Source organism: Acanthopagrus latus, chromosome 13 (assembly GCF_904848185.1).
Source record: "Acanthopagrus latus isolate v.2019 chromosome 13, fAcaLat1.1, whole genome shotgun sequence".
Taxonomy (NCBI): domain Eukaryota; kingdom Metazoa; phylum Chordata; class Actinopteri; order Spariformes; family Sparidae; genus Acanthopagrus; species Acanthopagrus latus.
Window position 1 is genome coordinate 17,009,363 of NC_051051.1, and position 550,538 is coordinate 17,559,900.

At 39.4% G+C, this 550,538-nt stretch overlaps 3 protein-coding genes and 2 long non-coding RNA genes across 16 annotated transcripts in view; 2 read left to right on the forward strand and 3 right to left on the reverse strand.

Annotated features, from left to right (window-relative positions):
* LOC119031857 overlaps positions 1-11,544 on the forward strand; it is a 13,989-nt gene extending 2,445 nt beyond the window's left edge. The window contains exons 1-4 of one of the 5 annotated variants that reach the window (XR_005078723.1): positions 8,932-9,608; positions 9,847-9,916; positions 10,007-10,166; positions 11,408-11,544. Coding sequence is in view for 4 of the 5 variants with exons in the window: in XM_037120616.1 (XP_036976511.1) it covers positions 10,050-10,166; positions 10,257-10,883 (744 nt within the window). In the remaining variant the exon portion in view is untranslated. Of the gene's footprint in view, positions 1-8,931; positions 9,917-10,006; positions 10,167-10,256; positions 11,127-11,407 lie in introns of those variants that run through there. The other 4 variants (XM_037120614.1, XM_037120617.1, XM_037120616.1 and 1 more) reach the window with 4 other exon arrangements.
* A 40-nt stretch (positions 11,545-11,584) lies between these two features.
* LOC119031858 lies at positions 11,585-13,474 on the reverse strand. Its single transcript, XR_005078724.1, has 4 exons — positions 13,289-13,474; positions 12,281-12,404; positions 11,980-12,126; positions 11,585-11,726 (listed from the first exon to the last, which is right to left on the reverse strand). It is a non-coding gene; the product is annotated as an uncharacterized LOC119031858 (long non-coding RNA).
* Positions 13,475-27,116: 13,642 nt separating this feature from the next.
* On the reverse strand, positions 27,117-480,629 carry ntm (neurotrimin). 8 transcript variants are annotated; one of them, XM_037120274.1, is made up of 10 exons: positions 480,316-480,338; positions 441,953-442,091; positions 147,849-147,939; positions 69,240-69,472; positions 45,710-45,835; positions 34,429-34,557; positions 33,824-33,944; positions 33,478-33,629; positions 32,020-32,055; positions 27,117-29,729 (listed from the first exon to the last, which is right to left on the reverse strand). In XM_037120274.1, exons 3-10 carry the CDS (start codon positions 147,890-147,892, stop codon positions 29,629-29,631), a joined length of 942 nt encoding a protein of 313 aa, XP_036976169.1. In that variant the 5' UTR covers positions 147,893-147,939; positions 441,953-442,091; positions 480,316-480,338; the 3' UTR covers positions 27,117-29,628. The 8 variants fall into 8 exon arrangements, 7 of the variants coding, with proteins under 7 accessions (XP_036976169.1, XP_036976165.1, XP_036976171.1 ...); XM_037120270.1 differs by lacking the exon at positions 441,953-442,091 and having other exon boundaries at positions 480,316-480,629; XM_037120276.1 differs by lacking the exons at positions 441,953-442,091; positions 480,316-480,338 and adding an exon at positions 170,384-170,466.
* On the forward strand, positions 131,668-134,235 carry LOC119031676. Its single transcript, XM_037120277.1, has 2 exons — positions 131,668-132,788; positions 132,934-134,235. Exons 1-2 carry the CDS (start codon positions 132,507-132,509, stop codon positions 133,585-133,587), a joined length of 936 nt encoding a protein of 311 aa, XP_036976172.1. The 5' UTR covers positions 131,668-132,506; the 3' UTR covers positions 133,588-134,235.
* LOC119031677 lies at positions 366,764-368,272 on the reverse strand. Its single transcript, XR_005078669.1, has 3 exons — positions 367,997-368,272; positions 367,666-367,760; positions 366,764-367,213 (listed from the first exon to the last, which is right to left on the reverse strand). It is a non-coding gene; the product is annotated as an uncharacterized LOC119031677 (long non-coding RNA).
* Positions 480,630-550,538: the final 69,909 nt, after the last annotated feature.

Sequence of the window (550,538 nt, forward strand, 5' to 3'; positions counted from 1 at the left end):
TGATTCATGAAATAAATAACCTGGCATAGCTGCATCATAGTACAAGGATGATACCGACCCCGTTGCTTCAGTCTTCACACAAATAACCCAACTTAAGACTTTCAATTTGGGTGAAGTGCATGAGCCAAGGACCAATCTGCAGGTGATAACGAGGAACCACAACACACAATGAGCTGTTCCTCCAAAGCAACTGTTAAACAATCCAGTCCTCATTAATTTCTCTGGTAAGCAAGTTCAGGGTGACCTTGGCTATCATCCATAGTCAGCGGACCTTCATCATCATGGTAACAAAAATAAACATGTGGTCAACATTGTGAAATCACCTATCCACTGAGATGGTCTGGATCAGGCCTGCTTACTGTCATCTTGACATCTCTAAAATGTAACTTCTTTTTTAAATCAAGGGAACTGATCTTTAATTTTAATTAAATCTGAGACTATTTTGTTGTACAATGATATGTTAGCCCTTTATGTTACTGGCACAGTGTTTGGGAGGCGTATGTATACATATATATCTATATCTATATGTATCTATATGTATATATATATATATATATATATATATATATATATATATATATATATATATATATATATATATATATATATATATATATATATATATATATATATATATATATATATATGGTCATGCCATGGTCATAACAATGTTATTGCTCCTTTGCAATTGACTGACAAAAGTCATACAGCCTATAACTGCTTGATGTGTTCTTGAATGCGAACATATGTTGTTTGAAGTCATTTGCCATTGTTTATACTTAAGTAAACAGTTTCAAAAAGTGCCTTAATATTATACTAAAATACCAAACAGCTTTCAACTCTGCATAGCAATATAATTGGTGTAAGCTCAACCACAGTGTAACAACTGGAATGCAGCGGTCCAGTGCACGGTTTAACTAAGTTATTTGTAAGGAAAAAGTTGTCACTATTAACAACTAATGTGCATACACAAGTATTCCTTCTGTATGTTTGCATTTTTTCAGTGCACTTTGCATTTTTGTGCTTTAAAGTTGATAATTAAAATAAAAGCACAATTTTCACAAATATTGCACTTTCTTGTAGCACATGAAGGGTGTAGTGGCCCTCCTACAAGATGACAACAGTGGCCAAAGCTTATTTGAATTTGAGATTCCTGGTTTAAGAGAACTGCATGTCCTACCAATCTTTCGTTCTGACGTCGCAAGGTCCTGGTTCCAACATAAACGTGTTGAATTTACTGTTTGCTCTCACTGGTGAGGTAGATTTAGCAAAAAAAGATGTGAAGCATTATTTAAGTAAATAGAGTTTGCTAGTACACAAAATCTTGTTTTCTCCTACAGTGTTAAATGGAGTGACAAAGGGTTAACACTGAAGAGCAATGATGCTGTAGAGGGCAACATGATATGGTAGGAGGTTAGGTGCGGTTGAGGCTGTGTGTCTGTGTGCATCAGAAACTTGTCTCAAGCAGAGGTGGGCTCCAGGAATAGGCTACTTGTCCAGCAGAGCAGGCTAGAAGAGGGGGTTGTGAAGCTGTGATTGTGTTGCCAAGGAGCTGCTGAATAAACAGACTGTGAAGAAAAGACAGAGGAGGTGAGAGAGAGCCAGGAAGGCATAGGAGAGCCTTCATGTGTGCTGCCCAGTGGGTTGAGGAGAGGGGAGGACGGTGTGTGTGTGTGTGTGTGTGTGTGTGTGTGTGTGTGTGTGTGTGTGTGTGTGTGTGTGCGTGCGTGCGTGCGTGCGTGCGTGCGTGCGTGTGCGTGTGTGTGGCCAGGGGAAGATGGTGAGAGCCATGCCGGGGGCTGACATCCGGTCTTGGTGTGAGAGATTATGGCGAATGGACACTCACTGGAGCAGAGATCTGCTGAGGAGCCGGAGTCATCCTGGCACCTGACATTGATGGCGGGACGCTGTTGGAGGCTTTACAGCAGTTGGACAGGGTTGAGGAGCAGGAGCCACATAGAAGAAGAGGCTGATACACAGAAGGCTAGCGAGGCTCAGATTAAATACTCAACTCACTCTCCAGAATACATTTTGGCAATATTCATTTCTGTAAACCGTGGTAGATTTCCTCGAGTTTCTACTGTGCATGTCCTGTCAACTTTATCGTTGGCAAGACTGTGCTTATGATCTGATTAGGTTTAGGGACAAAAAGCAAAAAATAAATGTTTTGGCTTAAAGCATCACAAGCATGACTGAAAATGTTCTAAGGTTTTGTTAGAACACATGGTTTTATTGCTACAAAAGTCGTTTGAGATTGTCTGAGGGTCTCCTTAAAAACGTCAAGTGGCATTCAAGTTTATAAAGATGAAATGCCATCTCGGACTATATATATATATATATATATATATATATATATATATATATATATACACAGATGAGTAAGGACAGTTAGACAATTACTAAACCAAAAATGGGAAATATTATATAAAGACAAATATTGACAAAGCATGTGAAATATTCTTAAGAGTATTCAAATTGTATTCAAAAAGTAGTATAAGTGATTATAAGTACTCAGTCCATGGATCACTTAGGGGTTATGAAATCCTTGCAGAAAAGAAAAATACACTTCATAGAGAATTTATAAAACATAGAGATGAGGTAGAAAATAAATATAAAAAACATTAAAAAAATAAGTTAACTAATATCATGACAGTTGGTAGGAATATTATAGCAATCTATTAGATAATAATATTAACACTATTATAGGTTAATGGAGTATATTAAACAATACTATTGGAAATGGTTCTAGACAAGTTCATTATCATCAGTACTTCACTGATAATGACTTGATTATTAACTATGTGGACAATATGTTGGCAGGAAAAATCCCTGATTCTTTGACATCTAAAGAGAAAAATGGTGATTCTAACTCAATGTTTCTTGCAGCAGTGGAAGAGAGCGAAATCATAGAGGTTGTTCATGAATGTAAAGTTTGTGTTATTAGTGGATGACTGGAGAGGATTTACAACAGATTCTGAAGTTAATCACAGCTGAAATGAGGAAATTAAAAAAGGTGGTTTGACAGTAATGAATCTTCATTACATTTAAGCAAAACAAAGATCATGTTGTTTGAAAATTGTAATTCAAATTATCAAGCTAGGATAGATGGTGTGAATATTGAAAAAGGTTATGTAAATGTATTTGTACAAGTGTGATATTAGAACACAAAATCAGCTGGAAACCTCACATGAAACATGTACAATCCAAACTGTCATGAGGCATCTCAGTCCTGTAAGTCCTGCAAAGCATGTTCTGATTCACAAATCACTGCACATTTGCCACTACTCACGGGTCTTAACATATTTAAATTATTGTGTGGAGGTCTGTGGTAACACCTACACTTTTCTCACAAAAAAAGCAGTTCATAAAGATATTGTGATCACACCAGCTTATTGTTTTTAAATTTCTCTGTGTTAAAATTCATTGAGCTGGATGAATAAACTGCACAAATAATGTATTACTGCAAGAAACCAACTACTAAAAGGTGATCTTCAGACAGGTTATAATTAGTCCAAGCATGATCCAGTTAAAAAGAAAAGGTACAAGGATGAGGTTTTCATAGATGTATGCATGTGTTTGTGTAATCATTTTTATAATAAGATATATACAATTTGTCAATGTCTGTATGTATGCATATCAAATTGGTTCAGGATTGGAAGTAAATTGATTGATTAATAACTGAGTTGTGGAGAAGCAGTGGCAATTTTAAAGTTGATAGATGGACCCAAAAGCAGACAGTTGAAGGTTATAAGGTGATTTATTCAACAATCAAAGGGATACTAGTGAATTTCAGGGGAAGCTCGTTGAAGCAGGTGAAGAGGGCTCCATGATGAGAGGGGTTACTTGAGGTCATGAAGCTCCAGAGTGTGCAGAGATGCGTAGTGGCTGGCTGGGTTAACCACAGAGGAGCCAGGGTCCTGACAGGGTCAGCTCGGGGATTTAGTGTGGCTGGTAGCATGGGTGTACAGGCATGAGGCTGGTTGGTGGGGAGAAGCCAACACTGGGGAGGATGAGGAAAAGAAGAGAGTTAATTCAAGCAGAGAGACAAAGAAACACTGAGAAATTACACTCAGCATTTGGCTAGCTAGCATGTTGTGGTGTCAGAAACAATATGGCGACGGATGCATAGTTGACCAAGGTATTTAACCACAGGGTGATAAGGAGATTTGCTGTGTGTGTGTCCAGCTCCAGCCCTCCTTGGAATCCATGCCTTAGCCCAAGATGCACCTCTGAAACTCAAAAGGAAAGTTCCTCACCAAACATGAAAGGTCTATACCAAATGGGTGTGGAAACAATTTTTTTTTGGGAGAATGTTTTCATGAAACCAAGGGGGAAAAATAAATTAGGAACACAATAACTCACAGGCCATTAACAGTTATTATGAGGACCTCACATGGAACACAAACACAAACTTTCCTAGTGACTGAAAGGACAAAGCCAATGCAATGCAGCTCATTCATTGTACACCTACTGGAGCCCCCTGGTAACTACTATTGTTGGTGTTAAAACGGCACTTTAAACATACATAAGAAAACACAAAACTACTGAACTCTAACTGGGGCAACGGACAGTAACCATTATAACCATAAACTATGATGTCACATGAAAAGGGTCTATCAGAATGAGGCCATTAGATTTGACTGCTTGATCCATCTTGCTGATGATACACAATTCTCCACTCGTGACACTCATGGCAGATTAGCAAAAATTATAACACATTCCTCACCAAAGGAAAGGCATGACAGCAGTGTTACACAACCAGCTAAAACTCAATAGATGCATCTTGTGTTTAGTTTAGTGTGTTTAGGGAGAAATTAAAACACCCCTTGGAGAAAACATGAATGCTTTAAATCCTATTAAGAACATGAGGTAGTGGTGCAATGCCTCTTGTAATCAAGATGAGTATTACAAAAAAAACACCACTTACATGATACAGATGACTGGGTACATGTTGCTCTCTAGATATGCACTGCTAATTTATGGACTGATAAAAGGCAGTCAGTTTGGTTGTGAACTTACTTCATCTTCCTAATTCAGCGAGTAAAAATTGTGTTGGCCATAAGCTTCAATGAATACTTTATTTTGTTAATGTCTTATGTGGCCAACCCATAAAAAACTCGATTGAATGCATTTATCGTCTGTGGTAGAACTTAAAAGCTAGAAAATGATGGAATTTAGCTAAGCTCCAAGAGTAATGGTTAAAGCAAAACTCCTCTCAATTAAATAAAATCCAATAAGCTTCTTCAATAATACATTACCTATGAAAAAAAAAGCTCAAGAGCTCAGCTTTCTTTCAGATGGTTTAGAATAGTTAATCTTGACATAATTATGCCTTATGCCATAGCTAGTTTTCAGCCTTATGCAATTGAAACCCCTCAAATATTTTTATTTGCATATGTGTATTCCTGTATACATGAGCTCTGCTTTGGAATTGTATCACTGCAGCAATTTTGGCCCAGAGGGTAGCTCTCTTTGATATTATAAAAATACATTCGCACACAAAAGACAGCTGTTGAAATTTCTTTTTTGGATTTACACTGGGAGTGTCACCATTTCTAAGACGTTGTATTTGTTGCTCAAAGCACATTTATTGGCCTTGGATAAAAGCAGTGAGGACTGTGAAGGTTGATGGCTGTCAGCTCGTTAATCATATTTTCAGGGGGAGAGTCCTCTTGGAAGATGCTTCACTGTTCTGGCATGTCTCTCCATGAGGCAAACACACAGCCTGAGACTGTGTGCTGGTCAAACCAACCTAAACAAATCAAGTCTGTTTCTGTCTCTCTCTCTCTCTCTCTCTCTCACTGTCTGACTCTCTCTGTTACTGCTCAGCAAGTTGAAAAGGCTAATTTGACCACAACACTGCAACTAAAGGTGCATATTAGCTTGTCAATATTCTGCAGTCTAGCAGTATTCATCAGTATTACTGAATGACACGTTATGGGAACATAATTAATTGTGTTTATTTTTGTATTTAATTGAAATTTAAACTTCAGTAATTATATAACAGTTACTAATCCCACTGACTCTCCACATATGTTGAGAGGAAGAGCGTCCCCAGGCTTATTTGCTGTCTCACCAGGACCTGGATTGAAGGCTTGGTCAGTTTTGTCTAAATCTTATAGACTAGTGCAGGATATGTTAGCTTGCAGTGCAGTAGATGAGCCTTGCAGGAGGCTGCCAATTTAAACCAAAAGAGAAGAATGTACTCCTGTCATGGTCACACCAGAAAATGAAACAACAAAATGACCCCTCTAAGGGAACACGTCACATCAGATCCTGATGAACAAATTATTCGATTTGAACATCTTTACTGATATAACAGGTTTATTTTTGTTGAGAATTAATTGACAACAGTTAGTGGAAACCAAAATCATCAACCCATTTGAGGGCTGGATTCAAAATCACACCAAGTAAAAAAAAAAAAAAAAATCACGGGCTTATCCAACTTGTGTGAATTGTATCACAGCAACTCATAATGTGAGTCAGTAGTGACCCCAGTGTGCCTGTATGCACTCCTCCTCAGGTCCTCAGGTATCTGCTCCCAGACCAGATCAGTCAGCCTCCTGGACAGTCGGTGGCAGTACTTGGCCGCATCGAATGCACTGATACATAACGTCCAGTCAATTGCATCAAACACCACTGCTATTGGGGAACTGCCTTCACACTCTGGCCACATGAGACCGGGCATTGTCCGGCACCAGGAGGTACCCAGGGCCCATCATGTGAGCATAGGGTCTGATAGTCGCTCTGAGGGTTTCACCTCCCCAGAGGATAACCCCAGACCATCACTGATCCACCACCAAACCGGGCATGCTGGATTATGTTACAGGCAGCATAACATTCACCACGATGACCCATCCAACCAGCCCCATGGCTTAGATGTTTCTTGCTCTTATACTGCTACACAAGAGGGGAGGTTCAAGAAGTGATGCTAGAGAAGGTAGTTGAGCCTCAAACTAGGAAGTGTAGGGCAACAGACCATGGATATGAGATCAGGTAAGATGGGTCATTAATCCTTCCCCTCTATGTTAGCAGACGGGACAAACAAATTCAAGTTCAAGTCAAATACATCTTTTTCATAGATGTTTTTTGTTATGACGTTGATTATGTTCAAGTGTCCTTTTTTTTTGGTAATGCAATAAAAGAGAGTCAGAGGACTTCTGTCTGGGATATTTTAACTTAGCTTTTGTACAGTGGGGAGAAGTGGAGACACATTGCCATTTTTTATGTCAATGAATGGACAGTAACAATAGTTCCTCAAACTTTCCTTTGCCTCTTTACTGTGTAGTTTGCTCACCCCTGGTATTTCATTTTTCAAATTGCAAATAATTCCATTTGATAGTTTTGCTGAAGAATGGAAATAAGCTTTCACTTTCACTTTAAAAGCTCGCTACAGTACCTTCCTCTATGTCTCGCACTGTCAGCACTGACAAAATGCTTGCTACAAGTCAACATAACAAGTTTTTTTTATTTTTTTTATCATTTAATACTTGTGATTTTGGTGCCTTCATGTCACATTGTGTCATATTTTTTAACTTGTTGGTACACTGGAGTCCAAGGAAGACACTGTGAGGACAATAATGGTCATCTAAACCAAGGTACATATTACTTAAGAAGCATTGAAGGTGACATATTATGCTCATTTCTGCTTCCTGACATGGTTCCCTGATGTCTAAATGGAATATTAGTAACATGCTTTGGTCGAAAAAGCTTAAGGTTTGAGCACAGCAAGGTTCTTGAAACACCAGTTCCACAGCCCTCCTCCAGGCGGCCGGTTTCAGTGCCTCTCCCTTTAAATCAGGGGTCTCAAGCTCGCGGCCCGCGGGCCAACTGCGGCCCGCAGGACGATAGTTTGTGGCCCCCGCCTTCATATGAAAGTTTAATGTTAGTGCGGCCCGCGGGTTTGATATGAATGCTGTCCTGATTTATGCTTCTCTGTATCCGTCGGTATGCAACGACGCAGAGCCCTCTGCGTCATGGCGTACCCTCTCCGACCCCCTCTCTGTCAGCTTACGAGAACCTCCCCAAACAACAGAGAGCTCACGGAGACCGCATCGCTCTGATTGGTCCGCTAGAGTTACCTCATTTCTGGAATCCCGATTTGCCGGCCGTATTCCTTCCACAACAATAACGTCGCCACTCGTCTCCTCTTTAGTTCTCGTCTCAATATTTACAATAAAAATGTCGATCAGTTCCAGTTCCAACAAATGTCTTCTCCGTGTCTCCATTGTTCGTTGTTGGTAGAGGAACGAGGCCGGGCCGTAAATAAACTAGTTGATAATCCTAACGGAAAGATACATATCACCCTCTATTGTTAGCGCTAGCTCCATGCTAGCCACGAGCCGAACTTTATTAATAACTTTTAATTTATTTAATTTAATGTTAAACTATATTCAACATTGTTGGGCACCACAAACACTTTGTGTTTCCATGGTTTCTGACCTTCAACCAATCACAAACTGTGCCGTGCTTGACGTCATATGCAAGCGCAGGACCCCAAGCCGATCTGGCGCCGGCGGAAATAACACACATTGCAAAAATGACGTTCTCCGTGTGTCGGCTAAACACTGAAACTGAAACGTCAACGCGACGGTGACACCAAGTGGAATTATACGTTCCATTGTTGTTCAGAAAGTTAAAGGTTAAAGAACTGTTAATACAGACATTTGAATCTGAATAATAATAATTAGATTTCTCTAGTCAGCAGCTATATGTTTCTTAAGTCTTCTATATCTGCTGTATTATTATTATTATTATTATTATTATTATTTTATACATATTATTATTATTGTGGTTATTATTATTATATTTAATATATAAATATATAATAATGACACCATATATCAAAATTTTAATATGACATAAAAAATGTTCTTCATGTCATAAGACATGACATTTTACGAATACGACATTTTATTTATTTATCACTGATTGATTTATTTATTTTCTTTTTAATTCTTCATTTGTTTATTTTTTTTCATCTTATTTTGTGTTAAAAATAAAAATAAAGACATTTGAGAACATTGGAATGTTTTTATCAGGGCTTTTCTTGTGGAAAACCTGATGCGGCCCAGCCTCACACAGACTCTGCCTCCAGTGGCCCCCAGGTAAATTGAGTTTGAGACCCCTGCTTTAAATGCTAATGAGCTACTACGTGCACCGCCCAAAGATGTATTTGCACCGCCCACCTCTCCCTGCCTGCGGAAGAGGTGAGGGCGGCATTGTGTGACCATGGCAACGGCTGAGTTACCGGAAGAAATGGCCACCGGACAACAAACTGCGGTGCAACCGTACATGTTCGAGCCGGAGTCCGACCCAGAACAGGAGGCTCCAGAAGTAGTTCAGCAGTTTTTTTGTCTACCTCGACATTACTTGTTACTTGTTACTGCATAGACAAACGAAAGTTTTACGGGCTTAGTAGCCATCTGCCCCGCGCTGTTAAGATCACAACCCCCTTCTCCTGCCTCGAGTGTTTACATAACAAAGCTTAGCCAAACCTCGACTGGCGTTTACTGCTCTGCAGTTGCAGTAACTCGGATGCAATTTAGCAATTGCCATTACGAAAGAAAGGCGTAACCCCGTATCATTATTTACCTTTATGTGGCCAGGTAAGTCAATTGAGAACCTGCTCTTATTTGCATGGACGACCTGTAATTAGCTAGCAATGTCCAACAACTGTAGTTTTCAATAAGCCACAGTTGCCTCCCGTCACCTCTCTACCAGCAGTATTGTTTTTGAACCGGTACCAACAGTTTATAAACTTTAAATATTACAAAAGAAACAACGCAATGTGATTGATTGGCTATGTAGTTTCCAATGAATGATATAAATTCTGCTTAAAAACAGGCGTTCCTGTGGCAGTTGTGAACAAGTGCCTACAGAGCCCGAGAATATCTGCTGTATTGAAATACCACAGGTAAGTGTGAACACTGGGCAAACAAGGTTGTTATTTTGCAGTCTCTTTTCTTTAATCCATTGTCACTCACTTACCTTTCATAACTTCTAGGTTACATGAAGACTAAGTTACAGCAGCTTCCTGAGCAACCATCATGCATGCTGGACCATCCTGGCCCAGTACCTGTCTGCCTGAATGTGTTTTCACTGCAGAATGCACTGAACATTTATTGGGCAGACTACGGACCTTTACGTCCGAGGGGAATAGTGCAGTAAGCTTTTTAGGCCCATAAATATTATTAATTTATTGCAAAAGTGTTATGAAGTACATAACTGCTTCCTCTGTCTTACATTGCTTATAGTTTATCTGGTGGTGGTGGTGTTCAGCCAACAACTTGGTGCTGAACACAGGAAAGACCAAGGAGGTCATCGTGGACTTCAGGAGGTCCAGGAAGACTGAGCACGCCCCCCTCCTCATGGACGGAGAAGTGGTGGAGCGTGTGGACAACATCAAGTTCCTGGGCCTCCACATCACATCTGATCTCTCCTGGTCCCTGAACACCTGCCGCCTGGTGAAGAAGGCCCAACAAAGGCTCTTCTTCCTCAGGAAACTGAAACGGGCTGGACTCTCCTCTCGTCTGCTCGTGAACTTCTACAGAGCGACAATAGAAAGCATCCTCTGCCTCAGTGTGACCGTGTGGTATGGCAGCTGCACGGCACAGGAGAGGAAACAACTGGCACGGGTGGTTAAAACTGCACAGGGCATCGTGGGCTGCCCCCTCCCTGACTTGGACTCTATATACGGAGACCGAGTCAAGAGGAGAGCAAGAGCCATCGCCACGGACCCCAGCCACCCGGGCCACAGACTGTTCGTACCGCTTCCATCAGGAAAGCGGTACAGGAATATCCGCACCACCACCAACAGACTGAGGGACAGCTTCTTTCCAAGAGCTGTCAAAGCTATCACCCCCTGCACTGCAGGACAATAGACTAAGCTGCTGAACGCACACTGCACTTTTTTTTTATGTCCAACGGACTAATTAACGGTACCTTACTGTTAATGTATATATTACCACCCAACCGCACCAATCGTATACATATGTATATACTACAGTTCTTATGTACATACTACAGTTCTGATGTACATACTCTCTTCCTCTTTTCTTATTATATTTAGAAATATTTCTATTTTTATTGCATGCTCTTCTATATTTTTACTATTTTATTACCTTATGCGCGGGGGTTGCAAAGACAATTTCATTGATTGACATGTGAATGTCCAATGATAATAAAAACTCTTGAATCTTGAATCTTGAATCTTTACCATCTTTTACTTGGTAACACGAAAACTACATATGAAACAATGAAAACACACAGAACAGTTGGGAGAGATGTTTTATTGCAAGAAACAATTGTAGACATACAAAATAAATATCTAAAGTGGAACACTTAAACTTGCCAGTTGCCATGGATGTGAACATTCAGTGCTGACTTTCTACTGAATTGTGTCCAGCCAATATAGATACCTAGCCTACAGAAAAAAATTGTAAGCTGGTGCTTTCTGGGGCGGAGAGTGAGAGCTGTGCTGTCTGCCTGTGTGGTGCTGAGGATTCATGCAGAGTTCCCTGACGCTGAAGGACCGTATGTTTAGGTTCAGTCCTGTCCTTGATTGAACCTTGGCACGTAACTGGCTATAACGTCCAGCTTGTTGGGTCTTTCATACTGAGCCGAGAGGTCTTCAGGGATTGTAAGTTTCAGCACCTTGTTCACATATGGGCCAGGGTCCTGGAAAACCTTCTTGAAGATCAGGTCCAACAGTGCATCAACGTAGTCTGCAGTGCAATAAACAAAAATTAATGTTTACAAGAAAATGCACTAGAACCAAATAGCCTTGTGCTGCAGTGTTGTCAAGTGTCTCTTTGTATTTCTCCTAATTCATACATTCTCCTTATTTATTATTTTGAAAACCATCAAAAAAATTATTCAGATTTCATTTGTGTTTATTTTCAACCGTTTGTGTTATTGCCTGTGTGTCCATATTTATTTTTTATTCGTGGGGTTCAAATAAAAGATTGTAAAACTTACGGAATGTTGGCTCTGCTTTCACAGGCTTTGCAGTTCATTCTCCATGCTTAGATTTGGGGAAGTTGACTGTACAGAAGCTCTACACCTGTAGATGTTGCCTGTGGTCAGTCAGTATTTTCATTGTAATGCAGGGCAGCCAGGTAGAGTCTTGGGTGGAAAAACAGTACTTTAAAAATCATAGTATACACACTAAACTATAATCAGCTGTCCACCAATCCATATTCATAACAGAGTAAAACAAAATTACATATTAGAGTAACATAGTGACTAACTTTACACCATATGCTTTCGTGCAACAAACCTGTGCCTCTGAAGTGAGGCCGGCGAGTTCTCATGGAAAGCTGTGTGCCAACCGTGCATTTCACTGGTTGGTCTGTCTGGCAGGCAACATGATGCACTACAGACTGCTGTACAGATGTGCTTGGCTAAACACAAAAGGAAGGAATATGTTATGTGTCTGTTTCTCATGTTACATAAAACAAAGCTATGTAGACAGAAATGATGATTTAAAAAAATCCATTTGATAAGGCAAATTCTGGCAAATCATAATCCGAGCAAACCCATGCAAATTCTTCATTTCACATTAGATTTAGTAAGTGAGCAATACATAGTGTCCATTTTCTGTGTCTATGCCTTCATATAACTAACGTTAATCGTAGCACAGCAGACAGGTAACCCCTGTCTCAGGCTCCAAAGCAAAGTAATGATTGCTTGACTGCAGATAAAGTTTTGGTACTGTCAGATCGGGTCTCTCGTACCAGCAGCTAACACTACACACATAGTTAGGTGCTCCTGGGCATCTAACACACTGTCCTTTAGCCTTTAGCACAACATGCTAATTGACGTAACGTAGCTCACTGGCCGTGAAAGACAGAGCATTTCATACCGAATGGAGGAGACGGTTTCCCGTGCGTGTTCATGTCGGAACAGTAGCTGTAGTAACTGTGAAGTTGTTCGCGGACACACTAGCTAGCGCTGCTCGGCCGTGAACAGCGCTAGCTAGCCATCGTCATGTTCACGGCCGAGCAGCGCTAGCTAGCTCGTCGTCCGCGGACAACATTTTAGTGGTTCACCGGCCGGTTAGAAGCGATCAAATCTCAATATCCCAATTCAATTTCTCAGTTCACTGTCATGAGTGCTGATATGACAAATTAAGGTTAGGCAACATTAACATTACCGTGAATCCTAAAACCAGTAGGCCCACTGTTGTAACGTTAGCTCAGCCTCATATTTACATCATCCGTTAGCGTTAGCTCATGTGCTAAACAGCCAAAGTAACACAAACAACACTGTTTTTAAAAATACTTACAGTTTCTTCTTCCGTGGCGTTGACACGGACAGTGGGTATTGATCCATCTTTGAAGAAAAATCTCGTTGCCAGTCCAGTCTGATACTGACCCTGGTTGCTGAAACCATAGACATATAAAGAGTAGACGCCTCGTCGAACGCTGCTGCCTGTTGGCGCTGATGAGAATTGGGGCGGCCATCTTGGGGCGGTCACCCGTTCCACTCAGTGTAATCTGTTCAGCAGGCGCGATTAGGTGTCAGCGCATTTAATCAATCGTAACTCTGATATAGAAACTGATTTTCACGCGTTTTTTTTTTTTTTTTTTGCTGTAAACGTCATACATTATAGGTATGACACAGGACACATGGGCCGGCGTATTTTATTCATTATAAATGGATTAACAGTAATAGAATATTCTGATGTATATGTTATGTATGATAGGTATTTTGCAAACACTATAAACACAACAGAAATCATATAGGCTCTCTCTCTATATATACACACACACACACACATATATATATATATATATATATATATATATATATATATATATATATATATATGGATAGATAGATAGATTTATATATCAGAGAATATGAATATATATATATATATATATATATATATATATATATATATATATATATATATATATATATATCATATATAGAGTATCAATATAACTCATATCAGGTCAATGAGTGAGAAATGAGAGAGAGAGAATCATGAGTGACTAAAACAAAACCTGGATAACAAATGGGGACGGGAAGGAAGTGGAATGCCTCTTTCTTCGTTCTTCTTAGTAGCCTACATTCATTCAACTCGGAGTAGAATGACCGCCCCAAGATGGCCGCCGCATTTCTCCCTGCCCGGCAGCCGTTGCGGCGTCTACTCTTTATATGTCTATGGCTGAAACAGTCCGGTGTGAAGTGATTGGCACAGACAACAACGTTTTTGCTCAGTGAAGCTGGGATGTTTCCCTGAAAAATGAAATTTAGCCACTTCGCTCTGATATCCTCTTTGGTAGGGAGGCGATGTAGGGAAACATGAGTGTCCGTGCATCCGACGACAGAGCAGGAGTGCTTGGCTTTCGGGTTGCACATGGTTGTGGTCAGGCTGTGGCATACAAGTGAAGCGAGAAAATGGCGGATCCTCCTTCAGGTAGCCGGAGTAATATGGGAGGAGATATCGAGCGTGAGGGCGGGAGCATTCAAATCACCCGCACTGTTACGTAAGCGTGCGGGTGAAATCAAATTGGCTCTTTTAGAGACACATTTCCTGACTCCGCCTGTTTACAAAACATTGACGTAGAGGTCCTAAATCACTCTTAAGGGGTCGGGACGCACTCCGGATATGCAATTATACACAGTAAAGCAAGGAAAAAGTGGGTTTTGCATGATATGTCCCCTTTAAGAATGAATGTTTATAAAAACCTTGTTTAGAATATGTTTGTTGTGTTTGTGTGTGAAGGCCTGCAGTGTGAACATAATGCAGCCATAGTATAATGTGTTTTTCCCCTCTCAGCTGTTTCTTCATTGTGACACCAAAAACAACAGTGCTGTGATGGAGAATACAATCATCTGTTCATAAATTGAAAGAACAATAACAATTAAGTATATAAATCACAAAGTCACAGGCTGCAGTTTTCTCACAATCATGTGATCTAAGTACTAATTCCTTCCATAAAAAAAGCTTTCTTTTATCATTAATTTCAATTTATGTTGAAGCTGTCATTTACCCTAATCAGTGACATTAATTATGATTTCTTAATTTGCCCACCCATGGTTTCACTTGAAAACTGTATATCAAACTTTCACAGACATAAAGTAAAAAAAGAAATAACAAAAAAAAAAGAACCACTTCCCAAGAACATGACCCGTTTACATACTCTCAGGTAGTCAAAGCTTACCATGTTTAAAAAATAATAATAATAGAAAAAGAGGAAAAACCGAACTGCACAGTCAAGATAGCAAATGCTTTGACTGAAATAGCAATACCTAAATGCCTTTCTTTTGTAATTTTACCTAGTCGCATCATTTAATTTCCTTTTAGGATTTGAGGCTCAACTCGTGGCAAGTGTCTTATCATCACTGGTGCCTGACTTCGCAGAGAGAGTGAAATGGAAATGTGGAAATCTAATTGTGAATCTGGAAAAAGCTGTTTCATCTGAATATGTGTGGAGGAAGCTGCAGTCCACTTTCATTCAGCACAGGTTTTATTGGTTCATATCTCATGAGTTCTGTTAACTTGGTAAAAAGTTTAGCAAATGTTTTCATTCAAACCAGCATGGCACCTCTACTTACTAACTGCCACATCTCTTTTATTGTAAAATTCCATGGTAACCACATTGTACAGATAGGGGAAGCGGAACATGGCACATTTTATACAGTGTCACCTGTAGGTGGTGCTAAGACTTTTGAAGATTTGCTGCTGTAGCAGAAGGTTGGCAGCCAGCAGCAGCAGCTAATAGCTTTCAGCTCTGACACATCTTCTCAGTTCTTCTTCTCTTTGGTTTTGATAAACACTGATTTATTCCTCCCCTTCTCCCCTCTCCACTTAGCTACAGTACACTCAGTCCTGAGAGACAATGAGACAATCAAAAGATGTTTACCAGCCATTAAGAGTTTCCGCTTGCCTCAGTGAGATGAAATGAGTAGAATGAAAAAGAAATCAACAACTTTTGGAGACAGATTCCTAATTGTTTCCGTCCATTTTGACATTAATTAGGTTGAATATAGAGAGGAGAATGTGAGAGAAGAGATGCCCTCCAACTGGGAGTTTGAAGGTAGACGGCAAGACTTTTCTCAAGTGCTTAAATGTCTATCATGGGCCTCTAACTGGGTTTTCTGCAACATGAATATAGCACTTACTGTGTGACAGTTAGCATAATAGAGTGTGAGCAGGATAAGCCTGCTTGTTACTGTATGTATCTAAGCACAGTAATGAATACCAGTCTGTCCACTGTCAACTAAATACATTTATTTGCTTTTCCAAATACATATTTGGGTAAATGCAATTGCTGCATGCCTCATGCTTGCTGGAAGATTTTTATTTTTATTTTTTTGCTGTAAGTCATAGGTCAGATGAAGGGGGTGACAATGATAGTGATAGGTGAAGTGAATGCAGGCTAACATTTTGACACTAGGTCTGCTTCCTTTATCCTGTCAAAAAGTCCACAGGCTTTGTGCTAACCTTTTTAAGATGATCTGTATTGGATGTCTTAGAATTTAATGAGATTTTCTGACAACAACAATGACCAAACCATGGCCCTCATACATCAACAGGAACATGTATCTTGAAAAAATTCTGGTGGCTGATAGCTGCACTGCTATCATAAGCATGACAGCACATTTACAGTGACAATATTTACATGGGATCATAATATAGTTAAGCTTGTTACTCTAATCAGCACTAAACACAAAGTGAAGCTAAAGCTGATGGGAATGTTTTTAGATTCACACGTATTTAATAATAAACCAGTGTCGTAAACATTGACATTTTGACCTGGCAATGATGATTGACGATGATGATAGATGAACATGACATTTCATGGAAATCCATCCAACAATAAATGTGATATTTCTCTCAAAGCTAAACAAAACTATCAACTTTCTGGTGGGGGAGTCTGTCTTTGAGAATCTTTTTAAAGCTGTGAGTTTGGGGTTAGAATCAACTTGTTTTTTGTTGCAGCCAGAAGTTATCATATTTGGATGAGAAAATGGAGGGAAGCATACTCATTAGTCCTAACCTGATTGATGGTTCCTGTGGAAGCTACTTGTCAATCACAAAGTTGTCATGTCCTAAATCATACCCTGCTTTATTGTCTTTTCTCCTCCAATGTACAAAAGACTTGAAACTAACAGCTGATAACATAAACTCATTAGGAAACTGTTTACAGAGTCAATAAATCAAGTGAGAAGTATGCTCTTTTTCTCATATGCTTACATGCAGTTAGACTTCTTTTTGAAACCAGTGAAGTTGCCCCTGCTGACCCTTAGAAAGAATGCAGGTTCAAGGCATTTCAGCATCAGCTTTTTTTTAAAAACACAAGCCATCTAATATTCCATAGTTTGGATCCCAGTGGTTGCCAATTTGGAACTGCTGAAACCTTAAAAGTAAATTTTCCCTTCCTGAAATGTGTATAGTTGTTGTTCTTCCATTGTTAATCCAGTGACAGATAAATCCTGATGTTGTTATGTCCTGATATTTTCCTTTGCAATGATTTTAAAGCAGAAAAGATTGGTATCCTGATGTTGACGTCAGCAACAAAGTCACACAACCACACAGAGAAATATTTATCATAGAGGAGGCCAAGACTGAGGTATTTCTCCATGACTCAATAGACTGCGTCAACAACAGACCCAGAGCCTCAGGCTTTAGTTCCAACTACCACCAGCTGTTTAGACACTACAATCATTAGGGCAATCTTCTTGAAATTATTGATGATAGAGATCAGTGAAAGCAATAAAATACTTATGAGTTGATCGACTGGACTGGGAATAGACAGTAAACATTTCTGAGTGATAAAAATACATCCTTATGGTCGTATTCATGAGCATCTGGAGCATTACCACAGTAGGTATTGGTTTTTGCGTTTCTTTTTCTTTTCATTATTTTCCCAAAAGACTTGAGTTATGTAAAATATTCATAACTGAAAACATTATGAATGCAGTAAAACAAACAAGTCATGGAAAACTTGAACTGAAACATAGGCAGCAAAAAGGAGTTGTCTTCAGTTTGAGACAGGCCATCTTACCAAGACAACCTCTGGCTAGTACATTCTTTCTAACCAGTGAACTGAGTGCCTTTTCACACACAGCTGACCCTAGATTGTTATTGCATCCACACGATATCCAGAGTTCAGAGGTTGAGAACCAGATAGCAATGAGAGACACATTTTAAAATAGAAGAAAAATGTCTTACGATGTCAAAACTGAGGAAGTTACTCTTGGAGACTGAGCAGAGGATTAGAGCATACCTATGGCTTGTTGACTTTAGTCTCAACTATGGTTTAAAAAAATAAATAAATAAAAAAATGTGTGAACTCAAGCAGCTCACTTTTTGGCAAGACTGAAAAGTTGAATAATTCTAGGGTTCTTTACTTTCTTTATTTAACAATTACAGATGTTTCTACAGACTTTGACATTCTTTGTTTCACAGTAGTGCCAGTAGTTCTGAACAGACTGAAATATATCTAACTACTTTATTATTTGTCTTGACATTTTGTACAGATGTTTGTGATTCCCAGAGGATGAATCCTAATGACTAATGAATGTCATCCCTAACTTTTCCTCTAGTTTCATCATAGGGTTGACAGCTGTTGCTTGATTGAACAACTATTGGACAGATTGCTGTGGTGGCCACACATAGTGACAACCTTTAAGGCAGGAAATGGAGGAGGCCACTTTGGAGGTGCCAGAGGGGAGGCTGCCTTTTCTTTGAGATTTATTAATTTGAGATCATTTAAAAGCTTTAAGTTTCATTCATTATTTGAGTGTTTATATTGAGTATGTATAGGTTTTCTTTTGTAGTCTTTGTTCACATTATTTTGTTTTTTGTATATTTTGTATATTGCTGTATGGCAAATGAAACATAATTTGTTATGTCTGTCCCCCCTCCCCCCATTGTCTGTGTTGGCTAAGCAAAGTATAAATAACCCTCACCTATTGTCTCATTAGGCAGGTCAAGTATGTTGAGTTAAGTTGCTGTTTATTTAAGTTGACCTCAGTTTAAGTTTTAGGGCCCTTATTTAGAGTTGTTATTTTCCTAATTTTTGTACTTGCACAAATATACTTTGGATATTGTTTCTTCGAGTTGAGTTTATAAATAAATATTCTTTTGGACATTTACACCTTGTGTTCTTGAGCCTTTCCTGTTTGGTCCCTGACAATTGCCATGGAATTTGGCGCATACATTCATGTTCTCCTCTGGAAGAATTGTCATGATCCCCTTGCACCTTCATATCCAAATATCTTACAGAACTGTGTATACTTTGGTTATTGCTTATGAGAATAAAACTTGCAAAACTATTTTTTTTCACTCCCAACTAGATTTTCAAATGATCACACTATACTTACATCTCTATTGTCAAGCTTGATGTGCATGGCTCCACAGTCAAATGAACATTTATAAATAGGCAACATCTGTTTACAGATTAATAGTTTTTGACTGTTACAGACTGGCCACATTGGTTGCTTCTGTACTGTGTGGCAGCTGTGTTATTAAAACTGTTGTGAAATGGTGCTATGATGTTGATATGAATGCCTGCAGGTCATTTTCAGATCTATTTTTTTGCAGAGAGTCCCTGCGTGTTGTGGTAAAAATAAGTGAGACTCTGAAATGTTAGATGAAGTGCCACTGACGCTCACACAGCCTGCGTGGCATGGCAGCTTTAACCTGTTAAGGTGAATGCTGAAATGAAAAGCAAGGCATTACTCCATGCACAAGCTGCTCAAGCATCCAGTGTGCTTGTAAACGTTGTGAAATTGTGACAGTTTAGTTAGGTTTAGGCAGCTAAACTACTGGTTAGGTTCAGGAAAACATCATGGTTTGGATTAGAATTTAGGTCAAATTAATACTTGTAATTCATCTAACATAAATTCAAAACAAGTCAACTTTTACTTTTGATTACCTGAACGTCACCAGCTTGCATCAGCCACATTACAGCCGTGATACAACAGCGGACATAACATACAATGCTTGTGTTTCAACAGGCTGCGCTACCATTGGTTTCCGGAGTGTTCCAATAAGTGGCTCTCCAGTCTGTTCTCTGGAGAATACATGGCAAACCTATTTCTGATGTAAATGAACTGCAGCTGGGTCAAGCTGCACAGAGCAAACCACAAGACAGCAAGTCAGACAGGGGACTGGCATAGTGCATTTGGACAGTTTTTTTTTTTTTTTTTTTTTAATAAAGTGTAACCAATGAGTAGAATTTGTTAAGGGTTGTGGTAGCAGTTTACTACTGATCTAGTTTTATTAACAATTAACAATGTCTGGACTAAAATGCATCTAACTTCATCCTCACACTTCATACAAAAGCTGGAAGTGTAAACCATAACAAAATATATATTACCATCACATACAAATACAGTATATTTTTAACTCTTTATCAATAGAGTCAAATTAACATGGAACACTAACATGTATTTCCCTCTCTTTCTTTGTGAAAAAAATGCATGTTCAGACAATGAAATCATTACTTTGCACAAAGGCACCTGACAAGATGAGAATATTAGAGGGGGTCCAAGAGTTGGCCAGCAGAAGCTGCTCTTTTCATGTCCGTCCACTTGCAAAGAAACGTCAGATTTATAAATGAAAACCTGGCAGTCTAGAACACTGACGAGCAGGACACACATGTGAACTCATCTCCACCTAGCCTTGCAGCTAATTAGCAATACGTATTTTGCCGCTATCACAATAATACCATTGATTCAATATCAGTTTGATAATTCAAACATAACCATGGCACATTATCACAATGCTGACAGTTACAGCACTAAATATATATGCTTACCTAGCAAGGAAACATCAGATTTATAAATGAAAATGAGGCAGAATAGTAAACAGCACCGGCAAGCAGGACACACGTGAACCTCACAGCAGCTATGACCATCTGTGCCCGTGATTCCTACTTGGAGCACCATACACTTGGCAATCATAACATTGCTGTAATATGATGTCTTTGTAAACTTAAAGGGCATTGCACAAAACAATACTAATATAAAATATCAGCTGACTGAAATTACAGCTTGGTTACAGAAGCATCCTGTGCAGACTCAAGATCGGTAGCACAGCAGTCAGTGCAAGTCAGGATTATTGACAATAACCACATGCTTAAAGCAGACAAATAATGAAATGATAAAACCATGTAGCCTACTCAACCAGAGTAGAGGCAAAACATTTATGGAAAAATGATGAAATAAACACAAGCAGCTCAACATTATCAGGCCTGCTCTGCTTCTGAAAGGCTCCCATTGGGTTACGAAGCCACGTGGAGGACGGAACAAAACACTGCTGCACACACCAGGTAACAGAGACATGACTAGTGGAATAAAGGGGTCAGTCGGTATACTAGTGCCATAGAGAATGGAATGGAACTCGCAGCCAATGGTGGCCTCTCCAAGAGCCGAGTTAAATCACAGAGCCTGCACCTCAGCCTGTTATGTAAGGGGTAACGTCAGGCACTGAGTTTGCAGCATCTAGAACAGATTCCTCACTGTCTCTTGCTGCAGTTTGTAAGCAGATGGTAATGTTAGTTTCAATGTTTTATGCTCAACTGTCTCCCTTCAATCTTTCTTGAGTTTCATTGATATTAAGTGACTTACAGCTTCAAAAATGCACTAGTGCAGTGCAATCAATTACAAAGCCTTGGATGACCTGAAATTGTACTCCTGTCAAAGCTTTTCTTTCAGGGACACGTGTCTTTAATACAAGGCAAAAAAATTCATAAATAAAATAAAAAATATTTATATATTTCCATTAGCATCACTATATTCAGTCTCTGCTGTATGGAGTGACACTCAACTGCAGAGAGCAGATGTTTACATGAATTAAATATTTGTTGAGGGTGAAGTAGAGCGGCAGGATACCAACTGCATTTTTATTTTTTTTGTGGCACTGCTAAGGTTATGTAATAAAAAGCACAAAACCTAAAATACTGTTTATATCGTGGACAGAATTTACAATATGTATCACACAGTAAAGCATTGCTCAAGGTCACAAGCATTATTGACAGTGACAACTAACAGTGGAAACCTGCACAATCGTCTTACATTTATCATCTCTAGAGAAAATGAATAAGAATAGGACATTGCTTTTGCAGGCATCTGCAATAAACATTCATGGTGTAGGAAGAGGAACAGGTTCAGAGTGTTATGCAGAACTCCCGTTGTGATTGTACATAAATGATGTACCCAAACCCCTTAAATACACTGTGATCAGTCTTGAAGACACACTGGTGTCATCCAGAGAACTGCAGTTAGTGGTTGTTGGTAATGTAGCAGACAGACCACAATGAGCTCAGTCCAAGGTCAGGACTTCTGGGGGTTTAGAAAAATCAATAGGTTTGTCTTGTTTCTGGATAGGTGCCACTGTGGGGAAGTCTGTTGTTAATGCACCTTGGGGAAGTCTATTGGCATGGCAGCGTAGCAAAAGATTTTATTTGTTCTATATCTTTATTAAATATGAACAAAACATAGAAAAAGAAAAAAAAAACACCACTCAACCTTAAGACACATCATTTTATTATTGTCAGTCTTAAATATGAGCACACACTTTTCATCAAGAAAATACATATGAACCAACAATCCTTTACAATGCAGGGAGTTGGATAGCATATCCCTCTCCACTGGGGAACATCCCAATCTGAAGAGAGTCCTGTGAACTTTTAGCCAGGCAAAGGGCAGATTTGTATTCATATTAATCATCCAGAATGAATCCCAACAGATCATGAGACTTCTTCATGTGTCTTCCGGGAAAATCCCCAGGTAGGTAGGGTTTGATTTCTCATGTCAAGCCAAAGTTCACGATCAAAAATGATCTCTTCTAGACTCCAATGCAAATCATACAAATATCACATAATACCTTAAAATGAATAGTACCATCTGGCAAGTGCAAAACAAGTCAGTCATTTCTCTTAAATGGTATCAAATTTTCCTCAAAGACTGCTCTCCTGCTTTGCATATATGGTAGACAAAGAAAAATGAAATACACACATAGGTTTTATTTTTTATTGTATTTTTTTTCTCACTCTGTCTGCGTTTGTCAAACAGACAATGGAATTGGTCATATCAACATAAATTTGCAGTGCTACTCCCAAAATATAAGCCTTCATGGGCTGTGATTCAGAATCGGCTAACTTGAGTCAGACAGAAACAGAAAAATGTTGTGTGTATTCAGGTCTTCTCAGTGCAGTTACCCAGCTGAACTTCGGGGTGGATCAGAAATATTTTACTAGTGTAATTCCAACATCCTCTCACTGTGTTGCTAGGTTTTATCATTATAAGTTTGGCTTGAATGGGACTTACAATGTGTCTTGCATATCCTTTTTAAAAGTCATGCTTGGTGGGAGTTTGGAGCATTTGCATTTGCTCTAATAAGACAGCACAGAGGCTGACTGTTTAATGTCATGCATAAAGAAATTGCAGCGCGACTGCTTAATGCTTGTCTGAGAGATGGCAACTTCTTTTCAATTATGGAAGTTGCTCACTTCCAATTGAAATAGGTACCTCAACTCCTCCTGTGTTTTTAGTTTGCCTGACTGTGATGCATGTTATATGCAGCTGTGGGAGGCATATGGCATGGGGAGAAACAATCAGTGTTTTTTTGTTTTTGTTCTTTATTTAACTTCTGGAGACTGGTCGCATTACAGAATCTTTCTGTTTTTAGCAAATAGCTGCAATCATCACACTTGGTGAGACTAACTGTATATACCCTACAGTTTTACACAATGAGTCCAGTTAACACCAGGATGATACGCGGGCCAACTGAGAGCTTATTAGAGTTTTCCCAACTAAATGAGCCATAACATGGCCAACAGCTCTGTTTTGCAACACATCACACCGTCTCACTAAATGTAATGTGATTGTGTTTATTTAACTGCTCCACAAGACTGCACGTCTAACCTTGAGGCTCCCAGTGTCCATACTGCATAGAGAACACTGGTGCTAAGAAAAACAAAAAGGCCTCAGGTCACAAGGCAAGCTTTTAAAGAGGCAGCCTGCTTGGGTCCATATCCTCCACATGCCTTTTCTTGTCACACAATTGAAGCAGCAGGGATATAAGAACAAGCAAATGAAGATGATTCTTTCTGTTAGTGACATGGGGCTTAGACCAAGGCCAAAAACTTTTGGAATAGGATATAGTGGTATATCCAGCAGTGATCTGACAGTGCAGACTGTTTTTGAGAATACCTCATCCTTAGATCACTGCTCTTTGCCTCTATGTGACTTCTTAAAGCTTCTTGTAGCTTAGCTAGGTTTACAACATTATTTCTGTGACCATGGATCTCATCAGCTTTAATAAATAATATGCTCTTTTGATGATGACAAATAGCAGGGGTGTGCTTAATTATGCATCTAGAATGCGAATATGAAGTCTGTAGCCCTTTTCACACAGAGACCGTGGCGAAATCTAACAATTTCGGTGCCTTTGTTTGTTCGTACAGAACCAAGCAGCTCCTGTGTAAAGCCGCACCAGTGTGTCGATTCATACAGCACAGTGGTGCCAAAAGAGGTGTGATGGTACACAACATGATGCTGACATCTGTGTGTGTGTGTTTTTAACATGTTTCAATTACATTTTTCCTTATAAGTTGCCAAAGACAAAACCAGTTACCATGTTGCTGTTGTTCGGTCCTGTAACGTTGCTTTGCAGGTAATTTCTCTTTTATTTGATGAGTGAAGGATCTGTTTAGCTGTCAGACTGTGAACACCATCAGATCGACACACCCCTGATTTGCGCCTCCAGGTTTTCCATTTAAACAGATGCCGTCTTGTCACTGCTGTGCCTGATACTACCTCCAGCAGCAGATCAGAGCGGCAGAGCGGCAGAGCAGCAGCAAAACTGTCCCACCCTCTGCATCTGAAACTTTCACACAGAGGACGATGCAGAGATTCGGCGCTTGGTTCCCGCACTGAAAGGACAGTGTGAACGGGGCTAATGGTTCTCAGTGCAGACTCAACTCTGAATCGCTGCCATGAATTGCTGTCATGACCATATGGCATTGTTATTATTGGGTGGATTATTGGATGAAGTCAGTGATACAACCACCTCCTTACATCTGGTTATGTGTGTGTGTATATATATATATATATATATATATATATATATATATATATATATATATATATATATATATATATATATATATATAGATATATATATATAAAAAGTTTTCATTTCATCAAGATATGAAATGTTACATTTTAACAGCAGCCCTGCTGGTTTGTACAAATCTGTCTGTCTTCTAAAAATAAGAATTCACATGGATCACTCAGCAATACTGTGCTTGGATTGAGCTGTAATCCTGTGTTTGATATGACTTATACAAATTTAAATAAGGACAACGCAATACACTGCAAACATTGTCCTTTCAAAAAACTGTGAGTGCTGTGATACTCCCAGAGAAACAAAACGTATGATACAGTAGTCTGGTATATCAAGGGTTTCTGTGAATAAACCTCTTTTGCATTGTCATTACAGCATACAAAAATGCACACCCACGACCAGATCTAGATATTACTTTAAGGTGGTAATTGCTGTGCTGTTAAATTATTGGGCAAATTGCTGAACAACTGTACAGAGGTAAAAAAAAAAAAAAAAAAAAAAAAAAATCTGTGCAGTGACTGTCTGTGTGTGAGAGAAAAGTGGGGTGTGTGTGGGTTCTTGTTGATTGATATTCCCAAGCTGTTAAGTGAGTTGTTTTATGCCTTTCAAGAGAGTTCAAAGCAATAACGCTGTTGATTGTTTGTGCCTACTGACAGCAACCACTTCATGCAAGCCCTTCTGAAGGGATCCGAGCACAGACCTCCCTAGGAGGTGATCTGACTTCAGTTTGCCTTCAATGTGGTTAATCTTGGGGCGAAATGATTGTGCAAAATAGACATGATCTGTGGTGCCATCCTTCGAGCCAGGATGGAATAATTACTGTGTAATTTTCAAACGTCACTGTGCTGGAGATGAATAATTCTCTGCAGTGTCTGTCTGTCTCGCGCTCTCTCTTTGTCTTGTGTGTGGAAACAAACCATGATTAGCCTGTCAGATCCAGCTGGTGATTACCCTGATCAATTTCAATAATGGCCCTATCTGTTTCATGCTGTTTTGATTTGGATATTGGCTCTTTATACACATCAAGAAGCACAAATCTTGTTCTTCCCCAAGGGCCACAACAAAGGTGAGTTCAAAAGAAATATTGCAGTACACCTGAATGATGGACTACGACCTCACCAGAGCTGAGCCATGCCAGGGGGAAAAAAAAAACAACAACAAAAAAAAAAGATCTACATTTTCTTTCAAGAGCGGAAAAGATGAAGTTGAACAGAGCAGATATCATTGGTTCTGTCACTTAGCTCCCTTTGGGTCTGCTCAGTGTCAACTGAGTGTGCATTTATTTAAAAATAGCCATATGCAGAAACACAATCACTGTGGGTTCATATGAAGAGCATCATTGCCCTGCCACTGAAAAGACACACACTAATTTGTTTTAATATACCTTTCCTGTTTGATGGTGTGTTAAAATGAAACTCTTGCCTCTTTGTGAATTTATATGAGTCAAAACATCCTGTGTAAGAATAATTACAACGAAAGAGGAACTTTTAAGATTTACTGTAGTTTCAGTGGAGTGCTATGGGCACTTTTACACTAGCATCAAAATCGCTATTTTTGAAACACTAAGGAGGCTTGACACAACAATATGAAACTTTGTTCGTAGTATCACCAGGGTCTCTACACAGTGTCGACCCCCGAGTGTGACCTAACAGGAAGAGGAGTAATGCCTTCCTGTTAGGTCACACTCAGGGATCGACACTTTTTGTCTGCCATGTCGGTGGCGCACCGAAGATACATGTTCATGTGTAGAGACCCTGGTGATACTATGACCAAAGTTTCATAGTTGTGTCAAGCCTTCTTAGTGTTTCAAAAATAGCGATTTTGGTGCTAGTGTAAGAGTGCCCATAGCGCTCCACTGAAAATTAGCTTGTCCGGAAACGAAACTACAGTAAATCTTAAAAGTGCCTCTTTCGTTGTAATTATTCTTTTACACGAAGGTTTGACTCATATACATTCACAGATAAACCTAGGTTGCTTTTTGGTGAGAGTTTCACTTTAAAGGCATCCCGAGAATCCTTTAGTGCTACACATAATCCAATGATGTGGACTGCAGTTATTGCAGAAACCAAGACCAAGAGGCAGTAGATAGTAGTGTTTGAATGTACACATACACCTGTTCAGCCCAGTCATCAAGATAAAAGGTTGGCACTGAACGTTTCAGAAAACCACTGAATCACTCACATTTTTACTTGTCATAGGCCATGTACTGTATTGACATTTCCACAACACATGTCATATCACATTCATATTACATGTTTGTTACCTGACATGTTGAGAAATAAAGGGGATGATAGTAGAGTTACAGGCGCGAAGGATGCCAAGTTAGTGACCACAGTTCAAGTAAATCAGGTGTGAAATAACTAGATATGTTTTAACAACATCCAGGAATATCTCCAGTTGTGTTTGTGGCAACCAAGACAAGTTTTTAAAGCCAAATCATGATCTTTTTCCAACAAAATATTGTTGTTGTTTGTTCTTTTTTGGCCTAAACCTAACCAGACCAAAATCACAGCATTGTGACAAATGCACTAATTTATATTGAATCTAAAAAGATGTTAACTTACAATAATTTGTTGTTTTGCAGAAGCGCTCTTGGCCAACATTTATTCTGGCAGGACTGGGTTGTACACTTTGCAAGAGAGGCATGATATCCACAAATTTCCTTCCACCTAATAAAACCAGTCGCACAGACCAAGCTTTGTCATTGTTTCACTCAGTTTTTCCACTGCTGTGGGGAACCTGAGTAGTTTGGCAGTCCATGTGAACTATTTGCCAAGACTTAAGAAAGATAAATTAGGCTGCTGTCTCCAATTCTTGCTGCTGTGTTGTGAGAGGTTTCTGATTGTTGCATAAAATCCTTGTACTCGCAACTGAACAAGGTGACATAGGTCTTTCGTTTGTTTGCTGCCTCTCCAAAACAGCAGTGGTTGTCTGCCTGCACTGATCCCTCTCCATAAAAAAAATAAATAAATAAAAAAAAATAATGGAGATGTGATTTGTTTTTGCACATATCCTGCCTTTTCTGATAATGCAAGGTATCAAATGGCAAGAACAGATGCAGCCTTTTTCCCGCAGGTTTGCTCATTCTTGGTTATTATAACTGGCTTGAAAACTGTACAGTGCACCTCTTTTTCAATAAGAGCTGCAAATATCATGTTCTGTGAACATTTCACAGTCACAAACCACATACTTTACATTTTGGTTTAAAGATATCTAAAATTTTTTATGTTTTTTTCCCCCCTCTAAATTACCTCCATACTATAACACAACATGTTTGCTCTCTTGTCTGTGAAAAAGACAACACTATGCAAAAAGTGTCAGTGTGTTTTGTTTGGTGTTGAGACCAGAAAACAGAAAACCTGTGAAGTATGGTGCTGTAAAATGCTTTAGTCTTTGGGTTATTGGTGTCTAAATACATGCAAAAAAAATAATGTTTATTTGCTTATAACATGATTTTACTGAGTGGATGTAACTCTCCAGTGCTGGTTTGGAACATGAACATGAACATTTGCTTGTGGTATGGAAATGACATATGTTCAAACAAATATCAACAGCATTAATAAATGTTATACTACTTAGGTCATTGAAATTGACTCCACACAAGTGGAGTAAACTTTCCCTCCATTTTTAACTATTTAATTATAATGTCATTATTCTTGACACCATTTTTGTGTAACAGGACTAGTAAAATAATAAAAAAAGACAACAACATAAAACTAGGATATGTGTTCCAAATAATTACAACTTCTCATATCATAATTTCCCTTCTCAAAAAATATTTAAAACTAAACATTGAACATCATGAAAACATAAAAGAGATTAGCATATCACAGCTGCAAGTATATCTCTATAATGCCGAAAAAAAAAAAAAAATACTTGAAGGTTAAAAACCATTCTGCTCTCAACAACCAGACTGAATGATAATTATTATACATTAAAATATGATACCACCAGGCTTTCCGCCTCAGGGTTCCTAAATTCCTTCTGCCTCACTGTCTCGGTTTGACTTTGAGGTATTTAACATTCACCTCACATACTTGCTGTAAATGTACCTTTTCCTGGAGTTGAGATGAATATGCAATGCGCTTAAAAATTAAGACAAATCAATTTAGATTGGAGACACCACATCTAAAAAAATCTTCTTTTCTGTGACATATACATAAAATGAGACAATCCAGAATAATATAATTTAGAGAGAAAAAATATCCAACAGAATTCAATTCAAATGTAAATCATTTGTTACATCCTCGAAATCTAAAAAACAACAGCAATGTTTGTTACACTCTTATTTAGTGGGTCAACATCATTATGTAGCAGGACAATCCGTGCACTCACTGTGCATCAGTTTATGTTTCCAGTTTGAAAAAAAAAAAAAAAAGAGTCAGGCACGCACACAAGCAACCACACACAGACACGCCACTCACACACACATGCACACGCACACACACACACACACACACACACACACACACACACACACACACACACACACACACACACGCACTATTTGTGTTCAAATCCATCCCTCTTCAAAATCTGAGCAGGAACGGCAGAAAAACCAAGAAGAGGAGACAGGTTTGTGAGTGCACTCCCACTGCAGCGCCGCTGCCATCCTGAACTGCTCTCGGTCCTGACGGGGGAAGAAGAAAGAAAATAAAACACAAACAAGTTTCACCACTGAATATTGTTTTTTCCTATTAGAGGTACATTTTTAAATGAACCTCCTAGCTGCTGAATTAACAGCAGCTCAATACCCTTCCTGCACTACAATGACTGAGACTTTTACAGTACCAACTTGTGTTATTGTTTGTATGTGACTTCAGGCTCTGTTTTCTATGTGCAACAGTGCATACATTTAATAATTAAGTGTTGTTATTCACATGAAATGAAGATGGAGTATATATGACAGAATATTTTAGCATTATTCCTTGATCTGTTCATTCATGAATTATAAAATCACAGATTACATTATTTTCAAAATGTGTTTTTAAATCATGTCTATATCTTTTCTTATCAAGGTGTTTCATTTAAAGAAGTTCCACAGATAAGTCCACTGCTGCATCAACACCATAATGGGCATTACATGTTCGATCATTTTATTCTCAAAAAAACATACAAGGAGAACATTCTGCACTTCGGCTAAAATGTGTATAGATCTTGTTCAAACTCTAAAGACTATTAAATATTGCTGGCTTATGAAATAATTTGAGTGTCAACTGTATCACCATTTTAAATAAAACATTTAAAATAAGACAGAGCTAAAAAACTGTCCACTGAAGTGACAAAAGCATAGATAAAATGTAGCAGAACAATGTTCTGGACAAATCTCAGATTATTGTGTTGGTTTTATGTGAATAAAATGATTTAACAGTCATTCTCCTTCATTCTGTCATTGTGAATATATGATGATGTCTTGAGATTGTGTGAATCTACAACTATGTAGCACTGTGACCCATGAAAAGCTGTTAGTGAATCTTGGATCAAGCAATCTGTGTCCTACATTAGATTAGCATACAACTAATATCCAACAGCAAATACATGCACATATTACATATCTGATACAGCCAGTACATATATGTCAAGCATCATGTTGAGTTAGCAAGATGATTGAATTTGGATGCATAGTTTTTGGGATGATGATGATGTTGAATGGAAACAAGAAAACAGGGAGTGAACTACATGTAGTGCTGTACACAATGTGGATAGAATTAATCTTTCTAGTTGTGTTAATTTAATACAACTGGTAAACATGATTATTTTATATCAGGCTACAATCTTGCATAACTGAGACACTTGACACCTTATATCCCTCAGATTTATCAGAAATGAAAGCAAAAGCCAAGGAAATCTATAATAAAATATCAGCTTCATTCTTTAAAATACAATGCACCTGTAGTGCTCCAAAGGATTAGGATTAAAGCATCAAATTCCTGGAAATTTAATGCTAAAACACAATAGAATTGCAGGATGCAAAAACTAATATTCATAATATTTTCATCATGCTCTTTTCAGGGATGAGGCAAGTTCCTCCATGAATGCACTGTACGAAGATTGAGGACACATTTTAACTTTGAAGCTTTCAACACAATGAACACTCATTTCCCCTGGATTTCCATGAGTTCACCACAGTTTCCTTTGGGGCATCTATCCAATTACTCTGCCACTGTGGATTATCCCTAATCCTGCATGTGGCTAATTAGAATAATGACGTTCATTCGTAGCCAAAATCAAAGCCATTAATACAACTGTGTTAATGGAGTGGTTTTGCTTACAAGATGCAGCAACCAGCGGTCAAAAGGATGCATTAAATGGCAAGATGGGTTTATCACTATTTGCAGATCCAGCCTTCAACCTTCAGTGAGGTTCTACAGCTTTTTGTGTTTGCCCTCCCTATTTTCCTGGTAGGACGTACAGCTGAAAAACAACACCTATAGTACATATATGAACAATCACACAAGCACATATTCTGATAATGAAAGATACTTACAGTTGAAAAAGAGCATGCAAAAATTAAAAAAAAAAAAAGATGAAGTCATGTCACACAGTGAGGCAGTTAGGTTGGCAAAGGAGAAAGATGAAACATGGTTAATAACACAGCTTGCAATCACCATTTTCACAAAGATTCACATGACTTTTGTATGGCACTTTGCTTTGCCAGTCCTCTTATTCAAAGATGCTGCTTTTCACACAACAGCCTTAACGTGTCAATTTGTGATGAGAACATACAGTTATTCAAACAAAACTGTACAATTCTGACATGATAAAAGAGCCCAGAATAGATGTGTCTCTTCTTTTCAAACACTTTAAGACAGCAGCCCAACTTTCAGTTTGTGAAAATGGCAATGTTTGTCATGTGCCAGCATGCAGTTAATGCTTTCAGTCCATGAAAGTTGAATTGCATGCTGTTGCGGAATACTAACCTTGCAATAGCGTTGAGCTAGTGGGTTCAATTACCACTAAAACAGGGGAATAAATGGAACAGAGCAACATATCGGAAACAGAACATATCACTGACAACACTTGAAAAGCATGAAAAGTAGGCTGCTGAATGGACAGCACACTTACACGCCTGACTGTTCAAACTGGTAATAATGCTGACAGCTAGTCTTCAAATTACAGGTGGCATCAAAAGTTAACGTCCAAGCTAAACACTACAGGATTTTAATTCAGAAGTGATAATCCGCAAGATCTTGACCTGACATTAGTCCCCAGGAACAACTCTGTGATGTAGTGGATGTACACACGCACATAATTGGGGGTGACTTTTACTTCAGTCTTTTTATTTTCTTCTTTTTCTTCTTCTTTATACTCCACTCAACTACATTTTGGACTCAAGTTTTGAATTTTTACTCCACTACATTTATTTGACAACTCTAGTTACAAGTTACTTTGCAGATGACATGCTGCATCAGAGGGTGAATATCGGATCTGATAATCTGCCAGGCCCTTAATTGTCAACACATTGTATAGTATATAGACACATTTATATGTCTAATTCACATTTACTTGTACTTTTGATGCTTAAGTAAATTTAATATCAGATATTTTGATGATATAAGTTTACTATAGTACTTTTCACGTGGATGACTTTCACTTTTGCCAAAGTAATAATAACATTAGGGATGTAACGGTACCAAAAACTCACAGTACGATATCATCAAGATAAATAGTTCACAACACAATATTTATCACAATATTAATAACAAAAAAATACCCTTTATAAATAAACACACGCATATCTGATGTGTACAGCATTTTTTTTTTCCTGAGATACTTCTGCTTTCCTTCAATAATAAAATAAACCTAGCACATGCAGAAAGCAGCCATGAATTGTCTTTGGCAATAGATGATTGGACAACATTTTTTTATGATTTTCCTTTTTGGATCCATGAGCTTTACAGGCAAAATAACCACATGATAAGTTTGTACCACAGTCCTGTGATGGTAACGCAACATATTCTTATTATGTAATTTGGTATATCGCTACATCCTTATTTGACAAAATAACTTTAATTTCACACAGGTATGTCTTTTGAGTAATTTTTGCAACACTAAGGCACAGATCTATGTAAATGTAGAAAAAAGCAGTGGCTTGTTTCTCTTTCTCTTCTCTCTCAACTGTTGTTGTCTGCATACAGTATGAATGGGTAACTTTCTATACAGGATTCTGAATTGTAAATAGGATATTTTCATGTTTAAAAACAGTTTTTCAGGAAATGGGCCAAGGTTGAATCACACTGATGCAGTGAAGCAGTATTGTGTGAAAACATTTTTTTTGCGGACTATTACTATGTTTAAACATACACCTAGCCTATAGGCTACAGCTGCATGTATATCCTGTTCTGCAGTTCTAAAATGTAACAAATTCTTGTACTCACCAAACAGAAGGAAGCTTGTGTTTGAGCTCCCAAGTTTGTTGATGGCGACACAAGTGTAGTTTCCATAATCTCCATCGGTGACGTTAAAAAAAGTCAGCTTTGACAGTGATCCAGTATTCACAATTTCCATGCCATCAAAACCATTGAAAATCCTAAATGGGAGAAAAATAAATCATGGACAGCAAAATAATAATAATTCAACTGATAATTAGCACCACATTTCAGTAATCGTAATGCCTTTGTGACATCTGATCAATAATTGTAAAAACTAATGACACACACACACACACGCACGTGCACACTTTTTCCATTTGTCAATGTGAAATGCAAACGTAAAAGTGATTACCTTCTGTCATCTTTATACCACTCAAAATCTGCCTCAGGCACTGCATCAGCCTCACACTCCAACACTCCTCTTTGGCCTAGAGTCACTCCAACATCTCTGCCCTCTGACACTGTCGGAGCATCTGGAAGCAGGCAGCAACACGTGACAGCACTGCGATCAGCACTGTGATCAGGACTCCATGGCAGCACAAGTCAGTGATATCAGGGAAGGGGTCAAGGCCCTTACTTCTCTTCGGAGGGCTAGATTCTAAGCTGTCATTTACACCATGACCTTACATGAAATGCAGTTAGGAGTTTAAATTGTGTACATGATTTCTTACACTGATAAAACAGTCAAGTTTTCTATCAAGTTAGCCAAACCTTTTTTTCCATGAAAATTTAGTTATGAATTGATTTTCAAAATCATTGCAGATTAATCTTCTTTCAATGAAATGATGGAATTGAATTTTTACTAGCCGACTGTACATGTGTTAAAATGTATAATACATTTTGAACCACAACATACTTTAGTTTAAATAATTACATGATCAGCTCATTTTTGCTAAATGACTAACTGATAAACTAGCTTTTCATTTCAGCACTGATTTTTCAAAGCGTCGGACTCACAGTTGACAGTGATGTCTACAGTCTGGACATCTGTGTCGATATCATTCACAGCTGTGCATTCGTACGTCCCTGCTCTCTGTCTGGAGATGGATGGGATTTCCAGGTACTCATCATCTGATGCCAGGTCCCCTACGAGAGTCACACACACAGAGAGGGAAAAGTAGAGATCAATTCAGAGTTAATGTGACAGGTCAACAGTTGTGGCTTTGACTGTCATTGTCACACTCTGTGTCACTGTATGGCCTCTGGGAATGTTATCATCACGCTGGTGTGCAAGGACAAAGGAGGAAGGTGTTGTCATCAGCAATTTTAACAGTGATAATTCATCTACATATTTTAATTTGTGTTTGAACTGTGGTGCTGTGCAGTTCATCAACAAATATTCTGCTATTTGAAAAAAAATAAAAATAAAGATATGTTTTGAACAGAACAAAGAGAGAAGTTCAGCAGCAGTAACAAAAGCGGTGAAAGATCCTGTCAAGTCTTGTAGCAAACTGATCTGGTATGACAGGCAAAATTCACAAAGCTACAAGTGTGTCAGAAGTTGCACAGGTAAAAATCATGACATCTGTCTTTGTCTGTGATGCTCCTCTATTGTTTCTTTCAACACTTACACAGACTGGTTCTTGAGCTCACTGGCACATTTCATAGGACATTACAGCACTTGGTGATTAGTGCTTTGTTAAGCCCCCACTCATTATCACTAGTCTGTCAGAACTTTGATATTCTGCTCTTTTGTGTGTACCTCTTAAGCCTGCAAGCACACCGTGAGAAGAACTCAGATATGAGAGTCTGAACAGGGGAAAATGCCAGCCGTGTTATTTTTTCTTCTATCAATTTGATACGCTTGACAGAGACACTTAACACAGCACTCAACGTAAAGAACAAAAGACATAATTGACTTCAAGCTTCCTCCCAAGATGTTTATAGGTGACAGTAATAAATTGCACAAGGATTCACTTTGCTGGGTTTAGACACATTACTGAATTGCACCTGGGAAGGCTGTTACAGGGAGAAGTCCTTGCTTACACACCAGTCACCTGACGAGGAGTATCAGGAGGACTCATGTAGGTGTGTAAGTTCCACTCGGTTTCTTCTCTGCTCGGCTATCTCTCAGAAGAGGATACTTCATTTGGCCAACAGAGACTGCACCATCAGCAGAGCCACACTGTGATCCTCTGCGGAGACTTAATCAAGACAAGGCTGCCAGCTCATGCGCCTTGTCAAAGTCCTCACATCAAACATAAGGCTTATGGAAAGCTGCTTCACATTACCTGCATAAACAGCTGTCTTTCAGACTGAAGCATGAAATCAATGTTTCTCTAGAGTTCATTACCACAAATGTAAGAAAAACTTCACAATAATAGGTGTAACAAAACTATAAGATTTTTCATATATGCATCCTATTAAGCTAACAGTAATGTTATGTCTGATATGTACGAATGCCTGCTGCTGTTCAAAGCCTTGTTTTAACTAAATAATGTATTATTACTTTCATGTAAAGTTTTGAGGAAAACTGGCAGAACAGCTAGAGTACATACATACAAATACAGTATACACAGAACAGGCTCCGTATTTAATGAGTGAGGTGGTTATTTAAACTGCTATTGACTACATTAAGTGAAAAAGAGACAAGATGTGTCAGGCGTTCTCAGTTCAGCAGGTGACTGAGTTGTGTGTTAGCTTTTCAGTAACTTGCCAAAACTACATGATGTGAGTGTGTAAAGCTGGGGAAAGTAGACAGAACTCTTAAACCACCATATTTAGGTGAGAATATGAAACCCAGATCCATAAAATTGATTCCTGGTTCCAGGTAAGAAAAAAAATACTTGCTCCATTTTCTGAACCTGCTAGGCCGGAGATTCCCAGAGTGGGTGACACAGCCCACCGGTGGTACTGTAGGTGGGCAGTGAGAGGTAATTTACTATAAATAAATACATTCAAATTTTGACATTTTGAAATTTGAAATGACCATGTGATATTTTATGATCAAAAATGTCAAAAAAAAAAATGTTGCTTTTACTCTTCATTTATCTGACCTATTCTTAAAGGGATATTCCAGTGTAAGTTTAATCCATGGTCTAACATACCATGACACCGAGTAAGACCCCCCCTTAAAAGATCAAGTTTGCAGACCGCTAGCTTACATAGTTTTAGCAACCTCAGAAAACGATTGTACGATAACAATACACTGCAGTCTATGCATCCAACAAGAAATCACCATCAAAAAGCCACAACTAATGATCAGAACAGCACCAAACTTCAGCAACAGTACAAATAGGGTCCCAGCACATAGTTTGAGGCATCAAACAGCAGCTACACAACTCACCACCCTCCTGCAACAGCTTCCTGTTGTGGGGAAGCCCGACAAGTCGATTACCGAGTGCAGTAGAGTTCCGCAGCTCAAGGATGAAAATGTATGCTTATTACTCCATGGAAATGCAATCAAATATGTGTCTTGCCTGACAGTTTATAACGGTTATTATCGAGAGCAGACGGGGAAAAGAACGGAATTGAGCATTTCTAACTGCACTCTGTAATCGACGCGTCAGGCTTCCCCACAAGAGAAAGCTGTTGCAGGAGAGTGGCAAGATGTGTTCTCTTTAAAATAGAAATCAGGCTAAGCTAGCTGCTGTTTGATTCCTCGAACTATGTGCTGGGGCCCTATTTGTACTGTTGTTGAAGTTTGGTGCTGTTCTGAGCATAATTTGTGGCTTTTTGATGGTAGTTTAGAGTGCAGTGTATTATTATTGTGCAATCTTTTTCTAAGGTTGCTAAAACTTCGTAAGCTAGCGGTCTGCAAACTTGATCTCTCAAGGGGGGGTCTTACTTGGTGTCAAGGTCTGTTAGACCATGGATTAAATTTACACTGGAATATCCCTTTAACCTGCTGATGTGCATTGTGGGAAACAAAATTTTGTCAGGAGGACAACAATATTTGACTAGGGAACAGACTTTGATCCAACATCAAAACATATCTTATATTGTTTCAGTGACGAGGAACTGTGTCCGTGTTTAAATGTGTTGAAGTGCAAGTTTACATATTTTTTTGTGTACATTATTATTTTGTATTAAATTGTAATTTAAAGTCGCAGACACATACCCAGCAATGATAGTGTAATAACAAGGTTCTTGTTTGATCAACTAAGTATGTGTCGGCATAAATAGTGAGCGTTATTAATTAAGTATTCTTCGGTTTGAACATTGTTGGAAACAAGTTGGATAATGCTAGTTTACAGTTCATCAAAATGTCTAGTTGTGTAATGACAAAATGTCATACAAAATAGTTTTAAAATGAACCAATCAAAAATAATCCATTCAGTGTTATTTGTGCCCAACAAACCATAACTATAGTGCTGATGGGGGTCATTCGAGAGCTTGGATTAGCAACATATTCTGCCATTGTTTTAGGGTTATTTTGGACTTCTTAATCACATTATATCACCATCACCTTATAATACAGTCAGTTTATATGCATTCTTTCCAAATTTTCTTCCTGAGGCCACTCTATGACTAAACTATGACCCTCCTGTAAACATGCAGTACACCCTATCATCATCATGTTATTGTGTTTGAGTTCACATAATGCTTCTCCACCTTCATCAGCTTCCAGAGCCTCAGCTGGTTTAGCACTGGTCACAACCCTTCAAATCCATCATCCCATTCAAAGAAACTAATCTGCATGTTCCCTCATTTAAATGTAAAGTTGTGGGCCAGTGCCATGCAAATTACCTTGTATTATAAATAAAATAAAAAATCTGTATCATCTTGTTGGTCTATCCCCTCATGACTGCACTACTGAGCCCCTTCAAGTGCCTCCACCAGTTGCCCAACTGTGCAAGTGAAGCCATGAAAACAGCTGACACCATGTGCCAAAGAATGTTTTCGCTCTTTATGCTCACTGGAAAGAGAACAAATGTTGTCTCAGCAAGAACAAAGAGTTCACAGGACACTTCAGCGCCCACTACGGCACTACCAAAGAGCTGAAAAATACACAAAGAGCCCCTCATTATAGCATTCTTCCATTTTAATGGATACGTGTTCACAAGGAAAACATTCATGTCTGCTGATAGTTTCCACCTAGGGCAAAGTAATTTTCCTTAACTCTAAGTGAACTGCCTGTCTAATTTATGAGTCTTGGTTAAAGAGGACTGCTGGGTTTGTGACCAAGTCATTAGGAAGGATAGCACCGTGTCCTGCACTGCCATCAGAGTAACATGGCAGGGCACTGGGGAGACCAGACAGTGGGAGGTGTTCAGGAGAAGAAAGCAAAGTGAGGCAGGAAGTCTCAGGAGAGGCCGGCAGAAGATAATGTACCCTCTCCGTGTCCCTGAAATGCCATCCTTGAACTCAAGGGCAAATAAGAAAATGGGGTTGAAAATGGAAAGAGAGAAAGATATGTGTGTGCAGGGCAAGGGGAACAACTTTAGAGAGGGGAAAGAAAAAAAATGGGAGAGCAGATGCTTGAAGGATATAAGCATTTAAGGAGAAAGAGCAAAGGGATATGGTGAGGTAGGATTTAAATTGATGAATCCAAGCTGGGGGAGAGAAAGAAATAGAAGCAGGATGGCAGATATGAGCTGTTAACAGAAAGAAAAGCACACATAACAGGAAAGCGAGTGGGAGTGGGTATGTGTTACCGGTGTTGTCTTGAGGGAAAGCTAGTCAAAGTGAAATGTAGCGAAGAAGGAGTGACAAAGCTTTTGTTAGTCAGACAAACTGAGAATGAATGCTTATTTAAAAGTTGTTCAATAAGACAACAAAGGAGAGAAACCAACTGCTGCTGGGCTGCAGCTGAGTCTTAGACTGAGCCTCTGCTGCTGCTGTGTGAGGTACAGATATAGATAGTTATTTTTCCACTGATTATCAGCCTTCAGCATATGAAATTTCTTAATGTGCCAGGCCTCCTTTGATGCGTCATCCTCTTTGAAGGAAACAAACATAAAAGGAAGAGCAGAAAATGAATCATAGAAATACAGTAGCACAGGGTTCTACATATTATCGCCATGCACTAAGACAGCTTTGCCTCTATTGAGGAGGTTTTCCAGCGTAGAAAATCTGTTGTGACAGTGTAGTTGAGGTTTGACCTGTCAATAGGTTCATATTTTTGAGCATACAAAGAAAAATGAAAACCGTGGCTGCAACTAATCTCTCAGGCCACAAGTCCATATCAGATATACTATAGGGGAAGCAGCTGTGTAAGTAAAGAATATGAGTCAAATCTATGGAGAATGTACGGTAAGTGAGTGTGAAAGGATGAATCACACTTCTGTTTCTGACCCTGCTCACTAAATAAAAAAGAAAAAAAAGTACCACTAATGCGAGTTTAACGATTTTCTTTCACTGAAATACAAAGCTGTTTACAACCTAATCACGTTAGTTGATTCAGTAGAATAGAGCAAGATTGGTCTCAACTAAAACTACAAATCATCAAAGGGTTTCAAAGATTTTATTTATATCTGAACAGAATATAAACTCACATTTCTAAAACTCCTATCTCAAAGTTTAATGATGTACTTTTTTCAATGTACATATAATTTAACAGATAATACATAAATGACCAATCTTTATTACTAATATTAATAAGACTTCTATAATACAGCTCACAGTATACTATGATCAGTATACTAAGATATGGAGCTTTCAAAAAAAAAAAAAAAATAGGACTGAATACTCTGATACAATAACCAACCTACCAACCTGATATATGCTGTTTTGGGAGCTGACAAAAGACCCATTCAGTTATTTAGCGTTACGGTTATGAGGATGTGTAATGAATGAAAATATTAAGGATATATTTTGACCTGTTGAGGGAGAGAGCATGGGATAAACCAAATATTTAGGAATGACCCAGTTGGAACCAGAAACCAGTATTAATTTTGTCTGAAAACAAAAAACAAAACAAAAAAACATAAATGATAAAAAAAAAAATGTTGACAAGTACCGTTTATGAGAAAGGGAGACAAATGGTAAGAAAAAAATAAACAAAAAAAAAAGAAAACAACCTATGATGAATGCTTTATTTTTTATATCATAAAGCAAAAGTAGTCCAACGGCAACATGTAACATCTGCAATACGACCGTTTTGCGAGGGGGGGGGGGGGGGTAACAAAAGAGCTGCATTTAATACTGCACGTTTGATACGAAAAATAAAACAAAAACACTCAAAGAATACAACGCGTTCACTCAAGCAATACGGGGAAAGACACCGAAGCAACAAACACTCGCGGATACTTTCAAAAGGACTGACAAATATCTTTGAGACAGCAACACGGCCAAAAACATTACAGAGAAGGTAATTAAATGAATCGCTCTGGATAACCAGCTCATCTCTGTGGTAGAGGATCAGGGTTTTCTTCGTCATCTGGAGTTTTTGAATCCCCGGTGTGCACTACCATCTTGGCATTACATTACATTTACTCCACTTTCAAGTTACAACGTGGGGTACGCGCATTAGTTTTGTGGGTCTCATACAGCATGTAAAATAGACAAGCAATGTCCACGTCATTTTACATGACACACAAGGAATATGAAAAAAAAACAGTGGATAATATGGAGGTACCAAGCGTGGGCTGTGTCTCACACTTCAGGTGGCTATACATGAGGGCCTGCTGTCACAGTGTAACATCGGCAGATACTAAATATTAAAGGACTCGGATCGGGATTGGGGTGAAAAAAAAAAAAAACCTGATCGGGACATCCCTAGAAAAAACCCATTTCAGTTACTTCATGTCTCTCTCAGTAACATTCAGCTAAGTGGGTAGCTTACCCGTTCTTGGAAGGAAAGAGACCCGTTCATGGACTAAATGAAGCTGGGACAAACCAAGAAAATGGAAACCAATACTCAGTGTTATGAAACGCTGATGTGAGTGGAACATTATCACAGGACTGTAGAAATGTAAATACATTCTTTATCACAAGACTGAAAAGACATGTAAAACGGTATTGATATTGATAAGTATTTCAGTTACCCTTCAAAAGGGTCAAACAGGGATCATCCTACTACAACTTCCAGCTCCATCAGCCCAACTTCAAATGAATCGTTCTAACCAACTAGGCCTGTGCAAATCTGGAAAACTTCTATTGCTCCAAGGCCAAATTCAATCATGTGTATGTTCATTCCGGCTGCCTTAATGCACCGGGGCGTCGGCTGGCCGCCTGGGCTGACAAACTTTGCAGTCAGGTTGTGCAGTCTTGTGGGAGATACCGAGGATCACTTTTGATCCGCCACAAGCCCCTAAAGCCATCTATCTATCAAAGGTGAGGGGGAGCAGGGTCATGGCTGTGTGAGAGCCCCAGCCTCAGCCTGAATTCATCAATCTTTATGCACACACACATGCACACGCACAGAATCGTTATTTATTTAATTCAGTCTTTTTAACACCCCAGAGTGCTTGCAATAGCTGGGCTCACACTGAATGGCCTCTGGCTTGAGGTGAGTTGCTCTGCAGCTGAGAGATACTGGAACAGAAGTTTGGACTACAGCAAGTACTGGGACATTTCTGCTCCGCTCCACTGCCCTTTCTGAATAATGGTGACAACTATGTCATGTGAGGCTGTATATTTTTTACACAGTCTGCTTATCAGGCCCTCAGTCAAGAACTGGAAATGAAACCGATCAGAAAAAGGAAACTAAAAAATAGCTAGAATTCAGCACACTGAAAGTGAACAATTTGAGAAATACAACAACAAAGAAAAACAACCGAAGATGACTGAATCACAGTTGTCTTTTATCTAGCATGAGGAAAATCAAAATGACAGCTTCACACGCAAACGCTGGTCTATTTACATTTTCATCCCACTCGAAACTAAAAGCCAATAGACATCCCTGAATTGTGCTGTCGGTGACTGCAAAAAAAGATCTGACTATGAATTTCAATATACTTTCGCAAATATGGATTTTAAACAGCTAAATAAACATAAGCCACAAGCCATTGCTTACGGTTTGATCATGAGGACTGCTGAGATGAGCACAGAATAAAGAATGACTTTGAATGAGGCTGCCACACTGGAAAATGGCTTGTTTTACATATAGCCTCTCAATCAGTTTGGTGCACAAAAACTCAGACTTTGCAGAAGTGTAGCCACATGCTTCACAAACATAGGGACATGCACACAGTTCCACATCCATCACACAGTGAACAGATGCACTGCAGATATCTGAGTTTCTGATCTGAACTGTCTGTATAAAGAAATAGGCCTTTAAGGCTTTTGTGGCATGTGGTTGAAAGTGACTTGTGTTCCAAAACTGCCAAAAAAGGCCAAGAACTGAACAAATGGGATTCACAACAGCAACATACATGAAATATAACATCAGCTAAAATATGAGCAAAGTTTAATGTGGGCTTTAACAGTCAAGGAGACATACAGATTATATAGGATGTTAGAATATTGCATGCTATTTTAATGTACTGATTATGGCAACCATAATCAGTTGAAAATATACATTACTTGATGTTGTAACTTCAAGTTTTTTAGACATGTTTAGCTTGTGACAACAGAGTGCTTATATTTTGGTTTGACTTGGGCACAAAACACATTTGGCAAGGGTTAGGAAAAGATCATATTTCAGTTTAAAATACAAAAATAACCCAGCTTGAGATGTGACGAGGGCTCGTTAAATAACCACAAATGCTATGTCACACATAAAATGTGGAAACAGCATGGTCTCTGGTTAAAAATATCCAGTTGTACCCTAGTACAACCTGCCAGAATAACATGAAAAAGAAAAATACAGTTTATTGCTGCTGAAGCTTGAAGCTTGCTCTTCAAAACAATGCACTTTCTTGGGGATTTAAAATCATCAAAAGTACTGAAGAAATATATTGCACCCATTCATCTCCCCTGGGCATTTTTGTTGGTAACCCATGAAATATTGCAATCCTTTCACTAAGTGACAGGACAATGAGCAGGTGTCCTCAGTACCTTATTATGCTGGAGGCCCAGCTTAGAGGATCTACTGTCTAGTGGGAGAGGCTTTGGTTAGAAGTCTCTCCCTTGCTGAGATGACATAGCACGCAAATAGCTGGTTATGTGTGAGGAAGCCTGTTTCGGGCCAGAAAGAAATGAGCAATAGACAACAGAAAGAAGGGAAAAACAAAAAGGCAAGTCATGCGAGGCTTGCATGCAATTAGGTGAACAACTAGGGGGGTTAAAACGAGTCGTCCTCTATATTACTGGCGGCTGCATGTCCAGACAGGAAACGTTGCTGCTGCAGTGCAATTCCTGCCAGTCCTGTCTGTTTACATGGAGTTTGGCTTTGATAATTATCAATAAATATGATGATGGGATTTCTCTTCAATGCCTTCTTGAAAGCAGGAGGAGGCATTCTACAGATACAGACATTCAAACTGTAGTGAAATACTGGTATGATGTTGATATGGGTAATTTTTTGGCCTGTTTTTTTTTTTTTTTTTTTGCATAGAAGTGCATGCTTATTGTGATAAAAATAGGCAAAACCCCCAAATCTTTAGCTGACATGCCACTGTAGCCTTGCAAATCATACTGCCGGCTGCATCACTCTAATCCGTTGACTAAACTAGACTAAATATGGAATTTGAAATGAAAAGCAAGACATTATACCACACACACATGCTGCTCACTGAACCAGTGTGGCCAGCATGTTACTGTCTCTCCTTGAGCTAGGAAAAAGGTTGGTGACCCCTGACTTAAAGTATTTGCAAGCCACTGCCCTATGTTTGTTACCCTCTCATGGTGATTGACATTAGTACAACCACCGTGATTGACAGAAAAGTTTACAGATTTTTTCCATACCTCTGTTGTCTTTTACTCACTGAAGAGGACAAGATGCAATAGTGCAGTAGACTACACACTGTACAGTGCCAGAAACAGTTTGTGATAATTAAATTTGAAAAAAAGGTATCAACATTTCTCATAAATTGTCATTTCTTACTTACAGGTCTTATTTGTATGAAAGGTTGATTTTTATTTGTTCAAATACTGATGCTTTGGGATTGTAGGACGAGTCGGCCACCATCCCAGTCTCAAATATCAGTATTTCTTAAAAGAAGAAGAAGAAAAAAAAAAATAGAACCTTGAGTTGAAACAAAAGGTCTCAAATGACATTGTACAAATGTTCATTTGAGCCCTGTAGGGATGTCACTTGGATGTCAACAGTGAGCGGTAAAAAGACATCCCAAAAACTCTCATTCTGGCTTCTCAGTAAATGTCTTTTGAACAACCCACAAAGATACTGAAATTATTATATATTTTTTTAGACTGTTTTGCTCAGTAAGACAAAGCTGAAGAACATTCTGAGACAGAATGAGACTAGAAACTGTCTGTCGCTTGTTGAGCACTAATAGTTTACAATGTACACCATAAATACCATAAATATCAACACTAATCTGGTGGACCAAGCACTACATACAGAGACTGCAGGGTTAGTTACCTGCAGGATTAGTAACTGAATAATGCTGCACAGATGACAGACCACGAGAGTTGATAAAAAAGATACTCCAGTGTCGACAGTAACTACCTCGACAGTGTCACAGTCTGTGTTCCCAGACTTTTGCCTCTTTGCAACAACCTTCTCCTCTTAAAACAAAGTAAAGACAACAGAGCAGTCCAACAACACTGGAGAAAGCATTCAGTCTCTCCTACACAGCCTGCAAAATTATGTATGCACAAGCATGTTCAATAACATTTTGCAAAATCAATGCCTGCTTCTCCGCTTATCTCTTTACAGACAGGTCAGTCACACTTGTGTCAACATTTCAATTGCCCAATTAAACACAAAGGACAGTGCCGATAAGACCAAAGCTCTGGCTTTGGCTTTAAAGTGTAATTTATAACAAATGCAAGCATCTTGCCTGATTAAGTGAAGTGAGGACACTGGAGATCAGCTCGCACTTGATTTACTTCAGAGTTCCAAAAAGAATAATTAAATAAATGCCAAATGCAACTCACCCCATTTTGGACATACTAGCTGTGGCGTTCTGGTATATGCATAATGCTCCACACTGTGCTAATGTTCCCTGCATTAATCCTGTCATTCAAAGACTCTCCACAACATTTACATCCATCCTATTATCCTAATTAATTAGTCCAATAACAACAGGGTCAGTTTATTTTCCCGCTAACAATTACGTTGTAATGATGATCTGGAAACAGGTAATGATGGCTAATAAGTGAAGCGAGAAATCCACCAGGGGTCAAACAAAGTCAAAGATGGGGCAATAAACACAGAGGGGTGAAGGGAAGAGAGGAAGGCAATGAGGAGGATGGTGAGGTCAATCAAGAAGCAGAGGAAATCTCTTACCTGAAGGGGAGATGAGTTTCCAGCTGATGGAAGGCTCTGGTTTACCACTGGCTTGACACAACAGGGTGATGTTGGAGCCTTCATTAACTACTATATCTCTTGACAGGTTGATGATTTTTGGTGGTACTGTGAAAACAAATGAAACATGGTTAATTTAATGTGTTAGAAGGGGTAAAGGGCCCTTCAGTTATACACACCAGGCTCAGTCCTTGTTGTGTATTTAACTATTTGCTTTTAATCTATTCTTGACCATGATAGATCAATGGCCCATATAGTGACAAAATTATCATATGGGTAGCCAGTGATGGTGTCCATAATGTGGATTTGAGGCCCAATCCCATTACAGCCCTTGCCCTTACCACTTAGTTATATCACTCTGTTTTACATGCTCATCCCTAGACACCCTGATCTTGATTCTTTTAGGGATACTGGGGCAGAGTGAGGTTTTTGGGCCAAAAATAGGATTTTGAGAGGCACACTTCAAACCAAGTTTTATAAGAACTCACTGTTGTTTTCCACGTTTAATGCTCTTCTCTCTATAACAACAATAAAACAGGGGTTCCTTGTGATGCATTAGATACAAACCGTATAAGTGAACTGAGAGAAAAAAAGGTAACATTTCCTGCATACTTTTGCAGGACAAGGAGGATAATTAACATCCGCATTCTGTAAAACAAAGCAGTGATTTATTTGCTTAAACATTGACAAGAAGAGGAACATCATATAGTGGATACATTTGCTGTTGTCTGTGCCAGCTCAAGGGATGCAGGAGTAGGAGCTTTCCTTACTCAAATGGAAGGTCTAAAGACAAAGAGTGTTGGCAAGGTGATTTTTGAATTTTGGCTATGTAAATACAATTTGCCTTGACTTGACCCTACAGTGAATTATCAGCAATCAGCAGCTCCCCTCAAGTTCAAAGAGCTTTATAGGGAATGTCCGCTCATTCTTTAACTGTTCCACCACAACTTCACTCTCACTGATTTCATGTCACCAGCAGGCAGCTGTTTTCAATGAAAAACTCTTACAACCCACTGTGCACCAGCTCAGCACCAAACAGCAGACAGACACGGTTAGAGACTAGCTGTTAGAGTTGTGTTTATAACCCGTGTCCACAGCCTCCAAGTTTCATAAACTAAGGTAAAGGCTTGATAAAGGCTTTTCCCGTTGACACAGCTGAAACAGTTGTACCAAATGCTGTGCAGCTCCAACTGAGCGAGCAAAACTTCAAATACTGACCCCAGTGATATCAAGCTAAATTTATACATTCAAGTAAAGTACAGTGAGGGAAATACTGTTGGAGCTTTGAATGGGACAAAGCCAGTTGGGAGCGGCAACACTATTGAGGCCTTCAATAGATAGATAGAATAGATAGAGGATAGATAGAATTACTTTATTGATCCCAGACTGGGATTATTATTTTGTCACAGCATCATATCTCTGACGTGGAGCTTTGAATTGTTTGCTGTCCCTGCTTATCAGATTTCACCTGTATGTGCATGATCAGGTAAGCTTTTTGATACTTTTACTGAGTGTGGTTGACAGACTAATCGGTGGTTTGTCAGGTGGTTTTTGTGAGGAATGGTGTCCGCCGAGACGCCTCCTCTGTCTCTCTGCAGAAAGTGAGGATAGTCCCTCCAGATAGTAGCGTCAGTGTGGAGGAGGTTCTGTTGGCTGCTGGTGAGCAGGTGGGACATGACAAGCTCTGATTTGCATCGCGGATGAACAAAGCAGTGGTTATGTTCATTAAAGACAAGCCTATTGTCCATCAGCTGGTGCAAAGTGGGATTTGTTTGTGCAGGTGTCCCCGCTGTCCGCTCCCTTCCAACAAGCTGTTGGAGAATGAGCTGCGGAGATTCAGGAAGTTTGCCAGCGGCTTTAAAACTGTGAGTTTGGGGTGTAAGGACCCCAAACTGAAACATGTCCACTGGAGGTGTCCTTCAGAGTGAAACATGGTGACGGCTCTTTCATGGTGTACGGTAGCTCAGATGAAGTGTTTTGAATGTGGAGATGTGGAGATGTGGATCATAAACTCTACGCCTGTCCGCATAAACAGCAGGCGGCGGCGGTGGTGGTGCTGCGCCCAGCTGGCCCAGCAGACCCAAAGCTAGTGCAGATGATGTTGTGTGATGTTGCGGCCGGCGCTGAGAGAAGCAGCAAGCTGATGTGGCTGCAGAAAACCTGAGCAGCTCTCAGTGTGCTGCTGCTGAAGTTCAGGTAGAACAGATTGAGGAAGAAGCATCCACAAGTGTTGCAGGCACACAAAACAGTGAGATCTGGGTGTGTTCACAGCCAGGTGTCAGGGGAAGCAGATGACATGGTGTATGACTCTGAGTCAGACACCACTTCTGAAAGTGAAACATCCACCAGGTCCACAGATCTTTACTCCCTAGAGGAAATGAATCAGTTTCTGGATGAAACCTATAAAACATCTGTAAAAGTCAGTGATTATTTCAGTGACACTGACAAATTCATCAGATCTGTTGATGTCCTAAAAAGATTGGTTGGTTTTGACCTTTTGGATGAGAAGAAGCGCTTTCACCTCAAAAAACATTTAACGGCGTTGAGGAAAGCAACAAAAGGCAAAACTGTCAGAAGAAGGACCAGAAAATCAAACGCGATCATGAATAACATGCTGGGTTTTTCTATTTACTGTTCTCTGATAGCTTTCTCCTGTGTGTTTCCTCTTTCAAACTTCTTGATCAGGAGGCTTAAAATAGGGTCTCTGAACATCAGTGGGGGGAGAGACAGACACAAGAGGGCTCTGATAGCTGAAGGTTCCACTTTAAAAAATACAGATGTGCTGTTCCTGCAGGAAACACACTCAAATCCAGCAGATGAAACAGACTGGAGATTATGGTGGTAGGGTCCATGTGTCCTCAGTCATGGCACTAACTTCAGTGCAGGAGCAGCTGTCTTGTTTAGAACAACAGCTAGTGCAACAGTCCTATCCTTCACTGAAGTGGTGAATGGCCGTCTGCTCATTGTACAGGCAAAAATACACAATAGCGTGTTCTGCTATGCTCCAAATCATGAAGCAGAGAGGGTAAGTTTCTTCAGCCTGATGAAAAATGAGCTGAGAAACTACCATCAGGATCAGCTCATCATCGGTGGAGACTTAACCTGCACATTGGACTTCACTTTAGACATGACAAGTGAGGAACCTCATCCTCAGTCAGCTCAAAGCCTCAATAACATCATCACACATCTGGATCTGTTGGAGGGTAAAACATTCACAGTCCAGGCAATACACATGGGTGAGGGTGCTGCACGACTGGGCAGGATCTACATTTCCCCAGACCTAAGCTCCAGATTAATCCACTGTAACATAAATCCAGTTGGTTTCACTGACCACCATTTTGTTAATTCAATTTTGAACATCTCGCCAGGTGAAAGGGTTCAGTCCTGCTGGTGCTTTAACACCAATCTCCTGCAGGACACTGCTTTTTCCCAGCACTTTCAATCTCAGTGGCAAAAGTTGAAGCTTCAAAAAGCTAACTTCAGTTCTCTGAAGCTGTAGTGGGAGGTGGGCAAGGAACTCGAAGCGAGCATAAAGAGCATGGAAGAGGAGATACAGGGAGAATCAGATCCAACTAAAGGCCAACTGCTGAAAGAGAAGAGGTTGGCTTTGAGCTCATTTCTGCAAGGGAGGGTGTAGGGGGCTCTGGTAAGGTCTCGTTTCCTTCAGCTGACGCCCCAACCTCTTTCTTTTTCAAACTGGAGTGGACGGTGGCACAGAGGAAACATATGACCTGCCTTGAGCTGCCAGTAGACAGAGTGACCGCCTGTCCAAATGAAATGAGGAGCCATGCAATGGACTTCGACACGAAACTATTTGCAGAAGAACAATGCAGCATGGAAGGCCGTAAAGAGCTCCTGGAGGGGCTTTCACAGCTTAGCGAGGGAGAGAAAGATGCTCTGGTTTTCGAGCTGACTTTAGAGGAACTGACAATTGCTGTCAATCAGTTGGCATCAAGATGGGCACCAGGGATTGATGGTATTTCCACTGACTTTAAACACTTTTGCAATATACTTGGACCTGACCTTCACAGTGTTCTGTTGGAGTGTTTTACAATGTGATCTCTTCCTATTTCCTGTCAGCATTCCTTGCTACCAAAAAAGGAGACCTAGCCTTACGGAAAAACTGGAGGCCTGTGTCCCTCCTTTGCAGAGACTACAAGGCACTTTCCAGATCCTTGTCAAACAGACTTAAGGATATGCTGGAAATAATTGTAAATCCTGATCAGACATACTAGATTACTGATTGAGATGGCCAATCGGCTGTATAGCTTAGCTACTGAACCCTTGCTGTGCAGGCTGAGAGATCGCCTCAGCGGTCTCTCACTGACCGGTTCCTTCAAGCCTGATCAAGGTTTTCTGACCCTTTCTGCCTATGCAGATGATGTCAACATTTTTTATCTCCAACCAGGGAGATGTTCAAAGTTTGAAGGATACCCTGTCCCTATACGAAAATGAGTCTTCTGCATGGGTGAACTGGGCAAAAAGCAAAGCTTTGTGGGTTGGACACTGTAATAAAGAGGTAATGCCAGGTCTGCCTGAAGGACTCAAATGGGGGAAAGAGGGATTGAAGGTGTTGGGAGTCTTTTGGGGCACAGAAGGCTTCCAGAAAAAGAATTTGGAAGGAGTGAAGGACAAATTGGGTGCTCGGTTGTCAAAATGGAAATGGTTGCTACCCCAGTTGTTATATAGGGGAAAGTTCTGGTTGCCAATAATTTGGTTGCCTCGACCCACTGGCATAAACTAATGGCACTGACACCACTGAGAGGCCTGATAGAGGACATTCAACAAGCCATCTTGGACGTTTTCTGGTCTGGAAAACACTGGATCCATGCAGCTACCCTTTATCTACCTGTGGCTGAAGGGGGACAGGGACTGATCAGCATCCAATCTAAGATTGCCGCTTTCAGACTCAGAACAGCACACAAATTTCTTTGAAACTGTGACCCGAGCTGGTGCGACACGGCCCGTTGGCTGCTGAGAAAAGCCAGACGGCTGGAATATGATAAACACCTGCTCCTCATACAACCCGAGAACATGGACCTGATGCTGATGCTGATGCCTTTTTACACCTCGCTTCTGCAGGCTTGGCAGATTTTCAGGATCAAGGATGACACTGCCAAGACTCTGGGGCGGTGGCTGTTTGAGGGACCTTTGTTCTTCAATAGTTCAGTACCCGAACTCTGCAGTCTGCCAGCCTGCAAGCCAATCTTAGAGGAGCTGGCTGCACCAAACTGGGCCATCTAATGGCAATGACAGTGACATCTCTGGACAATTTGAGATACAAGAGCAACATCACCTCTATCAGGCTGATCAATAAAGTGGTGGAGAAATTCTGTGCTGCCCTGACTCAACACCTTCGAGAGACTGTTGAAGATTGCATGCTGTGTGATCAGTGGGGTGAGTATTGTGAATACAGCTTCCCCTCTCTGTTCATCACCCCAGTGGTGGGGGAGTGGCAGGAGGGAGAGGGTCAGCTGCTGTCATTCGTAACTCCTCACCTGGACAAGTTTCAGGCTGTGAAAAAAAAAAAAAAAAACTGTATCACATCAGCGTCAAAACCCTGAATGTACAGTCTCTGGCAAGGACGGAGGAGTCGAGTTCTTTGGCTCAGACATTTCTGGCAGCTGGCAGTCCCTGTACAAGCTGCCCCCGGACAGCAGACCTCTAGTGGAGGATTGTGCATGGGGCAATAGCTACAAACAGACACAGAGTGCACCTTGATCCTGAGCTGGGGGAGGGATGTATTTTTTGTTCACCGGCTGAGACTTTGGCACACTTGTTTGTTCAGTGTAAACACTGTTGAACTTTATTTCTAGTTCTGCAAAGTTGGCCATCTGGCTGACCCACAGAAACCAAGTTCAAACAGTAGGCAGCTTAGAGCCAGTTTCAGTTCTGAGAGGACTGCTGAAGGCCCGGCTGCTGGGTGGAATATGCCTACTATAAAATGATGGACACCTTGCTGGTTTTTAAATGTATATGGGCTGTTGGGGAGGTTTTGTGCTCTGTGCGGGAAGACAGGGATTTGGATATACAAATCTGAAACTCGCCTTGTGTTGTTGGTGTTGATTTTGTAGTTGTTGTTGTTATCCTGAAGTAAATGAACAAGTAATTTGTGTTTCCTGCTTGAAGACGCTCAATAAAGGGACTTTTTAAACCAAACCAAACCTCTCCTCTCCTCTCCTCTCCATCTTCCCAACATGCCATCATTCATTTTTCCTCATGAATTATTAGCATGCCTTTAAGAGTGATTTTTAACCACATTTAAGACTTTTGGACTTTTGGATTAGTACATTTTTGTACAATTAATTGTATTCTTATTGAAGCACTGAAGCAAAGTATAAAAGGTAAGTAGTTTGGAATATGGTTATTGGTGAGTCAGGTCAGTCTCTATTTTGCAAGAATAAAGTAAAAAGACAATAGTTAGTGTGGTCTTAGGTTTAAAGAAATGGCAAAATCAACCACATTTGTCAGGCTACCATCTTAATTATTCACATTACATTAAAGGGCTGGTACTATGTAGAATGATACTGTACAGTGGATGGTTGAAATATACAGTAACAAATGACATACATCTCTGGAATAGAGGAGTCTGTTATTAACCAAGCAAAAAAAATAAACAAGCATTTCACTAAATGAATGTTCACTCCAAGGAAACAAAAGTATTTTATAAACTGTACACATCAATTTTAAAGAACCACAGAGGAAATTGCTTCAGAACAAGCAACAGATTGATCTATAAATCAGAGCACTTGTTTCAGGAAACATGTTACTAACTCCACTGAGAATGCATCATAAAGGTGAAGAAAGGTGACAAGCTGGTCCTTTTGTAATGAAACACTCCAGAGAGATGGCATTTGCATCTTTGGCAAGATAAAAAACAACATGAATGCAAGTTGACAGTCACCCAGATTACCACAGCCCAGGACTTTGGATTTCTATGACCATTTCTCCCACTAAAGTCACATTAGAACAGCCAAAACCCCCAGATTGCACTCAATGACAATGTATTATGTACTTCAAATGCTCACCAAAAAATAGTCTCTGCATGCCAACTCACAAGCTTAAGGTCACACAAATGTATTATAGTTGATAAATTATTACAGTGATAAATATGGAAAACCATTGCGTCCGAAAGTTAAAGAAAAGGATAAGTTGAAAAGAGGTGCAGCAGCAGCAACAGCCTCCTTCACTGGCTATCAGTGAATATATTATAACATAGAGTTGTTCATGTATGTATGTGTGTATGTATGTGTTGTGATGGAAAAATTCCTTTTCATTATGGGTTGATGAATTTTGAACTATGCAAATGCATGAACACCTAACCTCTGCCCTATATGATTGTAACAGTGTCACGAACCAGCCAAAACTCAGATAGAAAGTCGTCTTCTTGTCTTATGTTTTATGTCTGATAATTTTATGCTTTGCACAGAGTCCCAGGTCATGCGTCATGAAGTTTTAACTTTACGTCTTGTGTCGATGAGAAGCCTGTCTGATTGGGATAGTCGTATGTACGTGTGTGTGTGTGTAGCTTAATCACTGCTGGCACCGAGAGTGCTTGTCTCTTCCCCTGACCTTGTTGATATCTGTGTATAAAATTGTGAACACTCCTTTACTCTGGGCTCATTCACTCAGCTCATGAATTTGACTGTGTGGTGAGTCCATCTGCAGATGGTTGGATTAAACTTACCGAAAAGACAGATCTGACTTTACTCTTTTATTGACAGAAATTTCCACCACAGTGTGTATGTATGTATGTATGTATTTATGTATGTGTAAAAAAAAAAAAAAGTTAATGTAGCTTGTTGAATGTAGCCAACTAGCTGCTAACACATCACCCAGCTGGACAGTGAGAGCTACAAGGCAGTCGTCGTAATCAGGCAATATGTGTTTACTGATTTTGAACAACCAGCTTGGTGGGAATTTTTGGTTGGACATTTTCAAAATACTGCTTGCTGTTGCTGGTATTTACAATCTTACCAACCCCAGATTTAGCATCATTCATGCTATTGAGCACTGGACTATTATTTGTTTATTCACCCCAAGCAGTCCATGTATAAACTGTTAAGATGTTATTTGAAACCATGTCTGCCTGTGTGTTTGTGTTCAGCTCAGCCCTCAATTGGTCTAAAGCTCAGCAGAGACTCATTTTTTTTCTATTAAATCTGCATTTACTTTTCCCCTCTTGTCTCAGTTGCTGCATGTTGAGAAAACTCCAGGACGAGACACATTTTTCATTCAGGCTGAAACATTTTCAACTTGCATAGCCATGTATTTGTGTCAATTCATGCCTTCTCAGATGAAATCATCACTAATTGTGGCTTTCCACTGACTTTCCAGAAATCGTCCCACCTTCAAAATTCAATTTTGGTTCCACCTGAGGACACAGTTAGGATACTGAGATGTATTATACAGGGATCAACTCATGGCAAGTGTAATGAGGAGGGGAAGAACAGTAGTAAGAAACAACGTGTTGGATCCAGATATACAGGCTTAAATTGAGAGAAAGTAATGACTTCAGTGTATTGGCAGTAAAAGTCTTATTCATTATTTTAGACTTCAACAGATTCACTTTTCTGTTAATCAATAAATGCATCTACCTTTATAGGCACATTTACCGTATATAATAGCTCTTTCTTGTATTTTTTGTGACAATATTCACATTCAAACACTACTCATAAAAACCCAACTAGATGTCTCTAGTTGCATCAAGACACATAAATAACGTTCAGTACATCAGAAGACATCTGATGGCTGCGTACGACTGTAATGATTTATTCTGAGTGCCTCACTTTTATTCCATCTCCTGAATAAATATTGTTTTTTTTTTGTTTTTTTATTATTATTCCTGACAGATCTGTCCAAGATTTTTTTTTTTTTCATTTCCATTTCAAAGTAATAAGGACATATCTCTATTTTGACATTTGAGGATCATCAATTAAAAGAGCATGAATGCAGTGTCACCAGTGCTTTAACTTGTTTTAGTCACATCAGACTTGTTTGTAAGACAACATCTCTATGAATAATTTATTGGATGTCAGCTTAATCCCCATTTACCCTTCATGAATGACAAAAGCGTTGAGCAAGTGTGTCAGCATCTCTTCTGTTCAGCTGTGGTGCAAGAGGCCAAGGCTGAACCTCTGTTTGTAGAATAAAAACAAATGGTTGAGTTACAGATTTATTCAACACAACCTGTCACTGTGAAACATTCCTGAACTCTTTTGTATTGTGACAGCATTATAATGCACATGCTTACAGTGGAATCATGTTTATAATCCTTGTTTGCTCTAACATTTTCATTGTGAAATTGTGGTTTTAAGTCAAATGTGTCTGAACCACACAGTAAAATCACACAAATGACATAGCAAATTGTAAGAGTTAATGTGGACAAGTATATCATATTGCTTATTACCTACAGTGGGACGACTGTACTTAAATCTACAGACTTTTATCACAGAACAAATAAATATACAGTAAATGCATTTTTACTGGTGATTGCATGCAGTAGTTTCCATGAAATGGCAGCCAAATTCAGCAGCAGTTACCATCGCTATAGCAACAAAGCTAGCAGTATAATTCCACTAGCAATCACTATAAATCTCATGGCCTTGGTCTGGACATGTTCATTAAGAGGCTGCTGGTTGGCAGTAGTTAGCAGTTGGCATCAAGTAAAACTATCTGTCCAAAGTTGCATGTGTGCATGTATGTATATAAGTGTAACGAAACAAAATAAAAACACTATCTGTTCTACATCACCCCATCGTGCTCTTCTAAATGGAAATTTCAGATGCATAAAGCTATAACCTGACATGCCAGATGGTTTGTTACACACAACCATCTGGGAAGCTGTCCTTGGAAAATGTTGGGAAAAGGGCAGGTAATCTAAATAATACTTGGCAGGCTACAAACTAAATTTACCTCATCGGAGTAATTGTAGAAGAGCATGACCACCAGCAGAGCCAGTTGGTAATTTAAACTCTTACAAAAATCTGAGCAGAGAAAACATCTTTTCAGTCTAGCAATACATTTAGTCGTTCTTCAGTGTTTTTAAATGAACCATACTCTCCAGTTCTCATATAACTGATAGCAGCATCTATATTAACATCCCTAGAACCCACCATTGTTGTTTTCAGACAAAAAGTTGCATGCCACGCTGCCATCACACCTAAACCATGTCATGGCAGGCAGTAGTTGCTGGTACTGATTGGTCAAACCCACTGTGGTTCAGCCTCAAGTACATAGCTGATGTTGCAAATCTAAATGCCTCTCAAGGTAAACTGAGCAATTGTAGAGAAGACATTGTAACTGCTTCTCCTGGATCTGTAGGATCTGTCTTCTCATCTTACTGCCTTGGGCATTTGCAATGAAACCTACATTAATCAATGTGAGCAACTGCATGCTAACTGATCACGGACAAATGTATTAAGTGGGAGGTGAGCATACCCGTAAATGTGTCTCCATAGAAATGCTTGTGTTGCTTCATGTCATGTATAGGAAGGCAATCGTTGGCTAACATATCAGACATAACTTTCATAATCTGTGCAAATGTGGGGACACTTTTTTCTGCCCTGTGGACCTTTTACCTTTTACATGGACCTTTGAGTCATTGAAAAAAAATGGCCCTCTGTGGTACTTTAAACGCAGGAACACACCGGCCCAACTGTTGGACATCTGAATCATTTGGGGAGACTCGGACAAGGGCAGGAACATATATGTTTGGTGTGTTCAACTGCGTTGGAAGCTTTCGGAGCTGGGCGGACGTTGTCAGCTCCAATTCAGCATGCGAAGTCTGAGGAGGAGGGCTGTCGGACTTCTGAGCCATGGGATTCTCTGATTGGTTGTGTGCCAGCTGAATGGCCTTTCTGATTGGCAGTGCGCTACCGAATCAGTGCAGTGTGTGGGAGGGTGGAATGCGCTTTGTTTTTCTATGCACTCCATTCTGTCATTCCCCGTTTTCATGCTTTGCAGTACTGGCACGAGACTAGTTGTTATGTCAGTTCAGGGCGAATTAATTTGAGTTTGTTTGGTAATGCCTCGCTTCACATTTAGTATGCAGCTGTTTTTATCTGAAATACTTAAGTTACATTTTGATCAAAAGTAAAGAGAGTTGCGTGCATAAGCCTCATAACTTGCAGCACAAGCGCCACCCACTTTTTGCATCTTGCGCTTGATTTGTAGATTAAAGGGATAAGATGTAAATTTAATCCATGGTCTAATCCATGGTCTAATCCATGGCAGACCGCTAGCTTCCGTAGTTTTAGCATCCTTTTTGAGGATGCTAAAACTACGTAAACTAGCGGTCCGCAAACTTTATCTCTCAAGGAGGGGTCGTACTCGGTGTCAAGGTGTGTCAGACTATGGATCAAAAAAAAAATGCGTATCCATCCATCCACCATAAGAAAAAAAAGTATATATATATATATATATATATATATATATATATATATATATATATATATATATATATATATATATATATATATATATTTATGGAGGAGGGCTTTTCTTTCATCACCACCTGCTACAAGACTGGAGGAGCGGAAGATGGGCTTCAGTCAGGAGGGAAATATGTATTATTCCCTGTTTTATTTGGCAGCAGCAGCAGCAGCGGCAACACGTATGCTAACCCCACATACTGTATTGGGGTCTTTACTGTTCAAGTGGTTCTTGGCTGCCTCAGTGAACCCACCTTTCTTCTAGCACCAAGGCAACAGTGAGTTCAAGCAATATTCAAGTTCTATTTCTCACTCATAGTTTTGAACTTATTTATCGTATCTGGGTGTTGATGGTGTGGGTGTCGGATGATATCTATACATAAATCACTTGAGCAGGGCAGTGGTTACAGGTATCCTTCAATTTTGTCGAGAAGCTTACTTAGAGCATTCAACCAAACAACTCATGAGCAGTATCTGGTACTGAAAGCCCATAATAAAAAAAAGTCACTTCAAACAGCATTGACCAGGTCTGGTAAATACTGTATAAGTTTGCTCCCCACTGCATTTGCTATTTTTTAAAGGTATTGCCTATGATATCTGAAAATATGATACAAAAATGTATGACATACTGTAAACTAGAGAAGGCAAGTTCTGAAGAACTTGTAGTTGTGAATGCTCCCTGTTGACCAGCTGAAGCCAAATGTGGACTGCTGGCTGTGAAAACTTTGAACAATGTCCACAATATCTGTGAAACTGTGAAATAATGTAGGATTTGTTGAAAAACTAAGGTCAAACTGAATTGGTGGCTTTAATTCATTTGAAGTCTCGTCTGAATGTAATGAAGCTTCGTAATAGTTAGGTGAGAATGAAGCATTAAAAACAGAATATAAGCATTGAGAGAGACTGCAACACTGGCTTGAATTTGTGTTGAAAAGCAGCTGATGGTGTATGAAGAAATGTTACAGTGAGAATGAATCAAATACTCTTAATCAGACAGAAATTCAATAAATCTCAATATATCGATGATTGGGAACATTTAAATATTTAAAACAGAGTTCCTGGCTTGAATGAATGAAAATATAATAGTTAAATATAGATAGATATAGATTTCAGCTGAGGCTCACCTCACATTATCATGCTTCTCCTTCTAAAACAGTATCTGCTATCACTCAAATAATGAGTTGGTAGAACTATGAGAGTCTTGTGAGCACTTAGTTAAGTTTTTTTTTTATGTGTGTTGTCAAAAATGTGTCTTTTGGAGCAGTTTAGAAAAGTGGATGTGTTTGCCTGCCTTCAGATATTTTTCCTCTCAGTTTAATGGGACTTAATGTGGCAGTTGGTCAGTGTTCCTGTCAGTTAAATGCCCACCAAGCCAAAAGTTTTTGTCCGATTGCCCCAGAGATCCACTGTAACACCAGCACAAGTGTACCTACATGTTGATGTCATTATTTTTCTGCTGGATTGAATTGCTGGATGAAATGTGGAAGGGAGGGCGAGTTGAAGACAAGGTTTTCTGATTATTTTTAGATCCTCCCCACGGTGTCAGTTGGCTCCTCCACTTCCATTCCACCCCATAGACACCAATGCAAAAATCTCAAAGTGGCTGAAAAGTTACCAATGTTTGAACTGTGACAGTGCAAAAACTATGAATGGTGTGTAAAAGTTGAATTCAGGTAAGAAAGTCGTAATGTTTGTGAACGTTTCACAGTATGAATTGAGATTCTATCTGGAAGTGTGAATGAATAGATGAGCTTTTAAAATGCTTGAAAACTGTGAAAACTGAGGATTTTTGAAGATTCCATAATCTGCTTGAATGGGAAAAAATGACAGAAAATGTCAAATATCTGAAATTATGAATGATATCAATTAGAAAAATAGACGTGATCGATTCCCAATTGAGATGAATATTCTGTGTTTGAATTGAGTGAATCCTTTGAAAAATGTTGAAGAAGGGCCAAACTTTCTGACCCGGAAGATATAATAATACAACAGAAGAACATGCCTCCTGCATTCACAACCAACTAGATTAGAGTGCATACCTCTGCCAAGGCTAGGGTTGGGTGATGTCTGCTATGTCTGATATGACGATATCTACAGTGAAACATCCTGATGGACGATGACAACGCTGTGTATAAAAATGCCACAACTAATAGAAACAGTGTCCCCTGGGAAAGAAACACTGCTGCCACAACTTTAACCGAGTATCTTGGGTTCACCTAACTGAGCTGGTTTAATAAGAAAATATTAAACGGACATGGAGAAGTAATGTTAGTGCACTGACCAGCAACATACTTCTTTCCATTTGCATTTTTCACAAACAACAACAACAACTGCTCCCCTACTGCAACTCTAAATAGCACTTTCTGGTGTTTAGCCGCTTGAATCATGGTGTTATGATGCTCAGGGATTAATTGTCATGGCTGTCAGCCATCAATGATGGACAGTGGCATTGTTCAATGGCCCTTAAATTCACTCAAGATGAATCCATCATCAAACTCAAACTCATGGCTGGCATCTTCAGTACAGCCAACACTTTTCTTTACTCACAAGAAAATCATGGGGCTGTAATTTGACAATCAGAAACTTGACTATTAGATCACCAGTTTTGTTAACTAGGTAGAAAAATGTGGGCTGCGTGCAACTGAGTTCATCTGAGGTTCACAGACTGTGTGGGTGTCTCCAAGCATACCTGCTGTTTTGGTTAGTTTGAAAGTAACTCATTAACTGGTGGTGATAAAATTGAATAAAAAGTCATTCTTTGAGTTAAAGTTGTGAATTGTCACATCTCATTGCAAAACATGATACAGCAACACTTGTGCTATAATGCGTTTTGAGACTAAAAATTGAGAAACAACAAAGAAAAGGAAGTGGAAAGGTTTCAGCTAACCAGTCTTATGTGTGGAGAGGTATATGGCACTATTCCATAGCAGTCTGGTGTCTAATGCATGACATTTAATAAAGGTAAAGACAGTGGACAGCCATGTTTAATACACACCACTGTACTCTCTCAAATCATATTCTGCTTCCCTCAGGTTATCGCAGGTATTTCATGATGGAGTTTAATAAGAAGCCTAATGAGGAGGAATATTATGCTTGATATTAGATGGTGTCACTTGGCAGCTGGCACGTGTTTTTTGGTCACTGATGATGCCACTTTTATTTTAACAACCAGAGATATAACTTTTTTGTCATCACATGTATACTATTATGATGTCTTCATGTTTTTGCAAAACATCTGTGGGTTATTTAAAAGTGGTCCACTGCTGCAAATATTTAGAACAGATAGAGATAGAGCAGATAATCCATACTAAATGTCTGTGTGTACATATTAGGAAGTGTATGTACATAAATATATGTATGTATATGTATGTATATGTATGTATGTATATATATATATATATATATACATACATATACATACATATATATATATATATATATATTTTTTTTTTGTTTGTTTGTTTTGTTTTTTTTGTTTTTTTTGATGTACATACATTTCCTAATATGTACACATTTCCTACATAACCAATTTCCCTTTTATAAATCAAATCAAATCAATTCAAATCAATTTCATTTTTATAGCCCAATACATACATGTATACATTCATTCACATTGTACTTTAGTGGTGGGAGCAGTGTTCATGTGTTCACAGCGATCGGACTAACTGCTTCATCTTCCAAAATTATTGCGACAATCAGTGTTATCCCTCACTCTTGGATATCATTTTTAAATGGAAATTCAATTTGCAAACACAATATATGTATTAACGCTGCATCAGAAAACAGTGCAGCCCTGTGCTCTGGGGGAGGGAATGTGATGGTGAGAAAGCGGAGGGAATATTGATTCAAGATTTGAGTTGTCATATATCTTTAAAAGTTTAAAATGTGTCTATGGAATAGTTACCCTTCACTACAAGCACAAGTACAAATGACACTACTGGTTTGAATGTTTATGATAATGTGGATATAATCAATGTTTCAAATAAAGTGAAGTCAATTGTGAGATGTATTATTATGCAGAAAATAATGACTCTCATCTTCAATTTTCTATAGTCCGATTTACTCACCACCTCACGGTTTGTGTCACCAATTCCCCTTGACTCCAAAATGTCATTTGCATGGGTCAGACTTTGCATATAGATGGGCACATTTTCCCATCAAGTTTGTTTTTGTAGATCATAACTTTTGCATGGAAAGTGACTTACACCTCTTTCAAGCTCCATTTTGTGTGTACGCAAGCCTCATAAATGAGACCACAGGTCTTTAAAGATGCCAAATATGATGCATTACACTAGCTTCAAATTAAATTCAGAATTACATATTTAATATATGATGTCTTCCTCACATGGTCGTAGAGGTGCACTAAAAGAAAACTTTACCTACTTACTTATATAGGCATTTCCTTAGGCTCTGATCATGTGGAATGCAAAACCATGCAATCCTGATTTACAAAGGTCTGCACACTGGAATGAACAAATCAGGTTTAAGCAGAGAGTTTGATTATTTTCTCTTTTTCATTTTATTTTATAATTTTTCATTCAAGAGGGAAATTCAAGAGGAAAAATAAATCAATGAAATATGCCCATTATGAAGCAAAACAGGTTTATACATAAATATATAAACAAATGATAAACTAAGGCTCCCTAATTGTTTCCGCGCACAAAATCTATGAACTGATGGGATTAGACTTTGAATATTCCAGTTCAAGGATCTTTAAACTTCTGTGGTTAACTCTCTAATGAGATCTTATGTTTTATAAATAATCTATGAAGTCATCTACACTACCGTTGTACATGAGATGAGTCACTGTGATTGGGCATGGTTCCAGGGACTGCCTGCACATGCTGGATGAACCATCAGCATCCTCTGATCAAATGTTGTAAAAGAGAGGGAGGAGAGCCAGTTCTATATAATGAGCTACAAACAAGTGCTTATCTCCCTCACAAGACCTGACATCACTGCACTTCTGAAGCCAGTTCCACTGATCATGAAAGGAAGCTGCTGATTTATTTTCACTCTGTAACAGCAAAATAATCCTTTTGCATTAACTGCCAACATCCAAGTGTGGGTACATAAATGCATTTTCTTCAGCTCATACACTACCTAGTTGACGGTAATTATACATATCATATATGTAGCGTATTTATATATACATATATATGCAAACACATATACATAACACATCTTATACATGCATGTACAACACATTCTAAATATCTGTGACTGTTCTTGTGAATTATGAATACATTACCATCTAACAATAACACATCTATAGTGACAATCAGGTAATGACACTGTAGAGCCACTTACATAACCAACATTCATTCTTATCTTCTCAGGGGAAAATTTATAAATTACACTTCCAAATAATTTTGCAGCTGTGTTGCTTTATTGGTTAGAATGTCAAACATTTCCGAACACAATCTGAGACAGATGGCCACTCATAGATTGACAGACTTAACATATGAAATTGCACTTCAGATCCCATCCTCCATGGAGATAGACCTCCATTCATAAACATGTGAGTGGGGCAACTGTTCAGAAGATTGCTGTCCCTTAATTTCAAGGTTCAGCTTTCAAAGAAGTACTGCCTGCAATGTCATGAAACTTGTTTTTCAAATGCCATTAATAATCAGAGGAGAATAGATTATGGGGAGGCCCATTTCTGTGCTGAACTCTGAGTGCCAGCTGATTCCTTTAAGCAGACTCTCCACACCCCCTCTTCTCACCCTTGGGTCTACGGTTGGGACATAAACCCTGTTGTTCATTGTTTTAGTATGTATTTAGCATAATGAGAATCCACTGTTGTGGAATGGTAGTGGCAATACATAACACCCAAATGCTCCTGTGCAGGGTTGAATACATATCACGTCAGTGCATAAAAGTTACTGCTTCCTTCCCCTTAACATTGTGAGAGTATGACCTGATGTCTTGCAGATTTGCTGACCAACATTATATGGAATGGAGTGGTTGGTGATACAGTATAAGACAAGGTGCTACTTCACTCTTAGTACACTGGCAACTGCAGATGCAGGAGACCAACAGACAGAACTTGCTTTAAAAAAAAAAAAAAAAGAAAAACAGTAAAGATCGAGAATCGAATCATGACCTTGGAATCGAAAATGTAAAGAATCGCTACACCCCTAATACATGCTATATAATAGGCTTTACCTGCTCATGGGGATCTCAATTTGGTAAGCTGTTGCATGTGATTGACACAAGTCAGCTGTGGGGCATGATGTAATTGTGGGCTGTATTTAAGTTATATGTCACTTGACTGACTTATGTCTTGAGAGAACCTTTTGTTTTCAATAAATTAATTAATGCAGAGGTGAAAAGTGTGTGTGTGCACACACTTTGACTCTTTTACTTGGAAAATGGATTTTCAGGGGAATCGATTCCCTGCGCTACACACACAAAAAGAGGTGGAAAAAAGAGGTGTGTGTTGCCTTCAACTCAGTGTTGTTTGAGTAAAGGTCTATATCAAAATTTAAAAGAAAAAGGTAAATAAGGGCACATTTACCACTACCCATTACTACTGTTACAATTTTAGATTAGATTAGGTTGGATTAACTTTATTGTCCACCTCAATGGAAATTTTACTTTGGCTTCTCCCAAAGTACAACAAAAGTACATGATGGTACATATTATACACTACACATGCCATAACATATCATTCAAAAAAACATAAGTTTATAATTGTGCAAATGAGAAGATGGTGGCAAATAGGTTATATGATATACAGGAGGTGGGTGCACATTTTCCCTGATGTAGACATTCTGTGTTTACTGCCTGTATTTGTCATACATGTAGCATTGCAGTAATGTCCAACTCTTAATAACACACAGAAAAATAATAATAATACAATAAAATAATAATAAATAAATAAATTATGGGCCACTTCTATACTATGTTCTGGCAGTAGCAGAGGATACAGTTTCAGGGCCACAGCTCTGGTAGTGACTGTGATGCCTACCTATTTGGATGATAGAGTATTTAACTAATATGTTGAAAATAACTTTCTAGAATGAATGAAATTAATTCAAAATGACTTAAAAAAGTTATTTAACTCGCCAAAGTGTGTGTAACATTAGCTTACTGTAACAATCATTTCTTAAAACAAACTGTTATCCTATATGAATTCTCTTAATTTTAGGGAAAGAAGAGTATACTATACCAGATGCTAACCTTAACGAAATGGCAGTGCTTGTTAAGTTAGGGTGATACATTCACCAACTTTTCCGTTCCTCTGATAAGATAGACTGGCCTGTACTTAAATGAAATGCAGGTTGTGTTGCATTATTCTATTGCAATTTTTTGTTGTTTTGCATCCTGCTGCAGAGAAGATTAGAGTGTAAAAAATCTAAACTCTTCCACTGTAGCTATATAAACTGTTTTCTCTTCTGATGTTGAGGGTAGCAGCATGTTATGAGCAGCCCGCTAAGCTACATGGATCATATGCATGTCAAACCGGTGGTCTTATATTTTCTCATTAAGCTGTTTATACAGCACAGCACACCTAACTGTGCCCTGCATCTATATGAGAACACTCATAACTCCACACTTCATTTTAGCCAAATCATTTTAACATCTGCTATTCTCCATTAACCTCACTTAATATAACGACAGACGAACACACTCCCCTCCCCCTCCTTGAGCACGGCATTTAGCCCCTAACTGCTCCAATGACTGAGGAAATGGGATTCACGAAAAAAGAGCACACATCTGTTTTTACCCACTGGTTTGTTCATGCATGCCCTCATGTGCAGGTGCCCAGGAATAACACAACCATCAGTCATAAAGTGTCAACCAGCATACACATAATTCAATTAAATAAAGCTGCCAAGCAGTGTTGAGCAGGCCTCAGCAAGTTCAAGGATATCAAGGGTAGACTGGACCATGCAAAATGTCATGTTATGTTATGTTACCCTCAAAGACCTCTGGCAATTTTGGGGGTGCTCACTAAGTCTCCTCATTTGTTGTCATTTGTTGTTCCTCCCCTATTCTAGGAGTCAGCATTATGTACCATGAATAATGTCTTTGTCTGAGAATGGATTAATTTATGAGATTTTTTTTTTCTTTTTTTTTTAATCTGGTTTTGTGTTTTTCTATGTAAACTTAGAGTACAGTTTAGTTTTGTATTATTATTAGTATTGTTATTATTATTATTTGAAGACATTTTAGGCTTTCATGAGAATAATTGTCTACATTTGACCTTTCCTAAGCAAATTAAAGCCACTTATTATATTACATGCTGGTATAAAAAAAGAAAAAAAGAAAAAAAAAATCCAATATTTCATTACTGATTGTATATACTGTATGTGTCCAAAGCATTTCAGAAAGTAAAGGGGGAAGGTTATCAAAGGTCACTGTAATAACATTTTTTTATGTAGACAAATCATTCTTTATAAATGGTATAAATACATATACAGAGCTTATAGAAAGCCGCAGATCTATTTGCCTTAATTGTTATATTATATATAATAAACATCATTATGATTGTGAATTAATAATTTAAAAATGTTTTTTTGGAGACAAAATGATTGTTTGTTTAGAATCATCAATCTTTGTAAGAATCTGAAGGTTGGTTCCAGCTTTTAACAAGGTTTGTCATCTGTGGGAATCACGCAAAAGTATGTTCTGGCAGTAGCAGAGGATACAGTTTCAGGGCCGTAGCTCTGGTAGTGACTGTGCCACCTACCTATTCGGATGATAGAGTATTTAACTAGTATGTTGAAAATAACTTGAATAACTCTAGAATGAATGAAATTAATTCAAAATTACTTAAAAAGTTAGTTAGCTCACCAAAGTGTGTGTAACATTAGCTTACTGTAACAATCATTTCTTAAAACACTGTTTTAAGAAATATATATGAATAGGATTTATTTATGGTTTGTGGAACCATAGCATGATGGCTAGCACAACTATGTGTCTTACTACTTGCTGACTTAAGGTGCATTTTGTAAGATCTGGACATAATTCAATTTCAAAACTTTCAAAAAATTAAATAACCCTTTCAAAAGAGTTTAAGGAAGTAGCAGTTCTTGCGTTATGTCCAAGATGTCTATGTAACGCATTGCAGTGACATCCGGGATGAGCACTGTAGCCTATACTCTACTGCTTGATGAAGATGATAAAGAAGTCTAGCCAGCGAGAACGACTTCTATCATCATCCCAGACAACAGCTCAGAACGTTACATAACATGTTGGCTGTTTACAGCCACATATCTTAAGAGCAACTAGTGAGAAAATAAACTGTAACAGTTAGTGTGATGTGACTCGTTTCTCGTTACTGTGGTGTTGCTAACGCTGAGCTAAGTTAGCTATAATGTACACAAATGCTACACATGAATGTTATAAGATAGCCTTTATTTATGACAGATGCCTGTAAATTGCAATGTTAAGAGCCCAGTAGTAGACGACTATTATAATTTAGTTCATTATAAGTAAGTCTGAAGTGGATGAAGCTCTCACTTATTTGTACTTTGTAAATCCTGTTCCCAGTAAAAACCATGTGGCAGTGTGATGGTTTTTTTTTGTTTGTTTTTTTTTTTTTTCTCTGCAGTCCATGTTTCCACTATGTGAAGATATAAAATCATTAGTTTTGTATACAACTGTTGCTTCTTCATAAAAGAGGGCAGATGGCACTGTGATGTATTACGAGTGCTGACATCATCTTACTAAAATTATGAATTCATCTTGTCTGTTATGTTCTGTAATAAATACAGTCCAAGTTTGTCTGAAGTAAACCAATCGCCCTACCCCAACTTTGTCTTTTTACGATTGGAATCCCAGTCTGCACTTCCAGTGCTTGATTACCACCTTGCTTTTTATTCTCATCAGCAGCTGGTCTCATCAACAAAGGCCCTCTGGTGGATGTGTCTCTTTTCACTACATCAGCTGACATCTTTGACTATTTTTATTGTCATTTTTGTATTCTATATTAATGCTCTTGACTGTGGCAGTAAGTAGCATTCATTTCTATGCATCATTAGTATAACAAAATATAAATAGAAACGTCAAATTCCTTCTTCTTAAGGAAGAAATTTCTCATAATTGCTTTTGTAAACTTTACGATGGCTGTTGAGTATGCCTGCTCACACAGACCTGTGCTTGATACACCAATAGAATGAACTGTTCTAAGTAGAGCCTGACCGAAAAAGGATTTTTAAAGCCGATACTGATACAAATATTTGTTGATTTAAAAATTTGATATTTCAATATATCGGCCGAGATATATAATAAAAAAATATATATAAAAATACGGCAATGCGTAACAAAACATAAACAGCTTTCTGTAACATTAGTTATTTGAAGTTATTTATGAGTTCTCACTTAAGTAATATGATCATGCAGTTTAAAAATAAACTCTTCTGTTTTACTGTCACAACAGAGAAAAAAAGAACATCAAAATACATTCTAGGGTTTGTGGCGTTCTAATCACGAATGTTGCCAACCGGGACATTGTAGAGCAGGGGGGCCAACTCTGTTTTAGCTTGCAAATTACTTTCAAAATGACCAGATCAAAATGATCTACCTACATAAAAAAATATTAAACATCTATTGATACATACACTGGGTATACTTTAGATAACAAAATAATTGATATTGAGACAGTAATGTAACCATTGATATTGCACATAGAAATCGACAGCAGTAGTTCTTGATAGCTGAAAAGCTTTGATTGATGATAATATTTCTAGTTTGTATTTAAAATCCTGAAACAAGGAGTCAGCTGCCTCAACGAAGGCCTCTTTTATCATCTTACCAATTAACAAAGTGGAACAAACAAAACAAAGAATAAATGGAGAGCCTGTCATTCTGCACGGAGGGAGTAGCTTTGTCTAAATAAACAAACTTGCATCTGGAGGCTCCATGCACACAGCGGGGGCGATCAAGAGATCCAACCCCAGCGATGGAGCCTGGGGCGAAGTTACAGCAGAGGTCCAGGAGCTCCTGCGCTGAACACCAGCAACGACGGAGCAGCGACCATCCAACATCGCCGCAAGCAGGGGGAGACCACAGCAGCAGAAGAGAGCAATAAAGGAGCCAGGCGGTAAATAACCCCTAGGCTGTGATGGAGGGAGGACCAACGCAGCAATGATTGACAGCCCATGGAGTATTGAGTATGTCAGTTTTAAATTTAGCATTGCTAGGCTAACAGCTGATCGGCGAGGCTAACAGATGATCAGCGGAGAAAAGTCAGTCCACGGAGCCAGTTGTTGATGTGTGCAACCTTCACAGCCCAGATTTTGTAGCGACAACTTGGCTTTCTTTTTCAAACAAACAAAAAAAAAAACAAATTTTCTATGGATTGAGAAGCGGCGATATTCCCGCCAGCGTCCTCTGGCATGATAGAGTGACTCACCCGTAACGATGCTTCGGCCTCAGCTCGCTTTTCGGAGGGAAGCCAGTGTTGTACTTTTTGTGAACATTTCAAAAGTGCCTCTCAACATTCCCCTTCTTTTGAATAGTAGTTTGTCAAATCAGGCAAACGCACATTTTTTGTATCCCTTTTTCTGGTAATATCAATGGAAGCCGCTAACCAGGACACTTAGCTCACTTGTGTTTTGCAATAGCTAGCGCGTTGGTGACCCATGACATGTTAAGCGTGACCTTACACGTAGAGATCTCAGACTGGCCGTCCTGTACGTCAATCAAGTGGTGGCATAGACTCTGCCTGTTGTAGAGCGCACTCTGGTGGACGCCAACACTCGTAACATGGTTGGAGGGCGTTTCGTCCGTGTTTATTTTATTTTTCAAATATTCATTTATCGGCCATTATAAATGCCAATACCGATAATCACAATGCTACAATCAGTAGTCAATGGATGTCAGTCATCTGCAATGATGATGGCACTGGCACCTTAAGTGACCGGGCCCTAATGTGTGTGTGTGTGTGTGTGTGTGTGTGTGTGTGTGTGTGTGTGTGTGTGTGTGTTTGTGAGATGCTAGTAACTGACTGTGTATTGTCACAGTCTGTCTGTCACACAAAAAGTACAGTCATTTTTCATCATTCAGTAATACAGTAGTATGAGCAGTAGCTGAAACAGTATCAGCAGTATATTTATTGCTGTTACCTTGGACGAGGATGTGCACTGAGGTGGTTCTCGGTCGACTGCTTGTCTGGACTGCGCACACATACTGCCCTTCATCTGTCATGTCCACGTTTTCAATCTTGATGGTAAACTCCTCTTGATTAAGGGTCACCAGACTCACTCTTGGGTCCACTGACCATTTGTCTTCTCCAGCATACAGTATACTTGATCGGTTTAGCCATGCTGTGTGTGTGACAATATCCCCCTGAGCACACCTGTAAAGGAAATAAATTGTATTGAATGTAGGGCTCTTAGCCAAGTGGACTATGTTATTTTAAGATTAAGCACTCAAAGAATCGACAAATGTGTGAAATACATATACAATGTTGTTGTTTCAAATACAATCAAGCAAAGTAAACATCTCAAGTGCCATGCCTATCACAAACACCAATTACTTTACTCATTGACAGTAAATTGAGGCTATTTGTTATTCATTGCAAATTTCAGTCCGACTGGGTGGACAATCATCAAACTGATTAGCAAACCTTCAACCAGAGAGGAGGAACTAATCAGTGGAAGCAGCTGGTGTAGTGCTGCAGACTCTGCTGGGCTCTCCATTGCACACACACTACTGCAGGAAAGGCTCACTCATACTTCAAAAGGCTGAAACTGTACCTTAAAGCAACAGTTCATCCTTTTTTCTTTTAGGACAGTGTTTTAAAGAAAAAGGTGAGCACAGTGAATTTATATATGACAATCCTTCGTAATGTTGGTAGATTTGTTATAACTAAAAAATGTTTCCTACGATACTTTTTAAAATCAGTTAAAACATATTTGGCAGCATTATCAGCCACACCAGATTATCTTTATTAGAATTTGAAAAAGGTAATTACAATGTTGTTTTATTCAGTTTCTCATAAAAAGAAGGGAATTGTAACAACTGAAAAAAACATTCTGTTATCATCAGCATGGGATATGAATTGCATCTGAGTCATTAGCAAACATGTTAACAGCTTGCTTGGAATATTGACATTTTTTTTTTCAATAAGCACAGTAACTAGACACATTGTACCTATGCAAATGCAGCTCTCAAGCAATCATCAGGTCTCTTTTGTTAATCTTCCCACACACTTGGTTTGCGACATTCAAAAGTGACTGAGACAACAAGCGGACAACTGCACGTTTGTACCCCATACAATCACAACAGACTGATTTCACCGGTCACAAAATGCTGCTTTGATACTGGGTCACTGAGCTTTCTACAGAGCAACACATCTGCTGTTTTTTCATGGCAAACCTTTGGATCCCACTGAGAAAGCACTGACAGAGCTGTAGGAGGGAAAAAAAGTCTCACTAACAAGACATTCATACTTCATACACATGTGCCTTTTGGCTACCCAATACTATTTATATTGTGGGTTTCTTCAACTTTCAGTAGCCTAATATTCTGATGTACTCAAGAGCAGGACTTCAGCAGTTTAGAATGGAAGCATTGTTACAATGTTACAACTCAACATTTTGCAGCTGAAAGACTTTAAGCTCCATTTACATTGTCAGAGCTTTTGTTACAGCATCAGTCACTTCCACTTCAGTGGCAGCGGTAGGGTCAATGGCATCCTTGGGGCATTTGTGGTGCTATAGTGGGGAAAGAAGACAAAACAGTCTGCATGTGTGTGTGATCAATACACAGGGGCAATGGCTTTCAAAAATAATGGATAGTAGTGTATGTGAGATGGTGTGGATTTACTATGACAAAGTGGATTCAAAGTAGGGTTTTCAGCTCTAATGGCAACAGTAAATTAATTTCTCTAAGATGTCAATGCAAGTCTTAACATGTCATGTCATGTCATTGTCCGTAACCGCTTATCCCTTTCCATGGGGTCACGGGGTGTTGCTGCTGGAACCAATCCCAGACTTGTGGTACTCCCTGGACAAGTCGCCAGCTCATCGCAGGGCCCTCACTGATGAGCAATGTGGGGTTCAGTATCTTGTAGCTCAGCCTTGCCCTGAGCCGGGATTTGAACTAGCGACCTTTCGATCACTAGTCGACCTGCTCTACCCGCTGAGCTACAGCCGCCCCTGCAAGTCTTAACATTTATAAGTAATATAGGAAAGAGCACAGTGTGCTTACCCCGTATATATATATATATATATATATATATATATATATATATATATATATATATATATATATATATATATATATACACACAGTTGAGTTCCGGGGTAAGCACATTCAATATACAGTGTAGTATATATATATATATATAGATATATATATATATATATATATATATATATATATATATATATATATATATATATATATATATATATATATATATATATATATATATGTATATGATAACTCTCCTTGACCCAGGGAAAGAAACCCACAGTGCCTGACGTCACGTCATTGCGACTGATCATGACTGGCAGGCATCAAGGTGAGTGGACAAATCATCTTTAATCTATCATTTCCTCCTCCTATACCAGCCACTCAGCGTTACCTTACCGACCCTCCCCCAGCCATTTCATTCACAAAAACAGGGGACTGTGGCAATTCTGGACAGCTGTTTTTTTATTTCTTCCTTTATGGGCCCCTGAGGGCATCTGGGCCCCAGTGTAGCTGCACCGGTTGCACCGCCGATACTTACGCCACTAGCTAAGGCTGTTAAAATGATGATATAGACATTAAAATGGTAACATAACTGCCCCTGAAAATCTTGTTCTAACCACCATTTATTTAACTTACCACCCTGCTGCTATGACAAACTCAAGGTTGACTCAGAGGTGAAACAGACTTGAAACTGTCAAACAGAGAGGGCAGCAAAACACTGCTTTTAAGTGTGGAGCCGAGTGACTCTTGGTGACCCTTTAGTCCCAATATATACTAGTTTTTTAACTACACGACTGTGTGGACAACTGGCTATGTCATGAACATAGTTGTTTACATACTTGCATGTATACTGATCACCACTAGGTGGCACAAGTTAGCATGTTGTCCTTTTGATGTTCCTGCTGCTGCTGATGGGGCTTATTGACTTCTGACCCTATTACAGCCCAATAATGGGGCTACACTGCCTCTCCCGTTCAATGTGTCCATAGCACATTGGGTACCCGCTGTGTTCATTTCTGGGGATATGCACAACTGACTCTCCAAATGGCCGCAGGATATGCAACCAGCCATCATGTGTAAATGAACAAGGTGTTAAAAATATATATTCAAACTTGGAATTGTCATGGAGGTTACGAGGAGGCATGCTTGCATGTACATGGATGCTCACTCAAGTATAAAATCTGTTGTTTTGGAACTTGTCTTGGATGAGGTCCAATACTGTCAGCCTTAGAATCCTTGTTAGGCCGTTGCCTAAAGAGACATGTCCCCACCAATACAGAGGTGAAAAGTATTTTTAATTATTACATGCCTCTTCTTAATGCTGTAGAAGGCTCCATTCACTTGAATGGGCCTTCCCAACGTTTGGTAGTCAATTATTTTTGTATAATTGACCATTGCTAAGCATATTTGACCGTTGTCAAGTAAAGTGGCCTTTTTGCCTCTGATTCACGTATTTCACAGCACTCCACACTCTTGAATCTTTGCACTGCAAGTAGTCTGGTCACTTATCAACCCAGCATATTCGGTCGCTATGTGACGTCAGCTGATCTGTAGCCTACTAGTATAGATGAGTTTCACATTAAATTTAATATTTCTGGAAAATACAGTGATTTCGAGTCTCCGCAAAAGGCTGAGTTGTCGTCAATGTTCAAGAAAACAAAAAGAGATGAAAGCAGCGAAGAGGGAGAAACGAAACAGCATCGGTTTGGCAAACTATATTTCTCTGCTGAAAAACACTATGAATGGTAACAAATAAAATGTAAAAAGACACACTGTATGAAGTTTTTTTTTTTTGGATGGCAAGTAGCTGTGTAATAAGCCAAAACCGTTCGTCCGGTCGGGACTTTTCCCAATGATGACTGCCGTCCATATGTCCATATCCAACACCACCTCATTGCGTAACAGAGTGTGTTAATGCAAAAGAGCTCAAGGACTCTATCTCAGCAAAATATAAATTTAATTTACAGTTAATAATAGTACATTTAGTAAATTGCTGCATATCTTGGGGCTAGAAGGGAATTTGCCACTGAAGTCACTACAAGAGTCTTAATTTTAGTATTTAAAAGAGAGGATATCACTTTACTTCCACATACTAAATTGCAAGAGTCAAACCTTACATCCCTGGTGTCTCATCAGTAGCTTCTAGTCCTAAACTACTAAATTGCATATATGGTGATTCTCTCTGACAGGTTTATATGCATGTTCTGAAAGTATAAATCAGAACTTTTTTAGTTCAGACATTTGGACTTAGCTTACCAAATTGTCCTCTGTTGTCACTTGTGTTTTTGCATTTTGAAACCCACAATTTGCAGATATTCAATATTATCTATCAGATGAGCTTTATTTCTTTATTTTCCAGCCTTCGCTCTACTTTCCCTTTGTCCGTTCACTATTAGTCTGTCTTTGAAAGGAAGCTAATCAAGCTGAGTTTTATCATGGCAACAGTATACTAGCTACAATCATTTTATTTTCTAAAAAAAATACAACACATTTTTGACAACAAAGAAAAAGGTGAGCATGTGAGATGTGAAGTGCATCCAGGGGTAACAATACATCATTAGCAACCACTAATAGGTGGACAGGCTATTGTGGAACATAAACTAAGACTAAATTTGCGAACAATATTTACCAAAAAGTCCTGATCACATGACTTTTGAAAGGCTCAGTAATCCTCCTGTTTACTTATTACACTTCAAGGTTGGAGCATTGGTCAGTGTTTCCTACTAAAAAAAATAAACAAAAAAACAAAAAACACAGCCTTCAGTGGGTTTTGCTTAATTTGAGAGGGTTGATGACATAGTTGAAGGTATCCTGGCACCATGTTTGCACAGCCCTCCAGTTTCCAATTCATGAGAAACTCTGTGCAGTCATGTTGTGTGAGTGGGTGTGCTGCCTCTTTGAGTGCGATGAAAGAGTACAAAACAAGCCATAAGATATAAGATTGCAGTTGCTGATCTTTTGATAATCATTAAATGAGTAGAAAAGAGGTAAAAACAGAGAGTTAAAGAAGCTCCAGTGCCTCGTTTGTTAATGTTTGCAGTGTAGACTATATTAACAACATTTCTCAATCCACATGAGCAGGAATTTTCATTCACATCTGTGCACACATTTCAAGGCTTTTTTATATGTGACTCTATATAAATCACCATGTGATATATCCCTGACACTAATATTTCATATTAGAAGTCAAATTGTTCAGTGGTTAATGGGAATAATCCTCTGGAATATATATTTTTAGAACCTCACTGAAAAGAAAATCTGGTTTGACTTGTTATTGTTCTAAAAAAAACTATATGCTTCACCAGTCAAATCCCCACAGAGAGCAACAAGAAGAATAATGAAGGGATAAATATTTTACATACCATATATTCTCACCTTATCACTTCTGCACAGATGGCAAACAAAATTGAATCCACAGAATGTGTCAATCCTCTCAAAAGCACGAAAGGAGGTAGGGAAGGGGAGATGTGAGATTGGGAGGTGAAACTGTAACCATAAGCAAACATTTTTTTTCCACTCACCTCCCTGTGTGCTTTCTGACAGTAATGTGCAGATCATTAAAAATACATGACACTTGTTTCTCCACAATTAGATGTCGCCAGTAGACTTTATTTACACTGTGGATCAATTGAGTTAATGTTTAATGCAATGTCATCAGTAGCTCTGCTTCCAGGAATACAACCTTCATCTCTTTCAACATGAAGTCCCTGAAGAGACCAGCATTTCCTGCTAATGACTCAGATACACTTGAACTGAAGATGTTTATCAACCTGTGCGTTTCGAATATTACCATAAAAGAAAATGTGTTTTCCCCATTTCCAATTTCATGCACATCTTAATGGAATGTATGCTTGGCTCACAAAACCTTAAAAAATCTGTATCTGCGATTGCTTCATCCTTTTAACACACACTGACCATATTGTGTCATTTAAATATGCGTTTTAGCACTGGAAATTTGACATTGCTTGGAACTGAGCTGTATATTCAGTCCAAAGACACGCATTTTTTTTTTTTTTTTTTTTTTTACCTGACCAGAGAGTTGTGTCAAATTATTATTATTCAACACTATTCTCTACCGTACCTACTGTAATCACCAATCAGCGCAGCCTCAGTTTGGAGAAGTAGAGAGCCGCTCCAGCCCAGACACTCAGCGTTGTACTGCGGTGAACAGGGTCCAGAGAAAAAGCTAAATAAAACACCTAAAACAAGGCTCACGCTAAAAAATCTGTAACAGTTCGAGTGTACATTGTATAGGGAAATTTCACATCGCTTTACATCGCTGTCAGACCTGCCTTTCTTTTGGCACAAAATTGTTGTCAACCGTAGAACCTCCATATCCCTACGCAGTTGCACTCATGCGTAGGGATACAGTAGTTCAACGGTCTATTCAGTTTCGTCTTTATCAAAAGTAAACCTCTCGTCCAGCAGCTGGGCCTCGCACTGTATTTCACCGCAGATAGCCTGTTGCCCAGTTGCGCTAATATGTAGGGATACGGAGGTTCTACAGTGAGAGAATGTAGTGCCAAAAGAAAGGGCAGTCTGACGGCGATGTAAAGCGGTGTGAATGTTCCCTATACAACATACACTTGAACCGTTATAGAAATTTTTTAAGGTGAGCCTTGTTTTAGGTGGTTTATTTCGCTTTTTCTCTGGACCCGTTCACTGCAGTACAAAGCTGAGCATCTGGGTTGGAGCAGCTCTCTACTTCTTCAAACTGAGGCTGTGGTGATCGGTGATTACGGTAGGGAACAGATCGACTATAAATGTACTTTATATGACCCCACTTCAAAAAACACAAACTATCCCTTTAAGCAAGCCACCATCAGTGGGCCTCACCAAACCTCACTTTGAGACCAACATTTCCCAGAGGCTCACAGGTGCTATTTACATTACCTGTCATGAAAATGAAAACTGCATTGGTCTGAAACTGCGTGTCCCTTTGCAGTGTTCTTGAGTCTGAGAACACATGAATATTAGTTCAAAAGCTTGCATGCAATTGTGCTAAAATGACCGTCACAGGCAGACACTGCCAACCAAAAACTGCATTTCCTATTATCTTCCACTATGATGAGTGTAAGTACTTTCTGCAGCCTTAAAAACCTTGACTTAAGACTCTAAATCAACAATACTACAGAAATTAGAATTCCACCACCCATATGCTGTAATCTCTTAATAACAGCAACATTTCCACCTTGACAGACCTTTGGACAGAGGTATTTCTATTCATTTACCACTTCTAATGTAGTCTCTTGTCTAACAGAAGGTCAGTTAAATGTTGGCCAACAATTAAAGCACAGTTGAATCTGCATCCTTACTTCCTGCTATAACAGAATAACTAAATGTTTGTCTTGACACAAATTGCTTGTGTAGCCTATTCTAAATAAATTCAACCACTCGACACAATCACTATCACTAATCACGTAAAAATAAATAAATAAATAAATAAATATAATAAGACATTTTGAAAGTATGATGAAAGTAACAAGATAGCAAACATAACTGATGTGGCTGAAAATGTTCTAAATCATTTTCATTTGTTTGAGTGTATTGCTTAAAGCTGTTCTGACTTAAAATTCACTCATTTTACCATTAATAGGAAGATAACACTATGATTTATTAAGCCTCACCAGTAATGATGAGGCCATTAATTAGTCCAATTCATGCATTCAATAGGCAACGTTTCTATGTCAACACTCTTATCTCCATATAACAAGCTATAACATGTAACAATGAACTTGGCTATCATTTATACTTATCGCGTCAACCTAGTAAATAAGTATTGGCTGCACTTCCTCTTCCACTCTTGTGCCACTAGCTTACTAATAACTTGTGATGTAGCCACCTAACCCTGTGCAAAGCCCTGGTCATATGTAATAAGTGTAAAAGGCAGAATGCATGCTGGCAGAGAATGATTTGTAGCAATGGTATGTATGTAGACAGGTAGCTTGTCCAATATTTTCATATTGGCCAAATAAAACAAATAGATGGGCTTATTCCCTCAACCTTATTTACTGTTTGTTCAGAGCATTTGAATGATTGATCACTGTTGGGATGTGATACAATTTTCCACAAATATCACAAAAAAATACTTCTTGAGTAACTTGGAACAGCACATTTGGGGGAAATAAAGGTGGCCTCTATGAAGAGTTGCTGCCATTTTACAAAATGTTGATACTGAACAATTCGTGTTTCTTATTTCATATTTGAACTAGGTAGTCACATTGAGATCTCTTTTAAAGAGAGACCAGGCCAAGGTAACGCCCATATCAAAGTCACAACATCTAAAATCATGGTTATGTTTGGGCACTTTGCCCCTGGTTACATTTAGAAAACATGGCAGTTCTATAAAAAAACCTCTTATGGTAATAAGATAACACTCTATATAGTACAGTATCAAGGAGCGAAGGTAAAGTGAATTGTATCATAGCAATATGTGAATGGCGTGCAGTGTGAGATACATTAAAATGATTGCTGAAGTTGTCCCTGGCTTATTGCCAGTCTCTTAAGCTGAATTTTGGCTCAAGCAATGAATGAGGATGTCTTTGTTTTTGACTGGGGGCATGCAAATTGTCCTCCAAATGGTGGGACTGCTAAGTCATGGTCAAGATTGAGGTAATGTTACATTAACTTGCTTGTTATTGGGAAAAAAAGTCAGCTTCATGCCTGTATCTACCTTAATTTATCACTGATTTAATGCATTACCCAATGAGCATGCTAAGTGACACAAAAACACAAGACACATGACAAATGTGCATGCTGCCTTTGACTTATGGCTAAATAACGATGAAGAGAAGAGTAGTGTGCTGGTTAAATGCACACCATGTACGTGACTGGATATCAGAAATTCCTGTGACTGAAAAGAGGGTAATGCAGACATTACCTTATGCACACCAGAGTTAAATTTGTTAACAGAAACTGTGAAAAAAATCTTCCTAAACAACCTTTTCTTTCATGAAATGCTAAAAGCAGATATCTAATAATAAAAACTATGATGAAATGCATGATGTGTGTTTTTGTTGACTACAATGCTAGTGGTGGACTCTTGGATGTTCAAAGAATAAAACTTTTTTTTTTTTTCCTACAATTCCTCAGCAGAGGAATCTCAGAGCCATTTGGATTTCACAGATCTACCAGTCACCATTTACCGTATTTTCACGACCATAGGGCGCACCGGGTTATAGTGCGCGGTTTCAGTTACGGGTGCTTTTTCTGTATTTAAAAAATACATAAGGCGCACTGGACCATAGGGCGCGGGCATGGTAAAACACACCGGTAAAACATGCATGCTAGTGTGTGTATTTAAAAAGGCAGCAGGAGCAAAACTGAGTTTGGTTGTGCTTTATTGAAATCCTGGCCCGGATGGAAAGATGGCACCGTTTCATGAAGCTAAAGCACCAAGACGGACCTCCTTGAAAATGTTCAATTTTCATTTCTTCCGCTAGCGTTACTGCCCTTAGTCGTATGGTGACTGTAGAGACGCTTCTTCCAGCTGTCCTTTGACCGGCAATCCATTGCTCGAGTCGGTCTTCCAACTCGGGCCATTTCGCCTTGTGTCCGCGGAAACTCAGCTGCGTCTTCTTGACCTGTCGCAGCTCGTTTTCCATCTTCCTCCACTTGCGAACCATGGATTCATTGATATTGTATTCCCTCGCGGTTGCTCGATTCCCATGTTCCACCGCGTAACTGACAGCTTTCAGTTTAAACTGTGCTTCATAAGTGTGTCTCTTTGCCATTATCGGGGTTGCCAAAACAATGACGTACATACCGGCACAATGTTCTCATCTAGTCCTCTGTTACGTCCGCCTTACAACAACAACAATAACGCTCACACTTCACCCTTCAACGTTCTCATGTAATCCGCCTTACAAAAAAACAACACATTAGGTGCACTGCACTATAGGGCGCGCCGCACATTTTAGAGAAAATTTGAGACGTTTAGGTGCGCCTTATGGTCGTGAAAATACGGTACATCCAAGGCCAGAGGTTTTGCCATTCGTTTCCGTAAGACTACCTTTTCATTTTCACTTACTCACAATTGACCCAAATGGCAGGTTTATAATTTTAACTAGGCATTGACCACTCCAAATTTCACAGCATCATATTACCAAACCACAGTCCTGTCAATCCCAACCTTCAATTGTCCCTCCCTAGGCAAGCTTAAAGCTGGCTTTTTAAACACTTTTTGCTCACAGACCAGGCATTTAGAGGAATACATCATGTCTCGCAGTTCCTTGAGACCAACAACAATGGCGAGGTGAATAAATCCATACTATGGGAAACACTCAAAGGATATATCTGAAGACAAAGAAAATCTTGTGAAGCAACATTGAAAATGACTAAGCAAGGTAGACTGGAAAGCAAGGTGGATTGGGAGTGATTGAGGCATTTAGAGGAATAAATCATGACACATGTTTTGCAGTTCCTTGAGACCAACCACAATGGCAAGGTGAATGAATCGATACTATGGGAAACACTCAAAGGATATATCTGAAGACTTTCTTGTGAAGCAACATTGAAAATGGCTGAGCTAGATTGGAATTGATTGAGAAAGAGTTACTAGCTGCAGAACAGGCTTTAAAAAAACTCTTTGCTCCAATCACATTATAATAACTTTCTTAAATTAAAATATGAATAGAACTCCATTCTAGGGGAACAAATTAGCAACACACTGCTTAAATTTATTCAGAGGCACACTGAGTTTGGTGACATACCACAGACATTACTGGCTAGGTAGTTAAAACAGGGAGAGCAAGCTAAATTAAACTGGCCAGATGCTCACAGATTTAAAGGATATGAACAAAGAATTTAGTGAGTTCTATTGAGAAAAGTATACCTCCAAAGCAACAGTCACAGAGAATGACCTTGATCAGTTTTTGGATTTGTTCACTTGCCATGACTGGATGCAGCTTCCAGGGAGGATCTGGACTTGGATTCTCCCACTGGAAAGGCAGCTGGACCAGACAGGTTTGGGCTACAGTTCTTTAAAGCCTTCCGAGATGTCCTTGTACCTAAATTGCTGAGAATGATCTGAGAAACCTTTAAAAACAAAAGCCCCCCCACCCCCACTCTCAGTGAAGCAAATATTTGTGTTTTATTAAAAACAAAAAAAAACAAAAAAAAAACAAAAAAAAAGAAAAGGACAGGGTGATGGATAGACTGCATTACTCAAAAACAAAATTGAGCTGCATCATCCCATCATCCATCAGTGTCTCCTGACTGAGATATACTTGTTACACTGCAATAGGATCACTAGCACGTCTTTTCTGGTTTTGCCATATATTATTCAACTTCTGGACTACAATGCTACAACACTGGTCGCACATCCATGGGCCTTGACCTGCCTGGCTACATGAGTGTGGTGTTTAACTTGATTCATTTATTTATGTCACTTTACCTTGCTCCTGAGATGTTACTACTGGCTACAGCCTTTTGTTCTGTCTTGTTCTGTTTGTGTTCCACTTGGGGTTGTAGTTTCTTTGTATTGTTTTGTATGTCATTTCAATATATTTTGTAATTGAAAATTGTTATCAAAAAAAATTGATTGGACTGTTAAACTATGTTGCTGGATGTCGACAGATAGAGCCACCATGCTTGTATAAATGTCCCTTGTAGAAACTCTACCGAAGTCAGGACAGGGAAATCACAGTATTGAACACCCATCAGTGGATAAATACATCAGAGAGGAATCCACAAACACTCTGACAAAAATTAAAATCATATTACTTTAATCAACTATCGTGGGTGTCTTAAGATCCAAGGCACCAGCTTCCTCCTCCACACATCCAAGAGCATCGGACTTGATGATGATATGACAGTATCGCAATGTGTTCAAAATGATTGACTGAAGTTTGTCGGCCCACAGGAATAACACGTGAACTATAAAACTGATTCCTATTTCCACTTCAAAAGCAGCAGTGGCTGCCTTGCAAGCAGGAAATCGACATTATTTAATCGACGCAGGCGTGATTAAGAGCTGAAACACTTGAGAGTAATAAATAGTTGTTATATATAAGCTTGGACATGTTCCAGGGAGCGTTAGTCTTTCAAACAGTCAACTCATCATTGCTGCCTTGCATCCTTGTAGTATAACTGCTGAGTCCTTTGTACAACTGCTGTGCTGTCCCATGTTGCCAGTTAGCACAGATTTGCAGTTAGTTACCTGTGTCAGTTCAGCTCAAAGCAGTCATTGAACAAGTAAGCAGAATGTGAAAGAGAATACTGTGTTGAATGAGGCTACAGGATGAATTACCCACTGTTTGCGTTGTTTACTGGGGCCTTGGTAATGATTTCTCCACATGCAAGCACTAGACTGGCTGACTAAGAAAAGGCTGTGACTGTCAAAGAGAAAGATTTCTTTTTTGGAGCTGCAGTACACCAATATAATGCTGAAAATTAAGGTTGCTCTGATCTGGATTTTTGGGGTCAATCACCAATCACTGGAAGTAGGACCGATCACCAATCACCAACCTAAATGATGTTTCTTCACTTAATTTTCATCTACAGTTATAAGTTATTGATGTAAAAGTAAAGCTTTTTAAACCAGTGGTCAAACACACTGTTTGTCACTTTTGGGATGAAAAACAACCAAATATAAAATAAATGGCGGATAGCCCAAGCCTATATATCAACAGACATTTCCATAGCCTGAGGCAAAATATAAATAGATAAAAAATAGATTGTACCTGAAAAAATAGATAGTAGTAATTATAATCAGTGAAAGTTGTTTATATAGGTGCTAGCTTAACAATTTCTGTACATGCATTTTGAACTTTTAACCTGGTTGATAGATGGTAGTAATTGGTAGAATGGTCGGCAGATGAAGAAGAAAGCCTAGTTGGTGTAAACAAAGCGTCTGACTGGCCTAAGAATGCAATGGGATTGGTTGCGGTCCGTGCCAGAAGGCCAATCCATCCGATCGTCACTTAATGCTAAATGGAAAATGTTGCAAGCTTACAGCAAGAACAAAAACGTATGTGATGCAAGCAGCAAAGGTCATCCTGATGTTAGCATTTAAAGGGATAGTTCGTGTTTTTTGAAGTGAGGTCATATAAAGTACATATCTATGGTCGATCTCTTCCCTACCATAATCACTGATCAGCGCATCAGCACAACTGGGCAACAGGTGACCAGTAAGCGGCAAAATACAGTGCGAGGCGCAGTTGTTGGACGAGAGGTTTACTATTGATAAAAATGAAACTTAACAGCACAACTGTGTAGGGATACGGAGGTACTACGATTGACAAAAATGTAGTGCCAAAAGAAAGGCAGGTCTGACGGCGATGTAAAGCGGTGTGAATTTCCCTATACAACGTACACTTGAACTGTTATAGGTTTTTTCAGATAAGCCTTGTTTAAGGTGCTTAAATTTTGCTTTTTCTCTGGACCCCGTTCACTGCAGTACAAAGCTGAGTGTTTAGGCTGGAGCGGCTCTCTACTTCTCCAAACTGAGGCTGCACTGATCGGTGATTATGGCAGGGAACAGAACGACTATAGATATGTACTTTATATGACCCCACTTAAAATAAACACAAACTATCCCTTTAACTGAAGCATACTTTAAGGTGCCCATTGTCCCGGGTGTCTTTTGATTGACAACCCATTGACAAAGATGCTGTGGACAGTGGCCATCCCCTTGACTAGCCAGACTGCCTAAGGGAGAAAAGGGGAGAGGTCCAGCATGGGAGCCATGTGGCTCCTGGCTAATGTTGACCATATCAAGTAGTTTGCCTTGTGGTCCAACATAGGTTACTCTTAAAAAAGTAACACCCAGTTTGACCCATTGCAGTATTAATGACTGACAGGGAAACAAACTTAATGTAGCATAACATAGAATCCAAAGCTGAGTGAATCAGCATAGACTTAAAAGCATCTGAAAATCAGTGTGTGGAAGTATTCTGGGTTCTATGCTATAGATGGGAAAATGCCTAACACAGCCTGTTAACTTTATCATAAGCAGCCATCTTATTCTACAGCCACAACAAACACAATGACTCATCTGCGAGCTAGCCACCTTAGTGAGGCAGCTGAGCCAGCAGAAATGAGTGTAGCAATGTCAGCTTTACAACCTTGTCTCCACAGCCTCTACTTTATGCAATGTGGGTTGTGGCCAAACTTTGTTAGAATTGTACTTTTTAGATAACCACCGCCCTGCCTTGACATTTTTTTTTTCAACTTTCACTTTGTTGGTGGTATTCATGTCATGTTGGACCCCCTTTTTTAAAGAACATATAATGAAAACTCATAATTACACTGGATGTTTACACATACTGATTTTGCCCACGAAAGGATACCCTTCGGAAATGACAGAGCAAAAGGTATTATTTTCACCAAGCTTTACTGAGTAGCTTCAACCACTAGACTCAAAGTGCCATGCAGTTGTTGTAAAGCATCACACCAGTCAAGACAATTATTACCTTTTGGTTCCCATGTTTATTGTTCAACTACCTTGAGAGCTGTTGACTAGGGAAGGAGGCGGATGAGCTATTGTTGATTCCAGATTCATCAGGAGTTCAATACTCAAGACTCCCATATTAAACTAACAATGAAGTAAAGACTGAAGGACTAGTTTGAACATAGGGGAAAATAAACATCTGCATTTTGAGCACTTCAGTTCATCACTACTGCCGAAAAAAGCTTGTAATAGAAATACAAGCAGTAGGGGAAAGAAGTGTGGATATCGTCCGACTATGTAGGATTATCATATTCACAGCTGTAGTGTCTTGTAAACTGTGAGATTACACTCCCATTTTCATTGTGCTTTTAGCTTCAGTAATCTCTAAAGTGTAGCCTTTTGAATGCATGTAGAGAGACTTTACATTTCAGCATTTCAGTGGAGTTCCCCTTAAACATGATTTCCAGAGCAAAGAGTAAATATTTTCCTCTGGGGTGTATTGACACAGCCTGTCTCCTCTGTACATGGGGAGACAGTAGCTCTACCAACTGAGCTACTTGGGCGCCCTCCAGATTGTCCCTAATTTAATTTGACCGACTCTAATGGGTTAATAACTGACTTGTCATATTTGTTGTTGTGCATGTGAGGACTTTCTCACTGTCAAAATCATGGTGAATCTGAATTTATTTATTTTTTTTTCTTATCATATTGTTTCAGTATGCAATACCCTAAAAGCCTTGAGACAGCACTGCTTGATGACCTGTCTGCACATTCAAATGTTGTATTAATATGAGATTATAACCTGCATTGTGTTGTAGTGTCGCCTACTGTATGGTTTAGTGCTGCGCGTGAGCTGGAACAAATAACACCTCTTACATAAAATATATGTAAATGCTCTGACTTGAGTCCCCCCTTGAAAACAATTAAAAAGCATGCCTTTTAATTCCAGAAGTTACTGCTAAGTAAGCTGTTATCTTCTTGAAATCTAAGTTTATGTGAACAAATTTTCATTTTAAACCATTATTTATGCAGAGTGTGTTGGCTCAATATGCCCTTTTACAGCAGAGCCAATTCACAGTCACATAAAAAAAATATATATATATATAAGGTAAATGTATACAACAGCATTTTTAAAAAAAAGGCAATGGGACAGAACAATTAATAATGGACAGAAGCAATTGTTCCTAAATTTGTTACTGGAGCAAGTGAATGAGGAGCATGCATTCAGACATTGTGGATATTATTTAAGTATTTTATGGGTTTCAGCAATGGCCGGGCAAAATGGCCAGCTTGTGCCCCGTTAAACACAACCCCTGGGACTACTTTCAGTTACATGTATGAAATTTGGTCCACATGTGTATTGCACTCAGACCGTCTTGGTGCCATGACCTAAACCCAACAGGAAGTTGAAAAAGCTGAAAGAGAGCAAGGACACCAGCTGGTGGGACGTGGTCAGCAGCTCCTCTGATTATAGTCGAGACTCTGTGTCTGAGATAGTGTATATAGCTATTCTTAATTGAGCTGGACACAAAGCTAAGCCAGGGATAAAAGTACCCCTGTGAATAATATTAAAGCTCTCGCTGCTCTTCACATCAGGCCAAATTTGCCGGATCACTCACTTCCACTGTGTAAACGCTTTTGCACAGCTTACAGAAAATGCAATAAATCAGATGATAACGGATTGGAGGACTTCCACTCCTCCCTGCAACGCAACTACAGAACTAAACTAAATGAAAGGAGCTCTTTCTAAGTATTAAATGTGCTACTGGTATAAACATGTCCAGTCCATGTGCAATGTGCAGAGGAGTCATTAAGTTCATTTATCAGCCCGTTGTGGCTAAAAATCATCAGAGGCCTGACACTTATCTTTAGCACAGCTTGGTCTCTAATGAAAAGGAACAAAACTTTCAAAGATTTGAGATGTGAGACAAAAGACCACAATTTCATGAAACACCCATCTGCTGCAAAGGTGGTTAACAGAATTTACAATAGATAATGCCAAATAGGAATGGATGATGTGATTTATAGTGAGACACTCTGATCAAATATATTGAGAAAATTCATTAGTCTGAAGTCTTCATATAGGTCTTGTAGATTTAGAAAACTTAATTTCCACATCTTCCATACCTACAAGAGCTTATTCAGACCTTTCTGACAGGAGTTCAGAAGGTGGCACGGGGTTAGCATTTCTTCAGGATAAAATGTTGGAAACTAACATTTCTGCAAACTACGAAAACTACTGTATCACATTTACATTACTCTAATAACATTAATAATAATAATAATAATAATAATAATAATAATAATAATAATAATAATAATAATAATAATAATGTAATAAAGGTCCTGCGATGAGCTGGCAACTCATCCATGGTGTGCCCTGGCCTATGCCCATCGAGTGAACTGGATTTGGCCCCAATAATAATAATAATAATAATAATAATAATAATAATAATAATAATAATATATATATATATATATAAAAAACAGTAGTATATTTTCTTAACCCAAACCAAGCAGTTTTTGTGCTTATGTAAAGTTCCAACATATCAGTAGTTTGCTACAAAAAAGTGAATTGCTAACATGCTTTCTGACATTTTTGTTGGTCTAGTTGGCCATATGAGCTGTAAATAGTGACAACTAATAACAAAATATAAAGTGTGTTATGCAGTAGGGCACACAGTGCACATATTTCTTTGATATTAAAAGGAGATATTAGCAAGATCTAGCTTCAAGAAACAAACTCACCCTATCAACAGAGTCATGTCATCACTTTATCCCTTTTATGGGGTTTTATTTTTGCTGGAGCCAATCCCAGCTGTCTCCGGGCAAAGGTATACCCTGTACACCCTGGAGAAGTCCCCAGCTCATCGCATCAGAAACAATTTGGGATTCAGTATCTTGCTCAAGGACACCTTGACATGCAGCTTAGCTCAGCTCAGCTGAGCTCAGTCCAGGGTAACCGGGATTTGAACCAGCAACCTTCCGATCACTAGCCGACCTGCTTGATCCGCTGAGCTACAGCTGCCCTATCAATAGAGTGTGAAGAAGGAACAATACTGGCTTCACGTCAAAGACGTCTATAAATAGCCATTGCAGAAATATCTACTGCTTAACAGCCAGGGACCGCCCATCCCTTCTTGTAATAGAATGTCCGGTGTGGGAGGGAATACTGAGTCACTATAGCCTCTAGGATGCCTCAGAAGAGGACAAAGAAGTCGAACTGGCTGGAAGGAATGGCTACCGCATAGAAGTTACAGCCTCTGTAAGTTATTAAGTAAGCAAAAGAATCAATATATAAAATTGTTAGTTTTGTATACAACTAAATTGATTGATTGATTGATTCATTCATTCATTCATTCATTCATTCATTCATTTACCGATTGACTGTTTCATTCAATCATTCATTCATTCATTCATTCACTGATAACTTTTAAATTAAAAAAAAAAAAAAAAAAAAAAAAAGTCTCTGAACCAAACCAATTGTCCTGTTGCACATTTGTCAGAATTCCAGTCCAGCCATCCTCAACATATATATTTATGGTATATAGATATCTATGGTCTTGTCTGTTGCAGTAATTAGTCTTACATTAAAAGGGTAAACATAATTTGGTGCCAGCTTTACACAAATGTGGTACTGGTTGTTAAGTGTGCCTGCTTACACAGACAGGTGTTACGCTAAAAAAATTAGCTTTTCTCAGAATTAAGTCTCAATTTAACCCTCCACCTTGTATTTATCCATCAATTGTCTGTAACCGCATTATCCCTTTTATGGGGTCGCAGGGTTTTATTTTTGCTGGAGCCAATCCCAGCTGTCTCTAGGCGAAGGCAGGGTACAGCCTGGACAAGTCGCAGAGGCCTCACTGATGGCAGGAGCCACCTTGCAAGGTGCACATCGCACATAAGGAGCAATTTGTGGTTTGTGGTTAAGCTACTCCCTGAAGCACAATGAACGCATTACAGTAACATTGCATTAAAATAATAATTACAATAAATCTATTACAACTCATTGTCAAAATAATGTCTTACTGTATTTGTCTCTTTCAAACTTGGACAAATGAGTTGCTACCAGCCATCCATACATATGTATTATCAGCTGTACTCATTAAAAACTGTGAAAGAACTCAAAACAAACTGATCTGAAAACTGTAAATAACTTAAAAAGAAAAAAAAATGGTCTGAGTTTAAGCACTTCACCAAAGGACAGTCAGTGTCAGATTGATGCTTTAGCTCCAAATCACTGGACTCTGGACAGCTGCACAGATGCGTACAAATAAAGGTGCCTTTGGGAAACAATACCCACCAGCCTTGCATCAACTTATTAAGTAACAGAGTTCAAGGAGGGTTGTGGGGCTGGTGATAAAAAAAAAAAAAAAAAAAAAAAAAAATGAAGCACAGTGCAGCTCACATGTCATGCTGGGGCATTTTAGACCTTCAAAGTTTGGCCCAGGTCATCTGTCAAGTGCATGTCAAAATGCATTCAGCTCAACCCTGACTGCTGATGACTGTATAGTTTGTTCACAGCTCTATGTGCATTTACGCACATTTCTGAAAGACACAGATATTCTCAAGTAGTTTTCCAATATAGAAAATATATACAAAAATATACAGTATGGAACAGAATTATCTTACAGTCTGTCCTATGCGGAAGGAAATATTGTTAGTCCTCCAAAGCAAAACTATTTTCCAAAGAAAAAAAAAAAAAAAAAGATTCAAAAAGCAATGCCCTATCCCTTATATTGACTGTCACTGCTTAGCAAAAACTCAACTTGACAGCAAAATCAACATATGTGTTGAATCTTCGGTTGATGTGTAGGAATGTAGTCTGTGAAACACAAATATCTGTTCTGATAAGTTGGATATATTTTGGTATTAAATGCCCAGCACAAACTGCTACCAGGGGTCCCTCAATCAAATAACAAAAGTCTAACTGTAGTTGCTGTCTCATCGTTGAACAACTGCCATTGTCACTGGAAAACTATCTATATGACTCAAGCAGAAATGTTAATGGACAATGTACTGTGATAAAGGTACCCATGTGTTTAGTCACATTCGCCCACTTCCTTCCTCACTCAGTGAAACACACCATTACCATTGGTAAAATTACAGGTTTAAAAAAAACTAATCCTAATCATATATATTTTAGATATTTTGATTTGACAAATTACAGTTGTAAATCATTTGAAACATTAGAGGTCCAGTATATGGAATTTAGTGGCACCTAGCATCAGCATCGTAGTTTGCAACCAAACAAACTTCCCCCATCTCACCCTCTTCCACAGTGGCTGCTCACATATGCTAAAAACACAGGGCCTCAGCGCAATTGTCCCTTTGTCCCTTCTGGCCTACTGTTGGAACATAGGGGACTCAATGAGTTTTCCACTGATTATACCCTAAAGAAAGTGTAGGAACTATTTGTGCATGTTTTGTTTCGACCACTGGGGGGAGTTTGGTTTGTGTCACTGATTGCAGATGTGTATATATAGGTCATTTTAGGTTAATTTTGGGAAGTAGGAGAAGGAAGCACATGATTTATACCATTAAACCATCGTTAAGCCATCAGACAAGAAATATCACCTTATACCTAGTCCTAAAAATGGAAGTACCAGTATTCATGTGCAACTTTAAAGACAACCTCTCATTCTGTTCGATGGAAACGTATCAAGAATCCGCCTCTCACCTACCAAGTAACTGAACTGAATTCAGTTTCACAGTGAATGTGCCTTCCACCTCGCCTGCAGTAAAAAAGCATTTGCGAACACAACCTGATGCAAATTAGCACATCCAGCACATAATTAATAAGAATATTGATTAACATACAATGCACAATGTTTTTGCTTTAAAGATATTTTAGTTACACCAACAAATTTTATATGAGCCAAAAGCCCATTCATTGGTCATTTTTGGCCACCTCTTACCCTGCATTAATAGTGCTACAAATGCTGAAACAAATCAGATCAAACTGTATTCCAGTGTGTGACATCACATTGCACTTAAAATGCACTCAAAAGACATATTGATCCTCTCTGGTAGGCTAAGCAGCAAAGATCTGAAAAACAAATAGCTGGTTACGAGCTTTTGTTGAGACTGCAGCTTGGATTAAATCATCATAAATAATTGAGAAAGGCCATTAGAAACACAGAAAGGGAATGATGCATCTGCTTCCACCAAGCAATCATTTTCAAGGTTGTAAGGGGAAGAGTGGGAGTCGCTTACAGCGTAAAAGTGCCTCTTAAAAGGTCATGTAGTGATGACCTGATCACTGATTGATTACTGTCCCTCCAGGAAATATTGTACAGTACTGTTCTCCAATTCTATGAGTTGTACAAAAATAAAGGGAGGGGGATCTCAACTTTTAAAACACTGAGTTAGTGGGTTTTTACTAGGGTTCATATTTTTGTTATGATTCAACATGTTTAATGCTCAGAAATACATCACTATGTATAACCCTGATGCCAGAAAAGTTGCTTCGCTGTGTAAAATCGAAATAGGAGAATGCAATCATTTGCAGACAAACTGTGTTATTTATTCTTCTTTTATTTCATTCTACACCTGATTTCCTCCTTTACGGCTGTAATAATAACTATAGCTTCCTTGGGTCACCACTTAAGAAACATCAAGATGGGTCATAATGAGCTGCTTTCACAGTCCACCTATACGATCATTTTGTGATCAGGAAGGGCTGCCATGGTATAATTTTATTGCACCCTTCAGTCAATTGTACTACCTATTGTTGTAATTTACTTATTTTTTGTGACTGCACTCAACAAACCTTTACTCAAAAAAATAAAATAAGATTGCAAGTGTGATCAACATGTGTGCAACATCTCCACTATACAATAAATGTTAACTGAGTTCGGTTTGTAAATAGTGTGCAATTGCCTGTCTCGATATTCATGTGGGTTTGCTGTGTCATAGGCACTGCAGCCCAGAATGCATTAAGTGTGGATGGAGATAAATGAAAACAATGATTCCTACAATATGGGCTGGGTAACCCAATCTTCAATTCTCTCTAGTCTAGCACACAGAAACTGTCAGTGGCAAAGGCTAAGTGGATAGTTGGGTCTAATGGCTTGGTGATCCTATAAATAATAGCTTTGCAGTTTCCTCCCCATTGATCACACAGCCTTGGCTGACTGATAGTGGGGCTTGGTGTATGTTGGATGGAGCTGACCTAAGAGCATGCTTGGCTGCCTTTCCCTCCACATGCTTCTGGTGCATGATCTATCAAACTGGGGGCCTGTACACCTCAAGAAATGACACAGCCTAATTGGCTGCTATGAGAGGCCCATCACTTAAGGCTTGCGTGGAAGATGGGGAAAGGACTGACTCTGGACAAGGTTAACTAACTCCACTGCTGAATCTCTGGCTTTAAAAAGTTTCCTGGCTTCAGAAATGACTATGATGTGTGAACATAGTGTTTTCTCAGACTTTAAGACTTTAACGTGGGAAGTTCAGGCCCTTATACATTTGGAGCAACAAAAAAAAAAAAAAAATGGCATTCAGATGACTGACTTTCGTTAAACTGGTTAGAAGATTCGCTCATCGAAAGTAGCTTTACTTTTTTTTTGCAGGTCTGACATCTTAATGTGTTCACACAGGTCAGGTGTCAGGGTCAGAGGCCCTTGCACAAATCTATCTGAGGTCTGCTGATTTCCATTTAGAAATCACAAGGGTTGAGGAGACAGAAGGGCAAAGGCCGCATATTCATTAAAGTACCACGGTGTGTGTCCTTCACAGTGGGGAGAAGGCAGCAAGGCATGACTGCAGGGAAGATCTCACACTGACAGAGAATTGAATATTAATAAGATTTATCTGCTTATCTGTGTCACATATCACAGAGGAAAGAAAAATCAGACTTTAAATTATTAAATTTAAATTTTTTACGGTAATGCAGTTTTTTAATTTGTTTAATGCTTGGTCATCCATTCGTCTCACACACATCACTAAAATGTGTTTATCTCATTTACTTTCTGTATATTCCCTTTATCTTTATGACTTTTGGCATTTCGTTAGAAGAAAGGGTTTTTCAAGTCGACTTATGAACAGAGGACAAAGTAGTTCATACTATAATTAAATGACTGGTGTAAAATATCATAGTATAGGGAAGATAATATGAGTAAAGGCACAAGTAAGGGTGCCCTGATCAGGATTTCAGGATCAGGGTCGCCATTTGCGGGTAGTGGCATCAGCCAATACGATCACTGTTTCACAATTGGAAAAACAATCACATAAACTCTTGGGATGAGGTTAATGCACACACACACACATACACACACATTGGATGTTGACTGGATGTATAATGCAGACATAGACTATAAACGGGAAGAAAACAGAGACATTTTTGATGGGAACCTTTCTAGACTACAGAACGAAGAAAACCAAATTAAGGTTTTACATTTTCCCCTCAAAAATGGGAAATTGTGTCCTGGGAGAGATTTATATTGTCCCGGGAAAGCTGATGAATAAAAGAGAACAATTCTGGGAAAAATGGGACGGGTGACAACTCTAGGCATAGCAGCGATAACAGACTCATTCAGCGGCCAACCGAGTTAGCATTGTGCACACACTGTTCACTATCATGAATATATCTCAGTCCGTAAAAGTAACCTTTACAGAAGGTAATCTTTACAGACTGAGGTATATTTTGAGGTATATTCATGATAGCTATGTTTTTCTCATGTTCATATAATTGTGGCTTTTTAACAGGGTTGTTAATATATGTATAATTAGACAAGACAAGCTAAGAGAGGTTTTTGAACTTAGCAAAACTGGCTGAGCTATCGGGCAGATGGTGCCGGTGTTCACTTCTTTAGGATAAGTGGCCCTGGAGAGAAGCCTGAAGGGATGAGGATGGATTTTTTGGGTTATATAAAATGTAGCTTGCCAGTTACGACAATCTTACCAACCCCAGCATTTAAATACCCTGGTGCTCAAGTCCCTCAGGAATATAGGTCCAATTCCAGTCCTCTAAAGCAAGACTGTTTTCATTGCATGATTTGGAAAAGCTTTTTCACAGAAGTTGGTATGTGTGTAACGATGTACCCGTGAAAAAAAAGTTCAATTCCCATAAATAATTCAGCATTTTTTAAAGCCCCCATATTTTGGAGACAGGGTGGCACAGGACAATTGAAGAGAGAGAGGCATGATGCAAATGCAAGATTCCATGGGTGGAAAGGGGCAAGTGCATGTGTTTCAATGATCTGGAGTTATGAAGATGTTATTACTTCATATTTGGCTTTTTTTTCCCAAATGTATCCATACACTAGGTAACAACAGGCTTCACTATAGTTGCAGTTGAATAGAAAAGCAACCTGTTGTGTACAGAGTAATTTCAGGTCCATAACAAAGAAAAACTTCTGCTTTCCTGCTGATGCAACAGTGATATGCGTGGGCTTTGCTTTCACCCACAATGTATCTGTTTAGAGGAGTGACAGTTTGAGAACAAAGTGTTCCACCAAATATGCAACTCACTGTTTATTTCTGTTTTCTTTCTAAAGACTAGTACTTTACAGAGCTCCATTACAGAGCTCGTAGACAAAAGATGGGGATAAAAGCCTCTTTCGAAAAAAAAAAACAAAACAAAAAAAATTTATTTATTGAGTAATTCTCAAATAACGGAGTATGCTACTGTGAAGGTGTAACTTTTTTGTGTGTTTGTGTAGAAAATCAAAAGATTGAGCGTGTGTATGTTATTCCACCTATTTTAACCCGTGAAAAAACTTGAAGAATGACATGTTTTCGCTAGAGTAGAGAATCTAAGACTAGTGTAGAACAGAAGGTCAAAAGCATGTCTGATGTGCATTAAATAAAGCATCAAAAGCTTTTAAATGCACAGTATGTTATTATTGCCACCATGGATTTCTCAATCGAAACAAAAGACATGTGCCAAGAGTCATGTGGGGGAACACCGCTGCTCAGAGCTGGCCAGTTCTGAAGGAGAGAGTTGAAGAATCTGGAAATAAACACATTATACCTGATAAAGTACTGAAATCTTTCAAGTAAATGTATTTTTGCAGGTTAGACAGTGTGCAGGATTTTGCTTTGAACTTCAGAATAAAAGTAGATTTATCTTCACACCAGTTTGTCTTATCCATGTATTTATTATACCTGACTGCAGCAGCATTTCACAGAGGTGATCTCCATTGGCAGGTGTTTATGTACTGTAATTTTGGCTGCATAATGGAGCTGGAGGGGAAATTTGCTTCATGAACATAAAAATACAAAGGGGGGGGGGGGACGGAAGAGTGAGAACTAATGTGTTTAATGACAGATTCAACTGCATTCAAAAATATGGACACACACACACACACACACACACACACAGACACACCTATGGTGCATGCCATTGCTTGCTAGATTACCACTAAAGTATAGTTAATTAATCTAGCTGTTCAAGATCACACCAATGATCCTGTGGTTGCTGTTGGATCCTCCGCTAGTCTAATGGTGGTAAAACACATTCTCAAGCACAGATAAAAAAAAACAAAAAAACAGCTATTTCACTTCCACATTAGAACACATTCTAGATTCAATAAAGAGCTGGAACTAGACAAAGATAAACAGAGTGTAGATTACTGTCAGACAGTGTAAATTTAAAAAAAAATCATTAAGGAGAAATCAAAGGAGAAACCTGTCTGTTAATTAATCTCCTCGACAGAGTCAGAGATGCAATCTTACAAAAGTTAATTAATGACTTCTCAGTTCTTCTTCAATATATACACTCTGAAACACAAACTCTCAGCTACCAATTTGCAAATGATTTTTAGATTTTTTTTTTTTTTTTTTTTGATGAAACCTTAAGGTTTTTCACTCAATGCTGTTCAAAGAGGAAACAAAGAGCACAGCAGACCCTGATATTTGGTCGCTGGATATCAAATACCGAGGAGTGAAATGCTATCCGCTTTCTGATCCTCATTCATCTGAGGATGTAGTGTGAAAGAACTGGGGTTTATCAAGCACCATGGTGCTCTGTGTACAAAGGCTACAAGGTCCTTTAGAATGTGATAACCTTACTGTAGGTCATGTGTTCTTATGAAAATGCAATACTTGTGATGAAGTGTTGTTATCTGAGGTATTCATTCAATTCCCTAAAATATACAATTGCTTACAGTTCATACACCCAAACTTCTCATTCCACCACAGGATTAATTATAGAAGTTATAGAACTTACAAAATCAAGTTAGCAAAGAGGAATAGAAGGAATAGAAGGTATGTACATGACTCAACTATAGGTGGCACCTCCTAAGATGTCATTATAACAGTTAGCACTACTGTGACCTCGTAACAATCTCTTTTCACTGCTCCAACTTTAAATCAGCCAGATAAGCTGGCAGCAAGAAAACAAAACAGAGGAGAGAAGCATTAAAGGCAGCACATAGGCCAATATATAAGTGGTGACGGAATGTTTAAAGAGGTTTATGTGTGATGCAGAGGCTTTGGATCTAAAATTGCAAACCTTATTCAGTCTGATAATTGCCATCAAGCATTATGCTCCTGCTAACACTTCACATTTATAAGAGGGAAATGCATTTCTGTAGTCAACCTCAACTATTGATCTAAAAAAAAAAAAAACATGATGTTGCAGAAATCCTACACGCCATAGAATTTCATATCAGACAAATTTGCATTTCTCTGGTTTGCTATTTGGAGTACTAACAAAAAAAAGAAAAAAAGAAAAAAACATCTAGGAATCTGAAAAATATTTCAAACTCTTAAAAATTGCAAATATCAACTATTAGTCGCCCAAGAGTGACTCCATGGAGACAAAAAAGAAAAATAAAAGCCACTGGTCCTCATTCATCTTTATGTTTTACATCATGACCTCATTACCCAGCAGTCCATTATGGAAGAAGAGTTCAAACAAACAAGCAAGCGAGCAAACAAAAGGGCTGCTGGCACATCGTAGCGTCAGGGATTCCACAACTCTCTGTTGTAATTATCCAGCATTCAGCTGCCTCTCACACACTGCTCCGCCTATCCACAGCCCCGACGAGCGCTTCCTGAATAGTAATACAGAATCTGGGTCAGTACCAGGTATCGATAATGCCATATGCAGTTTAAATTAGTCTGGGTGGAAGCTAATCAATAGTGCACAATTGTCAGGCCTTTACACTCACCCCTGGCCCCTGTTGATGAGCATCGATTCCAACTTAAGTGGACCTAAAAGCCGAGGGAGAAGAGCAATGGTATCTGGGGCGGACAAACAAAACTCCCAGAGAATAAACATGGCAGGATGGGGAAGAGTCGGTGTATTTATCTGTCTGATACCAGAATGTTCCATTATTACAAGAATCAAAGGAAAGCAGGCAGCTGCAAAGACGGGCAGCAGGCAGCTTTCTAGGCCACTGCAGACACACAAAAGAAGTGGGTGGCTTTGTTTAGTGTTTGTATAAATTCAGTTTATTTTCTTACCTTATCTGGCAAAGATGGATTCAAATGGAGCGACAATTGGTGCATGTCAGTGGTGAAAGGCAGAATGAAATGAGTGACGCACAATGGGAATAAGAAACACCGTGATTAAAGCTCATCATGCCTTTCGATTAATAACTGACTCAGTTACACCATATCGCAGAGCTGAGGACTGTCCATGCGCCAGTCTTCATTTATGGAATGCCAGGCTAACACTATAAACAATTATCTTTTTTGGTATCTAGCTATGCCAAGGCTGTTTTTTTTGTTTTGTTTTTAATTTACTTATTTTTTAATTGTATTATTATTATTATTATTATTATTATTATTATTATTATTATTATTATTATTATTATTATTATTATTATTATTATTCCAATCTATATACTCATGCATGGAACAATCTTATTATACAATTTTGGTTGCCCTTAAACTGAACCACACTGGCGAGCAGCGACACTGTGTATTGTAAGTACTGTGTATTGTAAGTAGCTATCTAGCTAGTTTAATGAACTTTACTTTATTACCCCCTGAGTTTTTAAATTAGATTGTGTTATCTGTCTACGGATGAATGAATGAAGCTAATGAGTGAACTTGTTTGCTTGCTGTGTTGGTGACCTCTGACAACAAAAGCTGCTGTGTGGTACATGCCCGTGGGCTACCGTAATGGATGTATCTTCATCATCTACAGACTATGGATGTAATTAAGCGCTCATTCTTATTTATTTATTTTCAGTTAGCATACATTCTACTACCGAGCCTTTCCAGATGCTGGGTGTTTCAATCATTCATCAATGACTTTAAGCTGTGCTTTTTGACCCGTTTGATTAGGCTATTAGCTATTTTTTTAAGTACCAATTTTCAAGTTGACTCAGGTCAGCGGGAAATCAATTGTCTGTTATTGTAAGCCTGCTCTTTTTCTCCACCAGTAACAGTGAACACAACAGCTATGTGTGTTGGTCTACTCTGTATCCTCTACACAACAGGCCTACAACATAATAAACACAGTCTGTTTAATGGAATCACTGATACATGGTAAATATAAAGCAGTGTGTTTAGTGTTGTTGAATACTTCTGGATGGGTGTTTTAACATGTTGTGCTGAACTGACTTTCACTCCTTTAGCTACCTTTTGAAAGTCTGGTTTTGAGCTGAATTGCCAATAAACTGTATTGTATTAACCAACTAGGTTTTACTGTGTTGTCTGCAGTCAAGCTGCAGGATCATTTGGTTTTCTTGGTCATGAACACACAATCAAATAAGCAGCATTGCTGATGAAAATCAATGTCACTCAGGCACAAAATGCTAGTTGGAGTTCATGTTAAGTTTAGTCTCTTTTACTGACTTCTCTATCCCAGGAGTAGCAGCATTGTCCACATAAAAAAGCAGTGATACCTTGAATAAACCTGTGGATTTCCCTGAGCATTGTTGGAGACAACTGGGATATGGACACAATTTAACAAATTATATAACATACACCTTGGAGTTATCAGACATTTTAATGTAGAATTTCTACATATAATAGTTTCAAGTAAGTATGGTCATTTATTGAAAACTACAGTTTGATGCATGCACCTCTGGAACGGTTGGTAAGTGGTTGTTTGATTGTTAGCGGCTGGTGTTAATCATTTAACCAGTACAGCAGAGCAGCAGCTGTTCCTTCATGAATCACTTTGGCAAGCAGAGGCTTGACAATTGGCAGTACCATTTATATCATAAACATGACTAATTTCTTGATCTGTTTTCAATATGCCAAAGTTCTGCCTTTTGAGAGGTGAACAATTTGTTATTGTGTGTTCTTCAGCAAAGTAAAAGCCAACGTTTATCTGAACTCCATATCCCAAATGACCTGGGGCAGTGCTATCACCATGAAGAATTGATTATGATATGGCAGCAAGTTACACTCAGTGCCTCAGGCTCACTGGATACGTCCATGAAGAGAAAACTGTTGTTCTGGCCATTGAGATTGGAGACAGGGACGGTCTACAGGCCAAAGTGTGCAGACAGCTGATAGTGTGCATCCGACCGACGAGGGGACAGAAAAAAATAATGTCATCCACAGACTAAATCTTCAGCAAGGTCCACAACGGATTCTAAGTGATGATACTTAAAACATATATATGTTCACTTTTTAAATGCATAACAAACAAAACTAGATGGTATTACTTTGCTTTTACAAAGAATGCATTTCAAAAACAAACCTCTACCACAATTAAAGCTCTGTCATCTTTGTCTTTGTTTGTGCTAGGAGAACCACGTCCTGCTATTGTCTCTGTGATGCAAACCAAACCAGCAGATGTCCTGCCAAAGTAATGCTTAGTGATGTTCTCCTTTGTTCTTCCTGTTTATTCTAATTACAGTCCTGTCTCAGTTACGTGACAATGACTACAAACTACTCCCGAAAACCTCCTCATTTCACTTTAAATCTCCCTGTTTACTGGTAGTTATGTATCTTGACTGCAGATTCTACGAATATAGTCGTCCTTGGTTTTAAAAGACTCACACTGAATTAAGAGAATATCACACAAATGTATTAAGAAAGAGGGTGTATCATATGGCTAGGTGATATAAATCACTATCACTATTATTGTTATTTATATACCACTGTAAGATGTAATACAACAATATTTCATTAGATACACATCTGGACATACATTGTCCGTCCTCTAGGACATCTTAATAATTCTTTATACTGAACAATAAACAGAAAATTGGCAATTATAAATAGGAGTCTATTGTCTCACTAAAATAAATATTAAAGGGATAGTGTTTTTTGAAGTGGGGTCATATAAAGTATATGTCTATAGTCGATCTGTTCTGTACCGTAATCACCAATCAGCACAGCCTCAGTTTGGAGAAGTAGAGAGCCGTTCCAGCCCAGACACTCAGCTTTGTACTGCAGTGAACAGCGTCCAGAGAAAAAGCGAAATAAACCACCTAAAACAAGGCTCACCTTAACGAATCTATAACAGTTCAATTGTACATTGTGTAGGGAAAATTCACACCGCTTCACACTGCCATCAGACCGCCCTTTCTTTTGGCACTGCTGAATGTGGAACAGGCAAATTTCAAAAACTTATGCACAAATTTAGCAAACAACAATTGATATCTGCATTATAACTAATGCAGTTGGTTCATTAAACATATTGGTGGTTTTCACAGTGAAAAAAATCTAACTTTTCCCTACTCTGATTTTATGTTATTTTGTGATTTTAGGTCCATAGTATGTCAAAATGAAAAAAATAAATAAATAAATAACTGTACAGCCACACGTGAGGTTGTGCTGAAAATACTGACACCAAACAAGGCAAGTTTTTAAGGTGAAATATATTGGTATAATCAAAAGTAGTCAAAACCAGCCAATTATATCCCTGACATCCAACCTTCAAACACAACCTCATTTGGCCATCCATGAAAAAGCTACTTGCCCTCCCACTTTTCAATAGGAATACATGCTTCCTACGAGCAATACAATAGTTAATATAAATGACAAAGCACATTGAAATAAAATAAAAGCGTCAAACTCCTTGTATGTGCAAACATACTTGCCAATGAAGCTGATTCCGATTCTGATGTGCACGATATTTCTCTGACATTTTCGACATCAATGTTCAAAAATTGTTTTTGCGTTACCTCAGACTGGACACTTGTGGTTAATTACTTCTTCAAAAGCTGTGAAACACTACCAATTTAAATGCCTATTTGGAATACTGACTGTTTAAAATATGGATGAAGATTCCACATCTGAAAAGCGAAGCCAATTTTGAAGTTCTTTTTAATGACCAGCAGAAAACAACTTTAAAAAAAAAAGTCTTATTGTATCCAAGCCTTATGAGAATCTATACGAAATTCATTACTTTAGGAAACCCTAATGAGTCATTGCTCTTAATTGCTGGTTTCAAGCTTTCTTCAACACAACATGAAGTTTGTTTCAGAAATAATGCAATACAGATGATAAAGAGGGGTTTGCTTTTTGGGCATAGCTACCTTCAGGTTGACATATTGCCACCGAGGCGACCATCAGAGGTGCCATGATAGAGACATGACAAAGTGTTCCCCGGCACCACTCTCTCTACCCAGATGTCAAAAAACATGATGGCGGTGACTATAATGCCCAACTCAAGGCTTCAAAACAGTAGCCCTCAAACAGATGGGTGATGTCAAGGAGCTTTTACAGTATCTTTTTATATAGCCACAATAATTTAGAGTGTTGTTTGTACTTCTTGTGAGCTGTGATTAATTTCGTATTTTTAGGTGCACCTAAAAAAAGGCATTGGCCTAACTTTTAGATTTTAGCATCCTGAGGCAAGTGATGAAGCACTCCTCACTTCATTCTGCTCCATTTTAAGATGGAACGATGGCTGACCGCAGAGAAGCTGACGAGAAGCGCTTCAAAGTTTGACATCATGTGACAGCTAACTTTGCTTAATGCAAAGAAAACAGAAAAAAAGGATTTCTTAAAAGGCAGACGACACCTGCAAAATGACAAAGTATTTGTTTCAATAGAGAAGCCTGCTGTGCTGTTTGACACACTGCAGTCACTCACTTTCAGAAACACTGGAGTGCAGCTTACTCCCAGGTAATCCCATCAAACTCTTCACATCACTGACTAAAATGACTTTGTGCTGTAATGTAGTATTCCTTTCCATTAAATCACTTCATATTTCCACTGAGACATGATTTTTTTTTTTTTTTTTTTTGGGTTAAGTTGCTTCTTTCAGCTATACTTTCCCTCTTCACAAGCTCTCAGAAAGTAAAAACTAATTTAAAAAGCTACAAAGAGATAAGATTGTAAAGGGATGTACAAAAAAAAACAAAAGAAAAGAAAAAGATTATTGCAAAGGATGCTCATTTAGAGCAGATGAAGAATTAATTTTAAGACAGAAAATGACTGATCCTTTTCATTGTTATTCATTAAGCGTTATTTGGCTGTTTTTGTCTTAGAGGGAAAAAAAATGTAAAACAAGTACAGTGACTTTCTTCTCTTTTCACAGAACATATGTAGCCTCAGTGCAATGTATAACGGTAATGGTCTTTGCAGTGGTTTCCACATCATGATGGGTGGGGAAGCTTTCACCTAGTGAGAAGCTATGGAGTTGGCTGATGTGTCCTGTGGTGCAACAACTACGAAAAAAAAAAAAAAAAAAAAAAACATCAACAGCTCATAATTTAGAACTCTACTAAACACTGTTACAATCTGTGGATTTATTAACTGATATAAAAATGTCAAATGTGATAACTTCACCAAAACTCTTCTGGCATGGTGTTCGAGCAACTAGATCTATTGAAATGATTCTCAAACTGAAAATTAAAATGAAGGTCAGTACACACTGTGTGATGTCTTGGTTTATGATTTTATAGCAATCCATATCACACTGATCAAAGTTTTTATGCTGTCTGGAGGGGGCTCTCTAAAAAATTTGGAACGTCAACATAATACACAGCTGCCCCCGTCACTGTTAAAAAGGTTAAACTACCCCAAGAAATTTACATTCACCACTGCAGGGTGAAATCTCTGCATTGCCACAGATGACAATCTTTCAAGAACTATCAAAGAGCAGCCTTGGCAGCTTGACAACCATGAAGTTTTCTGTCAATCCACTCAGTTTTTGAAGGTTTTTATAAGTCCGAGAGAACTTCCTGAACCCACAGAGAATCCTAAATCTCAGAGGCTAAGGACACGTTCCCTGTAGGTAGCAACAATTAAGTGCTCATTAAGAAAACAGCCAGCGTTTCAATTCATAGTCAATATTTTTCTTCGAGAAATATCATCTTATATTCCAAATTATATGGTTGGTAAAAACATGATTTATTACATAGTTTATAAGAAAAGATGACAAGAAAATGTGTTTTAAATCATCAACTCAAAATTAATTTTACCTTTTTATCTCTGAACCACTTGACTCCATTATAACATTTACCCCTCTACAAGTATGATTTTGGACTCGACAGTGGCTTTGCTGCAGCTCTAATACACAACAATAAAAAAGTCGACCATCACCCCCTGTCAGGAATGCATGTGAAAAGAACCATCATTATCATGGCAGATATCTTGCTATTACATTAAACACATACTGAAGAAAATTACAACTAAAACATCGATTTTACTCAAGAACTCTGCTGCACTCTAGTTTTTTTTAAGAAATAAAGGGACATGAAACACTGACATCCACTGAATTAGAGAGGTGTCAGGTAAACTGAAGTGTCTTAAAGTAGAGAAAATAGATTATGTAGCTTAGATGATGCCAAGATGAACTGAGTCAACTGATATTTCTATGCTGGTCTGGTTATATGAGAAAAGCCTACTTATTTTTTTTCATGAGGTGGTCTATCTACAGCATGACAGCTGAAAGCAGCTGTAAAATAAGATAACGAGACAGAGAGACTGTGCGTAGGGACAGCCAAAGAAAGAAATTTTACAACCTGCACTTAAAATATTGCATTACTGATGCCCTAATTGTTATGCAGTACTGAGACTCCTACATCCTCCCATCAAGGTGGCTTGGTGCCGTGTACTGTACAGGCACAGTGCGTGTTAACTCGTCCTCTCTATGGCAGCCATGTGCTTATTTAGTTGAAACATCACCACACTTTGCGCCCTATAACTGGACTATATACCTTAATATTTCATCTGCCCCTATTCAGAGAGGAGCTTTCTACTTTTGGGTTTCAGGCAAAGTGTGATGCAAAACATAACAGTTGTCAAACATTAATGTATGAGCTGTGCAGGGTGCTCTGTTTCCCTGACAATGCTACAAATTGAGAAAGTGAGCAACTGATGTTCAAAAATTGTCATGTTTATAAGCTCCTGAATGGATTTTATCATTCAGAGGATCCCCCACTGTAGTCATAATTGAATCGCTACCGTTTTGTCATGTGCATGGTTTATCTGCCTGTGGGGAAACACAGCTCTGACAAGCATTTTGCTACATCCCACTTGTCATTGCCCAATTGTGGGATTAAATTAAGACATAATTAAATTATGACTGCTAGTGTACTAAACTCACAGACCTCAGCAAAACACACCCACGCAGACACAAAAAATCTCACTGTTGAGTCATTTCACTTGTCTTCAATTAGGAGACATTTGAGAATGATTCATCTTGCCTCGGTTAGTTGCAGCGAGGCTGTAGCTACAGGGTTGAGGAGTAAAGGTAAGCGGCGTTTATGATGATAAGTGCTTTTAATATTTGCATGTTCACTGGCCATATAACCTCCAGTCTTATGAAGTGTTTGAGTGCAGTTCAGAGCTTGCAGAGTATGTACTGGTATGTACGAGATTATGCAATACAATTCATGATTAGTGAGGAAGAGCATTTTTGCATCACCGTTTTCATTTCGAAAGTGAAATGAAAAATGATTAACACCTTGATAATGTAACATGTGTTGGGGTCTGCCCAACAAATGTGTTTTCTTACATCCAGAGAAGAAGATTTGTAGTGGTACGGTACACATTTTACCACTTTCTGTCATTTGGATATTGCACTCTGTCACCTTGGCCCTTTGAAAATAGTTTGATTAATTTTGCAGCCCTACTATTGTTGTGACTGTGTCAAATCCCCTGCCAAACTCACAGTGCAATTATTTGTGTCCCAGCAGTATGTGTTCATTTAACAACCAGTAATGCCTCATTGGCTGACTGTTAAACTGAACTCACATGAACTACTTAAAATCACAGTTTCATCAGATTCCAAAGCTTTGTCAGTCCCTTAATCACTGATATTATTCTCACTCCAAGTTGGTGACAGACTTCAAATGAGGCACGATAAATATGCCCTGAAAATGTTGACATTTCGAATGAGACAATATGATTTTATTCAGTTTTAAACGGCAAAAAATCATGTCATACTCCCACAGCAGTGGAATCCTCAGCAGCAATCAAAAGCACATGCAGCCTGACAAATTAAAGCTTCTTGAGAGGTCCTGAATAGTGCTTTGATTTTTTCCCCAGTCCCACACAAGCAATTTAGCATGTACACTGTGGGCTGAACATCAATTCAAGTGACAGCATCAGTAGCATTCTCTATATGTGCCAATACAAACCAATATCAATACTGAGCTACTGGTTTGTGGTTCTAATATTGGAGTAGACATTTTTTTGAGCTGTGTAGCTACACACTAAAGCATTTATAGACAAAGTTAATTTGCAATGCCTGTCCCTTTTCATATATAGCTCTAAATTTGAATGTGTTGTCGCTTAATTTGTGCTATGAAGTCCCCATTCACTCAGAACTGTGTCTTGTTTATTGTTCCTTCACATGGATGGTGCAGCTTCACTATACAGAATGATGTACATATGGAGTTTGAAAAAAAATAAAGCTGTTTCCACATTCATCTCGGATTCTGAGACATCACAGTAGTTTGGAAGCCCATCAAGGTCCGGTATGCAAATTATACACAAGTGTGACTTATCAGTAAAATAAGAGACTTCTTCTATTTAGTAATTCATCTTTTAAAATGAAAAATATTTGCATACTCTGGATTTTTAAGTGAGGGAAATATTATTAAATACCTGCTCATGAGGTGGAGGTAAAAAAAAAAATAAAAAAAAAAAAGACATATAAGAATATAGCTATTGTTATGTCTTAAAATATCACTGGGGGAAATCTTCAATGTTTCAAAAAAGGTTTGAAACCAAGCTTTCAGGGGCTTAAAATGCAAAGCACAGACTTTGGCAACTTCTGTCTGCACTATAGCTCTAAATAAAGTACATCCAATGATGCAATGTGATACGATAAATGTTGCACACCAGACAGAGAAAACACAAGATGTTCTGATGTGGACAATATTTCAGTGGTGTGTGTTGTCCTTTATTAAAAGAAAAAAAAAAGTAAATCCCTTGTAAAACATCACAAAAACACTGCAAAATGTAATCCCTTTCACCACTATACTTAGGCAGTACAGGTTATTGGAGTTAACGCATTGGCACCCTAATTGTAATTACTTTCTCTATACTCTATTCATTATGAATCTAACATGTTGTCACAAGAGGTGCTGTCATAATTGATGACATCAATAGAATGACTAGTAAAATATTGTATGTTTGTAAACTGATGCAGTATCTCATTTTCCTTTTAAGTTCTCTATGTAGATTAGATCATTGACATGACTACTTAAGTCCTGAAACACACCTTATTTCTTCAATGAAGGGCCGTAACCATAAGGAGTTTGACATACTTCATCACTATGATGGTGGAATGACAGTCACAGACAGGCGATGAGTGAGGGCTGTCAGCTTTCATTTGATGATCTTCATGAGCCCAACGAATGAACAGAACCACAGAGCATGTTGCTCATTGTCCCTCAGGATTATCCAAAGTGTTTCAAAAGCTTAATATCATACTCAATGAGGTAGTCATTCCTCATATGTAATGGAAATATTATTCACTGTCCACAATTCTGTAACTAACTTGAAATTATATCCTCTGGTCTAAATAAAGGGTTAAAGACATTGATATGTATGCTTGAAAATCAAAGAATCCTATCATTTAACATGCTTCTCCCAAACTCTGCTGGAGTTTCTTATAATGTGTCCATATGCTGTGCTATGATTTAAAAATACTCTGCTTCCAGATTGTATTACTGTCACTGTTATCATTTTTCTGATTTTAAATGCACAAGATTATATAGAAATGACACGTGGCCTGTGTATCATCTGAACATTCAATTATTCCATTTAATCTGGCAAATGAAAAATGGAAAAACAAGTCAATATTTTGTTTTTCTGTTTTTCTGTATGCACCAAACATTGAAAACTGGTGTTTATTTTCCTATTTTCAGGCCAAAATGGAAAATATGATAAACAAGGAAACCAAAACGAAATAATACATCTACTTTACATTTTCCGTTATTGTTATACCATTTCCCACATCACATTTCTGCTGTGTGGCCAGGCTTTGCGCACACGCAATGTTTAGTCTGGTATTGCTGGTCGCTAATTATGTTTTCAATAAAGCATTGGGGGAAAAAAAAATAAAAATTCTGGTCGCTTAATATACTGTGGTCAAGCCACCTGTGGTTCGCTTTTGCTTGGTCAATTTTTTTTTTTTTTTTTGCTATACACATAATTAAACTGCTCTGAAAAGCTGCTGGTAGTGACTGTGGGTAAGACTGCAGTCTCACAATCAGACCCATGAAAATTATGATGGATGGCGAAGGATGACGTGAGAAGGATGTATGTATGTTTTTAAGTTTTGTTTTGTTTTTGTTTTTTTAAAGTACACAGTAAAAGTACTTTATACTAATTATACAAGCATTCTAGGAAGTACTTATTTCAGCAATATATGAATCTTGAACTAATGGAACAAAGTTGGGTAAAATATCCTTAATCTTATCCTCTGTTAAGGATTTTGACACATGATTACACAGTAAAAGTATTTCATATTATGCTTGCAAATAGTCTAGGAAGTACTACTATTGAGATCAGCAGTATATGAATCTTGGACTACTTATGGAAACAATGTTTTTTTTCCACATCTTCCTTTACTTTGAAATCCGAAAGGATACCTTGGTGACACTGAATAAAAAGGTGTGGCTGATTTGACTAAGCAAACGTGAACCACAGGTGACTTGACCGCAGTATATTAAGCGACTAGAGATTTTTTCCTCCCCAATGCTTTATTGAAAACACAATTACCAGACCAGAGATACCAGACTATACATTGTTCGTATGCAAAGCCTGGCCACACAGCAGAAATGTACCATGGGAAACGGTATAACAATAACGGAAAACGTAAAATAGATTTATTATTTCGTTTTGGTTTCCTTGTTTATCATATTTTCCATTTTGGCCTGAAATAAACAGCAGTTTTCAATGTTTGGTGCAGAAAAACAGAAAAACAAAATATTGACTTATTTTTGTTGTTTTTTTTGTTTTTTTTTCATTTTTCGTTTTCCAGATTAAATTAATAACACAATGTTAATATAAAAACATATGTTGAATGGTTGAACAAAACAGTTGGGTGTTGCTTTGGCTACATAGTAACAAACATATTTAAATCTGGCCTTTAAGCTTCATTCATCTAAGGGTGAAAATCAGTATATATCTTATTACTTCGATTTTATGGGATAATCATTATTTTTTTTAGTAATTTGAATGTTTTTTAATCAATAGAGAGCAGATTGTTTTTTGTGAAATGTTTTTGAAAAAGCTGCCTTTATGCCAGTGACAGCATTTTACGCACTTAACTGACTGCTATCATTTTTTCAATTTGTGAGGTATTGCGAGACTCCATGTACCAGCAGTCACTTCTAAATGGAAACTTTAACTCACCATGTTTTTAAGGTGTATGTGTATGCATTGCATCTGGTCCATGATGATCTGTTCCTCAATGTGTAAGAAGAGCAGGGATAGTTTGAGAATAAGAAGATGCCATCCAGGAGCCAGTGCATCTCCAAACTTATGCATCACAGCTAAGACTGAAGATTAAATGACATATCACCTACACTAAAGGTTGGTAAGCTGTGGGATATTATCGTATTGCATGCATATCAAATAATTCACTTGAGCAAATTCAAGAGTAATTAAAACATCATACACATGAAATCATCAAGAAGAATCAAGAAAATATTAAATAATAGAAAACTCAGGTCTCTCCATTCCAAAGCACAGCTCTTCTCCACTCAGTGTGCCAAGTGCATTAGCAAGCACAGCTGGTAGTGTTTTTTTATTTTTATTTTTTTATATAGTTTTTTTTTTTTATTTTATATAGTTAATGGTAGATTTAGTGCTTACATTGCCCCTCTTTTGAGAGATATCAGCTGACCTAAATTGAATTATTTTTCACAATTACACATGTGAATTGATGGCTTGTCTAATTTTGCAATGATTACAAGGGATTCATGAGTGAGTGATGGGTTAATTAGGGCTCTGGGGAAACAGGTAAACACGGTGAATCTGCTTGACACGGTGCACATTCGAAGGCAACTTCAGCTGCCCTCATCTGCAGTAATTTCACAGAGGATTGTCTCCACATGCTAATTCTACCCTTTAATACCTCTCTCTGTTTCATCCCTCTTTTTTAATAAGCTTGAAATTAAAACAGCAGCGCATGCTGTCCTATTTTAAAGGAGAAATGAAAAGGAGCAACAATGCAAAGAGAAAAGAGTCAGGAGGTTACATCAAACAACAGCCATATAAAAGCAGGAGGTGTAAAGGCATATATATTGTGAGTGTGAGTGAACTAGAAGTTAACTACATGTGGATTCCATCACTCCCTGTTCCAAATAATTGTCCCATTACATTTATTTTTGGCTCTGGCTATAATATCCACAATTGTAAAATATACTACTGCACTCTCAGGGATTCCATTCAATAGAGCTGTAGCAGGGAGAGACAGCTAAGACCCCAACAGCTAATGGCAGCTAACACTAATTAACAGCACTTATATGTTAAAAATATGTCTATCAGGGAAACTCCATGAATATCACACAGTTCTGACAGAACAGCTGGAGGACATCAAAGGGAAACCCAGAACATAATTTCTCCATAAAATATATTCCAGATCTGAGTCCTGGTCATAGCTGCTGTAGGTACCTGGGTGGGTGATTTAAGCCTGTTGTTTCTCTTCCCCCAACAATGTCCCACCCAATTCCACCCTGCTGTGCTGTGATTGGTTTGTCATTTACATCAACTGCTATTATGCGAATATGATAACTTGCAGGCAACAAAGTGAACAGTCAAGGGCCCTAAAACCTTTGTTAAATAAGAGGCACAAGATCATGTATACTATGGAAAACAATGTAGAAAAAACTATGGACACATGGAGTTTATGTTTGTTTTATAAACTTTCTAAATGTTATAAAATCCCCTTGATTTTGTAATCAAACACCTGGGAAAAAATTATCATAGTTTTCTTAAATGATAACCAGCACAATGTTGAAAGTGAATCAATCTATTAGGATCACAGAACATCCCGACAAGGAACACAATGTATTATGCAGTTATGACAGCCCCTCAGTACAAGGAAAATCATATATTAACAATGTGCTGCAGAAGAAAATAGAATGTGAGCTTAACATTGAAATAGATGTAATATAAGCCCCATTTTACATTAAATATGACAAGTTCTTTGCAAAGCAATATGCTGAAAAGTTGGTTGTGTTCTTATCATTTGTAATAACATGCAGCTAATTTGTTTCCCCATTATATTCATCACTTTCTGTAGCTTCATATTTTAAAAATGCTGCTATTGTTCCACTTCAGATAATTCTGTATGAATCAAGTGTTCTGTGTAAATGGTGATAATGCTCAACAGTAATTTGATAGCCTCATTTTCTGAGGCTATTTGGACTTTTTGCACTGAACTCAAATATATTTGAAGCTTAACTATTTCTTTGTTTCAGCTCATGACTGTGGCAAGGTTGATATTCAGTTCAAGGCTCCTGCAAAAACATTTGTCTTACCAAAGAACTAAAATAATGTAATATCACTGGTAACCTGTTTTCACTTCTGCTCCAGTTTTCACACGCAGCTAACTGTTCACAGGTTATCAGGATATGTGTGGACCCTTATCAATTTGGTGTCTTCCAGCGAACTGGTGGTAGTGGCAGCATAACAATCTATCATTACTATTATAAAGTAAGATGATAATGCTTACCGTTGAAGTGTATTTCCATGTGCCAGGTTAGAGATGTGTTGTGAAAAGAGCTCAGGCAAATTTGCTCAGTTGATAAAAAATCAAACCTGTTTCATGCTGTGAAATGTATTTAGTGTTCTGTAGCACCAAGATATCTGTAGATTGAGACAATTAGATAAGTGTAATTTCTGAGCTATAGTGAGCAAATGATTTGGTCTCTAGCCTAACTGTATTAAAGGGAAATATCTAAGGAGTGAGGCAGCATAGTGAAGCAGCACAGGAAGCTACAAACAAAATTATTTGCAGTTGGTAGTGGTGCATTTCATGCATGGCACATGAAGTATAACACAGTGATGTATTTCAATCAAAAGCTGAAGGTAAAACTCTCCAGGCCACAAAAATTAAAGAAAGTATATGAGAGAGAGATATCAGAGCTGATCAGTTTTCTGGCTACTTAAGAAATGGCCAGGGTATTATGATTGGCAGAGGCAATCCACCAGTATAATTAGCAGCAGCTGAAAACAGGATTTGCAGCTCCCAGTAAAAATTGTACAAGATGGCTATCAGGGATAATTTTTGTAATTTTGTGTGACTGGTCCAAGGCTTCTTTTCTACATAAGAGAGACAGGAGGTTAATGAAAAAGTCCTAGTCTTCTCCCGGTATAATTGAAAGAGCGGAAGGTATCACTTTTAATAAAGTATGATAATGGAGACCCAGACATGCAGCTGAGTCCTTCATGACCTTCTCACCGCTCTGTTTTTATCATCTGCACTGTGGTTAAGGTTACATCATGTGTGCACCAGAGAGGGCAGCTCAACCTTGCACCTTTCAGCTGAGCCTCTCCTCAGCATAGTCACTATGTCACTGCCTCATATAATGCCACTTTTGAATGCAGTGATCAACATGATGAAAAAAGTATTTTTTGTATGATACACAATGGGATACTTAAAACAAAATTCTGTAGAAATTAGTAGATTTTGCAATTTGGTGCCCCCCCCACCCCCCAGTTTCTGTCTGCAACACCACTGCGGTAAATACAAAAAAAACACAGGACTGTAACAATTTGTCAGACATAAAGTAGGTGTGTACTACAAATAAAACTCATTATACTATAACAACGTTATATCTTCAAAACTTGAATCCCGATGTAAATGTGTGTAATGTTGTGATTCTTACATCTAACTGAAGTTACAAAGTGTAGAAACAAATGATAGGGGGGCAGAGTGGCTGAGACAGAGACGCCATTCACTCTATCAACCTCTGTACCATCCAAATTATTTTTAAGCTCTTATTTTAAGATAAAAAAAAAAGTTGCATAATGTTATTTTACAATTGAATCACATACATATATAATGAAATACAGAAAGTATATAGCCATCATCACTTAATGTAAGCTACAATTAAGTGTTCCAAATGGCTTCATGCTTCATGCATGACCTATTATTTTAAGGACATTTAATGCTAATCAGGGATGCTTTTCATTTCAAGAAATGTACTTGGTCTGCAAGCAGGAGGTTTAATAATAATAATTGTGTAATAATTGTGTCTAATGCTCCTTTATTGCAAGTTTTCATATTTGCTTGTCAGCCAAGTCCAGATCCTCAGTTTACAAATACACTGTGATATAGCCGTGTCACGATCTCGACCCCTTGAAATTAAAGGTGGAATTAGCAATGCTGTCAATGTGAAGAAAAAGTTGAGATGGTGTCTAATTTTGGATGCCCGATGTCACGTTGGGTGGCCAAACACATAAGTTGCCAATCAGACTATGATTGAAGCCACAGTGAAGTGTAATGTAATGTGTTGTGTGTATTCACTCAGTTTGGGTTTATGCATCAGTTTAAGACGCATATGTGGACGTCAACAGTCACTGTAGGACCAGCATGTTTAACCTACTGTAGCAGAGGCATGGACAGAGTTTCTAGTGTCTAACTGACTGATGAAACAAGTTATTGTTACATTTATATTGTTAATGCATTATTTAAATTTGACAAAAAGGCACTACACCATGTAAAACATATTTTGAAATAAGATTTAAAAAGTTAGGTGAGTTATCATTAGCAATTATCATTAGCAATTATCCTGGACTAGACTAGTCTAAAACTGGCACAGCCATCTGTGCTAAAAGATAAAAAAAAAAAAACAAAGAAGATTGAGAATCCAATCAAATCATGACATTAAAAACGAAATCTGTCCCTAAATAAAATGACTATGAATACAAATCGAAACAGTGTCTCATGCTTGTGCAGGAAATTGAATTGTAAACTCACGTAATGTTCCCTGCATAATCAAAGCTAAATATACATGGAATAACCTGTAGCCTTAGATAGAATGTAATCTACATTTGTCATGGACAAAATGGGTGCAATTTTCAAAGGGAAGCATAACGAAGCGTAAAAAGTTTCCATTTATATTTATTTGATTATCTCTAGCTGCTTCATCTGTGTTATGCACCACTGGGCTTCATCACAGATGCTACGGCAGCAAATGCTGGGATTCAGATAGGTGGTAGAAAACTAATGTGCAATTACTTATGATGCTCTAAAAATATTGTGAATCAAGTCCTTCAAACTTAACCAGACTGTTAGGCTCACAACTATACTTTCATCACTTTGCTAGAGTGTTTGAAATGTCACCTGGGGAATGCTGGTCTAAATTTGGCTCTGGGCCTGAATCATTGAAGGGAACAGAAGAGCTGCTGTTGTCAAACTGCACTTGAGAACACTGGACATCAAAGCTTTAGTCCTTTTAGACTAAAGCACACTTCAAATGCAGTCAGACTCCTGATGAAGAAGAAACAAGTGTATTTCTACAAATGCGCGAGTCACCAAAAGACCGTTTTCTGACAATTAAAAAAAAAAAAAAAAAAATCACTTGACTGTGAGTTAAGCTCCCCTGTGGGTATTAATCAGCTGCTTTAAATGACCTGCCGTCAACAATAGCAGTTGGAGGTCTCGTAGGTGTGAACAGAGTAGAATGTTTAAAAAACTGTTAGACACTTGCTTGTCTTTTGTAGCAGAATGCCAATTGGTCTCAGATACTTGAAAATATCTGAAATACTTAATAATTTCCATATTAATCAGTATTGTTGTGTTAGATCAACTATAATATGTTAGGGTTGTATGTAGTCTATAAGATTGTTTGAGAGGGCTGTTTTTTTCAATTAACATTAAGAGAAATGACACAGTCATGTGTTTATTTGTTGGCATGAATTAGTGTGATAATACATTTACAAATAATGCATTTGTATTACAAATGTCTTATACATGCAGCTTGCAGTTATATAGTGTTGGATGACTGAGGATTTTTGGACCAAATCAAGCACCGTGGCTAGTACGTACGGTTGTGTGGCAGTGCGGGAGGACACATCTGGGAGAGTCTCCTCACTCACGATGTTGTTTGAGGCATCAAGAGACATATCAAAAACTTGGAGCGACATCTGAATATTTGTCCATTTGTCTTTTTTGAAAATACATGACAGCATTAATTTTGTTAATGTAAACTGCTTGAATTACAATACTGTTGACCAGTGGTCTGAATGTTGTCTTATTTAATTGGCCACTGCAGTGTGAAATGTTTGTTTCTCTTCAAGAAATGATTCTTTTCAGCATTATTGAGGCAGATCTGCTGCATCATTGCTTTTTGATTTCCTGCTGTCTTGACTGCCCTAGCCTTAGCGCACAGTCCACACTTAAAATCAATAGGAGGACAACACCTACAAATTAGTAATATAATTTTAAAATCAGTTGTAAAAGAGATGGCAATACAATGTTAAGATGCTAAAATTGGACAAATGTGTGTTGGCTTTATTATTTTGGGGTAAAACTTTGACAGTTGCATTTGTACAAGCTGAAATCTGTTCACAGATAAGGCATTACAAAAGTAGAGAACAAAAGAATTTGCATCAACACACCATATGGTCTGGCTTTTGCAATTTTTCATTTACTGATGTTTAAATCACTGCTGATGACACTTGGTTCCAGACAATGCTTGTGTTTCCACCATGCACTAAGTAGATTTAAGCAGCTTCCCAGAAGTGGCTCCCTGCTCTGCTCCAAGTCTATTCTAATGGAAACGGACCACAGCTGCGTCAATCTGCACAGAGCAGATCGAGCCAGAGAGGACATCAGACAGCAGAATGGCATAGTCTATCTGGTCTGTTTTCAAAATAAAACACCCTGTCCAGACTCAAAGTCAGGAAAATTATTAACTAACTTGCTTTTTGAGCAACTCTACAATATTAGGCAGGCATGACGCTCTGCTTCTGAAATGCTCCCAGTGGGATATGAGGCTGCGTGGATGTAGGGACAAAACAGCATTGTGCACAGCAGGAAACAGGGTTGTGCCCAGTGGAATCAAGGAGTGAGTCTGCTTCACATAAGCTTAAGGTTCTTTGCAATGTGTGCACTGTTATGGTTTAACAGTGTATATATTTTAAGTGACTGTCACATTAAAGGTGTTACATTTAACATTCTCTTGCTATTTTAAATTATAATCACTATTATCTTTTAAAGTTAGTTGACTCCCATTCTACATGTCTTGATTGCTGTTTTAATAGCAGCATAAATATTTTTATTTATTTATTTATCTATGTTTATTATTATTATTATAGTACAGATTTGAGTAAATACTCCCAAGTTGTCCCCAAAGACATTAGACCCCATTAGAAATGTGTGGGTAACAGAAATTGACTTTACTGTCCAAATGTCAGTCACGTGCAAGAAGGTGAACCGCATGAAATGTGAAGTCGCAGTGCCTCCATCTGGAATGAATTGACTTGAGGCCTAGGTGAAAAGTCATAGACTATGAATAAAACTGTTATGGTTAATTCATTTCAGTTAGTACTTTAATTAGTGCTACGCCTCAGAGGGGAATGAAGTCCAACAGAAAATATACAGTACAGTATGTACAACCTCTGATCTTCAGGTGATGCTACTGCATGCGTGTGTGTGTGTGTGGCAGCACAGATATTCAATAATCACACAGGACAAAAATGGAGGCAAGAACAAATCACTGAACAACTTTAGAGTTTTTTTTGTGAACTGCTACACACTGTTTATGTCATGTTGCTATGGGGCCAGTGCTGTTTGTGTTGTGTTTTCTGTCACCCATTCAGGTGACAACCTCATCCTCCCCCTCCTCCTCGTGAGTGTGTGGATCGCACACCTGAGTCTACTTGCCACTTAGGCTGTGTGGTACAAAGGTGCTGCGGATGCCAGTGGGCTGGGCAGCCATGATATGCAGGAGCCAGAGAGCCTGAGCTTCAGTGTGCAGTGTTTATTCTTATGACTATAGCTGTGTCAGCTAATGAGTGTTTTTTTGTGGGCAATAAAGCCCTTTTTGAGTTACCATTTGCTACAGTTTCCTTTTGCGTCCTTTACACCCAGCTTATTATTTAACTATGTTACTCCCTTCATTCCCTAGCCATACGGGGACGTAATATATGTGTAGAAAGTTTAGGTACCAAATTAGCAGCACTTGTCGGATCTGAAAGGCAGCTTCAAAGATCATAAACAGGTAATCTAAGCTCAGCCTGTCCTCATCAGAAAAACAACATATAGATCAACTGTGCACATGACTTATTATGACCCATGTTTATGTTTCTTGTTAGGTGGCAACTTCAAGTGGCCATAGTAATTATTACGCCTGCAAAGGAGGAAGTGAGGAGAAGTAGTGTAAACAGCGACCAGTCTGTATCAGGAGGAGGTCGGGGTGGATGGTCAAGATAAAGAAGTACATTACTTTCACCCAGGAGACCACTGTTCTACTATTAATAAAAAAAAATAAAAAAATAAAAAAATAAAAAAAAAGAACAGCAAAATCTTTCAATAATCTTTCTGTATCACTCGCTTCGCTTATCACTCAGAGAGATCATGACTGTTTAACCCAGTAACAAACGAAGCATGTAAGTGCAATAATAATAATTAGCAATAATAACCATGAAATGTCCAGTTATTGATTAGGTTTTTAAAAAGATTATTGTTTCATTCAAAATATCTTCCTGACCACAATCACCATTGACAATTGGGTGGGTATGATATATATTATATGTTATATATTGTTAAATCACCCAGTCCTAGGGCATGGGATGAATATATGTAAGTACTGTTCCAACTTAAAAAGTACCTTTGAAAAGCAGTAACAAAAGTTAGAATGATGATATCAGATATCACACTTCTTCTAAACTCTCAAGCCCTGTTAAGAAGAAGAAATGTTGGCATACCGTTCACAATTTCCATTTTTCTAAAGGCAAATGTACTGGCTGTCATTCTTCTCACAAGCTGTATGGGCTGCTGTAGTGCTTCCACAGCTATTTTAGTCTACCCTGAATAAATTCATTGTTGTACCCAAATAAAGACTTCAACCTCCGGCTGCACTGCATAAATAAACAACTTATAAAATAAATATAAAAATATATAAAAAATATAAAAATAACATGAAAAATATAATAGAAATTGTGGGAGAATTCTGCTGCAATGCAAAAGACAGTGAGATGACAGGAAAACCTGTGGACCTGATGTCAGTTTACATTAGAATACACACATGCAGTGGCTCTAAATAATTTCAAAGTGAAGAGGAATACATAATGGTGATAGAAACACACAAAGTTAATTCTTCATTTAGTCAATGTCAGTTCCAACTAATGACAGATTTCATGAGACATCCAGATCAATACAGCACTCTCCACTTCAACATGTCACCTGAAATGACTTCACAAACAAGAAGACTGAAGAAGAAAGACAAGTCAGAGCCACCACTCTTAATTTTCAGACTCTTATTCAAAGACAAGGATCCACAAGAGTGTCATGTAAATGATTTAGCTTTTTTGTCACATTCATTCTAGCTGTCGAAATGTACCTATGGTTTTATGTTTCATAAAACTGTTATTATAGTCTGTCCTGAAGAAATATGAAGACATAAAACTAAATTATGTATCATAAAACCATAGGTACATTTAGACAGGAGGCATGGATGTAGCAAGAAAGACATGACACTCTCATGGATCCTTGTCTGAGTCTGCAAATTAAGAGTGGTGGCTCTGACTCATCCTCTTTCTTCTTCTGTCTTCCAGTTTGGGAGGTCATTTCAGTTATGCATTATTTTAATATGGCACTAAATGTTTAACAAATACAAACACAGCACCACAGATGGATGAGGACTATGAAGATTTGAGGCTGTTTTCAATAAGTAATTAAATTTGGTTTTACAAATCTTGATTATTTCAGCAGTTGTACTCTGACATGAACTCGTCTCCTCCATCTCCATCTCTCCTCCGTGTTTTCCTCCGGGAAGTTACAACTGTGTGCAGTGTCTCTGCCATCCATTTCACTAGGAACACAGTTCACATACTGAAAACCAGCACTAAGACTTCCATCAGCAACAAAAGTGTGGCAGAAAATGGGCACTGTAAACCGACTCAAAAGTGAATAGGTAGAGAAAAAAAAAGACATTGAATATGTCAGTCCTTCACCGAGCACAAACTTAAGCCTTCACAACATTGACAGAGATGCAAATACAGATAGAGACAAACAGACAGATAGATATAGGCCGTGGGTAGATCTAAAAAAAAGCATTTTTTAATTTTTTTTCTTAATTCAAAGTTATCTTAGGAAAAAGTAAGAGCATTTCAAATCATTTTCCCTGCACCACCCGTATATCTCTCTGTAAGACCTTAAAGCCAGACCTCTCAGCTCCAGGTAAAATTATCACTGATTTACTTCTATTGACCAATAACTATACCATCCCCTGTAGACACATTAAGCCCATTATGAGCTCTGGGGCAGGACAGTGCTTTCTTATTTCCCTACTCAGATTCCGTCCTGAAACCCACTTCTAAATCCATTTGTGACTAATTCTAAAAGGCCTATTAAATATAATACAATAAAGCTGAAATGGTATATCAACTGCAGCAATCAAAAACACAGTATCATCGTCAGTAGCCATCTAAGAGACATTACCTTCAGATAAGACACATACATTCCTTTGTTTGGACTGTCAACCAAGGCCCCTGCCTCATTGAGCAGCCATTCCAACATGCAGAAAAATGAGTCATAAAAATAAATGTGTATGCATAATTTAAGAGTGCTTTGCATGCTTTCTCCTTTTGAGAAAGACCCAATCCCGAGTTGTCCCTTAAGTGTTGAAGCCATGGTTCCCTGCCAGAAAACAGTTGACTGCACCCTCCAGTTGGGGGCTGAGCTCCTGCCCTATGCGGGTATCTAGGGGCTTTGTTCAAGTGATGAGAATACGGTGTGTGAGATGGACAGGCAGATTGGTGAGGCATCAGCAGTACTACAGGCAGTGCACTTGATGGTCATGATTAAGAGGGAACTGAGCTGAAAGGCAAAGCTCTTGATTTACCAGTCTATCTCCATTCTAACACTTACATATGGTCATAAGCTGTGGGTACTGATTGAAAGATAAGATCATAGATACGAGCGGTGACAAGTTCTGACAACCGGAAACTCAGAGTAGAGCAGCTGTTTCTTCGTGTCGAAAGGAGCTAGTTGAGGTGGTTCAGGCATTTGACTAAGATGCCTCCAAGGTGCCTCTCTTTGGAAGTTTTTCTGGGCAAAACCATCCCTGGGGCTGATCCAGGACTCTCTGGAAAGATGATTATTTCATCTGACCTGAGAATGCCTTGGGAAACCCCAAGGAGGAGTTAGAAAGTGTTGCTGGGGAGAGGGACGTCTGGCGTAACCTACTGATCCTGCTGCCACAGATAAGCAGAAAATATTGGATGGATGGATGGATGGATGGATGGATGGATGGATGGATGGATGGATGGATGGATGGACTCATAAAATTAGACTAAATTTGCTGATATTTATGAATTAAAAATAAAAGACAAAGCCAAGTACTTTTTTTTAACACATATGATAAACATAACATAATAAAACCTTATTTAATTTGTGTGATACAACCACAAGGACAATCATGAAACTTCACACAAGTACATCCAATGAAGCTTGCACTTGACGTTGGGGATGAGATCAGGTATCCCAACAACCACAGCATCCTACTGACAATAAATAAGTATTAGATGTACACTTCAAGCCCGCCTGCCTGAATCATACTTTCCAACTGATAAATGGTTCCAATGTGAGGAAGTGCAAACTGCACTCTGCTAAAGCAAAAGGAGAAAAAAATATTCTCAACAAAGACAGATGCCTCATACATATTTAAATACAGGTAGAACGAGGAGAACAAGAGGTGAGAGCTAACCCTCTGGAGGATCCCAAATTATACCAACTAATATAAGGCTCTTGCTCAGAGAGTCTTTAGATAATGAAACATGCAGAGAACGGAGGATGGGTTACAGGGCAGAAATAAAAACAATGGCTGGACCTCCTCAACAGAATACAAAGAAACTTATTGCATATCCTCAATAGCTAGTGATATCTAACATGCTTTTTTTTTCCTTTATCTTTCTCACTAACAGAGCTTTTGCACCAATTGTGGTTCCAATGCAGCAAGAGTCATTCATTATTGAGTGACTTTCATTTATTTATCTATATATTTCAAATTATGAATACAAAAAAGTGGCAAAAATTTGGCAACATGAATGTGCCAAAATAAATGTATTGGGCCCTGTAACAAACAACACCGTCAGGGTTATTTTGCAGGATTTGGCAAGGCCAGCAGTACGTGGATGGTGTTCATACTGGCTTTCATAGTTGAAGTAAAAAAAAAAAATAAAAAAATAAAAAAATACATTAAATTGTTGGATTTTGCTTATTACATTGAGGGAAGACAAAGGAAAGGGACAGAAGAGGACAAAAGGACATGGAGTCTTAGAAGTCAGGTCAAGAATGATGAAGAGGTTTTCAATGTGACCAGTGATCAGATACCAAAAGGTGATACATGTAGTCTAACTAGCCAAACAAGCAGACCAATAAAGGTGACTTTGACTTTGACTTACATCATGAGCTAAGAGTTTCAAGATTCTGCACCTATCTCAGCCCCAGTCACTCACCTTTCTTCTAAGCCCCAGCTGTTAGCTGGAACCAGCTGCAGTAGGGATTTCTTCCCGCCAAGTATAAGTTTTTCATCCCTGAGCTTGCAATGAAATTATCCCTTTGAAAAGGGTGAAGTGCATGCAAACTTCAGTCTGTAGCCATGGTTTACAGTCCTCAACGGATAATTTGATGCCCCACATGTCTGTGAACTTTAGTTAGACCTTGAGGTGACCGCAGAGGTAGACCTTGAAGTGGTCTATCCACACCACTAGGTTGCAATCCTCTGCCTAGGCTGCTAGCTCTGCATATCTAACCACTTTCATTTGATATGCCTTCGCTATTGTCTCCCTCCATGGTATTACCAGCAAACAAACACAACACACAACCACAACAAGAGATCTGGTGCCAGACAAGTGGCATTTATCTCCATACTATAAGATTTGACTTACTCTCATTTTCTAATTTGTTATGGCCCTCTATACAATAAGAAGAGGACCAGAAAAGCTAATATTATTATTCTTAATGTACTGTTTATAAAGATTTCATGATTTTTTTTTTCATTTCTTTGTGAATCCCCTCATAAAACATCCCAGATGTGTAACTTACAACAGAAAGACTGCAAGGTCAGCAGTGCAGTTATTTTGATGAATATCCCCAGAAGAGGTATGTAGGTGGAAAATCTTGTAATGAACTGTTAATGCAGCAAATGAGAAAGACTGCAGAGCTTGCAGAAGTGAGATGTTCTAATGAAGATAAGCGAACAAAGATGGCCTTTTACCATCAGTAAGGGCATCACTGATTAGAAGCATTCTGCCGAGCCATCTGGGCCATCGTCATCGTCTTCATCAGATTCTCTGTGTGTTGAGTAGCTTTCTCAAGGGCTCGTGTGATGTGGAAATGCCAAGACTGATTTTTTTTTTGCTTGTAAACCCCTCGTTTTTTATTGCCACCTTCTTAAAAGAAGTCTGACATATATTTTGTAAAATAATTATACATTTGGGATGATGATACATTCATACTATCAGCCCAATCCTAAGCATGGATTCCTAAGCATATGAAGTGGAGACAGTGACAAAAAAAATACTAGTGGGTAGGGATGTCCCGATGAGTTTTTTTTTGCCCTGAGTCCGAGTCCAAGTCATTTGATTTTGAGTATCTGCTGATATTGAGTCCCAATCCGATACTTCTATAATACATTAAAAAAATGAAGGGCAAAGAAACAGATCCAGGTATCCCTTATTTTTTTCCTTTCTTTCTATTCACCTTATTTTATCGTTTAACACTTTTAAACAGAGCACTTCTGTGAGGTAGAACAATCAAGTAATAATAAATACAATAAATTATTCCTATTGGAGTGTAGTTCAACAGTATGTCTTAAATAAAAATGTCTAATATAAAAATGAACAGCGGCTCAACTTAAAATACCCGGCAGGCATGTAAACAAATAAGCAAATAAAAGTGCATTAAGTGTGTTAAGCCACCTCTTGAAATCCCAAGTTTGCATGTCACAGTTTGCAATCGCAATGTTTTTGACATCCACTTTACAATAGTGTAACAGTCGGAGTTACTGAATGTAGCGCCACTATGTGGCGCCTCCTTTTGTCAAGTGGATAATATAACTTGTACCTAGAAGTAGAGCAGGTGTACTCCTGCTCCATCACGTGTAAAGATGCTGCCCACAAAGTGAAGACCCCTTTTTATTTATTTATTTATCTATTGATGTGTTGGTGCTAGACCCTCAGCCTGTGTTTATCAGTGCATTTATGCATGTAATAACTAGTGGCATAAAGACCTGGCTTGGTATGGTCTATATGATGGAATAAAAGTACATGTGGAAAACCCACATGTTGCCTGCCGTGTCTTTAAGCTAACCGGAGCTACTGCCATAGAAGGCGCACCATAACCTTCTCCTTCACCTTCACCACGCACGTTAAAATACCTCCACACCGCAGACATATTCGAGTTCCCAGCTTCAAGCTGCTGCCTTATGCTTTGCTTTACAGCATTCAACCACTAGTGCCACTGCAGCAAAGTAATGTCATGCTGCATGCATTGTTTCTGTGTGGAGTTGAGATGATCTGACTCTGTACCATCACATAACAGTAGTAAATATTAATCTGGTATTTTTCCCATTTGTTTTGAAATATTATCGATCTGATAAAAATGTATATATATATATATATATATATATATATATATATATATATATATATATATATATATATATATATATATATATATATACACACTCATTCAGATCAAGTCTGAAACCACATGATCGGCCCCAAATTCTGATCACGTGATCGGATTGGTACATCTCTACTAGTGGGCTTCCAAAGTTTTGCCCAGATAAAATGGTAGGAAAGTGGCACTGCTGATAATCTAATGTTTGAGTTCATGCAATGTGTATTGTTCTTTTCAGAGAAGGGAGAAGGGAGAGAAGCCTTGAATTGCAATAAATAAGGCACTGAGCAAAAAAAGCAGCAATCTAACCGTCTGATTTTACCTTCGAATTAAACCACTGATGTGTTACATAAATCCTCACATAGGTGCCAAGCTTATAGCATATAGTTGTAAAAGTGTCTCTTAAAGTGTCTCTTGTGCTTGAGATTGCCATATAGTGTAAAAAACTAGTAAAGTGACACTAACTCAGGTCTTCTTTAGTTGCACAACAGCACTGCAGCAGGCCTGGTTTAGCCTTCCCAAAGTGGTTAATATCTATTATGCTAAAAAGGTGAAAAGAATTCCTTAAATTATCTGTTCAGTACACAATAAGGGTGCTCACGAGTTGATCTGGCTGAATCAAATGTAAACGCTAATAATAATAATAATAATAATAATAATAATAATAATAATAATAATAATAGATTCAATGTATATAGCTTTCAGTGTACCCAAGGACACTTAACAAAGTGGAACAAACATATATGAAAACACACAAAACAAAGAATAAATAGAATGCCTGTCAGTCAGCACGGAGGGAACAGCCGCAACATTGTCAACACCGCTGCCAGCAACACAGGGAAGAAGGCCAGAAGTGAACTTGCTTCTGGAGGCCCCGTGCACACAACGGTGGCAACGCAGGAGATCCAGAGATCCAGTTGCAGCGATGGAGCCCGGGGCAAAGCGACAGCAGAAGTCCAAGAGACCCCACCAGCAATGGCAAGCCGGGGAGAGACCACAGCAGCAGAGAAGAGTGACAGCAGAGCCAGGCTTTGAACAACCCAGAGGTTGTGGTGGAGGGAGGACGAGCAGAGCAGTGATGAACAGCCCACAAAGCACTGAGCACGTCTGCTTATAAGTTAAGCTAATGGAGCATCCTGCCACCCTGCAGAGGAAACTCATTTCTGCTGCTTGAATCCGGGATCTTATTCTTTTGGTCATGACCCAAAGTTCATGACCATACGTGAGGGTAGGAACGTAGACTGACCAGTAAATCGAGAAGTTTGCCTTTAAGCCCAGCTCTTTCTTCACCACGACAGATCGATACAACAACAGTTTTACTGCGACCGCTGCACCGATCAGCCTGTCAATCTCATGCTCTATCCTTTCCTCACTCGTGAACAAGACCCCAAGATACTTAAACTCCTCCAGTTGAGGCAGGAGCTCCCCCCAACCTGGACAGAGCAAGCCACCTTTTCTGGGCAAACTGCCCCAAGACATGCTGGAGGTCCTGGCTCAAAGGAGCCAACAAGATAACATCATCTGCGAAAAGCAGAGATGAGATCCAGTGGCTCCTGAATCAGACCCCCTCCGGCCCCTGGCTGCACCTAGAAATTCTGTCCATAAAAAATAATGAACAGAACCGGTGACAAAGGGCAGCCCTGCTGGAGACCATCATGCACTGGGAACAGGTCTGACTTACTGCTGGCAATGCGAACCAAGCTCCTGCTCCAGTTGTACAGGAACCATACAGCCCTTAGCAGAAGCTAGAAGATCAGTATTAGGGATGTCCCGGTCCAGGAATAGTGGCAATCACATACATACATACATTATATGTATATATATATATATATATATATATATATATATATATATATATATATATATATATATATATATATATATACTCTCGTCACAATATGACATCTTTAAGTTGATTCCTTTGTCCAACCAGCAATCCAAAAAGGATTGAATTTACTGTCATAAATGACGAAGACAATAAGCGCATCCTCACAGATAAGACACTTGAAGCAGAAAATGATTCACATGTTTGCTTGAAAAAATTACTGAAACAACACATAATTCTAAAAACTGTTGTTGATTAATTTTGTTTTGATAGACTTTTTGTTAAATCGTTGCAGCTTTAATGGTTATGGTTTATATTTCTATGAAAAGGCAGGTTTCAACTTTCAGTCAGTCCAGACATATTTTCAGCATCTCATTTATGATATAAATTAAACCTCTTGCGGGAGGAAGTAATGAGCTACAGTCGCATATCATCCTGATATGATGTCTCTTCAACACACAGCCCTGCCTGGTGTGACTCCACAATTGGCAGAGATAAATTTCACACAACACTCTTGAAACAGATTTTACTGATATGCTCATTTTTGGTCATGGCAGGAACTAATTTTATAGTTTCAAATTTAAATTCTCTATGCTGAAACACTTTTTTTCCATTATTCAAAGAGTGACTAAAATCCAAAACCACTGAAAAACAATGTATATGATCTTAGTGTTGGTGATTGATGAGGTCCTTATCTTGAAATTTAGTGCAAAGTATTTGAATTCTACCTATTTATGTTAAAATTATGCATGGGAATGCCCTCTAGTCTAGAGGTTTGAAACCTGGCCATTGCAATTTCATTTTGTTATGAGTGGATCAAAGGACCAGTTGCGTCACCAGCCAGCCCACCCCGTCTTATAAAACCAGTGTCTCCCAACCTGGCAGACTGTTGGAGAAGAGTATCAGTGCGGAAGTGATTGATTAGTTAGATAAAAATGGCCATGGTAACAGCCAAGTTGCCAGGATAAAATGTAGCCAGCTTGTGTTTCTGCAAACCACATGTTCACATCATGCTCACACTTATATAAACCATCGAACATGGAAGTGATGGTGGAGTTACAGGAGAGAAAAGTGCCAAGTCAGTGACTGCAGTTTGAGACAGTGTTTCAACATTTGTGAGTGTGAAACTAGTGAATATTTTTAAGGAGACCAAGAGGCACATTCCAGGCTATTTTGTGGTGTTTTTTGACTGGGAGGTCACAGCATCTCTGGTGTGTGCTACGGCGATAAACCCAGGTCTTTTAAACTGGGAGGTCGTTGCATCTTCAGCCAGGTTTTGGCCCGACAAACCATTGCTTATGTGCCACCTAATGCTCTCAGTAAAATTCATATTCACTTTGTTAACTGTGTATTTTGTCTGTTTTGTGATACAGGTGTGGGGAGGTGAAGAGAGAGTCTATGTAACCATAAATGTCAGTTACTAGTCATCGGAGACGCCCTTAGTTTGTATATGAATATATTTGAAGCATGTCACAATCAACTGATTATCTTACAATTAAGTAGGCCTGCAGCAAGTTACAATAAACTGTAAATTGCCATACAAAACTCATCCTGTTAAAATTGTTCTGTCAGAATATTGTTTGATCTCAAACTAGTGTCATAATTTTTAAATTATGTACTATGAAAAAACCTTATTCTTTTCTACTCTGACTGGTACATAGTCATTTTTAAACATTTCCTTAAGTGCAAAATGACAAACCGGCCTTTATAAAAGCACATGTGGCAACAGATGATAATAGCACTCACAAATGGCACTCAAGACGAGTGCTGACAAAACCAGAAGAAACACAATTTCAAAAGTCTCCATCTGTTTCTAGCTCTCATTTCTCTCTCTCTCTCTCTCTCTCTCTCTCGCTCTCTCTCTCTCATACACACACACACACACACACACACACACACACACACACACACACACACACACACACACACACACACGTACATACAGGTACAGCCATCAGAGATATGCTTCAACTCCACTTACATTGACAGCTTGTCAAACTGTGGACCGGTCTGAGAGGGCACACCTTGCAATCAACCCAGCATGTCAAAGTGGTGGATCAGAATTCACTATCGGGGGCAACAATAACAGAGACACTGAGCTGGTCCCTGATCTACCTTGTGGACAATATTAATTATTGATATGTTAATTATTAACATTGAGACCTGCATTACATAGTACTCCAATCAACAATCAGATAACTGTAGCCTAGTTAGGCAGCATACCATCATTGCATTTTTTTTTTTTTCTTGAAATATGGAATAAGGTAGATTGTACAGGGCATGAGGCACAGCTATAACCTGGACATAATGGCAAGCACCAATTGGCCAACTGAGCAATACTTTTATCTTGCTCAGTGTGAACTGATGTAGAACTATGATTTTATTGAAGTGACTTGTCTTGATGTAGAAAAGGTAATTGTTGTGTAAACATTTGAAGTATTCAGATAGAGATTTGAAGAAAAAAAAATGTATGATGTGCTTCATTCACTCAATGCATTCCTTGCCACGCTTTCATAACCCGATATAGTTTTACTTCAACAATTTTCCAACAAAAAATAAAGATAGATACTTTTAAAAGAAGCAAGCAGAACTAAATGTGGCACTTTAGGTCTCTCTGTATTTCATTTCATAGTGTATTACAGGGATGAATGGAAACACCAGGAGTGAATCTCTCTCTGAATGAACCCAAAGCTGCTGTGGCTCTATACCTGCACCAATATATTATGCTACACTGTGAGACAGATGCTCTCAGACATGAAGGAAAAGTCTGTGAAGAAAAGTAGTGGTGAGCAGGAACATCCCTGCTTTACTTCCTCTTTAAAGCTCCCTGGTGCATTAACGATGAAGAATTTCCTAATCTCTAGTACAGTAGATCTCCTCTCTCACTATAGAATCACACATCTGAGCGCTTTAGGTAAAGGAGGTGAACCGCTGCTCAGGGGAAGATAATCTGCTTTGAATACCACCTGATTTCAATTCATTCTCAGGAAGCTAGCTCATGTTGCCTCTCTATTTGCCCAGGAGGAAAAGAGCATATTCTTGCTGCAGAATGACAGCTTTGGGAACAAAAAAATCATTGACTTGTGAAATTACCTAAATATAATAAGGTGTCCAGGGTATTGTACATAAATGGTGTGTGTATATACAAGTCCCATCTGCGACAAGCTTGGCATTTGAGAATAATCAATTCAAGTAACATAGAAAACTTTCTATAAAAGAAATATTGATATTTTTACTATGAAGACATTCAATTTGTCCTATCATCCATAAGTGAAACCTTACTCTCATCCAGTAAATATTCATGAAAAAGAGATTACTTAGATTTGTAGCAAAAATGGGAGTACATCATCAAATATGAGGGGGGCAGAATGTTTCAAGCTCTTGATAAAAATAAGGGAAAAAGGCTTGGTTGTTGAAAAGAATGTATGATTCAATTAATAACAAATACAAAAAATTCTAATCATAAACAGAATATATAGGAAAAAATAGGTCAGTAAATCTAAGTTATTGTCTGTGCAATGTTTATTAAACCACAATACCTCTGTTAAATTGAAAAATAGCAGCTATGCAAACACAATTTCTTTCCTCAGCTTCACACTTGAGGAAAGGCCATGGGTTCATTAAAATCAAAGGTTAAATTGAATATTTTGACCCAATCCCAATACAAACAATATACCCTCTTGCCCCTAATGCTTACCCCTGCCACTGTATTTTGTGCATTTGTGCCTAGAGGTACTTTTTTTTTTTGTTAAGGGATAACTGAAACCAAGAGTTATGAGCACGCTCTTTGGCTTTATAAGTGCTTGAACATCCAAACATCACCAAAGTGTATGTCATGCAAAAAAGCCAATAATACAAATGGAATGGTCAGAATTGTCATATTGACATTTAAAGAGTGTTGATTGATTCACAAAGTCAACTCATGCACTTAGCATCGTGCAATAATAAATAAATAAATAAATAATTAATTGTGTATTTTGTTCCAAGAGCTAATGTTATAGCTACCTTACAGGACTATTCATGAACAAAAGATAGTAAAACTTTCCTTTCATTCATCATTAACTCTCTACATTATAATTAACTTTTTTAGTCTGCCGACTACTCAAAGTCGACTGTCACATGCACGCAGATGACAGAAATTGCAAAGACCTGCTCATCGGGAGCAACAAAGCACTTCCTATCCAAAACCAACCACAATATTTTAATGCTCAGTCATACACTGACAGAACAGCAATCTGGAGCAGTTAGGGGTTTGGTATCTTGTCCAAGGCAACTTCAATGTGCAGCTAGGATCTGGGGATCAAACCACTGACCTAATTATAAGACCACCAGCTCTACATCCTGAGCCACAGTCATTGAACACCCCAACAGTTGATTATTTGTGATGCCTTTGCAGAGAAACAAAAAGGCAGCCCATTAAGCTTGGCCAGCTTGTGCTGTATCCACTATGCCTATAAGGAAAAAAAAGCTAGTTTAGCTAAATGTGCATAGATTAGCTTTTTTGGATTAGTTTCATCTTAGCCTGGATTGAAAATGAGAATGGAATGGATAGCATGGATGCAGCTTCAACTGGTCAGTAATAAAATAAATCATAGAAAACAAAAAGTATGCACTCTCTCCATTCACCTATATTGCTTAATGCTCTGCTAACTACCACCTAACACTTCCATAGTAACACATAATACTGCCTGGCTAGATGTTTGTCTAAGTGCCTTCAAATATTCTCACCATGATGAAACTTGTCATAAAGTCAGTCTTTTTTGATTACGTGTATACACATTGGTGCTTTACAGTGCCCTTATGCTTAAACAAATAGCACTTCACCTCTGGTTTCAGTGCTCGTATTTTTGGGGGGTAAAAGAGCGAGAAGCAAGTAAGAGGAAGAGGGCTTGAGCGAGGATATACGAGACCAGCTGAACTGGACTGACAAATCGCTTTGATTCATTTCATTCTCATTAGAGAGGAAATGGAGGCGGAAGCATGGGAGAGTGACAGGTCAAGGAGCAGATGTTCAAGATCTTCAAGCTTAGGGGAATGGACACGAGTACGTCAGTATCTAAAGAAGAACATTACTGAAGCTTTTTATCTGATAAACACCATGCACAACTATTTGTGTTTGTACAGTATATTGACCAGGCATGTAACTTGGACACACAAGTTCTCTATTCAGAGTCACATTGTTTGCCAAAAATGTAAAGAAAGCTCAAGGGCTGGTACTTCAAAAAAGTGCCGGTACAGTTTTTTCCAGGAATGTCTAAAGTGTTGAAAGTATTGAAAGTATATGTTAACTGTATGCTTTGGACACTAAAGCTCTGTTCCATAAAAAAAAAAAAAAAAAAAAAAAAAAAATCTAACCATGTGCTCATCTGTTGCTTTACAGGCCAAAATTCAAGGACTATCTTTGGAACAGTCACATCAAGTGCTGGAACTCAGCCTAACACTTATTTATTTATTTATTTATTTTGTATTTACTCCGTGTTTGCATTATCTATAAATTGTTTGAAAAAAGTCTTGAAATTGATGAATGCCTTTCTTTACACTTTACAATTTACACCAGCATAAACAACCAACCCATTACAGTTTTTTTTATACTTTACATGATTCACTAATAATAAAAACTGAATTAGTTGAGAGTTTTGCTTATTAAATCTTTTGGAACACATGTACATTAATAACACTACAAAAATAGTATACCTTTTATTGTTTACACAATATATGTTGTGTATTTCAAATACACAACATTATGGAAAGAAAGTGTTGTTTCAGAGAAAGCATGGAGCTGGGGAACACCAAAACCAAAAGGATTCACCCTAGGGGATTCTTGTGTTGAACAGAAGACCGTAAGACCTAATCTACAGCCCCTATAACTTGCAGTGCACCTCTCTGATAGGGGTAAAAGCACAACAACCATGTTTTCCATCCTCCCTCCAACACCTGAATAACTGTGATTTAGCACACATATTGTATTACATGTTCATGCACCCATAGTGAAATTGCCTGTCAAATAAATCTTGTTGTTTTATGATGGTAAATGACACTTGGTACCTGTTGTTGACCTTGCACCCCCATCCCTTCCCAGCACACACGCTCTTCACACACTTCACATCTCCAGTAACCCTCAGCAGAGTACAGTGAGTTCATAACATCCAATATCTCCATTGACCTCTGTAGTTAAATTAAACAGGAAGCTCTCACACAGAGAGAACACCCACTGCATGAGGGTATTTTATGATGCAGGAGCACTTTTTTTTTTTTCCACCAATGCTTCCAGTCAGGATGAGAAAGTATTTAAGTACTATTATTATATTATTTTACTTATTGTATTATTTTACTTGACAATTATTTGGATTAATCTGAATACTATTGAAATCTCAATAACCGTAAGTGCAAGATCCAAATTGCGTGGCAGTTTTTCGATGAAGGTATCAAACTGCATTTTAGTGAAATACTGTGGTACTGCATAGATGTCCAAACCTACACTTTTCTTTAGTATAGACCCCAACAAATGTTACATCATGTGATTCATTGTTTTTCAGTGAAAAATAAATAGCGATGCAAAAAATGACTGATGAATGAATGATGATGATTTATTAAATGAGAATCATATCATAACAGCCATCAAAATAATCACAATATGATTTTTTTTGTCTGTTTGTTTTATGTTGTTTTGTTTTTTGTTTTGTTTTTTCGATACCAAGCAGCGCTCCAAAAAATTGTACAGTTTGGGTTGTGCTTTCTGATTCCTGCAACATCAAACACATGTCCAGATGGCAAAATATTTCGACTGCACCTCATAATGCAGATCTTTCTTTAAACTAAAACCTTAAACCCTAGTCCTAACTCTAAAATGACCTTAACTTCACTAAATCTTAATCTTAACTAATGAGGACCATGTAAAATCATGAGGACACTATTCTACATAAGCAGAGAGGAATTACCACCACACACACGCACACATACACACACACACACACGCACGCACGCACGCACGCACGCATGCACGCACGCACGCACGCACGCACACACACACACACACACACACACACACACACACACACACACACACACACACACATACTGACAAGCAGACTGTCTGATCAGCCATGAAGAGTGTGCTGGAGCCTTAGCCTGGAGCCCTGCCTGTTCTAACTACACTTTGCCCATCTCTCCACTTTGAAGTGTAAAGTCTGTAAAAGTTATTTTAGCCAGAGGAGATGTTTGTTGTGCACAATTGCTGCTGAAAAATAAGTAAAGGCATTTGTTTCACACCAAAATACCGTCTGGCTTTTTGAGTGAAAACACAGGTAAGGTATTCACATGAGTTGGATGTGCTCATTTAATCATTCATTGGTTCTCACCAATTGCTCATGACAGGGAGCTGCCATCTTGCAGCTACAGTGCATGTTTACTACTGATGCTGCAATTTATCATCGATAACATGTTTTATGGAACCCTTCACAGATGCAAGGACATCAAGCTTTTGTTCCTTTTTGTTGCGGTATATCTGCCAGACTTTTCATTTATTGAACTTGCATAACTTTGGATGCAAGTGTAAGATTTTATTACATTTTTTCAAAAACTGAAGTGAAATGGACAGGTGTTAGTATCACACTGGCCAGCAGTCAATTTGGTGCTGCATGTGCATGTGGTTGTCAGAGTAAAAAAAATGAATGTGTATATGAATGTAAATCCAAACAATACATATCTCAGTTGCTCATCCTTATGTTTAATACCTCCTTTGAATTATTTACCATAGCGTGGCTAGGGATGGCAATGTTAGTCATTTGGTTGGCCAGTTTTGCTTTGGTCCAGAGTGAAACACCTGTTCTATGTTTCACTCTAGTACCCAAGAGCTCCTGTCTGTTTTAAAGCATTCCCAGTGTAGCAAAACATACAAAATGATGTCCTGAACGCTGGCTTTAATGCACATCAAGTTGTCATTACAGTTTTTTTCAGTGACTAACAAGCGTTTGTCCAATCAGTTAACACATTTTCGAAGCTCTAAACACAATTAGCACAGCATTGGACTTCTGTGGCCATACCATTCACACATTTCATGTCGTTTTCACACAATATGCAGTCAGTGAACACATTTCCACAATGCTTACATTTTCTTAAGAGACACGCGATACCTCCCAACAAAATTATGGATTGTTTTTGTATTATTTACAAATGTTAACACACAACATGCCACAATAGCAAAAACAATACTCCAAACCTTAGATACAGTATAAAATCCTCTACTTCTGCACTGATATAAGTTCAAAAACAATATATCTCAGCTGATAATGAACTAGCAATTGAATAATTGACACACAGCTGATTTATGTGGGGTAAATTGGGCCAACTACAGCTGATTCCAATGATTTCAGCTGCATTGATAACTATAAAAGGAGGACTTTGAGGAGTGATTTCTCTTGGAAGCAGTAAAAAGAAAAACATTGTAATGTCTGGACGAGGAAGAGTACGAAGGAGAGGTGCAGGTGTAGTGAGAGGTGTAGTGAGGGGGGCAGGTGTAGGAGCAGGCCCAAGGAGAGGGCAAGGTAGGGGTATAAGAATGCGTGGTGGTGGCATTCCAAGGGCTACAAGAACGGTAGTCAGTGATGAAATTCGTGCCACTATCATTGACCATGTCATCAACCATGGTCTTTCACTAAGAGAGGCTGGTGAAAGAGTGCAGCCCAATGTGAGGCGGTCAACAGTTGCCTCCATTGTACGCATTTTTCGACAAACCAACAGGTATGTATTGCATTTTACATGGATTATTTGTATTCTCACTTGACATGTCAATACAGTAAGGCCATACAGAAACGCTAACATAGAATTTTTTGTCCCTCTAAAGGATGCAACGTCTTCCTCCCTCTGGGGGAAGAGGAAAGCTCCTCAATAATGATCAAGAGCTTGCCATTGTGGAAATGGTAGTTGCAAATAATGCAATAAAACTCCATGAACTGCAAACTCGGATTGTAGAAGACAATGACATGTTTGAAAATGTTGACAGTATCAGCCTCACAACAATTGCACGGACATTATCCAAACACAGAGTGCGGATGAAGCAGCTCTACACTGTTCCCTTTGAGAGGAATAGTGAAAGAGTCAAAGAGCTACGGCAACAATACATCCAGGTATAGTGAATATTCAATTCAATCTTCAATTCTAAAAGCTTTGCACTTTGCAAGCAGGTAACCTAGACAGTACAGCACTGTAATTGGTTACAGCATAGTATGGTGTACAGTAATGACATGATTTGCATTTGAAACTTTGTTTCAGAGAGTTATGGAATTGGAGGCCAACCAGGCACCTCATGAGTTCATCTACCTTGATGAGGTGGGATTCAATCTGGCCAAAAGGCGTCGTCGTGGACGAAATGTTATTGGACAAAGGGCCACAGCTGATGTGCCAGGACAGAGAGGGGCAAACATAACAATGTGTGCGGCGATTTCAAACGCAGGATTGCTGCTTCACAGATGTCAGGTTGGACCCTACAATACAGAGCGCCTCCTTGCCTTTCTTGATGATCTCCACCATCACCTCATCCCACAGCAGAATCAAGAAGGTGAAAACATGAGGACCTTTGTGATCATCTGGGACAATGTGGCATTCCATCATTCCCAAGCAATTACAGCATGGTTTGAAGCCCACCCAAGACTAGTGCGTCTGTTCCTTCCACCCTATTCACCTTTCCTCAACCCCATAGAGGAGTTCTTTTCTGCTTGGAGGTGGAAGGTTTATGACCATCAGCCACATGACCAGATGTCCCTCCTTGAAGCCATGGATGCTGGCTGCAGGGAAATCACAGCTGATAACTGCCAAGGGTGGATCCGTCATACTAAACGCTTTTATCCCAGGTGCATTGCCTTGGATAATATCAGATGCGATGTTGATGAAAACATGTGGCCTAACCCTGAAGACCGCAGAGATTAGATAATTACTTTAGAAATGTTGTGCTTTTATTATTTTGAGCTTTTTGCATTTTTTTTCTTTTTCAGAATGTTCTTTTGTGTTTCATGGATATTTTGTTCACTTTACTGTAAGCAGTACTGTAAAAGTGTTCTGTTCTATCCCACTGTAAACAGTACCTATATCTACTGTACCTCTTGTAGTAAACAGTAAATGAATAAAAAAATGATTTGGTTTTTAGTGGAATGCTTTTACATACAGTTCCCAACCAGGAAATTTAGTGTAGAAATGTTGTATTGCATGTTTTACATGCAAATATCTGTAAAACTGAAACAAACACAAGTCTATGCAGTAATATCAACAATAGCCAGTGTTTTGAAGCCTGGTGTACTTTGACTGACTGCATGTACCTTCTGAAGTGAAAACAAGTGTTATTCTTTGACAACATAATGTCATTGTGGGTCAGATTTCCAGTGTTTTGGTAAAGTTAGTTTGTACAGAGAAAGGTGTGTTCTATTTTGAAATGAAGAGTTAGTATATATTTAACAATATGTGTTTTTGAGAAGAAAATTATCCATTTGGCCAATTGTGCTTTGTAGGTGTGAGTCTGTGTTAAGAGTTTAGAAAAAGTATCAGAAGTATGGGTGAGTGCTTGTTAGCGACTGAAAAAAACTGTAATAATTGGAACCGTAAGCAGACAGAAGATCATAATGTTGACAACTGTGATTGTTTTCACATCACAGGGCCTACCCGGCTGTCCCTGCTGGGGATGAACTATTTTTCGCACATATTTGTGCATTAACCTAAGAGACCATGGCTAACATTAAACCTGCTAAACACCAGCATAACTGTGAACATGTTAGCATACTACAGGCTTTAATATTTAGTTCAAAGTACTGTTGTGCTTAAGTAATGCCTCACAGATCTGCCAGTATAATTTATCCCTTAGTTTTGTTGTGAAACTAGTGCCAATATGACAGACAGGTAACACTTATAGGGTGAGGAGGGTTTTGTTTTTTTTTTTGTTTTTTTTTTTAACTTCTCACATATGTTTAATTGTATCTGGGAACAAAAGTGAAAAAAACCTTAATAAAATAAACTTAATAAAATACAGTCCAATGCTGATTAAATGGTCAACAAAACATATATATAACAAGGCATGTCACAGCAGGATTATTCACTCCACATCCCTGATAAAAATAATGAAAAATGCCTGTTACAATTCCCTGAAGCAAAGAGTAATGTAACGTTTGTCCCACCAACAGTCAGAAACCCAAATACATTGTAATAGTGTACTATCACGTAAGACAAAGAAAAAGAAAAAGAAAAAAAAAAAAAAAAAAAAAAAAAACTCTTTGGTATTTATTTGTTTTTGTTTTTTTAATTTAAAATTACTAAAAGATATATTGATTATTAGTTAATATTCCATTCACCTCCAAAATTAGATATACAGTTTCTTTATTGAAGTCCATATGTCTTAAGACTTAACGCTCCTGCAAACGCTAAGCTGAAAGACTTACTTATCCTTGTGTCTCTGGTGCAGCTAATGCAAATTTAGTTCAAGGGTTTTAGGAGTATGGCTCAAATTATTTTTGTTTGTTCATATTTGAATTAACAATTATGTTTCATTTCTTTGCAGAATGTATGACCTCTTCTGGAGCTCTGTATATTCCACTGTGCTTGTGTCTGGTTTGCCAAAGCAATGATTGCGTATATCTGTAACTAAGCTTCGTGTTAGTAAACAGCTCATTGTGTGTGTATGTGTGTGCACACGAGCACAGTGCCCTGCAGTATTGATATCTTGGTGCTAAAGGGGAGGTGGGGTAGAGAATCTTTTAAGTACATAATCCTGAGCACTCCACCTCTCCCACCCATCTCCTCATCTAAAACCCAGACAGGACTGGAGCCCTTCTAAACTCGACCAAACACCGCAGCAAAGCTCTGCTCATGCTGCCCATGGGTCAGTCTGTCTACTTCAATCACACACTAAAATGAGTATTGCTTTAGCCATGCTGGTAGCACAAACATATATGACATGATGTAAACAAATATGAAATTCAATTTGTTATTACGAAATGTGATTTAGTTTGTTTTATTTTCATAACAACAGCACATATGATGCTGTTGTTAATTTGTGTTTTGTTATAAAATGTCACAGGAGTTAATTAGGAGTTCTTCTTTAATTAAAATACAGCCTTGATGACCAAGCGAGGTCTGTCTAAATACAGGGGCTCCAGTGCGGAGGTGATTTACAACATCTCTGACTGGGACTATGACCTTGGGGACACCAAGACATGGCAGGAAGAGAGAGGAGAGGAGAGGTGTCAGCAGCATGAGAAAATGTCCAAACAAGAGATGATTGTGGAAAGACAAACCAAGACATTTTGGTTAGTTTTATTTACTTCATGTTGGGTCTGACTGAAGTGGGTTTTATGGAGAGTGAATTCTAGGGCAAGAGTTTATTTGAGCCACAACTGCATTTTTGAGCTGCTTGAAATGACTAAGGCATCAGCTTCAGCTTGGTTATTTGAGAAACAGCACCATCAGAAGATTATTAACTTAACGGAATTGGTACCAGAAAGCTTCGAATTGCTGGGGGTTGAGGCTAGAAAAATCCATCTGCACGATGCAACCTGCCTGTACTCATTTCAAAATTCCTGGATAACAAAAAATGAATGTTCACACAAGGGCACTTGTCCAATCAGCCACACTTCATTACAGTGGCTTTGTAATTTCCTGGACAGCATTCAAGGCGGAATTAAATCACTTCAAAGCAAGACAAGTGTGAGAGGGGATATGGAGAGAGAGAGGGACAGAGAGAGAGAGAAAAGATATCTTTCTGAAATTACTGACAATGAACTGCCACTGTTCCACAGTTCAGCAAGTCTTCACTCTGTAATCCACTGGAGATAGGAGATTATTCTCGTCAACAATAGACAGAGCCTATAAATGTAGGCCAAGCCCTTTCTCAGAGCATCTGCACAAGTTAATGTCATCAAGTGCAACAGCAGACAACTCATTGGTCTTTTTTCGATTACAATGTGATAATGAACTGTGTGATTGCAGCACTTGACATGACCTTACACTTTTCAACCTGCTTTCTTTTAACTGTTGGATGGCTAATTATACAAGTCTCATTTGACAAATCATATTGAAATGAATGCCCTTTTAACTTTATTCAGTTCTTTTCACTTGTTCTCTTCATTGCTGAAAAGAACCACACACACACATGCACGCACACACACATACACAAAAGTTTTTTCCACATGACTGAAGAAAGGCAGGGTTAAAACAAAAAAAAAGGAATACCAACAATAAGTAAAGGATGATGTCTAACAAGGTGTCCATTTCTAGTTTCATCCATGAAGCCAATCAATTCCTGATTATGGAAACCTTAAAGGGCATTATTTTGCTTATACAATAATCATTTGCCAAAAAAAGAATTGAGACCATTAATTAATATTTCAAAGCATTTTGCAATTAAAAAATAAAGTTTTTCACAAACAATAACTCTGGTCCATGGTAACTTCTGAGAGTTTGACTGATAGCCTGAACAATTACTACCATCCCATATTATTGTTGGTAAAAATATCTACAAATATTGATACTGCATATTTGAACCTGTTTCAATTCTAATTTTCCACAGTATCAATAATGATAACAGCTGTGCTTTCTCACTCTTGTCTCCTACATCAAGTCTACATAGTGTCGACATAGGCCTGCCTCCTCCCACTCTTCTGAATATGATGTAATTTATCTTAAATGCTGTTGTGCTGAACACACAGTGCTCAAGCCTTGGTATGAAAAAACAAAACAAAAAAAAAAAAACATTTGGATACATTTAAAAAAATATTTTTTCCCACATGGTATCAAACAAGCTATTATATCACAGTTACAAATTCCAGTGTAATGACAGTGCTACATCCCATAAGGTTCTTCTGCAATGGAGACATTCTTCACCATTCTATTTCTATTAGGAAAAAAAAAAAAAAACATTTGATATTACTTAGCAACAGAAGATGAACTAATCCGCTCAGCTCATTCATATTTGGCTCAGCTAATATCAAGAAAGCTAACATCATGCTAGCAAGATTCAATGTCAATAAGTCTGCGCACAGGTGACAAACAGTTCACCATCTGACAGCATGTTTAACAACAAGACAGGCTAGCTATCCAGCCATGTCACTGTCCCAATCCAGTTTCAAGACTTTTACAAAAAAAAAAAAAATTGTATTGTTGGCAGCAACCTAAAGAAGTGTACTGAATTTATTTCTAATGCCAAGGTTTCTGCAGCAAATTTAAGCTAATTCCATTCATTTCAGATACTATAATATCATTTTGGATTGGGCAGAGGGTTAGGGTTAGGGTTTTTGCATATCAGCAGTTCGGGGAAACCCTACACCTAACTTAATCAAGGATTCACTCAGACCATATTATAATTGCATTTTAGTAAGTGTTCAACCACAATGTCTTCAAATTAAGTCCCCAGATATTTGATGAAGATGTCTCACAAGGATCAATTTAAAACATCTGCTATTTACTCAAAACATAAATGCTAGCAAATTAAGGAAGAGCCACATGCTTAGGAGTTGGTAGAGACCAAAATGTAGAGAGCTAAAAAAAAAAAAAAAAAAAAAAAAGAGTGATCATTGGACTAACATTCATCAGGCAGACACAAACATGACCCCAAATTAATCATTATGTTGCTCCTGAATGCACGAATAAGCAACTGCCTGCTAATTCATTCACCATATTAAATTAACAAGTAATGATTTAAGTCAAAAGCATCAGATATCTCATCACTCCACCACACCAGATTCATGGTGATATCCACATGCTGTACACAAACATATACAATCCCCTCATACTAAATTGTACATATAATACAGGAACGGGAGTAATGGAGTGTGCATGTTTGTGCTCATTTCACTGACAATGCAACCTGACTTCAGTCTTTACAATGTATGCTAAGATGATGAATACGAAGACAAAAATATCTATCAAAAAAAACATCTAACATTGCCTGATTAAATTAGAAAAATGCTTTCAGCTATATCGCAATTGTATTAGAAAGGACTCAGTGTCTCAAAATCTTGTTAACTGATGAAATTGCAGAGTGATCCTATTCTGTTGGAACTCTCTCCATCGAGCACCTTCATTTTGAGGATGAAAACCCATTTCTGAGACAATAACATTGAAGACAATAGGTGAAAATATAGGACTGATGGATGTCGGCCTGGCTGGATAACTCAAGGTGAAAGGAAATGGAAATACAGAGAGAATCGTTAGCATCCCTCTGTGAAATCAAATGATCAGCTTTTCAATCTCGCCAATGGCATATAAGGAATAAAATGAATGGACCCTTTAAAGAGACCTGCATAAACTCCTGACATGGACTGAATATGAAAATCTTCAATGCTGACAGTAAAGCTTAGCGCACTATAGTTTTTATTCACAACACTGATGCAGCAAGTTGAAGGCACATGTGTCAGTACAACTTCATACATACATTAGTCAAATGGACATCCTGCAAGCTAAACTGAATATCAAGGTAATTAAAACTTTCTCCCTTATTCGAACAGACCCTTGTCCCTTAAACATTTAACCTGAATACATTCATCAGGCAGCTAGAAAAGAAAGGAATACATGTTAACATGATGTGGCTCTAGGACCAGCATGGTCTGCACAGGTAGATAAGCGTCTCAGGAGGTTGTCAGCTCACCTTGGCCACTGTCGTGCTGACATTCATTAATCGCAGTCTCAGGTGGCTACATGTCTCTTTTTAAATCTGTGTGGATGGGAAATTAATCTGCTTTTGTATTCAAACCAGTGACAATAGTCTGGTTTATTTAAAGCACTGCGAATACATTAACATTAACAGGGTTCAGCCTCCCACAGCTCAGAATTCAATGTCCTATGTTAGCAAGCACATCTGTTCCCTTGACTGCCGTCCTTATATTTCATGGAGAGATGCATCCTGAAACAAGAGCAGCTGATCATCAGAAAGCCAACAATGGAGGAGACAAGGAAAAGCAGTGAGGTTTTAAAATTTTAACCTGTAATCTTTTTTTATATCATACTTGCAGTTAACTGAGGCTAAATGTTTGCCATTTTGTAATGTTTAACTACATTTTCCAAAGCACATTAAACAGAAAATTAACAGCGGAAATTTACACTCACTATTCAGAAATTGGACACTTCCCTTCATCTGGTTTTGTTTGCCATCAAAATGCAATAAAAAATGAATACCAAAAAAATTGCAAAAAAAAAAGTTTATTGGTTTGTTATCAACTAAAGGGAATACAGTTGCATTTTATCTTCAAATATTGTTCGAAAATGTAAGTAAAAACTTCTATATTTTAACAATATTTAAAATGAGTCACATTTTTGTATAAATACTGGTTTTAAGCATGTGTGCCTACATTAGATGCAGCAATACAGCAGCTTTGCTACACTAGGAATGGATCAACTGGGGAGTCAGTGCTCACATCACACTGAGATAAACTGATAATTAGTTATTTATACATCATCTGCACAAATCAGGCCACAGCACTGAAAACAACACAAATACAAAATGAATGGCTGCTCTGACTTTCTTTAATTTAAAATGTGATATCACTCTCAGTTTTGGCAGTTGTCAAAAAGGGCAATGGGGAGCTTGTTAGCACAGTGCACAACAGGGGTGGTGAGTCCCACATCCATAACATCATTTGTGCCAGAGGAATGCAATACATCCAAATGTTCCCAAGGACTATAAAGGTAATACAAATTGGCTCAGCTAGCTGATGGAAGATGGCCTACCAGCACGGTGTATGCTACTGCCAATACTTTTAACCTTTCTCTTATTTCCCTTGTGCTTCAAATGTACTGTTGAATTGTCCTGTTCTGTCTCTCATTTCCTATTTTTTTTTAATCCCACTACACTGTTATAGAAAAAAAAAAAAAGTAGTAAGCACTAATCCTAGCTATGAGTATTGAAGTTCAATATAAATAGATCTGGGTTATCAATTACTGAGGTTGCAACTCAGTAATTGTTAACAGTTAACTACACTAACAGAGTGAAAATGAGTCCGCTGTGAATGCTAAAGAAAAGCTATGAGAAGGTGTCCTGGGTGGGAGCTGGAAAAGAACCCAGACTTGACTAGCTGGCAGGAAGCCTGATCACACTAGTGCTAGATAGTCCTCTGTCCCACATAGAGAACTGGCTTCAGCATGTCTTATAGGTATATGGAAAAAGAATTTAAATGACGCATTTTTAATTTCCGATCTATCAGTGCTAATGAAAATCCCCATAGTCTTAAAGTTAAAACAAATGTACTATTTCCTCTCTTCAAAAGCTATTTAAAAATGATGTGCACAACTTCTGGACAAATATAAACATTGTGAAACGGTCAGGGTTTGGTTTGGCTTGGTTTAGCTAGTTTGGTTTAGCTAAGTAGTAAGTGAGGATCCTCCTGGAAGAAAGTCCAGTGTTTCAATCTCCCTACTCCCCAGACCGCCCCTCTCCATAGACTTCAACAAGTGAAACAACAGGTATAACTACAGCATCAAACTTAGAAGCATTGGGCAACTGACCAAGCGGTGATGGGAGGGAAAACTGGGTGGCTTCATTGGTTAAATGTTTTTAATGTGAATCAGCCACTATAGATAGTTGGACAGTATTACCTATGAAGTTGAGCATCCAGACTCGAAACAGCATGCACTTTAGATTCAAATGCCTTTTTAACTGATGTGACCATATAAGTGGGCACTCGTCAAGAAGATTAAAGAAAAGTACGACCCCATGATGTGTGAATCAATTTCAGATTGAAACAACAATTACTGCTCAGCCTGGAGGCTGATGCACACCATGGCAAGTTTAAACTTGCCAGTCCCACTGACATGTGCATGGCTTAACAGCATAGTGCTAATGACAGTGCTTGACAGTTTAGGGAGGATAGGAGCAACAACAAAAGTTTTGTACAGTACCAGAATTCCTTTGAACTGATCTGAAAAAAAATATGAGCTTTGACATACAGCAGAAACATAGGATTGCCATAGACACACTCTCTAACTTCTACCACTTACAGCCTGCAATTATGGACATGGCAGCACTGTCCTTGTCCCTGAAGAGGGTCAGCAGTGAGGGCTGAGAGTCAGGACAGTACTTGACTAGAACCTTCAAGTACCTCAACAAGAGCCTGCTGCTCTTGTTCATCATATGCTTCTGATTCTAAAGGCAGTTATTTAACATGTGCATTTATTTTGTCAAATTATTCTAAATTACCGACATTCCTTCTCCTCAATGTTGGATTTATCAGTGCAGATCTGTATGTTACTCACCCCTTCGTGTCCCAGTAGGCCCTGAACAATGTTTATCCAGAAAACTGATGCAATAAACTGCATTCCCTACACATGAACAGAATTGGTTTCCTAACAACCTGATACAGGTAATTATCATTGTTAGCATGGACAAGGACAGAGATTCTTAAACTAAATACATCTAAAAGAACCCAGATCAGCGCATCGCTGACCCCCATCTGATTCAGTTAGTCTCACTATACTGTTGTTGGTATCCTGAACAGTCGTCTTGGCTCATTTTGCTCAAATTAAATTTAACAACATCCAAGATGAGCTCCTCCTTATTTTGCAGATAACCTTCTGGAAGCCAAAGGACCACTCGAGATCCCTGGACACCAGTTAATGAATCAGTAGCAGCGATTAGATGGACAAATTCAGTCAATGGATAATAAAGATTGAAATAGTTAACATGGCTGTGGTTTTGTCTTAAAAAATATACTTTATATTGTTATTTTCCCTTGTTTTTACATCGGCATCGACTCTTTAGCATGCTCAGTCCTTAGTCAATTATGAGTAAGCATGAGTGAGATGAGTTGATAAAAGTGTGGTATGAGAAATTAACTGTCATTATCTGGGGGCTGTTAATTGATATCAGCTGCTCACATCAGATGGGCACATCCACCCAAAAACACAGCAACACGCCTTGACTGTAAGCCTGTCATCTTGCTGCTGTCTTTTTAATTATGATTGTCTTCCTGCCTTGAGTTCATTATGGTTGCTATTTTATGCCCTCTGACTCCCCATCACCGCCCAGTCTTCACAAATTCACTAGCTTCATCATTCCATCAGCCTGTCTCAGAAGGGTCATCAACCAACACCAATACCAGTGTCTCAACTCCGTGGGTGGATTCTTCTTGCTGCAGCTCAGGGCAGACGCTTATCAATCACAAAATCTCCCTGAAGAGTCTCTGTTCCAAATACTTTCTGACATGACTCGTTATCACATATCATATGTCGTGACATATTACATACGGGGAGGGGTCAGGGTAAATCTTCGAATAACGGTTGAATAGTTCCCAGTGAAAAACGAATGATGCTTTTGCTTGAAGTGCTCATCCCTAATAGATAGTACCTCTTCAAGCCAACTGCAATCATTCTGAGATTCCAAATGAACTGTTTACATTGACGCTAAATAAAGTGATCGAATAAGATGTGACTTCACATGGCCCAAAGCATTTAATCACAAGTGTCTAATCTGCCGGAAATGCAATAGACACTGAAGAAAATAAGTTGTCTTTTCATCATTTTCGTCATTCATTCATTCACTAATTTAGTTAACAAAAATATTTTAACTGCCACAGACATAACCCTCTGTTAGCCGCTTGTGAGTAGAACATGCACAGAAAGAAAATAAAGTATATTCCAGTTGCTTACATTACAGCACTTACCAATGACCTGGATGACTGAGAACCTTCATCAACATGTATATATTATATTCTAACCAGAGAGCATCCGCCGTCATCAGCAGGTCGTTTGTGAGCCTCATCAGAACTGTTACAGTGCTGTGGGCGGGGCGGAAACCAGATTGAAACCTTTCGAAAATGTTGTTGTGTTTCAGGTGATCCTGTAGAAGCTTTTTCTAGTACCTTGGAGAGAAATGAAAGGTTAGAAATGGGCCTGCAGTTGGCAGGGATTTTAGGGTCCAAGGAGGGTGTTTTAAGGATAGGTCTTAATATGGAAGTTTTTAGGGCAAGTGGAACATAGCCAGATTGGGTGGAGTAGTTTATCACTGTGGTGATCAAACTTCAGACTTATGATAGAGATGTTTGTTTTCACCAGGGCTGTAGGAAAGGGGTTGAGGGCACAAGTAGAGGGTTTTATCCTCCTGATGATGTCCTCGACCTCTTGCTGTGAGACTTCAGGGAAGCAATGGAGAGGCTGGGAGATCCCAGACTGTGGGTCGACATTCAGGATAGGTAGAGCTGAGAGACAGCCAGATAGGACAGCACAGATGGTGTCAATTTTGGAGCTGAAAAAGGCCATGAATTTATTGCAGTGTTCTTCTGTGCGGGGCTGTCTGTGGCTTGAGGAGATGGTTAATGGTGGAGAATAGCTTTCAGATAAGACCTTGCATCAAGAGTAGCTTTAAACAAATTCTTGTCAGACATTTGCAGCACTGGTAAGGGTTGTGTAGAGCAGCATTTCTGAAACTGGGGTCCCCGGATCCCTGGGGGTCCGCAAGCCATAGCTTGGGGGTCTGCGAAATTTGCAATAAGTTATGCCATATCATTGAAAATTGCATAAGTACACATGGGAACCACAGCACCAATAAAACACAAATAGTGATCCAATTACTCCCACTTACATTAGCTTTGGGCCAATCACAACTCTCATATGATTGTATCACGTAAATCTGACACACATCACTCGCTCTCATCACTTTGCTCAGGACACACTTAGTGTACAGCTCCTGCTGATGATTAGCTAGTTAGTGGCGATGGATGCCTATTTAAGACCGTCCACTTCATCAAATGATGCTAAGCCCAAACCAGCTGAACTATTGAGCACAGCGACGGAAGACCAAAATGTGTTGTGTGTCTTCAGGTGCTAGCTAATAAAGCCATGAAGCCTGCCAAAAGCTAAACCGGCATCTGATGACAAAGCACCTGGGGCTTAAGGACAAAACAATGTTTTTTTCTGCCAAAAACGTCAGGAATATATGCTTCAGAAATCATGACTAGTGAACCTAGCCACGACCTAAGAGCACAGAGGGCTTCATATTTGTTGATATTGTCACAGTTGAAATGTGTGAAGCTGTGCTTGGGACAGAGGCAGCTAATGAACTTAAAGTTGTACCACTTTCAAATGACACCATGAGAAGGAGAACTGAAGAACTATCGGTTGACATTCAGTCACAACTACTGGATAGACTGTGTTTATGTGAGCAATTTCCTATTCAGCTGGACGAATCAATGGTGAGCGAGCACTTCAGCTAATACTTCTCCGATGTGAACACTGATAACCTGGGACTGGGTATCGCTCCCTTTTTCCTACAACGTACCTCTGTGAATCATCACTTTTCACTTTGACTGCAAAATGAAGAATAAGTACAGGGCTTGTTTATAAGTGGAGGATGATCTTAGAGTCTGTTTGTCAACCATCACTCCAAGAATAGAGAAACTGTGTTGTGAGAGACAGGCTCATCCCTCTCACTAATTTAGTGAGTTACTGATGTGAGTGATGTGTGAATTGATTTGTGTATGATAAAACTTTGATAAAGCCTAATGCAAATATTTATGACTAGGTTTACTTACTAAAACTGTTATGATGTTGTTCAGTTTTTCTCCCAATAATTTCAATAATGTGTTCATTATACTATGGTTAAACCACTTAAGTAAGCTTTTCACGGGGTTTAAACTTAACGGGATTCATTAGGACTTTGCCAGTCTTACACAGTCAAGCTTACATAGGTAGAGAAAACATGTCTGATAAGAGCACCTGTAGATCTAAATGTAGTCATAAACAGTATCTTTATGTTGACATTCCCTTTTCAGTGTGTTACATTCTCCTGTGATGGATGGACAGAAGTTAGCTCACAAACTGTTGATTTTTCAGGTTGATGTCAATAGAGACAACCAGTAGTAAAGGTCTGTAAAGTCTGTTTTTATGGTCATTTGAAAATAAGTCACCCTTACAAAGCCTGAATACCCCTACCATGTAAATATTTGTTCCTCTCCTTGAGGATGTGTTGGTTTTTCAATTGTTGGTTTTATATAATCCCCCAAAGTGCTTAAGCCATGACACTTGACTGTGTTAATTAGGAATCGCCAGTCTTGTTACTATTCATTTTCTGAAATCTTTAAGATGTCACTTGAACATTAGAAATGCTGTGAGGTCAAAAGAAATGGCATTAACATTTATTTATTCAAATTCAATTTGTTTAAGTTATAAATAATTCCTAGGGCATCTAGGAGAGCAAATGTCAGTGAGGATGAGGATTATAAGGGGGTACTTGGCTCCAAAAAGTTTGAAAATCCCTGGTGTCGAGAGTGTAAGAGACTGTTCATATTTAGCCAAATATTACTGATAGACAGATGCAATACAAACTGCATATACTGTTGTAATAGAGTCACAATACTATAATTTCTTGCTTCTGTACAATAGCCTACCTTAAAAAGGTCAACATATGCCATGTACTGAGGATACACAAAACAATATTACCGATATTATCGACATGGCAAGCACAGGATCAACATTGCAGGAAGCTGCCATTTGTTGATAAATGTAAAATTTGTGACAAAGCAGTGTTATAATGAAGAACTGTGGTGTTGCAGAGACATCCAAATCTTGTTCTTCAAATGTAAGAAAACATGTTTGTTTGTACAGACCCCAAGAAATGTCACGTCATCATGATTTTAGTAGTTCAATTCAATAAAAATATATATTGCGATGCAAAAGTTATCCCATTCATTAACTGTGGATTATATTGCAATTCCAATAACTGTAAAAAGGAAATACCATATATTTCAGCCCTGCCATGTTTCATATATCACAGGGAAAAACACGATATCTATATAAAATTGTAGGTTTTTATTAAATGATAAATATAAGAAGGTTTGTGTACCAAAGTTAATTTAATTCTGGATGAGATAGGGCTTTGACACAACATAGAACAAAGCAAAATGCAGATAGAACTGGTCTCAATAATGCAAAGAAATACACATTTAACTGGTTGAAATATTCTGAACCAATATTCATCAATGTTATACTATCTTTGACAATGCTGCTACCTATAACCTACATGAAAACATGTCAGCTTTTAGGATACAAAGGGAACTGAGGGAGAATGATTCTGTCAGATTTCACGAAGGGCCATCAGTTTGGCTGATTTATTAATTTCTGGAATTACTGGCTGGGAAACACATGCTCCAACCTGAAGGAAGTTATTGACAAAACAAACAAAGACAAATAACAAATAACAAAATGTTTTAATGATGTGACCATGTGTCTTTTGAAAGCTCTGATTGGACACAGTAGGCCTAAACTTCAACATGCACCATCAGGATATTTTTGCAGTTGGCAGTGGACAGTCTTCAGTCTGATCTTGGAAGAAAAGGCTGAACATTACTGCTAGCAAGAAAAAGCCAGGAGAAATCATTCACGGTGTAAAGGTAGCCTCAAAAAGACTTGCTTGTAAAGATATTCTTATTAAGGCTACATTGCATTCTTACAGTGTGCATGTAGAAGTGTACAGCAAGACTTCAGCCATCAACTGTTAACACTGCTCCCGAACCCACCGAGTCGCACACACTGCACCTCGCCCACACTGGTATCAAAGAAAATCCCTTCCTTTTGACCATTGTGATTGTAGCCCATGTTACATTTCACATTCCCGACAGCACTTGAAAGCAACATAAATCCTTCTACGTCCAGTAAGCCTCTGAAGGCGCATTGGGGGGGAAAGGTCACCACAGACAATCTCCCATCCTGAGGAATTGTTAGTCAATCCACCCCAGCGCCTGCAGCCGCCTCTTTACTGTGTTTGTCTTGTTGTTCTATCCACATGTGTCCTCCTCCCTCAGCCCCTCAGCACAGACTTGACGGCTGTTTCTTGTCTTCTTCTTCTTCTTTTTTTTTTTTTTTTTTGCTGTTTCTCTCCTCACTGACACACACTTGTTTCCCCCCATCCACCTTTAGTTCTGCACCGTTACACAACAATTAAAACCGCTAAGTCTCTCGTTAACAGCTGCTAAAAGATTAGGAGAGTATCGCTTCTGGATTGAGTGTTTTCCAGAAACTAATCCTCTGAAATCCCCCTTTTTTTTCCACGGCGGGAACATGATAAAACAGACGACACTTCAGTCGTGTTTCTGTCTCGACCTCCCCTCCGCTAAATGCTTCAATTACGACAGCCTGCAGACAGCGCTCAACTTTGGGAATACTGTTGGTGAGGAGCAGCGTGAGCGGGGAGAGCTTAAAAATATAAAAGAAATGCGTTGACTCACCTGAGGAAGACCGTCTCTCCTTGTCGCACGGTGATATTGTCCATCACTTTGTTGTCGGATTGAGAATCCCCTTGGCTGTGGACGGGCAACCCTGCAGGCACAAGAAGCAAAATCCTCAGCGAGAGCACAACTGTGCATTTTAAAAAAGCGACAAAGTATCCGCGGAGAGACATCGTCCGTTCCTCAGAATGAAGAAGTGTAGAAAAAAGAAAAGCAACAAAAATCCCACAGCGAGGTAATGAGTCCGTCTTTCCGTCCCGTCAACGGTCCCGTGGAGATTATTTACCCCCGGTTCATTAGTCTTAATCCAGATCTGCTCGTCAGGTACCCGCGGTGTGCAGGGGAGGAGAGACACTCGACCCTATCTGACTGCACTGTAAAACATCCACTGTTTATTGTTTTTTTTTTTTTTTTTTTAAAGGGCGCAGGAAAAAAAAAATAAAAATCCCTTATCACTGTGGCAGTTTACGATGTCTCCGATTCTTAACTAAGTTTTTTGTTTTTTGTTTTTTGTTTTTTTTTTCTTTTACTTATCATAAGAAGTAATACGCGACAAGAAAAAAAAATCTTAAGGATATATTTTCAGTTGTTAATATGAAGCCCGTGTGCCTAAACACCAGGCGAGCAAGAAAAAAGATACACCAGAGGCAGGTGTGGAAAACAGACTGAGATGCAAGTATGCGATTTGCATCGGCTGTCAATGAGTTTCTCTGCCGGTGCCCTCCAGTATGAGCACTTTCCGTCTGGCTACGTCAGAGATGGACAGTTGGGGTAGCGGTGAGAGCAAAACGGATTTACATTTACATCGATTTCACCCTGATAGGAAAAACAAACAAACCAAAAAAAATTGTATAGTGCTTTTTTATGGATTGTTTGAAATTTGGTACTTTGCATTGGTATATAAGCATTGAGTTAGGCTATGATGATATGTTATTGTTAATGGTGACCATTTTCATCTCTTATTCCACTAAACAATTCCCCACGAACTGTGGAAAATTATTTATCATAAACATGGCAGTAAACAAATGCAGAACAATGCAGGCAGTGGACTGGGGCTGCAACTAAGTCAATTGCATTTTCATAATATGTTCATTATTCATTCACTTATTTAAAATGTTCTCAGTGATGTAAGAATCATAATTTTCAAAAGCCCTCGCTGACATGTTCATGTAGTTGTTTTGTGTCCAAAGGGGAAAAAAAAGAAAAACAAATATATATATATATATATATATATATATATATATATATATATATATATATATATATATATATATATATTCTTTTTTTTTTTCTTGAAGCACAGCTTAAATAACTGTCGATTATCCAAATATCTGTTGATTGATTTTCCATTGATCAACTGAATGACTTATCAGCATCTAATCGATGATGCTCTATCTTTACTGTAAATCTTTAAAAAGAACAACAACCTCCACACAAAAACAAAAACTAATTCAGTATGCAACCTGCTTCTTTAAACTCCAGCTGCTCTTTACTATAGAAATACTTTCCTTATGGCGAACTTGCATAGTGCATTACATGAAAACCAGCCCTCTCTTACAAACAACAACTTGAACTAAGCTCTGATAAACCTTCTTGAATGCTTTACAGTCAGTGGCCTCCCCCATTGCCTTGCTTGTTCTGGTATCACCAGTAGCTTGTGGTAGATGGTGCCGTTTGATGATTGTTTCGTGTGATACATCAGGGACTTAACAGAGGTTATTTTTCTCTACTGGTGCTGCTGTTTCACTACATGTTAGCATGCACCAATATCCCATCAGTTGCATCTGGTGGCTCAGAAGTTACATAGTCAGATTACAGATATAACACATACAGCACATTACTAGTAGAGATACTAAAAAAGTTGCTGTTAAACAGTGTGAATTGTGTATGCTAGCCAGCCCCTCGTGAAGTTTCTCCTGAGATTAAAAAAAAAAAAAAAAAAAAAAAAAAAAAAAAAATCAAGTCTTAATAGCTTCATGAGTATGACCTGTAAAGTTCTTACCCCAATAAAACAAAGAATGCCTGAACACATATCAACTGAGAACAGGTGAGCCTGATGATATGTGACCTGTCAAGTCCTTACCCCAATAAAACAAAGAATGCCTGAACACATATCATCTGAGAACTGGTGAGCCTGATGATACCATTGTTTACACATTACCAGTTACTTATTGCTGGCAGTGCTAATTGGTACAAGCAGTCTTGGTTGCTTTGTAACGGCAGGCTTGACATAACAAAACCTCTATAGCACCTTGTATAAAAGGATGAAAGCATAACGGCTACTGTTTTTAGATGCAAAACATGAATGGCCACTTGTTATGGACAATGCTGCAATTAAATATCAATATCCTGAATTCATATCTTTATTTTGTTATTGAGCAACACATTGCATTGAAAAAGAAAAGGCTGTTTGCAGAAAAAAACAACTCTTTTTCTTTGTCTTATTCACACACACCATGCCTTTATTGTATTTTACTTCATTCCAAATTCCTTTTCAATTCAGTTTCAGACTGAAGCCATGCTGCTTGTTAAAGAGGTAGCTGCTAGCCTGAGATGTTGGCTGTGTATTGAGCCCTTGGTTTCACTTTGTGGTTCTCTCTGGACCTGTGTGGAACAATTAAGTCTTGATTACTCGGATTTCATCTAAATAAACTATGACGATACTGTCATCCACAGTTCATAAAGTAAGTACTAAAATATATATATATATATATATATATATATATATATATATATATATATATATATATATATATATATATATATATATATATATATATATATATATATATATATATATATATATATATATATAGTTTAAAGTATAAAACAGTAAAACAGTGTTAAAACCTGGGAACAAGCCAAACCTTTTCTTTTTCTTGAAATAACTGAATCATGACGGTGTCCCATTTTTACAGAGGAGATGTCAAGTGGTACACAGGACCAAGACAAGGTTTTATCCTGAGACTAGACAACATGAAAAACAGAGATGCAGTCTCATGACCTGTGTGACCTGTATTCATCCTGCTCTCAGGTTTATACAACTCCTCAACAGACCAACACCAGCACCATCCTTTTTTTGTGCATTGTTAAGTGCAATTGGGTGACTTTAAAGGCATTTGCAAAATGGCAGGTATTACCATCATCATTATTACACCCTAACCCTAACTATTGTTCCTGCTGATGTTGTGTTGTTATCTCTTATCCCTCATCCTTCCTGCATAAATAGGCGATCATAAATAACGCGCAGATGTGAGCTGTGCATGAAGACAATGTTGAGAAAAAGGAGAATGAAACACACGGTTGTCATGGTAGCACTTGGGAACTGCACAAGAGAAGTGAGGTGATTATAGGCTACATTATAACCAACTCCATAATTGTGAACTGTGAAGTATGTGAAGTTGAACACAAGAAAGAGAAAGCAGCTGCAGTGTATGGTGAACTGAGAAAACAACTGAACTACAGTTTTTTTTGTGTATTACACATCCATTGCCACATTGTCAATTGTGTTACTGCTGCAGCAGCCTGAAGGCTAAAATAGATGAACAATATTTGATCAAGTCCAGCACAAAAACTGATGTCTGACAATTTAATGTCATGTCATGAAATTTCAAACCTATAAGTGGTTCATATTTTTTTGTTTGTTTGTTTGTTTGTTTGTTTGTTTGTTTTCCTTAAGTGCAAGGTTTTAGTGTTTGGCCCATTGGTTGAGCTTATTTAGTTCTATTTTATTGTATTTGTTACTGATTTGTTTATTTAACATTGACAGTGTGCATAGAATACTGCTGTAAATACACCACAGTTAACACTAACCCTAATGGAATTTAAGATTAACATTGCAAATTTATTGCAATTAATGCCAAGTGTGAAGAGCAATTATTACAAGGAAAAAGGGTATTCATGTCCGTGAAAAAAACTCTACAGGACACTGCATAGACAGACTGAAGTTAGTCGGTGCAATGGTCTTTTAGTGGCGACAGAGCGCTGATTAACCATTTCATTAAAAATGATGCAAACAGATCTGATTCTGCACTAGAACATAAATACTGTTTCAGACAGATTTAGTTTGAAAAAAAAACAAAAAAAAAACACTGTTTTTGCCATGCTGTTAGATCAGCCCTGGAGATTGGCATACTGTCAGCATTTACATGAATTATTTCAGCCGCACACATTTTAATGTTGGTGGCCAACCATAGAGATGATCCTTTTTTTTTTCATACATGGGCCCACAATAAGCCTTTCTGGGACACCTGTAGAGACAGCAGCAGATTGATTATTGTGTTTGGACTTAATGAGAACAATGTAACAGTTATTATTCTATTTAAGCTTGACTGAATAAATATCAAAGATATACAACTTCATCTTGGATTTACAAAAATGTCATATGCCTTCTTGTGGTCAAGGAACACAGCTCGACAACACCACCTTCATCCATCTGAATTTGTTTTGTGGGAAAAAAAAGAACTTTTGGCTGTCTCAGCTGAATTATTGGTACTGAAGCCACATTGCTTTTGCATGGTAACTGAGCTTGTATTCAGATGCCAAATGATTTGCTCAATTACCAATTTTCTGCAACCTTGGACATTGTAGGTAGGATGCTGATAAAACTGTAACTATCCAAGCTCTGAAGACAGAAACAATTTTTGAGAAATCTAAAGGTAAATACTTAAGAGCAAATTTTTGTGCTGAGCTCTAAATGCACAACTAAATCCCTACAAAATATAGCCATCATCCATGCCCTCGTGTCTGGCTCAGAACCTTTGTCGATTTTCTTTCTTTTTTTTTCCTTTCAACTCTCTCTGCTATCGGTTGTAAAAGGCTTAAATAGTCTAAGGCACATGCTAATTCGAAGAAAAATATTCCTTGAGGAAATTTCAAAGCCCCACCAAACTTATATTACAAAGCCCCACCAAACCATATTACAGGAAGAGTCTAACTTTGAAAAGTCTTAACCATATTTTGACTAAACATGTTCATAAACTCTGATTGGTAGATGGAAATAGATGACATCACCTGTACCTAATACTGATCACATAATCACTGAGAAAAGAAATGACCAAAACACAAACACAGGAATCTTGTCTAAAGTTGTGAGTTCATGTGGGATCTCAGCCCATGAAACTGAACATGACAATTTAACATAATGTTTATCTGTTTCAATTAAAAGGGTAAGATGAATGGATTGATTGCATTAGAGTCTGACAATAATAATGCAGAAGATTTCTCTCAAGGTCCAGGTTCCAAGCCTTTTATTGTCTTCTTTAATTTCTCCGTCTTTGTTTTCATTGATACAAGAAAAAAAGAAATGTTTGTTTAACAGTCAGTGACAGCGTTTGCGCTGCTCACTGGGATGTTCAGAGGATGGAGATTTTCATGCCACAGTTAGGAATCCACTACCTGCAGAATTAACACCAGTACAAATTTTGGATCACTTACAGGTCTATCTTCTTCTTTCTGTACTGCCAATAAAGCATTGGCACACATGACTGAGCTATTTCCTTGTGAAGAGATGGTTTTGGTTTAATTCTACTCATCAGATACCAGGTTTGTGATAGATGAGTCACTACACCCAATGTCACAGTACCCAGTGGCTGGAAACACTTATTTCCTGTACCTTGACTATCTTGTCACAATCACTTCAAATGATGATTTTGTGTGTGTGTGTGTGTGTGTGTGTGTCTGATAAAGACTACATCCTTATAGCAGCATGTTTGGCACAAGAGGTGATGTTTCTATTTTTGATCCATACACAATACATGTGTCTGATGTAATGAAATGTGGATGAGTGAACAGGCTGCTTCTCTAATAATCATGGAGATTTATGCTTGTTTAGCCTAACTAATGCAGGTTTGCTGATTGTCACCAACTTCATAGCAGTCTCCTGACATATGACAACACTGCTGAAAAAGTCAGCATGCAATTATTCAGTCCTGTGCTCACAACCACTAGTACCTTCACTCATTTAATCCTTGTGCTTTATAATATCTAATATATCTGCCTCTCAGCACATTTACCTCAGTTTGTTACACTGTGAAGGTAATGAAATCAACACATGAATCACAAGAGGTGCAATCGAAAACATATTACTAGTGAATATATAATGTGATTTTCTTATGCCAAATATTTAGTATCGTATTATGCATATATTTTCATCATTTTGACAATCATTAAATTCTGGAATAATCTACTTTATGATGAGCCATTTTTCACTTCCTAATTTTCAGAATGAGGTATCTACACAGCAGGAATGACAATAAGTTTTAATTAGTTTAAATCTCAGGGTGTGAGTTAGTCATTTGTGTCTGCGCCTGAAAGGCACCAAGAAGCTCTGCCTGGCCAGTATATGTCAGAATCCATTATACATCCGAATATGACAACCAGCATTACTGGATCAAATTCAAAGACTATCTGACACCAAAGCACATTGAACACTTTTCTCCATCTTCAAAAGCATAATTTGTGCTCTCTCAACTGCAGATTAGAAATGTAAAAACATGTCAAGTTTAGTTTGCTGAGATATTCTACGGATAATATGGACACTATACTGTATCAAATTCCTCCACGCCAGCAGTGTGTTATAAGCCTAGAGGAAGTGGGTGTTCCTCAGGCTTGACAGCATGGAATCTATTTTATAGTCCAGATCTTGAAAGGAAGAGAATGAGATGTCACCATCGAGAACAACGAGCCTCCAGGCAGCACATTCCCAGGAAGCTATACAGCCACGTCACTTGACATGCTTGGAGCGCTGCAGCTCGTAATCGAGGTTCCACCTCCACACAGACTATAAATGCCATTGCTCTGCAATCCTCTATCTCACCTGAATGAAGTTGTCAAGTAAATGAATGAGCAAGGTAAAGCCTCCCGCGATGACATCTAATGTTCTCCATCTGAAACACCTGTTTACTCAATCACTCACTATCACCATTTGGATATTTGCCAAGTCAGTAAATTAGGGATGGAATGTAATCTGAACACATGAAAGTACAGGTCAGTGAAAGATGGTTATTTATTGTGTTTAATTATTCAATTTGGGATGGAAGTCACTGAAATACAATTTAAAAAGGCTGCCTTTGAAAGTAGAGCTGCAAAATGTCTCAATGCCAAATTTCACATAAATGAGCTAACAGGGAAATTAACTCACCAACTCTGCAGTTCCCCTCAATACTCAGGAACCAGTCACACCCAAGTGACATCAAAGAACTACCAACAACAAAGTGGGTCTGTTGCCAAGTGGATATTTTTAAGGACACCTGGAGACACCTAGGGGTAACATCAGCTGTCTTTGTCACAACATAAACAGGTGTTTTTTCAGCAGATTTGGGGATATTTCCAGCTGTTTTAGTGGCAACCAAAACCAGCTATTTTCCAGGGAAGCAAGACCAACTCCATTGGTGATTGTGGCAACTAAAACAGGTATTTAAGCCAAACCACTGATGTTTTACTCTTGTGTCTTAACCTAACTTAAGCATTACCACAGTTTTGTGACACAAGAGAAATAGATTATGCAACCTAAACAAATGTTAAGTTGTAGCATAAAAAAAACATTCAGTTTAACCCATCTGTGGTTTTGCAGAAACATACATTACAACTTTTATTCCTGCAATTGGGTTGCCTTGTCTGCTGGATTTGTAAGTAAGCATCTGTCTGCACCCAATGATTTTATATGTTTTTACGCTACATGATTATGCATGGTTATGGTTATTGTTTTGTCAGCTTGTTCTGCTATGCCAAGGTGCCAAATATAAGCAGCTAAAAACATTTTCTAAACAACCTTTTCTATTTCTTTAAAGCTGTAGTCTGCAACTATTTTTTGTTATATTTGCTAAAATTGTGATCATTATCTGACAGCAGAATAAGACACAGGTCAGCTGTATAAAAATCTACTGTCTGTGGCTCCACCCAGTGGCTATGATTTGATTTGCAAGAATCCACCGCTCCCGGCTCAATAAAGCGCATATCGGCATACGATGTTGCAGTTGAGCTATGTAAATTGTTGCTAAATCTAGCTTGTATGCTAACTCTGGTGTTTAGCTCTGTCTTTATGGCTACTGTTTCGCAATAGTGTATTTCAATTGATCGGGCAGTTATTTTGTGTTCAGTATGCTCTGAAGTAGTTAAATTGATTTAGAAAAAATAACGTTACTCATGCTTCAGAGAGGCAGCATAGCTGGTAACTACATTTACCGCGACATGAGGAATAATGTGTGTTACTCGGGATATATACAGTGATTGGCATAGGGTACTCGTCATTATAATTTAGTTGTATTGGTCAGAAAGAGAACAAACAGGGCTTGTTGTTGTTGTTATTTTGAATGCACCATCTTGGTTATCTGGCGTCCTCTGTTACCGTGGTTACAGACCTGCTCATGCACAGCAGGCTCCTCTGTGGGGAGGGGCTTTAGAGGCAGGGCTGCAGCGCAGCAGAGTGGAACACAGAGGGAACTGGGAGCTGTGTATAGTCACATTTTCTGACTATGTCCAACTTTTTTCTCAAAACACCAGCCTGCTGCTTTAAATATCTGTCTTTGTCTTCTTTTTTGATTAACATTGATCAATTAGAACCTGTGAAAACCAAACTTGAAATGTTGTTTAAGCAGAGAAACCTATACAAATCCCTGGAGACAGACATTGACTTTTTTACCAATTAAGCAAAACCCACAGTCTATACCTCACGTTGATCAAGTGTTTCAATTGCCTAAAACTCACACATGATGTAGAATGCAAACTCTGCTCTGCTGTGTCCAAGCCCTGTGCTTTGTACTCCCAACCATCTACCCTGATTTCCCTATTGCAATATAACACTCTGGATTTCATATTGTCAGTGCTAGGGAAAAATATCCACAAAACCTGTTTCTGGCAAACCAAATTTGCAATATTTAATAATATATAGAGTATAAAATCCTCAGGTATTTTACTTTATTTTTTTAACTATGATAAACAATAAAGATATTGTGTGTCATATTCCAATGTTTTACAGAAAAAAAAGCATGGCAGAAAAACAGCACAGCATTCCTGCCTTGAACAGGCTGTGTAAGGGGCTAACAAGAGTGAAAAAAGCCCCCATCTACTCGGTGATGATGATGTCTGAGTAAACTAATGGTAATCATGCAGGCCTAATTGGGTGGTTTGAGTCAGAGGGCCATGGGGAAAAGCTAGGTGAAGGCAGTAAATGACACTCCTGCTTCAAATACTGTCGAGATGTCATTGAGCAAAGTGCTTAACCTCCGTCGACTCACACACTGGAGCAAACTGGACTGCATCCTGCCATGACCCAGTGCTAAGCAGTGTGTCACTCTAAAAACACATTTACTCAGCACAGTCCCACTCTCTACCTTAAGGCAAGCTGACATTCTGTTGTTAAAGCAGCATTCTAAAAATACCCCCAAAACACCCAACAGAGACCCAGTCCATCTGATGGCAACAAATAATCTTTTATCAATTGTAAAATGTGGAATGAATGAATGAATGTGTGAAAAAGACTCACATGAAGAGTATCCAGGATTTAACATTTAGATTTAACATTTAGATTTAGATTTCACAGTAACATTATATCTTTAATATTCAACATTTAACAAATGTGGTTTGTTGATAGATGTGGTGAATGTGGTTAATTTTAGCAAGCACAACTTTACAATAAGCGTACCATAAGAGTTAGCATGAATAAAGACTGTTTAGTGTGTCACTACTTGTCAGCTCTCTATAGGATTGACTTGCTGTTCACCATGATCATTTTTATAACCATTCCCAGATTCCAGAGCATGTGTGCATTAATGGATATAAAGAAATGTATTTTAAAATAAGATATGCACCACTGAACCACATAACGCATTAATGCCGTACTACATGTTCTTCATGTGTCGCTTGATACATTTCAGGCTCAAGTTATTTCAAACTGGAGCTGAGCTTCCATCTGATGGTTCAGATCTTAAGACCAGCTTTGCCTTATGAGTCTAGTTGAATATTTCATGAACTCAAAGCACTATATCTCTGGTGCAGAGATATAAAAAAATTTATGAAACGTCCTACAAACTGTAGGTCAAGGCATCAAGTAATTCCTATGGAAATTGCTCAGTAGTCATCACATGACCAAGTTCAAAGTTCTTTTTTGTGTCGGATGCTTCAGTTGACTCATGGTCTATGATTTTGACTCTCAATGTCTCCCCTTCACAAACATACAAGGCATGTCTCATGACAACTGAGCAATCTCCATGACCACCAAACTAGTCAACTGACCTTCAATTAAGATTTGTATGATCATCAACGTTTGTCTGTCTGTTTTTATAATTCAAATGAAATTCAGTGTGTCAGCGACTTTGACTTGCTGTCAGCTGTGTGTTACTACAAATGTCTGCACATCGACTAAAATTAAATTAATTATATAATAACTTTTATTATTTTTTCACATGCAGATACAGTTCAATCATTGCTAATGTTTCCTAACTATGTGAAAACAATTATCGATCTACTGCTGTCTACTATCTATCAATCCAAAAAAAAAAAAAAAAATGCTTTAGGAAATTAGCTTGTGAATTTCCAAGGGATGGGTTTGGCCACTCCATCCTCAGAACAAAAAAAAAGAACAAACAGGTGAACCATATAAGAGTAACCGAAGTAATTAAGCATGTCTTAGTTTGGTAGAAGAGAAAAACTTGAATTCAGAAGGTTTACAGTTGTACCACACCAATACTGTCTTTTTACACTCTGTTGGTGATGTTTGATCATTTTTTGAATGTGATAAAATAAAATTCTGGCCATATCTTGCAAAACGCTCCATTCAGTGCTACTGCTAGCCATTTTTGGTGCCCTAAGCATAATTCCTTTATGATGCCCCACCCCAAGAAAAAAACAAAACTTTTGGTTTTGCCAGTTTAACTTTTTATTACCAAACATATAACTCAATATCAATAACACAATAGCATCACAAATCACAATCTAACACCTAAGAACAATGAAACGAAAAAGGAAAATCGACTTTGTAAACACAGTATACAGAACAGGTCACACGGGTCTCTACTCACCTGCTGATGGGCTCTCAATGACTTGTGCTTTCAGATGTAGTCTATAGACCTGCTGGCTCATCATCTGTATCTTCGCCTTGGCCATGTGCTTCTCCTTGTGTGTATCTCAGCATTGACCCTGCATTAATTTAGAAATATGAAGAAAAAGGATCAGTATAGAAAGAGACAAAATATTCAAACAAAGAATCTTATACTGTAAAAAAAATGTAAACATTTTAAACTCAAAGCATACAGCCAAGGAGCGCTCCTCCTTTGTTGCTTATTTATCAACTATTTGATGAACCTAATCTAATCTAATATAAAAAGCATAATAGAATGAGTTGCAATATTGCACACATTTCAACAATAAAGTTTGCTTTATATCATTCAGAATGACATTTTATACTTATATCTTACCTACAGGAATAAGAGCAAAATGATACACCTTACACAAGACTACATTTCTGAATCTCAAACATTATTTAACCATTTAATTGAATACAACTTAAATATAGTTACGAGAGCATTTTGTCCTCTACAAACCGTTTTTCTATTTCACTGGCAGATGTTGTCTGCGTCTTTGAATCCTGACATAGATTTAATCAAAATGAAAACAGTTAGTTTTGTCATGTAGCTTCTGTCACATTCAGCTGCAACCAAGCTAGTTGTAGCAGTAACACTAAAAGTCTGAGTTGTTCAGACTTCATATTATCAAGAGCCATTTTCTGTCCCACTGCACATCCGACACCTCACCAGATTTGTGTGAGAGACTGTAGCCTACATTCTCCTGAATTCTACTAAATGACAATCCTAAAGATGGTTGTGGGTTTGTTATGCATTGTAAATGCCAAAATATGGGTTCTCAAATGACTGTATGCTAGGTAAACTTTGCTAAATGCCTGGCAAAAGACTTAACCGCACGCTACACAGTAATAAATGGTCTGAAGCAAGAGGCATTGTTAGCCTACCTTGTGCACTGACTGCCAGTCATGTCAAAATAAACCATAAACTACTACTCAATATCAAAAGTAAAGTAACAGCTAGCTGGCATCAGTTACTTGTAAAATACATAGGTTTGTTTTTAACAGTAAAATCTCAATTTAGCTTGCACCTAAGTTATAACATATTTGAGTTTTCTAACATTAGCAATAACATCAGCTAGTTCGAGGTGCATAGGCTAACCATTACATTAGCAGCACATTTCCCATATTTAAGAATGATTAAACATGGACTTACCTGCAAGTGATGAATGGGCATCATCTCGCAGTTTCTTCTTTCTTTTCTCTGCTCCTGACTCCTGCTGTCTTTTCGGGGCCATTTCTACAAAAGTTGACAGCTTGCTGTCAGGCTGTAATAATGCCCCATTATGTAATAATGTAATACATTTTCAATGCATTATGTATTAACACCGCACCACATTTTGTTATAAAATTCTTGAACGCAATATGTAATAAACTTTAACGCATTTTGTAGTTCTTATATATTCCACCAGTAATTTCAAAATGCCGGTGTTGCACTTTATTTTAGCACGAAAATGTAGTCAGTTGGTGCATTATGCAATATACCACCAAAATCGATGTCTTAATGTCTTAAAAACATTATACCATCCAAACGACATTAACTTTAAGCATACCAACATGAATTGTAAATATGAATTAATTTTAAAAACTAGTAGGATGTGTCATTGGTCGAATCTAATTTAAATATAAGTGAATTCATAGAGAAGTGTATATTCAGACCATTGATTCAGACTGAATCAGGTGGTAGGGGGTGAAGGGGGATACGGTGGGTCGCTGGGATTGTGTCTATATGTGCTGAATATAACAGAATATAACTTGTTATTCATCTGATTAACTGGCTTTATTGAGGCTGGCGCTTGCTGTTCCTGTCAACCAAAACCTCTCTCTCTCTCTCTCTCTCTCTCTCTCTCTCTCTCTCTCTCTGTCTGACTGTCTGTCTCTCAAACCACCAGACACAAATCAAATTAAATCTTCGTGTCACTTTTATGTAGTGTAAATTGTGAGCAACACATAGATTTAGAAGCTGTGTTCATGAAGTAACCAAAGCCAGAACACAACAGGTAGAGTGTCGGAGTGAAAAGTTTCACATTATAACGTGATCAGCTGGAGGGACACCTAGGGCTCCGAGGGCCAGACTTCATGCTGCATCCTCCAATCAGATGCTCTGATTGGACAAACCTCCACAGTCAGCATGAAATGTCAATGACAGTATAAATATGTCAGTGAAACTGAGACTATCCAGCTGGATTCATGGATTCGCTTCCATCCCCTCCACCTGAGACCAACTTATCACTTTATAACATGATACTGATTTTTATTTTTTGTTTTCTGGTATGGCAGCAATACCCTTTGGTACTTCTGTATATAAGTCTACTACAGCAAACAATTTCAAATGTATTGTGCGGGTTACATGTGTATGTCCTCCAACATTTCAGTGCACCAATAATGTTTATGCCAGTAACACTCATTTAATGTAGTTTTTGTCTTTATGAGCTTTCAAATACATTCTCTATGAATTCAGTTATATTTGATTTAGATTTCGGTACAGTGCCTAATATTTCTATACTGAAATAATATAGGCACTATAATTATTATGACCATGATGATTTTTTATTAGGATACTTTTGGTGCCCCCTCAGCACTTGGTACCCTACGCACAGCGCGTAGGGTACCAAGTGCGCGGGAGCGAGGGCGTTGGCTCCATTAAGCTTTAAGTGCTTTCAGTTTCCAACTGTTTCACTTCCCCTCAGCAGGCAATTCAATTCAATTGAGTTCTTACAGCTTAATTACTAGTTTCTAACATATGCTGATCATGCTGAGGGAAAGTTAGACAAAAATGAGTTTGAAATCAAAATGCCAAGATCAGTAGCGGTTAAGCAGAAATCAGTGGGATATTTTATTGATTGGTTGTTGGAAAAAGTGCAGAATTTATTTATCAGTTCTTATTTGATTAATTTATTGATTTATTATGCTGTAAATACTGGCTTAACTATGATGATGATGATGATAATATGATTTTTATTGTTCTAACCCTTTTTCCTACAAATTTAATCAAGATTTTTTTATTATTATGTACTCATTAATTTCACTGCAAGCCTTGCATCACAACAGCGATAATAAATAACACGTGCTTTGCAATGTTCTCAAACACCATACCATATTATAAAAGAATAAATTAACTAGCTGAACCCTCCATTCAAGATATCGCCATTGGTTGTTTTGACAACAAATAAATAGAAAGTGGAATATGTTTTTTTAGATTAGACTGAGATAGAAACCCACATGCATTTCTTACTGAGAAAATGACAGGAACAAACTCAAAACAGCATCAGACAACAGCAAAAAAGCGATCAGCCCTGATCAGCTGCAGTCTGCAGTGCCGTTCAAAGTGTAATTTACACTTATGTTGGGAGCCACAGGGCAGATGCGCATGAAATGGATCATGCTGCTGTTCTGGACAGCGAGTTAAACGGTTATCTCTGCCGCTCTGCACCGTGATCCCTTTTGATGACTTCCAGATGGTCATCCTCCATCTTTAAGACTCTCTTGTCCACAAGGGAAGCTGATGTAATGAGGTCTTTGTCATTGGCATTAATGAAATATCACCTTGCAGACTGGAGGGAAAATGCGGCAGGAGAATCTCAGAGAGGAAGTCAGATGGACAGCTCAAACTACTGTGGTGAAATGCTGAGAATAACACTGGAATATCTTGATGACTTAAAAATGGCTGGTAAATGGTTCACACATAAATCATACACATTTATCCTAGTCTAGAATTAAGCTCACAATATAATTGGCTCTCAAGAGATCCTTGTAAGAAAAAAATTGACAATGTGAATGTGTTTTCGCAAGATTTCCCCATTGTATGTAAGCAATTGCATGTCTAAGTAATTGTGCTAGAGCACTTGCAGCTGTGTGGACAGGAAGCGCTTGGCTTGGGGTTTGGGTTCTTGGGAAAAAAAAACAATAATTAAGCGTGAACAAACAGTGGTGATAACAGCTATGTGAACGATACGGTGGTGGAGTGGCTGTGAAGCTGGCTACTTGTGGTCTGGGAGAGGTTTCCAATTGGCAGCGAATCAGAGGACATTTGCACCCTGAGGCTTACGTTCCGCTCCACCCCTCATCCCCGACACTCACTAAGAGCAAGCATTTGCCAAGATCTTAATCACAGTGGGCTTGAGCAATCAATACCAAAGTGGCCCTTGTGTCAGACATCCCCGAGAGGAAGTGACCATTACTTTCTAATAAAGAGATTGATGCTTCCGAAGTCGTCTTCATCACCCCTTAGCAATGGCTTTCTGACTGCAAGGCATGTTGAGTGCACTTTTGCAGTAACACGTCCTCAGCTATCAAATGTGCCCCTCCCCCCCTCATGGAAATACACATTCCATTCAGCACCGTCTTTTCACAAACATCTCATTTTGTCCTTTGACTCCATATGTGTGCTCTGTGTAGAAGATGGATTTAAAGCCATATATCATCCAGCAACATATCCAAGCAAACAACTACACGTGGCCACCCCGAGCAATGTTAAAGGAAATCTCTCTCCAGTCGATCACTAATTCACACAGGTCAAAGCAGTATAAGGCATAAACGCACAAAATGAGAAAGCCACTTTATCTTCAGATGTCTTAATAATGTGGATGGCTTGGGAACAGCTAAGTAATTATTAATGGCAGTGGTGTGGGCATGTTTGTTAATTTGCTTCAGCACTTTTTTTTTGAGGGGGAAACACATACACACACTAACACACACGCACTTTGCTCCCTTGAGTGCAGGCACTTTAATAACCATATTTTCTGCTGGTCTAAGGAGTTTTTCTTTTTTTTCAGTAAAGATTTATAAAAGTGTCAGCTTAAGGCAGAAAGGTGCACCCATTTAATTATTATGTAGTTATATTCTTTTTGTTGACAATATCAAGGCTCTATGAGTTCTCCTACGGGAGTGGGAAAAGGAGCTTACTGTGACTAATAACACATTAACCAACGAAATATGCAAAGCCTTGTAGCAACTCAAACTTTTGACTTTTTTTAGGCAGAGGTTTTTCATGCATATTCAAGAGGAAAAAGTTTATTGAGACGTGTGATGACTGTACTAAGCTGTGACTCAAACATTCTGCATGCTTATGTTTATAACAATATCATAGGACATAGGCATAATAGAGAAAGAGGGGCAGCACCGTCAGTGTTTCAGGTTTGTATAATGTGGATTGTACTTCAAAGGATATTTCTGGTTTATTACAACCATTTTGGCCATCAACAGATAAGGATATAATGATATCATTGTACTCCTAGTAATGGTGGAGATTTGTTAACACAGTGACTTGCACATGCCAACTGTTTCTTTTGAGGCAAAATCAACCAACCAGCAACCTCAAACATCAGAACCATGCACAGGAAGACACAACTATGGTCATTTGAAGTTGGTAGATGTTTACATCACATAGTTTGAAACTAAAGGTCTTCTCAGGATATTAACTGCCACTAATTATCGAACTGAAGCACCAACATCTCAGACCTTTACTCAGTAGGTGGGAAAAAAAGAAAGCTGCATGTATATAAAACCCAGATCAAACTGGAGCGCTGATCAAATTAGGATCAAGACCAGTGATACTCGAAAGCAAAATAGTCTTCACTTCACCTTAGTCTCTACCTGAGACCTACCTGCCCCCAGTTTCCCATCTCTGCTCTAGGAGTGTGTTTTATGCTAGACACTGAAAGAGGCTGTTGCTGCCACTGCAGCTCTGTTTTTTGGCTCTGGGCCTTGATGATTTGTCATAACGTTAGCGGCTAAAAGAATGCGTAAGCCACTAAGGGAGTGTGCTCCTATGGCAGTGGCTTTTTTATTGGGTTGTGTGCTTTGTGGGAGTGGCTGTGGCTCAGGAGGTAGGGCCTATCATCCATGTTACTGGTTTGATTCCCACATTGCTCCTAAGTCAAAGTGCTTTTAGCGGTTAGTAGACTGTACCAACACTTTAGAAATGCAAGTTCATATATTAGGTTAGTGGCTGAACAATAGTCTTTGTAGCCTAGTCTTTGGCTGTGTGCTTAGTGCTACTGAGTGAGCTGTTGAATTGCTTGCTCAGAGACTGTGCTGCTGGCTCAGCACATCATTGTCATCATTTAAGTTCTCCAACTACATCTTCCACTTTGATGGCTGAGGAAGTGTTTCTACAAAAGTGCACAAGTCATGCAGTCAGAAAGTTATTTCATTCTCTTCATTAGAACATAACAACCACTTCCTCTTGAGAATGTCAAATGATTGCATGTAGTAAAACATCTAACATCATCATTAAGAATGTAAACAATAGATGTGGCTGTTCATTGTGTCAAACTAGCAGGTTAGCACTGGGAATTGTTTTCTTCACTTTCTTTGAGATTCTATTACAACTAGCTTGCTAAGAGCTTTAGCAATGCATCCACAAAGCTTTCTAGAAGACTCCCATCTTGCTCAAAAAACGAACAGTTACTCAGTGCAAGCAGGCAGAAACAAAGATTGACAGACAGGTAACCTATCCAATCTTTTCATGAAGGCCAAATGAGATGTTTTGACAGGCTTTGAGGCCTGCAACTGCCACAGATTCTGAAATGTATTTTGTTTGTATTTAATATGTGCTCAGATGTTCAGCAAGTTTAAATTGCTCAAAAGTGTGTTCAAAACTAATAAAGGTATATGATTATATATGATTGCATCAATGTTACACTGTGCTACAAATTACATGTTTATAAAGCTCGAAAATAGGAGTTATAATTGTCATTAAATACATTAATATATGCACTTATAGTGTGTTGTAAACCATTTAATTACTGTGTATATATTGCTTTTGACTGCAAAATGGGAAGCTAAATGAAGGTGTTCCTTTGGAATTGGAGAGTGTTACTATTTTGCACCATGACTGATAAAATACTGCTTGGATGCAGCTGCAGGGTGTGGTTTTTGACCTTGACCACAGTACACATAACACACGTTGTACTATTAATGCCTTCCACTCACATGATATATTTGATTGTTTATCTTCTGCAGCAGCTCACTGAGGATGGCTTGGTATGCCTGGAACCTACTGTCCAGTTGCAGAAGAAATTATGAACTCCAAATGCAATTTGCCATCACAACAAAACAAGATAAATAGACCTTAACTGCCTTAATCCAATACTGAGGGTGTAATACTTCACAGAAACAGCTTCCCCGTTTTCTTAGATGATATAATGTGCACATGTAGCCGCATAAAGTCACATTTGCTTAGTCAAGCACTGACAGTCAGTGTGTGTAGATGAAACATAAGCAGAGATTGTGTAATATAAAAGATAAGAAGAATGGTGGAAAGGAGCTAATATTGGAGATGCAGTATATAATGTTGCATTTTTTACAGTTTGTTAGAAACAATAAATGTTCCATACCATAATCACATCATCTTATCACTGCAATTCATATCCTAAAAAAAAAACAAAAAAACACACAATATCTTTCATACACTGCGACTGCAACTCACCTTGATACCACCTGTATGTTAAGTCATCTACATTATAATTATACTCTATGTCGTCACTTCCTCCACTACAGCTATAATAAATACTACAACTGATATAGGTAACCACCTAACAACAAACATGTATAAAAGTCAAAATGAATGGCTTCATTTTTGTTCTTTTTTATGGTCATTTTTCTGAGGACAGGCTTGTTTTTCACTGAAAAACATGTAGGATACTATCATAATAAAACGCTATAACTTGCCTATGAAAGGTCAGATGAAGACAATATCATATAACATCTAAAACATCCAGTTACATAATTTTTAATAAAACAAAATAAACAGAAAAACAAACTAATCTCCCTGACTTCACAGTGGACTAAAACAAATATTTTGATAAATACTACCGTTCTCTGACAAGGTAAACTGAAACTTCATGTTTCAGCTTCCTGATCTGTCTGATCTGCACCAGCCTTTATGGCCATTTTTTACTTTAGTGCTGCAGGTGGAAGTGAACACAAACATAATTCGGCAGCTTGAGGGTTGCATCAACTACACACCTCTAGGTCAAGGTCATGGATTCATTTTCCCCGACTTGGCTCAGCACTTTGGATTATCTTACTGCTCAAGCTTAAACTGTTGCATTTTTGAAAGTGACACAGTACACTAGTAACAACTGGGCAAAACACAGACATATGCACCCAAACAACTGTGACAAACCTGGAAACCTCTGTGAAACACTGGACGTAAAAAGCAAAAGAAGTGCCAAATGAAAAACTGGAAATGAGATGATAGTGGGGGCATGGCAACAGTCAGTGCTAGACCACACACACACACACACACACACACACACACACACACACACACACACACACACACACACACACACACACACACACGCACGCACACATGCGCACGCACGCACGCACGCACACATGCACACACACAAACACACACACACACTGGACACTTCTAGGTTACCCATCAATTCTTCTCACCTATCTAAAGATGATACAGGTGCTGTGTTACTTGTGTCTTGTGCCATGGCAGAGGGGTCATTGAAATTAAATGCCAACCTTAGAGCTGCCTTTTAGTTGATGAAGCCTGTCAAGGCAGTGGGAGAGTGAGCGATCGTGCTGTAATAGAAGCACAAGTGTGTCAGCTCCTCTCCTCTCCGCTAACAAATACTATAGCTCTGCTGTGCGGAGGCATGTGCCTGTGGGTAAAAGTGAGAATATAAGTGAGGTTACAGGGGTTCAAATCAATATGCATTTTTAATGAATCCATCTTTGCAAAATATGTTATTACAGCCATTCACTCTGACTTTAACCTAAGCATAAAACTACATCTATTTCTATTTTTTGATATGACAAAAAAAAAAAAAAAAAGATAAAAAAAATGTAATACAAAAATAACAGCTACATCCCCTAACTGTCATTTGGTTCAGCTGCTCAGTTTGGGGTGCCCAAAGAATTGTGGTATGAAATGGAAAATAAATAAATAAATAAAACACTGACATTTAATTGATTTTTCTGTTGAAAATCTGGGACAGAGTTCCTATGTACATTAAGAGAGTCCGGCTCCCTCCAAAATACTTAAAGATTGTCATTCCTATCCCCAGTTTTTGCTGTGTCAGCAGCTACCACCATATAACTCCCCATGACCAGCCCCAGAAATAATCCTCTTGCTCAGTCAAGCAGAGAAGGGCACCTGGACACCTCTTTAACAGTCCAGAAGCACATATGTAGTATATCTTTTTTTTTTGTATGTGTGTGTATATGTGCTTGTGTGTGTGTGTGGGGGGTGGGGGGGTGTGTTATTGTTATTTTGTAGGGCTGGGAAAAATGTGTAATTCTTCGATGCATTGCAATTCTCTCAAGAATGATTATGTCTCCATGCAGATAAGTTAATAATCGGAATTTTTAAAATACCATCTCTGCATTACCTAACTGACACAGCCATACCAATCCTCTACAGTGAAACTAAAACAGAAGTTTTGGACACTTTGATGAAAGTGGCTAGGTAAGTACCCATGTTTTAGTATGAGAGCAAATACATAGGTCCATAATGTGTTGAAATGCAAGCTGCATTGATTATTGCATTGAGAGCTTTCTTTCATTTTTATATAGGCTACAGTATACAGTTTTTCTCTCAGGAACATGCTCATTGCCTGTAACAGGAGGATTCTGTGTTCATAGAAAGTCATATCTATTTGTGACAAAGAAAATCCTTTTCTTTAATAAAATATTAGAGCAGGTAATCAATCTGTTGAGTTTTTTAATGATCATCACAAAAGTAGGAAGTGATTAACAAACTTTGAGTAGCAAACTCAGAATTAATCATTATTATCTTTTTTTAATCATGCATGGAAATGTACACAAAACAATTGTTGCATCAAAATGCATTGATAATTGGTTTAGAATCGAATCGTTGACCTCAGAATCGGAATTGAATGGAATCGAATTGTGAGGTGCTAAGAGATTCCCACCCCTATTCTTTTGTATAGTATTGGCTACAGACTTCTTTCAACTCCCTGCACTCATATATTGAATATAATGTATTTGCCAAAAAAGAGACAACAAAGTTAAATATAGATTTGACCGATATCATTATTATTCTTTTTGTAAATGTTCTATAGATATTGCGATAATATCATTATTGTGAATACATTTTGGCTATGGTAATCGTGCAGAGAATCTGACACTGAGACAGCCTTAATATGGATGTAATTGTATTTGAGTATTTGGTCATGAAGTATTGACAGGGTTTCCCATGCATATAGTATAAAAGTTTAGCAAGGCGGTGAGAGAGGATAAACAACAGTATTCTGAGAAACCCCAAACTCAGGTCACAGCCAATGACTCTGCTGCTACTGTCTGGCGTGGACTCAAGAAGAATACAAACTATAAACCTACAGCCCCTGATTCCATGAATGACCTGCACCTGGCCAATGAACTGAATGAGTTCTACTGTCAATTTGAAAAACAATGGAGCAGAACTGATACCTCCCCCACCTCAGCAGGAACCCTGCTTTTCCATCACTCCTCCTATCTGTAGACATGCCACATGCCAGCCCACTTTAAGTGGTCCACCATCATCCCTGTCCCCCAAAAAACAAGGACCACTGGACTCACTGACTACAGACGTGTTGCTCTGACCCCTGTGGTGGAGAAGTCTTTTGAGGACCTTGCTCTGTTCCACCATAAAGCCATCACCGACCCACTACTGGATTCTCTGTAGGTCGCCTACAGAGCCAAAAGGTCTGTAGGTAATGCTGTGAACATCAGCCTTCCACTACTACAGTTTGCAGATGACGGTACTGTGATTGGGCTGATGAGGGAGGGATGAGTCCAACTACAAGTGGGAGATTGACAGAGATTGACTGAACTTGATGACTGTGGACTTTAGAAAGAGCACAGCCACACCCACCCCCATCAACCACGGTGACTCCACCATCAACTTTTCTTTTCAGAAGGGGTTAGGTTTTCCCCTGAAGCATACCCATCCAAACAAGCGTTAGTTTGTTTTATCAAAGCAATACAACTAAATGTTCCAACAGGGACAAAATGCTAAGGAGAACAACACTGGACCAAAAGCAAAATAAAAATTTAAATGTTTAAGATATCTTGAATACATCTTCAAAAAGGGAAATGTATTTCATTATTTTTTTTTCACCTATGGCAATCCACCTATGGTGGTTTTAAATTAAAAAATGACAAATGTATTATTAAACAACAATAGTCCAAAACATATTCAATTTTATGAGGTGAATGGAGAAAGAAGTGGACCAGAACAGCCAGATCTTAAATACTCCAGGGAGACTGTCCAGGTGCTCTCAGTTGCATGAACCCTACCAGGGACCTGCAAGTAAACAGACACTGTCATCTGGACCACATGTCAATCTCACTGTGGCAATTGAGGAAAAGTTGTGATATCATCAAACTCAGCAGGAATCATCCTGTGACCATGGATGACAGTACAAACCTTAATGGCATACACTGTACCAGTCTGGATGAGTCCAGTATCCCATGTAATAAAATTAATTACCTGGTTTGTTGATTGTTTACTAGGCTTATAATATCAGCATCTCATTCAACCAGTTTCACAGCTTCACAGTCTTAACGAAGACCTAAAATCATCAGCAGAAGATTGGGTCTCAGGTACAGTTGGGTCTTCCAACAGGACAATGATCTGAAATATACATCAAAAGTGTTAAAGGAATAGCTAAATCCGGCTAGAATTAAGGTTTTGAAATGGTCTTGCCAAAGTCCTGACTTGGGCCCCATCGAGAATACGTAGACCATGCTGAGGACAAATTTTGTTCAACTTACTTACTTATTCTGTCACAAGAGTAGTTAAGAATTCAGCCAGAGAATGGCAAAAAGCTTGTGAATGGCTATCAAAAGCCCCTAATTTTGGTTAAAATGCCCTAAGGACATTAAACCAAATACAAAACCTCAGTATGAATATTTTTGACCCACCAGATTTGGTCACATTTTCAAAAGGCCTATAATACATTCATTACTTTTGTGACAAAGTAGTATGTGTTCAGCTCATTCCATCACAGAAGAATGAGGGCTCTAGGAATCATTGGAGCTCAAGTTTGCCATGTTATATGTACTCTTTCCAAGTGTATGTAAACTTTTGACTTTTACTGTATATGCTGTTTGAATGCATATTTCTAAACCATATTGCAAGTTAACCCATGTTCATTGGTTGATCCATCTCCAGAAAGCCCAAATAGGATATTGTATTTCCACTATGAACAATAACCTTCAAATTAAAACTTGGAACATTATTTGCACATTAATACTGTGTATGACTCCCTAGCTTCACTGACATTTAGATTTTAAAATTGAAAGTGCAGTTTTATTGCCACCAGATGTTATCAATCGAACCAAAACAAGAGAAAGGGCAGTGCCTGGACTGGTGACATTTTCTATCATGCTAGCCAAAACTGATTTAAGAATGGCTTGGTTCCTGCTGATAGCACTGTAGTTAAAATAATGCATGAGCTGTGATCTAATTGAATTAGCAACTGCAAAACAAATCTCTTTTATGATTTATCTCAAACAAAAAGCTGTTTCTCTTCTACATACATACTACTAGTTAATATTCCCACACTTTTTGCTGCTTCTGAATTATAGTCCAAATGAAAGACACACAATTCACTGTTTAGAAACAATTAAACACACAACACCCGAGAGACATACCATATTACAGAGATTATTTTAAGACAGATCGATTTTGAACTTTTAACTGGTGCTTGTACAATGCTCCAGCAGAAAATCTTTTTAGAAAAGCAATTCTATAAACAGCTAATGGAGACTTCAGCGCTGAGAGCGACAGCACCCAGACAATATTCTTGTATCCCCTGTGCACATCTGATAAGTGTCAGGGAATAAATAACAGCTAAACAGAGATTTAGTATAGACAACAGGGTTTTTATTGAAAAGAAAAACAAAACAACAAGAGACAGTAATTGCCTGATTCACTGCAACTGCTGATTGGCTTTTCTACTTTTGACAACCTATAGTGGTTTATGGATAGCTGTGGCAGCTATCTTAACACTTTCAACCCCTTTAAATGTACTCTCTTTAGTCATTTAGTCTCTTAAATTTATCTGTACTGAGAAGAGTACTTGGTTGTTCACATGCCATCGGTTTGAAATAACATTGTCTGCTGCAAATGACATTTCACTGAAGAAAAATAAATCACTATCTTATCCAACTGTTTCACTTTTACACCTTCACAGCTCAAATTTATTTGCTTAACAAGCCAACCGTAAACATGCCATACCCTGAAAATGATGCTATCCCCCATGGGGCAAGGCGGTTACAGATTTTAACCCATAACTTTAGTGCCCCTGTCAGGTCTCTCAGGGTAATGTTATTTAAATCCAGATTATAATGAATAAACAAATAAAGGAATGTTGTGTGGCTCCTATGTGCCAAAAGAGACTGTGTTTTCTAATTTGAATGCATCACTAAACTGTAGTGATACATCATTCTCCTTATGGCTCTGCTCAAATTGAAGTATAAGTCTTAGAAACACTGTTCACAACTGTACTGATACTGGCATCTACACAACTCTTCCCTTCACATCATCCTCTTTGTCTGCCCTGGTTGCCACACAAAGTATATGTGCAGATGACAAGTTAGAGTTGTGACTCAGTTGAAATGTGTCTTTATTTAGGTGGTAAATGGCATCAGTAGTATAATTTGTGAAATTCTAGTAGTACAGAAAATATTATATTTCTGCCTCAGTGAAGTCAGTATCTGTAAAGATATCATCCTCAGATGAGGACATTAAATAATGGATTTACTGCAGCTGTGCACTGCATAATGCAACTGTTTTGCAACCCTTAAAGCAGAGGTGTTGGTAACAGTTATTTCAAGGCATGTCCTAATAACATTCAATGAATATAAGCTGTAACCAGCAAAGTACAATAGGTTATTTAAGTATGATAAGAGACCTAATCAAAATGTTTATTTTACAATTACTTATTTGGTAGATAACCCCTGCATCACACACTAGCTTACTCAAACTGTAATTGTCTTTTTGTGTATTATTTCAAAGTGTATAAAGCTCATTCATCTAAAATGCATGCTTGATGCTTTCACTTTCACTAATGTTAGTTTGGAAACCTAATTGACTTGTTAGGCCACAGACTAAAGAAAATGACAGTTTGAATTTACCACAAACTAGCAGTTAGTCTGAGATTTTGTTGTTAGGTAGATATCATGGATGCTAGCAAAGCAACACAGTACATAAAATAAGAACAGCACAAATGTCATACAGGTGGCATCACCCTCTTTAACTATAAATCTCTGAATGTTGTGGTTATGACTAAAATCAACAACAGGAATCTCGAGTTTTGGTGGCCCTAAACAAGATTTTGCTTGTCGCCCCAAAACAGTCCCAGTACAATCACCTTATACCACACACTGCTCAAACCTGAATTAATACACACACACATAGAAGAAAGATTGATAAATCAATTAACAACAGCTATTAAGTGTAAATGGTCCTTGTGCAACAGAGGTTGCTCCAAAATATTTCATGAGTGCCAATGAAAAGATTTTGTTTGTTTGTGTGTTTTAAATACAGGCTGGAAGACATTAGGCAGGTTCATATGTATCTTCTACTTTTACCAGCCACATAAAAAAATGCAGTTTCATCGAAATACTACTCAAATATATCATGTCATTAATATTATCATAAAAATACAATTCGACATAACCTTGAAACAAATCTGAAATTATTTTGATCGATTTGGAAATTGCATATGTTATCAAAATAATAAATAAAAACACATTTTCTATGGCAAGAATATTAGCTGTGTGAATTATAAATTATGCTTACAACTCTTACATCTTTCGGTTTAACTACTAGCAAGAAATGTAGCTTGTTCTAATAAAAAAACTACAACAGCATTACAGCATTACATCTAGGAAGCTCACCAGGTTACATTTATCCATGGCTTTTTTCTGCTTAATTAATTCAAAAACACTTGAAAAAATGATTGCTAGATTAAGTCAATAAGATGCAGCTAACAACCACAGATTAGCAGCATATCATTTTTCTTATTTATCGTTTCCTTACTCCTCGATATGAGGAGCTTGGAATGATCGCTGAAGAGCGATGAGCAAGGACACGAGAGCAGCCTTCTACACAAGTTTAATGTGAATAACAAAAGCTTCATTTGCACGGAAATTGATAATCAGGATATCACCAGGTGCATCATATCCCGAGTATGTGTCCAATGAGTCATAAGATTGTGAGAATGAAACAGGAATTGAACTTGCACAGATTACAAAACCAGACAGCAACGCAGATGCAGATCCAGCTGCTAGGATTTCTCTCTAGAGATCAGCCGTTATAAATAAAGTGATCATCCAGCACAACTGTTTTCTTTCTGCTTTAAAGATATTTAAACTTGTGAAAAGCCCAGGACTGGTTGTAATGTAGGGCACAGACAGTAGGTGAAATAATGTGGAGTCTGGAAAAATGCAAAATAAATAGTATCTTTATTTGAACTTATCCATAAATCAAGTTTATTACAGCCTAATTTCCAAGTGTAGGTCTTAACTATATCCACTATAACTTTAATCACATAAATGTCTAAATGACATGTTCACTTTTATAATGGTTGGTGATGTGCTGATCACAGGTATATCCAAGGACACTGTGTAAAATCTGTGGATTAGGCGGTCCAGGTCATAAAGACAGACATTCTGATTAATACCAGATGGGTTGTTAGTGGTTGATATAATACATATAATTAATAAGGAAAACATTACATTACCAGTACTATAAGAAATGATATGTGGGTCTCTCCATTAACAGAGCTGTGCACATTACGCACATCAGTTTGACTACGATATCGAAGTTGTGTTATTATTTTGAAAAATATATAGTTCAGTTCATCAAAAGTCTCTATAGCTATTAAAGCTGACAGCTGACAGGAAAGGATGTCTTATTTCTCTCAAATCATATCTCCTTGATTCCTCTCTCCTACTATGGTTTCTTCACATTTCTCCATGAATGCTTGCTGGACTAAGATGCAGGGAAAAGACAAAGTGAGGTAAACGTGAATACAATTCAGTGAAACGGGAAGTACACATAGCTTTATCCTGTGTTCTTTTTCACAGCTTCAGTTTTTCTCACATTCAACCCATTAAGTGTCAGTCTGGAGTATGGGGCCATTTGTGTAATGTTCTTAGTACATAAAAGAACACTTCTGAATGGAGATGTATTGCTGCACTAATAAGCAGTTGTATTTCTGGGTCAACTAGCCTGACCTGATCTGAACTTCTTCATACAGTATGTTCATAAGAGGATATATTTTGACACTACATTTACCTTAGAATTACTGAAATACATGGCACTATTTCTGATGTGGTTAATATGAAATTATAATTTTGTTATGTTTTTCAGTTCTAACTATTCAAGAAAGAGTTACCAAATGGAGAATCCACAGCACCTATCAAAATAGATAGTGTTACTATAATTTCATTGTGGTGGTAAAGGACCTTAAGTCAACAAAAACTAAACTCTGCTAATAAGCCACCCTAACGACAAACCCTGGCAGCTACAGACTTTTACTTATTTATCTTTCATCTCTACAATTTGGTGAAATGATCTGTAATTATTACCTCTCTGTGACTTTCTGTGGTGAATGCAACTTGGTAGCCTTAAATTATGTGGTAGGAAATGTTCTGCAGTAAGGGGCCACAGCAACACCTTTTTAGCTCTCTCTGTAATCATGTAACCCTTGACAGTGGAGCATAGAAACGCTTGGCCTTAACAAGCTCTAACTATTACATTTGCAGCTTCCACTTTAAAAAAAAAAGACTTGTCATCAGAAGTATTCTTTGAATCAATGTGGAAACAAAACATCTCTTCACATAATGGCTCCCTACACAAATCCTTACCATTTACGGGTTGAATATGACATGCAACCCCCTCTATCCACATACACACACACACACACACACACATACACTTGTATGCACAATCCCAAACAATTACAATGGTGAGAAAGTTAGCTTGTTATAATAAAACTGTCATGCTGAGAGAAAAACAAAGTAAAAGCAACTATGTGATTGAATTTCCACTGAACACATTATTGTAATGCATGCACAAACCCAGCCTCTTTTTCTTAACACAAAACAAATCTGCAGGTAAATGCCAAATGTTGTTCAGTAAGGATGTGTAGGAGGATGCGGACATGTCTAACTGCCTTCATTTCATCTCACCAGATTGGCACAGGCTAAAAATAGAGAAGAGGATAACTTCTGATAGAACAATAATATGACTGCATCCTGTGATTGGCAGTAAATACTGTAAAACACAGACATCAGCTCGGGAACATCCTTACAAACAGCCTGAGACCTGAGAAAAAGGACAGATATGCATGTAGGGCAGATAAACTGGGGGAACCTTTACTACAGCATGTAATTAAATTCTTCCAGTGAAAAATAAAGATAAGGATTCCATTAGCCCCTTAAAACATTCTGGGATAATGAATTCTTGTGGTTGATGGAGCACCTCATGTGGGACAGGTGGGATTTACTCCCAGGCTCGACTCGGCACTGCGTCAGACAGGCACGGCAACCAACCACAGGAGCCAACGACGACATTTGATGCACCATTGGCACCAGAGGCAAATGAGATTACGGCAGGGGGAATGGAATTGACTCTCTCCTTGACAGATTTACAGATCCCCACTGGATAGAATACAGGCGAAAAGGCTGTAAAACCCATCATCTGTGAGGTGAATTACACAAGGCTTGGAACAACTTGTTTGGTTTAGGAAATCCACACAGCAGCCCCTTTTGATTTACCTGCATTCCCACCCCACATCCCCCAACCCCCAAGTCCTTGTTGAAGTGTGCATGGGTGGTGCTTTGCTACACATGTGATTCAGGGATCTCATCTCTTCATCAGATTGTTAAATCACTGCACATAGCTGTCCTTGGCCTTTGATCTATTAGCTGCTTACAATAGAATAATTCCACACTGTATTAATAACTGTGCATCACAAGACTTGTAAGACTATTGATTTCTCTCTTGGCAAAAATAAATACAATCTGACTATGAACATATAAGACCATTGGCATCTTTCAGTCCCTGAGCAATAACATGTGGAGGTCAAATAGAACTGATTCCACAATAAAAGTGTCCTCACACCACTTTGGGAATTCTGAGACAAACTGTAAAGACACCGTATTAAATATTTATACCTGAGCTCATGTTGCAGTCAATCCATCACCTTCATCAGTATTGTATTGACATACACGTCCCCACATCCCAACTATGCTGGATTCTAAAGGCACAATCTGTGTATTAAAACCATCTAATTTGTCTGAGAAGAAGCTGAGCTTCTGCGCCCAATATCGACTCACTCAATTCACCACTTTCACCACTGGAATGATAATTTTAAGTCTAGACATTTAACATATCTGTATTTAGCAGAAACATGTGTTGCCAACATTTATTTGGGTTGGTTGAGGAAAGAAGCTCAGCTTCTGCATCCAGTCTTCACTCTGGGCACAACTGAAAAATGTAAATTCTAGTCAGCAGTGAGCTACACATGTTATTTCAACTGCATTCACAGCCCAGTCAGTGCAAAACATAACAGTTCAAGATGATGTATAGCATCAGATGTTAGGCTACATGATAAAATATGTCTTTAATATGCATTCTCTCTGATCTTGAGATCTGCCCCACAATTCCCTTGATTCAGATGATTTAAAACAAAGGGCATGGAATGCTGTCTTGCCAAAACAAACTACAAATGAGAAAGATGAATCTCTTTTATGAATCACTGAATTATCAACTAATCAATTTAATGTGTTCTAATATATTAGATAATCTGACTGTAAAAAAACTGACCAAATTTAAGTCAGCGTCACTGATCTGCTGTTAATTAGACAGACTATTGTCTGTTCTTAGACAGATACACGAGACATGCCCATGATCCTCCAGGTGCCTTTACACAAATCTTAGCTCTTAACCCTGACTAACATAGCTATAGCTCTGTGGTTAGTATATATTCATCCAACTAGAGGGTCTGTGGTTCAAAAACAATTTGGGCCAGACTTCATACAGGTCAAAGAACAGTTAGGCTCTGGGGTCAGATTTCCCACAGATGTAATAACTATTACATTTGCAGGAATTTATTACGTTTGTGGGGACGTGAAAAACGTTATTGTAATAACTTCCGACAAATGTAATGATACAATGAATAATGATCATTGTGGTTGTTGTTTGTTTGTTTGCCTATACACTTACTGATACTACTGACTGTGGGTGCACCTACTAATACTACTGACCATGGGTGCAAAATCCAGCTGCTGACTCTCCATTTGCGGTTTATTACGTTTGTGGACATTATTACACTGGCGGGTGTTACAGTCCTGCTGGGGCTGGCATTGCCATTGGGGAACGCCATGGCAGTGATAACCCTAGCAGAACAATGTGCCCTGACATACCATAAAAATATTCATGAACAGCTTGAAGAGCACAACAATGAACCCAAGGCATTGACCAGGCCTCCAAATTCCACCTATCTCAGTATCCAGAAGGCCTACGACCATGCCTTGACAGATCAGAGCTGTTTTAGCTGTACAAGGGGAACCTGCACAAGTCAGTTTTAATTTTATGGCAGGTTGGCATAGTCTTCAAAGCACTGCCTGAAAATTGTGTGGACAGCCAAGTCTACTTTCTAACAGTGTCAATAATGTGGCTGTAGATAAACTCAACTTGTCTCTATACTCTCTTAACCATTGTGCTCTACAAGACCTTCTCCCTGTTTCAGGATGGTGGGAATATTTTGCCTCTTTTCTGAAGCCCTTCAACCAGTTGCCAGAGATTCTAACAGCTTTATCTCCATTTACAGGGCAAGCAGACAGCATCTTCAAGTTTTTTATCATTATTTGATTTGAGTATTCGGGCCGAATTTCTGCCAAATTCAACAGAGCAGCAAGAAACCTGAATAAAACTTGTTGCTGAATAGGCTGCTAATTTCAGCAATCAATGTGTTTGTTTATAGTGATTATTTAAACAATGATTTTATTTTATTTTATTTTTTTTATGAAAAAGTGTGCACTTTGACTGAAAAACTGCTCTCATTTGTGACAAATTTAAGTCATCTAAGGACATTTTTCATCAGGACTATAAAAGAAAATTTTGTGTTTATGGGTTGAAAGGAAAGCCCATAAAAAAAGTTAAAACTCCACTAAACACATTTAAAAATAGGCACAATACACCTCACAATGCTTTCAGACTAAAGACTGCTGCTCACAAACACATAATTACTAATCTGATACATCAACCGTACTGCTACCAATTTCCTGTCTTGTGCTGTTATTGATCCACGGCTCTCTAGCTGAACATGAAGTTTACATTTTACCTCCTCCATTCCTGAATTGATGTCAGCAATTGTCTCTCATCTGAAGATATTAACTCATATAAACACAAATCCTCATGAATTGACACTGATGACTGCTTAGTAATAACTGTATTAAAGCTGCACAATATAACCTTTTTAAAACTGAGAGCTTTGAGTAAATGATGCTGTATAAATTAGCTGGCTTGTGTTGACAGGGGAAATGAATGCTAAGATCTCAGACAGAAATCCAGGTAGATGGTGGTTTGCATCATCCTCGTGCATTCCTCAAAATGGGTTTGCCTTGCAATGCTTCATAAAATTATGTTTATCAACAAAGCCATGGTTTCCTCACGTGGAAGAGTCTCTCAAGTCATCTGTACATCCTTTTCATATATGCCTAAAAAGCAGAAAATTAATTGAAGAACTTAAGTGACACAGGTAATAACCACATTGTCAGATTAATAACTGTAACAGGATTTCTACATTTAGGACATTGCTGTGTTTCTGATAGATATACTTTGAATGCAATAATAAATTTGTTTGTCATGCATTACCCCAACAATTTGCACACAGGGGTCAGGGATCAGAGACCAGGGAGATAAACATCCTGACAGATAGAATGTACTCATGGCTAACATGAAGCCATGAAGCCTGCAACTAAGACACAACGAAATGTTCCATCAAATGTTTGTGACATTGGCACCCAAGTTGAGTGTGGCAAAGGGAAGAGAGGTAACTGTAACTCTTTCTCTGCAGTGGTCTGCCAAATCAAGGATTTAACTGGTGTCTAAAACTTGAGAAGGAAAAGTGAAAAGAGACTTTGTCACCAATAACATGCTCAATTATCAACTGCAGATTGTGGCAATTTCCCAAAAGAAACAGTCCCTTTCAAGTGTTAGGCATAGAGCTAAAATCAGTAAAGAGGCATTAGTCTTAGAAATAAGGCCAAGCTAATGAGGGTTAGTTATATTCCACTGCAGTCCCCTATAAAAGACCTTGGTGTGATGGTTTGAAGGTGCAAGGTTCCCTTTGGATAATTCTGTCAAATATACACGTGAACAGGGAAAATGAGGTTGCCTTCAATGGGATGAATTAGGCCAGCTTTAAAAATTAGTGACAAATTGGATAAAAATGGTCATACACCTCTTCTGACCTGCAGAATGAGAAATTGTGTGCTGCAAAGTGTAACTGTACTGAAATTCATTGTTTTTTTAAATGCCAAACTGATTGAAAACACAATTAAAGGAGACATGTTGTGCTAATGTTGAGGTTAATAATTTGTTTTTGGTTACAGCTAGAATATTACTTATTATACATGTATGCTTAAGTGCTCAAAAAATATATTAGTTTTCTCATACTGTCCAGTGCTGTCCCCATACTGTCCCATACTGTCTTAAGTCTCTCAAAGACTTGAGACATTTCTCAAAGCAATGGCCAAAATGTCAAATGGTAAACTTCATTCAGAGATGTTTACAACATTCCACCACTTGTCAAAATAGAAGAACTGATAGACAACTCATTTGTTTTTTGTTTTTTTTTATAATAAGACTGACAGAAAAACAAATCAATTGTACTGCAGTCTGGTGCTGAATACAGCTGAATACACAATTATGAAGTCAGCACATGCTTTATATTTGTTCAGTATTTGTGGTCCTATTCTCTCTAATGCAAAATGGATTCCAAATAATCCCTGTGCCTCTCTTCATTCTCACCTACCCCCTTCATATTAATTAACTTAGCAAACAGGAATTGACTAGACAAACACAGGCAGGCCTCTTTCTTAAATGGCATATCAGGTACTTGCATACATGTGCAATTTTAGCCCCATAAAGTGAAGCACAGTGTTGGATATAACAGCCAACCAAATCAATCTTCATTAAAAATGCCTTTTTCCGGTTTTGTGGCATATGTGGCATCTCCAGAGACCATGTATAGATCCACGCAAAGGAGCAAGAGCAGGGACACTTTAATGCATAGCTCTATGTTTAAAGTTCAAACAAAGCATCAGCCCTCCCACTGGATGCTGCTATATTTTGATAAATCACAAATCTTCGCAATGACATGCTAACCTTGGTTTTCATAGAACATAATGTAAATGCTGATATGCAGAGTTGTGCCAGGGTGCTTATTGCAAAGCTTGTGTCAAGGCTGGGCATTTTCACCAAAGAGCAGAGTAGCTTCTCACTGAATATGAAACCATCCAAGGCCTCAACATCTTTGTGTCAAAAGATATGACCAACAATCAACAACAAAGCAAATGACTGTATGTTTCTAAGGAGATAGGAACATAACAAAGCAATGTTGGCAAATGCATGATCTGATATAGTACCTGGAATATCATATTTAAAACAACAAAATGTAACTTCCTGTGGAGAGATAGCTGATGGTGGAATATCATCCCTAGATTATCAAATACTTTGAGTTGACACTTTAGGTTGGCAGCTCAGGTCAGAGCCAACCCAAAGTGCTGGTATTTGACAACATGGGGATAAGACTCAATAATCAACAATCTTTCCACAGGAACAAGGCACTATCAGATACACCACTGGTAACTGCTGATATTGTGAGGATGTGTATGCTTTCTCTAAAGCCTGATGGTATAACAAAATAAAACTTTTAGACGATTCTCTGTTGTTCAGAAGTAAAATGTCTTGTGATCCCCTATGCAGTTACAGAACAACCTCCAATACCAATCTCAACAGAAACAAGCTGTAATGTCATACTACAGTCTACCATATTATACAGGGGCCACTGGGGTCAGCAGTGCCTGTCTTGCTCTATTGCCTGTCATCGATAAGCAGCTTCAAATATCTCCAGCAGGGAGAAATGTTACCCTTGTTTTCTCCTGCTGCTGCTCAAATTGATCTGGTGGCACAAGTTGGCAGAATGATCAAGTGGCTCGTTAAGCAGAAGAGGAATTAGGTCTGAGTGTGTCAGATAGTAGAAAGTCATGGCTGCCCCTGGGGCATCTGTGTGGTTTCCATTTGTATGACACCTGTGCTCTTAGAAGGAGCTGCACTTGTCCTTGCTGCCAGCTGGGACATCTTCTCTCCAAGGCAACTGGGACAAGGAGTGAACATTCAATGGATAGTTTATGTGGAGTGAAGATAATTTGGCTCTGCACCTAAAGACATATACATTTGGAAAAAAGGTCAGTTTTTGCATATGAAAATATGCATGAGTCCTGCTGGAAGAAAATATTCATTTAAAGAGACACACTCACTATGAGGTAGTAGAATAACATCCTGCACTAATGAACCTCATCTAATTCTCCATCTACATTTGTCTCCCAGGAAAACTTCTAAATGGTTAGAAGAGAGACAGAAATTTAGAAAGAAGGATAGATTAATACTGCGCAGGCTAAACTGCAGGTTTACAGGTCTCCAGCATTCTCTGTAAGACTCACTGAAGACAACTGATAGGAGAAAATGCATTTGCAGGCACTCCTATTCAACAAGGCAACATCCATTATTTCCCACTTCTTCTGTCATCCATCCCCAACACAGATACTGAAACAAATTATGTCAGCCCTAAAAACATCACTAAAACTTTCACTCCTTTAAGTGCAACAGTTGCGCTATTGTGTTAACAAGAGTGAGGGGAAAAGACACACAAGACAACAATATTACTAAAGAAATGCTGCATACTAAAGCTCCCTCGCCAGGAAGTCTCCAGTGAATATTTGGAGAATAATTATTCTATTCACTTGTTGAGCTTCAGGGCCAGAACTGCACTGTAAATAGATTTGCTACCCACTTGCTTGTTCTGAAAAGAAATACTTCTGAAGTATTTGGCAAATAGACACAATGGTTTATCTTTGAAGCAAGCCCTACTTGATGGTAACTGTGACACACTTACACTCACACAAGAGGGAAGGAGGTGGCCAGACAGACAGTGAGGACAATGATGCTAGAGTGTTCTTCCAGCTATCTGCCCTCAGATATGGACACAAAGTCAGAGGACAGCCAGCAGAGACTGCTGCATGGCCATTCTCTCTCTCTGACAGTATGTTTAATGTCGGCCCACGAGGGTGAAGGGGAGCAAACCCCTCAGCAGATGGGAGAAATCCATCCCCTTGGTGATATTGGTGAACTCAACTTAAACAGCTTGGACACCAAAATCTTCCAGATGGCTTTGGCAATCAGTGCTAACATTTGAGCACACACAATTGTATGTAAGTATATTCTGAAGGTAATAAACAAGGATTGATTGAAATTTCAACTTGGTGATGCAGACAAGTATGTTACAGTAAACAACACTGAAGGGATTTCTATGTTGCACAGTCATTTATAGTCTAGACAAGTGGTCCTCACTAGGCTGCCCGCTGGCCGCCTATTTGTGGCCCCCGAACTATTATTCCTTCGCTGTGTGTTTTAGTTGGGTCAGCACGTGTATACTGGGACTCGTCTCCATGCCAACAATACACAGACAGCTGGGTCACTCACTGCTGGCGCAATTTTTATCTTTCACTTTCGTTTTTGGAGCAGTTTGCATAGTGACATTTTACTGGCTGCGGGAGCCAAGACTGCACAAAAATGGAAATGGCATTATGAGACAAAACATAGAAATTTTGAAGAAACATTTCCTCAAAATTCAGACGTGAGAACAAAAAAAAATAAATGCACTGAAATCGTCATATCAAGCTGCAAGCAGGATAAAAAAGACATTTTGTTTTGAATATATATATATATATATATATATATATATATATATATATATATATATATATATATATATATATATATATATATATATATATATATATATATATATATATATACAAATTTGTGTGGCCATTTAAGATTTTAAAATTTGTATTTGAGTACCCCTGGTCTAGATGTTTAGATGGACCAAATTATCTTTATGTTCATTAGAACCAGACGGAAACTTTCTTCTTCCTATACAAAGTCTTTTAGTTCTGAAGTCATGGCTCTGTGATAAAACCTCTGCATATGACCATTGTTATGGCTTGCCAAATGTATACTAACAAAACAAAGGCCAGGAAGTGTGTCTTCCAACAAACTCAGTGGTGCGAACTTGGGTTGAACAGTGTGGGAAGAAAAAATTGTAGGTAATGTTTGATGACATCCTCTCTAAGGAAACTGCATGTGGGCTGTTTTTGGTAGTTATTGTTATAAGTTATTATATTAATTAATTGTTAATTATTATATAATTAATTGTTAATAGCCTGTGGTTGAATGAGAAGGCAGGGCTTCAGCTGGTCACTTTTTGCACCACAAACCAATTAAAATCAAACAATCCAATATTCCGTGATCAATCATTTGATCCACTGATTCGCATGAGTGAACATGTTACCTTCACAATGCTACAGCCCTGGACAGTTTGTAGACTTCAGGTTATTGATTTTTCTACATTGTTATAAAAGCGTTTATATTACTCAATTACAGTGGACTTTATTGTGAATTATTTGAAGGATATGAAAGATGCTTATCATTAAATTAGTGGAGAATTGGTAGAGGGAATTCTATGAAAACACTGCAGGCGGAAAAATGTTTTATATTGCTCTGTTGACCACTACTCAACACATGTGTGTCACTGGTTGAAGACACTGTTCCATCAGTTATCCCTGTTGTAACAGAAATGTAAATCCCTGCCATGCTGGGCTGAAATCCCATTACTTTTCACAGTCTGGACCAAACTTTGCTGTGAAGAATGCAGGAAGATGCCATAGTAATGTTTCATTAACATGGATTTTTTTTTTTTTTTCGATCTTCTGTAGCAGCAAACACAATAGACCCTATTATTACACACTTTGTTGCTGATGGAAGTAATAAGGGCTACTTTTCTAACACACTGATGATGTCTGTCAGACACACTGGGTACTGGGCCACTGTCATTAAAGGGAAGACTTGGCTAGTAATACAAGTGCAAGTATGTACATGCTACGCATGTCAAGCATAGACATTATCCCCAATGTGCTATTTTTTTTAAACATTACAGCATGATTTGTACCATAACATCTGAGAGGTTATTAGTAGTAAAGGTCCAGTTGCTAGGATAGCAAACAATTAATCATTCCTTGTCTAGCTCATCCCTATAGTGGCTGCTAACACCCCCCAAAATGCTAAATGCCCCCTCAACTGTCAGTATCATTTCTGTGCTACTGTAAAGGCATGACTTTGCAATGGCAAAGAAAAGTACCTGCTGCCTCTGTAGATATAAAAGGCTAACTCTACGGTAACTACAATAAAACATTGATACACTCTCTTTGAAACTAAATTCTGGTTGAATATAACCTTGATTTTTGTAGTTTTTGTAGTTTCTGTGGAGATTTGCACATTAATTCATTTTATTTAATTGACAGTACAATGACATTGTACAGTGCCAATGTGGAAAGTTGCACGTCTTTTGTGTAGCAAATATAAAGTTAGGCCCGCAGGTCAATTGGCAGATGGACGAGCAGCATGTCAGGCTTCCATGCAAGACACGATAAACTATATGTACATGTGCACTACATGTGTCGGATTATTGCCACAAATCTCTAGCCAACATTTTCTATTTTATTAACTGTTACTACAGCTCTTCCCTAACGTAACAACGAGTTGCCTAATATACTAATATACTATATACTAATATACTAACCTTAAAGTGAAACTCTCGCCAAAAGGCAACCTACGCTTTATTTGTGAATGTATATGAGTCAAACATTTGTGTGGTTGCTATGGCACTGTACTAGGTGGCAGTCTGTTGCAGCAGCTCCCGTGGGTTTCCAAGTTTTCCATAGTTTTTTTTTTTTTTTTGTATTTCTGTTTTGATTTTCGTCGTGAGTTTTGGAAACTCTTCTCCAGAGACCGTGAGAAGATGGACACTTTCCTTTTTTGAACTTTTGCGGCACTTATTATGATGTTTCTGCTAGCCCTGGCGATGGAGGGTCAGGAGCGCATCATTAAGCGCATTGTCTGCACACTCGACCAGCTGATTGAGTGAGAGGTGGTGTAATCCCGGACGAGTTCACATGAAGGAACATCTCTGTACCTCGGACATTGAACTGCTGACTGTGGGGATACAACCCTATTATTTGCCCAGGAATTCACGTCCGCCATCATTATCAGTGTGTACGTTCCTCCTTCAGCTGATGCAGCGGTGGCCTGTGACCTCATCCACTCCACTGTTGCCCAGATACAGAGGCAGCATCCTAACACATTTATTATCATCACTGGGGATTTTAATCACGTCTCACTGGACAAAACCCTCCCAACATTTCACCAGTATGTTGACTGCCCCACCAGAGACTGTAACACACTGGATCTTTTATATGCAAATGCTAAGGATGCATTTCACTGTACTGTACTGTACTGACTGTACTGTCTCCTTTTCTGTTCACCTTATACACCACTGACTTTCAGTGCAACACCGGGTCATGTCACCTGCAGAAGTTTTCTGACGACTTGGAGGAGGAGTACAGGGCACTGGTAGACAACGAAAGAGGAAGACGGCTCCCCAACCACTGCACATTCTAGGAAAGGATGTGGAGGTGCTGGAGGATTACAAGTACGTTGGTGTTACCATCAACCACAGACTGGACTGGAGATCTTTACTTCCTGAGGAAGCTGAGAGTTTGCTGGGGGAGCAGCATCGGAGCCAGCAACACCAACAGACTCAACAAACTCTTAATGAAGGCTGGCTCTGTGATTGGCTGTAAACAGGACACTCTGGAGGCTGTGATGGAGAGGAGGACAATGAAAAAAACTGTTATCCATCATGGATAATCCTCTCCACCCTCTCCAACTCACACTGCGAAGCTGGAACAGCCTTTTGGAGAAGGTGCTTCTCCAAAAGGCTGTTCCAGCGTCGCTGTCATAACATGACAGATACAGGAAATTTTTCCTGCCACAAGCCATCACTTTATATAATAACTCTCTCACCTCTGCCTGACAGAGAGAACTCTAATCTATCTACTGTTTTGTTGTATATATTATTAGTGTTTATTGTTTATAGTATATTTTGCACTGTATATATTTTTTGCAGACCCACTCTGCTGCTGTGACAAAATAATTTCCCAGTCTGGGATCAATAAAGTAATTCTATTCTATTCTATTCTATTCTATTCTATTCTAAAAGCATAATTACGATGAAAGAGGCACTGTCAGGATTTACCGTAGTTTTGTTTTCAGGCAAGCTAATTTTCCAAGGAGTGCTGGGGCACTCTTACGCTAGCATCAAAATCGCGACCTAACTGGAAGGAGAATAATGGTGGATACAGCCACATTAGTGGCTGTATCTTTGGCATTCTGCCGTCATGACAGACAATAAGTGTCGATCCCCGAGTGCGACCTAACTGGAAGGAGAATAATGGTGGACCACTCCTCAAGCCTTCCTGTTACGTCGCACTCAGGGATCGACACTTATTGTCTGTCATGACGGCAGAATGCCAAAGATACAGCCACTAATGTGAGTTGTTCAAAAACCTTCTTTTTAGTAAACTCTGTGTACACAATGTTCCCAATGCTCGTGTTCATGTGTAGAGACCCTGGTCATACTATGAGCAAAGTTTCATGTTGTGTCGAGCCTTCTTAGTGTTTTAGAAATAGCAATTTTGATGCTAGCATAAGTGTGCCCCCCCCACACACACATTGAAAATTAGCTTGACTGAAAATGAATCTTAAGTGCCTCTTTCATTATAATTATGTTTTTAAACAAAGGTTTGACTCATATACATTCACAAATAAAGCCTAGGTAGCTTTTTGGCGAGAGTTTCACTTTAATCACATTAACTGTGGTCGGAGAATAATGATGGTGCTCTGACAGGACACATTCTTTAAAAACACCCAGAACTGAACAGTAGTTCCTAATTCAAAAGAAAAATGTATGTGTTGTGACACATGATGGTATATGCTAGGGTGTTGGAATGAAGCCTATAGCCAACAAAATCTTGGTTTAATAGTGGGTCCAACAGATGATAAAACCGTCTTTTTTATCACTTAGCTCAGATGGCTGATTTACGCTAATGTTTTTGAACCTTTGTGTACTCTGATGAAGGTTCTTAAAAGTTGAAGTATTAAGTTCAAATTATACAGCTAGTATGCTGGACTTTTGTTAATGGCATTTTACTTTACAAATGTAAAAATGTGGCTGGCAACTTTTATTAATTTCAATTCATACATTTCAGTTCTCATTTACTTGGCTCATCCTAGGCCACATTGAGTAGCTGAATGGGCCCCATTCTCTGTCTTGTAAGGCATTATCCTGTGGACCTGTCCTCACAATTAAAGCAGTGAGGAAGCCTGATAATGGCGCGATGAATTAATAAAATTAAATAACCCAGTGGAACTTGAGATGCCATTTGGGAATGGCCTTGATAATGTTTTTTTTTTTCAGAAAAGCAGCATACTGTCAGTTCTGCAGTCTGAAATTCATAATAGAAGTTATATCTTTGCCTTTGTTGTGTAAAATGTAAAGTATTCCCACATTACTTACACAATGTGTTAAATATCAGCCCTCATTCTCTGGTACTGCAGTAAGACTCGAATCATACCCACTTTGGAATTCAGCCAGCATGGCACACAATATGCCAGTTCTCTTTGCCTAACAAATTTGAATTCCGCATGGGGTAACCACTTTATCTCCGTAGATGGGGAATGATGAGAGCCAAATGAGCCATTACACTGTATAATGGTTGTAACCACGAGCATATCAACATCATGGCTGCTGAGATTATCTTCTTGACAAGGACTAATGACATAGATCAAGGGCAATGCAATTAAAAGGAAATTATCATGAGCAACAGGTATCCATGCCATATTTGAGTGAGCATGCATAGTATGCAAATATAAGTCTGCAGTATGAATTATTATTTTATAAGAAATGTGTAGGGGAATTACAAAAATATGCAATCATGAAGCAATCATCCTTCACCAAACATACTTCAAGGTGTTATTCAAAGCTACCATCTTTCTAAATTGCTTATCATGAATGCCTAAAAATGACACTGAAACCAATAAGCTCAACCCATTATGCATTAAATGAGGGTGAGGGAGGCAGCGGGGAAAAAAAGGATTTAATCTGTCCATAATTTGGCATACATGTGGTGAACTATCAAGGATGCATTTCAGTACTCATACACATTGTCCGTTGTCATTACAGGGTGAATTTCCTGTGAGAGGTCATACATGTTGGGGAGATAACAAGCTCCCTTCACTATCACTGGCTGTAATAATGCATAAACCACAGTGCATCTGTACTGCTACTGATACCCTATACTGGGCTTTTTATTTCCAGTTTTAGAGGAGAAGAAGACTCTGCAATCCTTGTTTGACCAGGAAACGAGCTTAGACTGTCAAAGCTCTGTGGCATCACACACACATAACATCCATCTTTTATTACTTGCAGTCACAGGGAAGAGGAACACTTTCTTAGATTTTTTTTTCTTCGACATTCTCAATACACTAAATACATGCTCCTTTTCCCACAACCTTGGCCCAATTCATTCTTCCTCCCTGCTTTACTGGCTCCTGGCACTTACAGTGGGGTGAGTGAGGTCGTAGTAGTGCTCAATTAAAAATATGAAGTCATGTGCAATCTCCTCTGCAATCGATCCAAAAACAAAGTCAAACCAAGGTGACGTCTGACACCTCTCAGCTGTGTTTTATAAACATGCTCTCTGCGTTGATTACAGCTCCATCCAAGTCAGTGAGCTGGCTTGATCCATGGCAGAACTGTCAATAATCCCTTGATGACAACTGTTAATCCAGTATCTTACTCCTCATTCCTATCTTCAATTCATTAAGGCCAATCCAACTTTTATGTGTATGCCAGTTACATTTTTTTTTTTTTTTTCATTTATTTATTTTCGTTGGAAAATTGTTTTGCAGGGTTGGACTTGTACATCTTTGCTCTACATTACTCAAAATCATTTGAATTCCATGCATAGCAGCTGTGTTGGCTGTTTCTTTTGAAGAGATCAAAGAAAAATATGTCATCAGTATGAGATATGTGGACTGGTACACATTGTTGGGAGGTTGTTCATGGTAAGCCTTGGATTCCTGATGGATCACACAGGCTGAGGTGAGTGTTTGTCATCTCCAGACACATCCAGAAGCCACAGCCACTGCTTCTGTTGCTAGTTGAATTTGATGCTCCTTCCTTGGCAAAGGTTGCCTGCCACTGTTATATACCAGCACAGCCTAAGACTCCGCCATCTAAACTTAGAGCAGCAGTCAATTTGCATGAAACGGTTTCCCCTATACACAGTTATTAGACAATCTGCAGAATGGGTGTGGGTAAGTCAAGGTAGCGGAGGGAGAGAATTACAAATTCAAGGTGCATAGCAACACAGGCGGCCATTTGGCAAATGAAAAACTTGTATGTCAGGAAGTCATCCGGGGCTGCTGCTGGGGCTGCTGTTGGTGCTGCAGCGATGGATCGTGGAATACAGCCATGCAGAGGAGAGTCACCTGCACTAAGTACTATCCCTTGAAAGGTCATTGGGACTAAGTGCACACAAGTAAGGACAGATGGATGCGATGCTGAGGTTTATTGCCTTATCATTAAACCAAGTGTTGGGCCCTGGACAAAAAAGAAGCTTACTGTTGAAAAAAAAGAAAAAACAAAACACTCGGTAATGAGTGAAGACAAACTGTTATAAACTTTCCTCAAGTGGAAACCTGCCCTCTGTAATATATCTTTCAGAGTATTAAAAAGCTGCAAGACATGTTGATACAATACAGGACATCAGAGCACTGTGAGCCGTTTATGTGTTGAATAATTTTACTTCTGGCTTTAGAATCATGATAGTGTTTCACTTCTCCATTCCAAAACTGCTAGATTAACATAATAATACTGCATGACATTTGCTCTTTTCCTGTTTTGCCAATAGCAGATCATTTTGTTCCACTTTTCAACCGTAATTACTGTGAAACCATTTTGTTACATGAAAGAAAGAGCCCTGAGGCATGGTGCCTTTGTACAACATTTACATAACATCTCCTCATTACAATCTCCAATTGTAAATCGGGAATTCCTCATGTCTACATAGACCACAGTCACTATGGAATTCATCATGACCCCATAGCTTGTTGAGCTTACAGTAGATTATGAATTTCAGAGAAATAATCAAATCTAAAATGAGACACACTAAGTACTATGGGTGATTTGCATCAAACAATGATTGACCATTAAACTAGTTTGCTTGAGTGTTTCCTGTGTTCTTGCCACAATCTTAACCTATGTCTTGACCAGACAAATTACAAGTCAGCCATTTTCTTTCAATGAGGAAACAACAGTTAAAGTCAGCAGTCACAAACCAGGCTTTGGTTGTTGCGGGTTGTAAGTATTGTGAGCGCAAACAAAGCTGAACTTCCCTTGTAGAGGTGTAGATGGCCCCCTCTAGAGTCATTGTTTAGTTTATTCATTCTGGGTTACTGTAGAAACATTGCTGCCTATAGATACTCTGAAATCCACCTAAATCCTACACAATCCTAAATTTTAGTGGATTATAACTTCCAGAAGTGTTGCACTTCCTTCTTCTTGGACGAGATAACAGTGTACTCACTAAGTTAACAACAAATCTTGAAACAACGTAAACATGGCAAACCTCAACATTTACCATGTTTACTTAAAAGAGAAAAAGGCGGCAAATGGTAAAATTCTTATCAAAATGTTGCAAAATTACATTCCAGTCCATATAAAATGCCATTATACAGTTCCAGTCCCTGAAGTGGTAAGACCTTTATGTAAAAAATGTAAAGTAAGGCCAGCAGGTTAAATTGGTGGATGGATGAAAAGCATGTCAGGCTTTCATACTGGAGACAATAAACTGCGTATCGTCACAGACCTGCAGCTAAAGATTTCCAGTGTATTAATTGTAACTATAATCTTTCTCTAACCTTAACTAAGACTTCCCTAATACTAACCTTAATGAATTTAAAAGTTATTTGTGTATAAACCACAGTATTTCCTTAACATCCACAAATATTACCCTTTTGTCAAATTTGCCTTCTGAAATGTAAGTTGATATGCTACTAAATAGTTGTCCAAGTTATTGTCACAGGCCTTAGTGACAATAGTACTTATGAGTAAAAGAGAAAATGATTTTTAAGGAATCGAATGAAGCGTGGCATTTCATCTCAGGAGTGAGTGTAAAATGGATGATGGTTATACAAAGTGCAGGATCTTGACTTTTGAGACCCGGGGCTCACATCCTCAGTTGTGTTTATGGTTAGATTTTGGCAACACAAGAACTTTGGTTAACTTTACGTGACAGTGTGGTTTCATTTGACTGTTGATGATCCAAGTCATTCCTCAGTTTTTCTGTACTCAACAAGACCATGATCTTTCCCTAACCTTAACAGGGCTGTGAGTGTGCAAAGATAACCATAAAAAGGTTGAATAATTTTGCAGTCTCTACAAGTGGTTATTGTTCACTTAAATGTTCTGCATTAACATTTTCATGACTTGTCAGACACATTCATTAACATTCATCTATCATTATGTTGATAAGATAGTGTAATATGGTTGGCATCACATTTCCTTGAAAAGAACATTTTATGTAGTCTATAAATAATATCTGAGTGAAAGAACTGGCCAATATCAACCTTAATGTCATTTAACAGGGTTGTTTACAGCTTGTCTGATTGTCTTCCTGATAATATATCTTGCCCTTTGTTGTAACAATGCCATTGTGTTGCAAGATCTCAGTTCCCTGAAATTTTGTTTAGAAGAACAATTGTTGAACAATCATATATCCAATCAAAATTAGCACAATGCACTTGTTTTTTTGTTTTTTTTTTTCATCTAACCCATATCTGAGGATCAATTGGTGGCTCCCTGGTGCTCAGGGAGCAACTTCAGCTCTTGATACAGACTCCACAGAAGATGACCCAATACCTCAGAAGATATAAAAGACTAATTTTGAGGTAACAAAAATACAACCAGTCTTATGGTATCAGGAGATAATCCATGGAAAGCGTGTATATGGTATTTTCCATTTCTGACAATAGTATATTCCATTTTTTTTTTCCTAAATCCCCCTAAATCCTACACGCTGAACATTTAAAACAGAAGCAAAAGACATAGTTATTTCTGAACTCTGTGGAAGTTTAGACCAGAATTTGCAATAAGAAAACTTAGGCAGGCAGGCAAACACAGATATATACTTTACCTTTGCCCTTATCAGATAACACAAACCACACAAATGCAAGCCTGCAAACACTCACACACAAACGCAGCCACATTCTGCAGCTCACCGTCGGCATTTGTGCCAGACATCTCAGTTCTATACAGTGTTTGTGACTGTGACATGACAGCATTCTTTTATGACTCCCTCATATTCCCCTACATTGACAGCGGGAGAATGGAGAGAGCTGCCAGGAATCATGGAGAGGACTCCCTGTCAAGCATTACCCTGAGGCTTTCCCTCCCTTATGTCAAGATAGATAACCATGAGAATCTCATGGGAAGCAGAGAGAGAGACTGAGACAAAATCACAGAGAAAAAAACAGAGATAGACAAAAAAGTGCTGAATAAAAAGGAAAAACAACAAAAAAAAACTTGCTTTTCAAGAAGGCCAGATTATGTCATTTGTCAGGATTAAACATCAAGACATAATGGCCTCAATGTCATATTTCTTGCAAAAAATGATACAAATATGTTTGATTTTATTTAAAAGTACTGAAGATTGACAAATGATCATATGCGTGTTGTCTTTGCATCCCCTCTTTGGTGGTTCTAGCAGTAGTTAATGTAAACTTTTTAATAGCTGCCATTGTGTCCTCGACTGTGTATCTAGTTTATAAATGAACATTTTAATTCTTAAAAAAGTGTACAGGAACCTCGTGCGGGGAAATGGTAGTAGTAAACCAATGTGATCTGAAATGGCTTGAAACAAACATTTTTTCTTTTTTTTTTTAAATTTACTTATTACGTTACCATCATCTTTTGATCTTTTTTTTCGTCTTTTTTGCATGAAACTGGAATGCATTATTACTTTTTGATTCTTCTCAGATTTCCAAACCATTCTACAAATGTGTCTTCATTATAGCTTCAAGCACATATCCAAAGTAAGTTAAATCATTTGCATTTAGTGTGTTTAACTACCAAAGTCAGCTTCATGCTCCAGGGTGCTACAGTTTTAAATGAACAAAATAAATCAACAACGTTGCTGGAAGAGAGAAGGAGAATTTAAGAGAGGATGATAAAATTGCACACTAATACACTAAGCCTTACTGCTGGCAAATATTTGCTGACATTTGTATGGTCATTATCAGGCAACCTAACTATCAATTTCACTGACATTACCCTAAGCACCAAGAAGCCATCTGAATATCACATGGAAAACAGGAACTATCCTTTCAGTTTGCCTCTGTCCTAGTTGCCAAACAGCAAACGGGTCAATAACCCATCATTATAAAGCTTCACACTTCGCTGGCTGCAAATTGACTGCCTTAAGGATTAAGGAAAAAGGCAATGATGCCAATGCTGAAGATGAGACAACATTGCTCATCTTCTCTACCTACTAAAAAATCCAGGGCTCTCTGAAAATACTGGAGTTTGGCTAAATAAAGTGAAGGCAGTGTGACAAGACATAATCCTGTCAAACAGGTTATTGTTGGTAAAATGGGAGGGCATATACTTACTTGGATCAATGTCCTCAATGTTCAACAAAAAGTAGAGCAAAGTAGTGAGTGGATCAAAGGGATATGTAAGGCAAAGTCACTTTTGAGTTGTGAGTTTTGATTTACATCAATAAGATTTTTAAGTTTGGTATGGAAGCACGTACGTAGTATAGCATAATACTCAAGAAAGAAGAGGAAACTAACTCAGGTGCCTTGACAGTGTGGGTGCTTCTGATACCACTGTGTTTGTATTATTCCTAGAGCATCATGATTAATATTGCTCCAGAATCATCCAGATCATTGCAACTGACCAATCACACTGTTATGTTGTGTCGCGTGTCATTATTGAAAAAATAACTCAACCTTGTGAGCTGTGTTGGAGTGGTTTGTGTTCTGTATGTTCTGCCTCTGGCTCTGCAGATGCCCTTTTTTCTGGAGACGACGCCATCAGTTAAAAGAGCTCATCTCTTCTGACATTACATTAGATGTCACAGGCACTCCAGACAGCTTCAGCCACAGGCTTGATAGCAGGTCTGTAGTAATAGCAATAGCAGCCTTTTCAGCAGATGATGCAGAGTTTAGCTATGTTCAGCTTTGTGGTTTGGAAGAGCAGGTAACCATTTTTGTGCCATGGTCTGCGGTCAATCTCACCAGCCCCCAACTGACCCTTGCCTTGGTAGTCCCATATGCCTAATGCCTCCTCTACCCAACTGACAGACTTAAACAACACAAGTGAGTAATAGCAGACTCAGTTACCCATGAATAGCATATCCAGTCACTATCCATTTCTTAGGAGCCAATGCTTCTGTGACAGGGTACCAGAGCTACTGACATAGAAGCCAATCTGATGGTTGTAACATCACTTGCAGCGAATCAGTGCACCAAGGCACACAACATCACTGGATTAAGTAACATTGTAATCTATGTTGCACCAAAAATGTGAGGATGAAAAGGCATTTAAATCAAAATTTAAGGCTCATATTTAGCCTTGACTCAGTTAGTTGCTGATTCTTACATCGGGCTTTTGTGTCTAGCCCCTTTTAGATAGAAAGGGTGGCACATTCACTGCAAGGTAAAGGCTGCAATATGCCGCCTTGTCTGTCTATAAGGGAGCTGTAATATTCCTTCTTTTCCAAAAAGCCACCACTTGGCCGCCACTGGGGTAGGCGTAAACATGTGACGTGACGTGAAGCACGAAGTTTGGTGTGAACAGTGTTGTAGGCTGAATATGTCTTCAAAATAAGAGCTTTACATTGCACCCCATTGGAGTTTAGAACTGGGTTCTTAGTGGGGGACTTTTAATTTGAAAGTAGCGACCATTAGTAGCTTGCCGCTACAACAAGAAGCGTACAACGAAGACAGCTACAGAGACTGAGGAGATGCTAGCATCTCCCGGTTCTCAGTGGCTTTCCAGTTTCTCATCTTGGGTAGCACAACAGTGCACATCATCGACACCTCCGGCCATCTTGCAATTGCGGGCATACCGACTGCTCAGATTTACATAGCAATGGAGGTGGAAAAAAGTGTACCCTCCGAGGCGTCAATTTGGCGGAGCAAAACAGACCACTAATTTACTGCCTTTTGTCTAAATCCACGGACCTAGCCACAAAAAGCCCAGCCAAATTGGCAGCTTTCTGCCTGGTATAAAAATGGCTTCTGTTACCATTACCGGCAGATTGATCTCAGAGATGCATATCCTATACCCAGGCTGGAGGACTATATTGATACAATACAGTCCACTGGATTGCAGAAAACAGTAACCTATTCAGATGATGTAGTTAGTTATAGCTCCTCGCAGGCTGATAACATGGAACACATACGACAAGGAGTGGGGTTGGTAATAAACTTGCTTAAATGCGAGATTAGAAAGGGGCAATTCACCTACTTGGGTCACCAGTTGGGTCAAGGTTCAGTGAGGACACAAACAGGCAAGTTCCAGGCCATTTTAGACCTGCCAATTCCAAAATCAAAATATAGGCTGAAGAGCTTTTTGGACATGTGTGACCTTCATATGTGGTTTTGCACCTGTGACAACACCACTCAAAAACTTGTTGAAAAAGGGAGTTAACTTTGGCTAGTCAGTGAATTGTCAGAAAGCTCTGGAAATGGTTAAAGCTGTCCTAGCAATTGAACCTGTACTAGTTGCTCCAGATTTCTCTATCCCATTCAAGCTGGCAGTGGATGCCCGTGACGCGGGAGTGGGGCAGTGCTATTGCAGACTGATGTGTCAAGAATAGACAGGCCTGTGGCCTACTTCTCTAAGAAACTGGATCGTCATCAAAAGCAGTATTCGACTATAGAGAAGGAGGCTCTGGCTCTTGTCCTGGCAGTCCAACACTTTGAAGTGTATGTCTCTAGTGCTGGAGGTGATCTGGTGGTTCTCACAAATCACAACCCACTTACATTTCTAGCAAAGTTGAAGATGTCCAGTCAGAGAGTGTTCTGTTGAAATTTGATTCTGCAACCACATAACCTGATGGTATTGCATTTGCCTGGCAAAGAAATGTTATTGCAGTCACCCTGTCATAGGGATGCGGACATGCGTTGGGTACGCTGGAAAAGTTGGAAGTGTAATCATAATGATGATAATGCACATGGAGTCAAAATGACTAATTACACTATACATTTTCTCAGTCTTTCAAACTGATGGTCAGTCATCACTCCAGTGTGGTTAGACATCACACTATTACGGTATATATTGTTGATTTTAAGAAATGATAATATAAAAAGGATAAAAAAGACCTGTGAAAAAGATGGAGGCTGAGGGAGTCGAGTGAGACAGTTGAGTTAACACACAGAGACACCAGTTTGTGTTGAGAGAGTGCTACTGGACCCTATCAGGGATACCCACCTTCTACACATGGACAGCCAGCTTTTTGAATTTTCTGGGATCAAACAACCACAAACCTAAACTGAACTGTGAGACAACAACGGGGCAGGCCACTATTGTGAGTAAAGACCAGCACTGTTGAGGCTTTTAATGATGGAGCTTTTAACATGCTAGCTGCCCCTCGCAGGTGAAGTCAGTTTTTTTCTCCAGTTTTGGCAACCAATTCCTGCTAATAGTATTTCTTTCCTCATTTCCATCTGATTAATAGATAATAAATCGACTCTCACCCCAGGCTTGAACTTTTAATACCAGATCCCCAGCAGGCCACTGAGTAGGAGATTGCAGATGCCACCACAGTGTCATAAAATATTTGTAACAGTGTCCTGCCTATGCCAAATGATCTAAGTCTCCTCAACATGTGAAGACAACCATTATCCTTTATGTGTAGGTCATCTGTATTGTCAGACCAGTCCAGTTGAGGTGAACACCCAGGTTGCTCTCTAATGGGAAAAAGTAGGCTGCATTGAGTGGTGTGCAATCTGTAATGTTGATTTAAATCTGAGGTAAACAATGTTTATTCAATGGCTGCTAGGGCCAGTTTTTATGGAACCATTATCTGCTAATACCTGACTCTTGATGTCTTATTCTTTAGTGGGAGAAAAAATAAAAATCAAATCACAGTCGTCGGGTTTCTCTCTTTCATCAAGTCCCCCCTGTACGGTTTGCTGTCTTACTGAGAGTTGTCACTTTACTGTGCAGAGATAGTGAGGAGAGACGTGGGTAGAGTAGCCAAAAACTGCACTTAAGTATAAGTACCATTGCTGCAAAAACAATTTGGCCTCTTCAAGTAGCAGTAAAGGCCGTGATCAAAATAACTACTTAAAATAGACTCAAAAGACAACCTGAGAGGTGAGTAATTTAAGAAAAAAAAAAAAAAAACATAGAACACACTTCTGTCTTCATTACATGTGGATCTGACTGATATGATTTTTTTTAACCACAGATGGTCTCATTTGGGTAAAGTTAAGGGGTGAACAGAAATTTGCATTTATTTGAGATGAAATGACAAATCATCATATCCTAGTAAGAAAGAATAGCTCAAATGATGATATTTTCTTGCTGTCTCTTTACATTATATACAATTTGCTAACTAAATCAGCAAATTTATTTAAATGCTAAATAAATTAGCAAATTGTGAGTATGTGCATAATAGACCATTTCATTTGCTGAAAAATAAATGAAAAAAAAATGAAGAATTGCAGTATCCCTAAACTTTGATAAATGTCCCAAGTGTCAATCACATAAAGACACAAAGATTAGCGATTTGTCCACATCAGTCTAATATCTTTTTTAACATATCTCATATCAGATGACACATCTGACTTCTTGTTTTCACTTTTGACTCGAAGTCCCTCTGTGGATGAAACATGACATCAGTTGTTTGACTTTGTTTCATGTAGATCTCTGCTTTTCTATTCATCACACTACAACAATGAGCTTGACTAATTAAATGCACACAGCATAGCATCGCATAGCATAGCCTATATTGAATGTTTCTGTGCATCATGGCAGAAAGCAGGAGTCATAGCAGTAGTAGTTTTGAAGCGGTCTGTACAGTGTGTACAGTACATATTAAAACGTAGGGTCGCACTTTATTTTACAGTGCAATCAAATTAGACAAAAACAATATGCCAGTAAGACGTAACAAACTGTACTTTCTATGAAATTAGACAAAAACAATACACTAATAAGATGTAACAAATTGTACTTTGTCTCAAATTAGACAACAACAATACGCTAAGAAGATGCGACAAGCCATAATTAGACAACTAGAAATAATGTAATCTTAATCTGACAGTAAACAAAAAAAAGTTTTACTGTAATTAAGCACCATATAGCCTACCCAAATTATGCTGTAAACAGAAACCACATATAAAGTCTTATTACTTAAAATATAAGCTACTATACTTAGACACTATTATACAAAATTATATTGAAATTACAAACTAAATCAGAGATCCTAATACACTATTAGACACCATTTTACAAGATCTTGGTCTAATTAGAAATCAAACGCAATGCCATATCAGATCCAAAACATGCTAGTTAGATGCTATTCTACCTTCACTACCAAATTATGCATCTAATGCCACCAACATCAGCCTGTAGCTTAATTAGACAAATATACTACCATATTATATCAAAAAGTAAACAAAATTTGTGTTAGATCACACTAGATCCAACGCAGCAGCGAAAACACAGGTTTCCCCATTCATTTAAATAAGGGTAGTCCGTTTTGGGAGTTCCTCAAAAAAACACAGCCGTCTGCAATGGAGAAGTTGAAGCTGACTCAACTTTTGGAGAAGTGCAGCCTGGATCCAATGTGAATCCAGCCACCCTGGGATGCCTCTGCTTGAGCATGGCAGTAGAAGTGCGTACATTGTCCATATCAAAGCACTACGTAAATCATCTTATTTACATAATCAATTACATCGTTGATGTGTTGCACCAGCCCTATAAGTTTGAACACAATAGACACACTGCTATCACACTGATGATCTGATGAGTTCACAACTGCAGCCTACTGCACTGTTGAGTGTTAAATTGCCCATAGATATTAGCAGTTAGCACTCTTTACAACACCACACACCATACAATACTGAAGCTTCTGCCATTATGCTGCTTGACCAGATGTTTCAACTCCTGATTAAACAGTTACATAGTTCAGATGTCTTTTTTTGAATCATAATTCATTTGTATATTTTTTTATTTATTTATATTTTTTAGGATATGATTACTGAGGTCTGGAGCTCGGGGACCTCATAGCTAGCTTCAGCCATGGTCGCTGGTAGGTGGATGTATGGAGGGGACAGTAATGTGATAAATTTAGTTGCGTGATGCCAAGAAGATATGCTTTATAATTTCAGGATATACAGTATACTTTAGTATGAATGGTCTGCTACATGTTTAGATGTTTGTTGAGAAGGCAGTAAGCAGTTTTACTGGTTGAGTATGTTGTAGGCAGCACATCAGTATGTGATTTCGAACACAGCCTCTGTCTCCTCTCCCACTCTCTTCCCTTATGTTATACTCCTTGTCGTCTCATTACAAAAGGAAGTTGAGTGGCCTGACAACTCCTTGAACTTTCTGGTTGTTTTCCAAAATCCATAATCTTTATGTAAGTCTACAATTTAACAACAGTTGTGCCATTCTGATTGCACGTACAATGATTTTTCAAAATCTTTTGCATATCTGTTCATGCTTGAAGAGGGATTCCTAATCCTTTCCGGAGTTTTTTCACTGTTTAAAGTTTTTGGAGGAGATTTCCTAATCCAAATAAAGGCTCTAAGGATAGAGGATATGAGAATGATTTGAGATTGAAGCATGTATGGTGTAAAGTAGCAGTAAAGTGTAGTAAAGTGAATGCATACCGTAAATTTCCCAAATTCCCAGGTGGTATTTCTGCTGTAGCCAGCCAAAGGGTGCTTTCATTTTACCATTAATGATTTAAGTTTTTGTTTTACTCATCAAGTCTTGCATAATTTAACATACAGCAACATAATGCAAGTGGTTGTAGTTCATTATCATTTTAAGAAATTACATTATGTTAATGAGCTATTTATATATTTATATCATGTTGTGTTATTGGAAGAATATCCTTATTAATGTTGTGGGTTGAATTTCAATTTTGCCTAGTCCCAGTGTGATTATATTGAATAATAATGCTTGAAAATTTAAATATCAGCTATTAGCAGTTTCAATAAAGAGAAGTCAGTATCTGGCCTCACAGAATAGAGTTAGCTGATCCTAATAAATTAACCCACCACCACAGACTCCCTGTCAATGTACAGCTGACAGCTACCTTTTGAAGTCTTTTGTTTTGTTATTTTATAGATAGGAACTAAAATGCTGATCCAAGAAAAGAGAGTTGGAGGAAGCAGAAATATTTCAACTGAAGGAGAAAATGTAAAAGGACAGAGAAGAAAAGTAATGTCAGTCAATGTGGCATTAATACAGCAGCATTCGTATATCCCAGGGGAAGTCAGAGGGAGTGGCAGTGGTTGGAGGGAGACGGCGCCTGTATCAGATTTGCTGATACAGTTTTATTATCTCTTTGAGTCCTGAACAAGGTGCTGGCTGGCTGACTGGGCTGCTTGCGTATAGCCTGGGCTGATGGGGCTAATGGAATTCGAATGCTGGGGCCTCATCTCTCCGTTGTGATGGCTGGGTGACAGGTCCTGATGGATCGCTGGAGCTGAAGGCTCGCCTGACAGTCATGCTCGGCTGATGAATTGTGAAATGAGACAGACATACAAAAGCTGTGGGCAGCCAAGACCTAGACTGACCCCCCCCACCCCCTCCCTCCCTCCTCCTTGGTCAACCGGTGTGCTCTGTGCGACAGTGAGCACCATGACGCTCACATCCATCTTTCACCATGGCTCTTTGCTGGGGTAATGTGGGCGACTCTGTTGGGTGCTGGAGAGACACATTTCACAGCCTTGGGACCCGACCAAGTTTTGAAATGTTTTCATGATGGACTGTGGGCATTTATCACACTGACATTTCTCCTGTATGTAGTCCTTGCAGTATATCCACTTAAAGAAACTTCTGACAGCACTGCATTATCTTCTTCACATGCATCAGCATCTACATCAAAAGGTGAGCCAAAATGGCTCCAATTGTTGTTGTTGATAGAAAAAACATTTGACTGCGACAGATGATCTCAACACAAACACCAACAAGAAGACTCAGTAATGTTATTTACAAGGACTTTCCTCAAGAAAAATTCAGCTTGTGCGAGGAGGAAGAGAGAAGTAAAACTAAACCTAACGAGAACTATAAAACAATAAATCGTTGTCTGTCTGTACATCCAATTTCAGATTTGGCCGGTATGTTGCCGAAGACCCAAAGAAGTTGATAAAAGTTTGACACCTGACAAGAGTGAACACTGCTCTGTGCAACATGGGGCGTGACTTCAGTGTGCTGGTTTCATGGCTCTACAGACTGAAGCTGAACCTTGGTTGCCATGTCAGCTGCTCTGGGATGCCTCTCTCACTGGTTGATGTTTTCTTGCTTTGAAAGTACTGATGAAATCATCCAAATTTTGAATTGTAAAAATCAAACAACAACAAAAATCCCTCACATTAATTGATAATCTTTGCCAGACCCAGACTAAATCCTCCTCGGATTGTCAGGAGTTTTGTTGATTGAGCTTTTCTCCAAAGATGTGAGCCAGCAATACCACAGACCAACCAATCGGCCCCTTTTGAAAAGCATGTTTAGAATGAGCACTGCACTAGTAGTTATGAAAGGGAAAAAAAATGGGCAGAGAGTGAGAGTCTACCAGGGGGCATTCTACGGCAATAATAACAGTCTCCTATCATAATCATAAAAAGGCATAATTTAACAGTTTGATGGTGTTGCTTTTATTAGCCAATCAGAGCAGATGGCAGTCGGAGCATCCAGGATGTTTTTTCAGGCTGAAGGCCGAGGATTAATGGAAATAAGCGGAGAACTGGGGGGTGTCAAGAAAACTGCTGCCTGCAGACATTAAAATGACTTATTACATGCATATATGACAGCATATTTCTTCCTGTTTAATTATCACTCACTCTCCTTCGCTCTGCCTTTCTTGTTAATCTGATGACTGCCACCTTTGGAGGAATTCAGGTGATATTGCAACTTTCAAATACACCCTGATACAAAGGGCTATACTCGTGTTTACTTTGTACTCCCCTGTCTCACTTTCTCTCTTTTACATGAGGCATTTATTTTCACTTCTTTCCCTTATTTCTCTCCTACCATTTGATATCAAATGTTTAAGACATCATTTGTTCTTGTGCGATTTCTATAGGACTGTCATATTGATCAAGTGGTCTTTTATCCTCTAGAGAGGTATATATTGAAGAGCATGGAGTTATAAGTTTAAAGATTAATAGCAACACTGCCTATCCTCATTGGAAACATTCAAGGTTTATGACGCTTTTTCAAAAAGTGACATTCCAAGGTTTATTTTCGCATCAGCAACAGAGAACACATCAGAGAAGAATACATGTTTTGAAGGTAAACTTGATTTTGTTTTTTCCTCACTACTGCCTCAGGTGAATTTACACTCAGATAAAATAAAATCAGTTTTAAATGGACTGAACTTCATTTTGTGCACGGAAATGTGGCAGCGCATTTGCACAAGTCAAATCAGTGATATTCTTATTCTTCTTATTTCTGCTGTCTGAGAGACCATATGCTACATATATTGATGAGGACATTCAGGTTTAATGTTTCTACTGTATTGTTTATTTATCTGAGCAATATGTGTCCCAATCCAGATTTCTTACTTTAACTTATTTCATACACCAGTCATATTTTTTTACACAGGTCAATTGTCACCGTCTCAAATGACATCACCATTCCCAAAACAACATGATAGTTGCAGCATACCACTGACACACATACATGGTCTCCGTCATAGAGGTGTAGCAAAAAAGACTCCATTAGATTTTGGAAAACATTATGTTTCCTGTTATAAGTTTAGCATACTACCTAAACAAGTAATGTTATGTTAGCGATGTTACTTCACCAAGTTAGTAAGTGAAAATAAGTCACTGCGGTCTTCTGCTGTCACACTGGAGACAAACAGTGGTCAGCCTCTTGGAAGAGGAGTCATCTTCCAATCATCCAAATTATGATTTCATACACTGCCGGGAGATGAAGAGTTGAAGCAGCTTTGGACACTGACCTCAGCACAATGATATATGCCTGCTCAGGAATTGTCGAAAGACACTATGTTCTTTAAATGAAAGGAAATGACAAACTCAATAATTTTTGCCATCAGAGGGAAAACTTATTTTTCTAAAGATTAATGAGAGCCCAGGTGTACAGTAATCTACAGCTTTACAACTCCATACACCAGAAATGTCCTTTATCCAAGGAAGCAGCATGTAATGCAGGCAGGAGGACAGAGCTGCTACACTCACAACCTCTTTGCTGAACACAAATAAAATTCCTTGACACTGAATATTTTCCACAGGAATTCAGATTCTGCCTTCGCATCATGATGTTATCACAGTAAATTGATCTTCCACAGCAGCACCTAGTGAATCGGTTACCTTGAGGTGTCATCCACGCTAGGAGCCCACACTATAGAACAGCTCTGATCTGTGCAAAGCATCAGTAGCTGAGCAGCAGAGATGGGTTTAAATCGAAGGAAGTAACTGAAAAAAAAATAGGTGGGTTATCATCTGCTCACATTTAGAGGTTGAGTGCCTTGATCTCTCTTGAACTGCTCTTTCATCAAAACGTAGCTTTCATCTGATAAAACATGGCTGTAGATCTTGTTCCCTGTCAGCAAAGTTTTCAACAGCATTCAAGTTAGCTAAGCAAATAAAAACAGAAAAAAAGCCTATATGAGCTGAATGAAATTTCATGGAATACACAAGAAATGGCAATACAAGACAGTAACTGGGAAATACGGCTGTTTCAGACGACCGTTAATTCATTTATTGAGACAGCCTGACCCTCCATCTACAAGCCGGTGAGATGATGTCTACTGTGATTATCATGCTTCATGTGCCAAAAGAATGCTGGGACTCACTCATCTCACCTGTTCTATTTTCACTGCTGCTCTCACAGCAATGCCATGTGCACATAAAAAAGACATATCAGCACCATTGTCTGACGAGGATGGGGTTGGGCTCAGTTGCTGGCAAAATGGCATTTTTATAAGAGGATTTGTCAGATTGGGTTTCTTAGAGTGAGGACAGGAGAGGCTGCAAAGACACATGCCCTCCATCCAGGCATAATTAATGAGGATCATCTGCTATCAAAGTGTCCAAGGACATGGATGAGGACATTTAATACCCGGGAGAGATGAGTCTATACAATAAGATGCTGCAGAGTTCACACCCTTACCCCCAATTTCCACTGGATATGTCTCCACTGCGTTGCGTCTGCGCCATGCCAGCGGAGCTGATACGTTTCACTTTAGTCAGTGTGTCAGTCCCCACCAAGTCTGCTGCGCTGCGTATCTGCTCCGTCCCAGCTCCGGCAGTCCAGAGCCCTCCGGAGCAGATATGCAGGACTTCTATTTCTGACGGAAGCCGGAGCACGACGCAGCAATTCAGCTGAATTTAGCGCGGAGCAGACAGGAAGTCAAGTGCCGAAATAACAAACAAGATCTGGCTACTTCTCAAAATAAAACACTCCATGTTGACACCAGCACATAAATCTCGAAAAAGTGACAAAGACAAGCTTTGTCTGCTGATCCTTCAGTCGGGAACACTTCGTGTTGTTGTTTTTAATAACTCAGACCTATAACTGCGGTTGCGAGTGATTATGTGATTATCGCGGGAACTCCTCGGCCTTGTGACACCAATTGTCCACCGTACTGCGCTGTGGGGATTGCCGGCTGGCGGACGGCGGAGCAAAACTGGATCAGAGCTGCAACGCAGTGGACCCATATCCAGTGGAAATTGGGGGTTACACAGAAACCAAGAATGTTTACATCAACACTAGTAGCCTGTTTCTCCATTCTGTCCTGACTTGAGATGACATTTAGATGGAACACTGAGTTCACTGCAAAAACAGAAGACCTACACAAAATGACTATTAATGGATCATGCTTCAAAGGAAAACGATGACTTAATTCAACTTGCCTGTTGCCCAATAAATGGTGTGTCAGATGGCTTACATCCCAGTCAGTTGTAAAATATACAAAACCATTCTCTCAAAAAACTAATATCCATCAGCCTTTGCTGATTATAACAATGTCAACCATCAGACATCCACAGAAAAAAAAAAAAAAAAAAGATTTGCTGGGCACTTACAAAATGATGAAGACTCACTTTGAAGTGATTCAAGTGTTTGAAGCAACTGAATTAAACACATTCTCTGTCAAACGTATCATCAGAAGCCATGCTAGTTGGTCTGTGAGGCTAACATGCACACAATGACAATGCTGATGAATGATAAGTATTAAAGTCAATCAAGTTTAGGGTAAAGGCATGATAACATTTGCTACTTACTACTAAACACAAAATACAATGAACTCTGATGGGAACATCATGAGTTTTAAGGGAGCCTCTGAGGGCCATGAATGTCTGTACACAATTGCATTGCAATTCAGCCTATAGTTGAAGACATAATCAGGTCTGGAACAAAATGTTGGATCCTTTGATTAAAGTTAGTATCACTGAAAAGCTACTACTACAGTATAGTCATCAGTTGGCATTGTGTACATGACCTCTGACTTTAAGGCCGTTTCTTAGACACATTGCAAGTCTAGATGAAATTTCATCTAAAAAAAACACAATTGATGTACTTATTCTAAACCTTTCAAACCTTATGGAACTTCTTTTAAGATTTCTTGTCAGGTAGAAATACATCTTTTGGCAAATTCAGATATTTGTATGTTCTGAAATCATGCATTTCTTTTGTTTATATAGTTATATTGCTTTTACCCTGTATACATGATTAAAACGCTGTGACAGTTTCTGCCATGATAGAGTTGTTGAGAGAGAGAGACAAGCTATTTTGCATGCCGTTTTGAGATGTCTCTAATTTCAGCCCATAAACTCCTGTCAACTGTCACGCACATTATTGAGCTTCTTTGTCAGATGTCATGTCATTGTCCAAACCGCTTATCCCTTTCCATGGGGTTGCGGGGTGTTGCTGCTGGAGCCAATCCCAGCCTTGTCTCAGGGCGAGGGCAGGGTACTCCCTGGATAAGTCGCCAGCTCATCGCAGGGCCCTCACTAGTGAGCAACGTGGGGTTCAGTATCTCGCTCAAGGACACTTTGACATGCAGCTCAGCACTGCCCGGAGCTGGGATTTGACCTTCCGATCACTAGTCGACCTGCTCTACCCGCTGAGCTACAGCCGCCCCTTTCTTTGTCAGATCACCATGTAAAAAGTAACAGCTGTGAAACATCAGTCAAACTTCATTCTGCGCTTAACAACAAATCTTGAGGAAAAAATGATGAAAAGTTGCTGAGGATGAACTTGAAAGAATGTCTGATTATTGAACTTGAAACTTTGCATCATGGAAGGTCCTGACAACTGCATTACTTTGACAGAGAAGGAAAACTCTGGATGTGATCATTATGATGCAAGATCTGAACTTACAGACAGCACCTGGTTTCTAAGCAGATGGATTTTTAGTTCCATCACTACATTGAGTTCTAAGGTGTTATGTCCTGAATTTAACATGAAATGTGCACTTTTTCATTAAAAGCATGAAACTTGGTGCAGTTCTACCGTTGGCAGCCCTGAACATTTTCAGAAATGGAGTCATTCCAATGACATATGTGGGTAGCCACAGCTGCCATTTTTACTTGCTGCCTTAACTAAATTGTGTATTTTGCATCATATCTGTTGAACCAAACATGATATCGCAGAAAAAGTGATGCCTGCCGTTTTGCTGGTCAAGGACTACAATGATGAGCGTATCACTGACTGCTCAGGTGACCACTTAGATAATATATTAATTCAATGACATTACAATAAATAATTATTAAGAGTTAATGTTATTGTATATGGTAACACTGTAATAAGTATTCAGAGGCCCAAACTGTACAACTATACTAAGTTGTGTTTGTTAATAATGTGTTATTATTGTTATTGTTATTATTATTATTGTTGTCGTTGTCGTTGTTGTTGTTGTTGTTGTTGTTGTTGTTGTTCTTCTTCTTCTTCTTCTTCTTCTTCTTCTTCTTCTTATTATTATTATTATTATTATTATTATTATCATTATCATTATTATTATTATTATTATTATTATTATTATTATTATTATTATTATTATATGAAAAATTGACTTGACTCAACTATGCAGCTGTGTTTGATGTCTGTTTGGATTTGAATGACTCTAAAAGGAAGTGGTGTGACATTTGCAGTTAATTCGCTCGATCAAAAATAAACAGTTCAAGCACAACCAGGTATACCACAAAACAGGATTGTTTATGGCATAGTAGTTCATATTAAACACATCTCCTGCACTTCTCAGATAACAGCAAAACATCCCATCCTCCACTGAATGTCTCTGTAATGTGGAAGCATGAGTATCTATGCAAAACCAATTAATGCTGCCTGGAGCTAGGTATTCAAAACGGTGTGTTTGCTTAGAAATCACTGGATCGAGGTTCATACCATTGTGTCTGCCCCAACTGTGAGAATCCCACCCCAGAGGGATCAATTAAAAACTTGACGCATAATTTGTATGAGCACAGGAAATAGATACTAAGTACAGTGAGGATATTCATGAAGAGGACTTGAGTGGGTGGTGGTGATGGTGGTGGGTGATGGTGGGGTGAAGAAGGCTTGTTGCGTTTCTTTTGCCTGTCTCTCTTTGAAGCACAATAAAACTGGCAACCTAGCAGAAATGCTAAGAGGGGGCAAAGGAGCAGACAACAGCACTGCTGATTGATGTAAACACACTGTTACAGGTTACCAAAATGGGCCCATTCCATTTGCACATATGTATGTGCTAAACAGGCAAGCTCCACACTGATTGTGACAAAATCATCCAACACAAGGGACTAACACCCTGCCAGTTCGATTTCCATAGCAATTTCTTGTCAATCGTTTCCTTTATGTTGACCCTTTGAAAAGACCTAAAAAAACTATTGGCTTGGCTCATTCGCTTTCCTCAGTTAGAGAAGCATATCCATGAAAACTTTAGCAATACTTTTTTAAGCAGCTGCTGCTGCCATTCTGAAGGTTTTGAAGGATTCACTTAGTTCTGCATTATGCCGAAAAATTGCTATCCACATTTAATCGCAGTGAAGGATGCAACACATGAGCAACTTCTGTGATTTCACAGTTGTTCAGATAAGTGAGTTGAAATCCACAGAAAATATCTCACCTCGCACACTATTTGAAGACGCTGGTTTGTTTGCAGGTACTTTCAAGACAAATTTGCCTCCAGCAAACTCAAACACAATGCAGACAGGGGTGTGACTAATTTCAGAAATCAAACCATGCTTGCAGAGCATGGCATATGTGGACAACCAGTGAGCCTGAGGTGGACACATTTTCAGCAGGTAGAGAGAGAGAGAGAGACAAGACTTTGGTTGAGAGTCGGACCAACAGTGTACAATCAAAGGGCAGGAGAACTTGTCATGTCTCATCACTTCTTGTTATTGTGGAGAATTACAGGTTGTCTTGGTTGGTTTCCAGGATTCTAACTGAATACGATGGAGGAAGAGAGGAGAAACCAAGTCCAGTGTGTTGTGTTAGAAAAGCTATGCCAATGGGTCCTTGGACAGGCATCTCAAAGAAATACATGTCCCTGAAAACTTGGGTTCAAAGCTCATCAATAACATTAATTAAAGACGCAAGCAGTGATGAACAGGCCCTCAGTCTACACATGTTGGGCTGTGGTGCCGCTGGAGGGCACGCTCACCTGTTAATTGCATGTTATGTTGTAGTGTGTGATGTGGAGAAAACAACCAGCAAATGTCATGCAAATCGGATGATGTTTGTCTGACTTCAAATTGGCCGACTCTCAGTTGGAGTGACAGTTTAGTACCAGAGGCTTTTTTTTGTGTGTCTGGTCATGATACATATGCATACTGAATTTCATTTATGTAGTATGTACATGTAGGAGGCGGGGCTTGAATTTTGAAAATATTCCAGGGAGCACCATAGAGTCCCCTGGTCACACACACACACACACAATGAGGTTGAATTATTGATTTCACAAGATGTGACATATGTTTTAAGTTTGATGAGTTTTGGAGTATGTTCAGGCCTTCAAAACTGCGATCAAACATGCAGAAAAAAAAAAAAAAAGATAAGAACAGATTCAATAGGTCTTCGCAGTGGTCAGTGCTCAGGTCCTAATTATAATTTATCAAATGGTAGTAAATACATCTGCATGCCTTATTGAAAAACATGGTTCGCAAAGCTTATTGGAGTGACTACTTTAATGGTGAACTGCTGTAACTGGTAAGGTAAAGGCTAACTCACCAGCTGACCAGGCTAGGTTTGGTCAATCGCAACCAGGGCTGTCAACGGCTTGAGATGATCTAATTCATCACAAGAATTGTGCTTGATTTATCAAAATTAATCGTACATGCCAGTATTTATCATAAGCATTTAAAATATTTCAGTCCAAATATATTTTGGTAGATGAGTGAATGAATAAAGCTTGAAGTAACCCGATAGTTAGAACATTCTTTGCGAAAAGTAGTGCTCCTGGATTTTCGAAGCCCCATTTCATTTTTCCATCAGCACCTTTGGTCCTGCTGAGTCAAATCGAGTAGCACAGATTTGCTTTTCAATCACTAGATTTACTGCGCCGAGTTGAGCCAAGACAGCGATGTACCTGCTCCAAGCCAGGCCCACCCCCGCCTCCAAGCGGAATGTGCTGGTACAGGCATTTCATTGGATTCAGACTAGAGGCGTCACAATCTCAATTGTGTCTCGGACATCGATTGAAATGACGTCACGTTTACGACTTTTGAAATCAAATGTGGAATCGAGAACCATGCCACCATGTTCCCAAGAGGGAAAAAAACTTGTACAGTTGTTGCCCACTCTAACCTGAAGCTACAGCCAATGAAACGATACCATGTATCTGCCGATACAGAAGACACAGCAAATGAACTTGAACCCCCTCCTGCTTCCCTGAAATCACAGTTGTGGAAATAGAGAGTGGAAATAGAGACAAGACAATAGACAAGAGAACCCGTTTGTAAGCTATGCAATGCATGTGTAGCATACCCGTCCCCGTGCAACATGGCAAATATGGCAGTAAAGCAATTGCAATTAGTGCTGTCAGGATATTTGTAGCATCAGACATGCAACCCTATTCAGTAGTAGAATACACTGGATTTAAGCATTTAATTGGCATACTTCAACCACATTATGAAATGCCAAGCAGGTTGGATCTTGTGGTGCACATTCAGTGGCCTTAACGGTACATTGCAAACGATTAATAGATAGTATATCACTCACCACACCATGACACCAACCTTTGAAAAATAAGATTTCAAAAAAAATTCTAGTTTTATGCAATGCTAACTCATCAGCTTGTTTTAGTTCTTATTTTTCAAAGGTTGGTCTACATGCCGAGTGACATAATCTAGAACCAACACTGTTTTAATTTTGGTAGAATATTGTGTTTATGTAGGAGCCATTCAGGATTGGAATTCATATAGGCCTAAATTCACGTTAACACTAAATGCTATGGTCTAGGCCTAATTACTGCAGGTTAAGTCAAATTGCACAGCCATTGCTTTCCTGTAATTACAGTTAATAAACATATCATGTCATTCACCTGATTGATGCATGAATAAGTTCATATTTATCTGTGAGCCTCTCTGTCTTCAGACCATTATTGTGGAATGTTATAAGAAATCACAACAATAAGGAGATACATTTTTTTTTTGGGTGGATTTATGAAAATATATTTTTGTTCTAATTTATATTTCAGTATTTTGAAATGTGGACAGATCTTCTATGATGTAGGAGTTATCTGTTACACAAGCATTTTTCTGTTAGCCTCTTCTTGAGATACTTTAATTGTGCAAAGACATTTAGGCAACCTTCAGTGCACATGCACCATGTTGATGTCACAAAACTCAAGGACACTGTTTCTGGTGCAAAGATATGGGGTTAACATACCCTCTTCAATGGCCATATGTTACTTCTGTAATTACTGTGTGGGTGAGAAGCAGCACAAAGCAGCAGTATACCACCCACGGTTTCCTTGAAAAAAATAATAAAGTATGGTTTTAACAGGAATCCTAACACAAAATGGCAAATTAAAGCAATTTTATATGTGAAGTCTTCTTTATCACAAGTTACATTAACAAGGGCATTTACATTAACAAGGGCATACATTTATGAGAAATTGAGGCACATTTTGAAAAATCTGTTTGTTTGAATCAATTACTGAAGGGAAATATTAAAATTGATTTTCATTCAGAATGACAACCTCACCTGCCTACCATTCCACCTTGCTTCAAGTAATGTTGCTATTAATATCTTGGAAACATAAAACATCAACTGATCCCAGCCTCCAACTTAGAAAAATAAATATGTTCATCTAAACATGACCCTCTGTAGAAACCAGTTACTGATGATATTTTGAACCAGCCTATGAGCTCAAGAATATAAACCAGTTTGACATGGTTATAGTTCAACATCACCAGGTCCTACCACCACATGGGGAGCAAGCTAAAAAAGACAAAAAAAAACAAAACAAAACAGAATACAGGTAATGTTGCATAGTCAGGCATATGTTGGCTATTCCCCAAGAACCCATGTGGATTCCCTGGAGTTGTGGAAGACTTTCTGCTGCAGAAGAATAAGCCAGCTGTGGCTTAGCCATATGTTTTGATGTCATTAAAGGGAATGTCCTGGTTATACCTGATATACCACAGATGGTAGAGATGGTACAGACCAGCAGAATCATTTAATTCAAACACTAATATGTCTATGTCTAGAAAAATGCCTGGTGAACATTGTTAGTTGAAATTATCAAGTACAAAAGAATTCAAAACCTGTCAAGAAATTCTAAATTTGAGTAACACTTTATTATAACCTGCATATTTAAAGGGGCTCTATGAAACTTCTGCTGGACGTCAGTTGTTAGTTTATTTTAGTTGACTCCATTTCTAAACTGACATTAACTGTTGCTCTTTGTGAGCTGAGTGGAGCGAGGGACCGAGATGAGGCACTCCAGAACGTGCATAAAGTCATATCCTTTGGACTGTCATGGAAAATCTGACTGGAGTCCTTAACAAAGAAATTCATTGTCCAGCACAATTTAACAAATTCAACAAATCGTATAAAAATTGGGATGAGGAAAGTCTATTTTTTCACGATTTTAGAATCCGTTCACATACAGCCATTAAAAAAGGAGATCAATAGATGTAAATTGAAACAAATTGAGATGGCTAACTTATAACAAGCAACATTTTTTGAGTTTTGATTGTTGTGTAACTCCTTTTCTACACAGTCCAAAAGTGTCACATTGAATGATTTGTAACATCACTACATATTTAGTAGGGTTGGGTACCAAACTCTGTACTTTTAAGGGTACTGACCAGTGTGAGCATGCATATTTACATAACCCTAACCCTAACCCTAACCCAATGGTACAGAGAGGGAGAAACAGGGTCAGATGTCTCTTCAAAATGTAGGCACTGACTGTGTCTTAAATCCCCTACCTATGCTGGTTTTTGTAATAACCGAAACCTTGATATGAAACCAATAGAATGCGAACTGAGTACTGTCTATGAGAAAATATTGCAGTACACATTCTTTGATTCCCAAATCAATTTTAAATAACAAGCACTCAATCCGCTAGCTTGATGCAAACACACAATGGAGTTCCCATTAACGCGCTAACAGAGGTTAGCAACATTATTGCAATAAAAGTATATTTACAAACAGTATGTTTTAATTCAAGTACTTAACATTAAAAGACACATGTGCTCATCTACAGGCATATATAGTAATTCATTTTTTGTAAACTAAATTATAATTGTTGACTTCATAAATTCCCAATAGATTTCAAATACAGCCACCACTGGTGGAGATGCTGTGCGCATGTTTTCTATTCAATGTATTCTTATAGCACTAGGTTGATGAGCAGGGACAGCTACACACAGCCCAGTTGATTATCAAAGCAACACTGTTTGAAATAGTTTAACACTATTTTTCAAGTCACATACATTCGCAAATTCCATTTTTTTGTGAATTATTTTTTTGTTATTTTCACCTTTTTAGGTCACTTTCCTTAAATGACATTTTTGTCTGTTGTGAATGATGAATGATACATTTACGAAAATGACAGAACATTTCATCACATCAGGACTGTTTTAATCCAATTGGCTTTGAATTAATCACATCAGTTGATAATTTATCAATCCTTTCATTTTACAGGCATTTTCGTCACCTCATTTTATTTTCATGCTTTTATACTGCCATACTTTTCACACAGTATGTATTATGTTTATCATTATTCTGAACTGGCAACTATATCACATTTCAGAACCAAACAAAAGTAATGAAATCCTACTGTAACCAATTTCATTCTACAGAGGGTAAATAAGTAAAGTAATGCATTTAAAAAAAAAAGACTCTGTGAACATTGCACACATTGTTTTTAATGAGTAATAACCCCAACAGAGCAAAAATTCCTTGAGGTGGTAAAGATAGAGAAACTGGATGAAAGTAATGGAAAGAACCAGAGGTCTTGAAGTCTGGGACACTTTAATAGTAAGTTGTATACTGTATGTACAGGAGCATATTGTAGCCAAAATCTACAGCATTTTCTTCATCTAGAGCACATTGTTCATTTACAACATAGTCTTCATCGACAGTGTACTCTGTTTTCCCCAGAGTTGTTTAGATTATTATGTTTTTATTAAGCGCCTCTTGATCTCAGCAATAAAACGAATGGGGAAAAATGTTTTCCCAAACAGTACATACCGCATTGCTGAGATCACAGAGCCTGTCCTCTTAAAAATCTAATTTTAGGAATAATCTCTCTTGAGCGCTGTTACTACCCACTGCATGTTTGAAAGTTGACTTAAGCTTGTGTTACACAGTCCACAAGGGCATTTCACATTTACGGTTACTTTATATAAACACATGTATGCACAAAGCCCCAGTAGTGTCTCTGTGTAGTCTCAGAAACATGATTAGGCTTGAGAGGTAACTGTCCTCAGATAGTCTGAGGGCCTTTTGGCCAGCAACCTCTTACTACCACTGTTTGGTATGCAGAAGCTAAGATGCATGTTGTTCATCTGCAGCTCCTTGGTTGACTGAAAAGCTCTCCTGTGTCTCGCTCTCTCTCTCCAGGCTAATTGACTGTAATGAAATTGCCAGAGACAATCTTGAGAGCAGACTTAATTGATAAAGGGAATCATGGAAATGGAAAAAAAAGGAAGAGAAGGTGACGGAATGTGGAGGCTTTTGGAGAGTCTTGATGACATTTCCCTCTATCTCTGTGAAAATAATTGCATCTGCCTCTGTGCATATGAGATTGGAGACATTGGGGTGACATGGGGATAGTGATGTTGACTGTAGTGGTAGTGATGATGTTTGTGTACCCCTTAGAATCTCCTTCAGCAAACAGCAATCATTTCAAGGAAACAACAAGATTTAAACCATAAGAAAATAACAGCTGTTTAACCATATAATAGATCTTGTAAACCTACCATCATCTGATACATTTTAAAAATGAATCTCTTCTCACTGTCAAAGAATTGTCATGGACATCACAAATGTCACAAATAACAAATGTTAAAGTTCAAATTCAGTGAAGATTTTGGGGGTACAGCAGAAACACCCCCTCACTGTAACAGTAAGAGATATACTGTACACTGTTTGCGCATATAATGTTGCATTGACGTAGTCAAATGACCATCACACTGGAACATGCAATAACATCCACCAACATCTGCCTTTGTCTTCTATGGGAAAGGGCACAATCAACATTTGTTTGTTTCCTTTTTTAGGGGATTGTAGCACCCTATAATGTAATAATTTCCTGAAAATGGAATAATGCCTGCACTTAACTTGATTGGAAATGTGATAAAACACAATAAATACCAATAATGTCATAGAATATCCTGACTGATATTGTAATAACATTTTTACCATAATGTAATACGTCATTACATTATTGTTACCAGGTATTACATTATCGGTAACATTGTTATTACAATTACAATATCAATCAGGACATGTTATTATATTATTAGTGACGTTATTACATTGTGTTTTATTACATTTTCGATTGAGTTACGTGCAGATTTTTTTATGTTTTCAGGAAATTATTACATTATAGGGTGCTACAGGGATCACTATGGGCCAGCCTCCTCAGTAACAAAAAAAAAAAGAAAAAAAAAGAAAAAATGTTCCTTTTGTTAAAAATGAACAATTTAATTAATAGAATGCAAGACAATAAAAAATGTGTAGAAAACACTACAACACGGGCTCTTTAGCTCAATATATGATGACTAAAAATGCACCTAATGAGTCTGTAAACTAGGAGTGCTTACATAGAAGCAATAAAAGCACAAATACAATGAAATACAGTGCTCAAGTTGTCCAGTGTTTCTCTGCAAACCCACAGGTCCAACAACTCCAGAATCAGAAATTACCTGACCTGCTATGTGGATAAACAGTTTGAGTCAAGATCAGAGATCAGACAGAACAGTACACTGACAAGGAGATGTAGTAGAAAGCATTTATACTGATATACCTTGTTAGATCCATGAGCTTTACAAGCAAATTAATCATGTGATATGTTGTCAGTCATTGTCACAAACACACACAGTACTGCAGCACTTCTTTATTGCATAATTCAGTATATTGTTACATCCCTATTAAAAACAATTATCTTGCTATGTTTTTGATGTCATCTTTATTATTTGCTTTTTTCATACAAAACAATGTATAATTCTACCTTTGCAGCAAATGTTCAAATGTAAGAATAAAGGAAAATCAGTGTTTGGATGATGATTTGTTAATTACATATAGAGTTTTATATTTATTTATACTATAAATGCAAGTGGACAGTTTGACAGTTGAGCTACTGGGGACACAATGCTCATAATGCCACACAGACAGAACCATTTAACAGCCCCTACAACTTCACCAGACAAAGGCCAGGCACCTGTCAGTTGCCATGGCTGCGAAAACTTGACACATGCTAATGTCTTAGCATGGGCAGTACTGGAAAGCCATGGATCATGTTGGTGTCTCTGTTTGCTTTATTTACACTTCTCCGACAAGCTAATCTTCAATAAACTCAGTATATTCCTTTGACAGGCGGCAGCATTACATTTTTCATTTGTGGCTTGCTGTGCTCTTGAATAAGGTCAACACAAAGGGCTAGATGCCACCAATGTGGTGGCTGCATGAACATCTGTGATGAGGAGCTGCCGCAGTTGGCAGGAGCTGATGCCAGCTGTGTAGACCCATGGATATGACTGTCCCACCGGAGCACAGGGCCACAATGCTGTGGCGCACAGCAGAATAGGAAAGCAAGCTGACTGCCGCCTCATCAAAATATCGCTTTGCTGCCACGCAAGCTGCTCGCTGCCAACACCTGGGCTCCTGAGTGCTCAGGGAATAAAGGGAAGAGAAACACAACCACAGCAGCCAATGGCAGCTTTCAACTAGCCAAGTGGACTTGAGGAAAAAGTTTGGAATATTGCCTGCATTGTTTGACCGCACAGCTAAAAATCAGCTGTTATATGACAGTGAAAGAAGCAGTGGGGTGTTGTTAGGAGTTATAAGGATGAAAGCACAGACAGATGAAGGATTTTGTGCATTCTGACAAGCATTCAAATGTAATTACAGACTGGATAGACTGTGACAAGTTCCAATTACCCCTTTCTAAATAGAAGAAATGTTTAAATGCAATTTTTGTTTTGAAGAAAATGAAAACAATGTTTCAGCTGAGACTAGAGTGCTTATTATATGGAGTGCAGAGGTAGCCCTAGTTCTGTCAGTAGATGCAAGAAATCATCACCACTCCATACATCAAGGCCTTACTGAGAGTAAAGTATAATGGCTCACCTTAAGGGCCATTACATGTCGTAAGTGACTGCCACCTGGAAGTCCTTCATTTTCAACAAGAAATGATGAGACAAGGGAAGAGCTGCAGGCAATCTAGTCAGAGCAGAAACAGTCACACTGTGGAGTTATTATAAAGGCCTTTATTTGACCACTGATTTTCTGACTTTCAGTTGTGATGGATAAGTGAAATCCTGCTGTTTGGGGGAAACTTGTATGAGGCTGGATAAACTTTGCAATGTTAAACATGTGTACAATGTATGCTATTCTACTCCACCATAGTCAGGTTTTTATATAGTATAGTATAGCTGACTTGCTGATCTATCAACATAACATCAAATTATTGCTTTGCTTTGGCTGGACTCATGATATTGTACAATTCTGCAAAACCTTGGGTAATATCCACAAAGCTGTTCAAATTCTCTTTCTAAAGTTCTGCACATGGCAAATAGGATTGTCATTAAGGTTAGGACAAGGCAATAGGATTATGCAACAGAGACGTTTGGTTGATAGATTGTGGTTAAACAGCAACAAAAAAAAACAAAAACCTCTTTTGCTCTCCCCCATTTTCTTGTGTGACAGAGAGATGTGCAACACACCTATCCACCACCTACACAGGGGACATTGCAGTGAACATTGGCCGTGTACATAAACTATGAGAAGAATTACACAAAATCAAGCTAATCTAAGGTAAAGAGGTGTAAACAAATTTAATGTATATGGCCTATATGTACAGAATATTGTAATAACTGGGCTGATTAATGTCTCAACCAAACAAACTGTTTCCCTTCACATTATAAGAAAATAGTGCATGCACCAGCTTCTGTTTAAGCAATTTGAATCCAACATGCAGCTACAACACAGGGAGACAGGAAATGCACATACACTGAATGTCAGTTGCCAAAAAAGAAACTGACAGCCATAAATAGTATTAAAAAAGGGGCCTTCTACTAGGGACAGATTATAATTTTCACAAAGTAAAATCCATTACTGTTCCAGGCATCACATGGGTTGCCTGTCAATTTTTAGAGCTGATGCAAATATTGTACTGATTTCTCTGACGATCCATCCAGGCCTCACTCTGAGTTACAACTTAGACCTTTGAACCAATAAGGAGCCTGAGCACAGCCTCATGTCCTCAGGCTGCGCTCTGTTGGCTTTCATAACTAAAGACTGAAGACAGCAGGTGACCTGGCCTCAGCTGTGAGGACCCCAAGGCTTCAGAATTACCTGCCTGAGGTGAGAATTCCTAGACCTTGGTTATCAGTTAACTAACTCAAATCTATTTGAACAGACAGGATTTTGTCAGACTATACCACCCTAGACATCGCTTATTGCCAAGAACACCCCTTCATGACAACAGTTCTCCTGAATGGCAGTGACCCCCCCTGGCAGGACAGGGTGACCTGACACACGACAAATACTGATCAGGAATGGCCCAAGGTATGTGAAAAAGAGCTCAGGGCTCAGACTTGTTCTTGCATATCTCCCATACACTCGATCAGATATGTGTTAACCTGTATTTGCTCTCTGATGGCATGGCAGTTTATTTGTTATTTATTTTACTCAGGGCCTTTGAATCTTTCCCAACTTGTCACTAACTCTAGCTTTCCATCACACCACACAGTGACTTTTTAGTAGAAGGAGTGAGATGAGGATACAGAAGTGAGAAAAAAAAAAATATATTTTGTAAAAATGTGCGGTGTGGGAAAGGAGATAAAAATAGAAGTCACAATATCTGGGGCAAGTGAAAACAAAATCTAAGCCCTGCAGATTGACATTCATTATCTTGAAATCAGCTGGAGCTTTTTGTAGCTCATAAACAATGTCATGGTGGGTGTGGGACCCACAATGCATCTTTACACTGTGAAAAGAATTAAGCCTCCTCAGTTTGACAAGACAGCTCATCCAATGTGCTGAGTTGATGGGGTCCTTAGATGCAGATGCACTTCTAAAGTTAAGGCGATTTTAAACAAGCAGCTGGGCCGTAAATGCAGCGTGCATGCTTGAATTAAAAGCAAGTGGAGGCATGACAGTAGCATCTCTTAGTGTCTATCACAACCTTAGTTATGAGTAGTCACATGGGGTAAAACAGTGGGGCTGTAAACTAAAATGATCATCATCAAGTAATGCATGCCACTGAGATCCCAGATGTGACTCTGCTGGGTGGTGAGTTGCCAGTGGGTCAGAGGCAAAGGGGTGTGATGACAAGATAGCGTGGGAAAGAAAATGAGACTAGTTAAGAAACACTGGCCTGTTTCACTGGGTACTTCTGGCATGAGGAGGAGAGGAGTGTTCAAGGATGCTAGTTAGAGTAATGGAAATGGCTCTGTGATCCTCCATTATCTGTCTTCCTTTCCTCATAATGTACCTTTCCCTCTGCCCCATCGATTGTGGCCACTGGATGTTGTCATTAAATCAATTCCTACCACAGGAGAAATGGTTTGTGTATGAGCAGTCCTTGCCCTTACCATCAATGACAGCACCAGCAGCTGCACTGAAATGGATAAGGATGAAACCAGAGACAACAGGAGTGCACAGAGCAGGAAATGTATTTTCTGCTTGCTCGAGCCATTCTATTAGGCATGCATGTTTATTTCCAAATAGGACCGCATGCCACATGCACATGGACCGCAAAGCACAATATTATCTGACAGTCACTTAATCTTCTGCCTTTCAAGGATGCAAGTAATTTAAATATATATATATATATATATATATATATATATATATATATATATATATATATATATGAAACAGGCCAGTGTTTCTTAACTAGTAATATATATATATATATATATATATATATATATATATATATATATATATATATATATATATATATATATATATCCCCCCAACATAAAATCCACTGAGGTGAGGCTGTTTATGTATGTGAAAAAACAAAGACAAATGTTGAAATGCCACCAAAATATGACAGCAGGAGATGTGGAGTTTTGACATGTATGACACAGATTTATTGTGTTTTCCAGCAATGGCAGTGTACTTTTTACTTCACTCGTGTTGTGGGTACATTCTAAGGGTCTTCATGTCAACCTAGTTGCCAGGATATAAAGTTGTCAGAAAACATTTATGTGAACCACACAGACATTCAGATTTGTATTGGCCATGTACCATATTGAAATTTCTACATAATTTTCACATTACATGTTTATGACCCAACTTCTATGAGAATATAAGTGGACTGAGTCTGCGTTTCAGTATGCAAGTGTGAAACCACTGGATATATTTGAGAAGACCTCAGGACAATTTCCAGCCATGTTCGGTGAATCTATTCTGGTTGGTTATCATTGTACTGTAGGTTTATTTTATGTACACACTCCTGTGGTCAAGAGTAAATAAAAAAATCCTATCTTGAAACTGACAAAACTGACACATTTAAGTATTTTAAGACTTTAATAATCTTTTCTTAGACCTAACCAAGTGTTGTTTATGCCTGATGTAACCAGAGCATATGTACAGTGTTGTGACAAGTAAGAGAAGTAAGAAAAAGAAAGTTTAAACGTATCCATGGTTTTGCAAAAACATACACAGGCAACTTTTATCCTGGGACTTTGGTTGAAAATGTACTTGCTATCAAAACCTGTTTCAAAAGTAACATCAGAATTAGACAGTCAAATATCTCTCAACTTGCTGAGGGATTAATTCAAAAAAACATATATCCACAATCCAGACACCATCACCCACATCAGACAGCATATCTCCCTGAAAACTAGACGTTGTTCAAGTTAGAACTGCAACATTGACTCTATAATTTTCTAACATCCTGTCATGAAATCCCAGTTGGAACATTTCATTCTTCCTTTTTAATACATCATCAACTTATTTGACATTGTGAAAACAGCAGAGTGGGTATGTCAGGCTGTACAGAAACTAGTGAGATACATATACCACTGATTTCCTGTGTCTTACCATCACTGAGACAGGAGTTTTTTTTTTATTTATTTATTTTTTTTTTATTGCACAGTGAAGAGTGAGCAAGAGAGACATGTGCAGTACAGTAGAGCTCTTCTGCCACCAAGTGGTCAACTACAATCAAGATTGGTTTTAAAAATGCACACACACACACACACACACACACACACACACGCACGCACGCACGCACGCACGCACGCACGCACGCACGCACGCACGCACACACAGAAAAATCTAATTTGGCAGGATCTTTGTGCAAAGTCACCCTTTTTAAATCTTAATATGGCCAGCAGTAAGAAATACCTATAGCACCCTGGTAAGGTGGATTGGGGCCAACACAAAGCCTTACACAGGAGGAAGCCAGATTAGCCAGGCTTTTGTTTCACCATAAAAACTTTAAGTTTCACTGACTGTGTCCAATTTGCTCACTCTGACATACCCCTTTGCTTTAATTAGCATGTCTCAGGTGGACCCTTATCAGTAATAGACTATGCTCTTAATGAGGCTGTTAATAAGTCGTTTTCCTGGGGGCTGATAGATTCACAGTCACCTATGGTAGGTAGGCTGATAATACTGAACCTCAGTTAATTCCTATTTTTTCCCCCCAAAGGTAGACTCAGAGGTTTTTAATTCCTGGCCAAACACCACATGTAGGATGTCATGCTGTCAGATGAATAGGGAGGTGTAGGGGAGGGATCCTGATGAAGATTAGGTGAGGAAGAGTAATGGGTTTTGCTTCCTCCCTTGCTCCTCTGCAGAGTGAAGTCTTGTTCTAATAACTGAAGGAGGGAATGCACAGGATCACTCCCTTGGCCTTTCAGAGACCTGGCTGGTTGGCTTGATGTGCGGCATGATCTACTCTAATGAATGGGACTTGGAGTGAATGGATGCTTTCAGGGAGGGAGGACATGCAATCTACGGTGGAAGGGTTCTGCCTCAAGTCCAACGTGGTGGGGAGGCCATTTGGTGACAGTGGATCATGCTTAGAATTTGAGATTCAGAAAGGAGAAATCTGTGCACAGAGGGCCTGACAAATATTGTCATAAATGTTCAACTTTTGAGTCCCTAAACAGTTACCATGTGACCTCCTTTATTTATATTGGATAACTTGCAAGGTGCAGAGGGACATTTTAAAACACTGATCACAAATTAAAAACTAATAGTATGAGAGCAATATGCCTCAATAAGTAGTAGACACTAGTTTAGTTTTACATGTCATTAATCTATCAGTAGTTTTTGCACAATTTTTATTTTTTTCCTTGCACATGTCAACGTATTCTTAAATGCATCATAGCCACAGCATCACTCTGGACTATTTGCTAATTTGCTCAAAACTAAATGCATAACTAATTAAAACTGTACTTGAGTCTTGAAGTCGCCTCTAAAATAAAGATGATGAATTGAAATTGCATACAGGCCAAAATTAGGATGGCACATTAAACTGAGGGGACAATCATAAGCAATTATGGTGACAGTGATATTGTTCTTCAAAGGTTGGATTCAACCACTGACCTACAATACAGACTCTTCTTACTGAAACAATGGCATACACAAAACTGCAATGTAACACGCCTGGTGCTAGAGCTTACACCACTGTGCACTGCACAGCTCACAGGTGTGCACAAGCACATTGACAAAACCTGGGCACTGGGCATAAAAATGACAGCTGTGCGCTGCTTTGTGTCAGGCACAAGACAGAGCCTTTGATGACCCCAGGTTACTTCACCCATCATCCCAGCACATCCACAGGATGTACTGTCAAAGAAAATAATGCCTAATAGATGTATACACCGATTAGATAGATTAGCTGCCTTCAGTCATTTTAAATGTTTGTCCAGGAATGCAGTAATGTCACTGGTAACAAAAATCATGGCACATGTATGTAGCAAAACTAAAAGCTTAAGAGGAATCTGGAATGTGTTTGTGACCTTCATGTGTATAAGAAAACAGAACATCAATAAACATGAAATACTTCCCACTCCTGTTGGCCTGTCAGGAGTTTTAAACAATCAGTGTTTATCTGCTGTTCCTCATGCGTAAACATGCATGTTAAGGGAGAGATACAGTACACAAATTATTTCTGCTTCTGGAGGATCGTCTCAGGTAATGTAATTAATATAGAACCCATCATCTGGCTTCCTCCCCATCTACAAATAGCCTGAAAATCCATTTTTAATGATGAAGCTACAGCACTAACCAAGCTCAGCAGCACCTTCCATAAGCCTGCATGTGCTTCCTGGATACATTTCAAGTTAGTGATGCTTGTATAGTATAGTTTATATTGTGGGTACTTATTTGCAAGCATTTGTAAGCACAAGTTTGTTTTCTTGTTTGATTGTGTTTTTTTTTTTTTTTTTATAAATTGCAATAAATGTTGTTGATGAAGGTTATCACTCATCCAGGTCATGGTAATTCTAGGTGCTGTATGAAAGGCTACTGGACTTGTTTCAGTTTCTTGAAGACATTTCACCTCTCATCCAATACTCCAACTGGAGGGGAATTGCAGGCTTTTAAACTCTGTGTGAGAGTGTCCTTATAGAGTTGTTAAAGACACGTGTGAGCTCTGAGTTTCAGAGTCATTAGGGCCACTTGTGGTTGTCATTGACCCAACCGGCCTTCATGTGGGTTTCTAGGGCTAGGTGAGCCCACGTGTCAATTTGTTGATAAGCTGTCTAGGGAGGGAACTCAGTACTGCATTGTAGGTGGGTGATACGTAATGTTGTAGGCCACCTCCTCTGTTCCAGGTTGACAAAGATAGATTGATTTACTCCTCTTTCAAACCATCTGTCTTCTCTGGCCAAGATGTTTACATCGTTGTCCTGAATGGAATGATTTTTCTCCTTCAGATGTAAACGGACAACAGAGTCTTGACCTGAGGAGTTGGCCCTCCTGTGTTTTGCCATTTGTTTATGGAAAGGTTGTTTTGTCTTCTGAATGTACAAATCTGTGCTGTCCTGGCTGCACTGAACAGCATAAACTACATGACTCTGCCTGTAGTGTTTTATCCTTAGAATGGACAAAACCAGTGTGTTGGTAATAAAAATGTAATTCTGTTTTGTCTTGAGTATTTCCTCTGTCTTGTCGAGTTTATAGCTATGGTTATTTAGTTATGCTGCTAAAATACATACGATATTTGCTGCAGTGACATTAATGAATGCATGGGAGAATTTAAAATGACTGAAAGTGGCTTCTCTCATCATCAAAGTAAATCAGTAAAAAAATAAACTCAAACATCCATATGACAAAGACAACAAAGAAATCACTGTGATAGCTGACACAACTAGATTAAATGGCATATTGCCCATAAGGAACTGTAGAAATGGGGTGAAATGTTCAAAGGGCTGAGGGTCTCTATATTGGAAATATCAAAAAAAATATTCCCAGTCAATCCACACATAACCAGTGTGAAACAAGCGGTATGCACACATGTTGTGGCACACATGCTGTAGGCACACATTCATCTGAAAAATGTTCACATAAAATAGCTGGAATAAAACTGAAACTATTGCCTTTAAATCAGGTTTGTCAATTGTGTGACTGCTTTCTGTTACCTCGAGCTAGCAATGCGTCTGACCACATCTAATTCTAGGGCCAGCAAGCCCATGGGTGCACAAATGAGCACAAGTACTACACAACATGGGAGCTGGGTGTGAAAATGACAGCTGTGTTGGTTGGAAACTACAAATGACACCCATGCTACACTGAGCTCCACTTTGTGCTGGGTATTACAGGGGGCCCTATCCCTACCATTTCTGTGGCTCTCAGCCAGAAATCCATTGGTTCTACTGAAAAGATGTAAATCTTTAAAAATGGCTCACAAATTTAATTATAAATTAATTATAATTAATAATAATTTCACTATTTAAAAAGGCAGTAATTTGATCAAACAGCTGGCCAGCATAGTTTCTAGCAAACGTTCAACAAAAAGGAGGCGACAGTGCATTTGGTGGGGGTTGTTTTCATTGTTTGATAAATGTACATTCATGTTTTTTTTCTTTGTAAGTTACATTTACCTTCATACATCAATTACTGGCTCAGTGCACAACTGGAACAACTTTAACTCAAATCAAAGACACCTACTCTGCTGGCTGAACAACAGTTGAATGCTGGATCTGGCTAAAATACTAAATGCTAAGACTCTAATGTTGTTGACTTCCTCATGTATTGAGGCATTGAGTCTACTTTTGATAATTGCTGATTCCTGACTGCTGAGTGTTCATTTATCTTAAAAGTTAACTTAAAATTTTAGTTAAAGCGAAACTCTTGCTAAAATCCGACTTAGGCTTTTTTTTGTGTGAATGCACCCAAGTCAAACCTTCCTATAAAAGCATAATTATGACAAATGAGGCACTTTTAAGATTTACCGTATTTTCGGGTCAAACTCCTTATCACTTGGAATGCTGTGGGCACTTTAGCGGTAGCATCAAAATTGTTATTTTTAAAGCACTAGGAAGGCTCGACACAACATGAAACTTTGTTCTTATCACCAGGGTGTCTACACATGAACACAAGTGATGGCTCAGTTGCGAATGAATCAGTTAGAAGGAACGACACTTTAACGCGAACGAACTGACCTGATTCCCCGTTTCACTTCTCTCGTCATTCATTCGTTCTCACAGACCAGTCGCTGTTGTTCACTGTTATCAGAGTGGTGAGGAGGACTGAGAGCCAGCCAGTAGTATGTTGAGTCTAGGACACTGTCATCAAATTTTAGCCAATGAGAAACAGGAAAGCATAGCAACCATTTCCATGAGAAAAAAAATAAATAAATAAATAAAATATATATATATATATATATATATATATATATATATATATATATATATATATATATATATATATATATATATATATATATATTTCATTTTGTTAGTAGTTCGTCGTTCTCGGTCGTTCACTGATTCCTCTCCTGGTGTTCACATTCGGTCAGTCACTCATACTTGGCTAGCAGGCTTTTGCTGTTAGCTGTTAACTGTTGTGTTGTCTAAAAGTACACATAATCATGAAGCTGCAGCTATGCATTTGCCATGAACTACAGTGTTATGTTGACCGTTAGCACGATCTTTTGAGAATGAGGAGCTAAGAACTGTGCGTCACACGATTCACCGCTGAACAGCGTTGTACCGGGAGCGCGACTGAATGAATGAACGAACAAACTACATGAACGAGTCATCCTACCAAACCAAACGACAGGAACTGAATCTCGACATTGAACGATGAAATCCACCTCTAATAAACACGGGCATTGAAGACATTGTTTGTGTTGGCCAGAAATATCTTTCTCCAAATGTGACGTAAATTGGAGGAGAGTTAAGGTGGGCTGCTACTGTCTTCCGGCAACAACACGATGCCATATCTCACTTGACTTTCCCGGCTTTTGATTTTGGTATTGTTTGTTATATGAGGCTCCTTTTTCAACTTCGAAGTAAATATTGTTTCTTGTTAATGACAAAACAACAAATTATCCGTGCATTTATGTGGAACTAAGCTTTAGGAGCGGTCCACCTTAACTCACCTCCATGTGAAGTTGCATTCGGAGATGATATTTCTGTCTGGCAGGACAGCAGCTAGCATAACAAGCATCTGCCAAGTTCCCTAGTTCAAAAACTTTCTTTTTAGTAAATTCTGTGTACACAAACAATGTTCTCAATGCTTGTGTTCATGTGTATGTTAGTAGAGGAGGACACAGGCACAGTAAACAGTAGCTTTCAGTTTGAGTAATACCAGGGGAAATTCCTCTTGCCTGAGCTAACAGGCCACAGGATGAGGCTGAAGATGGATCCAGTGTGATTAGCTACTGCTGAAAATGAGACTGAGGGCTATGCTGGCAAATGCATGATGGTTAAACTGAGTGCTCCATCTTAATAAATGTGAAGATGATCTTTCCTCTCCACAATCCCCAAAAAAGTCAAGGAAGGGAGTTTAATCACATGGTGTCATCTGACTGATTAAAATTTAAATTAGGTTTTTGAATTAGAAAAAAAAGAAACAATATTGAAATGATACAACACTGACAATGAGACAAAGAAAGCCTGACATGAAACAGATTTGATTTTTACTCTGAAGCTATCCTGCCAATCATTAAATATTAAAATGTTTCCCAGACCCCAGAGAGAGAGAGCTAGACAGTCGGGCTGAGACTGAGGCTTTGATGATGTGTTGGCTTGTCCCAGGCCTGATGAATGATAATAGTCTCCACGTCATTGAGCTTAGCTAAGTGGGCCTGCACTAGTTTTTTTTTTTTGTTTTTTTTTCTCCCAGTAGAAATGTAGCTGGTACTGCAAGAAAACACACAAGTTTGGGATCCATTCCCTGCGATGATGCATGATGGGAGTTTGAAGCGCGTCAAAATTTCTTTGCATCTTAAAGTGTTGAACTATTATACATCTTCATTACCATAAGCTGCTCTTTCAGACTTTGGCTCATCACATGAACAAGCAGTTAATTTAGCATGTGGTAAGTGATGGCAGAACATTCAGTATATCGCTCTCACACTGAAACAAATGTCCATCACAAAAAATAATTTCTATCAGTGTCTTTCAGTGAATTTAAAAAAAAGGGAATTCATTCTGGAAGAGAAGAAAAAAGATTATGCTTATTTCCAAACCATTTGCAGAAAGTTTTCTTCTATTAACTGACTAGTGGAAAGTGGAAAAGAAATTAAGCTGTGAAACTGTGTTGGAAACTCCATGGACAGCTATTTATTAGGCCGATTTGGGAGAAAGGAAGATGAATTGAGTTTCCCATAGGGGTGACATGAGTTTTACAGGCCAAGGTTCCCTTAGCTGGCACCCTCATGACCAGCAGCTTTGTAAACATGATGGAGGCATTTGACTAAATGCGGCTGAGCATAGGTTCTGTGTAGGTATTTGCCCTACATCATAGCCTGACTGCAACTCCCCAGAAATTTGGCATATATATATATATATATATATATATATATATATATATATATATATATATATATATATATATATATATATATATATATATATATATATATATAGAGAGAGAGAGAGAGAGAGAGAGAGAGAGAGAGACTGCCATGAAAATGCTTGCAAACATTCAACTCATTATCATGTCAGATAGCCTGTATTGACCAGTCATTGATTTATGGAATATGCAGACCAAACTAATAAAATTCATTTCTCCTGCTTGATTTCCAGAAGTCTATTTGTGTCCACGTTATTAAGATAAATTGCATTGTCTTTGCCCGGCAGAGACAGAAGATGGGGCTGGTGCTCTATAAGAAATTGCTTCGGGTTTGTCCGGCGTCTTTCTCTCTGCTGAGTTTACAATACTTATTGTTTGGCCATAGCATTCAATCAAATCCTATCAGAGCCTCTGACAGGCAATAACACTCTTCATACTATAACCAATGGTCAAATTCAGGCTTATTCTTGTAAGGAAAAAACAGAATTTATTCTGCAGTGTCAGATAGCTGAAGGGGACCAGAAAATTTTGTCTGATTCGTGTATACATCATGAATAAAAGAATGGGTGCATGCACTATTTTGCTCTCACTCTCAACATCTTTTTTGTTTGCTGAGGGAAGACAAACAGCATTTATTAACATAAAATTCAGCTAACAGAACTGTACCCTAGAGGAAGCGGTAAGTAAATAACCAAATAAACAGACACTTTGAAGTTTTAAATATGTGCAGAAGAGCAGCAGAAGAGAACAGGGATGGAGACTCTGGTCTGAATTGTAAGTATGTGTGTTTTTTAAACTGTGACAGCTGTGTGCCCATGTTCATATGGTAGATACTGTGAGACACATATGCAGGTATCAATCTGTAAAGTAATACTGTATTTAAAAAAAAAAACAAAAAAAACATTGTACTTCTCCTTAGGTGGTTTATATTTGTGTACATTTCATTTTATGCCACTAAAAGTTTCTGAATCACTGACAGAAATCTGCACTGATGGATTTTTTGGGGGGCAAGTCCAAGTCTCACAATTTCTCATCAAAAGAAATCATGTAATTTAAAACAGATCCAATTAAAGACTCAAGTCTGTCAGACAAGTCTCAGGTCTATTAAGATCTGGAATTAAGTCCTTCAACACATTTTGTAAGTTCTATTTTTATTTTTTCAAACTTTTTAACCCTTATTTATTACAATGTATTTCATATCTTTGCATTTCATAGCAACACAGTAGCATGAACAATGTGTCTATTGAAGTGAACTCAACATAAAGCATTCACTGCATATCCATCCAATCCAACTTCATCTGCTTTAATCCAGTCCTTTTCCTTTAATGTCCAGAGTTATTCAAATGGATATAAATGTTTTTGCCACACTATGGAACAGGGTGAAAAGAGGTTATGGAGATGGCTTTGAATAAGAAAAAGAAAAGCTTTCCGCATGATGCCTCTGGCAAAACTATTAGCGTCCTGTATTATCTTTTATCACCTGCACACAGGCCAGTCAGTAAAGCCCTTTGGCAGCTATTTGAGGGCATATATATCTGAATACATCAAGTTGTATAAAGTGGATTATAAGGTACCTTTTGCCTTAGAGTGCAATGTAGGATTGACCTTGTTATGATTCATACAAATGCAGACCATGGAAAACTTTACACCCGCTGGCAGTGCAGGCTCTGGTGGGTTTAAATTCCCGCAGTAAAAATGGCCTTTCCACATTAGCATTTCTATAAAGAAGCAAGTCTTGCATTATATTTCCCTGTCACCAAATAAACACACTGGTATGAGGGGCAAATTTAAGTGTCAATATTTTAGACACAGATTACAATAATCCAGTGGAGTAAAAATCTACTTTTGAATACGCAAACAATACAGCGTATGGTGATTGTTTTCACACATTAGTTCACAAATGGAACTGATTATTCTCGGCCTCTGCCACACCAAACACTGCATGCTGTTTTCATGGATTGCTTCAAAAAAACAGGGAGGGAAGATGCACACCTTTTTTAAAAAAGAATATCGTGTTTTCCAACACTAATTCAGCTGGCTTTTTCATGCTTTTACCCTTTACCTCACACTCTCATCATCTTCAAAGCAGATGATGATACACTTAAGAGGATGATGGGTTTTTAAAAAGTAGAAAATGAGAATTATGACTGATCCAGTGAAAAGGTAAAGACATTTTGAGCAGTGATTTGCTCTGGGAAGAAGGCATAAAAGTCTAGATTGCCTGCTGGACCTGATACATTTAAAAGAATAACAAGTGTGTGCTCAGAATTCACTGCTCAGAAAAAAAAAAAATAATGTTCTAGTCCTATTGTAGGTCTTCTGCTACAGGAAAATAAGCTGTGGCTTGAATTTATAGGACTACACAACGTTGACTCTTTTGTAACATGTAACATTAATTGCCACCATGCCCATAAATCGTCTCAACTGAAAATGTAATATCTTTGTTTTTGGTACACTTACTGAGAACGCTAAAATGGACTTTGTGTTTGTGATCGTTCTTGCGGTGCCTTTACACACCTTCTCCTCTCAGCTGAATTTCTGCCAATATTCGCACACAGCTTTGGAGTGTACTGTTGCCTGTAATTCATCTCCCGCTGATCTCGCAGCCTATCAGCACACTCAAGATTTACTGAATAAATTCAAAAGGTGCATTGCTCTCTTCCACAGACTGGTTCCAGCAGGATCGAAGGCTATGCTCTGGCTCAGTGACCAGATTTGTGCTGTGTCGAGCAAATACGGTGAGGCTAAATGTAATTTCAAGACATTCGATCAATATGTATTTTTAATGGAATCACACCGTGCTTAAAGGTGGCAGTATGATGCAAAACCATTTTTTTTTTTTTTTTTTTACAATTAATCTCTTGGACAATGAGAATCAAGTTAAGATTTCAATAAATATGACATGTGACATGCATGTATGTTTCTCATTTTTCCCTTTGACAAAAAAAAATGAACTAAATCTCAAATGCTGTACTATTAGTAAGTACAGACACATATGCTACCATCTTATATTACTTGATTTTACATTTTCTGATTCACATATAATTATCAGTTATTTTACAAAGTACAGTGTATAGTAGTTTATATTGTAACAAGCGGCACAATCATTATCCATCATTATTCGTTAACTAGAACCGGGATATCTCTCTCTCTCTCTCTCTCTCTCTCTCTCTCTCTATATATATATATATATATAGATATATATATATATATATATATATATATATATATATATAATTTTTTTTTTTTTTATTCATTTATTCATTTATTTATTTATTTTTTTTGTTTTAGTTGATTGCAGGGAAAAAGAGAGATTGACTGCTGAATGAGCTATTTCAATTTCAACAAGAGAGAGAGAGAGCGGCGAGCTATGCTTTCAATTCATTTGCTTGTCTCAATAGAAACAGTCTGAAAAGACTTTCAAGGCAACATAGAGACAACAAAATTTGGCAGCAACTCTCTCTACCTCCCATATGTCCTTGCAGGAAATGCATTGTGCGTTGAGCTAAGCACTGCTATCGCTAATCAAAAATGCCTGTACAGAGCAAACAGGGGTCATTTTCAGCATTTGCTGACAGCGGATAAGTTTGAAATATCTCAGGGAGTAGTTTTATACAGTCTGTGGGAGTAATGGAACAAGAATAGCTGTAAACTGAAGAGCTGCAGGCGATAAGCTGCACACTTTCATACTTCTCAGTGAGGTAATCAACTCGTACTCTCACATTAACATTATCAGGTTGCTTGTAAGCACTGGGTCTAAAATGTTGCCAAATGAGAGCCTTTGCTTTTTCGCTTTGACAACAAATCCTTCGCCATCATGTTGTTAGTCAGGTGTCCTTACTCTCATCATGTTGTGAGAAAATGCAAGTTAGCAACTTATGTATTAATTACAAATGAAAAATGGAGGTGAGGCTGGTGGGTTAGTATTGTAATCAGGGCATGGGTCTGATCACCATGCAACACAGGAACAACCACTACCGCATCAAGGTTAAACCATAGTCGCTATAGTTTCCAACCTCACTGTGGGTCTGTTGACCTCACTGTTATCCCGTATAAAATGTACACACCACTGGTACACCCAGAGCGATCAGCTGATCTTTGTCCCCTGTAGAGCTTCGTACATGCTGAGGCTCTCCTACTGAGCAGGCATTCTATAACCAAACAGTCACAGTTTCTACTTCAGCATCAAGAACAAGGTCTCTTACTGGTTGCTCACCTACAAACAGATGGATGTGCACCTGCTGAGAGCAGGATCTGGGCCTCTGTGGGTGTGGGAGATTGTCTTTCCTTCTGCATGCTCCATAAGAGAAGTCATTTTGTCAGTGGGAAATCACCCCTCTTCATGCAGTAAATTACCAAATTTAGATATCACAGTCTGGAGTGAGATATAAGTTGAAACATGATGCCTAGTGGCTATGACAGGCCAAACTGACTGATAGTGATAAATATGTAATTGTCTGCGCCCTGTTAGTGCCTAAAGGAGCTCTGCGTCTATCTGAAATGGTGGCAGTAAATGTTTGTTAAAACTATAAATATAACAAATGTATTTGTGTTCCAATCTCCCAAATGGCATGTTGTATTTGACAGTAATAAACAAAACAGTGGCATGTGGGCTAAATTTAAATAGGCCACAGGGAAATTACAGCTTGCATCTCTGTGGTATGAAAAATAAACTTTCCTCTCCCTATTGTTGAAAACAAAGTCTCCTTTCCAACAATGAATTGTCAGCAGTGCTAAAGGCCATGCTCATATTTGTATTTTGTCACTGACAGGATGATGTATGTGTCATTAAGACACAACTACACAATTAAACTGTGTCAAATCAGACAGACAATAATATTGGGAGGCCCATGGAAGCAAGAGACTACATGCTGGTCCATTAACCCTTCCGCCTCTATTCTCCAGCTCTGAGCCACTTACTCAAGCTGTTGCTAAGCTACAAAAGCTATGAGAACAGTGGAGAGTCTCCATGGCAGACGAGGTAATGAGCATTGTTCTGTGAAGTCTCAGCCATTGATCTGTCAGGGAATTTTTAAATATACTGCACAGTACATACGTACAATATTTCTAAGCTGTGTAAAGATGAAAGCCTTACTGAGCAATAGAGCAGTTGGTTGAAACAGATGTGGGAGACATTCTCAGAGGCATTTTAAGGAACATGACATGTAAGGGACGATAAGTGATACGCTCACCAAGCCACTAGAAGAGATGCTGCACATGTGTTCTCTATGTCATGCAAGCATTAAAGAGTATCTCCTAGAAAATCTTGTCTTTGCTGACCTCATCTTGCTACAGTCATGCAGTAGTGTGCTCAAGGGTGTATTGTGCCCCAACTACACCCGCAATCTTCCAACTTGTAATCAGAGTGAGCAAAGAAACACAGATTTTCAGTCTGGTTAAATTATTTATTGTGGACGGTGTCGAGGACAGTTAACAGTGAAATAGACAAAACTGGAGTTACAAGGTTCCTCACTACCAACAGGGATAGGACCCCCGAAATCCCGGCCAAAATAAACAAATACATTGCACACACTGTAAGTGTGTAGAATTCAATTTTCAAGAGAAAAGTCCAAATTGGTTATTCCAAAGTTATAAACTCAGCAGTGTAGAATTAGTGTCACTCAGGGCAAAACGATTATCAGATGTGTCTGCTGCTCAGTGGCATGCACAGACTTTTTGAAGGGCAGGGGCAAAAATACAGTGTGTTCTCGCCACTGAAGAGGGCACTTCAGCGCGGGTTTTGGGCTCCAAAGAAGGCAGTTTATCCTGTTTTAACCAACCAAGGGGGCAGTTTAGTGTGTTTTGCCAACCAACAGGGTACTTTGGCACACGTTTGGGCTCCCAAGAAGGCACTTTAGCGTGTGTTTTGACTCCCAAGAGGGCACTTTAGCACATGTTTTGGCTCCCAAGAGGGCACTTTAGCATGTGTCTTGGCTCCCAAGAGGGCATTTTAGTGTGTTTTTCAACAATTGCCCCCCCCCCATGCACATCACTGCTGCTACTGCATCCATCACAGACTTTGCAATGACCTGCAAAGATCAAGTAACAATATAACTTCTTCATCTTAGATTTTGAATCTAATATTCATGACTGTTCTAAATATACACTGTGACTAAATCTTTATAGCATTATGTTTTAAAAAATATGACAAAACTCACTTTGCATTGGCATTGTCTTAGCTGTCTGAATAAATTATCCACAACAAACACCACTTCAAATCCATAGCACATTTTATGTGGGCAGATATGTATTCTGAAAGTTGCACTGGATTGTCAATCCAATCCAATTTCCAGCAGGTTAGACATGTTTATAGCAATTTACAGATCAACTCTATCTGAGGACGGCAGTGCAATGTATTCAACATATCCTAATTAACTTGCAAAATAACTCAGTTCCACGGCCGATATTATCCACTGCAATCATGACCATCTACAAGACACTCAGTGTTAAAACCATTTTGCCTTGTTCTCTTAGTGGGCTTTCAGGACTATTTCGGTCCTGGATAGGTTACAAGACTGTTGTAACAACCATTTTAATTGATACAAGTCTCTCTTTAGACTAATATGCAGTGACTCACGCAGGACAAAAAAAAATGTAATTTAGGCTTGAAGCGTCAAAATGTCAAAATTTGAAGCGTAAATGGTAAAATGTCTTTTAAAAGATTCTCAAGTGGTGAAATTGTGTAGTTTGCTAGATCATACGCATTAACTACACAGAAATTTGCTGAAAGAAGTTAACTGCTAATAGTGGTACACTGAACATATACGTCATTACGTCAACCAAAACTAGTTGTAGCAAGGAGCAACTTCAGACAATCATGAGTGTCATCTCTACACTCCTGCATTTACATGTTTACTAATCTTTGCTTTTGTGTCAGCTTCAAAGGTAAAAATATATTAGTGATATGTGTTTAATGTGTGTGCTTTACGTATTTAAATGGGCCAGTCACAGGCTTTTAAAATTTAAACAATTTACACACTTAAAACATTCAAACGTCAGTGTCTGTAGACACACTGCTGATCAATGAGTCATGCTGCACACATCTTGTAAAATGTGTGCCAACACACATATCATCCAACATTGTGTTGTCTCTTTCACAGAAATGCTAGAACACATAAAAGTCTTGAAAAAGAAAGAGAATAAAGCCGAGTGAGTGAGAGATGTAATGAAAACTTTGATATAAAGAAAATGAAGAGTGTCCAGCCAATCTTACCGATGCGCTCCCCTCTCCAGACGTCCTTGGACTGTCATACGATTTTGCTTTTGCCGAGTCTACAGAGATACGCTTGTAATGTGCTTTGAAATCCTCTAGAGGACAGTAGAGCTGCAAATAATTCAATAGCTATGATTGGTGAGCCCAAGCATTTTCTATGAAGTAGTTATCTCATTCTTCTATTGACAGTTACCCTTATTAGAATTTCCTCTCCAAATCTGGAAGGTTGAGCCATTTCTCTTTGTATTTATTTTAATTTCCATTGACACTGATCCAGAGAAACTGGCCAACCTATAAAACACCTTATTCCACAACCCTCAAGCCATGGTGATGGAGTGGATGAGAAGATCAAAAGAAGCAGGAAAGTGACTCATTTTCACAACAGCTTCAGAGGGTCTGTGTCGTTTCCGAATTCACACCAACACACAGCAGTAGCCTGGGTGCTAATGTTGTGCTATAGGTTTTCTATTCATTTGCCCCACAGCAGGAGGGAAAGGGCACCAGTCTGATTTATTCCAGGTTGTCCACCCTCTACAAACTGAGAGGAGTAATAAAGTGGTTGTAGTGATCCTGGCAAAGGTTCACCCAGCACCAAGCCACAAAAAGGTGACAACAGAGAAGACAGAAAGATGAAAAAAAGATGTTGCAGGCAAGAGGATCTATTTTTTTTCCTCCAAGGGCTTGTGCGGTGTCCGCAACTATGCAGACAGATTGTTAGAGTGCAGGGTGGAATAGCTAAAAGAGGGCTAGATGGAAAGACTGTTGCAGCTTAAATATGGATATTCGCCTCGAAAGCAGAGGAGTAGATGACATAAGCAGGGCTTAATTTGTGCCAGAGGGAGAATCAGACACTGTTCAGCTATTTTCAGGCACTAAGGTCTTTCACATCTAATAATAACTGTAGAAAAAAAAAAAAATCCTCAGACATCTAACCTGCAGTATCATCCCTATGCTCTCCTCACAACAGTGCAGGTGGTTATCTTTATAAGAGGTTCATTTTAAATATAACAGCAGACCTCCTAAGTCAAATACAACTTTCATAAGGTTGGAGGGAATTCATGCCTGTCAGACTGGGGTTAGTCTTACTGATCTGTGATTTCTGAGGTGGCCCTGTGATGAACTGGCGACTTGTTCAGGGTGTACCCTGTCTTCGCCCCGAGAGACAACTGGGACAGGCTCCAGTAACCCCTGCGACCCCTTGAAAGGGGATAAAGCGGTAACACCCCCTCAACCCTCACAGATAAAGCGGAAAGATAATGAGATAAGGAGAGATGAGATTTCTGGGGTGTACTACCAACATGGAGATATGTGCCTTTAGATTTGGTGGTTCAAGGAATATTAAATATTTAACAAGTAGAAGAAATATCCACAGTCCAAGAGAGAAGGTGAAACTGTGGATTATTGAAAACTTGAAAGTGTTAGATCATTGTCTCACTGTGTTATGTGTGTGTGCGTGTGTGTGTGTGTGTGTGTGTGTGTGTGTGTGTGTGTGTGTGTGTGTGTGTGTGTGTGTGTGTGTGTGTGTGTGTGCGTGTGTGACCCTGGGTCCTAGTGCACATTTAGATGACTAATTACTGCCCTGTATTTGTTTGTCTCAATTCACCAGTCAAGTTGCGGTTACTATGCCACTGAATAATGGCCAGAATATTTTTTCAAGAATATCATCATGTCACAGTGAAGTTATCCTTTGACACCTTTGAGATTCTTTGGACATAAAATGTTGTTTAACATTTATATTGCTGTGATGGCCTAAAATGTATTTTGTAAGGACACTTGACCTTGACCTTCAACCTTTGAATCCAAATTAACTATTGGACGGATAGGTTAACCCACTCCGCTGTTGACATTGATTCATTACTTACTAAACACCTGTGCAAAACACCATATGAACCACTAATGCAATTTGACTTCTGCAGAATTTTCTTTTTTTTTTGAATAACATTGCCCTGCTATGCACTGGCACGAGGCATGAGACTCTAATCTTTGACATGGCACATCAGCGTGGAGATTATCTGTGACTGATGTCCTTATGTTAAAAAGCGATCTTGCAAGTGCTCTGAAACCTGCTCTCTGCCTCCTGTCCCGGTGGATTATCTCCATCTCCATACTCCAGCACCTTGTGATTTATAAGTAAATTAAGAACGTAAAGTGCAGATTTGCAAGTATGACATAAAAAAGGAAAGCTTCTTGGCAGCTGAAGGAATAAACAGACTTTGTCAGAGCTTGTGTTAATCTTTTAGCATACATGCAGTAAGTGTAGATGAGGAGGCAGGTTAATTAATGAATATTAAATTAAACAATTAAGTTAAATCAAAAATTGTTTGCAAATGAAGTCAAATAAAAATGACCATTTAAATTTAGTAAAACTGTCTAATTACAATAATTTGAAGGACTGCTTTTTGTATATGTTTCCTATTATTAACAAATCCTATGATAATACCCCAAACCATCGACACATGTATACTAACAAGTATTGTGTGTGTACAGCCTGATACATCTTATTCGACTGTGCAATAGGTACATGGTTTGTACTGATCATTTTATATCAGCAGATATGCAAAACAAATACTGTGTGACATCACATAAACAACAAAAACAAAACTGTGCAATATTGTATTAAATTATAAATTATTAAACTTATCATCAACACACACACACACACACACACACACACACACACACACACACACACACACACACACACACACACACACACAGACACCTACACTGCCCTCCTGTTGCAACTACTCACCAGAGCACCATTGTCAACTGTTTAAGGACCTTTTTTTAAAGAAAAAAAGAAAGACATTGAATGAAATGTTTTTTTTTTTTTGTTTGTTTTTTTTCCAGATTTACATCAGTAGAAACCAGTGGGCTTAAGACTGAGAGTTTGGACAGCATGGTTTCAATATAGGGCTGGTTTTGGTCCCAAGAGACCATCCACATCTTTGATGTGACATTTTAATGGGAACTGTTGACTTTTTGTTTTTAAATGACACACTGTGTCACAGTAAAGTGTTTGTAAAACGTGCTGTCCTTCCCGCCCCTTGAATAGTTCCATTATATAAAGGAAATTATACCCTCACATCAAATATTGGTGTAAACAAAACATAATTTAATATAAACATTTATCAAATAAAAATCTTGGCTGCTTTGTTGTTGAATCTCATGTGATCGCATACATTCACAATGTTTCTGGTATAAATGTCTGTAAAGCTTGATAAATTAATCCCATTGTGGCTGTTTAGTGTATCCAGATGGAGAGGGGAGGACTGCACCGCTCCTAAGTTCTAGTGTACTTCAGCCTTATTAATATAATGGAGCTGAAAACAATTGCAGTTTATGTAAGCATCCAGCAGGTTATAAATACTGAATGTCTATAAAGAAGATTGACTACTTTGCATTTTATTGCATCTTAATCTAAAAACGTTATCATCATACCTTTGATTAGCTCATTATTCTAAGAACTGTGCAATTGAAATGAAGTGTCTGGTGTAAATACTTATTGAAGCTCAAGTACAATGGCAGTGAGTGGAGACAATCAGCAGCAAAGCATGGACAAAGAGTGAAACACTGCATCCAGAGGCCAAGCTGCACAGATCAGCACAGATCAGCTTACTGTCAAGGCTCCATTCTTGGCCCAGTCCTTTTTAATTTATACATGCTGCCACTTGGTGATGTCATTAGAAAGCACAACTTTGAATTCCACAACTATGCAGATGACACCCACTTATATGTTTCTGTACTCCCCAGATTACCTTAGCCCACTGGATAACTTAATAAGCTGCTTAACTGACATAAATACATGGATGTCACAGAACGTCCTCCAGCTAAACAAAGAGAAAACAGAGGTCACAATATTTGGGGCAAAAGCTCAGAGAGAGCAAGTATCTGTGCACCTAAAGTCACTAGGCCTTCACACCGAGAACCAGGTGAAAAATCGTGGTATTATCCTTGACTCTGGTCTGAGATTTGACCCACACATCAGAAATGTCACCAAAATATCAAGAAGAAAACATATGAAACATTCCCAAGGTAAGAGCAGCTCTCTCACAGGCTAACACAGAAACACTGATGCAATACAATTATAACATCTAGGCTGGACTACAGTAATGCAATCCTGTTTGGTCTTCCTAAAATATAAATCAGCTGCTTACAGTTAGTTCAAAATGCAGCAGCCCGAATTCTGAGGAAGACCAGACAAAGAAAACATATAATGACTATTTTAAAGTCCCTGCACTGGTTGTCCATTAGTGTTAGAATTGATTTTAAAATCCTTTTACTAGTTTTTAAATCACTAAATGGCCTGGCACCATCTTATCTCCCTGATATGCTCCATAGATATGCACCCAGCAGGTTCCTCAGTTCCTCAGCAGTCTCTTGGTTGTCTCCAAGATTTCTGGGAAAACACATGGGGCGTCAGATTTCAGACACTACGGCCCTCGTCTCTGGAACAGTCTGCCCCTGGATCTGTGGGACTCCATCTCTGTAGAGATTTTTAAAAAACATCTAAAGACATTCGTTTTAGCCTGACTTTTAATTAGTGCACCTGGTCATTTAGCTCCTGTATTCATGTCTGCTTTTTACTCACTTAATTATTGTTGTCTAATGTTTTTTAATTTTGTGAAGCACTGTGGGCTGCATTCATGTATGCAAGGTGCTATATAAATGAATAAGTTGAAGTTGAAGTTGAAACAAAAGTTGTTCCTCATCTCAACATTGAGTGGGCTATAAATATAAACAAAGTCAATTAAGTTTATTGATGTCAATGTGTTTTAGTAGTCAGATTACAAATGCCACCATAGTTAGCCCCACTTCACAAGACAAAGTAAAAACAGCAGCTTGTAGTGTGAGAAAATGGGATCACAGGTCACATTATTGCAAATGTGGCTTCAGCTTTTGTTTGTCTGTTTTTTTTTTGTTTTTTTTTTTTGCTTTTTTTTTTTTTTTTAAATATTCAAACAGCAAGAATGAATGCTTCTGAAGTGACTGTATCTACCCACAGAAAGACTGATTAGAACAATTATCATCATGAGCGACTACGGATATCTTATGTTAACACTGAGAGCGTTACATAATGAGAAAACAAAGGCATCTGTTAATTACAACGTATAATTAGACTCTTCAAATGCTGTCATAATGATGACCTTGACTCTGATTAATCTCTCATTTCAGGTTAATTCTTTTTGTATCACAAGTGAGTTTCCAGTTTGAAATTCAGTCATCTGTGAGATCTAAATAAACCTCCATCCATCAGGATTTAAGCAGCAGTCCAGATGTGTAAGTGTCTCCTAAAATGATCAAATACTAAAAAAGACCTCTGACTTAATAAAAAATAAAAAATGGAAATGGAGATTTAACTGATTCCAGCATTGCTAGAGAAGGGCGCTGAGCAAAACAGGATGAGAAACAATTGGCATTTCTAAAGGGACCAGTAGATATTTATTCAGTGTCACAACACTGCAGATGTTTCTTCCCAACTTGGATGGGCCATTTTAATATTAAATTATTCCAGAAATGATAAACCAAACTCATGTAGGTTGCCTTCAGTATGTGCTAATGTTACTACAAACATCCCACCTTTATCCAACTTCCATTCCTGAGGGAAGTTCTTTATTTCACTGTAGTCTCTTCAGTAGCCATATAGGAGTTGCCACTCACATAAATCCATTAAACTGTCAAACTTACCGCTCCGCATCAACAACACGTCTTGTCATGATACGCAGTATAGGATAATGAATACTAACAGTTGTAGCCAGCCACACAATGCATGGAACAATTAAATAACTCAGAGCTGCAGCATTCTCCTGCAAGCAAAAGGAGAGGGATCATTTCTGTACATCAATCCAAATCTTGGGAAAGACAGGTTATGGGTGTCAGCTGTGGAAGTCTATCGATAGGAACACCTCAACCCTGGCCGAGTGAACCTTGGGAACCAGGTCTAAGAGCAAGAGGGAAAAATCTATTTATTCGTGTTTTCCCCCCTTTAAGATGTACAGATGTATCTCCAACCGAGCTGCTGCTACCTTGAATCAATTCTACATCCACTTAGTAGGGTTAAACGTCAATTGATTTGTATTTTGAGATTTTCAGCTACCATTTCAGGGCTGTGTTTAATATTTCATATTGAAGGAAGTCTCTAAATACAGGGAGTCTAGAAATTATTTTTCCATAGAACAGATACGATAAATTAATTCCCTTGATAAATAAAGAACATTACACCATGTGTAAAGGCTTCCTTTTTGCATATCATGTTTGGATTGGAGGCCCCAGGAAAGAAAACACATTCCACTCACCTCTCAATTATACTAACATCTAACATCTTGAGGTGTGTGTTTTTAGAGAAATGCTGTCAAAGGCTGTGTAAGTGTGCTTACTAACCTGGTGCACATTCCCTCACTGGCTTTCTTCTGCTCTACAGCGATAACTACATGTAAGTATCAGAGAGGAGCTGATGCAATGATTTGTTTGAAAGGAATTGAAGACCAGTATTGAAGATAGTGCTTGAACTCTGTCACGTATTTTCACTACTTGTCCACAACAAAACTGTCAATGCATTGAGCTGTGTAGGAGGACGTGTGCTGCTTGTGATTACCTTTGCCTGCATTTTAAAAAATATTAATCAAAATCACAAGATATCATACTGTGAAAAGGATGGCCAAAGTTGTAAGATAATCAGACATTGTTTCACAACAGCCAAACATTAAAAGCTGTCGCACTTACTGCAATATAAATGAGATCAGGGTGACATTATCTGCAAAATACAAAACTGACCAGGACAGCACATCTAACCTGAAGAAGCACCTTGTCAAACGCAAAAGATATCTAAAAGCTGAAGAATGCACTGTGTTTGCGTTAAGGCAGGAACAGTCCGGACCAACCGTTGGACGTCTGAAGCATTTGGAGAGACTCGGACGATATGTTTGGTGTGTTCAGCTACGTTGGAAGCTTCGGAGCCATTTGGATGTTGTCTGCTCAGACTCAGCATGCGAAGTCTGAGGAGGAGGGCCATCGGAAGACTGAGCCATTGGATTCTCTGATTGGTGGTGTGCTAGTGAATCAGCGCGATGTGTGGGAGGGTCGGAATACTGTTTGCATTGGTTTTCTACGCACTCCGTCCCGTCATCCCCCATTGTCATCTTTGCAGTACTGGCACCAGACTAGTTGTTATGTCCGCTCAGGACGAATTAATTGTGTTCGTTTGGTAACGCCTCGGTGCATGTTTAGTATGCAGCTGTTTTTATCTTAAATACTTAAGTTTCCTTTTGATTGAAAGTAAAGAGAGTTGTGTGCATAAGCCTCGTTTACAACTCACAACACAAGCGCCACACGCTTATTGCATTTCGCGCAAACGCAGAACGTACGTGCTGTTGTGCAGTAGGCAGCACGTCGAAGTGGTGTGTTTCAATGCAACTTTTCTGCTGAACGGGTCTGACAAGAGGCAACAGAGCGGTTGGAGAGTGGTCGGATAAGGGAGTTGGACATCTGGGCGGTGTGTGGGGGCCTTTAAAGCCAGCTGTAGCTGCAGTTAGCATGCCTGCACCCAGCACTGCGCTCGGTCACGAAGAGTTGAACCTTCCTAAATGATTGACAAGGCAACTTCATCTCCTCTATAGATAGCTGGATAAATTGTTGTTGGAGAAAGAGGGGCTTGTATTACTGTCCTGTTGAGATTTTCTTTGCCTTTTGTAATAACCTTTGTCAAAAATCTGCCACTGTTGTAGTGATACCAACTACTACATCTTCCTCTTCTGTATTGCTTGTTATTAATGCTCCTTAAGACAGTTATTTATATTTTTTAGATAATCCACTATGGTGCAGAAATAAGTTTCTACATTTAAGTCTTGTGCTCAGAGTTGAAACAGTTTCTCCAGCTGCTTCCAGATCTTTGAACAGCTTCCTTCTTTGAAGCTCATCAGTTGTATTTGGTAACTTAATTATGTTACAACTGAAATGACATTTTTATTATCAAAGAAAATAAAGTACCAAATTTCAGATAATTCCAATCTGCAACCTCACCACTAGATGTGACTTAGTCCTACACACTTGACCACTAACTACCTCAGAGACCACTGTGGGTGGCGCTCACCAAAGTTAGACAGAGTATGCATAGCAAAGAGTTGTTGCATCACTGCATTGCAGTGGTGTGCACAGACTTTTTGAAGGGCAAGGGCGAAAAGAAAAAAAAAGGGTGCATACAGGGAGCGTTCAGTGTATTCTCAAGGGCACTTTAGACATGTTTATATGTTATACAAATGGGTTTATCACGTTTCAACCAAGGGGGCAGTTTAGTGTGTTTTTTGTTCCACCCAAGAGGACACTTAAGCATGTGTTTTGGCTCCCAAGAAGACACTTAAGCACGCGTTTTGGCTCCCAAGAGGGCACTTTAGCGTGGGTTTTGGCTCCCAAGAGGGCACTTTAGGGCGCGTTTAAGGCTCCCAAGAGGGCACTTTAATGCACGTTTTTGACACTCAAGAGTGTAGTTTATCATGTTTTAACCAGCCAAGAGGGCAGTTTAGTGTGTTTTGTCAACCAAGAGGGCACTTTAGCACGTGTTTTGGCTCCCAAGAGTTCACTTTCGCCACATTTTGGCTCCCAAGAAGACACTTTAGCACGTGCTTTTTAAACAAATGAAAAAAAAAACAAAAAAACACATAGGTAACAGAGACTGATAGCATATACTAGTAGCTGCAGTCAGGCATTTTCTCATGAAGAACTGAGGCGTAAAGTCACAGAGCCCTAACCTTACAGCGTTTAACCGTTTTTTTTGTTTGTTTGTTTGTTTTACATTACTTAGGTAATTCACTTAGGTGAAGGTGAAGACTCCTGCAAACACGCACAGCTACATAAAACCCAGTGTAGACACTCAGGGAAAAAAACTCAATCATATGTACAGTACACAGCTGGGAAAGGGTGATAAATTGGAATGATTTTGTCTGTTTATTAAAAATCCAATAGCGTACAGTCAATACCATCCATCTTTGATGCTGTGGCTGTCTGCACAACTCTGAGAAACATGGCTCTTCTTCTGTTAAGGGAATGCAAAAGTAAAAACTATACTAGCACATTTATGGTGCACCAGACCAGGAACTAATGGGAATGCATAGATAAATTATATACTGAATTTAGTGTTCCGACCAAATGTTCAAATCTTGCAGAAACCAGTTTGAAGTGGTACAACTTATCTTTTAAGGGTGGCTGTAGCTCAGTGGGTAGAGTAGATTGACTAGTGATCGGAAGAGGCGGAACTGAGCAGCATGTCGAAGTATCCTTGAGCAAGATACTGAGCCCCAAAATTGCTCCTGATGTGCAGTTGGCACCAAAAATTGCAAACAGTTTATCCAAAAATAACAACTACCGTATGCTTTTGAAGCTACCTACTGTGCACCATTTGCTGTTGCATGGTGAAAATATTAAACTGTAATACCTTTCTTCTGCTACTTAGAAAAAAAACAAACAAACAACAACAACAAAAAAAACAAACAAAACAGATCAATATGTCCCTGTCTGGCAGCTAAAATTGGGAGCCTCAGTAGAGAAATGCTATTTACTCTGTGCTACTAGAGAATCCACCTAAGGAAAGAGGGAGCATAAAATAAATGATAACATGCACACCTCCACATGATCAGCAGGTATACTTGCGGTACAAAACATTAGCTTGATTATTAAAACCTTAAATGGTACATGGGCAGATGAGATTTTCTGTAATACTGGCTTTTCACATTTTAATCAGGTTGGCATGTATCATATTGACATTTTGATGCATGCAGAGACCATCTAGATAAAGCATAAGACCGAATGGAATATAATCTCCCACTGAAAGCTATAATACCACTATAATACCACTTTGCCTCAGAATAAAACAATCTGCTCATAATGGTGTGAGCTGGGGCTAGCAGCATTAGCAAGAATTCAGTTCCTATCTGTGATTGTTTCATCACAATCAGCAGCATCCCGCTGGGCAACCATCCCTCTTTTCAACACCTGGCCTCTTCTAATTGGCTGTTTATTGCAATGTTCTTAGAGTTTGAATAATCACTTGACTGGACTGTATTGGAGTACTTAGATCAAGGTTAATAAGATGAATAAAGCCTTCTTAAGCAAATGATGAAGAAGCTAAGAAAAAGTGCCCAGCTAAAACCACATAATGCCATAACATGTAAGCCATTACACTAAAATTAGTTTGAAGTAGGTATTGCTTTGACCTTTAAACATAAAAATATCTACAATGTGTTCACTCCTGTATGGATTTATGGCATTACCATGACACTGTCCATATGTATTGATTACTGAGCAATAAAGATTATTCAACACACCCACGCACCTGAAGAACTGAATAAGTCGCTCTGTTTCCAATCATAATCAAAATGATATATCATCGCTGCCAACAAAGCATGACCTGTCTTTACCATGTGCAAAATCCATGCACCTCTGAGTTTCAACTTCATGGTATATTTCTGTTTGCTGATATAGAGAGTGGTGAAAAGAAACCCATATGGTTGCATTTCTGATGAGGATGGGCTGGATGATCTGAGCTCAACTATCCATTAGCAGCAGCTACAGCTGCAAATATTCATCACTGAACAAGGAAAATGGGCTAGAAGTTTCCCCACAATTAATTTATGTTCAAAAATGTATACATTATTTTAGAGCATGCCAACTGGACACACAAATTAGTTCAATTTATTCCTATTAAATGGGCTATACAGTGGGGGTTGGGGTCTGTGCCATATGGCGGTCAGGTACAGTGTGACATGAAGCACACAGCTGCAGTAGGCACACAGCTGTTCAAGCAAGAGGGCAGATTGATACCTTTCCCCTAATGGATACATGAATTTGCGCCATTTGCTTTAAAATGTGTGTGCAATGGATGTGTCATAGATTTGCTCAGATGTTGGGCTGCCTTTCATTTGTTCTGATGTGTTCATTTGTTTGGATGTAGTTTAGAAGTCGGGGTATATGTCTGATGTTTGAGTCTGTCTGTTCCAGTAACATCCGGACCTAACACCAAAGTCAGTCCAGTCCATGCTTAAACCTTGAATTATGGAGACTATAATACTTCATGAAATGTAACGTCCTATTTTGAAATACCTTTTTAATCATCAACAAATGATTGGTGGTGTTGAATACACAATGTAGCTGGATCCAGTGATCCGGTCCCCAGATGAATATGTTTTGATGTGCTTCATTTCGCTGGTGTTTTTCATCTTGGTGATGGTAACTGGGAGTATATTCTGCTGTTGCTCCTGAGTTTTCTTCATTAACCTTACACTGGTGATTTTGCTGTCATCTCCTAAATAGCAGGTACATAATGTCTCTGTGTTTGTCTGGCCTTAAGTGTGTGTCGGAGTAAGAAACAGTCAGCCAACACCACATGTGGAAATATTTTTCATTTGGCAAATAACTTTCATATGGTTATTCACCATACTGGTTGATAAATATTTGTACCAGAATAGTCATGTCATAAACAAATATGCTGTCTGAGTTTGTTGCTCATGAATCGTTTTGGTGCACTTCATAAACTCTTAAATCTATGCTTCTTTGTTTGAATGCATCACTGCATCTGTTAATACTTTCATATTTTTTTTCACTACACCACTTTTAATACATAGATACTTAAATATTGGCAATGTCCTATTCGTGTCTATAGAGGCAGATTATAAACATTCTAATTAAAAATTAACTCAACCATATTTTTGTACAGTAGGTTGAAGCATAGCCTGATGATGTCTGATCATTTTTAGTTGATAATTAGTTGTTTTAATAAAGCATTGAAACAATAAATTCTTGTGTGAGAGATGTAACATCAAGCAAGTGATTCAAGTAACTTTGTTAATATCTGTCATCAATTTATGAATTAGTTCAACATAAAGTTAAGATTGTCTTTCCATCACTCTTGACATTGATTGTTTTTCTTTATAGACTATCAAACATGGTAAATGGCAATTAAAACCCCCAGTTATTTCATTTAAAGTATATGTTTTGGTCTTTACTGTAAGTACAGCTGAAGAGATGACAGGAAACAAGACGAGAAAGAGGGGGAGTGACACATGGCAAAGGGCCTAAGGTTGGGACTCGAACCCAGGGTTGTCACAGTGAGGACAAAAGCTCTGCACATTGGATGCCCACTCTCCCAACTGAGCTAAACGGAGCCCCCAGTTATTATTAGATAACACATATAAAATTCAAAATTACAACATTTGTAGAGGGTCTTGATCTTTTTTTATTATAACAAGGCTTAAAGAAAGTTCATATCACATCATTATTATTCATAATATTACAACTTATTTCATTTCTCTTTTCACTTACACGAGTGCAGTACCTGTAGGAAGCATGCATTACTACAGAAAAGTGGGAGGTTAAGCAACTTTTTCATGGATGGCCAAATGAGGTTGTGTTTGAAGGTGGGACGTCAGGGATATTTAGGTTTGTTGTGAATATTTCAGGGCATAATTGGCCGTTTTTGACTATTTTTGATTTTGCCATTATATTTCACCTTAAAAACTATTTACTTGGTGTTATTATTTTCAGCACAACCTCACATGTGTGACTGTACAGTTATTTTTTTCTCTTATTTTTTTATTTTGACATACTGTATTAACACGATGGACCTAAAATCCCTCCCAAAAAAAACATAAAATCCGAGTAGAAAAAGTTAGATTTTTTTTACTGTGGAAAACCACAAAAATGTTTACCAAACCATTTTTATTACTTATAATGCAAATATGAATAACTGTTTGTGCATACATTTTAGAAATTTACAACATTATATGTAACTATTTACATTTAAATGCAGGCAATGCTCAGGCCTGCCTGAGTTCCTTCCAGCTGAATGAAGAGCTGCACTGCCTGCTCCACATTCAGCAGTCTCCTCATTGTTTTGACTCATTAAACAAAAAAAAAAAAAACGACTCCACTACACACTAAACACACTACATAACACAATATCTATACACTCCAAACAGGCTAAATGTCACAAATCTCTCAACTCTCAATATCGCTAGCTGTCTCTACACCGACCATCGTTGCCTGTCATTCATCCGCCTCCGTCTCTCCCACAACTTCCTGTTCCTCAACAACCAAACTTGCTGCTTGGACACTTTCGTGACAAAAGCCTGTTTTTACCATTTCTATACCAGACACAAAGCAAACATGATGGCAATGTTCACAAAAAAGCGTGGCGGACATTATTTACCCTAAGTCCGGTTTTGCCGGTGCATCTGTCGACTCGGGAGGTGGGCCGTGTGGGGTAGCAGCTAGCCGCTAGCTACACACGAACATCCACAGATTCCGATTCTACTTTGTTTTCTGCACGTCTCCGGATCTCCTCAGACCCGAACAAACTTGGTCCGGACTTGTTTAGTCTCATTAATCCACAATGGTCAGTTTAGATACACAGAACAGAACAGGACCGAACCGCCAGCAAAATCCCGGTTTGTTTCCCTTGCGCTCTCTCAAAATCTGTCTACTGCGGCAACATAAAGTACACCACATGTGATTTTGTTTGTTTTGTTTCACTTCATATATTAAGCCTGAAATCTTGTCCATGTTTGTTTTGCCCATAAGTGCCAAGTAATGTGCTACCACCGATGCTGTAGTTGTGACTGCTCCTGTAAGAACGGTCAACATTTGTACAGGAATCACAGACATTTGCAGATGTAAGAGGTTCTGAGAGTCCATGTGCAAAAATATATACAGCTGTGCTGAGCTCATCCATGCTTGTTGCCACTGCTGTGACCATTTATCTGTCATTAAGACTCTGGCTTTAGTAACTGCCATGCCCATTCTAAATCCTGTCACCAAAGCTCCTGTTTCTGCAGTAGTTTTCAAGGACACATCACTAACCACAAGACCAGACTTATTGGAACTGAAAAATTGGGATGAAAATATAGGCAGCATTGGTCACAATGACCAACAGTAAAGCTGTCGCAGCACTAGTGCCTTTAGTTTTTGTTTGCATCAACGTTGTTGATGTCTAGAGTTCCTTCCAGCAAAACTGCCTGCTTGCAATTTGCCTTCCTTTAATAGGTTTCTTTCCCATTCAAACCCTCCAAGAATAGACATATTTAATTCAGTTTATCGTCTCAGTTTCAATTAGTGCCTCTTAAACTGCAATACAAGATATTCCCAAACAGTGCACTTTCATGCCATTTGCTGTTAAATCAGCAAATGCCTGCTCGAGAATGCCTAACAAAATGCTATATGCTTCAGCAGAAATCACATGAAAACAGGAAAACACTTGCTGTTTATATGAACTTCTCAAATATGTTTACATCACAAACACTCCAGCAAGTGTGCGTTGCATAGACAGATCCTGGAGGCTGAGAAATAATGAGTGTGTGACATGTCTGTGACCGTGTTTGAGATGATGACATGCAAAATATTAACAGTCTTTGTCATTTGCGATGCTCTACTGTTGCATACATGCGTAATACCCACTCACTCTCTCGCTTTGACCTTGATTAATCTTCCACTCAGACAGATGACAAGCAAATGAGCTGTGTGTGTGTGTGTGTGTGTGTGTGTGTGTGTGTGTGTGTGTACGTGCATGTGTGTGCGTGACAATTAATTTCTTTGTATATTACACCCATAAGTGCAAAGGCAAAGAGGAAAAGAGCCATTCACATAATTTTCCAGGAGTACCTGCCTTCACAGTTATCTGTGATTGGAAAGGAAGCTCACATGGGGCCCGTTAGACGATAGATTGCTCCGATGGAGTCACGGTGGCAGCCGTGCTGGTTGTTTAAAGGGCCATTCGGATGCAATCTGAAAGATTTCAGCCTGGATTTATGCCTCTCTTATTGCTGGAGCTCCTTGCTCCTGAGCAATGGTAAACGGAAATGAATTATTGTGTCAGGAGGCAGACTTCCTCCACTCCCTCCAAGCCAACAGGGGCCTGATTGAGCAGTCTGACTTGTGCTGTGCATTTCATTAGCACTCTGCAGTACTTCACCTGCATGTGTGAAGCCCATTAATACTGTCATTAGAAGAGCTTGGTTCATGTTATGTTTAGGCCAAAGGTGAGAAAAAAAACAAGATACAAAAAGAAAGCTGTGCCAACTGTTGGTTATTCTTAAAAGTAAATGCCTGCTTGACCACCAACTGTTTTAAGACAATAAAGAGACAGAGAACAGCATTGAGTTTAAAAAAAATATGTAACAAGGTCTGTTTTCTGGCCTTGACTATTGAAACAACTTCTTACAGTAAAAATGCACCAAGCCTTTCCCTCATATATGAATATATATTTTAATTATTTATCAACCATTATCAGAAAGCAAATTCTGCAACCTGTTCTATAAATGATCTAACCATGCACAAGCAATGAAGGACAAGCCACTCAGTTGAGACTTTCTGTTTGCAAGCAGCAACTTAAAATTGGCTTGTTCACATGTTTCCTAATTCATGTAATTGATTTTATTTTCTAATACAGTGCAAGACAAGCATTTGATCTCTCGCTTTACCTCTCTCTCTCTCTTTCTCTCTCTCTCTCTTTCTCTGCATGTTCTCTCTCTTGGCATGTTTAACTTAGGCTGATGCTGCCTTTACATTATTCTGATGACATTCAACTTAGACTTTTGGAGTGACAGGCAAGTGATAAAAATGCTAAATTAAATGTTAAATTGTCAGCGAGAATACAACAGTCTCTATGAACCGTACCATCAGCCTTCTTTTAACCTGGTTTTATGAGCTCTATTTGCCATCACAAGCAATTAGTCACACAAGTGTATATGTCAATACACTGATCAATCAGTCCAACATTAGGGTCAAACATAAAACTAGACTGGAGTCCTTTTAGGCTCCATTCACAGGGAAAAAAATATTGATCTTATAGAATAAAGTGTGGAGGGTGAGCTCAAGGTGCAAAAAGGCTGAAAAGTAGTGTATGTAGCTATGATTAAAAGAGCTACTGGCTGCTTCTTCCGCATGCACTGCAGTCATAGCATCATCATAGTTTTGTTATCTATAATTGCCAGTTATCAGTAGATGAGATGCTGGATCATCAGCCAGTACAAACAAAGACTTGATGTGTCTCAAGCCAGCAGATAGCGCATACTGTTTCATAGGAGGGAGGATTGTAGTGGAAGCACTACACTGCATGTAAACGCACTGAGTCAGTGCGTTTACATGCAGTGTAGTGCTTCCACTACACAGCAGTGTAGTGCTTCCACTACACAGCTTAGTCAGATTACAGCCATAGTTCGACTATGCCACTCAATCAGCCAACTGCAATTATCCGAATATACATGCGAGAAAATCGGATTATTGGGCTGGAGCATGTCACACCCTGGTACGCTAGGTGGCGCTGTACCCATTTCAACAAGTGGTAACAGAAACACCTCCGGCTGACCTCTTTACGTCACCAGCTGCCTCGGCATTCAAGAAAGATAGCCTGAAGAGTGAGACGAAGCTACATCTTTGTACACTTCGTATATGGTGTACATGATAATTACACAAACTAGATGCACAATGGTCTACTTCCGGCTCACGGCCCTGGGAAGAAATCTCGCGCCTGCCCAGAACACAAAAATCTGATCCGGTCCGCTGGAACGTATACATGTAGGAGTAATGCGACCATCAATCAAATAATCTGGGTGCTTTAATTTGACTATGAGAAATCCGATCTGGTCCGATTTTAGTCAGGCTAAGGTGTATACATGCATCTTAAAGATCCAATCATAGTCGGACTAACCCAGTAATTCCGTTTGTGTCAAGTAAACTGACTGTGGTGTCAGTTGTGACTGTGTGGCAGTGGCAAATTTACATGGCAGAATTTACAGAATTTTGATTGAGGCCCAGGAGGTAAAGACCAGCCCATCAGCATGATTCTTATTAGCTTACATTTGAGACGGCATGATACAAAGAGCCACCTATAAAACCACAGTTGCAAACTGTTTAGAAAAATGCAGGTGGGGACTGGACAGCCATTGGTGAATCAAACTCTTGAAGTTAGTTGAGAGAAAAACCAATACATGTTACAGCCTTGGAACACTGATTTTGTCTTCTCTCTATATATATGGCATAACAGAAAATGTGTTAAAATAATGAGGAGAAAATTATTTGAAAAGTATTATTAGAAGTTAGAAATACATAAAAAGAGAATGTGTATGGTCCCACTCCCACAATGATTGATAGCATTTCTGAGAAGGCTGAAATGCAGGCTTATCATAATAGCAATTATATGGTCTTGCAAGCCAATACACGTGACCGTAAGTCTGTGAATACAGGGATGTAATAATAGGGTTGAAAAAACTGTGGCCAAGTTTATTTGTCAGAGCTTTGTGGCATGACTTTGAGAATATTCAGTCCTGTGGCTGTCAGGTTCAAGGACATGGGAACTCAGCCAACAGTGAGGTCAAGCAGAAAGAAAACCACATGCCAGATTGCCATTGTGCATTTTTCAAATATGTACTTGTCAGGAGCACATGATGTGAGTCAGCTCTCCTGCAGTGTTCTCTGGATAAACACTCAGACCCAAAGAGCACAAAAAAACAAAAACAAAAAAAAAAAAACAGCAATCGCAAGTCCCAGCAACAAAATTGACTTTTACTTTCACATTCTCAGGAAGTGATGATTCTGTGAGCTGTCAATAAAAATAGATACAATTTTACACAACGTTCACCTTTAATTTAGGAGATCTGAGCAATAGAGCCATCACATCAAAGACAAATGAAACTCAAATGACATGACTAAATCCATAAGGACTCTTAGAGAGCATCTAGCAGACCATCTATAGATAGATGTAATTCTTTTTAACAGTGAATTCAGTGGACAGTTCTGGAAATTTGCAGTCTACCAAAATTAGAGGTAGTGGAGATCAGAATTGCAGAAAGAAAATAGAAAAATCAGGAAACTGAGCTTGGAGTAATCTAACAATACAGATAGCAAATATCCAGTTTAATAAAATAGTTTTTAGACATTACGTTAATGACAATGTCCTCCTTATACTGAGTTTATTACTGTGTATATTAATGATAATTATTCAATCTTACAATCTTAATGAAAAACACTATCTGAAACATGTTATTTCACATGGGTTGTGAAAGGATAGTTTGAAATGCAGGAATATTTAAATTCTATACACAAATATAGTACTCCATTTACATTTTGTTCAGATCATAATAATTATAGAACAGCTCATACACAGAAAGTAAATACATTTGCTGCCATTTTTTTAATAGGCAATTTGCTGTAGCCTTCTCCAAATGGCATCTAATTTGACCATTTTTTTCAGTGACGAGTAATCTAACGCGTTAATATTTTCAGATCAGTAATCAGATTAAAGTTATTTATTCAAGTCATTATGTGTCACTATTATTTTCATCATTTTCCTTAATAAAAATATATGTTTTTGCTTTCTTCTAGCTTGTCGGGAAGTAATGTTGCGTATGCGACAAGTCATGTTTTCAGCACGAGGACAACTCACGTGTTACACCACACAGTGATACAAAAAAAGGAGGGAGGCGAGAGATGCGCTTTTCTAGCTGGAAATACAGTCGTTATTTTGAGTTAGTGTAAGCTAAAGATGAGAATATTAAGGTTCGTTGTACACTCTATGCTGGCGACAAGAATTAGTTGGTCGCACGGTATGTTGTAAAAGAAATGCTGCACTTAAACAGGGTTGATTCACCCTTGTTTCTTGCCAAAATAAACTAGATCCCTGCTATCAATGCTGTGCTGCCTCACAGAACATGTTTTTCTTCCCACTTGGAAAAGGAGTATGCAGAGATGGAGAGAAATCTGAAGGCCATGGTGAATGTTTATGTTGAGTTGGGGGGGGGGGGTTAGGCACCTGCTGAATGTAACGAATAAAGTAACTAATCATTAAAGTAACTAAGTTACTATTTAAAGGAGTAATCAAATTACTTTTTCAAGGTAACTGTGGCAACATTGAATGGCATGACCTTGTCTTTTGCGATTTAGCAGCTACAGTAAATAAAGAATGTGAGGCAGTGGGTAATCAGTTTGTTGCAATCTGCAGCTGAAACAGGGACCATGTTTATGGTAAATGGAATGGACTTGTATTTCTTTAGTGCTTTTCCAGCCTACTGACTGCTCAAAAGGCTTTACAACACTTGTCAAATTGACACACAAGCATTTCATACCAGAGAAGCAGTTTGTTTTCACTTCAAAAAGACTACCTGCCATACTCCCTGCCCATAATCATTCAACAGCCAAGCATTACCGCTGAGAGCCATTTTCTATGGACCAAAATATAGCTTGCATCTATTTACTGTGTAGGAAGAAATGTCAACACCTTTAATTAATAGTAATGTGTACACATTGCCAGCCTTGTATCTTATTGTATACCAAAACTCAATATCAGAAAAGAAGATTCTTTGGAGATCACTTAGTCGAGAAACTACAGTTGGTGTCATTAGTCACAGGTTCATGTGTGAATTTGATTGTGAATATGTGTTGGATTCATATAGTGATCTGTGGAGGGTTTAAGCACACAGCTTGTCAATACATGGGTGGTAACCTTTAAATATATCACCAGCTCTTAATCTCATCTGCATATTTATGACATTGTTTGTGTTTAAGACAAGCGTGTGCCAACACTGATCTCTTCTCATTAGCTGATATGATTTGAGAATCATATAAATTTAGACATAAGAAAATAGAAAATAGCCCCTGATATGGTCAGTGACAGTCACATTTAAAAACAAAAACAAAAACAAAAAAAAAAAAAGGTTTTTGCAATATGTTGCTAAACAGCCAAAATGTGTTCAGAAACTGTTTTAGACCACACTGTGCTTAAGGCTTTTCTTGCAGACCACACAAGATGGTAAAAAAAAAAAAAAAAACATTTGCTGGAGATCATAAAATGGCAGTGTGCAGCACTCTGCAATCACTCCATCTCCTCCAATAACACAGCAATGTCAACAAAAAGCTAAGTGAAGGACACACCTGCTGAGAATTCAATGCCTTCTGCTCAACTGTGTTTCAGTTTAAAGTGGCACATTTAGGAGCCCTAAAGGGGCTTACCTCATTTGAATGGCACATATCTTTGGATCCATTTGTGAGTCATCCTTCAGCCCCACACCTTTGGTTAGTCTATTGATTTAGTGAAGATGTGAATATATCTCATAAACTCTGATGTCGATCTTTAGCCTCTTTTGAGCCCATTAATACCAGAGGAAAACAAATAAACACACAAAAAACAAAACTGGTTTGCCTCTTGCTGGTGTCATATCTATTTTCCGTTCAACCAATTTTTGGTGTGTGTGCTTTTTATGTGTGTGCCAGCTGTAGGCAGCAGATGGGGAGAGAGAATTATCTGAATACCAGTATGGAAATGTGATAAATATTCCTGGAGATGAAATCATCTAAAGCTTTCCAACACCGCAAGTCTAATTAGAAGACGGTAATTACTCACATGTTGCCATGGTTGTTCTGAATAATGAGACTCCAAGAAGTGCAATTTATGAATCTGAGCCCGACTAAGCACTCTGTTTATTATTGATCACTGACATAATTCGATTATCTCCCCCTAGAATACTTCTAAGAGGCTAGAAATACTAAATATCTCATTTTCTTTCACTCTGTCTTCTTAAGGATTCATTTTTTCCCCTTTTTCTCTCACTTCCCTTTCTTTTCCCCTGTGAAAGCCAAGCTTAAAGCTTACGTTAAGCATTACAAAATAATAATTGAGCTGCAACTGACAAAACAATATGCTGAAATAATCATATGGCATGTGTTAATCTCGTATTCCCGGACTTCATTATAAACTCTGCTACAGTTACTCCAAACAAAGTTATATCAATGCTTCATCAGAGCAGCTTCCTGAGGGGCCTGGTGTAATTGTATCATCAACTCAGCAAGTCATCTTATCCACAGTTTCACTCCACCACATGGGAAGCACTCCAAGCTACACTCTGATAAGACCAGGCCACATCCTGAAAATGGTTACTGAATGAAAGCCACCGTTCCCAGCCGCATACATCATTATTAAGCTGAGGTAAAGTACATGTGAAAACTGTATATACTGTCATACAGCCTGCTCGTCAAAACAGTTTGCAGAGTATGTTGACATCCAGACGTAAACTGAACTCAGCGTGAGGTCAGTCAGCTGTGGCAAAGCGTGAGGCACCAGATCTACCTGTGATACAAACACCTGTGCCGACCATCAACCGTGGTTCATGGGAAAGTGTTCTCTTTTGAACCTAACAGCAGATCAGCTGCCGCTGCTATTTTCTTAAACACACTGCAATGCCATTAAACTCTATAGATTAACTTCTGAAAGCAGTGTTTACTCTGCATACTGAGAAAACTCAGAATTTGGATCAATTTTAAAGACTCTGGATTCTAGATAAGGATTATGAATCATAGTACACACGAAACACCAGTTGGAGATGAGCCTTTACGGCTTTATTTGCAACTATCAGGCTGAATGAAAAATCTGCATTGGCTGCCATTAAATATGTTTTAATATGCTGTTCACACCATCTCCCAAATTAATTAACTGTCACTGATATGTGTTGACCAAGTGAAGTTTATCTCTCCCCTTGCAATTTAACCAGGTTTCCACTCTGTGATTATTGCTGTGAAGAGGCACATCAAAATTAATCTCGCATTTTAGAGCCATTCTCCCCCAGAAGAATGCAAGATTGTTAAAGATTTGTTTGGTGTTCCATCAGACTTGGACTGGGTCAATGCAAACCTCCAATAATTGTCATTAGTAACACCACAGTTGTATGCGTGTGCTTTCCTGCCATAATGATTGGACATTTCATTAAAATTAAGTGAATGGATTGCTCGTGATTTATCAATGCCTTCCACTGCCTAGATTTTTGGAGGAGTGATCTGAATTTCCATTTAATTGTCTGTTAAACAAAGGAAATTCATTAATTAATCACTATCAGAATTAGACCATCATGCACTGACCAAAAGGCCGAAAAGGAAGTTTGACAAGATTTTATTTTAATGAGAACATAAATAGAAGTAAGGCAGTCAGGACCATGTGTGATGTCTAGGCTATATATACAAGTAGATTCTGTGTCTGAGCCACAGGTTCGGGAATGGAGGGAGATACAGTGTTTATCAATACCTTATAGCATTGCTATGCTATGCCATGCAATGCAGTATTTTAATTGAGTGGCATTGCACCTTGTTCTTCTGCAAATTATCTGAATTATTTTTTCAAACAATGGATTATGTCGGACATCTTCAACCAAGCAGGTATAAGGGTTTATATTGTGGTCCTAGTAATAGCTGTCATTTAATAAGTAGTAAAGGCCTGCAAGGGGCAATTAAACATTACTAAGATGATAAACACATTCAATTTAACTTTTCAATTAACTGTTAATAAGTTCCTTGTTCACGCCAAATAAATGCCTCATAAAGTATGTATTAATCTTGAAAATATATCAAAAAAGCTTAAGAAAGCTTAACAATTGAATAATTGGGATGTTAGTCAGACTATATGAATGTGTTTTTGATGGTAAACAATTGGCACTTGGCTGGATTGTTGATCAGTCCATGCTGGCTGAGCTGTTTGAAAAGAGTCCTGAGATGGGATATGTGCCGCCAACCGGAGATAGTGTATTGGATGAACAGCGTCCTGCCTGTATGGCTGGCTTTCATGGCTGCTGCTGAATGTTGGCCCCGGCGTTTCCTGCTGGGCTTTGGCTTTGGGACCGAACTTTGCAAGGTAAAAGCACAGTCCAGTGGGTCTCCGCTTTGGGGAAGCCATGCTATTTTTACTGTTGCCCCGCTATGAAGAATTTATCAGACTCTTCGGCCAGAGCCTGGCAGTCCGTAATGGTGGTGTTGGCCAGCGGCGCTCGTACCTGAGAGGGTAGCTGTCACAAAAACAGTTGGAAGAAGAGGCAGTCTGGCTCTCCCATGATCATGTCCATGCATCATGTCCATGAGCTCAAATGGCTTGTTGTTTGCCAAGGACCTGGACAGAGAAGAGCCGGCCGGCTTGTTCTGCGTCAGAAAGCTGGAAGGATTTCAACAGGTCTTGAGCGACACCATAGAATAGTATTTCATGGCAACCACAGTAATCTCCCAAGTGCAAACTGCATTCCTGTTTAGGTGAATCAGGCTGAGGCAAACAATTTCCATAAGAAGGGAAACTTGAGGGAGACAGCGTTAATAGACATGTTCCACACCCTCCAAACCCTGCATTACACATTGATGCTTACCAGGAGGACACGCCTAGTAGTTGTCAGTGAGAGGGAAACTACCCAGATTATGATGAATTATGTCTGTCCAATCGACTAGACAATATTTTCAGAAGGTACATGTATAGTTGGATACACTGTCAGAATATTGCAACAAGTGGCAAATCAGTTTTACATTTTTGGTAACTCTATAAGGCATGCTAATGCGTTACTTTTCTCAGTAGATAATGCAGTAATGTTATATGTTACTTTTTAATGGCAGTAATCTTGTAATGTAATGAGCTGCTTCTAAAACTAATGTTATCCATTTCTGCTAAAGACTTAACGTATGAAATAATGCTTATTGGAAGGACCTTACAAGAATGCCAGTATTCAAAAGTGAGAATCATGAATAAGAGTGAATTAGTTTAGTGAGTAGAACTTGGCAGGAAGAGCTATCGGACACAGTCACAACATCCAACAGTTAGTATTCTGATGCTATTCTGATGCTTTTTTTTTACTTCTCTTTCACCTCCTTCACAGTGATTAATTTGTACCATAGTGAGCCTTTTTGAGCAGGTCTCTGTAACCTTTTGGCTAAATCCACAGAATACGTGATATGTTACATATCGATGCTGCAGAGATTTCTCATTATGTTTAATGTCATCCTGTGCTGCCAAGTACTTTCCTTATGCCTGCCATTATATTTGGGAGTGAGAAACATATTATTACATGTAATGAGCTTGAGAACTCCAGTGAGGTATGAAGTGGAGGCAAAAAAGACCATCAGTTATAAGATTATCTAGATTTAGGGACCTTACTATAAGGTTGGTATTCATCAGATTTTGATTTATGATACAAACATAACTAACATATGACTAAGAACAATTAAATATTATTTTGCATTTGAGATGAGTCAAGATGTACTTTATCTCTCTGTCAATGGCGTTTCATAATTTTGAAAAACACCCACAGCTGGTAAAAGATGCCTATTGTATGTATCACCAAATTCATTCCATCTATCCATCCATCATCTGTACACATTATATGTACGCCGCTTAATCCTCTGCAGGGTCGCGGGGCAAATTCATTCCCTCTTGAAAAAAATTTGTGAAAGTTATAGATGTAGAATGTACGGTATAATTATGGTAAAAGATAACAATAACAATTAGATGATAAATATAGAATACTAAGTCCATTAAAGATAATGTTAATATTAATACTATGAGTGAATTATACTTTAAATAAAATAGACTTGAGAAAATAATCTTGCTAAAAGTGCTATTTATTCACTCATCATTTACTCTCTATTCAAATGTATATGATTACCGTGCACTTTGCATATAAATGAATACTTTCCAGCAACCATAAAATAACTTAGACCTGTCTGTGTTGATTTGTCAAATTGGCTGGCGCTCCCTCCTAATGCTTATAAAATGTGGTCCACCTGTCATCACTTAATCATTCTGGAAAGACCTGACAATAGAGGTGTTTGCATCAACAACTAATAACTAATAACCCAAATAAAAACACAGATTTAAAAAAAAAATAAACTGCAACTTGTAATCTATAATCTATTACCCGAGAGTTTAGAGATTCTCAGAAAAGCTTTTTGATATCACTTATGTTGTATTTGTGTCTACAGTACAGTATGCTTTGTTATTCAAGCAAAAGGGCTTCACATGGGCCAAAGGCAAACAAGCAGCCCCCACCACACAAAATACCACACATGCATGTAAGTTGGAGATCAATGAGCTTTCCATAAATATTGTGATGATCGAGTGTTTGGCTTGATGGTGGACTGGCAATCAACATGGCATTACATCACTCACACCCTTTCTGTGCTTATTAATCAACTGACATGCATTTATGTTGACATAAGTGCATGACAGTTGATTTATAATTCAGGTATTACTAACACCTTCAAAAACATTATTGGTACAACTTTCACCAAATGATTAAAGAGGAAAAGCATAGAGACTTTTTAATCATTTAACTTTAAACATACACCCATCTATGTATCCATAAGTGTTACCAGCATACCCTTTGGTAGTACACATGGGGCTGAGACAATCCCAGTTAGCATATGCAGTACACCTTAGACCTTCATCAATCATTCACAGGGCTGACACATTGAGATAGAAAACCATTCATACTCACATTCACACCTACATGCAGTTTAAAATGACAAATCACCTTAACCCAAGAGTATTTGGACTGTGCGAGGAAACTGGAGCACCCGGAGAAAAAAAAACACAAAAGCAAAGGAAAAACATGCAAACACCAAGGCAATGGCCCCAGCTGTCTGGTGGGTTATAATATGAATCAACATGTCTGGAATTTGTTTTCTTAGTTTTTCCAGAATTATTTGATTTGAAGGCCTGTTTTAGATTGAGATTATGTCAGCAGTGAAATTTATAAATGTGAGCTTTTATAGATCCATTCAGTGCAGGAATTAAATCACAAATCACAGGAGGTCCTTTGGTGCAGACAAGGATTAAAGACAGTAGGAGCAGAATTTTCCCAAAGTACAATGTACAGACTCTCACCTTCTCTAGCCAATCACATGAGTGTCAGGCTCACATGACAGCAGTGTTCATATAACACTGAAATTACTGTCTATACCAGTGTGACTTGTCAAATCTTTGTTCCATGCAGGTTGTTGTGGCTGATCAGTGTATGATTGTGTTACAAGAGTATCATGGCTCCTTGTAGCGAGTGTGTTGAGATGACAGTGGCAGCTCTCAGGGCATGACCCCCTAGGTGGGTTTAGTGTTGGGGTAGAAGAAAAGAATAGCAGTGAAGGCAGTCAGTTGGCGATGGATTTTGGCAGTCATGGAACTATAAAACCTAGCTCACAAAATAAATTGGGATAACATCTCCATGATGAGTTATATATAAAGGGAACCATGAATATGCATTTATATTAGCTGCCACACAAGTTCAAAGAAGCTCACAGTATGTGATGCTGGTTGACCTTAAAGAAAAGCTGAAATTTAGGGGCACCAAATCTTATTTTCACCGAGAGCATCAAAATGTCTACAACCAGCACTTCTCTGACACACTGTCTGCAGCTCGGCAGAAGAGATGCTTCATGGCGCACTGGGATTATATAACTGAACCATGAGCAGGATGCACAGGGTTAGGGTAAGCGGTATTATATATGATGTTTGTAAATGATGAAGAAAGGTGTTAAAACAGTATTATGATTCTGATTCTGATTCTAAAACTGCAAAGGCTGGTAAAAAAAAAAGTTTAGTTATGCGCTATTATGAAAAAGATGAAGAACAGTATTTTCTTATTGTGTCATGACTCTTGTTTCTGTTTGTTCTTGTATCTGGTTTTTGGTTTTGATTCATGTCCTTTTTTCTATGTCTTGTTGTGTTCTGTGTTTTGGTTTTTCCTTGTCTCGTGTCTCATGTTCTGATTTTTCCATGCCCTCATGTGTCCTTTAAGTTCTCCTGTGTTCTCCCCTCTGGCTCCCTCTGTCTGTTGTCTTGTTCCCTCCTGGTCTGTTCCTCTGTGCTCCTCCCCCTCGTTATCTCACCTGGTTTCCTTCCTCCTCTCTCCTCACCTGTTCCTTGTCATGTCATTAGTGTCTGTGTATTTAGTCTCTGTGTTCCACTCACTCCTTGCCCAGTCATTGTATTCTGTCTTGTGCTTTCTGTTTGCTGTCTCCTGCCATGCGCCATGCTCCATGCTCCATGCTCCATGCTCCATGCTCCATGCTCCATGCTCCATGCTCCATGCTCCATGCTCCATGCTCCATGCCCCATGCCCCATGCTCCATGCTCCATGCTCCATGCTCCATGCCCCATGCCCCATGCTCCATGCTCCATGCTCCATGCCCCATGCCCATGCTCCATCCCAGTTTGGTATGTTTTGGATTTTGATTTCTGGTTCCTGTTGTTTGATTTGAACTTTGATTTCTGATTTGTTACTTTGTATTGCTGGTTTTGCTTTGCTACTTTGCCTTTTTCTTTTGCACTTTGTTGTCTTGCCTTTTTGGTTGTTACTTTGTTTCTTGTTCCCGTTTTGTCTGCCTTGGTGTTTTTGCATTCAGCTTTTCCTTTATTAAAGCTCGCCTTTTGTTCATCCCCATCTCTGCCTCACGTGTCTACTGCGTTTGGGTCCACCTTTTCCCTTCCATAGTTTTCCCTTTTTCCCCAACCTGACATATTGAGCAGCCAAATCCAGTTCTACTGACAAGAAAACCTGATTAGAGTATAGCTATCACATCATCATGATACACATTTTCAGCGTTGCTTTACTGGACAATAATCATCAACACAATAAAAAAGTTACAGAATGGATCAGAGCTGATAATAGGTCCGAGAGTAAATTCACCAAACCCCAGTTTGTAGTTTTGATCTTCGACTTGAAATATGTGTGTTAAGGACTGGTCTTGTTGCAGCAGAAAGTATCATGTGACAATGATCGAGTTATGCACACAGCACAGAGATGTAGGAAACAGTGACCAGCAGATTCTTTTCTTTCTTCACATCAAGTTTCCTTTCGTTATTAGTCCAACATGGATTTGTCGTTCACAAGTATCAGATTAAATATGGTGGCTCCCCTGGATGCATGGATAGTGAATTTACTTTATCCTTTTGGATTTTAATGCATTTGAGATGCAGGACGGGAACTCATCGACACTGGAGGCGTGTTTTAGTTAAACTGTGATCACCTCAGACATTGTCAGTACTTTTGCAGTAAACCTGTGTTAGCTGTGACTTGCTTTTCACTTCTCCTCCAATTGATCCATGACTGTAACCAATTGTTCGGAGTCATTCATTTCGCTGGTCTGTGGCAGTTACTGTTTTAGGGAGCGGAAAAGGTAACAAAATAAACATAACTCCACACTCTAAGTCTAAGGACCATTCTTACTCATTCTGGCATCTTATATTTTCTCTTGCATATAAATGGTAAAACTGCTGTGCACCAAATTCTGTTGTTGTATCTGGTCAAAATGAATCTGGTCCTGTGGGCTACAAAACACTGTCTGTGGCGATGCATGAGATTAGCTTAATATATCACTGAGGAAGAGTTGGAGAGGCAACTCAGAGCAGCTTGTGACAGGATGACTAAAATGCAGGCACATTTCTGAAGCTGAGTAACTCCCTCCAAATTTCATGTTAATACAGTGATAATAAAAAAGGGAGGACACAAGGTAAGATAATTTCTTTGACATTATAAGGTACAAGGTTTATTTATCATTTTACGACTCCAGGATTCCAAAATGTTACCAAAAAAAACACACACATACACAAAAATTATATATATATTTTTTACATGGTGGGGTGTGGAGTATGTACTGAAGAGTGACACAGCCTAAGGAGTATGGCTGCTCTATAGTCTGTGCTATGGCAGTCAGTACTACTGAATCTTTTCCCAGATGGAAGCAGGGTGAATAGACTTTGGCTGGGGTGGCCGTCTAATATTTTTCTATTTTCTTTAATACATTTCCGGGAAACTTCCAACTTTGGATGATCGTGCCATTTTCATTTTTCAACTTTCTGTCTCAATGCCCCTCTGCAGGCCACTAAATTGAAGTGAATTATAGCAGTCTAATTTCCAACTTGTTCCTGGCTAACATCTGCTGATCATGCAATTTCAATTTGGAATTTAATTTCAAGAGTTAGGATGCTCCATAATGTGCAATACACTATAATAAACATAAAGATATCAAAGGCCATGATGAAAGTATTGTTTTGAACTTGGAAAAATGATTGGTAAAAACAAATAAATGGCCAAAATTCACACTGGGTAAATTATCATTGCAAACACTAAATTCCAAAAGTTTACAAGCAGTGCTATTTCAATCTGTCACTCAATCTGTGTCAAATACATAACATGTTTTCTGACAGTGTGAATATTTTAGTAATCCAAGTAATTCCAATTTATTCCTGAAAATGTTTCATGACAGGGCTATCACAAAATAATTTAGTAGCAGCTATGGCCGATGATAACAGTCACGAAGACAAAAGAAGGTGCTGTATTTACACAATACGTGCTTCCAGTGTTTTGCTCTCTGATATATAAGGTATCCAAAGTCTGAATGTTTGCTAGGTACGCTTTGGGGTGTAAGCTGTTTTACTAACACGCAGAACCTAGTCTACATGGCACAGTAAAGTATACTCTATGAACTGTCTCTTGCTTCTTCATTTGGAATTAAACCTACTTAGCTAGTGGACAGTCGTTAAGAGAAAAACCCAATCTGATGTGTCTGTTAATGGAATTTTCTTTTACAAATGCACTGGCACACTATTTATTTTTTTTCTTTTTATTAAAAAAAAAAAACAACAACAAAAAAAACACTTTATTACTCAGAACTATTATGCTCTCAAAGTTTGTTGTTTCCTCGTTGGGGTGTTTTATGAGGGAGGATGCTATTTTTCAGACTGCCATCTCGCCCTCAGAAAAGATTTTACATAATTTGATCTGATTACCAAATTACATTATCCTTAATCTTAAATTGGAAGATACAGGCTAGCACTCATATCCATTTAGTATATCTTGAGAAATACACAGATTCATGTTACATGGATCAGCAGCTAGCTGTGGTGGGAAAACATTATTTTACTGCCTAAAGAGAAAATTTCCTGATTGATGTGACCATGTTGCGAAAATCTAAAGAAATGTCAATTAAACTTGTTATTGTAATGAATCAGCCACAACAATGGAATGTTTTTAAAATTTCATCCTATCCTCGTTGTTACCTGGTATAAAATTAAATGCATGCTGGCAGCCTGATGGGTCTAAATTCCCATGATATGGATATATGTTTAGCTTTGCCTGACACATGGTTGTGTGTTATTGTCATGTAAATAGACATCTCAAGCAAATCATTTTTTTTTCTCCCCTTTCTACATTGATGTGCCTGTGCTGTGGCCTCTCGGCTGCACACTGGCAAAAGGCTTTGAACAGACAGGGATTGAAAAGACGATTTAACACAGGAATCCTCATAAATAAAAGCGCTCAGCCTTGGTTTCAAAAGAGGCAGCCTGAGTTCATCCTCTGATTCTCATGTTAAGGTGCACAGCTCTATTAAACAGTGCCAGAATCACATAAAAATGTGTCTACATCCTTTAGTGATTTGCTCAACCAACTGTTTGTCATTAGAAAGCATTCATAAAACTAGATGAATAGACTCACAACAGGCAATGTGTATCAAACAAATATGTCATTTCAAGGTTGGCTAACATAGGCTCCCGAGAATCACAGCACCTGCTGGAACTCGAGTTCTATGATAACATCAGCAAAGGCACAGAATTCCCTTGACCAGTGAACTGAAGATCTGTTTCAGTCAAATCAGAGGTGATAGTGGAAAGACAAACCAACACTATGTTGGTAAAGTGGTATTTTGTCAGTTTCAAGTAAGTGTGTTTGATCATGCGTTAAAGAGGCAATTCAGAAGGTGTGTGGTTGATTTTTTTTTATGATGAGTTATGTAAAAGTATGTAAAAGTATTTAATATCTTCATTTAAACTTGACGAACATTCTTAGAATAATGCCAATCATTCTTTGAGATAGATGTTTTAATTATTACTTGACCTTCAATATACATATGTACAGTCATGATCAATAGTTTGAAAAGTAGATGATAGATCATGACAGTCTAGAGTTCCATTGATCTCTATAGCTCTCATTTTTCTGTAAAAGAAAAAACTACATTCTCACAAAAACAAACAAACAAACAAACAAACAAAAAAAACAATCAATGAAGTTTGTATCAATATGAGTTTATTATAGGCCTCCTAAAAATGTGACCAAATTTGCTAGGTCAAATATGGCACACTGAATGCCTGTGTACCATGTGGTAGCTGCTTTGCTGAGCTGCTGCTGCTCACTTGCATGTTTGCATTCACATAGTTGTGCTGCTGCTGTTGCTGCATGGATCCTGCCTGTCCTATCTGTTTAAATGGAGTTTGCCTTTGATGTTTGTGGAATTTTTTAGGGCAATCCATTTGGAGGACATTATGATAACTTAATGGGCAAGTGAAAACGTTGACCTCCTGGTGGCAATAGATGAACAGTCAGAGGACCACCAAAGGTATCACAACGCTTCCTTGAATTTCCTTGAATATCTGTACCGATGTAATGGCACCTCACTGACAGCTGTAGAGATATTTCACTCACAACCAAACATTTCAACATGCTGGTGGCATGAGGAAAAGTCAAGGGATCAGGAATACCAAGTTAAAGGAATTCATTCTCTAGAGGACATGACCATAAATATTTTGTTTTAACACAGCCTGTTATATGTTACATTTCTAGAAAGGAGTCATGTCAGTTTTCATTCTGATTTTAAACTTTTCTCAAGAGCACGATATTATCATTCTGATTCAGCTTTGTGAAGTGTAACTGACAGCTTCACGTTCACAGTAATTGCTTACCAGCTGTTTGAAGTTTAGTCTGTAAACAGCACACACTGAACTCATGTTTACCAGCCTGGCCTGGTCTGTGATGTTTTACACCAAAGAAAGAATAGAAAGATCTCTGAATGAAGCATCTATAAGTTGCTGTTCAGGAGAGTTTACACAGTGTTTAAATATCAATTTATCTCTTCCTGCTGGGAGGGATAGAGCTGAATACCGAATACAGGAATTCCATTGCAGCAAAAAGTTATATCTTATTTTACATCATCACTTTTAATACGGAGGGCATGGAATTAGATTTAACCCCCTCGAACCCCCTTGATACATGTTTAAGTTTGTGCATCCACTTACGACAGGGTGCGTGCATTTAGAATAGCAGCTACAGTGGAGTTTTAAGCTTAAAAAAGGTGTAAATAGCACCTTTTTGAATCAATTTGGGATCTTCAGGCTTGAGAAGACTTGGATTTTTCTGGATGAGCTCTTTGGAGATATTTTATTTTTTGGGATTCCCAAAACCTAATCGACTTCAGTTGACAATGCTGCAATACTGTGGCACTGTGAAGGTCCAGGAATGGTTTATGTAAAACACAACTTCACCACGTGTATATGGGATTGAGTAGATAATGGCTTAACTTAAAAATCTGGGGGCCAACTTTTCCTTTAAAAAAAAAAAAAAAAAAAAAATGGTTTTCCATTTAATTCCATACAACATAGATAACAACTCCTGAGACCATGTATTCAGTCAGTATCATGGTGAACTATAAGCTGACATGTATAGATAAGATCAGAACAGTAATACCAGAATATGGACTTCTACAATTTGATGCTGCAATCATTATTTCATATCAATATGAACATTTTCTGTGTCTTAACCATATCATGTATGGGGGGAAAGCTACACTAGCATCACACTGGAATCCAGTCCTTCAGTTCTGTCTGGGTGCTGTCAACTGGTTCAGATATCTCTGAGAAAAAATGTGTTGCTTTGACGTGCTTGTTTCAGACCTGATGGCAGCATACCTTCAGCCTTCAGACTTTGACAGTGCTGCATTCACAACTCTCATGCCTTACTTTTTGTGTGACATTAGCAGAAAATGTGAACTTACGCCCCATTGTGTTTTACTTGGCTGAACCGTAGCTTTTGTATTCCATTAACACTAATGTATCCATTCCTCTGTTCTGCCTGCGGTGAGTTACACTGGGTTGTTATGTCAGCCGCTGTGGTGAAACACATGGCTGACTCCTGATGACATTAGTGACATATTTGTGGATTCCATATAGGGCTGGGATTCTACAAGTATGTCTTCTATTTTCAATGAGTGACAGCACGGGGATAGAAGTATGCTAATGTGACATTTTCCAGGGTATACTCTCTCAGCACTCACACATACCCAATCGCATACACATCGAGATTAGGGTAGAACAATTGTGACTGATTAATCAACCATGGTCTTTTGCAACAAGTATAAAGGCTCCTGTGTAAATGAGGAAGTTATTTCAGTAAAGTCTGAAGCATTTGCTTGACACACTGCTTACATTCTCAGAGCAAAAATCATCTGCATCAATTGTTGATGTGCCAGCCTTGCAAATGCCATTAGCTTGGCTAGTATTCCTTAAGGCTCAACAACTTTCTGTATGTGAGTGACTCAACTGCAACACTAGGTGTTTAACTGTTGTGCTGTATAACATCTAAGAGAGCTGCTCAGTATTCATGTCTTTTTTAAATTTTGTTTTTATCATCTGGTAGTCAATTCCACTCCAAGATCTTGTCTGTCTCAGAGCAGTGAGCACCTGTGTAGCACCGCTGCTCTAAATTGAGTGTCTGTCATAGGTGAAGTGCAGTCACCCTTCTTGTAGTCACCACTGCTTGTATTTGTGCCACTGCGTGTGTTTTTGTAAAGTGTACCTTTACATGTATATTCACATCTGACTGAGGTTTATGGCAGACTATTAACCATGTCTGGTAATTTGGCAAGAATTCACTCAATTAGCTTCTTCCCATTACACTAACAAATAATTTCAACAGCATGGTCTTGTGCATTAGCATAATGGCAATGCCAATGGAGCATACAGTATCAAATGGAAAGATTGTACTCAGATGTTATTTTTGTTTTTGTTTTTTTGCACTGTTTTTTCTTATAATGTCTTCTCATTCAAACCCACATCAGCAAGTAAGGCTTTTAGCACGAGACCCCAGACACAATATTCATCACTCTGGTAAGAACAATAGGGCAGGGGTTACAATGCTTCCTTTGTGCTGTGCAGCAGAGGCATCTGACTCAATCGTATTCTGATGCTGACGCTTGAGCAAAAACAAAGTGCCCTTATTATATGTCCAGAAGCAGAACCAATGCACCCTCTTTGACGGAGGAGGTCAAACACTGTGGAGTGCAAGACAATCGAGGGCAGAGTGCACATGTTTTTATCAGGTAGACACATTAATCCGACTATTTTTTATATTATACAAATATTATGTATGATATATATATATATATATATATATATATATATATATATATATATATATATATATATATATATATATATATATATATATATATATAATATTTGTATATATAATATTTGTATTTGAGTACCCCTGATGTAGAAACTCTAGAATTAAATGACTTAGCATGGCATAAAACCAATGATCCTAGACAAGACTAATCTAAAAATGGCACATCCATCTGTGATTAAAAAAAAAAAAAAGACCACTGTGAGAGTCACTGTGTGCATGTGTTGGTGCTAAGTTATTAATGTCTGAGGACTGGGGAGATTTGTCTAGCCAGTGCCCTCCTAAGACACAATTCAATCCATAATTAATTGCACTAATTGGTTGCTCATATTCAATTTGAACTTAACTGGGCTGTGTGACACCCAGTCAGAAGGAGTCAAACACAACTCGGAGCCAGCAGTGTCAGTGGCGACTGAGAGACTGTGTTGATGCGGCGAGGACACACGCCATGAGTGGTTGCCAATTAAAGTGACGCAGTAAGAAGACTGCAAACAGAGAGGACCTGCTATTAATGAAGAGGTCCAAGATCATTGCAGGAAGATATATTGATCATAACAAAAAAATTTGTTTAAACAATTAAGCCAACTCAAGCTGCAAAAGGTACTGGCTCAGCTGTTACAGCATGGCCCAGGTTCATTGCTGCTCTGCTCATCAATATAAAGTTCTTATTTTTTCGTCAAGAATTAAGATGAATGTTATACAAACTGTCAACTTATTCAAAACATAGAAATGCCAAAAGAAAAACTTCCAAGAGCATACACCATGGCACACTATGTGTGCTGGCAACAACAGCATGCATGGTGTACCAGAGGCCTGCTGTACCTTTATGTCCGGACCCCCAAAAGTCAGGTATGAGAAACTTGAAAACTGCCTGCACAAATATCCAACGTGTGGATGAAACAGAGGGGGAGAGAGAAAGACACAGAGAAAAAGAGAGAGAGATGTAGGACCCCGCTCCAACAAAGGCCACCTGGATGACTGCCGTAACACCTTCCTCTTTATCCTCATCAGATATAACATCTCCTCCTTCAGCTGCAACCTCATCAGATAAACCAACTTTCCAAGGGTTGAAAAATATGGTTGGTGACTGTAAAAGAAATGTGTGCTTGATTGTGTCAAAAGCCTTATAAAAGTCCACAAACAATATAAATGCCTTGGAGTTAGTTGCATCTGCATGATCCAGAAAATCTAAGATACGTCTTTTATTCCGACTACTATGCCAGTTTTTCATAAATTTCCTGCATTGCAGGTGGGTGGTAAGTAATGTCGTAGTCCACCTCCTCTGTTCAAAGACGGCTGTTCCAATTTGATAAACATTGATTATTTCACTCCTCCTCCTAACCATCTCTCTTCACTAGCCAAAATGTTTACATTGTTGCCCTCAAATGAATGATTTTTTCTGCGGACATGTCTCAAAGATCTCAAAGATGATCAAGAGAAATGGGAGACACCTGAGCTAAATTCCAAATGTCATAGCTAAGGGTCTGAATACTTTTGTCAATGTAATATTTCAGTTTTTACTTTTTAATAAATTTGCAAAATAATTCAAAAATGTGCTTATTTTCAAACTATTTTAGCATAAGGCTGCAACAGAACAACATGTGGAAAAATTGAAGGTGTCTCATTTATTTCCAGAGTACTAACTAATAAGCACTAGTACTGCCATTGAATAGTATTTAGGGGCATTTTTCCAAATCAACTGTAGCTCATTTTTTCACAAGTAAACTATTGCATCTTTGATATATGCTCATCATGAATTGCATGTATTTTCCAACAGAAATGGATGTCACATGGAATCTAGTAGTTCAACAATGTAACCAGGACAAAATGTTATAAAACACATGGAAAGCCATGAAGCTCCTGGTTAAGAACTCCATAGAACCATATAAAACCACCAAAACTCTGCCAAAAATGCTGGAATAATTCCATAATCACCCCACTATTGTATTAAAGATGTGGGCAAAACAAGAACAGTGTGTAACATTCAGCCAAGTGACTTTCAGTCAGTGTGTGTATTAATAGAGAGAAGCAAAGTCACGTCAGGTACTGTACCAGAGCTTGTTGTGTTGTTGAATGTGCTACCCCAGGGCAGTCCATTTTCAATCAGCCTGGGCAATTTGTTTCACTTACCTAGAGAGAGAGGGAGAAAAGAAAAACAAAAAACAAAAAGACAATTATATCATGCATTCAGAGTGCATGCTGCATTAGCACAAGTAGTGGATTCATTCTTCCATTCATTATGGTCTGCTTTGGCACTGACTGGCCAGAGGGGACTCACACTTTGATTAAATTGAAAGATCATTCAGGATGTGATAGTATGTGACACACAGCTATTTGAGCCTTAAACTGATCTACTCTATGTGGAAACCCAGCTACTTAAAATGCAACAAAGCAAGCAGAAGGTAACAACATCCCATGTGTCCTCCAACACTTCAGTCAAGGTCTTCAGTCAGACTTCAGTCAATAAAGTTATCAGTGATAATATAATTGGTAAACTTTAATTGAGTTTCAAGGAATTGAAATCTATATCACTGTCGCATTAAAAGGATTATAGAAGATAAGCAGGCTGAAGCAGGTGCTGGATGCATCATAAATGTGTGTTCAGACATACACTATACTTCAGAACGTAGCTGCTCTGTTGGGGGATTTACTGTTCTGCATTTAGTCACAGAAGACTGATAATGGATCTCAGAAATTGACATTCTTATGTGCACAATAGATGATTGACAGTTCTTATGTTGAACACCCAAAACCCTAAGTAGTATCACATCACTTACACTCTGGTACAAAAGTTCACACAGTCAAGCCCACAAAAGAACTGTCAATACATCAGGGCCCATGTCCACATGTGTTTTTAGTGCCAACATCTTTTTTCAATTTTTTCCAATGATGTCTTCTTTCATAGTGCTCCACCTTTTTTTTGTGCAGGTGCTCCAAGCACTTCAAGCTTAAAATCTTGAAATTTTCAGTAAGGAGCTATAAAATCACCTAGCCAATAACAAGGACTATTTAAATATATTGTTAAATCATTTTTTAAAAAATGCCTCTCCCTGTCAATTGTCAAGACAGTCTATTGTCACCACTCTGAAGTCTCACTCACTGTCCCAGACACAGTATCATCAGATTTGATACATGAAGTACTGTGTGATATGACTTTTTTTTTCTACCAATATCAATAATCTATAATTGTTTCTCATGGCTGATACTGATAAGATAAGTAAGGATTTCTTTTTTTATTTTAACAGAAGTAAGTAGTATAACTTCTAGTTTATGCACACCTGAGGGTAAGAAAGGCTAAGCTGTAGTGAGCAAAGATGGATGAGTTAATATTACATAGCTCTAATAAGAAGCATACAGCAACAAAACAGAAATGTAATTCAGCCCTAAATACATCCACATTTATTTCATCACCAGAGGTCTATCAAGGGTTTCAGTGTCTTTGAGCTGACTGATTTGGTTTCACAGCCCACAACTTGACAGATGTGAATAGCAATATTCATCTATCTCTCCTTTGTCATCATCCATTGATTAGTCTGGGACATAGATAAGGGGTTGGACTTAGACAAGAGAATTTTTTTTTCTGATTTAATCTTAACTGAGCAAGAAAGATGGTCTTTGGCAGTCATGACAATAACTTAATATTACAATAGATTTAAATATGTTGATGAAGGATCTCAGTCATCCAGGTCATACAGTACTGTATCGCAGGCAACTGTCATGGCTCCAGGTTCATGTTCTTTGTGTTGTGTATTGTTGTGTCTTGTGTTTTGATTTCCATTTCCTTTTGTGTCCTTTAAGTTTATGATCTTCTCTCTGTCTTCTCCCCTTCCTCATTGCATGGTTGTCTCCTCCTGTCTGTCAGCATTGCTGCCTTGATGCTTTCTCCTCTGTGCCTTCCCCTCATCATCTCACCTGTCTCCTTCCCTCCACTCTCTTCTCACCTGCTCCTCGTCCCCTCATCAGTAACTTGTACTTAAGCCTTTGTTCCCCATTCACTCCTTGTCTGTCCATTCTATCTGTGTCTGCTTCTGTCAGTGTGATGTCCATCCAAAGCCCCTTCTGTCTCCAGTCTCCCCATGGTATGTGTTTTTGGATTGTGAGTTCTGTTTTTTTCCATGTTTGAGTTGAACTTTGATTTTTTTTTTATTTGTACTTTGCCTTTTTCTTTGCTACTTTGTCTTGCTGTTGTGTTGTTGCTTTGGTTTTTGATCCTGGATTAATTTCCGGTTCATGCTCCTTTGTTTTTGTTGCATTCATCTTTGTTTATTAAAGCTTGCTTTGTCCTATGAGTAACTGCATTTGGGTCCACCTCCTATCTCCTTGGCTTTACCCTTTAAACCCTGTGACAGCAACTGGAAATTTTTCAGTTCCTTGAAGATGTTTCACCACACACAAACACTGTAAAGTTGTGTGTATCTTGCCGTTTGTAACATTCATAGCAGTGCAGCTTCACTGTAACAAACTACTGCACAGATCATAACCAGCATAGATTTAAACTACAGCTGACTGTGGCCACTCTGCTGTTTCACAAGATAATGATCCTGATAAATACGCCTCTGAAAAATGTTCAGAAATAACAATAGTTACTGCTTTCGATTGAGCATAAATTAGAACATTGCCTCTATAGTTGGTCATTGACTTGTTTGTGACAGCTGAAAAAACACTGCTGATTTCAAGGCTGTGATTTTTGGCCAGTTTGTCTCGCTCTCAGAGAGAATAAATTGAAATCAAGTCAAATCTACCTGCATTGTTGGTACTGACAGCTATTGGACATCAGCCTAATAGAAATACTCTGCTGCTTCACATAATCACTGGGAGTGGCCTGTGATGAGGTGACTTTGAGTTACAGGTGTTAACAAACGCAGCTCTTTCCCATACTGACAGTGTGATTAGAATGACAATGTAGTGAAAATCTGATTTTATTATTTGCAAAAGGCCTTCAAGTTCCACTTTTCAATACCCGTATAATTGATGAATATGTGACAAATTATATTCTCATTGTAAAACTCTAAAAGATTTAGAGATGCAACGGGATATCCCGGTGTAAATTTAATCCATGTTCTAACACACCGTGACACTGAATAGGACCCCGCCCCAGAAATAAAGTTTGCGGAGACTGCTATCTTGCATAGTTTTAGCATCTTCAGAAACGACCGCACAACAACAATACACTGCAGTAAATGGGTCCAAGCATAAACCACCATCAAAAAGCCACAAATAATGCTCGGAACAGCACCAAATTCACCTCTCCAGCTGCAGGCTCGTTGTGGACTCTACTGCACTCGGTAATCGACTCACAGGGCTTCCCCACAACAAGGAGGCTTCTGGGGTGGTGAGTTTGTCTTTTCTGACAATTCCAGCAAAGATATCAGATGTTTTGATACCCCGAAATATGTGCTGGGACCCTGTTTCCAATGTTGCTTAAGTTTAGTGCCATTCTGAGCATTATTTGTGGCTTTTTGATGGCGGTTTATGCTTGGACCCATTTACTGCAGTGTATTGTCATGCAGTCATTTCTGAGGATGCTAAAACTACGTAAGCTAGCAGTCCGCACACTTTATCTCTTGGGGGGGATCTTACTCGGTGTCACGGTGTGTTAGAACATGGATTAAACTTACACCGGAATATCCCTTTAAGGGTCAAATGCAATCCGTTGTGGTCTTTTAAAGAATTGTTGTGGGCTCTAACAATCCACATGAGCTAATGACAATGGAGGCTTATGATATTTCTACACACAGATGGTGTGGTATCCCATGAGTGGATGTTATATCACGTGCATTGAACTAGCATTTTAAAATCCTCCATCTGTTCTTTGCTGACATTAACTCCCTAGACTAAATATTGTTTAAGTTGAATACATTCCAACCATATGTCTCTATAAAGGCGGCAAGCTATGCATCATTGCATAACATTCTACAGACTATGAGAACAGGTGTTAATAGATATCCTCCCAAACACTTGTAGTAATTGAAGCATGTTAAAACATTAGTAGGATGAAACTACAATGACTAGACATTACAGCATACTGTGGCTGTATAACACTTACTGTTCTGAAGCATTAACTTAAGGATGTTAAAATTGTGGCAGCCTTGCCTACAGCAGAGGGAGTACAGGTAGATGAAAAGGAAGAAGAGTCATATAGCAGATAGTTACACAATAAAGATGCATATTGAATTAATGAGGGCTGTTGTGAGGAAGATGCAATCCTGTGAAATATAAGGAGAGAGGATAAGGACCTGTTTGCTAATTGCATATGAAGACTCAGTCTCAGTCTGAATGGGCTTGGACAGCTGTGAAATATTAGGCTTTGAGACAAGGAGAAGGCAGGTACAATAACTTGAGAGACAGTTGAGAGATGAATAGAGGATGAGGGAGGAATTATAGATAGGAATGGGAAAGAGACAGTTGATTAGAGTGACAGAGGTTTGTGGCAGTCATGATCAGTGACAACCCCACATCTATGTTACCATTCAAATGTTCATCTTTTATCCAGAAAAAAAAAACTTTTTTTTTTTAATAATCGTTGAGTTCTCTTTGCCACCAAAGAAAAAAAAAATGCATTAACAAATGGCTTTATACAATGTGGTTCGAACTGGATGAACTGAGTTTGGTTTCCCATTGAATTGCTGCAATTAAATCCACATAAAGAAAAAAGTTGTCTCCTGCAAATAATTCCTCAATGAGTTACAGATATTGTTTCAAACCTAAATTGCAGATACCTCCTGGTGCTAGTGATTATTTCTTTTAAATCACTTGGGCCCACCATATGCATCAACCTTTGCTCTGACAAGATGAAATTGATGAAATAAAATGAAAAAGTCTGTCTGCATTTCAATGTCAGTGCTGCTGATAAAAATGAGCAAACAATGGATGTGTGAAAATATGGACAACATCTCAACATCTTATTATTATTATTATTATTATTATTATTATTATTATTATTACTATTGTTATTGATGGAAACAAAACAAGGTGAAAATATGTGCATTGTTTCCAATCTGTATATTGACCTCTATCATCAAGACTTTGAGCCCATCCCCACCAGAAAAAACATCCAAATAGTCACTTGTATATGTACAATATATATTCACGTTGAACTATGCAAGCAGCTTGTTATGGTCCATATTTGCGTTAGGCAGCAAGTGACAGCAGTGGCTATAGTGATTATTTTGAGCAATAAATTAAAATGCATTAGTAATACATGTAGTAATGTGGACCTAAATGTAATATTTTCTGATTTGGACACGTGGGGTTGAATCTCATCAGTTTTGCAGGTATATCTAGCAATAAGTGGAAGTAAGAAAGGTTTTCACAACTGATCTAGAGCGGGTAAGAATGTAATTTACAACATTCCATCAATCCATATATTTCTTGAGACATTCCATTGAAAACTACAGATATGAACCTCATTGTGATGCTCGAGGAAAGGTCAGGGGAACATCAAGTCATCAAAGTAAAGTTAACATTCAACTAATTGTTTAAATAATTCATGAAGCAAACATGATAACTTACTAGTTATAGCTTTCTGAATGTTAGGGTTTGCTGCTTTTCTCTGTTTTTGGAGAGAGAGAGATGCAGAAAGGTGTGTGTGTGTGTGTATATCTATCTATCTATCTCTTTGTCAATGAGAGAGAGAGATTTTTTTTTTCTCCATGGCATATTTCCATACATTCTGTTAAAGATCAAACATACAACACTGATAATGGAAAAAAAAAGCATAGGTGCAGCCCTTTGATAGAAAATTCAAAGGACTTTTCCTCAAAAAACAGATGTCACTGTAAAAGAGCTGCCAAATACAGCCCTATCGCTCCAAAGTGCTTTGCATTGAAATGCCTGTCAAAATGTAATCAGCAGCATCTGTGATACAAGACAGAGCAACAAATGGAGCATAGTGGATGCTGGGCCATCCTGCAACAATCTGGCCAACCTGCACCACAACAAGCACACATAAACACATATTGTTATTGTACCTTAACATAACCAGACCATATGCACAGCATGGTCACTACATAAAAACAAAAATTGAACCTAACACACAAAGAAATGAAAAGCTTTAGTATATTCATGCTTTGCAGAAACCTGTATTGCCAACATGCAAGTCTTGAAAACATAAAATGAGCTGTTCTTCAATTTGGGACATGGCTTTTCAGCCCACTTGCACCAGCCATCCCTAATTGACCAGTTCTGAGTCTTAAACATGCCTACTAAAGTAGCCAAGTCACACACATACACATAACAACATACATACACAAAGACAGACAGAAAGTGGGAGTCTACCTCATCATTTCAGTTTCATGTGTGCATCAAAAGGAACACCTCAGTGACGGAAATGTACAACAACACCTGCCAAGTCAAGTGACAAATCCACACTGCAGGTGACAAGATTTCGACTACAATGGTATGCATAGCCCCATGTTGAAATGCAGTCTAGAAATTAATTTGATGCCTGATTTATAACATGTTGATGCTTGAATGCACCTGTGGCTGATTTCATCAACATCAGAGCTACCTCATCTGCTCAGAGTCTCATGACATGAAGAGGATATAACTGTTTTCTCTTCAGGTGGCATGGAGTCTTATGCTTGGCAGAGGCCCAGCCTCATGAGCCTTTTCTCATAGGTACTTTGTGTGTTTTATCAGTCTTTTGGGAGGCAGGGCTGTAAGAGTGGTAATGGCACCCACCTCACCTGATGGGCACAACTTTGTCAATGAATATGTATGCATTTGTGGGAGTCGGGGGATAGGAATTTCATGTCTGCATATTAATGACATTTAATGGAGAAATGGCACTATGCATGAAAAGAGATCTTACGTTTTACTAGAGAAATGGAGTGACAGTTGTACGCTTTACTAACACACTCTACTCTTGTCAAATGATGTTTGAATTTCAGTTTGAGTGGCATTGAAATTCAAATGAGAACTTATAATTCCTTGAATTAGGGGATCTGAGCTATAAATAAAAAAAAAAATTGATCTCCTATGAGTTCAAAGCAGTTCACAAAAGACTCAGGTTGAGTTTCACACACCATTTGCAGTCAGTCAAGCAAATCTCTAGATGAAAGGTTAAGTGATGACAAGTATATTTCCCTTTTTATTCTTTATAGCTCCCAATAGGCAGAAGAACAATAAAGGTCTTCTGTGTGAATTCAGATTAGAAATTTGCGTTATACTTATCAGTATATCCGAGACACTTTTGTGTGCAGGATGATGAGAGCAATGCATTTTCAACATTCAGAGCTTGACACAGTGGAAAATAGGTTTATATGCAGGGAATGTCCAAATAACTATAATACTTTAGCTACCATCTACTTAAATTTGACTGGATCAATTAAAGTCTCAGAAACTTGACTTTAACTTTCTGTAGGTGATTAAGGTACTTTAATTGTGTCTTTGTCTTGGCTACATTTTAAATTATGATAAGCAAATGAACCAGTGAAAATAAAGCCACTGATCCAAGATGTATTCATCCAACTGCTGCCTAACACAGAAGTGAGTAGCCTTTTTCCCCATCACTTGTTCAGGAATGTAAGTCAACTACACATAAGAGTTTCCTCTGTTCTCCTCACAGCCAAGGTCAAACTGAACGGAACATCCACTGCAGGTGATTAATGCATGAAATAAATGTCAAGCTAACTTATTAGCTAGTCAAGAAATAATATGAACCTTTAACATGAATAATGAGTTCATTCAGCAAATGCTACATATTAATGGCTAGTGCAGGAGCCCCATACCACTGACTGAGAAAGATTCAGTGGAGAAACCTTTTTGATGTCCTTCTTTCTGTACGAGCAAGTGGTGTGATCTCACATAGAACTAAAGTTATTTTATGGTTTATTGTGAATGTAATGGGATATACAAGTCACCAACAGCTCATGGCATCCATACTTCACATTGCACGAAAATATCCATGACACCAGAAGCACTCTGCTGAGTGACTTGTGGACCTTGTTGTTTATTCTTGCTCAACCTAAACCTCAACTTACATTTGACTGTAAACAGTTTCCCTTCAAAACAAGAGTGCATGAGATTATTTAACGGTGAAGTGGTGAATAAAACCCAACTTTGTTGATATTGATTATGCCTGTCATATGTGAGTTATTCTCCTTCTCCTCATTGAAAGAAACACAAATACTGACATACGCTGATGATGGGTCAAATTTCTCTATTACACTATTGATGTAAAGGCAGGAAGCTGCACCGATGTCCATGCTTCCCTCTGGCTATATTTTGTTCATGCTGGATCTACTGTGCTTTAATCAAGCAATTACATTATTATTGTAATTTCAGTGCATTCAATTAGCCTATACTCCAGCAGTCTAAACTTGACCTCATACAGCTTCTTATATTCTGCAGTGAATTGTCTTAAGCTATCATCCGCGGGTGTCTCAAAGAGAAATCACTACTATCCATAATCCTTTAAATCAGAAACATCTCTCAAGGGTGAAGATTATATCAAACAATTATAACTTTCAAGAATGTTTGATATCATCCTTTCAATCCTTTCCACCATTACATTTGATGCTGCTTAATACCATGTCCTAAGGGGAACAAAATGAACTTCAATTAGAGGCTATTAGTTCCTTGATATGTGATTGCTCATTACAAATTAAAAGTCAATTTCACAAAGAGGTTAGCAACATGCCTGCAATCTGTGCCTCAATAAATTAAGAGCTCTAACTGCTCAGAGTGCTGTCCTCCAATCGCACTCAGACAAATGTGGGCTTTTCAAGTCAGAGCCCAGCAGTTAAATTCACTTTTGAATTTAACCATTTAACCAAGATCATACTGTATGTCATATTGGGACGTCTGTTTGTATCTGCTAAATTAAGTTATACACAGGCAACTTAGTTGTAATAAAAACTATTCATCACGATTCTCAGAGATTTATTCTAGTAGGATAAATTCTTGCAAGGTCCATTCAAGGACAGAATTAGGCACTTAATGTGTTTTCTCATTTATTGGTTGATTCAGTCGAATGGACAGGCTTAGAAATACAACAGGATTGCAAAGCACTTAAAATCAAATCAAATCAATCATTATTTATATGACGCTTTTCATACAAAAAAGTATCTCAATGTGCCTTACAGAAATGTACAAACAACAGCAGGAAAAGAGACAACAAATAAAATCAAGAGAAGAAAATTAAAAGAACCCAACCCTATCACCCCCACAGACATGCACAGAGATACACAAATACATAAACACACTCCCATCCACACATATAGTACATACAGTAGCTGTCACTAGAGACATGGCTGGGCAGCGGGACCTGAGGCATGGAGGAAGCTACCTTTGGGGGCCAAACCACACTGGGAGAGATCCCGGTCCAAGGCCGCAGGGAGCACCACCCCTGAGACCACCCAAACCCGGGCAGACAGGAGGCCCTACACCAAGGTGCAGAGCCCTCTAGTCACCCGGCCGGAACTGTCCATGGGACAGCACCCCCCGCGGCCAGACCAGAGACCACTCCCAGTCTGGCAGGCCCCCATGAGTAAACCCTGGAAATTAAAAACTGACAGACTACAGTAAAATAAGGCAAAAAGCGTAGAAGCTAAAAACATGAGGGACTAAAACATAAAAGCATAGAGGCCAAAAACAGGAGGGACTAAAACATAAAAGCATAGAGCAGCCATCCCCAATTAGGGAATCTCCGGCCTGCGAGAGCAAAGTGTCCGACATGTAATAAACTGCCATAAGGTGAAATGAATTGTGTTTGGTTCTATTTTGACCTCATCTCACACCGTACACTTGACCCGTATTGTCTTTTTGCGCATGTACACGGAAGACCTGCGCCCGCTTCATCCTCGACTATGTCAGCCACCTGCTAGCCGACCTTAACAAAGCAAAATATTACCAGTACGTCACAATAAATAATGAACCGAGAACAACATGGCCTCTGTGAAGAAGCACAAGGTTGACCAGGAGAACTCTCAGTTCAAATCTGGCTGGACAGAGGAGTTTTGTTTTATTTTATCAAACCATGCCAATGCAAAACCGATATGCTTAATATGCACGCAAACTGTTACTGTCAGCAAAGCTGAGAATCTAAAGCGACACTTCAGCACCATGCATGCTGTCAGCTTCAATGCCAACTACCCAACAAAATCGGATCAGCGCAAACGCAAAATAGCAAACATGCTAACGTCATACAAGCAGTCTGTTTCTACTATGAATAAGTCAACAACAGCGCAAGAGAGCGCTATAGCTGCATCACTGCAAGTTTCATGGACCCTGACGAGAGCTAAGAAGCCCTTTCCTGATGCTGAGTTGATTAAAAAGTGTGCAGTAGAGATGGCAACAAGTTTTAAGTCATGATGAGAAAAAGAAGAAAGCCATGGTCGAGCTGTTAAAGCAGGTACCACTGTCGGCCAACACAGCAACCATAAGAGTAGAAGTTTTAGCGGAATATTTTTTCCTGTGTTCTCATCGATTTGAAGAGAGCAGAAGCCATATTACTCGCCATAGATTTGTCCTGTGACCGAACTGATATGGAGCAGCTGGCTGTTTTTGTAAGATTTTTTGATGGGACGACATTTCGAGAAGAGCTGCTTTGTTTGCTTCCTCTACCAGGGTGCAAAACCAGAGCAAGCGTCTTTAATGGGTTGACACAGTACTTCAAGAAGAATGGCTTGGATCTGAGCAAAATCGTGTCTGTGGTGACGAGCTCCATCGATGGTGGGACACCGCAAGGGCTTAGTGAGCAGGCCTTCCGCCGTTAACCCCACAAGAAAAGAAAATATTTATTTTTTACAGATATCATTTGGTACACACATATTTTAAATGTGCATAACTCATAATATTTTGTGTTCTTATGTTATCTAATTTTCAAAAGGGACAAACTAATAATCTCTCTCTCTCTCTGCTTGTCTTCCTGTCTGTCCCTGTAAGTGTGTGTGTGTGTGTGTGTGTGTGTGTGTGTGTGTGTGTGTGTGTGTGTGTGTGTGTGTGTGTGTGTGTGTGTGTGTGCGTGTGTGTGTTTGCTGGTGCTGATGTCATCCAGTCTGACGGTTTTCACAGTCTCATTTTGCTGTTCTTGAGGTGAATGTGGTTGTAGAGATGCTGCTGACAGCTGTCTGTGTGGAAACCTGAAAGCCATTTGGAAATTTTACTGAGGGGTACACATTTTAACATTCAGCATCAATGTTTCTGATATTGGTACTCAAAAATATTCCAGGTCTATGTAGAAAAGTTATCATCTTTGTCTGAGGATACTCTTTTTTCCTCTTGTGCACCACTAGCTGTAGTGCTGTTGTTTATGGTTGTTGATCAAACTGGTCACATTATGTTGATCAATATATTCCCAGGGACTTTCAAATAAATCAGTCATTGATACTGACTTATTATCTTTCAAGTGTGCATTGTTTCTCACCTGTCCCTCAACACAGGCTATGACTAAATCTGCTACTACAACCAACTACCACTGATACTACTAATCATGACAATAATACTTCTAATAATAGCAGCAACAGTAACATCTGCACATAAAACAATGTTTACTGGTCCTGCATGCAACTGACAAGTTGGCCCTCAACTTGGCAACCTAGACATAATTTGGCCCTCTGTGAGAACTAATTGGGGAACCCTGGCATAGAGGCTAAAAACACGAGAGACTAAAACATAAAAGCATAAAGGCTGAAAACACGAGAGATTTAAACAGTAAAAAAAGGATAAGATAAATAAATAAATGAATATAAGTGCTCTGATTATCACAGATTAAATGGAATTAAAAAAGAATTTAAGTTTCAATTAAAAGCCTGGTTAAAAAGGTGGGTCTCTCCGGCAATCTGTTCCACAGTCAGGGCCCATAACAACTGAAAGTCGCCTCCCATGCTTTTTTGAACTAACCTGTGGTATGGTTAAAAGACCAGTGCCGGAGGACCTCAGGGTCCACAGAGGCTGATAGGGTAAAAGCAGGTCAGATAAATAAGAAGGCCCAAGACCGTTAAGACACTTAAAAACTAGTAAAAGAACCTTAAAATCAATCCTGAAACACACAGGGAGCCAATGCAGAGACTTAAAAATCTGTGTAATGTGCTCCCGCCCTCTGGTCCTCATCAGCACTCGTGCGGCTGAGTTTTGTAATAATTGTAGATTCGAAATGCTCTCTCTGGGAAGGCCAGAGAGCAGGGCATTACAATAGTCTAAACGACAAGAGATAAAAGCATGCATCAGCACCTCCGTGCTGGCCTGAGAGAGAAATGGGCAGACTCTGGCTATATTCTTATCTTTGTTATATTTTTGATGTGTGGAACAAAACTGAGCTCAGAGTCAAAAATCACACCCAGATTTTTTTCCGATTGTGATGGTTTAAAATCCTTTAACTTTGGTAAAAGTTTCACCTTCTGGCCTTCAGGACCAATGAGTAAAACCTCTGTTTTGTCCTGGTTGAGCTGTAGGAAATTTGCTGCCATCCATGTCTTGATATCTTAAATGCAGTTAAAAAGGACATCAATAGGCCCTGTGTCATCAGGAGATAAGGCAATGTACAGCTGTGCACGTCAGCATAACTATGAAAGCTGATGCCGTGCCTTCTGATGACGTCCCCAAGGGGAAAGCATGTACAGATTAAAAAGAGTTGGACCTAAAATTGAACCTCGGGGAACCCCACACTTTATTTTGTGGGTTTCTGAGGAACATGTAACTGAAGAACTTGTAACTCATGAGAGTAATTCACTTCTACAGGTGGTGCAAAGTGAAGGTGCAGAAAGGATATATCATCTTTCTCCAATCCTCATTAAGAAATGGGGACCACTCCTTATTTAAAGCTACACATGGTCAGGTTACTGTGTGTGCTTATTTAATTGGTAGCTATACCATCTACATTACATACTGGAGCATTGTACATAACTATGAAAAGTCATGCAATAATCCTCAGCATAATTGGAAGCTTCATATTTGCAGATTTCTTTTTCAAACATGTCAGACGGTTTTAGGCTGTTGTGGAGATCTTAGAAATCGTACAGGACACATATTGTGTCATTGTTTTTATTGTTTGTTTCTTTTCCTGGCACAGACAAGTGAGTGGACATGGATAAAGCAACATTACAAGCTGCTTGTCTACATATAATAATAGTTAAAGTTGCAGGCTGCACAGTTAAACCTTACAGCAGTACAGGCAGAATGGTTGCCTTATTAGAGAAAATTGTTATGGGTTGGGCAGTATGGATTGGCTTTCAAAATGGTGTGCTTGGGTGCAGGTATTAAAAGACCTGCACATCACTATGGGGTGGAATGCCTTTAACCATCTTGGGTCAAAAAAATATTTTTTACACTATAGTCAGAATACTAACTTTATACTAATGTACAATATAGTGCATGTTATTTTGAAGACTGTTCCTTTAAAGTGGGTCTCCATCTTATATTTACATTTAACTATGACCACGTACATCCTACAACAAGCTTTAGAAGAGAACTAAACAAACACGCTGTATCAAAATCTCTCTGTTTTATCACTCCAGTATTTAGAGCTTGACACTCAAAGACTGCACACAATCCAGCTCATTTTTCCTGGTGCTGTCTTCATGAATGCTTTCTGCAGCACATCAAGTGTACTTGATCTTACATAGATAGGTGAATTTAGAGCATAGATGAAGCAAATCAACATGGCACATGCATGTGCAACCGATGGCAACCCATTAAGGACTTCCACAAGACCTTAAATATCACTGTCATGAGGTGGCTGGCAAACCAACAGGAGACTTTTTTTTGTGAAGCCACTATAGGCATCAAACATCTGATATTGTGGCCGGATTTGTCGGAAAAGATGAACAAAACTAAAAAAAAACCTCACCCTATGAGGCCCTGTGTGCCTCAAAATATGTGCTGGGACCCTATTTGTAATGTTGCTGAATTTTGGTGCTGTTCTGAGCATTATTTGCAGCTTTTTTTATGGCAGTTTATACTTGGACCCATTTACTGCAATGTATTGTTGTCGTGCGGTCGTTTTTGAGGATGCTATAACTACGTAAGCTAGCAGTTTATCTCTCGAGGGGGGGTCCTACTCCCTGTCACATTGTGTTAGAACATGGATTAAACACCAGAATATCCCTTTTAATAAACATTTACTATAAAGTCTGTCACAAAGGTATAATTGTTGCAGGGTTTCTGTTTTGACCATTCTTTGTACCACCAATCATACAGCTCTTACATAAGTGCCTGTGGTCTAATGCTTGATGGCAACTGTAGCCCATCTGGTCACTGGGTGACTGCATTCATTCAGAGCACCTTAACCGCATACCCTAGAGGATGCTCACCTCCTGCCCCATACTAAGTAAGCCATGCTGTTCTGCCAGCACAAGCTAATAGCAAAAAATAGAAGGGTGACATCACTCCCAGGACTGCTCCTTTTAAGAACCAGCCATGAAAATATGTCCTGTAAATCCATCCAACAGGAGGAAGAGAACTGGAGCAGCCATGTCTCCACATCTATATCACTGGCCAATCACATACTGTCACACACATATGACATAGGAAAATGCTAGGCTGTATTTCATCAGTGTATTCCCTTTGATCTCAGGTATAGCTTTACTTTTTTGGAGCACTGACGGCAGCTGTAAAATAAATGAGCTTCCTCTTCCACTGAAGATGGATAAATACTCCTCAATCTACTCAGTCCCTCAGTGCATAGCAATTATTTTATTCAAAGGACAGCATTGTGAAAAAGTGAAAGTTGAAGAGCTTTCTGCAAAGTAGTGTAAGAGACATGCCAAATTAAAAAGCACTGAAAACGCATCAGTTCTTGTGCAATGCAACCAACTAACTATATTTGCTGCATGAAAAGTCATCTAAATATAATTTAATAATCAACAAGAGGTGGAGAAATCGATCTATTATTATTCATGATGGGTTAGAAAAACTAATCCTCAGCTCTGTGGCATTAGTGTTCAGGTGTTTTCTAAATTGCTAATCTTCCTCAAATTTGGCACCGTGCTGCAGAGCTATTATTTAAACCCAATCTCATTCCTGGGGTGTTAAAGAGTGGTGTTTTGTTACATTCCTCTGCTACTGATACAGACACAGAAGACGCCCTGTAGTATGAGATGCCCTAAGCATACATTCAGATCAAATCTGGTGGTGTGGTGAAACACAGCAAGGTGGTGCGGTGGTTTGGTAGTGTAACTCCATGGCCACTGTGTGTGACATGTTGTGAACTTAAACCACTTGTTAACACTTTTTTGTTGTGCTGTGGTACTGCATGCTTATCCACATCAACCGATTAGAAATAATAGTACACAACCAGGATGCAAGACATATGATACACAGAAAAACTTCCATTTTGTTCCCTTTGTAGCATTTAGCCATGCAATACTCTACTCTGTGTCTGATCTGCTGTCATGCCTCTGCTACAGTAGATTAAGCATGCCGGTCCTACAATGACCATCGGCACCCACAGGTGTGTTTTAAACAGGTGTACAAAGCCAAGCAGGGAGAATACACATGACACATTGTGTGAGACTCCATTGTGGTTTCAGTCCTCCATGCAGCTAGTGTGATTGGCAGCAACTATGACTGGCCATTACAATGTTGACGAGATGTCAGCCTACGTTTGTCCAAAACTTTGGTCAGCTAACTTTTTCTCTGCAGCCAGCTGTGTTTTTTTTTTTGTTTTTTTGTTTTTTTCTTTTTCTGAGCCCCCTGCAACCAGCAATGTGGGGTTGTGGTCAGATTGAATGGTTAACTCCCTGAAATCTTCGAACAAATGAAATATGAAATACTTTTGTGCTGTATTTCTTGCCAGACACCAAAGGAAGTAGGTCTATAGCCTACATCTGTATGTTTTCAATAGTCCAACAATGGATGCTATGACAGGAGGAGTCTGTGTGCAGCAGTTGGGCCAGCAGCAGAGCTGTAGCACAACAGGAGTCACATTTCAGTCAGTGTGGAGCTGATAGACAACATGCTGTCAAAGCAAAACGCAAACACGGCTGTTAGGCAATATATTGGATTTCAACTCATAACAGGTAACCAATCACGTTGATGAGAGAACAAGAGTCGTTAGCTCACTGCTAAGCTGGAGGTGTGCAGCGTGTCAATTGCGGCTATTCAACAACTCCTTCTTGTCCATTACTCCCAGAGTGACTAAAACTTCTCCCACATATTAAACATATCAACTTTTATCAGCTGTCTATAAATGTAGAATAATATGTATTCATTTATTTATTTATTTTTTGTGTTAAACACTGTTTGCACCAAAGTACTTTCGGCACTGTACCCTTTCAACCCATACATAGCCCATGGTAATCGTGACTAAACACCTGATCTGCTTTTTGTGTCTGATGTGGACAGTCCTCCTGAACATAGTAATGTATACTTTAAGGTCCCATATTATATTGTTTTTCATAAATTTCACACAGCTATCAGAGGCCCAGCAACACTGTAATCAATATGCATTGACTGAAACCCATCCTTGGTCCTGAATTTCAGCTTTCTAAAAGTCACTCAAGTGAGCTCTGCTGAAAGCAGGCTGTTTCTGTGCTTCTGTGCCTGCACCTTCAAATGCTAATGAGCTCCATCTGTAAATGCCTACTTGCTTGCTATGAGTCCCTCCCAGGAAGACGACGCCTCTCACGCAAGTGGTAACATGCGCCAATGTTATGGTGGATGCATATCGTTATGGGTCATGGAGATGCTTTTGCTCAGCCACACCAGTTTGACCAAGAATTGGACCCAGAAAGAGAGGCTCCTGAAGAAATACAGACTCGGCAACTGCAGCAGGCAACTGGTTTGTGTGTCTGAATAGTGTTAGTTTGTTCTATGTTTTGTTACAGTTACTACCATGTAGTTAATGGCCAACAGCTAGCGAAAGCTATGTTTGTCTCCACCACAGTCTCCAAACTCTTGGACACTGTTCGCATCATCTCTGTCTCCAGTCTGCACATGTTTGCAGACTTTTTACTGTGACAACCAAGCTCTATCATAATTTTATTAACATTAAACTCGCTTCAAACACCATTGCATAGTGGACCGAAGAGGAGTTAAATAGTTAGCCAGTTTCAAGCTGACTTTCCATACTCGTAGGCAACTGTAAATACTATCAAAACATGGCCGCTGAACCATGTGCCCGCAGGTAGCACTCTCCTCCGGGGAGAGAGTGGGGTTCATTGTCAACGTTTTACCCCCTTGCGTCTAGCCATGTCTTTGTTTATGTTAGACAAAAAATGTACCATGCAGTCCCAGAAACAATGGCACTTTCTCAGCTTAACTATGATTGCACTATTTTATAACCAAACACATCCTGTGCCCTTGTTTGCATTTCAAACTAGAACTTCCTAGAGGAAAGATTTATAATTTATGATTACTTTTTTGAATTCAAAAATTATCACCAGGCGCTCTAACGAATTATCTGTTTATTACTACTTATTACTGAATCAGCATCGAAGCATTTAAATCAGTATTGAATCAAACTGATCATACTTGCCAACACTGGGTTGTGAAAAATAGGGAGATTTTTTTTCATCGGTGTATAGGCCCAAGGAACAAGGTTCCTTCACCAGGTGTGCGTACAAATTGTCATCATTTCTTGCCTTGTATTTTAAACCACACACATCCAAAACTCTTAAAACACAGTGTTCCCCCTAGATTCTTTTGTAGCAGTGGTGCTCTGAGTCTGTAACCTAGCAACACTATGGGGCAGAAAATTTTGAGAAAAAAACCTTTTAAATGTTGACTAACAGTGAGATTTTTGAAAAAAAAACAAAAACATTTTCAGGTCAATCTAAGACATGAGACAAAATAGTGTAGAAGTTGACATTGCTGTTTGAAAACATGTTAACCTCTTTAGCATTAGAGAACTTTTTTTTTACCATTATTTTCTTTATTATTATTATTATTTTTTTTTTTATGGAAACAGAATCTGTTTCAGAAGTGAGTGGGCCACATGACATTGAGAAAAAAAGCAAAAACATAATTTTTGCATTTTAATATTCATGTAAAATAGAGGAGCACTAAAATACAATATAAAGACCTGTGTCTCATTCGTCCAGTTTACTAATACAATCTGCTGTTGGAGTCACTGGGTCACATGACATGGACAATATCGAAAAAAAAAACTGCAATTATTTTGTATTAATATAATAATGCTAAGTAATTTAATGATGGTCCCTAAATCAGTTTCCAGCTGACCGTCCTCTATTAAGGTAATATTGGTGCAAAAGGTTTGAGCACCAGTAACAGTGGAATTTGTAGTTGTGTACAGTGATTGTGTATGTGTATCAGATGATGTGTGGTCACATACTCTATGACTTGTGTACTTGTAGATGTTAACCCTAACACTCACACATTCACAAATTCTTAATTACAGGTGCATAAATCCTATTTTACACGTCACAGATTAAAAAACTGACACGCTTACATTTTTGCTCAAATTGTTGTAGTATATTTGGTGCAAAACATGTCTGTGTACCTGTATCAAACAATGTGAACTTGTGGGCAAAATTTGAATTTGTGCAAATCTGAACGTGAACTGCAATAAATGTTCAGTGTATGTAAAATAATTTCTCACGGAAATATGTGTGTTCTTTTAAAACACAAACATAAGTACAACTGCTTGAATCTTCCCCACATGTCACAGATTCGGTTTCCTTGAACTACAAATCACAAATCCTGCCCCTCCACTTCCTTCAAAAACAAATCACGAATAGCGCCTCCACTGAGATATGTGGTGCAAAACTATCTGTGCATTCAGTCTATAGGCAGCAACACACCGGCCCAACCACTGTAGACATCTGGAGCATTTGGGGAGACTCGGACGAGGACAGGAACAAATATGTTTGGTGTGTTCAGCTGCGTTGTCCACTCCCATTCAACATGCAAAGTCTGAGGAGGTTGGCTGTCAGCCATCTAAGCCATTGGATTCTCTGATTGGCAGTGTGTTGGAGGGGTGGAATACTGTGTGTGCTTTGTTTTTCTGCGCACTCCGTTCCATCATTCCCTGTTTTCATGTTTTGGAGTACTCGCACGAGACTAGCTGTCATGTCCGTTCAGGACACTCCAAGGAGTGTTTGTTTGGTAATGTCTCACTGCATGTTCTGTATGCAGCTGTTTTTGTCTGAAACAGTTAAGTTTAGTTTTGATCGAAAGTAAAGAGAGTGTGCATAAACCTCTCATCCAGCATCTATTTTATACACTAGCGCCACCTGCTTATTGCATCTCGCACAAGCGCATAACGTACACGCTACTGTGGAGTTGGCAGCACGTCGAAGCGGTGTGTTCAATGCAACTTTTCTGCCGAAAGGGTCAGATAAGAGGCAACAGAGTGGTCGGATAAAGGCAGTTGGCTGTTGGTTAGAATCTGGTCGGTGTGTGGGGGCCTTATGGTGCAAAAGGCAGGTGCTGATCTGAGATCGACTGATCCCACAGCCAATCAGAGGAGAGGGGATTTTGTCCCACAGCCAATCAGAGGAGAAGGTGGATTCGGCACATGCTAAACTAACTGCAGCAGAGACAGCGTGTCCTGTTAGCTAGCAGACTAGCGATTGTTCAGCGGTGGGTTCTCGCTTGCACCGTTTTGTAAAAGTGGACACGAATCTACTAACATTTACTGTAATCATGATGAAACCGCTCTGAAGAGCTGCTGGTAGTGACTGTGGGGCAGACTGCAGTCTCACAGTCAGACCCATGAAAATTAATTTTACAGTAATTATTCCCGGTAATAAACTGAAGGTTTATTACCGGGAAAGGTATGCGTCCGGATTTTAAAGTAAAGGATGACGTGAGGGAAAAGAAATAAAAAAAATGTTTTCATAAGTAGTTCAAGATTCATATACTTCTGGACTTAGTACTTCCTAGACTATGTGCATGAATAATATGAAGTATATTTACTGTGTACTGTTTGAGTAATCCTGTGTCAAAATCCTTAACAGAGGACAAGATTAAGGATATTTCACCCAACTTTGTTGTGGAAAACAAAACTTAATTTCCGTAAGTAGTTCAAGACTCATATACCGCTGAACTTAGTACTTCCTAGACTACTTGCACGCATGATATGAAGTATAATAGTTTGAAGTATACTGTGTACTTTTTAAGTAATCCTGTGTCAAAATCCTTAACAGAGAACAAGAAGAAGTCTTTTCGCTCACATTTGATGTAGAGATTTCCTTGTAACCAAGTGTCTCCCAGTAATATAGCAGTAATGACAATAGTAAACGATTTCAAGACAACTTAGGGTGTAGTGCTTTCACTCTGTGCAACTTAAATTCACTGTGATATTAAACCTAAAATATCATGTCATCATCAAAATCAAAATCATCAGATAACCTTCCGCAACTATTGCAGGCTCCTTGGTGGAGCTCTGCTTTGAATGAAGTTCTGTCGTGACAAATGAATGGACAACTTGCGGAGTGACATGAAGACATGAATCAGAGGCACAAAAACGTTGACAGTGGTGGCTGATCATTTACCTGACCCGTGCCTTGCGCAACCGACACCAAAAAAATGGATTTGCATGAATTATGAGAGCACCGTTTTCAGGTCAGAAAAGCTGGATTTCCGGATTTATCGGGAAGAATCACACCCCTGCTCATACGCGCAGGCAAGCCATGGTTGCCTGATACTGCAACAAATATCCCTCACAATCTTACTTGTTTCCTTCACTGTAAAATCGGGAGATTAACGAGAGAAATTACTGAACAGGAGCATCAAGGGAGATATGGATAAAAATCAGGAGTCTCCTGCATGAATCAGGAGAGTTGGCAAACCTAACTGATATTGAATCGAATTGTGACCTAACGAATAGAAATCAAATCAAATTGTGAGGTTCTTAACAATACCCAGCTGTACTCTGCCTCCACCATTAATATGGCATCTATGATTACTTAAAACAATTTTATGATAAGGTCAGTGATGATCCAGGTGGGAAAAATCTGACCTTTTTGTGTTATCTTTGCTGGGTTTGAAGAAGCAACTCCGTAAATCAACAACAGCAAACCTAAAATGGCAAATTGAACTAAAGCACCCAGCTGGCCTTTCAAGGTATGCGCAGGTGAATAAAAAAATCAAAAGACGGCAATGGCGAGCCAAAATATTATTTCAAAATGTATGCAGAAATATCAACATTTAGGAAAGATTCCTTTTAATGTCTTGCTTCACATCATCAAACAACTCAGAACTGTAAAGTAAAAAACATAAAATTACTGCAGAATAAGCACTATATGAGTTTAAATTAACTTCCTGTTTGCTTGTTTCAGGCTCTCACTGATTATTAAGCTCTGTGTCGGCCAAAACAGGCATTTTTGTAGATGTTATTTTGGTCAAATTTGAAGATCTTTATACACTATTTATGAACTTACATGGTTACTCAATTATCTGACATGAACATGGCTTTAAGTATGGAGTCAGAATGCATTCACAGTATGTTAGCTGTTCAAAGGTCTGTCGGCTTAAAGTTCAAGGATGCTTTATATCAAACTAAACTGAATAATCTTGTTTCAGCCATACATGAGTTTGTATGCAAGAACAGCAATTTGAGATTTGAGTTATCCATTCATCAGAAACAAACAACACATTATCTGCCCGCCCGTCTGTGTATTATCGCAGTACCACAGTGCAGGTTTCCTGCTGCCCCCCTTGCTGGAGCAGGGTGTGCATAGCTGTCTCCACTTGACAATCAGGGGAGGATATAAGATGGAGCTGGAGTGGTGGCTAGGGCCAGCAGTGCTGTGTGTGTGTATGTTTTGGAGAGGAGAGAAGCAACGACAGATTTAAAGGGAAGTTAGTTTTCATTTGTGTTTTCATTTTGTGTTCTTGTGGAGGTAACGTTTATTATGTAATAATAATAATAATAATAATAATAATAATAATAATAATAATCTCAAACTGACTATTACACAGGAGGACAATTTTTGGACCATAGTATGGTTAGGCAATTACTCTTTTGCAGGGTGAGGAACATGGTGTTGTGGGCTGAAGGATTTGAAAACATTCCTTTGGGATTCAATTCAGAGACTTTCAATGATGTAACACGTTTTCGGTAGACTGACTCTGCAGTGGTCAACCTCTAGCCGTGTCGCAGCTTTGTCTCCCCATCATTAAAAGTGATACTGAGTGGCCATAACAGCAGGCCAAAGAAAAGCAATCAAAGTTAGTGGAGCAAGAGCGGCCTTTAAAAAGCTTCAAATTTTGCACTTTGCTTTTAAGAAAAAAGGCACAGAGTGAGAGTGCGATTCATTTCCAATCCTCGGGCTCTGTGCTCAGACAATAACAAATGACACTATATATTACATGACAGTTTGCAAGTTGTTTGCCATCCCCTTCGTCCCTGCCTGTAAAATATAACACCTTTTCTTCTATAATAAATGGAAAAGCAGCTGCAAGATGAAAACCCTCTGCAAATCAGAGTATGTGTGCTTCTCTGCTTATTCATGATGGTTGCATCTTTGACCTGTGCTCATCTCCTGCTGACAGTTACCTTATTCTAACTTCACTGTTACTGATCTTAACACCACCTCAGTTGAAGGCAGGGTGGATATAACACTGATGATTCAATTAAAAAGAGGCTCAGAGAGTAGCATGAGCCTGACTAAATCAAATTAAATTTTAAGACTGAGATCGGGTTCTGCATGACAGTGTTTGCCAAGCAAGTTTTTCTTTTTATCACAAATCGAGACTCTAGTGAGTGATCAATGATTAAACAGATCTAAATTCCCTTACTATTTTTTTTTTCCAAACCTAGTAATTATCTTTTGCCGGAAGACATCTTGTTGAAATTTAAAAGCACAAATGAATGACTACACAAACTTAAATACCAGCAAGGATTACAAGGAAAGATGTATGTATGAGTGTTTTACATGAAACAACCGATTGCTGGTAATCAGAGAAATACTAGAATATTTTTTCATTGTTTGAGTCTCAGGGCCCATTCAGACAAAATCAGGCTTTGCAGCAAAAATGAGGGTAGTATGTTTGAACAAACAAAACCAACCTTTTGAGAGACACAAACCCAACATCAAGTTGTGGTCAATCATAGAGGCTGACAAGTAGACCAGCAGCATGAATGACTGAGAAGACACTGAAGTGTAACATGATGTTTCACGATTGTTCACTCAGTTTGGTTTTGCGTACCATAAAGCGGAACATTTTCTTCATCTGTTGATGCCAACATTCACTGTGGGACTGGCATACTAAATTGAAAATTCTCCACTGGTGAAGGAATGACCAGAGGCAGAGTAAAACAGGTCAGAGACAGGGGCACTGGTAGCATTGCTTAATGGCGGGGGTCAAAAATTACATTACAGAAATGAGCCATGGACGGCCCAACACTAAAAGCTGCAACACCTGATTGTGTCTGAATGAGGCCTCAGTCATGTCTGGAGGTATAAGCCTTTGAGGTGAGAGCTCAGACTAGATAAGACCAGAGTTTAAAACAGCTTGTTTCTGCTTTTATCCCTGATAAAGCCATCTGCCTTATAATAGACTGAGATCTGGTGGCCTTGAAAAATATCAGAATGTACTGTGTCCTGCACACTCAAAATTGCAAAAAGATATCTGTAGAATGTGAACTTATTTCATGCTGTTCATTGTCTTTGACTGCAAAGGTCATGTCTTAGGCTGAGTGCCTACAGGCTTTACACATTTTCTCACATTTACAGGTCTCTGTGTTATCTAAGTCCTTCACTACTTGCCCAGTTATTGCCCAGCAAGCAACCACTGCCCTTGGTGGTAACTGATCTTAGCTAAACAACTGATGATAACTCTTCCCATTTGAAGGGGCACAAACACCATGACAGGGATTTGACCTTCATGCTGGTGAGATACTGTTGAATCTTTCAAAAACCTCTTAAATTATTCATGACACTTTGCTCTCAAACATTTCCTTCACCAGCTTTCTTTTCTTTTTTTCTGCTCTGTTAGTGCTAGGTATAAGCTCATTGGAAGCCCCTTTTGTGAACTTGTTGTATTATTCATCAGAGGATGTCCTTATCCACATTCTAATGCTGCTGAACACAGCCCCAGTGCAATTACATGACAAATGTTTTAAAATGTACTTGGCATAGCTTCAACTGCATGCTCAGATGTGTGCACATGCACTCACTGTGACACTCACACATAATCATGTGCATACCTAAATATTCTGCATGTACAACACAGCCATGTTTGATGCCATTCTTCAGGGAAATAAGGAGCTATTATGCTTTGACAGCCCTTGTGAAACAGAGAGTGCAGCTTTACAAAGAAACACATCCATACACATATTTTTTCATCTTGAATACACAAGTGCTACACTGTCATACCCACATCACAGGTGCCACCTCTTACATCTTCACAGCTGCTTTCCATTTTAAGCTTACCTTGAGCTTTGGGAAATGTATTGTCATTCTTTCAGATCTCTTTAAGCTGTCAATATATTTGATGGTTCACTGCCATTGTTGTGGGTTTTTTTTGCATTGCACTTCCAAGAGCTCAGTCAGCAGTCAAACAATGTGTCCACTGACATAATGATATGTCTTGGATGTGCTGTTGATATATTATCTGTTAGCGTCACCCTTATTTATTCAGTCTTTGTTATTGTTATAACTACACATTAATTTCCAACATACCAGAAACATGAACAAACTTTCCTGCACAGGTAGACATAACATAGCATGGCACTGCTGATGTTTTGTTTATGCAGGTCAGGTAGCTCAAGGCAATTCTGGTATCTACCTTTACCTCATGAAACTGTGTGTATGTTTCCATCAGCACTGACTGCATCTAGTTGTAACATAATTTTTTGTTCATGAAGTTGATGGGTGTATACTCACCACATGAAGATCACTTTTGTATTAGTTATTTCATTTTGATAGAAATTAATTTAATCAGTCATAAATATTAAAATGCACAAAATAATTCAATTTTAAATGCAGCCCTTTAAATTTAGGGCATTTATCAGATGCTTTTGTCCAAAGTGACTTATAGTAATTCGTACTTAGATTTGAACACTAATGGCAGTGGCTGCCATGTAAGGTGCAGACCAGCACATCAGCAGTTTGGGGATCAATATGTTGCCCAAGGAACCTTAGCATGCAGGCCAGGGTTATCAAAGCAGCAACCTTCAGATAACAAGATGCTGGCTCCACACCTGAGCCACAGCCGGTGGATTTTTACAAATAATTATAAAAGTCATCCAGCACTTCTTGAAGAATGCATAAAATAAGTTCCTTTCAGCTGAATAAACACGAATGAAATGTACCATCCAACAACTTCAGAATTGCAGACACTGCTGTATGACGCGCTAAAACTAAAATTAGATTTATGCCTCTGGTCACCATAATTTCACCACCATCGTGCTATTTTGGCAATAAGAGATTACTGACCGTCACTCATTCTACTTTTGCTTTTACTGGAAGCAGAGAAGGAAGGCAGTACATGTAGAAAAGCAATCCGTAAGACATATGAAGCATGTCTGCTCCACATTGCCACACAACTCTCTCTCACATAGCCACATTCATTTCAGTTCACACATTTCTCAAAGCAGAAAGACTTTCTGTCTGAGAATGCTTTTCAAGCAGCCTATGTTGGCCCAAGCCAGTGATTGCCAACTTAGGGGATACTTGTCTCAATACTACCCATAAACTAGATCAAACAAGTAGACATTCTCATTCTGTGCCTCTCTCTCCCCCCTCTGCCCTGAGCAATCTGCTATCAGTCAGCCCTGAGTCCATTGGCATGGAATGTTTGACATAATAAGCTTCATCGCTGGTATGCTTCCTGTGATCATGACAATGGTAATACTGTTGGTAATATGGTTTTATAAGGCCTCTCATCCTCCCAACTGTTCTGCCCCCCTCCTCAGCTCTGGCTGCCCATGGGAAAGCTTGAACTCCCTCTGTCCACCATCTGGCCTCTTCTGCTAATCCCACCTTCATTCATTCTCCCTATTGTTCCCTGATACCTCCCCCCCATTGAAAATAAGCAAAGACGTGTTCCTTAATGGCCTGGCTTGCAGTATTTTGCTATCTCTTGATTACTTCAATGACATGTGTTCACTGTGCGGATGAATGAACTGATCAGTGAAACTAACCAACCCAGTATAATGCCAAATCGATAGAGACCCCATCCCATCCACCAAGTCAATGTCTTGTTAGGCCTAGACAATAGGCTCTCAAGTTAACTAGAACTAGAGCTTAGATGGGGCCCAAAAAAATCTAGCCTGACCCGACCCGAGCACGTTGTGTCCAAGCCCGGCCCAGCCCGACACATTAACTGTAATTATGAGTCCGAGCCCGATTTAAACCCAACATTTTTTTGATACATGGGCTGTTATAACTGATAATATTTTTGCTTTCTTCTTACGTCTCTGGGAAAGTCACATTTTCATCATCATGAGGACAACCCAGATAGCAAAATTTGATTGAATCAACATTGAGATATTGTCAGGCTGACGATTGTAATCAACATTGATGTCAGATATTGAAATATACATTGAAAGTGCTTGCTATGATCAACATTGAAATAACGTTGGATGTCCACTCAATTCTGACAGTGAATCAACTTTTATTAAACTGTGATATGATCAACATTGAAATAACGTTGAATGTCAAATCAATTCTGACAATGAATCAACCTTCATTCAACTGTGATGTGATCAACATTGAAATAACGTTGAACGTCAAATCAATTCTGACAATGAATCAACCTTTATTCAACTATGATATGATCAACATTGAACATTGATTCATATATATTGCCCTGGGGACTCCAGGGGACACAAACATGGCAATTGTCCTTCAGAAATAAGACCACAGTTGAACATGAACAAATATCTTAATTAATTATCTGGCTACCTTTGCCCTGAAAATCCAAGGGACACAAACATTACAAAAAAGGACCCCAGTTCAATATGAACTGAGCATAAGAGCACAGTAGCTTTAAAACAGGCATGTCCAAACTATATCTATAAAGGGCTGGTGTGGCTGCGGGTTTTCTCTTCAACCAAGCAACAGAACACCAGACCTGAAGCATTTAATCAACTCAGAATTGACTGTCAGAATTGATTGGTCATTCAACATTATTTCAATGTTGATCATATCATAGTTGAATAAAGGTTGATTCATTGCCAGAATTGATTGGACATTCAATGTTATTTCAGTGTTGCTCATAGCAAGCACTTTCAATGTATATTTCAATATCTGACATCAATGTTGATTACAATCTTCAGCCTGACAATATCTCAATGTTGATTCAACCAAATGTTGCTATCTGGACCTATGGTCTCTGGCAGCGACAGGGCTGAACTAACTTAATCCAATCAATTTGACTTGCCCGGAGATATTGTATGGACAGCCTACCTGCCTCACTCTGTCCTTATATGCCCACCCTTTGCTGACCGGAGTCTATGCAATACACAGCTAGAGCTGTGGTGGAGTGAGTTTATTGCTTACGGACAAAATGGCAGAGAAATTCGAGCCACACTTTTCATTATCAGCTGTACCTACAGCAGCTTGTACTGCCAAACAGAGCAAGAGAAGAAAGATCAAACTGGAGAAGGCTACAAACAAAGAGAAGTTGAACAGCTCAAGAAGTGAAACGAGAGTCAACATTGGAGTGGCTGTTCAATGATGGAGACAACTGATAAAGTCGGAGGCCTGAATCCATATATCAGTGTTCACACGTGCATTGTTACCCTGGGCTGTTTGGACATTAGCCAGCTGAGCTGTATATGAGAAGCAGACTAATTCTTGTTTGTTACATGTCTGAAAGGCCAAGTCCACTGTTCGGAGGTCATGGGGAAAACGCATTTGTCTTTGAATATAGGTTGCATTGTATTTGTGAGGTGATGTCATTAGATGGTATTCACGTGACGTTCATTCATACAGATTAGCCTATTACGGTGTTCTACAGTTATGAGAGGGACATATCACCTTCAAGCCCTCAAAGTGTCAGTTCACAGCACAATCATGCACAGCTGTTAACAATATTTCTTCAGAGTCTCTCTTTGACAGGTGAATGTAACTTGATCCTGATAGGAACATGGATCAGACCACTGTTCTTCATGTATCTCTGATAGATACATTTCATGTGTACTTCTCTCATATCAAGTTGGTTTGCTCTATGTATATGAATGTGCTCCTTAGTAGGTTATACAATACAAAAAGCAATAGTAGTGCGCGTGCTGCTCTGGACCATCATGTTGAAGATGGATTTACAGATTTACCAGTCTGTCTACGTTCCGACCCACACCTATGGTCACGAGATGTGTAGCGACAGTAAGGGTGAGGTTACAGACACAATTGACCAACATATCCATAGAGTGGCTGTTCCAAAGGGTGCATTTTTTAAGAAAGTAGACTTTATATTTCAACTCATGATTTGACTGTCAGCTGACTACAGTGGGATGTGAGAATCTACATTCAGATGTAACCTTTTGTTCTGTCTATTCATCTATTTTTCCATATAAATCAAGTTTTCTGTCATTTTTATAATATTTGCAGAATTTATGACTTTTCAGTCACAAGAGTTAAGGGGTTGGACAAGTAAAGATTTAAAGTAATCTGAAAGTTTCACTAAGCTAAAACTTATTTATGTCAGGTTCTTCAGGGTGTACAACAAACAGTCTAGAAAGTAGAGCTTTTACACACTACTGTCAAAAATTCACAGTAAAATAATGAAAACGTGAAACTATGTTAATTACCCTGAAAGTGAAATCATCATGATTTTATCATCATCACTGTTTTAGGCCCACAGTGATTCTTACATTCTCCGACAATGACATGTGTATCCTACACACAGATTTGTATCTGTTCTATCAAGATGGGGTTAAAAATTCTGAGTTAACTCACTGTGTTCCATGCTCAAGCCCACAGGTTGATTGCTGTATATGGCCAGGGATAAAAAAGAAGGATTAACTCACACTGAAATGGACTAAAATGAAATGTAAACTGTCCTGTGTTTTTAAATCTTAGCTTCCGCCATATTTTATTTCTTAGCAAATGTGGCTTCTTTGTATTCTGTTTATACATATAATTTTACCTTGTGCCTGATGCAAACTCATCGCACTTGATGTCTTCTAGTGAATTAACAGGTCTGTTACTTCAGTATAATTCTGCTAAAAGAGCTGCGTCCTGCTATGTATGGCACACCCTGTTTATGAGAGTGGAAATACACATCAAAGGGTACTGACATGAGGAAAATTGGTGCTCCCCAGCAGAGTGAGTTGAGCATCTCAAAGTGATGACAAATTTCCAGTATGCACAGGCAATTCCCTGCGGAGTTAGGTGAGTTAGAGAAAGAAGTGAGATTGGTATTAAAATCGACACAGATCTTCCTAAATATGTTGTGGATTAAGGAATACTTAAAGTAAGTAAAGAAATTGAAAAGTCACTCTACATAATCCATTCCTGATTATGCCAAAAACATTTGCTGCATGATTCAATTTTTGTTGATTTGTTTTCCAAATCCATCCATAAATACTTATTGGTAGGCATGCATCATTTTATACCACAACTTCTGAATCTGAGGGAGAAGACATTTTGTTTTTTTTTTTTTTAATGTAGTGGTTCCTTTTCACCATTTCCTCTTATTTAGATTGAGAATACAAAATATATCCTCAGTTATGTGCAACATGAAAGTCATCAGCATACATGGTAGGACTGTATTTTGAATCATAATAAGTGCTAAAAGACTTGCGTTGTCCACCTGCAGTTGAGAAATGAACAGAAACCTTTTTTCTGAACTGCCATGTCCAATGAAAATTAAAATTCTGATTGTTTAATTTGAGCAATTCTTCTATACCCATCAATTCTTCTATACCCATTCTTCTATACCCGTCTGATGAAAAAACTCATTATGGTGTGGAGCACAAATCACATCATTGTGCAGTACAAATTCAGCAGCCCAGGCATAAGAATAAAATGTTTGCAGTTAATCTCTCAGCAAAATAACTGATATGTTCCTATTTCTATGTGCCATAGGGGTACGTCCCATCCATATCGACATTGCTAGCAAACATTCACATAGATAGAGATAGATAGATAGATAGATAGATAGATAGATAGATAGATAGATAGATAGATAGATAGATAGATAGATACTTTATTGATCCCGGAGGAAATTCAAGAGCACATAGCATGGTTGTGACCACAGTTCAAGACTGAGAAATCACTGGCCATTGTTTTTTAAGTAGTTACGAGGCATGGTTGTTTTTTTCTGTAAAAATGTCCTACCATCACATCTAAATGCCCTTTACACTTGACATGACCACAATAAAACAAAGCATCAGATTAAGACTCCTGTGTCCATGTCCCCTTCTTCCATTACCAGGCTAATTACATACATTACTAACATTTGTTGTGGACACTGAGTTGAATTCACTGTTAATTGTTCCTGAGGGACTGGGCAGAAAGTGTGCTTGTTTCGTCACCCTAATGATTTAGAATGATTAGATTTAGAGAAAGATACAATAACATTATTTGTATTTAAAAATAAATAAGAACACTAAATACAGAGACATCATCCACTGATAAGCAACCAGAGCAGGATTACTACGGCATTTATATGAGGTTTCATTAATATCTCACACAGTAAAATTGAATCAAATTAAACTGACAGAAACATCATCTGTGATTATCCTCACAGAGAAAAAGGTAAAATAATGCATTAACCCAAACAAGATAAAAGCTTTGAACAAGCAGCCCCCCTGCAAGATCTGTGATACTCTCACAAATGTGATGATGAACAGATGTAGGGAGACATGGTGGATGTGTCGCTGCAAACAAAGACCTTCTCTGACATTTACGATCAACATTTGTTGAATGCCTGAAAATGCAAAAAAACACCATGAATTTAAAAAACAAAAAACAAAATAATGTATTTTCAACGACTTGATGAAAGGCGACAAAGTGGCCTTTAGTAGTTAATATAGAGCAGTCACTGTTATGTGTGGTTGCTTAAGCCAACAAAATGCTTATTTCACTCTATTTCATTCCCATCCAGAACTGACCAGCAATTTTATTTTGGCTACCACTGCAAGTAATTCACTGTGTTATCTTACCATATATATATATATATATATATATATATATATATATATATATATATATATATATATATATATATATATATGAGATATTTTTGATCTCTGTATGGGTAGGTAGGTAGGTAGGTGGATAGGTGGCTGAAAAGTAATGTCGTAGGCCACCTTCTCTGTTCAAAGATGGTGGTTCCAGGTTGACATAGATCAATTACTTTACTCCTTACAAAATATCTGTCTTCTCTGGCCAATATGTTTACAGTGTTTTCCTCAAAGGAATGCTTTTTGTTCCTGCGACATCGGGAATGACAATGTTTTCTCATTCCCTTCTCTCTATCTGCTCTGGACCTTTTAGAGTCGTACACAAACAATGTTCTCAATGCTTGTGTTCATGTGTAGAGACCCTGGTGGTACTACAAGCAAAGCTTCATGTTGTGTCGAGCCTTCTTAGTGTTTTAAAAATAGCGATTTTGATGCTAGCATGCCAGTGCCCCTAGCACTCCATTGAAAATTAGCTTGCCCAAAAAACAAAACTAAAGTAAATCTTAAAAGTGCCTCTTTCATCGTAATTACGCATTTACACGAAGGTTTGACTCATATTCAATCACAAATAAAGCCTTGGCTGCTTTTTGGCGAGAGTTTCACTTTAAGTGCTCCCCTAATGTGCTTCTATTCCTTCTCCTATCCCTCTATCTTTGTGGGCACGGTCTCAGCACAATGGTTTAGGGTTCTGATGACCCCCAGCTTCACGTTATTGTCAACAGGATTTACATGGTCTGTGAAGGCTTCCACTTCCCTTGTTCTGATTTTGACCCAGGTGTCATCTACATAGATATCTGAACCAGTGGCTAGAAGCAGTTCTTGTGAAGGTAATCTAGGTTCTGATCTCAAGTTATTCTATGTGGAGGTTAGTCACTATTGACACCACATGTGAGCTCATGTCACAGCCATGCTTCTGTCAGTAGAAACCTTCACTGTGCTGAAAGTAGGTGGTTGTCTACGATGCAGCACTTATATTATGAAAACTATGTATTGTAATACAATATAATAACAAGTAATATTTCTCCATCCTGTTGTAACTTTTTTTAAATAGCTAATTTTTCATACTTTTCATTGGCTCTAAGATTGTCTCCAGGTTGATATTCATACTATGTTGACTTCAAGGTCTTCTATCTTTGTGTGATAACTATTGAGCCTGTTTTCATTGTGTACAAGAAATCTGCAAGTTATGGCTTGTAATCGTTTGGATACAAGCCCCCTATGCCCCCATAACCATAGTCTATATAGTATGTAGGTGTCACCTTCTTCAGGTTTACTGGGTTGACAGCATTCACTGACATTATCATAATACAGTGTGTGAAGGAAGCTTTTGTGTGGGGTCAAAATCACCAGAAAACACTTGTCACAGTTATTTATAAAGTGCTTGCAGCTTTTTCAGATGAATATCTTCCACAGATAATGTAAAAGGTAAACAAGTCACAGCTATCCAGTAAACAGGATTCAAGGAAACATCCTTTCATTGCTTTACCCCCTGTTTCCTTCCCATGGTAAGGCCTGCAGTCAATCTCAATTAAATATCATCACAGTAGGAATTTGCTGGAAAGCCAAACAACCACAGAAGATACCACCACCTTAGCATAGTTTTACAATAGAAATTTCCCTAGGCCTCTATTAGACCCTGTTTGCACATATCTCTTTTTATTGATTGTGGGGATGCCACCCGTGTCTGAGGTGCCAGCTATGAACTTAGCAAAAAGCCTCTTAATTACAAACTTTTCTATGCTCTGGAGAACATTGCGAGGGAAAGGAATGCTTGGGCTACTCTGCTTGCCCTTTTATCAATCCAACACTGACCAGAATAAGCAACTCAAAAATGGGTGGAAAGGACCTACAGAAAGAGGTCAAATGTAAAAGGAAGTATTTGATTTGCAAGCTTGTGATAAAGGGATGCATAAAAAAAGCATGGTTTGTGCAACTGCTGTGGAAGTGAAACCTGAACACAGCAACACTCTGTAGCTTAATTCCCCTGTCTTTCTGCTGCCAGGCTGCAAGGTGAATTTGGATGACAGGGCAGGTGATTTCCCTTTATTCAACTGGTGCAGGGGAGCCCGTGGTGGCCTTCAAACCAAAGGTTTACAAAGAAAAGAACAATAGAGAAAAGGTAAGGGATCCCCAGGAGTGTTTTGCACTTAAGGGCACTGTGTGCAAGTGCTGCTTATCTTTGTTCATGCATTTAATATTTATGTGTGGTTCAAGGGGACCCTGTGTATCATTTCATCTTGAAGAGAGAAAGCCAGTCTGGTCTGGTCTGAGGTGTTAAATAGACATGGACAAGAATATCTATTTGGCATACTTGTTTTCTACAAAGGAATTGTGTATTTGTTAGTTTCAATGTCTCAGTAAAGTAAGAGGAGGCATTATGGTTGTCAGGAGTTTACAAGGATTATGAGGCAATACTAGCATTGCATGTTTGTCAGTATTTACCATTTACCACAGGAACAGCTACTTTTTGAAAGAGGACCTCTCATCCTTGTTTCTTATTCTGAGTCAATTTAACTGTCATACATCAAAAGCATTACGCACCACTTGTGTGTGAACCTGCTCTGGCATCATAGGCTAAAGGAAAGTAAGAAACAGAACATTTCTCAAGAAAGGTTGGATGCCTCTGATACTTGGTAAGTCGGTAGCTACCAACTGACAGACAGCTGTGGGTGTCAGTGAGAGAGTGGGGAATAAAACGGCGAGCCAGAGGTTCGGCCAGTGATTTGCCAGGCATGGATATTAGACTGACGCTAAATAGTACTTTGTAGTACTCATTTACTACCAACTACTCAGTTAGTACAGACAACAATTGGGAACATTAATATTTCAAAGGAGTTTCAGGGCTTGGATAGTGACTAAGGTTCATATCTCAATGAGTTCGCAGCCATAGACATAAGACTGACCCTATGTAGTTTCTGGCTTGAATAATGACTGAGCAAATGATTAAATATACTATAAATGGGTGGCAAAGTGGTAAAGAAATAGGCATTACAAAATATACTGTGTGTGTGTGTGTGTGTGTGTGTGTGTGTGTGTGTGTGTGTGTGTGTGTGTGTGTGTGTGTGTGTGTGTGTGTATTATGTTTGTTGTGTGCGTGTTTTTTTTTCTGTGGGAGTGAGTGTGTGCGTCCTGTCTTGGCTCATGTAGGTGGATTTTCTATCAATTTGAATGAGAAATTACAGGAATTATTCTTGAACACCTGGTTTTGTAACTGCTATTGCCAAAATTCTAATATGGTAAGAGAAAGGAGACTTTGACACACACCTGCATCCAAAAGGTTTGCTCAGAGTCAAAAATTAGGAAATTAAAGTGATTTAGAAAATGGGGGCTGTCTACTTTTGATCAGGAATTTTTGTTCCAAATTACCATTGATCCTTATGTTTTTGTTTTTTGTTTTTTTGTTGTTGTTGTTGTTGTTGTTGTCATTTGAAAGCATGTGCAGCCACTGTAAGTCTGTTTGCGTCAATAATTATATGCCTGTGTAGAGCCCAAATTTGATGTTTTTAATGTGTGTTGAGTGAAAATTGTGTGATTTTGATCCTCATTTAGAAAAATTGTGCAACTTTCTCCTCTCCACTCTAGCGATGATGCCATGACACAATACACATCCATTATAAAACCTGAAATGGACCAACATTTTTCAGAAACATAAACTGCGAGGCTCTAAAATCATTTGAGCTATCAAACTGTTACCTTTTTATGGCTTCCAATTCATTCCAGATGGGTTTTGAAAATGCAGTTCTTCAGCAATTTTTGCAAAAAAAAACAGCTCCTGACAAACTACCTCACACCATAATCCTCCCTCCACCAAACTTTACACTTGGCACAGTGTCAGTCAGACAAGTGCCGCGCTCCTGGCAACCACCAAACCCAGACTCTTCCATCAGATTTCCAGATGGAAAACCACAATTTGTCACTCCAGAGAACATTCTAGTGTCCAGTAGCGGTGTGCCTTACACCACTGTATCTGACGCTTTGCATTGCACTTGTTGATGTTTGGCTTGGATGCAGCTGCTCGGCCATGGAAACCCATTCCATGAAGCTCTCTACACACTGTTCTTGAGCTAATCTGAAGGCCACATGAAGTTTGGAGGTCTGTAGCGAATGACTCTGCAAAAAGTTGGCGACCTCTGCGCAATATGCGCAGCATCCACTGACCCTGCTGTGTTGTATCACCTGGCCTACCACCTTGGGGCTGAGTTGCTGTCGCTCCCAATTGCTTCCACTTTGTTATAATACCACTGACAGTTGACTGTGGAATATTTAGGAGCGAGGAAATTGCATGACTGGACTTGTTGCACAGGTGGTATCCTATCACCGTATCGCTGGAATTCACTGAGCTCCTGAGAGCGACCCTTTCTTTCATAAATGTTTGTAGAAACAGTCTACATGCCTTGGTGCTTGCTTTTATACACCTGTGGCCACAGAAGTGATTGGAACACCTGATTTCAACTATTTTGGATGGGTGAGTGAATGCTTTTCACAATATAGTGTATTTGGATCTTAGCTGACGTCCTCCAAAGCATGAATTGTTTGTACTAAAAAAAAACAGCTTGTTATTTCTTCTAATTATGCAACATCCAATCCATAGACACAACATGTAACAGACTGAAACTAATTAATGAATTGGACTGCTTGGTGCTCCCTGATGATATTTAACAATATCATTGTAGCAATGATTTACCTGACCTGGGCCGATGTAAATGTTGCTTAACTCGTTGAACTTTACCAAATATATTTTCTCCACTTTTCCTGTTCATTTTGTTTCTGTTTCATTCTAAACCACTACCCTGTAGTCATTTTGCCTTGAACAGAGGCCATGCATGTAGGCCAAGTACATTCACCCTAACTCAGTTTCCTGACATTTTCTAAGGAAGCCTTCACAGCATGAGTTCTGTCTCCCATGATTTTTTCCTCAAATGCAATTTCTATCATATACACTAAGGCTACCATGGTTTCTTACATTTGAAAATGAGCCTGCAGCCACTGAGCCACAGAGATTCATTCAAGAGCTGCTTTGGCCCAAATGCAGAGGCCACTGTACCACAGAGGAAATGGATAAGACAGATGCATTGTCTGTCACAGAAGGCTTTTCAATGTGCTGCCAATTCCACAGTGGTGTGCCTGTGACATGTGCCCTTTGCCAGGGAACCTTTGGCAACTTTTGCTTTTACCCAAAAACACTGTCATAAGTTTAATTTGGAGCGCTATGAAATTTTTAACTAAAGCAAAATGTTTAAATGTAGAATGTTGATTCCTCAAAGGCAATTAAAAAATAATAATCAAAATTGTGAATGAACTCTTTTAATATCATGTTGTCTAAATAAAGGCAGAACATGGATGATGAAGTCATGAAAAAAACAGCCGCATCACAGAGAACTTTTGCACCTGCAGTTTAGGGTGGTTGGAATAATAAGACGAATGGGTACATTGTGATGTCCGTGAACAACAAAATCTTCTGACAGTTTAAACACGTCAGTGATTAGGTAATTACACAGTCTGTAACAGGCATGAGCTACTTCAAAAACTGATAATTATAAAATGATAATCACAACTACCTTCAAACATGCTGCATGCAGATTTAATGTCCATCTCAAGGGGTATTTTCTATTCCAACATCTTTCACTCAGATAGGTGGTTCATATGTGAGTCTGAAGAAATACACTGTTATAGTTTATTAGGGCCCAAGCAGGTCTCAACCTGCAAGGTCCTTATTGTTATTCAAATGATGACTTTTTCGTCCCAAATGATTGCATTTTTCACTGCCTGAACATACCCCGAAACTCACCAAACTTGTCATAATTGTCTATTGTCATTCTCAATTTTCACCACAAGGTGGCACTATAATCAAAGAAAGTGCATTTTTCTCTTATAACTCACATATACTTTGTCACACATTCAAAATACTTATATTCACCCATTCACTGAATTGTGCTGAATCTTGTGATATAGGCCACACCCATTTCTGGCTCTGTTTTGCTGCGCAAATTCCTGAAATCTCGCAAACCTACTTTTTCAAACTCTTCCCAGGCGATTTCAACGATTTTCGCGAAACTTTGCACACAGCATCTGTGGACTCTCATGACAAAGACATATTAAAATAATTTTGATATTCTAAGTTATTAAATAACAACTTCCTGTACATTTTGCTCAAAACACATTGATCTGTCCGAGCAACATGAAACCTAGGTGACTATTTCCCCATGAGCCACTAAGGCTCTGTGAAAAAATGATAAACTTACTGTTTTGAACTCCTCCTGGGCCATTTGACTGATTTGCAACAAACTTTGCTAGCAGCACCTATGAATAAAACTTATCAAAAGCTCTCACATACGTCATACCTGGTGGCGTGGTCCATTTTGATGCTTCTCCATAAAATAATCAACTCATTATAACTTCCACAGGCAATTTGCCATCTACTCCAAATTTCTCAAACATGTAGAGGGTCTTGCCCTGAATACATCAATGTAGCACACCCAGACGGCAGCATGCTCTGATGCACATGGACTGCAAGGGCCCGTTCATCGCTGCTTGCAGCTTTAATTTTTACGCTGTGCTGTGGATAAGCATATTGTATTTCACCTGCAGCCATGCCAGGAGGACCAGTGATGATGGAAGCTGAAGCTTCTTTCTGTATCATGGTCAAATAGTATATGACAGGTTTGAGTGTGATTCCCATGATTATTAGGCTGCCATATAATGAGGTCATCAATATTATATTTAATATTATTATAATACTTTTTTGGGTCTTGTACCATAATAGTTTGCCCTGCTGTTCTTAAATCATTATTTCCCAGCCATATTACTTTCATTTCCATGCAGTACTGTTGAAAAACAAAAAGCTGAGGCATAATATTGATGACCACATGATATGGAGGATAATGTTTAAATATGCTAGGCCTGTGATGATATTTAATGTTCTAACACCGAAGGGGTAGAACCCTTCTAAAATTGGGCTGGTTTATTATCTTTATTTGTTGTCTGCCACTTGAGCTCAAATTCCCATGAGCTGGAATGGGCTGGAATCCAATGATTGCAAATGATGTGCATCAACTTTATTAAAACATGAGCCCAGTCAGACACATGGTGGCAATGTAACTAAGGCTTGAAAATGTGTTTTTGGGAAGGCTACGCCCCTCACACTGTAAGTCTGATTGACTTGGAATTTGACACACAAGTCCAGCTCCACGTACTCTACAAAAAAGCCTCTTGGACCATGAAGCTCCGCCTATTTAAGTTTTTTGCCAATTAGCATAATGTGAAAAACAGTAAAATGAGTAGAACTTTTGAAAGATTGAGTCTATCAACACTAAATTTGGTATATGCCTTTGGAGGATAAAAAGACAAATTTCCACTAAAAATGAGCCAGATTGGTCAAAAAACATGGCCGCCACAGACCAATGTATTTTTGCAATGGACAGGGCTTAGAAATTATTGGCCATAATTCCAACACCCTTTGCCCTATCTCAAACACCCTTTGCATATTTCAAGACAATGTCTTGAGTGCCATGTTGATAAGTGAAAGAGGGCATGGCCTATTGGTCATAAAAAACATCATTGTTTGCATTTTATTAATTTATGGCAAGCTAGAAGGACCCAGAGACATACAACTTGGTATGTTGAGTGTAAATGACGTCCAAATGCTGCTCCAAAAATTTGATCCCAATCAGTCAGATGGGGGCATTATAACATAGGGTGTAAACTTCGAAAGGCTTTCCCCGCAAAGCCATAAGTGCTATTGATTTGAATTTTTTCCTGCACGTCCTCCTGATAGTCCTCTACAAAAAAGCCTGTTGCACCATGAAAGCCACTATTACAGAATTTTTTGCAAATTTGAATAACATTAAGAACAGTACATTGAATAGAACTTTTGAAAGATTGACTCTATCAACACCAAATTTGGTGTACAGGGGATGAAAACACACACTTCTTCTAGAAATGAGCCAGACTGGTAAAAACAAATTAAAGAAAAATGGCAGCCACAGACCAATGTATTTTTGCAATGGACGGGGCTTAATAATGATTAGCCATAATTCCCACACCCTTTGCCCTATCATCACAAAACTTGGTGGTTAGGTTGACAATGGGACTGGGAATCTGCCTACCAAAGCATGTTGAGCTCAACCTTTTGGGGGCGCTATAAATGCCATTAGCATGTAGCTGAAAAAAACAATTTGGAGAAATCTGGGGCTTATCATGGGTATGTGTTGCACAGATCTTTGCGGAACATGGTGGCTGATGTCATCAACTGCGGGGATGAGGGTCAGGGTGGCCAATTTGGGGCGAAAGAGGTTAGAACCCGTGGATTGCCGTTTGCGGCTATATTTGTATTTGAAGTAATTGGTTTTAATATTTCACTGGGTGTGGATGGTTACAAGTTACATTATCTATTACGCTCAGGTGACACATTTTCAGCAGAAAATGATGATTGCGCTGTATAATTTTGTGATATTCCTCATGCAGTGGCAGATGATAATAGATGCAATCAGTTTATGAAAGTGTCTTCACAAACATCCTCTGTGTATCTTGGGAGTTGACAGAGACCAAACACATCATTAGCATTACAGCGCATCTTTTTGTTCTTGTTCAGTGTACATCCCAACAGGACTCCCAGCCCCCCTCACTCATCTGGCAGCTGCAGGGCTGTTGAATCAACTAGAGAATTTTCGCCTGCATTTTGTCAGTGTGTGTCCACAGACACATAGAGCTCAGACAGATCTCAACAGTGAGAGCTGCTGTGCTTCTCTAAACTTTGATCAAACTGTCTATAACTGGCAGTGCTGATAACACACAAAGCAATAATATGTTCCTACACTGCCTTTTCATCCCTTAATATACAGTGTGGAACATTTTTCGTCAGTACTTAGCTAAAAAAGTAGGAAACTTGTGAACAACCATTTTGTTTATGGAAACAGAAGCTGAAAAAATATATATTGCTGGGGCACTTAAGCTATAATATTAACTTAGCTACAACGTTATATAGTTGATATAGAATATAAATTACACAAGTAAAGTAAAGTAACCAGTAGGGCTAACTAAAGTTTTAAACAGGCATTCAGGAGGGGGAAATTGAGGTGGCGGTAACTGTAGGCCATTTGGGAAATTTGCATGCAAAACAATCCCTGGAAAACACTAAATATAAATCTAGGGAGCTGAGGAGCTATGAGTGTGGGAGGTGAGAGACACACATAAAGACAGGAGGAGATATAATAGTTGAATGGATGGATAGAAGGACAGATACACAGACTGGATAAGCGGGAGAGGTGAAGGAACCTATTTCCGGAGGACTGCAGAGCTTTGTAATTCTGGCTTTTCTGACTTTTCTGAAAAAGTGCCTTCCGCTTCTTGGTCATCACTTAAAGCCATCTTTCAGTTGGGGATTTGGACAGTGATGCCTCTCGGCATGCCCAGTAAACCCGGGCTAAAGTAGGGGCTTGGAATGTGTTTCACTTGACCCTGAACAAACAAGTTGAGTTTTAGCATTCACTCATGTGACACACTGTAACACACACACTAAATCACACCAGACATTACTGGCTACATATTTTGTCTATTCCTTCTGTCACGTACAAAGTGGGCTGGTATCAAACAGTATGGTACTACGGCTGCACTGTTTCTGAAAACTAATATAATATACAGTATATATATATATATATATATATATATATATATATATATATATATATATATATATATATATATATATATATATATATATATATATATATAAACAGACAATGAACAGAACAGCTCTCTATCTCATGACAAGTCTGCTCTTTGTGTCTGTGGATGCTAGCTTGTTAGCTTGTGTGCTAACTCCAGTGTTTGGCTCTGTCTTTATGGCCATTTGTTAGCAAAAGTCTCTTTCAAGTGACTGGGCAGTTATAATGTTCGTTTGTGTTCAGTATGCTCTGAAGTGGTTGAATTGGTTTAGAGAAATCACGTTACTCAAGCTTCAGAAAGGCAGTATGGTGATGATGATTACCTGAATGATTACCTGGTAACTCCCTCTACACTGATGTGAGGAATATTGTTTGTTACTCTGGATATCAACAGTGATTGGCAGGAGGGACTCATCGTTGTACTTTAGTTGTGTTGGTCAGAAATAGAACTATCAGGGCTTATGTTGTTGTTATTTTTGGTATGGTGTCTTGGTTATCTGGCATCTTCTGTTACCGTGGTTACAGGCCTGCTCGTGCACAGCAGGCTCCTCTGTGGGGAGAGGCTTTGTGGGGACAGGCTTTGAAGGCTGCAGCACAACAGAGAGGAAGACGGAGGGACCTGGGAGTTGTGCTTATTCAAATTTTCGGGCTAAGTCCACTTTTTTCTCAAAACTCCAGACTGCAGCTTTAATAATAACAACCTTGAGCTAGCTAATCATTTTTGTTTATATATGTACAGTGTTTATTCATTTTATTCAAGATGGACTCAACAGGGACAAGATATCAACCTCACTTCACCTAAGATTGGTGCTAAACTAACATACGCAAGAATACCAGTAAAGTATAGTGCCTTCCTTGGTGAAGGTGTAAACAGAAAGACATGGGGTGATATGTGTGTGTGTGTGTATATATATATATATATATATATATATATATATATATATATATATATATATATATATATATATATATATATATATATATATATATATATACACAAAGGACATACAATATAATAATGAACAGAAAATAAATGAGACTGACTAAAATAACACTAACAATAACATCCTCTACTGGGGATTTTTTGTGTGTGTGTGTGTGTGTGTGTGTGTGTGTGTGTGTGTGTGTGTGTGTGTGTGTGTGTGTGTGTGTGTGTGTGTGTGTGTGTGAGCAAATTGCTTCAACACCTTGTCTTTCCTCCAGCTTGTAGGAAGATACTTCTTGTTTTTTTGTGACTGTAAGAAAACTTAGCCCATGTGCTAGTGAATATTTACATTTAAATTTTGACAAGTTGTGAGAAACAAGTTTGCTCTATCTATGCCCAGCTACACATGGAGCACAGTAATGTGTTGCACCATCTGCTCTCTGCTCAGCTGAAATCTATGCAGTGCATCAAAGCATCTTGCACATTTAATCTTAAGAGTTTATTTTTCTTTCCTTTTGTTAAACTTGAGACATACCTCATTTTCAACTTTTGAAACTTGGAAACTATGGAATTCATTTAACAGAACAAGTATTGGATATGCTTGAGTTGGTCTTAAAAAATCAGGACCAGGCTTGAGGTGTGAATCAGCGGAATTGTGACTTTCTTGTTTATAGTATAAACAATTGACCAAAATGAAGAGCAGCAGATGTTTAGTGAGAAGGCTGGACAAGAATGACTGAAACATTGACATTTATGGAAAAATCAGCACTCTGGAGTCAACTCAATTGCCAAAATAATTTTTGCCAGTGAATCATTCAGCAAAGGTTAGGGTCAAAGTAAGAAAAATATCATGTTTTGGCGTAAAATACTTGTTTTTGTCGCCACAAACACAGCCTGAGATGTCCAAAGGTCTCCTTATTAAACTGTATATCCAGTGGTGTCACACTTACATATGTTGAAACACAGTTGGTCATGAACATGTATGTGATAGGACATGTTTTGTATAAATGTCAATATGCTACTATCACATGTACACACTGTGGTTTGTAGAAAGAATAACTGCCAATATTTTGTTCTGGAACATAAACAAATGTCAGTTACAGTTTTTCTCAGTTGCATTGGTGCTTTTCTCACATCACTATTAACATTTGCACAGCAGTTAGTGCATCTCTCAGAACAATTAGTGCAAACTGCAAAACCTAGTGGATAACCTGCAAAAGTGTGTCACTTGCTCAAAATGGATAGTCCATTCCTCAAATGCAAGTATTCATGTCAATGAAACTGCCAGTGTCATCAAAATGAGAAGTCTTGACACCATCGTTTATGAACAAGATAGTCAAATGGCTTTGTCATGTTTTCATTATGACAGTTTATTCTCTCAGTGTTTTCAAAAGCAAAAAAAAAGGTCAGAACTCGGACACACTTCTTTCAACCTTATTGCATTGTTTGCAATCACCAAGCCAAATGGCTTCCTCATGCTGCAAAGTAAAAAGGGGCCCTCTTCCACCTCTGTGAGGTTGTCTTTCAATCCTATGTGGTGCAGAGTAAATTACAGTACTGTACAGTAAACATGAAATATTATGAGATGCTGGATTACTGTCCAATACTATACATACCTGTTCTCCCTAAGAGAAATGTTTGAATGATTGAATTCACGGTGGTTCTTCCAACATTTGGTTGCACCCTCCGACCAGCCTCAGCCAATGTGAGACCGTGATTGACAACATGGTCCACAACTGTAGCCCTAATTTCATTAGGAATCTGCCCATGTATTTGGCCTCTTCTCCCTCTTCCCCTGTTTTGTCCCCTTCCCCTTCCCCTTCCCCCTCCCCTTCCTCCCCGCATCTTCAACCCTCTTCCACGATGCTGACCTTCCATTTCTGTGTCACAGAATTTTAGAAATGGTACACACTATGTCCTGCTCGGTTCATATATGCTTGCCAAGTGAGAGTTCATGGGATTCATCCCTGAGTGACTGTGAACAAGTGACTTTTCATTGGTTACAACTAATACTTCACACACCTCCTCGTGAGTGAAAGCTGAAGTTCACCTGAGAGCAATTGTTCAATTTGATATTTGAGATGATAAAGAAAGGTATAACACTTGCTTGACAGAATATGATAACAAGTTTAACAACTGTGTATGTAATGACTGAAGCAATGAATTTAAGACTATTATTTTTATTGGGAACAACTATTCAGCATCCATAAGTATAGTTCATTTTGATGGACATGAAATAAGCAAATGATAATGTTATAAAACAGCAGGAAATTGTATGAAAGCAAATGATACATGTCCAAAAGCATTTGCAATTTGTTCAGAGGAAGGAGAAATTGCTACTATGATATGCACAAATGACTAAATGTCTATAATAACTAATAGTTATGACATCTTCCCTTCTGATCTGAAAAAAGCACCAGAGCAACTGAGAAAAACTGTAAGATCCTTGCAAAGAAGCCTCTACCCTACACACACACACACACACACACACACACACACACACACACACACACACACAGATAGATAGATAGATAGATAGATAGATAGATAGATAGATAGATAGATAGATAGATAGATAGATAGATAGATAGATAGATAGATAGATGCACATCTAGGGGCAGGGATCAATACCAGTGGAGATGCTGTTATTTGTTTCGACTGCCAAAAAGAATAGCAATAGATAAATTGATGATAACAATAATTACACAACTCGTACTACAGGTAAAAATCCTCCCTACACCACCAAAAGCAGGCAGCAAGGCAGATGGTTGTTTTAACTTGCAGGCTTTGAAAATGCACCACTCTCATAGAATTCAAGGAAGAAGAAAGTCTCGCCTGCAGCTGTAGTATGTGCTTTTCCCTAAGGCAATTAGAAAAATAACACAAATAGAAAACTGTGTTCTAAGACTATTGACAAGGAAAAGATATAACATATACAGTGCTAGAATCCAAAGCGGTTGGGATCCCTTTCAGGCTACTTAAAATCAATACAATAAAACACCACACTCTTCTATTGCTGCAAGTAAGGCTGGATGTATTTTAAACTCAAACTGATGCAAAAATGAAAATGAAATGGAGGAAGGACAGCCCTTGAGCAAAAGAAAAGCTATATGTTTCATGATTTCTATATGCTATAAAAATATAATATCCTTCCCCTGAAACAACTTTTGAAGCGTCACTATTGAATACTGCTCTTGGATTCAAAAGTAAGTTGTATCAGACTCATAGGACAGCATTCAGTCCTTTCTCCCTGGTAGTAATCCAGTATAGATTCCATGGCTGTCTGACATTTTAAGGTAACACGAGGAGTCATCGCGTCAATGCGGTTTACGTCCTGGCCGTTTTTCGTCCTGGTTGTGGAACACTGGACCAGCTCTATACCTTCCGCAGGGTGCTCGAGGGTTCATGGGAGTTTGCCCAACTAGTCCACATGTGTTTTGTGGACTTGGAGAAGGTATTCGACCGTGTCCCTCGCGGCATTCTGTGGGAGGTGCTCCGGGAGTACGGGGTCGGAGGCCCTCTGCTAAGGGCTGTACGGTCCCTGTACGAGCAGGAGTCTGGTCTGCATTGCCGGCAGTAAGTCAGACCTGTTCCCGGTGCATATTGGACTCCGGCAGGGCTGGCCTTTGTCACCGGTTCTGTTCGTTATTTTTATGGACAGAATTTCTAGGCGCAGTCAGGGGCCGGAGGGGTTCAGAAGCCACTGGATTTCATCTCTGCTTTTTGCTGACGATGTTGTCTTGTTGGCTTCGTCAAGCCAGGACCTCCAGCATGTTCTGGGGTGGTTTGTAGCTGAGTGCAAAGCAGCTGGGATGAGAATTAGCACCTCCAAGTCTGAGGCCATGGTTCTTGACCGCAAAAAGTTGGCTTGCTCCCTCCAAGTTGGGGGAGAGTTCTTGCCTCAAGTGGAGGAGTTCAAGTATCTTGGGGTCTTGTTCACGTTTGAGGGAAGGATAGAGCATGAGATTGACAGGCGAATCGGTGCAGCAGCCGCAGTAATGCGATCGTTGTATCGGTCTGTCATGGTGAAGAGATTTACCGGTCAATCTATGTTCCTACCCTCACCTATGGTCATGAACTTTGGGTCATGACCGAAAGAATAAGATCCCGGTTACAAGCGGCCGAAATGAGTTTCCTCCGCAGGGTGGCGGGGCGCTCCCTTAGAGAGGGTGAGGAGCTCTGTCACCCGGGAGGAGCTTGGAGTAGAGCTGCTGCTCCTCCACATCGAGAGGTGCCAGCTGTGGTGGCTCGGGCATTGCAGCTATTACAGCTTCAACTCTTCTGGGAAGACTGTCCACAAGGTTGAGGAGAGTGTTTATAGGAATTTTTGACCATTCTTCCAAAAGCGCATTGGTGAGGTCACACACTGATGTTGGTCGAGAAGGCCTGGCTCTCAGTCTCCGCTCTAATTCATCCCAAAGGTGTTCTATCGGGTTCAGGTCAGGACTCTGTGCAGGCCAGTCAAGTTCATCCACACCAGACTCTATCATCCACGTCTTTATGGACCTTGCTTTGTGCACTGGTGCACAGTCATGTTGGAAGAGGAAGGGGCCCGCTCCAAACTGTTCCCACAAGGTTGGGAGCATGGAATTGTCCAAAATGTTTTGGTATCCTGAAGCATTCAATGTTCCTTTCACTGGAACTAAGGGGCCAAGCCCAGCTCCTGAAAAACAACCCCATACCATAATTCCTCCTCCACCAAATTTCACAGTTGGCACAATGCAATCAGAAATGTACCGTTCTCCTGGCAACCTCCAAACCCAGACTCGTCCATCAGATTGCCAGATGGAAAAGCGTGATTCATCACTCCAGAGAACGCGTCTCCACTGCTCTAGAGGCCAGTGACGGCGTGCTTTACACCATTGCATCCGACGCCTTGCATTGCACTTGGTGATGTGTGGCTTGGCTGCAGCTGCTCGGCCATGGAAACCCATTCCATGAAGCTCTCTGCGTACTGTACTTGGGCTAATCTGAAGGTCACATGAAGTTTGTAGCTCTCTAGCAATTGACTGTGCAGAAAGTCGGCGACCTCTTTGCACTATGCGCTTCAGCATCCGCTGACCCCTCTCCGTCACTTTACGTGGCCTACCACTTCGTGGCTGAGTTGCTGTTGTTCCCAAACGCTTCCATTTTGTTATAATAGAGCTGACAGTTGACTGTGGAATATTTAGGAGCGAGGAAATTTCACGACTGGATTTGTTGCACAAGTGGCATCCTATGACAGTTCCACGCTGGAATTCACTGAGCTCCTGAGAGCGATATCGGATGCCTAAACCTAACCAGAGCATAAGCACAGCATTGCCAAAACACAATACTTAAACATAATGTTAAACAAAGTTCCAATATATACATTGTTTGCAAAAACCATATAGGGCCATCATTTATTCTGGTGATTAGGTTGTCTTTTAGACCTCATGGTACATTCTGCTACTCCTTTAGTCCATTCAGTTCTTTTCATCTGATAATAATCCATAGAACTCAGAGCCTTTAGAAAACAAGAGCAGTCTGTGGAGGAAATGATTGATTGTCATGCACTGCATAACTGGTATTGTTTGAAATATCCTAAATACTCAGCTTCAACAATAAAAGTGACTAATTTAATTTAGAGGTTATGCTAAGACATAAATTGAGCACACATTAAATGGATTATAAAAAAAAAAAAGTGACCAGTTGTCATGAGGTAAAGTGACGTGTAAGAATAAACTGACATTTAAATGTTGGCTTCAATTGTCAGAGCACAAACGGTCAAATAGCAGGGACAGGACCAGGGGAAACTTGAAATTGCTGACAACAGAAGCCTGGAGAAGGCTGATAAAGGTTGCAGAATTTTATGTGATGCACATTTGTGCACTTGGGGCAACAGTAACTAAGTACCTATGATTTGCGCATATGAAATCTTCAAAAACCTGAACATTAAAAGTCTTGTGGTGAGGGAGGTACACCCTCATGGAACAAGTGCTTCAGCTCTAACCAGTGCCAACTGCTCTTACTTCAGTGTTGATGAAATTATGGCCACTGGGAAAAGGTTGTGTGGAGCTGTGCATTTACTCACGTGGCAAAATGAGGCTAAATACATTAAGGCCCCCACACACCGCCCAGATGTCCAACTGCCATATCCAACTACTCTCCGACCACTCAGTTGCCTCTTGTCTGACCCATTAGGCAGAAAAGTTCCAATGAACACACTGCTTCGACGTGGTGCCAGCTCCACAGTAGCATGTACGTTCTGCTCTTGCGTGAGATGCAATAAGCGGGTGGCTCTAGATTTAAAGACGCTGGACGAGAGGTTTATGCACGCAACTCTCTTTACTTTCGATCAAAAATAAACTTAGCTATTTCAGACAAAAACAGCTGCATACTAAACATGCAGCGAGGCATTACCAAACGAACACAGAATAATTTGTCTAGAACGGACTTAATAACAACTAGTCTCATGCCGGAAAACAAGAAATCACACCGCCAATCAGAGAATCCAATGGCTCAGACGGCCGACAGCCAACCTCGTCAGACTTTCGATGTTGAATCGGAGCAGACAACGTCCGCACAGCTCTGAAAGCTTCCAACACAGCTGAACACAGTGAACATATTTGTTCCCGACCTCGTCCGAGTCTCTCCAAACGCTTCAGACATCCAACGGTTGGGCCGGTCAGTTCCTGCCTTTAGAGATCGTACGTGACTTGGTACAGAGGGGAGGTAAAAATGACTTAGCAGGACAACACAAGGCAGTTGGCAACAAGGTTACAAAGTACGGTAGGGAGTGTGTTTTACCCCTCTGAGCAAAGTGGAGCCATGATATCTCACAGAGATTGCAAGATGGAAATTACAGCAGATATTCTGTTGCACTCACAGCTCTATGTACAGCATTTTAAATCCTGAGAAGATGTATTTACCCTGAAACCCTGAGAATATACAATCCCCATTCTTGCCTGTCAATCAATTGCTCAGGCTAATAATTTGACCAGTAGGGTTATGAATTCAGCCTCCAGCAAAACAAACAAAAGGCAGGAGAAAAACCTATGAAATTCTGCCAAAACAAAAACTATCTAGTAACTATATTCAACTTCAAGATAGAGCATATGAGGCATGCGGGTTTGCTTTGGTTCAGATGAGTTAATTTGTCATTTGTCATTGGGAAAATTCTGATAGCAGTGTGGCAAGATTTCCTCCAATAGTCTTTGACTAAATATAAATATGAATCCAAGTGCCCTGAGACTGAGCGGGTTAATTCTAAAGAATTAAAAACAGATTCAAGACAGGCTGGAGGCTTCTTGGTCCCATAATGGGATGCTGTAGTGTCTGTTTGATCAGCATAGGGGAAACATCCCATTTTCCTCGTTAAAAAAATAAAATGCATTCGCTGTCATAGAGTGACCCCAAACTGGCACTTTTGGAAAGACACAGAACTAATTGGGTATAAATTTGACAGATAATCAGCTGACATGATAGACAGTTTGTGTTTTTATGCTTGCCATATGGGTAATAATCTGCATGTATAAAGCTACAGAGGGACTAAACCGTTTTGTATCAAATCCTTCTGCCTCACCTTCTAAACTAGCTAATTAAATTAGCTTTCCTTAGTGAGACAACAGTGTGATCATATGACCAAAGTTTTAATTTGCCAATTTGACTTTCTTGAGGTGAAGAGTGCTTCAGGCACTGGCAAACATTTACTATAGCTTTTCCTCTGTTTGTTCAATTTTCCCACTGAACCGAGTCCACTTATAAGGTGGAGGGCAATTATGCCTTCACAGTCTGCTGTTCTGTGCCCAGAGCTGGCTACTGGACAGTATAGAATGTATGGGCAAACATTAAAATGATTTTATTCTTTTATTCATTCATTTTGAGTCTTTGCACGCTGGATCACAAATGGATCACAAATGGATTTAGAGATAGTCTAAAGTACTACATCCATTGTAGTTTTGAGCTGTGCAGATGTGCCACTACCTCCCTGATGCATCTTCATACAAGTATTCCTAAACGGGACAAACTGTCTCACAAGGGTGTCCTCTGGTGGATCAGGGGTTGGTTTCATTATTTGGCATGAGACAGTGCTGGATCCACATTGGCACACGTTTAAAAAAACTTGATCTGAGTAGAACTCTAGCCATATATGTTTCACAAAATCACATTTTAATAAAGCGGACACAAAGTCAAAAGAGCAACAGTTACAATAAAACCTCAATGGTAGATTTCATGCTGTTCATGACTGAAGCAGGACTATCTGTAAAGGTACTGTTATGGATAATTACAAAAAATACCACAAATGTTTTACAATAGTTACTTATGTTCAAGGTTTCTCCACAAACTGTGGACAACACTAACTATGGCCTGAAAACAAAAAGAGACACTGATCATATTTATTTAAGAAACGAATAACAGCTGGCCTAAAACCGCTTCCATAAACCACCAGCAGCTGAATCACTCAACCACAGATAGACACAAGGGTGGAAGGTGGTAGATGTATTTATTTTTTTTTTTTTTAAATTTCTGTAAAAAGTATTTAAAAATTAAAGAATTACTGTTACAATGTAATTTTAAAACACAATGAACATTAAGGAGCAGGGTAGAAAACTTAGAATGTTAGATTATTTGTGAAAATTTGAAATCTCTTTCTGATCCAGAAAGTTCAAAGATTCCTGCATTGACAATAATCCTCAAGATAGTGATTATTTTACAACAATAGTAACTTGAGTACTGCAGGTTCAGCTAATACATCATAAAAAGTACAGTACTGTCATTTAGTGATGTTATTAAACATAGTGTGTTAGCTGAGGTGTGTAAGGCTTATGCTCTTAACTTGTATATTGTCGCCAGTGTTCCATAAGTTAATGCTCCTGCAGCAGCTTTCATTGCAGTCCCACTGGGTGACTGAATTTTCCATTTCATATTCGTGCACAGTCCAAACTGCACAGGAAATGTTTGCTTAACAGAAGGCTCCCTGTTTGCTGATGAAGCAGGTTTTGTCTCTTTGCATGTTTTATTTAGGTTCCTATATTAGTCGACTACAGCAACTGGCCTTAGTCCTACTTCTGAGAATGAAATTCTTCTGTGGTGCTTGCTGTGTTTGTATTAACTGCAATTATTATTCACATTTCTTATCAAAATTTGGAGGCTGGAAATGTGGCATCTTTATCTTTATATGAACCTATATATGAATGTCATCATGGGAGTCACGTACAGACAACTTATAATGTCGATAAGGTATGAGGATGTGTTAATTTCAACCATAAAGGACAGTATTAAGTACGATCAAGCACTAAGTAAACCATTCCTAAATGCATCAGATATAACTCAAAGCCATTACAACATCCTTTTGAGCTCACCTCAGGGCCAAGCCTGCAGTTAGAGAACAACCACTACTACACTGAGCTCACTCATAGACGACAGCTCCTGTATAAGCTGTATCTCAAAACTGCTTTCAGAATGAGATTCTAGCACTTCAGAATGAGATTCTCCTGATCTAATCAACAATGGCAGTAAGTTTCACTGTTATTCCTCAAATATCCTTCACCAGGGATCGAGGTAAACAGGGTGTGTTCTACAGGGTCATGTGTTGCGAGAAATACGACAAGTTATTTGTAGTATATGGCTGCAGTTTAATGCTTTTCCAGGTGAGGATCATGCATCGACCTCCTTTCCTGTGAGGGTCCTCAAGAGGGCAAATTCCCATTCCACATCAAATAGGGTATATAAGATGTCTAGCATAATGATAAGGCCCAAGGTGCATTGACAAAAGGAATAAGGTCTTCGCCATCAGCCAGTAAATGACTAATGATTAGCTTATAATTGACTTGTACCTGCAAAAAAAGTTTAAAAGAGCAAAAAGTTTATTTCACTAGGATCCTTGAAATATTTTTAACTTCTTAGCATCAGCCATGTGCAGACAGAGCAGGCAGCTGAAGTTTGGCTTACTAAGCTTGAAATCTCTGTGAATTTCCCTATGGCAACACAGGAAGGATTTCTTAAAAATGATAATCCTTGGCATTACCCAAGTGACCTGCTCATCCTGATAACTTAATAACTAGAATATGTGATATGCTTTAAGATAACTTGCAGAATCTTATTATTTGCTGATAGGCTGTATAAAGATTTTCACCTGACCTGAACATTCATGCTCATTTCAATTCTTACAGAAGTCAGAATTTTTTATTAGCCGAATGATGCCTTTCACTGTTTGCTGTTCTAATTCATGTTCTGGATTAGCATGACAACAAAGGTCGTCACATTCTGTTTGCTTCAGGTATAAAGATCTCATGAAGGGGTCTGATCAGATTTTTTGAATAATCAGCAGAAACTGGAAGCTAGTTTGTTCTTTGAAACAGTTTGCTGTGGTGTTACTGTTGTTCATTGATGTGCTCACCTAATTCACTCTATCAGGTCAATTTCCAGTAGATCATTCAGATGGAGATGCAAAGTAAACTGCAGAACAATAATGGCAATTCAATCATGACAAGGGAGACACAGAGTGATCCTTATGCTACAATATTGTTACACTCTGCAGAGGGGGAAAGCTTTAATGATGCAGAGAATAAGACCAGTCCAACCATGAATGTACTAGATCATAGTGAAAAAAGGAACACATCTGCCCTTCATACATTATGTAGTGGAGATGTGGGAGTAAGTCTCCTTGTACTTTTCACAATAGCTGCTCATCAGGAAGGTTTTTTGTGCCTGCATGAACACAAGCATTGTCTTTATTCTAAAAAAGGTCAAGCTAATTTTGCAAACAATGTACTGACAGATACACAAGCTTCAGCTATTCCTTTTCCTCTGTCTTCATACACAACCATGCATAATGGAAGATGAGAGAGACTGTGACTGGCATTGCATTCTTGGTCAACATGCTTTTCTGTCCTTTCCTTTCTAAGCTTCCTCACAGGCACAACAGCACAGAGTAACCTGCATCCCCAGACTACATTAATATGCATTATAGACACCCAGTGTGTTTTATACACAGTATGATTGTGAGTTTGGGACTCTAGTCACACAACTGATGAAAGACTCGACTGGACTTTGACTTGGTATTAATGACTTGAGATTTGACTTAGACTTACGACAGATGAGTCAAAAGGAATTGAGTTTCCTTTATGAAATAAAATAAAGAAGTTGCTTTCTGTTTTTGAAACACTCAACATGACAATTTCAGTGTGCCCAAATATTGGAATATATATGGGACGCTAGTACACAACATAGAAGCAGAGGCCAGTGCATGAGGTCGCTATCATGGAGGCCTATAGTTAGCATCTGTAACAATGTAAAATCCAAAACGATGTAGAAAACATGTTATTGATGTGTCCAGACAATGCACCATCATTTGTTTACTAGATGGTGCTTCATTGTGAACACCAAATCTGTCTTGAAATTAGAATCAACAAAAGAAAACTAGTTGTCACAATAGAGAAACAGTCATCATGCATAATATCCTACCAGCTGCACACTTCTTAGTCTAAATCATCATGACATGTGACTATTTGCTGCAACAAGACCAATCCTTGACACAGACAAAAAAACAAACAAAAGAAAATCAATTTCAGTATCCACTATGTGCATGATGCTCACATAGTTTCTATATCAGTGCATCCCTAGTGTACATATACAGTATGTGTTGAATAGGTGGAATGGTTTTAACGATATAACCACTAGTTTAAGCTAGAACACAGCATCATGTTATGCAACCTCAATATATTTATGTTTTGTGTGTTAAATGTGAATTTGTGAAATTACTACACATTTGTAGTACTTGTAGTATTACTTACTAGCTTTCAAATAATGCAAACACAAAATTGATTGCTCTAACTAAAAGTGTATGGGGTTTTGTTTAACATGCTTAGATTTCACTGGGTCAAAAATTACCTGTGTGTGTTTCAAGATACTCCTGAACACAGCTATAGTGAGATCTTTGATATTGGTACAAATCCACCAAAATTTGCAATGAAACAGTGAGAGTATAATCCACTTAGAGACTCAAAAACCCAACCTGACATCCATTAAGTGGTATGATCACACACCGCTGGTATCACCTCTGTCAATATTTGAGCTTGTGTACCACATGTAGCGAGTGATATCTACCAGCGGATTAAGACAAATTAGCCAACACGCTGTTATTTCTCAGATGCTTATGTCTGGAGCTGAGATAATTCCTATGAAAAGTGTTCTCTCCCCTGCCATTCAGTCAACACTGACTGCATATTTTCCAGCTGTTGAAAATCCCTGTATGCAAGGCAGGGTTTCATGTGAAACTTCAGCGTTCACATTGTGTTTCCTTATTTAATGCAAATGATTTCAGGCAGCAGGGATCCTTTCATCCAGGCACTGTTTACTCGTAAAATGAGCTTGCCAAGGTGCATGCTCTATTGTTTTCTTGATGCATCCTCTTGCCACTAAAGCATATTGATTGAGAGTGAGGCTTGGAAATTCTTTGTAGGGTAAACAGCACTCTAGAGATTCAGCGGGGTAACAATGAATAAGAAGCAGGTGGCTCACATAGCAACTTGCTCGACAGCAGTCAAATAATTGGTGGTGCTTGAGAAAAAGATGAGAGTGTAATAGCAACAGCAGTATTACAGTGGTTATTTGAAATATCCCAATGTGTACTGATGAAAAAAATCCGGAGCGGAAGTCCCATTGTTTGTTATGCCCTGCAATACCCCAGTGGGCCCAACACAATACACATTAACATCACTTTCAAACAGAATGGCAGACGAGAAAAATAGGAGGAGTCTTTTGTGTGTTGGAAGCTCAGCCAAGCCATGTACATAAGCTATGAGCTACACTATCTATGCCACTGTCCTGGGGAATGATGCACTGGCTTCAGTTTTGGGCAACATAACATTATTTTCTTCCTGCTTAGAGTTCAGAAGTTAAGAGAACAAATTAATGAATTAAAAATAAGTCTGATTGACTCAATTGACTTTAACATTTTTAAAACATTGGCAAGCTTCTGCAAACTTCTTATATATTCACATTTATAGGTATCATAGGCTACTTACCATGTTGACATTTCACAATATGTTATATCATGCTCACATTACATGTTTATAACCTGACTTTCAGATCATAAGGTGGATGGGATGGTGATGGAGTCTCAGGCTAGAAGCCTTCCAATCCAGTGACCTCTGAGCGTGTGTTTCAACATTTGTAAGTGAAAAACTTACAAATTGATATCATTAAGAAGGCAATTTTCAGCTGTGTCTGTGATGCCAAAATGTGCTGTTTTTGACAAGATGTCAGGACATCGCCAACTGTGTTTTTGGCAATTGAAACATATTTTTTTTAAAAAATTAAAACATGCTCTTTTCCTTGCCCTAACCAAGTGGTTTTTGTACCAAAACCTATCCATACCAACATAAAATAAAACACTGAACTGAAGTTTTCATTCCATAGTGCAGTTGCTGTCCAGGTCATAGTCAGTGGAGCTGACGAGAATAAGGTAGGCATAATATATAGATTTTTTTTAAAATGAATATGTCGTTTTATTATGTTGCTAAATTACACCTCTTTGAAATTATCTGATATGTGGATCACTCCAACGGAAGTGATGAATCATATTGATGACTGATTTGCATGGATCTCCAATGTTAATGATGTAGTGAAAAAATAAGTGTGGTTAAAATGCATTTTAATAAAGTACCTATGCTCTCAATCCTATTCCGTGTCATTATCCCTGTACAGTTTCTCACATTAAGCTGTTGTGTACAAGAAGTGCGCATCTGTTGCTTACTGAACATCTGGGCTTGTTTGCATATTAATAAATAATAATGTAATGCATTTGGATTTGATTGTCATTGGCGCCTGCAATGTGAAAAATTAAAGATGCACCCAACCACAAAGAACCCAATTTCACATACCACTAAGAATGCCTTTGGCTCCCATCACACAACTCAAGATCAGTTCAGATATCTCTACAGAGATCACAGCTACATTCTTGCTGCTAACGTACAATGGTCTAATCTAGCCTTGTAGTGGCTGTAATATTATGACTCTAACAGCTGATTGGGATTATATTTTCCTACTAATGTGCAGTGAAAAGCTGTAAAAAGACATGTACATTTGAGCACTGGGGTAAAAACTTTGGGCAATACAGCCTTTGGGAAACTTTAGTTACTTGTAGTAGCAGCTGCTTTTAGTAAAAGTAGAAACTTTGGTAATTTGTAAGCTTGAGATCTGTGGAACATTTTAGATGCAATGTAAAGTTCAATTTCATAAGCCTTCAATACTCCTTATATTAAATCGAATATACTACTACTACATAATTACAAATGCAAGCCTCTAAATGGTTCCTTGATCATTACTTAAAAAACAGACAATATGCATTGACAGTTTTGTTAAGCTATTGGCAACAGCTTGTAATAACACCCCTTGGGATGTGTGATAAGATGAAAGCAGTAATGTAATACCCCTTTCACCCAAATCCCAAGACTGATTACAGGGTTTCTGCGGGGTCTTAAAAAGGAAAGTCTAAAATTTGACTAAATTTAAATTTTAGGCCTTAACAAGTCTTAAATAAATCCATGTTTTGCATATAGGTCTTAAATTGCATTTGGTTAGGTTCTGTCATCACCTTTTTTTGTTTTTTTGTTTTGGGGAAATGTGTTTGTGAGATTCACAGTTTCATGTGTTGCACTTCTTACTGATGTATCCAGGAATGTAAGTGGCATTTTGCCAACAGCGCAGGTGGAATTTATCGCTGTACACTTAGCCAGTTCCAGAAAGACTTCGACAGCAGAATCTGCTACAACTATGGGGAAGTATCAATTTAACAAGAGTTGGCTTGAACAACCAGAATTCAGTTGGTTAAAAGCTGAACCTCATCATGAATTTGAAGTACAGTGCACGCTCTGCAAGAGGACCCTCAAATTGGGCACACTTGGAATGAAACTGCTGGTGTCACTCACAAAATCGGAAAAAACAGCATTCAGCTTCTAAAAGTCATGCTATCACACACTTTTGTATGGCTTTATCACCAGTTTCTGATCCAAGTTCATCCAGTTCTGCTTGACCCGAACACTGCACCGCCTCTGCCGTCTCACAGTCAAGCATCAATCAAACCATCTTCGGCTCAACTCCAACTTTGAAAGTGGAGGTGCTTTGGATTTTGAACAGCATTGTTAAAGATTTTTAGATGGGCAACAGATTTGGATATAACAAGATGTACCCCTCTCTGATGTGAGGGGAGGTATCTGACGGCCCCTCCTGTCCTTTCCTTTCCTGCAGCCTCTCTTCTCCCCATGTTGAATAAACTGAGTGGAACTTCTCACACACACACACCTCACATACACACACACAGACCAGGGTTATTATAGTCAACTAAATTAAATAAAATTCCCAGATAAAAACTGAACTAAAACTATTTAATCACTTGTTAAACTAATTAAAACTAAACTGAAATAAAAAAAAGACAGAAAAAAAACTAAATTAAGATAAAATCTAATGAATACAGTAATAAAAATGAAATGAAAACTAAGGAAACTATAATAACCCTGACACACACTCCATTCTTCATTGTTTGAGTTGCTCTGTGAATGGCAATACATTTGGTTATTTTTGAATGTAATTCTGGGGCAGCATTTTTTCTTACTTTTTTGTACTTCATGTAGGTCTTAAATTTAGTTCAAAATGGTCTTAGAAAATCTTAAATTTGATTTGTTCAAACCTGTAGAAACCCTGGATTACAGTTTTTTCCACTTGCTAACGCACTAAAATGACATGCATAACACAACTATTTAAACTGACACACAGAGAGCAAAACCTCTTCTCAAGTCTCCAAAAGTTTAAACACATTTTCTGCTTTACACACATTTTGCAATTCAAAATGGCACATTTTAAATGTACTGAACACAGTTATCTGCATAAGACACAACAATCTGACATAAATTCACGTTTGCCATTTCAAAACACTGCCATTTAAAATAACACTACATGAGCTCATTGGCCAATTTATGTGCCACCTGCCAAACAGTTACCGTAATTGTTACCACTTCAATCAGGAAGTAAGCACTAAAAGACCACAGGTGAGAAGAAGAGGAGGAGGGAGGGTGAAAATGAGAGGGGGAGGAGGAGTGAGAGGTAGAGCTGGTAGAGGAGGTCATGGCCAAAGAAGACTACAACTTTTGAAATGAAATCAGAGCAACCATGGGCTGACACTTCGAGTGGGCTCTCTGTCCAGCCTCTCGCAGTGTCAGCCCATGGTTGATTCTTGGTTCTTGGTTGGTTCTTTTTCAGTTTACTGTTTTGTGAGCGTATTTTTGTTCACTCCAATGTAAATATATCTGCTGTACATATGTTGCACTGAATTGTTTCGTGAAAAATTAAAAAAAAAAAAAAGTAAAAGTAAATGTTTCAACAGCATGTGTGTGTATATGCAAATATTTCTATGCATGTGAACAATCTGAAGAATTCTCTACAGTTTGAACTATGTTAGTATTATGGGAAAGCATACAAAAGATAGGAGTGCTTTTCATTATGCCCAACAGTGTGTAGTTCATTAGACAAGAATCTGAAATATGAATGAAGTGTTTGCCATCTGGTGCAAAAGTATGATTTTGATAATGCTATATGTCGTTTTGGTTGCAGTGCTTAATTTTGCAGGATATATGAGGTATTTTGCAGTTTGGGTGTGTGGTTTTGTGAATTGTGTTAAGTATTTTGATAAAACCACACTAGTTTGCAAAATTGTGTTTTAGCAATCGAAAAAACCTTTACAGTTTTTCTTGATTGTTTACACGCAAAAACTGGTACTTGAGACACAATGACCACAACATGTAACTCATGCACCAACCCCCTAAACCAATTCTGCTAAACTACAAGCACAATTCCTGCTTTACACTCAAATTGCAGTTCTAAACACACTTTTTTCAAAACACTACACACAATTCTCTGCATTTGGCATGATTTTCATGGAGAAAATCTCTTATTTTCACATAGAACACACTGTCATTCAAAATTCTAAAGTCAATTGCTATACTATGCACACTGACTCATCACATGGGCAAACACCTGTCACACAGTTTTACAATTAGCAATCAGAGCTTTAGCATAAAAGGCCAACAGGTGAGCTCTTCTGTTTTGGAGCAATGGATGCCAAAATTGGAAACAGAGGCAGAGCCAGAGCCAGAGGATTGAGAGTAAGAGCACACAGACGAGGAAGGCCAAGGACTGTAATCTCTGATGAGATCCGAGCCACCATAGACCATGGTTGATCATGTGGTCAACCATGGTCTAACAATGAGGGAGGCTGGGCAAAGAGTACAGCCAAATGTGAGCAGGTACGCTGTAGCATCCATCATCTGGACTTTCCGAAATGAGAATAGGTAAGAAATCTACTCTCACTAGAAAATTGCAGTACTGCATATCAATACAGTACTCAATGAGTACAGTAGTACAGTATTGCCTGTGGAGTGTTCTGTTGACTGTAAAAATAAAGTATGTTTCAAGTATTTGGGAAATGTATTCCTACTTTGTATTCCTACACAGTATTTACAGTATTTTACTATTTGTATTGCAGAACTGAAAGATTACCAGCACAAGGTTGTCGGGAACGTCTTCTTGTCAGGACTCCTGTTTCTGTTTGTTCTTGTGTCTGGTTTTTGGTTTCTTGTTTATGATTTACATCCTTGTATCATGTCTTGTGTTGTGTTTTTTCCATGTCTTGTGTGTCATGTGTTTGATTTTCCATGCCCTCATGTGTCTTTTAAGTTTCTCCTATGTTCTCCCCTCTGGCTCCCTCTGTCTGTTGTCTTGTTCCCTCCTGGTCTGTTCCTCTGTGCTCCTCCCCCTCATTATCACACCTGGCTTCCTTCCTCCTCTCTCCTCACCTGTGCCTCGTCATGTCATTAGTGTCTGTGTATTTAGTCTCTGTGTTTCCCCTCACTCTTTGTCTGGTCATTGTTTTCTGTTTTCTGTTTGCTCCTGTCCCTGCTCCTGTCCCTGCTCCTGTCCCTGCTCCTGTCCCGTTTGGTATGTCTTGGTTTTGAGTTTTCCATGTTTGAGTTGAACTTTGATTTTTGATTTGTACTTTATCTAGCTGTTTTCTTTTGCTACTTTGTCTCGTTCTTGGTTGTTACTTTGCCTTTTGCCCTGTTTTATCTGCTTTTGGTTTTTGTAACAGCTTTCATTAAAGCGTGCCTTTTGTTTCCCTGATCCTGCCTCCGTTTACTGCGTTTGGGTACACTTCCCCTTCCATAGTCTTCCCTTTAAACCCCAACCTGACAGAATGACTGGACCGTATAAAATGGACCCAGCAGTAAATGGCCTGGAGATAATCCGGTGGTATCAGGACTTTGTATCTAATCCTGCTAGCAGGGCTCGTCAGATAGCCGCGAGCAAACTTTTCTTTCAAGCTCATGACTCAGCCCTTGCCTCAGCCCATGCCACAGCTCCAGCCTCAGCCCATGTCACAGCTCCAGCCTCAGCCCATGCCACAGCCGAAGTGTCTCCTTTCTGGGGAACCCGGCTTGCCTACAAAGTGCCCCCACTGAGAAAGCGACGAGCCCGTCCACGTCCTGGCTCCCTGAAGTCAGGCTCAGGGGCCGCAGCCACAGCCGAGCTCCCAGTCCAGGCCGCAGCCACAGCCGAGCTCCCAGCCCAGGCCGCAGCCACATCCGAGCTCCCAGCCCAGGCCGCAGCCACAGCCACAGCCGAGCTTCCAGCCCGAGCCTCAGCCTCAGCCACAGCCGAGCTCTCAGCCCAGGCCTCAGCCTCAGCCACAGCCGAGCTCCCAGCCCAGGCCTCAGTCTCAACCCCGTCGACACCTGCCAGTGGCCCCCAGTCGGCGTTCCGGTCGACACCTGCCAGTGGCCCCCAGTCGGCGTTCCGGTCGACACCTGCCAGTGGCCCCCAGTCGGCGTTCCGGTCGACACCTGCCAGTGGCCCCCAGTCGGCGGTCCGGTCGACACCTGCCAGTAGTCTTCAGTCGGCGGGCCAGATGAGGCCTGTTCCTGCACCTCGGTCGGAGGACCGGCCGAGAACCACGCCAAGTCTAGTTCCTGCACCTCGGTCGGAGGACCGGCCGAGGACCACGCCAAGTCTTGTTCTTGCACCTCGGTCGGTGGACTGGCCGAGGCCTGTACCTGCACCTCGGTCGGAGGACCGGCCGAGTCCCATGCCAAGTCCAGTGCCTGTTCCTGCACCTCGGTCGGAGGCCCGGCCGAGTCCCATGCCAAGTCCAGTGCCAGTTCCTGCACCTCGGTCGGAGGCCCGGCTGAGTCTTACGCCAAGTCCAGTGCCTGGTCCTTGGTCGGAGGCCCGGCCGAGTCACACGTCAAGCCCTGTGTCTGATCCTCGGTCGGAGGACTGGCCGAGTCCCACTCCAAGCCCAGTGCCTGCACCTCGGTCGGAGGCCCGGCCGAGTCTCACGCCAAGTCCACTGCCTGCACCTCGGTCGGAGCACCGGCCGAGTCCCATGCCAGGTCCAGTGCCTGCTCCTCGGTCGAGGTTGTTTATTGCCAGAGACCCTTCATCGGCTCCTAGGCCACCAGCTCCCGGCAAAACTCCGTCGGTGGTCCGGCCAAGACACTGGAGGGTTTCCCAGCCAGTGGTCTGGTCGCCTTCGTCGCCAGTCTCCAGTACGCCTCAGCCCACGTCCCCGGTATTCAGTGCGTCTCACCCCATGCCGCTTCTGCCAGTATCCAGAGCCCCTTCGCCTTCGTTCTCGCCACAGACCTCCAGAACGCCTACGTCTTCGTCAGCGACCTCTAGAACGCCTTCATGTTCATTGTCGGCCTCTAGTGGGCTCCAGTCCATGTCCCTGGTTTCCAGTGGGCTCCAGTCCTCGCCTCCACCCTCCTGTTTGTTTGGACCTTGGCCCTCCCCCTGACCCCCTCCACCCTCCTGGCTTTGCTCCTGTCCATGCTCCTGTCCCGTTTGGTATGTCTTGGTTTTGAGTTTTCCATGTTTGAGTTGAACTTTGATTTTTGATTTGTACTTTGTCTAGCTGTTTTCTTTTGCTACTTTGTCTCGTTCTTGGTTGTTACTTTGCCTTTTGCCCTGTTTTATCTGCTTTTGGTTTTTGTAACAGCTTTCATTAAAGCTTGCCTTTTGTTTCCCTGATCCTGCCTCCGTTTACTGCGTTTGGGTCCACTTCCCCTTCCATAGTCTTCCCTTTAAACCCCAACCTGACACTTCTGTCTCCTGAACAGGAAACTGAAATCCTGAACATGGTCCTAGAAAATAACGCCATAACATTACGGCAAATACAAAGAAAAATAATAGAAAACAATGAGATATTTCAAAATATTGATAGGGTAAGTTTATCAACACTGGACCGTGTCTTGCACAGAAATAATCTGAGGATGAAGCAGGTCTACAGGGTGCCATTTGAACACAATTCAGAAAGAGTCAAAGAATTGCGACATAACTATGTGCAAGTGAGTCCTATACAATCCCACAATTGATGCATACTCTCAACACTGTATAAAATATACATATACAAAATATACATTTCAGTATTGTAATCATAATGATTGTGCTTCACAATCGTGACCACTCCATGTCTATTTCTGATATTGTCACGTGTGTTTCAGAGAGTCCTTGAGCTAGAGGTGGCTGCAGTGGAGCACCAGTTCATCTTCATTGATGAGGCTGGATTCAACCTCACGAAGAGACAAAGGAGGGGAAGGAATGTCATCAGCCAGCGTGCCATTGTGGTTCCTGGGCAGCATGGAGGGAACATCACTATGTGTGCAGCCATTACCCACCACGGCGTCATTCATCACCATGCTACTCTTGGTCCCTACAACACCACCCTTCTGATCACATACCTGGACACCCTACACAACATACTCTTTCCACCAGATCAGATAGGCGGCCCAGAGCAGCTCAGGTATGTTGTCATTTGGGACAACTTAAGTTGCCACCGGGCTGCTCTGGTTCGTAACTGGTTTACTGCCCACCCACGCTTCTTAGTTGTCTATCTCCCTCCATATTCTCTATTCCTCAATCCAATTGAGGAATTTTTTTCTGCTTGGAGATGGAAAGTTTATGACAGAAATCCACAAACGCATATACCCCTTCTGAAAGCCATGGAAGAAGCATGTGGAGATATAGCAGTCAATGCTCTTCATGGCTGGATTCGCCATGCTAGACGATATTTCCCCAGATGATTGGCCAGGGAAAACATTGCTTGTGAGGTGGATGAGGTGCTGTGGCCAGACAGAAACAGAAGAGAGGATGCAGCATAGTTGTTTTTGTTTTAGTTTTTTACAGTAACTGAGCAAATTTCTCTGTTCTGTATGTAGACCACTGTATGTGGAACTTTGTGTTGGTTGGGATGTACACTGTGTACATTTTTTTTAATTTTTTTGTTTTTTGGAGGATGGGAATAAAATATATTTGTTACAGCGTATTTGTGTGTCCTGAGTATAAAAACAATATTCTCAAATATTTTAGAACACACTCATGTATGAGCTGTCTGTAGTAAGTGTAACACTGAACAAAAAATAGGCCTAAGTCATTGATCAATGAAGAAGAAGTGTTATCCATTCATCATAGTGTTTTACATTGAGCACATCAGGGTTCAACTGGTTCTTCTAAATGTCTATTCATTTGATGGTCTGTGTGTGCCATTTGAAAACAAAATACTATTTTGAGAAGAAATAACATTGCTTTGAATGTAAAGTTTCATTTTGCAGGAGCATTGAGGGGTTTTGCCCATTGTGTGTGTGATTTTTGATTTGTGTGTAGAGTTCTGAGAGTATGAGGCAAGCTTTCAGAAAATGTGTGTAAACAATCAAGAAAAACTGTAATACTGACATACCGAATTTCAGTTCATTTTTCCACATAGGCACACATAATTACTTTTTGCCAACATGTTCTTAACTCATGAAAGTTGAGTTGCTAAACAGATTTATGTTGTCATGAGCTACAAATGGAATGTTGATGTTTGTGATGATGTCATAGACTAGTTTACACTGGCAGAAGGAAAATAAATATGTAACATTTTAACCAGATTTGTTTTCAAAAGTAAAATTCCTCCTACAGTTTTAAAGTAATTTTGAATTTATTTTTTTTTTACAACCGATTCATTTAAAAATGAGCATTTTGCAGCACTAGTTAATAATAATTTATCATCTCACTATAAAAGCAAAGAGTTTCTTTCTGTCTTTCTCTCTGTCTTCCTCTTGTTTGCATATCTCGGGATCCATGCATCCAGTCTGCCTAGGCACTCAGGAACTGAGAAAGTTCATGTAAAATTTGGTTCAATTTGGACGTGTGACATGTTCAGTATTAATATATTTTGAATAGACAGCTGAGTCAAGAGTGAGTCTCTCCTGGTATGTGGCAGAGCTACAAGCACGTTGCTCCAGTCTTAGTAAAGCGCATGCTATGCTCTGCTAACAGAAAGCAATAGTAGTTAACAGCAGTTTTATTAATGGAGTCCACTAACATAAACTAACGACCGGTGTCTGTCATAACACAAGTTTCACAGAGGCCCTATAAGTAACCAACATATGCTTGTTCTTCAGCAATTGCCCTTAATTACATTAAATCACTGTATTAGACTAATTTCACATTTAAAACACTTTGAGGCAGATTTTTGTAAATTTCTGGCCACTCATAACCATGCAGCTACTGGAGGGAACTAATTTTTGAAAACTCAAATTATTTAATTTTACTTATAATAAGTTAACTTGGTATGTGCACAAGAACCAGTTTTGTTCACTAGAGGCTTCCAAGAAATAAAAAATGTTTTTCTCATTTAATTTATTTCAAGCCTTAATGTCTGAACATGCTTGGTAGCATCCAGGTTACATGTTTTCTTGATATGAGCCTGAGCTTGAATCATGACCAAGACTCAGAGCATCACTGCGGGCTACTGGGAGCTGCCCCCCATCTCCACATCCCTAGACATTTCAGCTCCACTGGAAAGCTTGAGGGTTAAATGCTTACAGGCATTTACTGACTCATTTTCCCCTACATTTTCCTGACAGTCGTGTTGGGCAAAAGTTACATCATAATGTAAAACTTAAATTATTTATGTGGTATGAATGTTGTATGCCTAATAAAACTGCTTCTGCTGAGCTGCTCAGTGCTGAGAGAAGAAGTCTGTCTGGACATCTCCCAGCAGTATGTGACTTCAACTGGGTGTACACATAGTGATAATAGTCAATCTCTCTCAGTGACTTCTTCAAAATGTTGATATCTTCAAATGTGTGCTTATAAAGATATAATGCTTGATACTATGATACAGTTACAACACTATAATACAAAGTGTTGATGCTAATGTTTTTTTTATTGCGAGAAAAATGGTGGTAGAGTGGAGAGCTAGGTGGTAGAGGGTCTATAATTTCTTGCTACAGCTGTGTGTAAGTTGATGTTGAAAAGGAGTTTGTTCTAGTCTAAAATCTCTACTCAGCGTTCCCTGGATAAATAAAGGCTGAAAAAGAAATTGCTGTATGCATTTATTTGCTGCACTCTCGGGGTCAGATGTATTGGGAAGCAATAAAGATCTCGTTCATTCATTTATCACCGGTTGGAAGATTAACCTCGATGCTCTGCACTGAGGGCTGGGGGGTGTGGACATAATGGAATGGACTCACTGACACAAATTTCACTCAGTGCCCAAAGGTTTTTTTTTTTTTTTTTTTAATTCAAAACACAAAATTATTGGTTGTTGTAAGCCTACTCATTTTTATACCACTAGGGGAGCTCTTACATGGAGATATGTAGTTTTTGCACTTCCTCCATCTAAGCAGTGTCTCATGTTAGAAGCATGTGTTGTTCTCAAACTCTGTATGTTGCCACATTTTTCTAAACATATCTTATATAAAGGCTACCACTCGGTATATCATCCTGTGTGGTCCTGGTTATTATCCAAATTACCACATATTTTTGGCGACGAGGTGAACCAGAAGTGTTTTTCCATCATGTTTTTGTTATTAGCATTAGCTAAAACACAGTGTGCTAGCTAGCCAACAATAGGTGGCTATTCTTCGTGAGGGAAGCAGTGAAATAGAGCGTGTAGCAGAGAGAAGCAGAGCACCAGTGGCTGTACAGGAGCAGCAAAGACAAGGAGGAGAGCCTCGCGCTCAAATGGCCATGTTTTAATTCAGTGAATTTGTGGAGGGGGACAAGGACTGCACAAAGTATGAGGAAAGTTGACACTTTTTCACTGCTAACAGAATAGCAGAGGATGCTAAAAAGTGCTCTATTCTCCTGAGTGTGTGCGGAGCAAAGACTTACAAGCTAATAAGGAACTTATTACCACACCGAAGAAACTGGTAGAAATTGAATATACAGAACTGGTCAAGCTTGTCGGGAATCACCACAATCCAAAACCATTAGTGATAGTCCAATGTTTCAAATTTCACAGCCATTTTAGGAAGTCACGTCAGTCTGTAGCTAATTTTATTGCAGAACTGCAGCAACTGTCAGAAGATTGTGACTTTAAGGATGTCTTGAATGACATGCTCCATGACAGATTAGTATGCAGCATTAATAATGACACCATACAGCGCTGCTTACTGGAAGAAACTCCCCCACTGGCTTTCAAGAAAGCTCTAGAAATTTTGTTCACATCGGAAATGGCTGCAAATGATGCCAAAAACATTCAAAAAAATCAGGCAGGATCGCAGTCAGTGGCTGTGCACCACATGAACAGAGAGGCTGCAATGCCATCAAAGAAAGTAGAATCTTTTAGGTGTGGAGGGGCACACTATGCAAATGACTGCAAATTTAAGGAAACTGTCTGTCTTGCCTGCAATAAAAAAAGGACTCTTCACAAAAATATGCAGGAATGCTAAAAATAAGGCTAAGAATGACAAATGGAAAGCCCCACAGGCTCAAGCGCCCACACATCACGTCAAGGAAGACGAAGGAGAAGCAGCATGTGCATTCAACATGTTTGCAGTGGACACAGATGAGAGACCACCTATGCTGTACAATGCAACAGTGACTGTTAAAGGAAAGGACATTCAGTTTGAGGTTGATTCGGGGGCTACAGCATCAGTCATCAGTGAGGAGACCTACTGGAGGACATGGAGACATAAACCACCTCCTATTAAGCCTTTGACTCTCAAACTAAGGACATACACAGGTTACATGTGAACATTGCAGCAGGAAGTCAGAGGGCTGAGGGCAGACTTGTAAGAGCCAAGGGTAGTGGTCCTAGTCTTTTGGGCCATGACTGGCTTTGAAAAATTAAGCTATACTGGCATGAGATCAAGTATGCACACACAACAGAGGACATTCTGGGCACACTTAAAGACGGTGACTGTGAAGCTACATGTTGATCCTGATGCAGCATCATGTTTCTTCAAGCCCAGAGTGGAATCCTATGCAATGAAAAGCAAAGTGGAGGAAGAGCTGGAATGCTTACAAGCGCTGGGCATCATTGAGCTTGTCCATTTTTCAAGGTGGGCAGCACCCATCGTTCTTGTTTTGAAGCCCAATGGAACCGCAAGGATATGTGGTGACGATAAACTTACTGTGAAACAGGTTTCAAAGCTGGAGGGGTACTCGTTGCCACGGGTGGATGACCTGTTCGCAACGCTGGCTGGAGGTAAACTGTTCACAAAGCTTGACATGAGCCACACTTACCAGCACACTTCTTCGATAGGAGAAATCAAAAGAATTCATCATGATAAATACACAGAAAGGATTATTCAAGTACAATTGTCTAGTGTTTGGAGTGGCATCCAGTCCCGCCATTTCCAGAGGACAATGGACACTTTATTACATGGGATTTCACAGGTAGCCGTGTATTTAGATGACATTTTAATTACAGGGGCTAATGAGACTAGACACACTGAAAACTTAAAGCAGGTGCTTGAGAGACTCTCAGATGCAGGGCTGCGGCTGAAACGCGAAAAGTGTGTGTGTTCAAGTGTGACCTACCTGGGACATAAAATCACTGCAGTGGAGGACAAAGTGAGGACTATCAAGGAAGCCCCAAGCCCTAAGAATGTCACTGAACTTCGCTCATTTCTGGGCATAGTGAATTACATGGAAAGTTCCTGCAGGGCCTTTCAAAGGTGCACCACTGTACAAGCTGCTGCACAATGACACAAAGTGGCAGTGGGGTACAGAGCAGGAGAAAGTGTTTAAGGATGTGAAAGAGCTCCTTCAAACAGCAAAGCTGCTAGTTCACTATGATTCAGATAAAGAGATTGTTCTCTTATGTGACACTTCGCGCTATGGTGTGGGATTAGCCGTCTCGGATGTTATGGAAGACAGCTCAGAGAAACCTATTGGATTTGCCTTGCAGACGCTGATGGCTGCAGAGAAAGGCTACTCGCAGACAAAGAAGGTCTAGCCATTGTCTTTGTAGTAAAGGGTTTTTTCATCAGTACTTATTTGGCCGTGTTTTCAAAATCCAAACCGACCATAAACCACTGATGAGTCTGTTGAGTGAAAAACACTGCATTCCATTGCTAGCATCAGCCAGACTCCAGCATTGGGCACTCATCTTGTCAGCCTACCAGTACACCATAGAATACAGAGCTGGAAAAGACAACACAAACACTGATGCGTTGAGTTGCCTGCCATTGCTGGAGACACCAGTCTCAACATACGTGCCTCCAGAGACTGTTTTTTCGTTAGAAAAATTGTCAGAGACACCTGTAAAGGCAGCCCAGGTCAAGCAGTGGATAGAGAGAGACCCAGAACTGTCCAAAGTAAAGACTTCCCTGTTGTCAGTGAGGAACTGAAACCATTTGTCAAACGCAAGACAGAACTCAGTCTGCAGGATGGCTGCATTTTCTGGGATTCAAGGGTAGTTGTGCCTCCCCCAGGTTGCTCACAGATTGTGGAAGAACTGCATGAGACTCATCCAGGAGTGTCATGAATGAAGAGCGTGGCCAAGAATGGATCTAGATCTGGAGAACAAGGTAAAGGCATGCACACAATGTCAGTCAAATCAAAACACATTGGCCCTCATTTATCAATCTGGCGTGAAAACAGCTCTGAAGCATGTGAGCGGAGCTGAGCGGTGAGAATTTCCACTCCCCATTTATGTGGGTGTTCGCTGCTTTGCTCCATCGCTCAAAGTTATACCAGACAGCTCCGCTCAAAGACCGCTCTTCGCTCACTTAAAATTTCTTGACACTGCATAAAAAGCGGGATTTTTGTCCCTGTAAATCTCCTCCCTAATTTTCGGCAGTTAACAACAGTTTGAAGCCTATGAATGTTGCATTCATATGTGCCACATATTGACGGAAACATAGACGCGCGTGTGTGTGTGTGTGTGTGTGTGTGTGTGTGTGTGTGTGTGTGTATGTGTGTATATAAATACACACACACACACACACACACACACAAACAAGGACATGAATGAATTTATTGGGGAAAGGAAAATATGCCAGGAAGGTGCTGTTTGTTCAAAGAAAGAGCTTTATTAGCACACATACACAACTATGTACAAAGCGTAGGAGGTCTGCCCACACAACAAATGGGAAGCTCACGAGAATCCTACAGCACCGTGAAGTTTCTGTTTGCCGCCTCACAGTGGTAGGTAACTGGCGGCATTCTGTATGAATACAGTCCATTTTGCAGATGTCTGTGGTACATTGCCCTGTACTTCGGAATTGCCTCTAATCTCGACTGTAGCGTAGCACAGAGCTCTGTGAGCTCCTGGCTGCGAAAGGGCAGAGGTTGTACAATCCACCCAGACACCCCGCCGTCTTCCTCATCAGACATCAGGTCTATGGTGATGCACTTCGAAAGGTCCACCTCATCCTCAGCTTGCACACTCTGTCTCGCTTCCAGCAGCTGTAAAGCGTGGTGCACTGCATATGGAGACAACACATCTAATAATGCACCAGAAAAATAGCCACATTTACCAAAAATGGATCTAATCTAATAAGTCTTACCCTCATTCTTCTTGATTGACTCCGAGCTGAACTCTTCACAGCTTCCGCCTGTGATGCAAGATCTGATTGTTTGTACCTGAAACTCCTGCATACCAGGCAGCTGGAAAACAATTAGATGAGAGTGGCATGAATAAAAAAAAATGTAAATCACAGTAAAATGAAACAAGGAAGGAGAAAACAGTAAATGTTACTTACACACAATGGTGTCATTATCAGCATCATGTAAATCTGGACTTGCATACATAGCTCCCAGCAAATAGGAGGTCGTGGCCTCATTATGAGGTGAGGTTAGTCTGTGAAAACAAAATGCTCGCAGTGATAAACCTCCGTGTCCCTCTGTGGCAGCAAAGCAGCCTCCGTCTGCAACACTCTCCGTGGCAACCCAGCAAAGCTCCTCCCATCAGCGCAGGCCTCCTCTCGACAACGATCGTGCCGCTATCCTAGCTCCTGCTAGCTAGCTTAGCTGAACATGCTTTGTGTCCAATAAAACACAAACTCTTTGAATGTGATGGAGAGTCAAACTCACACACACTGATGACACACACAGTCCACTATTAGCTGCTCCATGCCATTAACTCGCAGCTTCTTCTTCCTCATGCTCTGGTCTACCCGGAAGTGTAAAAACTGTTAGACCTTGTCCACACGTACCGAAACGACCTTTTTCCTCCATCTTCATCGGCATTGTTTCAAGAATATTTGCGTCCACACAGGTCCACTGAAAATGACTCAAAATGCTGTAGTTCACATTCCAGGCCTGAAATCCTGAATATTCACCAGAGGCGGAGAAGAAGAGACAGAGCATGCGCATTAAGCTTGCGCACTGTTTACAAACAGACAGTAGCAGGGGAATCCGAAAACAAGAAGAGAAAAATGTTTAGTGCAAGGAAACCAGAAGCGTTTGCGTGAACCGTCCATGAGGTTGAACTGCTGCTGCAACTCACACTCCACTGCAAAGCTTGTAAGTTGCAAGACACATGAACACAAGCAGCAGTCTGCCATTGTTGTTTTTGTTGTTGTTGTTATGAGACGTCGCAGGGTTCAGAGGACGGAGGCTAGAGGTTGAGGGATGGGGCGATGGCGTCATCATTTTGGAAATTATGCAGATTCGCCGTCCATACAAGAATGGGAGGGCTGTGTTTTCGGATTTTTCGACCCCGCAAAACGCAAAAGAGCATTTTCGTATGGATAGCCTCTTAAAAATCATGAACTATAACACATAAGAAGAATTACTTTTCAACTTTTTTAAACATTCAGAACCCATGAAATTATAGTTTAAATTCACACATTTTAAACAGAAATTATGTATACATTTTAATATCTTATTCATCTCAAAAAATGATTACAAATTTCAACTTCTTAACAACTGCCGTTTTATCTTTAACTTGTTCCCAGGAGAGAAAAAATAAATGAATAAATAAATATTTTTTTTGTATCTTTTTTATATAACATTTGCCATTGCTAATGACATAAACAGTAATTAATCTAGCATACTATCATTAAATAAATCAATTCAAGCTAAAATTTAAGAGTCTATAATCAGGCTATGCTGAGCCTGATCTATATATTCTAGAGATTTTCTTAAAATAAAGTTAAACCTTTTAGAAAAATGTCACCTGGGGTAAAACTCCCCCTGTTACCTTGATTGGCATTTATATTGCTCACAGCATTTTCATTTACATGTTAAAGCCTCCCCTAGAATTAGGGTGAGGGGGGAAATGGGGGGGACAACAGCCAAGCAAGGCCCACGTCAATTTCTGACAATTCACAGCAGTTTTCGGTGTTGCCTGCAAATTGCCGTGTGCAGCTGTAAACCTGAACTTCCAGGACAATCTACAGTGCCGCTTACTGACGAAAATCCCACTCTTGTATGTTGCCAGGTTTTTCTGAACATATCTTATATAAATGCTACCACTCAGTACATCATCCTGTGTGGTCCTGGTTATTATGCAAGTTACCACATTGGTCATTAGTTGTTTTGACAGATAAGTTTTGTTCAAAGTAGTTCTGGCTTGTTTGTTCTGCATGATGCAACTCAGACTGCTTAGTGAACTCAGCTATTCCTCAAACCCTCTCAAACAATAATTTAATAGTACTGCATGAGAATATTGCAAGAATAAAAATATAACTGACTTCTTTTTCTTGCCGCTGGGATCAGGACAGTGGATTAAGATAATGTCACATCTATAAGACAAATCCCTCCCCCCCAGAGATATTGCATGGCAATGCAGTTTTTCTTTCATGAAAATAAAATTGTGAGAGAACATTTTCCTGTCCTTCCAGCACTGTTCTTGCTAGGCAGCAGTTGTCGATGCAGAGATGAAAGTTGAAGGCTTTCATTTCCAAATGCTACAAAATTTACAAAAAAAACATCTACACGTATACACTCTATATTTTTTTATGTCTTACTATTCTATAAACCAGATGTTAGAATTTTTTAAGACCTAAAAATAGATGCATGGCTTGTTTGTGTATGTGTGTGCTTATCTGTCTATATGTATGTCTGAGTAAATATTTGTGTCCTTGTGTGTTGTCATCACTGCAAGCAGATTCCCTTTGATCATGAATATTAAGGGCTTCCAAATGTCCATTGTTTTGCAGGCAAGATATCAAAGCTTTCTTAGTGAGATAGCTGTTTTTAAGGCCACTGCAGAATATGAAAAAGAAGTGAGGAACCGCGATCCATTGTAAACCATAAAAATAAGAAAAGGAAATCTTATTTCCTCAAAACAAATTGCATATGTCACTAAAAAGGTAAATGTCCTTATTTTCTTATGTTATGTCCTTGAGAAGTAGGGCTTCAGGTAAATTGAGTAAACCTGGTTTATTTCCAGCACTGACTGATACCTTAAATTAATGGCATTAAATTTCCAATGTGTCCCACAGGTTTCATGCTGCATTTGTCAACAGCACAGACAAGAGAAATGTTTCCAGTTTTTCGTGATTCATTTCATGATAGTCAGAGACCTCTGGGTCATTCCGCAAAAATGAGCAAAGAAATGAACCTGAAGGGGACCTGGAGTACTATAAAGCCTCTGGGGGGGAACATCATTTGTCAGAACAGGAGCCTTCCTGCACTGTTCATTTTTCCCCCTGGTTTGTTGTCTTCCATTTAGCCAGTGATGCCGTGTTCCTTGGGAGCTTCAGTGTCAGGGAGACAGAATACATGGAATTCCAACATTTGCTCCCTCATCTCTCCTTCAGGCTCTCTATCACTCAGCCACACCATTTAATTGGGTGTGTATTCAATTGAACAAGGTGTAAGTGCATGCATTGGTATGACATTGTAGCATGTGCATTAGCTGGTGCCCGATCTCATTTGGCATGATGTGCAGCAGCCTAATCTCCTTCTTAACATCCTTGCAGTGTGATGGCAACCCCTCCCGCCACCACCGCCGCCGACACTTTAAACCTAGATAAGTGTATCAGCGCAGCCAGGAGGATGATTCCCCAGCCTGCCAAGAACACAAGCTTGCCTTTCTCATCAATCAATTTGACAAGGCCAGCCACAGAGCAGAACCTACCCCTCCCTTCACCCTCTACCATCCTCTCTCCTCCGTTCCATTTCTGAAAATACAGCACCACCATACTGTGGCAGAACAAACCAGGTGAAGGGGAAAGAAAACAGGTAGGGTGGATGGGAAAAGATACACAAGGTCCATGACTGAGAGTTTACATGGATTTCATAAAGTGGATGTCAGTGACTTCACGGAGATGAAAGGGCAAAAGAAGGTTAAACACTAGAGAAACCATGAAAAATGGCTTGTAAACTGAAACACTGTCGACACTGTTGCATGCTGGGGACAGATGAGCAGGTGAGCGTGCCTCTCAGCATGTGAAGCATTACTTGATGTTTTTTGTTTGTTTTTTTTTGTTTTTTTTTCTGGAACTAGGTCTATGTGGTGACAGAGAGGCAGACAACCCAAACTGAGAGTGATAACAAGACATGCTGGCTAGAACGATGCACAGCAGATTCTATCTGATCTTCTGCTTCACCCCTTTATGGAGGATTGAGGATTTTTCTGGAATGGCGCTAGGATTCTATCAGTGATTCCTGTGATATTTGCTCAAGTAGAGACATCAGAGATCCATTCACCTATGGATAGATATGACTCTAGCAAGACACTGGTATCAGTTTGCATTAGATCCACTGTATTTATTTTGAATCCTACAGAGTCTTAATAGCCCTAGCTGGTGAAAATACTTGGCTGCATGAGATGAGTACACATCTGTAGCAATAGGCGGTGCATCACAAAGTTGAGACTGCTGGCAAGACTGTGTGCCATGTTGCCCACAAACAATTCAAGGCATGTGGGCTGTAACATCGCACTGTACCTGCAACAGCAACATGTGGCATTTAAATAAGAGCAAGCATGGTCAGATTCCTGCTGCAGTGAGTAAACTCAGATAAATTACATGAATTGAAAGTGCAAATCCATATGCAGGATGAACAACCAAATGTAAACATACCATAATGTATCTGTATGGCTGCCAAGCACAGAGTTCACTGCCTGGCAGCCCAGCTAATATCATAATCCCTACACAGGCAAGTGGCCACTAATCTGCCAATCACAGCTGCAGCGAGTTGACAGTACAATGCACAGCTAATAATCCTCTACTAATATGTTTCTGTATTAATAATTCACATTAATTCCTTGGGAACTGCAGAGCGAACTTTACAGCAGCCACTGTCTCAGCTCCAAATTTTTGCAGACACACGCATACACACACACATGCACATAGACAAGGGGAAAGGAATGGGCCATACGATGCAAATATTGCTTTGTAGATGTTAGTGTTTACTATCATAATTTGGATGTCTTGGTTTACTTGAGGCCATTTTTAAGAGTATGTGGACCTTGTTTAGGGTTCAATCTGGGCAAAGAGATTATCAGTTTAGTTTTAGTGAATCAAAGTTGGTTGGTCTATGTATGTGCAAATGATATTGTAAGATGTATTAATGTCCATGTTTTCATTGTGCATTTTGTATATGAATTTCAAAATTAACACACATCTAATTTTACATGTTCAAACATCAAAATGGAAGTAATCAGTAATAAATGTATAATGTTTCAAAGAAAATTCTTTTGGATCACTGCCATGATTTCAAAATGTTTTGGACCCACTGGTGTAGGCCCTGGTACAGAAAAGTAGACTTAGCACACCCTGAAACTGAGTTCAAATAATCTGCCACTCTGACATGATAGAAATCCATTCAGATAGTCCTTGGTGTATTTTATGATTTATAGGCATTGAAAAGTCAAGAGTATGGTGCCCTTTTGAAGGCAGTTTCTCAGAGTTTTAAAGGCTGATGGGATCTCTGCCGGCAAAACCGTGGATGCGCCAGTCCTTTAGTCGATATTGTTTCAGATGGAAAACATTATTTTCCATATTTCTTCTTTTTCAGTTTAATCCCTAAGAAGTTTGCATTTGGGCATAATATTTACATAATAACAATGAGAGACACTACACTGGAGAAAGAACAATGATGTCAATTGGTAATTTATTTTTTTTGGAAAAGGCAGCAACACATTTTTTCCAGATCCATGCTTACTGACAATTGTGTGTATTCCTTCAAAGGATTAGAACTCAATTCCAAAATACAAATATCTCCTCATACTTAAGTGTGTCTTTGTCAATGTGTGCTACACAGCAGTGGTGCTCATGTGAGAGCAATATTAACCATGCACTCAAGAGAAGTGTGTCTTAAATGACAGCCAAACAAGTTCCGTCAGTGGCATGCTGAGAAACTGCAATGATCATCCATTCTGGCCTGAGAAAGGAAATAACCCTACCATGTCTCACAATACATCAGAGAAGCAGTATTTGTGAAAACAGCAGGAAAATATAATATGTGTCTCAGAGAGTCCCAGCTGGGCAAATTACAGTGTATTGTGTAAAACAAGTACTTTGGTGGTGGCTAAAATCCTCCAGTGGATATGTTGACATTGATTTGGTGCGGTGCCTTCAGGGAGCACCCCTAGCCACACATTTGTGACTATTCAGCACTCGACTCACACTGCAGCACAACTCACAGCAAGGTGAGACAACTGGATGACAAAACACACTCCGGCTTTTCCATTACAGCATTTTTTTTACATGGAGGAGAAAAAGAACAGGTGTCATGTTGACTGACCCTAACATAAAAAATAGACAAAAACAAATGGAAGATTGTGAAAGGCCTAAAACCAATATTCTCAAGGACAGATGACACACTGTGTTGTCTTTAGGGAGAAAATAAAAAGGATGTACTTTGTGCAATATTGTGGTCCCTGAAAGTGTCTTTACATGGCAAGTTCTAACAAACAAAAAAATGTATAGATGGTATTTTAAGATATGTCAAGGAAGAAACAGGAAAAGGATGCCAGTCATTAATTGCCTTTTCTACTTCAAAATGATGATGTTACACCACGGTGAGGGGTGTCTCGTCTTGGGTTTTTTGTCATGTGAATTTCATGTTTTGTATTGAAAAGTAACTCTCCTCTTGTTTCAGGTCACTTGCCCTTCCTCTTGTGTCACTGGTCTGACATCTCCCCTGATCCCTGATTGTTTCCACCTGCGTCCCATTACCCTCAAGTGTCTTATAGTCCGTGTCTCCCTTTGTCCTGTGCCAGAGTATTTCATTAATTTGTGTACCTCCAGCCTTCATCCACAGTCCTTGCCTTGTTTCATGCCAAGAGCACCCACGTCTGTATTCTCCTTATTTCCTCTTAAGAAGAGTGATTTTTGTTGTATTTTTTTCAGTTCAGTTGAAGCGCAGTTTAAGTTTTGTAGCCTTGTTTTTTCCCTCTGTCAGAGTGTTTTTTGTTTCTTAGTTTTTTCATCTCAGTTTTAGCGTAGCATACATTTATTAGCCCTTGCATTTTCCTTCTTTTGGAGTGACTTTTGTTGTTAAAGGGATAGTTTTTTGTTTTTTGAAGTGGGGTCATATAAAGTACATATCTATAGTCAGTCTGTTCCCTACCGTAATCACCGATCAGCGCAGCCTCTGTTTGGAGAAGTAGAGAGCCAGTCCAGCCCAGACGCTCAGCTTTGTACTGCAGTGAATGGGGTCCGGGGAAAAAGCTAAATAAGCGGTGTGAATTTTCCCTATACAATGTACACTTGAACTGTTACAGATTTTTTAAGGTGAGCCTTGTTTTAGGTGGTTTATTTCGCTTTTCCTATGGTATAACTCTGTGACTTTATCAAACATCATGAGAAAATAGTCTATAAAAGGGGGAGAAAAGGCATGCAGTGAAGACATACCTCACCAACATCTGTTTTCTTACTATGCTTTGTGTCTCTGCACTTGAATTGAAAGACTGCCATTTCTAATATAATGCATTCCATTTCCACAGATGTACTATATCTGATGCCTGACTATATTACTGTCAAAGAAGGTAACAGAACATTTAAAGACTGTAGATGTCTAAGTCAGTTCTGACAAGCAAGGTTACAAATGGAGCATTACGCAGGCACTTAGACCAATTTCAAAGCTGAGCTATTGCAAGTGAATGCAGACAGATGTAACCAATATCCTTTTGGTTAAAACGAGTGATGGTTGAGGAGTAGAGCAGGAGGGGATGCAAAAGTGATGGAGACAAAGCTTGAGACGAAAGACCTTAAGAAGGAAAAATAGGGAGAAACCGGCTGATTGATGACAGCCTATAAGCGCTGTTAGAATTTCATCAATACAGAAGCCCTGATGTATCTTTGCCCTCGGGTAGCAATGTATCGTCCCAACACCCACGCCACCCTCCAACAGAGGAAATGAATGCAACCTGTCTGCAACTTATCACTCCTGCTTAAGAGATAGATCAACGTCCTGTTTTGTAATGCAGGGAAAGAAGTAATAACAGATGAGACAGCATATGTAATTGGAGAGAGAGGAGATGGGAGCCTTCTGTAGATGGGCGAGGGGCAATAAAGTGCTCGCAATTGGTGGGCTGTGGCTTTTTGGCTCACCTTCCAAGGGCTCAAGACTAAAAATAACCCCACTAAGAATCATTGTTACATTTATGTCTGAAACGTGTCATAGAGACAAGAGCAGATTCAATTTCCAGTTTTAAACTTCTTCAATCATCTCTCCGCTGGACCCAGTAACTCTGAAGTAAATTCACATTGAGTAATATTAAGCCAATTTACAATCTAGAAAGAAACACAAGACAATATCACTTTGTTGTCAGCAAGCAGAACAGGCAGGCAATCAAGAGCCTTTTTGTTACAGGACCATAGTTTTGCTTTGCTTTGATTGGCTCACAATCAGAGGCTTTATACCTGGTCAGAAGGGAAAACAATTTAAGCACAAGACCAGGGGCCATGTGGCCAAAAACTCTTAACCACTGGGGCATTAGAATGGGAAAAAAGAGGAAAAAAAAGTTAGAAAAACCAGTGGAAAAAGTTAACAGCTCGTGTGGCAGGTGACACTATTGATTTATCTGCCAAAGACACACTTTGTTGACATTTAGCTAGTGCTGAATTCAGTCCCTGGCGGAGGGCATTTGGCAGGACACTTTTAGAAAATTATGGCTGCACTGTAGAAGTCCTGGAAAAACAATGAGCGGAAACTAAGTGAAGGAAAGCCACAGCCTGCTGCCCTCTCTCTGCCTTTGCTTTCCCTACACACCTACTTCCATACTCCCCTCTCCTTCCCCAGGCCTGTGTAACCCTTCCAACTCTACTGTTATTTTGCCCAGCAGGGCTTTTAATACTTAATGTTGATGCACCAGCAAAACTCCTGGGAACATTGCAGGCCCAAGAGGGGGTGCACACACATGCACGTAAACACACAGGCTACATCTCTGTCTGAGCAAATAAAGGTGTTCTGGACCCTTTCTCTCAAAAGACAGGTGACAGTGCTATCCAGTGGGGTGCAGCCTGTGACACTGTCCCTTTTGTCCCCAAGCCAAGTGAATCAGATGGAAGAGAAGAGAAAAGCAAGGCAGGGCGGAGCAAGTAACATCCAGGAGCGATCCAAGCGATACATCCAGAGGCTGCTCTAACTTACAGGCCAATAGTGGGTACACAGAGGACAGCCTGACATGGACGGGGACATGCACAAGGTTTGCATGTTAATCTTGTCATTTAATCAGAGTCTAAGATTAAAAGTAGATGCCCTCAGAGACTTCTACTATAAAATAGCAAATTTTCCCCTTTCTTTAACAAGCATCGATTAAGAGGCCGTACAACCTCCATGCAATCTACCCTACAGAATATGTGCTTTCCCCATTAGAAGACAATTGTAAACAGGTGGCTGCAGTCTGTTTTCAGGTAATGGTTACTATGCAGTACTCTTCCATCAAAAGTATCAAAACTTGTAATTTCAAAAAAGCAAACCTTTTCTCTGAGATTCAAGATTCCACATGACCCTCCACTAGCAGGGAGAGCTCCCGCAGCACTGACAACCCAGGAGGCTTACAATGAGAATGTGCTGAAGATCCTCACCTCCTGGTGACACTCAGTAATACTTACTACAGGATACTAGAATGGTACTTGTATTTTTCTTCCCCTTCTGCTTGATCAATGAGTCAGACTGCCTGCTTTGATCTGGAGACCCGCTGCAGCATCTCACCAGCCACCCCAACACCTGCGTAATCTTCCCCATAAGCTGACTTAAACTGATTCAGAACATATTTTGATCTGGTTTGATAATACCTTTCTTACAAAGATGCTGAAGAAATTAACAAAATGCAGACATGCAGAATGCTCTTTTTATGGCCTTGTTCCACTGGATCTACAGAGCAGTTGGAGTTTGGTGTGTATACTACATTGCTTTGACTAGATGAATTCCTAAAAATGATAAATACATTTATTTGTGCTGAAAAATGTAAGATGTTGTAAATGATATAACATGACTCTGTTTTCATCACATGACTTTTCAACCCTCATGATGTCTTCGAACTCTTACTCTCCCGTCGTCTCCCATCAAAATTGACCCCCTTTCCTAAAGTAAAGCAGCCTGGTAGACTTTTGTAAAAACAAAAAAAGGAAAATAACCAGTCATTCATTACAAACTTTTTAAATATCTGGGTTATCTCTCTTCTTAGTCCAGAAAGACTTAATTTTATGCACATCAAGCATTTTGAGGGGAAACAATAAAGGTACATGTTCTTGTACTAATTACTGTACTAATACTGAAAGATGCAGTCCTGGCTGCAAGACAGAACATCATTGGTAAACAATGTTTTTAAGAAATGTTTATTTTAACTGATAAGTACCAGCCACGACAGTCGTCGTCCCAGCTGTGTCGAGTCAAACCAAGTACAGCCAGACTGGCAGATGTAATGGAAATGGAAAATATTAAGTGCACATATGAGTGTCTCAAAATCCAGATGTGATAATGGCACACACAGACTCACACAATATCAGCTACTACTGAGTATTAATAATTTGGAACGCAAACATGTTGACTACATCTCGGCTGGTGTGAACCCATCACAAGATGTCTCTATTGTCTGTGAACTTCTGTCACATGTGAGATCTTGGTCCTGTAGATGCTGTCTATGCATAAGAAAGTTTAGTTCTGTATGAGTTCAGTCAATAGCAAACACATTTTTAACTTCATATTTTCTATGATTATGAGTATGTATGTGTGCATGCATGTGTATGTGCATGTGTGTGCATATGGGTTTTTGTATTGAGTAAATGATTTTATAACTGCTTGGTCCAAATTCAAGTATTGGTCAGGCTCTTATACTTTCTTATTCTAATCTAATTGTGTTTTTAAGAAAAATCCTGAATAAATAATACCTGCTTTGGGTCAGCCTGGGTCTAAGATTAGTTGAGTAGGTTAAGAAAAACAAAAACAAAAAAACAAAACAAAACAAAACAAAAAAAAAACATTCAAAATAGGTCAACAGATAAAGCCTTGTGATTTATTCAAAGGTGAAAATTGGCTGATTGAGAAACAGTGAAGAGATAAGGAACAGTGCCGCTGCTTGGGCTAAATAAAACAAGAATGGTAATTAGTGTTGAGGGCCAAGTCTCCCCTACTAAAACAATGCTGCTCTGTCTATAAACTTAGCTAACAGCAACATTTCACATCAGGACATTTTTGTCCTTTTGCCAGCATTGTTTTGTGCTGTGCCAAGATGTATGTCATTAAAGCATCAATAATGGCACAGCTTCATATTCCCATCCTCAAACAAGCATTAGATATTCAATTCAGATTCTACAGATACTATTTGTTTATTCCTCAGTGGCCTCACAGTAAGTCCAAATATTGGGCACAAAATAGATCAAATACATCATCTCTCCAACAGAAATGTACAGAAATGGTTATTCTGTGTTTCTGTCTAGAGTCAATGTATGCTGCCTTTGGGCTTTAACACTACACAGGCTTTTGGGGGGGTTGCTCTGCTATTACGGAAATGTCTTAATCGGGTGCTAAGAGTTGGAGCAGTCTTAATCATGCATATGAAATTATAAAACCACGTTTCATTTGAAGCAGAAAAAAACACGCACATGCCTCCCAAGAGGGTCCAGATACAGTTGATTGTTTCGATAATGAACCACATTGCATATGTCTCAGTGGAAGAAAGACGCTCTTTGAAGAAGAAATAGAATATAAAGCAGTAGTCAAGCAATACCAATGGGCTCTTAAACAATGTACAATAAGAGATAAGAGGCTTTATGCATCCGGCTGTTTGCCTTTGATGCCCAGGAGAATATGAAAACACTGTGGGGTGATTATACAATAATTAAAATATATCTATGACTATTTTATTCCATTTCTGCAAAGTCTGTTCTGCTAGATGCCACTACATTATCCACACTGGACCTTTAAGTTTCTGTCAACAGTAGTATGCTAACTAAGATTAGCCTTACAGGCAAAATGTAGAATGCTGCTCTGGAATGCCGCAATCATTTGTCTAGCCTGAAGAGTATGTAATCAATCAGATTTAAATGTAAATATCCAAAATCTTTGAACTTTGATATTATTGGGGCAGCTTTTATGAGTCTTTGAGCAGGCTTGGATCTGTAAACCCCTCACATTACCAGATAATATGGGCCAAACACTGTCATTGGTATTAAGATGTCATTAAAAATATTGCACCCACAGGAAGAGTGCCGTTGTAACTATTTATGTAAGTTTGCCAGACTTTCTTCTAGTGTTATCAGGGAAATAATGCTAATATCAATCAAGTTGTTGCATAGATTTGCTGTACTGCATTTGTCACAAATTTTTTTGAATCATAGTTTAGTCTACCGTTTAGCAGCCATTTTGAGTTTGCTTTTTTTAACTTTCTTGGATATGTTTTTTCACTGTTTGTTGTGTGGGCCCTGGCAATTGTTAAACAGATTTCATTCAAATGTAATCCAGAGTAGTTTAATGAATAACAATTCATTATATATAATATTTTTGAACAGCATGTTGTCAACAGGCATTACACTTGTTCAAATAAATTCCTATTCAGATTGCATCCAGTTGCAGCTTATTTGTATTGCACTATCAAACTATTTCACCCTTGAACCAATGTCTCTCTTGCTGTATAAAAGTACAGTGGGACAAATAAGTATTCAGTCAACCACTAATTGTGCAATTTCTCCCACTTGAAAAGATTAGAGAGGCCTGTAATTGTCAACATGGGTAAACCTCAACCATGAGAGACAGAATGTGGAAAAAAAACCCAGAAAATCACATTGTTTGATTTTTAAAGAATTTATTTGCAAATCATGGTGGAAAATAAGCATTTGGTCAATACCAAAAGTTCATCTCAATACTTTGTTATGTACCCTTTGTTGGCAATAACGGAGGCCAAACGTTTTCTGTAACTCTTCACAAGCTTTTCACACACTGTTGCTGGTATTTTGGCCCATTCCTCCATGCAGATCTCCTCTAGAGCAGTGATGTTTTGGGGCTGTCGTTGGGCAACACGGACTTTCAACTCCCTCCACAGATTTTCTATGGGGTTGAGATCTGGAGACTGGCTAGGCCACTCCAGGACCTTGAAATGCTTCTTACGAAGCCACTCCTTTGTTGCCCTGGCTGTGTGTTTGGGATCATTGTCATGCTGAAAGACCCAGCCACGTCTCATCTTCAATGCCCTTGCTGATGGAAGGAGATTTTCACTCAAAATCTCTCGATACATGGCCCCATTCATTCTTTCCTTTACACAGATCAGTCGTCCTGGTCCCTTTGCAGAAAAACAGCCCCAAAGCATGATGTTTCCACCCCCATGCTTCACAGTGGGTATGGTGTTCTTCAGATGCAATTCAGTATTCTTTCTCCTCCAAACACGAGAACCTGTGTTTCTACCAAAAAGTTCTATTTTGGTTTCATCTGACCATAACACATTCTCCCAGTCCTCTTCTGGATCATCCAAATGCTCTCTAGCGAACCGCAGATGGGCCTGGACGTGTACTGGCTTCAGCAGGATTTGAGTCCCTGGCGGCGCATTGTGTTACTGATAGTAGCCTTTGTTACTGTGGTCCCAGCTCTCTGTAGGTCATTCACTTGGTCCCCCCGTGTGGTTCTGGGATTTTTGCTCACCGTTCTTGTTATCATTTTGACGCCACGGGGTGAGATCTTGCATGGAGCCCCAGATCAAGGGAGATTATCAGTGGTCTTGTATGTTTTCCATTTTCTAATAATTGCTCCCACAGTTGATTTCTTTACACCAAGCATTTTACCTATTGCAGATTCAGTCTTCCCAGCCTGGTGCAGGTCTACAATTTTGTCTCTGGTGTCCTTCGACAGCTCTTTGGTCTTGGCCATAGTGGAGTTTGGAGTGTGACTGACTGAGGTTGTGGACAGGTGTCTTTTATACCGATAATGAGTTAAAACAGGTGCCATTAATACAGGTAACGAGTGGAGCCTCGTTAGACCTCATTAGAAGAAGTTAGACCTCTTTGACAGCCAGAAATCTTGCTTCTTTGTAGCTGACCAAATACTTATTTTCCACTCTAATTTGGAAATAAATTCTTTAAAAATCAAACAATGTGATTTTTTTTTCCACATTCTGTCTCTCATGGTTGAGGTTTACCCATGTTGACAATTACAGACCTCTCTAATCTTTTCAAGTAGGAGAACTTGCACAATTGGTGGTTGACTAAATACTTATTTGCCCCACTGTATATGTGTATGCATGAAATTTAGTTGAGCTGTGAGACCACTAACCTGACTATGATTTACAGCAATGGTGTTGCTGTGAACTGCCAACTCAATTCTGCATTTCAGAATCACAGTACACAATGCAAAACCAACACAGAATGGGCTCGATGAAGTTTTTTGGCTCAGGAACGTTCAAGTCTACAAAAACAACACAGAGGAAGAAATGAATTCATAGAAAGTTAAAGAGTCTGCAGAATTTATTACCAGAATAGTGCCTAACAGTTTTACTGTGGATTACCAAAGGTTGCATTAGATTAGTATGCATTAGAGCTCTCTGGACACAAACAAACATAAAAACACACTCCCTCTCTCCCCATCCTTCCGTAAAGACCAGAGCTGCAGGTAATATTGATCAAACCCTTTGATAGAATGCACCAGTTACAGTACTTGAGCCATCTGGCAAAAATCTCAAACAAAATTTCTTATTGTTAGAGGCAGTACATTGTTTCTATCAGTCCATTTTAAGGATGAGGAATGAAGGAGACAAATGTTAATTTCCTTTCAAGTGGTACACATCCATACATTGTTTTTACTGTATATCCATCTTTACAGAACACAGTGAACAAGTTGAGAAAATCGTTCATGAATACTGAGCACAATGAGGTCTGTGGGTCATCCTGAGTAACTGGGACATTGTTCATTCTTTTTTTTTTTTTTTTATTCTGTGAGTGAGTGTGGTGGTGGTCTCAGGGACAGATGTCTAACTGGGCATAGAAAACATAACTACCTGCATAGATAGTTACCAACGATTAAGACCAATCACCAGCACAATAAATGTCAATTAACATTTAACCATTGATACATATTGACATTTCTAAAAACAAAACAAAACAAAAAAACGTTTTACAGGTCAAGTTTACATAGCATGATTATCCCCTGACTTTCATATCAAGATGTGGAGGGGGCAGTGCTGGATAGACAAGAAGGTTGCCCAGTGACAAAACTAGGTGTTCTTGACAGGATGTGTGCCATCTCTATCCATGTTTGTGTTGACAAAACATATATTTTAAGCCTGTATCAAACTTTGATACCAGCTTAAAATATCTGTTTTGTCAACAAAAAGGCCAGCGTCATTTAACCTAAAGAAACATGAAGTTGCAAAATAAAGAAAAGTAACCTTTCAACATATCCATGCTTTGAAGACATCTACATTGCCCTCATTTATTTAGGCAAATGGGCTGAAAACTTTCAAGCACAGGCTGTTGGATCGCAACTCTGGTCAGTATCCTGCCATTGATATTATCAGTGACCAGTTTTTACTGATTTTGTTATGCATAATGTTGCAAAAGCATCCACTGACAGGACACATCTTTCATCAAGGTTTTATCAGAGTTGAATAAATTCTTCCAGAAACCTGTGTGACTGTGTATCTAATCCATAGATGATAATTAATCCATATTCCCTGCCACATCACATAATTAATCCATATTCCCTGCCACATCACATCCATCCAAACAACAGAAAATAACTGAGCAGAACCAAGAACTGCAGCGGAAAACATGCTAAAAAACCTCTCCTTTAAAATAAGGACAGGCACTTATTCATTTGCTGTATAATAGACAGAGTAGAGATGTGATGATGGATTGTTCAATCTGTTTAATATACTTTGTTAAAGAAGATTGATGGTATTGGCTTGAGAATGTAAGTGTTTTTTCATTCCCTCTTCCCCTAGTCCAATAAATATTGTGACTACCTAGAGGGCTGTTCCTCATAATGACACATTACCTGGTGTAAAAGTGACATTACATGGATGCCATTTCAATTTCATTATGTGATCACGTGACAAAGTGTATCAGTGTAATCATCAGTTTCCCATTTTGCTGGCGAGAAATCAGACTCATAGCTTTAGTTTTGTATAAATTTCAATATTTCAAATATATGTATCTTCTTTAAATAACTATTCAGTAGCAGAGTTCTGAATCTGGCTTCTGAATATAAAGTCCAAACTGTGCTCAGATATAAAATTACTGATTGTCCACAACTTAGTGCAAGAGAGCAACATTGCTACAGCAACTTTACTGTCTAGCTGAGCCCAGAAAACCAACTACTAGCAATGGCTGCAAAGTCCTGATTATGCTCTGCTCCTGCAAGGAAAAAAGAGGGTAGCTGAGAGAAAAGATGCCAGCAAAGTGTCAATTTTTACTCATGGCACAGCAGAGAATGTGTCATCTAGCTTAGCTTGTTGAGCTGCTATGACAAACCCTTGAACAGTAAGAGTAAGAAGTCAGTGAAGAGACGAAGAGAGACATAACAACAAATACAGAATCACATTGTAAACTAATGACACTATGAATATGTGTTTAATATGATTTAAGATTAAACTTCCAGAAATTCCTTGTTAGGGACATGTTAGGGAAATCTTAGCATGAAGTTTGAATTGATATGCTATATGCCAAGAAAATTGCTTTAAACACTACAGCAGATGCAGTTATTATTCACGATTAAGGCTGCTCTGAATAATTTAAGGCAGCCTTTCATGCTTCAGTCCAATGTTAACAGATCTGAAAGACCACTTCATTCTTGTCAATCTACACTGAATTGCCACCATTATTAGTGCTATGAATGTCAATTTCAAGGGCATATGACTGGTTCTAGCCTGCTTGAACATAGTGGGCACATGAAAAGCATGTGGGTGGAGTGTACAGGATTCCTAATGAGGTCCAGCTACAGTCTCAGGCTAAGGATAAAGAACTGCTTTGTTACATTGTTACATACTGTGTTTTCAGGGAGAATGTGAAAAGTATGTACTGTCGAGCAGAACATCTGACGTATCATAAGGTCATGTTTTTATTCAAATCACTCAATGGAGTCAACCAAATGGAGGTGTGTTGCATGGAGAGCTGGGCTGATGGTGCCTTGACCCTGGCAGCACTTTGAATTCAGCCTTTGTTGTATCATCTATACAGCATTAATGATGCCAGATGAAAATATTTGAATGAAATTTCTTGAACAAGAAGCAGCCTTTATTTGGATGTTTTTCATTAATCCACTACTGAAGCTTTTGAGATGAAGTTCTGTGTATGTGCAACCTTTGGCATTTCATAAACTGGAGTGGAGAAATGTTTATGTTCGGTTGAACATGCACTCAAGCACAGCCTTTCATTGTGACATCATTGTAGGGCTTAACAGCAAACATGCGAAGATCTGAGTCTAAAACCTGATTGAGAGCTGGCAATTAAACCAAGAAAAAGTCTATGCATTTTTCCTCTTGAATCTAGGCTCCTGCATTCTCTGTTCTTTCATCTACTTTTCCTTTCATCACTCAGTACTGAAGTAGCCAAAGATATCTGGTGTTACAAGTTTATTCCCTTTACTGTTTTTATTGGCTATGAAGTTAGTGGATGATTTTTTTCTTTTAACTTTAGAATTTATCTCACTAATCTGAACCCCAATTCCTGGTTGATCATAGACTTTATAGTGAGCTATAACAACAACATCACAGAAATTGTACGCATTGTAGCTGAATGAAACATTTTATCTTTTTTAAATGACATTGTGTGTTAAAATGGGAGGTCTGCACAGGTCACACTGGATAACATTGTAAAGGCCCTTTCACATCCATAAATTGTTTCTCTCTAAACCAATTTATACTGTGTATTCCAAAAGCTTTCTGTACTATGACAGTTTTTTTTTTTTCCTAAAGAGATAATGGGTGTTTTGACACACCTATTCCTCTGGCAGAGCTGGAGTTGGTCTCCATTTGCAGAAGAGCAGAGCCCCCGGGAAAGCTGACAGTTGGGGGTTCTGGGTTGTTTGACAGGGTTATCGGTAGGTGACCAGCAGCAGTCCCTAGACACTCATACAGATACATTGGGTTACTACGAATGAAAAGCAGGTACAAGAGAGAAGCATTCAAGAAGGTTTAGGAAAATTAGCGAAATTGAAATAAAATATAATAAGATGCAGGTTATTACTGTGCCAAGGCTGATAGGAAGAACTGAACAAAGGGCTATATGTATGTGTGGATCCACATATTCATGTATTGGTGTATGGGAGAATCTATGGTAATGTGCATGAGGTAAGGAGAATGAAATGCCATATAGCTATAGCTACACTTAAACAGCACCCTTTGTGTATGATTAGACAAAAGTCTGTGTCCTGGTCGCAAAACACGAGATAAAACTACACCTAGGAAAATTTAATTTTCAAATTCAACTAGGTTGCATTAGCTAAGCTAAGTGATAGAATTGGCTTGCGAACACGTTCACATTTAGCAGGTTCATATCTTCAACAAGTTGGAGCTGTTCTGTCTGGCTAGTTCAACTGCTAGCTGTTAACCTGCATGAAGTAATAGCAGCCATTTAGAACTGCATACGTTTACCTATATATTTCGTCACTTACAACATAAGAAAGCAGTCAACTATATCCCATTGTAACTGCAGCACAAATGTGAAAGAAGTTGATGCAAATTAAACTTCCAAATCCGGTTCCCCCAGAGTGTGTAGGCTGATTGGATTACAGGTGAGGCCAAAAATGAGTAGTATTGTAGTGGAGGGAAGCCCATTCAATTAAGTTCTCAACCTTTTTTTTAATTGTTTTTTTTTTTTTTTTGTATTTTTTTTTTTTTGTTTTTGTTTTTTTTTGTCTTACAGCACAGCTGGTTAAACCATTTTAGACTAGTCCATTCTAGGATCATTGTTTGATGCCATGATGCCAGTCATAGAGGGTATTTGTCATCTAGTGACTTGTTGTAACTGCACTTTGTACTTTTTACAGCAGATGTGAAGTACTTAATGTAGTGTGCTGTGATGGTCATGTATCTCTGTGTTGCTTTGGAGGCCCAGCAATCTGTTGTTAAAGCCACTGAATCTGCACTGCTCAGACCTCAAATAACTTTTGTTACGGCTGTTGCTGGCTGCCATTTAGTGTGAATTAATGGTGATGTTTACATGAGTGATTCTGCCAATGATGCAAATGCAGCTTTGTGATTCCCTGGTGAGGATTGGTCCTTTCTGGAGCCGAGACGGTCCACTTCCTGCTTCCTGTTCACTGGCGTCTTTGATTGGTGCGGCTGTGATTCAATCAAACCTACCAATTGGGAGTCTTCAATCAACCCCAGCTGCATTATAAATAGCTTGTGTGTCCACAGATTCACGTGGCTGTAAATCAGTGATCAGTTCGCCTCGCTGGTGGTTGCACACCATTGTATATCGAGAGAGTATTTAGAGTGTTGTATTTCTTAGTATTGCCTGGCTGTTGCCTGTCTGAGTGGTTCCAGTCAGTGTTGTGGGATTCTTTGTAAACCTATTTTGCTTGATACTGAGTACCTGAGAGTTGGTCACTCCTTTGGTTTGAGACCTTAAAGGTACAGTTCGTGTTTTTTGAAGTGGGGTCATATAACGTACACATCTATAGTCGATCTGTACCGTACTGTAATCACCGATCAGCCTCTGTATGGAGAAGTAGAGAGCTGTTCCAGCCCAGATGCTCAGCTTTGTACTGCAGTGAACAGGATCCAAAGAAAAAGTGAAATAAATCACCTAAAACAAGGCTCACCTTAAAAAATCTATAAAAGTTCAAGCATAGGTTGTATAGGGAAAATTCACAACACTTTACATCACCGTCAGACCTCCCTTTCTTTAGGCACTACATTTTCTCAACCGTATGACGGTAAGACATGTTTTTGTTATGGAGCGGCTGGCTGTGATGATTTATTAATTTGTTTTATGCATTGGGGTTGTGCATTGTTCTGGTGCAGTCGTTTATAGCATGGGAGTTTACGTTCACCATCACTGGGGCTATCAGAAGTACATGTTCTTTACATGCGTCAAAAGTTAAGCGTGCATCTGGCCATATTCATCTTGTTGCATATGAACACATATGCACCACGTGCACAGCATAGCTTACAAACTATTACAGCATGAACATTGTTGACATAATTTGACATATCTAAACACTAATGATTTCAGAGATGCAAGAGGGGGTCGAGTTCAGTTGATGTGTCTCCTATATCAGCAGTTGCCATGATGGCTGCATCTTCCATTACAGTTAACAATAACTTGATGTGCTTCAGCATGCTGTGTTTTTAATTTCATCTTGGCACACCTAACCGTACCACTGATATTCATTTCACAATCCTAACAAGACCATAAGTAGATTGTTTTGATCCTAAAGAAAATTGAAGTTGTTACATAAAGAAATGTAAAGTTTCCAAATATCAGTGGTTTGATTATGGCATTTATTGGGAGGAAGAAAATTTAAAATAGAAATTTAAATAGAAAAAAGACAAACTACAAGACAAATATGAATCAGATTTAGAAGTCAGTATGAAGTATACTCTCCCTGTGGTCTACTTCAGCATACAGGCATGTCTTTGTCCTTATCAGATACAGGCAACCTGCAGTCTTAAGGTGACACACAAGCACTGGCTGCTGCTGTGTCCACTCATCTCTTGTTCTGCTCACCCCTGCACCTTTGTTTTATATTCTGTGGGCACACACTGGGAAATACAGGCAGCCCAAAGGTGTCTGTGCGATCAGCACTGACTTCTGTTTGAGGATCAAACCTTGAGATTATATCCCCGCAGAACAAAATAGAGGGTGGGGAGAGAAAGGAAGGCCTTTTTGACAACAATAAGTTTTTGTCTTTCCTGGCTTTGGATTATTTCTGAAAAAGAAACTGGAACTTGGACAAACAAACAAAAAAAAAACAGCGAGTAACGGTATGTTAAAGTGGAGTATATGTGTTTGTCATTTCATAAGTGTTAAGGTTAGATGTGCTGAGAGCTACTGGATTTTTGCCATTGTTATTTTTGCCTACTTGCTTGGTGTAAGGTATTTTTTTTTTTCCATCTTTCACATGTCCATTACGACACAATCAATCTTGACAGTGACAGGTAGGGCACACCTTTGCAGAATACAGTGTGGCAGTGCCCCCCACATGGACACACACACACACACACACACACACACACACACACACACACACACACACATACACTCCGCTGTCAGTTCATATTCAGCAATGTGATACCTAAACCTATCTCGTTCATGACACAGCATTGATTGATAGGTAGCCTCCTGGCCCTCTGTTTGTTTTGCTGTTGTGTCTGCATCGCCCGGCAGATCCTCTTCTCTCAGATGCTGCTATCTCTGGCTCAGCTCTCTCATTTGTGTGATGCTAGCTTTGGCACAGAAGAGAAGCCTCTGACGGCATGGTGCTAACTGATGCCAGGCTAATCACCAGACACTATGCCAGCCTTCACAACTTATCATCCCTGCTCTACTCTTCAGCACTTGAACTACAGCTGACTGATCTGCTTGCTGTCTGCAGCCAAATGTGGGCCTGTGTATTGTACATCAGCTTCTTGACACAAGAAACTGAAGTGTGATAGAATTAGAAAGCAAACTGTGGCTGGAACAACGTACAGTGCATTGACTGAACCCCATTTACTGTTTTTTTCTGTAACTTTACTGGTGACAGTAATACTATGTTTTCTAGGTCTCCCACCAGCTTTCAATTTCCAGGATGTTTTCATTCATCTCCTGGCAACAGTGGTAAATGAAATTGTGTTTTCCATATCAATTGAGCCTATCACAAGATAAAGATAGATAGATACTTTATTCGTCCCCTCAGGGAAATTCTATATTCTCTAAATTCAATGTTTGTTTACAATAACTTCTGGTTTGAGAACCCCCACATCAGGCATTTGCTTACATACTATTTTAACCTGGGAATTCAACTGGTTGCATGTACGTGGAAGAATGGCTGCTCTGTTTCCCTTCGTCTACCAACACTTACTGGTTGCATTTTAAGTGCAACCTGACTTTTTCTGCGTTCTGCTAGTGTCCTTGTCACTACTATTAGCATCAGGTTGCACAGGTTGTTCAGCTCCACCTGGATGGCACATCCAGACGTGCAGTCACAAGAAGGTTTGCTGTGTCTCTCAGCACAGTCTCAAGAGCGTGGAGGAGATACCAGAAGACTAGCTGTTACACAAGCAAAGCTGGACAGGGCCATAGAGGGGCATAAACCCAGCAGCAGGACTGATATCTTCTACTGTGTGGAAGGAGAAGCACGAGTAGTATGACAGAGCCCTACCAAATGACCTCGAACAGGCTACTGGTGTGCATGTTTTGACCAAACTGTCAGATTCGATGAGGGTGGCAAGAGAGCCTAACGTCCTCTAGTGGGACCTGTGCTCACAGCCCTGACCCTAACCTCACAGCTCAAGTGACAGTTTGAGTTTACCACAAGCTAGCAGTTAGACCAAGAATCGCTGTTGTTTAGATATCAAAGATGCTAGCAAAGTAGTACAATACATGCAGTAGGCACAGTAGCTATATGTATAATATCATAGGTCGGACCACAGTGAGTAAATATATTTCTTTAAACATTAAAGGTTACAGGTGAAAATGACATCACAAATGAACAGGTATGTAGCTTTCACATATGCCGGTAATAAAAAATAATCAGCCACTTCTCTGCGTGGAAGTGAATGTTTTGAATGTGACACAACAGCAATTCGGTCTATTTAACATAGTGCTATGGGATGGCACCAGAGGTTGTGCAGTCTTTCTTGCTGTCTGTCATTTTGACAGATGGGGTCGTTAAAGGTCTCTCATAATTTATGTTTACCCATCATTTAAATGTTCATATTTTTGGGGCACCATTTAGCTCAGTTGGTAGAGAAGGCGTCCAATGTGCTGAAGCTCTGCAGTGGACCTGCGTTTGACTTTTGGCTGGGGTCCCTTTGCTACATGTCACTCCCCCTCTCTAACCCTGTTTCCTGTCACTCTCTTTAGCTGTACTGTCAATAAAAAAACCCAGAAAGGCCAAAAAAATACTAAAATAAGTAAATGTTCATATTATTTGATTATAATGAGAACATTCTGATCAATGGCAATTATTTTTCCAGAATACCCGATCACAATAACATTTAATAAACAGAACAAACTTAAAGATTTACATACATGTTCTTTTTTTCCCCCTGCAGTGACAAAGGAGGGGATTAATACATTGTGGCTAAAAATTAACAAGCCATTTACAAGAAATTATACTCAAGTCAACTGACCTACTGTAACCTGGCCTGAAATCAAACTGTCCTTGTCCACACAAATTGGGTGATCACTTTAATGTAATCAAATGCATCAAGGGAGATTTCTACTGAGGCATCAGTCATTAGATTGTACATCTTTGCCTCAGATAGATGTCTCCTCATTGCTGTCTTAATTATGTTCTGAACTTACACTCGGCTCCAACACATAAGGATGGACAGCCTTCAGATTTCCTCCTTATTGCTTAAAAAACAAACAAACAAAAGAAAAACTTCTGGCTAGCTCACACCAAAAGTATGGTGGCAACAGAGAGCACTGATTAGGTGGGAATCTTGGCTCAAATTCCCATGGTCTGATAACTGCCAGTCAGAGCCTCAGCATATCGAGTTTGTGATCCAAGTCAGGTATGATTTGTTTACCAGTCCATACAACCTCCAGGGGCAATGACAAGCCACATATACAGTGCTCAGCGTAAATGAGTACACCCCCTTCCCAAAGTAATATTTTAAACAATATCTCAGTAACATCTCAACCATTTCCCAAATGTTGACAAGACTAAGTTTTAGTTTTATAGCATCTGTTTAACTCATAACATGAAAGTAAGGTTTATAATATAACTAAGAGAACACAATTTTCAGTTTTACTCAAATTAGGGTGATGCAAAAATGAGTACACCCCACTGAAAGTCTGTGCAGCAAGGCTAAATTTTAGACTAATGTCTAATTTAACAATAATCAACCACAGGTGAGTCTAATTATTTATTACACAAGTGTCCAGCAGACAGTTGACTTTAAAAGGGTGTAGAAAACCCCTTTCCATTTCATGTTGTTAGCAATGGCACCACACGGAAAAGAAATGTCTCAAGACCTGAGAAAGAAAATAATTTCTTTACACAAAGGTGAAGGCTACACAAAGATCAGCAAAGCATTACTTATCAGTCAGAATACTGTAGCAAAAGTGGTACAACAAACTTAAAAAAGATGGAAGTGCAACCATCTCACAGAGACATCCAGGTCGTCCACGGAAGTTAACACATCAAGAGGAGCGTCTTCTGATGAGAAGGGTCGAAGAAAATCGGCATGCAAGTTCACTGCAGTTATCCAAGGAAGTAGAAAGCCAAACTGGGGTGACTATGTCCCGTGACACAATATGGCATACACTGCAGAGGAATGGCATGCATGGATGCAGTCCCCAATGGAAGCCTGTCCTAAAGCCCAGGCACAAAAAAGCCTGGCTAGAGTTTGCCAGTGCCCATGCTGACAAAGATGAAGACTACTGGGACTCTATACTTTGGAGTGATGAGACCAAGATAAATGTTTTTGGAACTGATAGCTTCAAAACTGTATGGTGTTGCAACGGTGAGGAATACAAAGAAAAATGCATGGTGCCTACAGTGAAACATGGTGGTGGCAGCGTGACGGTTGCATGAGTGCTGCTGGTGTCGGGGAGCTGCGTTTCATTGATGGCATCATGAATTCACAGATGTATTGCTCTATACTGAAAGAAACGATGCTACCATCACTGCATGCCCGTGGTCATCGTGCACTTTTCCAACATAACAATGATCCTAAACACACATCTAAGGCCACTGTTGGATTTCTGAAGAAGAACAGGGTGAAAGTGATTTAGTGACCAAGCATGTCTCCTGATCTGAACCCAATTGAACACCTATGGGGAATTCTGAAGAGACAAGCTGAGCATCACTCTCCATCCAGCATCCAGTCTCAATAGAGATAACTATTGAAGAATGGAAAAAGATTGATGTAGCAAAATGTTTCCAACTTGTCCATTCCATGCCTAGAAGACTTGGTACTGTCATTAAAAATCATGTAGGCCATACAAAGTACTAGATTTAGTAGTTTTTGTTGTGGGGCGTACTCATTTTTGCATCGCCCTTATTTGAGTAAAACTGAAAAATGTGTAATCTGAATTATGTTATTGAACTTACTTTCATGTTATAAGTTTAACAGATGTTATATTAAACTTATATATTTATTCAACGTTTTGGAATTTGTTTTTGTGTTCATTGAGATATTGTTTAAAATGGTACTTTTCAAAGGGGGTGTACTCATTTACGCTGAGCACGGTATAACATCTGGTGACATGAATGGATTGGTCTCTCAAGCAACCCAAACTACAGTCAGCCTCCCCACTGTAGAGGCTGGCAGGCAGCTGCTTGTGAATGTGGACAGGCAGCTAAGTTCCAAGACACCAGGCCTGCCTTATCTTCTCCTATTGTGAGCTAACTCAAAGTAGGTCAGGTTTCAGCCTGCTGCATTCTGGCTAGACTGCCCTAAACAGAACCATATATCAGGAGCTGGTTGAGCAGTGTCAGAGGCAGGCATGGAGAATTTGATGTGTATCCAGAGAGGTGGGATGTGGAGGCTTTGCTGGCTGCCCGCTCTGCAGAGCATTCACAAGGCTGGGCATCAAGAAGGCTGCTGATAGAGCCTCCAGATGGCCATGGATCAGAAGGAGTGATCCGTGGGGTAGTGCTGCATGTGACACAATAATAAGTCACAATGTGACACTGACCCCAAGATGCATCACTGATTATGACTCCCAGTGCATATTAAGGTATCTCTTAGAGTTTAAAGGCAGCACAACCATATTACTAAATTATCATTTGAATCTACCAGCATCAACAATGTATACTATTTTTTTTTCTAGGCACACAAAGACAAGACATTTGCAAGCCACATATGTACTCTCATTTGTATGTGTCCAAGGCTATGTACTATATCAATCTTCATACATTTGTGTCATATGATGTTTATAAACAGACTTTCATTTTGGGAGGTGAGTGAAGAACGTAAGTTGTAACTTAACACTGAATATTTATAAAGGCTGAATGCCTTAATCCATATGAATCTTGCCATGAGTGTATCCATAACCTCTCAAATAACAAGCATGTGTTTTAACATGTCCTTGGTTCACAGACGCATACATTGCCAGCCACTGCAGCTTTGGACCAATGGGAGGAAGTTGTCAGGTACGTCATGGAGAAGGTGAAGAGACTGAGGAGGACACATCTGGAGCAAACTAAGAAGAGAAAAAGAAAAAGTAACCTAGTAAAAGTAACCCAGAGTCTTAGACTGGCTTTTGTTAGTGTTGTCCCCAGCTTAGTTTAATAAAAGGCTGCAGACAGACACCCAGCTGGACTTGCTGCTGTTTTAGTAATTACTAATAAGGTTAAGGCACTAATAAGGTTATTTCAAAATTCTTACTTCATCCTAACCAGCCAAACCCTGCTTCACTCCATCTTGGTCAGCCATTACCTTATATTACCTTAAGCCTTCTCCTTTGATCTTGGACAGTTTAGCCGAGACTAACTGGTGAGTTAGTTAATGATTAATGGTGTAGCAACACAAATTAGAGAGAACTCCATTAAGACTATAATTAATAATTCTTGAGATGTTCAAATTGGTCCATAAAATAATGCTTATGGAGCACTGCACTGTTGGAGCTGTGCACATATTTGCCATTGCTATAAGCAAACCCCTAGGGGGAATGTTAATGGTGAAAGTGTTACAGCCTCTGGTCTCTGGACTTGCAGTGACCATTGTAGAAAACGTAGTGATCCATCTTACCACGGAATGTTATGATTTATACAGTATGTTCTCTTATTCCTCATGGGTCTTAAATGATTCTAGAATTCAGCTTCTTCACCTCAATGTAATTATTTCACCATACAAACATTAGAGGTATTAGACATTTGTATCCTCTTTAGGGAAATATCTGGTGCAGCTCCGTATGCTTCCTAAGGTTTCAAATAGATCTATGAGTATTTCAGCGGTAATAATCCCATTAGAATGAGGTGAGTACTTAATTACTGCATATTTTTAGAGGGCTCCTGGGACATCCCACTGTGGTGGCAGGGCTAGTTGAGACAGTGCAGTAGCGTTGCTGATAACTTGTAGAAAAAACTGCTCAGTCTTTTTAATCTCCTCACTAAGCATAAAACTAACTACTCTCACCCCGGCTGTCGATATATGTTGGCGTATTAGAGCCGAGAATTATTTGAAAAGATTAATAACAGCTGGAACGCTGCTACACTGGTGTTATTTAATTCTTACTTTGGATCATTTTTTAAACATTTAGAGCTGAGTTTGAATGCCTCTCTTATCAAGCTTTGGTGAACTTGATTCTGTTCTCTGGTTGACAGCATTGAGGGTGTGTGGGGGGGACTCACAAGGGTTTCATTGTGTTGTAAAACGCACAGCAGACAAACATATTGATTAAGCTCACTCATCACTTAATGCAACTGCAAGCACTGAGTCAAAAAATAATATTATGGCAAATGTGGACTGGGAGTGGTAGGGGGCAGGAGGTGGAGTAAGTCACAGTGCAGGGGGTTTTGAGCTCGAGGTCAATTAGGTATGCTAAATAGTCTGAGCATCAGTTCTCCCCACTGCTGATTAGTATTCTGCTGCTGACTCCTCCGCTGATCTTGAAGTCTCCCCGCATTCCTCGCTCTGAGGATAACATGGAGTGAGTGGGGGAGGTAGGGGGGTTGAAAAGGTGGAGAGTGTTCTTTTATCCTCTGCGGCTTAATGGGGAAGAAGAGACAATATTCCCCTCCCATGTTAGCTCTTTTCAATGAAGCGCACATTAAGTGTCAGTGTTGGAGGTACACGGGAAATAAATGGCTACTAGCTGGAATGGGATGTAGAAAGGTCAACAACATGTCATGCAGTCAATCTATCAGGCAAAGCCAGGCTACTTGTTCAGTCTCACATTGCAGCCACCACTGAATTTATTCAGAGACAGAAGGAATGTGACTATAAACACTGGCGATGATTCCCCATTACTCTGCTGAGGCACTTTAATAGGGCAGTGTCTTCCACAGGGCAGGGACTTACAGGAAACAATGTTGACAAGAGCCTCTAAACACTTTTCCTGTTGTTAATCACACAGACAAAAGTCAACACTTATGTAGGATCCCCTGTGATGGTAAACAGGAAATGGACACTGCTTCTCCAATTACAACAACCAGAATAACATTTCAAATTTGTATGTATGATCTGTAATCATACATCATGATGCATTCCATTTATTTTGCCAGGCCATGATAACTGAAAGAGGTAAAATTAGCTATAACCTTGTTTTCCATATTCAACCTTTCATAAACCAGTCGTTCAATATGCTCAGGTTTGGGGACTTGTCTTTAATTTTGAGCTATTAAGCCAAGTGATGGGTGTAATTTCTTTCCTCTGTCAAGTTGTCATTTGCATTTAAATTTGTCATTACCAGCCATGTTTTGTGGAGATTTCCCAAGATTGCAGGACACTTCAGTGGCTTGATGCAAAAGCCCAATTATGAATCCTGCAGAACAATTCCCATTATTTGCCAAAGAACACAGGGTTTTCTGGAGGTGGGCTTGCCAAGAAATTCCCCTGAGGTGAAGGTAGGAGACACTAGTGTAACATTATTAAAGAGGCTAACCTGCAACATGTGTTGAATAACCTGGAGTTCTGCTTCTGACACCGCCTCTTTAATGTCTTTTGTCTAAGTTTGTGAAAAAAAAAAAAAAAAAAAAAAAACTTACTGGGGAATCGTCAAAAAAGGAAACGTCTCCTTTATGGGACAAAAGCCAATCCTTAAATTTGAACACCTGCAGGATTCAAGTGTTTTATATGCAAACCATTTCTATTAGACAACCTCCATGTCTAACCCTTCTTTTTAGAGAGAGCAATACAATATTGTGCACTCATTCCATGTGCTATTGTAAAAGGTTGCCATTAGCAGGGAGTGTGTAAACATATACAGTTGTGTTCAAAATAATAGCAGTGTTGTTAAAAATGTGGGTAAAGCTCAAAATCCTTCAAATATTTTTATTTCCATTCACTGGGAACACTGCACATTATATTTTACATGAAAGCATCAAGAAAAAAGTAGCAATATTTGAATTAATTTACAGAAAATGAAGAAAAAGTGGTTGTTGGCTGTTCAAAAAAATAGCAGTGTCTGAATTTTTCACAACAAACTCATGTTTACTCAATGAACTGAAACAACATTAAGATTTAGCATTCCTGTGATTAACAAAACTAATATTTAGTTGCATAACCACCATTTTTGAGAACTGCTTCGCATCTGTGTTGCATGGAGTCAACCAACTTCTGACACCTGGAAACAGGTATTCCATCCCAGGATGATTTGACAACCTTCCACAATTCCTCTGCATTTCTTGGTTTTGCCTCAGAAACAGCATTTTTGATGTCACACCACAAGTTCTCTATTGGATTAAGGTCTGGGGATTGGGCTGGCCACTCCATAACCTTGATTTTGTTGGTCTGGAACCAAGATGCTGCTCACTTACTGGTGTGTTTGGGGTCATTGTCTTGTTGAAACACCCATTTCAAGGGCATTTCCTCTTCAGCGTAAGGCAGCATGACCTCTTCAAGTATTTTGATGTAAGCAAATTGATCCATGATCCCTGGTATGCGATAAATAGGCCCGACACCACGGTAAGAGAAACAGCCCCATGTCATGATGCTTGCACCACCGTGCTTCACGGTCTTCAGAGTGTACTGAGGCTTGAATTCAGTGTTTGGGGGTCTTCTCACAAACTGTCTGCGGCCCTTGGACCCAAAAAGAACAATCTTGCTTTCATCAGTCCACAAAATGTTTCTCCATTTCTCTTTAGGCCAGTCGATATGGTCTTTGGCAAATTGTATCCTCTTCATCACATGTCTTTTTTTTAACAATGGGACTTTGCGGGGGCTTCTTGCTGATAGATTAGCCTCACACAGACGTCTTCTAATCGTCACAGTACTCACAGGTAACCTCAGTTCATCTCTGATCTCCCTGGAGCTGATCATTGGCCGAGTCTTTGCCATTCTGGCTATTGTTCGGTCCATTCGAATAGTCGTCTTCCTCTTTCTTCCACGACTCTCTGGTTTGGCTTTCCATTTCAATGCATTGCAGATCATTTTAGCTGAGCAGCCCATAATTTTTTGCACTTCTTTGTATGTTTTCCCATCTTGGATCAACGTTTTAATTAAAGTACGCTGTTCTTCTGAACAGTGTCTGGCACGACCCATCTTTCTCAGGTTCTCAGAGAAAATTGCATGTAAAACATGTGCTGGCTTCGTCTTTAAATAGGGGACACCTGAATGACACCTGTTTCTTCACATAACGACTGATCACAGTGATTGAGCTCCACACTGCTATTTTTTTGAACACACCCCTTTCACTTAATTATTCGACAACACAGACTCAGGAGCATTCATATCATGAATGTTGGGTCTGTTGGGTTTCTCTGACTCTACTACACCGACTGGTAAATTATTTGCGATGTAATATTAAGATTTCTACCAAAAACACTGATTAATCTGGTTAGTCATGTTGGACTGCTATTATTTTGAACATAACTGTACAAACATATCCCACTGTGTCAAAGAAATAGGACATAAGAAAATAGCCATTCCCTTATTGAGACTTTGAGTTGAACAGCTACACCATGTTACATCAAGGCTGGTCCTGGATATTGAATTAGGACCGCGTGCAGTACAGTGGTGCAGAGGTGCATGCTGATAGCATAACCCTTGGGTTGATAGAACAAAACAGTGAGGTGTTACCACAGGGATCGATGACCTCTATTCTGTAAAGTCTACTACAAACACTAAAAGCACGGAGTAGTTGTCAAGCAGAATATGTTTCACCTCAACAAACCCTGGATAAGGAAATGCAACTGCAGCTAATAAAAAAACAGCATTTCAAGTACTGCAAGCAAGCTGCAGCCTGAGTCCTTGTCACTCATTTAATGTTACCAATCTCAGGTTCGCTCTAGCAATTCAACTTCAAGTAGAGATTGAAAAGATTTTTTAAACAATGTCACTTCACTAATCCTTGGGAAGAGAGAAAACAGCCATGTAGTTGGGAATGGAACTCTTTGCAGTGTGGATGAGAACAGCAATTGCAGTTTTATAGACCGAATCCCAATGTTTGTTTACAATAACTGATGGAAAACCTCTGCATCATGCATTATGGCTAGAACACATACTCTGCGTGAGTGGAGCATGTGGGGTGGTAGGTCGTGCTATTTTTTTCGGCTCCGGTGTTAAAAAGTAGACCCGTGTTCTTTAATTTGTACATTTAAATTAGCATTTTTTTTAACACTGCTGCTGCTCCTGGTGGCCATTCTGGGTCTGATGACAGCAGAGAAACATGTGGATCCTCACTTACATTATGAGATCAAACATCACAATGGGACAATGAAGATTCTCTTACTAAAGATATTTGTGATTAAAAATATGTTTCTTTATACAAACTCGAAACAGCTTAAGCAAATACCAGAGACTTAATTTTCCCATAATTTTAATGCTTTCAGGTGAGTCCACTGTGAGCAATAACTAACTTTTCAATGTTTCTGGAGTTTCTGTTTCTATATATTTTTATTTGAATTACCAATGTGAGACTTTGTATTGACAGTTATTTTTAGAAGGCTCAAGAGTATGGATCCTGCAACCATTTATGCACCAGAATGTCAGAATTAAGAATCAAGTATTAAAATGTTTGTTAGAGGGGTTTGATACTTCATATCTTGATATCACATAAATGTTCCATCTGGTAAAGTAGCCTAATTAAATGGAAAGACTATTTGTTTGCATCTAGATTTCACAGCAACAAAGGCTTGAATGGATTCTGCCCTTATAATGGCACATAAAATGTAACATGTTTTTGACATATCAGTAATAAAATATGTTGTTGTTGTTGTTGTTGTTGTTGTTGTTGTTGTTGTTTTGCTTTGGAACACTTCAGTTATGATTTGTGAACTTAGTCTACACTCAAATATACTTTTAAATGATACAGAAAAAACTTTGATTTATGATGTTATCGATGAAAAACCTGGTGTTGACACATTGATGATGAAACAATTTTATAAAGGCTGAGAAATCATTTAAGATTTCACATCTAAATGAGCTCCAATTTTATAGAAGGCATTATCTCGAAGCCAGAAGTTGTATGGATTAAAATCTACCTTGATACCACAATAAGGAAACTTTTCTCCTTATCCTCCTTAATCATAGGAACTGTCTATATTTTTCAGTCCATAACATCAATTTCTGAATAAACGTTACAGGAAAAATGTTCATAGTGAGAGCTGACGTTTAAATGTATTTTTTTTTAAAAAGTACAATCAAAAAAGGTTTGTTTGCTTATCTTGGAAGCACCTTATACTGCATCCAATCAGATTTGCTGAAGCAAGGGAAAAATTATCCACCAAATACAAATGCTGGGCATACATGACCTCAGTTTCTTGACTAAGCTTTAAGACAATGCAGAGTATGTCCTCCAAATATGGCCTGACAAATGCTTAAACAGTTATATACACTCAGATACTGGCCTGGAGGTAAATATGGCAATTGATCAGCGAACTGAAGTTCATTGAGGCAAAATAAACGCTGATAAACACTGTTCAACTCTTCAATCCTCCATCAGTAACTGGGCTGTATAACATTGCAGTGTATGTATGAATGCATAAAGATAAGACACTGCAGTATGGTGTGTAGAAACATTAGGCATCATGACCATGTGAGCTCTCTGCGAGCACATCTGTGTAAGGTGCTGACATTTCTTCCTCCATTCATATTGTTTTTTACTTCTCTCTGCTCATTTTCTATTCATCTTGTCCTGATTTCTTTTCAGCCCTCCTATGACAAGTTGCTGGAAACTAATAAAAACTCCTGACTCCTGTCGAAACACATCCATCATAGATCCCTGTAGGTCTGGCTCAGTGCCCTGCAAAGCTGAGCGCTGGATAAAGCGAGGTGGTCAAAGGGTCACAAGATTTAACAAGAAGTATCTGAGTGCTGGGAGGTAGAGAAGGCATGGGCAAAGAAAGACCACTAGTGATTTTTATTTGTCTGTGTGGTCAGTCAGTGTGTGATGGCAAGAGCCATCAGGTGTATATTGTCACTGCACTGAGGAATTTGTTAAAAGCAGGTCAGATGATGTGTGACAATGTCAGTCAAGAAATGGCAGCAGATGATTTTCCACAACTGTGTGTTGTTACTTCTCTATGCGAGTCTTTAAATAAAGGAATTCTGCATTAAAACGATTTGTATAACAAAAAATATACCATTACTCATTCCAGTGAACATCCCCTAAATTACAAACAACATCTGACAAAATCATAGGTTATTCAAATTCAACATTTTGGATTAAACATTTCATCACTTTTCAATTTGCTTCCACAGGCAATTTTGATAAAGAGAAATGCATTTTCACAACTTTGTAACAGCAGAAAAATTATGGGAATAATAATTAATGACAACAGCTACTCAAAGGTCCTCTCATTTTTGTGATTTCCATTCATAACAGAGAGCATTGATTTAATTCTAGTCTTATCTAATTAGTGCTGCCATACTGCTGCAGTGTGCACCTAGGCAAGAGTTTACAGCTGAGTGTTTGTGTGTCTCTGTAACAGAGAATGCAGTCCTTGCAGAAATAATGCTCCATGATTATACCAAAGCCCCATTTTCTGCAGAGCATTGATCTATACTTGCCATTGACACTGAATCACTGAATCCTTGTGACAGGGTCAGAAGCGCAATATTTGTATTTCCAATTTCCTCTAATCATTGGTTTTTGAGAGCAAAGCTACAGATCTGCCACTCACGCTGCCACCCCCTCCTAAGAGCCTCCCTTCTGTTCTCCTGAGACTTGGCAATCGACTGAAAGATCCCTTGGGTGTTGCAAATGAACCCTGCTTTTACCCCAAATGCAAAAAAAAGCCTGCAGCTACAGAAGTGAATCACTCTTTGAATTCAGCATCACATCTCTTTTTCTTTGTGCTGTGTTTTACCCTCCTCTATTTTTGGGTCCTAATTAGGCTCAAGAGGTACAGTTATTATATACAGGACATAATAAATATGCTGGTTTTCGAAATGGTAACCAGGAAAGCAGATGAGGAGTGGGAGAAAAATGCTATTTGAAAATATTTTGACATTTTGGAATCCCCAATAAATCAAGACTGTTTATTGAGAAGTTTTAAATAAAACGCAAGGGACTTTCAACATAACGCGTGGGATGTACAACTTTCAAGTCATCTGTCGCAAACTTCACTTCCAAAATTGAAATGAGCTCCTGACAAAGTTCAATCTGAAATCCCAAATTCCAGACGAAACATGTCATTCACACAAGCATCACGATGTTGCCTTGGATTTATGCTTATTTTAATTTTTTAAATTAGAGCAAGGAAGTCAAGTCTACTAATAACAGATTCCATCTCATCTAATGGCTATATAGTCGGGGGGAGGGGCGGGAGACACTTAGTTGCTTTGAAATCATACTAATTCTGCAACTTGGTGCTTCAGCAACTCTTCAAACCTCCTCCTCCTTCTGGTTCCCTATATAGTTTGTGATGTGACACCCTTTTATCTTTTGGCTGCTGCTCATTAATTCTCTTCTCTCAAAATGTAAAATAAACTGATAACATGACTTCATAGAGCCAGTGCAACATGCTAGCATGAGGTACATCTTCTGTACTTCCATCTTGGCAAATTGTTACATAGCACAAGATTTCCAGAGAAGTGCAGATTGACTCCCAGCATGAGTTTTGTGTCAGACTGATGAAAAGGTTTTAAAAGCCCATTTCCTTTCAACAGCCCCAACATGATAATGTACAACCACACAGTGTGATAAAATGTTCCATTCCTGCTAATAATTTACCTAGGCACTTGTTATGATTAATGCATGTTAGAAGAATTATCAGTGGTGCATGCAAACCCTGTGAGGAGGTGTGTTACATCGAAGAAGGTTGATTAGTGGAAGATACAGCAGAATAATCAACATCACAGTTGAGTGGTTGTATAATTCAGACAATCTTCAAGAGAATCCTCCATTTAAAATACTAACCAAAATCTATTCAAATTAGGGTAGTCTTGCTCAAACTGTTATCATATATATATAATATATAATACAATTACCTGCTCCTGTTCTCAAACCTGCAGCTCATCCCCTCAGAACTGCATAACCAATAATTATTAAAGGCGGTATTATAAAATGTATTCAACAGACCATTAGCTTGATTTTAAAACATTAGTGTGGACATTTCACACTTACAAGAAAATAAACAAGAACATAATCACCACCTGCACTAACATTTTTTGGAATCAGTAAAAAAGTAACATTTTTGTGCTTAACTCATCTTCAGTGAAACAATATTTAGTAGCATAATCAGCCTCTTGGCATCATCAATACGAAGGCCAAATTGTGTCTGTCCATTAATTAGTCCAATATTATGGTGAAACACGGTGAAGCCCACCATACTACCCTGAAGCTCCACAGTAGGCATATGCTTTATTCACACATGTGCTTTTCCTTGGGGTCTACATCATCACTGGCCTGGTCCCCCCTGGATTCTCTACACCTTATACAGGGGCGCCATCACCATTTGGCTCAGTTTCCACACTAGACAAAAAAAACAAGGCACTATTATGTGTGATGAAACCATTGTAGCGCATCATCACCAGAACTGATCACCAGAAAACAAGCCTGGTCTGACATCTACAACTACAACTAGAGGTTCCCCCTCAAAGACATAGCTGTAGGTCATCTGCAAAGTTTATTATGAAGTACTATATTTACTATTGTTAAGAGGCATCCTCTAGTGGCATAGCATCCTCTACATGACGGCAAAGTGGCAAAAGTCAGGTGTCAGTATAAGGAGCCCCAAAGTCCATGTAGGGAAGAGGTCAGAATGGATGAATGGGTCAAAGACAGGATTTCCACCAAGGTAATAGGTGTCTGCCTTGTGTATCCATAGGTAGCCTACGGATGTCAGTTCACTCACATACGTACATGAAACAGACAACTTTAAGCTACAAGCTTTCCCAAGCGGTAATATGGTCAGTATGTTGTCACAAAGACAAATGGATCATTTGTATTATTTTGTTTTATCTATCCACACACCATGATGTACGGTTTGAATGTTCATACATTCAGTACATTTGATCCTACATTACTGTAACAATTTGGAGCCTGCCTGCAGACCAATAGATTTATTCACTGATGTGTAAACTGCGCCAGTATAAGAATAAAAACATGTCCATTTTAGGCATCACTGCTAGTAATACAGACAAATAAATATATGATAGAAATCACATACTGTATGTATATCATCAACACTTTGTACAGCCACAGTAGTGTATGCTCTCGGATGTGAACATTGCACTTGATCAGTCATCTGAATGTGACTCAGTTCAACTAATTTTGTGTTTTTTCAGACAGCCTTTAGAAAAAATCCCTTCATGGTGTTGTGAGCTTGTTGTAAATTCTCTGAACTTGTTTTGGTCTTACGTTGGGCCAAAATAATCGACACCCAAGTAAGAAAAGACAGTTCGATCAATACAATTAAGCAACTCTGACTAAAGGAGTAATTTGTTCAGGGATGGTGTATGGGCTATGACCTGAACTCTCCTGCGTGTTCACTGGACACATTTACTGCCAAAGCATTTTCAAGCTAATTACATTATTTGTCCCCCTGTTTCCTTTTCTTCTCATCTTAGTTTAGAAGTGACCTTCAAGAAAAGTTTGACGACATGCAGACCTGCCCCAAAATACTGAAAATGTCACCATGTGCATACAGCGCACTTAGGTGATAATATAGCAATATCAGCAGGGTGTTCCACTTAATAAAAATGCTATCTCATGTGACCCAACCACACTATAATGCAGCTCTCAAATTATGATGAACAGTTTTCTGTAGTCATCACACTGCCAATGCCATGGATTTTTATAAATCAATGCTGTTTTGAAGACTGAGCAGCAATGTGGTGTCTAAAAGAAAAACAAAAAACAAACAAACATTGCAGTATAATTGGGAATTATTGCTATAAATTATAGAATATCTGTGATTATTTGACATTTCATAAGTACTAGGATGTAACATAATGAAATATCACACTCTTTTTTCTCAAATATCTCAATGTTGAAATTATGACAGTCTTGCAGGGATGACTATTAGTATTTTCAATAAAATGTTTAATAAATAATCATCAGTAATGTGGATATAATTAGTATATGGGTTCATAAGAACAAGTAGAACAGTCTGCAAAGTTCAGAAAAAGACATCACTTTACTGTAATGTAGCTAAAAGTTTTTTTGCTATTGAAGAGAGAAAAGCACAGGACCTTTATTGTGACACCAATTTTTTTTTATTTTTTTTTTGAAAATCAGGTCCTGTTCTGCAAAATGGATCCAATTTCAAGAAGTCATCTTTGTTTCTTTTTTACAGCACACTATATTGTCTTTGATTCTTTATTGTTGTACTAATTATATTTTTTCATTGGTGAGTTTATTTTGATCATGCAATGTTCTATTTTTGAACAGCATATGTTCCAGGTCAAATGATTTAAGTCTCATATGTGACAGGAGTGTGGAGCAGAGCTTGACAGTGAAGAATGCCCTACATCTCCCAGATGACAGCTTCAAATAATGTGAAAGGAATGGAGCACTAATTACCAATATTTACTTCTGGGACAAATTTGAAATGCATGCACATCTGGAGTAGTAGCCTGTTCCGACACGCATCCATATGCTGTGTGCAAGGTGACCTCAGCACAGTAAGTGACAAGCAGCAGGGTTAACACAGATAAAAGAAATACATGCAGTGGAGAAGAGGTAGTAATTTGGCCTGTTAAAATAATCATAACATTTCTTGTTATAGTAAATTAAAAATGTAAACATGTTAGAACACTTTAGTGAAGAGGAGAACACAACAGCAAAATGCCAAAAGCATCCACAGAGATACATATAATACTGGCTTATACAATGTATCTCAAAACAACAAATGCTTAAATATGAAAAGTGTCTATTAAATAGGCTCATCGGCATTTTGTATAATAGGTTGCTAATGGTAACAAAGTAACAATATTATAATGAACATAATTTTATTACTGTAATGCTGTGACATAAAGTGACAGTCTAATCATAACTTCAAAGCACAACACAGCTAACAGACACCTGTTTGTTAGTTAAGGATGGTTAAAGGTATGCCATATGTCAAATCCATTCTCAAAACAAACAAGGGGCAGCTATCACCAGAGTAACCATTCATTTTGGCTTACTGTTACTAGCCATTATTTAGTAAGCAAATTTAGCTGTACAGCTAGCGGAGCTAGAAGCACCAGTAGAAGGTTGGCACTTGTCGTGATGTATCAGGATGGGACAGGCTTCAGCAGATATCTCTTCAATATACCTCATAATATAAAAACTCTTCACATACTGCTGATAAATTCAACAAATGTATTTTCAACACAGATTCTTACATCTTGCACTTTTAAGAAACACAAGTATGTATCTGATCTGTTATCAGTGTGATTGTTCGGTTGCTGTATGTATATTTTTGAGCCAGCAGATTTGGTCACATTTACATATGACCTATAATAAATTAATTATTCAACCAAACTTCATGAATGTTTTGGTTTTGTTTGTTTTTCTTATTCACATTGTACATCCATTACTGAAATAGTGAAGTAGATGACACAACAATCATTGGCAGCATTGTAAACAAGGATTATAGTTTAGATTTAAGTCTCTTGAGACAAAAAGCTGCTCTCAGTGTTGTCGCCTGTTAGCTATCTTTCTGTCTGCTTTGCAGTTAACAATCCCATTAATTAACAAGACTCTGTCTAATCTTGCTGGGCAGTACATAGCCTATATCTTTCTGTCTGTGTTTTATTTACCAGCCACTTCCAGTGCTGTTCTGTGATTTTGCAACAGAAAAACGTGAGATGGCATGCACAGGCGTGCATAATTTTGAAATAAGACAATGATTATGTAGTTTCTCAGTTAAGATTTGTGTAACATTGTTTAGCCAGAGCAGCGTAGTACAGTACAACTGTGAGGACTGAATTAATCACCTTGCAGCAGAGCCAAAACACAGTTTTATATTTGATTATTTCCTACAGTTTGGATTTTTTTCTTTTTCTTTTTTATATATGTTATTTTATGATATAGCCTCTTAATTCTTAACTTGCGCCAGATTTATACATTTAACTTTAAGATGGATGAATGACTACCTCCCACCATAGTCCCACAAAATCCCTTAGGAAACACTGGTAATCACCAGACATGACAGCAAACAGGGGGATACTACTCTTTGCGCTTTCAACTGCAGACATGAGTCTTTATGGAGTTCTCTCTCTTGATTGGATAAAGTGGGCAGGGATAATGCTCCTGGTAGGGTCTCCCAAGGCAAATAGGTCCTAGGTGACGAGTCAGACTAACAGCGGTTCCAATGCCCCCGATGACAAGTAGAAAAACAAGGACGTTCACGTCGCCCGGAATGGCGTTACCGGGGCCCCACCCTGGAGCCAGGCCTGGGGTTGGGGCTCGCAGGCGAGTGCCTGGTGGCTGGGTCTTAGCCCGTGGGACCCAACCGGGGTGACATGGGCCCGTCCTCCAGTAGGTTCACCACCCGCAGGAGGGTTCAGAAAGGGCTGGTGCTAAGTGATTTGGGTGGCGGTCGTGGGCAGGGGCCCCGACGACCCAATCCCCCGGCGGTGGGGACATGGAATGTCACCTCGCTGGGGGGAAACGAGCCTGAGCTAGTGCGGGAGGTTGAGCGGTACCGGCTAGATATAGTCGGGCTCACCTCCACGCACAGCCTGGGCTCTGGAACCCAACTCCTTGAGAGAGGCTGGACTCTCTTCCACTCTGGAGTTGCCAGCAGTGAGAGGCGGCGAGCTGGTGTGGGCTTGCTTATAGCTCCTCAGCTCAGCCGCCATGTGTTGGAGTTTTCCTTGGTGAACGAGAGGGTCGTTTCCCTGCGCCTTCGGGCCAGGGGTAGGTCTCTCACTGTTGTTTCGGCTTACGGGCTGAACAGCAGTGTAGAGTACCCGGCCTTCTTGGAGGCCCTGAGAGGGGTACTGGAGAGGGACTCCTTCGTTCTACTGGCGGACTTCAACACTCACGTATGCAGCGACAGTGTTACCTGGAGGGATGTGATTGAGAGGAACGACCTCCCCGATCTGAACCCGAGTGGTGTTTTGTTATTGGACTTCTGTGCTCGTCACAGTTTGTCCATAACTAACACCATGTTCGAGCATAATGGTGTCCATCAGTGCACATGGCACCAGGACGCCCTAGGCCGGAGGTCAATGATCAACTTTGTGGTGGTGTCATCTGACCTCCGGCCGTATGTCTTGGACACTCGGGTGAAGAGAGGGGCTGAGCTGTCAACTGATCACCACCTGGTGGTGAATTGGATCCGCTGGCAGGGGAGGAAGCAGACACGGCAGACCCATACGTATTGCGAGGGTCTGCTGGGAACGTCTGGCAGAACCCTCTGTCAGGGAGGTCTTCAACTCCCACCTCTGGGAAAGCTTTGACCAGATCCCGAGGGAGGCTGGGGACATTGAGTCCGAACGGACCATGTTCTCCACTTCCATTGTTGATGCGGCTGTTCGGAGCTGTGGCCGTAAAGTCTCCGGTGCCTGTCGTGGTGGCAATACCCGAGCCCAGTGGTGGACACCGGAAGTAAGGGATGCTGTCTGAGCTGAAGAAGGAGTCCTATCGAGCATGGCTGGCTCGGGGGACTCCTGAGGCAGCTGGCGGGTACCTGCAGGCCAAGCGTGCTGCAGCATGGGCAGTCGCAGAAGCAAAAACTCGGGTCTGGGAAAAGTTTGGGGGCCATGGAGGACGACTACCAGTCAGCCTCGAGGAAATTCTGGCAAACCATCCGGCGCCTCAGGAGGAGGAAGCAGGTCTCCACCAACACTGTTTACGGTGCTGTTGACCTCGACTGGGGATATTGTCGGATGGTGGAAGGAATACTTCGAGGATCTCCTCAATCCCACTGACACACCTTCCATAGAGGAAGCAGAGTCTGGGGACTCAGAGGTTGACTCATTCATCACCCAAGCCCAAGTCACTGAGGTAGTTGGGAAGCTACTCAGTGACAAAGCACCGGGGCTGGATGAGATCCGCCCTGAGTACCTCAAGTCTCTGGATGTTGTGGGGCTGTCTTGGCTGACACGTCTCTGCAGCATCGCGTGGCAGTTGGGGACAGTGCCTCTGGACTGGCAGACCAGGGTGGTGGTCCCTCTATTTAAAAAAGGGTACCAGAGGGTGTGTTCCAAATATTGGGGGATCACACTCCTCAGCCTCCCTGGGAAAGTCTACTCCAGGGTACTGGAGAGGAGAATTTGGTCGATAGTCGAACCTCAGACTCAGAAGGAACAATGCGGTTTTCATCCTGGCTGTGGAACACTGGACCAGCTCTATACTCTCCGCAGGGTGCTCGAGGGTTCATGGGAGTTTGCCCAACCAGTCCACATGTGTTTTGTGGAGAAAGGCATTCGACTGTGCCCCTCGGAGTACGGGGTCGGAGGCCCTCTGTTAAGGGCTGTACAGTCCCTGTATGACCGGAGCAGGAGCTTGGTTCGCATTGCCGGAGCAGGAGCTTGGTTCGCATTGCCGGCAGTAAGTCAGACCTGTTCCCAGTGCATGTTGGACTCCGACAGGGCTGCCCTTAGTCTCCGGTTCTGTTCATTATTTTTATGGACAGAATTTTTTAGATGCTGTCAGGGGCCGGAGGGGGTCCAGTTCAGGAGGCACTGGATTTCATCTCTGCTTTTTGCGGACAATGTTGTCTTGTTGGCTCCGTCAAGCCAGGACCTCCAGCATGATCTGGGGCGGTTTGCAGCTGAGTGCGAAGCAGCTGGGATGAGAATCAGCACCTCCAAGTCTGAGGCCATGGTTCTCGACCGGAAAAAGGTGGCTTGTTCCCTCCAGGTTGGGGGAGAGTTCTTGCCTCAAGTGGAGGAGTTCAAGTATCTTGGCGTCTTGTTCACGAGTGAGGGAAGGATGGAGCGTGAGATTGACAGGCGGATCGGTGCAGCAGCCGCAGTAATGCAGTCGTTTTGGCTCAGCTCTCAATTTACCGGTCAATCTATGTTCCTACCCTCACCTATGGTCATGAACTTTGGTTCATGACCGAAAGAATAAGTTCCCGGATACAAGCAGCCGAAATGAGTTTCCTCTGCAGGGTGGCGGGGCGCTCCCTTAGAGATAGGGTGAGGACCTCTGTGACCCGGGAGGAGCTCGGAGTAGAGCCGCTGCTCCTCCACATCAAGAGGAGCCAGCTGAGATGGCTCGGGCATTTATATCGGATGCCCCCCTGGACGCCGTCCTCGGGAGGTGTTCCTGGCAGGCCCCACAGGGAGGAGACCCCAGGACACGCTGGAGTGACCATGTCGCTCGGTTGGCCTGGGAACGCCTTGGGATCCTCCTGGAGGAGCTAGGGGAAGTGTCTGGGGTGAGGGAAGTCTGGGTGTCCCTGCCCAGGCAGCTGCCCCCGCAGGGATACAAGAAGGAGAAATGATGGTTACTGAGCAAACACTGTAACAGTGTATTTCACATGTATTATTTTATTTTATTATTTTTTAAGTTTTGGCCTTATTGACAGGACAGCTGGAGAGTGTGACAGGAAGCAGGGTAAGAGAGGGGGAGTGACACGCAGCAAAGGGACCCAGGCCGGGAATTGAATACAATATATTCAATACAATATAATACAATATTGTAGCTGTAGATCATTAAGAGCAGTTGCTTTGCTGGCCCCAACTGCACTAAAAGATTCCCATTATTATTAAGAAATGTTGAGACTTCAGCTTGCATGACTGTCATGTCCTAACCACTTCAAATTATACTATCAGCTAAAATTGCTGAAACAACACCAATTTCCTTTTATCCCAAAGTTTCTTCCTTGGATAACATTGATAACAGTCAAAAGAACACTGAAGACAAATAGCTGCAGCAGGCTTTTCACTCAGCTGACTTTGAAGATTGTCATTATGTGTGAAATATGTTGACATGTGACTTACAGAATGACATTGCATGGAAGCAAGCAAGGAAATATAACAACAGATATTTCAATGTTATGTATGAAGGAAATGGATAAATGAGTGAGCCAACAAGTAAAACCTGCACAGTAAAAACTCTTCTCATCATTTTAATAACAACCCTTCATTTTTAGTTGATGTTTTTGTTGCTGTCATCTGCACAAACACGTTATCAATAGCTGTTGTTATCATGTGTCTTTAGAAAAGCAAATGTGTTTGACAAAATGATCTTTCTTGCAGTGAAATTAAAAGGGACAACTTAGCTTGTTTAATAGAGGAAGGAAAGTTCCAGGACAAAGACATAATAAAGTTATGAAAGAGTAAGGAAGTCATTCTTTTCATTTGATGCCATTTTTCATATTCAGTATTCTCAACAGCCTCAATCCCTTTTAAATCTTTGAAAAACTTTATCCTAAAACATTTCACAGGCTAATGACATTCAATGAGATATTTCCTTGCAACATTCATTAGACTGCATGTCACGACATGTGCTCAAAGATCAGAAAGTCTATTTTTCTAATCCATACTTACTTATTCTTTGAGGCTTTCATTCAGTTGTAGTAATGTTATATTTTTGTGATGACACTGAGGATAGAGCTAAGATGGCTTGTGTACTGTGTAAAGCTTCAGTGCACCAGGGCTTGACCTATATCTTTTAGGGTTTGATGTCTGTCTTGAATTATTGATTATTATAATAATTTAAAATAGGAATCAGTAAAGGATGGCATCAACACGTGAAAGATTGACAATGTGGATGCCCCAATTCCTTATAAATCATGTCATGCAGTGCAAGAAGTTGTAGTTGAGCAGTTCTTTACTTTCTGGCTTCTAGATCTCTGTGACAAGGAAGTGTGACAGAAACTGAAACAATTAAACTACTTCATTGTGTGTTCATGTGTGTGGGGGGATGATTTCAAAGAAAAGTAAGTTCCTGCTCACACTTATCATCGCATCAAAGCAGAGGTGATAATATTTGATGTCATATATTTGCTACCACAGTCAGCATGGCTTAAGACTTAAGATATTTTTTTCTTTGTTCATGACATGTTAGGAATCAGGATTGAAGGGATTTAATACAATATGAGCTACAACATTTACATTTTAAAGACAATTGTATGTAGCTACATATCAGAAATTCATTAAAGCTGCTGTGAGTAGCTTTAGCTAACTTCTGGTTCTCTATGTCACCAAATGAACAGGCCATGGTAATCACCAGACATAGAACTTAACAGGAGGATCCTGCTGCACGTTCATGGCAGATACAAGCTTTTCATTAGCAGTCTCTGTCCCGATTGGATGAGGTGGGCAGGGATAACAGAAAATATCTTTATCTTTTACTGCATAAGCAGGGGGAGGAGAGACATGGGTAACTGACCAAGCACTCTATAACAGTGATTAGAGTTGGAATAGAGTGCTATTTAAGACATAATCTAATCAAAATACATAAATCATAGCAACTTTAACTTTAACTTAACTTTATATGTAATAACTGAATACCGTGTATGTATAGATCTGTGTTAATTCAATTCAATTAGACCAAGCTATTTCCCTTGACTATAATGATACAACTTAATAATTGTATTAAACTTATTTAAATACTTAAACCTTTGGGCAAACTACTAAATGAGCTGCAGCTATTCTGTTCTGGGGTCAAATAGTCTAACCAACCACATGATCAATTAAGGAGGACTATCTTGATGTTCATTCACAGCCCTCTCTAGATCACTCTCTCTCTCGCCCGACTAATTAGTCAGCTGACAATGAGCATTTACTCCTTCAGTTAAACCAGCCAAATGAATTAATCAATCAACCAATCATGTTATTGTTGGAGAAACTGTTCTTCTCCCTGCTTTTGTCAGCTGAAGATTTAGTGTAAAATCACTTTGACCCCACTCCACTTTATTCGCCTCCAGTTCATCATATCCACGCACCAAGACTGCTTACTAGTCCATCTCATGACATTCAGATGTACAGCCATTATTTTCATCCTGTCACTAACATCAACATTTAGAACTACTCAGTGCTTCACCTTCCCTCTTAAAATATAATGGACATAACGTTGGGGCCTAGTCCCAAAAGACTCTTGTTTCTCATCCAGTGCACAAGTTGCATTAAATATGTATTGATTGAAAAAGAAGTCTCTCCCTGCAAGTCTTGCATGCCAAAGTTAGTTAAATCAGTTCAAGACCTGAATCAGATACAGACTCAGAGCTACCACTGAGCACAGAGGACAACAGTTCTGTGCACCAGATCCCAGAGGAGCATGCCACTGCCATTGGGAATTAATAAATGATTAAAATAAACAAATAAATAAATTATGAAAATAAATAAAAGCACACTGATACGTGTAGACTGTCGCAGCAAAAACATGCTCCATGTTTTCAATGGACTACTTGTGTTCCTCCTCAGACCAACGTGTTGGCAGTGGATCACATTCTGACCTCCAAAATCCTGTGCAGTTTACACACAGCTGGATACCTTCATTATTTATTTAAAGCCTCAGTCAAAATACTGGACTTCAACAGTACATGTCCTTGTGACGGGCCGAAAATGCATTCTTCTGCTTTTTATCAACATTTAGAAACATTGTCTACAGTTCAAAACCAAGCACAACAAGTTAGCCTCACCACCACTCTACGGCTTCAACATGGCTTCTCCCTGTGTTTCTCTCTTAAAGGGATAGCGCTCCATTCCTAAAGGGTAAGTATACCATCTTCCCATCTTTCTTACAGGTAAGTATTAACAAATTCTTTGTAACCATGGTAGTATAAACACAATGACTGAATTAAAGTACTTCTTTAGACAAATGTTTTAACTGGACATAACTGGATATAATATCAGCAAGAAATGAAAAAAATATATATTATTTCAGTGCATTACACAAACACTAACTTGGAACTGTCCAAACCCCATTGTGTATTTGTTTGTCCACTGGATAAAAAGACTGACATTTTGCATATAGAATTGTTCAGGTATATTTGAACAGATGAATAAATGAATGAAGCTCCTTAAATGTGCAGATGAGGAGCAGAGCCACAAAGCTTTGATGTGTTACTAAGCCTACATTATTATTTTGCACAACTTTAACTGGCAGCCGCAACAGCTGCAGCACCAATGTACCATACAACAGCTGCCAGTAGATTGTAAAGTCACCTTTTTTTACACTGTTCCACCTATGTAATATCCCATTATGCAAATAATGTGATAATTTCATCATTTGTTCATCATTTCAACAATTAACTACTTTTACATATGTCAGTGGCTGCATGTACTGTCTATCAATTAAATGTCAAAAAGTGACAACCAAATGCAGAAAACCAAGGAGATATTACATGTTTAATCTTTGAAGGTATGGCTTTTCCAAAAGAGCATCTGAGTATAGTTGAAACACAAAGCAATGTGCAAGCTACCACATGACTTAATCTGACATCTCACAAGAAAATATCATGGCTGATGAGTACAAGGGAGCCATCGTCAGTGTATTGAAAGATGGAAGCTTATTGCTCGTAGATATGTCTTTTTTACTCCCTTTGACAGATTAATGGAAAAAAGCAAAGCCACAAAATGATGAAAGTGAAAGAGAACCCCCTATCAACCCTCCTCAGCTCTACCCGTTCCTTCCCAGATTTAAGAGCCTTAACATTTACTGCCAAGGGTTGAGCTCACATCTATGTTAATGGCATTTCAAAGTGAATCTGAGGTGTCATGGAGCATCTGAATATTAAAAATTAGGAAAAGCCATTTTTGACATGGACTGAATCAAAGTTAGCCATGATCTTCAGCAGAATAGGTGAAAATTCATTTAAGGGATGAAAACTGACATTTCAATTGAATCAACACCTATCATGTCACATCTAGTTCTTTGCACTTGTGGATCAGGGAAGTATTAGAATGTGCAGAAATTTTGTCAGACTTACTATTAAACTACTATTAGCCTTACTATTATTAAATGGTCTGCTTTTACTATTGATAGTTTAGGTCAAAATGTGGATGTGGGTATTGCAACTTTTCATTTTTATGCTGATGATACAGCAATATATTGTGCTGCTTCCTTAATTGCATAGGCTTTTGCTAAACTGCCTTTCTCAAATGCCAAGAAGAAGCCTGAGCAAAATGTGGATATTTTACCACTCAGGGAAATCTGGCAGACGTTGTCTCAAGTTTAAATATCTCAGTATTTGGCTTTGATGACTGCCTCTTCAACATCAGATTGATAATCTGAGATAAAGATTAAGTTTAAGGAATAAACCTTGCTTCTCTTTTCAGGCCAGTGGGAGGTTTCACTGCTACTTGTTCACTGGTTCGTTACCATGATTTGTGGTATATGAATGCATCTGCAATTCATTGCACATGTTAAGTTGGTTACCAACAGATTTCTTTCTGTCTTTTCATAATAATAGAATGCACCTGCAAATGTGGTAAAAAAGTCACTTTAAAGTAAAAAAAAAAAAAAAAAAAAAACTGCTGTAAGAGCGCAATGTCTGAAAACCTTAACTTTAACTTTAAACAATTGTATGATTTTCAACAGTTGTACTGTGGCCCAGATGAGTCGAACCAAATATAAATACCACTACATTAACACAAAAGCCAAAACACAATTGTAAAAGTCACAACATGTATGCAAAAGCCACAACGAAGTGACAAAGATTAGTGAGCAACAGTAGTAATAACAATTCACTAAATGCTCTTGATAAGAATCACTTGAGAGAAATGAAACACTCAGCTGTTATTGTTTCTTTTAAAAAAACAAAGAGGATTGTTCAGATCTGCGAACACGTCAGCGATGACGTGTAGCCTGATATTCACTGTGCGGCCGGAGAATATAAATGATGGACTGCTGTTCGGTTCAGTCCTTGTCAGGGAGTGAGAGCTCATCTAAATGAATCTAAATTCTCCTCCTGGTGTAGAACTATGTGAATTATTTCTGCTTCAACATGATCAGACTGAGAAGGAAAGGACAGCCGCTGTCAGACAGCTCCGTCAGACTCAGGGTTTCTTCAGGTAAACCTGCCAGTGAGCAGGTTAAGTTCACAGAGTAAGTTACTGCAGTAACAGACCCAGAGTTTCAGGTACCTCTCTTTATGGAACTGAAAACTCAGAGTTTCTCTCATCTCAGGGTTAACAAACTCAGAGTTTTCACAAAACCCACTTTCTGGAATACCCCCCAGGTACCACTGCACAGTGGGATATTTGGTTTGGACTCAACTCGTCTCTGTCTTGTCAGTTAATGACAGTCTGCGACTATCATAATGCAGCAAGACATAAATTCCATAAACAAGCACTAAAAGGAATATATAATTTCCAACAAGCTCTTCCCCTTTCATCCCAGCTATGTTCAGTTTGAAAGGAACATTTCTAACAATATTTTCTTTTCATTCATTTCTCTTATATTTCTCTTTGAAGAGCTGCCAAAGTCTTAACACTGTTATAAAATTTCATCTGGCTTAACTGGAAACCTTTCTTCAATGAGGATGAATTCTAAAATACAAATACAAGCTGTGACTAGCACTGACCTATCATTTCAGCATCAACATCACAATGTGCATGTGTAGAGTCACATCACTAGAGCTGCGTCAAGGAAGGCAAATTGTACATGTCACAGAACATCTTTGCTGCTTCATTCAAAGGAAAACTTGCATGCAATACTCAAACTCCCATGACTAATCTACAATAGAAGTCTCTTGGTTTACTTAATTTAGTCTGATTTAAGGGTTCTTGGATACACCGAAATGTGTTGCTTGTGTGTAACATGTAGGCTGTGGATGCATGGCAACCCACTCTTGATTGATTTATCAAACAAAGCGGGGCCCTCATAGAATACCTTCCTCTACAAACAATTGACTCTAAAAATAGTGGACAGAGGCACAGGGATAACAACACTTGGTTTATAGAGCCAGAATGAATAATGCTTTTACTTGTGTGGGATTGATAGCCGGTTTATGTTTGATTTCTGTTGTAAAGTTTGTGATTTTTCGGGAAAAAATTGATCGGGGAAGGTATCTTTTGGAGCTAGCCTCAAGTGTCCATTTGAGGAACTACAGTTTGTGGTACTATTTGCCAGCCCTGAAGGTTGCTGCTGGCGACAAACTCACTTCAGTTATTCTAGAATGACCAATGATTTCCAAATATCAAATCATCAAATTATCTGGTGGAAATTCCTATATTTTGTTTATATGGCAATATCATGCATGTGCATAAAAGTCAGAAAAATGCATTGTTATTAAGCCAACTGTTAGTTCTCTGACATGATGATAACGTCAGCCAGAAGGCATAAGCCTAGTACATTTGAAAATGGAACTAAAAGCACACTTCCACTTCCAGAAGAGAAAAATATTCACAACATTAACAGCAAGAAAAAGTAAAGCTTCAAGTCTGAAAGTTCTCACTCTTAGTCAATTCAAATCCCCCCAAAATCAAAGGTAAATCCAACCTGCATATTTGCAACAAACCCACTTTCAGAGCATCTGATCCTCAGTATATGAACCTTATGTTCTAGATCAAGATAGAACAGCACTTGGACAGCCTTGATGGATGCATTACATAGCAGTCACCAAAAAGCATCTATGGAAATGACAGAATTTCAGTGAGTTATATCTTCACAAGAAAAAGGAAAACAGTGTTTCCCTTTTTCTATCTGTGGTTTTTTTCAAAGTCAGCAGACAAAAAAGTGATTCAAAATATCCAGCGGAGTTGCTTTTCAACCTGTGAAAAACTCTGTAATAACAGTGAGGGAACTGGAGAAGTATTTCACTGATCTCCAGAATCAGAATATTAAATATACTTTGAAGCCCCCAGCCAGGAACAATGATCTAATGATTCAATATGCTCATATAATTCCCATAGCCAAAGCCCAATGGATAAAGTAGAAGGCATATGTAGCTCCATGTAATTATTCAATAACTGCCATTCTGAAACAGGGCTGTAGAAAGCAAATAGCCAGAAAGACAGAAAAGTTATTAAACTGTTAATAATGCTACAATAACATCTGTGTTGTGTGGATATTTTTCTAATCCATATAACATTTTAATGGTGGCCTCCTTTAGAGAACACAACTGTCTCTCGTCTCATTCTGCTGCTCTACTGCCTTTGTTCTCAAGGTGATATGTATCTTATTTAACAGTTCATGATTTAATCTGTGAGCATATAGCAGGTTTTTATTAATGTTTTTCCCCTAGTTTGGAGACAATTCTAATAGCAAAAATGTCCTATTTCAATTTACTCAATGCAACTTTACGGCTGAAAAGTTGGGAAATACAATCTCTTACAGCAAACAGAAGCATGGTCATTCCCAAAAGGAAAAGAGATTGCATCAAACCCGCTTTAAAATATTTTCAATTCAAGTTTTGGGAGTAAGGTCAGGCTGGGCTTTATATGATACATAAATTTCAGTTAAAATGTTATTCTGCCTTCCAATGACAAAAGAAACACAAAAATAAAGAACAAACTGCACAGAATTTGCAACAGCTGCCTTAAAGTGAAATTCTCGCCAAAATGAAACTGAGGGGTTTTTTTGTGAATGTGCCCGAGTCAGATGTTCATTTAAAAGTATAATTACAGTGAAAGTGCCACTTTCAAGATTGACTGTATTTTTTTTTTTTTTCAGGTCAAAATCATTTTCAATGGAGTGCTAGGGGCAAATACTATGTTAGCATCAACACTAAGCGGGCTCGACACAACATGAAACTTTGCTCGTAGTATTACCAGGGTCTCTATACATGAAAAATTTGCCCCTAGCACCGAAAATCATTTCAACCCAAAAACAAAAATACGGTCAATCTTAAAAGTGGTGCTTTCATTGTAATTATACTTTTAAAAGAACGTACATTCACAAAAAGACCCTAGTTTACATTTTGGCGAGAGTTTGACTTTAAAACAATCATCCGGCCCATAATATCAGAAACAGTCAGATTCAGCCTGTCAGGGCAGACATGCAGGGCCTTTGACTTATACTCACAAGGACAGACTGGCGCTGTAACAGCAAAAACGCCAAATGAAACCAAATGAAAATACTATGCTTTCAACAATGCCAAACTTCAGCAAACCTGAAGTATGTGATTTTAATGTTGTTCGAGTGTGTGGCCTTCCGTACTAAAGACTGTTTCACTCCATAATGGGGCCTAAAGGCAGCATTTGATATACAGGGAGAGGGTGAACAAGACCAGAATGAGCTGACACAGCTTGTCCTTTTGACCCTGGAGAACGTCTTTAAATATACTTATTTTACGGGGTAATTGTAAGTGATTTTCATCCCAGAATACAACATAGTGCCACATTTAGACTACAATACATGTCATATTACATTCACATTACATGTTCATTACCTGAATTTTATATAGAACACATTATATTTTTTGGTGGAGAAGATGTGCTGGAGTTACAGGCTGTGAGGAGCTGCCAAGCAGCTCTCACAGTGTAAGACTGCGGTTCAACATTTTTAAATGTGACGTCTAGTGCTGGATAAATGAATAGACTGCACTATGCAAACTGTATTTTCATAGCCGCCATACACACCATAAACACTTTGATATTTGGTAAAAGAATAAAGTGATTTCACTTCAACAGAACTATTATACTATAGCTTTTTCGTTATTTTAGGCATTCATACACAATTGTTTTGTCATGTAGTTATAGAAAAAGAATAACCCTTACTTTTCATTTATATGAATTTTAGATTTGATTTGCTTATATATATATATATATATATATATATATATATATATATATATATATATATATATATATATATATATATATATATATATATATATATATATATATATATATATATATGCCCCCCAATCACAGTGAGCAGATCTGGCCATAGACACGAAAAAATATTTCTAGAAGAATGAAGAAATGATAGCATTTAACTAGTGATGTTAAAACATAAAGTAACTTTTCAGCATACCACATACATTGGCAACATTTATTCGGGTAATGGATTTTAAGCTACTAGTTTCAGTTCTTTCAGACCAATAGTAAACACATCAGTTGCCTAAGCTTTGCAAAAAACAAACTTTGGCAACAGCAGACACACAACGACAGTGCCTCAATGGTGTATAAATTCATCACATAGCGAGATGTTTTTAATCAGCATGTTAATAAAATGGTGGGTTCTAAATCTGTGTTCCAAAGACATCAAGAGATTTCCAGTCCTCGCATCTGTGATTTACAGATGGGAGTTGTTAAGAACATCTCTTGAATATCAACACTGTACAACAGAGGGATCTCGGCTCACACACTTCTCCATATCTTCCATATTTGTAGTAATCCCATTCTAATCCACAACTAAATTTAAAGTCCAATGTCATTTGCTGCAGGATTCCGCCAAGGAAGATCATTATACTCCTCTTTGTTCACTTGAGCTCTGCTTAAAGTGAACTGATGGCCACTCTTATATGGAAAAAGTTTCAGGATCCTCTTTTGTGAAATTCTCATATCCTTAGAGATCCCATATAGTGATATACTTACTTTGAAGGCAGTTATACTGACAGTGGAAGTGCCATAGGCCCTTTAATGTGAAAGTGGCACTAGTTGTGTCAACAAATAATATTATTGAATAATAAACAATAAAAATCATAGTCAGCATGAGTCATATATTGTAGATAAACAGAAGCCTTGGAAATTTAAATAAACAAAGAATGACAAAATGATGGAACCTGCAGTTCCAAAAACCACCACTCAAAAGCTACATGTGCCGTTGTTTTGTGTCATAATCATAAATGAGTGTCAGATTACAATGTTTTCCCCATGTGGCACCTGGTCTTCACTGTTCCAATTTACCAGGCTTTTGAAAGGGAAAAGCATATTTCAATTTTCTAGGGCACAAATGTTTTTTTTTTTTTTTGCTTTGCATATGAAAGGCAGAGATGTGTCCCTTGCAAAAAGCAAGCAAAGTGGGAACCTGAGTCCAGGGGTCACTGTGCCATTCATTTATCTTGCTAGCATGGCCTGGTATGATGAGTCCAGCCACAGCTGATTCTGTAGTAAAGTCTTGCATCCCAAACTCTCTATGTTGAAATCCTTTCAAGCCGTATTCAAGTTTTTTTTATGTAAAATATGTATTATCACTTTGGATTACAATGTGTGGCTGCAACAAAAGAAAGCATTATATCCTTGCTAAATCTAACACTATAATGGCTATATCTGCATATTTGTCACTTCCCTCAGAAGACAAAAACCATATCAGCTTTAGTTTTTCTTTTGGTACAGTATATAGTTATTAGAATCAAAACCAGACATTGTTCCCAGGGGGGCTCATTGGGAAATGTTACAGTTGCTCCTTTTAGAATAGAAATTTTACAGCAGAGAGAAATCTATTTATAAATAAATAAATAAATAAATAAATAAATAAATAAATAAATAAATAAATATCGAATGGAAAACAAGGAAAAAGGTGTGTGCATTAAACTATTATGCATGAAACCTCTCTCCATCATCCCCCCCATCTCTCTCTCTATCTGATTTTTCCTGACAATGTTTTATCATTTTTGACAAATAACAAAAACATTGTTTTGTTTTTTCTTTTGTTTGTTTCTTTTGTTTTTATGCTTAAACTGCTTAAACTGGGACTTTTATGTCATCCTTTTTCTGATTCTGATCCTTTTTCTGATTCTGATTCTGATTCTGATCCACCAAGCTTGGTTTCTGGTGTTATAATAAATGCAAGAGCCAAAGAGTTCAGTGTATTTGTTGGGGAATCATCAGGTCACAATCCCTAATGTTAGCACTACTGCTAAGCACAAGAGGAGATGCTGGAAAATGCAATGCATCTAAGCAGACCAGGAGAATCCAAAACTTTTAGTAAGTTTGTTTCTATACCTTCTCCATCAATTGCTCACAGTTAGGCTGTGACAATCCCTGTTTGTCTGTCTGTCTCTCTGTCTGTCTGGGCAGCTATTATTCTCATATTTCGAGAACTCTTCATTTTATCTGTTTTATAAACGTCATACCTGTTCACATGATCTCACGAGCACCTAATCAAAGTGGGGATTAGCATGGTGCAACAGCTTGCTATACTTGCACATTGCAGTGAGAAAAAAATGCAGAAGGTTTAATGAGTCGGGATAAGTGGGGATATGTAGTCAACATGGGTTATCTATTCTACAGTGAGAGATGACATTTTAAGTACAAGGATATTTTATTTAAGTTACAATACAAATACATCACAATCATTACAGAAGGTTGTTACACCAAACAAAATACACATTATTCTCAAGTGTTTGTGATTATTGTTGTATGCTTGATATTGTTCATAATGTAATGGAATTTAATAGCTATCTGCACTTTAAGTTTCATTAGCATGCTCCAATAATGACATCTCGACAATAAAAGCATGATGTTCATTGTGACTGATTTTGTGTTATAAAAAGTCTCAAGTCTCTGTAAGTTGATTTGATACACTATATAGAAATGAGTAATGGCTGGCTTGGTAAAAACACTTTCCTGAAAACCAAGGCACGCTATGACAAATGCTTCAGAGTAACAAATGTGATATTTAGGAAATGGGTAAAAAGCCTGCAGAATTACTGATACAGGCCATTACTTGCTTGGAATTCTGGTCGCTATTGTAGGTGCATGGACATCCCCGTCATTGCCTTCGTTCTCTTACAGCAAAAGTCTGAAGGGAATTATCTAGATTATGCATTGAAGGTCATTTCATGATCCACCTATGGTGCACCAAAGATCAATACATAATGTTCTTATGTGATTAATGTCTGTAAAATGCCACAATGCTCCTAACCTACTGGTGTGCATGGAGGAACTGTAGTAAATTCTTATGGGCAAAACAGCACATTACAAATTAATGGCATAAATATAAATGTAAAAGATTCTTATTCAGAACATTAATGTTGGACATACATGCATTCGATATGTATAATGTTTAGTGACATAAATACTGACAACGGATTGGACAAATATTGTGGGGCATATGGTTGCCAAGAGGCAGTGAACACTGATGAGGTTCTGCCAATACTGAAGAATATGAGATATCTATGATACTTGTAGGCAGCATATCACTGGCAATGTGATGCAATTGTATGAATTATTCAAAATGGTTTTGAACTACTGAGTGCATTGTTTCAATATGTATCAAAGGCAGTCATTAGTAATAAGGATGAGAGCCTAGAAAGAAATGAGCCTCTGTCTGCACCAACCTTTCTCTGATGCTATCTGCTCTACTCTGCTCTTCTTATGAAAGGGACAATAAAACACCAGGGGAGATTGCCATTGACATAAATGTGTTTCTTTGCCTGCCCCTTGTCTGCAGATCACCTTTCCTCTGCCATCATGGAAGCTCCTGTCACAGGCGTGCCTATCAATAATCCAGCCAATCACAATCTCACTTTTTTTTTCATAGTTCCTCTCATATGACATCAAATCATCTCTGCCTCTTAGCTTTCCTATAGGGGTTACAGGCAGGAACAAGCAGCAGGGGATCCAGAAATGAGACATAGACAAACTTATTAAAAGTCAATTTATACTACTTCATCAATTTGAAGAAAAGATGAAGTGGATGTAAAATCTGACAAAATACAAAACATAACTTTGAAAGTATTTCTATTGCAGTGTGGTGAAAATACTGGTGAAAGCAGAGAGATGCTCTGTGAAACCACTTTCTTGTCTTTAAGTGTTAGAGCATGGATGCTGTGGCTCACTCATGCCCAGCTGCTTCATTTCCTAGTCTGATGCATATAAGCACAGACCTATGAAGCACTTGCTGATCTTAGGTCCCTGTGGTGAGTGGTTTGTGGAGTGTAGGCAGCACTTAATGTAGCGTCCACTGAGAACCAGCTTTCAGCGGATGAGATGCACTCTGCTGTGACCGGGACCGCTGAGGCCCAAGGGAACAACCAGCAATTTCCACAAGGTCAACAGTTAAAGAAATAACTAGGACAACCAACACAGAGCAAAAAGCATAGGGAGTGCTGAACATTCAACCAGCTGTCTTCCCAAAGCCTTTTTTCCCACTGGCTTGTCAGTCACAAGTGTGCCCATCATGGAATTTTTTCAATTGCGAATGACAGAATGGGGGGAAGCAAAAGGACAAGAAATGACCTCTAGAGAGTATAGTATTGAAACAGGCTTTTGATGGAACAGGTTCATGTTCAGAGAATTGAAAACTGCAGTGACCTTTACCCTGCGGTGGAGAGCACAGCTTGTCTTATGTTGCAGCTTTTCTTTTAGATAATACTGTTACCAGGCCTATAGCTACATGGTACAACAAGAACTGTTAACAGCTCTCACCAGAAAAAAATGACAGCAATGCTTGCTTGTTCAATCAGCTAGAAATGACACATTACATTTTCAAGACAAGCAGCCGCTCAGGGTTGTTCAAAAAAACACTGTGTTCTCTAGAAAATCAGCATTAGTCATCTGTTCAAAGGGGTTAAAATGTGACCTTTATTCATTTGCAAAGCAGGAAGTATTTCAATGTTCTTATCAAAATTATGTGAAAAGTCTGATAGAGGAGGTAGTAGTGAATAAATGTACACAACATCTCACTTGAACATTAGAAAATAATGTTTGAGTACTATGTTCTAGTTGGTTTCCATCAAAAATGACCACAATCTTTCTGTTAAAGGGTTTGTTTTTCAAACAGACTAACAAACAGCCTAATTCTTAGTTTTACAAATGAAGACTTTGCAATGGATGCATGAATGTTTCACTTTTATATGACTTGCATTCTGTATAAAGTCATGAGTTTATTCTGAAAATCAGCTTTTTATGTAATTAGAAAAGAGCAGAGAAGCAGAATTGAACCGTGCAAAATAATGCGCTTCTGAAAAGCCTGACCACCAATAATCCCCTAACTCAACAATTCACAGTGTTAAGTTTCCCTCCTCATCGCCTTGTTGTTGTTGAATGCAATATGACATGGCTGCTTATTATAATATGTTGGTGTCAAATTTGCCATCTGCTGTAGTAAAAATGTTGTCACTTATTTTGGCCATTTAAATCAATACAAAAAATAGGAATGTTGCACACCATTTACAATGATATCATATAGATTTCAGTATCCTCAATTGTAACTGACCTTCGAAGTCCCTGCACTAGTACTGTTATGAGTCATAACACTAACTTGTGCTGTAACAAATAAACAGTGCTACTATTTTACAACAACAAAGACGTTTTGAGGGAAATTTATATCACCTAGCCTCAGCTCTATAAAGACTTATGACATGATTTCAACTGATACTTTTGGTTTTCCAGCCCACAAGTTTACTGTTTTGGTTCACTCCCTCTTCACAGCTTTGTTTTTGGCGGCATGAGGACATTTTCAGTGAAAAAACTATTAAAGCTTACACAACCTACTAAGCACTTAATGGCAGAAAGGTCTGATATGTTCGCCATGTCATGCCTTTTTTTTTAGAAATCCCTTCCCTGTATGTGAAACTTCACAGCAGACGGCAACTCTGTTATGTTACACAACATGTTGGTGTCATGCTGAATTTGATCTGGTAGTTTTAATGCCAACTTTCAATGCTCAGTATTGTTTGTGACTCCATAAAATAATAACAGTGAACTGAATGTACGCATGATATTAAAAGGAGTGTCCTCTTACATGCTACAACAATGCTCAGAAGCTATTTGTGAATGATTGCAACTATACAATTCTGGGACTTTTACCACTGCTACTTTTTAGAACTGCAAGTGAAATTGCCATCACTAGACCTACTATTGCTTTACTTGCTAATACTACCACCTCTAGTACTGCTGTTCCCACTGCTATGTATGAGTAATCAGTCTTTCCACCATGTGAATTTAGCAGGAGTAGACAACTCCTATGGGATAATATTCATTCTCCAACAGACAATTTAAGGTACATATTTTTCTCAGCAAAAAACTGTTTCTCATCAGCTATGCGGTGTGGTTACAGGTCTGTTGTGGCAACAGAAATGAAGTTTAAGGCCAGGGCTGGACTGGGACCAAAAAACGGCCCGGGCATTTTTGGCCATAGCGGCCCACCATGATTATCTAAACAATATGCTGAGGCATGCGACACATCAAAGGATATATGCGCTCACTGTTTTGTTTCAAACATTAAACCACAGTAACCTGCATGGAAGCGAATAACCTTAGTAAAAGATTATTCTTAATTATTATTATTATTAGTAGTAGTAGTGGTAGTAGTAGTAGTAGTATTATACAGTCTTTTAATACTCTCATTACAATACTCAGACTTGGAAGAGAAGGCCACAGTGACAAAATTCCCACCTTGTAGCATAATTTATCGTCAAACAAAACACTGCTAGAGATGTCTTTAGACAAGTGTTTAATAAAATGTACTGTTCACAAACACAAATAAGATAAGTCAAGATAAATTAGGCCTACAGTGAGACCATGTCAAATGTCATGACAGCATTTGCACGAATTGCACAGTGTTAGCCTACAATTCCACCAGATAGCCTACTATTTAGTGAAGATGTAGGCTACACGTAACATTTTCTATCATCATTCTGCGTGTGTGTAGGCCTACGTGTGTCTACCTAGAAATCTAGTAGTCAGAGCCATGTCGTTTATATAACATACATCAGCGCTGGGGGTTTATTTGGTGCACTGCGTGAAGACTGACAACAATTTCGAATTTCAATCGCGACAGAAGACTCGTTAATTTGATGTGGATGGCAATATGGCCTATTAATTGGCAGACGGTTAATTTGCGAGTAGCAGCTAGGTAGGCTAAAGGTGCAGGACTGCAGGTTGTCGACAAACACTTAAATGCACGAGTGACACACACACACACACACACACACACACACACACACACACACGCCTCAAAAAAAGCCCTCTGCCTTCCCTACATGTCCCTCCCTTCACTCTGCCAACATATTGGCTACCTCTTACCGGATCGTAACTATTCCTTCCTCAATCTGTCCCTGCTGCGTCACGTCTCTCACCACCTCCTCCGAATCAATTTGAATAGGGACACTTTCTTCATCTGTGTAACTAACGTTACTCTGTTGCACATCCCTTTGTGTTACTTCGGCAGCTTGAGCACTTTGGACTGCCGCTGCACTGCTGCTAGATGTTGATGATGATGGCCCTTCACCTGCATCTGCAATTGAACGTGTGGGTGTGGTGGTGGCAAACATCTCTGTAATTTTAGCACATTTTGCTGCTTCCACTTGCAGGCTTTTACGTCTTTTCTCCCGCAGCTTCTCTGCACCCCCCTTGCTCTTTTGTGATCTATCCATCTCAAACTCCGTTAGACCTCTAAACAGCAGATTTTTCAAGGGGAGATGAGGGCTGACCAGGAGGAAGGCGGGGCGTGGCCTGAGATTTCATTAGACTAGCTCAATGTCCTTTAAGACAGTCAACCAATGGGCCGCGATTCGTGTCTCAGATACTCTTCCGTTGCGGTCGTAAGTAAATTGGCATAATAAACTTTTTAAAAAATATTAAATTATGATAGCCCCGGCCCAAAAATGTGCGTCGGCCCGGCGGGCATTGCCCGGTATGCCCTATGGTCAGTCCAGCCCTGTTTAAGGCTATATTTTCCAATTCATTTACATTCAGAGTATCCTCTCCTGTTGAATAACAATACAGTTAGTTCTGTAATCAGCTACCAATTTGTATCTTTTGTAGCTCACTTTAACTGCCACTTTTCATTCTTCTACCGCTGGCGGAACCTTCTGCATTTGTGTTATCTCTATCAAAAACATAGCAGGTTCCTTTTTTACAATATTGCTTTCATGTCTCAGGTATTCACCTTAACTGTAAAAGTAACTTGCTAACATTAGGGGAAAACACTGCTTCAAATGTACTCTTATCACTAGTATTATTAACTGTACAATTAATAGCAGTTCTACTCATGATACATATTTTATAAGAATGCTGTCACAAGTTTAAAAGTGCAGCAATAACATTTCATAGCAATGAAAAAAGCAGAAATAATAATACATTAATGACAAAGCATATTGCTAGGCACATTTCAACTGGCTTGTTGTGCAATACCTCGCAGGCACATTCTACCACTATCTGAAGCTTCAAACATGCCCTTCTGCCTCTCTCCATCTCCCTGCTGCTTTGGAGCTGACATGGACCACCCTTTTCCTCTGACAAATATCAATTACAGGCTTGGCTGAGGCGAATTGCTCAGAGTTCAGGCACCAGTGGGATCTCATTGTGCATTGGATTGCCTGACTCTCACCAATGGTAAGGATCTGTAGTAGCATGACCCTGCCAGTCTTCATGCGAAGCCCTGACACATCCTTTATAGCAGTTTGACCCTGACTGACATGGTTGTGAACCCCGAGGGAGATCAAGCACATGTTTGATGGTTCTTGGTGCATTTGTTACATAACGCAGTGATGTTCAAGGGTTCTTTTTTTAAGATGGTAATTTAGTGGAAATAACTACCTTTGATATATTTCACTACCAGATATGTCCCATCTCTTATAGCTGCCAGTACACTGTCTTCCACTGACAAGCCTGTCATATGGAGAAACTCAGAGAAAAAAATTGTATTTTCCATCTTTTCAAGCTAATGGCTAAATCACCATAGCTCATAATGTGCCTCTCATGTCTTTCTCTCTTCATGTTTATTACAGATTTATATTACAAGTCTAACATAAACAGCATCCTCATGCTATGCTATGCTACAGGAATCACAGTCAGTGTGTATGAATAGACATGATGAGTGCACAATTCTGACTTTACAATTAATTCCTGAAAAGGTTATTAAAAAATGCAGGAATTGAAAATGTTACATTTCCATTTTTTGTTTTGAAAACCACACCTTCTTGTGTTGCAACTAGCTCTTCAGTTCCTCCCTCCAGTGTTTTTCATTCACTTCCTCACCTGTCCGTGTTCCTCCTCACTCCACCTGTTCCTCGTTCCGTCACTAGTGTGGCTGTATACAGTCTTTAACCTCCCTTCAGTGTGTTCCATCCTCTGTGTTCTGTGATTCCTCCTTCCTATTGTTTCGTTTCCCAACCGCAATGTCCCATGTTAGCCTCTGTTAGCTTGTGTCCATCTTGGTCTGTCTTCCTCTGTGTTCACCCTGTGTTCTCAACCAGCTTCTTCCCCAGTGTTTCCTTGAGTGTCTCCTCATGCCTCCCATTTAGTATGTTTCTAGTTTAGGTGGCTGGTTTTCTCTTTTGATTTTTACTTTGACTCTGCTTTTGTTAGCACTTTGTTTTAGCCTTTAGTTGATATGTTGTTCTTGGTCCTTGTGACTCATTTTTGGTTTGTCTAGTTTCCCTGTTTTTTTGTTTTTTGTTTTTAATTTCAGCTTCGTATTTATTAAAGCTCACATTTAGTTCTCCCAATCCTGCCTCCCACGTGTGTCTGCGTTTGGATCTTCATTTAGTTTCCCCCTTGAAGTGTAACAGAACAAACTGACCTAAAAAAGATGGACTCAGCAGATCATTGCTTATCATTAGTCAGCTGAGTCCAGTACCTGTCAGTGGTTCTCCAGGCACTGATCCACCTTCGGCTTCCTGGCCAACATCTGCCAGTGTTTTCAAGTGTTTCCTCCAGTGACACCTCGTGCCTCTCTTTTGGTATGTTTCTAGTTTTGGTTTCTGTTTTTCTCTTTTGATTTTGTACTCGGGCTGCACAGTGGCCCAGTGGCTAGCACTGCTGCCTCACAGCTAGAAGATCGCTGGTTCGCGTCCCGGTTGGAACGCCTGGGATCTTTCTGTGTGGAGTTTGTATGTTCTCCGTGGGTTTTCACCGGGTACTCCGGCTTCCTCCCACAGTCCAAAAACATACTGAGGTTAATTGATTATTCTAAATTGTCCGTAGGTGTGAATGAGAGTGTGGTTGTTCGTCTCTATGTGTAGCCCTGCGATAGACTGGCGACCTGTCCAGGGTGTCCCCTGCCTTCGCCCTAAGTCAGCTGGGATAGGCTCCAGCCCCCCCGCGACCCTGCAGAGGATTAAGCGGTGTACATATAATGTGTACAGATGATGGATGGATGGATTTTGTACTTTGCTTTTGTTAGCAGTTTGTTTCAAACTTTAGTTGATACTTTGTTTCTAGTCCTTGTTACAAAAGTTCTCTGACAATTCTTCGTCAGCCTCATCAGGGACAGGGACGACAGCGCCTATAAAGAACTTATTGAGGACTTTGTGGACTGGTGCCATTGGAATCACCTCCAGCTCAATGCCAGGAAGACCAAAGAGCTGGTGGTGGATTTCCACAGTCACAGACAACCCTGCACACAGGTGAACATCCTGGGAACACACACTGAGATGGTGACATCTTAAAAGTACCTGGGAGTTCACCTGAACAATAAACTGGACTGGACTGAACATGCTGCAGCAACATATTAGAAAGGTCAGAGCAGACTGTATCTGCTGAGGAAGCTCAGGTCCTTTGGAGTGCAGGGGGCACTCCTGACTTCTTTCTATGACTCTGTGGTGGCATCAGCCATTTGCTATGGAGTAGTCTGCTGGAGCAGCAGCATCTCGGCAGCAGACAGGAGGAGACTTGATAACCTTATCAAGAAGGCCAGCTCCACCCTGGGATGCTCTCTTGACTCAGTGCAGGTGGTGGGAGGGAGCAGGATGATGGACAAGCTGTCATCGCTGCTGGTGCAGGAGGCCCACCCCCTGAAGGTCACTCTCACAGCACTGGGCAGCTCCTTCGGCAACAGACTGATTCAAGGAGAGGTATCGCAGGTCCTTCCTTCCTGTTGCTGTCAGACCAGCACTGCTCCATATAGACCTCACCCTGTACTCTGCACTGTGCAATAAGTCTGTACAAACTCATTTCAACACCTATATTTACTATCTATATTTATAATCTGTATATAAAAATGTGTTGCTATTTTTTGCAGTATATGTTTAAATATGTATATATGTCAATTCTATTTTCTTTCCTTTTTAATTATTTTGTCTATTTTGCTATTGCTCTGTTCTTGTAACATTCTGACGCTGCTGCCACAAACTAATTTCCCCGTCTGCGGGACATTAAAGAATTTCTGATTCTGATTCTGACTCATTTTTGGTTGGTCTAGTTTCCCTGGTTTTTGTATTTCAGCTTTGTATTTATTTCGTTCTTCCAATCCTGCCTCCCGTGTGTGTCTGTGTTTGGGTCCTCATTTAGGTTTCCCTCTTAAAGTGTAAGTTTCGATTCCGGTTTCCTAAACTATAACTGATACTGACAGCCCTATTGGCAAAGGCAAAATAACATGTTGGCACACAACGATTCTGCAAACCATGGATATGTTCACATTTGCATGTACCATGTTGACATTTCTACAATATCATATTATGTTCATATTAAGACTTTATGTTACCTGACTTACATGTCCCGAGGTGGAAAGTATGATGGTGGAGGTACAGGAGAGAATAATTCTGAGCCACTGAAAACAGACTACGTTTCAATGTTTGTAAGTGTGACACTGGGACAATTTTCAAAAATTTTTGCTGCAACAAAAACTGGTTTTTACATCCATTGTTTGCAGAAATATACACTGCCATCATCCCTTCCGGCTAATAGGTTGATATTGAACATCTAAACTTAAATGAATACTGCCATGAATGAGTCTATGACCACTCAAAATGTAGCAAATTGGTAAAAGGAACAAAGATAACAGAACAGACATGGTAGCGATGATGATGAGATAGGAATACCAAGGTGCTGACATTATCTATCGAGATATTTTTATATCAGCTATTTCATCTCAGTTCCCTCTCAACAACTGAACAACGAAGCACATCTACCCAGTTCTGTTAATTTAGAAAAGTCTTAAGAATAACCAAGTTCAGCTATTATCAATTACATTAAGAGACAGCTATGGATGGCAAGCTGTGCGTCACTTACACTGTGTTGTGTTCTGCAAGGAAGTAATGCAATTCTGCAGGCCATGACAGTGCAGGTAAATTGGGACCCTATGTGCTGCTCTTGAAGGGCATCTATTTTGTGCTGCGTGTGCAGCACAATTACTGAAAGGTCAACACAGCCTCTTAGCAAGAAAGCTGTTGAGATATCTCTATCACTCAGCTATCTTTTAAGTGATTATCTCACTCAATATAATAATAATAATAATATATCAAAAGTCATTTACGTAAAAAAAAAAGTGCTTTACGTCTGATCTCGTGAAAGATGTCGGGACGCAGAAGCTGTGATCCTCCACATAAAATGTTCACCAACTTTTGAAAAGTTACATCCATCAAGGTCTTTCTTTGTTGTGGAAATGTACAGCAAACCTCAGCTGAAAATTCATGCCAGGTCCATCAGCTCCTACAGCCCGTTATCGACAACACTTTTTTTCCCCTTTTTTTTAAAAAAAAAAGGAAGGAGACAGGAGAAAGAGAGGCAGGTTAGACTTTCTGTATGATGAATGGCTGTGGAACTCAGCCACCAGGCACAGCGACCTGAATCTGCAATAAGAAAATATCACCACAGCGGCTTATTTTCATTCCTTGCCTTGGTGACAGACAGTATTCCTTTCCTGCATTAAGTTTGCAATGTATGTCTAAGTTTCTGTACCAGAACCATAAGATACCTCCATCTACATTAAAATGGCTTCCACAGAAGCACTGTGTACTGCAGCTCTCTGGGAAATATTTTGTTAACATGTTTGTGCTGGTAGCTTTTACACAGAGGGGATATTTCTCCAGTTGCTGCAGCTTAACTAGTGCTGTTCTTTGGTTATTGATACAAATTTAGATAGCAGCACAATTAAGGTTCTACAGCAGCGAGTCATTTACATATACAATAAGGCTCAAGTTTTGCCTGACAATTTAGCTGGAAGTGTTTTCACTATAATAATATATATAATATAGAGATATAATTGAAGATACTTTGATATAAAGAAAACATTAAATAACAGCTGGTTGATATTAAATGTTATTGTCACCTGATGAGAATAATTTACATAGAACTGTACACTTTTCCCTCCTACCCTTTGGGGTTCTGGAAACACCTGCACCACTCATCACATCATGATCTTTACCTAAAACTACATAATGATGTCACTGACCAAACCAGTGTTCAAATGGACCTTGCCATCAGAAGTAGCTGATTTTCCTCTCAACTTAGTATTAAATTGAATTTATGCTAAAACAATAAACTAAAATTTTAAACCTGGGAAATATTACCTTACCTACCGTATTTTCTGAGTATAAATCCTGCAGCCATTATATAAAACTGAGTATCACACCTAAAAAACAGATGGTTTAGTCATGATTTTTTTAAATGGTTAAACGGTTTTAGGCCAACAGTACAGGCAGGCATTTGTTTGATAAGCAGGATAGCAACAACATTAATATATTTAATAAAGGCACAGAATTTGGCAAGGGATGGTCTTATGGGCATGTCAGCCCAGGGCTCAAGGACTGTAATTGGAAACAGACAGATAAAGCCTGCTAAGACCAACAAAAGAAGCTTTATTTTTTTCCTGTAGTGCCACCAAATTACAATTGACTGTGTTGGGTTTTACATCCCAGTGGGGATTATAGGTCATCTGTTACCACAGATTTCAATAGTGGGTGTTGGGAACATTTGTAAATGAGGATATTGAACTTCTTAACCACATCCTAATGGGGCTGGGGATCTTTGTTATTTTTGTCACCAGATTCTGGTTGCTGTAATTTATTTTTTTCCCTTATATCTTCAACTTTCGGACTAAAAATTGTTTAAAAAAAGGTTAAAATAAGACTACAAAAAGAAGACCACACGAACATGTTATAATGACCATTTTTAGCAAATGGAAAGTTTATAGTGAATTCAACTTTAGTTATTAATTATATCACACTTAAACTATGTAATGCCTTTTTCTACACCATTTATTAAGCAATTGTAGATATTTTTATTTGTGGATTTGTGCTTTGGTGTTCTTGGTTTCTGTGCTTGTTGTGCTTTTAGCGGTGCACTGAGAGGCTTCTACCTCGTGTCATTTACCAGCATTTCTAGTTTCCAGTAACCCTGCCTTCAGCACCTCAGCGGCAAAAAGCCTTGCCCAGAGTTCCCTTGAGCTCCACACTCTACGATATCCACCAGTACAAGCCTGAGCTACCTCTCCTCCTAATCCTCTCCGGTTAGGGATTGGGTTAGGGGTTAGGGTTATGTTCTGGGCTGTAATGGAGTCTCTCCAGGTATTATGCTCCAGCGTCACTCAACTCAGCCACCAACTCAAGCACCTTACCTCCAAACCACCTGCACCCCCTTCTACTACACCATCAACTGTAAGTAATCCACCTGTTGTGAACTCTGCCCAACCTTTACACAGTACCTATTAACCTTACAATAGCCTTACAATAAACAATTGCTTGATAAATGGTTTTATAATGCATTTCATTCTTTTTTAATAGTGAAATAACTAGTAACTAAAGTTAAATTGCCTGTGATTTACCAGGTGTGAGATAGGTGAAAGCTTTGAAGTTTTGTCCAAGGATGCTTCTTGCAAAGTTTGTTTAAAATCGGTCAAATGGCCTTGGAAGAGTTTATCGTTTTTTTCTCAGAGCCTTAGTGGCTCATGGGGAAGTAGTCACCTGGGTTTCAAGTCATTCAAACAGAAGTGTTGCGTATGGAGATATGCAACACTTTGTGTTTTGAGCAAAATGTACAGGAAATTGTTATTCAATAACTTGATTATTGCTTGGAATATCAAAATTCGTTTAATAACTTTTTTTCAGGGGAGTCCACAAATGCTGTGTGCAAAGTTTCGTGGAAATCGGTGAAATCTCCTGGGAAGAGTCTGAAAGAGTGGGGTTGCAATATTTTGCATATTTGGGGAAAAAAAACGTGTGGATATAAGGTTTTTGAATATGCGACTGAGTTGTAAGCCAAAATGCACTTTCCTCGATTATAGCACCACCTAGTTGTGGAAATGGAGGACAACGATAGATTATGATTTTTTTTCAGCAGGTGTAATATGTTTTTACAAGTTTGTGAGTTTTGTATGTTCAGGCAGTGAAAAATGTAATCATTTATGACGAAAAAGTTGTCATTCGAAAAAACAATAGGGTCAAGACCTGCTCAGGCCCTAAGTATAGTTTGCTAAGAGCATTTAATCCCATGGGATTCACAGCTACCTCACAACATCAACGGTTGTAGAAAAAGGAGAAAAATGGCATGTGAGTCTCTATTACAATTGTATTCATGTATTCATTAAGTTTTTCCTTTAAAACTGACCATGTTTCAGATTTTATTCTTTTTGAAGTTTTTTGTTTGCTGTTTCTGATCCATCAATAACAATTTAGCCTAGAAAGCTAGTGACATTCTAGATAAATTAGACATTAATGCACGTGCTCAGATTCATCCCCACATAGCATGACTACCCTTATCTTAAAAACAAAAAAACAAAAACAAAAACAAACATATATGTACTTGTATGTTTCCTAGCAATTATGTACTTATGGTATCCTTGATAAATAGTAGCTACGATTCTCAGATGAGGGTTTGAAAACTGTTTCTTTTTGTTTAATTCCTACTTTGTCGATGGTGATATGTTGTGGTTTCTTTCTTGTGAAAAAGTTACATATTGTATGTCTTTTTGGACAGGAATGTCTGCTAAATGCCCTAAATGTAAATATAATATGCATGTGCATAAACTCATATGAACATTCACACAAATGTTATTCTCCTTGTTATGAAATCAGATTCTCACACACTGCTCATCCAACAGATTTAAACTCCACTTTGAATAAAGCCAGAGCTGCCATACTCATAGAAAACCTCAGGTGGTCATTTTGTTATTTTAATTTTATTCAAGCTATGTAAAACTAAATAATGTAACATGATGTAACTTAAGATAACATTGCAAAGTAATTTACAAGACAGTCCAAATACAGCAAAACAATAAGAATACACATAAGAATACAGTTTATTTACAGAGAAGTCTAGTTTGTGCTTCTGGCTGAAATGTCTACAGTTCCAATTCATGTCAAGTCAGTGAAAAGTCGCTCAAAACATCAGCTCCACCTTATAAGAGGTGAAGAATCATTTCCATAATTTCAGAGAGCACCTCTACAATGACACTTAGACAATGAAAATATAGGGTTAAAGATCATGAGGAATTGTTCAACATGAAGTGTATGTGTCTTTAAATTTATCTTTATTTTCTCATCCACCTTTAAAAAAAGGATGCATAATCTGGATCTTTACAGTCAGTGACTGCTGATGCTTCACCCAAATCCCCCATTTTGTCATCCACTGATGAGTTGTTTTATTTAAACATCAGCTGCAAGGTTGAATCCAAGGTGATTCTTCTTGAAGTGCTGCATCTGTATTCCCTGTACTCTGGTCATTCTCCTCAAAGTGGCTCGATGATGAAGCAATTCATGGTGTGAGAGAGCCAGAGGGAGTCTGGAAGCTTAGTGTGCCAAAAAGGCAGTTGTCACTAGAAACCTGATTGTGCTTATCTGCCCAGTGATGGCCTGCCTCAAGCCAGATTTGTAAAAATGTATACAACAAAAATAAATAAATAAATACAATGAAAGAACATGCACATAACACTTTCCTAACTGGAACACTTGACTAAAGTGAACACCTATTCCTGTCATATTCAACAAGCCAAAGTACTGCAGTTAACGAAGGTGAGAGTTATTAATAGTATGGTATTCTGGCTTACATACCTAAAATTTTAATGCATGAGTGCCACCCCATTCTACATATACAAAAACATGCAATTATGAAACCATGAGGGGACTTCACAATGTTTATTTTTCTCTCTGTGAAAACCCTTTTGATACAATTATATCATTTTTGGAACAATGGTTGTTTCAAATTGCACAACATTTAGTACAGTGTTGTGAAAATTATGCAACCATGCAAAGATGTAATCTGCATCCCGAACAAGATCAATGTACCACCAAAGTGGGGAACCTATTCATATTAATTTATCCGCTTATTAATGACAGAAAGACACAGTTGAGAGTGACTTACTGTAATGCAACCTATTTGTATAATCTACTTCTTCCCAAGAGCATAGTGTCTGAATAGCACAAACATATTGACAGAACACTTCATACTTCATGCACTTCATGTATACCGTAAATTATCAAATAATAGCTGGTTTTCAATTAACCGCAGGGTCCACTTTAAACGCCGGATGCAGGTGTATATTTTGATAATCAACCGCTGGTTCCAAATAAATGCCGAGTCTAATTTATTTAAAAAAACATCAAGGAAGAAAACATGAGCACAGATTGGTGACAAAAATCAAACTGAGCTTCAGCGTCTGTCCGAGGAGGACAGCAAAAGGGCCAAGCTGCCTGGTGGAAGTAGGAAGAAGGCTAGCAAGGAGCCTGAGGTACACATGCGGGATTGGGTTATCAGCAAACGGGCACGCCACGAGAGAGCGTCCTGCAAAATGATCAGGACGATGGCGAACAAACATATGCCACCATTAGTGACAGCAGAGATGAGGAGTTTTTGTGGGGAAGGAATTAAATGCCTGTCCCAAATTGCCACCTGGTCCCAAATAAACGCCTGGTCTGTTAAGTAATTGAAACAAATAAACACCCCAGCTATTATTTGGTAATTTATGGTATCCAGCTGATAAATATTTTTTTGTCAAAATCGCAAATGCAAACCTGCTGCTCAATCACTGCAATATTGGCCCACAATGAAGAGGGTAAATCAGTTGTTCCTATGATGCATTGTGACTCAATACCTTGACACAAATAGGTCTGAGTGGAGCAAAAGACTGCCATTCCCTGTATCATGCCGTTAGCATCCTGTTAACTGAACTACTGAGATCAAAGCAGGGGACCCTCCTGCACCAGTCAGCGCCAGACAAAACTGAAAACTCCTCCAGTGAAGAAATTTTGCCCATGGGATTTCTCATACACAGCCATTTATGAGACCACTAACCTTGTCAAGACAGTTAAAATAGATGGCTGTACATAAAACGAGGATCCCCAAAATGCCTGAAAGGAGTGAGGCAGTAAGGGAAAAATGCTCAAAAAACAGAGATAAATGTCTGCTGGCACCTGAATGTTTACAAAAGGAAGAGATAACTTTAGAAAGTTTAGATGACATTCAGAAAATTGTTCAGGTCATATCCAGTGCTGATGGAAGTGGTGTTCGCAAAGGTGTAATGATACTTTCTGCAGTATCTGATGATGCACTTGACACAAAGTGACACTGTTTGACAAATAAGATACAAAGGAACATTTTGCTGATGAATCAGCAGACATCAAGTTTGTGTTTTCCTTCAGACTTATATAAACTAAAGATGCGATAATACCCATTGGCATATGAGACAGCAAATTGTTTTGAACAATTATACCTCCTTGTTTCCATGGCTGCAGTGTTTCCCAAAACATCCATTATCTCATGTTCTCATTTCTTGTGAATGTCAATATGCCTTCTTGGTGAAGCAATCAGTGAATCATTGGAGTACCTCTTCGAATTTTAGTAGAACAAATGTACTACAGAGAAATCATTACGCATATCGTGTCATTTTTGGTGTGTGTGTGTTGGGGGGGTCATTATCATTTTTTTTTTTTTTTTTTTTGCTGAATAGCTGCTGGAGTTTGTAGTTTAATTATTGGAACAAATAATGAGCAAACATAAAGCACGCAACAGCTGACTGCATGGATGTGTCCATTTATTCTTATTAGTGCCAGTGAAAGATGTTTTATAGTCAAACCCAGGAAGTAATTAATAGCTTCAGAGGCAGCTTAATATTGATGGATCATCTGAGAGCACTCTCGAAAAAACTGTCTTTGTTGTTGTTGAATAAAATAAGCTGCAATCATCATGTGGGCACTGTAAATTTGCCAGTAAGGAGTAGATATATGGAAATTCAGTCCTCTTGAAGCAAATCAAAATTACTCACAGTTCAGGGTATACTCTGCTATAATGCCTCTATGAGGTTGCTCCTTTCGTCATTCCTTCCCTTGGCCTTGGATAGTGAAGCGGAGATAACTGACAGTATCTCCTTGCAACAATCTAACCACCAACCCTGCTCTGACCTTTCCATTAATAATAGCCTTTCAGTGAGGGTTGCATTGTGCAATCTGAAAGGCAAAGGGCTTTGCCTAATGCTACAGAAAGATTGGCCAGAGCGGGAAAAAAAATGCTTCTGCTTGCACTATTCCCCAAAGCCAAGCAATCCTCAACACAGACATTCAAGTTACAGGTGAGTAAAGAGCCATGGAACATGGAATAAGACTGACGATGCAGTAGAAATATAGATCCTGGCAACTTGAAAAAAAGTACTTGTGAGGGCTGATTCGAATAGATGGCAAGTGTCAACACAATCCCCACCCACCAGTAAAGTTTCACTTAGACTAAAAAACACTACTGCTTGCAATGGCACTGTACATTTGCATTAGATTTAATTCAGATTCCTGGGACAGTGGGCTCACTACATGAACATTACATTTTACAGCAAATCTTTAGCATGTTGGATGAATGGGTAATTAAGTTACTAGGACCAACCTTGTGGTTGCTTTAATCAACTAAGTGAAAACTGCTCAACTGTAGTGACTCGACCATCAAGTTGTGATAAAATATCATTGACTTCAGGCAGCAGGTGTTAGTACACATTTCACTGTAGCTGAAACAATTAGTAAATTTATCAGTTAGTTTGATGGAAAATTAATCAGCATTGATTTGGCAACAAATTTAAGTCATTTTCAAGCAAAAATTACAAAGATTTAGGTGGTTCAGTCAGTCAAAATTAAGCTTTTTGAATACATGTTTTTGCATTGTGGGAAATTGCGATGGGCACGATGGACAATTTTCATATTTATATTATTTAACACATTTTCTGCAAACCATGGTTGCATTGAAACTTAAAACACTAATGGAGATTAATTAGATAATCTTTAGTTGCAGCCCTAGATAATTGCATTAAAGAAATTAGCTTCAACAATTTAAGGACTTAATGAAAACTTGTTGATTAAATTAATAGCCATGAGATCTGACAGTAAAGTGGGAGAAGAAACACTGTGACTAAGAAAAGCTCCTCCTGCCATCTTATTTTCTCACTCTACACTGAAAACACCTTGGTTCAACATCTTTTTCCAAGTTACTGCTGTTTCTTTACTTATTAAATTTTTTTCTTCCACTTCTCAGTTTGGTTGAGTACCAGAGTATCAACTGAGCTATGATGAAAAAAAAAAATGCTGTAGAGCAACCACAATCATACGTGTTTATCGTGTAGGATTCCCCTTTTGAGCAGTGGAACTTTAATATCTAACCTACTCCTGGCCAAATGTAATCCAATGTTATGCACTACATCCCTAAACATCCTGACAGCAGTGTCAAGGTGCTGCCCAAATTAAAAAAATGATGGAGGCAGAAACCATAAATGTCACAGCATGTAGAACCTTGTTCCCTGACTTTTCACAATGGATGGATGTTGTTTGTATGAAATGTAAATTTCCATCTGTGCTATGCATGCGATTAACCTCTAAATACCTCGGTATGCACACGGTGACAAGCTTTGTTTGTGGTACCATTTACACTGATTCCACTCATGTCTGCTTTGCATTACAGTGCAGCTGAAGACTGTTGTTTTTCTAAGGAAATTAGGCCCCAGGGTGGTTTCAGTTTTCTAATAGTACATACTATGCTTGCTTTTTCAATAATTTATGTTGTGAACTTATCAGAAAATACCATTGTCGTTTCAGTATGGAGACTATTTGATGGACATGACAGAAAAACAAACAAAAAAAAACTATCTTTTGATCTTTTGAGTTGCTTTTCCAGCATCTTAATTTCAAAACCATGTGCAGTCTTGAACGTGACAATCATAAATGCTTTTGCCAAAGATTCTCCAAATCAAAGGGCAAATCTGTGGAACAGGGCCACAGCACTGATATTGGGGGCGCAGGAGAGTCTGTCGTCAAGGATTATGCCAAGGTTCCTCACCGTCGACAAAGACGATTCCATGACATCCACGACAAGTTGACTGCTGCCCACAGCAGAGACTAGTAGTAGTTGACTAATTGCCTAGTCAATTAGCAACAACAGTACATATTATTGTCCAATAGAAATCTTGTTGTATCTTTTATCTTTCTAGCAGTTTTTCTTCTGAAACACCATATATTTACAGCACTATAATTAACTTCAATGTTAAAACCAATGTCTGGTGTTGTCCTCCACGCAACTTAGATCTGTGGCACTTCAGCAACAGATGTTCAGTGGCTTCAGCCTCATCTCAGTTTTCAATTGGTCACTTGGTAGTTTTGAGAAAGGGCATTCAGGTAATAACTGCTCAAACTACTAGCCTTTCAACAGACACCAGCCTCCTAATATTTCAGTTACAGATAATGTGTAAAATGGTTCTGATACAAACACAGAGTCACAGGCATCTAGCTTTCAGTATGGGAACATGAAACCATACAAGTCATCAGAAATCTTGGATTATACATTTTCACTGGTCATTTGGTGAGGGTTTGCAGCTCTCTTCACCAGCAGAAAAGGCATTGTTAATTCAGGTTCATTATTGAAGGGCTAAGTAGGGAGAAGGAGAAGACATTAATCACGCAGCATCTGCAAGAGTGGGTCTGCAAATGGCTTAATGGTACATCGTCGAACCAGACTGCATTCCTTTACCCAGCTTTTATCAGAAGAACAAGCAGAATGGCTGATGACGGGGATATGCAGTTTAAGCAGGAGCCTCGTTTGCCTTATGAATCCTCTGAATGATCGCTGAGCAAAATATTAAATTATGTCACAGAAGGCTGGAGTGACAGGAGGTAATCATGTTGCCTGAATGATATGTAATTGTTTTCTGAATAGTAATTATAGGGTGAGAGACAACATTGGCCAACAGTAATTAACAGTGAAGAACAAAGTTTTTCAGTGGAAAATTGGAATTCTCTGGGGATGTGAGCACATAATATGAGTACAGAGCAAGAGCAGTGTGTAGGAAAAGCAAACCAGTGCTTAGATTTTATGAGACAGAACAGTGCAGGCATTAACATGATGGGTGTTTATCCAAACTGTATTTGTAGATGATGAATATGGGTAATTCCTTACAAAGATAGAGCTTGTTCTCAAAGTGGCACGAAGGGCCAAGAGGTTAAGTGTATGGTTACATGATAATATCATTTTATCTTCCAGCAAGTAACATCCACATATATTGTTTGTTGTACAATGAAACACCTCTGCTGAGCCTTCTTGTACTTGCATTGCTTTAAAAGTATAATGTAGAAGTTCATGAAGATGTTTAAAAACAACTAGGTTTTTTTTTATGTATATGTATATATGTGTATATACAATCATGGACAAAAGTATTGGTACCCCTGGAACTTTTCCAGAAAATGCACCATTTCTCCCAGAAAAGTGTTGCAATTACAAATGTTTTGGTATACACATTGTGTATACCAATTGAAAATTGCAAATTGCAACACGTCCTATCCTATCCTTTAAGTGCACTGGGACAACACAACAAAGCAGAGGAAAAAATTCAAGTTTGACATAATTTTACACAAAACTCAAATATTGGGTCGGACAAAATCATTGGCACCCTCAACTTAATATTTGGTTACACACCCTTTGGAGAAAATAACTGAAACAGATCTCTTCCTGTAACCATCAACAAGTTTCCTTCACCTCTCAGCTGAACTTTTTTTGCAAACTGCTCCAGGTCTCTTAGATTTGAAGGGTGCCTTCTTGCAACAGCAATTTTGAGATCTTTCCATAGGTGTTCTATGGGGTTCAGATTCAGACTTGTTGCTGGCCACTTCAGAATTCTCCAGCATTTTGTCTCCAACCATTTCTAGGTGCTTTGTGAGGTATATTTTGGGTCAATGTCCTGCTGGAACACCAATGACCTCTGACACAGACCCAGCTTTCTGACACTAGGCCCTACATTACAGGCCAAAATCTTTTGATAGTTTCCAGAGTTCATTCCTTGCACACAATCAATGCACCCAGTGCCAGAGGCAGCAAAACAACCCTAAGCCATCTTTGAACCTCCACGATATTTGACTGTAGGTACCATGTTCTTTTCTTTGTATGCCTCATCCCAAACAGTAGAATGAAACGCTTTGCTAAAAGGCTCTACCTTAGTCTCATCTGTCCATAAAACATTCTCCCAGAGGGATTGAGGCTTACTCAGGTATCTTCTTGCAAACTGCAGTCTGGCTTTTTTATGCCTCTGCATCAGAAGTGTGGTTCTCCTAGGTCTCCTGCCATAGCGCTTCATCTCATTCGGATGACAACATATGGTTCAAACTGACACCATTGCACCCTGAATCTGCAGGACAGCCTGAATTTGTGTGGAATTTGACTGAGCCGACTGACATTCAAATTATCCTGTGTTGCATTCTTTCATTGATTTTTCTCTTGTGTCCATGTCCAGGGAGATTTGCCACAGTTCCATGGGTTATAAACTTCTTGTTTATATTGCGCACAGTTTACAAAGGAACTTTGTAAACTTTAAAAAAATGTGTCCGATAATTAAAATGGTGATTATTTTTTGTTGGTGAAAGCTAGAAAGTTGTCTTTGTCCAAACAAGATCTGGAAATTTGGAAATTTTAATGGATGACATCATTGGAATCTGTTCTATTAACAATGGACGACGTGGCCAAACCACCAAATGTATTGTATTAAATCAGTTGGCTTACCTTTTGTATTAACCACTAGAAAAGCCAGTTTGACTGCAAGATAATGTATTGTTATTCCCCTTACTCATGCAGTTCTGCCATCTACCAGATTGCTTTACTATTTTCACTAATTTTCACTCTTTGACACTCGCTAGAGAATGCAATTCTCTCTCTTCTTTCAACCTGTCCTTTCTGCAACATTACCTTCATGAAGTAAATAGACAATGGATGGATGGATGAATTTTGTTAACAGCAAAACATGTTTTTGACATTGGAGCAAGTGCAATATTGCATACAAGTCATAGAGAAGCGATCAGGGTGGATAGCAGGTAGAGAAAATGCAGGACTTTGACACCAGATACAGAGGTTTGCATCCTGTGTAGGTTGAAACCTTGTATATGGCTGGAGAGCGGATATTCAATGTGCTAAATTGGGCCAAACATTTACACCAGTGTTTTATAGATGATATGGATGATCTTGCTCATAGTTAAATTGTAATGGTAAATATTCATCTGCAGTTGTCTGGTCTGGAAATTACTTTTCCTGTTCCTTAAGTGTACTCAAGTAGCACATCAAGTGACATGGTTAAGCCATGATTAGGTCAAATATGTTACAAAAGCAGCTGCATTTTCACTCTTTTTATGAGGTCTTATTTGCACATTGATGCACACACAAAAAGATTATGAATGATGATGTAGGTTTATGACAGAGTAGTGTAATCTGGGTCATCAAACCACCCAGTGTGAATAGACACAAAACCAGGTCTTGCCATTGACTTTGTATGTAATTGCGCCACAAGATTTTTAAAGATGACACTTGTAGGACTGGCCTGCACTGCTGTAAATTATGAATCATGATACAAGTCACTTTTATTTTTTTTAACAATGTATTTAATATAAAACCACAATCTTTCCCTAAACATAACAAAGTCCTTTAATTGCATCAACAGAGCATACTATTAATACTACTCAGTCATGGGTCAATGGGGCTAGAGATTCTTTTGTCAGTTTGCATTTTGCAGTTAGATTTTCTCTTTTTTGAACATATATTTGCTATTTCAAATTAGTAGTATATAAATGCAATTTTGAGGGGACAGGGTTGATTTATGAACTGTTTTCTGCTACACATCAGTGAATTAGGATTAGGAAGGAAATCTGATATGACAGGAAGTTAGATTGGTTTGGCACAGTTTCACTTGCACAAATGGAGGTCAAAGTGTCAGTCACTCTGCTTTGGTGAAGCTAAAGGAAAAAGAGATTCAGACCGAACAGCACAAATGGAGGGTTAAAAGGCACATTCACATTGTAAATAATGCAAATAATGAAGGGTGTATTAGAAATATCTACATTTTGAGAAACACATAAATACCAGTGTTTTGAGTGGAAAGCTGTCAATTTTTCATTTGGCATTCAATGAATTAGTCAATTTTAAGCTGAGCTCCAAATAAGCACAGTAAAATTGGTTTATTGGCCAATTCCAGGTGGTTTGTGATGGTCACATGCTAATCAACTAAATTGGCTTTGTAGGACATTATACTAACTTAAAATTAATATGACTGCCATAACCTGCAAAAGGAAATTTAAAACAGCATGAAGCGTCACATTGCCAACACTTCAAAGACAAGAATGCGCAGAGTAAGTTGATAGAAGCTGTGTGTGTGAACTCTGGTTAGGGGGAGGTAGCAGGGAAGCTCAAAGGAATGCTGATATCCACCTTTTAGTTGGCAGCCCAAATCTGAGCCCTGGTCGCTTCAGGCTATTGGGAAGAGGAGCCATGTGAAACAGCATGGAGCGCAGTAATCATAACTCCGCAGCTCTCTCCTGCCTTGCTCCATCTCATTTTCTCTTTTCATTCACTCATCTCTCCCTTATTTTTGTAACCTTTTCCTGTCCTTTTCCACATCCTTTATCTCCCACATCTCTTCCCTTCTTCATTCCTCTCTACTGCCTCTGTCTCTTACTGGCCTCCCTCTAGATTGGTCCTATAAGCACCTAGTAAGCTGCTCTTTCCATCTTGTCTCTGAAGGCAGCCATATGAAAAAGCAGGAATTCTTAAGAATTCTTAAATAGGTTGGGTCCCCTGTGAGAGACAAACAAATCAGCTTGAAACACAGATAGGCGCTGTATCGGGCGAAAGAATGTGATGTTTGTGGGCTTGTGAAAAGAACACTTCCTTTTTTACCTCTTTTACCAACCCCCTCCACTCTCTTACACTTATGGCTGAGATAAATAAATTAATAAATTGGTCTTGTCATTGATGCTGCTCATCCCTTCTATATGCAAACGACTGGCATGCTGTATCGACTAACTTGTATTTCTTTAGGGGTTGAGAAAGGATGTTATATTGTAGTAATAAAGTCATCCCTTGGGGAGGGAAATCTCATCATATATGACCTAGTAATTACTTTTCAAAGTCACACAGTGCACAAGATCAATAATGCTAGAGTTTCTCTGGGTATTAAGAAACAAATGGCATCTCCACCGGAAAACTGGTTACCTCAGTATTTTATGGGAAGTGAGTTATATCACAGCCCAAATAAATGACTTTGGAGCATGCAGTCATGAAAAGGGTCCTTTGTGACACAGTTTAATATCTATTTATGTCTTTAATCAAAGGCATATTGCCATTTCTGATTGGACATTGGTTATCATACGTAACAAGGTGTATAAGACCAGTAAGGTGAGAAAGAGGCTGTTTCTCATGATGAAAAGGACCCTGCTGTCAAAGAATTAATGCTATTTCATTTTGTCTTTTCTGGTTTGGTCACACACAAAACTATATTCCAGTAATTGTTATGATGGGTCAGTTTTAAACGACTGTCAATGCATCCAGTAACATAGCTGCTGTTTCAATGCTGCAGACTGGGAAAACAGAGAGCTTGCCAAGAGCGCAGCAAATGCTTTATATCAATCCATCATATGTTAAAGGTGTGGTCCAATCCATCGATCCACTATGGCAAATCATCTCATCTCTAAAAAATCAAAAGAAGCTGGCTGATATACTCAAACAGACATAATAGCTTGCACTGCTTCTGCTGCTAAATGTTTTTCGCCAAAAGAATATAGACATTTTCATAAGAAAAGGACTAAAGGACTGGAAAAATGCAAGCCACTTGCTGAAGGTTCATGAGGATAGCTGGGAGCACAATACCCACATGGCAACACAGAAGGAGTTGGAGGTCGTGTTGTAAAGTGACAATAGATAAGCAAGAGATGGCACTTGCTGAGGCTGAGAGATAATATGTTTGCACAATGCCTTATTTATATTGTATTTTCATCACTTGTTTTTTTTTTTCTTCGGTTTTTTGGTGTGATATTTTTGACTTAAAAGAAATGAAAGCTTGAATACATACATGCAGTTTCTGTGTGAGTGTATGAAAATTGATTGTGAAACTGACTGCAATGCAAGGGGACGCCAGCTAAGAGCTTGCCTAGGGCACCAAATTACTCTGGGCCGGCACTGCTTCCACGTGTTCTTGAGATATCAAGAATGAGACAGACAAACCAACAAAAGGACAGATAAACAACCAAAAAAACATGTTGCCACTAGCCATGGCTATTGCCTACACGGAGACATATACAGCAAATGTTTCTTAAAAATGTGCAATACAAATTTCTTACTACAGTCACTCTATTCTGCTGTTCCATTAGCATGAAAAGCTTGGCCAAGCTACGGTGACTGCCTGGCGGACCAACACAATTAGCACTTCAATATCTCATACCAGCATCAAGCTTTGTTCTCTGTTAGCTTTTCATGAAAAAGAATGATTGTCCCATGTCTCATATCGAGTTGTCATGGTATAGCCTTCATTTATTTATCTTTTTATAGAGATATAAAATGGATTCCACTCAATGTTGTGTCAGTTTTCATTTGTGTTATTTTTCAAGGTATTGTGTCAAAGTTAGTTGGCTATACTAACACTTTACATATAGTACTTTTTTTGTTGTAAAGACATACATTTGAGTTATCTGACATACATCTGCACAATGGCATTAATATTTAGCTAATATGTAATGATATTAAAACTATTTAGTTAGATTACTATTTCAATCTTCTGATGTCATTTTGGACAATTAGGTTCACAATTAACCTGTAAAATATCCTGCCTTCATTACACACATATCTGTATGATAACTACATTTGAGGAATTGTTGCAATGCAACAATGTGTCTTTGTGTATATATTCTGTTCATATGATAATGTTGGCTCCTTTATCAATTTCAGATTGATGTCATTGTGTCATTATGGCATCGGCCCCAAAAATCCAATGCCAGTCTGGCTCTACTCTTTTCTGTATCTATCAGACCTGGCTGCTGTGTCTGGTTTTGTTTCAATTAAAACAACAAGTAAAAATGCATGGAAATATCACATGGCAGGGGACGAATGGATAGTGCACTACTCTATGCAGAATGGTCTAGTAAATCCTGTTGTATATGCTGCTGGCTTCAGTGCAGTAGAAAAAGCAGACACAACCCTGACTACTTCACTACACCTGATCCACCCTCAGTTCCATGATATTATGGGCAAATACTGTAGAAACAATGCCGTAAATGTCTGAGCTCCTCTCATGTCTTCACAAGACCATAGAGCACATCAATATCAACCTCCTGGAGAGACTCACTGAGCTCTGAATCATGCTTTAAAAAGCATTCAACATGTTGATTGAAAAGTAATAAGGCCTCCTCATATCTAACACTTATCAGTACATAAACATGCAAACAGGACAGAGTCAATGCTGAGAAGGTATGGGATCCCTCCCCAAGCCAGTCAAGAAATATCTTGAAAGTCTCAACAACAGAGCGAAGGGAGGAAGCAGGTAGCACTGGCTGTTAGGACGTTATCAGCATGATGCAGTAAGCACCTCTCTGCAGCTTTCTCTGAACAGCTTTAATTTTTCTTTAGTCTGACAGGCACCAGGAGAGCACACAGAGATCCATGACCTTAACGTGCCTGCTGAACTAGGTGGAAATGTGTTTGTTTGTGCAGTTGTGTGTGTGGCATTGGGGATAATTTAAGGACATGCTGGAGGAGCGACTGTTGCTATGTGTCTATGTGCACTGTGTCTGCTTGGTGCATACAGATGCCCTTAGTTTGATGCCAGTAATCCAGTCCCTTTAGTCTAACAGGAGGAAATGACAAACACTGTATCCATTGAGCCTTTCAAAAAATGTTTATGAGAAGAGTAAACAATTAGAAAGCTCATGATGATCATATGTAGACATCCCATTAATGCTTCTATGTTCATTCTTTCTGTCTGTCTTTCAAGTATGAAATTACACAGTCCCATTTTCAATTTGTCCAGCTAATCCTACTTTATTCCACTGTGCAGTGAGCCACTGGCCAGCCCTCTGAGCAAGAACTGTATTTCAAGGGCTTTCCAAGATAATGACAAGAGATTGTATTTTTGATAGAGGGGATTTCACTCGATATTCTTCTTCATGTTGGTAAACAAAGCAAGGTCATGTCATACTGTGCAGTACAGCTCAACATTTAAACTGTTTTTTTGAAAAGTTATTTTGTAACTGAACCAAACTCAAGATAAAGTTAGAAAAAAAAAAACATAAGTACATAAAGGGAGTAGAAACATGTGACTTACATAGGTTTATAGGGACACTTGAAATGAAAAACCCAAGGTGAATAAGGTGTATTTACATGCACATATTTTTTTCATATCATAATAGTCTTTACATTAAACCTTGAGGCCATGACAAAAAATGTAGGTGCAGTTCATCTTTATGTATTCATACCTGAATCTCAACCTCATGTACACACAAATTCCACTACACCTCAACAAGAACTATTCTAGTTGACTGGATTTATCTCAAGACCCTTCTTCCGAATCACCTATGGATTTCCACAAGATGTAAAGATAATTCAGTTGCAAATAATATGATGTATGGACCTTGGTGAAATTCACAGCAATCCAGTTTAAATCCAAAAGCTTACATCATGAAAGATGCATCTGTAAATTGGCATAAACGCTAATAAATATATCAAAAAAAGAAAAACTCTCAAGCCCCGCGAAAAAAACTTGAAGTGCGACACCGCCCTTGTGGTTGCTTGTGAAAAGAAAAGATCTTGGTGTTGTGATGTGTATTTCAGGGTCCCATTATTGATGATAGCTTTAAGTGTCCAACATCCAAAACTTAAGATCTTCTGTGTTTTAATGAATTGGGAATCCCTTAAAAAGGATGGGGCTTCCTGTGTTGTACTGAAACATAGAAGGGGTGCTCTGGGGTGCTATGGGGTCTTAAAAAGAAACAAAAAAAACAAAACACCGACACTATAGAATAATAATTTGGGCATTGATTACCATGGCATCACTTGAATACGTTAAAAAGCTTGGAATCATTCAGGTCAGCCTTTACACAGTGCTATACTTTCCAGTAGTTTCATCAGACTGTTTGGAAGGATATACTTTGGGAAAATATGAGCTGTTGACAGAATTCATGGCAGACAGAACATTTTATGGATTAAAAAAGCAGCTTTAGACTCATATTTTACAGTGCTAGCTCTTCAGCAACCCTTGCATGTGGCATAAGTGGATCTATCAGACATAAAAGCACTGACAGAAACAGCAAGGTACATTGTGTGAATTTTTTCAACAAGAAATGGGGCAGTGAGGGGAAAATGCTATTGCCGAGCAAGCACAGCAGTACTTGGTTTGGTAAGAAAGAAAGTGCTTACTCTCCATACTCCATACATTAGATTTACAGGATGAATTCTGATCATCTACTGTACGTGTTTTGTGACAGTATTACAACACTTCTCTCCTCCCCACTGATAAAGGCAGATGCTCTCTTGGTTTGCACACAATGGATTTCAATATTATCCTTCATCTTTATCTTAGGGTTAACAGTTGTCATTAAGTAGGAATATCATGATGTCTACTTAGTGTCACACCGCAGTGAGGGTTGTCTCTTTCTGGGCTTCTGTCTCATGTCTTCCTGTTTTATTTTGAAAAGTAACTCTCCTCTTGTTTCAGGTCACTAGCTCTTTCTCATGTGTCACCGGTCTGATCGTCTCCCCTGATTCCTGATTGTATCCACCTGTTCCCCATTACCCTTGTATGTCGTATTAGGCAAGTTCAAGATCACACAGCATTGCACTGCCCAAATCGCGATGTATGCTGGTTAATATGTGTCCATGATGACATGAATGGGAGTGGTTTCTGCTCCGCATTCGATATCACATGACCTTACGTTATTGTGGAGCAAGGTGAGAGCAAGGCGGCTGCAGAGCAGTTAAGCAGTTGCTCTCCAGGTGGTGTGCGAGCCTAGACCCACCCTCATGACGTCAGGACTTTGCCCTAATTGGCTCTCATCTACGCTGACGTATATGTGGTGTGTTTCGATGAATTTCCATATCCACAAGCACTTGTGCCTCTTTTCTACTCAAACATCACATACTTTCAGATAAGTAGCAGCTGTATAGCCGGACCTATGGGGTAGTTAACATGAATGAACCTATAAAATCCTTCATATAACACAACAACCCTGAAAAATCAGAATCAGAATCCTTTTTTGTCATTGCAGTGTACAACGGAATTTTAGCAGCATCCGGTTATTCACACAATATAAATAGAGTAAGAAGAACAAGTAAAAAGTACAAGGTAGATAGAGAAGTGATCAACTGCTGTGTTTTGCATGCAGACAACACAGGTTCAACTGAAGTGTTATCTGTACTATCCACTCTTATTAGCCCTTTCTGTTCCCGTCACGTAGAGAGTGTCCGACTTCATAGCAGCGTTTGTATCCCCGCCACTGCAGTCGCCAGCAGATCTTGTTGCAGGCGGTCAGCTGGAGTAACTTGAACATGCCTATAGTCTTTGTCTCCCTTTGTCCTGTGCCAGAGAGTTTGGTTCTAGTCATGCATCCCAGCCTGCCTTCACAGCCTTGTCTCAAGCCACGTTTACCAAGTTTGTATTTCTGTATCTCGATCCTCTTAGGAGATTGATTTTTTGTTTCTAAGTTTCTGCTCAGTATTGAAACTAGTTTAAGTTTATAGCCGTTTGTCTCTGTTGGAGTGCCCTTTTATTTATACATTTTTACAGCTCAGCTGAGAAGCGTAGTTGAAGGGACAGTTCGGGTTTTTTGAAGTGGGGTCTATTCGGGGTCTGTTTTGAAGTTGGTCTGTTCCCTACCGTAATCACCAATCAGCGCAGCCTCAGTTTGGAGAAGTAGAGAGCTGCTCCAGCCCAGACACTCAGCTTTGTACTGCAGTGAATGGGGTCCAGAGAAAAAGTGAAATAAAACATCTAAAACAAGTCTCACCTTAAAAAAATCTATAACAGTTAAAGTGTACGTTGTATGGGGAAAGTAACACAACTAGTCTTTCTTTTGGCACTACATTTTCTCAACCGTAGAACCTCCATATCCCTATATATCATATGACCCCACTTCAAAAAACCCCTTAAAGTTTGTAGCCAGTTCACTTTCCTCCGTTGGAGTGATTTTTTCTTATAAGTTTTTCATAGCCAAGTGTGTCAGAGTGGTTTAGTTCTTTGCCTTTTTCTTTACCTCCCTGTGAGTGATTTTTTTGTTACTTAGTATTTTGCTTTGAGTTCTTTTGCCTCGCTTATTTCCTTGTGTGTTCTGTCTCTTGTTGTTTTTCTCGCTTTTCCCAGATTAGGCATTGAGGTTCATAGCCGGTTCATTTGTCACTAACTTAAGAGCATCAGAGATAAATACTTTCAAAATAAAAGCCTGCCTTAACCATCCCTACTCTGCATCTGAGTCCTCTTTCAAGCCCAGGATACAATGATCTGATTTTGATTGATGATAGATTTCACCCAGTGTTTAATAACCACAATTGGGGATCATTGCAAATCTTGTGTATTTCGGCTGATATATCACTATCAACATTTTTTTACATCCTACTAATGCCAACAACATGACTATTTAAGTGTAAATGCATAGCATTTGCCAACACATAGTTATCTCAATTCACCAGATGTTCATATTCTGCAAACTGGCATGTCCTCTGAGTTTTACAGCTGCAGTAATTAATGTTTTCTATATAAACAATAGATTGAATGTGAAAGTGGTTGTTTAGTTGCAGAGCATTATCAGCCGACTCTGCAGATCCCTTCACATTTGCAAAGCTTTTTCGCCTTTCCCTGTTATGATTCTGGTTTTGCTTATGTGGTTTCCTGTTTCATTTTGAAGTTCTATCCTCATGTGTCATGTTTTGCTTTTTATATTTCCTTCCATTGTTTGTTTTCCCACCCTTTTTTTATGTCCACCTGTGTCTTGTCTGCAACTAGTACTTGTATATAGTCTGTGTGCTCCCTCATGTCTTTATCAGTTCATCCTATGTTACTCTCCGGGGTTTTTCTCCTGTGTCCATTGTCTGTTTTTTCAGTCTCCTAGTGGTATGCTTTCTGGTTTTTGTTTCTCGCTTCATTCCTTCATTTTTCTTTTTCTTTTTTGGTTTTCTGGCCCTAAATTTGTTGTAGTCTTTGTTGTCATCAACCTAGTGTCCAGTGAAAGTCCTCTAACAACCCACTGTACACTACTTGCTCAGTACCAAACAGCAGACATACAGTTAGCTGGTGAAGACAGTGGAGCATTTAGCAGTTAGCAAACCAAATACAGAATAGAGAGTAATGGTCTCCCATTTGTCACATGGCCTGAACCATCATTATTTATTAATTATATTATTCTGTATCTGTTGCTAACAAACTCAGGTGTGTATTATGTAAGGTGACATACCTTGTAAGGTTTCAAGTTTTTTGCTGCTTTCAAGTGACCAAAATGGAAGAGCATTTTAGTTAACGACAGCTCAAGCTTTCAATTTTAACAGTTTTTGAACTGTGGAATTAATTTCATTGATACTGATGATGGAATGTTAATTTCAGAGTCTGGAGACAACAGTTGAGAGCTTTCTTCTCTGAACCTGGCCTAGCCACACACCCTGTATTTTGAGGTCACTGAGGAGGGCAATTTACTATCATAAAAGAAAACCATCAGTTTTCATACCACATACTACTCTTGTAGTGTTAATTTGGTTGACAAAGACTATGAAGAAAAATGTCCGTCAACAAACCTTTTTCACAGACGAAAACTAAGTTAAACTAAATAAAAAGTCAGATATGATGACGAAGACTGTGACGAAATATAACTGACACATTAGTCAACAAATAAAAACAATATGAAAATGTAAGGGGAGACGAATGGAGAAGAGATCCAATCAGAGCAAATCTCTCGAGGGTAGGTTGACCAATGCAGAAGCAGCAGAGTCGTTTTAAAAAGCTGCGGCAAGCCAAACAGGCAGCATCATTTACACAGAAGGAGAACAAAGATGAGTCTGCAGAACTTTGCACTGTTTTGTGGACATTTTCACAAGTGTTAGGTTGTTTGCATGATATTTAGTTGCATACCTTTGGCGGATTTCATCTGACTTTGTTCGTTAGGAAGACACTAGCGTTAACATTTTGCGATGCACCCGGTCCGAGGGCAACAGCATGCCTCATGAACAACAGAAATGGCAGAGCCAGGTCAAGGACGAAAATAGAAGAAGAGTTGATATCTGGGCACACCTCACATATGACAATCAGACCGTCTGCAAACCATGTGGAGCAAAAACACCACCAAATTGAAGCGACATTTACAGAGGAGAGAGAGAGAGAGGAAGAGAAACAGAGACACAGAGAGAGAGAGAGAGAGAGAGAGAGAGAGAGATTTACCACTCACTAAGACTAGACTAAGACTAAAAGACTTAAGACTAGACTAAGACGAGAACTCTATTGATATTCAGTCGACTAAAACTAGACCAAGACTAAAAGAATTCAGATGACTAAAATGAGAGAAAATAATATAATAGACTAAGACTAAATCAGAATTTGTTGTCAAAATTAACACTGCCTTCTTGTTGTGTAAGATGAACAGATGAAGATAAAGCTATGAACTTTCAATGTTACTCAAAGTCCTGTCTGTGTTAATTTGTGTTTCTTTGAGTCAATGACATCATAGCTGTAGAGAACTAGTGTATGTCTATCAAGAGTATTTGCAGTCTTACGATAATGAGAATTCCACTGGAGAATGTGTTTGCTTTCTCATTTCAAAAGACTTGCATAATTACCTCTGTGCAGTTTCTCCTTGAGTCCAAGCAAAAAAATGCATTTCTATAAAGACAAGTGTTTTAGTACTGGCATTACCACCACTGTGAAGCTGATTTCTAAATATAATTGAAACAGTGCCTGGTTAGTCATTTGTTAGCTGCAGCAATATGTGTGATTTAAAAAGTAAATAATACAAAATGTAATATATTTTTGTTGGTACAAGTACTAACACTGGTAAAATTGGGTTTAGTTCATTAAAGCAGTTGCCTGCAAGGACAAGGAGTGGTTATCATTTAAATGTTTTATTTGTAGTGAATTTGAAGGTTTTTGTGAAGCACCACAATCACCACAGATAACTTTGGTAGAGAATGATGGGTTCTATTTAATTTATTTTAACACTACCTAAACATTAAGGCACATGTGAGAGGAAATCAGGGCAGTCCGGAGTCTCCACCTCGGCCACATGACAAAATACCTCTCCTGAAGAACAAGTTGTTGTGAGTACTGAGGTACTTTGACCTAGTGTTGGAAAGGGAGAAACTCTGGGCTTTTGTTGGCAACATTTACCTCAACATGTTCTGATAATTGGTGATATCGATCTGGAACCCCCTGCAACAAGAAAGTATCAACCTTCAACACTCTCCACTGATGAAGACTGCATTTACCAAGCCGCACATTTGACGGTGTTAACCTTAATTCTTTGCACTTTGTAAAGCTCTTTTATATTGGTTAAAAGTGGAAACAGTGGATTAGCATGGAAAAGCTCCTTCCTTAGTGTGACATGTCTTACTGCAAGGCTTAATCTGAAATATACTTGGTAATTACAGGGATATTTAAAAAAAAAAAAAAAAAAAAAATCATTGATCAACTGTGTCCACTGTACACATGGTTACAAAATCCTACCATAAACCCATTTAAGTCATCAACATTTGCAAATAGACTGTAATTAAACATCTGATTAGGCAACATGCTGTCTGTGTGTTCATGTGTGTGGCCAGTAGGGCTGTAATCTCAGTCAACTGGTTGATTTATTTGTCGATACGTTCCGGCTTGACCAAAATTCTGTTCGATAGTTGAATTTTGGTGTGTTAATTAAATGCTGCTATGGCAAACACACAGTGGGTCCTCTCCAAACCAATGCTGTGTGTCCTGCATATGGCATATTTGACTTCATCAGGAGGAAAGTACAAAGTACTGATGGGGGTGTTTTCAGAGCACCCCGTTTCACAGGTAACAATGTGTCTTCAGAACACCCCCCTTGTTCTCACTATTTTGGATTAGCCCAACCCACTACAGACAAACAGATTGAAGAGCAGATTTTTAGCAATGTATGACTTTAGAAGAGGTCACAGATCTTGCAAGTTTTTTGAAACTTTTTCACTGCCTCATGAACACCAATTGACACCATATAATTTTCAAATATCAACTCATATTGCCTGTGTCTCCCCACAAAGCTGCACTTACAACAAGCTTGTATGTTCGGTGCCTGGGTGACTGAAAATACCTCTTCATACCACCAGGTGGTTGGTAGCTGTGTTCATTTCATTAATGAATTGTAAGTAGTCAAGGAAAAATCGATATCTTATAACAAAAACTGTGATGACATGTATGTTTTGTTTTTAATGTTAGTGGTGGACTCGATGATGATTTTATCCTACAACTGACAATTGTGCATCTGTCTAAATATAAACAATATATCCTTGTCATTGACTGACTTGTGCAGAATCCCATGTGATACTGTCTCAAACAGATTGTGAGCAACAGCAACATGATGGCTTTTTGTTGGCAAAAAGGGATAGATCTAAGAGCATTGTTCTTGTTTGTTTGTGATGTTTATAATCTGTGGGTTTGTTTACAGGAGGACAAGCAGCTTGTAATTAAGCTTGCTTTATTTTCACTAACTACAGAAAAAGCTTACTGGGTGCTCTGAACATGGCATTGCAGTTCTCTTCAAGTTGAATTGTTGTTTAAAGTTTTTCTAAATATATCCCAGCCTGATCAAACTGTACAGTACATAGCATAACATGAAGCTGTTGATTGTGGAGATTTTTAAACCTCCTTCAATGAGTTTAGGGTTAGAGAAATTTAATTTAAAAAAATAAATAAGTAAACGTTGCTTACAATGTATGACTTTTGTTGACTAAAGATTGACTAAAAAAGTTTTTTATGACTACAATGAAGGCTTGATGGTTTAAAATAACTAAAATGTGACCAAAACTAATAGGCATTTTTGTCTCAAGATTAAATCTGAAATAGCTGCCAAAATTAACAGTAGCTTTCTATTTATCACTCAAAAGGGGAAACCAGAGGACTCATACAAACTGATATGATACAGCAGAATTTGTTGACATCACACTGGCTTATACAGCCACTTTTAATCAAGAACAGTACTCTTGCTCTGTAAACATTATCATGGATTTGCCCATTCCAGGGGAAATGGCAGCTAGAAATCCAGTTTTAAGACCCAGGGGTATTTTTTTAACGTAAAGTTGTGTATGTTATGTACCTAAAATCCACATGGCTGTCTGCATGTATTCATTCATCACCAGTTAGGGAGTTTAGAGATGGAAAAGGATGATATTACTAACATAACTAAACAAACTTGTGTTGTGTGACATGTTGATGCTCTTAGACATTCTGAACAGAAATCACCCTGGTTTCAACTAGACTTCAACACTGAAATCCTAGTTTGAGCTCAGTAGGCTAAGTTAGATGTCATTCAAAATAACTAGGGATTTTAAAATGGACTCTGAACTGAACTCAGTTCCCCAGAATTTTCACACGTAGGTGCAAAGACTTCCAAGAGACCCAGCTTTGAGCTACTATTGGTCAGGGTGACGGCCCCCCCCCCCCCCCCCCCCCGGACCAGATAGTCAAAACCCTTGTTCTGGCTCATGTCCTATGGGGCTGCCCACCCCCATGGTCTCTTCTCCTAGATTATTCTGGGATCAATAGCTACTAGGAGCTGCCAGCTGCATTTCCAGAACACTCAAAGTACTTCTCCCCACAGCAGCGATGCTTACCCGTTAACATGAAGTGAGTTAGCAGAATTCCCTATAAATGTTGCATGAATCACTATAATAATATTTTTATAACTTTCATAAATTTTCATGACTTCCATCAATCAATTTTGGTAGTACATAGATGACATTGTGAAGGTGTAATCAGTGTACTAGTTAACAAGAAAGGACAGAAATGCCCCATCTTGTTCATATGGTAAGTGTGTAATAATATTACTCTGTTGTGTATGTTACCTGATCTCATCCTTGGGATGAAATCAGTGTAAAATGACTTCCTCAACTGAGCTACTGTAGATTTGTTATGAAAACTAAAGCTTTTGACCTAAATACATAGGTCAAAAGCTTTTACACATGTAGCTCAAAAAATCGCTGAATAAAAGTGAAAAGTTAAATGTTTTACAATTGTGGCGAATCGCCCCCATTGACTTGATCTATGTTTTGTGTAATGTATTCTGGCACTGTGAAATGGCAATTTCCCATTATTATTAATAGGATTTGGAATTCTGTAGTTCTCAAACTGATGTAGGAGGGTCCAATAAAAGAGGTGGAACATTTATTTTTGCTACTATTCTATCCATAAGTACCACATTAACAGAATGTATGACTATTTTGGTCATGGGTTTCATACAATTTCTGTTATGAAACATTAAAAGGAAAATATTTTTCAGAAAGGGGAACCTGGGGTACAATTTTATCAAATATGAGTCAGTGTCTTAATTTATGTTGGATTAGGAGCCCTTGATGTGAAAAACATTTGAGAACCACAGCGATATTCTATCTATTTCAATCAAGAATTTATATAGTTACAGAGTAACTTCAGAGTAGTATCTAAAATGAGTGGTGGGGAAAACTTTCAACTGAGGGCATGCATGAAGTTCATTCTGACTAAATTTTTCTTACATTAGCTGAGAATAACATTCTAGTCAGTATTTCCAGTCATCTACCACAATACCACTATGAGCCTAAGGCACTTATCTTTACATTTCTCACATGGAGCAATCTGGACGTAGGTTCTTCATGGTTAAATTTTCAAATATGCTCACCAAATGTCCATTAGAAAACAATAGCTCTAATGCTACTAAGTGGAAAAAACAATGATAATCATAATCCTACCATAAGTAATGGTAGGACTCTCAATTAAACAATTTTAAATCAGGAGCGAATTAAGAAGAATGTTGAAGCCTGCATAGTCCACTCTGCCTTGCTAAATAAATATACACTATATTACCAAAAGTATTCGCTCACCCATTCAAATGATCAGAATCAGGTGTTCTAATCACTTGGCCTGGCCCCAGGTGTATAAATTCAAGCACTCAGGCATGCAGACTGTGAAACAAGACATTTGTGAAAGAATGGGCCGCTCTCAGGAGCTCAGTGAATTCCAGCGTGGAACTGTCATAGGATGCCACTTGTGCAACAAATCCAGTCGTGAAATTTCCTCGCTCCTAAATATTCCACAGTCAACTGTCAGCTCTATTATAACAAAATGGAAGCGTTTGGGAACAACAGCAACTCAGCCACGAAGTGGTAGGCCACGTAAAGTGACGGAGAGGGGTCAGCGGATGCTGAAGCGCATAGTGCAAAGAGGTCACCGACTTTCTGCACAGTCAATTGCTAGAGAGCTACAAACTTCATGTGACCTTCAGATTAGCCCAAGTACAGTACACAGAGAGCTTCATGGAATGGGTTTCCATGGCCGAGCAGCTGCAGCCAAGCCACACATCACCAAGTGCAATGCAAGGCGTCGGATGCAATGGTGTAAAGCACGCCGTCACTGGCCTCTAGAGCAGTGGAGACGCGTTCTCTGGAGTGATGAATCACGCTTTTCCATCTGGCAATCTGATGGACGAGTCTGGGTTTGGAGGTTGCCAGGAGAACGGTACATTTCAGATTGCATTGTGCCAACTGTGAAATTTGGTGGAGGAGGAATTATGGTATGGGGTTGTTTTTCAGGAGCTGGGCTTGGCCCCTTAGTTCCAGTGAAAGGAACATTGAATGCTTCAGGATACCAAAACATTTTGGACAATTCCATGCTCCCAACCTTGTGGGAACAGTTTGGAGCGGGCCCCTTCCTCTTCCAACATGACTGTGCACCAGTGCACAAAGCAAGGTCCATAAAGACGTGGATGACAGAGTCTGGTGTGGATGAACTTGACTGGCCTGCACAGAGTCCTGACCTGAACCCGATAGAACACCTTTGGGATGAATTAGAGCGGAGACTGAGAGCCAGGCCTTCTCGACCAACATCAGTGTGTGACCTCACCAATGCGCTTTTGGAAGAATGGTCAAAAATTCCTATAAACACTCTCCTCAACCTTGTGGACAGTCTTCCCAGAAGAGTTGAAGCTGTAATAGCTGCAAAAGGTGGACCGACATCATATTGAATTCTATGAGTTAGGAATGGGATGGCACTTCAGTTCATAGAATGAGTAAAGGCAGGTGAGCGAATACTTTTGGTAATATAGTGTATCACGTTCCAGGCTGTGTCAACAAATTACTTTTGACTATCAAAGCATGTTTAAGACTTTTTATTAAAAACTGCAGTCTGACTAAAATTTTGATTAATTGTAATTTGAATCTAAAGCTCATCAGAAACCATATCTTCTCATAGTTTAACCTGAAACTGTAGGTTTAGGGGAACGATGATTTCCCACTTTGAACAAGGCGCAGAATTAGATCTGGTGGGTCCAGTGCACCTTATCTAATAAAGCAATTATCTGTCTCTCACAAGACTGAAAGGGGGAGGAAAGGCACAGAGGGCAAGAGAGAATATTGACGACCAAGCTTCCACCTCTGTCTTGAGTCTGGACACAGACAGAGGAGTGATTGCCAAGCACTACACTAAATCCACTTCAAATTTATCCCTTTGATGGAAGCCTGTGACATGACTTTACAAATTCACTGCAAAGGGTCCAGCATCACCAATAACATGGTATGGTTGTGCTGGAAGACTTTATCATATCTGAAAAGAGGATATGACTTTCTAGAGCTTAAAATGTGATTTTAGTAATCCAGATTAGCCCCTGCACAGGTTTGCACATGTATTATTTGATCTGAAAGCCAAAATGATGGAGTGATTCATATGAGCACATGGGTGGGAGAGCCACTTAAGACAAAATCCTGATCGCAAACCTCCTCTCCAGCCTGCTGCAGGGAGTTTCTGGGGGATTCAAAATCAAAACCACTTAGGAGCTTCTGTTAATTAACCTTACAAGTAACTTGCTTGGCTTGCACAAGCACATGCAAATACCCCAACCCCACAAGAAACAACCCCACAAGAAACCCACATAAAAATCCTAAAAGTAGCCAACATAAAACCCTACAAAGCCAAAGGATTACAATTTTAGTATTATTTCTATAATGAAAATAGGAAATGTGACACAGTGTGTAAAAGCATATGGCAGAGCAGACAGGAGTTAAAGGCCTTACTCACTTGGTGAGATGCTCCACGAAGAACAGAATTAGAGCCAATTTTGGACAGACCTGCTCTGATACAATGAGCCCAAAAGTATGTTTAAAGTTCACTAGAGGCTTCCCGTGTTAACATGTGGTAATAACATTGCATGTGTTTGTTTTTATTTTCTGTAAGAAGAAGTTAGGTGATGGAACTTAAATGAGCTTTTAGTAGAGTAATAGGAAGCAACATGAGGTCTTAGTTCCTCTCATCTGTCACCCAACATTGAATTATTATCTCAAGTTTGCGTTGTATGGGATCTAATGACTCAGATTGTACTGAAGATTATGATGAGTTTGAACAGTTTTGTCTCTGTAATGATGGGAAGCTAAATAGTAGGCAAGTTTTGCCAGACCAGTTGAAGCACTTAAGTTATGATAATATATTTTCATTGTTGCATCTTAACATTAGGAGTCTAAACAAGCATCATGATGACTTTGTTTCCCTTTTAACAAGCATAGGCCAGAGCTTTAATGTCACTGCAGCAAAACCTGGCTAAATGGACGATCTTATATGGACACCCTTAATCTTGATGGATATAAATTATACAACAGAAATAGATTTGGTAGAGCAGGAGGAGGAGTCAGTTTGTATGCTGCAGTTAGCATTTGTGATGAATTTCTTATTGCCGATGGTCACTCTGATTCTCTATTTATAGAGAGAGATGCAAAAAGTAGTAAAAACATTATAGTTGGAGTAATTTACAGGCCACCAGACTCTAATATTGACATTTTCAAAAGTAATTTAGAAAAAACCCATACTGTATAAACAAAACAAATACAACATGTTTAATTTGTGGGGACCTTAACAAAGACCTTGTTAAGGATGATATTGTGACAAATGACTTCATTAATATTTTACATTCCTTTTAATTTTTTCCTACAATCAATACTTTCACTAGAGTTACAGAGTCTAGTAGAACAATAATCGACAATATCCTCACAAATTCTCACAAAGCTTGTATTGATTCTGGTATAATATTCTCAGACCTAACAGATCATTAGCATGATCAGTATTGATCAGTATTCACTGATCTTGTTAAGAAAGTTGATGATTCCCCCACTAAAACTAAAGTGAAGGTCTTAAAGGGATAGTTCGTGGTTTTTGAAGTGGGGTCATATAAAGTACATATCTATAGTCGATCTATTCCCTACCATAATCACCGATCAGTGCAGCCTCAGTTTGTAGAAGTAGAGAGCCACTTCAGCCCGGACGCTCAGCTTTGTACTGCAGTGAACGTGGTCCAGAGAAAAAGTGAAATAAACCACCTAAAACAGCTTTGCGTTGTCATCAGACCGCCCTTTCTTTTGGCACTACATTTTCTCAACCGTAGAACCTTCACATTAGTGCAGCTGGGCAACAGGCGATCTGCGAGTGGCGAAGTACAGTGCGAGGCCCAGCTGCAGGATGAGAGGTTTACTTTCGGTAAAAACGAAACTTAACAGTGTATCGAACCTCCGTATCCCTATGCATTAGCGCAACTGCATAGGGATACAGAGGTTCTACGGTTGACAAAAATGTAGTGATCTCAGCAAATGATATCTTTTAGGTGACAGCTGTCATAATAATGAGTAAAATAAGTAAAAAAAAAATACATTTCTGAATGTAACTAGTTAATTGAATAACACTCAACTTATGGAGCTGTGGACTCACATATCAGTAGCTAAGAAAAAGTGAATGAAAAGGCACTGTTCATGCCCTATAAAAGGCGTCCGTATTGGTATTGCTCTCCTCATATGAAGCATCACAAAGTAGAGGTGAATACTAGAAGCAGAACTCATCTAAACAAAGAGGGAAAATGAAATTGGCTGAAAAGTACTCTCAATAAATAAAGCAACATTTAATATTTTCCAAGTCCAACTCTTGAGAAGACAAGTACGAAGACCTGCCTATCAGTACCTGATCGCAATGTAGCTCTTCTGACCTTAAGTTGTTAATTTACACCCCTCTTTTTGCTCAGGTTTGAGTACAGGTTAAAAAAAATGTCTGAGTCTGGGCCTCATAATAAACCTGTCTCGGAGATCATCAAGCACTGGTCCTTATATATATATATATATATATATATATATAGAGAGAGAGAGAGAGAGAGATAGATAGATAGATAGATAGATAGATAGATAGATAGATATTCAATAAAATGAAATCCATTAGTGACTCAAGTTATGTATCTCTTAGGCAAGTTAAGTCTAATCATAAATCAGTTCTTTTACTGCCCAAATTGCTGCAGTCTTATCTGCTGAGTGGTCTTAATTATGATATCAATTACCAGGTTTATGTAACCTGTTAAAAAAGAATTACAATTAATATACTAAATATACTATCAAATCTACTCCTTACGTTTTCTCCCCTGCCTATTTTTGGATTGGTTGGTTGGTTGGTTGGTTGGTTGGTTGGTTGGTTGGCTGGTCAGCAGGATTACACAATAACTATTGAATATATTTCCACAAAACTTAAGGAGGATGGGTCTCAGAATAGAGCACCTTATGTGTTGGTGCAGATCCAGATAGAGGGACAGATGCAGGGGTTCTTCTCTCAATTTCTTTAACATTACAAGATAAGGTGTTTTTTGACATTAATAAAATACAATACAATTCTGCAGGGAACATCGATCAAACAAAATGGCACCTTTAAGTGGCTGGTATTATTAAATAATATAAATTGTGAGTACAATTTGATAGGGATCAAAATAAATTCGGAACTTAAATTTAAATACTTTTTATCTGATATTGGATAAGGCTCGATTGAACTAAAGGGGACTGTTGGGTCTTGGCAGAGATATGCGGTGCAGCTGTTCCCTCCATGCTGACTGACATGTGCTCCATTTATTCTTTGTTTTGTTTGTTTTCATATGTGTTTGTTCTACTTTGTAAAGTGTCCTTGGGTACTCTGAAAGGTGCTATATAAATTGAATCTATTATTATTATGATTATTATTATTATGTGGGAGTTAAATAAAGCAAAAATAAGTATTTTGCTGCTTAATGCAACATTACGTCTCTGTGTCCTGTTTAATATTTTCTTTGTGAAACAGCCCAGTTAGGCAAAGCCAAGACACTCAGATATATTTGTGTCAGCAGTGTTTTTTTTATTTCCTTCTATGGGCCACTGTCAGCATGTTTCACCCTATTGTTATCTGCACTTTCTCTTTCTCTTTCTCTTTGTCTCAATCGGAAGAGATTTTGTTTTGAATTAATAAGTGTTTATCTGATGAGAAATATGAGTGTTTCGTGTTTAGTAGTTCGGGGTGAAGTATTGAGTAGTACAGGTAACTCCCTGATGGAGCCTATACTCTCATGGTGGTGATGACCCAGCCAGTGGATATGAGGACTGGAGGTGATTGGCATGGCTGGTTTAACTGAAGGAGTAAACACCCGTAGACAGCAGATTAAGAAGTGGGAAGAGAGAGAGAATAAGAAAGGGAGAGAGTTGTGAATGAATGATTAATAACATAGTCTTCCTGACTGATCTCACACTGAGCTTCAATTTCTGAGGCTAAAAACAGCTAAGTTACAGACATTCAGTGCAGAGACCAAGACTATTTTGAACCCTGGAAGGGGATGTATGCCAGTGGTGACTCGAGACAACTCGAGGTGGTGTCAGTGCGACAGTGCTTAACAGTGGTGACTACGTGAGTGAGCTAAAGAGCAACACCTGCTGTATGGAAACTCTAAGAGGACTACATCATATTCAGAAATACAGGAACTCCCCAAAAACAATGCCACACTGAATATTGTCATATGCCAATTTGGTAGACGTTGCTTCACCCCCAAGTGAAGTTGCATATCATCAAATAAGTGAGTTAACTTGACTTTAGTCCAAGTCAAAATCATTTAAATTTACATCTCTGTTAAATATATACACATACACTGGCTGAGATACGCTGGAAAAAAAAAAAAGCTGAAAAGGTAATTTGTTGTCTCCTGTTGCGGAGTACTACAGCATCTCGTAGTACCATCGCTTTTTGCCACCTCCTGCCACACAAAGAATAATATGATCATAAGAATATGTTTTTGTAACAATTTTGGCTTTGCTAGACGTCTGAATGACTCGGACACTGCGCACCGCAGAGCCCATGAAAGTTGGCCCCAATGAATGTCGGGCTTGGGGCAAAAGTGAGGACACAGGCCAACGTCTGAGCCATGGTATTTGCCGTAATAGGAAGTGCACCTGAAGTGCCAAAGGCTGAATGTGTGCGGATTTGGATTTGTTGTACTAAATCACGCCCACATTGACCAGTCATGACCACCTTCAAGATATGGCCTTAGGATTGGCCGTACATCATACTGACCAAATTTCTTAAAAATCAGTGTAGCTGTTCGGGAGATATGAACTTGCCATATTTTTAATGCCCCCTAGTGGCCAACATTTGCCAAATTTGGATCATCCCTTCCCAGTGTCATGGTTACCAAGGATCTCAAATTTGGTGTTAATAGCATTTAGTTTGACCGAGATATCAAACAGTTTACATTTTTATAGCTAGCTACAGAAATTTGTTTGTTAATAATTTTCGCATTTTTTGACTGAGCAAAATTCTTTTGATAATTTTAGATGAGGTCAAGCTGAAGAGTGTACGTGCCAAGTTTCAGGCAGATGGGACAAATTCCCAAGGAGGAGGACGAAAAAGTAGGTTTTACATATGTGGCGATTTAGAAAACGAAATGTGCAGCAGAAGTGGGCTTGTCCTATGTCAGAAAACCCAGCTCTGTTCAGGAAAATGGATATAAGTTTTGCGAATGTGTTATTTGAAAAGTGGGAGTTACAGGCAAAAATGTGATTGCATCCATTATAGCGCAACCTAGTGGGGTGCATGTGAAATTTTTGGTATGGAAGAACTGTGTCCTATTCCATATGGACCATACAAATTTCAAAGCTCTCAGCATAATAGTTTGTCTGAAATTAATGTTTGTTGTTTATCTTGTAATAAGCCACGCCAACATTGACCTGTCATGACCACCTTCAAGATCTGGCCTCAGGATTGGCCCTACATCACACCAACCAAATTTTGCAAAAATCAGTGTAGCCGTTTAAGTGAGAAAATAGCATTTAGTTTGACCGAGATGTCAAACAGTTTACACGTTTATAGCCAGCAACAGAAATTTGTTTGTTAATAATTTTCGCATTTTTTGACCAAGCTAAATTCTTTTGATAACTTAATTTCCCCATCTAATTTGCATATTATGACGTCATATGGTGGCGGCCATATTGGATCATGTCATTTCTATGAAATACCTGATATTTTGAAAGAGTTGAACTTATTTCATCAGATTCATCCCCTCCATCCATTTGTTATGTTGTCCACACATCAAGTGAACAGGGAAAAAGTAAATTCTAAGCCAACAGTCGTAAACTAGAACTATTACTACACCACAAAACTCATGTAAACAGTATGTGTTTTCTTTTTTTTTTTACCCACCACAACCCACCCCAGGACACTTTTTCTGTTTCTTGTCTTTTTTTCTTCCCTTTTTCTTGTTTTCTCTTCTCTTCTCTTCTTTATTATTATTATTATTATTATTATTATTATTATTATTATTATTATTATTATATAACAGTAGGCATCTTTTAGCTGCAGAGGCCTTATCTGTGCCATCTATTCAGATAAAATTTTGCAGTATTTGTAGATTGTGGAGCCTCTCATTGCAAGGCACAGAGAGAATAAGAACTACATCCACCATTACCATCATCATCATCATCATCATCATCATCTTGTCCAGCCCTGTTCTGCCTTCCCCTATTTCCCCTACGAAACCCATCAGCCCTTCTACAGACACTTAGCCCACATCTCCCCCTGCTATCCCCTCTAGTGTTGTGAGAAGAGTTGGACTTGTGTGTTCTCTGTGCTTTGTGAACACTGCTGCGTCGCATAGCTGCACCACTGCTGCGGATGGAGGCTACGTGACCGACGCGGTAGAAAGAATGAACACTAACGCTGGTCCCAGTGCTGTTCTCACCACCCCGCTACTTTTACCACATCCATTCACTCCCCTACTGATACGAGTTAAGGGTTAAGAGCAAAAAAAGTAATTTTTTTCACTGTGAAAACCACAAATATGCTTAACGAACCATTTTTATTACTTATAATGCAAATAGAAATTGTTGTTTGCTAAATTTGTGAAATTTATAAAGTTATATGTAACTATTTACATTTAAATGCAGACAATGCCTCAGGCTCAGGTCTGCCTGAGCTCCCTCCAGCTCAATGAAGAGCTGCACTGCCTGCTCCACATTCAGCGGTCTCATTTTTTTGACTCATTAAACAAAAAAAACGACTCCACTACACACTAAACACACCACACTAAACACTACATAACACATTAACTATGCACTCCAAACACACTAAATGTCACAAATCTCTCATCTCTCAAAACTCGCTATCTCTATCGCTGTCTCTGTGACCGTTACTGCTGATTTCCCTCCCACATTTTCCCCCTGTCCCTCAGCAACCAAATCACGTGGCTTGCCATATCATTTTGTGATTGGCTGGTGTGGTGCCTTTTTCCACCAATAAGAATATGTTTTTTTTTGCTTGCACTTCCTGCTTGTGGACACTTTCGTGAGAAAAGCCCAATTTTACCGTCTCTTCTCTACCAAACGTGCAGCAAACGTGATGGCAACATTAGCGAAAAAGTGTGCCGTACATAATATATCGCAAATCCGGTTTTACTTGGCCTATCAACACAATTTAGAAACTGGTATATAGTTTGAAGTCTGCTCAAACACATTAAGTCAGAACCGAGACTCACACGCTCCATCTCACTGCTACGTCATCTTAAATTGGTCACATGATTTGGACAGGCTGGCACGTCAATTGACCTCAGAGGGTTAAATAACCAAACAATTTGTAATCATACTGGAATGATGAGATTACAGATCATATCATTTGTAAATACTGTACACTGGAAGATAATTTCTTTCTCTGTGCGTGGACTGGGAGCAGGTCCAGATGATCAGGGGCCAGAGTGCAGAGCAGAAACAAAGTACAAGGCTTGAAGTGCAATATACTGGCTTAACAGTGGTTATGATCTGGCAGTGTGAAGGTGGCAGGGCTGAGCATAAGAAGGCAGGCTGATTGCAGGATAGGGTGCAGCTGGGGGTTACCACTCTGCTCTGTCTCCGGCACACCTGACGCACACACACACGCACACAGGGGGAGAGATTGGGGGAAGAGCAATTAACCCCTGGAAGTAGAGGGAGTGGCTGAGGCAGATGTACTGTAACAGTGCATAGTTGGCAAAAGTCTCAGCCCTAGCAGGAGCACGTAGAAAGGCTGCGCGAGCTTTCCTCCTTGCAGCGGCAAGGGTGTAAGTGGTCCTGAGCAGAAGGCACAGCAATATCTCCTTCTTTGTTAACAAAGGCAGCATTTAAAAGGTGACATACCTGAAGAGGCATGGGTCAGGGAGTTATGGGCGTATTTAACCCATGACACCTGGGAACTCCAATGGGTCAGCTTGGCGTAAACTACAAAATGCTGGGCTGCCTCCAATTCCTGGTTGGCCCGCTCTGTCTGGCCGTTAGTCTGAGGATGAAATCCAGAAGAGAGACTAACTGTACAGCCAAGTGCTGAATAGAAAGCCTTCCAAACTTGGGAGATGAACTAGGTTACCCTGTCAGACACAATATCAGTAGATATACCTTGTAAATGAAAAACATGGTTCATCAGTCAGTCTCCCTGGAGGATGGCAGTTTGGGCAGGGGAATGAAATGAACTGACTTAGAAAATCTGTCAATGATTGTGACAATGATTGTGTTACCATTTGAAGGAAGAAGACCAGTAACAAAATTCAGGGTGATGTGTGAGGGCAAGGGCAAGTAGGTACAGGTAGAGGGTGAAGCGGTCCGGATGTGGGTTTAGTGAAAGTCTTGTTCCTGGCACAGACCGATCAGGCAGAGACAAAATCGTTGGTTTCCTTATCCATCGTGGTCCACCAGAAGCGCTTGCGGAGGAAGGCAAGAGCTCAATTCACTCCAGGGTGACAGGTGAGTCTGATAGAATGGGCCCACTGGAGGACATCAGAACGGACAGAGTCAGGGACAAACAAACAATTATAGCGATCGGTACCTGGATCGGGTTTGTTCCTCTGAGCCTGAAGTATGCAGGACTCTATCACCCAGGTAACTGAAGCAATGATGCATGAGGAGGACAGGATGGTCTCAGGCTCAGAGGAGGCTTAGGCGGTGAACTGACGGGAGAGGGCATCTGGCTTGATTTTCATGGAACCAGGATGATAGGTTAAGGTGAAGTCAAACCCTCCAAAAAATACTGCCCATCTGGCTTGCCAGTCGTTTCTCCATCTGGATGTAGGATAGATTCTTGTAGGCTGTCCATACAAATAAGGGCTGTCTGGCTCCCCCTAGCCAGTATCGCCACTCCTTCAGGGCCAGTTTAACTGAAGTCCCGGATTGCTAACATCAAAATTTTTAGCTGGAGATAGCTTGCGAGAAAAGAAAGAACATGGGTGAAGCTTTTGGTCAGCAGGAGATCATTGCGAGAGAATGGCACCTATTCCGGTGTCAGAAACATCCACCTCCATGTTGAACTGGAGGTCAGGATTCAGGATCCACCTGTCTGACAACAGGAGCAGAGTTAAAACATCACTTGAGATCTAAAAAAGCAGCCTCCTCCTGAGGGGATCAATGGAAAGGAGAGGAGGTGGAGGTTAAAGCAGTGAGTGGGACTGCCAGGCGACTATAGTTACGAGTAAAAGATAAAAATGAGCAAATCCCAAAAACCAGTGCAGTTGTTTCAGGGTGGTGGGTGATGGCCACTCTGTTACAGCTGTGACCTTGGTATTATCCATCTGCACCTGTCCCTGGGTGATGACATATCCCAAAAAGTACACAGTGATAATGTGGAAGTCACATTTCTTGGCTTTGACAAAAAGTTTATTCTCCATTGGAGTACCTGACGGACATGGTGCTGGAGAGTTTTGATGTCCATGGAGAAGATGAGAATAACACAAAATGTCCAAACATAACCCTGAACATATCATTTATGAGCCTGAAAGACTGCAGGGGCATTAGTGAGACCAAACAGCATAACCAAATACTCAAAGCGACTGAGGGGTGAATTGAAATCTGTCTTCCACTGTTTCCCCTTTCTGATGTGAACAAGGTGGTAAGCATTCCGCAGGTCCAGCTTGAAAAAATCTTAGCCCCATGGAGAAGGGAAAAAGCAGAGTCAATGAGAGGCAGAGGATATTTGTTCTTGACAGTTATATTGTTTAATCCCTGGAAGTCAGTACAGGGTCATCCTTTTTCCCCCACAAAGAAAAAACCTGCACCCACTGGAGAAGACGAGTGCCTGATGATTCCTGGGGCCAGTGACTCCCAGATGTGGTCTTCCATGGTCTCCCGCTCAGGGCGTGAGAGGTTGTACAGGCTCCTACGATGGGGTGAGGTAAGGTGCAATAGTTACCTGACCCGCTTTCTCCCTCCAATGCTCACAGAGACGATTGTCGATGCAGATGGCCAGGGAGATGAGTTCATCCACACCGTCAGGCTCCTTGTGTGACACCAGCTCATTGCGTCAAAAAACTCTGCAAGTGCCAAGGTTACCATCATATGGTTCAGGAGGCAACACATAGGGCTCACTGGGCGGGGATGAATCGCTGTGGGGTGGCTGCGGTGGGCTGGGAGCTGGCGGAGACCTCTGGGCGTGGAGATGCAAGATGTTAGCCAGGGTCTGCGATATCTCCGCTACCTGAGCAGTAAGTGTTTGCAGGACTTGACTATGTTGGGCTCGTTGACAGTCAAGGGCTTGGCAGATCAGATCCGGGGCTGACTGAGATAAGCCAGACTCCATGGGGGGTGGGGTGGAGTTGCGGTCTGCTTGGTTCATGCTGGTCAGATCTTACTGTTACGAAACAGGGAACCCAAATGTGGATACAGACAGGCGGTAAGAGGTAGAGTTCAAACCAAATTAGTTTATTGTAACAAGGTTGGATCTGAGGTCAGGCTGGGATGATCCCAACAGGGAGAGTCCGTGAAAGGGGAGAGTTCCGGAGGGGGGAGCAGTCTGGGAGGCTGGATCCAGAGCGTGGCTCACGGAGCAGATGAGGGGAGCAGGAGGTCGGGGGCGGAGGGCAGAGCAGAGACAAAAGTCTAAAGTGGAGATCAAGGTTACAACAAGTTCAAAGCTAGGAACAAAGTACAAGGCTTGAAGTGCAGTATACTGACTTAACAGTGGCTACGATCTGGCAGCATGGAGGTGGCAGGGCTGAGCATAAGAAGGCAGGCTGATTACAGGATAGGGTGCAGCTGGTGGTTACCAGTCTGCTCTGTCTCCGGCACACCTGATGCGTGCGCGCACACACACACACACACACACACACACACACACACACACACACACACACACACACACACATACACACACGAGGACAGAGGGAGAAACTGGGGAAAGAGCAATTAACCCCTGGAAGTAGAGGGAGTGGCTGAGACAGATGTAACATAGAGTGTCTACACTGAAATTGCTTTGCAGGTTGTGCAGCCAAAAATGCTTTAACTTCCAGAAAAGTTTACCCCAAGGTACAGTATATCCAAGGTTGCAATCTTGTAGAGGCACGTGGTTTATTTTAATGCTTATTAAAACATTTAGTCTATTCTCCCTGTGCAGAGGTAAGCTTATTGTGTGGACAGTAATACCTAATGTTAAGATTTAGGCATTCACTAAGAACGGTATCTAGCGTTTATTCGTATTTACCTAGACTCTTAACTCTGAGATGACCTAAATCATGACAATATAATAAAGACCTCAACAACATGGTACAACATTTGTTGATCATGATATTGGGTTTATTGGTGTAATCCCCTGCTTAGCTTTTGTCTCTATCCTCCCATCTCATTTTGACAGTGAAGTATGTATGAGAAAATAAGGGAACAGTCCTAAGATTAAAATACTTTTGTCTCATTTCTTGCTCAGACGAAATGTCTCTCTCTGGCCTGTTTACAAGAAATACATAGCAAAACAAAAATTACTAGCTTCTTGCTTCCTAATTCCAGTCATTTTGGATGGATCACACCTTTATACACTGCATATTTCACACTGAATGTACAAGTCTCCTGGGATGCTAGATACACACACACTACATCTATTATAACTGTAGATATTATATGATATTGATTTTAAAATTGCATTGTTTTGCCCCAAGGCCTCATTTGAATTACCCACTTTGTCAGACAGAAATCTGACAATGAGTCGAAGCAAACAAGCCCAAGGTTTATGAAAAAAAAGGTCCATAGCATCTCTTTGCATACTAATGGTAATATCATGTCCCAGTGTTGTGGTACCTGGTTGTAGAGCAAGAAGAACCCCTGTGAAAACAACTTCCAAGAGGCCCATCATCTGGCAGGAGAGTTACAGCGTGTCAGGAAGAAGTGCAATAGCAAATTCCATCGAACAGGAATGAATCATTTAATTCTCACACTTCCCAGAATTTCCTGATTTAGATATTATTTTAACCTCTCTGCTCCACTACCACAACATTGTGTCAGCCTATTGATGATCACAGTGTGGGCTTTCCTTATTTTAAAATGCTTTGAATATACCAATGAACTTGTCCACCATATCTGCTTTGCATGGGAGTGCATACACTTTGCAGGGGAAAAGCCGCACAAAAAGCAGGCATCATAAAGATGCATTACACCATTTATGATAAGACGATGTACCTCTCCAAATGTTTTTTTAGCTGACAGGAGCTGATATGGAAACATAGCAGTGCAAGCATTTTATTGGTTAAATCAGACTGAAACCTTCATCTTATCAGCCTTATCACAGCAACAAGCACCATAAATATTACGAGAGCAAATAGGCCTATGTCTATTTCCAAAACTGGGCAAGGTGAAGACACAAAGGGAGACTGCTTCAGCTTCAGCCTCTTTTATCTGGTGCGGTTCAGGACTCTCAAGCTAAAAAAATTATGGATGATGTCAGCTAGTGTCCAACTTCCCAAAGGGCATTACCAATGCAAGGCCTTCCGAATAGCCGCAGGCCTGCCTAAAGGAGCTGACTGTCCCAATCGGAGACAGATCAAACTGCATTATGCATCAGCCATTTTTGTAAATTACTTTAAATATCCTTGTGAATAAATTCCTGGATCAGCTTCATCATTTTTTTTCCACTTTCAGAACAAAATCCAGGGATTCCTCAAGATAGTGTCCAGTAGACAGACAAGAGCTCTTGCTTTTTACGAACGTCCCTTGTATGAATCACGCTAGTTTGTAAATCCTTCATTGTAGATCTCTGAAATAATTCCAGGAGGTTCTACAGCACTGTCAGTGAAAGTCTGATGAAGTTTCAGTACTCTTTACATGTGGTTCCAAACTTCTGACCCCACAATTGTTCTAAACTTTATCTTAGTGTCTGAAAATTGATAACCTAATATCATAGGTTTCAGCACAGCTTTGCCCCCTGTGTGTGAGGTTTTCCATTTCACAATAAAAGTGGAAAATTGCACTACACTGCCTGTCTGAAACTCTGTTTAGATGTGTCTCTTCATAAACAATCAGGTAAAGTCAGCTTTCAGTCATTATCCTTCTTTCTGTACAGGGACTTGAGTCAACCAGCACTTGGATTGGGGTTAATGACAAAATTGTTGGACAAGTAAAAAGAAAAAAAAAAAAACACTCCAGCCACAAGCTTTTTTAAGTATACTACATTGCATGTAACAGAATCAAAGATGTTAAGATAGATGTGAAATTACATGAAACAAAAAATAATACAAATGGATCTTAACTTGTTTCCCAAAATGTTATGATTATAACTAAACTAAAAATGATTTGTAATGTGATTTGCAGCAGATCTTACAATATTTTTTTTAGTAAATATGCAGACAATTAACAAATATCAAGAACTTCCACATGCAACAATGAGTTATCTGGTTGTGGATAATAAAGATAATCAAGCTGCCCCATCTCAGTGCAGATCCACAGTACTTAACTCAAAATCACTTCAGTTGGCTGACCTTGAAACTAAGAAGAAACAGATGACAGTAGATACTTTAACTTCATTAAATGTGTGAAGGTGCGTGGCCTAAGACAGTGGCAGCTAATTAAATGACATTTTGAGCGTTCCAACCTGAGCTCTCCTTAATATAGTTGAAGAAAGAAAGGGAGAAATTATATGTTAAGTCACTATTAACAACTAATTCCAGCTCTCACAGCTACATGGGTTACAGCAGTGTTGGGAATAACAGGTAATCTAACTAATTACTATTTCCATCGTAACAACACTGTTACTGTTACTGACAATTAAATGTGTTGCGTTACAAACTGAAGCTGCTCATTGACGCTGTTGTTGTCTGACTCGGCTCTCAGCCACAGATGCTGCAGCTTTGGTGAGGGAGGAGGGAGCGGCGAGTCAACCGCATCAGTGATGATGATTGGCTCTCTAAGGTAGAGTGAGAGTTCATAAGCCAATCAGAGGCAGTGTTCAGATTACACACAAACAACACACACACACACAGCAGCCTCTTACACACAAACTAGCAAAGGTGAGCTTCAGCAAGGCGAGTCCAGAGAGAAAGTTAACGTTTTCAAAGTGGAAGTACAGACACCACTTTAATCTCCATGTCCGTTGTAAGCAACTCTAATCTAGTGAAGCATCTCTGAACAGCACATGCTTCTATAACACTAGTGGCCAACAACACCGCTGTTGACACTGTTGGTGATGACAGCAGGCTAGGTGTGGCTAACATGAGCTCTGCTAACAAAGACGGACACCGAGCTGTCCGAGCAGCTAAAGCTGGATTTTTCTGCTCCAGCTTCATAAAGACTTGTGACACAGCTGAGCTGAATGCAAAGAGAACATGCTCCTGCTATAAACAGCTGACTCAGACTCCTTCAGAAGCCTCATTGGTAAAATACCGGGAAGAGCAGGTGCCGGTCCACCATGCAAGAAAGACATTTTCTAAATACATGGATGCTGAGTACACTAAAATGAATGCTGAGCTCAAAAGGGGGATAATTAAAAGTGATAGTTACTTTCCCTGGTAACTAGTTACTTTTATAGTGGAGTAATTCCATTACTAACTCAATTACTTTTTGGGAGAAGTAACTAGTAACTATAACTAATTACTTTAGTGACGTGCCCAACACTGGGTTACAGTGTTAGTGGGTGAGACAGACAGACTGTTGTCGCCTGGAGAATCAGAAAACAGAATGTCTTGCTTTTAAATTCAGCATCCAAGTAAACAGGTTAGAGCAGACACACTGCCAGAATGAGTAGCACCTCTCACACACGTTTCAAGAGAGGCTGCAGCATTGTGTCATCTAGAGTCTTTCCTATTTTTAATGAAACACACCAGTGATTATATCTACATCATAACATCAGCACTACTGTTTTGTTGTCTGTATCTGTGGAATACAGACAACAGACAGACAACAAAGAATCACAGGTATGAAGAGAATACACAGGGGTAGCACAGTTTCTTTTGATATGAAGCTGCATTTAAGTTAGTTAAGTAAAGTAGTAAAGTAATTATTATAAATATCCATGTCAAACTCCATGACTAAGCGGTAGCAGTAAAGCAATACAGCTGTCATGCACTAAACAAGCAGGATGTGTGAGCAACATGTTATTGTTATTTGACTAGAAGTGCAGAGCCACCTCACTGAAGTTGTAAACTTTGGTACAAGGCAGAGTAAACTTGCAGAGCCTCGGACCAGAGTATGTGTGTGAGATTGCGTGTGCAAATACAGAAGGTCTACATCGCTATTGTGTGAACTGTCAGTTAGCGTAGATTGGCATAAAGACTGGAAACAGTCCAAAGTTTATAAAATTCACCTTCTAGCGCCTCTAAAGCACACTAATAACATGCCATTGCTCATTTGATTAATATATTCCAAAACAACAGCATAAAAATGATGAGCTTTGGTTTTACAGGGCCTAAAGTGGTAGAAATTCTTGAGTGGGCCTTTCTGGAATTTGTGCCTGCTCAAGAGAGTCCAACAAACACAGTGTTAATTAGTGGGCTTCAGATGTACTGGTGCTTCCTCATATTCTGTTTCTGTCTTTATGCTAAGCTAAGTTAATTGGGAACTGGGAACAATCATCTCCCAGGACCTCAAGTGGGAGCTGAACATTAGCTCCCTCATCAAGAAAGCACAGCAGAGGATGTACTTCCTGCGGCAGCTGCAGAAATTCAGTCTGCCAAAGACAATGATGGTGCACTTCTACAAAGCCATCACTGAGTCCATCCTCACCTCCTCCATCACCATCTGGTACGCTGCTGCCACCGCCAAGGACAAGGGCAGGCTGCAGCGTGTCATTCGGTCAGCAGAGAAGGTGATTGGCTGCAACCTCCCGTCTCTTCAGGACCTGTACACCTCCAGTACCCTGAGGCGTGCAGGAAAGATCGTTGCTGATCCCTCCCATCCCGGTCACAAACTCTTTGAGACACTCCCCTCTGGCAGGAGGCTGCGGTCCATCAGGACCAAAACCTCACGCCACAAGAACAGTTTCTTCCCGTCTGCTGTCAGCCATATCAACAAGGCCTGAATCCCCCCTGACACTCCTCACACTCCACCTCTACCACTGACTCTACTGTCACACTGACAGCACCATAACTCTATGCGTTACATTAACGCTCAGCTTGAACTTCCTATTCATTTGCGCATTTTCATTTGCACATCATTTCTTGTAATTGTTCACTGCCAGCTGGTATGCTCCTTTTATCCTTTTACCCAAAAAACAGATTGTGTATATATATTTATATTGTATAGTTATATTTTCTACTTTTTAAAATAGTTTATATTGTTAATTTGTTATATTTTCTATTCTTTAAATAGTTTATATTGTTAATTTGTTATATTTTCACTTAATAGTTATTTGATGCATGCACCAATATTACCACAACAAATTCCTCGTATGTGTAAAATCGTACTTGGCAATAAAGCTTTTTCTGATTCTGATTCTGATTCTGATTGTGTGGTTGTTTTAACTTTAGATTTAGTGTCCAGAAATCACAGAAGATGTCAATGGAAGTGCTGATCATTAAAATTAGCAGCCTTTACAGCAAAGACAAAGAGTATGCATGTCATTGTTAAATGGAGGGATTTAATGTTTATCCTAACAATAGAAGAAAAGGCAAAAGACAACCACTGAAGATCAGATATGAAGATTCCAATGTCCCTGTCATTGTTGATGGCATTGTTTCACCTACAGACATCAAACATAATGCCATGAGCAGAATCTCAAAACTCAACTTTCTCAGCATTAACATTTCTACATTTGTGCTGTTCAAAAAATCTCCTGCTTGCATAGATACCTAGTAAAAACTTAATTAAACTGTTAAGAAATGGAGATTGAAAATTTTGAAAAAGACAGTATCTAGATAACACAAGATATGGGAGTGCACAGTGTACAATTAATATACTTCAAAACAAAGAGATGAAAGAGAAGACAGACTGCAAGCAAGAGTCTTTTATAGGTCTTTTGCTGCCTCTCGAGAGATGGCAGCAGGTGAGCCAGATGAGTAGGTGGAGCAGTCGGAGGCCAATATTTGAGACTGGATTTTAGATTGCTTCTGTTAAGTGGCCAAATAAAGTAAGTCACCCATTGAGGGGGGACGACACAGCTCTCAGTTCAATATTTTATAGGAAGAATGCCCTTAATGCGTTGTTGAGAGAAAAAGGTCCGTTAGAAAATGATGTGTTCAGAATTTTCTCTTGAATTCATCTTCTTTAAGCAGAAGAAAATATGCAGAATTAGTCTTGCAGTGCTCTTTTCTCTGAGGATGATTATGTAAAACCATCGCCAAAAAAGCCAGATTGACACTTGCTGAAACGCATTGCTGTACCCATCCATTGGTAAGACAGCACTAAATCAATGGCGCCATCAGCCAGTGGCCTGGGGTGGCCGCGGCCACCCCTACAAATCTGCTGGCCACCGCGCTGGCCACCCCACTTGCCAGTCACAAAAATATCGATTGCCAGTTAAACTCACACACCGTGGCAAGGACAAGGCTCAGATGGCGCACACTTAGCCAATCGGAGGCGACAAAGACGGTTCCTTCCACCCTGATTGGCTCATTGTTTAATCATGTCAATCACTCATTCATTCCATTGGTTCTGAATAGGTTGCAAACTCCGCCAGCATCGTCAGTCGTCATTGATCCGCATCGATCAGCAGCATCGACCAGAAGAGAGAAGACTATGAGTAAGTCATAATTTCTTTTGTAAAAAGAAGGGTGAGAAGTAATATTCTTCATGTCATGTGCTTTTTAAGGGCCAAAAGGTGCTGCTACAGCAACCTGTTAGACCACCACTGCTGTGCTTTTGAGTTAGCCTACGTAACGTTACAGTACGTAGCATAGTCAGCTAACGTTAGCTGCTGTTATTATTTCAATTTGCAGACCATGAAGAGAAAGTCAGAAGACATCGCTTCTTACTTTAAGAAGAAAATTAGCGCAGGAGGAGAGAGAGAGCGGACGGTTGAGCAGAGGCATAGTGATGAGGAGATGGAGGAGGAAGATGAGGGGGAGGAGCAGACAGAGCAGCATGAGCATGCTGGAGAGGGACAGTTAGCAGAGAGCACAGAGGCGAGGCAGGGGTCAGCAGCAGGTGTTGCTCCTGGACCAACAGGTAAAATTATGACAGTGTGCCATTAATAATGAAATTTATTGCTAAGCTAGATGCTAACATCATCTGGAGAAATGTATGTTTAAAGAGTGTGTTTATAAGTTATTAACTATGATAAAATCATTTTTATTTTGTTTGATTAGTTTGAATATAAATGCATGTAGATTATTAAATAATTACTATAGAGCGGGGCCAAGTATTATTATTACTATCATGATAATTATTTTAATGTCAGCATAACTGATTTTGCCTCTTGTTGCATCATAGATATCTCGCAGTCAAGAGCAGAACAGCCAAAACAGCCACATCTGCAAAACTTCCCGCGAACCCATCAAGGGGACAGAAGACGGTGTTTTTCAAATGACTGGTACAGCAAACATAAATGGCTGGAATATTCTCAAAGTAAGGACTCTGCCTTCTGTTATGCCTGTCGAGAAGATTTTCCAAAGAAAACTGTGTCATAATGAAAGGGATACAAGCCATGAATCCTAGCAGTCCCACATTTTGTGAGAAAGATGTAGTGTTTCCATTTGCCTCACAATACAACTGCAGCACTGAGGATCTGCAATATGAGATCCCCCAGCTCAAGCGCATTCTTGAGAGGAAGCGAACTAGTAGTCAGGAAACACCAAAGAGTTTAATGGAGCTCACTGTCTTTCTGGAGCCATATAGGGAGGTATTCCATGAGATGTTTAAACTGTGCAAAATTGCACTTGCATTACCTGTGAGCACCGCATCCTGTGAGCGCAGTTTTTCTGTGCTAAAGCTAATCAAAACAGCCTTGAGAAGTACCATGACTGATGAGCGTTTAAGCAATTTGGGGGTGCTCAGTGTGGAATCAAGAAGGGCTAAGGCCATAAATCTTGATGAGTTTGTGGATCTGTTTGCCAAAAAACACAGCAACAGGTGAATAAAGTTGTTCTGAAAATACAACTGCAGCATTGAGGATCTGAAACAGGAGAAAAAGTTGTTCTGAAATGTAAGCCTGGTAATAAAATTTGTATGTTTACAAATAGCAAAGTTATGACTGTGTCTAAAACATGTCAGAATCAGAATAAAGGGTTTCTGTTTGTATCTGGTAGTACCTGCTGTTTCTGTTTTGATTGCAATAATGTACACTGTAAGTGAATAATGATAACATAACTAGCCAATTTGAAAAAGAATCACCTAACACATATACATAGCAAAATAAAACAGTTATTATGTTGTGAGACTCAAAATGTTAACTGTACTGTTATTAGTCTATGCACATTAGATCATTAGTGACATTAAATATAGCATAATAAAGACAACAAGTTTATCAATAGGCGCTTCCTCAGGTTTTTCTGATAGTTTTCTGCCAGCCTATGTACTACAGTATAATAAAAAGACAGTAATAATGGCACTAATAAAATGAAATTTCTTGAAATTATGACTTTTTAGTTTCGGTGTGCCACCCCAAGATTTTAAGTGGCCCCACCTGGCCACCCCTATGAAAAATTTCTGCAGGCACCACTGCACTAAATACCTACAAATTAATTTGAAGTGTCCCTTGTAGGCAGGTTGGTTTTCAGTTCTAAATCATGTTGGCTTGCATTTATGTCTATCTACGTTTAAACACATTGCACATCTCCAATTGTCAACCATCGTATTACCTTTACCATGCTCTTCTCTCTTTATTTCATGTTGAGATGTGAAAATTGTGAAAATGTGAAATTGAGTAAACAGCAATCTCCAACCTGCTGCAGATATTTAGTCAAGGCCCAAATAGAGAGTTTTGTCATACCAGGATTTTTTTTTCATCACCCACAGGAAGGCAATGGCAGAAAATAATATACTGCAAAAGTTATTCTGAGGTAATCTGATCAAGTGTATCATGACTATGCAAAACAGCTCCTACAAGTCTTATAACTTGGGGGTTATTCTCTCTGAAATTGTATACAGCTCAGTATTGCATCCTGATGTAATTTCATGCTGTGGCCTTCAGTCATTTGAAATGATGCTATCAAACGCTATCTCGCAGGTACTTAAGTCTGTGTCTACCCTCTGCAGCTGAATCAAAAATAATGTTCTTTTATCAAACTGAGATGTTTAAAATTTTTCAGATTCCATTACTCTGTGATTCTTTTTCCAACTAGATGTCTTCACTACATAAGAAAACCAATGACTTATTATTATAAAGTTTTTTCAAGTCTATTTTATAAATTTTAAGGTCCCATATTATGAAAAACACATTTTCTCAGGTCTCTCTCTATATAAGCTGGCCCTCCCTGGGCCTGCCAACTCCCAGAATGAGGAAAGCGAATGAACCCTGCATAGTCTCTACAGCTCACCCACTGGTAAAACGGCGCTCCTACAGGCTGTTAAGATTCAGGATGGCATCGATGTACTATGCAATGGCGTTTGAAGTTTAATAATATTATGATGGAGCTTGGTTGACACAGTAGAAAGTAATGGCAGTTACTCCAACAACACATAGAACAAACTAACATTATTCAGACACACTAACCATTCTGAAACGTCGTGCTGCAGCCGCAGAGTCTGTACTTCTTCAAGAGGCTCTCCTTCTGGGTCCAATTCTGGGTCAAACTGGTATGGTTGACCGACAGCATCTCAGAGAGCCATAGCGATACATCCACTGTAAAACATTAGCGCATGCTACCAGTAGCGCAAGCAACACTGTCTCCCTGAGAGGGACGTATAGCAGGCAAGGCAGGCGTTGACAGACTCTAGCATTTAAAGGAGCAGGCACAGAAACAGCCTGCACTATCTGACCACGGATGGTTTGGAGCAATGCATTTTGAGTACAGTGTTTTTGGACCTCTGACAAATTGATGACAAACAGTCTTGAAACATATTTATCTGAAGCCTCCCCTCCACTGATGATGTTTTTGGCTTAATGTAATTTCACTTGGATGTTTGAGCAAATGACCGGGTTTGAGGTCGATGTACTTTGAGGCTGTTCAATTTCCATTTCAAAGTCCAAAAACGAAAAACGGAAAATGGCTTTTTTGAAATATTAAAAAAAATCAGGAAATGAAAAACAGAAAAGAGACTTGTATCCTGTTTCTTGTTTTAAAATCGTAAACCAAAAAATGGGAAGCAACTCATTAACTGATTGCAGGTGCTGTGCTCATTAATAGAAATCGGGAATTACGATAACAGTGCTACTTCTCATCTCAGATTTTGCTGTAGGTCTTGTTTTAATGACCTGGAAGGCATCGTAATCTCTAGGCTACGTCTGTTTGTGAGGTGATCTCAAAGTTCAAAGTTCTCATGATGTCTTTACTGAACAGTCACCAAAAGTGCCTGCTTGTTGCTTTAGCTTATGTAGGGCATCCTCCACTTCCTTCCCCTCTTTTAATGGGGCAAGTCCTAGTCCGTTTCTTCGCCTCTTGAGCAAATTGACAACTACCTCAGTGGTGGATACTTTTGGCTTACTGGCATAACGCTATTTACTACGATTCACAAGTCATAAATTTGATCATACTGCCAGTTTGACTGAATGACTGAATTCTAAATAAACCAGAGGGTTTACAATTTGATCTATAGAATAGTTTATTAACAAAAAAGTAGAAATGTAAACATTTAACTGTGCAAAAAATATCTGACTAAGTTGTTTTACAATTCAAGGTAAAAATCTGAGTAAAAATGCAAAAATTTCATAATGCAAAATTGCATGATGTTAACATTTACAACTGTATAAACATCTACCTTAAGATAACAATAGAATTTAGCTTGCCTTGTAACATTAGTAAGGTAAAACAACTCAAATACAGTACCTTTGACAGAGATGTTTGCATCTAAAATGTTCAGGCAACATATACAAAAAAACTGATCACAACAGGCACAAGGGTTAAGTACAACTGAAAAATAAAGTCAGAAACAGAATCAGAATCCTTTTATTGTCATTGCACAGTGTACAATGAAATTGTAGTAGCATCCAAGTATATACACAACATACATATACAGTAAAAAGTACAAGGCAGTAGTGCAATGTAAGTATAACAAATAAATAGATATGTACAGTTTTGTTTTTTTTTTACAATTATTGCACATTGTCCTTGAGTGCAGCGCTGCTGCTTGATGTGCATGGTGGGAGCACCCGCCCCCAAACACACGCACACAGTCAACTCCCAAGCTCCCCATGGGCGCCCCGCCCCCCCATCTCAGTGGTCTGTTGGATTGCGCCCGACGAAGTTTCACAGCAGGCTGTCAAGTCCATTTAAGTCCATGTTTAATCATTCTGAAATACGGGAAATGTGCTGGTTAGCCCAGCATACACCTCAAACTAGCTGACATTATTGCTAATGTTAGCAAACTTAATTATGTTATAACTTAGGAGCAAGCTAAATTGAGATTTTACTGTTAAACATTATCTATGCATTTTACAAGTGACTGACGCGAGCTGTTACTTTACTTTAGATATTGAACCGTAGTTTATGGTTTATTTTGATGTGAGGGTGGTCAGTGCTTTTTCAGTAACAGTTAGCAATAAGTGCACAAGGTAGGCTAACAATTCCTCTTGCTTCAGACCATTTATTACTGTGTAGCGTGTGGTTAATAGTCTGTATCCAGGCATTTAGCAAAATTTACCTAGAATAGTGTCATTTGAGAACGCATATTTTGGCGTTAGCAATGCATAACAAACCCACGACCATCTTTAAGGATTGTCATTCAGTAGAATTCAGGAGAATGTAGGCTACAGTCTAACACAAATTAGGTGAGGTGTTGGATGTGCAGTGGGACGGAAAATGTCTGAAGAACTCATACTTTCAGTGTTAATGGTACAGCTAGCTTAGTTGCAGCTGAATGTGACAGAAGCTACATGACAAAATGAACTGGCATTTTGCATTTATGTCAGGATGCAAAGGCATGGATGACATCTGCCAGTGTATTTAAGTTGTATTCAATTAAATGGTAAAATAATGTTTAAGATTCAGAAATGTAGTCTTGTGGAAGGTGTGTCATTTTGCTCTTATTCCTGTAGGTAAGATATAAATATAAAATGTCATTATGAATGATATAAAGCAAACTTTATTGTTGAATTGTGTGCAACATTTCAACTCATTCTATTATGCTTTTTTATATTAGATTAGATTAGATTTATCAAATAGTTGATAAATAAGTAATAAAGGAGGAGAGCTCCTTGGCTGCATGCTTTCAGTTTTGAATGTTGATAATCGTTTTTGGTATAAGATTATTTGCTTGAATATTTTGTCTCTTTCTATACCGATCCTTTTTCTTCATATTTCTAAATTAATGCAGGCTCAATGCGGAGGAGCACATGGCCAAGAGGAAGATTAAGATGATGAGCAACCATCTACAAGCAGCTCAGGCACACATCAACTCCAGCCAGCCAGCAGGTCTGTAGACTCCACTACAGTACCAAGCCCTGATCAACCACACTCAACCAGCAGTTTAGGGACAGATACACAGCAGAGAACCACCACCCCTGAAAGCAGAAGTCCTGTCATTGAGAGTCCATCAGCAGGTGACAATGCAGAGACCTGTGTGACCTGTCCTGTGTACTGTCTTTACAAAGTTGTTTTTCTTTTTTCGTTTTATTGTTCTTAGGTGTTACATGGTGATGCTGCTGTTGTGTTATTGGTATTGAGTTATATGTTTGGTAATAAAAAGTTAAAATGGCAAAAACAAACATTTTTTTCTCGGGGTGGGGCATCATAAAGGAATTATGCCTAGGGCACCAAAATGGCTAGCAGCAGCACTGCTTGTGTGTTTGTGTGTGTGTGTGTGCTCCGCTGAGGCAGTGGGATGAGTAAATGTCTCTGAGGGAATCAAATCAAATCAAATCAGCTTTTTTCATATAGCACCTTTCATACATGTACAAATGCAGCCCAAAGTGCTTTACATTAGAAGAAAAGAAAATGAAACAAACCCCCTTAACATCCCCACTCCCCGCACCCTCAGTCATGTAACACACACACGCACACACACACCCTTGAGCACACAGCATACTAAACCCGCCCAAGATAAAATGGAGTATGGCTGAGCACTGATAGACAAGTGAGGAAATACCATCCTATGGAAGCCATCCCCACCGAGAGCCGTCCAAGCCCATGACTACAGGGGATGCCACCACAGAGACCACCCCGACCCAGACAGATAGGGGCCAATACCACGGCTATAAAGACCTGGGGCAGGACTCCCCAACTATCAAGGCCTGGGCAGCCCCCAGGGCGGCACCCCCGCAGGCAGGCCAAACAGTGCTCCCGGAGAGGAGGGCCCGCATCAGGAGAACACTGGAGCTGGAAACTAAGAGACAATAAACAAAATAAAATAAGTACTAAAAGAAATTAAAAAGGGAAAAAGGGATTCTTTTGTGCTGTCTTGACCACTCTCTGTAGCCTCTTCCTGTCTGCCTTGGTGCAGTAGGAGAACCACACCATGATGTATAGGTTAAGATGCTCTCGATGGTAGCGTGGTAGAAAGTCACCAGCAGCTTCTCACAGATGTTACTTTTCCGGAGTATTCTCGGGAAGCCCAAGAGCAGGTGAGTGGGGGGAGTCCCAGATCAGACAGTTTGCTGACCAGGGTGTCAGGGGTGATAGTGTTGAAAGCCGAGCTGTGGTCAAAGAGCATCCTGATGTGTTAAAGAAGGGATGGAGGCAGGTCCTGATGTGGTTTAGAACCAGTCGTTCCAGGCACTTGGTGACGATGGGTGTGAGTGCAACTGGCCTTGTGGCTGACGGTGGTTGATTTCTTCGGTACCGGGATGATGGTGGCAGACTTCAGGTAAGCTGGGACGGTGGACTGTGTCAGGGAGAGGTTGAAGATTGTGGTGAAGATCTGTGAAAGTAGTGCAGAGCACCATCATGTCCAGAAGCTTTCCTGGGGTTTACCCTGCTTAGCATCTGTTCCACCTCCTGTGCCTGCACAGTCAGTGCTTGGAAGTTGGAAGTTGGGTGGGGCTGGGGTGGTGTGGCTGCAAACCAGCTGGCAGGGGTCTCAAAGAGTGCGAAGAAGGACTTCAGCACCTCTGCTAGTGCAGTGCTTGAGTCTGCCCCTGAGTTGGTCTGTCCCCTTAAGTTCAAAATCTGCTGGATTCCCTGCCACACCTGCCAAAGGTTGTTGTTGGAGAGGTGGTTTTCAATCCTCTGTCTGTGTTCTGCTTTTGCTTTCATGATTCCTTTCTTAAGGTCACCTCTGGCAGCACTGTATAGTTCTCTGTTTCCAGACCTGAAGGTGATGTTGCGGTCCTTGAGGAGTGGCTTGACCCAGCTGTCCATCCAGGGCTTCTGATTGGGGAACACTCGGGTGCATTTATCCACTGTTACATTCCCCATACAGAACTTGATGTAGGATAGTACAGCCTCTGTATGGATGGTCAGGTCCTAATGTTCAAAGATATGCCATTCAGTGTGTTGGAAACAGTGCTGTAGTTGAGGAAGCGCATCATCAGGCCAGGTCGTGAAGGGCTTGGTCACTGGAGTTGTGCTTCTTCTTAGAGGTGTGTATGTGGGGGTAAGGAGCAGAGAAAGGTGGTCTGACTGGCCTAAGTATGAGAGTTGTATGGCTCTGTATACATGTTTAATGTTTGTGTAAATGTGATCTAAAGTGTTTTCCCCTCTAGTAGCACAACTTACATGTTGGTAGAATTTAGGCACGACAGACTAAAGGTTTGTCTAGTTAAAGTCCACTGCAACAATGTGTACGCAGTCGGGGTGAGACCGCTGTAGTTTGTTTATTGTGTCTGACAATAGCGAAAGAGCTATGCTAGTAGTATGTAAACATTAGCACAACTGTTAGCTCTCTGGGCAGAAAAAAACGGACAGGCTTTAACAGAAATTAACTCTGTGTCCAGTGAGCAATGTGTATGCGTGACTATGTTGTTTTTAGACCAGCCGTTGTGTACGTAAATACAAAGGCCACCACCTCTGTCAGTGCATGGAGCGGTCTGCTAGCTGGGGATCAGTGGGTGAAGCCAGGTTTCAGATATGATCTAAACACAGCAGTCCCAAACATATCGACTACCCTCGATGAGTAGTTCCAACTCGTCCATTTTGTGGATCAAGGATCGTGCATTGGTGAGAAACATACTCAGTAGGGGAGGCTTGTGTGGGTTTCTGACTAGTAATCCAGACCTCGCTTCTGTTTCCTCTCTCTTTACCACCTGCCAGCACCGACAACAGTCCACAGAGCACCCGGTGACTTCGCTATGTCATTTGGAATGAGGTAAGATCGGCTCGACTCTACTGATATTGTCGATCTGATGCTATGTCATATGTCCATAGCTCCTGGTGACTTTAGACGTGGTTTATGAATGAAAAAATATACAAAGCACACAAAAGAAAAAGAAATAACACAAAGTTGCAAGCTGCTGCATCTGTGCGTGCCACCATCTTTGCTAGTAATGGCTAGTAACAGTAATACTGATCATGCTGTGTTTCCCACACATTACCTTATTTGTGGTGGTCTACCACATTGTCTACATTGGCCACCACTTATTGATTTTCTATTTTTGGAGCTGCGCTTTCCATTCTCACTCACTCAAGACAGTGCACCTGTCAGTGAAAGCAAGATGGTAAAACCAACAAAGAAGAGGAGGATTCTTTAACAGCATTGTCTTGATAGGAGCAACCTCTGCAAAGAAAACGGCTGGCCTCATCGTTGTTATCAAGCCCCCAGGAATAGCAAGTTATCGTATTGACCAAACTCTGCAAAATTGTTGTGTGATACACTTGGGCCCAAAAGACTTGTTTCCATAAGCTAACATTGTGAAAGAAGTGTCTGTAAAATGGTGGATAACTGTTTTTGAACCTCACAACCCCCATGAAATGATTTGTTTTACTGTCAGAATTTGAGCCCTTCAGTCAAATAAAATTTGGAAAGTCTAGAAGAGCAGCCTAATTAAATTTTCTTATTTGTGTATCTCTTAAGAGGCATGCCCATGGGCTCTGTTCTGTTTTTTCTGAAATACTGTCATGATGGACTTTTGACTCTTCAGATGGGTTGCAGTAAGGCAGAGCAGCAGCTAGAGCTATGGGCTGTCCACCTAGCGCGCTGCACTTCCTACCATATCTAGGAGGGAAGCAAGCACTTCTCCAGTCAAGAGATAAGGAAGGGTGCCACGGTTCTGTGAACGCTGGATGACTGCCAGAGTTCTCATTTGCTTGGAATCTTGTGAGCTGCAAAAAGACTCTGTGGTACTGATTGCTAGGATGACACCAGTAGTTATTCCTGGTTGAAATAAGTTCTCAGTTGTTGTTTTTTACAGGTTGGATTGTTTTTTCATAGTGGAATAATAAGCATGTTTTATTCCACTGTACCGTATACAGTACCAATCTAAAATTCAGTGATTGGGTTGGCCTTGGTTCAAGACAGTATCACAAAATATTCACTGATTTTATGACTGTTCTAATTGCACGTTTGGAATTGTAGGTTTGCTGAATATATGGAAACTATCCAGGAATCCTTTGAACATCAAAGCTCATTTTCACTCTGATTTGGGTTTTCTTCTACAATACTGTAGATTGTAAACCACAAAAAATGTGGTGATTTTGCCAGAATACACTGTGAAGAAGGGCGTCTTGCCTGAAATGTCTGTGGCAAAAATAAACAGTTTAATGGGAGTGTTGTACTTTATTTTTCTTTTCTTTATTCCCTACAAGAGGGATTCAGAATCAGATCCAGCAATACATGTGACTTATTTATCTTTTTTTTTTTTCAATTTGGAACTATGGTATTTTGGCTACAAATGACTAGTGTGTTTTAGCAATGCCAAGGAAATGGGTTAGCAGAAATCTCAGCAATGGGATTTTGATTACTGAGAAACATTAATTTTTGTATTGACAATTTAAAAGACTATTAAGATTGCCACTCAAGCGTTGAGCATTAATTATAAGTCAGACCAACATAAGCTTCCATGAAATTTAATGAGCATTGTAAAGTCCGAAGTAAAGCAAGGAGCTTTGCTGAGAATGAGGCTGTAAATGAAGTCCTAAAACAACAGTCATATTAAATTTTCAAGTTTTCAGTTCACATGCCAATGAAATCCTCTTCTGTTATTTCTGAGAATGCATGCTTGTTAGGTGCACTGGATGTACAGAATGTTAAAAAAAAATACTGAAAAAAAAAAACTGAAGAAAAAAATAAAGATACTGCACTTATGTGGGGCTGGAAGCTATTTGAATAACATATCATAATATATATTATAACACATTCTTCAAGACAACAAGATTGCCGACAGCAGTTTGTGTCATCTGTGGCAGTTTAAAAAACTGGGGGGGGGGGCGGGGGGGCATTTAAATGTCCTGTGTTACTGTAAAACTGTAGAACTTAGTAGTAGTTGCAGCACAGTCAGGTGCGTTCACATGCACAGCTTAGTCAGATTACAGCCATAGTTCAACTATACCACTCAATCAGACAACTGGAATTATCCGAGTATACATGCCAAACCGATATTTGAGAAATAACCATCTCAGGGTGGTTCTATGAATGGCATATGCTATGTTTATTCAGCTGAATCGCTCAGGGCAAAAACATGACATTCATGAAACATATGTCTTAACATCCATAATATATGAAAATCTAAAATCCTGCTTAAACCTTTGTGAGTTTACATATCCTGAACATGGACCTGCAAATGCATGCGCTCATGAACAACAAAGACAAGTTCCTTAAGGCTTAAAAGTCCTCTCTGTCGTCTCTCTTATCAGCACTTTTTGACATTGTGAGAGCCTGCCGGTCCTTACAGGCAGCTTTAACAGATGTGATTCGTGAATGTGAAGCTAACAGATCAATACAAGGTTAGGGAAAATATTCAGATAACATCAGCAAGCTTTGTCCTCCCCAAGTGCCTGATGTTTACTCAATTAATACAGCTATGTTTTGATGCTATCTCTGTTGGGAAAGTGGTCACCCTTTTTTGAGGGGGTTACAATCTGGGGGTTTGAGTCCGATGATCAAATTTTAAAGCTTGCTTCCATGATTTTTCTTTTTTAAATTTGCCTTTTTATTGACATTCTGCAACAAATGTGACATGTACATCCATTTCATTTATTAGTCAGCATGAATGTCCTTTTTCTAGTAATAAAAGAACAGAAAAAAATAAATAAATGAAAACACAACAAAAAAATGAACATGTAGGGAGTGAGGTATGGTTATTGCTATACACACAGCATATTATTGTTATATAAGTTAAAGTGTTATGTCTCGGTCTATGTTATAGTTTTGTCCCTGTTTGTCTGATGTATTCACCTCTCCTCTCGTTTCAGAATCCCCCCATTCCTGCTCGTTTGGTTTCGTCCTCCTTTCTGATTGTGCACCCCACCCTGATTACTTTCACCTGTTAGGTGCTTGTGTGTGTATATTTAGTTCCTGTGTTTCTCCTGGTAGTTGCCAGTTCGTCTTTTTTGCCCCGTGCACAGCGTCCCAGCCTTTTGTTTCGAGAAACCCTCTAGTGATCTTTGTTACCAACCATCGCCTCTTTACCCTTCGACCTGCCTCTGCCTGATCCCTGCCTGTTTTTTTTGCCTCCGCTGACTGATTACCCATGTACCGAACTCTATGCCTCTGCCTGACCCCTGCCTGATTTGTTTGCCTCTGCCGACTAATTACACGTGTACTGAACTCTTTGTCCTGCCTGCAACCTTACGGAATTGTTTGTCGGATCTGACCAATTCCGTGTACTTGTTCGTTTTTCTACAAGTAAAGACTACTGCTTGCCCTAGATTCTGTGTCTGTCGTGCTATTGAGTCCAGGTCCACACCCTGGTTCTGATAGTATGAACTGGCCATGAACACGGACTCAGCCGACACAGACGGGGTGCGCACTGCGCTCTGGGCTCAGGGCGCGTGCATTCATGGCTGTTAGGAAAGCTTAACCTCGATCACGATGCACCTCCAGGGGATAGCTAATCAGCAGCAGAGCTTCCAGACCCTCGCTTCCGAACAGCTCTGCTCCCTGAATGAGGTCTGTCAACAACTGACCGGAGAAGTGTGGTGCATGTCTACAGCCATGTCTGCCCCTGCGGTCGCTCCTCCTCCCGCTCCTACTCTTAAGCCTGTTCTGCCACCTAATCCGACCACCCTCCTGACTCCTGCGCTTCACCTCTCCAAGCCAGCACAGTTTTCCAGAGACTCCAAGAACTTCCGTTGTTCCTGGTTCAGTGTGGGCTGTATTTCGAGATGCAAGCTGCCTCGTTTCCCACGGACCGCGCTAAGGTGGCATATATGATCTCTCACCTGTCTGGCAGAGCTGAAGCATGGGCTACGGCGGAGTGGGCAAGGAACTCGCCAGTATGTAACTCTGTGGACACTTTCAAAAACATACTCTCCAAGATCTTCGATTAATCCACACCGGGCCGGGAGGCGATCAGAGCGCTCATGGGGCTTCGTCAAGGCAGACGCAGAGTGTTGGAATACGCCGTTGAATTCCGTACCCTGGCGGCAGACAGCAGCTGGAACAATTCTTCTCTATGCGACGTGTATTTGCATGGGTTGACAGACGTTCTAAGGGATCAGTTGGCCTCGTTAGAACTTCCCGAGGACTTGGACTCATTAATCTCTCTGCCCATGAAAATCGGTAAAAGACTCTTTGAAAGGGAAAGGGAGAGATCCAGGCCAGTTACACCCTTCAGCCAGAGGGGGCAGGCTGCTGCAGCCTCTTCTTCATGGCGTTCTCCTCCATATGTCCTCCAGGCAGCCCGATCGTCTCTGCCCCCACGACCCCCACCACGAACCTATGCTGCTGGGGAGAACTAAACTCGACCCAGAAGAGAGGCGTCGCCAGATGCAGTGGGGCCGCTTTATCTACTGTGGCCAGATGGGGCATTTCTTGGCTTCATGTCCGGTAAAAGACCGGGCTCACCCATGATAAAGAGGAACACTGGTGAGCTGTACCCTTTCCTTTCCTCTATGGACCATACTCACTGTTTTATTTTATACTCCTTCTCATCCTCTCCTGCTGGTCCTTCTGTGGCTCGCCAAACACAACCCTCACATTGACTGTTGGGGGGATTTTGGGATGGAGTAAGAGCAGCTCTTCTACCTGTTTCTCATCAGAACCAGCCCCTATGCAAGTCAGTGATGGAGAGTCCTCTGGTCCCTGCCTCCAGATAGTTTGTACTATCAGAACCAGGAACTATCTGAACACAACAAGAGTTTGGACTCAATAGCACAACAGACACAGACTCTAGGACAAGCAATAGTCTTTACTATAAACAAGTCAAAGTCTGGCCTGCGTGGTGTTATATAGTCCATCCATTTCTTCCAACGTGAAACAAAGAAGTCATTCTTGTAATTCACATCTGAATTTAATTTCTCCATTCTTCATGTCCATTGTGATGTCCATCCACGTGATCAATGTTTGATTCTCATGTGAAAGCCATTTTCTTGTGAGGGCCTTTTTACCTGCCACTAACAGAATACTTGATTAACATGATAATGATTTGCATTTGTATTTCCATAATCTCTACAAAAATCTGGGGAGTTACCTTTATAGTGGGATGTTTGGTAAGGTGTAATAAAATATCTAATCAGGCTTTTCCAGCCAAAGTCCTTCCAACTCTGTGAGCTGCTACATTTCCATTGATATTCTCAGAGTGTTATCCACTCTTCCTTCATCACATCTTACTTTAAAAAACTTATTTTGTTTTAATATATAGGGATGAATGTGCTTTCTTTAAGGCTGACCTCCTATAGTCGACTATTCGACAATTCGATTTGGAGCAGCCTGTTTCGACTATGAACCTCATAGTCGAATGGTCGGAAAATGTTGTTATGTAACCAAGACCGTACCATTCTGACTATATGGGGGTGCCCACGGCTGCTGAGCATAAATTGTTACATATAACAATTTTTTCATTATATAAAGCCTATTTTGGTACAAAATCTGCCTACTTCCTGTTAATAAAGAGTTCAAAATGATGTGTGCTTAAACGGCAGCCATAGCTTCTTACTACATATTAATAAATTACCCACTGCAGTTGCACAGTCCAAATGAGTGGAGGTGAGCAGCACACTACAGGACCGTTAGCATTTACAGATTTATTGGCTAACAATGGCTACTAAAAAATCATCCAAAGTGTGGGAGTATTTTGAAAAGGTTATGCCGCTGGCCAGTGATGAAGATGAGGAAGAACAGGATGGGACGGGTGAGATGAAGGCCTATTTGAAGGACTTCACTAAATGCAACGGAGGCCCCCTGGAATGGTGGCAGAAAAACGAGGATAGGTATCCAAAGTTGTCAAGAGCTGCTAGGAGATTACATAGCATCCCTTCCACCTCCACGCCATCAGAGAGGATATTTTCAAAGGCGGGTTTCATTGCCAATAAATCAAGGAGCGCACCTTTCCCAACCAGTGTGAACAAGCTGGTTTTTCACACAACCTCAGATATTATGTGAAGAATAATTTTCATATGTGAAGAAGTGATTTTTTTTTTCTTTTTCTTTTGGAACAATGTGAACTAAAGCTGGAGGCTGCGTGCAGAGCATCTCAGCAACGGAGACATCCTTTCCTTCTCTCTCTCTCGCTCTCTCGCTCTCTCTCTCTCTCTCTCACTTTTTTTTTGCTGCACTTTCTGAAGCCTATTCGATTCTGGCTTCTATTATGTTTATTTTTTCGTTGTTGTAAAATTGTTTTTATTTTTTCAGGCAGGCTTACTGTATTTCTAAAAATATTTATGACATTTTGCACTAGTGCCAGGCTGTTGCGCTACGTTTAATTCTATTTATCTATTATATCCCGATTCCCGAGTGTGAACTGTGAATTAAAAGCCAAGAAATAGGTTCCTAACTGAGAGATAAAGGCATGTTTTGGCACATTGTTGTTTTTTAAGCCATTTTGTTCCTATTCTATGTGAAATTTTCTGATTTTTGATATGCCCAGTTTTGTTCATCTGGCTTTAAATAAATAAAGGTATTTGCTTCACACCTACCATGTTTTTTGAACAGAAAAAAGTTGCAAATAAGATCTAGCTGCTATCTAAATAAAAAAAAGTTTTGACGATCAGTCGACTACAGCAAAATCTGACGAATCAGATTCGACTATGAAAATCCTTAGTAGAAAACAGCCCTAGCTTTCTTGTTTGTAAGCCCTTTATACAGAACTGAGATAATACCTCTATCTTTGTTTGAACCATAAGCCCTTTTAAACATATCTAAAAGCTGTTTGCTTTATTCTGATATATATTCTAACTTGTCACTGATGAAATGTCTCAGCTGCAATTAATGATAGAAATCATGTGCCTCTAGAGCATATTTTTCTTTAATTCTTTCAAAACTAAGTAGTGTGCTTTCCTTAATTATCTTACATAAACCCATTAATCCTTTATTTGTCCATTCCTTCAATCTCGTGTCTAATTTATTTGGAGCAAACTTTGTATCATATGCACACCACTGAAGGATCACGATATCCTCTTCTAATTTTTCTTTTTTTTCTTTCTTTTTTTTTTTTTTGAACAAGGTCGCTTTTATTTTTCAAATACAACAAACAAAAGATATACAATTCACACATGAAATAGTCAAGTCTAGTTCCTGTCCATACAAACAAACCAACTTCCCAGTACCACCCACCCACAAGTACTGGACCCCCAGCAAATAATAATAATAATAATAATAATAATAATAATAATAATAATAATAATAATAATAATAATAATAATAATATGCCCTCTACAAAGGAAATAAATGGCTGCCAAATGAAATAAAATGTTCTAGTGGACCCTCTTACAGTGTACCTACAGTATTTTTTCTAAATGAACATGAGTCATGACCTCCCTCATCCATTGGCCATATGTTGGGGGGAGAGCATCTTTCCATTTTAACAGGATAAGCCTCCTAGCCAACACAGAGCAGAAGGCCATCATCCTTAGGTAGCACCCAGTAAAAGTGGCATCCACCGGAGCCATACCAAACCGTGAAATCAAAGAACATGGGTGGGTTTTTCCCATATTCCAGAGAATGCCTCAAAGATGGACTGCCAAAAATTGTGTAGCTTAGGGCACAACCAAAACATGTGCAGCAGTGTGGCAGGAGCCTGCCTGCACCGATCACGCATAGGGTCAATACCCTTCTTAATGTTAGACAATCTATCCCTGGTCCAATGAAGACAGTGCACTATTTTAAACTGAACCACAGTGTGTCTGCGGCATACAGAGGAAGAGTAGATTAGCTGTATAATTTTTTGCCATGTTTCTTCTGGAATAGTGTCATCTATGTCTGTTTCCCATTTGATTCTAAGGCTATCGAGACTGTTCATGTTATATGTATTGAGCAATGTATAAATTCTGCCTATTACTTGTTTTATGTTAACTTTACATTTTAAAATTGTTTCAAGCAGAGATTCAGAAGGACTCAATGGAAAACAATCAGAGTTAGAAGCCACAAAACCTCTAATCTGTAAATACCTATGGAATTTGGAAGTACCACACCTCCTATTGCACAAGGCCTCTGTAATATATTTCTATTAATCCTGTGCTGCCTTTTATGCCATTTAAAGGATGAAATCTGACTGTTTAAATTGGGAAAAAAAGATTTTTTTAGATAAATAGTAAGACATTGAAATAAATATGAAAAGTTAGGGAGAACATTCATCTTAATCAAATTGATCCTCCCTCCTAAGAGGGTCCCAGCACTCCAGGTCTTGTTTTAGGTTACTTAAGAGGGGATGATGATTAAATCCTTGTGGTTATGTGTGACCCATATACCTAAATATTTTATTTTTTTAGGACTAAATTAAAAAGGATTGACCCAAAATATGATATGTCTACAGAAGAGATAGGCATAAGTTCACTTTTCTGAAGGTTAACTTTATAACCAGTTCTTCCGAACTTTGTGAGTAGAGTCGATAATTCAGGATGGCTTGAGAGGGGTCTGATATAAATAATAACATGTCATCCGCATAAAGTGAAACTTTATGCTCCGAACCTGTGGGGCACTGCTTCAGGGCTAATGCAAGTGGCTAAAGTGCAACGGCAAATAAAAGTGATGAAAGAGGACACCCCTGCCTCGTGCCCTGCTTCAGCTCAAAGTAGGTGGATAAGTTATTATTGATGCGTACCGCAGCCACTGGGAGCGTGTATAGGAGTCTGATCCAGGAAATGAATTCAGGGCCGACGTTAAACGCTTCTAAAGTCTTGAAAAGATAGTTCCACTCCACCCAATGAAACACTTTTTCAGCATCTAGTGACAGCATCATCTCAATATGCCCAGGATCGGTCAGAGTGGGACAATAGAGGATATTAAACAGATGCCTGATATTGAAAAATGAATAACGATTTGGTCAGACGAAATAATAGAGGGGATAATGTTTTCAAGGCAATGCACCAAAATCTTGGCAAGAATCTTTGCATCTGTATTCAGCAACGAGACAGGGCAGTATGAACTGCAATTATGGGGATTTTTATCCTTTTTTAAGTAATAAAGAGAAGACTGTTTGACGCATGGTTAGGGGCAAAGAATTGGTGACCAAAGTAACAATAATAAAGGCGATAACTGGTCAGAAAACTTTTTGAAAAATTCGGTTGAGAAACCATTTGGCCCTGGGGATTTGCCACTTTGCATGGCATTGATTGCTGACACCATCTCCTTGACTGAAAATTCCCTTTCCAGTTCAGTTCAATTTGACCCATTAAATATGCCTTTAGCGACTCCCAAACAGTATATTAGACATCCCTGGGGCTTGATTGATGTCAAGAAACATTTTAATTTCAGTAAACTCATCTTCTGACAGAAGCAAAGGGTTAAACCGCCATGAACGGTATGTAGATTGTGTATTAGGAATGTACTTTTTCATGATTAAGGGACCATGATCCGAGATGCCCCGTAATCACATTCTTTCGTGAGATGTAGAATTCTTTTATCCAGGAAAAAAGTAATCAATACATGAATATGTCTTGTGAACCAGGGAAAAGTATGAGTATGCCCTGAAGATGGGGTTGTGGAACAGCCACACATCCGCTACACCATAGGTCTTCAAGAAGAACTGAATAGAGTGTGCTGACTTCGACGGGGATGCCCTCTTAGAAATGCTCCTATTTAAAAGAGGAGAAAGTGCACAGTTAATGTCATCGCCAAGTATAAGATGATGTGATGTCAAGTCTGGTAAACGAGAAAAAAAAAATTGATGAAGAATATAGGGTCATACCAGTTTGGGGCATAAATACAGGCTAAAATAACTGGGAGCGAGTAATTTTCCTACCACAATGACATATCACCTTGCAGAGTCAGTTTAGACATGAGATGCCGTGAATGGTACATTTTTGTTTATCATAACAGCAACATCCCTAGCCTTTGAGCAGAAATTGTACTGATACACCTGGCAAGCCCATCCCCTAACCAGGCGAGAACTATCACAAGAACGTATATGGGTCTTTTGTAAGAATGCAATATCTGCACTGAGCTGTTTTAGGTGTGAGAATATTCTTTAAAATTTCACTGGATGATTTAATATTCCAACTTATGAAGTTAGCAGGGCAGCCATCATAACCTTGTGTATTATTTTTACTGGCCATATTGTGTATACAGAGAAGTGAGCACCATATATGAAACCCAAAGACAAAAAAACACAAAAACAAACATAAGCAAAAATAAAAATCTGGCAGACTAGCGTCAGTTCGTAGGTAGGTCCAGCAGTTACCCACCCCCTATCTCCCATATGAACAAGGTGATTACAACAACCCTCAGAAAAAAATCCACACATTAAGTGTTTGTGGTTGGGAACTATAAAGCTAAGCACTCAGGCTCACGTCGAGCCTCCAACATAAAGAAAATAAGGAATGGTAAAGTGTAGAGTAATACAATGCTAGGTATAATGCACAGTAAACTTAAAATATGGAAAACAGTAATAACAGAATACAAATTAGAGTTTAAGTTAAGAGTCATCTTGATCCATGGTTTTCTGTATTGTTTATAAAATCTTGCAGACTACTATTGGCTATAAGTGCTTGAATGGGAATGTGTCACACCGCGGTGAGGTTGTCTTGTCTTGGGGTTTGTCTCATGAATTTCATGTTTTATTTTGAAAAGTAACTCTCCTCTCGTTTCAGGTCACTTGCCCTTCCTCTTGTGTTCCCGGTCTGACGTCATCCCTAATCCCTGATTGTTTCCACCTGTGATCCCCTTCCTCATGTGTATAAAGTCTTTGTCCTCCCCTGTTTGCGTCGCCAAAGTATTTCGTCTTCCATGTCGTGTACCCAGGCCATTATCCACAGCCCTGAACCTCGTATTGCTAAGTATATTTCTTGTTTTATTTATCTGCCGTTTGCCTCTCAAGAAGAGTGAATTTTTGTTGTAAAATTTCTGGTTAAGATTTTGTGTTTTGAGTTGAGTTTTCATAGCCTTTTTGTTCTCCTCGTTGTGAGTGAATTTGTGTTTGTAATTTTGATAAGATAGAGCAGTTATATTTCATAGCCTGGTGTATCCTCTTCGGAGTGAATTTATTTTGTAATATTTTATAGCTAAGATTGATTCCAAGAATAGTGTAGGCTTTCCTCCTGCGGGAGCGTTTTCTGTTATTCCATGTTCCATGTTGTTCGTCTTGTTTGTCATCCAGATATTCATAGTCATTTGGTTTTCATTCATTCTGGAGAGTGTCAAAATCAGATTAATAAAACCTGAATTTACTTTCGCATATTCTGCATCTGAGTCCTCTTTCCTGTCCAAGTCTGACAGAATGGAGGTAAGACCCTCTTCAATGTTTTTCTACTGAGCATCATATAGAGGGTTACACTAGCATATCATAGGTCTTAGTTGTGCTGCCCAGTAGTAATCTCTGAGGGAAGGAAGGCCCCATTCCCCCCTTTGATTTGTTAACTGTAGAGTTTTAAATCGGATTCGAGGCCTTTCACCTTGCCATATGTATCTGGACAACATTTTGTACCATTCATTAAATTGTTTTTGGCCTATTTCTATCGGTAGGGTTTGAAATAAAGATAAAAATTTGGGTAGAATATTCGTTTCAATCTAATCTGTTCTTGGATTGAAACTTAAATATGGGATTAGATTCCATCTTGCTACATCCTCTTTAATGTTTTGCATCGGTGAATAGTTACGTTGTAATAGTTATGTGAGGTCCTTAGATATTGTAACCCTCAAATATTTGAAATATTATGTTTCCCATGTTAGGTGGTACTTACTCTTAATTTCATCTGGTGGGCTGTAGTTGTATTTAAGCAGTTGTGTTTTACTTATATTAATTTTAATATTCTAAATTTCTAAGTTCTAAATTTAATGCAAATAATAGTGATGAACATGCACAGCCTTGTCTTGTGCCTTTTTTCAAAGTAAAACTATTTGATTAGCAGTCATTTAATTGTAGCAGTGGGTTTATTATACAATGCTTGTACTGTTTTAATTATTTCATGTAGGCCAAATCTATGTAAAACTAGATATAGAAAATGCCACAGAATGGGAGGGGATACATCTCCTTTATCATTCATTTCCAAGTAGAAGAAGTCTCTTTTAATCTGTTCTTTATAGTGAGGATCATTGAACAGGCTTGAATTTAGTTCCAAGTCATTAATTTTTGGTTGCAGGTTTAGATCTACAAACACGTATATGGGTGCGTGGTCACTCAAATCTATTGTCCCAATTTCACATGTTTATTTTATCTTTTATCTTCTTAAAGTCAATGCACCTAGAACTCATAGAAACTACAATGAGACAAAGGTATGATGAGCTGTTCACAGCTTTGCATAAATGAAGTCCAACACCAGAGGAGGAAAAAATGACAACTATATCTTAAATGAAGAATCCCTCTCTCAGGGGGTTCAACTGTTTCCTATTAACACTCTTTCCACCCCACTACAAAGCCCTTTGCCTTTCTACTCAATCAATGATAGCCCTAATTGAAATATTATCTCTAATGCTTCACACAAATGCCCAGGCAAGCCCCCAATAATTGCACACAGATTATTTTACAGTTCATGTGCTTTCTAACAGCTAACTCTGCCATCTGCTCTAAAATTACGACCATAACACTGCACTAGCTAAGTGCCCCTGTACACAGCAACTCCCCACTATCAGTGCATGAGGGCCAGCAGGGTCTTGAGTAGCCATCTTATCAGTGTCCCTGTCAAGGATCTAGGCAGGTGATGCTGTTGGATTGATTTGGGTATCAACTGCCTACTCACCTAAATGATATATCTGTTTCCCTCCTTTGAGATTTTGAATCAGATAAAGGAGAACATTGGAAGATTTAGTCCACTCCTGCAATCAAGTCTCTACAATCAAGTGGATAAAGAGTAAGTGCTAAAATAGCAGCATAAACAGGTTGACTGTATCAGGCAGGCATCAGTGCACATTAGAGGTGGCTGCTTCCCATTCAAGACACAATAACCACAGGTAAGCTGATTGTAATACATGCAATGGCATTTCCGTATAATGCAAGGCAAAATCAAATAAAAGACTAGAGCTAGACAGCACGACAGAATGCAACTTTATTCGTAACAGGGTTCATACTGGAGATATCATTTATTATTTAATTACACCCCTTCCTAAATAAGCTGTTTTAACATATTTCAGTATCTTATGGCCAGTCAGTCTGGCTGCTTTGTATGTTTGTACTTTCTCTCTTGAGTTAAGGAATCCTTAAATAGGCTTCCAAAATACCACATGAGAACCCAAGTTTCCATGTGCAGTTTTGGGCATCTGGAGGTAGTATCGGAGCCGCAGCAGAGGCAAGCTGGTGTCTGTGAGAATGGATAAGCTGGAGGCGTGGAGCGGCGGTGTCATGATCTGATGGTGTTTATGGTCTAATAGTTCAACAGATCCTTCACTCATCAATTAAAAGAGAAATGACCCGCAAGTCAAAGTCACAGGACCGAACAACAGTAACGTAGTAACTGATAGTGTCTTTGGCAACTTATATAAGGTTATCCTGTCTGTCATACTGTTTGTCCTACCGACTCTTTGTCACATTTGGCCTTAAAAATACCATCTGTCCCTGGCAAAAAAATGTAACTCTATGTGTTTGTCTCCTTCAACTATTGGGCTGTTGCAGTTACTGTCTTTAAAAAAATCCACAAGCCAATCACTCCTCCTGACTGAGACTTCACTGAACTTTCCCCCATAAAACAGCATCCCTCTTCATGAGTGAGCGTACCGGCGAGCTGTATGAATTGACACACTGGTACAGCTTTATGTCCGAGCTGCTTGGTTCTGCGTGAACATACAAATGCAATAAATTGATAAGCATTCGCTGCTGAGATAATGCGGAGTCTCTGTGTGAAAAAGGCTAAGTTTGTTTCAACGTAAACAACAAAAGATACAAATACAGTTGTAACAATGTTTAGTTTCTCAAAACTGTCCTTTTTAACTACCCCCTAAAAACATCAGTAAAGGATATATGGTAATGTTATCTATTCAGTTAAGTTCATCTCACATGAGTAAACCCCCTTCTCAATGAAGTCAATGTAGAATCTCAGAAACATCTCTGTGCACACATTGTAAATGTCTGGAAGTGCAGCTGCAGGCTTCCGGTAAACTAGCTGTTCAAAGTGAGTTTCTTTTTTTGAATGCGCTTTGGTTTGTTCAGCAATATTGCCTTGGAATTAGATGATTTAGAATCAAGACCATGACAATCCTACAAACAGCTGTAGTAAAAATGTTTTTTTCAGGAACCCGTCTACTGTATTTGTTGACAGAAAACATCTAATGCTGTACTTGACAAAATTAAAATTGGATTCATTATTAAATCCTTTTCATGCACCAGAATTTAGAAAGAAATTCAACGAAATAGTATGTTTGAACTTGATAATTATTTTTCTTCTTTTTTTGTTCTATTCCTTTTAGACTTCAAAAGATATATTTTCTGTCTTCTGCAAAATGGCAACATGAAGGAATTATTATTCTGATGACATTTTGTGACAATCTGACATTTCCTGTTTATCTAGGTATATAATTAAGATACAGAAAGTAGCAGTGAAACCCATAACAGCTGCATGTGCTGTAACTGCTTAATGAATAATGCTCCCAACACTTAGCTCCTCTTAACACTTAAGAAATGTAGTTCCTTTCTGTTTCTTCTAAAGAGATTTTGGTTTTCCCTCACCTCAAAGGACACACACTGTTGTAAATACAGTTTGTGATTTTTTTATATAAAGCTGCTAGAAACACAGTGCAGAGTGTAAGCTGTGAGTTTCTCGAGGAGGCAGCATTCCTCAGACACAACAACCTGGTGAATGGACACAGTCTGAAGTCACCATCCATGTTGTTTATTAATCAGCCTTTCCTGGCAAAGTCACTAATGGCCACCAGGTCACATGAGCACTTCACTGGGACTTGGCAAACTATGTGGGGGAGGAGAGGCTTCTCAAAAAGCTTAGTCTTTACTTTTGTGCAACTGTGAATATTGCTACCGTATGATGGTGCATTATTTGATATCCAGGAACTTAAGGTGAAGCCATATTCAATTTAAGGAGTTTTTTCAGCACACTCCCATTATCTACTGTATGAAAAATAACCAAAAAATGACTTCATATGCATTTTCTGTATATGACTGATTTACCAAGCAATGTCCATCTGCATTTTCATTTGTGATATGAACCTGTGAAATACCAAACACACAAACCAAAGAGCATAGTGGAATACAATAACATAAATTGCTTCCCACCATAGGAAAGAAAAAGACAAGTGGATAACAGTTACCTTCAATTTGCAGTTTGTCTTTTCAGAAAACAAATTTGGGCTCTTGTTCTTACAATGAAACAGGTACAGCAGCATATTGCATTGTGGAGCAACTGTTTTCAATTACAGCCCCTTTTAAAGACACAAAGATTAACATTCCTTGTTTTTTCAAGTGGCTGATGATGTGTATTCTATAGCTCACAGCTGTAGCTGTTTGCATTGTGAAAGCATAGAACATAGGCATATAGGCACATAGGCTTTAATAGCATCTCATAGAGAATTAATATTACAATCATTTATCACATTTGAGTATCACGCCACCCTACACAGGTGGCAATATCTACCTGCCATCGTCTGCCATCTGCCTGCTCTGCCTGTATATTCTGCTCCCAGGCTTTATATGGACTGTGCAGTGGGAGAACGACAAAGACATTTTTTACAGCAACAGCTCTGCCTCTTTTGCCTTGAGTTCCCTACGGAGGAGCTGTAGCCATGTGATAAGAGGAGAACACTCAACTCATCAACAATGATCGCAATGTCTTTAACAAAAGGCTGCATACAATGAATACACCACGGCTCCCACACCACCAGCCCTATCCATCTCTACTTAGCTGGCCATCCAATGACAGCTGTTGCTCCAAATATTATTCTAACCAGCTATAATTCTCATCTTTGCCTGACACTGGCTAATGGAGGAAGGACAAGGGCACAATACACAGGCCTATGAGGGTCTCAGCAAAAAAAAAAAAAAGCCCACAAGAGTTTGTGCTGCATCCTGGCAACACAGCAAGCACTGTCTTCTCCCAGCCACATACTGAGAAAGAGAGAGGGAGGCCGCCTGCTTAAACAATGAGGCTGCCTCATTACCAGTGTTTATCTTAAGCTGGATTAATACTCCAAAAAGAAACGCTGTTCTTTTCTTTGTTAGGAAAAAACACATGCTGTTTAGTTTGGGGCAGACTGATAACGGTATGTTTTGCTGTCTTCTTGATTTTTGTTGGCTCCTTTTGTCTTTTGCAACTTCTTTTCCTTCTTGCTGAAAAACAATGCCCACTATTGTCAGCATTTGATTGTTTCCCACCTATCCTTTACATGTTGGAGTCTGTTCATTTGGTTCTTGTAGAAAATGATCAACTGTTGGGATTCACATCATTACTGGTTTCAGCACAAACTCTCAAAGCTACTTGCATATTGAATCCACTCAAAAAAAACTGTGGGAAAACAGGGTTACTCTGTTCTAGCTGCCTCACCTGCCTACAGGAAACATGAACAGATCTGTATCGTACACATTTGTTGTACTGTTGCTTTTTTTCCAAGTGTGATTCTGGTGTCAAACGTGAATCAGTTCTGTCACTGTGAATGCATAAAACTGTCAAACATATTAAATGGGAGAAAATAATGTGAGACTGCATTCACTGAGGGGCACTATGAAGCTGACCATGACATATTCACACATATTTCTTACTGCACATGAGAAAGCAGGAGGACAGAATGAAACCATGATATAACATCCAGGATGTTGATTGCCTCCTGAAATTATTGCTATATAAAAAATGAAAAAAAACTGAACCGATCTTCATTTTGGACAATGCCTCCCACCCTTTGTCTGGTGAGCTGACGCAGTCCAACAGCAATTTTAGCCTGCGGCTCATCCCCTCGAGGTGTGCCATGAAGCACTACAAGCACTTACTCGTGTCGACTGCCATCCAGATGTACAGTGCATCCTGCCACAGTGGCTGCAGCCTCTGCCAACTAGTAGAGCGGTTCAGTCTAGGTGCTTATGGTCTATATCAGTTGCTTCTGATTATCTTTCTCTGCTCCTGTGATCTGCCTGGCTCTCTACATCCAAATTAGCCGACGATTTCTGACCTGCAGGGTCCTGTGCATATCTCTCTACACATCTGTGTATGAGCCAGAATATTATTATTTCTGAGCAGTCAGGATGTGCACAAGCAGCTTCGATGTGTGATTATAATCAGTTTGGACTATGAGAGGAGTTACCCCCCCCCCCCACCCCCCCAATACCAGTAGCGTGCTGTATCTTATTGATTATAGTCCAACAAAAACGGATGTTTGGAGTGATTTTTAATTATTAAATTTAAATATTTTCATTTTGGGTCAAAATCATTTTCAGTGGAGTGTTAGGGGCAAATACTATGTTGCATCAAAATTGCTATTTTTGAAACACTAGGAAGGCTCGACACAACATTACACATTAACTCGAGCATTGAGAACATTGTGTACACAGAGTTTACTAAAAATGTTTTTGAGCAACCATGTCACCAGTTGTCCGCTAGCCGTCGTCCTCCTCCCTGTTACATCGCCTTTGGACATTCTCGTCTGGCAGGGCAATCAGAGCAGCCTTAATATCATATTTATACCAGTATTGATATTTATTTCCTCAACATTTAATCGTGGTTTTTCCATGTCACTAATAACAAGCAACTCTAGATGACACTAAAGTAAGGAAACATCCCTTTGATCAGAGATCAATGATTTACATCAGCTGATGCTGAAAATGCACTGTAAAAAAATCCCCACTATAAAAAATAAATCCACTCCTACTAATAGCATTTTTTATCAGACTCCTGTTAAGAAAATCACAAATGTTTAGAATTGATAGACTTGCTTTTGAACTAATGGACACAAAGTATGCTGGATTCAAATTTGATTAAAGGCATTCCAACCCTGCAACCCTACACATGAAATACGGTCTTTAATGTGAGTTTGTGCAATCCTCTGCTTACCTATGAATCTTTATTTATTCATTTGGTGTCCTCCACAGATTTGTTTTTATTTATCATCTTATCAAATATGATCTATATTGGCCTTGTTCTTATCTTTGCCCTGTTCTGTTGCTGCAATGACCCAGTTTCCTTATGGGAAACATTTAAATTTCTACTAATCTCATTTAACACATCTCTGATATTGCAAGAGATCTGCTGATGTGCAAATTACTTCAGCACAATTGTGGTGCTGTCTGGAGAATGGATTGGACTTCTTTGTTGCAGCAGTTATTTCTGTATTTTGCAAAATGTTGTCATATGCAGACATTTTCTGTCACGTGACACCAATTCTTCCTCTCAAAATATGAGAATAGTTCTATACCAACATAAGTAAAGATATGTAGTATAAACAGTTACAGTATGTGCTGAATTTCAGTAAGTGAAAGAGGTTAAAACGCGTTCTCTCTGGTCTACTAAAACACACAGAGTCAATTGATTAATTCCACCTTTTTCTTACCACTAACATATCTCAAATACTTAACTGGGCTGAAAATGTGAGGAGTCTGAGCCACAGCTTGTTTTCTGAGCTTTGCATGCAAAAATGTGTGACATGTAACATCAGAGTCTAAGGTTAGTAGTGTAGTCAGGCAACCTCAGTAAGTAAGTCAGTAAAGTGAGAGGAATATAAAAAGTAATTTTCAATTTGTTTACATTAGTCACTAGGCATAATTTTGAAACCAGTGTTATTTAACTAGAAAACATAAATCATTATTAAACAGGTAAAAATGTTTATATATTTATATATTCAATTTATTTATATTTGACTATCCCCATACTGTGCATGACTTTGGTTCTGAAGGGCAATATTTAAATGCTGGCCAAACACAACAGTGAGGCTCTGGAGAGTTCATCAGGAAAATACCCCATACATCCTCATTCACAGTTTTTTCCACTTCATTCGTTTGTCTGTTCTCTCATGTATTTACAGTATTTTGGCGAACAGTGAACTTCTGACTACAAGTGTTTGTCAAAGCACAAGATGCATTAAACAATATGAATCCTTGTTTGAGTCCAAATCTTACTATAGACTGGTGAGCATGCCTCTGTCTTGTCACAATGGAGTTATTGGATGGAATTTTTAATGTCGGGTGTGAACAAGGTCAGAAAAACTGAGGTGCTGCCTCACTGCTCTCCCCTTCAAGAGCTGAGCCGTCTTGCCTGGCCGGAGAACACATGGCTTAACTTGGGTGACCTGACCACGCAGTCAATGTGGATTAAGAACTAATACTTAATCAACTTTGCGCAAAAACCTCTCATCCGTTAAGATTTACCATGCATCAAGATGATCCGTGGGCAGAAGGAGCTACAAGCGCAAAAAGGGCAATTGCTCAGTTTTAACTGCAGGTGGATTAAAACGAAAAGGTATGTGACTGAGGGCTACACAACCAACATGATGAGCAGTATATACGTTATATTCCTCTTTTCTTTTTCTTTTTTTTTTAAATTTCCATTTGCAAAAGTGTACAGCCAAAGTAAAAATAATAGGCTACTGCTGAGAATTACCTTGGAAGGATTTAACTTTCAGAGAAAAGGCTGCAGCCTAATATAACTGGTGTAAAAATACATCCAAAGCAACCAGTCAGATACTTATGGAGCCATGCTACTGGCACCAAGACAGCTCAACAGCACTTCACTAATCGCTTAATTTAAGCTCCGGCTTAAATGACAAGCATCCTGATGTCAGATGTGGGCGCAATGACTGGTCGCTACCTACAAAAAGCAACTAATAAAAGGACAAACAGTCACATCCAAACATATCCGGAGACAGAGATATCAAGTGTTCCAAGGATGACAAAATCCATCACTTACCTTGCTCCATTAGCAGGACGGTCATGCCGACCAGCATAGCCCAGTACAGAGGATTGTTCATGTTTACGGATCTGCTGTTTGTCAGCTGTGTGATGTCGCCGGAGAAAAATAACCTGCGAGTCTGAAAATCCCGAAAAGTGTTTTTCTTCAAGTCCCCTGTCCTCCTGTCTGACTGTAAACTACAGCATCCACCAACGCAGCGCTCAACAGAGTCCCTCCTCCATCTGTGAGGTTATTGGCAGCGGTGCTGTAGACACGCTGGAAACAACAAACACGACCACTTCCGCTTTGTGGTTCGTGGTTTTCAGTCATTCTTCTGGCACGCCAGGATTGACACTTTTACTTTGAAAACAACGTCGTCGTACTTCCTGCCTTGACTCGGTTGTGTATCCAACTTGAAGCGGCTTTTGGCGGAGACTTGCTGTGGAGGCGCTGCCGTCCGCAGTCTGACAGTATTTTACTAATGAAAACCAGCTTGTTGCCTCATTATCGTGAGGAATTCCATGTGTCTAATTTCAGGATTAAGCATTCAGTATTCATGGATTTACAAACCCTAGGTTTCTAGCAGTGTAAAATTGATATTTTATTAGATTAGTTAAATGTCACAAATAAAGGTCTCACACCAAAAATATTAGGTATTACCTGATTCATGGTCCTGAATTTTGGGGCTGATGCCAAAGGTTGTAGACATTTCTATAGAACAAAAATTTTGTGACAGTATGTAACAGTTAAACAATAAACATTGGCTTGCCTTTTTTTGTCTTTGCCCATGGCAATTATATAATTTCCCTTAAAACAGATTTAATTGAACATGTTTGGGAGATTCAAAGTGTGCATGCATATCAGGTCTGATCAGACACATGCACTACTCTGGTAATTGTATAATAATAAATAACCCAAGCATCTTGTTATTATTATTTTAAAAAGTTCTCCTATCAGCATATATCAGACAATATATTAGCCTACAACAATATATCTGTAATAGATAATTACTGGTTGATGACATTTGGCGACCAATTCACCGCTCAGGCTGTATTACATGCAGTATCAACTGCCTGCATGTTTTTGTGGTGGTCTGTGACTTAGTTTGGACTCGGCCATGGTGTTATCTCTGTTTTATGTCTCCTAACTGTGCCAACACTGATTCTTGAACTCACCCCTGTTCTCTTACTCACTTTGGAAATCTTCAAAAAGTCAAGAACATGTCACTACTGATAGCAGCAGAGCACACAGAACTGAACATTTGACACAAGCAAACAAAATAATAATAAAAAGACAAAATACTTTTAGTGTGCAGCTCTACATAGCCCCCTGCAAATAAAATTTAACGCTTCATGATCAAATATCCCAGTCTCAGAATTCACTGTGAAAGCAAATAGCAGAACACTGGCACTACAAATATGAGAAATTCTGATCCTAAGTCTCATTCTACAATGAAGTTCAGTCCACAAAAAATTTATGGAGCTTGACAGTAAAACAGCATTGAAGCATTCCCCTCAGCACTGAACAACTGTTTCAAGTCTACAAAACACTGGGGACCAAAACACAGCATTTTAGTTTTACAAGGGATTTAAATAATATCTTTTGGAATCAATTTGGGATGGGTTCCGCGGATTTGGAGTGCACCAAATGAACTGTATGGAGAGTTTCTTTTTGTGTGTGTGAGTTATTATTTATTACATTTAAAAAAAAAAAAAAACTCCAGCTAACTCAGCTGTTTCAGAGAATGCTGCAACTGTGGTGTTGTGAAGCTCCAGAAATGTTTTGTAGAATTAGAAACTTCACCTGATTTTCTGTAATAATAATAATAATAATAATAATAATAATAATAATAATAATAATAATAATAATAATGGATATAGCCAAAAGCGGTAATCTGCAGGTTCTAACCCCTTTCGCCCCAAACTTGTGTGTCAAATTTCAAATCAATCAGACTTACAGTGTGAGGGGCATGGCCCTCCCAAAAAAGCATTTTCAAGCCTTAGTTACAGCACCACCATCTAGCTGACTGGGCTAATATTTTAATAAAAGTTGATGCACATCATTTCCAATCATTGGGCCACATTTCAAGTTTCTGGCCCATTCCAGTTCACAGGAATTTGAGCTCAAGCGGCAGACAACAAATAATAAATATAGCCACAAGAAGCAATCTGCGAGTTCTAACCTCTTTCGCCCCAAACCAGCCACCCTGACCCTCATCCCCCACAGTTGATGACATCGGCCACCATGTTCGTCAAAGATCTGTGCAAAACATACCCATGATAAGCCCCAGATTTCTCCAAATTGTTTTTTCAGCTATATGCTAATGGAATTTATAGCGCCCCCTATAGGTTGAGCTCAACATGCTTTGGTAGGCAGATTCCCAGGCGCGTTGTGAACCTACACACCAGGTTTTGTGAAGATAGGGCAAAGGATGTGGGAGAAATGGCATCATTTCTAAACCCCGCCCATTGCAAAAATACATTGGTCCGTGGCGGCCATGTTTTTTGACCAATCTCGCTCATTTATAGTAAAAAATTGTCTTTACATCACCCAAAGCCATGTAGGGTAAAGCCATAATTTGGTGTTGATAGATTCTATCTTTACAAAGTTCTAATTAGCAAAAATCTGTAATAGTGGCTTTCATGGCGCAAGAGACTTTTTGTAGGAGGTCGTCTATGAAAGATTTCAAGTCAATAGCACTTACGGCTTTGCGGGTTAGAAATTGCAACGGTGAAGAAATATATATATATCTATATATTTACTTATATGGACCCCCTTTTGCCTTCAGAACTGCCTTAATCCTTCGTGGCATAGATTCAACAAGGTACTGGAAACATTCCTCAGAGTGTTTGGTCCATATTGACATGATAGCATCACGCAGTTGCTGCAGATTTGTCGGCTGCACATCCATGATGCGAATCTCCCGTTCCACCACATCCCAAAGGTGCTCTATTGGATTGAGATCTGGTGACTGTGGAGGCCATTTGAGTACAGTGAAGTCATTGTCATGTTCAAGAAACCAGTCTGAGATGATTCGAGCTTTATGACACGGTGCGTTATCCTGCTGGAAGTAGCCATCAGAAGATGGGTACACTGTGGTCATAAAGGGATGGACATGGTCAGCAACAATACTCAGGTAGGCTGTGGCGTTGCAACGATGCTCAATTGGTACTAAGGGGCCCAAAGAGTGCCAAGCATTTTCGCCCACAGAACTGCCGCTCACTGGATATTTTCTCTTTTTCTGACCATTCTCTGTAAACCCTAGAGATGGTTGTGCATGAAAATCCCAGGAGATCAGCAGTTCCTGAAATGCTCAGACCAGCCCATCTGGCACCAACAATCATGCCACGTTCAAAGTCACTTAAATCACCTTTCTTCCCCATTCTGATGCTCGGTTTGAACTGCAGCATATCGTCTTGACCATGTCTACATGCCTAAATGCATTGAGTTGCTGCCATGTGATTGGCTGATTAGGAATTTGCATTTAACGAGCAGTTGGACAGGTGTGCCTAATAAAGTGGCCGGTGAGTGTATATATACATACACATTATATATATATATATATATATATATATATATATATATATATATATATATATATATATATATATATATATATATATATATATCATAAAATATCATATTGCATAGATTAACATTTCATGGTAAAAAAAACCAAGGTACAAGTACCTTGTAGGCACCATATATATAGTTTATATTATTAGTAGTAGTAGTACTTAGATGATCAAAAATCATTGTATTTATGAAAATAACATTGATGCTTTTTATTCCCACAGACGTCACATTTACATGTCAGGATCTGGTTATTATAGACAGATTAAATATTCAACTGTCATGTATCATCACAGTTACAGCGTTACATACATTGGCAGCTGTAAACACTCAAAAACATAAAAATCCATCCTGTGGTTGCATAGATAACACTGAAGATGTTGTTTTTGGTTCCTATCTGTTTCCTGAATATAGCAGTGTGTGTGCGTGAATGTGTAAATGAGAGACATTAACTTATAGCACTATAACGTAAGGTTGAGCTGCCGCCTCCAATATGGCGGCGATGTCGACATATCGCAGCAGCTGGCCAGCCAGCTCAATGAGGCGCTTATGTCTATGGTGATGAGTGTCAGATAAAAAAGTAAAAGTCATTAGGAGATGAAAATATACATGGGTTTTATTTTGATTATACTGCATTGATATTGTAGCCCTTTTTACACAGCGTCTCCGCATTATCTCCAGAGCGGAGGTTCGTCAGTTCTCCGCCAATGGTGATTCACACAGAGCGAAGCATCTCCGCCATTCCGCTGTGAATTAACACAAAACGCCGGCGCTGCGGCTCCTAAAGAGGCTTGATGGTACATGTCATGTTGATGACGTCAGTGTTTCCCAGGTGTCCCCCCCGTCAATCTAAACCCGCAGACAGTTTATAATCATATGGATGCTGGTGTTGTGATTGAGATCCTGACCCATCAAACATCCTGGAAAGTGACGTAGTTACGTTTTACGTTTTTTTTTACATTTTTTTCACTAAATTACATAATTACATAATCACCATCATCCCTCTCTCACAGGGATGGAGGCTGTTTTCTGAGGGAAAGTTCCCTGAAGTCTCGGTCCGGAGGGCTGACAGTCGCGGTGATTTCTTTTCATCACAAACACCCGGAGAGTTAAAGTTTTTGCCACTGACAGATGCTGTTTTTCGGGCAGAAATGTGACAAAGAGTCGGGAGGATAGGTGGGAGGACAGACAGGAGGACACTTCTCCATACAGCTGTGGTATTTGTTTTCCTCATATAAGTTGCCAAAGACAGTTACAGTTACTACGTTACTTTTGATCGGCACGCTCGACAGATTGACTAGTTTGGTCTAGCTACCGGAAGACAAGGATGTCAACAAACCGGTATGTAGCTCCTTGCACAAACACACTGTTTTAACTACTTTTGTATTCATTTTGAGTCGTTCTTGCTACAGTGCTGTGTTGTAAGGTGTCTGTTGATATTGCATAACTTTTGGGGTGAGATTTGGAGCATGTTAGGATGCTTAAAAGACAGTGTAAAGTTCTGACCCCATGCTGTTAGCTGTCAATGCTAACTCTCCATTCACGGAGCCCTGTAATGGTTGGACCAAATGAGTTCGTGTCCTCAGTACTGGCAAGTCAAGGGTAACCAAAGTTTTCCTTTAAAAGAACCATTGGGGATCTTTATTGCCAAACAAAATTATTCTATATGGAACCTTTTAAAGGTTCAAACCATTTATTCCCTTACTGCTTTGGTTGGCCACATTTTTGTTAAATAATTCTGCAGAATTACCATGATATGAAGTTAACTGACTGCTACTACTACTACTAATTTAAATAAAATAACCAATAACCTTTAATATTTAACACTTAAATAACATACAATCAGCCCTTTGCCACTACTAACCTATTGCATATTAAAGAAAAAGAAAAGAGAGAGATGGTTTCAAATTGACTGTGATGAACATCAAAAAGTAGTTGTACCATATAAAAACATTACAATACACGACATAAATCGTAGGCTACATTACAAGATATAAAATATTACAGTAATAAACCAGGTAAAATTACCTAACAGCAGCTGAATTACATAGTTCTGCCTTGAGGGCCAATGAGTGCATCATTTCAGCTTTTACACAACTTTCTTGGTGAGAACCACTCCACTTTAAACTGATACTTAAAAGCTTAAATTCCCCCAAATAAAATTTTACTATAAGGAGAAAAATATCCAACACAAACTGATTCTGCAAAACAGTTGTATAATTTAATGTGGGATTTTAATAAGGCATAGTCCCATGCACCAGTAATGAAAATACACTAGCACCACATATAAAATAAAAACAGTTTCAATTTCAGTTAAAATAGATTAGATAGATAGATTTAAATATTAATACCAATAATACCAATAAATGTTATTCAATAATAGTGACGGATTAAATTCAAGCTGCAAAAACAAAAGAACAGTAGGATAAAGATTTTAATCTCGGCAAAAACGTTGCTGAAAACAACTATTTACGTCAATTTCATCATTCACTGTGAAAGCTGATGTACATTTTGAGAACTGGAATAGACACTCTTTTCTTACCATTTCTTAGTTTGAACAAATAATGTTCTACAAATGACTGTGTTTCATATGTTCAGTGTCTCTCACTCTCAGGTCTGTGATTCTCAGAGTGCAGTTATACTGCACACAACTTGAATACTCTGATTCATTTTTCAGATCCACATAATTCTCATTCTGCACTGTCTTGAACCAAAATCTATTCTCAACTCTCTTTACAGTGGGTAGGTATCTGTAGGTGCAGCTAATGTCCACTGCTGATCCTTCTAAGGCCCAGATCTCAGTAGAGCTGTAAGTCACTCCCCAGTCATCCTGACCCTGTATCACTGTAACATAGAACACAAAAGGAAACACAATGAAACACTGTTCACTCTGCTGTTAGGGTACTGCTGAGTTAATTGAAAAATTGAAAAAATAAAAGCAGAACACTGAGGTGTCAAACTGCTTCAAGCAGCTATGATGCATTGATAAGCTGTCAGCATATAGCATGGAAACATCACAATGAGGTCAGACAACATTAGCACAACTAGCAGGTAGTGGTGCAGATGTACGATCATATCCAATAAGTACAGTTAGTTTTGGGGGTTTTACTGTGATGACAATATCCCTCCAAAAAACTTCACAGTGATAAAAGTAGCTGCAGACACAAACTTAAACAGGGTGAGAAGGGAAACGGTCTGAAAACCAAAAATATTCTCAGTTTACAGCATATAGAAGTGCTGAGCACACAAGCTGTGGATCTTTACTGAGAGGATAACAGTCTACGTTTCCATTGCTCTTGTACCAGGTAGAAGCTGCTGGGTTAGCATCACTGCTACAGGTCAGAGTTACTGAACTGCTCTCCACTATCTCAGCAGAGAGACTCACTGACACAGGGGGAGGCTTTAGAGCATCTGGAGGAGATATGAACACATTATACATTTAATTTTAAAATTGCAGATGAATTTCAGATGAATAACAGATGAAACACAATGAGGAAATATTAGTTAAAAAGTAGGTGATGCAGTTTGATTCGACCCTTTGCAACATATATTAAATAGAACTACTGGCTGTGTTGGCATTAGGGATCCACAAAAGGCACATGTCAGAAAAAACTAAAGCTAGTTCATCTTACTGTTGATTCAAACTGAGAACACAAAGCACACAAAGACTCAAAATGTCTCATAGTTCATCAGTGCTGAAGGAAGCAGATCTATAGGAGTACTGCATGAAACAGTGTCCCACTTTACATGAAAACACTGCACCTGAACACCTACAGTGAAAGTGCGGGAAAAAAAGCCCAGGAAATACAGTTTCCAGGGAAAAAACAAAAAAAAAAAAAAACAGTGTTTTCCTAATTTGATATGAGATCACAGTAGTGTTGTTTTTGGCGGCCTGTTTTAATTTTAGTTTTAGTCTAGTCTTTGTGTAAAACTGTAATTTTATTTTTTTTTAGTTTTAGTCACGTTTATACTCTTTTTAGTCCAGTCAAGTTTCTGTTGACTAAAAGTCTGAGCATTTTAGTCTCATTTTAGTCAGAATTATCCATGACTATTTTCGTCTAGTTTTAGTCGACAAAAACTGATGACATTTTAGTCTAGTTTTAGTCAATGACAATTGTACTTAAGTCTCCTTTTAGTAATGCAATTTCTATTTTCTCTGTACTTGTCTTGCATTTGCTATGTAGTACCCTTCTCCCCTCATAGGCCAATGTCATTTGGTAAAAGCAGCACACACACACACACACACACACACACACACGCACACACAAACAACACACCTCGTGTTATTATTCATTATTTCTTCTATTCTTCCATATTTTTTCTATTTATTTTCTTTTTTGTTTGTACTTTTATGTATTCCTTGTTTTGTTTTCACTCACACACATACACACACAGCTGGCTGACTGTTTCATGGAGAAGCGTCCGTCCTCCTGTCAGTCCTCCTGACCGTCCTACCGACTTCCTCACATTTCTGCACTAAAAACAGCGCCTGTCACCGGCAAAACACGCTAATTCACCAAGTGTTGGTGATGAAAATAAATCAGCCCTCCAGACCGAGACTTCGGTGAACTTTCCCCCAGAAATCAGCCTCTGTCCTCGCAAGTGAGTCAGACAGCATCCAGTTTACTGATGACGATCATTTAGTTATGTAATTTAGAGCGAAAAACGTAACTTTGTCACTTTTCATGGTGTTTGGTGGGTCAGTATCTCAATCACTACACATTATAACAGCATCCATATGATTATAAACCGTCCCCAGATTTAGACTGACAGGGGACACCGGAGGGAACACCGAACCCAGGCTGGCCGGCCATCGGTCCATTTCTTGTGCCAACTTCACTATGTGTCTTGAGTTATCGTTAACATTAAGCCACCGCAGCTGCATCTTCTTAATAATGGCGCGCAGGTGGGGACTGAGGAAGAGACGTCGCCTGCGTCTGCGCAGTGCGACCTGATGCACCTGAAATGAGACTCAGGAAACAGAAATATTGCAAAATAATAATAATAGTGAGATGAAATAACATCATTACATTTCGTCTTGTCTCGTTTTGGTCAACGAAAATGAAGAGATACTTTAGCAGAGTTTTTATTTTGTAAACCACATTTAGTCCCGTTTTTATTCGTCAACAACATTGGATTAAATATTTGATTATAGTTTTCGTCACATGACCACCATTTATGTTGCGTCTCATCTCATTTCCATCATGTGATAAAGGTTCGTTGACGACGATATTTAGTCATAATTTTCGTTGACAAAAGCAACACTAGATCACAGACATTAATAAACCATGTCTGCTGTAGCTGGGAAATTAATATTTCAATAAATCTCTAAACGTTTTTTAAGGTCAAATTCACATATCCAAAATAATGCTGTCTAGTGCTGGGCAGTATACCGGTTCACATCGAATACCAATGTATATTTTTGTTATGATATGAATTTTTAATATACCCCCATACCGGTGTATTTGATTACACAATAGTTGGAATGTTGCGCTGCGCTGCGGGACACTCAGTGCGTTTACATGACACTTAAGAAAACCGAATTACTGGGGTAGTCTGACTGTGATCGGATCTTTAAGATGCATGTATACACCTTAGTCTGACTAAAATCAGACCAGATCGGATTTCTCACAGTCGAATTACAGCACTCAGATTATTTGATTGATAGTTGCATGTATACGTTCCAGTGGATCGAATCAGATTTTGCGTTCTGCGCAGGTGCGAGGGTTTTCCCTGGGGCCATGAGCCGGAAGCGGACGGCGGACAACGGATGGCGGCGGCGCCTTTCCTCCGAAATCACCGCAAGAAAGAGCACCATTGTGCATCTAGTTTGTGTAATTATCATGTACACCATATACGAAGTGTACACAGATGTAGCTTCGTCTCACTCTTCGTACGCCATGCTGTGGCAGCTGGTGACATAAAGAGGTCATCTGGAGGTGTTTCTGGTACCACTAGTTGAAATGGGTACAGCGCCACGTAGCGTACCAGGGTATGACATGCTCCGGCCCAATAATCTGATTTTCTCACCAGCATGTATTCTTGGATAATTGCAGTAGCCTGATTGAGTGACATAGTCGAACTATGGCTGTAATCTGACTAAGCTGTGTATGTAAACGCACTGACTGTTTCAGACCAGACCCTTCTCAAGGCATGGTGAGCGTAAACAGTAGTGCTCTGGTATTATATTACAGTGAAGATGGCTAGGATAGACATTGCAGTTCATTACTTCATCCACGGATATCAAGATGAGCAACTGGAAACCTGCTGAGATCCAGGAGATGCTAGCTCTCCTCAGTCTCTGTAGCTGTTAGCTTGTTGTTGTAGTGGCAAGCTATTAACGGTCGCTACTTTCAAATTAAAAGCCCCCCACTAGGAACCCAGTTCTGAACTAAAATGGTGCAATGTAAAGCTCTTATTTTGAAGGCAAATTCGACCTGCTTCCTGTTAGCTGTCTGTTGCTTGAGGCAACTAACGCGAGGCGCTCTGCCAGTGTTGCCAACTTGGCGGATTTCTTAGTGACTTTTCAGACCCTCTTAGCAACTTTATTTCTTAAAAGCGACGAACGACAAATTTAGCAACTTATTCAGATCATCAGGGGAAAGGCAAGAAATATATCATATTGTAATTCACATGCTGCTGAGTCATCGCACTCCATGACTCTGTGGATTTGAGACCATTTACTCTGTTTTGATCTGTTAATTCTGTGACTTCTTAGTCTTTTGCAGTTCCACTGGTACTTTACTGGTGATAACCTTAAACTGCTGAGTCTAGATCACGTTTGATCTTCTCTCTCTCCCTTTCTCCAGATTAAGATGTTCCTCTATCTTGTAAAAATGTACATAGTTCATTTGATCTTCTCCCTCCCTTTACTGTTTCTACTTCAAATATATTTGTCCCTGTAGTGAGATTTCTCTATCAACCTTATGTGGCATAAAATAATCTCCCCCTCACTGCAACAGACACAACCAGTAACCATCATGCAAATGAGTACATGATTGCATAATCAATATGTAAATGAGCATATGACATCATCTGTTGACTTTTAGCGACTTTTGGAGCTAGTGCTAGCTACTTTCATTAGAAAATAATTGGCAACACTGTGCTCCGCTGCACGCTTCCTTTAATAGTGGGGGTTTAACATTGGCATGTGTTTGACTGAGGAGGCAAGAACATGGGCCACAGGTCTATAATAAATTAAATCTATCAATTGTCGCCACATTTCTTCCAATGCATGTGTTGCACGTCACTGTTCACGCCCAACTTCATGCTTCACGTCACATCACATGTTTATGCCTACCCTAGTGGCAGCTTTTGGGGAAAGAAGGAATATTAAACCTCCCTTTTAGCCTTTACCTTGCAGCAAATGTGCTCCCTTTTCTATCTAAAAGGGGCTATAAATTCTTCTTTCAACCAGCAGAAAACACCAGATTATGCATGAAAAAAAATACTGGCATATACCGTGAAACCGCCCAGCACTAGGCTACTTTTAAACTTGCTGGTTCAATCAATCTAACAGTAAAACACTTTATTTATTCTGTTTGTTATCATTGTTAGATTCTGCTACTTCATACTTATCATATATAATGTTGCATTAGACTGCACTTTGTGTATTGTGATACTACATGAAACTGGTAGCACTTGTGTACTTTTACAGTGCTGATTTAACTACTTCAATTAGTAACAGTAATTTTACCTCGCACGACACCTACAGGAGTTGCTCCTGTGCTAACAAAAGTCACACAATGACATTGACTTTGGTGTTTAAAATGGTTTGTTCATCACACAATAACATGAGCAAACTAACTGATTGACCCAGCTCCTGTATTCTGAGAGGTTAAATTACTGTTTTTGACAATGGAGTCTGGTGGCTAACATTAGGTTATCTAGGTTAGCTACTAACTGTTATGGTAACATTAGTTTACAGTAAGCCACGGTAACGTAACATGTAACCTTATACGCACTTGCCACCTATGTACTTGTCTAATAAACTTGAACCTACACCATCCTCCCAGCCCCGTTATTCTTTACAGTACTTACCGGAAACCAATAGGCTGCTTGGTCAAGTTAACCTCCTTAACAATGTACAATATATGATATGATCCTGAAATTAGGACAGACAAGAACAGACGTGAGACATGATCATTGATGAATATTAAAATCAATAAATGATAAAAGATTTCATGATATTTTTATCAACTATTCAGCACATCATTAAACAGCACAGCAACACAGACTATTTCTACAAACATGGTAACCTTTAAAAAGTGAAAGGAGACAGAGAATGAAAGGATCGAAAGAATAACACTTGATGGACTTTATGATCACAGTACTGGTATCTAGAAAAATGTGGGAAAATAGTTGCATCATATACTCTACACAGTACTTACTTTGAGGAACCTCCTGAACAAACAATGAAACTTATGATGGGATCCTGAAAAATAGGACACAAAGGAACAGAGATGAGATGAATATTAAAATGTATAGATAACAGATTGTGATTGAGAGATATCACAGACTATGTACTCACCACATCAATAAACAGTCACCTTAGACCTCCACAGCAGCAACACTCAGCACAGCAACACAGAACATTTCCTCAAACATGGCAACCTTTTAAAAGTGAAAGGAGACGAACAGACAAAGGTGAGATAGAATGACACCTGATGGACTTGCTCAGATGATCACAGTACTGGTATCTTCAAAAATAGTTTAATCATGTATTCTATACAGTACTTACTTAAAGGAAACCATGGCAGGCTTCCAAAAATGAAGGTAAGTATCCTATAAAAGACAGTGAGATGTTAACACTGGAGGAAAACAGCTGTTTGTGTATACAATACCCCATTCTTATATTTATTCCGCCTTGTGTCATATGCATTAAGACCTATTAAGATGCACTAATTCCAATTAATTCTTATATAAGCACTTTCTGAGCACTTTACTTGTTTGCACTAAAGTTGGATGCAAAACTTTTCCTTTGGACTGTACTTTGTTTTGATTATTTTATTTTACTTCATCAGGCTACAAAAGCAGCTCTCTCAACAGCTCAATCTTCTAAGCTACCCTGTCAGTGACAATGTCAGAGTCCAATGACATGAGAATGTCCTTTTCAGTGGCCATCAACATAAACATCTCCAGCCTGCTAGCTAGCATGCACAGCTAAACTTGTACCTGTGTTTAGAATTAGCGAGCACTGTTCAATACTGATTGTCCTCAAGAATTTCACTCCCTCGGTCTCATGAACTTCATGCTTTATTGCACTGCCGCTATAGAACACTTTTTTATTAGCGCCCCCTCCTGTACCATCCCCATACAGCAGTCATGTCTTGATAGTGACATCATCAATATGTGACATCCCCCCTTTGCTTGGAATTAAACTCTTAACTCTGTATCATTAGACTGGGAACACTTCACTCTGTATTGATAAACTGGAAACATTTCTCCATCAGAGTATCACATCTTAACAGTCATTAATGCTTTTATCTCAGCTTTAACTTTAGCTTCACAGAACACATTTAGTCCTGACAGAACTTCTTTCCTTTTATGTATTTATATATTCTTCTCCATCAAACAGTCTATGATCTGAATGAGAGGCACATTACTTAATATCAGAACATACAGGTGAACATTACAATTCTCTTTTTTTTTTCTCCTGTCTTTAACTCAATTAAGGATAAAGTTAGTGTATCTTTGTGGCAGCTTAATCTGCCGCTGGGACCCCTGCTGCTTGGGTGTGAGGGGCTTGGTCCTGACCCTCTCATTGTGAGTCTGTGTTGGAGACTTTGCACCCGACTCATCAGCCTGTTTGTTTCCCTGTCTCTCCTTCTCAGTCCATGTCATGTGTGTTTTGTCAGTTGTTTGTGGTGCAATGTCCTCAGTATAGTACTTTTTCACAAATGTGGTGTTTCTGGAGTATGTAGCTCCACTTGGTGATTTAACAACCACGTTGTTACCGTCCTTCTTAATTACTGTGTGTGGCGTGTTGTTGAATGTAGTGGAGAATTTGTCCACCTTATCTTGTCTAAGTAGAACCTGATCTCCAACTGTCACATCTGAGTGTTTTGCTCTCTTCTTAATGTCTGCGTAGATTTTTGATTTTCCTTTTCTTTCAGCATCTACGTCTCTCGTGTCTAGATCTCTTTGTGGTGTTGTTATGTCGGGGAGCTTTCCTCTTAGTTTTCTTTTGAAGAGTAACTCCGCCGGGCTCTTTCCAGTTGTGCAGTGGTCAACAGATCGGTAGATTGTGACGTACCTCTGGAGTTCTCTTTTCCAGTCCAGTCCCTCAGACTGTGCAATGCGTATCCTCTTCATCAGTGAGGCATTTTGTCTCTCCACCTCACCATTGGCTTGAGCCCACTTGGGTGTCGTTTTTACATGCTGTATTCCATTGTCCTCACAATATGCCTGGAACTGTAAAGATATGAACTGTGGCCCACAATCAGATCTGATGGTTATTGGGAGCCCATGACGACTGAAAATGTTCTCCAGACTATCTATCACCTTGTCTGTGGTGGTTGATTGCAGGATCTCATATTCATAATATCTGCTGTAATAATCTACCACTACCAGAATAGAATGTCCTTTTGGTAATCGTCAGTGGCAACATCTTGCCAGGGTCCCTCTGGTAATGCTGTCGGGCGTAGTGGTTCAGGGACGTCAGGCCGTGCAACCACTTGGCACCCATGGCAGGATTTCACATGTCTCTCTGCAGCCCGATCCATTCCTGGCCACCATACTTTGCTCCTGAGGTGCTGCTTTGTGCCCACTATGCCCAAATGTCCCTCGTGAGCCAAAGCTAGAGCCCTGGCTCTCAGTTTGTGTGGTAAAACAATGCGTGTCCCTCTCAACACTAAATGTCCAATCACACACAGCTCATACGCTATTGGTGCGTATGTTTGGCACTTGTCAAAACAGCCGCTCTGTACAGCATTTCTCACCACTCTCAGTTCATCATCAGCTGCTGAAGCCTCCTCCACTTCTCCGGTGGTCAATGCTCGGGGAGTGGCGTTTGTGGCTACAAACCTCATGTACTCCTCTGCTCCATGGTCATGAGTCTGTTCTGTAGCCCTCTTTCCCAGCAGCCGTGATAGGGGATCTGCAATGTTGTCCTTTCCTGGGATATTAACAACTCTAAAATCATATGGTTTATGATCAGTCACCAAGTCAAACTTTTTTCCATACATGTAGGGATGCAGTCTCTCACAGGCCCAAACCAGTGCCAGTGCCTCACGCGCCGTCCGTGAATATCTCCTTTCACAGTCTGTAAGACTTCTGCTCACATAGCATATAGGCACCATTTCCCTTTGTTGTTCTTGCACTAGCACAGCTCCTATGCCGACTGGTCCTGCATCTGCTATGACTTTGGTGGGAGCATCCTTGTCAAAATATGCCAGAGTACCAGCCTCCACTAGTTTTTTCTTTAACACCTGAAAGGCTTGTTTCTGCTCTGGCCCAAAATCGAATGGTGTGTCTTTTTTAGTGAGTCTACGCAGTGGCTCTGATATGCTGGCAAACTGGGGTATGAACCGGCTACTGTAGACAGCCAAACCGAGGAAGCTGCGTACCTCTGATGCATTTTCAGGTTCTCGTGCTCCTGCTATAGCTCGTACTCTTTCAGCGGTGGGGCCAATGCCCTTCTGTGATAGTAAAATTCCCATAAAGATCAGCTTATCCATGTTGAATTGACATTTGTCTGCATTCAATGTCAGTCCACACTTCTGCAGCCTCGCTAAAACTGCATGCAACCATTGGTCATGGGTTGTCTGGTCAGGGGCATGGACGATGATGTCATCAGAAATATTCTCCACCCCCTCGATGCCTGTCAAGGCTGTTGCAATTTCATGTTGGTATTGCTCACTTGCCGAGGAAACACCAAATATGAGTCTCTTGTACCTGGATGTACCTGTGTGGACGGCAAACGTGGTGATACCTCTTGACTCCGGTGTGAGCTCCAGCTGGTGATATCCCCACTTTAGGTCCAGTTTGCTAAAGATGGTTGATCCATTCATCCCTTGTAGCAGCTCATCCACTGTGGGAATTGGATGCCTCTCTCTGATGATAGCTGTGTTTGCCCTCCGCATGTCAAGGCACATCCTGATGTCATCCTCCGCTGCTTTAGGAGCAACCACGACCGGGTTCACCCACGGTGTGGGTCCCTCCACTCTTTCAATAATGTCCATTTCTAGCAGCTGATTTCTTTTTTTGTCCACTGCTTCTCTCAGGGGGAATGGCACACGTCTTAGGGGTTGTGCCACAGGTGTCACACTCTCATCAATGTGCAAACTTATCTGCTTAGTGTTTAGCTTTCCGACTCCCTGAAACAGTTTTGGATATTGTTTCTTAATTCCTGTTTTGGTGTCTGTCACAGTGGCTATGTTCACACCCACTCTAAGTACACCTAGTTTGATAGCTGTTTCTTTGCTGAGTAGTGGCTCTCCATGCCCTTGAATTACTGTGAACTCTGCCTCAGTGTTATGTTTTCCTATGCTTATCTGGCACTTGAATACCCCTTTTACTGGTATGGGCACTTTGGAAGTGTAGGGGAACAGAGGCCTACCAGTTGCCTTGGAAGACGCACATTTTATTCTTTCACTCTTTAGCATCTCCCATGTGTCTTCGTCTACTATGTTACTCGATGCCCCTGAGTCAATTAACATGAGCAGATCTACTCCACCAACATTAAATGCATCCTCGTCGCCATTGTACAATACTGATTGTCCTCAAGAATTTCACTCCCTCGGTCTCGTGAACTTCATGCTTTATTGCACTGCCACTATAGAACACTTTTTTATTAGCGCCCCCTCCTGTACCATCCCCATACAGCAGTCATGTCTTGATAGTGACATCATCAATATGTGACAAGCACAACAAAAAATAAACTACACCTAAACTTGATTCATGTCTGAGCCAAGTAGACTGCACTTCATTACTTCTACCTGAAGCTCAGATTGCCCTCCATTCCTACCGGCGGCGGCCATGGATCTCTTATCCTCCTGCCTCCCCTTCCCCTCGCCTCTTCTCCATTTTCATGATCCCCTCCCTCTCTGTATGATTGATTGATTGATTGACAGCCGAGGCCCAAAGGGAGGGGGCATCAGCATCAAAACAAAAACATCCATGTCACCTCCAGGGCTCAATTCTTAACATGGAAAAGTTTGAATTCATTTTATTTTATTTTGATATAGGAATGAATTACAATGGCATACTTAAGTCACTTGCATCTTAGCATGAGACACTTAATTTGGCTGCTCAAAAGCATAGACTTAAACGCTGACTTAAATAACAAAAAAGGATCATTGATTTAACCGTGAATTTATGCACGTTGTCTTTCAACATCTGTAGGAGGAGGCGCTTACAAAGCCTTACAAATCTCTCCGTCCTCCACTCTGTATTTTAGTGCTATGGACAGCTCCATACTTCGCCAACACATGCAAACACGCTAGGCTACACAACAAATAGCGCTGTCCATGGTTCTGAAACAACAGAGATAGTCAATAACGTGTCTCTGCCAATAATTTTATTGTTTTGCTAGGGCTGTGCTGTATACCGATTCGTACAGAAAAGCGGTCTTTAATTTTGTTATAAATGAATACCGGTGCATAGCCCAAACAGCGCCCGGAATGTGTACAGCAGGAAAGTGTTTCAGCAGGGACCCATTTCACTGCTGCTCACCAAGCAGGCGTGTTTGACGATCGCGATTGCGGGTCATTTGTGTAAACAACCTACAGACTAGGGTATTGTTTTCAGTTAAAAACTATACAATTACAGTATATTGTATTAAATTCTACAAAAACAGAATATTGTGGCAATATTGACTTCTGACTATTTTATTCATTTCAGATGAATAAAACATAGCTGACTAGTCAAGTATAGAAAATTAAAAGCAACAGCAAGAGTAAAAGGTACGGATCCCAGGTTGAAATAAAGTTAATGTTTCATATAATTATTTTCTGGAAGCCATTAAGGAATGCAAGACTAAATTATGTTAAATTGTGTTATTGTGAGACTCAGTGTTTATCAGTGGCTCATGAACTGTAAAACATTACCTGGAGTAGCCCATGAAGCTCATATTCATTTCTCAACAAGCATGTCTATTTTCTTCTTTTTTTTGTGTCACCTTGATCTGGTTAGTCTTTAAACCTGTCTTTCAACCATAGATAGGCTACAAATTCTCTTTTTAAGAAGAGCTTGATAAAATCTGGGTTTCTGAGGACTTAATTGTTCCACATACACTCTGAGTGTTGTTACACGTGTAACACATTTTGTGTGGATTTCAACACAAGATGTGTAAAAAAGCTTAAAAAGCTTAACACACTGCATGTGTTTGATAATTTAACACAATTTGTGTGTTATTTTACGTGGTGGGAGGGGGTGCCCTGTCTTTATGTTAGCTGTTCGCGCCTCAGAGACAAAGAAGACAAAGGAATGCAACATGGAGGCTGCACCTGGCGTTTTACTCGATGTGCTCCCTGACCCTTCAGTAAGTATCCATTTCTAGTTTATATAAATTTATCTCACCAGACTGTAAATTCGGCATGGATATAATCCACCCACTAAATTGTATTTCTAAGGAAATTCACGACAGCGGCGGTGTCTTTCTTACGAAAACACACAAGCTAGAGTGCCATTGTGCATCTAGTTTGTGTGGTGTAATCTGGATATGTGCAGCATATGTGTAGCATTACGCCAGGACACCAGGGGGCGGTATTACATGGGGAACCTCAGGTTGTGATACTAGAGTGAGCCACGAGTTAATGTTCATGTTTGGATGTGGAAGTAAAGACTCAATGTGAAATCTGTCTCAGCAAATTTGTTAAATAGATAAAGAACCTAACTTGACATGGTGTCAGAAGTGGCGCAGTAGTGAAGGGAAGGATAAAGGGCATTATACGAGAAGTGATTAAGTAAGTGGAATCCACGCTTAGCCGAGCTAATTGGGCAAGTACGTCGCAAGAGGAAGAGCAACTGCCAGAGCCTCACGACAACCCACAGACTCATCCAAGGGCGTCGGCAACATTCTCGATAAACCTGCCAGAATCCTTAGACTTTTCAAAGCCACAAGACTGGGAAAAGTGGATAAGACGCTTCGAGCGCTTCCGAGTGGCTAGCGACTTGGACAAGTCATCACAGGCTAACCAGGTGAACACGCTTATTTACTGCATGGGAGACGAGGCAGATGATGTGTTGAAAGGACTGAGAATAACAGACGAACAGAGACTTGAGTACAATTCCGTTAAGGATGGCTTCACAAACTTTTTCATTTATCAGCAAGCCAAATTCAACATGCAAGCTCAAGGGCCGACAGAATCTGCTGACTCGTTTATAACTGCTTTATATGCACTGGCCGAAGATTGCGAATATGGAGCACTTCGGGAGGAGCTGTTAAGAGACAGGATTGTTGTAGGCATTAGAGACGGTACTCTCTCACGGAAAATGCAGATGGAGCGCAAACTGGACTTAGCGAAAGCCATTAACATGGTCAGACAAGCGGAGGATATTAAGTGATGACAAACAGACTTAAAAGGAGACGCAACACATGCTAATAAAGCAGCAGTGGACGCAGTGCACAGCAACAAAGGTAAAGAGCAAGCATGGAAAAACAAAAAGCAGCCAGCTAAGTAGCACAAGGACAAGCAGGAGACACAGGGGGCAGAACAGTCATGCCAGAGATGCGGTAAGACGCCAGTTCATACTAAATTCCATTGCCCGACAAAGAATGCAGATTGTCATAACTGTGGGAAAAGAGGGCATTACGGGAAAGTAGGCAAGTCCACCAAGCGTGTGAGTGCCATTTTGGAAGAAGACACAGAGGAAGACATATTCCTTGGCACAGTTGACACAGGCAAACAGGCATGGACAGTTGACATAAAGATTAGAGACACTAATGTGACATTCAAGATAGACACGGGGGCAGACATTACTGTCGTACCAGAGCAGGTATACAGGCAGATAAGCTGAGGGGCCTTAAGCAGCCTCGCACCTGGTAATAAGGCATTGTATGGGCCAGGGCGTGTGCCTCTCTCCGTAGTGGGAGTAGCCAGGGAAGTGCTACACTGCGGGGATAAACACACCACCGAAGACCTGTATATAGTGAAGCACCTGAACACAGCCCTGTTGAGCAGACCCACATCAGTCAACCTCAGACTGGTAGTCAGGGTAGATAGCATTGACTTGGACTCGGTAAAACAAAATTACCCAAAGCTGTGTGATGGGCTAGGACTAGTACAGGAGCTATATAAAGTAGACTTAGACCTGATACCAAGCCCGTGTCTCTGAAAGTGGCACGACGTGTCCCGCTGCCCTTGATGGGAAAAGTAAAGCAGGAACTCCAGCGCATGGAGCAGCTAGGAGTCATTAGCCAGATTGAACAGCCAACAGAGTGGTGCTCTGGCATGGTGGTGGCACCAAAGAAATCTAAGGATGAAATAAGAATCTGCGTCGATCTCTCTCCTCCAAATGAAGCTGTATGCAGGGAAAAGTTCATCCTCCCATCTGTGGACCAGACCCTAGGCATGCTATCAGGTGCAAAGATCTTCAAAGTTAGACACCAACATGGGGTTTTGGCAGATCCTGCTGACAAAAAACTGTGCCCACTACACTACCTTCATTACCCCATTCGGACGCTACTTCTTCAACCGCCTACCATTTGGCATTGCCTCAGCCCCGGAACACTTTCAGAACCGGATGGTAAAAGTGACTGAGGGCTTCTGCATAGGGCACAGGCGGCGGGCATCACTCTGAACACAGCTAAGCGAGAGCGACACAGCGAGAGATGGATCCGCCACAGAATATTAGTGAGCTCAGGAGCTTTCTGGGCATGGTGAATCAATTAGGCAAGTTTGTGCCCAATTTAGCTGAAAAGGATAAAGCTCTCAGGGACTTGCTGTCGAAAAAGAACCAGTGGTTCTGGGGCCCCGATCAGCGCAAAGCATTCACCAGTCTCAAGCAGGAGTTGTTGTCCACGCCGGTGTTACAGCTGTATGATCCAAACAGAAATCTGAAAATCTCTGCTGACACCTCATCGTACGGCCTAGGTGGAGTTCTTTTACAAGAACACCAGGGCATCTAGGCGCCAGTGGCGTATGCGTCTAGAGCGCTCACCAGCACAGAACAACGCTACGCTCAAGTGGAAAAAGAAGTGCTGGCCCTGACGTGGGCATGTGAAAGATTCAGTGACTTCCTCATAGGTCTTCACTTCGAGCTGGAGACTGATCACAAACCCCTTGTGAGCCTGCTGGGTGGACAAGCGCTGGACTGAAAGGGCTGTTCTTAGCACACACAATGGACTGCTATTGCACGGCACTAGACTTGTAATTCCTTCAGTGATGAGGAATAGTGTGCTGGAGAAGATTCATGAGGGGCACCAGGGGATAGTCAAATGTCACGAGTGGGCCAAGCAATCTGTGTGGTGGCCAGGGCTAAGTAGCCAAATAGGAGAGCTAGTGATGAAATGCGCTGCATGTGTCAAAGAACGAGCAAACGCAGCTGAGCCTCTTATGCCTATGAAGCTACCAGACAGGCCATGGCAGAAGCTAGGGGCCGACCTCTTTACGCTGAAGAACACAAACTATCTGCTTGTTGTGGACTATTTCTCTAGGTACATTGAGACTGCACGGCTGAGCCTGACTAGGTGTGCAAATGTCATTGTGCACCTCAAGTCTATCTTTGCAAGGCATGGCATACCTGAGACTCTAATCACAGATAATGGGCCTCAGTTTTCGGGTGCTCAAATGGCAACATTTGCAGCCGAATGCGAATTTGAGCACATAACCAGCAGTCCAAGATATCCTCAAAGCAACGGTGAGGCCGAGCGCGCTGTCCAAACCATCAAAAACCTGTTGACAAATGCGGATGACCCTTACCGTGCGTTGCTGGCCTATAGGAGCACTCCTTTGAGCAACAGCTTCAGCCCAGCCCAGCTGCTCATGGGCCGCTGATTGCGCACCACAGTGCCTGCGTTTCCTGCAATGCTTGAACCAGCCATCCCAGACCTTCAAACAGTGCAGAATAAAGAGAGAAGAGGTGGATGGATGCAAGCAACTACAACCACAGACAGAGGGCGCGAAACCTCTCTCACCTGTCTCCAGGAGACCCTGTGTTAAAATAATTCTGCGATAATTTAGAACTGGAGGAAGGAGATCGGAATCAGCTCAAGGTTCAAACAAGGTTTTAATCTTGTACAAGAGGAGCATTCACAGAGCAACACGCAGGTCTGTTACAAAGTGAAGACTCAATATGTGAAGGTGTGTTTTTCCACTACGATAGTTCCTAATTTATGACCTGCACTTAAAGGGATACTTCACAGAGAAGGAAGTGATAAGCTCCAGTGGTCACTCAACACCAGACATAGGTAATAAAACGACCTAAAACAAGGTCACAAGTTACAGGTCATGTTAAACAACTCCATTGAACATTCCTGTGTAAGACTTCAGTTCACATCTCTGTTTTAAGTACAAAATTTCCATCACATATCCCTCCTGTTTATGCTGATTTTAAGAATAATTATAACAAATTTTGTAGAGTGTGAGAGCGAAAACCCTATCAGGCAGTTCAATACATTCTAATTATCCATTATCTATAGGGAGACGCTCTCATGGTTCTGCTGCCCCGGCAACCACACGCAGGTACTCCATTTCAAAAGCATTTTAATTATATTGTTACCCCAAAACAAAATAAAAATGTCCTCACCAAGCAAGTCAACCCATCGGGCTTGGCTACAGACCTATCCCTACCTAACTAATCTATCCCTAACACGTAAAAAGAATAAATGAAAAGGGGTCACTTTCCATATATACAAAGGCTGTGAGTATTTTTCTCCTCATTGACTCTAGTCGGCCGATTCGGAGGACTACAACGTCAGTTAGATTTTCTGTAGTATCATCATAATCAGTAAAATAAACACATAAACAGCAATTATCCCTTAAACTGTGGTGTCCTTATCTTTGTCAAACAGGTTACCATATAAATCATCATCTGTCATATCAAATATAACATTTTCTTGTGTTGCATCCTCATAGTCCTCCCGGTAGTCATCGATGGTGGGGACTCTTTCATACAGCATTGTTGTTTTGGCCACGGCAGCGTCAATGAGTCTCTGTAACAGTCCTCTCAAACAGGGGATAAAACAACATCCACAAATGGTTAGAATGGCAATAATTACAGCTACAGATAACATCATAGCTTTTATAGAACCTGCCCATTTTCCGAAAATGTCCTGAAGCCATCCTGTCAGAGGATCACTGAAACCAGAATTTTCAGCTAACTCTGCAGATAGGGTGGTTAATCCAGCCAACGCCTTAGTGATGCTGCCATCCGGTGCTGTATTATTAGGAATGAATGTACAACACATATCTCCAAACATTCTGCATACTCCTCCTTTTTCAGCCAACAACATGTCTAACGCCATCCTATTCTGCCATGCCATTAAACTAGTCTTATCTAACTGTTGATGTATGCCCCCAATTGCCTCCTTTGTAAAATTCAGAAATCTTTGTTGATTATAATACACATAATTTATCCAATCCACATTTTTATTAATAGTTACCCACCAAGCTAGGAATGATTCAAACCCTGCAGCAACCTGATTTCTAGCCTTAAATTCATCTGGAACACCTCGAGGGACACCAATCTATATAAACTTTACTATCAAACGATCCCGCTGGTGCTTTTTTCTTTGTAATACGTGAATTTATGTGTCTTCACTTTCTCCAATATCATTGTGTCATATGGTAAAATGTATGTCTGTATTAGTAACTGTACCGTGGCACAAGTTCCCTTCCAGTCAGTTGGTAATTTTGCTCTGAGTGTTTTACCTCCACAGAACCACCATACATCAGCTCTGGCCATGATTTGATCATTCATCACACCATCAGTGACATTGTCTCACCCTTACATCAATGGTGGTTTTACAGGTTGTCAACATTCCTAATGACACAGTACCTTTGCTTCATGTCAAGTGGGTGTAATTTCCAGTGTATGGAGTAAACCAATGTGGTTTAATCTGTGGTGACACTGGTGGGAACAAAAGTTTCAAAGTGGTGCAGTTTGTAGCAGTATCTTATTTGTATAAATCTAGCATGCAGCGAAAACCTTTCGGATCATCATCTGGATTAAGGGGAAAAGGCACTGTACCTAACCCCGGCCTGGCTGCTGCACAGGCTAAACAGCTGGTGGAGGAAAACGTGTTGTTTCGGGCTGTGTGAATAATCTATTGTAACCATACATTTGAATCTGTGAATCCCATTTCTAGGGCATACGTTTCCTTTATGTTTTTTTATGTCTATATATTTTACATGATTATTTTTCATCAAAGTCGGTGTGATTAGTGTAGCCATTACAGATGTTGTCTGATTAATCAGGTTTGCGGACACTGTTATATGAAATATCCCAACTGGGTTTGTTCCACTTACCTATGCTCCCAACACATATGTTCCGTTGTCAGTGTGCTTGGGAGCCTTGAGTGTTATTGTTACAGGATTGCAGGAGTTTAATTTACAAGTGTCTGGCATCATCTTGATAGTTGTCAGTCGTTTTTTTAATTCAGATCTCGAATTGTATCCCCAATCCTGTGTTCCTGTATTAGCAATTACTCAATTCCACTTCTCACATCTACACCCATACCTGTTAACAGTTTTACCCCACACACTTCTATATGCGGTACATGCAACTGTGGTAACACAAATATACTTTTCTGACCCAAGCCAGCCAGAGTGTTCTGACATGCATCAATCTGAGCAATGCAGTTTATCCCTTCAGTACATTGTATTGTCACTGCACCTCTCCTGGTGTCCCATCTAGATTGTGTTCCTATAGCTTTTTCCCTTATTTTATCATGTACCTGACCTTTTGTCACTAAATTTGAAATAAGGAATGCAATTGTGGTCACACATAAAACAGTTATTACACATAATTTTAATTCCGGCATGGTGAATGCTTCTACTTATCTGACAGTGGTATTTGTGCTCTTTTGCAATGTGTGAGATGGATCCACGTCTGTCTTTCAGCTATACGGACTGCTGTACGTGTAGACAGTAGTACTTGAAAGGGCCCTTCCCAACATGGAGCTGACCAATTCTTTTGCCTCAGGACTTTGATGAACACCCAATCTCCTGGGTTTATTGGCCCTCCTGTTGGTGCCGGACCTATTGGAGGAGATACTGTAGACATAGCACTCTTGTTCTTCATCATTATTGACATATAGTCAACAATCGTTTCAGTCAATCCTGTATCATCTCCCTTTGTATCTATTAACGGTACCCTGAATGGTCTTCCATATAATATTTCAAATGGTGATAACCCTGTACTGTTGGGTTGAATGTGTAGGCTTAATGCTACAGCTGGTAGACATGTTACCCAACCTTTCCCTGTTTCCTCCGTAGCCTTTCTTAGTTTTGCTTTAATAGTTCCATTGTTTCTTTCCACCAGTCCTGCTGACTGTGGATGATAGCTACAATGGAACCTGAGTTGGATTGAAAATATTTCAGATAGTCTTTGTATGACTTGATTCCTAAAATGAGGACCATTATCGCAATAAATCTTCTCTGGAAAACCATACCTTGGAGCTATTACCATAGCTAAGATTTTTGCCACAGTTATTGAATCATTGTTCACTGTTGGTGTAATTTCTACCTATTTGGAGAACATATCTATTATTACTAAACAGTATTTCTTTCCTTCAACTCTATTTAATTCAATAAAATCCATACAAATACATTGAAATGGGTAAGTTGCTTCTGGGAATTTACCTACTTTTGGATGTAGTCTACCTTGAGCATTATGTTTAGAACATATCAATCATGAAGCACAAAAATGTTTGAGTAGTTTTGAAATCCATATGTACTAAACATGTTCTCTATTGTGGATACCATCCCTCCTGTTGAGACATGGATATTCCCATGGCTCAATATTGCAGCAAATCTGAAAAAAAATGTTTTTGGTAATATAGGTTTGCCTTCTAAGCTTTTCCGAATACCTGCTTCTGTTTGCTTCTGCTTTTAAGGGATATTGTCTTTGATAGGGTCTAAATGAACCCTTCGGGGTTATTTCTACTGGTTTTATACCTCGTATTACATCCTACATCAGCTGTTCCTTTAGACCATAGCTTTTCAGGAATATCTTTAGTTCCTCCTCTTCTTTACCAGTTAGTAAGTATCATTCTGTCATTTGAGACATTTGTCGACCACATAGATGGATAACCTTTTTAGCTGGTGTTACCCAATTGAGTTTCTTACGGTATATTTTGAGGGAAGGTGAGTATTGTACTCCCTTGTCCACGTCTAACCATGGTTCGCTACCTGACGATATTTTCGCTTTTACTTCAGTGATCAGTGTGTCTGTTACCGAACTAGGTCCACTTGTAACCAAGTCCAGACTGTACCAGTAATGCAATTCCTCTCCCTCAAACACATACTGGTTTACTTCTTCCATTTCTTCGTCACTGTACGACTGGAGCAGGAGCTTGGTTCGCATTGCCAGCAGTAAGGCAGACCTGTTCTCGGTGCATGTTGGACTCCGGCAGGGCTGCCCTTTGTCACCGGTTCTGTTCATTATTTTTATGGACAAAATTTTTTGACGCAGTGAGGGGCCGGAGGTGGTCCAGTTCGGGAGCCACTGGATTTCATCTCTGCTTTTTGCAGACGATGTTGTCTTGTTGGCTCCATCGAGCCAGGAACTCCAGCATGTTCTGGGGTGGTTTGCAGCCGAGTGCGAAGCAGCTGGGATGAGAATCAGCACCTCCAAGTCTGTGACCATGGTTCTCGACCAGAAAAAGGTGGCTTGCTCCCTCCAGGTTGGGGGAGAGTTCTTGCCTCAAGTGGAGGAGTTCAAGTATCTTGGGGTCTTGTTCACGAGTGAGGGAAGGGTGGAGTGTGAGATTGACAGGCGTACCGGTGCAGCAGCCGCAGTAATGCGGTCGTTGTATTGGTCTATCGCGGTGAAGAGAGAGCTGAGCTGAAAGGCGAAGCTCTCAATTTACCGGTCAATCTATGTTCCTACCCTCACCTATGGTCATGAACTTTGGGTCATGACCGAAAGAATAAGATCCCGGATACAAGCGTCCGAAATGAGTTTCCTCCACAGGGTGGCAGGGCGCTCCCTTAGAGATAGGATAGGGTGAGGAGCTCTGTCACCCGGGAGGAGCTCGGAGTAGAGCTGCTGCTCCTCCACATCGAGAGGAGCCAGCTGAGGTGGCTCGGGCATCTATATCGGATTCCCCCTGGACACCTTACTCGGGAGGTGTTCCTGGCATGCCCCACTGGGAGGAGACCCTGAGGAAGACCCAGGACACGCTGGAGTGAATATGTCGCTCAGCTGGCCTGGGAATGCCTTGGGATCATTCCAGAGGAGCTAGGGAAAGTGTCCGGGGTGAGGGAAGTCTGGGTGTCCCTGCTCAGGCAGCTGCCCCCGCGACCCGGCCCTGGATAAGCGGAAGAAAATGGATGAGTAATAACGTAAAAGACAATTTTGTGCACTGAGCAATGTTATTCCAGCCATCCATCGTTTTCATTGATCAACTATTTGACCTTCTCTTTCAAAGATCCTCAGCTTTATAGTAGGCTGCAAATAGACAAATGAGCCCAGAGTCATATCACCCACCACTTGTTTTTCACAATGACTAAGTTGTAAAATTATGAAGTGTAGTGTATATTAGTTTACATATATAGCAATCATTAATGACCAGTGAAAAAGACTAAGGCTAATGCTTCAATTGTCCAAATCAAGAGTTTTATTTTTTGTTTGAATTAATACAGGTTGTGGATGGCTTATTGTCCTAGATTTGGACAGAATAAATCAAAATGCCCACGTTGGGGCTCATGCACAACTTAAAAGGAAAACAGAGCAAAAAAGATAAACAAATTTTGAAATGTATCACAGGCATTTCCTGTCCTGACAGTGGAGGTGGCCTGAGAGTGGAGCCTGTGGTGGAAGCGACCTCACAGTGGAGGTCTGCAGCCAGGACCTTTTGGGGCCTTGTGACCACAATCTGCAACAACACCATAACCTGTGCCAATGCACATACACTCTAACTCATCTCACATTTAAAGGATGTTACACTCAAAATGAAAGAACAAAAACACATATATTGACATTTATAAACCCTGAGAACTACATTTGACCTGAGTGGGAAATCTTATTTACCACCCCGCTACACTAATAAATCACATGTACTGTTTAATACTGAAAGAGCATAAGTTATATACTCTTTTTTTTAAATTATTTTTTTAAGGATTTTTATTGGGGTTTTCAAGGAAAAGGAGCATGTACATTGCTATAACAAACCTCTGTGAGAAACAGAGTCAAAGTAAGATGATGTCCAGTTTAAACGAAGCACAATTATGAAGAATTCTATATGGAGAAAATGGAACATGATGTAAATATGAGGAGAAATAAAATCATAATAATAAGTGGTCTACATAGCTTGAATAGAAATTATACTGTACGAAAAAGCAACAGAAAAAAACAGCAATGAAAGAGAGAAACAAAGAAATAAAAAAAAAATTTAAACTGCAAGCAGGAATAAATGGGCCCATACTCCGTGCACGTTGGGCTGTGGCTCCATCGGAGGGTGCGCTCACCTGTTACTTGCATGTCATGTTGTAGTGTATGATGCGTAGAAAATAAGCAGTAAATGCAATGTAAATGGGATGATGCTTGTCCGACTTCCTGTATCCAGTGGATGGCGCTATGGATATGACACAGTATTGATGCCTAGATGTATTCAGGGCAACACCCTCTACATGTTTGAGCAATTTTGTGTAGATGGGAAATTATTTAAGTAATAAGGACTGCGTTCATGGGGAAGGATTGAAATGGTCCGCACCACCACGCCCACAAGGTATGACGTGGGCGAAAGCTTTCATATAATGTTTCATCATCAATGTCTGAGGATGATACTGAGTGAATGTGAAGTCTGGTGTTAAATCTGTGGGAGAAGTTCATCAAAGTACGAGGCATGGAAACGGTATGGAAAATCAAAAAGTTATGATGAAATTCCATACTGAATTGTGTTCATTTATGCGCGTGTAGGAAGTGTGATTGATTGATATGAGCCTTACTTCCTGTGTCCAGTGGGTGGCACTTTGGATATGTCGCAGTATTGATACATAGACGTATTCAGGCATGTGTGAGAAGTTTGGTGTACATGAGAAATTGTATCTTGAAGTTGTAAGGACTCAGTGCTTTATTGGAAAGCATGGAAATGGACCGGGCTACCACACCCACCAGGTATGACGTGGGAGAAAGCTTGTGATAAGTTTTCATCTTCATGGTCCGAGGATGATACTGAGTGAATGTTAAGTCTGTGGTGTTAAATCTGTAGAAGTTTGTCAAAGTACGAGGCATGGAAATGTGTAAAAATGGTGTGGAAAATCAAAATGGCCGACTTCCTGCTCAACTGAAAGTATATTTTTTGTGCATCTAGTCATGATACATATACTTACTGAATTTTGTTCATTTATGTGCATGTAAAAGGTGTGATTGATTGATATGAGCCTCACTTCAAGGTCTGAGGATGATACTGACACAATCTGAAGTCTATGGTGTTAAATTGCTATGTCCCAATTTAGGATCACATTTGAAGGCCAATTATGTCACATACAGTGAAGGCTATACCAGTTCCAGTACCAGCTCCTCCAAATGCACCCCACAAATTACCTCTTTTTGGTTCTTTGCATGCCGGAAAAAGGAAAGAAAGAAAATGGCGACATCACATAGTGTAGATCTTCACTTTTACAGGCCTTGGTGGCAGAAATCATGACGTAAGGGTAAGGGCGGGAACAACTGGTCACGCAACCAGGAAATGACCATCCCATTCAACAACAGATGACGCTGGCTTCGAAGGTTTGCCCGCACAGCTCGCCTGCAAAGACCGCAAAGGCAGGGTCCTTCATAGTATGCGCAGAGGTGGAAGTAAGTCACATATGTGCAAGTCATAAGCAAGTCTCAAGTCTTAACCTCCAAGTCTCAAGCAAGTCCCAATTTACTGTGTCGAGTCATGGCTAAGGTCAAACAAGTCACAAGAAGTTTGTATGAATGTATTCTTCATATCTGTAGATGCAGTAAAACAGAAGAGGGTGGTTAGTCAATAATATGATGTAAATGCATAGTTATCAATTTTAGATTTTTTTTTCAAACCCATAAACACAAGAATAAGATTTTTTAATATCAGCCCTGGAACTGTACCATACTGTACATTCTGACAGCTGAGAATATTACTCTCAGGTATTGCCCCCCCCTCTATAAAAGGAGGCTGAAAATCACAGGACATGTCTGTTATGTCCTGAAATGTGTGTTTCTCGTCTATAAAAACACATTCTACATCTCGGGGATGATGTCTTTACACACACAGCCCCTTCTCCTTTCAAACGGGGCAGAGCTCCTTGAGAATACGCTGGAGAAACACAGACACAACACCTAAGGGAGAAGCAGATCCGTCGCAGACGTGCACGAAAACACAAGTGTGTCGCACCGAATGTGTGCCGGTACGGTGTCGTGTTGGGTTGTGAGCGAGCATAATGTGCACCCACATTTAAAATAATGGCTTTGTGCACACTGAGGATGCCATATCTGAAACTCACACACGCTTTAACCAAAATCAGCCAAAATCACCCAGGCTTGGATGCATCGTGTCATACAGTGGCTGAGGGCTCAATATGCGCCAAAAAAAGAATGAAAGAAAAGCCAAGACTTTCGAGTCATCTGTGTCAAGTCTAAGTCAAGTCTCAAGTCATGAATGCCAAGTCAAAGTCAAGTCGAGTCTTTTATCAGTGTTAGTCAAGTAAGTCTCAAGTTCTCAAATTTCTGACTCGAGTCCAACTTGAGTCAAGTCATGCAACTCAAGTCCCCCACCTCTGGTATGCAGACCCTGAATAGAGACACAGTAAATGTGTAGGAGGAGTCTGTGAAAGTACGAGGCATGGAAATGTTTCAAAATAGCGTCCAAAACCAAAATGACCAATGGAGGCGAAAGCTTTTGATAGCTTTTCATTTTCAAGGTCTGAAGTTGAGACCGAATAAATGCGAAGTGTGCGGTGTTAAATCTGTAGTGCGAGGCATGGAAATGTGTCAAAATGGCATGGTAAATAAAAATGGCCAACATCCTGTAGAACTGAGGGTATGGATCCAAAAGGGTTATGTGTCTGGTCTTGAAACATATGCATACCGTCTTTTGTTAATGTGTGTGCATGTAGGAGCCGGGCATTACAGTAAGGGGTGCTGTAGAGTCCCCTGGCCACATCCACACCCAATGACGTTGACTTATCAAATTTTTCGCCAGATGTAACGCATTTTCCGAGTTTAGTGTGATGATAGACACAAAATCAAGGATGCGTATGTCACCCGGATTGGCGTTACTGGGGCCCCACCCTGGAGCCAGGCCTGGGGTTGGGGCTCGCAGGCGAGCGACTGGTGGCCGGGTCTTTGCCCACGGGACCAGGCCGGGCACAGCCCGAAGGAGCGACGTGGGCCCGCCCTTCAGTGAGCTCACCACTCGTAGGAGGGTTCAGAAGGGGCGGGTGCGGTGTGATTTGGGTGGCGGTCATGGGCGGGGGCCCCGGCGACCCAATCCCCGGACGGTGACTCTAGCCATGGGGACATGGAATGTCACCTCTCTGGGGGGGAAAGAGCCTGAGCTGGTGTGAGAGGTTGAGCGGTACCGGCTAGAGATAGTCGGGCTCTCCTCTATGCACAGTCTGGGCTCTGGAACCGAACTCCTTGAGAGAGGCTGGACTCTCTTCTATTCTGGAGTTGCCCGTGGTGAGAGGCGGCAAGCTGGTGTGGGCTTGCTTATAGCTCCTCAGCTCAGCCACCATGTGTTGGAGTTTACCCCAGTGAACGAGAGGGTCGTTTCCCTGCGCCTTCGGGTCGGGGATAGGTCTCTCACTGTTGTTTCGGCTTATGGGCCGAACATCAGTGTAGAGTAGAGCCTTCTTGGAGTCCCTGGGAGGGGTACTGGAGAGTGCTCCAACCAGGGACTCTGTCGTTCTTCTGGGGGACTTCAACGCTCACGTGGGCAGCGACAGTGTTACCTGGAGGGGTGTGATTGGGAGGAACAGCCTCCCCGATCTGAACCAGAGTGGTGTTTTGTTACTGGACTTCTGTGCGAACACCATGTTCAAGCATAAGGGTGTCCATATGTGCACATGGCACCAGGACACCCTAGGCCGGAGGTCAATGATCGACTTTGTGGTCGTGTCATCTGACCTCCGGCCGTATGTCTTGGACGCTCGGGTGAAGAGAGGGGCTGAGCTGTCAACTGATCACCACCTGGTGGTGAGTCGGATCCGTCGGCAGGGGAGGAAGCTGGACAGACCTGGCAGAGCCAAACGTATTGTGAGGGTCTGCTGGGAACGTCTGGCAGAACCCTCTGTCAGGGAGGTCTTTAACTCCCACCTCCAGGAGAGCTTGGACCTGATCCCGAGGGAGGCTGGGGACATTGAGTCCGAATGGACCATGTTCTCCACTTCTGTTGTTGACATGGCTGTCCGGAGCTGTGGCCTTAAGGTCTCCGGTGCCTGTTGTGGCGATGGGTACTGGCAGGCCAGGCGAGCGGCAGCACGGGCAGTCACGGAATCACAAACTTGGGTCTGGGAAAAGTTCGGAGAAGCCATGGAGAAGGACTATCAGTCAGCCTCGAGGAAATTCTGGCAAACCATCCGGCGCCTCAGGAGGGGGAAGCAGGTCTCCACCAACACTGTTTACGGTGCTGTTGACCTCGACTGGGGATATCGTCGGGTGGTGGAAGGAATACTTCGAGGATCTCCTCAATCCCACTGACATGTCTTCCATAGAGGAAGCAGAGGCTGAGGACTCAGAGGTTGACTCATTCATCACCCAAGCCGAAGTCACTGAGGTAGTCGGGAAGCTCCTCGGTGGCAAAGCACCGGGGGTGGATGAGATTCGCCCTGAATACCTCAAGTCTCTGGATGTTGTAGGGCTGTCTTGGTTGACACGTCTCTGCAACATTGCATGGCAGTCGGGGACAGTGCCTCTGGACTGGCAGACCGGGGTGGTGGTCCCCCTATTTAAAAAGGGGGACCGGAGGGTGTGTTCCAACTATCGGGGGGATCACAGTCTATTCCAGGGTACTGGAGCGGAGAATTCGGCCGATAGTCGAACCTCGGATTCAGGAGGAACAATGCGGTTTTCGTCCGGGCCGCGGAACACTGGACCAGCTCCATACCCTCCGCAGGGTGTTCGAGGGTTTACGGGAGTTTGCCCAACCAGTCCACATGTATTTTGTGGACTTGGAGAAGGCATTCGACCGTGTCCCTCGTGGCATCCTGTGGAAGGTGCTCCGGGAGTACGGGGTCAAAGGCCCTCTGTTAAGGGCCGTACGGTCACTGTACGACCAGAGCAGGAGCTTGGTTCGCATTGCCGGCAGTAAGTCAGACCTGTTCCCGGCGCATGTTGGACTCCGGCAGGGCTGCCCTTTGTCACCGGTTCTGTTCATTATTTTTATGGACAGAATTTGTAGGCGCAGCCACGGGCCAGAGGGGATCTGGTTCAGGAGCCACAGGATTTCATCTCTGCTTTTCGCCGATATTGTGGTTTTGTTGGCTCCTTCGAGCTGGGACCTCCAGCATGTCCTGGGACGGTTTGGTTAGTGTGAAGCGGTTGGGATGAGAATCAGCACCTCCAAATCCGAGGCCATGGTTCTCGACCAGTAAAAGGTGGCTTGTCCCCTCCGGGTTGGGGGAGAGCTACTGCCTCAGGTGGAGGAGTTTAAGTATCTTGGGATCTTGTTCACAAGTGAGGGAAGGATGGAGTGTGAGATTGACAGGCGGATCGGTGCGGCAGCCGCAGTAATGTGGTCATGGTACCGGTCTGTCATGGTGAAGAGAGAGCTGAGTCGAAAGGCGAAGCTCTCGATTTACCGGTCAATCTACGTTCCTACCCTCACCTATGGTCATGAACTTTGGGTCATGACCGAAAGAATAAGATCCCGGATACAAGCGGCTGAAATGAGTTTCCTCTGCAGGGTGGCAGGGCGCTCCCTTAGAGATAGGGTGAGGAGCTCTGTCACCCGGGAGGAGCTCGGAGTAGAGCTGCTGCTCCTCCACATCAAGAGGAGCCAGTTGAGGTGGCTCGGGCATCTGTTTCGGATGCCCCCGGGACGCCTTCCTCGAGAGGTGTTCCTGGCATGTCCCACCGGGAGGAGACCCCGAGGAAGACCCAGAACACGCTGGAGTGACTATGTCACCCAGCTGGCCTGGGATCGCCTTGGGATCCTCCCAGAAGAGCTGGAGGAAGTGTCCGGGGTGAGGGAAGTCTGGGTGTCCCTGCTCAGACAGCTGCCCCCGCGACGCGGCCCTGGATAAGCGGAAGAAGATGGATGGATGGATGGATGGATGGATGGATGTCTGGCCTCAAATTTCAGCTTAACTCTCTATATACCACTGAGGCTGAATTTGCACTTCTTAGGACACAAGTCAAATTTTATGAAGATGGAGAGAGAGCCTCTAAACTACTAGCATCAAGACTCAAAAAAGTTAAAACCCACAATATAATTACTGCGGTGAAAGATAAATTTGGCAACCACATTGTTAATGAATTGCAGATAAATGATATTTATAGGGAATATTTTGAGCAACTCTACCAATGAGATATAACAACTCCAAACCATGATAGTACTAATCAAAAGGCAGAGCTGTTCCTCAAAATATCAATATCCCAACTATTGCTGATGAAGACAAAAAGAATTTAGAGCAGGAGATAACTGGTGAGGAAATTAACAGTGCTATCAGGCAAATGGCTGCTGGAAAATTACCTGGTATTGATGGTCTCCCACAATAATTTTATTTGGCATTTCAAAAACAGCTTTTCTCTCCATCTTAAAATACAGCATCAATAATTTTAATTCCTAAGAAAAATAAAGACCCCTTACTATGCGAGAGTCAACACCCTCTATCCATTTTGAATTGTGATATAAAGATTTTTGCTAAGGTGATACCAAATAGGCTTGAACAGGTGAAATGAAACTGGTGCATCCTGATCAAGTTGGGTTCATAAAGCAATGGTATGGTTCAGACAGTATAAGAAGGTTATTGAACATAAAATGGGCAAACCAAAATTCCCCTACTCCTTCCCTTGCGTTGGCCTTCAATGCAGAGAAGGCCTTTGACAGGGTGGAGTGGGGGTACCTGTTCAAATCTCTTGAGAAATATGGCTTCGGACCCCATTTAATTCGCTGTATAAGAAGCTTATACTCTGGAGCCCGAGCTTCAGTCCTAACTAATGGTGTTGCATTGTGCAATTTTGAACTTCATACAGGTACTAGGCAGGGGTGCTCCCTCTCTCCTCTGCTGTTTGTCCTAGCCCTTGAACCTCTTGCCATCGCTATAAGACAAAATGCTGACATTATGGGAGTGACAATAGGAAATGAGGTCCACAAATTGTCATTATATGCTGATGATGTCATCCTGTTCCTGTCACAGCCCTCTAAATCAATTAGAGGTGTTCTGCAAACTATCGACCAATTTTTGTCCTTTTCTGGATGTAAAGTAAATTGGACCAAAACAGAGGCATTCCCCCTTTCTGACTTAGCCTCTATTCCTGATGTAAGTGCGTTTAATATCAGCATTCCTGAGCATGGTATTAAATATCTTGGCATTAAATTTCCACTGGTGATAAACATTATACAAAAAATAAACTGCAAGTATACTTGAAGAAATGAAAATGCAGTTTGAGAGGTGGAAACTTAAATTATTCCTTTGGGGTAAGATAGCATCTATAAAAATGATGGTGTAGCCGAAATTGTTTTATCTACTTAATATGCTGCCAATCCAAATACCTCATAACATTTATGATAAAATTGATAAACTTAAAGTTTTCTTATGGAGTGGGAAAAGGGCATGGTTTAGTTTAGTAACTCTACAAACACCCAAGAGTAAAGGAGGATTTAATCTGCCTAATCTCTGGCTATACCATTGGGCTTACACACTCCATAAGTTTATAAGAACAGTCAGATCCTCTTATCCTAGACCATCATGGGCTAGTATTGAGCAACATTTTATGTCACCTGCCCTTTTGGAGAATGCTTTGCATATTAAACAGCAGAGAACAGATGAGCCCCATCGCTGTCTTAGTTATATTTACTCCATTTGGAGATCAATTCATAAACTCACTAAATAAACAGTGTTGCAGTCTTCATGGCTACCAATCTGAAACAACCCCTTGATAACTATTGGCAAAAAGACAATTCAATAGAAGGAGCTCCACAGAAGTGCCATAAGAAAGGTTGCTGACCTGTATACTGGTGTGGAATTCAAATCATATACAGAATTTAATACAGCAATCTCACCAATCCATTTAGCCTGGTGGAAATATTTTCAACTAAGAAGTGCTATTGTAACTTTAAGGAATAAATGTAAAGATCCTCTGAGGGTGACATATTGGGATAAATGTTTATTGGGTAACAACCACTCTAAAATAAATACACCTTGGATATACAAAGAACTCATTGACAAAATAAAATCAAACTTTAAAGCAACTAAGGCTCTATGGAGTAAAGACTGGAGTAAAGGCTGTGAAATAACTGAAGATGAGTGGAACCAGATCTGGATCCAAGGGGGTCTCACTGAAGTTAACACAACTCAAAACTCTGCATAGATATCATTAGACTCCTAGAAAGCTACACAGAACTGGCTTTAGACCAACTGACCTGTGTTGGAGGTGCACAGCTCAAGAGGGGCTGCACATGTTCTGGGACTGTAGGTTAATTAAAAAATTCTGGACCGAGGTCTTCCAGTGTGTGAGCAAAATAACTGGAACTCATATAGAACTGGATCCTGCTGTTTGTCTTCTGGGTAGTCTATCCAGGCTTACAAATCAGTCTAATAATAACAACAACTCGATAACAATAGCCTTTACATTTGCTAAAAAGTTGTTATTCTGTCAGTGGAAAAACACTTCAGCTCCTACTATCCAAGACTGGTTCAATGTACTCATCAAAATAGCGAAACTGGAAAGAGTCATACTGTTACACAAACTCTGTAGACAAATATGAAAAAATTTGGTGTTCTTTTCTATCTGCTATGGCTTGAGTGATAATGATGTGGATTTGGATTGGGAGTAATGTCCCATTATGTATGAAATGTGGTCTTTGCCAAGGTAGATCACACTGTGTGTATTTGGTAATTACCAGCCCTGTTTAATTGTTTGATTATGTGAAGGTGTAGGATGCTGTATCAATGTATTATGAGGGGAAGCTATGGTGCCCATTTCGATATGTCTCGATATGCAATTTTTTTAAGGTATTTATTTATGAGTTTTTTCATTATGTATTTATTTAACCGATTGTGTTTTCCCTTTTTGTTTCCATTTTTTGTTTTGTGGGTGGGTGGATATGAGATTGAGAATGTTTGGGGGATGATAAACTGTGGAGATGGGAAAGGTATTGATTTATCAATTTATTTTTTGAATGAATTTGAAGCTGTATAAGATACTCCCTCTCCTCAACTTGTTCTGTCACTTTGGTTTTTTTTTTGTTTTTTTGTTTTTCTCTTCAAAACTAAATGTATATCCCCATCAAAAACAAAAAAGGAAAAAAAGAGATGATCACACTGTAGCAATGTGTTGTTCTGTTGTGTTCTGTTTCACTAAAAACAAAATTAAAAGGGAGCAAAACCAGACTCTGCCTGGACCTGACACAGGCAGAGGCAAACAGAAGCACACAGTGACCTAACAAGGAGTGCAGGGAAGACACAGACTAAATACACAGACACTAACGACAAGACGAGGAACAGGTGAGGTGGAGCAACAGGTGAGAACACTGACAGACAAAGGGAGACAGAGGCAAGAACATAGGCGACACTTAAAGGACAAGAGACACAAGAGAGCATGGAAATTCAACAAGGGAAATACAAAGGGAACTTAAAGGACACATGAGGGCATGGAAAAACAAAACATGAGACATAAGACATGATACAAAGACATGGAAATCAAATACAAGAAGCCACAAGACAAAAGCAGACACAAGAACACAACACAAAGAACATGAATCCAAAGTCATGACACATTTAATGCCAATCTTTGTTAATTAAGGGTATTTCGTAGTCATTTCATGAAACTGTCTTGTCCATCTACACTGATTTGCTGTATAATTGTGGTTTCCCCAAGTAAAAAAAAACAATGACACAATGTATAAAGAAAATATGTACCTTTAATCAATTAGGAATTTCTGCACATTTACAGTATTAGTTCTTTTAGAGAATTGGATGATGGAACACATTACAACAAAATACATCATTAGGTATATTTAAAGATAACATCTGTAAATTTAAGGAGTTAAACAGTCATTTTAGTAAACTGAACAATATTGTTAAAAACATTAATTTGACAGAAAAACAAGGATAGTAAGTCATTACACATCAAAACAGCTAAGGCGGACTGTTTTTTATATGAAAAAAGAAATAGGAATATTTCAATATTTTTAACCCTGGGCGCAAATAACATGTTTTCAGTCACGATCCGTAATAGTAGAAACCAGATAGCTCCCTGCTCCGCCCATCCAGTAACACTGGAAAGTCCCCTCCTATTCTACTGCATGGACATAAGCAACAATCTATGATAAACTTTTTACCATACAGTTCAAATAGTTACATCATATGAGATATATATATATATATATATATATATATATATATATATATATATATATATATATATATATATATATATATATATATATATATATATATATATATATAGCAGTGGTTAGATGGACCATAGCTATTAACAGAAAAGCAATGCAGATTTTGCTCCTGTGCTCTGCAAGTTAGTTACATTGACTAGACCTCCATATACATTAATTGCAGGGCAACACTGGAAACAGAAACCTGGTGGATTCTTTCCGTGTACTTAGTTTTTCTTAGTTTGGCCCATGTTCAACCAGACTACAGCCACCAGGGGGCAATTGAGATGTTTTAGCTTCACTTAAGGACCTGTCATGCTGTCGATTATACTGTGTAACTAATGTACTATTCATAGTAAGTATGTCAAATTGAGTGTGTAGTGTTTCAGCTGCGTAGTATGTGGATTAGGTATGCAAGAAACACCTGCATGTCTACTAAATTATCAAGAATTTTTAAGTATGCAGTGTGAGCTGACTGCACATACTCAATGTATTGCTAGCCGGACAGAATTGCGAATTTGTTTCACTGCATTATTCAGTCTGACCATGCTCTCATAACAGCCATTAATAGAGCAGCTCAGTGTCAAAGCAATTTCTGAAAAGGCTATACACAACTTATGGAGATAGATGGACCTGGTTTCGTCCAGAAGCCATCAAAAGGGATGAGCAGGGGTAATACAACTCTGATACGAGGTGTCCTGAGAGGCTAGGTGATGGGGTATATTTCATCCCTGACATCCCGTTTCCTAAACCACATCTTAACAGAGCTAAATGTCTCTGTTGTGGTTGACCACAGTCAACTCAACACAAAGAAGATAAACACAGATGTCTACATTTATTATAAGGTAAGTCAACATTGTGTATGTATGGTATGGATTCTTTTTTCAGCACAGTGAAAAGGCAACGCATCCCTGTGGGATGGCGATTCAAATATGACATGATTACATCGGTTTTGTAAAATATACTAGCAGAATCTACTTATTGACTGTTATGTGCAATAAGAATAATTTTTAGGGTTTTTTTTCTCAATGCAATGAATGTGTATTGGGAGCTTATGAAGACAATCAACAACAATTGGACTTAAATCATGGCCATTAAACTATGTAACTATTTCTTGCAAATGAAACAAATGTCAAAATCATGTTAGGATACATTCAGTGTGGGCAATACATACTGTGCGTGAGAAACTGTTGTCAGATAATTTCAAACTGTCAGTTCACTTGCTTGGCAGCTGGGGCCTCCTTAAATACCTGTGATTGTCCATCTATGGAGAAAAAAGGCATCTGTTTAGACAATCCGTGTAAACCTTTTGGTGTTTACAGACAAACAAAAATTCAAGTCATAAGGTGGAAGGAACTGCCTGCAGAGCTCAGAAACAGGATTGTGTCAAGGCACAGATCTGGGGAAGGCTACAAAAAGAATTCTGCTGCACTGAAGGTTCCCAAGAGCACAGTGGCCCCCATAATTCTTAAATGGAAGAAGTTTGGAGCAACCAGGACTCCTCCTAGATCTGGCCACCTAGCCCAACTGAGTAGTCAGGGGAGAAGGGCAGTCCAGATAGTCAAATTGAATGAATGAATGAAATATTTATTATGGTGTACTGCCCAGTCCCCATGGGCTCAACAAGACACCATAGAATCAAACAATCCAAGACCATGAGGGTTGTCTACGTATTTTCCAGCAACAAGTCCAGATTTATTAACAAAAAAGGAAAATAATATATCTCATCAAATCTTAAGATTTTCACTAGTAATGGTGGGGAAAACATCACATATGATCCCACTGTACTAAACAAAAAAATCTTTAAAAATAATCTAGTACTTTCTGTAAAATATTTGTTTTTTACAGTAGTTTTCAGTGAATCACTTTTATGTATGATACTTTTAAATACCCTTTTAAATGAAAAACACTTTAAACATATGATTAGTTACCCGCAGTTTTAAGGAAAACACTTTTAATGACTGTGGATGTCTGTAATGTACATTGAATTAAATTGCCTTTACATTAAATTGCCTTTACATTAAATTGCCTTTACACATACAGAAAATATATGAAAATAGGGATGCACTGATCTGACTTTTTCAGTCACGATACCAATACCGATCTGTTACCATTGCTGAATTAATAATAAACTGTATGCCGTCCACCTTATACCTTCCTTACACCATGTGGAAAAGACTAAAGGCACCTGACTTTCCTAACTAAACATTACTTTCCGAACTAAGACAAAATAATCAAACATATACCAAACATTGTAAGCATGTGTAACATTGATAATAATAATAATAATAATAATAATAATAATAATAATAATAATAATAATAATAATAATAACAATACATTTAATTTATATAGCACCTGTCAGGGTACCCAAGGACACTTAACAAAGTGGATCAAACAAAACAAAGAATAAATGGAGTGCCTGTCAGTCCACATGGAGGGAACACTAGCAGCAAAGTCAGTAGCACCGTCCGTGTACAAACTAGCGTCTGGAGGCTCCATGCACACAGCGGGGGCGACGCAGGAGACCAAAAGATCCAATCCAAGCAATGAAGCCTGGGGTGAAGTGACAGCAGAGGTCCAGGTGCTCCTGTGCTGAACACCTGAAGACCCTGCCAGCAAAGGCGGAGTAGCGACCATCCAACATCACTGCGAGCCCCAGGAGACCACAGCAGCAGAGAAGAGCAACAAAGCAGCCTGGCGGTGAATAACCCTGAGGTTGGTGGAGGGACGACCAACAGAGCAACGATGGACAGCCCACATAGTATTGAGTACAAAGGTTTAAAAGTTAGCGTTGCAAGGCTAACAGCTGATCGGTGAGGCCAACAACTGATGGCTGGGCTAACAGCTAAAAGTAATGTGACATGAGTAAGTGCAACATCCTGCAAACAGGAATACAAAATAAAACATAGCAGCTGAACCTGAGAATAAACTAATAAGAAGTTGGTCAAACAACTACTATTGGCACCCGATCCAGCTGTTTTGTCAATATCGGGGTGATATCCAATTTTAATATCGGATCAGTTCACCCCTAATAGAAAATGGTGACGAACCTGTAAAAAGCGACAAAAAAAAACATTTTATACAAAATTACAGTGGAATGTGTACTAATACAATACCATATAAATGGTAAAAATTTAAATAACTCCCAATATCTCCAAATCTACAGGCATTTTATTGTTTATAAAAAAAAAAAAAAAGTAAAGCTCTGTAAGAATACAGAATTACATTGTTTAAAGGCTTAGGGTGCACTTTTTGTAAAATATATTTTAAATTGTCTTTATACAGTAATGTACAGTAAATTACTTAAATTACTGTATTACTGTACAAATACTACTTATTACCTCTAAAAAAAAAAAAAATCAAATCACCTTAACTGTGCATACTTAATGACCTGCAATTTCATCGAAACACTAAAGATTTCTGGAATTTTACGTACATTTCTTCATTATCATTATTAGGAAAGATCTGTAAAACTACATCACACTTTATGTAAAATACATTTTAATATCAAAGAAGTATATTGAATTACCTTTGAAAAGCATAATAATAAGAATAATAATAAGAATAATAATGTAATATAATGTTATGGTTAATTACTTCTAATTCTAAAGGTAAACATTTAAATTACTGCTAGTATCTGTTAATTTACAGTTATTACATTGTCATATGGAAAATGGTAATAAACCTGTAACAAATACAGCAACTTTTTATCTAAACAGTTTTATCTCTTACAGTTAAAGATGTACAAATACAACAAATTGTCATAAAAAAAACATAATATTAATGTAATCTTATATTATGGTTAATTAACTGTAATTTAAAAAATGAAACCCAAAATTACTGAAATATCTGTAAATCTACTAGCATTTTATTTCAACAGGGAAAATCTCTTAAAAATGACAGAACATCTCCTGTAAAATAACATTTTCTTTTTACAGTGCAGTATTATTCACATGGAGGTTCTGTGGAGAAATAAATGGAGATCCTCTCCAAAGAGGTCCCGGTGTCACAGCATCATTCAAACCAACACAGCACCGTCCACACCTACTAGGGTAAAATCAATATCATGCTGGTTGTCAATGGAGACAGCAAATAGGTAAAAGTCCACACAAGGCAAAGAAAGAGGAGAAGCAAGGACAGACATTATAGGCAAGAATTCAGTGAGAAAGTTCAGTGTTATTCATATCCATTCATTCATTCTTAGCATCTAAGTATTCAGAGAAGTGCTTTATAAGTCCAATGTATTATTATTATTATTATTATTATTATTATTATTATTATTATTATTATTATTATTGTGACTATTATAATTATAATAATAATTATTATTATTGATGTTATTTGCAGAGTTTTCTTTGACCAAGCCTCATTACTTATATACAAAACATGACTGACAAGTGATCTTTTAGAATAACTGTGTACAGACATCACAGAAAATAAAGAAAATAGAAAACGTACAAGCAGAAAAAAAATAGAAGCAAGAGAGAATAGAGAGCAAGGTAATTTTGAACACAATCAAATAAGAAGTTTAAGTCAAGACATTGCAGAAGATAAAAAAAAGAAAAAATACAAACATTATAGCTGAAACAATCAAGGAGACTGTCTAATACTGCTTAAATAACAGAATGCAGAATTTCCCCCAGAAAACAGCCTCTGTCCCCAATACAATATTGACAGGGTGGGTGACGCCTGGAAAACACCTTGTAAATACACTGATGTCATCATCATGACATCACCGTCACGTCTCTTTTGGAGCCGCAGCGCTGGCTTTCTATGTGAATTCACTGTAGCTCGTCTTAAAGACAGAGATGCTTCGCTCTGTCTGAATCACCATCGGCAGAGAATTGGCGAACTGCGGCTTTTATGCATCTTCTCCTTTGTGATGGGGCTAATGACACATACTGGTATACTTCTCTTCGTTATAGTTGCACGCAGGCATGCACAGGGCCTGCTTCAAGTTATCCGACAACCTGGAAGACATGAGACAGTTAGCAGTACACCTCCGGCCTGCTAGCTAATATTATTATACATCATGCTAACACTAGCGGGTTGCTCTTCTGCAAGCAGGCAGTTGTTTTCTAAGTCGGATAGAGACTTAAGTTATACTCTGGCAAGGTGAATTCGTTCTACATAGACTTCTGCTTCTTCTTCTCCGTTTTTTTTTTTTTTTTTTTTTTTTTTCATTAGCCTTCATGGTTATGCCCCTCCTGTATTTGATTAATTTTTTTGGTTGTCCTTCTTTTCAGCATGTTGTTCAAGTCAAACTGTATAGGGACACAACATGTTCACCTGAGACGGACAGTTGTTGAATTTCATAACGTCTCACCCGGGCAAACTTTGGCCCATTAACATATAAGACATGTAAAGCCTGTTCCGATGTTTATAATGTCACATGATTACAGGAGGAGGAGGATTAAAGGAGACCATCAGCTCACACACTGTTACACCTGCAAACGTAATAACTGCCCACAAACGTAATAAACCACAAACGTAATACAAATCTGCAGCTTTGAATGTAATAATCCCGCAAATGTAATAAATTTCCCACAAACGTAATAAAATTTGCCTACTGCAAACGTAATACTGAATTTCCTGCAAATGTAATAACTATTACATTTGCAGGAAATTATTACATATGTGGGAAAGTGAAAATCTGTAAATGTAATAACTTCCCACAAATGTAATATGAGACAAAATAATGATCTTTGTGGTTGTTGTTGTTTATTTGTTTACTTATAAACCTGCCAATAGTGACTGAATGTTGACAAGCAACCCGCAGGTCAGGTGGGGCAGGTCAGAAAGTGACAGAGCAGTGTTCTAAGTTATTAATAACACACACACACACACACACACACACACACACACACACACACACACACACACACAGGTCATGCTCATAATTTTAAGGGCTATGGCTACAAGCCTATGCTGGTGGCTTATGAGAGCCAATGTTTGAACCATTTAATGTCTGCATATCAAAGGCCGGGGCTGCACAGTGGCCCAGTGGTTAGCACTGCTGCCTCACAGCTAGAAGATCCGCGGTTTGCGTCCCGGTTAGGACGCCTGGGATCTTTCTGTGTGGAGTTTGCATGTTCTCCCTGTGCAGCGTAGGTTTTCACCGGGTACTCCGGCTTCCTCCCACAGTCCAAAAACATACTGAGGTTAATTGATTATTCTAAATTGTCCGTAGGTGTGAATGAGAGTGTGCCTGGTTGTTTGTCTCTATGTGTAGCCCTGTGATAGACTGGCGACCTGTCCAGGGTGTCCCCTGCCTTCGCCCTAAGTCAGCTGGGATAGGCTCCAGCCCCCCCGCGACCCTGCAGAGGATTAAGCGGCGTACATATAATGTACAGATAATGGATGGATGGATGGATATCAAAAGCCAAAAACTTGAATAGATAGTCCATTCTTTGAAGTACGCCTAATGAAAACATTTGTCAAGATTTAAGACTGGTCCATGTTCTTTTTGATAGTAACATGGACCAAGACTGTCTGAACACTGACAATTAAAGACTTGCAAATAAATAATGACTGTAACTTAAATTAATCTACCATTGTAAATGGTTCAAACATTGGCTCTCATAAGCCACCAGCATAGGCTTGTAGCCATAGCCCTTAAAATTATGAGCATGACCTGTGTGTGTGTGTGTGTGTGTGTGTGTGTGTTATTAATAACTTAGAACACTGCTCTGTCACTTTCTGACCTGCCCCACCTGACCTGCGGGTTGCTTGTCAACATTCAGTCACTATTGGCAGGTTTATAAGTAAACAAATAAACAACAACAACCACAAAGATCATTATTTTGTCTCATATTACATTTGTGGGAAGTTATTACATTTACAGATTTTCACTTTCCCACATATGTAATAATTTCCTGCAAATGTAATAGTTATTACATTTGCAGGAAATTCAGTATTACGTTTGCAGTAGGCAAATTTTATTACGTTTGTGGGAAATTTATTACATTTGCGGGATTATTACATTCAAAGCTGCAGATTTGTATTACGTTTGTGGTTTATTACGTTTGTGGGCAGTTATTACGTTTGCGGGTGTAACACACACTCACTGACTGTACCATTGGTTTACTCATGAAGAAACCTCCTTCTGCTTCATAATGTACCCAGAATGCATGTGTGTATGCGGTGTGTGTGTGTGGTGTGAATTGTGTGTGTGGTGTGTGCGGTGTGTGTATGTGTGTGTTTCACTATTCTATTTATTTACATGGGAACAAGTTGCAAATGACATAAAACTACAGCTTCTGATCACAATCACATGAAATACGTACATTTTGTTATTCAGTCTCACAAAAGTAATCATGATACAAATAAAAAGTTTTGGAGTCTTTCATGATCATCATCATAACCTTGCACCATGCGCAGGATAATTTCTTCAACTAATTCTGGCTGTCATATGTTAGGTCCAGATCATGGCAGAACATCTATTTGCAACTCATTTTGGTTGTCTATAGACGTCCAGAACTGAGTCAGGCTGGACTATAATCGCAATGTCATTTATCAACCTATTCTGGCTGTAATATATAGACCTGTGTTGAATAAATCGATTCTCCGATTCTGAATCGATTCTCATTTTAATTCCTAAAGATCGATTTGTAAGTCCAGAGATCGGTTTCTTAAAAAAATGCATTTTTCCCGGTGAACTTTAACCCCACCCCACTTCACGTCGCGCACGAAGTGCAGCTCTCAAAACAACGAACATGGTGTCGGACAGCAGTAAATTTATCCTGTGTGTTAGCCAAGCCCTGAAAACGACCAAAACACTCAAAGCTACTATCTGGCAGCATTTTGGGTTCAGAAACGACAAAGAGACAGATGAGCTTGACAAAAGCAAAGCGATTTGCAAGGCATGCCACAAGGAGGTGAAGTATTGTGGAAATACAACCAACCTCAGGAACTACATGTTGCGACATCACCAAGATCTCACGTCCAAGTTGTCCACTGGGCCACAACAGATGAAACTCGAGCAGACTCTTCAACTACCAGCCAATTCTGCACGTTCTGTGTGGCCCTATTCAGTTGTTGAAAACGAGGGCTTCAGACAGCTAATGAAAGTAACTGAGCCGCACTATGTTACGGTGTCTCAGAAACGTCTGTCTGAAGAAGTCATCCCAAACATGTACCAGTCGGTAAAAGAACATGTTAAAAGTAAGCTTCAGTCAGCAGAGAGGGTGGCCATTACAAAAGATATCTGATATCTGTGGCTACAGAGTCTATGAGTGTGACAACCCACTACATAGACAAGGAGTGGAACATCATCTCGTACGTACTACAGCCCACAGAAGTTGAAAGTGACCATCGTCCTGCCAGTCTAGCTGAAATGTTGATGGCGATGATAGAGGAGTAGGGACTGATGAGAAAAGACCAAGCCATTGTGACCGACAATGCGGCAAATATAGTCTGTGCGGTTGCGATGATGGGGCTAACCCACGTCAGTTGCTTTGCACACATCATCAACTTCGCCTCGCAAGCTGGTCTCAAACTCCCGAATATTGCATGCCTGCTTGGCAGAGTGAGACACATTGCAAAGTTCTTTCATCGCAGTATGACAGCCACCCGCATCCTTAAAGAAAAGCAGAAGCTACTGCAGCTGAAAGCACACAAGCTCACAATTGATGTTGTGACATGGTGGAACAGTGCGCTGGAAATGCTGGAATGCTTTCTGGAGCAGCAACCTGCAATCTCTGCCGCCCTGCTCTCACCCGAAGTCCACAGTAATGAAAAGGATCTGTGCAGCCTGAAAGAGGAAGACATAACTGATGCAGAAGATGTGGTCAGAGCTCTGAAGCCAATGAAGACAGCCACTCAAGCCATGTCAGAAGAAAAGTCCCCAACTCTCTCAGTGATCGCACCCCTGCATGCCTTGCTTCTGAAGGAGATGACCAGCCTCCCAGAAGACTCCAAAGTTGTTAAGGACATCAAGCATGAGGTCAAGAAAAACCTGAGCACAAGGTAGGCCTAGGCTGTGTATGTGCGTGCATGTGTGTGTGAGAGAGAGGGAAAGGGAGCTGTATTGTATGAGGGGCCATCAGGGACATTATTCAGAATTACCTCTCACAAACACATGTGAAATACTCTTACATAAACTACTGAAACACTCTCACATAAACAACTGAAAAATTATTCACTCACACACACTACTAAAATGCTCTCACACATACATGTGAAATGCTCTTATATACACTACTGAAACATTATCATACATACAAGTGAGTGAAACGCTCTCATGAAATGTTCTTCCACACACTACTGAAACATTCTCACACACACTACTGAAACGCTCTCATACACACTACTGAAATGCTCTCATACACACTACTGAAACGCTCTCTCACACACTATTGAAACGCTCGCATACACACTACTGAAATGCGCTCCGACACTTACACCATTTTGCATAAACTATTAAAAAGCTTTACCACATACTAGTAAAATGTGGTCATGCACACAGCTGAAATGCTCTGATATATAATTGTAACCTATGACAGTTCAGTAGTGAATATGAAAATTACTGTTAAACAGGATGACCTTCCTGTCATCTGATGGAAACAGGAAGACTCCACACAGGGAAATGCATGTGCTTTTGCTCAGTTTGATGTACTTCAACCCTTGCTTCAACCACAATGTATGTTCATCTGAGATATATATATATATATACACTGCTCACAAAAATTAAAGGAGCACTTTAAAGAAACACATTAGATACATCAGATCTCAATATGAAGTTGGATATCTATACAAATAACGACAGGGCAATGTCTTAGGAACAAAAGGATGCCAAGTCTTTTAATGGAAATAAAAGTTTTCAGCCTACAGAGGGCTCAATTGTGTAGACACCCTAAAATCAGAGTGAAATGAAGATGTGGCAGGCTAGTCCATTTTTTCAAAAACTTAATTTCTGCAGCTCAAAATGCTTTTCAGTATCTTGTGTGGCCCCCACGAGCTTGTATGCATGCTTGACAACGTCGCGGCATGCTCCTAATGAGACAACGGATGGTGTCTTGTGGCATTTCCTCCCAGATCTGTGTGAGGGCATCCCTGAGCTGTTGTACAGTCTGAGGAGCAACCTGGCGGCGCCTAATGGACCGAAACATAATGTCCCACAGATGTTCTATTGGGTTTAAGTCAGGGGATCGTGAAGGCCATTCAATTGTTTCAATTCCTTCATCCTCCAGGTACTGCCTGCATACTCTTGCCACATGAGGCCGGGCATTGTCGTGCATTAGGAGGAAAGCAGGACCTACTGCACCAGCGTAGGGTCTGACAATGGGTTGAAGGATTTCATCTCGATACCTTATGGCAGTCAGAGAACCATTTCCTAGGCAGTAGAGGTCTGTGCGTCCCTCCATGGATATGCCTCCCCAGACTATCACTGACCCACCACCAAACCTGTCATGTTGAACGACGTTGCAGGCAGCATAACGTTCTCCTTGTCTTCTCCAGACTCTTTCACGTCTTTCACAGGTGCTCAGGGTGAACCTGCTCTCGTCTGTGAAAAGTACAGGGCGCCAGTGGCGGACTTGCCAATTCTGGTGTTCTTCAGCAAATGCCAGTCGAGCTCCACGGTGCTGGGCAGTGAGCACAGGGCCCACTACAGGACGTCGGGCCCTCAGGCCACCTTCATGAAGTCTGTTCCTGATTGTTTGGGTAGAGACATTCACACCAGTGGCCCTCTGGAGGTCATTCTGTAGGGCATGAGCAGTGCTCAGCCTGTTCCGCCTTGCACAAAGGAGCAGGTATCGGTCTTGCTGATGGCTTGAGGACCTTCTACGGCCCTGTCCAGCTCTCTGAGAATAACCACCAGTCTCCTGAAATCTCCTCCATGTTCTGGAGATTGTGCTGGGAGACACATTAAACCTTCTTGCTGCAGCACGTGTGGATGTGCCATCCTGGAGAAGTTGGACAACCTGTGCAACTTCTGTAGGGTTAAGGAATCGCCTCATACTGCCAGTAGAGATAATTACTCAAGCCAAAACCAGCATGAGTGAAAAATCCGCCAAAAAAGATCAAGAGGGAGAAACTTGAAATGACCTCCACATGTAAAACCAGTCCTGTTTTGAGGTTTTTCTAATTGTTGCCACTGTGGTGCACCTGTTGTTAATTCCATGAACACCAATACAGCTGAAAGTGATTAACAATGCCCTCAGCTGCTTAACCAACCAGAAAATTATCAGACAGGTTTAACTGATTTCATGCCAGGCCCAATAAAAAAGTGTCCCTTTAATTTTTGTGAGCAGTGGAACATACAGAGGCATCACTCCACTGTGCAGCATTAATTAATGTTACATCAGTTGCCAGTTTTTCTTTGATTGTGGCAAATTTTGCACTGCAAAGATGGACATATTCCACAAATTAAATTTGATTTAAATTGCAAATGGTCATACTCAAAGGAAGACGAAGGGAAGGAGAGAGGCCAGGATACAATAGCGCAAACCAGGTGTGTTGATATGGGATCTAGGGATCTCAAACCTGACTCATTCATCCTTAAATGTGATGACAATGGAGCTAAATATTTCACCATGGCATTCAACAAAGAAACAAAAAATCATAAAGACCCACTTGACAGAGACAAAGAAAACCGGAGGTGCCCAATGTATGAGGAGCAAGGAAATGCGCTCTGCCCGGTAATGTCGCTTGAAAAATATCTAAAGAAAATTCTGCCTGATTCCAAGGACCTGTATCTGCAATCGGCAACAGACAACTTCTGGTATACTTCCACTGGGAGTAAACCAGCTGTCACAGATGTTACCAAAGATGTGCAAGGAGGCAGGGACACACAAGTCTTACACCAAATACAGCCTGAGAGTGAGGTTTCTGGACGGCAACACATTCTGGCCTTTAATTCAACTTAGTTTAAATATAACCTGTTCCTCCTCCTTGTGTGAGTTAGGGAATGCAGACAATATGGGGCTCACAGCTGCAAGGGACCTTGAAGCCAGCATTCAGCTGTGTGTGGGTCAAAGGTTAGCAGGGGACAAGGCCACTGTAGGGACTAAAATGGAGCCTGACTCCTGTGTCAGATGGAGGATGGTATCTAAACACATACATCTCCAGAAAAGGATAGAGGGCTCATTTAGGTAATTTTGGAGTACAAGCCCGAAGGAGTGACAGTAACATGGTCATTTATGGGAGATGGACCACCTCCTTTTCTAGTCGATTGGATAGATGGACCTTCAACCCACCACAGTGACCAATCAGGAGTAGGCAGGTACTGCCCAAGGGACTTTAAGAGGGATCCCACGAGTAGAGACTTGAGGGGTGGCACTTGGTAGAATTCCTAAGATCGAAGGCGTAGGAGTTCTGATAGGGCAAGAGGGCAAAAACGTTTGGCATTACTTTTCCCTAGATTGGAGAACATCAGATGTGGGGCCACACTCTGCTCTGATGCTCGGCTAACCGAAGTTTGTCTCAATAAAGACTGCTCTATCATTCCAACCAGCCTTGCCTCCGCAGAATTCTTTTATCAACATACTACATGCCGACACCTTTGAGGAAGATAGCCCAGAAACTACAAGAGCCACTGTCATACATAAACTGTCTGATGCAGGACTCGAGGTGACGGAGATCATGGCTGTGAGTGGGCATAGGTGAGATGCTTTTGATTGAATAGATTTTGTGTCGCAGTCCAGACATAAAATACATATCCAAACCAAAACTTGTTTCGCAGGTCTGATATCTCGCTAAAAATTTACTGGCGACTATCTGTGTCTGATCAAGCTGTTAATTCATCAGAAACACACATCATGCCACCAAAGCGACTGTCATTGGACTCTTATTTTAGTGGTTGCACAATAGATGGAAACATTCAGATGAATGTAAATCATACAAGTGGTGGTAATATGCAGACACAGTAGTGGTCTGTAGGAAATGTTTATGTGTTGTTTATGTAAGGCTTGAAGTACTTCAAATTGAGCAAAAGCACATGCATTTCCCTGTGTGGAGTCGTCCTGTTTCCATGAGATGACAGGAAGGCCTTCCTGTTTAACTGTAATTTTCATATTTACTACTGAACTGTCATAGTTAACAATTCTATATCAGAGCATTTCAGCTGTGTTCATGAGCACATTTTACCAGTATGTGGTAAAGGTTTTTAGTAGTTTTTCCAAAATGGTGTGCGTGTTGGAGCGGATTTCAGTAGTGTGTATGAGAGCATTTCAATAGTTTGTATGACAGTGTTTCAGTAGTGTGTATGAAGGCGTTTCAGTAGTGTGTGTATGAGAGCGTTTCAATAGTGTGTGTGTGAGAGCATTTGAGTGGTGTGTGTGAGAGTGTTTCAGTTAAACAGGAAGGCCTTTCTGTCATCTGACGAAAACAGGAAGACTCCACACAGGGAAATGCATGTGCTTTTGCTGAGTTTGAAGTACTTCAACCCTTGCTTCAACCACAATGTATCTACATCTGATATTCTTCGTTTTTTATATATATATATATATATATATATATATATATATATATATATATATATATATATATATATATATATATATATATATATATATATATAGCGAGAAAGCACATTTTCCAGACTTCAGACTGAAGCAGTGAGTGGGATGGAGGAAGAAGCATCTAATGTAAGTAATAATAAGAAGCCCTGTGGAAAAATCCAAGCAAATCCTACCTTGTTTTCACTCACTCACTCACTCACCTCTGTATACAATACAAATTCTCTCTCTCTTCTCTCACACACAGCAAGATGATACTGATGATGAAGTTGATGAAGTGGAGGAAGAGGTGGAACCCCATTCAAGGTCTTCATTGAGACCTTGAGGGAGCCCAAGTTGAGATTTTCTGCACCTGTTTCTCAGGAGAAACAATTAAGAAACAGTAGAAATCAGCCACAGCCTCACTTTGGTCTCACATAGATCTCATAGTTTCTTTTCCAGTTTTTGTTTCCTCTGGGAACTGCAGGTGACATCATCACTGCTAAAAGAAGCTGCCTTACTCCAGGGCATGTTAATGAACTACTTTTCTTGCAGAAGAATCTTAAGATTCCCAAGTGATGACAGCTGACAGGAGAGCAGTTCACAGTCTGTCTTAAGTCAAGTTTAATTTCCTGTTTATTTGTTTGCACTTTAATAGGCAATGCCTTTCTATTGTCTTTTTATTTTCTATTTGCAGTTTAAGTTTAAAATGTCCAGTTTACATGTTTACATGTTCATGCTTTAAAGAATACTGTATACAAAACTGTGAGACACTTATGTTTCCTAACATGCTGTACCTTTTGATTGCTACTTTGAAACCGGTAACAAGCATTCTGTTTATAGAATGTCTGTTTTTTTTTCATATAGATGATCAAAATCAAATGAATTTGTATTCAACAGCAACACTTTTTGGGTGAATTATTAATGTCATATTTCTAATAATGCACAAGGTTAGTGTCCCAATATCAGTCCATTGCTGCAGGTATAAATGCCGTCCTCTGTTTGCTGCCCTGGATCTGTTCGGTAATTCTGCCCCACAGCATGTTTGTGAAAGCAATTGTATCAACATTCTGGGAGGGGGGTTGGTCCTTACAGCCATCATTAACTACCTATACTTCATTAATTTACTGTTGAATGTCAATATAATACTAGTATTTATATTGCATAACTATTCAGTCATGTATATCAGGTAACAGTTCCAAAAAACAGTTTTGATAACACTAACCCGAATCAATATCAGATGGGATCAGATCAGATCGAATTGCATTGTAATAATCGATTCTGAATCATGAGAATCGAAATCGAATCGATTCTTGAAATCTGAATCGATACCCAGCCCTAGTCATGTAGAAATCCAGATCATGGCCAGCACAACGTCTATCTGCAACTCAGTTTGGTTGTCTATAGACATCCAGAACCAGGTCAAGCTGGACTATAATCGCAGTGTCATTCATCAACGAATTCTGGATGTCATATGGACGTCCAGATCATGGCCTGGATCGACCAACGTGATATCAACTTCTCTTGGACGTCCATATGTGTTGCTTGCTCAGTGGGCTAGGGCATGATGATTGACTTTTCAAACATATTTTTCAGAAACCCCACTGCCTTCTATTAAGCAAGAAGGGAACACTTATACATGTAAATTACAAAACTTCCCAGAGCTGAAAAGGGCTGACAGTGATATCCAGTGTTATTTAAATTAACACAGCAGATTTCAAAAGTGAAAGTTGTGAGTGCTGAACAAATCAGAATATTAAAACCAGTTTAAAATTCATAGAAATTCAGAGTTAATAAAAAAATACAGCTTTTATTCTGCTTTCAAGATTAATTTACTACACTGGAGTAAATGTGTATGCACATGTAGCTGTGTATGCATTTTTAAAGATTTACTAATGGCTCTTTACTGAATTGCAGGTATATTCATTCATTTTAGGTGCTGGAACTTCTCTCCACACTGATACTGAATTCTGTTGTGGAGGATTGCAGGCCCTTAATTAAGTATCCCTTGATCTCAAGTAACCCTCTCGATAAATATTTTACTGGTGCAGAAGAGATTGAAAAAAGGCATGGACTTTTTCCTTTTAATTTCTCCGTTGTGTGACTGAATATGTTTAATATTAATCAGACATGTTTCTGTTATTCACAAAAGGTGTTCTGCTATAAGATGTAAACAAAAAAACAAACACAAACAAACAAAAACACTGCTTAAGTCAGTTGACCCTCCATCTACTGAACCAGCCACAGTGATTAAGATCAGTGCTGTTGATAAAAGTGCATTAAAAGCTTTGGTCTTCTGAACAAAGCACCTGATCCTGAAGGACACATTAACTTCTGCCAGATTCAGGCCTTTTATTGACTCCTTCCTGTGGCTCAAATCATTGAAGCAAGTGAGCTGGTGAGCTTGCCATTGAGGAGCCCTTTAGTATCTCTTGCAGATCATTTTACCGTCTCATCAAATGATGCTTGGAAAGTATTTATCAATGGCTGCATTACGGAGTAAGTGCGTCACCTTGAGGGACAGACAGTAACAGACATCCAAGGAAAACAGAGAGAAGAGATTGAACAAAATTGATCATCTTATTGGTCTGAGTCTTCTCTAGCAGGGCAAGTTGGCACATGAGCAAATTAATGTTCTTGCACAATTCAGTGTGTAGAGCCTCCATTGCCACTGAGAGGCATGACAAACCTAACACGGAAGAATGCTAGAAATGTTTAAGCAGTGGGGGGTTATTATATGAAGCTCTAGTGTAGTTTAGACAGAGCAAGACATCTACCCAAAACTTAGTCACTGATTATGACAGCTGACTTCACATAATTTACTCAATCTGCTGCTACAGCACTGTAAAACTAAGAAGCTCTAGCAAGCCTGAGGGGTCAAAAATGCAAAATCGGTATAAAATAGAGCCACCGCTAGTGGACATGTTGCTTAGCAGGAGGGAGCAGCACATATACTGTACATCTGGATGTTTTGTATTATATTTATTTGTATGGCACTAGGTTGATGAACAAGAACAGCCTGGTTGGCCCGCGGGACTCCTGAGGCAGCTGACGGGTACCGGCAGGCCAAGTGAGCGGCAGCACGGGCAGTTGCAGAAGCAAAAACTCGGGTCTGGGAAAAGTTCGAAGAGGCCATGGAGGAGGACTACCGGTCAGCCTCGAGGAAATTCTGGCAAACCATCCGGTGCCTCAGGAAGGGGAAGCAGTCCTCCACCAACACTGTTTACAGTGGAGGTGGGGAGCTGTTGACCTCAACTGGGGACATTGCCGGGCGGTGAAAGGAATACTTTGAGGATCTCCTCAATCCCACTGACACACCTTCCATAGAGGAAGCAGGGGCTGGGGACTCAGAGGTGGATTCATTCATCACCCAAGCCGAAGTCACTGAGGTAGTTGGGAAGCTCCTCGGTGGCAAAGCACCGGGGGTGGATGAGATCCGCCCTGAGTGCCTCAAGTCTCTGGATGTTGTGGGGCTGTGTTGGCTGACACGTCTCTGCAGCATCGCGTGGCAGTCGGGGACAGTGCCTCTGGACTGGCAGACCAGGGTGGTGGTCCCCCTATTTAAAAAGGGGGACAGGAGGGTGTGTTCCAACTATCGGGGGATCACACTCCTCAGCCTCCCTGGGAAAGTATACTCCAGGGTACTGGAGAGGAGAATTTGGCAGATAGTAGAACCGCAGATTCAGGAGGAACAATGCGGTTTTCGCCCTGGCCAGGGAATACTGGACCAGCTCTATACCCTCCACAGGGTGCTTGAGGGTTCACAGGAGTTTGCCCAACCAGTCCACATGTGTTTTGTGGACTTGGAGAAGGCATTCGACCGTGTCCCTCGCGGCATTCTGTGGGAGATACTCCGGGAGTATGGGGTCGGAGGTGCTAAGGGCTGTACGGTCCCTGTACGACCGGAGCAGGAGTCTGGTTCGCATTGCCGGCAGTAAGTCAGACCTGTTCCCGATGCATGTTGGACTCCGGCCGGGCTGCCCTTTGTCACCGATTCTGTTCATTATTTTTATGGACAGAATTTCTAGGCACAGTCAGGGGCCGGAGGGGGTCCGGTTCGGGAGCCACTGGATTTTATCTCTGCTTTTTGCGGACGATGTTGTCTTGTTGGCTCCGTCGAGCCAGGACCTCCAGCATGTTCTGGGCCGGTTTGCAGCCGAGTGCGAAGCAGCTGGGATGAGAATCAGCACCTCCAAGTCTGTGACCATGGTTCTCGACCAGAAAAAGGTGGCTTGCTCCCTCCAGGTTGGGGGAGAGTTCTTGCCTCAAGTGGAGGAGTTCAAGTATCTTGGGGTCTTGTTCACGAGTGAGGGAAGGATGGAGCGTGAGATTGACAGGCGAATCGGTGCAGCAGCCGCAGTAATGCGGTTGTTGTATTGTTGTATCGAAGAGAGAGCTGAGCCGAAAGGCGAAGCTCTCAATTAACCGCTCAATCTACGTTCCTACCCTCACCTATGGTCATGAACTTTGGGTCATGACCGAAAGAATAAGATCCCGGATACAAGCGGCTGAAATGAGTTTCCTCCGCAGGGTGGCGGGGCACTCCCTTAGAGATAGGCTGAGGAGCTCTGTCACCCAGGAGGAGCTCGGAGTAGAGCCACTGCTCCTCCATATTCAAGAGGAGCCAGCTGAGGTGGCTCGGGCATCTATACCGGATGCCCCCTGGACGCCTTCCTTGGGAGGTGTTCCTGTCATGCCCTACTGGGAGGAGACACCGAGGAAGACCCAGGACACGCTAGAGTGACTATGTCACTCGGTTTGCCTGAGAACGTCTTGGGATCCTCCGGGAGGAGCTAGGGGAAGTGTCCAGGGTGAGGGACGTCTGGGTGTCCGTGCTCAGGCAGCTGTCCCCGCGACCCAGCCCAGATAAGCGGAAGAAAATGGATGGATGGATGGATATCATTCTGATATGATTCATCTGGAAAAAGGCAGTTATCTGATTATGAGAAATCTGATAGATAAACTTAGATGTTTGCCTGATAATTAGTTTATTCATTGCATGTGTACATGTTAATTTGATCTCAGTCATTTTGTTTTAAATCTAGACGTGCAGGTGGAATTGCGGTAAAAGATGCTGTATAAAAGACAGGCAACAACTTTTATTCCTTGTCCCCCCCCTGGAATTATTCTCTAAAGTTTTACTGTTTATTGTCCCCCCCAACTATGAAATGGGATTTTCGCCCCTGCCTCTAGCTTAGCCTTTTCTAGCTTTAGGCAATTTTCCCGTTCAGCGTAGGAAAGATGTGCTTTGACTGCTTCTGCTTTTGCTCTCGCTTTGACTGCAGTGGACCCAGTTGATGGTATACTTTATCGTACAGAGAAACCTGAAACATCTATAATAAAGATGCTTCCTCCACCATTGCACAGTCTTGTTGTGTATTTCTGTTTAAACAATGCTTTGATGATTGTCCACTGGCTAGAAGCCTTGGTTTCACTTTGCGTGTCTAGACAGTTTTTATTTTCATGTTGGCACACTGTATTAACACAATGGACCTAAAATAAAATTAAAACAAAAAAAAAACCATAAAATTTTAGTAGGAAAAAGTAAATTTTTTTACTGTAAAAACCACAAATATGTTTAATGAGCCAGTTTTACTACTTACAATGCAAATATAAATTGTTTGCTAAATTTGTGCAGGCATTTTTTAAATTCATAAAGTTACATGTAACTATTAATATTTAAATGCAGGCAATGCCTCAGGCTCAGATTTCCCTCAGCCCCTTCCAGCTCAATGAAGAGCTGCACTGCCTACTTCACATTCAGCGGTCTCCTCATTGTTTTGACTCATTAAACAAAAAAAACACTCCACTACACACTAAACACACTACACCAAACACTACATAATACATGAACTATGCACTCCAAACACGCTAAATGTCACAAATCTCTCAACTCTCAAAACTGGCAATCTCTGTCACTGTCCCTATCACTGTCACTGTCACTCTTTTGTCACCATCCATCTCACAACTTCTCCTGACCCTCAGCAACCAAATCACATGGTTGCCATATAATTTTTTGATTGGTAGATTGGTGTGCCTTTTTCCACCAATAGGAAAGGGGAGTCATAGTTTTTTTTGCTTGCAAACACTTCTTGCTTGGACACTTTAATAAGAGAAGCATGTCTTTATTGTCTCTTCCTGCACCAAACGCACAGCAAATGTTACAGCAATGTTTGCGAAAAAGTGTGCCGAACATTATTTATCATAACTGCAGTTTTACCTGGCCTATAAACACCATTTAAAAACTGTCTGTATAGTTTGAAGGCTGCTCCAACACAAGTCGGAACCAAGGCTCATCGAGGCTCCATCTTGCTGCTACGTCATCTTAAATTAGTCACATGATTTTGACGCGCTGGTGCGTCAATCGACTTCAGGGGGACAGCAAAAAAATAAAAGAGACAAAAAAAGCACAATCAGCACCATGCTTGAATTCAACATGTACAAACACACGGTGCAAATATTTTAGCTCAATAATCAAATCACCTTGCCTTTTACTGGTTTTATGAATTCACTGAATATGTAGTGTATATATTGCAATGACTAATTTTTTCTCCTTATATGATTGAAGGAATGAAGGCAAAATGGGGCTCACAGCTCCAGGGGTCTCTGAGTTTTTCTTCAGCTCGGGGTGTGTTAAAGGTTAGCAGGCCATAAAGTACTAAACTGAGTTTGGCCCCACCGCCAAATGTTGGGAGGTGCCTAAATATTTATGTTCCCATAGAAGTCAGGGAATCCATTTGGGTCATTTACGGGACAAGACCTAAGGTTGACTGCAGCCAAGTTAAATGATTTATGGGAGATGAGCAGGGAGACAGGTCAACTCCTCTTCAAGTCTATCGGATAATTTACCAAAGTGACCAAAAGAAGTGGGTGTGTACTGGAAAAGGGACTCTAAAAACCCTTGCATTGGAAGAGAAGGAAGGGTGGCATTTGATAGATCTCCTAAGATTGAAGGATATAGGATTTCTAATAGAGCAGGGGGCAAAGCATTTTGGCATTGCTTTGGCCATAGATTTGAGAATACTGGAAAAGCAGCCACTTTCTGGATCGGACGCAGGCTTGATATCCATCCATTTCAATAAAGATTGCTCTATCATTCCACCCAGCCTTGCCTCCACAGAATTCTTTTATCATCAAACTACATGCCGGCACCTTTTGATGAAGAGAGCCCAGAAACTACAATACTGTATGAATTTACTTTTAATTCCAAATCTAAATAAAATTATGTATGCTATTTTAACCCACAATGAATTATCTGTTCATTTGTGTGTGTGTAATCATGGTTATAGTAACTCAGTCACTTTCTAGCATCAGACTTCACAGAACATAAAAATGTCTCCAAAATAATGACCTGTGATTGTAGATGAGGATAAAACAAATCAATACATAAGGCATAAGATGTATGCAGACGTCACTGGATAAGTCCAGGTTGAGTAAAAACTCCAGTGCTCAGAGCCATGCTCATTTACTTCCTGAGAACTGGTCACGACACGACTTCTTGTCACTTACATCCTGTAATTCTTAAAGTGCCCACAACGAGGCTAACGCATTAACTTAGTTGTCACAGAATACAAGGCAAGAGTGTGGTTATGCTTTTCTTTATCTTATGTACTATGTGAAGGTCAGTGCAGAATTGTCTTCTGTTATTTTATTATTGTCACTGAAACATATGAAGTCCACATCATTAATATGAAGTATATCTGAAAGAAATGACAATGTGTATATAAACTCTGCTAATGTTCTAATGTGCACTGAAGTTCATTTTGTTCTGTGTATATAGTTATATTTAAATTACATGTTGTTTTTTACACTTTAGAAATCTCAGGGTTGAAGGGGACACCTTACATATAATCACATTTCACATATCATATCTAACTTTTATTGAAGCTGATCCATTTCAGTGAAGTCAACCATTTTTCACAGAAGGGAATTTTTCAAAGATTTGAGCATTGCGCCCTCTGCTGCTATATCCTGAAATAGCACTTCTGAAGAGACTTTATCTCAATGAATATAATCAATCATGTCACTGCATGTCACTGCTTCAACTGTCAGGAGACAGTTGTACATGCACATTTTTGCATGAAGTGCCACTGATTTGCTTGAAATGTGAATGTTATGCTTGTGGGTAATTGTCAAATGTGCTGATGAGATCACAGATAGGGTTACCTTGGCTCCTGTGTCAACATTTGCTTGAAATGGTGTTATGTTATTTCTATGCTGCCAACGTTTTCTCTGTACATTCCTTTGCCACCTCCTTTCTTCAGCTGTGATGTGAACGTTATTTAAAAACAGCAGGTAATTGTGAAGATAGAGTAGCATGCATACACTTAGCCGAAGCCTCTCAAGGGTATGTCTTATGCACTTTAGCAGGCTGTGGTTAATGGAAGCTATGAGACAGGCATTACCTGGAATAATGACTCACAAATAAGTTGAAATAGAAAACAGTATATTGAATGAAAGGGGTAGATGAGATAAAAGCTAATGATAACACAAAGGTGTTGTTTGATTCCCAGGGGAATTTTTTTGTGAAATTACTTAAGTGAGGCCTAACCTCATTTGTTTCTCTGCATGCTTGTTATTGGCACTACACAATAGTTTAGGGGAAAAGAGGAAATTTGGTCTAAAATTTTTTTTAAAAAAAGGGAAAAAAAGTTTATATTTCTCATTCTGTCATGTTTATTTCTTCCCTGAGCATACACATGCAATCCTGCGCAGATATTAAAATATCTGATATTATTTTGTTGCCATCTCTCTTCTTTTGTGTTGATGTCAGTTGAATAATGCCCCATACAGACTCATGGTCTATGCATGCAACTAAAACCCTTTATTAACCAAGTACCAGTATTTCAAACACACTCTACTTCAGCTTGAACCATATCATACCTATATGTGATATCAGTGAGCACATGGTGTGAGCACCACCATAGTTTCTTTGTTTCTCACCCATCAAAAGCCCCTTTTGCACTGTCTTTTAAGGTGTGATTCTTGCACAGACTTTCCACCACACCAGCTGTGTGAAAGCAAAGGTATACTTGTCACCATTACAGGAGATGTGTGAATAAAGTTTTATTTATATGAAGTTACAGTTCAAATTCATTGACTTGAACTGCACAGGAAAGGTAAGATCAGTTTGACAAAGTGTGCAATAAACTTGCGTAATGTTCGCTCACTATAATAAGCTCAGGACAGTTTATTATTATTATTATTATTATTATTATTATTATTATTATTAATAATAATAATAATAATAATAATAATAATAATAATAATAATAATATATTTAATTTGTAATGCACTTTACATTCAAACAAATCTCAAGTGCTACAGTAAAAGAAACAATAAAAGAGAAAAACATCCAAGAGTCAAAATCAACTTAGAGGTCATAGGATCTGTTAAAAAGGAAAGTTTTAAGTGCTTTTTTAAAACATTCAGTTAAAACATACAGTCTGTGTTGCCCTCAGGAAGTCAGGGAGGCTGTTCCACAGACAAGGGGCAGCAGAAAAGAATTGGGGGGGGGGGGGGTTTGTGGGGTTAGCAGTTCTTTAAGATAGGAGGGGGATTTGCCAAGGATGCACTGGTGAGTGTGGAGGGAGACCTTGTATTCAATACTGGTGGAGATTGGAAGCCAGTGAAGTGAATAGAGGATGGGTGTGATGTGTTCATACTTGCGCACTCTCATCAGGATCCTAGCAGCACTGTTTTGCACATACTGGAGCCTTTGAATGCTCTTGCTAGGGGTTTCAATGAGTAGTGCGTTGCAGTAATCCAGCCTGGAGGAGACAATGGCATGGATGAGCATCACGGTGTCAGGAAAGGAGAGTGAGGGTCGGAGTTGGGCAATATTTCTGAGATGATGGAAGGAGTTTTTGCAGAGGTGTTTGATGTAAGCGTCAAAGGTGAGGTGAAGGTCAAATATGACACCAAGGTTAGTGACGGATGTGGAGAGGGGAACGACCTGCCCGGAAAACGTAATGCTGGTTATGGAGGATGACTGGATCTGGTGAGGGGTGCCAACAAGTATGACTTCTGTTCTGGAGCTGTTTAACTGCAGGAAGTTGTGCTTCATCCATGCCTTTATCTCCTCCAGACAGGTAGTGAGAGTGGGTAGTGGTGATGGTGGAGGCAAAGTTGCAGAGGGGCATGTGTCCATTTTTATGTACAGTTGTGTGTCATCAGCATAACAGATGAGACTCCAAAGCGACTGATGATTTGGCCAAGGGGGGGCATGTAGAGTGTAAAGAGGGTGGGGCCAAGGACTGACCCTTGAGGGGGCCCACAGGTGACAGTGTGTGTCCCTGATCTTGAACCGCCAATGGAGATGTACTATATCCTGTCGGTAAAATAAGAGTGGAACCAGTTGAGAGTGCTGTCAGTGAGTCCGATGGTGTGATGTAGCTGGTTGAGAAGTATACAGTGGTCAACAGTGTCAAATGCTGCAGACAAGTTGAGGAGGAGGATGAGGAGAGTGTGAGCCAGCAACCACTGTCAACAGCAGGTTGTTTCTGACCCTCATTAGAGCTGTTTCAGTGCTGTTGGCGGAGCGGAAACCAGACTGAAACCTTTCAAAAAGGATCCAAGGAGGGTTTTTAAGGATAGGTCTGACTATGGCAGTTTTTAGGGCATGTGCAACATAGCCAGCTTGGCTGGAGTGGTCTATCACTGTGGTGATCAGAGGACTAGAGATGTTTGGTTTCACCAGGGCTGTAGGAAAGGGGTCGAGGGCACAAGTAGAGGGTTTCATCCTCCCGATGATGTCCTCAGTCTATTGCTGTGAGACTTCAGGGAAGCAGGGGAGAAGCTGGGAGATCCCAGACTGTGGGTCGAGAGTCAGGATAGGTAGAGTGGAGAGACAGCCAGATAGAAAATTGATGGTGTCAACTTTGGAGCTGAAAAAGGCCATGAAATTATTGCATTGTTCTTCTGTAGTTTCTATGTGCTGGGCTGTTTGTGGCTTGAGGAGATGGTTAATGGTGGAGAATAGTTGCTTAGAGTTTCCAGGATTCTCTTTTATGATGTTGGAATAAAATTGTGATCATCATGCCTCTCTGAGGAAGTTTGAGTAGGCCCTTTGGTGTTCCTGATAGGAGTGTTTATGTACAGTGAGTTCAGAGGCTTTGTAACGCCGCTCCAAAGCATGCCCAGTCGTCTTCATTTTCCGCAGTTCGCCAGTGAACCAGGGTGTTGAACAGGAGAAACTGACTGTTCTGGTCCTAACGGGTGAATGGAGATCCAGGATGTTACACAGGGTTTTGTTATAGATCTCCACAGAATCACTGACTGATGAAAGCTCAGCAGAAAGACACTAGTGTTCCACTGTCAAATTATGTGGGTTGATGTTTTTTAGGTTCCTAAAGTGGAGTTGATGTTTTTTCTTAAAGGAGAACTTCGGTCGATTTAAACATGCAGCTTCATTGCTCAAGCTACCCTTGACTTGCCAGTACCGAAGACGCGAACACATTTGGTCCAATCATTACAGGGCTCTGTGAACAGAGCGTTAGCATTGACAGCTAACAGCATAGGGGCAGAACTTTGCACTGTGTTTTAAGCTTCTTAACATGCCTCACATCTCAGCCCAAAAGTCATGCAACATCAGCAGACACCTTACAACACAGCATTGTAGCGTGTATGACTCAAAATGAATAAAAAAGTAGTTAAAACAGTGTGTTTGTGCAAGTAGCCACATACCGTTTGTTGACATCTGTGGGAACCTGCCATTATCTTCTCTTTCAGACAGGACATACGATTTGCAGGTCTGTGTCTGTCTCACTTCACCTACCTCCTGCCACACCCTAGTGGCCTGACTCCCCCCCCCCCCCCCCCCTTTTTCTCCTCTTGACACTCCACTAGCAAGGGAACATCATGTGATAAGGCAATAAACATCTTGCCTGCGACAAGAGACAGTCTGCTGAGTTCACGAGTGGGGTCAACCGACTCTCTTCTCTTCTGACCCTCTTCCCCCTTTAAGGAAGACATTAACTTTTCACCCTCTCTCACCCTGGCTTTAACAGAGCCTGTTATAACAGACTATGGAGTACCAAAAGGTCACATGAGTAAGTGATGACACTCAAACAACAGTGTGCTTCCTTTCCCCCTTTTCTTAACACTCAAACCCATGACTTTCGATCACCTCTCATGTTGTCAGCTGTGACTTACAAACAAAAGCCTATCTGTGGACCAAATGGGACTTCACACCATTCCCTGTCAGGTGACAGGAACCACGGTGTTAAGGATGACCACCAGTATCTGACTCTCCCATGTTACCATGAAATCAAGGACCCTAAAAGAGAGCAATAAACATTTCTATACCAACAGAGAAGTGAAAGAGTCCTGATTTCTTTCCTAATCCAAGAGAGATACCAAATTGTAAGGTAATCTCCTTTGATATACAATATATTTTTCAACAGCAGGACCAGACCTACACCCTGATATGTCTGTTAACTTTTAAATGTAATCCTAACCCAAGTTACAAGTTTTTGTTTTACAGTTTTTCTCGATTGTTTACACACAAAAACTGGTACTTTAGACACAATGACCACAACATGTAACTCATGCACCAACCCCCTGAACCAATTCTGCTAAACTACATGCACAATTCCTGCTTTACACTCAAAATGCAATTCTAAAACACATTTTTTTCAAAACACAATTCTCTGCATTTGGCACAATTTTCATGGAGAAAATCTCTTGTTTTCACAAGGAACACACTGTCATTCAAAATTCTAAAGTCAATTGCCCTTCTATGCACACTGACTCATCACATGGGCAAACACCTGTCACACAGTTTTACAATTAGCAATCAGAGCTTTAGCATAAAAGGCCAACAGGTGAGCTCTTCTGTTTTGGAGCAATGGATGCCAAAATTGGAAACAGAGGCAGAGCCAGAGGAGTGAGAGTAATGAGAATAGGTAAGAAATCTACTCTCACTAGAAATTTGCAGTACTGCATATCAATACAGTACTCAATGAGTACAGTATTGCCTGCGAACTGTTCTGTTGACTGCAAAAATAAAGTACATTTCAAGTATTTGGGAAATGTATTCCTACTTTGTATTCCTACACAGTATTTACAGTATTTTACTATTTGTATTGCAGAACTGAAAGATTACCAACACAAGGTGGATAAAATATATTTGTTACCACGTATTTGTGTGTCCTGAGTATAAAAACAATATTCGCAAATATTTTACAACACAGTCATGTATGAGCTGTCTGTAGTAAGTGTAACAAAAAAAAGTGAACAAAAAAAAGGCCTAAGTGTCAGACTCAGACAAGGAGAGAGGACTCAGATGCAGAAAAGCAGATGTAATGACAGGTTTTATTTTGCTGAATTGCAACTCTTCAGAATGAATTGATAAATCAATCGCTATGAAATACTATGAACAACAGACAAGACAAACAAGATACAGAAACATACAGAACGGAAAATGCTCCCGAAGGAGGAATCTACACTGATCTTAAATACTTGACTATAAAACTTAAAAGGAAAACAAAATCTCTCCGAAGAGGTCAGCACACAGGCTATGAAAATGATCTACACTGAGTAATGTAAAAAGGTACAACAAAAGGCGCTCCACACGGAGGAAAATAAACGGCTATCAAAACTTCTAAACTGAAAATCAAAACTTGGCAATACTCAACTTGGGTTTTCAAAACAAGACTGTGGACAAGGCTTCCGTATACGACTAACGACGAAATACTTTGGTGACGCAGACAGGGGAAGACAAAGACTTTATACACATGGGGGAGGGGAACACAGGTGAAAACAATCAAGGATCAGGGATGACGTCAGACCGGGGACACAAGAGGAAGGGCAAGTGACCTGAAACGAGAGGAGAGTTACTTTTCAAAGTAAAACATGAAATTCACAAGACAAAAACCCAAGACAGGACATCCCTCACTGCGGTGTGACACTAAGTCATTATGATCATTGAAGAAGAAGTGTTGTCCATTCATCATAATGTTTTACATTGAGCACATCAGTGTTAAACTGGTTCTTCTAAATGTCTATTCATTTGATGGTTTGTGTGTGCCATTTGAAAACAAAATACCATTTTGAGAAGAAATAACATTGCTTTGAATGTAAAGTTTCATTTTGCAGGAGAATTGAGGGGTTTTGCCCATTGTGTGTGTGATTTTTGATTTGTGTGTAGAGTTCTGAGAGTATGAGGCATGCTTTCAGAAAATGTGTGAAAACAATTGAGAAAAACTGTAATGTCTGAGGGTCTGGTGGAGACACAGTGCCACCTCCTGGTAAGTTTTTGTATAATTCTCAAGGGACAATACTAACAAATGTGATTCAAGTTATATATATTTTCTTTTCACTCTGTTACACGTCTGGGAAGCATAAGTTGTCACTATACTAACTATGCTTAAGCCATCACAGCTGCTAAAAGGGCTATGAATTTATATATAAAAACAGACAGAGCAAAAGAGGTGGTGGTGTTGCAATATATGTTGATCAGAACTTGACTTTCAAGATTGTAGAGGCTATGACACAGGTGATTGACAGCCTTCTTGAATGTCTCACAATACAGATTTGTATTGAAAAGAAAAAAGATGTCATTTTCAGCTGTGTATATATAGAGCTCCGGGTTCTGATATAGATAATTTCAAGGAATGGATAGAAAGCATGGTAATAAAAATGGGTAATAAAAATATCTTCATTTGTGGGGATCATAATATCGATATACTAAACCCCAACAATCAGAAAAGTATTGAAGATTTTTTAAACTCAATGCAAAGTTTGAGTCTCTTCCCTACTATCACTAGACCCAGCAGAATAACATCTCATAGTGCAACTCTGATTGATAACATATTTACCAATGTAATAGAAAATAAGACAATAAGTGGGTTATTAATTAGTGATATCACTGACCACCTTCCAGTATTCACAGTATATGACAATAATTATAATAGAATTGAAATAGAGGAACATAAACAATATAGACGAATTAGAACAGAGGAGACAATGGCTACTCTAAAACACGAATTAATGGCAAAGAACTGGGATGCAATATATAATGAAACAGATGTAAATAATGCATACAACAAATTATTGATTACATTCACTTCATTCTATGATGAGCATTGTCCCGTTAAGAGATATAATAAAAAACTAGCACATAAAAGCAATCCATGGTTAACTAAAGGTTTAAGAAATGCATGTAAAAAGAAAAATTTACTCTACAGGAATTTCATGACACAAAGAACAGAAGAGACAGAAGATAAATATAAAAGATATAAGAATAAGTTAACTAATATTATAAGATTAAGCAAAAAAGAATACTATAAAAAGAAATTAGAAGATAACAGAAACGATATGAAAGGGATATGGAACATGCTAAACAGCATTATTAGAGATGGTGCTAAACAAAACAAACTGCCTAAATATTTTGTTATAAATAATAACAAAAATTATAAATTGGATGAAGTGGCAAATAGTTTAACTTTGTAGATGTTGGTCCTGAGCTAGCGAAAAACATCCCAAGTCCAGGGCCAGATGGAGACTACATGGATAAATTAATAATAAGGAATCCCCACTCAATGTTCCTGAAAGCGATAGAGGAAAATGAAATTATCAACATAGTAAAAAAGTGTAAAAATACATCTATAGATTATAATGACATTGCTATGTCATTAATTAAACAGGTCATTGAAGGGGTATCAAAGCCATTAGCACACATCTGCAATCTGTCTTTTCAAACTGGAACATTTCCTAACCAGATGAAAATTTCTAAAGTCATTCCAATATATAAAACTGGGAGCAAGCACAACTTTACAAACTACAGACCTGTCTCAATACTGCCACAGCTCTCAAAAATATTGTAAAAGCTTTTTAACAATAGAATGGATGCATTTTTGGAAAAACATAAATCATTTTCAGAGAGTCAGTATGGGTTTAGGGTTAACAGATCAACATCACAGGCAATAATGGAATCAATAGAGGAAACCACAGATGAAACAAGAAACATGCAATAGGAGTATTCATCGATTTTAAAAAAGCGTTTGATACAATTAATCATAACATACTATTCAACAAACTGGAAAAATATGGGATAAGGGGACTGGTGTTAGACTGGATAAAGAGTTATTTGAAAGGACGGCAACAGTTTGTAAAGTTGGGTAATCACTGCTCGGGATATTTGGACATTGCTTGTGGGGTGCCCCAGGGGTCAGTGTTGGGCCCCAAATTGTTTATCCTGTATATCAATGATATGTGTAAAGTATCTAGGTGGTTAACATTGGTCAATTTCGCGGATGACACTAATATTTTTTGGCTCAGGAGAAAACATTAAACAAGTGGAAACAGTTATAAACGAGGAAATGAAAAAACTAAAGACATGGTTTGACTGGAATAAATTATCATTAAATGTAAGTAAGACTAAGTTCATGTTGTTTGGCAAATGCACAATGAACACAAAAGTGTGAATAGAATTAGATGGGGTTGAAATTGAAAGGGTGCATGAAAACAGATTTCTTGGGGTTATAATAGATGACAGACTGAGTTGGAAACCACACATCAAACATGTTCAGTCCAAAGTTTCAAGAAGCATTGCAGTCATACACAAAGCAAAACAATTACTGGATCATAATTCTCTTCGCACACTGTACTGTTCACTGGTCTTGCCATATATGCATTACTGCGCTGAGGTCTGGGGAAACACTTACAAAACTTCATTACGGTCACTTACTATCCTGCAGAAAGAGCAATAAGGACTATTCATAAGGTCAGCTACTTGGAACATACAAATCCACTTTTTATACAAGCAAAACTACTGAAATTCACTGACATTGTGTCTTACCAAACAGCAATTATCATGTATAAGGCAAAAAACAGACAATTACCAGAAAATATCCAAAATTTATTTAGAAATCGGGAGGGAGGTTATCAATTAAGAGGGGAACATAACTTCAAAAGAATAAACAGACGAACAACCTTGAAAAGTTTCTGTATATCTATTGCTGGTGTCAAGCTATGGAACAACCTAAGTGAGGAACTCAAGCAAAGTCCAAATATCAACCAGTTCAAGAAAATGTATAAACACATGTTATTTAGGGGGTATAATGGGTAATGTCATTAATGAGTATTGGTGATTATCATTTATTAATTGATGTGGCATGGTGATGAAAGGTAAAGAATGTGGATGTGTGTTTGTGTGTGTGTGTATGTAGATATTTGTATGGGTATGTATGTGTGTATGTGTATATATATATATATATATATATATATATATATATATATATATATATATATATATATATATATATATATATATATATATATATATATATATATATATGATGTTGTGCAAATAATTTGTTAAACTGCAATCAGGAAGCCATGTTCTATTTGCATATTCGGAATAAAAAAATAAAAAATAAAAAAAAAATGTGCGTACCTGTGATTGGGATTTATTAAAACCAATAATTACTCTTTTACCTATTAAGCAACTCTGGTTGTGTTGTGTTATATTCCTGTAACAAATGTTTATGTGAGACCATGGTGGATTTCGGCAAATATTCACTGCGCAAACGAGAATCACGTCCTGAGGACCTCTCCGGAGGTCTGAACCACTTGTAAGATTCCTCTGCGAGTAACGCCCCTTTATTTTGAAAATATCCCTTTTGAAACTTACGCACGGATGAAATTGATTTTTGTTTTCCTTTTCTCTTCTTCCTATTTTTGTTTTCTTGCGTTTAGTGATAAGGAAAGTCCATCCGGCCGGCGTTTCTTTCTCAGTTATTTTACGCAAGAGGTCAAGCCGATATATGCTCGGAGCTCCACAATCACCAATTCCACCGAGACTCTGATACCTCTTTCAACCATTACAAGTCAGCGCAGTTTAGCTGCTCAAGAGGCCATCAAGAAACATAGCCTACAGCAAAAAGGAGAGTTGTCGGTTAACCGCGCCGGACTGCCCTCAACGCTCCCAAGTGAGACATTTCACTGGGCAAGAGAAGTGTCCTCGTTCGGCCCGAGACGGCATCACCTTCAGCGGTCTCAAAGCCGACCGGCCTCCGTGTACTCAGACAGGATCCCTGCTGGGCCGATAAACTACGTCATCAAGGAAGCCGCCTAGTCATTATCCAGCGGAAGATACTACAGCTGCATCCAAGCTGAGACGGAGCTGAGTCAGAAGTCCGGATCCCCAAGCTTCTACTCTTCAACAAAGTAGTGTTGTGTTGGTCACGAACGTGTTGTTCAAACGAACGGATCTTTTCAGTGAACGAAGTGAACGGGATCACTTCATGGACTGATTCGTTCCTTTCTCCGTTCAGTTGAGCTCAGCTGCGATCATGCCAGCTGGGAGTGGAACTACCGCGACTCACACAGAGAACTGTCAGGACGTGATTCTCGTTCGCACTGTGATTCGTTCATGATTCACAAACCTACTGCAGGCAGAGAACTGACACTGAGGGGTGATTCTCGTTCACGTACTGTGCCGAAAATGGCGCTGTGTCACTCACCCAGGCCAGAGGAGATGATTCACATTCAGTAACTGTACTGATAAAATTAGCGCTGTAGTGCTAACATCCGTGTAGCATCATGTTAAGTGATTTTACTGTGCACAGAGGACACTTTCACCATGTAATAATTTT

What these genes read in the sequence shown, in the direction of transcription:
- LOC119031676 (XM_037120277.1), top strand. Translation starts at nt 132,507, where the DNA reads ATGCAACGTCTTCCTCCCTCTGGGGGAAGAGGAAAGCTCCTCAATAAT. An exon ending in TACGGCAACAATACATCCAG is followed by an intron (nt 132,789 to 132,933) that starts GTATAGTGAATA and finishes ACTTTGTTTCAG; the next exon opens with AGAGTTATGGAATTGGAGGC.
- ntm (XM_037120269.1), bottom strand. Translation starts at nt 148,021, where the DNA reads ATGTCTCTCCGCGGATACTTTGTCGCTTTTTTAAAATGCACAGTTGTG. An exon ending in AGTGCACATCCTCGTCCAAG is followed by an intron (nt 45,836 to 69,239) that starts GTAACAGCAATA and finishes TTGTTTTCACAG; the next exon opens with TACCACCAAAAATCATCAAC. An exon ending in TAGCTCAACGCTATTGCAAG is followed by an intron (nt 29,730 to 32,019) that starts GTTAGTATTCCG and finishes TTCCCCCGTCAG; the next exon opens with GACCGAGAGCAGTTCAGGAT.